This window comes from Myotis nattereri (genome assembly GCF_964212035.1).
Source record: "Myotis nattereri genome assembly, chromosome: 2".
Taxonomy (NCBI): domain Eukaryota; kingdom Metazoa; phylum Chordata; class Mammalia; order Chiroptera; family Vespertilionidae; genus Myotis; species Myotis nattereri.
In genome coordinates this window covers 205,131,666-205,650,638 of record NC_138076.1, presented here as the reverse complement: position 1 = coordinate 205,650,638, position 518,973 = coordinate 205,131,666, and the positions used below count along the sequence as shown (strand labels likewise).

At 49.7% G+C, this 518,973-nt stretch overlaps 4 protein-coding genes across 7 annotated transcripts in view; 2 read left to right on the top strand and 2 right to left on the bottom strand.

Annotated features, from left to right (window-relative positions):
- The first annotated feature begins 31,649 nt into the window (after positions 1-31,649).
- Positions 31,650-451,165, top strand: SYN3 (synapsin III). Of its 2 annotated transcripts, XM_081082855.1 has the most exons (13): positions 31,650-31,737; positions 41,590-41,689; positions 105,010-105,464; positions 126,132-126,189; positions 158,251-158,342; positions 199,381-199,537; positions 200,865-200,954; positions 398,858-398,920; positions 437,255-437,397; positions 442,216-442,290; positions 444,511-444,613; positions 449,078-449,212; positions 450,069-451,165. In XM_081082855.1, the coding sequence occupies exons 3-13, from the start codon at positions 105,154-105,156 to the stop codon at positions 450,261-450,263; spliced, it is 1,422 nt and encodes a 473-aa protein (XP_080938981.1). In that variant the 5' UTR covers positions 31,650-31,737; positions 41,590-41,689; positions 105,010-105,153; the 3' UTR covers positions 450,264-451,165. The 2 variants fall into 2 exon arrangements, with proteins under 2 accessions (XP_080938981.1, XP_080938982.1); XM_081082856.1 differs by lacking the exons at positions 31,650-31,737; positions 41,590-41,689; positions 444,511-444,613; positions 449,078-449,212; positions 450,069-451,165 and adding an exon at positions 86,786-87,006 and having other exon boundaries at positions 442,216-442,616.
- Positions 202,713-257,094, bottom strand: TIMP3 (TIMP metallopeptidase inhibitor 3). Its single transcript, XM_081082857.1, has 5 exons — positions 256,677-257,094; positions 215,475-215,557; positions 208,493-208,604; positions 207,704-207,825; positions 202,713-206,595 (listed from the first exon to the last, which is right to left on the bottom strand). The coding sequence occupies exons 1-5, from the start codon at positions 256,795-256,797 to the stop codon at positions 206,398-206,400; spliced, it is 636 nt and encodes a 211-aa protein (XP_080938983.1). The 5' UTR covers positions 256,798-257,094; the 3' UTR covers positions 202,713-206,397.
- A 12,520-nt stretch (positions 451,166-463,685) lies between the features above and the next one.
- On the bottom strand, positions 463,686-486,101 carry FBXO7 (F-box protein 7). Of its 2 annotated transcripts, none has more exons than XM_081082853.1 (9): positions 485,726-486,101; positions 481,997-482,291; positions 477,531-477,758; positions 475,524-475,665; positions 472,944-473,027; positions 468,689-468,784; positions 467,245-467,421; positions 465,316-465,353; positions 463,686-464,363 (listed from the first exon to the last, which is right to left on the bottom strand). In XM_081082853.1, the coding sequence occupies exons 1-9, from the start codon at positions 485,845-485,847 to the stop codon at positions 463,971-463,973; spliced, it is 1,575 nt and encodes a 524-aa protein (XP_080938979.1). In that variant the 5' UTR covers positions 485,848-486,101; the 3' UTR covers positions 463,686-463,970. The 2 variants fall into 2 exon arrangements, with proteins under 2 accessions (XP_080938979.1, XP_080938980.1); XM_081082854.1 differs by lacking the exon at positions 485,726-486,101 and adding an exon at positions 485,531-485,602 and having other exon boundaries at positions 481,997-482,139.
- A 23,791-nt stretch (positions 486,102-509,892) lies between these two features.
- Positions 509,893-518,973, top strand: part of BPIFC (BPI fold containing family C) — a 23,847-nt gene continuing 14,766 nt past the window's right edge. The window contains exons 1-5 of one of the 2 annotated variants that reach the window (XM_081084928.1): positions 509,893-510,441; positions 511,674-511,829; positions 511,962-512,025; positions 513,987-514,047; positions 518,269-518,360. In XM_081084928.1, coding sequence (XP_080941054.1) covers positions 511,990-512,025; positions 513,987-514,047; positions 518,269-518,360 — 189 coding nt within the window. In that variant the 5' untranslated portion in view covers positions 509,893-510,441; positions 511,674-511,829; positions 511,962-511,989. The remainder of the gene's footprint in view (positions 510,442-511,673; positions 511,830-511,961; positions 512,026-513,986; positions 514,048-518,268; positions 518,361-518,973) is intronic. The other variant, XM_081084929.1, reaches the window with a different exon arrangement.

Sequence of the window (518,973 nt, the reverse complement as noted above, 5' to 3'; positions counted from 1 at the left end):
GTGTACGCGTTTGGGTGTTTGTGTGTATCTGTGTGTATTTTGTGCATGTGTGTCTGCGTATGTGTGTCTCTATGTGTGTCTGGGTCTGTGTGTGTGTGTGTCTGTTTTGTGTGCATGTGTGTGTGTTTCTGTGTGTTTTGTGTGCATGTGTGTGCATGTGTGTGTGCGTGGCCAGTGCAAACCAGGCTCACAGAAAACCAGAGGCGTTTGACTGTGTGGGTGACCAGGAAAGTAAGGGACTGGAAGACTGATTTTCCAAGTTTATTTTTTGCCCTTTGGATGTTTCATGGATATAAATAGAAATTGAATCTGCTCCTCTATTACTTATTCTTAACGTTATTTGTCAGTGCGATTAAGTGTAAGGAATGGAAATAGGAATCAGATAAACCCTTCAGCATTTCTTAGGATAAAGATAGAATTTCTTATCACGGCTTATAGGGTGTGCAGACTCTCTCTTCCACCTCCGTTTCTAACCTCATCTCACACCACACTCTGCCCACTGCCTACCATGCCCTTGGCTTCTTCCTCCAGGTACCTGTCAGTCATTCTTCACTTCTCTTCTTTAGCATCATTCCTTCAGGAGAGTGCTCACTGGCCTCTCTGCCCAAAACACCCCTCCCTCCCCCAACGATGCTCTCATAGCACCAAGTACTTCTGCTGCGTAACTGCTGTCACAGTTGAACTTCACATCGTTTATGTAATGATTTGTTCAATGGCTACGTCCCTGATAAAGCTGTGGGCTCTGGAGGTAGGTAACAACTGAAATGGTTTTTATTCACCAGGGTAGCTCAAGATCCTAACATGGAGTAGGTCCTAAGTAGATATTTGTTAGATGAATAAATAAATGAATGAACGTGACCTCTTTCCCACACCCATCTCTGTAATAAACTGTCTTTTCAATGACCACCACCTCCTAATCTGTTGGCCTCATCATCCCCAATTGAGCAGGTCACTTCCCTCCCTGAGTCTTCCTTTCTTCATCTGTGCAATGGAAGAATTGGTTGTGATCATTGATTTCTAAAGCCTTTCCGGCTTCTGTGCTATTGTGGGCTGTTTAAAGGTTTTCTGTGTTCTACAGGGAGGTCTGTTTCTTCCTGGTGGCAAGGAGAAAGGGGGTTCTTTAAGATATGGGATGGCAGAGGGGAGAGAGGGTACTTGTAATGTTGAAGGATGATCAGAGAAGTCCTCACTGATAAGTGCAGAGACTTGAAGGAAGGAAAAGTGTGAGACATGTGGATATCTGAGAAAGAGCAGTCCAAGTAGAAAAAACAAACAAACAGCTGATGCAAAGGCTCTGAGGCAGGCTAGAGTAAGATTAGCAAGAAGGCAAGGATGGCTAGAGCATAATGGGCTGGCGAAGAATGATAAACAATGAGGACCAAGAAGTAAGACTTGAAGAGGACAAAATACATAGGGCCTGGTAGACCATTGCAGGACCCTTTTACTCGGAGTGGGATGAGAAATCTTTGGAGGGCTTTGAGCAGAGGAGTGACATGAACTTAGGGCCTAATTGGCTTCCTGAACGACAGTGAAAAGATGAGCTATTGTAAATTATGTTTCCAATGTGTAAATTCTCTGGAGTTCCATTTCATAAATTCATGTTATGCCATAAAGATTCTGTAATTACTGAAGAAAACAAATGAATACAAATGTATGCCTTAAACAAATAAGATACTCTTGGAAATCCAACTATGCATCCCCTCACTCTCTTTCCAATGGCCTCTGTGCATCTACAACATGCACCAGCTTGGAGTGAACCTAGAACTTGAATTTTGTCTCTGAAAGTTATTATCTGTGAGAAATTCCCAGAACCTGGTCTGCAAAATGAACCCGGAAAAAAATATGTTTGTTGATGCCACATTGGGGCAGTGGGAGGGTTATGTGAAAATGTACCTGCATTATCCTTAGCACAGTACTTGGTGTACCCTTGGTGCTCAGTAGGTGCTAGTTCCCATTCGTCTCCTTCCTTTTCAGACAATAATTAATATGGAAATGGGAGGCTGGGATTTGGGGCACATTGAGGTCATGATAATAACCACACATTTGGACAGAACTTATTTACATTTCCAAGCACCGTCCAGACAATTTTATGAGCTGCCAGAAGAGAGAAGACTATCCTCATTTTCTAGCTGGAAAGAATGAAGTTGGAATGGCTTGTACAGCATTAGCAGCCAAGCTGGGGGGTTGAGTTTCAGCTTCTTTTGCCCATTTCTCTCTGTGTTCTTCCCAACTACATCTCTCCAGGGTTTGGCTTCAGCTTGTTTTAACAGTAAACCAATTGCAAAGAAGGCCAGATCTGTAAATGGTTTAAGTAACAAGGGAAGGTCCCCTAGGTGCTACCCACACCAGGCCTAAGAATCTCTTCTGATGTCCTGTGTAAAAACCACATTTGAAAGATTCAAGGGGCCACCCAGATTAATTTTGCTGGAAAAATTTCAGCTGGTAAGTTCTTGGTTAGCCTTTCCCACAGTTCCCTGCTCAGCAGGTAGAAGAAGCACTTGACTTAGATCAGTAAGAAACAAGGAACTGCTTGTCTGGAAATGATGATAAAGAAAAAAGCAGGTCACGTGGACTCAGCAAGGGGTGGAGGGAGAAACCCCCACCCAACCTCCTGAACTCTGGACTTTGATAATGCAGATGTCAAATATGAGGCAAAAAAATCAACATGATCCCAGGAACCAACTCGTCAAAAAAGCAAAACAACTAAGACAGGAGAACCCTAAAAATGAAATCTGACAATGTAATTTAAAATATTCTTAGCCAGAGAGGAAAGAACGAGACACATTAAGAAGTTAATGTGGCTGCACAGGTAGGGTCTGCCTTAGGGACAGTTCTTTTGGGTGCAAGTAGCAAGTTCATTTTAAATTGACTTTAAAATAATCAAGTAAAGAGGGATGTAATAAAAGGGTCCTGGGACCAATCACAAAATCCCAGGGCAGCTCAGCCTCTTTGGTGGTTGTGAATCTCAAAACACTCAGATATACAAAAAAAAACACCACATCAACTTGTATCTGGTTTTCATCTTCCCATTTTCCCAGATTGGAGGGATATAAAAACGTGGTTCCTTGGGGGACATTCTGGCCACCTTTGTTCAAGGGGGTACCAGTCTTTGGCCAGCAGCTGGTTTCCACCCATTTGTCCTGTTGTCCCATCTGCGTTCCAGGTCTGAACGCTCTGCTCCCTTTTTGCTGCGTCAGATCTGATTCAATGGGGCCGCACACAGCACTTGACACAGCAATGGCCTGATGAAGACAGGCATCTACTTCCCTCACATAAAAAGATCCAGCCACTTGTGCATGGCGGCCAGCTAACACGTGGCATTCTTTTACGAAAGAAGAAGGAAAGAATGGAAATTGAGATGCACCAAGCAGTCTGTTGTCCCTGCCATCCTCTGGGCATGGGACTGGGATGAAGGTGGGAGCAGGTCCTTTCTCAGGGTCCAGAGGCAGCCCTCCCTCCGCGGTTCAGCCCCACACTCGGACCCTGCCGAAGGTTGTAGGAGCTGCTGTGCTCCCAGGCCATTCCAATCTCTACTCTACCTGGTCTGCTTCCTCTCAACACGCCCCTTCCACATCCTTAGAGGGCTCCTCTTCCCCATGGGACATGCTGTGCTATTCTTCCATCAGGTTAGGGCTTTGACAAAAACATTAAGACAATAAAAGTTACTTGCACTTAGTTCCTTTATGACGTGATGGTAAATGTTCTAAAGGCTTTACATATTTGATTAAATTGTCATCGTAGCCCTATGAGGTAGACAGCATTGTCCTTCCTTTACCAATGGGACAAGGGGGTCTCACAGCCAAGAAGTGACAAGACCCTCCTAAGCCAGCTGACCTGGCTTGGGAACTCTAGCTCTGACCCACAGCCCTGCATGCTCCTCTGCTCGCCTGTAAGCAGAGTTGGCTTTCTGCCCTGACTCATCGAGAGTCCAGGGGAGACCAGTGATCTGGCTGCCACCCCCAATACAAACAGCGAGGAGCAGGGAGCACAAATTGAAATTCAAAGAACTACCCTGCCGTGATCTTCTAGGCCTACAAAGCCATCAGGAGCTCATCTCCTTGGTTCACTGTCTTTGCTTCGCTCTATACATCCGTCTGTTTTCCTTTTACCAAGCCACTGAACGGTTCAATTATGCTCCATGCCACAACTCCTGAGGTTCTCATCTCTCCACTCCGGGGGCCAGCCTAGACCAACTCCCCGTCAGACTCAGCTCCAGATTGCTAGGTGAGCCCATGTCCCAGGTTCCGTCCCTTGTCCTCTCTCAGCCATGGTCAAGAAGCATGGTGACTCTGCACAAACCCTGGATCTCAGAGACCTAAGGCCATGACCATGAAAAGGATCTCCTTGCCTCTGTTTTTCAAATAAAAGCACATGTACAAAATACAGAAGATGAAAATCGTAGCCAAACAACAAAGTATTGAACCCAAAAGTATGTGGCCAGGAAGAGCCGAGGCTGGCAGAGCTGTACATAATAGAACAAATGAAGCAAAGAAAGGCACAGACTCACTTCTTTGGGCAGAAATTAGAATGTTAGCACATGAAAGAGAAAAGTTAAATGACTCAATTCCCACTTTGCTTTGCTGCCAGGGGGAACAATTCCCGACAAGAAATGGTAGAAAAGCTATCTTTAAGGGGACACTTCCGGGAAGAAAAATGAGAATGATAATAGAGCATTTGATATGCTTTAAGTGAATTTAAATGCTCAGAACCAGAATAATTACATCTCAGGGCACAGAATGTACTAATAAAACGTGTCTACGTTGACAGCATCGGCATCTCTGCTCTTTTAACAAATGACAGAGAAGGAAAGTTCGGCTGGAAGACTGCGGGAAGGTAGACATTGTTCTGTTTTACCATCAAGGTTCTGGAAATATATATTAATGAGCTTGAAATTAGAGCAAGACAAAACCTAAAGGAATTATCATTAAAAATGACATGCAAATAGTTATAACCAAAAAAGATCATTGGTAGGAGTTAGCAAAGGGTTACTTGATTAATTTATTCATTTGTCCAAACCCTTATTGAGTATGTTTTAGATGCCAGATACAGAGGTTATAAACATGTATAAGACTGAGCTTTACCATCAACCTGGTAGCATTCAGAAAAATTAACAAAAATACAGAACAAACTAGCCTCACCTTCTTTTTTGGTACCTTTGCCAGGCTGGTAGAACAGTTCCTCCTTCAAAGATCAGATACCTGGTACTTGAAGATCCTTAAGGCCAGATGTGTTCCACTAGTTGAGCTATCCCCCCATAGAAGGCTCCAACAGGGGTGAGGAAGAAGTATGTCTTTCTTCATAATGAGCTCCAAAAAGAGCACATGGGCAGCCCATACTCCAGGAAACACAATGTCCATCTAACCACCAAAGTTAGAGCAGTTGGCTCTAAAATATTCGATCTGGTAGGTGGAGTAGGGTACCCAGGGCCCAGTAGTGAACACAGTAAGCAATCAAATGGAGTCATGGGTCAGAAATCAATGATGAGCCCTGGCTGGGTGGCTCCGGAGGTTGGAGCATCGTCCCATACACCAGAAAGGTTATGGGTTTGATTCCTGGGCAGGGCACATACCTAGATTGCAGGTTTGATCTCAGTTGGGGTGCGTGTGGGAGACAATCGATTAACGTTTCTCATATCAATGTGTCTCTCTCTCTCTCTCTCTCTCTCTCTCTCTCTCTCTCTCTCTCTCTTTCTCTTTCAAATCAATGAACATATCCTTGGGTTAGGATTAATTTTTTTTAATCAATAATGAGGTTCCAATCTTGGGGAAAACAGAAATGGTAAGAATGAGGACTGATGTTAACTTAGTCAAAAGTCTGTGATCAGGGTAATTCCCTGTCCAGGGAGGGGGCTTTCTGAAGAGAGAGAAACCTGGTCAGAATTTGCACTATAGTAGTAAATTCCTCAGTATCTGCAGACCACTTCATGGGCATTTATTGCATACAAGGCATCAATTTTAGGTTATCTCTCTCCAGCTTGATAGTGAAGAGCTTAAGACATGTCCAGGTTCCACAATCAGTATATTTCCTTACTATTTATTCCTGCCAAATAGGGATATTTTAATTCATAATTGTAAGGATATCTAGACAATTCTGGATCCTCAAATAAAACATTGACTCACAAGGAATAGATTCATCACTGAAGATTGCTTTCCATATACCAGTAGACAGAAGCACTTCATATGCAAGGCGTAACTTTCAAAAAACTCTTTCCACTTGAAAGATGAATGCCCATTCATTCCTTGGTTGAATGAGTCTTTGGAAAATGTTTCTACATAGTTTGTGGTAGCCATGGGTCAAAAATCAATGATGAGCCCCAGCTGGGTGTGGTTTTTGAAACATCATCAATAATATATCATCAGTTTCTTTCTCTAACAATGACAGGATCATTAGCCACACTAGAGGCCCAGTGCATGAAATTTGTGCATGGGTAGGGTCCCTAGTGGCTGTGGCTGGGCCTTCCTTTATTCCACACTACCCCCTGGTGGTCAGCGCACGTCATAGCATGTGATCGAATTCCTGGTCAGTCAAACTCCCGAGGGGACACATTGCATATTAGGCTTTTATATATATACATACTAGAGGCCCAGTGCACACAATTCGTACACGGGGATGGGGTGGCCTCAGCCCAGCCTGCACCCTCTTCAACCAGGGACCCCTCAGGGGATGTCTGACTGCCTCTCACAATCCGGGACTGCTGGCTCCTAACTGCTCGCCTGCCTGCCTGTCTGATTGCCCTTAACCACCTCTGCCTGCCTGCCTGATCGCCTCTAACTGCTCCCCTACCAGCCTGATCTCCCCTAAGTGCTCTCCTGCTGGCGTGATTGCCTCTAACCACCTCTGCCTCCTCCCACACCCGGGACCCAGGATTCTCTCCTCCAGGCCAGCCGCAGCCACAGGTGACCGTGTGCAAGCGGCTTTGCCTGGGCCACAGCCACAGGCGTCCGGTACCATGGGGTGGGAGGGTGGCTTGTCCCTCTCCCAGGCCGCAGCCTGGCTGGTCCCCATTCCTCTCTCGCAAGTTCATTTGTGCCTGGCTGGTCCCCATTCCTCTCTCCCCAGTGTTGAGTGTCTGAGCCGTTACAGCATGATGGCGTGAGGGCATGATGACCATTTGCATATTAGCTCTTTACTGTATAGGATGATGGAAGTATGGTCTTAAGAAATTCTGAGATCTTGTCCTGAACATTAGAAATGATTGTCCTTGAGCTCTGAATGACAAATTCCATTTAATTCAAGAGGCTGACTCTAATTTTGAAATAGATCCAGCCATTCTAAGTAACTAAAGTAATCAAGTCACACAAAAAATGTTTATCCCACCTTCCAAAAATGTTTTTTTATCAACCATTCTATGTCAGTATAAAAAAATAGAGGTTTGTTGTTATTGTTGTTAATCCTCAGCTGAGGATATTTTTCCATTGATTTTTAGAGAGAGTGGAAGGGAGAAGGACAGAAAGAAACATCCATGTGAGAGAAACACATCGATTGATTGCCTCCTGCGCACACCCCAACCAGGGCCAGGGAACTTGCACACACCCCAACCAGGGCCAGGGAACTTGCACACACCCCAACCAGGGCCAGGGAACTTGCACACACCCCAACCAGGGCCAGGGAACTTGCACACACCCCAACCAGGGCCAGGGAACTTGCACACACCCCAACCAGGGCCAGGTACGTGCTCTTGACCGGGACCCTTCAGTCTGCAAGCCAATGCTCTACCCACTGAGCCAAACTGGCTAGGGCAAAAAATAGAATTTTGTATTCACTTACCACTTCTCAGCACATCACACTGAAAAGATGTACATATACTGGCTACGATCCCATCATAGTCAACATTCTAGTTTCTTTCAGCCTTTGATTGAGAGGAGGTATATTGTTGGCTACTGGTTAGTGTCTGCGAATAAAACAGTTGAGAAAGTCTGTGTGACTGTTGGCATGGGTCCCAGTGCCGTTGTACAGTCCTCCCCATGGCTCACAAATCATTTCAGTTTAAATGAAAAAAAGTCTTCTAATGGCACAAGCTTTCAATGATAAAGCCTGTTGACGCTTCTCTGTCCTACATGCATTACACACATCCAAGGAGTCAATTCACACTCTGCACAGCAGTGGTCTGCAAAATATAGGCTGGGAATTCATACCTCGTCATTTCTCTTCTTATTTTCTTTACCATGAATAGTATGTAATAGCCAAAAGCGTTATTGAATCAAGGAATTTTGCAAAATTTTCATTCACTTTTTGACTGGTTCAATGATGTGGTTCATACATATTTTGAATTACGCCTCTGGAGTTTTGGATTCTTTTCTACATTTGGTTATAAAAGTTACTTACTTCATACTAACAACAATTATTTTGTAGAAGGACTGGGGTGGGGTGTGGGGTTGGGGGTGGGGAGACTTGACTGGATTACCAAAGAGGCTTCTCACTGTTTTATGTGAAAATGGTGCATTTCTATGGCTACCTGCCAGTTTTGCAAGGATTCATAACTGACAGTTCCCTGGGCAGAAGCTAATGGATTGCAAGTTCAATAAGACACATTTTCAGATACTTACTATCTTTCACATTTTATTTTTACATCTATTTACGGTTTTCATTTTCAGCCGAAGATTTTCTCTTCACTTTATATTGTGTGGAGACCTTGCCATATTTCATATGTACCATATTATTTTTAACTTCCCCCATTTTATATTGCATGTGGCTCTGTCCACAATTTACATTTATAATATCATTAATATTTTCAGTACTTTTATGGCTCAAAGAACTACTTTGAGTCAATGGTATATATTTTTAAAGAACAGTTAGGGGCATAATATAACACAGTAGAGTAACATTGAAAAATATGAGAATTGAGTAAATGAAACCAATCACCCTAATGATGTAAAATACAGGGTATCCCCCCCAAAATGTATACACACACTTTGAATAATTATAAAGACAGTGCTTATTAAAATACATTTCATTTTCAAAATGTAATAGACTCACCTTTTAAAATGTGTGTGCATTTCCTTGGAATACCCTGTATTATATCATGGGCACATGGCAGGCTTCAAACTTTTTAAGAATGCAATGATTTTGAGAAACAATGTGATTTCTATAAAAAGCATCATTAACTTGAAACATGTGAACAAAATCTTCTCCTTGCTTTTTACCTCTGAAACTGTCAAACCAGCTGCAGACCATGGACTGGTCTGGGCAGGGCCTGTCCGCTCCGCACATGGACAGGGAGGGTGGGGGAGGAGGAAGTCGGGACATGGGATGGGAGGTGCTAGGACAGCGGCGGGTCAGCAGGTCCTCTTAAGGGTGCCCTCACAATCAGGGGCAGAAGGAAAGCCCCCAAAGGCACGACTGGGCCACCGAGTCCCCGAATCTGAGCGCAGGATTCATAACAAGCCCCACCGAGGGAGGAGAAGGGGTGGAAGAAGATTATTGAATCTTGCTTCAGGCTGTATCTTCTCAGGAGCTGGAGACAGGTGCCAACTGGCAGGGGCTCTGGTTTCCTGAACCTGGAGTTGGCAGAAGCAAAGGAAATAAACTAGGGCTGTGATCCTGTGTGCAGAATCTCAGTGTAGTCAGAAAAGGGGAGCTCAGCACATGGACTGGGCAAGAGCTGATGGGAATGACAAAGGCAGGACTCAGGTCATCCTGACAGCCTGGAATGCAGTGCCCTAATCAACTCAGTGCATTTTTGTGAGGCTGCATGAAATGTGTGCACTGTGCTCCTAAAAATCAATTGTGTTCGTGCAGGCCCAAATGGACAGAATTCTTGTAAGAATGAAGGGAGGCTCCTTGTAGGACCACAAATTCAGCGGCACCAACTCAGCATCTCCAATATTAATGACACTGTAGGCTGCATTCATCACCGTGTCCAGACATAAATATGTAATAAAGGAATGATAATAATGATGGCTTATAAAGTCACAATATGCTATTAGAAAAGATTTTCACCCTCTCGGCATTGCACTTGCATAATTGAGTCCAAATGGGGTAGTTCTTCTTGTTACTTTTTAGACGATGCTAGTACTTAAAGAATCATCACCAAGCCCTCATCTGTTTGGCTCTGTGGATAGAGCGTCGGCCTGTGGAGGGCATCGATCTAGGTACCTACCATTTGTAAATTAAGAGATTTTTAGCCAAATCTCCAAGGTCCCGGGTTCGATTCCGGTCAAGGACACTTACCTGGGTTGCAGGCTCCTCCCGGCTTGGGCCCTGGTTGGGTTGTATGCAGGAGGCAACCAATATACATCGATGGTTCTCTCTGTCTTTCCCTCTCTTTTCTACTCTCTAAAATCCAATGGAAAAATATCCTCGGGTGAGGATTAAAAAAGAGTTGTCATCAAAAAGTAGGTAAGCTCTGGGAAGCCAGCACAGAGCCGGGCACACATGAGCGGCTTCATACCACAGCAGAGTCTAAAAGAGTTGAATTCATAGGAGCAAATGGGAGCAAGAGGATAACATGTATCTGAATTATTTCATCCAATTTAATCTTCCTGTTGGCCCCAAAGGCTTGGCTCTGCATCTCCTTACCCAACTAACTGCGATATGTCCTTAAGCACTCACTTTAATGTCGCTTCTCAGGGGAGGACACCCCAGCTCTCTACCCCAGTCCCCAAACAAGGTGCGGCGATTCTGTCCTGTGCTCGTGGTTGATTCTGTAATTTCCACCTCGCGGCACTCGACTCGATTTCTCGTTAATGCGTGTTTCATTACCTTTACTCCTCACGGGAGGACAGGCTTTCTGTAGGTAGTGATTGTGTCTGTCTGGTTCAATGTCATAGCCCTAGTGTCTTAGCACTTGGTTTTAAAAAACAGAGCTTAGTAAAGGTTGGCTAGGTGAATGAATGAATAAAATGGGGTTCAGAGTATTGGAGATTTGGCTAAAAATCGCTTAATTTACAAATGGTAGGTACCTAGATCGATGCCCCCGACCCCCCAATTCATATAGTATTAAAGTTCTAACTTCCGGCACCTCAGCATGTCACTCATTAGAAATGAGGTTATTTCTAAATAGTGTAGTTAGATGAGTTAAGATGAAGCAGGACTGGACTAGGGCAGGGCCCTTGGCCATTATGACTGGTATCCTTATAAAAAGGGGAGATTTGGCCACAGAGAGATACACAGATGAACAGCCCACAGAGATGAAGGCAGAAGTGAGGGCGATGCTATCATAAGCCAAGGAAGGCCCACGCCGGCCAGCAAACCACCAGGAGCCAGGAGAGGGGGCTGGATCGGGGTCCTCCTCTCAGCCCTCAGAAACCAACCCTGCGGCCCTCGCAGACTTCCAGCCTCCAGAGCCGCGAGGCAATATATTTCGGTTGATAAGCCACGCAGTTGCAGTACTTTGTGAGAACAGCCCTCGTGAAGCAATCGGTGTCCCTGGAGCTCAGCCCTCAGCCTTGCTAATTGTTACTTTCATTGAGTGCAATCAAGGTAGTCTATACTATGGGAGGCCCTGTGGGGGGAAACGTAGACATAAGAACTGCCCTCCTTGGGGAACACATATGGAAAAAAAGAAGGGGGGGGGAGAAAAAAACTTATTTCTTTCAGTTCCCGGCAAGAGGTCTGAGATTGTATCCATGTTGACTAAAATGATATAAGATCGCTTTGAAAAGTAGAGGGCCAAAATACTCATTCAGCGAGTGCAATCTATCTACCAATAGGCTAAGGATGCGTCAGCCAGCCAGCACATTTCTGCTCCCGTTTAGGAAAAATCCACTGGGAAAGTGCATTAAGATTAGGAGATAGATCGGCGCCGGTAAATTGGATTTGGATAAGGGGTATTTTTATCAAGTGCTGGGGACAGAATGAGTCACCCGACTTCACCACGATACATAGCGGCCGTGAGGTCTTTTGTGAGTCTGTTGCCGTCCCCTAGGAATACACCAGGGACATGGGGAACGTGTCCACTCCGTCTTCGTTCTTTGTGTGTGCCGGGCACTGCGAAATGCTGGGAACTCATCCGTGAGAAGGACTGGCCTTCACGGGGTTCAGTGTGGAAAGCGGGGCCATGAGGACGTGCATGTTACTCTGAGAGCTCAGAGAAGGAACAGCTAAGCCAGCCTTGCAGAAGCGGGAGAGGTCCCGAAGCTAACGGGATGGGGAGTGTGTGTGTCTCTTGCCTCTGGGAGTATTCTGTTGTTTCTCTTTCCGCTTCTTGATGGTAACGGCTTCCTAAATTCTTTTCAGTCTTCCTTGTTTCTCAAAATATGAATCTAAAGTTTTAAATTCCCCGCAAAGGACCACATGAGCAATGTCATAAAGGCTTCTGTATGTGCCGGTTTCGTGGTTATAGAATTCTAAACATTTTCTAATTCCCATTGTCATTTCTTCATGAAATCATGACTCATAAAGATGTATTTGCAGTTACCAAGTGTGGCTTTAGCAAACCGCATTTTTGTTATTGATTCCAGACTTCATGGTACTGCAAAATATTGATTCTTTGGTATTTGCTAAGTTTCTTATGTAAGGGCTATTTTGTGGTCACTTTTTCCAATGGTTTCACATGAGCTACATAACAAGTAAGTTCTCTTTGGTGATGAATGTCTCTATTTGTCCTTTTGCACAAGTTAGCTTATTCGATTGTTTAAATGTTCTAAATCCCGAAATTGGTCTGATCAATCTATCAGTTTCTAAGAGAGATTTCTTAAAATCTTTCTCTGTGATTATGGTTCTGTCACCTTTTTCTTTGTAATTATGTCAATTTTTGCCTTATTTTGAGGTTCTTCGGTTAGCCTCTTAAAGACTCAAGATATACTTTGTACCATCTCATTTTATCCTCAGTGTCTCTAACTTCTATATCATTTTTTCTCTATCTCCTTTTGTTACATTCTGAATAACTATTCCAATTTATTCATTCTCTCTTTAGCTGAGTCTAAACTGGATTTTAACCAACTATCGAGTTTTTCATTCCAATGACTATGTTTACATTTCTTGAAGCTCTACTTGTTGGTATTTTTAAACTCAAAATAGCCTTTTATTTTTTATTCATTTTAAGTACACATAAAGCTCTTTTAGATCTATTGTGTTAGTCCAAGCTTTGAAAAGGAGGTGGATAATTTTCCTATTATCATCATAGTTCATTTGCTCATGCATTTGGTAATTTTTTCCCTAGTAAATGCCACTTCATCAGATTTATTCACATTGCCTTTTGCTTTCGGTTGGAAGGAGAATGATAATCATCATACTCAGGGTGGTTTTACATTCATTTCTACTTGAATCCTGCAATTTCAGTCATCTTAGACTAATGTTATTCTTGGATTCTCAACTTGGACTTCTCATCACAGAGGTAGTATATTTAATTCTTGCATCCATGCATGACAAAGACTTGGGATTTTTTTTTACCTGGTGGATGATTTTCTCCCCACCCCCTCTGCCTACCACTAAATTACTTGGACAGATAGCAAGCTTCCTCAGCCCTGGGGGCTGCATCTGTAACATGTTTATTTGGCAGTGAGCTTCCTGTTGGTGGAGGGATGTCTTGGATTTGTTGAGTGTTGGACGAGAAGATCACCATGGTCTCATTCTAACCATCCATGGTGATCTCTACTGTCTTATATGCATTACATTTTTTAAAGTTTGTCCACATCCACTGTCTCACTTGATAATGGGATGTCCATGACTCAGTGGTCTTTAAGCTTCAAGCCTCACATCTCAGATTCCTGGTAAATAGCTGGCGAACAGCAGCTTCCTGAGGTGCGTTCAGCAGGCACAGAGACTTGTCTGAGGGTCTCTCTTTCCAGTGCTCAGGATACACCCCAACCTCTCAGATCCATGGGTGGCTGTCACATATGCCCAGTTCCTGTGGCCTCCTTGTAGCTTTGGGATGGACAGGCTCTGGAGGCCTGTGGGTAGGAGTGGCAGCAGCATAACCAAAAACCTTGCTGATTAGTTATGGTTCCTTGATCTAGCCACAGTGGGAGCTCAGAAATGGTCAAAGCTTTAGTTCAATCTTTAACTCCTGCTGAGAAAAAATGTTTGAAATTTAGTTTCACAGAAAGAACAGTGAAACTTGCAAGTTGAGGTGTAAGCTTAACCCAGAGGAACATGTTGTTGCATTGTTCATACCCTAACACTTTCCAAAGAGGATACTGGGAGACTCACAGCAAGGAGCGCACACACACACACACACACACACACTCACAGTCATACATAGAAACAGAGAATATGAATTGCTAATGCAGGGGAAACCAAGCTGGTAACTACTGAGGCTATTCTGTTTGGGGATATGAACAGTAGTAATAGAACGTTTTTTTCTAATGATGGGCTGACACTTTTCCCCATCACTGCTCTGTTCTGCAATGTGAACTTAACACACTCTCATCCGGGGGTGGGGTTTACTTCTCCACCCATGTATTAGTTTTCTAGGGCGACTGTAACAAATTACCACAGATTGGGAGGAATAGACCAACAGAAATCTATTTCCTCACTGTTCTGAGACCAGAAATCAAGGTGTCTGCAGGGTTGGTTCCTTCTGGGGACTCTGAGGGTGGAGGTGTCCTGCCTCTCTCACCCATTCTGGTCGTAGCTGAATACAAAGGATGTGGGATGGGTCCCAGAGGGAGGACCAGAGGCAGGAGAAAACATGACACCCATAGAGATATAATACCTGCCACATACAGAGGCTCTTAGCAGAAGTAGAGTAAATGCCCAGTGGTAGCTGCTATTATTGTATTATTATCATCATCATACTATCATCACCACCACCACCATCATCACCACCACCATCACCATTGCCATCACCACCACCATCACCATCGCCATCACCATCACCATCACCACCATCACCACCATCACCACCACCTTCACCATAACTATCACTATTACCACCACCATCATCACCATCACCATTACAATCACCATCACCATCACCACCATAATCACCACCACCACCACCACCACCATCACCATCATCCTCACCACCACCATATAGGCTGCTAACAACCTGACTGAGGCAACTCCCTCTATTTGGAGGTTTACTACTCCTACCCCCTCATTATGTTCTCTCTCCCTATAGCCTCTCAGAATTCTTCCTTGCTCCTTTGTCTGCTCAGATGTCTGGACCTGCTTTAGAAAACCAGCTCCTAATCAGGTTTAGCAACCTTTGGGAAAATGAGAATGTAAAGGAGTTGTAATAACTCAGAATCCAAAGCACTCCCTCCCTTTGGAGCTCAGCAGAGGTTTTCCAGGCCTGCGAATCCCCAGCCAGGTGATGGATGGTGCATAGAAGCACCACATTGAGGCATGAGTCTGGGCTCCTGCTTCCTACTCTCGGAAAACTGGCTTCTATTTGGTGAGCTACCACTTTCTCATTTTTCTCCACCTTCTGAAGCATGCTCACCAGGTTCTAGGAGACATATGAGCCCACAAGTCAAGCACCTTGCAAAACGGCTCCCACCGTGCTCCCATTTTTCACCCGTGTTGGGGATCGGCCCCATTTATCTGAGGCTTCCACCCGGCACAGCTTTCTTCTCCCCTTGATTGCTTTGCATTTCTGTCAATTAGACTCCAGTGAGGCTGTCATCGAGGGATACACTTTATCAAAATAATCATGCCAAGCGCTGCAACGGGGGAGCCTAGTGGGAAAGCTGGAGTGTCGAGGCTTCCCGAACCCAGGAAGGAAGGCGGGCCTTATCTTCAACCCATCTTCAACCCACGCATGCCGGATTTCAGGCCCCCTGGTGGTTTGATCTGGTCATTTTTTTATTCCTCTCCTCCCTGCAGATGAGTATGACAGAGTTTATTCCTGTCCTTGGTCCCCAGATGACATCCACAAACCTGCCATTCGCGCGAAACCTCACAAGTCAGTGGGTGTGCTCCACATCGCTGCTGTTACAGCTCCTGGGACAGATGTATCTGCTGGGTGTAGAACAAGCCATCGGCCTGTGCTTTTTCTAAGTCATTACAATGCCACTGGCATTTTGACAAGCTGGCACCAACTGACAGGCTGAGCACCTGGGAGCGATCTGTTTTGCAGGCTGCAAGAAACAGCTGTATAACTCTGGTAGAAACTGGCTCGGTTGTGGTCCAATACATTTTAGGTAGAGAGGCAAACTGCTGAGTTGGAACAGGCCCTGTCTTGGGAGCAAGAGGGACCTAGGTTTGAATCCTGACCCTTTTGCTCACTGGTTTTGAGTGTTAAGTGATTTAACAGTCTCCTCATCTGTGAAATGGGGAGATACACACAATTCTTGAAGAGATAAAGTGCTATTATGAGAGACTAGAGGCCCGGTGCATGAATTTGTGCATGGGTGGGGTTCCTCAGCCTGCCCAGAGATTGGAGCTGACTAGAGCCAGCCGGCCAGGGGAGGAACCGCAGGAGGTTGGTCGGCTGCAGAAGGTTGGCTGTGGATGCTCACTGGCCACCAGGGGGCAGACCCTCAACACAGGAGCTGCCCCCTGGTGGTCAGTGCACTCCCACAGCCAACCTCCTACAGTCGGCCAACCTCCTATGGTCATCCGTAGACTGGTTGTAACGGTCGCTTAGGCTTTTATATATAGAGATAATTACTTAAGTGTCTGGCATTGGGTTGGTGCAAACATGGTTTCTGGTAATGAGGCAGTGAGGATAGCCCAGCAGCAGCATCAGTTACAGTTGTAGTGTAAGTATTAACAGTAGCATTTGTTGTCATAATAATGGTAGAGTGATGAAAGTGCTGGTTTTGAGCCAGGAGACTTGGATTGTACCAATGACAGAATTAATAGGATGAGTGGTGGGTAGAGAGTAAAGACACCTGATGTCTAGTCTCGGGAGTTCCTCAGTATTTTATGTCTCTAGAATTTAAGTTGTATAGCAGATGTTCTTTCCTTGTTCTGTGTGATTTAAATGTTAATAAAAATAATAGCAATCCATGCTAACTTACACTGAGTGTGCCCCACGTATCAGGCATGTTTCCATTTTACACATATGGCTTCATTAAATTCTCACAAGTATTCCATGAGCTATGTCTTAGTTTACTTCTATAGTTCGGCATCAAGGCACAGAGAAAAGAAATCTCTTCCCCAAGGTCACAGAGCTAGTGGTAGAATCAGAATCAGAAACCAGAAAACCTGGCTCCAAAGCTTGCATCTAAGCTCCTGTAGCCAACCGTACCGCTTTAATAAGAGTTGTTACGACCTGGAGGTCATGGTACAGGCTTGTATGATAGAGAAGATTTCTCCTTCCGTGTACAGTCTGGTGTCATAACACATCAACAATGGATTACCTCAGTAAGGATGCCCAGCCATAAGGGCATAGGCATTGCTTCTCTTTTGTCAACCAGTCAACTGATCAACAAACAGCTGATCTTTATTAAATACTAGAGGCCCAGTGCATGAAATCGTGTGTGAGTAGCTTGCCGCCGCTTGCCTATGCGCACTGCCCTGCCCACCGCCACTCACCCACGAGGCTGTTGCAGGAGGGGGAAAAGACTGAGAGGTGGTCAGTGCACTTCATGGCGACTGGACAAGTGGTCGTTCCAGTAGTTACGCTTATGGTCCCTGGCCTTGTATTATATAGGATGTAGTTATTAAAATGTGGCATATTTTCAAATGTTCATCAATAATCCAACCATTTTGAAGGGAAGGTTTGTTTGAGGAGTAGTGAAAGAGTATCTTGGAGACATTATGATAAGACATGTATGTCAAAGACCTAGAATATCAAGCTAAGTCCGAACTATGGGCAGTGAGGAGTTGGATGCCTCCTCTCTGGGGAGCCACAGCACCCTCTTCCCTCCTTCAGAGCACATTTACTTTTTATAATGATCACGAACTGAATTCAGGATCCTGTATGACCTTTGAGAACCGTGACAATGTCAACGTTCTCCTGACCCATCCCAACAACTAAGTCTGTCTTCCTTCAGGGCCTTTCAGGCCAGTTCAATCCCTTGCCCATAATATGAGCCCAGCCTGTCTCTGAGAAGGGATGTGTTCTCAGAGGTTGAAATAGATTCAGAGCCTAAAATCAGCCCAAACTTATCTGCCATGGATTTCTTCCCTTTTTCTGGAAAGAAAAAGATGCTTTTATTGTCTTTTGGGAAATTCTAGGCCCATAAATATAGGCTTATACTCTGATTTCCAGGGTCCATTCAATCTGCTGCCCCATGTGGGCGAGGCTTGGACCTAATCCTTGGACCTCGATCCAGGGCATGGTGGGCCCCAGGACCTAGGGCCATGCTTCCCGAAATGTGATATTTGCACCACAGTTAATGCATGACATGGTTTTCAGTGGGGTGAGGTTTAAACATTTAACTCTAGTACAAAGATAGTCAGATACTGTTTTTTACTTAGAATATGAAGCATCCCTTTAAACTAGGATTTTTACTCAAAACGTTTAAGGGGGGGGGGGAAAGGAGTCAATTTAAAGAAGACCAAGAGTTACAGTCCTGACAGAACATGGGTATAGAACAAGCCACAAAGGTAATATAAGAGTAAATAAATTAGGCAAATTTATTCAGGGAGGAAGCTGTACTGTGTGCCCACAGAGGGAAGTTATTCGCTTATCCATTCATTCAAGAGCTTTTTGAGCACCCACGAGGCTGTTGCAGAATGGGAGGTGATGATAAAGGATGCTGACCCAGGACTGGGTTGCATGCGCTTTTGTGAGTGGTTTGGGGGCTGGGTGATTGGCATTTAGCAATAACCAATTGCAGGGTCGGGTGGTTGGTAGTCCTGAGAAAGGTCTGGTAGCAGAGACCTACAGTTGGGAAATGTTAGAGGCTGGTCGGTGAAGAACTTGGACATCTTCAGATAGATATCACCAGTGTGGTTCCTTGAGCCCAAACTGAGTTGCAGACAGGGCAAGACCAATCCAATCAGTAGCCTTTGAGGGGCTGATTCTTACATGATGGCTGCTTCTACTGAATGAGGGAAGAGGAAGTTGGTGCGTGGGTGATCCCCTTTCCTTTAATGGTGCAGGCCACCAGCATTTACTGGCTCTGACGATAAGACAGATTGCTACTGCTCAACCCTAGGAGGCATCATTTTCCTCTTAGACATTGGCTATTTGCACCTGAATTGTGGCAATTTCCAGGCAGATGATAGCAAACTGTCTTGTTCCATCTGAATCAACACATTATGACCACTTCCCAGTAGATAGAAGTGAAGTGTCTTGGGCCAGGAGTGTCTTTGGCAAATGCCCAAGCAGATTCACAACTGGGCATCTTGTTTCTTTTCATCTGGATTTGACCTACTGTCAACATTCTTGGCCCATTTTCTGCTCATGGCTCCATCTTGCTCAATCAGCATTAATGATTTTGAGTTTTTAGGAAGTGAATAAGTAACAGTCTACATTCTCCACCTGAGAGGTTGGCCAATACGTCAGGTAGAGAGAGATGGAAGCACCATCCTTCTTATGAAGAAATTGGAGAGAAGTGGATCGGGCCTGTTGTAAAGGGGCCTTGCTAGTCAACCCTGAGTCAGGCAGGCTTCCTCGTCTGACACTTGCACAGTCCTCCCTAATGGAGGCGGGCCCTTTACAACACAGCAGAGAGGAATGCAGGCATGCAGGGAGGCAGAGGCCATTTAGAGGAGAGAGGGAAGGTATGGAAATTCTAGAAGTCATTTTGCCTCCTGTTACTCAGATGTCCCTACTCTCCCAAGTGATCTACAGATTCAAAACAATCTCTGTCAAAATTCCAATAGCATTCTCCACAGAAATAGAAAATACAATCCTAAAATGTATATGATGTCCCAAAAGACCCTGGAGAACTGAAGCAACCTTGAGAAAGAAGAACGAAGCTGGAGTCATCGCACTTCCCGATTTCAAACTATATTACAAAGCTACAGTAATCAAAACAGTATGGTTCTGAAATAAAAAACAGACATAGATCCATGGAACAGACTAAAGAACCCAGAAATAAACCCATGCACGCATATACGGTCAATTAATTTATGTGAAAAGCACCAAGAATATCTAATAGGGAAAGCATAGCCTCTTCAATAAATGGTGTTGGGGAAACTGGATATCAACATGCAAAAGACTGAACCTGGCCCCTATCTGACACCACACACAAACATCAACTCAGAACGTATTAAAGACTTGACAGTAAGACCTGAATCTGTAAAACTCCTAGAAGAAAGTATAAGGGGTAGTAAGCTCCTTGACAGTGGTCTTGGCAATGAGTTTTTTGTTTCAATACCAAAACCTAAGGCAACAAAAAGCAGAAATAAATAGGTGGGACTACAACCAACTGTTGTTGTTGTTTTATAACTATCATTTTTAAATACACAAAAGAAGCACCATTTGACTTCAAAGCTATGTCCTGAACTTCATTGGGCAGGTAGCTCCTTGCAGAATATCAAGACTGGCAGGGGAGTGCGAGTGAAGGTGTAGGAAGAGAAGGTACAGCCATTTCCCCTGGATGTTTGTAACTGACTTTGCTGAAGATGTAAACAACGTAATATGTGCAACCAGAATTGCCTATGGAAAGAGCCCTTTCGATGAATTCCTTTTTGTTCTTCCCTCTTTTTTAACAAGGGCAATGTCTTGAGGAGAAGATAAATGCACCTTAAAATTTTAATGTTTCTTGGTGGTAGGAAGATGCCCTGTACTTCCGCTTCCAGGTGTGTGTGGTGAGGAAGGTGTGGTGGGAGTGGAAGCCTGGCATCCCCGGGGAAGTCCTCCCTGACCTTCCAGGGTTTCAAGGTCCTTCCCGTGGGAGTGAGAGAGCATGGGGCAGATCAGAGCCCAGCACCCACACAAGGCTGAATCTCTGGTGGGCGAGGGCGGAGAGCAGCCAGCGTGGGCCGGTGAACAGAACAGGATCCAGCGATTGAGTCTTCGGTGGCTGCACCCTCGGCTGAGCAGCACCGGGCTCATGGATCCATGCAGGGCCTCAGCGCCCAGGGTTAGGGTTAGGGTTAGGGCACAGGCAATTTCAAACTTTCTAAGATCATTCCTCAATACAGGTTTCAGGCTCAGAAGAAAGAAAAAGCAGGGTCACTGACAATTTGCAGGGGGTCGGGGGGTAAGGCATCAGGAAGGCCCATGCTCTTACATGGGGCAGGGGGGAGGCAGGCCCCCCTTTCTTTCCCTTCCCTGTACCCAGCCTTTTGACCCGTCTCTGTATTCCCTCGGCGCTTTCTCTGTGCGGACTCTGCATTGACCTCCCCGGCCCGTTCTTTCCTTAGTCATTTTTATTTGTTCTGGTTTCTTTCTTCCTTGATTTTTCCATCTTTTAAACAACAGTTAGAACAAAACAAAAACTCCGTTGACAAAATAGCAGACAAATATCATTGTAGAACCTACCCTCTGAGCTTCTAACAACATTAGCACAATATCTCTCCCTAGAGACAGATGGTCGTTTTGAGAAAATGGCCCGAGCCGGCAGCCAATTCAGTGAATTCCACGCTGTCTGAGCCGAGTGTGACTGCACAGACCCCAAGGCGGCCTTTCTGCGTCTCCTCCCATCACCAGAGGTCAGGCGCTCTCCCCGGGGCCCAGGGCAGTGGGATCCAGGATTGAATGGGATTCGCCATCACGTGGACGATCCCCGCAGGGGCCAGCCCTTGTAGCGTGTACAGCAAACATGAAGGTTGCCGTGGGCTTTCATTAGAAAGTAAGCTCCACGTTTTTCCTCTCCTCTCGGGACTCAGGCGGTGTGAGGGGCAGGGTTCCGGGTCCTTCGTGAAAGATGTGATGGGAACAAGCCGCCCCTGGGGACCGTGGGGGAGTCTGGCCTTGACTGCTGCTCCGCGGACACACTGGGCGGTGAGCTGGGCAGGCGTGGGGCTGCGTCCCGGCAGCTGGAAAGGGAGCCTTCGGAACCAAGAGCAGCAGGGGGCCATTTCTGACGATGACGGAGCGCCTTCCTACCCGAAGGAGGAGCCCTAAAGGGTGCTGTGTGATGGGGTTTGGGGCTGCATCTATGGATTTGGGGCCCAGAAGACATGGAAGGGTGGCTTCCCTTTCCACATGGATGTCCTGTTGGCTATGGGCTCTTCTCTCTTTTTTTTAATATATTTTTTTATTGATTTCAGAGATGGAGAGGGCAAGAGTGATAGAAACATCAGTGATGAGAGAGAATCATTGATCGGCTGCCTCCTAGTCACCTCACACTGGGGATCAAGCCAGCAGCCCAGACATGTGCCCTGACCAGGAATTGAACCTGGAACCCTTCAGTCCGCAGGCTGACGCTCTATCCACTGAGCCAAACCGGCCAGGGCTGGGCTCTTCTTTAAGCTGTACCACTGCCTTCCAAATACTTAGAACAGTACGGTCCTCAGAGTGGGGACCCAAAAGCATTGCATTTTTTTTTTTAGGATCCACTCTGCGGAAAGTACTTGGAAAGCAGCAGTCCGGTTTAAAGAAGGGTTTCTCGCAGGGAGCACACAGCGGCTCCTCCTGGGGAGGTGGTTGACGATGCGGGCTTCTAGCATAGCACAGATACTGGAGATTTTCATTCTGAAACTCTGGGGGGGGGGGGGGTGTTATGTCTGCCTCTGGTACAGGTACATTGGGGGTCCTTGTAAAGGTATCTTTGCCAACCTTATGGGACAACGCTGGCTTTTAGTGATTAAAAGTGCAAGCCTAGGTCTTCTAAGCATAGGTTCCTGTCTTCCCATTATTCCCTCAAGCAAGGCGATACCCTCTACAGCAGCGGTTCTCAACCTGTGGGTCGCGACCCCTTTGGCGGTCGGACGACCCTTTCACAGGGATCGCCTAAGACCATCCTGCATATCAGATATTTACATGACGATTCATAACAGTAGCAACATTACAGTGATGAAGTAGCAACGAAAATAATTGTATGGTTGGGTCACCACATGAGGAACTGTATTTAAAGGGCCAGAAGGTTGAGAGCCACTGCTGTAGTCACCTTTCCTGGGGCTGAACGTGAGCTCCGCTCCTCCTCCGCTGTTAGAATGAGTTACAATAATGCCAGCTGCCGTATCACGTCCCACGTTCCCGTGGCTCCCTGCATGCCTTTGCCTAGAAGCAGCACCCGTCACTCCCACTGCGATTCCCGTGGTGCCACTTGGATGCCAGGGATGCTGGGAAACAGTCACAGGCTGGGTCCCTGCTTCCAAGCAACCGCTATCTCATGTGGGTGGAAACATGAAGTTGGGCAGACAGTAGCTGTCTCTGCCTCGTCGTGTCACCTTGGCCACGTTTCTTCATCTCTCTAAGCCTCCCTGTCGGCATCGATGAGATGCTGCCGATAGAACTTACCGCCTTGGGCTGGAAGGAGGATGGTGTGAGCAAATGCATGCCATTGTACACGCACCGTATGTACCGTGCGGGCTCCGGTGAGCACCCAGGACACGGACACCGGAGCCACTTTGTATTATGATCCCTGTTCCCACGGCGCCCATGGCACGTGTGGGCACGGGGTGATGCGATGGACGTGTCCTGAGTGGACAAGCTGGGGGGGACGGGGACTTGGAAGAGGGGAGAAATCTCTTGCAAACGCTGGGATCAGGGAGGACTTGACGTTGACCTGTGAACTGGGTCATGGAGGACGGACAGGATTTGCACAGGCAGCGGGCTGAGGAAGGGCTGTCTGGGGAGGAAGAATAGCCGCTGTGGAGTCACGGCCGAGAAAAAGGGCAGAGAATGGGCCTGGACGCTTCATGCCACTGGCGTGTAGGTGAGGGGCCGCGCCTTGAATTTCAGACAGATGAAGAAATGCATATCCAAGACTTAATTAAGAAGTGTTGCTTAAAGGAGGGCTGCTAGGAATGCTTTGGGTCAGGAACGTGAACCCCGCACGAGATGCACTGGGAAGAGGACCTGCAGAGGGGGCTTAGGGGGAGGCTCCCGCAATGGGCCAGGCTGGAGGCAATGAGGTCTCGGAATGCCCCCCACCCCCACCCCCCCCCCCCCGCTCCCCGCAGGTGTGGACTGAGGTTCTCCCGCACCTCTAGGAAGGCTCTGGAAGGCTCAGCTTTCTGGAGGGTGAGCCGAGGAGAGGGCGGGGCTGTGGGGAAAGCCCTGGGTGTGCAGGCAGCAGAACTGGATTTGAATCTTGGATGCACCTCATGGCAGGTGTGTGGTCATTGCAAATGTGCTGAACTCTTTGAACTACATCGTTTAATCTCTCCGATCTGAACTCCTCTACCTCATTATATGCTGTGAGGAACAAGTGAAATAACAAATGCAAATTCATTTGCAGGTAAATAATTAGAAACTAATTTAAACCTCTAACGAGATGGGATGCAGCAAAAGCAGGGCTGAGAGGAGAGTTTATCACTGTAAATGCTTGAATTTTAAAAAAAAGAATCTCAAATTTACAACCTCACTTCATACCTAGACACTAGCAAAAGAAGAACAAATCATACCGAAATCTAGCAGAAGGAAGGGAATAAAAGAGGTAAGAGGAGAGAACAATGAAATAGAAAAGCAGAAAAAAAATCGATGAAACTAAGAATTGGTCTTTTGAAAAAAGTAACAAAAATTGACGAATCCTTAGCTAGGTCCCTCACCTGGGGGGGTGTCGCGGTAACATCTGTGCTTCAGCAGGGTCATTCCGGCAGGGCGATCTGAGATGGATGCTGGATTGGAAGGGGACATTGTGGCCAGAATCGAAGGGAGCTGTCAATCATCTGAATGGGAGACGATGAGGCATGGACCAGCGTGCTGGCTGTGTGGGTGGACAGGAGCCGCTGGGTTTCAGCGACATTTCTGGGGTAACGGCACTTGACCCTGATAATGAGTGAGGTGTTGTGAGTGAGGGGAAGGGGGGGATCAAAGGTGTCTTGAAGGTTTCTAGCTCCGAGGGCTGATTCGATGAGACGTTCCCAAGCAAGAAACCTTACGTTTTCATGACGTGCAGAGTTAGCGCCCTCTCTAACGTGCGAGTGATCTCCAGCACAGCCGTTCGGCCCCAGCACACGCTGTCCCGTGGCTATCGCGTGCGGCTGAGATAATGAGGATAATGATCACTATTACATTCATGTTAGTGTCACACAAGTAGCTCTTTCCCTGGCAGTGAAATGAGTCACCCTCCTACAGTTCACTGTCACTCCCCACTCGCTTTCAGCTCTCTCCAGCCTCACAGTTGCAGTACTTCTTCCCTCTTCCCTCATGACGTTGGCTTTTCTGCCCTCGGGGCTTTTAATCTCATTTTTCAAAAGGAAATGTGCACACTTTTCATTTGCTCGCTTATTCTTTCATTCGTTCATGGACCCAGGAATATTCATTGTAAGATCCCCTGTTAGAAAAGTTCATTCTGGATACGTTTTTAAAAGGTGTAAGTGTACATATTATCAAATAGTCTGTTTTCCCCCATGAAAAAGGCAAAGCACACTGTGAGAGGAAGCACCGGGCTGTCTTATGGTAGCGAGCACAATTCTCTGTGGGTGCGGCAGTTTCATTTTTTAAATCTAAGAAAATGAGAAGGGGGTAATAAATACCGCTTGTCTAGAAATGATTATGCAGGAAAAAATAAGGTCTATGTTGCACAGCATGCATACATATCAATAAAAAATTACAAATATAGGATATTGGATCATACCAAAAAAAAAAAAAAGATCCCCTGCTAAAGCTTGGGGAAACATTGCAGGCATAAAGGATAATGAAACATGGTCTGTCACACTCCAAGACCTAGTGTCTACATGCAAGACAAATCTATAAACACTAGTGACCCAGCACATGAAGTCATGCGAGACCCAGACCCCTGGGAAATCGCGGGAGACCTGGGCTCCCAGACCCCCCACCGCAGGACCCAGAGTCAAGTCCCCACCCACCCACCCACGAGCACCTTGCCATGCACGCAGCCCCACCCACGCGCCCGCTCCTCCAAGCACATGCAGCCCCGCGCACCCCCACGCGCCTCGCTGTGCAGACAGCCTCCTGGTGACCAGTCTTTGGTCGTTACGGTGTGACAGCATCACAACCAAGGGGTTTTTATTATAGAGATTGAGACCATATTCAAGTGTTAAAGGTTAGAGGGCATGATAGGGGCAGAAAGAAACAGTCGATTCTATCGAGGAAGAGCAGGGAGTGGTGATCTGGGAGGGCTTCATGGAGAAGGTGACTCTCCAGCTGAATCTCCCAAGAGGAGTCGGCATGGGCAAGGCAGAGTGGACAGGGAACGCATTATGGAAAAGGAAACCGTGTGGACTAAGTCACAGAAACCCCAAACGCTTGAGATGCTGGGGAAACCATGAGCCGTTCCGTGTGGGTCCTACGTCGGCCTGATTTCACCACCTCAGCTCACCTTCCCAGCTTCATCTCATGCTGCTCTGTCCTCGCCATAAACAGCTTCTCCATCTGCCCAGTAAAAGCACTGGCAGCCCTGGGAGCTTTCACCACCATAGCCAGTAAGTATAGATGGTGTCGGCACCCCTGGGAACTGATTGCGCAATAGAGACATGAGGAATCGGGGATCAGTGCTCGGCGGTCCCCTTTGGAACACTAGGTGGCGCTGTCCACCCATCAAGGGGAGCGGCTCCTTTTGATGGTAGATGTTTTCAGCGGTCCTCCTCCTGGGAGACAGACACTCTAATCATCCCCCCTGGGGAACACATGGGACTGTGTGTATCCCACTCAGAATGTTAGAGAGGGGGTGGGAAAGGAGATGTGCCTGGCCTGGGACAAATACACAATCTTAGAGAGAAGAAAGAGGGAACCTCGCTCTCTTCCCCCCGGCCCCCCACAGTATATAGAGCCTGTTTTACTAAGCTCTGCTTTGCCTGCTAAATTCTCTAGCCATGACTTCACTATGTGGCCCAGGTGCGCTGTGTAACTTCCAGGTCCTCTAAGTAATTAATCTGTATTTTCCCAAGTTTCCTGGTGGTTATTGCTGCGGGGCGTTGTAAAATCCATCACAAGAACCACAAGGGCCATTCCAACCACCACATGGCTATCCACAGGCTGACGCCGGAACAACGCAGGGAGGAAGCGCCTCCTAAGCCGATAGTTTACTGCGCTCTTGCAAAGTGGCTTCAGATTCGAGAGAGTCGCTCTCTGTGTGGCTCACCTCTAGTCCTAGCGTGTAAACGTTTAAAGCCTGGATTCTCCCCCTTTGTGGTCACCACCAGATCCCAGTTTCTGTCCCTTCACCCCCATGATGCTGGGGATGCGGCTGCTCAGCCACTCAGCCCCTCAGCCACCCCATTGAAATCAGCCAGTGCCTTAAAAAGTAAAACTATATTGAATATTGATCTCACCTCCCTGCCTTTCCTTTTTTCCCCTGATCTTGACTCACTGCGTCCTCACTACCTTATCTCTCTGATGCCTTCAGGCAAATTTTATGTATCATAAACAAACAAACAAACACATATGTCATGTGTGTATCTTGGGGAAGGCCAGGTTTTTTATTCTCAGTGGATGAACTATTCTAATGATTCGAATGGCCCAGGCTTTCCAATCTCCCAGATCCACTGCTCTCAGCAGCTTTGAAACAAGTTGGTCCACCTTTCATGCTCTCATCATGGGCATTTTTAAACGTGAGAAACAATCGACAAATAACACTGTTTAAGATGTCCAATGTGTTGCTTCGATACATTTATATAGTGCGATATGGTTACCACCATAGCATTAGCAATAGGGTTACGACCGTAGCATAATTAGTTCCCATCACATCACATAACTTTATCATTTCATTTGTGGTGGGAACACTTGAGACCTCGTCTCTTAACAACGTGGAAGCGTTTAACACAGTGTGGTTGACTGTTAGCTGCAGGCCTGTGCGTCAGGTCGCCAGGCCTCACGCATCTTCTGACTGTGAGTTTGTATCCTTTGATCAGCTCCCTCCCAACTCCTCCACCCCCTGCCCAGCCCCTGGTCACCACCTGTCCACTCTCTAAGCCCAGCTGGTGAAGCTGCCACATGTCAGTGAGGTCATACAGCATGTGTCTGTCTCTGCCTGACTCATCTCACTGAGCGTAAGGCCCTCCAAGTCCATTCTTGCTGTTGCAGACGGCGGGGTTTCCTTCCTTTCATGGCTCAGGACCACTGTTGGTAGCCTTATCTCTTGCCCTCTCCCCTCGTTCTTTCTCTACAGAAGCTGCCGACTCAGCGGTAGAAACGAACCTCCTTCCTCCTTGGTTACCCGTCTCTCACGGTGGCCGGGAATGCCTCATACAGCAGATGTTCAGTGCATCCCAGCGATGAAAGGGGAGTGATAAGGACCGGAAAGATATCGGTTCAAATCCTGGCCATGCCTCTTACCAGTGGTGCGCCCTGGGTCTCCATTTTCTCGTCTATAAAGCAGAGATCATGAAATAGACCTTTCAAAATGACTGCGACGCTCTGGCGAGGATTTTAAGGAAGGCCTGCTCATCCCAGATCCCAGCAAATTCTGATCGCTCAGCGAGCCCACGGGAACGAGAAGCCTATCTGAGCGGAAGCTCACAGGATGACACAAACACTGCGGTCTTCAGCGTGACGAGTTCTAATTCCGTCTCCCAGTATCGCGCTCTGTGACTTTAAGAAATGTGTCATCATTTTCTCTCAGAAAGGGATATTCTAGTAAGTGTTCTGATTGTTCCGTTATTCTGTCAGTAACTCTTGCTAGTTGCTCGAGGGCTAGCACTCCTGAAGTGGGGTACACCCTCCTCGTTAGACCCACCCACCCTCTCCCATGTCCTCTCCGCCTCTGTGTCTGCAAGAGGAAACTGTTTTGTGTATTTTTTTGTTCATCCTCACCCGAGGATATTTTTCCATTGATTTTTTAGGGAGAGTGGAAGAGAGAGGGAAAGACAGAGAGAAACACATTGATGGGTTGCCCCTGCATGCACTTTGACCAGGGCCCTGGCCGGGGAGGAGCCTGCAACCAAGGCCCGTGCCCTTGATGGGAATTGAACCCGGGACCCGTTGGTTCACAGGCCAACGCTCTATCCACTGAGCCAAACCGGCCAGGGTGAGGAAAGTTGTTCTTTACGTTTATTTAGGGACAGGAGTGAGGTGGTGCTTTAAGAGAATTGGGTATGAAAAAGAACTGGAGATGGAATATTGGAAGATACACTTTATAATTCCAACCTTTTCTGGGTGACCTGTGCTTGAGTAAGAGCTGGCCTCCTTTCTGAAGATCGAGCAGGACGCGGTCAGAGGAGGTCATTCAGGCATCATGTCTGGTCGGTGTAACACCAGCCCTGAGCCACTAGAGATCCAGTTACGGTCTCATTGGACAAACTCTCAACTAACTCCCTGTGCTCAGGGATAGAGGGGAGTCCTTTTTCTGAACCCCAGGTGGCTCACTGGGTTCAGATCCACCTGGGGATTGGATATCAGAGAAGGCAGCCAGCCAGGAGCATTGCCGGGGGGGAGGGGAGGGGTCCACCTGGGGATTCGATATCAGAGAAGGCAGCCACCCAGGAGCATTATAGGGGGGGGCAGGGGGGGAAGGAAAGTCAAGCCTCCCTTGCGTGTTCCCTTTCTCCACATCTCACTTGCTCCTGGCACTTGTACCAGCAACTGCATGATGAGAAAAATCCATCTCCTCTCAAGCAGGACAAACCCCTCTATGGTCACTGGAGGGCGCTCAGAACCCACACACCAGGAGCTTCAGACACTTCAGAGCCCGAGAAGGAATAACACAAAGAAGGAGCAGACAGGCCTACAAACAAATAAACCAGAATGCAGAGCAAAGCCCTCCTCCCTTTGGGGAAAGAGTCAGCGACTGCTGGTTCTCGGACTCGCTGGGCCGCCGTATTTCAATGAGCATTCAGCCTTCACCCAGCAAGGACCCCTGGAGACAGAAATGACCTGTGCGTCCCTCAGTGCCAAGTGCAAAGGGAGAGCAGTGCGTGAGGGCGGGCGATACAGCCACTGTGAAACGTACATCCATTCTGGGGCTTTTACTCACACGGTGGACCTCATCCTTTCGGCAGCACGACAGGATACGTGTTGTTACAGTTATCCGTGGATGTGGAAATGGCATTGCAGAGACGGTGACTAGCTTGCCCACAGCCAGCACGGCTTGTTGGTATTGGAACAGATTTCAAACCCATGACTTTTCTGCTACGCCATCCAGCCCTTTTTTCCGGCTCTCGGCGAGTCCACAGTTAAGTAAAGAATGATTTACACACAAAAAGTAAACCAGCAATGCATGCTAAAAAAAATTTTAAATGCCATCTGTGGGAGTTTATATAAAAAAGGAGAATTTCAGGGCTAAGCCTGACCTCAGAGGCCATTCGGTCTAGAACACAGACCACTGGTCTGTCTTCCCCGCACGCTGAAAGGGGCCCCCCAGCTTCTGCACACACGCCTCCAAGGAGAAGGAGCCCCCACTTCACAAATGCATCCTCCCACTGACAGCTGCTCGTCAGAAAGATCTTCCTCGTGTGACCTCGAGTCTGCTGCCGCGACATGGCCAGCTGTGTCCTACAGCCATCTGGGTAGCCACCCGTCCAAGCCCCTTCTCCATCCTATCAAATGCACTTCCCCTATTCCCTACCCACTAAGGCCCACCCCTAGGATTTATCATCGTCAGGTGAAAAAAATCCAGTTCCCTCTCTATTACCCTATATGGTACAGGCTTCAGGTTTACCCTCAATCCTAGTTGCCTCGCTCAGGACACATTCGTAAAGGTGGGAGCCAAGAATGAGCAAATACCTGTTCATCACACATATACGCAGAACAACCCACCTATGTCCCATCGACTGTCACTCTATCTCAGACCCCCTCTATGATGAGGGGACTGTGCCCTCCTCAAAACCACTCCTCCTTCTAAAGCTATAACGACATGTGACATTTCCGGGTTGTGATTATATGCTCACATCTGCCTCTTTAACAAAACTTTGAAGGAAGGAGCTATAATCATCTTTACAGCTTCAACACGGAGTCTGGTACACCCTGGATGCTTTTTAGATGTTTCCATGCCCCTGATGGCAGAGATGTTGTTTACTTGGTTGGCTGATGAGTACTCAGCACTGACCCAGGGCCCAGCTCTAGTTCTCCAAAACGACTTACTGAATGAATGCATGCATAACCCAGCACAGTGCTCCAGGAGAAAACACTAAATCGTGCGTTATTTCACACAGTATCTGCCTGAGCATATTCTATGTGCCTGGCATTATTCTATTAAAGATGATACAAATGCAACCCAGTGTGTTGACAGTTCCAACAGTCTAAGCTTGTTTACAATAAAGATAAGACCTTCGTCTTCTTTCCAAGAGAACTGCTATTTTTAAAAATTCATTTTTATTGATTTCAGAGAGGAAAGGAGAGGGAGAGGGAGATAGAAACATCAGTGATGGGAGAGAATCATTGATCATCTGCCTCCTGCACACCCCCTGGGGAACCAACCCGCAACCCAGGCATATGCCTGACGGGGAATCAAACTGTGACCTCCTGGTTCATAGGTCGAGGCTCGATCACTGAGCCACACCGGCCGGGCCAAGAGCCTGCTATTAAGCCATGCCTCTCGCTGACCCTCACTGTAGTGATTGGAGCTCTAGAGGCAACGTTTTCGATTTCTTTTGAGCACAATTCCACTTGTTATTTCCCCCTCCGTGCCAGGCTATTGCTCGTTTTGTGAATCTTGATCCTATTATGCAATCCACGGGTTCTTCCTCTCAGCCTTGGTGCATCCTCAGATTCGATTCGCGGCCACCGGTGCTCTCGTATGGAACATTGCTAACGGCGCTGGACCGGATGAGACCGCAGCCAGAACGCCCCCGCAGAGGCTGTGTCCCCGGGCGGACGTGGATCCAGCACTCAGCCTTCCCAGGACGCAGCCCTTCGCTTACGATTCCGCACAGCAATAATGCCTCAATATTTTCTCCTCTGTTCACAGGCATATTGAGATTCCGGTCAATACCACGTGGAAACCCACCATCTAGCAAGCCTGCCAGTGACTCACTGATCAACAAACCAACACATAGGTGAGTCAGGCATGACTGGATCTCAGCAGCCCCCTCGTGCCTCTCTGTAATCACGGTTTTGTCTTCGCGTCCTGACGTACCATCTCTTTGGTGTTCTTTTCTAGAAACGCCCCCAGAATTTCCATCAAGCTCACCGACTATAGTTCATGATACCACTTACGTCCTCTATTTGCAAATAAAAACGTTTTCCTGTGTCTCCAGGAATCCAGATTCAATCCCTCCAAAATCCCCAAAGCTATTCGAACAATTTAAGGTCCCTTTGAGCCCATACATGTTAAAAGGGGCAGGGGGGTGGGGGTGGGGGGTGAAAACCTGAGAGAAACGTATGTAAATGTCTATGACCAAGGGTACGATAGTGCCATTTGTCCAGCATCCCTTAGCCTGAGGGTCTAAGCCAGACTGTGTGTTGTCCTCGTCACCAGCGCGTGACACACAGCGTCATCCCCATTTTGCAGATGAGAAATCTAAGGTTGGGGCTAGTCGCGCAGCCTCCCTAAAGCCATGCACTCACTCTGTGCCGAAGCCGGAATTCGCACCCGCTGTATTTAACCCACAGCGAAAAGGGAACATCACACAGAACCACGTGTATGTGGTGGTTTCAAAGGGCTGGAAGGACACGCGTGGAACTGTGAGCCGTGCCTCCGAAGGACGAGATTTCGGCCCAGTGATGTAGGGTGAGGAGGTGGCCCACAGCAGCGAGGAGCCTCTGCTCTGCCATGTGTGCCTAACCACAGCTGCCCGCGGAGGACTGGCTTTTCCCGGCACGTGGCGTGTGCGTCACAGCAGTGAGCTCCTGCGCTCCTCAGACAGACCTGCCTGCCCTGGGAAGCCCTTCTTTTCCCTGTGACAGCTTGCCAGGATGAGTGACACTGTCCTAGCCAAACAGCACAGGGACACGGCTCCTGCCAAGAGGTACTGTTCTGAGCCTTGACATATAGTAGCCAATTGTGTCCTCACGACCTCCGCGGGTGCTATTAATATGCCCATTTTTGGAGAAGAGGCACTGAGGCACGTGGCCATGCAATTTCCCCAAAGGCATGGAGGTAGTCGCTTGGAGAAGCAGGTTTTGGACCAGAGTAGGGCTCTGGCGCCTGAGCGCACGGTCTGGCTATTATCCTTCCTGAAGAAAAATGGAGAAAAATGAGGCTTGGGGAGGTTAAGGAGCTTCCCTGAACCCGAAAAGTCATAGAACCAGCTGTGTGACTCTGGGCAAGGCACCTCTCCTCTCTTGGCTGCGGTTTCACCAGCTGTAAAATGGGTAAAAATATATTACCTACACAAGACGTTTGGGGTGAAAATTAAATGGCATAAAGACATATACAGCCCGGCCAGGGTGGCTCAGTGGTAGAGTGTTGACCGATAAACCATGCGGTTACTGGTCAGGGCACTTGCCCAGTTGCAGGCTCCACCCCCAGGAGGGGGTTTGCAGGAGGCAGCCAGGCTCTCTCTAAAATCAATAAAAACATATTTTTAAGAAAGACATACACAGCTCTATGCCAACTTCTTGCCACAAAGTTGGTGCTCAAAATAGGCCCTTCAGGCAGTTTGGGGGATTTATAACGAGCACACATTCCTTCCGAAGCAGCAAAAACAATGGAAAGACTGCCATTTTGAGAGGGATCCGCACATGCCATTTGTCTGAGCAATGAGGCTTGAGTGTATTTCACAGAGCGAGACGCTCTCTCAGCATCTTTGCATCTGCTGGATTTTTTCTCTCCACGCGGTGTGAGCCCTTGCCCTCCTGACACAGTGATTAATGACCCTGGCAGGGAGGAGGGAAGCCGGGGGCCTTGGTCACAGGTTGTACTCTCTGGGCTTCAGATACCAAACTAAAAATAGCCCTGCTGCCAACCCGGATGGCGTCTGAGGCTTTGTTTCCCGGCCCTCCTCACGAGGGCTCCAGCCTGCCCGCCCACCTGCACCCCGGGACACATGCTCTGCCTCCTGATGCCCCGGGGAGCTCAGCACGCCGACCCAGGGGCCTCTTCAGACAACAGCTCTGCTGGCCTGTCTGCTTTCTCCCTCCCTGGGACCATCGTACCTGCCAGCCAGGATCTCATTCGTGAAAGGAGCCTTTTCTTGGCTCACTGTCCCTTCAGGCCTCCTGTTAGCAGGCTGGGTGTGAGAAAGAACAGAGTTCTGTTTCCTCTGCTGCAGCAGACTCCCCGAGCGCCTCTGTAGAGCTTCCAGAGCCACGATGCCCATCAGTAACGATGGTAACGACGGCGTCCAGCTCGCCAGTGCTCAGCAGGGGGCAACTCAGGGATGAGGATGCTAACATTACCCTCCATACGTGATAGAAAGACCACGAGGCTTAGGGAGGGTGAGCTGCCTACTGAAGCCACAGAGCAAGCAAATGGCCCAGCCGCCCACCTTTCTCTGTGCCCACCTCCAGCTCCCTAGGCGAGCCTGTCACCCCCTCAGGTAGACTGGGCACCAGCCTCCTAACAGGGCTGTCCGTCTCCAGCCTTGACCCTCTACAAGATGCTCTTTTCCCCGGCAAAGTGACGTCATAAGAACATAAAGGAATCGTGTTACTGCCTTGCTTAAAACCCTTCAGGAGCTCCCCGTTTCTCTTATGTGAATGCACTAAGTTTGAACTATCTGATCAGCCTGAGCTCTTCCTCCTTCTCAATTTACTTCCTCCTAATCCCTTCCCCATGGTCTAGGATCCAGCTCTCTTGGACTTCATGTGTCCTTAGGGCTTGCACTGTCTGTTCCCTCAGTTTGAACACATTGTTCCTTGCCTTCCACTCTCATCCGGGGGAGAGAAAAAAGGCACCGCTCTTGTTTCTCCGCCTCATACTTCCTCCCAAAGCACATGAATGCCCAGGTAAGGTAATGGGTTTGTCAGTCTTCTGTTGCATCATGTAATTCATCCCCAATCCTCATCCCTTCACGGAGGAGGACGCTGGCCTCAGCAAACCTGCTCAGAGTCAGAGTTCTAGCAAACAGCAGAGCTGGGATGCGAGCTGGTGTCTATCTGGTTCCTGACCCTGTGACCTTTCCCCTGAGCTTCATTGCCATGACCTTTTGGGAGGTTAAAAACAGCAGCAGGAGAACGAGGCTGGAGGGAGGGGCTGAAATGCATCCAGGAAATGGAAGGAAAGAAATGTCAGCCTGTGCCCTTGGGGGTGGGAAGGTCAGGAGCCAGGCTGCGGCTGGAGTGGTTTCTGCTTTTTGCATCCGGGTAATGTCCTCGTCCAGCTCTGTGCGGCTGCAGTCACAGGGGCTGTTTTATGAATGTCCTTAGCCAAGCCCAGCAAGATGATCCGCCCTTAGCAACGGAGCGGGAGCCGAGGTCGGGGATGGGAGCCAGCGGCTGGGCAGGGCACGAGCACGGGAGCGCCCAGCCTGTTTTGTCTCCCTTTCCGCAAAGTATAGTGTCAGTCGCCGGTGACTGACATGGCGCTTAACGTGTTAAACCGTTTCCAGTGGATGGCAGGTCTCTTCTCTGGCTTCCTGTAGGACCTCTCTTAGTCAAGTTCTAGCACCTCTTAGCTGGACCCATTGCCCTCAGAGGCTGTCCTGATCGGGCTGTTTCTGTTGCTGTGGCGGGGGGCGGGGGGGGGGGGGGGGGAGTCAGGGATGTTGAATAATAGCTACAACCAGCACCTAATTAATAATCAGGCCTCAAAGGGAACTATGATGAAAGGCTTGGAGCTTTGCTTTGTCTCCGGCCTGATCCAGTTTAGCATTTTTAAAATATGCCAAACGCATGTCCTGCAGCTTCGTCTTTATATAAGCCTTCTTTTTTAGCAGCGTGTTCGGTTTATCTCTGCCTCATGTGGAATTTTCCCCTTTATTGTTCCTGTTCTCTCACCAATGCAGAGTCACTGTGGAAGAACTAGACCATCAGATAAACAATGACTCAGACCACAGTGACTGCTGATCAGATCGGCCCTGACGGCAGAATGCCGAGAGCCTCCCACCAGATGCTAAACAACCTGGGTAGGAGAGCCGTGCCTGCAGCCAGGCACCATGGGAGGGCATGGATTGGGAATCACTCTGTCTGAACTTGAACTGGGAGCCCAGCTCCCTGCCTTGCTGGAGGTGCAGACATCCTTACTCAGACTGGTTGGAACAATAGGACATCCTGGCCCACCAGCTGGAAGCTTCAGGGCTGGCTTCATCCCCTGGTCTCTGCGATTCTCCTTGTCATGCCCGCCCCCTGCACCAGTGTCACGGTGAGATGGTGACAGCACCCCCAAACCTGCAGTCCACACACGGCAGTGTCAACGGACGGACGAGATGGTCTCCTGCTGAGGCTTCTTTCTGTAAGGAGGAGGACGATGTTTGCAGGAGCCACACAAAACTTGCCCTTGCACCTTTTTGATTCAAACGGATGCTCATTTCTGAGCCAAGCCCTTGGCCAGTAGAATGAGCTGCACTCATTGGCTTAGGCCCGGGTTCTCCCACTGGAGACTGGCATACGGTCTCCATGATTAGCTCAGACTAGTCCAGCCCCGCCCTGCGATGGTGTGGAGTGGACATTGGGACGTCGGCAGCAATCGCTTGGTCTTGGGCAAGTTACTCACTCTTCTGGGCACCAGAACTTTCATTTACGAAGTGAGAATAGTCCTAGACATTTTGTGTGGAGCAGCCCTGAGATAATTCATAGGAAATGACAAAACACTGTGCTTGATACTTAGTAGGAGCTCAATAAGTGAATACATGTTTGATGAAGCCATTAATTAATTGGTCAGGTTCCCAAAGGTGGCAATGACCAAGTAGAAACATGCCTTAGCCCTCTCTTGCTGGACACTTTCGGGCAGCTGAATTAAGAAAGCCCTTGAAACAGAGTGAAACGGGTCAAAATTGACCTATACTTGAGCAAGCAAACCTGGCCTGGTTGATGATGAAGACCTTGGGCTCTGTGGTTAGTCTTCCTGGGTTTGAATCCAGAATTTGCAACTTCCTGGCTGTGTGACCTTGGGAATGTGACCTTCTCTCCTCAAGCTTCAATTTCCTGCTCCGGGAAATGGGTCCATAAGAGGCAACACTCACTGAACACCACGGGTAGGATATGAATTGTTCTGAGCAACGTACAGGTAGAACTTTATTTACTCCTTTCCACCACCCCATCATCCTGGCACCTTTATTACTCCACTATGAAGATAAAAAACAAAAACCGAGGCATGGGAAGTTCAGTTACTTGCCTAAAAGTCTGTATTTAGTAAATGTCAAGCCAGGATTTTAACACAAATAGTTTAGCGTCAATGAACAGCTTCGTAATAATTAAATTCTACTGTCTCTCAGTATGTGCCTCAGAGGAGTTTTATGTTTACTAAATGATATAATGCATGTACAGTGCTCAGTAGGCTCTATAAATATTATGAAATACTAGAGGCCCGGTGCACCCTCTCCAATCCGGGACTCCTAGGGGAATGTCCAGCCTGCACCCTCTCCAATCCTGGACCCCTAGGGAGAACCCGGACATCCCTCTCACAATCCAGTATCACTGGCTCCTAACTGCTCATCTGCCTGCCTGCCTGATCACCCCTAACTGCCCCCACTGCTGGCCTGGTCACCCCCAACTGTCCTCCTGCTGGCCTGGTTGCCCCCAACTGCCCCCCTGCCAGCCTGGTCACCCCCAACTGCCCCCCCTGCCGGCTGGGTCGCCCCACACGGCCTGCTGCTCAGTCCTTTGGTCGGCCCTCACTGGCCCCCCTGCCAGCCTTATCGCCCCACACAGCCTGCTGCTCAGTTGTTTGGTCAGCCCTCACTAACACCCCTGCCTGCCTGGTCACCCCACGCAGCCTGTTCGGTTGTTTTGGTTGCAACGGTCACTTAGGCTTTTATATATATAGATTATTTGTCACATGTGGTGATGAAAGGTATTTTTACTTAAGCCCCAAACTTCCACTCTACTGTGAGGGAAATCTTTCTCTAAGTCTGATGTGCTTATGTGTCTGCTGGGTCTCCTTGTCCCCCAGAGAAAAAGTCCAGTTCCTTCCTCAATTCTCCACCCCGCCTCCCATCCCACCCTCCCCACAGTGCACAGGGACACGCCTGATCACCAGGCCTCCATGCTCTGCCCAGGGTGTTCCCTGTGGTGGGCCAACCATCACTCCTTCCTCTGTGCACCGGAACCCTGGGCAGAGCTCTCCATTAGCGCGGATTGTAATCCGCTTCAGTGTCATCTGCTCACACCCACGACACCAGGTCCCAGCCATCGTTCTTTCTCTGGTGCTTCATGCAGAGCTGGCACGGGACAGGGACTCAGCCGATGTTTGTTGAGTGAATCAGCGAACCACAGTTAGGATGAGTACCTATTGGGCACCAGCTGGGTACCAGCTACCCCCCTACGTGCTTCATGTGCTGTATGATGGCTCTGGTTACAGGTGAAAAACATGTGACTCAGACAAGCTTAAATAAAAAAGACAGAAATACATATGGGATCATATCACCCAATTAGTGTTTGCTTTATAATCACATATTGCTTTATTCAGTCTTCTGTATGTATACATTCACCTTCTGTATGTATACTATCTTTTATCTTATTTTTAACTTTATTTTTATTGTTGACACTATTACATATGTCCCCATTCCCCACCCTCTTTGCCCACCTCCACCCAGTCCCCCACCCTCCACACACGTATTTTACTTTTAAAGTTTCAAAACAAAGTTGAAGGCCAAAAAGAACTTTCATGAATGAGAAAATCATAAAATTAAATGACGCCTCATTATATTTGATGGGTTGTTGTTGTTCATCCTCACCCGAGGATATTTTTCCATTGGCTTTTAGAGAGAGTGGAAGGGAGAGGAAGAGACAGAGAGAAACATTGATGTGAGGGAGACACATCAATGGGTTGTCTCCCACACAGACCGGGGCGAGGATTGAGCCTGCAACCGTAGTACATGCCCTTGACTGGAATTGAACCTGAGACCCTTCAGTCTGCCGGCCGACATTCTATCCACTGAGTCGAACTGGCTAGGGCTCCCATGATATTTGAGAATATTAAAATATGTAATTACATTTTAATATTTTAAAAATGTGGTTTAAGATACAATGTCATAAATAAATGTTTTACAATAATTGAAAGACACGTTGGAAGGGCCGGCTGTGGAAAGTATTTGAGGTGAAGATCCTGAGAGAACTGGAATCGTAGTTCTCAGGAATTATTCAGACCCTCACTCTTGGAATTGGAAGTTTACTCAGCTGATCAACCCCATCCCTGTGCATGAATTATTTTTCTCTCAATTATGGGAAGTTTCAGAGACGATAAGCAATACTGAATTGTTCTTTCTGTCTGGAGAAATCGACATGAATATTAAAGTGTTGTATCACTGGAAGAAATCGCCGGTCATTCCTTACTGACCTCTTTCTCCATCAGACTTGTGATCGAGGGGGAGAACATCTGGTCCCAGAACTGAAGTCCCAGCGGCATCCACTTCCGCGTGCACTGTGTGGGCTATACCTCGCCCTGAGCTGCCGGCTGTGCCATCCCATCAGGGCTGAGAGGAGGAGCTTGTGCGGCTGGTCGTCTTGTTGTCCACATCTTCTGGCCCCACCCTCGTCTGCTGGGCAGTGACTTCTAGAAGGGACCCTGTCTCCTTCACATCTGTACCCCCGCCGTTTCCCGGATGCCTGGCACAGTGGAGGTGCCCAGCCCGTGGGTGACAATGGACCTAGGTTCATTTGAGCAACAGCGGGACCACGGGCCATGTCAGCATTCCTTTCTCCACATTTACTATCCAACACTGCCCAGCAGGGACCCAAGAATGAACTTGGAGACTGAGCACTTGGGGAGCACTCAGGGAAACTGAAAGGATGCCAGGGCCAGAGGGAAACTTGAACATCATCTGGGAAAGGGAGAGCCAGAGGGGTGAAGCGTGTTACCTGATCTGACACATGGGGGAAGCAGGGAAGCTGGGACGGAACCTCGGCCACCTGGCTCCCAGCCCAAGCTCCCCCTCCTTTGTCACCAGGCTCAGAGGGATGTGTGCCCCTCCTTTTACACCGGCACAGAAAGTTTCCAGGCTGGGAGCACCATGCCATCTCCAGGAAGGGAGCCCGCTGCCAACCTGTCTTCCGAGAGCTCATTTTCAGGCTTCCAGCTTTTGGCATCAACAACTCAGCTCCATGGGGGATGTTCCTTACAAGAAGCTGCCATGCAGGATTGCTCCACTCGAGCTGTGACTCACGCCTTCCTCAGCCTCCAGGTTTATTTTAGCCCCACGTTTCTGGAGGAGGAAACCAGAACATGATCAACGATCCTGTGGGAAGAGCCTGGGGCCCCCCCGGTTCTCACTGGGGGCCCAAGCAGCAGCTCACAGCTCCAGCTGCTTTAGAAAGCCACAGCCAAGGGCTGCCAACTCGCTGGGTTACGGGTGTGCCCGCTTTGAGAAAACCCGCTATCTGGAAATGAGAATTATGCAAAAGGATTGAATTCGAGGTTGATTATTGACCTAACGAAGAGTTCCCTTTGCTTTCTTCTCTGAATGCGGAATAGTAGAGCAAGCACGGCTGTAGGAGTCCCTGCTTCCACTGAGGAGCTATAAGGCCTTGGACTTGGGATCAATTTTTCTGAGATTGGGAAGCTGGGGAAGGGGGTGTGCAGGGAGGGACAAGTGGAGAACAGAGAGGGAGTTACAGGTAGGGGAAGGGGCACATGCAAATTTGGGGGGGGGGGCGAAAATGCATGGGCTGTTCCCCTTGGAAGGGGATGCAGCGCAGGAAGGGGGAGACAGGCAGGGTCCCAGCAGCCTCCTCCCTCTTCCTGTAACACTCACTCACATTCCTGCCCACACACTTTTCCTTCAACCAACCCCTCTACAGGCTTCCCCGTCCTTTCCACCTACCAGATCCTACCGTCTATCACCCACACACGCTCCACCTCTCCTGTGAGCATTTCTGAGCGCCCAGGCCACAGGTCCCCTCACCAGGCCTCTGTCAGCACTTACCGCAGAGCTTCATTCAGCCCTGAGCCTGTGCACTGTGTGACCAGTGGTATTTTTATCCAGGACAGAAACAAAATTAATCATTTATGAGTTTTCATATCTTATCTGACATCACCCAGGTATTAGCTCACAATTCTCTAGGTCAGATGTCCAGCTCCAGAGGGCATGGCTGGGAGTCTCCCTTCTCGGAGTCCTGCCAGGCTGAAATCAAGGTGGCCACAGGCTTTGTTTCTTTTTGGATGCTCTGGGGAAAGAATCTGCTTCCAAACTCATTGAAGTTGTTCAAAATCAGTTCCTTATGGTTGTAGGACTGAGGTCCCATTTCCTTGTCAAGGACTCCTCTTAGCTCCCAGAATTCTCCCACATTCCTTGCCACAGGACAACCACCCTCTCCCACTCACCCCCCAAAAGGCTCACAACATGGTTTTTGCTTCTTCACATCTCCCTCAATGACCAGCAGAAGAAACCCCTTTACTTTGGTCTGCTTTGTTTTGTTTGCTTTGCCATGTGGTTATTATTATTTTTTTCAATGATGTACATCCATATATATAAAAGCCCAGTGACTGGAACAACAGATTGACCAGAACAACCGGTGACTATGACCCACACTGTGGTGGCCAACCGGCCTATTCAGGGCTCTGATCAGCCCCCACAACTGCCTGTGGCCCCTCCCCCCAGCCAGCCCCTTCCCCAATCGGCAGCCCCCCTACCCCAATTGGGGGCAGGGCTGGCCACTAACCTCCCTCATCCTCTCCCCCATCGGGGCGGGCCGGACGGACCCCACCCATGCACGAATTCATGCACTGGGCCTCTAGTTATATACAAATAAAAACAAATGTACATTATACATTATATAAAAGGTTACAACTTGAAAATTACAAATTATGTCTATATAGGTATACCTTGTTTTATTGAGTTTTACAGATATTGCTTATTTCTTTTTTTTAGAAATTGAAGGTAAGACACTCCACCAGCAAAAAGATTACAACTCGCTAAAGACTCAGATGATGGTTAGCATTTTTCAGCAATAACGTCTTTTTTAATCAAGGTATGTGTGTGTACATTGTTTTTTAGACATATGCTATTGCACACTTAAGAGGCTACAGTATAATGCAAACATAACTTTTATATTCACTGGGAAATCAAAAATCCATGTGACTCACTATATTGTGACATGAGCTCTATTGCCGTGGTCTGGACCAGAACCTGCAGCATTTCCAAGGTATGTCACTCAATGCCTCTTTTTTAAAGAGGTTCTAGCAATTCCCATTACCAGCAATGTTTGAGAGTATGCATCTCCTGGAATCCATACTAACAGTTAAATATAAGGGTTTTAAATTTTGTTCCAGTCTGCATGGAGAAAAGTAATTGTATGGTTATTTTAATATGCATTTTCATGTTACTGTGAATTTTATCATTTTCACATGTTTCTTGGTTATTTTCACTTCTTTAAATTGCCTGTTCATATTTTTTACTCATTTCCTCTTTGGGTTACTTATCTTTTCTTATCTACTTGTTAGAGCTTAATTTTTAATTATAGATATTAATCACTGAAGTATCATTATGTAACCATTTTTTTCAACTTATCCTTGGTTTTATTGCCATAAAATTTTAATATTTAAGGCTTCAATATATCTACATATTTTTAATAACTTCTGGGTTTCCAATCTTGATGAAGATCTCCCCTGCCTTTGGTTTTACAGGCAATTTTTAGATTACACTGTAAAACAATCATTGCTGTGTGATCATTTAGAAGGTTTCTTTTAATGGTTTAGAAACAGGATCCAGTTTTATTTTCTTCCATTTGGACAATGGTAGTGTCAGCACGGTGTGGTATATTACCCGCCCTTTTTCATTTGGTGAAGCAACTTTAGTAAAACAGTAAATGATCACACATAATGGGACCTACCTCTGGAGTCTACATTTTATCCCACTAATAAGTCAGTTTATAGCTATGTCAATGTTGTACCTGTGAGCACCCCCTGCTTTTAAAGTGCTTGCTTGATTAGGTCAAGCTCCCCTTGGATGATCTCCCTTCCCCTCAATTAGCAATAATTGCGCCTCATTGGCTACGATACTGCCAGCAGGCAAAGCTGTGATCTCCCTGTCTTCAAGTCAACATGCATGTAGTATCACCTAAACCCAGGAGTACACTCCAGCATGCTCACTGTCCCTGGCATTTCGCAGGGCATGCACCTCAGGTGGTGGGCATGCTGGGCAGGGGGTGGGGGTGGGAGGTGGACATCTCAGAACTCTGCCAACCCACCTTTCAAGCTCTTTTCTATTTTTGCATTTGGGGTCAGTTTCTGAACTCTCCTTTTCAATCTGAGAAGTGGACAGGTTTCTAAGGAGAGGCATAGATTGTCATAGAAATGTGCTATCTAACATCACAAGACATCGGTTTTATTTAATAAACAAAGGACATAATACCTTATTCCCAAAGATCTATACCAATGCCAGACTTCTGCAATTCCACCCCGGAGCCTTTCTAGATCAGGGGCTGTGTCTTGATTATACTTAGGTTTCCTAGTTCCCAGCTCAGAGTGACATTTGAGAAAACATGCCTTGCAACCAAACCTATTAGACTAATAAATATAACAGTTGGCATTTATAAAACACTTCCAAAGTTTCAGACAATATTATAGGATACTAGAGGCCCGGTGCATGAAAATTCATGCACTGTAGGGGGCGGGGGGAGCATCCCTCAACCTGGCCTGCCCCCTCTCACAGTCTGGGAGCCCTCAGGGGTGGGAGGAGACCCAGCGATCAAGGGAAGGCGACGCCCCCATCACACCTCTGCTTCTGCCATTGCTGGCAGTGCAAGCCTCATCTGGCCCTGATTACCTGAGGCTCAGGCGCCCTGGGAGACTGGGCAGCTGCCATCTGAGGCTTACCTGCACCTTGGGCCAGCCCTGGGTGGCTGGGGGCCTGAGGGGACTGGGGGACTCCGGAGGCAGGTGCACGGCAAGGCTGGGCACACCTGGGGGAGGGCCCAGCCTTGCTGCATGCCTGCCACCCTGGCGGGGCTGAGGGGACTAGGTACCGCTATATTGAGACTGTGGGCGCCTCCATCTTTGAGGGTGGGGCAGTCAAATAGCATATTCCCTCCTTATTGGCTGTGGGCACCGCCATCTTAGTGATGACATGAGGATCAATTAGCATATTCCCTCTTTATTAGATAGGATTATTATTTTCCCTATTTTGATGGTAAAAACTGAGGCACAGAGAGGTTAAGTGACTTATTCAAGTTCACACCGATATTGATCCTAAAGCCAGGAATTTAACAAAGGTATTCTGAGTCTTTAGCCAATGCACTTGTCCATAGGCTGTAACCCTCTAGGAGGGGAGGATGGGGTTAATATACTCTCTGAATTCTACCTCAAAAGGAGAAATAAGACCCAGGAGAGGAAGGGGCTGCTGTAGGTGCTCCCTGGAACCATCTAGTTCCTACAGGCACTGGAGATAGTCCCTGGCTTCCAAGTCTTTGCTTCTAAAGAGTGGCTGGTGAACCAGCATCGGCACTACCAGGAGGCTTATTAGAAATGCAGAATCTTAGCCAGCACCTCCAGACCTAATGAATCAAAGTCTGTGTTTTAGAAAGGTCCCTAGGTGAGTCATATGCACATTCAAGTTCAAGTAGCATCGCTTGAGTCATGCCACCTAGGCCAGCGCAGCCCAATAAAGCTTGCTGCAGTGATGGAAAAGCCTGTATCCCACTGTCCAACACAGTAACCACCAGCCACATGTGCCTATTAAGCACATGTGCTTGGTGTGACTGAGGAATTGAATTTTCATTTTATGTCATTTTGATTAATTTAGATTCAAATAGCCACCTGTGGCTTTTGGTTGTCTTATTGGACAGCACAGATTCCAGACTTATTCATCTCCTGGGTTTGTTTCCCTATGATCTAATAACCCTTTGTAATGTCTCATTGAGTGTCTTGTCTTGAAACAGCCGCGTTAGGGAATATAGTGGTGGACTGTGTGTCTCCTCTTGGCTTGGGTCAGAGCACTAAAGGAGTTGAGGAATCATAGTACAGAGGTCTCCATAATCTGACTGATCTTGTGGCCTTCCTGGCATGCCTATGTGCTTCTGCAGCAGTCTGTGCATTTTCCTATGCTCACATGGGATCATGTTCTGGTTACTCAATTGTATTCAGTGCCAAATGCAAGCCCTCCAAAGACAACAACCAAGCCTCATTGGGCAACTTCCATTGCCCTCAACTATCAGTAATAGGAAAAGATGTTTAGTGGAAACACCCCTTACCTACCTTCCTACTTTAAATTACTACCCTCCTCCTCCACACTTTTATCCACCTTCCCTGCCTTATTTTTCTCTGTATCATTCGACACCTGTATGGGAGAGAACAAACAACCTTTTCCTCTACCTTTCTAGTTTTCTAGGAGGGCCTGCTGAGGCCTTTCAAATTAAACTGACATTAATAAGAGAAAATAAACAGATTTTATTAACATTAATGTGCAACGTACATACACACAGAAGAAACCAGTGAGAGTAACTCAAAGGGTTGGTTAGAACTTGGGCGTATATAGCATCTTTTTTTTTTAATATATTTTATTGATTTTTTACAGAGAGGAAGGGAGAGAGATAGAGTTAGAAACATCGATGAGAGAGAAACATCGATCAGCTGCCTCCTGCACATCTCCTACTGGGGATGTGCCCGCAACCCAGGTACATGCCCTTGACCGGAATCGAACCTGGGACCTTTCAGTCCGCAAGCTGACACTCTATCCACTGAGCCAAACCGGTTTTGGCCGTATATAGCATCTTAACAAAGAACAATGAATGGGTAGAGAATTGGCAAGACAAAGAGAAAAGGTTGTAGGCTGCCAAGAACAGCAAACTGTGGGAAGGTAAATATATGCTGGGAACTAGTGGAGGAGGGTTTGTCTGTGCAGGCACATCTCATTGACTTCCTACCTTCATGACCATGAGACTTCCCTGGGAGCGGCCTCATTTCTCAGAAGTTGTTGCTTTTGATCAGATAAGGGAAGACCCTGAAAGTATCTTTCTGCATCTGTTGATTCTCAATTGCCTCCAGCTCAAAAAAATCCTTGTATGCCCAAAGTAGCTTATTTTGATCCTCATTTAATTTTTATAGGAACCTGAGAGAGCAATGGTATTCTACCCATTATTTTAGATGAAGAAACTGACAGTCAGAATACATGCACCCGCCCACCTTCCTCTTCCCTTACTTGACCTAAACTCTTCATTCTTGGTCTAGCTATAGACATATCTATACTAATAAAAGGGCAATATGCTAATTAGACCAGGAGACCTTCCAGACATCCTTCCAGACAAAGCCATGGTGGTGGGGCCGAGGCAGAGGCAGTTAGGAGTGATCAGGCCGGCAGGGGGGGCAGTAGGGGGCGATCAGGCTGGTGGGGGAAGGGGGCAGTTGGGGGTGATCAGGCTGGCGGGTAGGGGCCATTGGGGGTGTTCAGGCTGGAAGGGGGGAAGTTGGGGGCCATCAGGCCAGCAGGCAGAGTGGTTAGGGATGATCAGGCAGGCAGGCAGGTGAGCACTTAGGAGCCAGCAGTCCCAGATTGTGAGAGGGATGTCCGACTGCCCATTTAGGCCTGATACACAGGGATTGGGCCTAAACCAGCAGTCAGACATCCCCTGAGAGGTCCCAAATTGAAGAGGGTGCAGGCGGGCTGAGGGACACCCCCCCATGCATGAATTTCATGCACCAGGCCACTAGTCTATATATATAAAAGCCTAAGTGACTGAACGACCAGAATGACTGCAGGAGCTGCCCCCAGTGGTCAATGCACTCCCACAGTGGGAGCACCACTCAGCTGACTAACCTGTTCCGTGGCCCAACAACCCGGTGACAGCCACTCACTCCCTTAGTAGTCCTGCAGATCCAGTCTCTGGAGAACAGGCCAGGCACTGATGGATCAGTGCCGCCTGCACAATCCTGACAGCACTGCCAGCCTCCTGGAAGTCAGCCTCAGGCACCATGGCTGCTTCTCCTCCCTAGATACTCTGTAAGGAAGAAACAATATAAATGCGGCCGCCAGGTGGCTTCCGATAACTAGTGCGAATGTCAGTGGAACAGATCCGGATGCTGGGCCAGCAAGGGCATCCTACCACCTGTCCAGAGGGCCGATCACATCCTGGCCCCGCTCCACCCCCCTTGGGACCCCACCTGTGCACAAATTCATGCACCAGGCCTCTAGTTAGAAATAATTGGGTAACAAAAGATCTCCTTGTAGGAGGAACTGGAGTTCATAATGCTAAGATCTAGAGAAAATGAGCTAATTCTCTTGGAAAGAGGTGCCCTCAGAGACTATTAAGATACAGCACTCCTTACTGACTTGTGCTTTTCTTGGGGGGGAAATCATATTAAACTTGATTATCTCTTCTGCTGCTCCCTTCCTCCGTATTAATAGTTTAATTGGCATGATAGGTGCTGGATGTGAGGCTTGGGGCTGTTTACAGCAACTGGTGAAGCACTTCACATTCTAAAGCAATTAACTGTCTGGTGGAGAGGACTCCGGAGAGCAGGAAAGTGAGAGATAGATGGGATGTCTGATCGTGCTGGTGTTCTGGAAGGAGGATCAATGAAGTAGCTTTCTGCTGGTTCCCCTCCAAACTCGCTGACCTCTCACACATATTTTTACTGTTATTTCTTTCTTTGCCGACCTCTTAAATGTGGATGCTCCTGAGTTTGATCTTTGGCCATCTTTTCCTCGAGTGCCATATTCCCTCCATGGGCATCTCACCCATCTAGTGTATTGAGAAGCAAGGTAACAAGACCCAGGGGAGGAGCATAAGGACTCAAACCACCCAGGAGTGATATTTAAACATACACTTTCTCTTTCTTTCTGTTAACTAGTATGTGGGAAATCCTGGGATTCCAGCACCATTAACCTCAGGAGGATTCCTTGGGGTTCCAGCCTTGCCCAGAGTAGAACTAGAGCCAATTAACTCCAGAAAAGGAACTGTGATTTGAACATGGCCAGTCATCCCACTGAATGAGCCCAGATACTTTCAAACGTGTGCAGATGTTCCAGTGGCTCCAAACCCAATAGGTCCAGAAGCCTTATGAGAGTCCCTTGGGGATGCCCTGGCCTTGCCCAGCCCAGGTCCTGAAACCATATCCTCTGAGTCTGAGGGGACTGATAAAATATCATGAATGAGTGATTGAATGAAAGCATGCTGCAACCATCGGAAAAATAAAAGCAAAAACAACATGCCTGGCATAAAGCCACATACAGAGGGAAGCTAAGCAAAGAGAAAGAGCAAGTCAAGCCTTGGTTACATCATTGGGACCCTTGGATCCAGCCGACATTGAAGAAAGACTCCTCTAGGGCTTTGCAGTGAGAGTGTTAATGGAATTCACAGCTCCGCCTTTGTTACTGTTTTGCTTTAAGGTAGCTTGAATTGGACTTCCCATCAGTTGCCATCAAATGAACCACAGCAAATTCTCTGTGTGTAGATGAGCTTCAGTTTGGCACTCCAGTCTTCCCTGAGCTTCAGACCAGACATTCAATGACCTACTGCTCTGGATTCTTCTCTGAAGATTCCCACAGGTCCTTTAACTGAACATGGCACCCACTGAATCTGCCATCCACTCTCTCCGGCCCTTTCCCCTCCTCTGTCTCTCACTCCCCATGACCTGCTGCTCCCTTGTGAGTCTTCAGTGTTCCAGCCCCTGCTGACCTAGTTGCCAAACCAGGAACCTTGGAGTCTCTATCCCTCTTTTTCATCTCTCTTTCCCAATGACTCATTAAGCTCCCCTCCAAAATAGCTGTAGAATTCATTGTCTCTTCTCCAATCCTACTTGTAGTTCCTTGGGCCCGTCTACTATCACCTCTTACTTGGCAATAGCTTCTTACTTGGTCTCCCATTCTGGTCTTACCTTACTAAATGTAGCCTGCAACCATTCTACTCTATAGATATAAAGTTATAGCTCTCTTTCCCCATCCTATCACTTCGGAAGACTCCCGTGTCACCCATAACTCCCAGGAAGAAACTGAATAATCTTTAGTTTCTGTCCCAAATGTACCACTTACTAGCTATGGTAGATTATAAAAATAGACAAAAATCTTTCTATCCCTATTAATTTTCCCCTTTGTAAGGTGACCTTGCAGCTCCTCCCATCAAAAGATGGAGGCAATTTCCTTATTCCTTGAATATAACCTTGACCTTGTGATTTGCATCGACCAATAAGGGAGTGGGAAATATGATGCAGGAATAGGCTGAAAACATTTGAACACTAGTATTTGCCTTGTGGCTCTTGGAAAGTCTGTGACAATTGCTATTTGAATAAGCCCAGGGTTAGTCTCCTGGAGGCATTTGGCCCAATCATCTCCACCAGCCCAGCTAACAGCCAGCACTGTTGAACCTGTGAGTGAGGCCATCATAAGGCAACTAGTCCTTAGCTGACTAGTCAGCTGACTGCCGCTGCATGAGTGAGCCCAAGCAAGAACAGCAACGATCTGCAAGTCAAATTGCCAACCTGCAGGAACAGCTAATAAATGATGGCTGTTTTAAACCACTAAGTTTTGGGATGGTTGTTATGCAGCAAAAACTAACTGATACACTACCTGTGTGACCTTGAGGAAGTCATGTCACCTCTCAAGACCTCAGATTCCTTATAAATAAAAGTGCATAGCATTTCTATCCTGGATCACAGGCCTGAGGTGAAGGCCAGTTGAAATATAATTTTAAAATCCATTTCCAAGTCAGGATCAATTTATACGCATGGCATGTATTTTGGTATATTTAATGAATGCACATATTCAGCACTGTTTCAGGCTGTCTTTGTAGACTATCTGTGTAAAGGGACCCTGGTCTTAGGTCAAGTGTTCCCAGAACCCATGGCCAGTTTTTTATTTATTCAATAATGCACACAGTCTGAAGAATTAAGACTAAGACCCATTAGCCCTAGCTGGTTTGGCTCAGTGGATAGAGCATCAGCCTGCAGACTGAAGGTTTGATTCCAGTCAAGGGCACATGCCTAGGTTACAGCTCAGTCCCCAGTGGGGGACATGTAGGAGGCAGCCAATCAATGACTCTCTCTTATCATTGATGTTTCTGTCTCTCCCTTCCTCTCTGAAATCAATGAAAATATATATATTTTTTAAAAGACTAAGACCCATTAGTAAGTGAACATGGCACTAATGATGAGGTTCAGCTCTCAGAGGTTACTGACTCCAAGGGTGTGTCTGAACTCTGGGGACTGTCAAGAGGGAACTGATGTCCAGCATGTTTCAAAGTCCCAAGGACCTTTTTGAAGGATTACCTAGAGCCACAAGAGTAAATAACAATATTCAAGTGCTTTTCAACCTATGCTTCCATCATCTTGCTACTGTCTCATGGATCCATGCAAATCACGTGGTCAAGGTTATTTTCAAGGACTAAATGAATAGTCTCCGCTTCTTCTTTTAAAAAATATATTTTATTGATTTTTTACAGAGTGGAAGGGAGAGGGATAGAGAGTTAGAAACATCGATGAGAGAGAAACATTGATCAGCTGCCTCCTGCACACCCCCTACTGGGGATGTGCCTACAACCAAAGTACATGCCCTTGACGGGAATCGAACCTGGGACCTTTCAGTCCGCAGGCCGACGCTCTATCCACTGAGCCATACCAGTTAGGGTTAGTCTCCGCTTCTTAATGGGAGGAGCTGCAAGGTCACCTTGCAGAGTGATGAGAATACGGGGATAGTAGGGATGTGTGTGGAAATACATTTTCAATACGAAGTAACTAATAAATAACTTATGTTACTTACATGTCTACCATCTCAGCAACCTTGAGAAATTGGATATCATCCCTATTTTACAAGCGAGGAAATAAAACGCAGAGCAGAACAGGGTGGGGAAGTGGGGACTTGCTTCAAAAGCCCACAGATTTATTCAGTGTCTATGCAGACAGTAACCCCCTCCTCCCAAGCTGCTGAGTGGGAGCAGGACCCAGTGATCCTAGGGCAGCCGTGGGCAAACTACGGCCCACGGGCCGGATTCGGCCCGTTTGAAATGAATAAAACTAAAAAAAAAAAGACCGTACCCTTTTATGTAATGATGTTTACTTTGAATTTATATTAGTTCACACAAACACTCCATCCATGCTTTTGTTCCAGCCCTCCGGTCCAGTTTAAGAACCCATTGTGGCCCTCGAGTCAAAAAGTTTGCCCACCCCTGTCCTAGGGCAACGGGGGTCCCAGCTGGAGGCTGGAAAGGCCCTTGAACTCACTGCCAGGAAGGCCCTGAATTAGTCATGAGCCCTCTGGCATCAGGCATACTGGTAGGTCTATTTAAAGCTAAAGATCTCTGGGTGAGCTGAGGACTGCAAAAGATCCATGACTGGGAAGCCCGGGCACTTTATGGGGAGGAAGTGGTGGCTGAGACCACATCCTATTTTTCTCTGTAACCTCAGCACCTAGCAGGGGCCCTGGCATAGTGGAGACACACAGTGCATGAGTGTGTACTGGGGTAATTTATTCTTCCTTTCACTCATCATTTACTCCTACGCCATTTAATGAGCATTTTCATGCACCCCTTATATGCCAAGCATTGACAACTCATAAACACATTAAACCTAGTGCTACAGGTTGAAGTATGTCCCCCCAAAAAGATATTTTGAAGTCCTAACTCTCCCCTCACCTGTACATGTGACCGTATTTGGAAATAGGGTCTTTGTAGATAGAATCAAGTTAAAACGAGATTATACTAAAGTAGGGTAAGCCCTAATCCAGTGACTGATGTCTTCATAAAAGAGAGGGGAGATTTGGAGACAGAGACACAAGGAAGAAGGTCATGTGACCACAGATGCAGAGGCTGGAGTGATGCACTTGCAAACCAAGGGTGACCAGCAACGACCAGAAGCTGGAAGAGGCAGGAAGGATCCTGGCCTAGAGCCTTCCGAGGGAGCATGGCCCTGCAGACACCTCGATTTCAGGCTTCTAGCCTCCAGGACTGTGAGAGAATATATTTCTGTTGTTTTAAACCACTTTGTGGTACTTTGTTATGGCAGCCCTAGAAAAGTAATATACTGACTCCTTCCATTCACGCTCTAGCGGAGGAGACAGGCTGAACAGTTTATGGTAATACAATACACGGCTTATTTATTGCAAGTGTTGTAAGAGCAGAGGGGAAGCAGTAGCGAACTAACTCTTCCTGAATCATAAATGAAGTGGAGAAGGGCGTTGCAGGCAGAGTTGACTGCACAGGCAAAGGATGGGAGCCTTGGACCTGAATGGTGTTGTTAGGGGATAGCAAATAATTTCCGAAGACCACAGCTAGGAGTGGGCTGGGTGTGAGTTTGAGACGTTCCATGATAGACTGAGTGTGAAGCATGCAGGAGGCTGATCACCAGGGGGGCCATTGAGAGTCATGTCATAATCAGATCATAGAACTGGAGTTGAGACAGGAGGCAAGGGACTGGGTAGGAGACTGCTGAGTGCAGGAGTTAAGCAAGAGATTAGGTGCCTCTGGACCAGGCTGATGGCGAGGAGGGTTCCATTTGCCCAACAGCCAGTCTTCAATCATCCAGATATGCCACAGCCTTCCCCCGACTCCCCATCTCCCACACCACAACCTTCAGGGACAGTGTCTGCCCTCATCCCTCAGATAAGCCTCAGATGATCAGCAAAAGTCACATTCATGGCAGAGCTACGTCCACTGCAGAGCTCTGAGAGAGGTAGAAATTTCTAGTTACATCTTTGTACCACATGACAAAGAAAGAGCCCAAGACTCTTGGGTGTATTTGTTACAAGGTTAGGCAAGCAGAACATAGGTAGACACTCTCTCCACTCCTCCCTAGAGCACTTGGCCATGACCTGCTAGAATGACTCCCAGAACCATCTCTACAGCCTCTGAAGGGCTGGCTGTTGGGCAGTGACACTGCTCTGTTCTCTTTATTAATTTGTTGAAGAAAGTAGAAAAAAAACAAGCCTTACAGACTCTACGTATCTCTTATCAAGGACTTAGAAGAAGAACATAAAGACTATTTCTGCCACAGACTCAGGGGGTGGATGTGTGAGATTTGGCTGTGGAGATAAAAGGCTACCAGGGATGCAAGGAGGAAAACATTGTCAAAGGCACAGAAGATGTTTTGATAATCAACTTTGAACCTCACAAGGTGCCAAGCAACCATAAATTGATCAAAGCATTAACCTCTCACCCTGGCTGATGCTGCTCAGGGGTTAGAGCATCGGCCTGTGCACCAAACGGTCTAGGGTTCGATTCAGGTCAAGGGCATGTACTTGGGTTGCAGGTGCAATTCCCGGCCCCAGTTGGGGCACGTTTGGGAGGCAACCAATAGATGTGTCTCTGTCACAACAATGTTTCTGCCTCTCCCCTACCCCGCTCCTTAAAAAAAAAATAGCACTAACCTCTTGCGACACATCCCCAAGGTTGGTGTTACCATCTTCAGTTCACAGACACAGGAACAAAGATTCCGAGGGACTAAGCCACTCTCCAGGGTCAACCAGTATTGAAGGGGCAGAGCTGGGATTGGGATCCATGCGTAGGGATTGCAAAGTCTTTCCCCTTCACCACACTCCTGCCAGGAACCTGGCCCAGGCCAAGGATGGGATGCCCTGGCCTGGTCTTCTCCAGCCAGGCACCTCTGGGCTCCCTTCTGGCCATCACATAAATGGAGGTGGAGCCGACTGGAGGAGAAAGAGCAGAAGTTGGCTATATTTGTCATATGAGAAATGATAGCAGGAACTGGAGTCTATCGGCTCGGGGAAGAGAGAACTCTGGGGATGTGGCAGCTGTCTCCAAACATTTGAAGGGCTGTCGTGAGGAAGAAAGATTAGACTTATTCTGAAAGGCCTCCCAGGGGTAGACATAAAGGGATGGATGGCAATGCAGGCGATCAGATGTCAGCTCAGTGAGAGAGGGACTCCTCTACCAGGCAGAATGGGGAAGATGGGCTGCCTCGAGGAGACAAGAACTCCCTGGCACCGGTGTGTCCAAGAGCAGCCAAGCTGACTCGATGGTGGCAGGGCTGTGGAAGGCTGATGAGCTAGAGAAGGCAATTCCCTTAAGGCAGTGGTTCTCAACCTTGGCTGCACATTAGAATCACCTGGGAATCTTTTTAAAATCCTGATTTCTGGGCCTCATCTTCTGGAACTTCTGTTTCTTTGTTACTAATGTTGTGGCCCCACCCCATAACAAAGAAACAGAATTTCCGGAGGCTGAGGCCCAGAAATCAGGATTTTAAGAAGATTCCCAGGTGATTCTAATGTGCAGCCAAGGTTGAGAACCACTGCCTTAAGGGCTCCGGTAGCTCAGAGAACCCAACTTAGTGGTCTATTATACTCTCAGAGCCCACATATGACTTGCATGCAAATAACGAGGCAATTAGCTCATCATCTTTACAATGTCCTACAGGCCTTGCATGCCCCAGCCCCACCTGTCACGCCAGTCCAGACCCTGAGTCTCCTGGCTGTGCTTTGAACAGGTGAGGCGCACGCCCAGTGTAGGACCTTCCCATGGCTGTTCCCTCTCGAAGCACACGCTTCCCTGTGGCTGTTTCCCCGGCCTCCTTCAAGTATTTGTCCAAAAGCCCTGTTCTCAACCAGCATTCTGTTTGAAGTTGTTTCCACTCCGACATCCCACACCTCCAATGCCCCTTAGTCTGCTCAATTTTTTATAACGTTCATAATTTCTGACATCCTGAATATTTTGATGATCATGTTGTTATTTATTGCCTGCCTCCCCTCACTAGGATGCGGGTACCAGGAAGGCAGAAATTGTTTTACCATTTTGTTCACAGTTGACTCCCAAGCACAGAAACAGTGTCTGCCATGAAGTAATGAATCACTAAATATTTCTGGAATGAATAAGTGAGCATCATTTTCACTCTCCTTGGGAGGAGGTTCTTCGGCAAGCCCGTGTAAGGAGGCAGAAACTAGGTAGCGTGTCAACACATCTAAATCAGCCGTGAAATGTGGTCTAAGTCAGCGCGAAGGGTTGTTTTAGCAGATACCCCATTCTGCAGAAAATGAAAGGCGTATTGTCTCCTCCAAGGGTGAGCTGGATCTTACAGACTTGTGATTTCTTAAGTTGGAACCAGGAGACTGTGTGTAGGACAGAGAGAGTAGTGAGGAAGTAGATGGAGAGAAATTATAAAAAGAAAGAAATTCCTAGATGCTCATCCACGGTGCAGGCAACATGGATGGTAACAGTCACTAACTGAGAACTTAACATGAGCCAGGCAGTCCTTTAAACACTCTGTAAGGGTTAGCTCACTCTTTAACCAACCCTAGGACCTAGCACCTGTTATTATCCCCATTTTATGGATGAGAAAAATGAGGCATGCTAGTTAGTGTGCCCAAAGTCACACAGCCACTAAGTCCTAAATCCCAAATCCTAAATCTTAAATCCTCTGGCAGCTGGGGATTCAAAGCCAGGTAGCCTGGACTCCTACGTTCCACAGCCTGAAAAAATCAACGATGAAGCACCAGTCTCTGAAGTCTGTGTGCAACGTGATTGGCTGATAGTAAGATATCTCTCTGGTGTCACCATGCCTATCCAGACCCTGCCAGGAACATGGGCTCCCCTAGCAACCGAAGGAAGCCATCCCACTCTCTCACACCGATGCTGTCTGAACGGTGTGGCACTCAGCCGGAGACAGTTCTCCTGCTGGCACAGACAAGACAACAATGCTAACATTTGGACAGTGTTTTAAAACTTGTAAATAGAAATATTTTCATTTAATCTTCACAGCACGGGAAGTATTATAAACAGTAGTCTAAAGAGGAGAAATCTAACACACACAGCTAATGAGCTATGGAGTGGAGACTCCAAAACCCTAGTCATTCGACGTCTTTCTCCACTACACAGTGCTGCCTACACTTCACATGGTTGTCAATTCCACTCCGAACTCTAGAAGCTCCACCAGTGTCTTAGAAATTGGATACTGCACCAATTGATCTTAGATTAGAGAGAGGAGTTGAGTAATGATGCAACTATGTTAAGTCTTAATTTTCAGGCCTCAAAGGGAGACTGGGGAAATCCTATATAATAAAAGGGTAATATGCAAATTGTCCCCTCGACCAGAGTTCCACCAGGGAGCGGGCTGGCCTACCAACTGCCAGGGCCCCTCCCCCTGACTGGCCCCGCCCCCAATCAGCCCCCCCACACCCTGGTCGGTGCGGGGGCCAGCTGGCTGACCTCTCTCATCCCCTCCCCCAGGCCAGTCTGGCCTGATTGTCTGGATTAGGGCAGGCAGCGGTACCCCATCCATGCACGACTTTGTGCACCAGGCCTCTAGTATATATATGAGTCTATTTATCCAAAGGATGTTTGTTGATTGTATAAAATGTGATGAGCCTGTGCTGTCCAATACAGTAACCACTGACCCCATGTGATTTTTGAGCAGTTGATACAGGACTGGTGTCACCGAGGAACCCAATTTTTAACATCATTTCATTTTTATTACTTTAAATTCACATTTTAAAATGGAAACGATGTAAAAATATGTTTCTTTTAAACACAGCTTTCCTGTTTTGGTACAAGTGCATTTCGCTTCAGCTGTTGCCTTACATGAGATAGCACTGTTGTACAGTAATGCAGCCTGCAGGTGCATGTTTCGTTTCTACTAACACGCATGAACCTATCACTGATGTAGTTGGAGTCCACAGATCGGTTCAGTTTGAATGATTGTTTCCTATTCATACAACCTTGTAATGTGTTTCTTGGGATATTTTATGCTCACAGCTCGTTACTGTGATAACTATGTCAATCTTAATAGTTCCATTGAAATACTTGCTATTATTTTCATCTTAATACAATTAAATTATTTGAACACCTACTGGCCACATGTAGTATTGCAACGTAACTCTAATAGAGTCTGTAGGTACCTGGATAAGACGACTGAGGAAGCCAAATTCCACCCACAGGGAGTCATTCCCTCCGAATGATGCTGACTTAACTAGCTCAAAAAAATGTAAAGCAAGTAGAAAGTCAGGGGAGGAAAATGCCTCTGTAGAAGAACGGGGCAGCCCCGGGAAGCAGAAGAATTAAGACTTCAGGCTCAGACTCATGTGAGTTTCAATTCCCAGCTCAGACAATTATTTGCTGCGTGAAGTAACTCACATCTCTGAGCCTCAATTTCTTCATCCTTAAAAAGGGGCAATAAAACCACAGGGTTTTTTTTTTAATTTTATTTTTTTTTATTGCTTAAAGTATTACAAAGGGTATTACATATGTGTCCATTTTTTTCCCCCCGCCCTTGACAGTCCCCTAGCCTCCCCTATCCCCCAGTGTCTTATGTCCATTGGTTATGCTTATATGCATGCATACAAGTCCTTTGGTTGATCTCTTACCCCCCTCCCTCCTGCCCCCCCAACCCTCTCCGGCCTTCCTACTGCAGTTTGACAATCTGTTTGAGGCAGCTCTGCCTCTGTATCTATTATTGTTCAAAAGTTTATAATGGTCTCTATTATCCATGAATGAGTGAGATCATGTGGTATTTTTCCTTCATTAACTGGCTTATTTCACTTAGCATAATACTCTCCAGTTTTGACATCAGAAATAATATATGTAGAATGTGTTCTACAGGAGAGAGCTAGTCTTAGATTCTACATGAGGCGAAAGAGGCAAGAACGTGGAGAGAGAGTGGCGTGCTTGTCTGTTGGCCACCACTCCTCCTCTAGGTCGGTCTGGGAGGAGCCTTCCGATCATTCCCACGCGTGTGGTTTCTCAGAGAAGGTGCTTTCTTTGCTCAGTGCAGTCGAGGCCATTTCCTGGCCTTCTGTGGTGAGTGAATAAGGAAATGCGTAGCTCGCCTGGGCTGCTGAGACCAGAGGCCTCCCTCAGGAGGTTTGCCAGGCACCAGGAAATCAATAGCCAGGGCCCAGCAGCGTCAAAGCTGATCACTGTGAAATGAACGGTCACACCTCCCTTTTAAGTCTCCATCCTCCTCTCCTTCAGAGGATGGGCTGCAGTACATTAGGTCCCTAATTAAGAAAAAGGATGCTTAACAAATGACTCATTTGAGCAGAATACGAAGCCCCGGGGGAAAGTCCTGGAGCGGGCCTCCTGGCATCCGTGCAGAGGAGAGGGCACGTTCGGACATAAAGCGGATGCTGCCTTAACCAGCAGCGGTGTGGGGATTGTATTTCACCGCTCTGTGGGGAGTCGTCAAGGCCGACCTTACAATCAGTGCGGCAGTAAAGAGATGGAAACTTGGACTCTGAGCTGCTCTACGTTTCCACTGCAGCTGGTGAAAAGGACACAGATAATGTTTCCACGGTTGAAAATATAGACCCTTCACCTAATCATAAAACCGCCCTCGGCGGGATGAAACTAGACACTACCTCTGACAACAATGGTGCTATCTCTGGAGAGAAGCCAACCTCGAGTCAAATTCTGCGTCTGTCATTGACTACCTGTTTGGCCTGCCATGTATGGCTTAGCCTCCCTGGCGCTGGTTTCATTGCTGATCAAGTGGGATTGTGAAAAATATGTGAAATAAATAATTTGTCATTCCTGGCAAAGTTTCCGGCACAGAGAAAGCATGCGAACAATGTCTGTTTCTCTTTCCCTTTGGACTGTTCGAGTGTCTTGACAGCTTTCAGAGGTTCCCAGCCTGAGGTTTGGGTGGACATGAGGGCTAGCAGCTGTAAAACTCCTTATATTACATGCAAAAAGTTGCATGAGTATCGTCTTTTCTCAAGAGCATGTGCATAGTGTCCAGCAGATTCCCAAAAGGGTTTTTAACTGCAAAACAAGGTTGAAAAACCACTCATCTATATCTTTCTTTTATGGTCTGGTCCCTGCCTCCCTCTTTACCTTCATTGTGCTCCACTGTCTTCTTCCTTCATTGCAGTTCAGCTACTCTAACCCTCTCTCTGCTCCTCACGCATCCAGGCTCATCCTGTTTCAGAGTCTTTTGCTTGTAGCTGTCTGTTAGACCTTCACATGATAAACTCAGCTCAAATGCCATTGCTTGAGGTGGCCCTTCCCTGAGTCCCGATCTAAAGAGCCTCTTTGGTCACATTCTGTCATGTGTGTAATTAGTCTGCTCAGGCTGTTGTAGAAAGCTGCGTAGACTGGGGACTAAACACTGATATTTATTTCTCACGGTTCTGGAGGTTGGGAAGTCTGAAATCAAGGTGCCAGCTGCCTCAGTTTCTGGTGCGAACCCGTGGTTTGCTGGTGGCTGCCTTCTCATGGTGGGGTAGAGTGATCTCATCCTCTCTCTTTCTCTTCTTAGAAGCCACTACTCCCATCACGAAGGCCCCACCCTCATGTTATATACTTACTTCATCTGATGCTAACTATTTCCCAAAGGCTCCATCTCCAAATACCATCATCCTGTGGGGTAGGGCTTCCACACATGAATTTTAGGGGGGCACAATCAAGGCCAGAGCAATATTACTATGTTTTAATGCCCTCGGAGCCTTTATTCTTACCTTGTTCATTGGTTCATTACCTTATTTAATTTACTCTCTAGCCAAATGGGGGGAAGAGGAATGAACCTTCCATGAGCACAGAAACTTAGTCTTATTCACTATTGATTCACAGCAGTTAGGATAATAATTGTCCTATTGTAGGTATGCCAATTACTGCAAGAATGGATGGATGGATGGATGGATGACTTCTAACTATATCCTTGCGAGGTATGAAAGAAAGCCTCCCGTTTTTTTGTTGTTGTTATTTTTGTGTGTCTGTGTGTGTGGGGGGGGGGGCAGTTTCTGATAACACACTGAAACTTGGACAGATTCAATGCCAGGAAAGGTTTATGCACAATGATTAAGAGCAGTCTCTGGAACTGACCATCTGAGTTCAAATCCCAGCTTTGCCACCTACAAGCTATGTAACGTTGGGCAACTTAACCTCTCTGCTCTTCAGTTTCCTCATCGGCAAAGTGCTGTTCACAATAGTATACTGTGGTCGCCTCAGAGCTGTCCGCCAATATGCTGTTCCCCTCCTTCAGGCACATAACAAGACATCTCTTCCGTGCCCACATGAGGTCAGGGATGGCCATGACATGTGAGCTGAGTGACTGTGTTATTTCCATGTGGAAGCCTTTATGAGTGAACATGTGATTTGTCCTTTCCTGTTCCCTGACATGAAATCTGAGACATTCCAGGTGGGAGCTTCTCTCTGAGTCTGCCTCCTGGGGTAAGACAGCGTGGGACAGAATTCCTATGGATCTACAATGAACATAGAGCATGAGTGAGAAACACACCACTGAGATTTGATAGTTATTTGTTATCACCACATAACTTAGCTTAGCCTGACTAATACATATCCCAAATCACTGAGCTCTTGGGAGAATTAAATGAGCTGATGAAAGTATCATGTGTAGAACAGTGTCTGGCACATAGCAGGTACTATGTACGTGCTTGAAATTATTATTACTCAGTTAATGTCAAAGCTAGGATTGAAGTCCAGGTTTCCTACCTATAATTATGATGTGATTTTTTAAATGCATTTTGTTATTCCAAGATCTACAAAAGAACACTTGAGAGAGGAAGAAGGGAGAGGATATGCAGAGGTCTCACCTGCACAGGTGTGCTGCCTCTAATTATAAGAAACCCAGCCCTGGGAGGGATGATGCTCCTGAAGACAGGCACCTAGCACATGAAAGGGCCGGTCACACTGGCCAATCATTTCATTGCTTAGGGAGAAGGGCTGTGGTCCATTTTCAGGGGTCTCTCCTGCTAGAAGCAAATTCCAGTAGTTAGCATAATAATTGAGAGAAGTTCATCAGAAGGCTGATGGACAGCTTCAGCAGGCCTGAAAATCTGCATATATTATTGCCTGCTGCTGCAACAGCTGAAGGCAGTTCCCCCAACCTGATAATCTTTTTATTGCTTACCAAATTTTACCTTTGAATATGTATATCTGCTTTGCTAGAGGGCAAGATGTGTGTCTAAAAAGCCCTGTGTTCGGAGATTCGGAGAATTTAGCTTAGAACTAAGCTTCCGTCTGGCTCCCCAAAATGCCTTCCAAATTTATATTTCATGTCTAGTCTCTTTATTAATTTACTCGCAGCCCTTCTCCAGGTTCCTGAATCCTTCTAGATGCTGAGAAACACCCCGGCACTCTCCATCAGCAGAGCATCCCCGCCCATCTCTTCCTCTCCTTGCTTTGGGGCCCAGAATAAAATTGTGCCTTGTAGGAAATTGCCACACAGCACTACCTGGCTGGGCTCCTCTCGGCAGAATGGACAGTTCAAGGTTTGAAAGGAACATTAAGGCCATTTCTTACCAATCTGTTTGGTAAGGAAACTGGGTTTGGAAATTGTGTTAATGCCTTTGGAAAGCTTGGAGAGGCTTGAAAGAAAATGGCAGTGCATGGTCCAGTCTAGTCTGTTTTAACTCTAATCTAACAATGAGGGATTAATAAGCAACTCTAGGTTGTGGGTAATAAGAGTGACCACTGGCTACTGTGGAGTGCTTTTTTATAAACGTGCCGGGCCCTGCTCTGAGTGGCTTGTGTATTTTAACCATTTCAATCCTCACTGCACAACCAGGGGTTACTAGTATCACCTTCCTCCTTCTACAGATGAGCAACAGAGGCACGAAGAAGCTAAGAAACTTGTCACTGGTTACCAGGTAGAGCCAGGACTCAAATTCGAACAGTCTGGCTCTAGAGTCTGTGCTTCTAATCTCTGAGCTCTACTGTCTCTCATCTATTTTACGTGTTGTATGGCTTCATACTCCCATGTCCCTGGCTGCGCTGTTTCCTCTGAATGTTTCAGACTTAGAGCTATCACACGGTGGAGTCTGCCCTGACTTCCCCTCTCATCCTCCCCTTTGAGGCACTCGCTTCCCCTTCTGTGACCCTCTCTGCTTTTATTACAACAACTGTGACACTAAGCCAGAGGACTGTAGGAGTGGTGGCTACAACTTAATAATTTTAGCACCATGGGTGTCTGGCATAGTCCCTGGCACAAGATAAAGGTGAATTCAATGTGACTGAACTGATGTATAAGGGCTTGAAAACCATGTGTACATAGAAGACAGTAGAACATAGTGACAGAGAGTATAGGCTGTAGAGTCAGACTGCCTGGCTTCAAATCCCAGCCATTAATTTCCATAATAAACAGGTAGGACCATGGGTACCTATTGTACCTCAGTTTGTTCATCTATACAATGGGGCAATAATTGTAAATACCTCAATGAGTCATTGTATGGATTAAATGTGATGACATAGCAAAGAGCATAGGCTGGGTCCTGGCACATAATAAGTACTTAATAAAGGTGGGCTCCCACTGCATGGGCATCCTGGTCCATTTCACACTGAAGATGCATTGTAGCTATGCCCATCACTGACTGATAACAAAAGAACTCATACAAACATGGGTAAGTGGTGAACAACTTGGCAGACTGGGAGATATAAACCACCTCATCTGTAAAGCTGCTGTACTCTAGTAATTCAGTCCATGCCCAACAGCAATGACCATGTGCTTAGCATTTTTTCCATTCAGATGGATGGAAGTTGAGCAGTCAAAAATGAGGGAACAAAAAAATGACCCTGAGAAAGTTGATTACACCATTACCAGTTATTTTCTGGGACCATAATAAGGTAGCTTTCATTGTTTCTTCAATAGGCCAGTCTGCTAGTGCAAATTAAGAGTAGCACATGCAATTCGGATATCTCTGAAAAGAAGCCCAGGTTTGAAAAGAAATGGAAGCAAAAACAATGGTGTTTAAGCACATCCATCCTGCTCGCACATGCACTAGAGTTTATTATGCTCCCTATACACGTAGGATACCTACTGAGAATGTTTAGTATTCGAGGTTAGAATACTGACCCAATAAACCTAAAATGGGTTATCCAAATTATTTTAGCATCTGGATTAGAGGTGCAGAAGAATAACATGGTCTAATCTCTGTGTCAATATCAACTGATTAAAATATACAGAGCATATGTTTAGCATCTATATGCTAATTGTGCTCCTGGGAAAAGAAATGGAAAAAATATCCCACCCCTCTCCATCCCCCCAAAGAAAAAAATAAAAGTGTTAGAAATCCATCTTGTTTTATGTGAGGCTGTTATGGCCCAATATTTGAAGGCAAATTTTTTAACATTAAAATTTCCTTTGAGCCACCACCTTCTCATCAATAGAAAATGCCTCTTCCATATGCAGCCTCCCCCATGAACCACCAACATTGGGAATAAAAAATACTGAGAAGCAGCAATGTGTTGTGATTAAGGCCCCGATTTTGGATCTAGATAGCCTAGGTCAGGAGTGGGCAAACTTTTTGACTCGAGGGCCACAATGGGTTCTTAAACTGGACCGAAGGGCCGGAACAAAAGCATGGATGGAGTGTTTGTGTGAACTAATATAAATTCAAAGTAAACATCATTACATAAAAGGGTACGGTCTTTTTTTTTTTTTTTAGTTTTATTCATTTCAAACGGGCCGGATCCGGCCCGCGGGCCGTAGTTTGCCCACGGCTGCTTGGTTCAAATCTTCATCCTAAAATTTCCCACAGCCCTGAGACTGTTACTTAAGCTTTCTATGAGGTTCCTCTCCTTATAATGGAAATAATAATAGTACCTAGATCATGGTATTGTTGTAAGGAATTAGTCAATTAATGTCTCATATATAATAAGCTCTCAATAAATTTTCACCATTATTATGTGTCTCAAATATATTATTCATAAATATTCTTAACAGAAGAATTGGAGGGAAGTAATCTATATATATATAAGCCTAAGCGACTGAACGACCGAATGAACGAACAACTGGTTGACAGGTTGCTATGATGCGTACTGACCACCAGGGGGCAGGCGCTCAATGCAGGAGCTATCCCCTGGTGGTCAGTGCGCTCCCACAGCCAACCTCCCATGGTCCCTCCCCCTGGTGGCTGGCCCCAGTTGGCCCCATTGGGCCTGCCGGCCAACCTCCCTCGGCCCCTACCCCTAGCCGGCCCCAATCAGCCTGATCAGGACTGGGCAAGACGCCCTGATCTGCCCCAATCACCGGCCAGGCCAAGGGACCCGACCCATGCACAAATTTGTGCACCAGGCCTCTAGTAGTAATAATAATCTACAGTACCTTCCATGTTGCAGGTTCAGTTTTGAGCATTTGGGGTATGTTAACTCTTTCGATCCTCATAATGACCATGGTGGTAGTCCTATTGAGTAGAGGTGAAGTGATTTCTCTGGGGTTACACGCTAACGGGTAGCACACTGGGATGTGAACCCTGACAGTCTGATTCCAGAGCCCTCACTCTTGAGCAATAAATCTATATTTACTTAATTTAAGCACTGAGATGGAATTTATTCACCACTCACTCAAAAAAAATTCACTCAGAATCTATGCTGGGCCAGGTAACATTCCAGCTCTCGAGATACATTACCACGAAGAGACACCCAGGGTCTTTCCCTCACAAATGCGTAATACCTTTAATAAACAGGTCTATAGGTGCATTGTTTCTTTTAAGCTTGTCCATGTTCATTTTACTCATGGGCCCATGGATAAATACTGCCTAGCGGTCTTTCTGAAGTCTAAACGTGTGGTTTTGTTTCTTTTACCTTTACCCCTGCGGCAGAAAGCGTCCACATTTGGAACCCTAATATCGTGTACAATTCAGCACCAGGGACAGCAGACAAATTCTATTGCCGCTAGGAATGGTATCTTAAGTTTCCCTTTCAGGATTCATGATGATCTGTTACTTCAGAACTCACACACACACACACACACACACACACACACACACACACACACTATTCAAAAATATCTTAGGAAGAATCCTAGAAATAACCCAATACAAGTCCCTGGCACAGAGAGGAAAATTAGCATCTACAAAGCCACACAGCTGAAGCCAAGAACTAATTAAGTTCCTAGAACGAGTCCAATTATAGTGTCAAGCAGAAGGACGTATGTACATTCCGAAATGCTGCCGTGTGTGGTGATTATTCCTTAACTAGGAATCCAGGAAGAAGCCCGCACTCTGGTTTGAGCTCCAGAGAAGTCCTTATGTAGCCCATCAGGAAGATTTATGTCCTGCTACTATTATTTACTACTTCCTATTTCTTGTCTATCTCCAAATGTACGTGAAGTCATGGGTGAACAGAAGTCTCAGGGTTTGTGAGAGCAGAAACAGCTCCAGGTTGCTACAGACCCTGCCTGAGACACAATTTCTTGACCTCCTTGAGTACATTAGAATTCTTTCCTGCCTTTCGATGCTTATTGGGTTTGACGCTGCCTAATTCTGACATCCCCAAGGAAGGTGACTCACTGGCAGGGAGCTTGTTATCGGGCTGTAAGCTCATATCTGATCGGGGTGACATCATCTTGTCTGGGAGATGCATTCCAGGTGGAGTCTCCCCAGAGCTCATGAAAGGAAAACTTTCCATTTGCCATGCTTCTCTAATCTCATTCAATTAAAGCAGCTCTGGGAGGCTGCCAGGGGAAGAAAGGGGTTCTGTGAAGCAATATAGAATTATAGATTTAATCACTACAAGGTTAGATTTATTACAATGGTGCCCGGCTCATCGAGGAAGTCCCTGTTGATATAAATGAGGGTCGCCACCAATCTTTCTCCTCCACGAGTCTTTCAACCGTTATTAAAATCCCACCACCCACCAGCTATGTAATCATGGAAACTAACCCAAGTTCTCTGAGCCTCGGTCACCTCTTCTGTATAATGAGGACTGTTTTACTTATGGCTCCTCGCTGGGGCATTGTGAAGAATAACGAAGTAATATGCCACCACATGGTGTAGAATAGCGGCAGGCAGAGGCAGAGGAAGTGGGCACAGGTGACTGACTCATCTAAGGGAGCTGAAATGCATTTCTTGAGAGAAAGAATGAAGAAAATCGCCCTAAGGATTGGCATAAGGATTTTCTTTGTCACTGCCAATGAATTATTTTCAATGATCCTTTTCTAAAAAGCCATGAGATTCGGAGTGAGAAGTGACTTCAAATTCCATCTCTATCACATATTAGTCACTATTTCTCCCTCCTTCCTGAACTTACACTTCATCAGGCTACAAAAATATAATTCCTTCACTGGAATATGTCTCTCACAATATTTTGGTAAAAAATCTAACTAGAGCCTGGCCAGTGTGGCTCAGTAGTTGAGAATTCACGCATGAACCAAGAGGCCACTGGTTCAATTCCTGGTCAGGGCACATCCCTTGCTTGCTAGCTCAATCCCCAGTAGGGGGTGTGCAGGAGGCAGCCAATTGATGTTTCTCTCTTATCAATATTTCCATCTTTCTATCCTTCTTCCTTCCTGTATCTCTAAAATCAATGAAAACACATAAAAATTATTTTAAAAGAAAAGCATCCAACTAGCTACTTGGATTAAAATGTGCAAAAGCAGTGTACACAGTGGTTAACATCCAGAATCGGGCAGTGGTTTGGGTTGAAATTTTGATTCCACCATTACAACCGAGTGACTGTGGGCAAGTTTATTAATCTCTGTGAGCCTGGATATACTCATCAGTGAAATGGGAATAATATCAATAATTATCTCATGAAGATGCTGTCATAATTAAAAATATTAATAGGTGTAAAGCCCTTAGGATGGTATCTGGCACATAATAAGGACTTGATAAGTGTCAGATATGTAGAGAACATGCCAGACCAGACATAAAGTGGTCCAGGCCCTTGGGGTAGGTACCCCCTTTCCTAACTTCCCAGACAGAATACTAAAGACAGAGGATCCTTTCACATTTGTAGATCTGCTCATTGTGAAACCATGTCTTAAGGCTGCCCTTAAGGATGATGGATCATATTGTGATTGATCGTGACCATGGGAAAATCCCATCAAAAATATTTTACTCTGCATTACAATGATGCATGAAGCAGAGGAATCCTATAGACAGGAAGGAGAAATGAAAGGGGGTCTGGTGAAGGAGCAGGAGGCTATAAAGAAGAAGAGTGGCCGAAACCGGTTTGGCTCAATGGATGGAGCGTCGGCCTACGGACTGAGGGGTCCCGGGTTCGATTCCGGTCGAGGGCATGTACCTGGGTTGCGGGCATATCCCCAGTGGGAGATGTGCGGGAGGCAGCTGGTCGATGTTTCTCTCTCATCGATGTTTCTAACTATCTCTCTCCCTTCCTCTCTGTAAAAAATCAATAAAATATATTTAAAAAAAAAAAAGAAGAAGAAGAGTGAGGCCAGGCCAGTGTGGCTAAGTGGTTGATGCTGACCTTCAAACCAGGAGGTCAAGGTTCAATCCCTGATCAGGGCACATGTTGAGGTTTGGGGGTCGATCTCTGGAAGGGGGCATGCAGGAGGCAGCCAATCAGTGATTCTCTCTCATCATTGATGTTTTGATCTCTCTCTCCCTTTCCCTTCTTCTCTGAAACCAATCTGTAATAATAAAAGCATAATATGCTAATTAGACTGGACGACTTTCTGGATGAAGCCGGGGCTGCAAGGGAAGCCTGGGTCCTGGGTGCCTGCTGGTGGCTGGAGGGAAACCCAGGTTCCAGGTGCCAGAGGGAAGCCGGTGCCAGCAGCCAGGGGAAGGAAGGCCTATTCTTGCACAAATTTCATGCATCGAGCCATATATATGTGTGTATATATATATATATATATATATATACTAGAGGCCCAGTGCACGAAATTCGTGCATGGGGGGGGTGTGTGTCCCTCAGTCCGGCCTGCACCCTCTCCAATCTGGGACCCCTTGGGGGATGTCCGACTGCTGGTTCGGGCCTAAACCGGCAGTTGGACATCCCTCTCACAATCTGGAACCACTGGCTCCTAACAGCTCACCTGCCTGCTTGCCTGATTGCCCCTAACCACTTCTGCCTGCCAGCCTGATTGCCCCCTAACTGCTCCCCTGCCAGCTTGATCGCCCCCAACTGCCCTCCCCTGCCCTCTCCTGCCAGCCCGATCGCCCCCAACTGCCCTCCCCTGCCAGCCTGATCACCCACAACAGCCCTTCCCTGCTGGGACCCGCCTCCTCCACCTCCCCTGTGTATATGGCCATCTTGTGGTGGCCATCTTGTGACAACATCACATGTGAGGGTGCGAGGACCATCTAGGCTTTTATTAATATATATATATATATATATATATATATATATATATATATATATATATCAAGAGTGAGGAAGAAGCCATGAAAGAAAGCTATGTACTGTCTCCTGACCTTTACAATTGCTAGCCTAGACCTCTGCTGATTCAGCCAGCTCACCCTCCTTTCCTGTTGACATCAGTCCAGAGCATAGAAGCACAGTATGAATCACCAGAATGAGCAGATAATGGACCTGGAAGAGCTTAAGATAAGAAGGGGAGGGAGATGACTCAGGAAGGAAGCTTCTAGTTGGGAGAGACAGGAGGTCTGAATGCCCTAATGTTGCCGTGGGAGGATTAGAAAGATACCATCACAGTGGCTGCCTACAGGACTCTGACCCATGGTCCAGGTGATGGCCCCAAATGCACATGTGGATAAGATTTGTTAGTATGCATATGTTCCCAGCCTCCATATGCTCTACCGCACACACATTAAAACAATTTTTTAAAACATGTTCAGTAATTAGTAGAGTTTCAGCCTGCTATTTGAGTTTATTAGGGTTTTATGATACAAATTCAGAAGAATGTGAAGAATGTGATTGGAGAGAGAGGCCAGGAGAGCCAAAGAAAAGGGAAGAAGAAATAAAAATAACAGCTGAAAGGGTTGGATGTTACCATCTGAAGGATTTCATGAGGGTGAGCTCAGGAGATTAAATGGGGTGAGGAGAATGGAGGGGAAGATGAACGGGGATTTTAAAAAGTTGCTCTAGGTTATATAATGGACTCCTTTTAGTGGTCTTCAAGAGATCCGGAAACAGTTTAAAATTCCTTTTGATTGCTAGATGCACTTTTCAAAATATGACTTTATTGAGAGACGGATCCAGGGTCCAGTCATGAGGGCTGTTTATGTGGCCTGAACTTGAGGACCTCGGCCCCACTCACTAAAGTCATGGACTGGGCTGCACAAACCCCTTTGTTCTACTAAAGAATTGTTGGTGAAGGCAAATGAGAAGATGTCAGCGCCACTTATTTAAACTTTGGGAACACAGTTTTGAGGGAGTAAGACACACTCTCAGTCTTTTCTTGAGCTGAAATAGGAGGCCTTCCCTCCTGTCCGTGTTTCCTGTGGGGAAGAAGCCAGGCACAAGATGACCTGTTTAAGTTGGAGGACAGTTGACAGGAGGTTCGCATCATTGGGGAAATTACCAGCTCTAACGACAGGAAATGTGTATCCCTGGAGATGGCTGCAGGAAATTGGTTTTCTCCTTTGCCCAGAAATGTCTGTGCTGAGAAGTCACAGGGGGGTGCAGCTGGAATGGGGGGCAGCCCTGGGACTTCGTGTTTGACAGCCAGGACTGGGAACAGCCTTTGCTGACATCAAGAGCCTGCAAGAATTGATGAGAAAGGACCTTGGGGCTATGGACAGTGGCCTGGGGTGGGTGACGCTGGGGAGTTAGAAGTGGGACAGTCAGAGTGGCTTAATGAGAGGATGAGATTGTGCTGGGCTGGGAAGTGTTCCACCTCCGGCTGTACATCAGCCCAGCACCTACCAGGCCAGACTCCGCATGAGTCTCCAGGAATGCGCATTCCCGTACCTCACCTGCGGAGACCCTGATTCAGGAGAGCTCAGGTGAGGCCTGGGCATGGCTTTTTCATAAGCTTCTCCATGATTTTGGTGAAGCGGATCCACAAACCAGAATGTGAAAGATACCAGTTGAGTCAATCATGACTACGCCCTCTCTGACCAGCCGGTTAAGAAAATGATTCTACTGGCCACAAACTATGGAAGAACATTTTTTAATGTGTTCATTTCCACAGTAAACTCTCTCCAGGATAAAATGAAGAAAAACCTCCCAGCCTCTCTTAAATCTTCTCCTCCCCCTCCCTCTCCTCCTTCTCTTCCTTCTCCTCCCCTTCTTTGAATTTCACATCAAACAAAATACGGAACTTGGATGTGTATCTAGCCCACATTCAAACATGATCTTCATTCCTGTGGACCCAGGAAAGCAGTGGGACAGCCATGGCCGTGCGAGAGTCCTGAGGGTTGAGGGCAGGGGGTGTAGAGAGGAGGGGAACCAGAAGCAAACATCTCCCTCAGTGTCAAGTTGACACGGTTTCCATTAGGTCTGGGCTATGCTGGACCTGCAGGGCTCCAAGCTCCTCCATTCAGGGGATCCAAGCAGGATCAGGGAAGGCAGGGTGGTGGCCCAGGGGCAGTGAGTCCAGGAACTTAAAAGCCCCAAGTGGCAGGAGTCAGGAACAGCCCGTGTAAGAGGTTTGGGCCCTGATCTCAGCTGTCCAATCAGAGAGCCATGGTCTAGGATCGGCAGCACAATGCTTTCTAAATACCTGGACATTAGAAGGCGCCAAGGAACGAGTTTAAAATACAGATGTGCAGGCCTTGCTCATTTCTGATCCTTGCCACCTTATGTCTTTATGCTAACCATCCTGTCAGTCCATAAACATGCAAAAAGCGCCCACTGTGTGCTTGCTAGTCTGCTAACTGCATGAGGACAGGGATGGCACCTGTCTAGTTCATCCTCAGTGTCTAGTACAGTGATGGCGAACTTATGACACGCATGTCAGAGGTGACATGCAAACTCATTTTTTTGGTTGATTTTTCTTTGTTAAATGGCATTTAAATATATAAAATAAATATCAAAAATATAAGTCTTTGTTTTACTATGGTTGCAAATACCAAAAAATTTCTATATGTGACACGGCACCAGAGTTAAGTTAGGGTTTTTCAAAATGCTGACACGCCGAGCTCAAAAGGTTCGCCATCACTGGCCTAGTATAATCCCCACTCATTCAAAAACAATGGAGTGAGTGCTTACTATCCGCCAGGCTGAGCTAGGCACTGGGACACAGTGATTAAGGAAGACATTTCCTACACTGAGTCCAATGGGAGAGACAGTCCAGAGGTCAATGAATCACAGCAACATGACAAGTGCTTGAACAACAGGTGCGAAATTTCTTACCTTTTGAACCCACCTCACACGGGAGCCAGGGAGATTATCCTGAAACACCAACCCAGACACTGTATCGCTGAAGGCCGTCAATAGTTCTCTTGGGGCTCCTCTTCCTGAAGTGAGGTCTGTAGCCTCCATGTGCTCAATAAATTCTTGTTGATGTGTAATAATAGCTAAAATTTGTAAAGCACTTACTAAGTGCCCAAAACTGTTCTACTCACTTTATGTATATTCCTAGAGACCCAGTGCACGGAATTCATGCATGGGTAGGGTCCCTATTGGCTGGTTCTGTTTTTTATACTCATTTTATGCCGGGGTCCAGCCCTGGCGGTCCAGGGGCTCCCAACAGTGTGGACAGAGTCAGCGAAGGATGATTTACACGGAGGCAGATTCTCCGCGGATCTTAGCTGTGCCTGGCTGAGGCCACAGAGAGAGATGCAGAGGCAAGCTGACCCTTTATTTTATAGTCAGAGGTAAACAAGGTAGTGGTTACCATAGCTACACTGTATTTGTGAGTTTCACTTGTTTTTGTTCTTGTTCTTGCTGCACTTCCCTCAGCCCATTAGCTTCCCAGATAAGATCTAGGGAGGTTATAAGGTCAAGCCTAATTACATTTAAGAGGACTATGTCCTCTAAGTTGGGACTTGTTTGTGACTTTGCCAACAGGTCAGTCCCAGGCTTAACCCTATAGCTGCTCCCCACAATTTTACAGGTGAGCAAACCAAATCCTACAACTTGTAAGTAACTTCACAATGGTCATGTAGTGAGTGCAAGACAGAGCCAAGACTTCAACCCAGGCAGCCTGGTTCCAGAAGCCAAGCTCAAGCCAATGTCCCCCGTGTTGTTAGCAAGGATGAACAACATCGGTAGAACAGTGCTCTGTGCTAAGCATAACAACACAATAAGCTGTTTCTTTCATTCTCATCCTTACCATCATTTTATTTGAGAAAAATCTCGGCACAGAAAGGTTAAGTAACCTGCCTGACATTTGCTCCCTGTCTGACTGTGGGGGCCTGTGCCTTTAACAACCATGCTATGCTGCCTCGATTCTGGAAGTGTGGTACATGATTGTTAGATAAGTGAATGGGGAATGGTGTCTACATGTTCTCTGCACCTCCCCCATCACCAAGCAGAGAGCCTGATGCATGGAGGGTGCCCCACACATGAGTTCTGCAGAAATGATGGCAATGAGGTACAAGTGATATGACATCAGCCCGGGGATCAGCTCTGACTTGTCCTCCGGGCTCTGCCTCAGAGTTGCTGTGTGACCTTGGAGGCTTCACTCCTGCCCAACCAGCCCCCCCGCCCCACCTACCCCCAATTTAACCATCCAAAAACGGGAGGTTTTTGATTCCCTGACTTCCCACCACTCTCATGCTGATTCCAGCAGCCATGGTCCTGCGTGGGCCCAGAAAGCCCTCTTTCCATCTTGGAGGCCAACTAGGTAACACTCCTCCTCTGAGTGACCTGATTGGTTTGTTCGCCTCTTGATGCAGGTGCTGTTTTGGTTGCCTGGCAACACAGTGATGGAGACTGCCAGGTCCCAGAGGAGCAGTAAGTGCGTGAGCAAATATTCATACGGGATCAGTGGCCACAGCCCGAGCAGCACATCTCCGAATTCCTAATTCCTCCTGTCCTGGATGTGCTTTTCCCATCAAGCTGATAGAGCGGACTAATGAGGGATGTTTGGAGCAGGCGGAAGAATTTCCATTCTGGTGATGGCAAAAATTCTTATGCACAGTCTCACCTGCCATAAGGAGGTGACCCTATCGTAAAAATCACAAGCATAGGCTTGTGCTTTCGTATTGCTAATAAAATATCTCCTTCTGCTCCCTTCTGTGTAAAAAAAAAACCAAACTACTGTGCCCTCTGTTCCACCTGCCTTTAAATGTACATCTCAGGTTTTGAATTACAAGACAGGTCCTATAAATCGGCCCAACTGACCCCCGTGATCACCCTACACAGCAGGCAGAACTGGACTCAGCAGATAGACACACCTTGAGAAAGGTGAAGAGCGTGCTTCTGAAATAATGTAGATTGGGATTCAATTCCTGGCTCTGCCACTTACAAAGTGTACAACTTGAGTAGGTTTTTTAGCTTCTCTGAGCCTCAGTTTTTCCATCTGTAAAATATTAATAGCTATCACAAAGAGTCATTGAAAGAAAAAAAATAACGGTGGTTAAATACTCAGCACAGAGGCTGGGGCCCATGTGCACAGTTGTTGTCATTACTATTATTATTGCTTAGGGTCACACACGCCACCGGAGGAGTAAATCAGGATTTGAATCCAAGTCTCTAGAAATGTCAAGGCACGTTTTTGCCATTACTTCATTCCCCCTTTGAAAGTAAAACATGGCCAAAACCGGTTTGGCTCAGTGGATAGAGCGTCGGCCTGCGGACTGAAGGGTCCCAGGTTCGATTCCGGTCAAGGGCATGTACCTGGGTTGCGGGCATATCCCCACTGGGGGATGTGCAGGAGGCAGCTGATCGATGTTTCTCTCTCATTGATGTTTCTAACTCTCTATCTCTCTCCCTTCCTCTCTGTAAAAAATCAATAAAATATATTAAAAAAAAAAAAAAAAAAAAAAAAAAAAAAAAAAAGAAAGTAAAACATGTAACATTTGATGATACCGATGATTTTCAAGGCAGTACTTTACACGTTTCTAAGAACTCTATATGTTCTCATATATTTCGTCCTCACCACAACCTCAGAAAGAAGGCAGTATTATCCTCATTTTGTAAATAAGGAAGCCAAAGCAAAGGCTTGCTCAAAGGCATACGACTAGCAAGTAGCAGAGCAGGATTCAAACAGTCTAACTCCATCTTCCATGTTTTTAACTGCTACAGTTTATCCTCCTCCATGCAGCCCAGGGGGAACAATCCATTTCAGACTTGCCTGGCTATTCCTCTGGCGATTGAGCTTGGCTGAAATCCTGGGGGAATACCCAGAGGCCCACCTAAGCAGAGTCCTAGTTAGTTGGGGTTTGGGGTGAGAGGAAAATGAATGGAAGATGTAGCTTCTTTGTTGTGTCTCTGTGCTGTGAGACCCGTGAAACTCAAAGTCGTTCAGGTGGAGAGTGAGGAAGATCAGAATTGGAAAGCGAGTAGCTCCTGGTGTTCCAGCCCCGTGCTGATTCAAAGCCACGGGGTTTGCCAGGCACTTTCGGATGGAAGCGTCCCAGCAGGTCTGCAAAGTTCATTGTATCACACAGCTTTGCAGGTGAAGAACCCAAAGCTGGGACCAGGGAGGAGGCTGACCCAGGGCCACACAGCCGTGGACCTGGGACTCGAACTCCAGTTCAGTGGTTCTCAGCCTTGGCTACACAATGGTGTCACCTGACAAAATATATGCCTGTGGATCCCCAGGCCTCATGCCCTGTCAACTGATACGGTCGGGGCACCCAAGTGTTGGTGCATGTTAGCCCTTAGAGGTGATTCTCTGGTGCAGCCGGGGGTGAGAACCGCGGCCTAGGTTCCCACGGGAGCTGGTCTTTCTGCCTCACTGCGGCAGCTTCCCTGTGAGCTGTGCGGGCAGATGCATGAGAACATGACTTTGAAAGTGGCTTGAACAGCTAAAACCTTCAAGCTCCCTTAACTACAAAGGAACGCCCACTGACACCTGTCTGTCCTTAAGGGGGACTCCAAGGACTCGGAAACTTCTTTCTCTGGTTGCCATGGCAATCTTGCAATGTCAGCAAAAATAATCTGCGCTACAAACAGGTAAGCACGAAACCACTCAAAATCTGGAGCTCCGAATCCATCTCCCCTCCAGACCACGCCAGGTCACCTCTGGCCTTCACTTAGGAATTCTTGAAAACAACCACAGATGTTAGCACAGTTAACCACTCCCCTCATTTCACTAGGGCTCAGAGATGAAATAAATTGCCTCCTGCCGAGGAGTAGATTACCATGGTCAGATTTTCTTTTATTCTATGCTCCACCTCTCCCTCTTCCTAAATGATTTTTTTTTTAACCCAAAGAGGACATGGAAAAAAATTGAAAAATTCTTCCACTTTTACCTTTATATTTTTTTCACTTAATTTTTTAAATATAAAAATTGCACATATGTATGGTGCACAGCATGATTATTTGATGTACTTAGAGAAACCGGAATGGACTCAGAGCCCTTTTATTCCATCTGATAACACTTAGCGTTTAGTCCCTCACAGGCATCCTTGCATTTGTACCCCCTGGATCAATCGACAGACATAGCAACTCATCTTCAGGCAGACTTCAGGCACCATGATAGGGAGAGAGGGGGAAATATGAAAAGATCTTTCCTACGACCTTAAAAATTTTGCCATTGATGGGCCACCTAATCGAATCTGCCCTTGTTGGCAAGTACGAAAACTCCTGACTTAGGATCCCAGGGCCAGGTTTGCTACCCACTAGCTGTGTTACATGACACCCAGCTGAGTGTTAAAAGCTCGCATGGCATTTGTTGTCAGACAGAACTGACAGCTGTGTGAGTTCTCACCTCAACTGCGTATTATGTAGATGAATTGTGTGAGCCTCAGTTTCATCACCTATAAAATGGGGATATCTCCTTAACAGAGTTGGAATATGGATATGTAAAGCATTTAGCACAGCGCCTGCTCCTCAAAAAGTGCTCAACGAGTCACAGCTATCATCAGCGTAACCTATAAACCATGGATACTATGGAATCTGCCTACCTCACAGGAGTGAGCTGAAATGAGGGGATTCATGGGAAAGGACTTTGCAAACGACCAAATTTACATACAAGAGGGCTTATTTCTACAGTTGTGTTGTTATTGTTAGAGCTTGCTCACTCTCTTTAGATGCGTTGTGAATAGCACACCTGGGCTCTTCTTGTCAAAAATGAATATCATTTTTATTCTGCAGCACAACTGCTGTGTGGAATTGGATTTCTTACCGAGTGGCGAGAAAGCGTGCATGCACTGTGTGTGCATCTGTATGAATGCAAATTCCTGCTCTGAATTGTTCCCAGGGAAACGGTCCTATGATGCAACATGTTCTTTCCTCCCTGGGTCCATCGAAATTATTGGTTAAAAGCAAGAGAAATAGCCTTGGCCAGTGTGGCTTTGTGGTTGAGCATCGGCCTATAAACCAGGAGTTTGAGGTTGGATTCCCAGTCAGGGCACATACCTGGGTTGTGGGCTCCATTCCCAATGGGGGGCATGCAGGAGGCAGCTAATCAATGATTCTCTCTCATTATTGATATTTCTATCTCTCTCCCTCTCCCTTCATCTCTGAAATCAAATATATATATATATATATATATATATATATATATATATATATATATTTTTTTTTTAGAGGCCCGGTGCACGAATTCATGCAACAGTGGGGGCCCTCAGCCTGGCCTGCAGGATTGGGCCAAAACTGGCTCTCTGACATTTCTCAAGGGGTCCTGGATTGCAAGAGGGCACAGGCCAGGCCGAGGGACCGCACCAGTGCATGATCAGGGATGGGGAGGGAAGTGGGAGGTTGGCCAGCCAGGGAGGGACAGTGGGAGGGCTCCAGGGTGTGTCTGGCCCATCTTGCTCAGTCCCGATTGGCTGGACCCCAGCAGCAAGCTAACCTACTGGTCAGAGCATCTAACCCCTGGTGGTCAGTGCATGTCATAGCGAGCGGTTGAGCATCCTTAGCATATTACGCTTTGGTTGGTTGAATGAACGACTGGACATTTAGGATATTAGGCTTTTATTATGTTGGAGATATATATATATATATATATATATATATATATATACACATATATATATATATATATATATATTTCTTTTTGTAAAGCAAGAGAAATAACTTGGGCTGCTAACACAAGAAGGGAATTTAGTAGAGGTAGGAGATTCACAAAATAATGGGGACAGGGATGGCATGAAGGGCTTGAGAAACTGGCAGAGACCTAGGGGGTTCTGGAGGTTGGCTCACAAGATTCATGATCAAGCAGCAACCACTGGTCCAGCCTCTTCAGCCTGCTGCTGCTGTGGCCACCCTCAGTCTGACCAACCTCATGGTCAACCTCTCTCTCTCTCCATCCTTGTCACTTTCTGGAGAGACTAAGTCCCAAGAGTGAGCATCTAATTGGCCCAACTTAGGTGACAGCCCTGCCGCCAGGACTTTGGGGACTAGGAGGTAAATTGTGGAAAGATCTGACCCTGGGAATTGCCAGGTCTCCAACAATGAAAACTCCCCCACCCATCCCCCGCCAAGAAATGTAGAGGAATACATGCAAACATCTTCCTTGGAGCCACCTTTTGTCCAGCTCTCACTTTACTGATGAAGAAGGCTGAACGGTTGTTCAGTGAGTACACGGCAGGTCTCCTGGCTCCCAACCCCACGTTCACTCCTACGCAAAACCCAGAGACTTGTAAAATCATAAGCTGCTTCTCAGCTTTAAGCAATATCTCAGGTGGGGAAAAAGGGGACTGACTCTATGGAGGGTGACGATGTGTTTTCAGGCTTATTCTCATTACATAAGCTCGGTACATAAGAATAAATAATGCTAGAATGCAGCTGACCTCCATGTACATGACAGAGAATCTCATTACTACAAACCCCTTGGTGATATATGTGGAGAACTGGCTACCATACATTGCATTTTCAATAGAAAACCATTAAGCACGCCCGCATCTAATTGCCTTTTTATTCTCATTCATAGTGCAATTAAAACGCCATCATTTGCCTGGTTTCTTATCTAAACCTCTATTTCACTCTGATGCTTTCCTTACTAGCAAGGCTTTTTGAATTGCAGACCCAGACAAGAACACCCTTCCCATTTTCCCCCAAGCAAACTCCCTGTGCGTGTTTGGAAATCAACAGTAAAACAACCCACTATTGTTATAACTCCAAATGTTAGAATTAGGAGGCATGTTGGAGGAGCTCGCTCTGGCCTCCTGTTTTTACAGGTAGGGAAACTGAGGCTTAGAAAGGCTATACTAGGCGAGTAGAGACAAATGCCCAGAAAGGCTAGGCTGTGTTTTTAAGCTGAGATTTCCTGGATCCTTTTATGTCCCACTATTGTCACCATCTGTGACTGAACAGAAACTACAAGGACTTTCTTAAAGGGACCTGAAGCACTGTCTAACCCAGAGGTGGAAAGTAACAGCCAACAGAGCCAATCCTGCCCATATATGGATTGGATTCTGCCCAACAGTCTTGACCCATACATTCTCTTTTAAAAATATTTTAAATTAATTGCCAACATTTAAAAATCTAGAGGTTTAACATATTCTGATTTTCTGGCTCTTTAATAAAAAATGAGATTCTCTGGGAACTCAGGGTCCATATTCCCATGCGGCAAAAATCAGTTGTTGCTGAGTCCATTGCCCCCTTAGGCAGGTGTGCACACCTGGGGGCTGGGGGTAAGAGCCCCACCCCGCCCTTTCTGCCACACCCTGCCAACCTCACTTGCTTCATTATTGCCTGTCCTCGAGTTTTCCATCCATGAGCTAGAGTTATTCCCTCTTAGTTACTGAACTTGGGTTCATTGCCTCTTAGTGACTGAGGTCACTTGCGGACGTCAGGCAGTAAGTGGAGATGTTGGAAGAGATCTGTCCAAGGGCTCAGCCCTTACCTCTCCTCCTTCTCCCACTACACGCTTTCTCCAGCCGGTCTGGTACAATCCCAGGTACAATCCCAGGTCAGGGCCCTCCCCAATGCGTATCCCTGGCCGCAGACTCTCCCCTGAGCTCTGTGTACCCAGCCACCCACTGTCGGAGGAGGTCATCGAGAGGGCGGGCCAGTAGTTGACCTGAGAGCTGAACTTGGGCAATTGAAAGCTCCTCCCCTCACCTTGGGGTGTAGATCGCACCCACTGTTCCCATAGATGGGCAGTTTCAAAGGCGAGACCTCCAGAGAGGAATGTGTTGAGACCATCTGGACTGAAACCATTTAACTGAGGCCTTGACATAAACTGCTAAGATTCTGGCAGGCAGGTGCGGAGGCCTCCTGCCTTCGGCTGCCCAAGACGAGCCTCATATATACTAGTAAGTTCCCTGCTTATTAAACCTGCCACCTACCAACCTGGAGTGGTATGCCTCTCCTCCATCTCTCCTTGCGCTGTGGATGGGGCTAGTTTTGACACCCCCACCCCCACCCCCAGGTTGCAAACCAACACCTAGATTGAGCAAGTTGCTTAGACTTTCAGTGTCTTCATTTCCCCATCTATAATACGGGGATAGTGAGCATATATTTTCGTCATAAGGTTGTTAGGAGAATTCTGTATAGACAAACCTACCTGTTGTAGGATGTCAAATAGGGCTCTCAAATGTCTACAATGGAATCTTTCATTTCCCTCTGCCTCCAACCTGCTCCTCTCTGGTCTTCCCCATGTTGGTCATAGCGCCATTATCCCATGGGTGGCTCAAGCTAAACACCTAGGAGTCTCTCTTCATTCATGCCCTCAATCCAATCCATCATCAAACTTTCCATGATGCTCTCAAAATCTATTTCAATTGGCCCACTTTCCCCATCCCTGTTGCCAGCACCTTGGCCTAGGTCACCGTCACCTCGGGACTTCTGGAATGGCCTCCTGCTATGGATTGAGTGATGCTTCCCCAATATGCGCATGTGTGGTGGTATTTGGAGAGCGGGCTTTTGGTGGTAATTAGGTTTAGATGAGGTCAGGAGGGTGTGGACCTTCGAAGAGGAGATATCAGGGAGCTTGCTCTCTTTCTTTCTCTGCCAGGTGAGGACACAGGGAAAGGTACTAGCAATCTGCAGGCCAGAAAGAGGCCAGAAACTGGCCATGCTGGCACCTTGATCTTACAATTGCAACCTCCAGAACTGTGAAAAAATACACAGCTATTGTTTAAGCCACCCAGTCTGTGGTATTTGTTATGGCGGCCTGAGCAGATAAGACAGACTCACACTGGTCTCCCTGCTTCCATTCTTTCTCTCCCAATCCAGTCTGCATACAACAGCCAAAGGGGTCTTTTACCACCATCCTTGACCTCTTCTAACCTTTCAGTGGCTTATTTGTGTCCTTACAACAGAACTGGAGATCCTCACGTTGGCCCACAGGGTCCTAGGAGATTTCCCTCCAGTTGCCGCTCCGGCCTAGCTCATTTCCCTTTGGTCACCACACTCATCCATCCCCTTCTCTAGTTCCAGCCTCAGGACCACCTGCATTTAATTTACTGCACCTGTCAGCCATGGGATCGCATTTATCCGACTCCTAGACCGCCCCAGTGCAAAGGGACCTTGGAGACCATCCTATTTATAGCATCCCTGGCCACCTTTCTTATTTATAATCACCCTCCCACCCCATAATGCTCCTAACAAGCTGATAATAGGCTCTTTGCGTATTTGCATATCGCCTGCCCCACCCCCACCCCATGCAAACTCCTTGAGGGCGATAGGTAGACTTTGTCTCGTTCCCTGTTGCATCCCTGGGGCTAAGTACCCAGCACACTGTCAGACATTTGCGACGGTGGCTCATAGTTTTCTCAGAGGCGCCTCCTGAGGTCCAGGGAGGCCAGGGGACTTGCTCCAAGCCGGCTTCCAAGGACACTGCGCTCTTCGCACTCCCCGGGGGGCGCCTAGACGCTCTCGGGATGGAGAATTACTCCCTCACCCGGCTGCCCGCGCCAGGGGAAACTGAGGCTAGAAGCGACTTCCCCTGCGTGGAGAGGGGAGGAGCCCGGGTGCGGAGAGGCGGGGCTATCGGGGGGCGGGGCCTGGATGCCGGGGCCAATGGGGCTACGCGGCGCGGGGGGGCCGGGCCGCCGCGGGGAGACGCTCCCGCGCCGAGGGGTGCGGAGGCTGAGCGCCGGCACCTGGAGAGGACCCGCAGGCGGGCGCGGCGGCCAGGACACCCGCGGGCTCCGCGCTCCAGGCAGCTCCCCGGGTAAGCAGAGCGCTGCAGCGAAGTAGACTTTGGAGGGTGTCCGGCAGCGGGGAGTCCCCCCACCCCCCAACCCCACCCCCCAGCCGGGACTACTGGCGGCGTCCGCGGGCGCTCCGGCTCTGAGCCCGCGGGATGCGGCCGCGCGGCTGGGCCCGGAGCGAGGCGAGAGCCGCCGCGCCACGCTTCCTCCCCGGCTGCTGCTGCCCGGCCCGGCCCTAGGATCGACGGCTCCATGTGCGGGGAATGCAGAGCCAGAGCGGCTCTGCGTAGCGGCTCCTCGCATAATCTGCACCCCGCGCCAGGGCCCGGGGAAGAGCTTGCGGGGAGTCGGGGACCGCAGCGACCGGTCCCTCTGCTCCGCGTAGGTCTTTAGAACCTTCTGGCCTGTTGCCCTGGGGTTCGGGGTCAGATTTGTCATGCTGTTTCCTGTTCCTAGTCATCCTGGGGCGCAGGAAAATCCTCTCAAAGCGCTTGCTTCCCTGCCAAGCGCCCCGCGTATTTATTCAGCATTTATTGGGCTCCTATTGTGGGCCAGACACTGTGCTAAGTAAGCCTTAGCGGCGCGAAGAAGGGCCTTGGAGGAGCTCGTGGGGCCAAGAAGGACGAGAGTAGGAGCAGGTATAAGCGCACTGGAATACAGGGAACAGAGGTGTAGAGGAGGACCGTGAGCAAGCCAGGAAGGCTTCACGGAGGAGGTGACTATTGCGTGGGCACTAGAGGAGCCGGAGGATTTTCCTGGCTGAAAGCTGTGTGTGTTGGGAGTGGATGGGATGGCAGGGAGTCCAGATAGATTTTCTTGTGCAAAGATAAAGAAAGTGGAAAGCTCAGTACCCAGATAATCCTGCGTCAGACAACCAAGTAAGATGGGGGCCTATTTGGGATAGGAAATTAGCTGTCAACACCACAGGGGGCAAAAGCATGCACAGACCTTAAAAAGTGGCCTTAGACTATGTAGAATTTTGTTCTGGAATGAGGGAGGGCAGTGGGAAAATTGTGCAGTGACCCAGTCCCTGTGGCAGTTCTGGAAAATCGATGGAGACTGAAGCAGGAGAAAGCTGGTTGGTTGCAGCTACTCTTGGGGATGTGGCTGCAAATACTCTGGCCTCTTAAGGAAGCCCCATGTGCCCAGGAGCCCCCCTCCCTGCCTTCTAGCCATGGATTCAATAGGGCGGGGAGATGGGGTCCATGTGATGCCTGCTTCTGCAGGTCATTTTCATGTTGTTTCTGGAAGCTGTGACCTCGCCTGTCATCAGGGGTGGCCCCTGGAGGAGCGTGAAGGGCACCCCTGCTTCCGTTTTCCTACCTGCTGGCCTTCCCTTCTCCCTGGCCCCTCTCCCTGTCTCACAGAGACGCAGCCTCAGCTACTAGAGGCTGTAGTAACGAGCAAGGTCTGCTGGGGAGTCAGACCAGAAAGTCGCTTTAGCTGGGTGCCGGGGGACATGATCAACCTTTCTGAACCTCACTTTTCTGATTTCAAAGGAAAGCATCATACCCACCTGCCATAGGTACAGTTCTCTGAAAAAAAAAAAAAAAAGAATAAGAGATTGAGAATCGTGTGTAGGGGATTCTTGGGGAGTGGTCTTACTCTGGGGTGGGGGAGGGGGAAGTTGATCTGTGACGGAATCCATTGACCCCTGGGGCATGGGCCAGGCCTTTGCAGCCCCACGTTGACCAGCCAGTGGGTGCAGGCTATCCCCAGAGAGGGGTGTAACCTCGGGTGCCCCTTCAGCAGGACAGTGCCTGAAGGTGGACTCAGCTGTGAGCTGTGAAACAGCATTGCCTGCAGCTGGGGGAGTAAGGAGCATGTGGTCTCAGGTGGGGCTGAGAGCTGTCCCAGGCAGGCCGTTGGAAGGATGGGCTGGAAAGTAAATGAGATAAGTGACGAAGTGCTTTGCACTGTGCCCGGTGCAGAGCAGGCATTTTTTAAAGTGTTCATTTTTCTTACCTTTTAACTTCGTGACTGCGTCTGAAAATGGATTTTGGCGTTTAGTTGACTACATCAGCTTCTGTAAAGAAAGAACCGTTAGTCATACTGGCCACTGTGACTGCTGCTGCCTGTTAGTGCTGCCTGTTATGTCTGTGCATTCTCTCCAGCGATCCAGTAATCCTCCACGTTAGGTGCTTTTATTCTCATTTTACCGGCAACCCAGTTTTCCAAAACCCCAAAGAGGAGGAGTCCTTTGGCAGTAAATCAGTATCAATAGCAACAAATACCAAAACGATATGATTTATTATGCTTCTTGAAGTGACTTCATTGGTGGATTTACTAACTCATTCATTTTTATCCGATTATCCATTGCATCCATGAGTATCCAGTGCCTCCTACATGGTGGGTGCTATCCTAGGTGCTGGAAATACTATGAGGGGAGACGGACATGAAATGCTTTGCTTCTTCAAAAGCAAACCATGAAGGATGCAACATTGCATTGCACAGCCAGGATGAGATAGAGAGTAATAGGACCTCTTCCCAGCTGAGTCCCTCTCATCCCCCAGTTTCAATCTAACCTTCTCAGAAAGGCCTTTTGGACCATCCTGTGTAAAGCAGGTCCCTCCCTTTTACTCTCCCTTTATGGCACTTGTCCATCCCTTTGTTGGTCCTCCCCACTAGTCCGAAGGCTCCAGGAGTTCAGACATTGCTTTATCCCAAGAGCCCAGCACAATGCTTAGCACAGATTTATTGAATGATTGAAATGGATGAAGGGTGAGTCTGCTTAACAGAGTGGCTGGGGAAGGTCAGTCTGAGGAGTGATATTTACAGAGATCGGAGGGACAAGATTGATGCAGCAATGCAAGACCAAGAGGCAGAGAGAACAGCTTGCCCAAGCACCACGAGGTGGAGGGCTGGAGCTCAGCGTGACTGGGGAGCAGCCTGAGAGGAGTTTGGAGAAATAGATGGGGCCTTGGAAGGCCATGCTGAGCTTGGATTTTCCTCAAACTGCAGTGGAAAATCTTTGGAGTATTTTAAGTCTAGTAATGACCTGGCGTTATAGTATTTGTTTGTTGTCTGTCGAGCTTCTGGGAGACAAGCTCCATGGAGGAGAGGTGAATGGATGAGCTGGTTTATACAGTTACCAGGCGAAGAGTGGAGTAGAGAGAAGAATGGGATCTTGTCACAGATTTGCAGTTAGGAGAGAGATGCTGGTGTCCTGGCTGCACCATAGCAGTGGTATTGGAGAAAAGTAGGATTGGAGCTATAGTTTGAATGTCAAATGTATAGGACTTGATACATTAGACTTGAGGTACAGAGTAAAGGGAAGGATCAAGGATTGTCTTTTGGTTTAACATTGGGTGGATGCCAAATGTCCATCAACAAATGAATGGATTAAACAGAATGTGGTACAAACTCACAATGGAATATTAGCCATAAAAGGAATGAGTACTGATACATGCTACATCTGAACCTCGAAAACATTCTAAATCAGTGGTTCTCAACCTGGAGGTCAAGACCCCTTTGGGGGTCGAACGACACTTTCACAGGGGTCGCCTAAGACCATCGGAAAACACATATATAATTACATATTGTTTTTGTGATTCATCACTATGCTTTAATTATGTTCAATTTGTAACAATGAAAATACATCCTGCATATCAGATATTTACATTACGATTCATAACAGTAGCAAAATTACAGTTATGAAGTAGCAAAGAAAATAATTTTATGGTTGGGGGTCACCACAACATGAAGAACTGTATTAAAGGGTCACGGCATGAGGAAGGTTGAGAACCACTGCTCTAAATGAAAGAAGCCAGTCACAAAAGGTCACATAGTGTATGATTCCCTTTATGTGAAACTAGAGGCCCAGTGCACGAAATTTGTGCACAAGTAGGGTCCCTAGGCCTGGCCAGTGATCAGGGCCAATTGGGGCCTTCTAGCTGCTGGCCGGGACCTTCCTTCATTCCGTGCCACCCCCTGGTGGTCAGCGCACATCATAGTGAGCAGTTCAACTCCCAGTTGGTCGAACTCCTGTGGGGACAGTTTGCATATTAGCCTTTTATTATATAGGACTAGAGGCCATTTAAACAGATTCGTGCACTGGTGGGGTCCCTCAGCCTGGCCTGTGCCCTTTCACAATCTGGGACCCCTTGGGGATGTCGGAGAGCCGGTTTTGGCACGATAACCCCAGGCCCAATCCAGACAGGAGGGAGCCCCATCCTGTGCATTGAGCGTCTGTCCTCTGGTGGTCAGTGACTAGTCAACCGGTCATTTGGTTGTTCGGTCGCTTAGACTTTTATATGTATATACTAGAGACCCGATGCACGAAATTTGTGCCAGGTGCTCGGTCCTCGCAGCCACGGTGGCTTGCCTTGGCCCTCACAGCCCCAGCTTCATCCAGAAGGTCGTCCAGAAGGACGTCTGGAAGGTCGTTTGGATGTCTGGTCTAATTAGCATATTACACTTTTATTATTATAGATAGAATATCTAGAATAGGTAAATCCGTAGAGACAGAAAATGGATTGGTGTTTCATGGTTTGCCATGGGCTTGGGAGAAAGGATAAATGATGCCTAACTGCTTAAAGGGTAAGTGGGTTCCCCTTACCCTTGTTGGGGTGATGAAATAGTTTAGAATCTGATAGATGTGGTGTTGCACACATTATGAATGTATTAACTTTAAAATGGTTACTTTTATGTTATATGAATGTCACCTCACTTATTTTTTTTTTTTTTAAAAAGATTGGGTGGAAGGGAGCACCAGTCAGAGTGGAGGAGACTGGGTTAGGAGCAAGTTGGAGTTATGGGAGAAAATTCAAATGCTTTCTTGGAGATGCTCAAGATCTGGACATGGAACTCGAGGTGGGCGGAGTCTGGGCTGGAGAGACAAATGCGGGAGTTGTCAGCAGTCAGAAGCCAGCCAACAAGATGCATGAGACCGAGGGAGAGAGAATGTAGAGGAGCACATTCCAGCCTGGCTCATTCTTCCATTTAAACACACGAGGAAGATGCTATGGTCCTCATTTTCAGTTGACCCCAAAATGAACTTGCCCAAGGTCAGTCATTTTTTCATATGGGGTCCCTGGCTTCCAGGCCTTTACCTTTCCCATCTCAGCATGATGCCATTTCGAACTTCAGTAAAGACCTTCCCTCCCTCCCTCCCTCCTTCCCTCCCTCCCTCCCTCCCTCCCTCCCTCCCTCCCTCCCTCCCTCCCTCCTTCCCTCCTTCCCTCCTTCCCTCCTTCCCTCCTTCCTTCCTTTCTTCCCCCTTCTTCTTCCTTCTTCCTTCCACTGTCCCCTCTCCCTTCCTCCTACCTTCCTTCCCTCCCTCCCCCCTCTCCCTCCCCACCTGCCTCCTGTAGTCCTGGTTGAGTCCTCACATGTGGCAGGCACTGTTCTGGGCAGATGCTGGTGGAGAAGGTGGAAATGGCTCTACCCTTGTGGGGTGTACCAGGTAAACAAGCAGCTGCAGCCAACAGATACAGGGACCGTCGGAGCCTGGAACAGGGGCATCGATCCTGGGTTTGGGGGTGAGTGGATGCTCCCTAGAGAAAGTGACAGCTAAGGTGAGATTTGCAGCAGAAGGATTGAGTCTGAGAAAGAGAATGATTCTCCGGAGGGTTCGTGATCCCTGACGCCCTCCTGTGGGAATTCATTCTCTTCACCCCCCAGTTCTTCACAGGTCACTGGCGTTTTACAATTCGACAGGGTCTATACTTCCTGTAACCCTGGAGGCAATAGGTAGAAAAAATGGCTGGGTTTGATTTCAAGTGGGAGCTTCGAATGGGGTAGCCAGGTAGGGTGCAGACAGCCCCGCTTCCAGAACCGTGAACAAGGGACTTATTCTCTCTGAACCTTACTTTTCATACCTGTGAAACGAAGCCAAGAACGTCTGCTGCTCAGTGTAGGAAATAAATGAGATGATACTGGAAAGTACTGGGCTGGAGGTCCTCATACATGCTCAGAAAAATATCTCTTGCCTGTTGGAGAGGAAGAGTTTCATAGACCAGTGGTCCCCCCACACTCTGCACACGAGTTAAAATACAGGTATCCTGCTCCCCCTGAAGAATCTGTGTGATCTGTATGTTTAGAAAGCACCCCCAGAGGATCCTGATAAAAGCAAGGTCCAGGAACCTTGGCTTGGAGTCCCTGCTATGGCGAATGTGAAAGGGTTAAGCACCTAGAAGCAGACTGGTGTTCTAGGAATTATGAGCCAATGACGGTGCTGGCTGATGATGTAATGTCTCTGGCTGGCACTCCATTGGTTAAGTGTATTGTTTCTCTGGCTTCAGCTGCCTGAGGAGCAGAGCTGGAGTGCACGGGTTAATAATTCTGTGGCAGCAGATAGAGCTATTTTTCCCCATTCCTCGCCTGCTAGGTGTGAGTGTATGTAACAGGGCAGCAGATTTGTTGCCTCTCTCCTTCCAGTACACAGCTGCACTTCCCTCCTCGCCTCCCCCCAAGCAGAGCACGTGTCTCCATAGTACTACGGAGGAGGACCAGGAGGAGGAGGAGGGGGTGCAGGAGGAGGATCGCTCAGGGAAGAGAGAGCCCTTACAAAGTTGGGCACTGCAGTCTCCCCTTGCCGCTGGGGACAGGCAGGGCCCAGCTGCTCTGGCCTTACAGGGGTCCTCCTGGACGAGTTGCTAATCTGTCACCTGCTTCTGAGCGCTGTTTAACCTGGCGGGACCCTCAGACCTGGAGGTGAGCTCAGGGTTTGGGAAGAGGGAGGGGGCCTGGCAGAGGGGAGCCTGGGGGCAGTTGGAAGGAAATAGCTCCAGAAGGAAGGGCAGGCGCTGGCTGTATGCCCTGGCTGCCCAGGCATGCGGTGGGAGCTTGGGCACCACGGTCTCCCTCTCTGAGTCTGTTTGCTCCCGGGCACCAGGTGAGGCTTGGGCTCGGGCTCTCGGAGCTCTGGGAGATGCCTGCTGGGAGTGTGCTGCCAGGAGCTATGAGCAGGCATGCTCTTGTCCTCTCTGTCAAATGCTCCCTGACAGGCGGGCTTTGCTGGAACAGGAGGGAGTGCCTCCCAGGCCCCTCCTTACATTGTCTGGGCTCCCCCTTCAGTGCTCCCGCGCCCGCCCGTGGTAGACTGTGGCCTGAGCTTCCTGCAGAAACACCTGAGTGGTCTCAGGGGCGTTGATCATGTCTTTGCAGGGGCCTTCCAGTCCCTAACCCTGGCATAATCCTGTGCCTTCATGAATGTGAGCACATTCCTAGTTGTCTCCCGCTGGAGCTGTTAGGGTGTGGAAGAGGAGTTCCTTTTGCATGATGGACAGCGCAGGTGTGACGGTTTGGTTGGTTGTGTTTGACGGGTGGGGGACCAATTGCTCCTGGCTGAGACTTCTCACCTCCCCCAGCGAGGATCCTGGTGCAAGCATGTCTGCCTCAGGGTGTAAACTGCAGGAGCAGCCGTGGCCGGTTTGGCTCAGTGGATAGAGCATCGGCCTGCGGACTGAAAGGTCCCACGTTCGATTCCGGTCAAGGGCATGTACCTGGGTTGTGGGCACATCCCCAGTGGGAAGTGTGCAGGAGGCGGCTGATCGATGTTTCTCCCTCATCGATGTTTCTAACTCTCTATCTCTCTCCCTTCCTCTCTGTAAAAAATCAATAAAATATATTTTAAAAACAACCCTGCAGGAGCAGAGTGGGGAGGGGCACAGGGAGCTGAGGACCTGGGGGAGGCTGCTTGCTAGCAAGAACCTCTGACCTTTATTCCACAGGTAACTCATAGACAAAGATGATGCTACTTCTCTCTTGCAGCCCTCCAAAAAACAAAGTTCTGTTTCATTGTATTTTTCAGAATTTGGTTGTAAGTGGGGAGTTTCCTCAGGGACAGGTTCTCTCTGTGTCTCCTATGACCGTTGGGGTCTGCCACCCGTGTTCTGGGTCAGGCTTTGCTGCCGAAGAGCTTGCGGGTCCTGGGGCAAGTCACCGAGCCTCTCCAAGCCTCCTTTGTCAATCACGGAGGGAGGAGGGAGTGGGACTGGCTGGCGTTTAGAGCCCCTGTAGCTCTGTCTGCCTTGTGCTTTGGGTTGCAAGAAGCCTCTGGAAATTGAGACTGTTGATTAAGTGGGTTGGGTGGGTAAAGAATGAATAAGGGGACATGCAGCATGTCCTGTGGGTGCTGGGCACTTGTACACATTTTAGTGGACTTCTCCCTCCCAGTAGCCCTGGGATTAGGTGGGATTAGCCTGATCTACAGATGTGCATAACAAGGCTGGAGGAGATTCAGTGACTTGCCCGAGATCATCACTTGGTAAATGTGGAGACTGGTATCTAAGCCGGTGCAGGAGCAGGTGCTGGGCTGGCGGTACATGGCAGGGTAACGGAAGGGCTGGAGCTGGAATCTCATCTCCCTTTGCTTCCTTTGTGCTCTTCTTTCTGCTGGAAATCACGCACTGATCGGAGGGTTGACGAGTTCAGCCAGATTCTTGTGCATTATCCAGTTTCCTGTCTGAGAGAAAAGAGGATTAGGGAACCCTGGGTCCGAAAGGGACCTTCCAGACCCCTCAGTGTATCACTGAGAAAAGGGAGGTCCCAGAAAGTTAGGGGACCTGTTCCATGTCACTCAGGGAGCTAAGGGACCACAGGGGATGGGGACCACGACTCCTGGTCATAGGTGTTTGAAGTTGTACTGTTCTTAATGAGTTTTTTTTGGAAATCTTCATCTGAGAGCTTGGAGATCATTTGATTCAGTTATTCTCACCTTCAGGCCCCTTCGAAGTGCCAAAGGATTAGAGTAAGACTCGTTGGACAGCTAGCTGCTGGACACCTGGCCTTTGGCAGGCGTCTGGGACATGACAGCGGGTGGTAAGCAAGCCGCCTCTGAGACCTGGAGTCTCCTTGAAGGGGCCTCTGATGTAACCTGTGTTTCATGAGGTTCAAGCTCCCAGGTCAGCAGTCCTTCCCAGTGGGTGGGCTGAGGCCCACCCGTTCTCCCTGCATGTGCCTGGCACCTAACTCATCCCACTGTAAGAGCACTTGCTACACGACATGTGGTCTCTGTTCTTTGTCTTCCCAACGAAGCTGCACGTTTCCAGGCCACAGCCAGCAAAACGTGGAACTTAACCCAACTGTGGAGCTGCCTCCTAGGGAGGTGGCTGTCACTGTCGTGGATGTGCAGAGATGTCCACCCAGAAAGAAAAAACATCCAGTCATCACCCAAAAGCACAGCGCAGCCCAGCCGGAGTGGGTCAGTGGTTGAGCATTGACCTGCGAACCAGGAGGTCCAGGTTTGATTCCCAGTCAGGGCATATGCCTGGTTTTGGTTTCAGGCTTGATCCCCAGTGGGGAACAGGTAGGAGGTAGCCAATCAATGATTCTCTCTCATCATTGATGTTTCTGTATCTTTCTCCTTCTCCCATCCTCTCTGAAATCAATTAAAAATATATATATTTTTAAAAAGCACAGTGCAGGTTCTCCACCTTTTTCTTGACCCCTATAATGATAAGAAAGAATCATCCCAATACCAGGCTTCAGATATTCAAATGATCGTCATAGGAAAGAGGAGCTATAATTCTTCCTCAGGGTGGGAGAGCAAAGCCAGTGGCAATGGGTAGAGTTGGAGGGGAGCAGATAGCAGGCCATTCGAGGAAGAGTGTGCAGGTGGTGGAGCTGTCTACCTTCTGTGCCCTATCATCAGACCTGCAGCACTTGGGAGCCCCTAGCATCCTGTCTAGACCTGAGATTTCTTGATTATCTGTCAAGAAGGAGTACATGCCAGGAGGCCTGGGGCCTTGCCAGGTTGTGGCTTATTCTTCCTCTAGGTTCCAAAGCTGTAGTACAATGTGAAAATCATCCATAGCCAAAAACACCTGTGAAAATAGTTTGATTGCCCCCAAATGGCATTAAACCTGATTTTTGGGTATGCCACCCTAAACGGTGATTTTTTAAAAGGGAAAGAGCAAAAGAAAGCCTTTCTGCAGTTGTCTGAGTCTTCATGCTGTTCTGTCTTTAAGGCAGCTGTCGAATGTCTAACTGGCATGGAGTGGGGGGTGGGGGATTCTCAGGTTCCTCGCTTGCTTGCAGGGTCCACCATTCTGCTTGGGTGCCTTCATCCGTGTTCACGGGGTTTTTAACGGTGATGAGAATGAAAAGACAGAGTTATGTGGGAGCCCTGAGCTCAGGAACTATTGCAGAGTGGATCCTCAGGACGTGCTTGCTGGAAAGTGGTCAGCATCCTGCTGTAGCCGACGTGTCTATGCTGGTCTTTGAAAAGTTTTAGAGAAGAGCCGGTCTCCGTGTCCAGGTTAGCATTTCCTACTTAGGTTGGTCCCTCTGGTCTCTCTCTCTGGCCAGTGCTCACCCTCGTGCCCCTGAATATTGCTGCTAAGATCCAAAGTGGAGAAGGAATGGGGTTGGAAGCTACACACACCTGAGTTTAAAAGACCGGATGCTCCTTATCGCTGTGTGACCCTGGACATGCTACGTCACCTCTCTGTGCCTGGCTTTTTCATTGATGAAAATGGGATCAGTAGAACCGACCTTGAAGCGTGGGTGGGGGCTTACATGAGGACCGTTGGAGAGTGTCTGGAACATTTAGAGCAGGTGTTCTGTACATGCTAGTGTGTTTGCTCACCTTGGGAAAGTGTTGCAGAGACGTAGAGGTAGGTCCCCTCCCCCCATTTTTTTTTTCTGTCTTTTGTCTCACCTCAAACTTCCTTGCCCAGGTTAGGGGCACTTCTCCATAGCGTCCCACTCACCCTCAGTAACCCTCCTGTGAGGGTTGCCCTTAAGAATGCATTTGCTTGCAACCCTGCCCCCTTCCCAGCTCATCCTCCTGCCAGGTACCTAGCCCAGCACCGGAAAAAGCAGCACTTAGAAGGGAGATGTGGAACTGAATCCATTTTCAAAGCACCAATAGCAAATTGAATATTCTGGCCGGGGGCTGCTCTACTCAGGGACCAAGTGGGCAGGTGATCAAAGTATGGCTCTAAGCTCAGAGCCTTGGGAATGTCATCATTGACTGCTAATCCCTGGGGTTTACTCATGAATCCATTTAACAGGTATGTATGGGAGTCCTTACCCTGTGAAAGGCCGTGTCCTGGGAGCAGGGGGTGTATCCATGAAGAGTCCCGAGAGGATCCCTGTCCTCGTGGATCTGTGTTCCAGTGGGGAAATAGAAAGTTACCATAAACCAGAGACGACGTGTGATGTCAGTTAGTCGTGAGTGTCATGAAGAAAAATGAAATAGCAAAGGCATAGGAAGATGCCTTTATAGAAAAGTCAGTTAAAAAGGTTTTTCCGAGGAGTCAATATTTCAGCAGAAGCATGAATGAAGTTTGGGAAGGGGTTTTGGAAATATCTGGGGAAAAGAATTCCAGGCAGAGGGAACAGCGAGTGAGCCTCGGGGTAGGTAAAGAGGCATAAGAAGGAGGAGTTTGAAATGTGACTAGAAAGGTTCCTGAAACCAGGTCTGGTGGAGACTCCTGGGCTGTGGGGAGAAGTTTGGGTTCTGTTCTAAGTTGGAGGTTTTGAGGAAAGAGCTTACTTGCTTCGGCTTATTCTTTTAATTGATTTGATTTTTTTAAATTGCCACAGGGTAAAATTGACTTTGTCTTGGTGTTCAGTTCTATGACTTTTAACAAATGTATAGATTCATGGGACTACCAACACCGCAATGAGGACACAGAATGGTTCCATCACCCAAAAACCTCTCTCTGTTGCCCCTTTATAGTCACAAAGCCCCCACTTCTGACATCTGACACCTCGTCACTTTCATCACTAGTGTGTTGTCTTTGTGAGAGTGCCATATCAATAGAATCATACTTTGGGAACTAGCTTCTTTCCTTAGCCCACTATCTCTCAGATTCATCCATGTTGTTGTGGGTATCAACATTCACATTTGTTGCTGGCTAGTTGGTATTCCATTCCATAGATGTACCACAGTGTGTCTATCCGTTCACCCCTTGAAGGACACTTGAGTTTCCAGCTTTTAATGATTATGAATAGAGCTGCTATAAACATTTGTGAACAGCCAGGAGTTGGATTGCTGGGACCTATGGCAAATTTACATTTAACTTTATAAGAACTGCCAAACTTAGTTCCAGTGTGGCTATATAATTTTGTGTTCCCATCAACAGTGTGTGAAAATTCCAGTTGCTCTGCTTCCTTGTCAGCACTTGGCAGTTTCAGTATTTTTTATTTTAGCCATTCAAATAGTTCAGTGGTATCTCACCATGGTTTTAAATTTCATTTTCCTGCTGGCTAACAGTGTTGAATATTTGCACAGGTATATTGTCCACCCTTATGTAATTTCTTTGGTGAAGTATCTGTCCAGGTCTCATACCCAATTTTTAAAATTGCTTTTGTGTGTGTTTTTTAAATTGTTGAGTTTTGAGTATTTTTATGTCTTCTGGGTGTCAGTGCTTTCTTGAATATGTGATTTGTAAATATGTAATTTACTTTTTTAAGGGAACATTCTGACAGCTGTGTGGGAAGGGAGCTGCAGCGGTCAGGGTGGAAGCAGAGGGATTGGTGAGTGGACTAGTGCAGGAGTCCATGGGGAGAGATGATGGCAGTTCGGACTAAGGTCATTCATGTGGAAGAGGTGAGAAGTGGTCAACATCAAATCTTTTGAGAGTAGAGCCGTCTGAGCTTGGTGATAAATGGGTGTCGAATGTGAGGGAAAAGAGGATCAAGGTTGGCAAAACTGCTAGAGGGGCTGAGAATCTATATTAATAGATGTGTAATATGCTAATTAGACCAGATGTCCTTCCGGACGGCCTTCCGGACGAATCCAGGGCTGCAAGGGAAGCCCGGGTCCTGGGTGCCAAGAGGGAAGCCGGTGCCGGCAGCCGGGGGAAGGAAGGCCTACTCTTGCACGAATTTCATGCATCGGGCCTTCAGAATAAGTATAATTTAGGCATGCTCTCTGCCCTCAAGTAGCTCACAGTGAAGTGAGAGGAATTTTACTGTAAGCAGTTCACCTGGAATATGACCAGGTATGCTTGCAGAGATCATGTGGAAAGAATTGGGGGAGCACAGTTGATGGAGAAATTATCAAGTGTAAGGTTTGCAGGGCCTGCTCTCTGGGTGGCCACTCTCACATGTTAGTGTGTATACGAATCAGCTGGCTCTTAAAAATGCGGCTGGCTCGGCTCCCATCCCCGAAGTGGGCGGTCTGTGGTTAGCGAGCACCAACATCATTCGCATTGGTGATTGGTCAGCCACGGCCTGAGAAACCCTCGCAGGAGCTGGGCAGACTTCACCGAAGAGGTGACGTGTGAGGGGTGTCGGTGTGTAGTGGGAACTCTGACTTGGAGTAACCTGGGGAAGGGCAGCCAGGCGGGGGCCCGGGCGTGTCAGGGGAGAGCGGATGGGGAGGCAGGGACGCCCTAGGAGAGCTTCCGCTTTGGTCCAGGTGAGAGGTGACGCTGGTTTGGACTCTAGTGGCGACTGTGGGGTTGGAAGAAGTAGCGGGGCTGGAGGCTGTGTTGGAGAGAAGTCGCTGCCCGAGTGGGGGAGGCTGGACAGGAGGAATGGGATTCCCCACGTTTCCGGCTTAACGCCTGAGGCGGGCGTCTGCTGAGGCGGGAGGGTGGGAAGGCGCAGTGTGGGGTGGGGGAGATGGCCGGAAATCAGGATGTGATACATTTAAGGTGCCTACGAGCTGTGCTTCGCTGCCCTCCAGGGTGAACTTGCTCAGTTCCTCATTAGGTGGCACCTGGGCACTAGAAGCGCCGCCGGGCGGGCTGCCTGCCATGGAAGCTCAGGCAGGAGGCCCGGCAATGGAGGTGATAAGATCGATGGCTGCAGTGCTCACAGCCTGGTCTCAGCAGTGGTACCTTCCCACTTCTCTCTATCTCTATCTCTATCTCTATCTCTATCTCTATCTCTATCTCTATCTCTATCTCTATCTCCCTCTATGCCTCTGTCTCTTTATCTCTCTGTCCTCTCTTAGTGTCTCTGTATCTCTCCATCTCTCTTTTTCTGTGTCTTCCTGTCTCTCTGTCTCTGTCTTTCTCTGTCTCCCTGTCCTTTTCTATACTCTGTCTCTCTGCTCTTGCCTCTGTGTGTGTCTGTTTTTCTGCCTCTTTCTCTCCCTCTGTTTAATCCCTGTCCACCTCTGTCTCTTTTTGTCTGTCTCCCAGGCCCTATCTCTCTGTGTCTTTTTTTTCTCTTTCTCTGTGTGTCTTCTCTCTCCTCTCTGTCTGTCTCTGTCTCTCTGTATTTCTGTCTCTCTCTACCCCTCTCTGTCACCTGTCAGCGCTCCACTCAGGTGTTCCAGGTGGCTGCTGTGTCCCCTCAGGTTGGCCCTTCCTTTCATCCTCAGGTACGTCCTAGGCCTGAGCGAGCCTCCCAAGGTCTCTTTTGTCTCTAGGGCGGTGGTTCTCAACCTTCTGGCCCTTTAAATACAGTTCCTCATGTTGTGACCCAACCATAAAATTATTTTCGTTGCTACTTCATAACTGTACTGTTGCTACTGTTATGGATCGTAATGTAAATATCTGATATGCAGGATGGTCTTAGGCGACGCCTGTGAAAGCGTCATTCGACTGCCAAAGGGGTCGCCACCCACAGGTTGAGAACCGCTGCTCTAGGGGGAAGGTTGCTTAATGGCTCCATGTGTTTTCTGATCCAGGAGAAAGGAACGGCCCCATCTGGCTCCCAGACCTTGGCAGTGCTGGCATCTCTCCTTGACCCCGGGTGCCCGGCTCTGTCTCCAAGTCAATAAGTCTAAAGCCAGACACGGCCCCTCCCTCAAGCCCACAGTGGCAGGTGCACAGGGCTCTGCAGGGACACAGAGCAGCTCTCTTAGTCCCAGTTGGTTGGAGAGCAGTCAGGGAAGCCTGCGGAGGAGAAGGGGGAGCTGAGTCAGAAGGAAGAACCAGCCCTGGAATGTAGGAGAGCAACGGGAAGTCGTGCCAGGCGGACAGAGCCCAGGCTCATGGAGCCCCGAGGCATCGCAGGCGATGGGCGATCTGTAGGCCCTGCCCCATGCAGACCTGGGTGTGCATCCTAGCACCGCGGAGGGGCACGCTGCCTGTGGTTAGGGCCGTGCTCGCCAGAGCCAGGTTGCCTGGGTTTGAATCGGAGCTCTGCCACTTCTCAGCAGCATGACTTGGGCCTCGGTGCCCACCTCTGTGCCCACCGGTGGAACGGCATACACATCTCATGAGGCTGGAGGGAGGATGGCATGAGTGAATATGTATCGGGTGCCTAGAGCAGTGCCTGGAGGAGCTGTGATTACTATGACAGGTCGACCCAGAGCACATTACTTATCCTCTCTGGACCTGTTTCCTCCTCTGTGAAGTGGGGGGATAGCACTTCCTGGGCAGGGTTGTTGTGACGGTTGGGGACCATCCACAGGCCGGTCTTGTGCAGCCCCTGGCTCCTCAAGTAGTTTTGGTAAATGGTAACCAACACCACCACCACCACCACCACCATCATCCTCATGGTTGTTATCATACTTCCCTGTGGGCTCTCCTGGCTTCTAGTCCTTGCTAATGTACTCCCTCCCTCCGTCCAGCAGATGCCATGGAGCATCCAGCCTGGAGACCGGAAGTGAAGGCCACACATCTGGCCACGGTGGTCCTGAGAAGACTGTCTGCCTTTCTCTGGGCAGCAGAGTGTCATGTCTGGGCTCCTGGGTGTCATGTCTGGGCTCCCCACGTGTCCCGTCCCTGTCTGTTCTGATCTGGTCCACGTCTCGGGAAAGCCACACACTGTAGTTGAAACTGGACCCAGGACCCACTAGGTTTGAGTCCCTTCTCCACCGCTGACCCTGACTTAAGGCCTTGGCAAGTCACTTTACCTGCCTGGCCTCAGCGTCCACATCTGTGAAATGAAGATGGTGTTCGTCATGGTGTGCATCTCATAAGCTTGAGAGGTGGGGAAGGCCTGCCTGTGGGGTCTAGCCCATGCACCTGTGAGATTTGAGGGTGGCCTGGCAAGGAGAGAGATGGCATGGGATTCTGGAGCCACTTAAGAGACGTGGGGGGGGGGGGCGACGACAGTGAGGGAAATGTTATCTTCAGGGTTTGAGCCTGACTGATGTGAGAATGAAGGGGTGAAGGAGGCCGAGCTGCTTACCCTCAGCAGAGGAGGGTGCTGCCCAGAGTGGCCCACATTCTACGTGATCACCAAGGTGGGCATCTCTCCAGCCCCCACTTAAAAGAAAATACCTAGGAACAGTATTGTGAAATATACTCACAAAGTCACATTTGGTTTATATTACAACTAGAGGCCCGGTGTACAAATTCGTGCATGGGTGGGGCCCCTCAGCCTGGCTGGTGATTGGGGCGATCGGGGCCAATTGGGGCTGGCCGGCCAGGAGGAGGGACCACAGGAGGTTGGCTATGGGAGCACACTGACCACCAGGGGGTAGCCCCTGCATTAAGCATCTGACCCCTGGTGGTCAGTGCACATCATAGCAACCGTTCTTTCGGTTGTTTGGTCGCTTAGGCTGTTCTATATATAGTTAAGTTAACATCACTAAAAATGACCTTTTTGTGTTCTGAAGGGCCTGTCATGGACAGCAGTCACAGAGCTCCAGGCCCGAGGTTATCAAGGGCCTCTTTTAGAGTTTCGACATGGACTTTGGTTGAAGGTCTCGATGAATCAGTTTGGCTGGTGTGATTGTCAGATAACACGTGCTGCCTGGGGAGCTCTGTGCATTCTGTTTGTAAATGGGCGATTATTCCATGGCTAACATAGTTTTAGTTGCTTTACCATTGAGGTTACGAGCTTTAATTTGACCCTGTTTGGGCATTTCTGTTTGGAAGTAGTTTGGATCGGGGAGGTGGTCTCGAATAAATGGAAGAATCCCACCTATTTCCATCTCTCGGAGACTTTCCTACAAAGTTTCCAACAAGGGGGAGGAGCTGTCGGTGCAGAGGGCTCGCTCCACCACAAATCCTCGCTCCCAAGCCCCAGTCCTTGTCTGGGGACCCACAGTGTGGCACCTGTGGGAACCAGTGTTGCCCCTCACAGAGGAGCAAGGCCTGTGTGTGCGGTGAGTGGACTTGACCTCTTCAAAGACAGCACACACTCTGGTGGAAGGCCAGCGGGTCTGTATGTGGGGATGGAGCCACTCCCTGGCCGGGCGCAAGATGGACCTTCATTCAGGAAGGTGAGCATCTCTTAGCTCAGTGATGGCAAACATATGACACACGAACTCATTTTTTTGGTTGATTTTTCTTTGTTAAATGGCATTTAAATATATAAGATAAATATCAAAAATATAAGTCTTTGTTTTACTATGGTTGGAAATATCAAAAAATTTCTATATGTGACACGGCACCAGAGTTAAGTTAGGGTTTTTCAAAATGCTGACACGCCGAGCTCAGAAGGTTCGCCATCACTGTACTTAGCTCTTCGACGTGCATGGCCCAGCCTCTGGGTTCTCGGGCGCACCCTGGGTTCCCATGCAGCCTGTGCTCATTAATATAGTGTTGAAGCCTGGCCCATGTTGTCTCTATGAATTTTTTAACTTTTTGGCTTGTGCAGAAGGGGTGTTAGCAGCTGTTAATTAGCCAAACGCTGTTTCCTAATGGGTGAGGGAAAAGAAAATCAGCACTCATTGAGCAGAGGATGGAGAGAGCGACAGTTTATGTCTTGGTGTGTTCACGTGGGGAGGAGATTCACTAGCAGATGAAATTAGATATTCCCTTTGCATGATTTCAGTTTTGGTTCAGCTGAGGCTGAGGTGTCAGGCACTGTGACAGCTGTTTTCTTGTGTGGAATCACACATTTAGTCTTCGCAAACAGAAGGTGAGAGGGCGGGTTGATTTCACTGCTGTTTTTAAACAGGTTCACACGACAAAGATTTATTGAAGCCCTACTATGTGCCAGGCACTGTTTTAAGTGCTTGGGACGCAGTGGTGAGCAAAGCCGACAAGGAACTCTGTTCTCGGAGGCTTGCATGTTATCAGAGGGAGCAGAGACTCACCGGCAGCAAAATAAATGCCAGTTATGTGGTTTCCAGGAGGCAGTGCATGCTGTGGAAAACAGAACAAGCAGACCAGAGTAGGAGAGATCCAGAGGACCAGACGGTTTAGCACAGGGTGGCCAGGGGAGGCCTCGCTGAGAAGGCGACATTGGAGCAAAGATCTGAAGGAGACGAGGGCGGGAGCCATGCGGGGTTCCACAGGAAGTGTTTCAGCCGAAGGGGCAGCCGGTGCAAAGGCAGATGATGGGCAGGTTCCACCACTGGAATTGATCTTCTTCCATTAATACTCTAAGCCAGGGGTCCTCAAACTACGGCCCGCGGGCCACATGCAAATACAAATACTGTATTTGTTCCTGTTTTGTTTTTTTACTTCAAAATAAGATATGTGCAGTGTGCATAGGAATTTGTTCATAGTTGTGTTTTTTTTAAACTATAGTCCAGCCCACCAATGGTCTGAGGGACAGTGAACTGGCCCCCTGCTTAAAAAGTTTGAGGACCCCTGCTATAAGGAATGTGCCAGATCCTGAGTATTACCTATCTCATGTACCTTTGTAGGAGATCCAGGTGTTACCCCATGAAACTCCATGCCATAGACATCTGCAGAGCACTCTGAAGATGACAAAGCAATTCCATGTGTGGCGATGGGACTGCTCTGTACCTTGGTTACACGAATGTGTTCAAATTCATAGAACTGTATACCAAAAAGGTCTCTTTTACTCCATTGGCCTAAAACTTAAGTATTTAGATAAGTCACTTCATGCACTTTATTCGGGTCTGCTCAGAGACCTGTGGAGTGGGAAGGTACAGAGATTGCCCCTATTCCCCATGCCCCCGACACATGCATAGCCTCACCGATTATCAGTACCTCCCACCAGAACGGTACATTCTTTACAATTGATGATTCTACATTAACATGTCGTAATCACCCGAAGTCCATAATTTACATTCTGGTTCACTCTTGGGGTTGTCCATTCTGTAGATCTGGACAAATGTATGATGACATGTATCTGTCATTATGGTAGCAATCCCTAACCTGTCTGGCTCCTTCCAGTGTTTTCCACACAGTAACCAGATGGACTAGATTGTCTCTCTCTTGTTTATAGTCCTCCAGTAGCTTACTTTCACACTTGGAGTGACATAAAAATTATTTTCAGCATAATTGCTTCATGATCTGGCCTGTCTTTACTTTTCTAAACATCCTATATAATGAAGAGCTAATATGCTAATTAGACCAGATGGCAGAATGACCTTATGGAACGACCAGTGGGCAGGGCCAAGCGGCTATGGGGCCGCGAGGCAGCCGGGGCTGTGAGGGCTGAGCCCCTTGCACGAATTTCATGCACCGGGCCTCTAGTTTTCTTATAAAATTCTTTTTGTTTCCTGGTTGAGGTGGCCTTCCCTTTACTCTTCAAATTGCCTAGCTCGTTCCTACCTCAGGGCCTTTGCATATGGGCTTCACTTTCCCCTTGTTCTTCAGGTGTCAGAGAGGCCTGCCCTGCCCCTCCCCATCTTAATCTCTGTGGCAGCACTCTGTGTATTTCTGACTCTTATCCTCATTCATAAATACTTGTTCACTTGTTCATTATCTGCTTTCCTTTACCAGACTGAGCTCCCCTGGGGCCTGAAGTGGGGAGGAATTACAGGAAGAGACTTTGACATTGGAGTTGTTCAAAGGATAATGAGGTGGTGCTTCTGAGGGTGGGGAATTCCCACCAGTGTAAGGTTGACCAGATTTAGAAGGGATTGTTAAATAATCTCTCAGGTCTCTCCAATATTTTTAAAAATATATTTTTATTGATTTCAGAAAGAAAGGGAGAGAGAGAGAAACATCAATGATCGGAGAATCATTGATCAACTGCCTCCTACATGCTCCACAGTGGGGATCAAGCTCACAACCCGGGCATGTGCCCTGACCAGGAATCAAACCGTAACCCCTTGGTTCAGAGGTCGATGCTCAACCACTGAGCCACACTGGCCGGGCAGGTCCCTCCAATTCTAACATTGTTGTATTTTTCTACCTAGTATTTAAAAAATGAAAGAGATTCAGTTCTACTAGTGACTCATTTGCTTCTGTGGTTCTGATTCTCTCCTAAGTGATAATTATAAACCTTGGCTAAAATGTTCGAAAGGAACTATTTGAGGTTCCTGAAGAGAAACAAAAAATAGGTAGACTACAGAGGGTATTTGACCCTTGAAAGAAGGGAACCACTAAGTGAGATCCACAGTTATGTGGCTCTTCCTGGAAAGCACTCCCAGCCCACATGGCACCGAGCAGCGCAACCACAGCAGAAAGGCGCGTTTTCATTGGTCGGACAACCCAGTGGACTGAGCACAGGCTAACAGAGAAGCTGGAAAATGAGGAAATCGGAAAAGACGCCCCAGCTCCGTGCTCCTAATAAGAGTTGCTTAAAATTCTGTTGTGGGTCAAGCCCTCTTTCAGCCCATTTCTGCTTTGCATACTTGCCCACAGTAGTTAATGATGGGGTTGCTCTCCAGTCGACTTCCTGCTTGCAGATCACCAAGGCGAAGGCGGCTTCCTGGCTCGGGAACCTGACTCACAACAACCTAATTGATATTTATAGAACATTACACCCAACAACTGCAAAGCACGCATTCTTCTCAAGTGCATATGCCTGTGGCGCATTGATCAAAATAGAGCTTATTGAGCTAACACATTAATCTCAATGAGTGTCAAAGAAGCCAAAGGGTTAAAGTCTTATAGACTATGTTCCTTGGTCACCAGTGAATCATATCAAAAGTAATAACAATGAAATGCCTGCAAGCACTGGCCTTGGAAAATTAAACACATATTTTGATAGCATATGGGTCAAGACAAAAATAATGAAGATATTAATAATTTGAATTGAACAATAATGAAAATACGTGTCAGATTTCATAGAGGAAATGCATTGCTTTCAGTGTTCATATTGGAAAAGATGAAAGGTATAAACTTAATGATCTCCATTTCCATTTCAAGCATCTAGAAAAAAGAACCAGTTAAACCCTTAAATCCAAAGTAAGGAGAAGGAAGGAAGTTATAAAGAGCAGATATAAGTAAAATAGAAAACAAGTTGGTTTTTTTAAAAGATTAATACAATTTATAAATTTGTAGCAACACAGATAACTCAGAAAGAGAGAAAAGACAAATTAGCTTTATCAGGAATATCGTGGAAAATCACAACATATTCCACAGAAAACGAAAGGATAATAAAGGAACACTATATAACTTTATGCCAATGAAATCCAGCTAAGGTGAAATGGACAAGTTGCTTGAAATCTCATATTGGCAATTGAAATAACAAGAAACAGATAATATAGATTTATGAAAGGGAATTAGTTTATTATTAAAACCTTTCCAACAAAGAAGAAAATAAGCCCTAGTCAGCTTTACTGTTGATTTCTGCCAATAATTTAAGGAAAAAAAATACCAATATGACATAAACCCTTTTAGGACAGAAAAGGCGGGAACTCTCCCCAATGTACTCTGTAAGGTCAGCGTCACCCTGATACCTGGCAAAGACTTCGCCAGAAAAGAAAATTACAGACCAATATTTCCCATAAACATGGACACAGAAATCCTTAACCAAGTGTTATCAGGTTGAATCTATACAAAGGGGGATTCACAGTGACCGAGTAGAATTTATTCCAGGACTGCAAGTTTGCTTTCACATCTGAAAATCAGCCAACGGAAGTCATCACAGTAAGCAAATAAACGATTTTTAAAAACATAATCTTCTCAATCAATTTAGAGAATGACTTGGCAAATCCAGCAGCCATTCATGGAAAAAGCTCTCACCAGCTGAGACTACCAGGGCCCTGTCTCAATCTGATAATGCGCATTTACAGAGAATGCGCAGCTGACATCCTGTTACTGTAATGTGAGATATGGAGCATGTTCCCCCGAAGTTGGAACAAGGTAAGGTCTCTGCTTTCATTTCTGTTCTGCAGGGGAGGTCCTAGCTACTGTAATAAGAAAAGTGGAAGACATAAAAGGCATTAAGATTGGAAAGGGAGAAATAAAGATGTCTCTGTGTAGATGGCGTGATTGTTTAAATCGAAAATCTTAATCTGTAAACAAGGACTAGAAGCAATAATTGAATTCATCAGGTCAATATATTGACAATAATTGGAAGATATATGCTATTAGCAAACAAATGGAAAATGAAATAGAAAATAGTTTTAAAATATCACCCCCCTCCAAAGAAATTATTAGGAGTCAACTGAGCAAAGCAGGTGCAGCACCTCTGTACTGAAAATCATAAAACATCTCTGAGGGGAAACTAAAGAAGAGTTCATAAGTAGGGACCTCTACTGCGTTCATGAAGTAGAAAATTCAGTATCCTTGAGAAGTCAGTTCTATCCAAACTGAGCTATAAATCTTATGTAATCTCAATATTTCAATAGACTTTTTCATATAAGTTGATTTTAAAATGTATTAAAAAATAGGAGCTAGGATACCCAAAGCAATCGTAGGAAAGAGAATGTAAGCAGGAGGACTCCCTGTACCTGATTTTAGGACTTTTATAAGCCACAGTAACCAGGGTGCTATAAAGGTAAACATCAGTGGAGCATAATAAAGAGCCCAGAAATAGACCCATGTATGTACAAACAGTTGGTTCCAGCAGAGCCACCAAATTCATTGGGGAAAATGCTTTCATAAATGGTGGAAAACTGGGTAAGTGACCCTTATCTCATCCCACTCAGAAATCAAGTTTGGGTGGATTACAGAAAAGCTAAAACTGTAATGCTTCTATAAGAAATATTAGGGCAATATCATCATCATCCTGGGGTTGGCAAAGATTTTAAAGAGCAGACATAGAAAGGACTAACCATAAAAACAATCTTTTTGTAAATTGGACTTTATAAGAACTTAAAATTTGCTTATCAAAATAACTGCAGAGCCCAGCCAGCACAGCTCAGTGGCTGAGCATCAACCTATAAACCAGGAATCATGGTATGATTCCTGGTCAGGGCACATGCCTGGATTGAGGGCTCAATCCCCAGTGTGGGGCGTGCAGGAGGCAGCCAATCAATGATTCTCTGTCATCATTGATGTTTTTATCTCTCTCACTCTCTCTTCCTCTCTGAAATCAAGAAATATATATTAAAAAAATTTGCAGATATTTGTAACATTTTATATATCCTATATAATAAACCCTAATATACAAATCAACTGAGTGGTGGAACGACCAGTCGCTATGACACGCATTGACCACCAGCGGGAAGACGCTCAAGGCAAGAGCTGCCCCCTGGTGGTCAGTGAGCTCCCACGGGGGGAGCACCGCTTAGTCAGAAGCCTGGCTCACAGCTGGCAAGCACTGTAGCAGTGGCAGGAGCCTCTCCTGCCTCTGTGGCAGTCCTACGAACTCCTCGGGGGATGTCTGACTGCAGGCTTAGGCCCACTCCCCAGCAGGCGGCCATCCCCTGAGGGGTCCCGGACTGCGAGAGGGTGCAGGCCGGGCTGAGGTACTCACCCTCCCCCCAGCTCACAAATGTCATGCGCTGGGCCTTTAGTGTTCTTATAAATACGTATATCTATACATATATACATATGATAGAGGGTGGTGCCCAAGCCCCCTGATCCACCCTGCTCTGTGTGTGACGGGGCGGTGCCCCAATTCCCCTATCGGCTCTACTCTGTAAGTGACAGGGGGGAGCTCCTCAACCCCCTGATTGACCCTGCTCTGTGCGTGACAGGGGGGAGCTCCCCAACCCCCTGATTGACCCTGCTCTGTGCGTGACAGGGTACGGAGCCCCAACCCCCCTGATGGGCCCTGCTCTGTGTGTGGGGGTGGTGCCGCAACCTCCCCATCGACCCTGCCTTGAGTGTGACAGGGGGCGGTGCCCCAACCCCCCAATCAGCCCTACCCTGAGCGTGACTGAGGGTGGCATCGCAACCTCCCGATCCGCCCTGCTCTGTGCATGACAGGGAGCGGCGCCCCAACTCTCCAATTGGCCCTGCTCTGAGCCCAACCAGGGGCTGCACCTAGGGATTGGGCCTGCCCTCTGCCACCCGGGAGCAGGCCTAAGCCAGCAGGTCGTTATCTCCCGAGGAGTCCCAGACTACGAGAGGGCACAGGCCGGGCTGAGGGGCCCCCCTCTCCCCCCCGAGTGCACAAATTTTTGTGCACCTGGTCTCTAGTGTGTGTGTGTGTGTGTATAATTGATTTTTTACAGAGAGGAAGGGAGAGGGATAGAGAGTTAGAAACATCGATGAGAGAGAAACATGGATCAGCTGCCTCCTGCACACTCCCTACTGGGGATGTGCCTGCAACCAAGGTACATGCCCTTAACCAGAATCGAACCTGGGACCCTTCAGTCTGCAGGCCGACACTCTATCCATTGAGCCAAACCAGTTAGTGAACTTGTATGTGGTTGTAGTCATTCTATACCTATACTCTTGTATCGTGATCTTTTTATTTCCAACGTGAATTCGTTTTGTTACCCAAAATCCTTTTTTAAGTCCCCTTTCTAATAGCCACACAAGGTTTCACCGAGTGATTGTTCTGTGCTTCCTTTACTCAGCCGTCCCGGGATTGAGCATTGAGATCCTTTCTAGGATATCGCTAATGCAAAGAATGCTGGGGGACATACATTTGTGCAGGAGGCTTTACCTGGAACTCAGATTCCTTTCTTGGGCTAGAATTCTAGAAAGTGGAAATTGTGGGTTAAAAGGGTGTGCTCTCGTTACATCTTTTCTAAAGGGTGCCCCACTGACGTTGCCCTAGCGTCAGTCAGGAAGGGGCCATGTCTGTTTGCTCCTAGGGGCGGAGGTCGTTTCCGCTCACGTGTGTGTTGGTTTATTTCCACAGGTAATCAGAGACCGCTGACGCCGGCCTGTGTGGGATTCCCTGCCCTTCTGGTCCAAGACCCCCTACTCTGTCTCCTGGCAGCCTGTGCCCCGGCCTCTTGCAGACCCACGTGCGGAAGAACCAGCCATCTCTCCATCTGCAGCCATGAACTTCCTCCGGCGACGCCTCTCCGACAGCAGCTTCGTGGCCAACCTGCCCAATGGCTACATGGCGGACCTGCACCGCCCCGACAGCTCCACCAGCTCGCCCTCGTCCCCGGCCATGGAGCGCAGGCACCACCAGCCCCTGGCGGCCTCCTTCTCCTCGCCCGGGTCCAGCCTCTTCAGCTCCTTCTCCAGTGCCATGAAGCAGACCTCGCAGGCCCCCGCGGGGCCGGTGGAGCCTCCGGCTCCCTCCACTCCGGTTGTTCAAAGGCCCAGGGTCCTGCTGGTGATCGACGATGCCCACACAGACTGGTAAGCGGAACTGCAGGCCTGCCAGCTGCAGGCGAGAGAGGAGATGAGGCTTATCTCGCTCTGGTGGGGCTCGGTGAGGCTGGGTGGTGCAGAGACCGGCTGGAGGGAGGGAGATGAGCATTTGCCCTGTGGTTACAGTGTGCCAGGCGTGAGGCACCTACAGGTCCTCAATCCTTTACCTGCAAATCCCAGAAGCTCTAGATGCTAAAACAGATGTTGTAATCCATTTAACAGCCAACCCTGAGCTGAAGGAACAGGAGACTGTAATAGTCTGTTTATACCATTCACTGTGCTTGGCCATATGCTTTGCTGCAAGCATCTCCATGTGTTTCATACGGGGTGCAGCCCAGAGCCAACTGGAAGCGTTATATATTATACACCCTCTTAGCTTTCTAAAGACAGAAAACTTTGAAGATCTGAAATAGTTGCTTCACCTCTTTCAGCCTCAGGCATCCTCCCCCCATTAAATGAGGTTTCTACGAGATTAAAGGAAACCAACACAGGCCCACAGTCCTCACTAAAACCCCAGGGACCAGAGTGGCTGGGTGTGCAGCCCAGCTCTTACATGTGCTGGTGGCCTGGCCTCTTTACGACAGAGGTGGGTAGAAGTGACACTCCTTGCAACCTCTTTTCATGGTAAGCTCTCTGGGGCAGAGACCAGACAGGTGTGCCCAAGGTCATCGCAGGGGCTGTTCCAGAGGTAGTTACTGAGCACCAGGTGAGTGCAAGACACAGCCTTCGGGGCTCAGGTGGGTGGGGAGCAGGCCCTTCTCACTGGAGCTGCAGGTGGAGACTAGGTCTCTTCTCCACATTTTGGGTAGAGACAGGCGACAAGTACTACTGGCCCAGGAAGTGAGTCCACCTGTGGAGACGTGGCAGCTCCCTGTCCAGGGCAGTTCTGACAGGCCACCTGCGGATGGCCATGGGGGCTGCAGAGAAAATTGCGTCCCTGAGTGTCCAAAGGAGGCAGTGTAGCAGGCACCCAGGAAATACGTATTGAATGAATGAATTCATGCACCCATTCACTAAGTACCCCAGACGCTCTGTCATCCTAACAGGCAGGCTGCACCCACATTCATCCCTTGAGAAGGTAGCTCAGGCCGGGAATGACTGAGTGGGAGGTGGAGTTTACAATACATATGCAGTATAGTCACCATGGAAGCACCTTGAGCAGGTTCAGTGTCGGTCTTCCCTTTCCTGCCGAGACACCACGCCATCTTAACCACAGCGGTCATGTGCGGGGCCCCGGTTCTGATCCGGTCTGTGTTGTCTTCCGTGCGGTGCTTGCCCAGGGCTCTTGTCACGAAGCCTGTGCATCTCTGCCGTGTGCTGATCTATGGAGAGCGCTGTCCTTCGGCTCTGAGCTCAGGGGACGCTTTCTGCAGAGGTGTTGTCTCCGGGTCCTCTGGCCTGCGCGGCCTGTCGGCAGTGCACCCGGTGACTGCACGCCCCCATGGTCTCTGCAGTCCTGTTTCTCTTTAACCCAGTGTTTGGCCTTGGTTTCGAGTTCTCTGCTGGGTTAGTCAGGGTTGGCCGTGATTTGGTGATGGGTAGGTACTTGAAAACCTATTTGCCAGGAAAGCCACTTCCTGTATGGAGGCTGAGCTAATAAATGGCAGCACGGTGCATGGTTAAGAACACAGCCTTCAGAGCTGGGCTCTCCAGGTTCAAATCCAGTCTCTGTGCCATTGTACCTCTATGACAGTGGTTCTCAACCTTCTGGCCCTTTAAATACAGTTCCTCATGTTGTGACCCAACCATAAAATTATTTTCGTTGCTACTTCATAACTGTAATGTTGCTACTGTTATGAATCGTCATGTAAATATCTGATATGCCGGATGGTCTTAGGCGACCCCTGTGAAAGGGTTGTTCGACCGCCAGAGGGGTCGTGACCCACAGGTTGAGAACCGCTGCTCTATGACCGTTGCAAGTTACTACACCCAAGTGGGAGTGATAATAATACCTACCTTGTAGGGTTAATAAATGTAAGTAAGATTAAAATCTGAGTTAATACAAAAGTGCTGATAGACAGTAAATGCTATTTAAGGATATATTGCCTTAGCTGGTGTGGCTCAGTGGATAGAGCGTCAGCCTGCAGACTGAGGGGTCTTGGGTTCAGTCTGGTCAAGGGCACATGCCCAGGTTGTGGGCTCCATTCCCAGTGTGGGGCATGCAGGAGGCAGCCGATCAATGTGTCTCTCTCCCACTGATATCTCTCTCTCTGTCTCTCCCCCTCCCTTCCACTCTCTCTAAAAAAAATCAATGGGAAAAAAAATAATAATAAGTCAATGGAAAAATATCCTTGGGTGAGGATTAACAAACAAAAAATAAAAACAAAACCATAGCCCTGGCTGGTTTGGCTCAGTGGATAGAACGTCAGCCTGCAGACTGGAAGGTCCCAGGTTCAATTCTGGTCAAGGGCACATGCTTGGGTTGCAGGCTAGATCCCCAATAGGGGGAGTGCAGGAGGCAGCCGATCAATGATTCTCTCTCATCATTGATGTTTCTATCTCTCTCTCCCTCTCCCTCCTTCCTCTCTGAACTCAATAAAAATGTAAACACACACACCATGAAAGTGTCCATTATTACTGCGGGCTGTTGTAACCTTCTTGCAGCTTTAACCGTGTTGACCTCTCTCCTCCCCGTGCCCACAGGCTGGGCGATATGGTGGAAGGGCACAGTGAACGAGGTTGCAATGCAGTGAATGGTCTCGGTCTTCACTCCCTGTAACCCACGGGCGTGGCCAGTGTGTGAATTTCAGGCTGCACACTGGCGGGGGACACCATTTTGTCTAAAGGAATTTCTCACGTTGCATTTCAGTCATGTTCTATGCCCGTGTTTTAATCAGGTCTGGAGAACAGCAGTCTTCTTCTTGCCTCTCGGTGGGAAGGAAAGGAGAAGTGAGGAGCTGAGGCTCATCCAGTGGCTGGAAGTTGGCCCTGCATCATTGAATGTTTGTGACAGGAACTCCCTGCCCGCGGACACAGCAGCTTCTCATTCAGAACTCCATTTGCACTCTTTGCAAACTTCCTCTCTTCATCTCAGTACATTCCCAACTTTCTCCAAACTGATGCCCGAGGCTCAGAATCCCGGTCCTTCCCTGCACGTTCCTATCCCCACTCCCAAGAGTGGCCAGCAGGTGGCGGGCCAGCCCCACTGTCCAGGGCAGCTTTGGCCCAGCCTGGGCTGCCTTCCTCAGGTCCTGCCCAGCCTCCCCTTCAGGCTCCTGAGAGGGAGAGTTGCTGAGGAGGGGAAGCCAGCTCCCACAGCCCCTTTCCTCCCCCTTTGAGATGATGATGACAGTCCACCCTCTCTGGACTGAGAGGGAGCCCACCAGGAGCAAGCTGCTCCCTTTTCTCCCTTCTCAGCCCCAGAACCCCGTCTTTCCCACCCAATCCAGGGCCTTCCTGCTGGCAGGTATCCCTGCAGGCCAGGGAGTTGCAGGAACCGCCCACTTTTCCCCCTGCAGACTCCAGCTCCCAGACTCTGTGAACCAGCCTGGGCCCCAAGGCCGCTCTGCTACCTGGCCAGTGACCTGGGGGAGGGGACTTTTCCTCTTCTGAGTAGAGGTAGAGGGTCCCCGAGCCCCCTTTGCAGGGAAGCAGGACTCCGGGCTCAGCACTTCAAGATCCCACCACTTTGGGGGACTGTCCTTGGAGGGAAGCCTGGCTAGGACCTTTGGACCAGCCCCCCACCCCACCCCACCCCCAGGCCCGGCTCAGGAGTAGGTGTGACCGAGAGTTGGTGCTGTCCTCTGGGATGAGCGAAGGTCGGTCCATCTTGAGAACCACAAGAGGAAGGAGGAATAAAGAACGTGGGTTTCAAGCTCAGTTTTCTTCAGCCCTGCTGTCTCTCTGCCTCTCTTACCCGCATGTCTCCAGCAGCTTGGCTGGCTTCCGGCCTGCAGCCTCGGCCTCAGTGTGCGCCCATGCCCCTGTGCATCCCTGTGTAACCCTTTGCGGGTGCATCATTGTCCTCAAGTTCAAATTCAAAGTCCTGGCATGTCTGCCCTCCCTCTAGTTCTGTGCCTCCACTTCCTGCCTTGCTGCGTATTCCAAAGGAACAGCAAACAACTTGTGCTTCTCAAACATGCCCCCTTTTGCCTCAGCATATTCTGTCTCCTGCTGCCTGAAATGCCCTCTCTATCTGGTTCACTTTCTTCCTTCAAAGCCTGGTCAGGTGTCACCTCTTCCGTGAAGCCTTCCCTGATGCACCCCATGCTGCCATCCGTGCTCACAGCCACCTCTCTGTATAACTTAACACATACCTCACTGTGCCATTGCTGCCCACATCACATTGTGTTATAATTGGCTGTTCGGTGACTGTCTCTTCTGCAAGAATAAGGCCAGTGTCTTATTCTCTTTTATATTCGTGGTGCTCAGCACGCAGGGAGCATCCCATTAGCAGCTGTCATCACCCCACCCCAGCCTAAGGGGTAACTTTAAATGGGCATCATGGGACCTGAGATTGGCCTGCCTTAGGACTCAGCAGTACAGTCCACACAGGCCTGGGGTTTCTGTGTTTACTCACCTGTGTATAAATAAACTCTTGGCGCTTGATGGTTCAGTGTGCTAGAGTAACTGTTAGGCAGGTATTTGAAATTGTTTTTAAAAAAGAGGCAAACTTTTTTACTGTTGCCCACAGAATGTACCAAAACTCTAGCTTTGATTTTCAAAAATCAAAACATTGATCATGACAAACAAAAAGATTGCTCATTACCAGAGCCTGGATGGGGTTGGTGAGGGGTGTTGGGGTGAGGGGGTGCATAGAAGCAGTTAGGCCTGCGCTCCCAGCCCCTCCCTCAGGCCCTCTGGAACCCTCCCCTCCTCTGCCTCACCTGTGGCCTGGTTCCTAGAATGTCTGCTATTCCATTCCAGCAATGATGTATCGTTACCGTCCCTTTTATTCTCCCCTCTCCCTATGATTTCTTTTTATTTTTTTTCTGTTTTATTGGTTGGGGAGGAAATGAAGATCTTTTTTTGTTTGTTTGTTTGAAACACCCCTAGACTACCATCCTTCCAGACTACAAACAGGCTACCCTGTCCTACTAAATCATGCTAATGATTCCCATTAAAGTGCCTTGTGCATCCCCCCCCCCCCGCCACACACACACATATACACACACACACACACAGACATACACACAACCTAGATGCTGTCTTGTACCAATCATCAGGAAATGTCTGTTGATTGAATGAGTGGTTTTGGAGGTGATGAGTTATTGGTATGAGTTCAGGGGTGACCTTGGTGGCATTCTTACACTCCCCTTTTCTCTCTCATCTTCTACTCAGTCCAAGAGAAAGTCACAGTGGGCCCGGTGAGGGTCTTTACACCACAGAAATTGGCAAGTGCTGTAAACCAGGGCTTCTGGCGCTCTCCCCAGAGAGCCGGGTGTTAAGCATTTGCCAGCACATCTCTGCTCAGCACTCCTGGGGCTGGGTGGGGAGTGCATGTTACAGGTGAGGAAGCACAGCATGGAGAGATCACACACCTGCTCAGGAACCAGAGTAGGAGGAGAGGGGCGAGTCTGGGACTTATACGGGACGGGACTAACTTCTTCTTTTTTTAAAATCTTTATTGTGGAAAGTATTATAGGTGTTCCCCTTTCCCCCCATTGACCCCGTCTAGCCTGCATCTGCTCCCTGGCCCTGCCCTTTACCACACTATTGTCTGTGTCCATGGGTTATGCATATATGCATATAAATTCTTTTTTTAAAGATGAATTGACACACTTTATTATTATTTTGTTAATATATTTTTATTTCAGAGAGGAAGAGAGAGGGAGAGAGAGATAGAAACATTAATGATAAGAGAGAATCATTGATTGGCTGCCTTCTGCACACCCCCTATTGGGGATCAAGCCTGCAACCGAGGCATGTGCCCTTGATCGGAATCGAACCTAGGACCCTTCAGCCCACACGCTCTATCCACTGAGCCAAATCGACTAGGGTAGGGATGCATATAAATTCTTTGATTAATCTCTTCCCACCCACCCACCCCCACCATCCCTCTGAGATCCCTCAGTCTGTTCCATGCTTCTCTGTCTCTGGATCTATTTTGTTCATCAGTTTATGTTCATCAGATTCCACAGATGAGTGAGATCCTGTGATACTTGTCTGTCTCTGACTGGCTTATTTCGCTCAGCGTAATCCTCTCCAGGGCCTCCTTGCTGTGGGACTAACTTCTTTAAAGGCGTTGCGGACGGCGCCACGCCCCCTGCCGACCACTGCTCGGGGCTTTGGTGTTGGGCCCGAGGTAGATGCTGAAGGTCTGGGTTGAGACGTGAGTGACCGCACAGGTGAATAAACGTGAGCTGTCTGCAGATGGGGTCGTGTCGTCACCACTGTCCTGGGACAGGCTTCTGTGCCTTTCCATGGCCAGCATCGTGCTAGGGGTCTTCATTGATTCTCCAGTCGAACCCTCCCAACAGCTTTATGCAGTACGATGACTGTTCCCATTTTATAAACAAGGAAAACAGGCTCTGAGCCCATAATCGAAACGGATGCCAGGGGCATCTGGGATCCAGCTCTGACCGTCTGGACTGCCCTGTCCTCCTGTCATTCTTCCCTCTCGCCTGAGCGCAGGCGCTGTGCTGTGCGGACAACGCCGGCCCACTGAGCCCCACACGCGTGCCCACACCCGCAGCGCCCGGCACCTGAGGTCGGCGGGAGGGGGAGGGGAATCCACCTGATAGCCTGGCGGCCAAGCACAGGAACCTGTGACCTCACCTTACAGCAAAGTGCTCACCTGGAGCCAGGCGGCCCCGCCCTGCTGGAGCCCTGGGGTGCCAGGGACAAGGGGGGTCCCTTAGCCATCCTGTAGCTCGGGTGTGGAAATTGGCACTTTGTGGAAATTGCCCTGGGACTGCTTCCTCTTTCTAAAGCACCAAGGCAGCATCGACAGGCTCTCTCTGTTCTTTCCCCGGCACTTTGGTGTTAAAGAGGAGACCTCCTAACACACGTCGGACATTTCCCCAAGAGGGTTCAAACGGGAAAGGGGATAACATGCAGGATATCGGAGCTCGCAGGTGGCAGGTGGGGGTTGAGGTCCCAGCCCTGCCCCTCACCTGCTCTGTGGCTTCGGCCAAGCCGCTTCACCTTCCTGCGCCTCAGTTTCCCCGTCTGTAAAGTGGGGATCAGAATACCACTGCCTTCGCCTTAGCACTGAGCTCACGGGGGTGCTGTGAGGCTCCGTGAGAGCACTTTGCTCCTCTCCCTCATGGGTGTTTTCAGTGTGTTCAGTGTGACGCGGTCTTGTGCCTCCGTTGTGTCACCACCGTGTCCTAGGAGCCTAGCACGGTGCCTGACACAGGGCAACATAGGATAGTGAGATGACTTGATTAATGAATGAGTGGATGCTCTTGCTAAATGCTGTTGTCCTGATGGGAGACTTCAGGATGGAGAATGCCCTGGGGAGTGGGGGGAGTCTTTCCCTGAAAACACTCAGTGCCCTAGAATTTGGGAACCTTACCCGCCGTGTCCTCCATGCTATCCCTGGGGTCCCCCTCCTTCTCATCCAGCTGATGACCCAAAGGCCCCAGCCTCCATCTCGGGGGCGTGAGGACTGCGGGGCGTCTGGGCTGCCTTGAAGCCTCGCAGTGCGTCTAACTGGCCCCCTGGTGACCAGGGCATTCCGCTCCTCACTGTGCCACCTGCGGAGGGTTTGAACTCGCAGCCAGTGTCACCAGATGTGGCGTGGGGGGTAGAGTTGCCGATTTAGCAACTAAAAATATAGAATGCCCAGTTAATACTTAGACGGTGAATTAGTATAAGTCTATCCCACACAATATTTGGTGCAGACTCGACACCATGATTTGTTTTTATCTGGCATTTAGATTACCGGCTGTCCTGTGTTTTATCTGGCCACCCTGCTTACGGGACGGGCCCAGTGAGAGCCTGGCCTTTGGGCTTCCTTGCGTTCTGGTTGGGGAGCCAAACCGGACCCCCACATGACCCCATTTTCAGAGAGCAGCTTTCCCTGCCTGCGACCAGGCCTGAGGACTGTCAGTCCCCAGCAGGGAGGGAGCAAAGCAGAGTGGCCAGTCCCGGGCAGGCCGCCTGGCTCTCCATCGTCCCTCTCGCTCCGTGACCTTGGGCACATCTGACCTCTGACCCTCACATTCCTCAGCGGTAAGGCCGGACCGTGCCACGTCTATGGTGAAGTGTTATGGAAAAGATAAGAAACGATGGCCTGGGTGGGGCTGCTCCAGGGCTTAGCCCGTCGGAACAGGCGCTGAACCGGTAACTGTTATTAACAAGTAATTGCAGTTACTAATTGCAGGTGAATGCAGCGGCGTTGGGAGCCAGGCGGAAGGAAGCCACTTGGCATGCGTCTGGGTTCAGCTGGGTGTGCTGGAGGGCCCGCTGCCAGAACCCTGGGGGAGGGGACCTGGTCTCTGAAGATGAGACGAGGAGGGTGGAGTTGGTCCCCTCCTCCCAGAGTTAGGGGGGGCTCAGAGCTGAGACACACACCTCCGTGTTGAAGGCAGTTGGCTCTAGGGAACGAAGTCCTTATGTCTCCCCCACCACTTCCCTACCTCAGACTCTCCTTGAACAAGGACAGGCCCTGCCATTTCCTGTAGGCACATGCAGGGGTGGATGGGAGAGGGAGCTAGGACAGGCCTAACGTCACCTCCCTCGCGGCTTCCTTTGCTGCCTCCCGCAGGCCAGGCAGCGCCACCTGCAGTGACACTGGACTTCTGGACTCACCCCTCCACCCTGGCACCCCTGCCCCTCCCCCTCGGAGGCCTGGCCCTGCTGCCTGGTGCCTGGGGGAGGGGAGGGCCCTGGCATTCCCCAGCAGCCTGCCCCGTCGCCTGGAGACCGGCTCCCTTTTCCCAGGCCCGGCCCCTTTTATGGGGCAGACAATGTGCGCACACAGTGAGGGCCTTGTGTGGCACCCAAGCCCCGAGCCCTTTGACTTGAGGAATTTTTCAAGGGCTGACCTCTCTCCGTGAGGTCTTTGAGCGTCCAATCCGGAGGCCTGGTGCCCCTGCTGCTTCCTACCCCAGCTCCTGGGGGAGAGCGAGGGAGCGGGGAACAGTGGAGGGCTGTCTCTCCCGCCCTGGTAGAGGCTTAGCCTCTGAAACGGTGGCTGGAAAATCTGGGGGAAATGTCTTGGGGCAGAAGAAGGGGATCTGGGGAGAGGAAATCCCGTGGCTGCTGTGTCTCCCTCATGTCCCCCTTCTCTGCTGACGCAGTGCCATCTCCACGCAGCCACTCTCCTCTCGGCCTCATTTCCTCACACGGCAGTGTCGCTGGACCAAGATCTCGGCCCCCGAAAGACTGTTTCCATCAGAATGACATTCACATTCTCAGGCGCCTTCTGTATTGGGCAGGGCTCTTTGCGAGGAAAAGAAATAGCCTTTGGCTGACTCGGGCAACATGGGGATGTATTGGAAATACGTGGGAGGCTCACAGAATCCAAAGAAACAATGAAGACCCGCGTCTCAGACAGGTCAGGACCCCGGGCTCTGCCAGGATCTAGGAGGCAGGGACGTGTGGACAGTCTCTGGAGAAGTCAGCTCTGGGTTCCTTCCGGCTGGGTGCCTCTCGGCTCAAAAAAATCAAATTCCAGGGGATGAAGAAACCTGGAGGGGTCCGCGGCGTGTCCTGAGGACAGTCGCACCAAGACTGTGCAAGGGAGGGGCATGGTCCCATCCACGCAGAGGCAGTGGAGGTGCTGTTACTAGACGTCAGAGTGGATGAGATGTCCCCCTAGAGCTACTCAATCAGAATATCTAGATTGGAGCTCAGGAAACGGTATTTTTTTTTTTTTTTAAATAACATAGAGTCAGGTTTAGAAACAGTCCAGGTAGAGGACTTGTTTCATGTGGATCCCTCTCGGTAGAACGGGACCAGTGGAGCCAGCAAAGAGGGAGATGTACTTCAGCACAATATACAGAATGGGAAAGTCAGCCAGAGCTCACATGGGCTGCCTGGTAAGGGGATGAGCTCCCCGTCACATGCAGGTGTCCAAGCACAGCTGGGCTGGCCATTTGGGAGGAATAATGCAGAAGAGGCTCAGACTATGGAAGGGTCAGCCTACACGCTCTTAAAGGATTCTTGGGCTGGAGTGTTTTTTTTTGTTGTTTTTTTTTAAATTCTTTACTAGAGGCCCAGTGCACAAAACTTTGTGCACTTGGGAGGGTCCCTCAGCCCTGCACTCTCTCGCAGTCCGGGACCCTTGGGGGATGTCCACCTGCCTGCTTAGGCCCACTCCCCAGCTTATGGCTGAGTGGCGCTCCCCCTGTGAAAGTGCACTGACCACCAGTGACTGGTTGTTCCCGGTCGTTCTGCTGTTAGGGTCAATTTGCATATTACCCTTTGTTTATATAGGATTGTTGAAGTATTACATATGTCACCCCTTTCTCCCCATTACCCCCCTCCAGCCCGCCACCCTCCACCCCTGCCCCAGGCCTTCAGCACCCTATTGTTTGTGTCCATGGGTTATGTATATATGCATACAAGGTCTTTGGTTGATCATCTCCCAGCCACCCACCCTCCCCCGCCTTCCCTCTGAGATTCCGCACTCTGCTCCATGCTCCCGTGTCTCTGGATCCACTCCGTTCGTCAGTTTATCTTGTTACTTAGATTCCACAAATGAGAGTGATCATGTGATACTTGTCTTTCCCTGAGTGACTTATTTCACTGAGCAGGACACTCTCCGGGCCTGAAGCTTTTCGTTTTGTCCTCCCTGACTCTGCCCCAGTCGCTTTCCCCGCTCTTGCCTTGATGTGTCTATGAGGAGTTCAGCAGTTTAACTTGTGAGTCTTTCCTCATCCTCCAAAACGTGGTTTTCTCACCCAGGCCCTCTGAATGGAGGAGTCCCTCAGCTGCCATGGGCTTTTTAAAAAAATATATATTTTTATTGATTTCAGAGAGGAAAGGAGAGGGGGAGAGAGATAGAAACACTAGTGATAAGGAAGAACCATAGATCAGCAGCCTCCTGTGTGCACCCTACTGGGGATCGAGTCCACAACCCAGGCATGTGCCCTGACCAGGAATTGAACCCTGACCTCCTGGCTCATAGGTCGATGCTGTCAACGCTCAACCACTGAGCCACATCAGCCAGGCGCCATGGGCTTTCTTAGTAATAATTGTGCCTGTTCCTACAGAGTTCGCCCCGCCCGGTGCCAGCCCTGCCCTGGGGGATGAAGGGCGCCTGGCAGGTGCCAGCCTCTTTACAGAACCTCTCCTCCGGGGCCTGTAGACACCTGCCTGAGACGTGCTTCCTGGGCAGGAGGGAGGCTGGCTGTGACAGCAGGAGAGGGGATGGGGCTTCGTGTCCATTTTCCTCACCTCCCACCCTGGGTTTGCAGGAAGGGCAGGGATGTGTGTTTCCTGAAGATTTTCGCTGAGCTAATTGCCATCTTCAGAAGGGAATTAGTTAAATTAGAGGTTGCCTGCGCAGCTGCTCACAGGATATCAGCCAGGCGGTGAGTGAAGGGACAGGTGGTAGGAAAAGGGATAGGCGTAGAGAAATGCTTCCCCACTGTCAGGAGACAAGAGCACCAGCTCTGTGGAAAGGGTATCTGCTGCTCTTCAGCTTCAGCTTCAGCGAGATGACAAAGAGCAGTGGGGACCGTGTGGGGCGTGAGAACCGATGGTCCCTTCAAAGGCAGCAGCTGGGGCCCGCTCAGCGATGTCTACCGTGTGAGATAAGGGCCTGATGCTGCCATGATTGGTTTCCAAAGGAAGCCAGGGATCTGGAATTTGTGTTCGTTTTTAAAACGGGAAATATATAATTTAAGCCCAATAAAACAGGACTATGGACTCCATGAGGTTTGCCAGTTGGCAACTTCTGACAAATAGGACATGAGTCAGGGCAAATAGGCAGTCTAGCTCCTCTTCTGTCTCCTGGTTAGACTGTAAGTACCAGGAGGGCAGGGAGGCTGTTTTGTTCAGTGCAATTCCTAGGGACTAGCACAGTGCTAGGCACATAGTAGACCATGGAGGGATGGATAGATGGATGGATGGGTGAGGGGATGGATGGATGAAGATAGATGGATGGATGGATGAGTGGATGGATGGATGAGTGGATGGATGGATAAATGGATGAGTGGAGGGAGGGAGGGAGGGAGGGAGGGAGGGAGAAGAAATAAGTTCGCTCAGTCTTCTTCTGTGCATTCTATATTCTCATGGTCCCCATCTTCTCATCTTCTGTATACCATCTGTATCCCTTTCCTAGAATGCTTGTGTATTAGTCACTTGCATCTGGGTATGAATTACCTTTGAGTGCATTATCTTTCCCATGGGAACTTCCCCTGGATGGGGTCTTACTAGATGTTCATTAAATGTTTGCTGAGGGAACAGCTTAGCCTTCTAAATGTTAACCCTTTTGGTGGAATGAAAGTTGTGGACTCTGAGATATCTGTGGGGATGAGGGTGACACAGTGTTGTGTCTTTGGAGAGGAGAGAGGTAGGGACTTGCAGTTGACATTCTAGCTCAGTGGTTCTCAACCTTGGCTGCACATTAGAATCATCTGGGAATCTTTTTAAAATCCTGATTTCTGGGCCTCATCCTCCAGAAATTCTGTTTCTTTGTTACTAATATTGTGGCCCCACCCCATAACAAAGAAACAGAATTTCTGGAGGATGAGGCCCAGAAATCAGGATTTTAAAAAGATTCCCAGGTGATTCTAATGTGCAGCCAAGGTTGAGAACCACTGCCCATCTCTGCAGTCACAGTGAGTGGGTGGCTGATGACTGTTTCTCCTATAGGCCTGTGCCAGGGAGCAGCCAGGGCAGGTTTCCATCACACTAGACATGAAGCAGGAGTTCCATTCAGAGCAAGAAAGATATTGCCCCTTCCTCCTCTTGGAGTGAGAAAATGACCCATCTCTTTGAAGTATCCATCTTATATAAAAACTGCTGTTTGAAATTTTAACCCTGCTGTTTTGGCTTCTGTAAACGCTTGCTTGCTTAAATAATAAGGAAAATAAGACTACTCCCATTCCAGAGAGGCCATAAACCTTCCCCAGACAAAGTTATCAGTGCTGGCACCAGGCTAGGCCTTTGGTTGAGGTCTCAAAGCCCCAGCCCATAGGGCTCTTTAAGAACTTGCAAAGGGGACCGGAAAACCCCATATTTGGGAGACAAAGGACTGAAAAAGATATAAAAAGGGACAACTTCCTCCATGTTGCTGCCCAGAATTTGAAAGAGATTTTTCTCTGGGCCCGTGCGTAATAATAATAAAGTGTAACTCCATTTCTCTAAGCGTTGCTTGGTTTTCTCCGCTCTCCTGCAACAGCTTGAACTCAGCCCTCCATGGACAGAAGGGGAAGAGATGACATGAAACACCTGCCATGTGTCAGGGAGGTCATTCATGGGGGACTTATAGCAGACGTAGTCATGCTCTTATGTGTACAAGGGAAACTGAGACTCAGGAGGGTTGACGTTTGTGTCAGGCAGGGGCTAGGAAATAAATAGAGCTGGACAGGACCTGGGTATATCTCTGAGGCTGGGGGTGCCCACCCCACTCTTTACCTAGAGAGATGAGGTCCCACCCTAGCAGCCCACAGGTGAGCAGCACACCTGCTAGCAGGTCTTCATTTAATTCTGCATCCTCATTTAATTCTCATGACAACCCTCTGGGTAGATTTTCTTATCCCCATTCTACAGATGAGGAAGGAGAGGCTTGTCCAAAATCATACAGCCAGTGCCAGAGCTGCCAACTCAAATCTAGACCTTCCGCTCCATGCCCATTGTCATTTTTCCTATACATTTAGGGACATGCCCCAGAAAAACTCATCGCCCTCCCCGGGTGCCCACAGCATCTACCCAACTCATTTCTCCTCTGTTCTCACACATACAGACACATACAGACCCTCTTGCATTCATCTTCAAGGCCCGCGGCCCTGGCAAAGAATAGTACCAAATACTGGATGGATTGATGAATGAGCTGGGCCTCAGACTGGGTTGGGATCTTTGGGTTAATGCCCTGTGTGGTTATCATCCATTTATATGTCTCTCCCTCTGGTTATGCTGTCTTCACCCTTGTTTCCTCAGAGCCTGCAGGCTCTGGCATATAGTACATGGTCAATAAAATGTAAGTGCCTTCACTGACCGACGTAATTCAGAGCTCCCCTGCTCCCCTCATGTATCCTCTGTCGCTTCGTGCATTTTATTCACAGTCCTCATCATTTCTTTTTCACCTGCTTAGTTTTATGACTTTTCTAAGAGTGTGTTAGCTCCATAAGAGCAGAAACTATATCAGCTTTTCCCTTCATGCCTAGCAGGGTGCCCAGTCCCTATGAGCCTCAGTCAATAGTGATACAATGAGGGAGCGAATAGGTGATGTGAATTGTGACCCGGCCTAGCCACAGAAATCTCCTTCCCTATTGTCAGGAGCCAGTGAGGGGTGTGGGGCCCTAGTAGGACTCGGTTTCTTACCTCCACAGATCCCTGTACAGGTGCGAGGGGCCTGTTACCCTCAGAGGGTCTCTCCCTTTCCGAACCCACTGGAGCCCCCAAACTAAAAGGAGAGGCTGCTCATCATTGGAGGCTCCTCTGACGGGAAGGGGCCAACGCGTTAGCTATTCTGGAAGTAAATAATGGTGCTAGATTTGGAGCTCCGAATTTGGACGAATCTCCATGCAACCAAACTGCCACCTGACTCTCCCTGTCCTGCTAACTGGGAAAGGCTGTGTGTGTCCACCTCAGCGGTCTCCTGCATGGTCCCTCATCCCTCATCCGTCATCCACCTCCCCCGCCTTCTGTCCTGGCCACAGATGAGCAGCTGACGTGTTGCATTAGAAACATGAAAATCTAATGGAACCGATTCCTGCCTCCCTGTCCTCCTGCCCCTCCCCCAACCGGGGCGACCAGTGGGAAGATGGCTGTGCCTGAGACAGACCGACCCTGACCCCTCCTCCCTGGGGAGGGCATTGCCCAGGCCTAGCCTCCGTGACCCTACATCCAGCCGGAGTTGTTGGGAGGGCGCTGCTTGGACACAGGTGGATCCTGTTTGTGCTAATTCTCCTCTTCCTCCCGCCCCTGCTGCAGCCTTGAAAGCCTGGGTACCCGCTCCTCATAAATCTTTCTCTCACACCACATCCCGCCTCCCCGAATCGGGGTTTCCCACCCCAGGCAGCGCCGCTTTTATAATATTCTCCTTCCTGGTGCCTCTGATGTGGCTGTAAACTAGGAGACCACCCACAGAGATGGAAGCTCCTTGGAGTCAGAGCTGCCCCCTCCTCCTCCCCAAGGCCAAGGGCTTGACTGATTGGCCGGGATGCTCAGGGAGCTCGTTATGAGAATAAACATTAGTAGGGCGTCAGGAAGAGGTCTGCGTGACGGAGACAGAGCCCTTGGCACAGTGGGGCTGTCCGTTTTACCCGAGGTCAGACAGCCGGGCAACTCCGGAGGCAGCCACCCCAGCCCCCACGGCATCTAGAATTCCAGACCATCCCTACCCTTCCCTCTGCCAGACAGAGCTGTTCAGGCAGCTCCAGCCTGAATGAGCCCCCCGGCAAGGAGGCAGCAGTCTGTGTGGCCCGTCAGGAGACAGACTTCTGACTCCCGGCCAGGCAGGGGGATGGACCGCCTGACCCTGCGCTGCAGCCTGCATCTGTCTGCCAGGCCCTGCGGTGAACATCCTGGAGACGGGCACGACAAGTGGTCCTCCCGGGAAGGTGAGGGCTTGGAAGGCCAGAGCCACCTGGGTGGTGCTGGTGTGGAACAAAGTGCTCTGGGGTCCAGGTTAGAATCAAGGCGAGGGCTGCCAGCTGCCTGCCATGGCACAATCTGACCCCACATCCTACCTAGTGGGTGTGGATTTGTAAGTGTATTACACCGGTGTGCCAGTAGATGGCAGTAACGTGTCTCCAGGACTGGATGCCCTATGGCCTATCCCTGGAAGACGTGATGCATTTACCCAGTCAGCAAACATTTGTTACACATGTGCCCTGGGCCTGGGCCCTTTGTGCCGGATGCTGAGTTCGGGGAGCGTGGAGACGCAGTTTCGGGTTTCCAGGCTCACGCAGACTAGGTGTATGGGGTCGGGACAGGCAAGCAATGGGTAGTTGCAACACAGGGAGGTCCCTACTCCAGTGGTTAAGGACAGCACACTGTGGGAGCCTACAAGGGTGACACCTAAACCAGCCTCTTTAGGGGGGTGCTTTTAGGGAAACCTTGATGGAGTGAGAACGAGGCAGCCATGCAGAGAAGGGCAGGAGGCCATCCTGAGCAGAGAGAACACACGTGCGCAGGCTCAGAGGCATAAACGCATAGGACGTGTTTAAGGAATCGCAGAAAGTCGAGTGTCCGTGCGGTGGGCGGAAAACGGAGGAGAAACGGGCCATAGGTCGGCAGGGTCCAGCTCATGAAGGACCCACAGGGTCTGGACTGAATCCCCCAAATCAAGGTCTGGATCCCCAAGATCTTTTAAAGCATAAGGGGCAATTCACTGTTGCCACTTAGAGGTTTTGTGAGACTGAGCAGGGACTTCTCCGTCTGGAACTTTTGGGGACTGCTCCCTGCCTGATACCTCTCAGGGTGACATTAGGGTCACATCGGAGGAGGGATGTGAAAGGCTTGAGGCTTTAGTTATCGATGCCACTTATCTACAATCATTATCATCATCCATCCCTTCTTGCATCGATGGGACAGATCAGAGTGAGGTGAATACTGATTCTGTCTTGTAACCTCCGTGAGGGTAAGGCTGCGTTTTGTTTATTTGTGGATCCCTGCCACATGACACCCACAGGCACAGAGTCAACACTCAGTAGTTCCCTGTTGTTGGTGTTTGTTTTTTAATATCTGTTTTTATTGATTTTTATTGATTGGGAGGGAAAGGGAGAGGGATAGAGAGATAGAAACATCAATGAGAACATCAGTCGGCTGCCTTCCCGCCCCCCAGTGGGGATCAAGCCCGCAACCTGGGCATGTGCCCTGACTGGGAATCAAACCAGTGACCTCCTGGTTCCTGGGTCTACATTCAACCGCCGAGCCACACCAGCTGGGCTCTGTTGTTTTTGTCGATTCTGTTTTGGGCCCTGGGCTGTAGACTTTGGAGCTTACTGTGTGCCAGGAGCTGTTCTAAGTGCTTTATAAGTCTTGTCTTGTTTAATCCTCACAGCAAGCCTGTGTGATAGCTACTACGAGTATCCCCATGTCCCAGAAGTGGAAGCTGGCGCACATGGGGGTTGAGGAGTAACCCACGGTCACGGAACAAGGGAATGATTGAGCTGGGATTGCCTCCAGGGGGTCCAGCCTGGAGTCCGGGACACTCTACCTTGTTATAGAAAAGACCAAGTGACTTTGTCACCACAACCTTGACTGGTAGATGGAATTACCACTTGACAAACAAGGAAACTAGGACCTAGTTGGGTTAAGTCCGTGGTGAGTGAATAGCGGAGCTGAGCTTTTGCTGAATCCCTATGATTCCAAATCCATGCCATGCTCTCTTCAGTATTGCAGTGATTGCATTCATTAATAACCACCCCCAGGTCCCGGGCTTGCCCAATACTCCTACCCAATCTAGAGGGACCCTTAATCTAAGTCCTGCCGTGGCCCTTACCTGCTATACCCCTCCTGACAGCAAAGGAGGGCCCTGCCAATTGCACCCTCAGGGCCATGCAGTCTAGAGTTTCCTACCTACAGGGACCAAGCCCAATTCCAGGGCCTGGGTAGGCCACTTCTCTGGTCCATCCTCCCAAGGCATGGCCAAGGGACAACTGTGGATGTGAGTGTGGGTGAGGGGATAAAGCTTGGCCATGTGGCCTGGGCCGCCCACAAGCCCGCACAAGCAGCCCCATTGTCGGCAGCATAGAATTCTGAGAAGTTTAAATTCTGACTCTTCCAGGAAATGATGCAGCTGTATTTGTTATGGAAGGAAGACCAGATCGACGTGCTTTGTTTAAATGTTTGCCAGCTTTAGATATCAATTTTATATACTTAATGGAGGTCTCATAGGCCTCCATTGGTTCTTTTGCCTCGGGCCCCACAAAACATCAGAGATGGGCTTATCGCAGTGCTGGAGTTTGCCGACACTGTCTTCAAGAATTCGTGATAAAATCCACAAATTAAGGGAAAAGGTTCCCTTTGCACGAGGCTGGCTTTACACACATTTTGTCTGAGACCATCCTAGGAGAAAGAAAAACAAAATGTTGCTTTCAAGTATCACTGACAGCTCCTGTCCCACTAAACTCCTGCCTCGGTGACATCAGAGCCTGAGAACATTGTAAGGAAAAGTGAGGCGAATAGCAGCGCTGTCCATTGGAGACGCAGGCCGTGTTGGAAAGCGATGAACTCCGCAGCATCGCAAAGTGTGGGTGGACTTCGGAGGCAGGCAGACTGAAGTTTGGTAAGAAGCATGATGTCTGTGTCGAAAGCATTCTTTTCCTCCGCAAATGAAAGGGTGAGAAGAATAGGTGGCAGCATTGATGTTCCAGGAGAAAGAATGGAAGAAGAAACTAAGAAGGTTCTGGAATGTAATCATTGCAAATGATTGATTGGAACTCCATCTCGTGGCCATACCTAGCTGAATGGAGCGTTGGCGTATACATTTTTTGTGTGTGCCAATCTATAAATTCTCTCACTGTGTAAAAGAAGAAAATGGGTTGGGATCGAAGAGCTGTCTCTGCCCCAGAAAAGATTTATGGAAATGCTTAACACGGTGAGAGTGCAGCAAGTGACTGAGAACTATTCCTTTCATCAACAATTAAAAAGAGCAGATGGGCCCTAGCCGGTTGGCTCAGTGGATAGAGCACCAGTCCATGGACAGAAGGGTCCCAGGTTCAATTGCAGTCAAGGACATGTACCTCGCCCTAGCTGGTTTGGCTCAGTGGATGGAGCATTAGCCTGTGGACTGAAGGGTCCCAGGTTCGATTCTGGTCAAGGGCACATGCCTGGGTTGCAGGCTCAATCCTCAGTGTGGGGCATGCAGGAGGCAGCCGATCAAAGATTCTCTCTCATCATTGATGTGTCTATCTCTCCCTCCCTCTCCCTTCCTCTTTGAAATCAATCTATCTATCTATCATCTATCTATCTATCTATCTATCTATCTATCTATCTATCTATCTATCTATCTTGGTTGCAGGCTTGATCCCTGGCCCTGGTCAGGGCATGTGAGGGAGGCAACCAGTGGATGTATCTCTCTCATATAGATGTTTTTCATTCTCTCTCCCTCTCTTCCACTCTCTCTAAAAATCAGTGGAAAAATATCCTGGGGTGAGGATTAACAACAACAACAAAAAGAGCAAATGGAAACTTTTGTTACTTTTGCTTTGTGGAAAGACATCTAAACCCAGGAACACCCCAACATTGACTGCTATTTTTCAGGGTCAAGCAAAAACATAGGTGTGGCATTAGAGGGCCAGCACTCAAGCTACGTAGGCACAGTATTTCATCCCTCTGGGTTTCGGTGTCATTGTCAATAGGAAATAATAAATCCCTACCTTGTGGTGGTGGTTGTAAGGGTTCAGTGAGAAAGACGACAGGTTACAGCCTGTCGCAGAGAAAACAAGTGTTGTTGTTTTAAATCTCTTCAATTATTTACTCATTCAAAAAATAGTAATGGAGCTCCTACTGTGTGTGAAGCCGTCTGGTAGGTGATGGGAATGGAATGGCGAATAAGGTAGCTTGTTCCTGCCGAAACCGGTTTGGCTCAGTGGATAGAGCGTCGGCCTGCGGACTGAAAGGTCCCAGGTTCGATTCCGGTCAAGGGCATGTACCTGGGTTGCGGGCACATCCCCAGTAGGAGATGTGCAGGAGGCAGCTGATCGATGTTTCTCTCTCATCGATGTTTCTGGCTCTCTATCTCTCTCCCTTCCTCTCTGTAAAAAATCAATAAAATATATTTAAAAAAAAAAAAAAAGGTAGCTTGTTCCTGACCTCGAAGAACTGCCTTATCGTGCAGAGGGGCACAGGCATTAAACACTGTTACTAATTACACTTGTATTGCATGTTATGAAAGGAAAGTAGAGGATGACAAGGAATCCATATGAGAAGAGAGGTGAAGGAGGCCAAAATTAGGGTCTTTTTAGAGAAAAGTAGGCAAGTGGGTAGATTGAGAGATAATTAGAATATAGAGTCAGTGGGGATAGGGAAAGCGAAAGAGGTAAGAATGATGTCTGTGTTTCTGCCTTGAGTAATGAGTAGATGGGATGCCGTTTACTGGTAATGGGAAGATGGAAGCAGGGGTGTGGAGGTGAATATGATGGAAGGATGGATGGATGATGGGCCTGTGGATGATGGGTGGATGGATAAATGGAGGGATGGACAAAGGAGCAGATAAGGTCCACTTCACTGGACACATGGACAGATTGAGAAATTAAGTAAATGGATAGATCAATTTAATAAGCCCTTTTTGAAATATATAGGGTATAATTCAATAAAATAATTCTGCACTATTTGTTTATGTAGGATTCTTAATAACCCTTAGAAGTATAGCATGCAGGTATTCATTTCTTCTTTTAGAGAGGGTAAACCAGAGACTCAGGAAGGCAGAACAAGAACCTGAGTCTCCAACTCTCCCATCAGTACTCTTCACTGTCTCTCGCATAATACGTATAAACACTGAGGAAATCAGAGGTCATGTCAGAACACATTGGTAGAGAATGTGCCTGGATACGCACCCCTAGGGGCAATAAGGCCTTTGGGAGAAGGGAGAAAGGGTAAAGCAGTCTGCATCCTTACTCAGAAATGCCTTCCTTTCCTTCACAGGGCCAAGTATTTCCAAGGAAAGAAGGTGAATGGAGAGATTGAGATCCGAGTGGAGCAGGTAGGTTGGAGCGGAGTCTTTATCGCTGTCACGCTGACCTTTTCTGTAGCTGGAGCCATTCCCAGGAGCAACCGTAGACCCCAATCTTATGTGGCTCTACTGAACCAAGATTACCAGAAAAATCCTGGCTTATACCTGGGAGTCTCATTAAATCCCAGAATTATTTAGTCCAGTGGTTTTCAACCTTCTTGTTTTAGCAGTCGAACCTTCCCGATTCTAAGGATATCTTAAGTAGGAGCCCATTCTACAAAATAGAGACAAGTAGAGCTTCTCTGAGAGAAATAGGCATGGGGAGCCCGAAGGCCCAACTGCTCCATCATTCCACTTCCCCACAGCCCTGCCATGGTCTCTGAAGCATGGAACTACTTGGGCTGGGAGCACGGTGGTTTTGAATCCTGGCTCCCTCATTTTCTGGGTATTGGGCACGTGACTTAATGTCTTTGTATCATTTTCTTGTGTGTGTATATATATATATTTTTGTATCATTGTTGGGATTAAATTACTTGAAGCCTCAGAGGAGATTAGAATCATGAATACTGGCTCTTAGAATTAGCAAGAATATCAACATTCAGTTCCCTCATTTCATGGGGAAAGAAACACAGACTTGCTCAAGGCTACATAGGGAGTCAGTGGCCAACTTAGGACTCGAACCTAATTGTGCTTGGCTTTAGCATGTCAGAGCATGGGCTCTGGGGCCAGATTCTAGGTTCCAATCCCAACTGTGGCCTAAGCTGTCTGCTTCTCTGTGTCTTCATGTGTACAGTTGGGTAATGATAGCATCAACATATAGGGTGGCTGTGAGGATCAAATGAGTTAGTCCATGAAAAGTACTTAGAACAGTGCCTGGCACATATCAACACTTAGTAAATGTCACCCTTTTATTATCATCAGCATCATCACCACCTTCGTCACCAAAGGCAAACAGTTAATAATATAGGAAAGGTCCCTGCTATGGGATCAACTCAGCAAAGTGCAATAAATAAAATAGAGGGGTGTGACTTTTCCAGTGCTCTGAGTTTGATGTGCTGGAGAAACTGAAAGCCTTTCTGAGCATCTAATTTGAGTTGGCTTAGTATTAAAACTCCGACAACTTGAATTTCAATTTGATCCTGTGGCTTTCAAGTCTGTCCAATGTCCACTGGTTTTCCTTCCCTGGCAAAGAGCAGGTTATTTTCGTTCACTTAACAAATATTTGTCGAACGTCTACTGTGCTACTAGCTAACGTTGGGGGGGGGGGCGAGGATATAGAAGCAGAGGTTCTGTCCCAAAAAGCTTGTGATCTAGAAAAGGAGGCAAGGTAAGTCTTCCCAGGGCCTCCACACAGGTGGAGTCCAGGAAAGAGAGGTCCAGACTTAGCACTGTAGGCAGCAGAGGCCACACGAGCCGAGGGAGCCAGGAGTGGCTTCGAGGAGAGGGTGCTATTTGCAGTGGGTCTTGAAGGATGGCTGTGCTGTCAACAAGTGGTGGCAACGTGAGGAGTGTATGAGATGGAAGCGATGTGAGCAGAGTTAAGACCAGAAGTGCAGAGTGTGCAGTGGTGGGGAATCCAGTTTGGCTGACTCCAAAACAGGACGCATGATGTTCTCCAACCCCAACCTACTCATCATCCCAAGTTTCCTCTCTCAGTGAAGAGGGCCAAGGTCTACCTTCCACCTTAGCCAGAAACCCGTGGTCTCTGCATCCCTCCCTCTCCTTCTGCCATACGCCCATGCAATGACCAGACCCTGCTGACTCTGCAGCCCCTCTTTCTCTAGTCTGTTCCCTTCTCTCCATCCCCACTGCCTAGATCAGGGGTGGGCCAACTTTTTGACTCGAGGGCCACAATGGGTTCTTACACTGGACCGGAGGGCCGGAACAAAAGCATGGATGGAGTGTTTGTGTGAACTAATATAAATTCAAAGTAAACATCATTACGTAAAAGGGTACGGTCTTTTTTTTTTTTCAGTTTTATTCATTTCAAACGGGCCGGATCCGGCCCGCGGGCCGTAGTTTGCCCACAGCTGGCCTAGATCAGTGATGGCGAACCTATGACACGTGTGTCCGAGGTGACACGCGAACTCATTTTTTTGGTTGATTTTTCTTTGTTAAATGCCATTTAAATATATAAAATAAATATCAAAAATATAAGTCTTTGTTTTACTATGGTTGCAAATATCAAAAAATTTCTGTATTTGACACGGCACCAGAGTTAAGTTAGGGTTTTTCAAAATGCTGACACGCCGAGCTCAAAAGGTTCGCCATCACTGGCCTAGACTCTTGGCTGAACCATCGTCAGCTCTCATCCAGTCTTCCTGTTCAGTGGCCTCCTAACGCCATCTTTTCACCCTCTTCCAACTGATATTTTGTACTAAAGCCAGAGGGATCTTTCTTTAAAAGCAAGTTAGATTCTTTAAAATCCCTTCCTCAAAGACTCCTCCTCTAAGCCCTCACACCCTGCTCTCCATCAGGTAACTTGGTTGTTCCCAGCATTTCCTTTCTGGCCCTGACCGGAGTGTTTAACCACCTGTGTAGATGTGGGATTCCTTGCATGAGGGTAGGGACCTTGGCTGTTGGGATCTCATTTCTCAAGTAGCACAGGGCCTGGCACATGCTGGGACGGAAGCAGATATTCGCTGGCGGAACCACGTCTAGATTCCACAGATTCCAGGCTGTCTGTTTCCAAGGGAGATAAATCACTGCTCCTTAATCTCCCTTCAAAAATCGGAGTTTTCCATCAACCATCTGTTACCTGCTCGGTTGCCAGCTTCGCTAGCCTTGTCTCATCCCATTTGTGAAAACCTCAGAGGCACGTTTTAATTTTATTCTTAGGTCAGTGCCTCTCCTGGCCCAGCTTATGGGCATGAAACCTTTGAGCAGGAACATCTGAGGGGATTGCCCTAAGAATAACTCCCCTTGGGGCTCTGGGGACACCCAGCCAGTGTAAGAGGGCGATGATCCCACTGGAAAACATTGGCTAACCCGAGTCCTCCTCCTTTCCAGCCATCCCCCTCCATGGAAGCCAGAAGGCACATTAGCCAGGAGACCAATTAGCAGGTCATTTGGACATTTTTTCCCATGGAAAACATGCTGTCCTGAACCCCATCTTAGAGTCTGAATTGTCTGTCGTTTTCCCATCTGGACCAATGGGTGGGTCCCATAAGCAACCCCCAGGAATCTCATATGCATCCGCTAGCGCTTGGGAGAAGACTTAGGATGGAAGCCACTGTTTAGTCTGAGCTGGCCTCCCCGCACTTTGGAAGTCTGTCTCCCAACTAAGGGCCAAATTAACCAGATAATTGCACCGTCTGAGTTTTGCTGGACAGAGTGAATGAGTTCGTTGTGGTTGGCCTGGAGGAAGCCTCCGCCCCTTCTCTCCACCCTTTCCCCCCCAATTCAGAAACTGCTTGTCTCAGCGCTTGCAGAGCCAGAAGTGAAGACACCCCAAGGAGGCCCGTGGGGGGAGGGGGGGCGGGAGCTGCATCGTGTTGCATTCCATTACCCAGAATGCCCTGCTGGCTCTGCAGGGCCTCACAGCAGTGTCCTAGCAGGGCCTGAGAGCTTCTGCCCAGGGCACTTGGCATGTCAAGCTCTCCTCTGTTTATATTTGAGGCAAAGGGTCTTTTTCTCCACAGGTGTACGTCACCCCTCAGTGGGACCAGTGATGAGGTTGATGAATGGATTAATATCAAGTGGATTCACAGTTCTGCGAGACCAGCAGACTAAGACTCATGAGACAGGATTTGGGCTTCATTCTTCTCTAGTAGGAAAGGCTGGAATTTCATGGTCAGCCTTCCCTCCGTGTTAGTAGAGGTACCAAAGCGTAAGGAACGACAGTGCCTTCTTCCAGCCGATGGAGAGAAAGGCAAAAGAAGAAGATTTGCTCCCAAATGCCAGTGGCTCCCCTGAGTCCTGCCCTTGTGCGATACCAGGGCTGGGATGGGGCTAAATAGACGTGTGTGGGTCCCAGGGAAGGCTGTTTGGTTGGAGTTCTGTTCATCTTTTGCCCTCAAACTACATATTTCCTCAACTTAAGTGTCTTCTGGAAGGGAAGGTGGGATTTTCTCCTGAAATTTTTTTTTTAACACTCAAGACCATCATTTTTTTTTTTTTTCCTCATACCCACTTGCCTTCCATCCACAATTCTTTCTGGGCAACCTTTCTCGGAATGGATCTTAGCCGTAGATATTGACCATAAACGCCATATGATATTTTAAGAAGTAGTTGTCAGTGAGATAGAGAGATGGAGGTTAGATGTTAATCCAGTTTGGTGGCAGGGTAGCAGGTCAAACATAACCCCCATTAGGAAATGACTACTTGAGAGAAATGTATCTAATGGCTTGTCAAAGAGCTCTGCCCTTGGCTTTGCTCTCCTCCTCCTTCTTAACAGCGACTTATCAGATTGCATTTGCCAATGACTTGGAGCTGAATGGGATTAAATCTGATACAATCAAACTGAGTGGGCATACGCTATAGGGTCCTATTCAAAAACTCAGCTGAGGAGGAGCAGGATTGGGAAGACTTCGTTTGTTAAAATCCCATGAAGAAAAGAATAGACCAAAGATTTGAGTTGAGTAAGTTCCTAATGTCTGTGGAAGGAAGTATGGGGCGGAGGTTAAGGTTGTGGCTCCAGAGTAAGATAACTAGAGATGGAATCTCAGCTCCCCCATATTTCAGCTGTGCTGACCTTCCACTTACAACATCTCTAAGCATCAAAGTGAGAGTAGTAATTTCTGCCCCTAGAGTTACTGTGTAGATTCCGTGAGTCAGTGTACATATTATGCTTAGCATAGTCCCTGGCACATATAGTAAGTGCTCAATGAGCTATGGTTATGGTTGTTAGTACCCCCAAACCTGATGCTACTTCAGGTTGCATCATCAAAGGACAGTATTTAGAATACAGGGAGGTGATGGTACACACACACACACACACACACACACACACTCTATGCTGGTCAGACTCTAGTGTCACCCACCTCAGTGTCACACTGTAAGGGGGAATCACAACCTGGAATGCCTTCTGTAGAGAGTGATTGAAGGGAGAGGACTGTCTTCTATGAGCGGAGGGGCTCAGTGTGAGGAACTGGAGATGTTGAGTCCAGAAAAAGGGAGGCCTTAATAGCACACAGTCTACTGTGTATTTGCAGATATCTACCACCTGCATGAGTGGCTGAAAACAGGAATAGCTGTCCCCTGTTGAGCACATACAAGATAAGGCTTCATACTTTCTATTGTTGGCCTGGGTGCTGGCATTGCCTCCATCCTATAGAAACACAGGCTCCGAGGGAATGTGTGATTTCCCAAGGTTGCCGACGTATGATTGGCAGAAGCCTGTTTGTAAACCCAGGCCGTCTGACTTCAGAGCCCTCCTCTGATCCGCTGTATTTTCTGGCCAGTGTTGTAGACACAAGAACAGTAACCAAACACATGGGTTCAGTCACTCTGCCCGCATAATCTTATGTCAGCCCCTTCGGGGTGGTCCTGTGACTCTCCCCACTTGGCAGGTGGAGAAACTGAGGCTCAGAAAGGTTAAACACCTGCTTGAAGTGACAGAGGAGGGCTGCTACCATTGTCCTAGCTTCAACTCCTACACAAACGCCTGCAATTGGTAGAAAGTAACTGGGACATGTAGGTTTAGGCTTTCAGCCCCATGGGGTGGGAGAGACTACAGAAGGATCCGGGCGTGGGGCTGAGTGGCACAGTCCACCCCTTTAGCTGCTCAACATTCACACACACTCTTCTTATCCAGACTCTTCTGCTTCTTGACTCTTTACTTCACATACCTGGGAGTTTATTTCGTGAGAGGGTGTGCAGAGCTGCCTCATTCTTGTTCATGATCGCCTAGGGTGCTCTCACATGGACATACCATAGGGTATGGTCCATAACTTTGTCATTACGAATAAGGCTAGATGTGTGTCATTTGGTAGTGTAGCCATAGGATTCCTTCCTAGAAATACAACAACTGGCTCCAAAAGTATTGCAGGTAGTGAGTGCCATATTGCACCTTGAGGAGTGAAGGACTTTCCCCAGGTCACATCTCTGTCCTGGGGCAGCTGCACTCTGTGACTGGCTGGCACAGGGTGTAAAGAACTCACCCCTAGCGCCCACTTTGGGACAACTCTGAAGGGCCACCCAGCTTCCGAGCTCCTTGTGGAGTTGGCCAAGGCCCCTGCTGAGACAGCTGTGAAGGTCGACTACTCCCTCTGCCCAGACCCGCTTCCTCCCCTCTCCTCAGAACACTCCCTAATGTCCATCTCAGAGTCTACCTCCCAGGGCATTTATAATTCTGATCAGTTTTGCCAAATTACCCTCATCGAGGTTGCATGGATGGTCCACAGGGGCCTTCTGGTCTAGGTCGCTAGGACGCTCCGGGCCCATGGACCTGGAGTCCATCCTGCCCAGGATGCTCCCCCGGATGCATCCCAAGTGTTGGAGCTGAACTCTGAAGTGCTCCATCATCGGGCCCTCCCCTGTGACCTCCTTATGTTTGAAACTCACCAGAGCTTGGCGCTTCTCTGCAGCCTGAGCCCCACAGAACTCTCCCCGCTCTGATCCACTAAGCCCTGTTTTGTTAACACAGTCCTGCAAGATTTATTTGTTTGGCTTGGCGTACCCTGACCTCAGGCGTTCTGTTTTGTATTATTTTTTAAAAGCATGCAGGTCTCCATGGAAGCCTCTTTCTTTTCAAATCTAAGAACCAGCTGGGGGAATTAAAAAAGCAGGTGGGCCACTAGGGTGGACTTGCCGAAACATAACTCATTAGAGGAGCAAGTGTTTCTCTCAACCATGGCATCGATGAATGCCGGTGTATCTCCATCCTGCATCTACTTTTAGGTTCAGCAGGTTAAGGAGACAATAGACAGATGGAGAAGAGCTAGTAATGGTGATGGCAGGAAACTTTCATTGAGCATGTACTGTGTGCTCGGTGCCGTGTCAAGGGGTTCCTGTGCGTTAACTCATTTAACCCACACAGCATGCCTGTTGAGGAAACTGAGGCTCAGATTGCTTAAATAAATTGCCCTGGAAGGGTCGCCCAGCTAGTAAGTGTGGGGAAGCTGGCATTTGAACCCATGTTCAGCCGATGCCATGGTCCTGGCTCCTAACTGAGTAGATCTGTCAGAGTGTCTGTTGGGTCTTGAACTTGTCTGCATCCAGCTTTGGCCTTTCCCCTCTTCCTCAGGTCCCCACTGTTCTTTCCTATCTCACCCTGCCCTTTTTTTCTTTTCTTTTTCATCCTCACCCAAGGATATGTTTCCATTGATTCTAGAAAGAGAGGAGGTGGGGGGAGAGGGGGACAGAGGGAGGAAAAGAAAGAGAGAGAGAGAGAGACATCAATGTGAGAAACATACGTTGGTTGCCTCTTGTACACACCCAAATGGGGATCGAACCTGCAATCTAGATATGTGTCCTGACCAGGAATTGAACCCACCACCTTTTGGTGCATGGGATGAGGCTCCAACCAACGGAGCCACCGGGCCAGGGCTCTCACCGGCTTTTTGGATCTCCTGGAGAAATTACAGATTCTTATGAGATGTTCTTCCAGCAAAAAGACTCCTCCTAACGGGTGCTTACTCAGCATTTGATGTTTCTGGCTTCTTGCCGCACTGTCCCCTGTTAACGATTCTGTTTCTTCTCTGTTTTTCCCCGAGGTAATGTTCCCTGTTTGTCTTTTGGTGTGACTGTGTGTCTCAAACAGAACGAATAGTAAAATAGCTCCGATTCTGGCCCCAGCCCACCTGGGTGGGAATCTGGCTTTGCCACTTCCTGAGTGATGCGACTTCCCTGTGCCTCAGTTTCCTCACATGCAAAGTTAAGATAACAACAGTAATAGTAACAGATACCTATAGAGCTGGAGATTGGAACAGAACACCCCACTTGGAGCGCTCCGAGCAGATACCAGCATATAGAAAGTGCTCAATGAGTAGTACAGCTGTTTTGACAATCGCCTTCACACTATTAAATACACATGGCCTGCTGTGGTTTCTAGGCGTCGGTCTCTGGGATTATTCAGGAATGAAAATGTTATAATCCATGTTCTGAAGAAGTTTGCTATGTAGTTGGGGGAATAAGAAATAGAAAAAAGTTCTTACTCAGCCAGAAGCACCAAATGCTGGGTGTGAGCCATTAGGAGGAGTCTTTTCCTGGAAGAACGTCTCATGAGAATTTGTAATTTCTCTTGGATCAAAAGAGCGGGGTGAGGTGAAAGGGACAGTGGGAACCCACGAAGAGGGAGAAGGCCAAGGCTGTATTTTAATGTGAATGTGTTCTACTTCCATCTGTGTCCAGCCATATTTCCCATGGACATGTGGCCCTCGCTGGCATTTGGGTCAACTTCTGACTTTTCGTTGCCAGCAGACAGCAGAGGTCCTGGTCAGGGTGCTCCGTGGTCCTGGGTGACGTGTGAGGGACGGGAGGATGTGGTGCCATCACAGGAGGGTAGAGCCTTCACAGGAGGGACATAGAGAGCCCTGCACAGGGAGTGTGGTATGTGCAGGATCCTTGGCGGGGGGGGGCTCTGGACAGGGAGGAGGCATGTGGGGACACGGGGGGGGGGGCCTCTGGACAGGGAGGAGGCGTGTGGGGGGAGACGGGGGCCTCTGGACATGGAGGTGGCGTGTGGGGACATGGGGGGCTCTGGACAGGGAGGAGGCATGTGGGGGGCATGGGGGGCTCTGGACAGGGAGGAGGCGTGTGGGGGACACCGGAGGCTCTGGACAGGGAGGAGGCGTGTGGGGGGAGACGGGGGCCTCTGGACATGGAGGTGGCGTGTGGGGACATGGGGGGCTCTGGACAGGGAGGAGGCATGTGGGGGGCATGGGGGGCTCTGGACAGGGAGGAGGCGTGTGGGGGACACCGGAGGCTCTGGACAGGGAGGAGGCGTGTGGGGGGCACGGGGGGCTCTGGACAGGGAGGAGGCATGTGGGGACATGGATCCGTGGTTGGAGGAGCCCCGCTGATTCTGAACGCAGCAGGGCTGCTTTGCCAGTTGGTGCTCCTTTGGGGCCCTTTTCCCTGTGGGCTGTCTGCCCGTTCGCACCCTAACCAGCGCTAAGGAGAAGGGAGCAGTGGGGAGGACAGCGAGTCCATCTTGCACTGCAAGTCCAGTGCCTAGTTCCTTAGCCTCCACCTACCATGTTGGGTAGCACGCACCCTTCCGCCCTGCCACCCATTGCATCTACCTCGGCCCTGCCTCTGAGCATCAGAGCCAAGAGACTCCCGTGGGAATTAATAGAAATGCTGAAGGAGAACTCCATGAGCCCATGAATGTCCTGAGGACATAACTCGTCTTAGGTCTTAGCCTGCCGCCTCCTTCCCGAAACACCCCCTGCGCCCCCGCTCTGCACCCGGCCTTGTGACGGAGCCCCCCACTCCCAGTGCTCTCCACGGGCGGGAGGACAGACATCGGTCACTGTCGCACACGGTGGGAGGCCTGTCCCAGAGCCGGGGCAGAGCACCGTGGAGCACAGGAGAGGGACTGTCCACTTTGCTTTGGACGCTCTTAGGACGCTCTTAGGACAGGCTTCACGAGCAGCCGATGCCCAGCGGGGATTTGGGGAAGAGAATGGACTGCGTCAGGCTGAGCGGGGGCAGTCGTGCACATCAGGCCTCCCAGCCAAAGAGCGCGCTTTAAACCTCAGCTTGTCACACATGGGGAAGACGGGGTGCATGAGTGCATGAGAGGGGGTGGCGGGGTCTGGTGCTGGACCTGGACCAGCAGCTAGAGACCGGTCTGCTCGGGGCGAGGGGCGCTTATGTTGCAAGGCCTGCAGCTAGAAACCGTGTCCCAGAGGCAGGGGGACATAATTATTGCACTTTTATTTTTTTTAATTGATTTCGGAGAGACAGGGAAAGAGAGAGAGAAACATTAGTGATAAGAAAGACTCGTTGATTGGCTGCCTCCTGCATGCCCCTACTGGGGATCGAGCCCCAAACCTCGGCATGTGCCCTGATGGGGAATTGAACCAGGACCTCTTGGTTCATAGATCTACACTCAACCACTGAGCCACACCAGCCGGGCTTATTGCACTTGTAAAGCCCGGAGTCCTGTGATCATGTTTCTGTTTTAAGATGTCCATGCTGACAGTGGTTTAGGAAAATGGACTGGGTGGGAATGGTGGCAGGAGACCGGAGACTGGGAACTCGGCTCTGGATTGAGGGTGAAAAGGCATCTTATGCTTGACCATCATGCGAGGGGATGCGGTTCGGGAAAAGGCCTGCGTGCCTGCACGTAAGTTCCTGCCATTCTGTCTCAGCCCTTGAACCCTCATTCTCATCCCTGTGATTCGTGTTTGGGAAGAGAAGATATGACCCGCTTTCCTTAAAATAGAGAGAATGGAGCCATACCCACGTTATGTGTAAAATCAAGCCACTGTTCACCCGGCTGCTGTGGCTCGGTGGTTGAGCGTCGACCTATGAGCCAGGAGGTCACAGTTCAGTTCCCCATCAGGGCGCATGCCCGGGTTGCAGGCTCGATCCCCAGTAGGGGGCATGCTGGAGGCAGCTGATCAATGAATCTCTCTCATCATTGACATTTCTATCTCCCTCTCCCTTCCTCTCTGACATCAATAAAAATATGTGTTTTTAAAAAGCCACTGTCAGCCACATCTGAGGCACCATCTGAGATGAGTCCTGGCCACTCGTCTGACCCACGCCTCACCCCACATTTCAGCTTCTGCCCAACCTCCCTGCTCTCCAGCCTTGACTGCTCCTGCCCTCCCCGCTCTGCCCCCTCCTGCCCTCCTCACACTGCCCCTCCGGCTTTGACCTTCAGCCTTTGCCTGGCCGTTCTTCCCCTTGGCTCCCAGCTCTCCTGCCTTCCCCACCATTTGGGGTTTGGCTCGCTCCCTGATGAAGGGAGCCCCCCAGGGTCCACCCCAGCCCTGCCAGCAAGCAGCCCTGCCCGGATGTGCTTACAGGATTTCAGCCCCTGGTTTCAATAGGAATCAAGGGTTATTAATTAACCCAGGGTGGAACCTATTAGGAAACATCCCAGAAAAAGCTGGAACGAACCAAAGGGACTTCTGAATTCACAGCGGGGAAAAATGCCTTTTAATCGACTTGGATGACTTCACCGCAAAAATCTGTCTGGCTGCTATGCTAAACTGGAAAGTAATCCATGAGGTTGTCTCAGGAATCGCCCGCCCACCCTGACCCGGGTCTCCTGGGGAGGAGCGTGGGGCCGGCGCAGAGCAGGCCCGTGCTTTGAACTGGCTTCTTTTGGGCCAGACCCAGCCTGGCTGCGTTTCCCCGGGAAAGAGAAGAGAGGCTGACATCTGAGAGCGCGCGTGTGTGTGTCCTACCGCGCCTGTCTTTACGGAGCCTTTCTATGGCACTGCTTACTTTAGAATAGAGCCCAGCCTAAGCTGAGCCCGTCCCGAACCCCTTCTCTCAGCGGGTGACATGAGAGAATTTTCGCGGATGGCGTTGTCATAGAAATGACAGCTGTGCCGCCTGTGCTCAGGGGGCGTGACAGTGAGTCTCTCCTCGCACGCTGACGCTCACCCAGTGCCAGGCACATGCTCAGCACTGCCTGTGGGTTCCTTCATTTAATCCTCATCGCCACCCTCTGAAGAGCAGGCACTGGAGGTTCCCCCCTTCTCCAGATGATGAGACTGAGGCTAAGAGAGGTTATGCGGCTGACCCGAGGCCACACCAGGGGCGTACCAGGGGCAGAGCTGTTTTACTGGTACCTGCGAAGGGAGAACCTGCGGAAATAAAATCTGGAGCCTTGGTGATTATATTCTCACGTGTCTGGGCTGGCTTTTACATTACATTTGTTCCGTGGGACTTAAGCTTGGCCAGCGAGGAGCTCGGTGAGCTAGCCCCCGCCACCTTTTCTACCTCATCCCCTCCATTGTCTGCCTTCGATTGTAATCCTAGCAAACTCTGTGGTCCCCACCTGCCCTATTGTGACTGCATTCACCCCTCCCCTCCTCCATGCCTTTACTTGTGTCAGTCTCTCGTCCTGGGACATCCTCTCTCAGATTTTGCCATACATTCTCCAAGGTTTAGCTCAGGCATCGTTTCTGCTTCCCCTGACCTCTCCTTCCCTCCAGGCAGGGCACGGTGCCTCTTACCCATGCTTGCCATTCTCACGGCTGTTTCTACCATTACGCCTACCAGTTCACCTGCCTGTCACTCCCTGTGGACTCTGGGCTCATAGGGGACAGGGACAGTGTCTTAATTCATCCTGCAAATATTGAGTGCCTACTGTATGCTAGTGCTAGGGCCATAGTGGTGATTAAAACAGATATACCTGCCCAGATAGATACAGTCCTGACTTGCTGGGGTCCAACCCCAGCAGGTCCAGGGGTTCCCAAAGGCGTAGACGGAGTCGGCGAAGAAGGAATGACACGGAGACAGCGTTCACTTGATCAGCAGCCTAGCCAGGATCTCCAGCCAAGTTCTGGTCTCCATCTCCAGAGAAGGTTCTGCTTAGGATCTCCAGCCAGGTTCTGTGTCCATGTTGTCTTGCTAGGTTCTCCAGCCAGGTTCTCCAGGTTCTCCAGCCAGGTTCTGTAGCCAAGTTCCCTCGCTAGGTTCTCCAGCCAGGTTCTGTCACCAGGTTCTAGTCAGGTTCTCTTGCCAATTTCTGTAGTCAGGTCCAGTCCAGGATCTTTTGCCATGTTCTCTCGCTAGGTTCTGTCTCTAGGTTCTGAGGCCAGTTTCTGTCCAGGATCTTTTGCCATGTTCTCTCCAGAGAAGTTCTTCTGTCTCTAGAGAACGTTTTGTGTAGGTTCTGTGCCAATTTCTGTCTCTCTCTCTCTGTCTCCTAAGTTCTGTCTGCTGTTGTCTTGTTTCAACTGTATTTATACCAGTTGATTCCAATCCTATCAATCTCTATTCCAAAGGTTAGGGCGTTTCTTATCGCCATTCCAGGGAGTAAAGATTATGTAGCTTAAGCATGATTATTCGTAGTTAAAGTGATTAATTACCCGCCTGGCACTTAGTTAAGGGATTTTATTCCCTCCCTAACTTCAGGGGGAAATCCCTACTTGGGGAAACAACCTTTCTCAGAGAGGCGACCTTGGTTAAAACACATAGTGCCAAGAAGGTGAGCAAACATATTAAGAACAGTATGCCATATATGCCAGGTCCCTTGAAACAGCAAGCATGGACCGGCTCCCGGCACTGACTGGATAGAGTTTAAGGTCTAATGGAAGAGACAAATATTAATCACACAGTCTCTCTCCCTCTCCCTCCCTCCCTCTCTCTCTCTCTCTCTCTCTCTCTCTCTCTCTCTCTCACACACACACACACACACACACACACACACACACAAACACCATAATTACAAACTGCATTAGGATCTGTGAAAGAGAGACACGGTGGTAAGTGGCATGTGGTAGGTAGGCAGCGCTGGGCACCGATTCAGGCACATAGCAGATGCTCCAAGTACCCCAATACACACTCTCCATCCGGTAAATATTTATCAAACTGACCTGGACCAGGGTAAAATAAATAAGCTGCAGGGAAACTGTGTTGGGTCTACGACAAGAACTTCTCAGGAGATGGACCCGCCTCCCTCCCAGATGCTTTTTTTATGGTAAAAAACACAGATGAAGCACCCTTCTGACACTAGCTAGGCTCCAGGTAACATTTAGTGAGCACGGCGTGCCAGCCACTGTCGAAGAGTTTACCTGTATAAATCCTCACCTCAGCCACCAAGGAACTGCTGACGCACCTGAGGCTCAGAGAGGTTAAGTGTCCTCCCCAAGGCTGCACAGCCGGCAGGTGCAGCACTGAGATGGGAATGCTCTTCACTGTTCTGTAGGACCAGGGCTCATCACGGTGCACTGCCTTGCCCAAGGTCACGCTCCTGGTTATGGTGGAGCCCACCTGCCCCTCATCCTGTCCCCTCCTTGCTAAGTCAGGCTTTGCGAGTTCTCAGAGGAAGAACTTGGCAATGGCAAGAGGGCAGCGCCAGCCAGGAGCGGAGCGGAGCCCCATTGTGGGCCATCGAGGTTCCATTTGGCGGCGGGGGGGGGGGGGGGGCGGGGGGGGAAGGTCTGAGCGCATGTTGAGGGAAGGAAAATGAACTACCGATGATCAGCTATGTGCTTGTCATCACCCTGATATTCCTCACGTGTTGCTGTAAGTACAGTGGGGCCTTGACTTAGGAGTTTAATTCGTTCCGAGACCGAGCTCGTTAACTCAAATTACTCTATCAACTCAATGCAAAAAATTGGCGGAGAGACAGCTGGTATCTCAAAAAACTCGTTAATCGGGACACTCGGAAATCAAGGCCCCACTGTAGTTCTTAAGCAACTCCTGAGGTGTTAGTATCCGGATGAGGAGGCGGAGGCCGGGAGAGCTAAAATAGGTATTTACGCAGTTAGCGACAGAATTGTGATTGGGCCTGTGTCTTCCTGGTTCCAAAGCTCATTGTTTCCCCCTCGACTCCCTTGTTGTCCAGCCAGACCCGAAAAAGCGTGTGCCTCCTCCGCCTACAGCAGAGTTTCAGATTGGTTTTCTCAGACACCGGAGGCAGCCCGCCTGGCTGTTCTGACCTCCCTTTATCTGTGCTGCTGGAACCTTCGCTCCCTGAGCAGCACCCTGGGGCTCCTGCATGAGTGATGGGTGGGTCTCAGCCTGTTGAAGATGGAACCAAACCAGATGACCTCCCACCCACCCTACCCCGGGGCCTGCATTCTGCCCAGACAGGGAGGAGACAGGCAGCCACCCTCCGCTGCCAGGGAAAGCAGGGACACCAGGGGCTGCCCCTCCCCTGGCTGGGCCAGCCAAGTGCCGGGACCCCTAGCTTCTCATTCAGCGAAAGAACCGGGATTCGATCACGTGTCTTAGTTTGCTTTCTGTCTCGCTCCGGCTCCCCTTGCTCTCCGTCCCAGGCTCCTCGATGCCTCTGGGATGAAGGCCAAGTCTTTAGGCCGCACCGAGGCCCTTCCCACCAGGCCGTGCCTGGCTTTCTCTCCACCTCTCCTTCCCTCTCCTGCTCAGGGTCTCCCGAGGGTCTTTGGAGGAGCCAACACTTAATTTAGATGCTCTCTTGTTCATCGCGGATGTCCCCTTAGGGTCTGCATCTTGGTTTCCAAAAATGTTGTTTCTGTGAATGTCTGTTCTTCCATCCATCCATGCATCCATGCATCCATGCATCCATCCATCCACCATCTGTTTATACCCTCACCCATCGCTCTCAAACCTGAGTCTCTCCCCACTTCTTTTATTTTGTGGTCTCTAATCAGTTCAGATTTAGGCTTCTTTCCCTAAACTCCCTTATGAAATTTAGTATTTCATGATAGTAATAATAGTATAATAATAATAACAATAATGACCTTAAGCACTAGCTATAACACACACACACACACACACACACACACACACGTTTGGTACTCTGCCAAGATTTTGCCTTCCCAGTGGCCATGTGAGTTATCTGTTAGTATTACAGGGGAAGGAACTAAGGTTCTGAGAGGTCTAGAAACACCACCTATAATTGGTAGAGGCAAGATTTGAACTCCTGGCTCCCGAGCCCATAGTCTGTAAAACACTGTATTTTCCTAACTCCCACTGCTGACTCACCCCCATTCCTGGGGTCCATCTCTGATGTCTCTTCTTCTGTGTGGCTTCTGGTTTTCTCTAACCCTCACCTTGGCTCCCTTTGTATACATTTGTTGGGAAATGGCTCATTCTCACTCATTTCTGTTGCTATGCTATAGTATTTCATGAGTGAGGAGGGACATTCTGGGGGGCCTCAGAAGAAAGAAGAGCTATTTGGAGACAGTTTGGTGTGATGGACAGAGCTGTGCCTTGGGTCCGAAGAGCGTGGGGTTGAATCCTGGCTCTGCCCCTTGTTACCTGTGGGGCCGTGGGCAGGTGACTCCGTGTCCCGAGCTTCAGTTCCTTTATTTGCACAAGGGAGGTAGTAACAGCACTAGCAGCACTCATTACAGTGGAAGGATTTGGTCCATTTTAGTTAAATCAGAGAGGACCCTGGATCGAGGCTGTCTCAGTTGTGAAAGGAGGAGGTGACCCATGCAGGGAGCATTCCCCACGGGCCAGCCCTCCCCCGGTCCCAGCAGACACCACTGCTGGACACAGGCCTGCCTGTCAGCCCCGCTCAGGGCCGCCGCATCGTTCTGCACACGGCGACCAGTGCTGGCAGCACGATGAGCCCCACGGGGCGGCCCCAGAGGAGCCCTCAGTTCTCGCACTTGATATGAGGCTGCTTAAAAAGGACGGTGAATTAGGGATACGGTGCCTGGATCCTGGACCGATGAGCTCATTTGGGAAATACATGATGGGAATGAGACCCACCGACAGCAGAACTCTGAGTTCTCTCTGGCCATCTCTCACCTGGAGCTGTCCGCTTGTCAGCTGTGTTCCAGTCGCACCTCTTAGAGGCCTGCTGTTACAGTGAGCATGCTTGGGAGGAGGGAAAGAGGGAGGGAGAGAAGGAGGGAGAGAGAGAGGGAGGGAGGGACATAATCTAACTCATTCCTTCTCTGTATCAATAATGTCCAGCTCTGAATGGGAGTGGTTTACCGTCTCTAGGAATTGGCTAACGCCCTGAGAGGCAGTCTCCCAGGGGCCCTCCCAATGCCAAAGCATTAGAAGTTAGAAAATGAGACATGATGATGCGTATGTCCAGCTCCCAAGCTTCGTCACACGGCTGCTCATTTATAGTCTCACAAAACAGGCCTCTTGTTTTCAACTCAGCATTATAGAAAACCCGATGTTTACACGCATTTAGACGTAAAAATGACCATTCTGTCTGATGCGTAGCTAGAATCATTTCAACCTCCAAGTGGCCAAGCCCCGCCCCCTTTGACGGCCTTGCAGAAGCGGCTCCACTGTGACCTTCAGAGGCTCCACCGTGACCTTCAGCGGGGGCTTTCCTCCTTGAGGGCTACCAGGGCGGGAGGGAGCCTCGCTGAGCAGACGAGAGCGGGGTCCCTGGTGCTTGTGTTAGCCTGTGGTCTGTTCCCTCCCAGTCGTGTGACCTTGGGAAATTATTTACTCTCATCACACCGTAGTTACCCCCAGCTGTAAAGTGGGCGTAATACTAGGGCCCTTACGGGGTTTCTGTCAGCATTAATGGAGTTAATACACGCAGTGTCCTTACAACAGTGCCTGGCACGTAGTAAGTGCCTCAAACACACACACACACACAAACTATTATAAATTGTAATTCTAGCATAAATATAACTTCTGCTATTCAGTTATAAATATGCTACACTGTAATGAACAGACTGCCCTGGAAGTGCCGATGGTATTCATCTGGCGACCACAGCGAGCCCTGTTCCGACTGGTCATGCTCTTAACAGTATCACTACTGGTGTTTCTACTTCTCCAAAGACGGCAGCCGCGGCTTCTGTTACTGTTACTCCTGCCGGGATAGCTCTTGCCCCCACCGCCCTGGGCATTGCTGCCACCAAGTGCAGACAGCGCCAGGGGTCCTTAGAGGCGAAGCAGGTGTGAAGGTGCAGAAAGGGACGTTGCTGTCACCGCGGGGCCATGTCTGGCGCGCTCATCCTTTCTCTCACATCCTTTGCACTCACTCCGCTGCACCGGTTCCGGGGAAGTTATTTATGAAGTTGCCAGACATGGGGGGGCCCTTCTCCATAAGGTTGTGCCTGTGAGTCGACATGTATGGGCTGTTTCCTCCGGGCCTGCGAGGTCAGAAGTGACCTGTCACGGCTCCTGGTGGCGCTGGGCGTGCCACTGCCACTGTGAGGCAAGAACGTCACTGGCTCAGCAGCTCCGAGGCCTGCCCGCCCCCCACCACGTGGCCAGGGAAACCAGCTCGCCTTGGGTTCTTGGCCTGGGAATGCATGCCCACAGGATGGAGTGTGGAGGGGGCTGTCCCCATTTGGGGAATAGGTGTGGGCTGGCTCTGAGCCACCTGGGTCACGCTGTCTCAGCACTCAGTGGCCCGTTGGGAAGAAAATGAGCATGTAAGAAGAGGAATGCGGCCTTTAGAAGCCCGAGTCCCTGTTGGGAGACGGGAACCAGGAAGGAGTAATGGGGAAAGTTGTCCGTGGGCTCTGCCTGCGCCCCAGCCCAGCCTTCATCTGGACATCGTTCACCGTGGGCTTTGGCACGGGGGACCAGTTCATCCCAAACGCTTGCAGCCCAAACCTACGGGGACTCGCAAATCAACCTCGGGACCAGAGAGCAGCGATGTCTCGCCCCAGAGCTCCCAGCGCCTGTTCCAAAGTAAACACACGAGCTGTGCGGGCCGGGGAGCAGGGGTCTTCTTTCGTCTTCACTTCAGAAACGCCATGTGTGCGTTATTCTAAACAGGCGCCAGCGCGAGGCCCTTCTCGCAAGATTGCAGACAGATGGGACCACGGGCTGTTCGGTAGCACTCAGGGGCGCGAGCATGGGAAGTGCTCGGCCAGCCTGTGTCTGGGCAGCGTTCCCGTGCTTCCCGGAGCACAGGTCTGGCCAGGGCTCTCATTCTCCGGGAGCACGAGTGGGCTTCCTGTGTCAGGTCTGTTCGCGGGGAAGGAAGTGTCTCCTTTCACCGCATCTGCCCGTGTTTGCATTCGCTTAGCCCTTTGGCAGTTTGGGAGAGGGGAGGATTGTGCCAGCCTCAGAGGCCCCCCACTTCTGGAGCTGGAAGCATCAGGTTAACTTCCCCATTATAAATGGGATCAGGGTCCTCCATGGCTCAGGGATCTCCACAGGCTCCTCATCCCACTCCAAGGAACAGCCAGAGCCCTTCCCACCACTCTAGGCCCTTCGTGCGTAGACTTCTCCGGCCTTCTTCCTGCCCCTGCCTTTCTTGGCTACTCGGATCCAGCCACATTGGCCTTCTCGCTGTGCCTTCAAATCAAGCGACAGAAAACAAGTGTGGGTGAGAATGTAGCAAAACTGGAACCCGTAGGCCTTGTTGGTAGGAATGTAAAATGGTGCGGCCACTGTGGAAAACTGCATGGCGGATCTTCAAAACGTGAAACAGAATTACCACGTGACCCAGAGATTCCAGTTTTGAATATACATATGCTCAAAAGAGTGGAAAGCAGGGACTCGAACAGATGTCTGTACATCTGTGTGCATAGCAGCATTACACACAGTAGCCAAAGGGTAGACATAACCCAAGTGTTCATCCACAGACAAATGGGTAAGCAAACTGTGGCATATCCAGGCAATGGAATACTATTCAGCCTTGAACAGGAGTGCAATTCCGACATAAGCTACAACGTGGATGGACCTTAAAATATTATGCTATGTGAAATAAGCCAAACATAAAAGGACAGATACTGTATGATTCTGCTTTTATGAGGTGCCTAGAGTAGTCAAATTTAGAGACAGGAAGTAGGATGGTTTTTACAGAGGCTGGGAGGTAGAAATGGGGAGTTAGTGTTTAATGGGTACAAAGTTATTTGTGTTTTTTTCCTCCCTTTTTTTAATCCTCACCCAAGGATACATCCTCATTAATTTTTTCTAGAGAGGGAAGAAGGGAGAGCAGGAGAGAAACATCGATCAGCTGCTTCCCACACATGCCCTGAATGGGAATCGAACCCACAATCTTTTGGTGTATGGGACGATGCCCTAACCTACTGAGCCAACCCGGCCAGGGCTGGGTACAAAGATTTTGTGGGAGATGATGAAATAGTTCCGGAGATGGATGGTGGTGATGGTCGCACAGCAGTGGGAATGTGCTTACTGCACTGAGTTGAACACATAAACTTGTTAAAATGGCAAATTTTACGTAGCGGGTGTTTTACCACAATGAAAACAAACTTTGTAAAACTGTAGAAAGAACATCCTGCCCAGGCTGGAACCCTCTTCCCGGAGACGTCCACATGGCTCACGCCCTGACTGGTCAGTTTCTTTGCACAAACGCCGCCTCCTCAGAGATGCTTGGCTGCCCTCTCTGCAGTGGCACCCCATGCAGGCTTCTCAGCCACACACTCTTGCTTCTGCATCAGTTTTCTTCTCAGCGTTCAGCTTCTGGGTGTTAAACCTGCTGGTCCTCCCTAAGTGTCCACAGCAGGAGCAGGTGGTAGGTCCCCATTCGGGGGGTGCAGGGCTGTCCCCCGGGTGTGCAGATTGCATCAAATGGAGGGGAGGTGGGGCACGGGGAGATAGCTGGGAGGCCGTTCTGGGAGGAGAAGGTCCACGCTGCGGGTGGCAGCGGTTTGGAAAGGGAAGGGGGATGCTTTTTTTCACCCTGACAGCCCTGAAAATGGTTTTGGACATTTTTAAATGAAAAAATAAAATAAACGTGTGTTAGGTCGGGATAGAGCACTTTAATTTCTCAGAGCTTTGATGGGTAAGATGCTCCTGTCATTGCGTTACAACATTCAATTTTCAATTTGGGCAAAATATCTGCAGAAATTAAATTATATCAGGCCCGTGTGAGCTCCCTTGGTATCTCCCCTCCCCATACCTGGCAGGGCCATGCATGTTACATCTCCTGCCTCTTCTCACCCCAAACAGCTCCCCCTCCCGGACCGACAGCCACTGTCACCTTCACCTTCAGCTGCTGAAAGGCAGACGTGGCTTCCACATCCCCGTCTCCAGGCTCCTGAACCCCCGGTCCACCTGGAGAAATGGGAGTCTTTCCCACTTGCCTGCTCCATCCTGTAAGCACAGTTTTCTGGACATTTCGCAGAATATTGGCTAAACACGCGGAGCCCAGCTCGGCACTGAGGAATAGATGTCAAGGGGGCAGTAACCATCACTGTTCTCTGTGTGGCTAAGCTGTGGTCTTCAAATCTCTGAACGTTGATTTGCCTGATCTGTGGCAGGGAGCAAAAATTGCTGCAGGGAGCAAAATTGGTTCCTAGGCCTCGCAACCTCATAAAAGCTCTGGGGGTGATGAGAGATGAGGCTGTGGTGGCCCCACCATTCTGTTCTCCTTAAAGGCTCTTCCTCCTTCCCACTCTTCTTCCTCCCTCCCTCTTCCTCCCCCCTTTTCCTCTTCCTCCCTCCTTCCCCCCCCACATGCCCCTCCCCGTCTCCTGCCCCTCCCCTTCCTCCTGTCCCTTCTCCCCTCCTCCTCAGGACATTATGAAATGCCCTCCCGCCCTTGAAGTTTCCCCTGGCTGAGGGAAAAGGGCAATGGAGGTTTTCCTTTGAGTCTCAGATGCTGTGGTTTCTTGTGGGTACAGCTGTCTTGGAAACCTGAGCAGGAGGGGGTGATCATTAGGACAAAATTAGGGCATCCCTGGGTCCTCCTGCTGCGGGCACCAGAATTGCCCCTTGACCCCTACCAAAGATACATGCGTGCTTTGGAGAACAACACTTGGCTATTAAGAGAGTCCTTAAAAATCAGCCTTTCCTGGTGATTTTTCTCAAATTTGACTCCCTGACTTCTTATATTGCCAGCCATGATGGTGGTGATGACTAATGTTCATTGCCTTCATTGATGAGGATGAAGATGATGATGGTCTTGATGAGGATGGTGGTGATGCTAGTGTCTTACCATCTCATACAGAACAAAATCCTTACCATGATCCCACCCACCATCCCCTCGTGTCTCCTTCCCCTCACCCCCTCACCAGCCCTCTTCCAGCCTCATGGCCTTGTTGCTGACTCTCGCAGTCTGTGGACCCAGCGCCTTTCATCCTTCTGCCTAGAAAGCCCTCCCCTCTAATCTGTGTGGTTTTCTCCCTCACAGGTCAAGTGCCTTCCCTGGACCCCCTCATGTGACATAACCTTCACTCTGTCCCTTCTGCATCTATTTCTCCTCTCCTGACATTGTTTACTGTTAGTGGTCCATCTCCCCCAGTAGATACAAGTTTCATGAGAACGGGGATTTTTGTCTGTTATTTTCACTGATGTGCCCTTAGGCCCTACCCTGGGCATAGTAGCTACTTAATAATCATCTGTTCAGTGAATGAGGTAATGGATGGGTTCCGAGTCACACAGACCTGAATTCATGCTCTAGCCGTCTTGCTCAGTAGCTTTGTGATCTTGGCCAAGTCATTTGCTCTCTCTGCTCCTCACTTTTGCCGTCAGCCAGTGAGGATGCTAAAACCTACCTTCACATCAGCAGGTCATTGCGCTGCTCAAATGAAATAATGTAACCGTGAGAGCTAAAATGGGTGTCACACTTACTTTCGCTTTGCCCCTCGCCAAGGGCTTTTAAATGGGTTAATTCATTTCACGCTCACAGCTGCCCTCGGAAGGCACCCTTCTGAGCCGCAGTTTACAAACGGGGATGGGACATAGGCAGGCCGCTAACTTGCCCACGTGAGTTGTCCAGCAAGTCAGGGGTAGAGCTCAGGTTCAAACTCATGTGGTCTGACTCTAAAAACCACTGTGGCCCTGGCTGGTGTGGCTCAGTTGGTTGGAGCATCGTCCAAACACCAAAAGGGCGCAGGTTCCATTCCCAGTCAGGGCACATGCCCTGTGTACCCCGTTTCAGGTTGGATCCCAGGTCAGGGTGTATGGGACCGACCGATGTTTCTTTCTCTTTCCCCCTTCCCCCCCTCCCCCCTCCTATTGCTGAAATCAATTAAAAACAAACAAAAAACAACACTGTTATTCCAAACACTTTGTAAACTGTGAATCACTGCTGTTGGTATATTTTTTGAAATAACATGGTGTTCGCCTTATTTTGGATATTCCATTACTGGAACATTTAGGAATGTAGGCTTTATGAGTTTGTTTTTCCTGTGTTTTTATATTTATTTTGACACGCTTTGATGTCTTTATCTCTCCCTGCCCTGCCTGCTACATGCATGGGTGTGCACACACTCACAACGCCCCCCTCCCCCCCCCCCCCCGACACACACAGAGGAATATTATGATTTTTGATGAACAGAAGGTGCCTTTGCCTCTGCCCATGGTCCCCTGTGCTCTGCATGGTGGGTGGGCGGTTCCTTCGGGCAGCGCACCCTGACCCAGTGGCCTGGCCTTCACTGAGATGCCAGGCGTGGCTCCTGAGTAAATCTCCTCTCCTGGAACAGGCTCCTGAGGGAGTCTGCAGACTCTCAAAGCCTCTTTTGTCTGGGAGGTGAGTCTGAACCGGTGGAAGAGACCTCCGCCCCGAGATGCCAGCCAAGGGAGTCACTGAGCCCACGGGGCCCTCGGAGCCAAAAACACAGCCTGTGCCGGGCAATCTGCAGGAAGCAGTTCTCGCTGACGGCAGGCCCGGGCCGCCTGCCAGGGCTTTGCCAGCAGCAGGGCAGTTGGAAGAGGCACAGGCTGAAGGCGGGGCAGGGGCCGTGGGCTTTGCTGACAGATTCTGCGGATGGCATGGAGAAGACATGGGAAGGCGTAAGCATGAGGGCTTCCCTGAGCTGACCCATCTCTGCGCATTGGAACACGCATCACCTCAGCTAAGCTACCTGCTGCAGTGCGAAGGGTGTCCGCCTGGGTTTGGGTCCGAACTGACGTAATTACCAGGAGGAAATTTTGGGCAAAGTCACTCTGCCTCCCTGGACCTCACCAGGACTCACCTTTGGCATCTGCACAGTAGGTGTCGCCCATTCAGTGATGTTACTGAGCACCGTGCTGTGTGCCAGGCACTGGCTGAGGTGCTGGGATAGAGCTGTGAACGGAACAGACACAACCCTTGCCCCCTGGCGCTTCATATCTAGTGAGAGATGGCCAATTAAGTATTTAATTGTGAGGGATATAAATATGTATGTCATGGGGATGAGGACTATGGGGGAAGGTTACACAAGGCAGTGGGGCATTGGGTACAGTAGGTGCTTTGCAGGGAGGCGCCTCTGGGGGCGCCATGGAGCAGAGGTCTGAGTGGCAGAGGAAGCTGGGAAGGGCTCAGAGGCTGGGGGACTGGAGGCTGGAGCTTTTCCGTGTCTCACAATGGAAAGGAGGCCAGAGGAGTCAGGATGGGGGCACACAGGGATGGTGGGAGGTGAGGTCAGGAGGTCATCAGAGTCTAAGTCACGTGGTACCTTATAGACCGTGTAGGGCTCAGGTTTTCTGTATTTAGTACTTTTTATTGTTATTACTAGAGGCCCAGCACGCAAAATCGTGCACGGTAGCCCACCATGCCTACAGCCCCGCCCACCCACCCGCCACTGCTCGGCGTTCAGCACCCCACTCATCCGCCCTCATGGTGACCGGTCGTTTGGTCGTCACAGATGTCAAGGACACAGGCTTTTTATGTATATAGATTGCTGTTGTTTATCTTTCTGTGAGATTCTGTGAAAGAACTTAATACTGAAGGAAATCACAGTCCATGCAGAATGCAGATTTTTAAAAGGAATTCATCGACGGCACCGTTTCCTTCCCAGGAGCAAACATAATCTGTTAGGGATGAGGGTGGAGTTTGATGAAAATTTGCTGGAGGACTCAGGAATGCCCTCATCCTGCCTTGACAGTCACCTACCCCCGCCCCAGGTTCCTAAGGCAGCTGAAAACACAGGAGGAACTGCAAGTGAGAATTGAAATGCCATTAAGGTTAGCTGGTCTCGGCCCACCGCCCCCCAAGCAGGGTCTCCGCTAAAGCTGCCCTGAGTCCCTCTGTTTAGGCTCCAGACCAAAGCAAGGCCACCTCGGACCCTCCTGGAGGCCAAAATCTCATTTGCGGATGTTACTTACCGAATAGGTGGCTCCTATTACTAAAGAGTCCCAAGGTACGATTGTGGAAAGAGAGAGCAGGACACCGGGGCCTTCTGAGGATCGGGGTTTAGCTGCCAACTCCCGGGAGAGGGAGTGGCAGAGACAAGGATGGATGCTGGGGTTCGCTTCTCTGAGGACCCCCAAGGCAGGAGGAAGGAAGTTGGCAGGTTGAACGCTCAGAGCAGCCGACACTCGGTGGGCGAGCAGCAGAGCGTGGGGGTCAGAATCACACGTGGTTGCCTGGCTTTTCATCCCACCCTGCCCCTGCCCACTGGTGACTGTGGCACCGACATGTCCTGACCAAGGGTTATCAGTTTCTCTGAGTAGGGCAGGGGGTCAGAAGTCGCCCTAGCATTAGAAACGGGGGCTACTACAGGCTGCCCACCTTCTAACAGCAACTCGGTATCTGTCTGTCTCCGTCTGTCTTTCTCCTCCTGCAAAATATACGGAGTGCTCGAGGCCATGGAGAGGAGCACACTCTAAAGGTTAAGGGTACAGATAGGTCTCCACTAACTGGCAGGAATGTCCAGTATCTTATCAGCCCCACTGGGATGCCAGAGCAGTCTGTCTGCCAGCATCTTGCCTTTCTCGGGAACTCTGGACAGCTTCTCTTCGTGTGGAAATCCTCCTCCAGTCAGCGTCACGGTCAAGGCCCATGTGAGCTGCCACCTCCACATTCCCGCACATTTTTGGTTTCTCCTGTGCATTCCAGTCGGTCATCCAATTTCAAGTCCCCATTGCCGTTTCTTCCTCGTTGATCTGTTGGCCTAACAGCATCCTTCAGTTTATTAGAATAATGATGACTGCAGGCACCATTTTCCGTTCTGTCATCAACATTATCATCATCATCTTCATCGCAAATGGACTAATAAGCGTGAATACCCCATGTTTTCAGTAATGTTATCTGCGTGGCATCCCATGCGTGCCAGGTGCCCGTTCCAGTGAGAATGCGGTGAAAGACACAGGGAAGTGGATGCGTTCTGTCCTGTCTCGTGTGTGTGCTATGTGCACGTGTGTGCATGTGCATTCCGGTGGAACTGGATGTGTTTAATTATAAACGTGCTTATTTCTCCTGGTCTAGGGTCTGTAGAAGAGATTTTCTTAGTGGATATGATTCCAACCCTATCGAGCACTGATAACAGGGCCTGGAATTTAGAAAATGCTGCAGAAATATTTGTGGTTAAATAGCTAATCACTTCCCTCCTCTGCAGCCTGTAGTGTTTCCGAGGGGCCTCCCAGAGAAGTCTACGCCCGAATCCCTGGCATCTGTGAACATGTGACTCAGAAGGGATTTACAGATGTGATTATGATTATGGCCAATTTTCTTTAAATTTTTCCTTATGCCCCTTCCTCCTCTTCTTCTGGGACTTCAGTTACACACATATTAGACTGTTTGATGTCCCATAGCTCACTGAGGTATGTGTTTGTGTGGTTTTTTTGTTTGTTTTGTGTGTGTGTGTTTATTTTTTTGTTTGTTTGTGTGGGGTTTTTTTTTTCTTAGTATTTTATTCCTGGGATTTATTTCCTATATTTTGTATTGTTTTCTCTTACTGTTAATTCCATACAGCGCATTTTCCATTTAAGATACTATATTTTTATCTCTAGGAGTTTTATTTTTCCATTTAAAATACTTTTCCATTTTTCTCCTCATTATGGTAATGTTTTTTTCTCCTACATTCTTGAGAATGTGGAGCATATTTATAATAGTTGTTTTAGTGAGCTTCCTAGTTTTTAACTTTCATTTTTGCTTCTCCCATGTGTCTTATTTCTGGTTCTGTTCTTATTGATTGATTTTCTTATGGGTGATCCTTTCCTGCTTCATTGCATGCCTGGTAATTTATGATTGAATACCATACATGTTACATTGTGAATTTTACATGTTAGCTGCTGGATTTTGCTGCATTCCTTTAAATCGTGCTGTACTTTGTTCTGAGATGCAGTTAAGAGTCTTGGAATAAAATCGACACCTGCAGGGAATGCTTTTAAACTTTTCTTCAGACATGTCTTCATGGAGTGACTTATCATCCCAGTGTGCCTGGGTCAAAGAGGTCCCCAGGACATGAGACTCAACTTTGGAAATGAGAGCCGAGTTCCTGAGAAGCAGGACTTTCTGATTTAACGCTAGGAAAGCTCCTAGCAAACTAGAACAAATTAAACATCCTAGATCTAGAGCGTGCTGTAGTCCAGGGCCACCTGAGTCCCACTACTACATGTTGAGGACACGACTCCCATTACCAGGTCTCGCACCGCAGCTGGGAGAGCATGAACTGTGTCCGGCCTGTGAGGAGTCCTGGAGAGTGTTGAGTCTGCTGGTTTCTGGTGGTTCCTTCCTTTCGTGCATGCTCAGATCAGCACTCAGGACTCGCAGACCTCCCTGGAGGTCCTTTTCCTGTGCATGCCCATCTCCTCCTATGTCCTGTCCTGCAAATTCTAGCCGCCTTGGCCTCCCGGACCTCCAGTCTCAGACTCCTCAGCTCAGTGAGACCATCAAGCCTGTTGGTATTCTCCCACGCTGCTCTGCTGCCTGAAAGCTGCCTCCAGGCAGTTAGCCGAGTAATCAGAGGGATCATTCCATCTGTTTCTCTTTGCAGAGATCATAATCCTGCCATGCCTGCTGTCCACTGGCTGAAAACTGTTTTTTAATATATTTTGTCTGGTTTTCTAATTAAGATGAGAGTGTAAATATAGTCCCTGTTAATTAATTGTAGCCATAAGCAGTCCTTACTCTTTATATTTTATTAGAGGCCCGGTGCACAACATTCATGCATTGGGGGGTGGGGGGTGAAGGGGGGGTCCTCAGCCCGGCCTGCGCCCTCTTGCTGTCTGGGAGCCCTCAGGAGATGTCTGAGTGATGGCTTAAGCCTGCTCCCCAGACCTAAGCCAGCAGTCGGACATCCTTAGCGCTGCCACTGTGAGCCCAGCTTCTGGCTGAATGGCACTCCCCCTGGGAGAGTGCACTGACCACCAGGGGGCAGCTCCTGTGTTGAGCATCTGCCCCCTGGTGGTCAGTGTACATCATAGTGACTGGTTGTTCTGCCGTTCAATCGATTTGCATATTAGCCTTCTATTATATAGTATACCTCAATATATAGATATTATTTAATATGTATATTATATTTGAAGGGGTTGCTCTTTTTCTGGTTATACAATTTTTTTGTACATTCAGTTTACTCTTACAAAGACAATGAAATATTTGAAAATAATATTAGCAACTGCCTTCTGTGTCTCAGCCCTGTGCTAGGTGTTTCATATCCATTATATCGAATCTTTGCAAAAAATTTTAAAGATCGATATTGCTGATATTATTGTCTTCATTTTAAAGATGTCAAACTGAGATTTAAAGCAGTGAATAAATTGCCAAAACTCAGTAGCTAATATATTGACCAGCTTACAGTTGAATGCAATCTTTCTGAATATTCCTGTATCCACACCACAGTGCTTAGAGTGTAGTATTCAAACATAAGAACACAATTAGGGCCAAAATGTTTTTAAGGTCAAAGGTTAAGTTAGGCAGAAAATTTAAGTGACTCTGTAGATAATGTTTTACAGTATAAGTGAATGGGTGGTGTTTTAATGTGTGTGTGTGTGTGTGTGTGTGTGTGAGAGAGAGAGAGAGAGAGAGAGAGAGAGAGAGAGAGAGGGAATGTGTGTGTGTGTGTGTGTGTGTGTGTGTGTGTGTGTGAGAGAGAGAGAGAGAGAGAGAGAGAGAGGGAATGTGTGTGTGTGTGTATGCATATATGTATGTGTTAGGTACAGTGAATGAAGGAGCCTTACCCAGCCACACTGACCTTCTTTGAACCCTGACACCTTTGCATATAATACTGAAATTGCATTTAATTTCCAAAATTATCGCACTTTTATTCCCCGGACTGTCATAACAAATTACTACAAACTTGGTGGCTTAAAACAACCCAAGTGCATGCTCTCATGGTTCTGGAGGCGAGAGCTCTGAAATCAAGGTGCAGCAGGCGGGCACTCCCTCTGGGGGCTCCAGTGCAGGGTCCTTCTGGCCTCTTCCAGCTGCTAGTGCCTCCTGGAGTTCCTTGGCTTGTGCCAGTGTAGCTCCAGTTTCTCCAGCTCCACATACCAAGGCCTTCTTTCCCGGGTCTCTCTCTCCCCTTCTCCTCTTTTGTGAGGACTTATCCTTAGATTCAAGGCCCACCTTCATCCAGGTTGATCTCCTCTTTTTTAAAAAAAATATATTTTTATTGATTTCAGAGAGATAGAAACATCAATGATGAGAGAGAATCATTGATCAGCTGCCTCCAGCACACACCCTACTGGGGATGGAGCCCGCAACCTGGGCATGTGCCCCAACCAGGAATTGAACTGTGATCTCCTGGCTCATGGGTCAGTGCTCAACCACTGAGTCACGCTGGCTGGGCCAGGAGGATCTCCTCTTGAGATCCTTAATTTCCTCTGCAAAGACGGTTTCCAATAAAGGTACCATTTGCAGGTAGCACTGGTTAGGGTTTGCACATATTTGCGGGGGGGGGTGTGGCATACAGTTCAACCCACGACAGACTCTAGGGGAGCTCTGAAGCGCTTCACAGTGGCTGCTCTTTAAGTTCCTCTCAGGAGGGCTCCCCTGCAGCCCAGGCATTGACCTCCTGTAAATACCCAAACTCCGTGATTGGGAAATAACTCCAGACACCCGGTCTGAGCAAGATGAATGTCTAACGTGGATGCCAAGCCTGAGGGTGTTTCCTGTCCAAGTATCTTTCTTTGCATTTGGGTCTTTGCCACCTTGAGTCAGAAAATGCTATCACCCAAGATTCTGATTCACTCCCTTCCTTCATCTGCTCGGTGCCCAGCTCTCCTATGTTGCAACTTTCTGCTAGCCTCTGCTAACCTTTTTCCCTCCAGAAACTCAAGCATCCACTGTTCTTGCTAATGCTTCTTTGTAATCTTGCCAGTGAAGTCTCTTAAACACGACGGGACTGTGTTTTTAAGGCGTTAGACTTAATAACCAGGTCGTTACCACTGTTTACTAACCTGGGCTCATTAAGAGGGCTCTGTGCTTTTCGCCTTACCGCAGCATAATGAGGGTATTAATTAGGGCAAGAGACATAGCACTCTGGGTTTGCTCTAAGGCCGTGGTTCTCAACCTTCTGGCCCTTTAAATACAGTTCCACATGTTGTGACCCAACCATAAAATTATTTTCGTTGCTACTTCATAACTGTCATGTTGCTGCTGTTATGAGTCATAATGTAAATATCTGATATGCAGGATGGCCTTAGGTGACCCCTGTGAAAGGGTCGTTCGACCGCCAAAGGGGTCGCGACCCACAGGTTGAGAACCGCTGCTCTAAGGCCATTTGGGGAGATGGCTCGGGCTTTGGTCATAATTTCTGTTAAAATGTTTCCAAGGGGATACATTTCAGTCACCAGGAAATGATATTTCCCTTCAATGTCAACTCCTTTTCTCTTTAAATGGGTTGCTTTTAGGTCTGTAAAATTCCCCACTGTAATTCACCTAATGCCTCATTGAACTCAACAGCAGAGGCTGTGGGGGGCAGCGAATGAAAGCACGGGCTGGAGCCAGACAGCCTGGGTCTACATCCTGGCTCTGCTTCTTCCTGCGTGACATTGGGCACATTAATTTCATTTCTGGCTCTTTTTTTTTTTTTTTAATCTGGGCAAGGGTGAGGATTAAATGAATGTAAAATGCTTAGGTCGGTTTCTGGCACACAGTGAGTGCCTTATACATGTGAGCAGTTATTTTTAAAAATTTATTAAATCCAAAGAACCTGCTTTTGCTATCTGCTGTGTAAAAGGCATGGTTTAGTGCTCTGGTCTTTCTAGGATGGGGTTATAGGTTGCACGCTGTCTCCCTGAGATTCGTATGTTGAAGTTCTAACCCCTCAAACCTCAAAATGTGACCTTATTTGGAGATAGGAATTTTTCAGAAGTAATCAAGTTAAAATGAGGTCATGCAGCAGGTTCCAATCCAGTGTGATGGCTGTCCATAGATAAAGGGAACTGGGATACACAGACATGTGTAGAAGGAAGACGAGGTGATGAAACATGGGAAGAAGGTGGCCATCTGCAAGCCAGGGAGAGAGGCCTGAAACAGATCCTCACAGCCCCTGGAAGGAACCATCCCTACTGACACCTTGATTTTGGACGTCTAGCCTCCAGAACTGAGAGAAGAAATTTCTGCTTTTAAGCCACCTTAAACGTAATAGTACTTTGTTATGACAACTTTAGGAAATGAATCCAGAGGGTCATGACACACATCGCTGTCTGCTAGGAGGGATGTACTATTCCATAGTGCTCCGGTTGCAGGCAACAGAAATTAACGAAATCTCGCTTAAGCAAATAATAAAACAAAGATGAACTGATAATGATACAGAGGCATCTCATAAAATCCAAGGGCAGGATTGCAGCTGGCACATAATGTCGACAGTACTCCCCATCTCACCCTGGCTGGGGGGCTCTGTTGGTTGGAGCATCATTCAGTGCATCAAAAGGTTGTGGGTTAGATTCCCTGTCAGGGTGCATACTAAGTTTCAGGTTTGATCCCCAGTCAGGGCATTAATGGGAGGTAACTGATCGATGTTCCTCTCCCTTCCCTTCCCTCACCTTCCCTCCCCTTTTCTCTCCCCCTCCACTCTGGTTTTTTGTGCTTCCTTAATCCAGATGGCAGAAAACATGGTCCCCATTTGCACTTGGGTTTGTGTATTAAAGCTACAGCCCCCTAGAAAGGAACTGCATGGATCGCTCAGCAGATTCTAATTCTAAGGGAAGGGCATCATATTCCCGGCCTGGGTCAGGCGCCAGCGCTACCAGCTGGGACCAGGGGAACAGTATTTCAGTGCGCAGACATGGTGCTCCTACTGTAACCACATGGATGGAGTGGGGAGGGACCACGACCTAAAAAGGGAACTGATGGCAGGTAACCTGAGGAGGCTCCCTTAACAGTGCTGCGTGCTCACCTAGCTGCAGTCCCCACCACAGCCTTGCAGGAAGCTGCAGAAGGCCAGGGGAGAGGTCATGCTGACAGCACTTGGCCTCGTCTGGTCCTGGAGCTAGAGTTTCTTTTTTCACCTTCAAGCAGGTAGAAATTAGTCATGGTTGAAAGCATGGGTCTTTAAAATATATATATATATTGATTTCAGAAAGGAAGGGAGAGGGAGAGGGAGATAGAAACATCAATGATGAGTGAGAATCATTGATCGGCTGCCTCTTGCACGCCCCCTACTGGGGATCGAGCCCAAAACCGGGGCATGTGTCCTTACCGGGAATGGAACCATGACCTCCTGGTTCATAGGTTGACGCTCAACTACTGAGCCACACTGGCCGAGCGAGAAAGCACGGTTCTTTGAATCAGAGATGCGTGGTTCCAATCCAACTTTGCCTTTTATTCATTATGTAACCTTGGCCATGTCCCCAAGCCTCTCGGCACCTTAGCTTCCTCATCTTTCAACAAGGGAAGTAAATAATACTGCCAACTTCCTAAGTTTCAAGTGAGCTATTAATGGGTCCGTGGCAACATATAAGTGCCCAATAAATGTTAGCCGTTCTTAGCGTTATTCACATCTGCTGAATCATTCTTTGTTTTGCTTTCTCCTTCAGGCCGAATTCTCAGAGTTGAACCTTGCTGCCTATGTTACTGGGGGCTGCATGGTGGACATGCAGGTCGTGAGAAATGGTACCAAGGTGGTGAGGTAAGGAGGACTGACACTCAAGGCCCCTTCACCTGTGGGGGATTCCTCACGGAGCCAACCCCTCCATCCAGCGGCCAGGCCTTACTTCTGAGCTGCTGTGCTTTCACATGTAGAATGTCTGCTCTCCGAGTGTCAGGTGTTGTTGCCATAGAAATGACGAGTGGCATGAACAATATGGGGCATTAACTGGGTGCCCTGGCCTGAGCCATGGGCTTGGGGAGAAAGGCTGCGTTCTATCCCTGGCTTTGTGGCTCTGTTTGGGTGTGTTTCCCCATCTCTTACCCCCTGATTCTCGGCGGCAGCATGACGATAGCAGCACTGAAGTAGGAGGCACGTCTGTGAGAGCATCCTAGTCTAAAGTGCAGCACAGATGTAACGGCTTATTTTAATGAGCTACGTCCTGCTTCCAGCAGTATGGCAGATGGCATGCCCCTCCCAGGACATCAAACCTAAAAGTGCAGGATCTGATGTTTTCCAAGAAATCTGTGTATGATGTATGCTGAGCTGGAGGGAGAGCGAGGGGATTCTTGAGAAGCCCAGAAATGTCAAGAACGTGGAAATGCACAGGAGAGAGAAATGGTTGTGCTAATAGAGTCCCATCTAGCGAAGTACCCAGAGGATGGTGCACGCTAAGTCTTGTGAGGGTTTCGATGGGGAAGAAATAGGACTCAGATTTGGGGAAGTGGAGAAAACAGGAAGAACTTGGAGGAAAAGATGGCATTTATTCTGAGCCTTGTTAGATCGTGGGATGGGGGAGTTCTATGCATTCCACGGATAGGAAACAGTCTTTGTAAATGCAGACAAGCAAAAAAAAAAAAGTGTGTCTGGGAGATTATTACAATTCAACTAATCCAGCCATCATTTCCCGAGTGCCAGCCTTGTACCAAGAAAGACATTATGTGGCTTCCTAATTCCAGTGATGGTGGACAAGGTTATTTGGACTAACTCTCCCACCGAAAACAACTTAAGAACTGGTTTTAAATAATAATAATCTTCAAAGCTTTCAAGGGGTTGGCACGACAAAGAGTTACCCAGAAGAGAATGATGTGGAAATGGAAACCCAGAGAGAGAAACGAGTACGAAAGCTACCTTTTCCCCAAGAGTCTTTCTAAGTCTGGCAAGTGTTAACGTTGGTTTTGATCACCAATCAGGGCAAGGGAGACAGAGATCAGCACCCAGGGCCACTCAAGGTGGGGAATGTGATGATAGACCGTCCCCACAGTAAGCTGAGACCCAAAGGATACACCTTCAAGGTGAATGTGAATTACAAGTCGATGAACCCTCACAAGTAATTGCAATTTGGACTGCAGTTTTATTGGTTTTCCAGGGACTCTCACGCATGGTAATCCCAGACAGGCCAGCAATAAAGGCTGTCTTGTGTAGAGCAAGGCGCTCAGCCTAGGCCTCAAATAATTATTCAATTGATTTTTTTTTGTACAATAGCTAGCACAGAGTCAAAGATAAGCAGACACAGACACCATGAATGAAAGGAAACAGAACAATAGACAATAGAAAGAAGCCCTTATAGCTCAGGGTACTGGAATTATTAAGGCACTGATTCTTAAAATTTTTAAAAATCATACATATTAAGTGGGAAAAAATCAGGTTTGAAGATATATGCAGGGAATAGGAAACTATAAAAAGTTTCTGCCCGCCCAGCATGGCTCAGTGGTTGAGGGTTGGCCTATGAACCAGGAGGTCACGGTTCGATTACAGGTCAGGACACATACCCAGGTTTCGGGCTTGATTCCCAGGAGGGGGCGTGAAGGAGACAGCCTATCAGTGGTTCTCTCTCATCATTGATGTTTCTCTCTCTCCTTTCCTTTCCCTTCCTCTCTGAAATCAATAAAAAATATATATTTTTAAAAAGAAGTGACACAACCAATTTTTTAAAAAACCAAATAGAACTTCTAGAAATGAAATGTACAATATAACCCACATCATTGGATGTGTTGTGTTTAACAGCATATTAAACACCACTGAGAAGGTGATAATACAGTGAAATGTAGAGCTAAAGAAATGACCCCAAATAAAGCACAGAGAGAAAAAAAAGATCGGAAATCTAGAAGACATGGTTTGGCCATGTGAGAGGATCTAACATTGAATCAGAGTCTCAGACAGAGGGAGAGTGGAGCAGAGGCAATATTTTACGAAACTGTGGCTCAACATCTTTCAGAAAGATTCCAAAACACCAACCACAGAAGCGCAACAGGTTTAAAGGAGAATAAATAAAAAGACTACCAAGGCACCAAGAGACAATAGTGTAAGTGCAGAAAGGTGAAGGAAAGTAAGTAGAGCCAGAGTCAAAAAGGCAGCTGCTCTGATGGGACTAACAGACTAACTCAGCTCCCAGGCGGCAGCGGGGAGAGTATCTTAAAATAATCGCCAACCTATAACCCCATCCTCAGGGACACTTCTTTTATGAATGAAGGCAAAATAAAAACATTTACAAAGGAAGACCCTCAGTTAGGGAAACTGTAAAGCAGTGGTTCTCAACCTTCTGGCCCTTTAAATACCGTTCCTCATGTTGTGACCCAACCATAAAATTATTTTCGTTGCTACTTCATAACTGTAATGTTGCTACTGTTATGAATCGTAATGTAAATATCTGATATGCAGGAGGGTCTTAGGCGACCCCTGTGAAAGGGTCGTTCGACCGCCAAAGGGGTCGCGACCCACAGGTTGAGAACCGCTGCTGTAAAGTATGAGCTTTAGGCAAAAATAAAAAAAATAATCCCAGAATAACCTAAAGCATCAAGAAGGAAGAAGAGCAAAGGAGATAAATGTTACTAAACATTGTCTTCAGAATAATGGTAATGATGTCTTAAGAAGGATTAAAATACGAGGGGTTAAAATATACACCAGTGAATTAGTAGGGACTCGGGGGGTAAATTAAGGTGTTCTGAGGCCCTTGTATTATCAGGGAGGAAAGTCAATGTGTTGATTAAAAACAAGCTTTGAAAAATCAAAGATGAACTATTAGGCACTAATTCTTAAATTTTTTCCTGCCCTAGCGGGTTTGGCTCAGTGGCTAGAGTGTCAGCATGTGGACCGAAGGGTTGCAGGTTCCATTTCGATCAAGGGCACATACCTTAGTTGCTTGGTTACCAAAATAAGATGGTAGACTTAAATCCAAATATTGGATTGATATCAGATTGATTCCTGGCTCTGGTTGGGGGGTGTGCGGGATGCAATAAATCGATGTGTCTCTCTCACATCGATGTTTCTCTTTCTGCCTCTTTTCCTCCTTTCCACTCTCTCTAAAAATCAGTGGAAAAAATATGCTCGGGTGAGGATTAACAACAACAACAAAAAAAGATGAATCGTGTAATTTCTAAAAAAAAAAAAAAAAAGAGTAGTACTTAGCCCTGGCTGGTTTTGCTCAGTCCAGTTTGCTCAGTGGTTAGAGTGTTGGCCTGTGGCACTGAAGGGTCTCGGGTTTAATTCCAGGTCAAGGGCACGTACCTCTGTTGCAGGTTCCCCAACCCCTGTAGAGGCGCGTGCAGGAGGCGACCAATTGATGTGTCTCTCTTTCTCTCTCCCCCTCCTCCCTCCCTTTTACTCTCTCTGGAAATCACTGGGGAAAATATCCTCAAGTGAGGATTAAAAATAAATGTAGGACTTAAAAAGTACAAGAGAAAAGATGTAAATAAAAAATGAAGTCAAGAGGAATGCCAGCATAGAGAAGGTGTTACAGCAAAATAAGATGGTAGACTTAAATCCAAATATTGGATTGATACCAGGTTGATATCACTGTGAATGGCTTGTGCAGCAGCACTAGTTATTAAAATATTGAACTCTTTCTATACAAGTTGACAAATAGCTTCTGCCCTGAGCCCTCACCCCACGGATGGGCATGGTCATTGGGTTGCTTTTTTGTCTCCCAGTTCACTACATTCCTGTCCCCCGGTCCATATCCTTATTCCTCCCGGGGTCAGAGGACGCCCAAAATTGTCGGGGAGACACAGGCTTGGAAGCAGTGGTGGAACCCCGAGAGCAGATGCTCCGTCCTTCTGTCCCTTCATGGCTGCAGATGCCCATGGCTGCAGATCCCCTAGAGCTGCCCTCTCATGGCCACTGGTGAGAACTGCAACCTCCACGAAGTCCCCTGTGAGTTGTTATTCTATCTCCTGTAGATCAGTAACTACATTAAATGTAAATGGGCTAAATGCTCTGGTTTACAGAGCATCTGCAGTGAGATTGCCAGAGTAGATTTTTTTTAAAATCCAATTATATTTCATTCAAGAGACTCATCCAAAACATAAGAATATAGAAATTTTGAAAGGGAAAGGATTGAAAAATAGATACACCATGTAACTAACTACTACTGGGCTAAAGAACGCTAGCCAATGTAGCTGTATTAATATCGGGGGTACAATGACTTCCAGATGAAAAGCATTGCTTGGGAAAAGAAAGAAACCCACTAGGAGAAAGGATTCATGTACCCAGAAGGGATCATTTTAAATGTACTATAAGCACCAAATTAAAATGCCACAAAACTGTACTTCAGCAGTTGGCAAAACTGTGATGAGCAATAAACAGTGCCCCGTCATGGGAGATTGTGAGAATGGCGCTACCTATGTATATTCATTCACTTCTCACAGCAGCCTCATTTTGCACATAAGAATATTTTTTAAAAAAACACAAAGAAACACAACAACCACCTAAAATGCAAAATTTCGGAATCTGTATATGTTCCTGTTTGGGATTATTTGTGCCTATGCCCTGCCCCCTCTCTGGGGAAGGATTGAACTGTCTTCTTTTGTGATGTGTAGGAACCAGAACATCCATCCCTTTAGTCCTCACACTTGCCTGCGGGTGAGAATCATGTGGGAATTGTTTAGAATCCTGATGCTCAGGCAGCATGTCAGGCCCGTTACACTGGAATCCCTGAGGGGAGGGTCTGGGCCTCGGTGGTTCCCATGGGCAGCCTGGTGGGAGACCTCGCAGAGGGCCCTCGCCTGGCCCTGCCCTGGGTGGTCAGCTGTGAGGCCAGGAGCCTGCTGGTGTGCTGCCTGAGCCAGAAACACCTCGCCAGATAGACACCTCCATGCCTCATGGCGGCCATGCCGTCTTCTAAACGGACAAAATTGTTTGCACAAATACATTTACTGCCATGTTCCGGGTGTTTCCTAATCAGCCAGCAGCCCAGCATTTAGGAAGGGCAGGCTTCGAAGACAGTTGTTATGATTGAATTGTGTCCCACTCCACCCCCACCGCCCCCAAAGTATTAAAGTCCTCACTCCTGGAACCTCAAAATGTGATCTTATGTGGAAATCGGGTTGTTGCACGTGGAATTACTTACGATGAGGTCACGATGGAGTAGAGTGGGCCCTTCATCCAGCATAACTGGTGTCCTCACAAGAAAAGGGAAGTTTGGCCAGACACAGGGGAATGACGTGTGATGGTGGAGGCAGAGATGGAAGTGCTACATCTACAAGCCAAGAGCACCAACGATGGCCATCAGCCACCGGAGGCCGGACACAGGCATGGAAGAGATTGTCCCCCAGCTCTCAGAAGAAACCAGTCCTCGCACTACCTCGATTTCACATTTCCAGCCTCTAGAACAGTGGTTCTCAACCTTCCTAATGCCGTGACCCTTTAATACAGTTCCTCATGTTGTGGTGACCCCCAGTTTCATTGTTACAAATTGAACATAATTAAAGCATAGCGATGAATCACAAAAACAATATGTAATTATATATGTGTTTTCCGATGGTCTTAGGCGACACCTGTGAAAGGGTCGTTCGACCCCCAACGGGGTCGTGACCCACAGGTTGAGAACCGCTGCTCTAGAACTTGGAGAGAATACATGTCTGATGCTTTAAGCCATCCAGGCCGGGGTCCTTGGTAATGGCAGCTCTAGAGAACAAATACAGCAGTGCTGCTCCCTGGCATGCCAGCTCCTGGAGAGCTTGTTCAAGTGCAGATTCTCAGCCCGCAGGACTTCAGGGAGGACCTGAGGCTCTGAATTTCCCACGAGCTCCCGGAGGAAGCCAGTGCTGCCGGCCCTGCAGACTCCAGTGTGAGCAGCCAGTGTGGATCAGCCACCCGCCCCCCCCCCCCCCCCCCCCCCGCGACGCACTGTGGGAGACCGACCTGGGGTAGTCAGGGCTGCGGGGCAGTGAGTGCGGGCACAGCCCAAGCCCTCGGATCAGGGCTCCCCAGGGCGGTTTAGATTTCCTCTGTCCAGGCCCAGGATGGTGCTTGCGGTCTCAGGCAGACAACTTGCTTTGGCAAGTCCCAGGTTACAGACCCGTGAGAACATGCACACCAGCCAGGTGCCCCCTGCCTGACTCACAGGGTGACCTGTAGGTGGGGAGTCGTTAGGATCTCCCTCAGGCACCCCGTGTGGGGCCAAGTCCTCTCTGTGGTCTCCCAAATAAGGGTGCTGAGCGCTGCTCTTGACGCCCAGTGTGTTCTTTCACAGAGACCTTCGGCACGCCCCAGGGTGCAGTGGGAGCGAGGCCTCCGTCCTCCAAAGTCTTGCTCACGGGGAGCACCTTCAGGGGAGGGGCCCAGGCTTCGTGGCACCCCAGACCATGCCTGGTTTTCTCCAGCATCTATTCCTTCTGTTTTGGGGAGCCTCGATGCTCCCTGGGGTGACTGACCCCTCTTTAACTAACTTGCAGTCTGTGTGGTGTCCGGAGCGGAGGGCACATGAGCAGCCCTTGGGGTCAGAAGAGCACGCTGGGCCCCGAGCCAGGCCAGGGAGGCTCCGTGGCGAGGCTGTTGCTGGAGTTTCTGGGTGAGACACGGGCATGCTGAGCTGGTGGCTGGGACTGCTGAGGGGCAGCTCTGTTTCTCTGAGAGGGGATGATCTGCTGAGGCTGAGGCTGAGGCCAAGGCAAAGGGAAACACAGCCGAGAGAGAGAAAGTCCGCAAGCACCTGATGATATATTCAGGGCCCTGGGCCCAGACTCCGCCCCGTCTTGCCCCCTCCTCCCACCACCACACATTTCTCTCCGATGAAACCAGCTGGAGTCGCACCTACAGCATTCACGAACTCTTATTTACTTATTAACAAACCCTTTATAGCATTTCCTACGTGCCAGGCGCTGTTCCAAGCACTTAACATGTATTGACTCGTTTCATCCCCTCAACAACCCTGTAAAATATGTACTGTTATAATCCACATTTTCTAGATAAGGAGGCTGAAGCGCCAGTAAGTTGGTTAAAGGAATCAAAGTCTCCAGCCAGTAGGTGGCAAAGCGAGGACTCGAGCCTCGAAGTCTGACCCGGAGCCGGTGGGTGGCACCGCTGCCCTGGACTGCCCCTGTGAGGAGGGGAGGCTGTGTCATGGTCAGAGCTGCTTAAAGAGGCAGGAATGGAAGTAGAGTTACTAGACTTAGTCCAGTAGGTTTCATCTAGACTTGAAGGGGGAAAGGGGTTGGGACTCACTTGAAGTCCTAATTGTGGAAGAACTCAGCTACCTCCAGAGTCAGGGCATGGAAGCAGACGGGCACCAACCTTCCCTGCCTTCCTGTCGCCTGCTGGGGCCTCACTGTGGCCCGTGTCAAGCCGAGAGCAGTGAGCCAGAGAGCTGGGTTGCTGCTGTCCACAGAGGCCTGCCTTCTGGGGCTCGGAGCAAGGCAGAGGGGAGTGGGTGGGGGCAGAGGGACAAAAAAGAAAATTACTCTCTTAGGAAATCATCAAAACAGACTAAGTGCCCGTTCAAGTTCAGAGTCTCAGTAGTGCTTTGTAAACGGTAAAGGATTCCATTCGAGTTGCTGAAATCGTCAGTAATTGCAGGAAATTGATAGCACCCCTTACTCTGCTTTCTGTCAAACACCCAAACTCGGGGTGGCCTGCTCGCCAGCTCGAGCTGCGAAGAGCAACCTAGACGCCCCAGGTCTCAGTCAAGTTGCAGAATTCCATTTCGGAAGCCAAGCAGGGGCCACCCCAGGGCACATGAAGATTCGTGCTTCGTGGATGGCTGTGGCCACCCTGGGCCCACGTTCAAGCCTGGCTCCACAATGGAGCGTTTAAAGAGGCAGCCATGCCCATCCAGACGGACGGGATTCGAAACACGGGACAGGGGAAACCAAGAATGAGAAACACCCAGGAGGCAGCTGTTGAGGCCCGGCATTACGCAAGCCCTGCGCTCGGTCTCCAGCCGTAGGCCACCCCACATTACAGGCGCTCGGTCAGACCACAGCGGCTGATGCCGTGCGTCCACTCATCACAAGGTCGGACCTCGAGAGGGTTGAAGAGAGGGAGCCAGGAAGCCTAAGTAACCCACGACCTCGAGGAAAGGCATCAAAGACTCAGTGCACACCCCCTCTCCCCCAGGACCACCCCAGACGTACTGTCTCCAGGGGGGATGTTTGGGACAAGATGGAAATGCTTGGGCCGGTCCCAGAGAAGAGGAGATTGTATTCAATCTTAGAGGTCTAGCCTTAGGAGAGTCCCTTAGAGTAGCGGTTCTCAACCTGTGGGTCGCGACCCCTTTGGCAGTCGAACGACCCTTTCACAGGGGTCCCCTAAGACCATCCTACATATCAGATATTTACATGACGATTCATAACAGTAGCAACATGACAGTTATGAAGTAGCAACGGAAATAATTTCATGGTTGGGTCACAACAGGAGGAACTGTATTTAAAGGGCCAGAAGGTTGAGAACCACTGCCTTAGCGTTTCCTAGGTGTTCCCATTTTGCAGATGGGAAAAGCAAGGCCTGGGTGACTGTCCAAATCCTCCTAGCTCCAGAGCTCCTGAGCTAGGAGCAGCTCTCAGGGTTTCCGATCTCTGTCCTGGGACCTCTCAAGCATCCTACCAAAGAGTGTTCTAGAATAATGTGCCTTTACTCTTTATCTCTCATGCATTGTCGCCCAGTCTTCTGAGCATCCCGAACTTGGAATTTCAAATTACAGATATTCATGCATTCAACAGATATTATGGAGCACATTCAGAGTGCCAGCCACAGTCGGGCAACTGCTACGAAGAGCATGGTTTCTGCTCTGCGTTCTTGGTCTGTGTCTGTTTGGAAAAGTGCTCCCTGTAGCTCTTCTAAATGGTTAACACCCCCACTGAGCTTTTCCTACTTTCTGTCCTTTCATTCATTAAAGATGGGCCAGAGGATACAGCCGTGGGCAACACAGACAATGGCCCTTGTGGAACTGAGATTTAAGTTGCAGAAAACGCACAGCAGACAAGAGAGCAAACATGCATTCTAATGGCAGGTCGTGAGAAATGGTCGAAGCCAAAGAGGAGATAGACGGGCTGGTATTCGAGACAGTAGGGTGAGCAGGGGAGGCCTCCCAGAGCAGAAACCTAACAAAAGTGAGCCTAGTGAGCCCTGTGAGTTTGGGGAAGTGTCTCTCTTTCTCTCTTCTTCTTCTCTTCTCTCCTCCTCCCCCTCCTCCCCCTCCTCCTCATCCTCCTCTCTCCTCCTCCTCCTCTCTCCTTCTCCTCCTCTCTCCTTCTCTCTCCTTAGAGTGGATATGCACTCAGGAGAGGGGCAGCTTTGGGGACAGAAGAGGCAGAGAAGGGCCCAGCTGGTGTGGCTCAGTAGTTGAGCATCCATGAAGCAGGAGGTCAGAGTTCGATTTGCAGTCAGGGCACATGCCTGGGTTGCAGGCTCCATCCCCAGTTGGGGGTGTGCAGGAGGTAGCCGATCAATGGTTTTCTCTCCTCATTGATGTTTCTTTCTCTCCCTCTCCCTTCCTCTCTCTGAAAATAATACTAAACATACACATATTAATTTTTCATTTTTTAAGAAGAGGCAGAGTAGCAAGGCAGAGACCTTCCTTGGCTTGGCACACTCCAGTCCATCAGGGTCCTGTTTCCACACCTGCTTCTCTGCCTCGCCCCTGCAGGTGAATTCCCCCCTCCTTTGTAGGTGGGGTGGCTTCGTGGCCCAGAGCCCACATGCGGGGCAGGGCCGACTGCCAGGGTGGGGCTGGCTCTGCCTTCAACAAGCTGTGAGGCCCTGGTCCAGTCTCTCTACCTTTCTGGCTCTCGGCTTTTCCACCTGTGAAGTGGGAACAAGGAGCCCTTACTTCCGAGGGAGATGTGTGAAGCAGGTGGAGTGAGTCTGGCGGACAGTCTTTGCACCTAGTTTTTCTTCTTCGTCACCTCCCATCAGATTTCTGATCAAATGTCACTGCTTCAGGGAGGCCTTGCCAGACCCTGCTCTCCTTGCTCTTCAGGCCCCACTGTGCATTTTTTTCTGTGAGCATTTATCACTGCCTGACATTATAAATAGATGATGTGTCATTGATCAATTGAGAGGGGGTAGATTATATAGATACATTAATATATTATTATAACAACTAGAGGCCTGATGCACAAAATTCGTGCAAGGGTAGGCCTGCCTTCCCCCGGCCGCCCGCAGGCACCCGGGCCCTGGCTTCCCTTGCATCCCCAGTCCCTCAGCCTGGCCTGCACCCTCTCGCAATCCAGGGCCCTTTGGGGGATATCAGACTGCCGGTTTCAGCCTGATCCCCTGGCCTGTGGGGATCGGGCCGAAACTGGCAGTCTGACATCCCTGGAGGGATGTGTAGTGTGTGAAGCGACAGGTGGCCTACAAGGAGCCCGAGCCCAGACTGGGCGCTGCTCCCACTCATCCTGGCCCCGCTGTGCCTGCCGCTGCCGCTCGGTAGCGCTTCCGGAAGCAGGAGAGACTCATGTCACCACAGCTACACTTGCCAGCCATGAGCCTGGCGTCTGGCACTCGTCAGTCGCTTTAGCGGTGCTCCCGCTGTGGGAGCACACTGACCACTGCCTGAAATTGTAAGTAGATGATATATCATTGATTTAGAGGGACTAGATTATGTAGATACATTATTATAATATTATTATAACAACTAGAGGCCTGACGCTCCTGTCTTGAGCGTCTTCCCCCTGGTGGTCAGTGCACGTCATAGCGACTGGTCGTTTGGTCACTTGGGCTTTTATATATACACTGAGTGGCCAGATTATTATGACCACCCCATCAGTACTTCACTGACACTTCCCAAAATACTGAATATCGAAAACTTCCTAAGCAAATACTCTCAAGGTTTTATTATTATTTGCATAACTAATTCACTTCATTGTACTGATGGGGTGGTCATAATAATCTGGCTGTACAGATGTAGACTAGATATATACATTAATATAATATGTTAAATATGATATATAAAATATAGGACACATTATACTATAGATATTCTATTATGAATTTGTTTTGTTCCCACTCTATTCCCAGCCCCTAGAACAGCATCGTTCACCTATCAGGCTCTCAGTAACTGTTCAATGAATGAAGGCATGAACCAGCCCTTAACCCATGGCTGGGTGTCCGTGTTCTCATTACTGTTTCTCATTGTGACTGATTCGGGAGGGTAATGGTTATTATTTACTTCTCATGTCTTCCATTGGACTGGGCCTTCCTTGAGGATTAGGTTAAGGGCTGTTTTTCCAAATTGTACCCTCAGTGCCTGGCACAGTGCCCACGTCTTTGCTGAAAGCAGACCCTTCAAAGAAATAAGATTCCCACAACTTTGCAAAGCAGAGTGCTCATGGCGGAGAGGCCTCCAGCGCCCGCTTGCACCCGGCGCGGACTGCTGACCAGCACACCGCCCACCGCCCACCGCCTCCTCTCCCCGGCAGGGACAATGAGTCATTGAGGGTCCCGGCACAGCAGCCTTGTGGGGGGAAGGCGTCCATCTATCTCTTCGCCCAGGACCTTTGCCCTCCCCAGTGCCGGAGAAAGCAGGATCCCGGGCCTTGCAGAGGTGGGGCGTGGGAACGGGAGAGAGCCGCCCAAGAAAGAGACAGGGAGAGTCTGTAAAGAAATGCCAGGCCCCGCTGCCCATGCGTCTCCGGCCAACAGGCCAGCGCAGACCTGCCAACTCCCCCGGGAGAGGGAGCGGCACTCTGACGAGAAAAACACTGCGGCTTCTGGTTCCCATGATCAGAGGTGGATGGAGGAGACCTGTGGGGCCACCGGGAGCTCCTGCCGCTCCTGCACACCTCCCCTGCTGTCGCCGGGCCAGCGAATGGCCCCAGCGCTGGGTCCCACATCCCGGTCCTCCCGCTCCCACCTGGGACGCGCCCCCAACCTGGCACAACCCACTGTGGGGGAAATTGCCCCGATGCCCACCGCACCGTTTGGCTTTGGCGTCATGGCCGCCTTCTCTCACTCAGAAGCAGGCACCTTTGCTAAAAGGCCAGTGGGTCCCGGGACTTCCCAGTGGCAGGTAATTCTATCCCCTTTGGAAAGAAACGAAGGTGCCCTTCTGAGAAGGGCAAGGCCTCATCCGAGGTCACACAGCTCACCAGTGGGTGCGTGGGATTCAGACTCCCATGATGTGACATCACACTACCCTTCTCCCGGTGGGCACGGCTTCATACTGGGGAAAACACCACTGGTGTCAAGAGTCCTGGGTTCGAATCTTGACGACTCACTGTGTATACGACTGCACAAGTAACCTCACCTCCTGGTTCCCAGGTTCTTCCATTGTGAAGCGAAAATAGTGGCTGCTTTGAGCACGAAAAGGGAGAAAGTCCGTGGGTGCCTGGAACACCATGGGTGCTCTCCCCCTGCCCTCTCTGCCCCTTCTTCACCCTTCCTGGTGGGAGGGGGAGAGAGGAGACCGTGCAGGGCCCGCTCCCACCCCGGCAACATGGTGGAGTGATCCCTGACAAGTTGCTAAACTGTTTTTAGCCCCTGTTTCTTCATCGAGGCAGGTCCATCTGCTTCCCGGGCTTGGTAACCCACCAGTTCAGTGGATTTCACTCCTTTTCATGAACGTGAATCATTTAGAAAACCCCTGCCCCACCTTTAAACTGTGGTTGCTTAGATCTTATTCTCATCAAGTCGGATTCCTGGGTGGGGCCTGCATGTTATGTTGTTCAGCTCTACCTGTGAGATTCCAAGACCAGGAGTCCAAGGACCCACTTTGAAAACCACTGCCCACCCCGGCCGGTGTGGCTCAGTGGTTGAGCATCAACCTATGAACTAGGAGGCCATGGTTCAATATCCAGTCAGGACACATGCTCTAGTTGCGGGTTCGAGCCCCAGTGTGGGGCGTGCAGGAGGCAGCCGATCAATGATTCTCTCTCATCATTGATGTTTCTATCTCTCTCCCCCTCTCCCAAATCAGTAAAAATATATTTAAAAAACTAAAAACCATGGCACAAGTAGCCATGACGAGGAGCCGCAGGCAGACAACCAGAACACAGGACAATATGTTATTTTAATGTGACCTTCATAGTTTTAACACAAATGTGGAAATTTTGCAGCAGGCGTAAACAGACCCATTTGAACTTGCCTCGAGGAGCGAGAGGTTTGGTGTCTGGCTCTCCCAGGGCTGACCGTGGGGCCATGGAAGGTCATTGTTTCCTTTCTGAGTCCATTTCCTCATTTGTAAATGAGGGCGGCAGTTCTACTTCCTAGGACAGTTGAATGAATCGCAGCAGGTTTTGTGCATCTTGTGCAAGTTTTGTACATAAACGTGTGCATGTCATATACTCGGTACTGTCTGACGTAATGTATGCATGTTAGGGGTCATGTGAAGATGAACAATTTTTTCTGGGACATTTCTTTATTTTAATAACAAATAATATGTGCTGCTAAACCTGTGTCCTGGCATTCGGGACTGTATCCTTTACCTTCTGTAGTGTTTATACCGATGACAGTCAAGCGTCTGAGAACAAAGTTAGGTCTTGGACAGTCAGCCCCTCACTCAGCCTCAGGGAGCGGACCATGGCTACCATCCCTGGGGTATACGGGGTCTGTCGACCCCTGAGATTTTCCTACTGATGGTGACCATGTGTGTTTCTAACCTTTTCTCTTATCGGCTTAAAAAAAAAAAAACACCTCTAGTTTGATAATACCACTCTCGCTCTCTCTGCGTCAGCCACATCAGCTTTGTCTGGGCTCTCCTGTTCTCTCCTATCACCGTCCTCACCTATTCTGTTCCATCTGCATGGACAGTTCTTTCCTCTCCGTCTCACCTGGAAAACTCCTGCTCATCCCTCAGCTCTCAGCTTAGTGTCGCGCCTTCAGAGTCACCGCTAGCACCTCCTGGAGTGATATTCACCGTGCCTGTTCTCAGCGGACTCGCCGTCGGTCTTCTTGGGGTGAAGAAGGAACCTATGTGAACAGCTGTTTCAAGCACTCACTGTGCCTCAGGCATTGTGCCGGATGCTTTACATTGAGTATTTTCTGTTTTAAAAATATATTTTTATTTATTTCAGAGAGGAGGAGAGAGGGAGAGAGAGATAGAACCATCAATGATGAGAGAGAATCTTTGATCGGCTGCCTCCTGCATGCCCCACACTGGGGATCGAGCCAACAACCCCGGGCATGTGCCCTGACTGGGAATCGAACCGGTGACCTCTTGGCTCCTGGGTTGACACTCAACTGCTGAGCCACACCTGGCTGGGCTGCACTGATTATTTTCAACTGTTGCATCCTTCCTGCGTGGTCAGTATGAGGAGCTGCATTTTGTAGGTGGAAAATTGAAGTTCAGACAAGTTCAGTATCTTCTTACCCAGCATCCCACTGCTCATGAGGGGCGGAGTTGCTGTTTGAATCCAGGTCCATCGGAATGGAAAGCCCATGTTCTGAGCACGGTGCCACGCCTGCCCCCTGCTTCTTCATGCTGGAGCCAGTGTTTGGGCCTCTGTCAGAGGCAGGGTGGGTGGCAGGGTGCTGGGCTTTCCGGGTGGGTGGGCTGGTGGCTGCCTGTTTCCAAGGGTCAAGGGTCAGGGAAGAGGTTGTTGCCATTTAATTACGTGCAGCAGCCGCTCTGCAGTGGGGCGGTTACCACATTTGTTCACCATATGATGGCTTGGCTCCCAGTCAGGTCCCCAGAGAGCCATGCAGCCGTCCTTACTACCATCCTCTGTGCTGAGGGGCCGACGCATAAAGAGAAGAAGTGATCACGTGGCTTGCATTGGCTCTGGGCTATGGAGCTTCCTGACTGTGCCACCTCCACGCTGCTCCCCTCCCGCAGCTTCCCACCGCCCCTACCCTCCCCGCTCTCGGGCATGGGGCAACCGAGACCTTTCTTTGTCTCTCCTCCAGCCCATTTCTTTCCTCTCCCTGTGCTTCTCCCCAGCAAATGCTGAGGCAAGAGAAGAGGAAGGGTCTCCGTGTGAGGTTGTGCAGCCTGTGGGTGCCTTCCAATGGGGCCAGACGCCCACTGGTCTCTGATCACCTGTGCTCTGCCCTCTGACTGATGCATGCAAAGATGTCCTGTAGGAAAAGGCTGGAGAGTGTGGCTCGGGGAAAAGACTGTTCGATAGCCCTGGACTTGGGCAACCAAACACCTCCTCCCTCCTTGGGGTCTGTATTCACCAAGATGCCGGGACTGCAGACGTCCTGGACACGTACATCACTGTAGTCATCATTAATACCATTATCTAGGCCTGAGTTCCTTAAGCAGATTATGAGGACCAAGGCCCTGACCTCTGGGTTCAAGGGCAAAGCCATTTTGACAGGGTGTTTACAACCACAGAGTGTTAAGTTGAGCAAACATGGATTCGGGCCCTCAGCCTGTCGCTTACAGCTGTGTGACCTAGGGGCACTCACTCCCCCTCTCTGAGCCTCAGTTCCCTTATCAGGAATGGCGCTTATAAAGGCTGGTTATCATTACTTATGCAAACATGATAAAAATACCAGCAGCAGTTGCTTCCTAGGTGCCTGCCATTGTTCCATGCACCTTTGTAGGGATTCATTCTTTTAATCCTCTGAACAGTTTATTTTCCAGATGAAGAATCTGAGGCACAGAGAGATGAACTAACTTGCCTAACACCACATAGCGGCTGACCTGGGAAAGCCGGGATTTGAGTCAGGGCCCTTCTCTAACTCGCACATAGAAGTCAAGTCCGGCCCCAAAGAAAGTGCTCAATGAGCAGAAGCCGGCCCTGGTCTTAGTGGCAGCTACAGCCACCAGGGTCAGAGGCTGCCAGCACGAGGGGCGATTCTATAGACCAGCGGTTCTCAACCTGTGGGTCGCGACCCCTTTGGGGGTCAAACACCCTTTCACAGGGGTCGCCTAAGACCATCGGAAAACACATATATAATTACATATTGTTTTTGTGATTAATCACTATGCTTTAATTATGTTCAATTTGTAACAATGAAAATACATCCTGCATATCAGATATTTACATTACGATTCATAACAGTAGCAACATTACAGTTATGAAGTAGCAACAAAAATAATTTTATGGTTGGGGGTCACCACAACATGAGGACCTGTATTAAAGGGTCGCGGCATTAGGAAGGTTGAGAACCACTGCTATAGCTCCTCTGCCATGTCATGTGGTTCTCAGACTCTGTTCCTCAAGGTACCCAGACTCTGTTCCTCAAGGCTTCAGACTGTTGGGGGGCTGAGTGGGCAGGACTCCAGCTCCCCCTTCTCACTCCATCACCTCCCAAGAGATCAGATGCACTTTCATCTATTTCTATATTAAAATTCCAAGCAAACATTTGTTTGGAAAAGAACTCTGCTGCCAAGAAGAGTTTAAACACGCGGCCCAGCCGAACCCACTCATTTTTAGATGCGTGTGCCACAGAGAGGGCAAATGCCTTGCTCACGGACACACAGCAAGAGCCAGAGCCAGAGCAGCGGCTTTCGGCGAGCCTCCTTCACCGTCTTGTTCTTTCCCCTCCGTGGCAACTGGAGAATGTGTTTTGCTCACATCTCCCAGCCCCTTCATCCCAGGGCACGTCCCCCCGTCTCCCCGCACACCGCCTGTGTCTGTGCCTGGCCTGGGCGCACCCTCCTGCACATGCTGACAGGTGCCCCGTCCCGGCCACCACCCTGCTCCCACTGCTGGCTCTGTCTCTCCAGGTGAAGGTCGGGCCTGAGCTCCGAGAGGAAGGAGGCTGACAGTTCCACAGTGTTCATGGGATGCATTGGAGAAATGCTAAACCAACAGTCTTTGGAAATGCAGGCCTGGGGCCAGGCACAGAGCTGGCCAGTCTCAGTGGGAGTTGGAGGGGGGTGGTTATTCTGAGGGGGAATTAGTGTCTTTTAAGCACTGGATGAAGACATTGTTTATTCATGATCCTGGGAGCACAAAGATAAAGCATGCATAATGGATTTGGGGTCTCTCAGCAGACAGCTCTGCTCCACTGTCCCCATCATCATCACAAAGACTCAGGGCCATCCACTGAGGCGGGCAGTGTTGTGTGGATTCTGCCCCTGCAGTGCACTGTGGGCACAGGTTAGGAAGCTGAGGTTCAGAGAGGTGAAGGAACTGGCTCAAGGTCACACCCGCGGAAGGGGGAGCCAGAATTTCACCAGGTTTCTCTAACTCGCAAATTCACACCCTTTAGATGATGATGAGGTTCTCAAACTGGGACCCTGACCTCTAGGGCCGAGGGTAAAGCAGTGAGGCTGGATGTTAAGGCTGTGAATTTAGATCAAGACCACTGAGATGCCCTAACTTGGGGTGGGCGGTATAGTAGGTACAAAGGTAGTTAAGACATCCTAGAAACACTCCACCTTCCAGTTAGCTATGAGGGCAGGTTACCATAGCAACAAGACCCCAAGAGTCTTGGCCTGTAAGAGGTGCAACAGAAAGGCAGGACATTGTGCTCTGGACTGGCTGGTGTGGCTTGGTTGGGCATCGTCCTTGGCACCAGGGTCTTGCCAGTTCAATTCCCAGTCAAGGGCACATGCCCAGGTTTCAGGCTCCATCCCCAGTAGGGGGTGTGCAGGAGGCAGCTGATCCACGTTGACCCATATTACCCACATCGAAGTTTCTCTCTCTTTCTCCTTCTCCCTTCCTCTCTAAACAATAAAAATAAAAAATCTATAATACTTGGGTTCACATCCTCGCTCTGCCCTTTCCTGGCCATGTTGACCTTGAACACATTCTAAAAGCTCTCTGTGCTTTTGTTTCACCATTTGTAAAATGGACATGACAAGGAGTTTCTCCTTACAGGGGAGAATAAAATAATATTTGTAAGGCACTTAAAAAATAGTGCCTGGCATGGTCTCAGCCTGCATCATTGTTGTCTACCCAGCAGGAGAGCAGTGTGTGTGAAAGAGAGATGCTAGGAATGCCTGCCCTATGGGGCCATGATGGTAAGGCTTGGATGATGTCATTCTTCTTCTAGTTCCCTCTAATCCAGTGGTTCTCAACCTTCCTCATGCCGCGACCCTTTCATACAGCTCCTCATGTTGTGGTGACCCCCAACCATAAAATTATTTTCGTTGGTACTTCATAACTGTAATTTTGCTACTGTTATGAATCGTAATGTAAATATCTGATATGCTATATGTGTTTTCCGATGGTCGCAACCCACAGGTTGAGAACCGCTGCTAATCAAATTGTATGTATGAAAAGGTGCCTCGCCGTGGTCCATAGCTCATTGGGTTGGTGTTTCTTACTTATTGCATTCACATTGTGTTTATCTTGGTGACTGAATTTCGGGGCATCTCTCCTTCCGATTTTGTGCCCAAAGTGCTCCACTCACCTCACCCTAGTCCCGGCCCGGTGAGGACGTGGAGCCATTGCTGGCATATGGTAGTGGACATTCAGTTAACGTTTGCTGACTGCTCCAAGTCCATGGGCGTGGAATCTTGCACCCAGTGGGTCTTCAATAGATGGAACCTTCTGCAGGGTTTGCATGCCGCAGGGGTTCAGAGCTCAGGTTTGGGAGTCAGACCCTCTGGGTCCATATTCAGGCCCAGCCTCTTACTGGGTGACTTTTTTAAGTCTCTTAATCTCTCTGTGCTTCAGTTCCCTTACATGTAACGTGAGGCTAATGATAGGATCTCCTTTATAAGGATGCTGTGAGGCTTTTAAAGGATTTCATCCAAGGTGCTTAAAAGAGTCTGAGACACATGATGAACACGCAATGGGTAGTATCCTCTTTATTATCTTTCTCCTGGGGTTAAGGGTCATGATGGACAAAATGGCAGAAATTAGTAGGGTGGCTCAGGCTCAGGAAGACTGGGTAGAACTCTGTCAGAGAACTGGATTTCAGTTCCTGAAGCCTTGGCCAGCGGCAGGACTATCTGAAGAGCTTGCCTGACATGCAGCATCTGTCCCCGCTTCTCAGATGTTTGGAGTCGTTATGTTTGTGGCCCAGGAATCCCGGTTTTCAACACGCCAGGTGAGTGTGCCGCAGGGGGTCCCAGGAGCACACGTGGAGAAACCCCAGATCTTGGCTTTGCAGGGAACAGTGTCTCTCTGAGGCCTGCGGCTTCCTGAGAACCAGCAGATCAGTCACTTCCTGTCTCCTTTTCTCCCTCCATTTCCCAGGAGGGGGCTCGGCTTCCAGATGGGGTCAGTTCCAGCTGCTCCCAGGCCTCCATGAACCCCACCCCCACCCCCCAGGCCTCCCATTGTGCAAACCTCTGGCCCTTGGAGACTTCCCAGCAAGTGTGCGGAGGGCTCTGCGGCTGCTGCCCGCCTGCTGCGCCCCTCAGCTGTGCCCCTCAGCTGCACGTGGGGCCTCTCTGCCAGGGGTTCCCTGCAAGCTGGGCTTTCCCTGGGAGATCTGACGCTGGATCGTTGACTGTCAATGGGCAGGACGCCCACGTCTCTTGTTCAGGGGCCGGGGAAGGGAGAGCAGCAGGAAGCTGGAACAGAGCTGTGCAGAGGCCGGGCAGCGGCAGTGGGGAGGCGGGTAGGCTCTGCAGTCACACAGCCCCCCTGCTCCTGCCACTTTTCACCTCCTGGAGCTTTGGATGAGCGACTTAGTACCCAGGAGCCTCTTGGGCCCCTTGTTTTTAAACGGGCAATCCCTGGAGAGCTGTGAGAATTACGTGAAGAATGTCTGGTGCATAGCAAGAGCTCAGGGTGTAATTGTGTCAGCAGAGAATTGGGTTGGGGTGGGTGGGGGAGATAAGCAGATCTCTGTCCTCTGCTCAGCCCTCCTCTTCCTGTCATCCGGACACTGTGCCCCACTCTCTGGGATATTTCTTGGCTTTGCACGTGTGGTTCTTGTCCTCCCAACTAGATCGCAGGCTCAGTGAAGTCACGCTCTAGAGCAGTGGTTCTCAACCTTCCTCATGCCGCGGCCCTTTCATACAGTTCCTCATGTGGTGGTGACCCCCAACCATAAAATTATTTTCATTGCTACTTCATCACTGTAATTTTGCTACTGTTATGAATCGTAATGTAAATATCTGATATGCAGGATGTATTTTCATTGTTACAAATTGAACATAATTAAAGCATAGTGATTAATCACAAAAACAATACGTAATTATATATGTGTTTTCCAATGGTCTTACGCGAGCCCTGTGAAAGGGTTGTTCGACCCCCAAAAGGGTTGTGACCCACAGGTTGGGGACCCACAGGTTGAGAACTGCTGTTCTAGAGGAATACTCTGCATGTGTTTGCCACCCACCCAAGGTTTATGGAATACCAATTTTGTGGAAAATGACTAATGATGGGAAATTCCAGTTTCTCTCTTATTTGGGGGGAAAAAATACCTTTTTTACATTCCTTTTCATTTCATGACTAAGTGAAATAACCTGGTAGTGTCTGGCCCCTCCTAGGTCCAAAATACTGCTTTTTAAAGTGAGATGATGGCAAATCATAGCTGGCAAGACACTTCAGGTTGACTGGATTTCACCCGGTGGTTTTATAGCTGAGAAAACGGAGTCTCAGAGAGGGGAAGTGGCTTGCAATTGGGGGATCTGCATCTGAACCACAAAACACAGAAAATGACATGGGTGACTGTATTCGCGGCTCTCCCAGGCATGGCACTTCACATTGTAGAGGGACAGGAGAATCGTTAATTCTTTACATACTAGGGATGCCTTTGGACATTGGGGCTTAATTTTCTCTCAGAGCTAGTTGAAAAGGGTTGGAATGGGTACCCAGAGGTGTGGCTGGCGGCTAGCCAGACACCTTACCCCATCTGAATGCCTCCCACAGTGGGTGAGAGTCACAGCCCAGGGGTTGGTGGTGTAGAAGAGACTGTCCCGTTATTGGTCCAAGTGCTTTGTAAAATCAGAAAGCCCTACAAGCAGAAGAAGTGTTGCCTGCTTGTTGGAAGGGGGCTGACAAAACTCGCAGATGTAGAGGCAAAATGCCTCTAAAACCCAAGTTCTGGTTTCACTGTGTGTATTAAGGTAGGCTGACGGTTGTGGAAAAAACAAACTCACTTATGAGTTCACTGGGAGAGAATTTTAGTTCTTTGTTACTCAGGAGTCCAGCCAGGCCCCTTCCATCTTGTGGCTCCATCATCTCTAGGTCCCCAGACTCCTGTGCAGGCTGTCTGCATCTGTTAGCTGATGAGAAAGAGAAGGGAGAAGACTGTTAAGATTTGTATGGGCCTGGAGAGCCAAACATTATCACCAGCATTTTATTCATTCCATTGGCCAGAACTCAGTCACATGTCTGCACCCAACCACAAAGGCCAGTGGGAAATGTAGTCCGGCTAGGCGCTCAGGTGGAAAAGGAAACACGTTTGGCCAACAAGTATCTAGAGTCTGCTACACTCTGAAACTTGGAACACATCTTGTCTATTACCCATCTGTTACTGCAGGAAATGAGGCCCGCTTGCATTTTAGGCCTTTTCCAAGGATTCAAAGAGAAAGTGGCTCTTGCAGTGCTCAGGGAGAGAGAGTGCAGCACATTGCTGCTGTTACTAAACTTCGCCACCTCCTGAAAGCCTGGCCCAGGGCCGCGTACATGGTAGGTGCAAAACGAACCATTGTGCAGCTGAGGGTCTTCCCACCAGCCTCCTGAAAGCATGCTTTGCCTCGGCGAGCTGGCGTTTGGTTCACACACACATCTTTTTGACAACTCACCCGTCGTCCCGATCAGTCATTGCCGATCGCCCCTGCCAGCTATGAGCTGAAACACAGAAAGGGTTTTATCTGGAGCCTGAAACATCCTGAAAGGAAGAGGCCTCCCTCCTTGGGCCCCTGGAGGGCTGCCCACCGCACCTCACATTCTTTTCAGCCTAGAGGCCGGTGGTAACCATGAGCTCACTGAGGGGCTGCCGCTGCCGGCTGTGGAGGCTGCTGCCAGCTGTGGTTTGTGGCCTGGAGACCTCGGTTCTGCGAGCCCCACTGGTGCTCAGAATGAGGAGAAAAGGCCCCACTATTGTGGGTGTTATGAATGTTTAAGACAAAGGTCACGGCTCAGATAGTAGTAATAGTAACAGCTTACACTTCTGTAGTGTTTACTATGTGCTGGGCACGTTAGCTGATATAGTCCTCAAGGTACTCTATGTGAAAGGTCTAATTATATGGCAAATTTGTAGAGCAGAAAATTGGGGCAGAAAACATTCACGGCCTCACCCCAGGTGGATCACGGGAGCATTTCTTTAGTTGGGGCGTGCGTGGACTCTGGAGTTTGCCGAAGTCCCCACCACTCCCTAATGTCTCCCAGACCTAGGGACTGAGTGTCAGTGGCCATTTCTCTGTCCTTGGATGTGTTGCTTAAGACTGCAGACACTGAATCCAGACCACTCTAGTTTCAGTCGTGGCTCTGCCACAGTTTAGCTGTGCAAACTTGGGAAAGTTATTCACGCTCTAAATCTGTAGAATGTGCCTAAAATCGTTGGCCTTTTTGCCCAGCTGGTGTGGCTCAGTGGTTGAGCATTGACCTATGAACCAGGAGGTTGCAGTTTGATTCCCAGTCAGGGCACATGCCTGGATTGCGGGCTCGATCCCCAGTGTGGGGTGTTCAGGAGGCAGCGGGTCAATAATTCTCTGTCATCATCAGTATTTCTATCTTCTTCTCCCTTCCTCTCTCTGTAACCAGTAAAAAAAATACCTTTAAAAAAATCACTCACCCTTATGCCTCCCAGGGCTGTATTTCATCCAGGCTACCAGTTTGCAGTCTCTGATTTGAGGCATAGTCACATCTCCTCTATCTGCCAACAGAAGCGAGAATGGTCCTGCAGCACAGGCTAACAGATGTGGAACTGGAGCCCATAAAGTTCCAGTAATTTTGCCAGGGCCAGTGAGGGAACCAGACCTCTGAATCTGCCCACGACATCATCATCCCTTTATCTGCATGTTTGGCAAAAGCCTCTATTCCCAGAACCCGGTGTGGTGCTTTGAAATGGACAGCTCCTCCATTTATTAGCAAGGGGCCCTTCCTCCGCCTTAATGTTCAATTCTGGAAAATGGGCTGATGAAAACTCTTTTGCACAGGTTGTTGGGATTGAACGAGAGACGGTATGCCAGGCTGCTCCCTCTGTCTCTAGGCTTTGCAGGTGTTGGCCAAGCTTCCCTGGAATACCTGTTTGCCACCTGCACACACAGAACATGTCCTCATCATGGCCAGCTTCCACCCGTCTTGCTGATTCTCTCTTAACACTCACTTGTCTTTAGAAGCCCTCACTGGCTGTGTTCTTCCTCGCCTGGGGGTTGGGGACGGGGCCACACACATCACATTGTTCTGAAATGGCCCGTGTCCTCACTTGTCCCCACACCATCCTGTACTCAGAGCTGTGTATGTCCTGCTCCAGAATTTATCTTCAGCACCAAGCCCCACGCTCATGCACAATAAGTGTGTGTTGGGGCCGCAGCCACCCTAGGAATGTGCCTCCGCTTCCTTCCCATTGGAGCAGAGCCGGGGAGCTCCCAGCTCCCTCCCCACCCTCCCGCCTAAGCTGCGCAGCCTCCCAGTTCTTGTAGGGATCTCGGGGCCCCTTCTAAGAGGTGGGCTGCACTGTGATGGGGCTCTTCTCGCTCACATGCTGGGAGGAAAGGGCCTGGCTGTCCCCTCTCTCAAGCGACATTAGCTCTAGTGGGCAGGGCTGGGCCAGCTCAGAGAATGATTGGTGGACATTGTGAGGCAGAAAGGCCGTGTGGCCCTTGGGTTCCAAAATGCAGCCTTTAGAGCCAGACTGCCTGGGTTCGAATCCTGGCAAGACCACGTCCTCAGTTTCCTCATCTGTAACATGGTCACTGACCTCAGAGGGTTGTTCTAAGGCAGTGGTTCTCAACCTTCTGGCCCTTTAAATACAGTTCCTCATGTTGTGACCCAACCATAAAATTATTTTCGTTGCTATTTCATAACTGTAATGTTGCTACTGTTATGAATCGTCATGTAAATATCTGATATGCAGGATGGTCTTAGGCGACCCCTGTGAAAGGGTTGTTCGACCGCCAAAGGGGTCGCGACCCACAGGTTGAGAACCACTGTTCTAAGGGTTAAGGAATTAGAATCTGTTAAACTCTTGGAATAGAATGTAGCGCATGGTAAGTATAATAATATTATTTGTTAGCTAAAATGCTAAACGGGCAAAGCAGGATACCTGCTGGTCCTTCCTTGGCAGGGAGCGTCAAGAAGGGTAGGGCGGTTGGGAGCTGTGCGGTCGGAAGGCTCGCGGAGGCGAAGGAATTTGACCCGGTCTGGAAGGGTGGAGAGGGTCTGTGTTCGTGGCAGGAAAGAGTCAGAGCGGACACTTCTGCAGCAGCTCCTAAAAGCCAGACACTATGTGCTTGACATGCATTTGTCCACTCAGGGCTCATGTTCCCAGTGAGGAAACCGACGTTCGGGTGGGTTAAGGACCCGGCTAGTAAGTAGCAGAATTGACATTTGAACCCAGATCTTGCTGGCTCCAGGGCGTGTTCTCCAGCCCTTATCTCTGCCAGGAATGTGGCACTTTGCTCGCGCTGGCTGCTGTGCTCAGCGTTCAAGTGCTCCTCAGGTGCTGGAAGGCCGACTCCCCTTCATCAGCGCCTGAAGCACAGGGCATCCGCCCGACTTCCAGGGCCCACGCAGGCTGGTTCGTACCAGAGCCTGCAGCCCGCATCATGCTGCATCGCTCGCGTTTTCTTCTCCACCCCTGACACCCATCCAGTCAACAGACATGTGTGAGCGCTTCCCGTGTGCTAAGTGCATCTGTCAGATGCTGTTGCCATATCAGCAAAGGAGACAGATGTGTTCCCTGCCCTCGCGTAGCTTGTCGTGCAGTGGACAGGGGGCAGATATTCATCAAGTAAATATGCCATGTTGGAATATAAGTAGAAAAGTATGAGGCGCTGAGTCTTGCCTGGAAAAGATACCCAATCAATGTCATTTCATTGTTGGGGGGTAGGGGCAGCAGCGGGAAGGGGACGGTGAACATGACTGTAGCATACACTCCCTGGTCTTTAGATCCTCAAGGGGGAAAGAGTGTCTGGACTGCAGGCTGTCAGCCAGGCATTGCTTGCATTGGGGACCTAGAAATGAAGTGAGGATTGTGTTAAGCTATTGCCCTCTCAGAGCTGACAGTCTAAGACGGAGGCTGACATGTAGTTTAAAACGGTTGTACACTTATAGAAGTCTGCACAAAAGTCAAAGCTGTCCGCAGGGCATGCATCATGTTCTGTTCACTGTAGCTCTGGGAAGAGTGCTGGCACATAGTAGGGATTTAATGTTACTGAATGAACAGTGACCATGGCATCTGCACTGGGTTTTGAAGGATGAATAGAACTTTGTCGGGAAGTCTCCTGGGACTTGGCAGGGCTCGGGTATAAGAGATTCCATCGGGACTGAGAGACGGAGGGGCGTCTGCTCTGAACAAGGACCTCGGAAGACGGCCCTGTGTGGAGTGGCCGATCCATCTCAGCCCTCGCTTGACTCCAGTCCACCCTTAAGAGCCGGTCTCTGGGTTTTGATTGGAAAGTTCCACTGGAGAAGGGGCCGGAAGGTCACACTCGGTCAGAATATTTCAGCTGCTCTTGGAGGTTGTTATATCTCACCTCCTCGCCTCCCCATAAAGGGACTAAGGCTCAAGAGGGGAATTATCTTGGTCCAGGTCTCGGGCTGTTCGCTGCCGGGGCCAGGACAGGAAGCAGGTGGTTAACTCCAGGCCTCTGTCCTTTCCATCGGAGGAGGGGTTTCTGCGCTTTTTTAATTAATTAATTCACTTTTATTTTAAGCGGCAGAACCCTATTTTCCAAATATAAGCTTATTTGGATAAACTCAGATCTTGCTGACTCCAGGGCATATCCATTTCATGGCTGAGGACACGGAAACTCAGAGAGGTCAGCTACTTGCCTGTGGTCACAGGCAGTCAGGACTGTTTCTTTTTATTTTTTTTAATCCTCACTCAAGGATATTTTTCCATTGATTTTTAGAGAGAGTGGAAGAGAGAGGGAAAGACAGAAACATCGGTGCGAGAGAAACACATCAATGGGTTGCTTCTTGCACAAGCCCGACTAGGGCCCGGGCCGGGGAGGGGACTGCAACCAAGGTACATGCCCTCGACTGGAATCGAACCTAGGACCCTTTGGTCTACAGGCCGAAGCTCTATCCACTGAGCCAAACCGTCTAAGGCACCAGCCCAGGTTTCTTGACAGCCCAACTTCCTCTCTCCCAAAGATAGACACAGAGACTTACACACACACACACACACACACACACACGGAAGCCATTGTGGTTTTTGTCAGATCAAACTGCCTGTATGATTGCTTCATTCAGTCCTGACAGTGGTACCATTTCTTCAGTCGGTGAACTTTTATTGAGCACCTACTGTGCAAGCAGATGTAGCATAGATCGATGGACAGACATCATATGAGTAATGACAAGTGTGGTGAGTGTTAACAAAGGGAGAAAGGGAAGTGGACTCCGGATGTGTTGTTATCCCCATTATAGAGATGAAGAAACTGAGGCTCAGGTCGGTGAAAGACTCGATCACAATCACAGGTCAAGTAATAGAAATAGCTGAAATTCACTGCGTACTAACTACAGGCCAGGCACGTTGCATGAACTCAAGTCCCCTCAACAGCTCTGTGATGTAAATACTGTTAGTCTCTTCATTTTCCCAAAGGAATGTGAGTCACAGGCTGAAAGTAACTTGGCTGAGGTGGAAGGGGCCGAGTCCGGGTTTGAACCCAGGCTACCAGCTCCAGAGCCTGCGTGCCTCACCCTTGGGGAGCCAGGTGTGACGGCCTCCGCTGCTGCTGTTTCTGCAGGTGGAGCAATGGGAGCTGGGTCACAGTCCCCGCCCTTCCCAGGCACTGGGAAGCCCCTCGGAGTGTCCCTGTGTCCCTGGTGAGGCACTGTCCCTAGTGAGAGCTCTGCTGTAGGGGAGCAAGGCGCCCCCTCCGGGCAGGGACAGCCCCACACCAGCGCCGTTCTCTGCTGGGCAGCCTGGCTCAGACGGACGTACCTTCCTAAGTAGGCAGCGCTCCCCAGCCAGGGCCTCCGATCTCAGCGATTAGAGGGAGCTTCATGCTGCAGGAATCTGAGACCTCAGCAGAGAGGAAAGCAAGGTCCCCAACGTCCTGCTGCCAGCACATTTTTATCTCACAGGGCAGGCGCCAGCCCAGGCTCTCACATTCCTGCAGGGCCCAGGGTGCTCAGCGGTTGGGCCGGTGGCTGGGCTGGGGCTGGGGGCAGAGCCTTCAGGACCTGCCGGCCCCTGCCCCATCTGGAGACCCATGGAGAGCCAGAGGAGCTCTCCGAGGGCCAGTGCCGCAGCCAGGCCTCCGGGGCAGGGGGTTAAACAGGGCCCTCGGGAGGGATGGGGCCTTTCCAGGGGCTGAGGTTATCGGGGGAGGGCGGGGGCGAGGGGGGGAGTGCAGGTTACTAACAGTCCCCAGAGAATCTGAGTTCTGAACTACTACCCGCTGATAGCCGCGCACAGTTAGAGAAGTTAGTGTGTTTATAGTCGCCTCACGCGAACCTCACAGTGGGTCCGTGGTCCCTCGCCTGCAGCATGGGAATCCTGCTCATCAGGTCAGGCTCGCACGAGGTCAGGCTGGGAGAGGTTTCACAGTGTCCGTTCCTCACAGAGCCGCTTGATCCAGGAAAATGCTTTAAAAACAAAAAAGCTCTGCGAAGTGTGATCTTTTGCCGTCTCGTGTTATTACAATGAATGTCAAATGCCGCGATTGTCCACAAATACCCACCTTCTTTTGTCTTTTGTCAGCCTATTATTGTGGTTCTGTTTTCCAGCGATTTATCGAAAGCTTCCTTGAAGGCAATGTCATGTTTAGCCTCTTGTCTCTTATGATAATAAGTTACTGTGTTAAGTTTACTGTAGAATGAAAGAAGTAAACTGTGAATGTATATCTTTAAGGTTTCGGTATCATATTTGTATGTGTGTGTTATATACTCTGTGTGTGTATATATATTAGTAGCCCGGTGCACAAAATTTGTGCACTCGAGGGGGGGGGGGTGTCCCTCAGTTATTAAACATTTTACGGCACAACACTGACCACATTGGTGGTGGTGGTGGTCTTGTCAGAATGTGTTATATTATGCAGATGAAAATCTATTTAAACAGATTTGATGTAGATATTTTCAAAGATGGAAGAATTGTCCCTGTCAACTATTGTAGTTGATTCATATCTTCAGTAATTGTCATCATTGCAGTTTTCAGTCCCCATATGGATTGCTGGATATAATAGGTCATGCACTGTCCCTATCCTTTGTAGCCTTTGTTACCTTAAGGACTCTAGTTTTCCATTTATATGTTTAAGTACCAACCTTACCAGCTTAAAAATGTAAGCTTTTAACACTGCTCTCTCTGTTCCGTATCCTTTCGATGAAAAGTGGAGTTGGGTTGCAGCACAGGAGAGAAAATCAGAAGGGGAATATTGAAGTAATGACTACAATAGGAGAAGAGGGAACCTGTTTCCCTGGCCACAGGCGCTGGCGCCCTGGACCACAGGGCTGGTAGCTTCTCCAGGTGTCTGCAGCCTGGGACCTCTGGCCAGTAGCTTGTCCATCTCCTGGGCTGCAGCCAGACCCAGGCGCTGGCGCCTGGACCAAAGGTGGGCGGCTTCTTCTTCTGGGGGCTTATTCTTCTGTGCTTCCAGGGAGGGTAGTCAGTTAAGTGTCATGCAAAAATAGGCATCACCATTCGCAGAAGCCGGGTGCGGGGCAGGGAAGCCGCAGCCGGCATGCTGGCAGCGGCTGCCTCCCTGACCCGCACCCGGCTTCTGTGGTCACCGATCGCAGAAGCCGGGTGTGGGGCAGGGAAGCCACGGCCAGGGCACTGGCAGAGGCTGCTTCCCTGCCTACGCACCCGGCTTCTGCGATCGCCCCCGCACTCGGCTTCTGCAGTCACCGATCACAGAAGCTGGGTGCAGGGAAGGGAAGCAGCGGCCGGGGACGATGGGGGCGGCCGCGGACGATGGGGGTGGCCGCTTCCCTGCCCCTGCATCCGGCTTCTGCAGTCTCCTTCACTGTCTGTGTCCGCTTCCCTGCTCCACCCCCCAGGCTTCTCCAATCACCCACTGGTGGCAGGGCAAAGGTGGCCTCCAGGGCCAACCTTTGCCCTGCTCCCTGGCTCTTGCCTGTGCCTGGGTTTCTGATCACTGTCTTCCATCCTTCCCCTTTCGCCTCCCATCATTGTGAGTATGCAAATTAACCACCATCTTTGTTGGTGGTTAACCACCATCTTAGTTGGCAGTTAATTTGCATATTGCCCTGATTAGCCAATGGGAAGGGTAGCGAAGTTACGGTTAATTACCATGTTTGTCTATTTTTAGATAGGATATATTTCAGAGAGGAAGGAAGAGGGAAAGAGAGAGAGAAACATCAATGATGAGAGAGAATTATTGATTGGCTACCTCTTGCATGCCCCATACTAGGATTGAGCCTGAAACCTGGGCATGTGCCCTGACCAGGAATTGAACCTTGACCTTCTGGTTCACAGGTCGACACTCAACCCCTGAGCCATGCCAGCTGAGCTGTATGTGTGTGCTTCCTGACTTCCAAGCTAGACCCCAAACTCCCCAGGGCTGACCCATGTCTAATTCTTACCTGTGATTAGCATTTATTGAGCATTTTTCTATGTGCCAGGTAGTGCTCTAAGGGTGTTACATTAAGTAATTCATTTAATCCTCCCAACAATGTTATTAAACAGCATCGTTATGATCCCTTCTTTGCAAGCAAGGAAACGGGCACACAGAGAGACTACGTCACACGTCTGCTGGCTGGTGATCTGGCCCCAGCGTCCTCACTCTGAGGCACTGACGCCGTTGCCTCCCCGGAACCCCTCCCTCAGAACCCTGCATCTAGGAGGCAGCGGACCTGCCTGTGAGTTTCATTTCAGGCCCTTCCCTTCCCCAGTTGTACTCTAGTGAGTAACTGGAGCAATGAGCCCCAGCGATGCGAGATAACTGGGCTTTCACTGCGTGTAACAGAAAACCCGCCACGTACACGGCTGGCAATAAAGACGTTTCTTTTTCTCACACAGTTAAGAGCCGGGATGCTGCTGTGTCCAGCGAGAGAATTTGCCATCCAGGATCCAGGCTCTTGTCCTTCTGTCCCCATATTCAGCATATTTGCTTTTTCTTCTCATGATCCTTCCCTCGGTGTCCGTCTTGGTCTGGGTTCCCCAGAGTCACGAAGCCAATAGGAGGAATAGAACACATGTACGTATGTATGTATGTTCTATGAGGACTTAACTCACGTGATTACGGAGCCTGACAAGTCCAAGGTCTACACATCACGCTGGAGACCCAGGAAAGCGGATGGTGTAAATCCCAGTCCGAGTTCAAGTCCGAAGGAAGGAAAACACTGACGTCCCACCTCAAAGACATTCAGGCAAAGAGAAGGATCCTTTCTCCGTCAGCCTTGTATTCTACTCCAGCCTCTGACAGATGGACGGGGTCCACTCACAGGGGGAGGGCAGTCTGCTCCACTCCGCCCCCTATTCAAATGTTAACCTCGTCCGGAAACACCCTCCCAGTCACACCCAGAGCCTCTGGCATCCCTGCCCTATCTCCTCCGTCATTTAACCTCCTGTTCTTTCTCCTCCTTACCGTCTCCAGGATAAGGATGTAGAGTATATTGCACACTTGGTGGGCCCTTTATAGAATTGTTGTATTTTGCCCTAACCGGTTTGGCTCAGTGGGTAGAGTGTCGGCCTGCGGACCGAGAGGGGACGCTGGAAAGGCCGCCTCACCTCTTCAAAGCCCTCAGGAAAGGGGCCCTTTCTCACAGCCAGAGGCTGTGACCCCAGGAGCCAGGGTAGCTCACTGAGAACTTGGGTCCAGAGGATGACGCTGAGCCTCTGATACCCTCACCCCTCTCACTGTCATCATTGCTCGGTGATGTGAGTCATGCATTTTATTGACTGTTATTTGCAGCCAAAATCATTGTGCATCCAGAAGAGAGAAGCAGAGGCTGTCAAACACCTTTTTCTTTGCACCCAGCTCCCTGGTGCCATTCTTCTAGACACGTGTAAGCACTACATTCCATACAGATGGGTGGCAGGCAGCTGGTGGTAGGTGTTGTGTGAATGTTGAGGTTAGCTTCATTCTCAGAAGCGTCTGTTGGTCGCTAAAGGTTAGACACAACCTCACTGCCCGTCCCCAGGGTGCCGGTTAGAGAAATGAGGGCAGAGCCATGCAATGAGGTACAATCCCAAACACAAGAAGCACCTCCGTTTGTGCTGACATGAAAGGCTGTCCCAGATATGCTGCCACGTAGGAAAACAAGAGTCAGAACAGCATCGAAAAGGCTTTGACGTCCATGGTCATTGAAAACGCCTGCAGTCATGGCCAGGCTTGTGGTTCAGGAAAGGATCCTGGAAGGTGGACACAAGACCCTAAACAGAGCTCCCACATGAGGGGCCCATGAGGACAGTGCGCGAAGGTGGGGCTGGAAGGAGCCAGGCTGCAGCGACATCTGCACAGCAGGGGGACCTGCAGCGCGGAACCGGCTGGTGAGGCTAACCGCTGGAGGAGGAAGCTTCAAGGTTCGGAGGGCTCCCAGCAGGCCTGCCACGGGGTCTCGTGTCCACGAATTACCGCTTTTTAAGATATCAAAGAAGGTTTTTAAAAATTGGTATGCATGGAAACTCTGACCAGCGTCCCAAATAAATGCCGCCTACCTGTCAGCGTTCGTGATCGGAATTGTCACTCTCAGGGGCTCACTGTGTGTCGGACGCTGGCCTCCCCTCTTTGTCTGGCTTGGCCTCTTCCATCCTGTAGCCACTGTGTGAGGTGCGTGTTCTTTTACCCTCCTGTTCTTCACAGATGGGGAAACTGAGGCACTGAAGTGTTTGCTGGTGTTCCAGGACCACACAGCTGCTGCATGGTAGAAGCAGGGCCTGAGCCCAACGTCCATGCCCTGAACAGCCCACTCACTGACCTCTGGGGTTACTGCAAGGATTCATAGAGCTCAGAGGCGCTTGGCCAGTGTTGGCCTCCACCCATGGTCCTCAGAGCAGTTCACGCACCAGCAGGTTAGACGTATATTGAAGCTCTTAGAAATGTTGCCCAGGTTGCCATGCTTGTGCCACTTGCTGACGTGTTTCTTGGCGTTGAGTATCGAAATCCCACCCAGCTGGGGAAAGAGTCCCTCTATGCCACCTGGACTTTGGAGAAACGTACCTAAGTATTGTGTCTATAGTCACCACCTTGCTCTTTGTCCAGCAGCCATTCAGTGGCCATCGCTATGGACGGGGCAGGGAATTGCCCTGTGATTAGTCGGTGACACATGACGGCGGTCTTGGGATGCACTGAGCCCCGACAGACCCTCCTTGGCTGTGTGCTCTGTGCATACCAAAGCCAGCTGCCCCACCTCTGCTCTGTGAGACAGAGATCACAAATGCCCCCCTTCGTTCCTCAACACCTGTCACGTCATAGATGCTCCGTCACTGTGCGTTGAATGACGAGGCCGCCCCAGGTAACCTGGTGGCAGCTGTCATTTCTGCAAAGGGCACCTAACGGGGGTTCCCAACACGACTGTCTGTTCCAGTCACCTGGAGAACTGAGAATCCCAGCCCCGGGCCAGTCACAGCAGGACATCATCGGGCGGAAAGAGAGGGAAGGTGTGGGTGTGGATAGTTTGGGGAGCTGCCCAGGGGATTCCAGTGGGCAGCTAAGCTTGAGAACCCCCACTTCGAAGCAACCCCCCGACCTGCAGGGTCCCAGTTCCAGACACGACGGGCGAGACCCACAGGGCTTCCGCGAAAGCTGCCCCTGCCTCTCCTGTTTTGATGGGCGTGAGCTGAGCGGGCTGCAGCCAAGATCCTGTCGGAGGAAGTTCCTGGGCACAGGGAAAGGTGTAGCTGGAAACACTTATGCTGGAAGCCCTGGCTGGGTGATAGTCCTAAAAATTACTGCCATATGTCTCCCGCGGGGAGGGCAGGGCCCACATGGCTCCCTTCACGCTCCACAGCCTCCCTGCCGTCAGCGGCTGCGTCCTCGCCCAGGGAGGCCCAGAGAGGCTCCGTTTAGTCTAACAATTTTATGGAGCATCTAGATTCCTCGGTAGGCCAGGCCCCGGAAATACAGAGGTAAACCCAGCAGCGCCCCTTCCCTGGCGGGGTTCACAGCCCAGAGGGAGGAAACGGGAAGTTGGCCGACATAAATCACCAGCTCTGATGCTGCGTGATGAGACCACGTGGAGCCCAGCACAGAGAGGCAGGGACCGAGCGAGGGGGCCCGTGGGGCTCCAGGGGGCTTCGCAGGGGTGGGAACAACGCCCAGGCGTTCGTCTTCTTTTGAAATATTCCTGTGTATAAAGCCTGGAATAATTGTAAACATATGTAGTTGAGCACACCAACTGAGCAAATACTAGCGTTTCCTTTTTTACTTAAGACCCTTTTTTTTAAAAAAAACACACCAATTCTGAACTATTTTAAACATTGAAGAAATACAGGGAATAATATAACAAACACCCAGGCACTCTGTCTTCTCTTTTAAAAAAACCCAAACACCTACCTGGAAATGTAATTGTCGGGATCAGTCGAGGGAAAGCTGTAAGAAGACAGAAGGGCCTCGCACACGCGATGGGCTTTGTGAGCAGTCCCTGCCGTCACCTGATTCCTTTCAGCGTTTTTATAAAGAGAACTATACTATCGTAGGTACTTTTTAAAAATATTTTTTCTATTGACTTCAGAGAGGAAGGGAGAGGGAGAGAGAGAGAGCAACATCAATGATGAGAAAGAGTCATTGATCGGCTGCCTCTTGCACACCCCCTACTGGGGACCGAGCCCACAACCCGGGCATGTGCCCTGATCAGGAATCGAACCCTGACCTCCTGGTTCATAGGTGGACACTCAAGCATTGAGCCACAGGGCTGGGCCGTAGATACTTTCAAAGGCCCCTCTACCCACCCCTCCCTGTCTGTCCGCTAAGGAGGAGTGAAAGTCGGGAGGTCAGGATGGCGACGCCACTGCAGGGACCCTCCAGGCGGTCAGAAAGGATGGAGCCCCATGGGTGGGAGGAGGCTGGAAAGGTGGTCGGGCAGGTCAGGGTCCCCACCAGGACCTCCACGCGGTCTAGGACCCCCACCTACGAGCCCATCACTCCTGCTCCTTCTGAAAACAAGCAAAAAAACAAAAGATAAAATACAGAAACCTCACACTTGCTCCTCACCTTGGACCATTCCCTGGGTTGTGGGCTGGCTTCTAGAGAAGAGGGGAGACTTGGGGGAGCGCAGGAAGAGAGCTTAGCCCCCCTGAAGTCATCAGGGCAGGAATCAAGTGACTCGGGCTGTAGCCCAGCCAGGGGGGCCCCAGTCTTGCCTCCTGAGAACCATGCCCCCTCCAGGGGGTGGTTTCCTGCTGAGCGAGCCGATGAGCGCCCCTGGCTTGTTCGGTAGTTCACCTGATGGCACATGTGTGGCCTGTCAGGCCTGGCTGTCTATGGGGAGGGCTTTGGGTCGAAATGTGCTCCCTGTCACCCCCCAGCAGCACCATCATTTTTTATCTCAAAATGGGCTTCCCCCCTCGCCCTCCCCCTGTGCTTCCCCAGCCGCGGCCCAAGGAGCAGCTGCTCTGAGCCCCATCTCTCATCGGCTGCCTTATCTCCCCGATGAATAATGTTCCCTTTCCCAAGCAGGCAGCCTGGCAGGAGGCCCGCGGCTGGAGCCGGCCGCTGACAGCCTGGAGCCCGGGCAGCTGTCGGAGCCGCACCCCACCCAGGCCTCACATGGGCGGAGGACAAACCCTCCCAGAGACATGCCACCTGAGGCCCCAGGGCCCTGGCGAGCTGCAGCTCACAAGCACAGGTCTGTCGAGCACAGGCCAGCGCCCCTGGGTGCAGTCACCCTTCTGGGTGCTGGGAACATGGCTGGGCTGGGGACCGTTGGTGGGAAATGTGACTTGTACCTAACAATACAAACCTGTATACTTGGTCGTTCTGTGATCTTGAGAGGGTGTTTAATCTCTCTAGGCCTCTATTTTCCTCATCTGTCAAATGGGCTCATTGTAGTATTGGGTAGTTCTCTGCTCAGATCCCCTTTGCCAGCCAGAGCGCCCACCCCTCCACCACTGTGATGCCACGGTTGTGGCTCTACTTCCAGCCTTCAGAGCCTAGGGCTGATGGTACCATCCTGACACACCCAGAGGCTGACTCCCTCTGCCATCTCTCCCCTCCCATTTGGGGAGTTGCTAACTGACTGATATTGGAGACCCAAAAGCCCAGCCCTCCTCCCTCAGGTGGACAACTCGGTGGGACTATTCATGCCCCAGAGGCCCCTGAGGATCAGGCCAAGACTAGACTTAGCCGTGACTGCACCCTCCTCATCCTGTCCCGCATCCCTCGTCCTCGACAGCCTCTTCTCAAGAGCACGCCTGCCTCCGTGAACCGCAGGCTGTCGGACACCTGTGTGGGGCTCTGCTTCCAGGGGGCCCCGCCCAAGTTAAACACCCACTTCACAGGGGCTTTGTGTGGGGTCGGAGGAGGTAAGGCTTGAAAGCCCCTGATAGGTGTCTGGCACTTGGCAAGGTCCCCGTCGTTTGTAATCACGATTCTCATAACCTACCGCTATGTGACAGAAAGTCACGCTTGGACAGACGTGACGGAGAGCCGGGTGTTGAGAGCCTTGGTTCCAAGTCTGGAATTGGAGGCAGTCACCCCAGGAAGGGCCCTCGGAGGTCACTTAGCCCAATATTTTTTTTTGGCCAGTGAGGAAACCGAGGCCCAGGGAGGCGAAGCCGTGCTCTCAGACCCACAGCCAGTCAGGGACAGAGCTGGAAGCCACGTCACATTTCCCCACACTCACGCGTTGCCTGGCTTCTTCAGATCCTTTTCCTGGCTCACTGATGAAGTGTTACTAACTTCAGAGGGGCCAGGACCCTGAGAAGCGAGGCCAGAGCACGCTCCACTTCCACGTGCCTCTCCTGAGCGCCTACTGTGTGCTGGGCACCAGGAAAAGGTTCTCACACGTAGTTCCCAACCCCTGGTTGTTACAGGGAATTTTGCTGTTTTCAAAGTGTGTGTGTGTGTGTGTGTGTGTGCGCGCGTGCACATGTGCTTTTGTGTGTGTGTGTATGTGTGTGCATGTGTGCAAGTGTTGGCCAACTGTATCCCAGGAAGCAGATAACACCAGGGAAAGTTTATTAGGAGTGGGCATTGAGCTCTGCCGGCGTGGCTCGGTGGTTGAGCGTCGACCTATGAGCCAGAAGGTCACAGTTCGATTCCTGGTCAGGGCACATGCCCGGGTTACAGGCTTGATCCCCAGTGTGGGGCGTGCAGGAAACAGCTGATCAATGATTCTCTCCCATCATTGATATTTCTCTCTCCCTCTCCCTTCCTCTCTGAAATCAATAAAAATGCATATTTTTTAAAAAGAGTGGGCGCTGGAAAACTGGTCAGAGCAGACAGGTGAGCAAGGGCACCCCGGGCATGCCTTGTTTCTGTATGGAACACATAGAAATATCCCTAATGTCCACAGTGCTCTCTCTGAATGGCCCTTTGCTGCACCTTTCCCAGTGTGTAGAGTCACACATGTGACACACCATGGCCTCTGGGGGCAGCCGTGAGTCCATGTGGCCGGAGGGCAGGGTGCCTCCTGGGGGTGGCCACCGTGGAGGTCTAGAAGCCGTACCAGACGCAGGACTCATGCGGAGGCATCTGGGCATCGATCTGCAAACAGTGGCGGCCTGCAGAGCCCTTTGTTCAGGAGAGTGACGGGTCTCTTTGGACAATTTGCAGAGGAGACGGCAGGGAAGCCCCTGCCCTGGGTGGAGAACACCTCGCCCAGGGCAAGTGAAGTAGGAGACGCAGCCTGTGAGCCGTCAGGAGACGTGGCGTGGGTGATGCCCACGTGAGTAAGACACACTCAGGGGTCCGAGAAAGCGCTGATGGCGGGGGGTCCGGGCACAGTGGGTCTGAGGTGAGGGGGAGATGTTTGCCTGGGTGGACGGTGCTGGGTGCTGGTGTCCATGCACACAGCTGGTCTCGCGTGGGCCTGGCCTTCCTGTACCTGACTTCTCCGTGCCTTTGTTTTTTGACAATAAGGCCATTGGTGCGCTCCTCCTCAGAGGGTCGCTGTGAGGATTAAAGAGAATAATTCACAGCCTGAGAGTGACTCCTTGGGAAGTGCTCTGTGAATGGGAGTCATTTTCACCATTGCCTGTGAGGAGGTGGGGAATCCACTGAATGGAGATGCTGCCGAAGCTGAGCGTGGAGGGGAGCCACTGGAAGGGAGGAGCCACTGGAAGGGAGGAGCCACAGGAAGGGAGGAGCCACTGGAAAGGAGGAGCCACGGGAAGGAAGGAGCCACTGGAAAGGAGCCACGGGAAGGGAGGAGCCATGGGAAGGGAGGAGCCACTGGAAAGGAGGAGCCATGGGAAGGGAGGAGCCATGGGAAGGGAGGAGCCACAGGAAGGGAGGAGCCACGGGAAGGGAGGAGCCACAGGAAGGGAGGAGCCACTGGAAAGGAGGAGCCATGGGAAGGGAGGAGCCAGCCGAAGCAGCTGGGAAACAGGGAAGAGGGCATCTTGGAGGCGGGAGGCAAGGCTGGGCGGGGAGGATGGAGGTGATGCTGCAGAGGCCACGGAGGACAGGGGAGGCACTCAGGGCCACTGTCTCCACAGGGGAATTTGCCCCCAGAGGTCTCCTGGCAGCGTGTGACATTTTTGCTGTCACCCCTGAGCAGAGGGTGCTATTGTGTCTAGTGGGTAGAGGCCAGAGATGTTCCTAAGGTCCTGCAGTGCACAGGAAACCCCAACCCCCCGCCACGCTGTCCCCCGACAACAAAGAGCTATCCAGCTCCAACACGTCGATAATGCGGAGACCGGGACCCCTTCTCCAGAGCCGCCAGGCTTCGGGGTTTGAGGTCCCCCCACCAGCAGGTGTGTGACCTTGGCAAGTTCCTTCACCGCTCTGTGCCTCCATTTCCTCATCTGGAAAATGGAGATGATACCAGCAGCTTCCGAGGATGGTTGTCAGGCTTCCCGGGGTGAAGATGCACACAGGGCCTAGAATAGAGGCTCACGGTGCGTTAGCTATTCCTTGAGGTCAGGGAGTGAGGGCACAGCAGAAGCCACCTGACCTTGGAGTTTGGCCCTGAGGGGCGGTTTCATTGGGGTAGAAAGGGGCCTGGCAGCCAGAGGCGAGGACTGTGGCGATGGGTGCATGGGAGCCGGGGCTGGCAGGGGTGGATTGCCTTGTCCAGGGTGTAGCCATGGAGGGAAGAGGAGGACTGGCTGGTTATGGCTGCCCGGCCGAGTGGAGGGGACTTGCTTCACAGATCACTTTTGGATTGACGCTAACCAGAAGTTCTGATGAATGCCCCAACCACAGTGTCACGAAAATGGAAAATTTCAAAGCGACAGAGCTCGCCTGCAGCCTCACCACCTTCGCGCGTAGCCGTTTTCCGTCTTGCCTGCCAGGACCATCGTGTTCACTGCGTGCTAGTCACACAGCGTCTCTTTCCTCTTGTTTTATGTCACATGAAATTGTCCCGGCAGCATTTTCCGTGGCGTTACAGCATTGTCACGTTGATCATTTTTTCCCCCCAAATGAAGATGACCTCATTGTTTTTTCCTGGTTGTAAAAACGTTCCGTGTTCTTTTTCTTTTTATTTTTTAAAACGCAGTCAGTGCCACAGAGCCTGCGGGAGAACGCAGTAACCTCATGTCCCACCACACCTTCAGAGCAGCCAGCTGAGCCCTTGGTGAACATCATCCTTCCAAACAAACCTGCGTGCGCTGATCAGCGCGTTGACTCGTTAACATTTTAAAGTGTAAACATGACCATCGCTTAATGTTGATTCCTTTTCCGCCTCGAAGCGAAGGTTTCCTTGTTGTGGGGGTTGGGCTGGTTGTTTGGGAAGTTGGAAGGGGCTGTGGAAGGATACACACACCAGCAAAGGAACCAGAACGTTCTGGAAGCTGCTAGAAAGAGGAAGCATTGGGGGTGGGCTGCGTCTGTGTTTCCTGAGGCTGCTGTCACGAAGTGCCCCAGGCTGGGCGGCTTACACGACAGGGATGGATTCTCGTGTAGCTCGGAGTCCGGGATCTGCGATCACATGTGGCAGGGCCGGGCTCCCTCCCAGGACCTGGGGAGGGTCCTTCCTTGCCTCCTCCCGGCTCCTCCTGGATCCAGCGATCCTTGGTGCTCCTTGGCGTGTAGACACGTCCCTCCGATCTTTACCTCCTTCGTCGCGTGCAGCCCTCCTCTTGCTCTCCGTGTCTGTGTCTGCATTTACACTTCCTGAAACTCCCAGGCATCGGGTGAGGCCCCTCCACTCCAGCATCGCCTTGTCTTCGCTTGATTAAATCTGCAGACACTATTTCCCCTAAGGTCACACGTGCAGGTAACAGGGCTGAGGACTTTGACGTGTCTTTGTGGGGGACACACTTCAACCCATAAAGTGTGGATTCACCAGGGGGACGGAGGAGTGGGGTGGAGCGGCATGGACACTGTCTCAGGAACGAAAGGGAAGCCAGAGAGCAGGATAAACAGACAGATTCTGAGACTGAGAAAGGAGGTGAGGAAGGCTACTTCCTCCCGCAACTCATGTTCCTGGATTATAAACTTTACAGAGAGGCCAGGATTCATCAGAGAGCCCAGCTGTTCATAACCCCACCAAGCCCCTTTCCCACAGTCGCCATGATGTGCGGCTGCTGGTGGGCCCCACGGGCCTCTCGACAGCATCTGGTGTCACTCGCCACCAAAAGGTTGCAGGTTCAATTCACGGGCAGGGCACATACCCAGGTTGCAGTTTCAATTCCCAGTTGGGGCGCGTGCAGGAGCCAACTGATCAATGTTTCTCACATCTCTCTCTCTCTCTCTCTCTCTCCCCCTTCCTCTCTCTCCAAAATCAATTTAAAAAAATTTTAAAAGACATACTTTTTAAATTACATTTTAGAAAGTTTATACCCTTTAACCCAGTAATCCCACTTCTTAAATCTATCTTAAGGAGATAGTTTTAAATGAAGGCAGTGATTTTTGTGCAAAGACGAACGTATGTGAAATATTGGAAATAGCCTATTTGATGAGAGTAGATGATTGGTTGATTTAATTATGATATGCTAGGGGCCCAGTGCACAAATTCGTGCACCTTGAAAGGAACTGTGGGCCATGAGGCTGCAGTCAGCACAGAGGCGGGTCTTGGCCCATCCTCCACACCCCCGCCCAGCCCCTCCGGTTGCAGCCCCCAGCCCCCTGTCTCCCAACAGCCCCACTCCTGTTGCCATGGCTCCCACACGTTGACGGCACTGGCCCTGCTCCCACCCACTGACGGTGCGAAGCGATTGGGGCCAGCACCAGCAGTGGGTGCGAGTGGGGCTGGAGCCGTAAGCAGGTGCGAGCGGTGGCTGCTGCTCCAGTTACCCCTCAGGAGCAGGGGGAGGTGAAGAAGCCCACAGGGGCAATCAGGGCCAGCAGCCGCTGCTCGCACCTGCTGATGGTACCAATTCGGGACCAGTGCCGGCCACCAGCAGTGGGTGCGAGCAGCAGCTCCAGTGCCGGCTGTGGGTGCAAGTGGGGTCGGCGCTGGCAGCGGGTGCGAGCCCGGCTGGTGTGACTCAGTGGTTGAGTGTCGAACTATGAGCTTGGAGGCCAGGGTTCAATTCCCAGTCCGGGCACATGCCTGGGTTGCAGGCCCAATCGTCAGTGTGGAGCTTGTAGGAGGCAGCCAATCAATGATTTTCCCTCATGATTGATGTTTATCTCTATCTCTATCTCTATCTCTATCTCTGAAATCAATAAAAAAAATATTTTTTTAAAAAAAGAATATTATGAAAAATAAAAAGAAAGGGAAGCAGAATGAAAGTGAAAGTTGTTTTCAGTCATTTTACGTTGTGTTTGCAGCTGACCGTCCTCATCCAAAATACCACCACCCCATCCCCATTGTGAACGGAGGGCTCCCGGGCAGTGGCCACACCGGCTCAGTGCTCTCCCAGCAGCCTGTGGCCGATGCATGGTGTTTCCTCAGTGCACAGCGCAGTAACGCTGCTGTCGGCCCCTCTCTCGCAGGTCCTTCAAGCCAGACTTCATCCTGGTCCGCCAGCACGCCTACAGCATGGCCCTGGGTGAAGACTACCGCAGCCTGGTCATCGGCCTGCAGTATGGAGGGCTGCCCGCCGTCAACTCCCTCTACTCCGTCTACAACTTCTGCAGCAAGCCCTGGGTGGTAGGTGGCGGCTAGGCTAACCCAGAGCGAGGTGGGGGTGATGGGAGGCCCTCCCAGGCCTGAAACGGGCCTGCTCCCCAACATGGAGACCTCAGAATGAAAAGGCAGCTGAATGAGCAACTTGGATCCCAGTCCCCTTCTTGTAATGACTGCCTAACAAATATCATATGACACATATTATGGTATAGTGGTGTCTTATAATGATAATAGTGGTAAGAGGCAGTACCGTCCTGTTCTGACTGATATTCTGTCATGTCACTGTTGTTAGCAGTAGGCACTGTTTATTGAGCACTGAGCAAGGACCAGAACATTGTGCTGCCTGGCATTCGGTCCATCATTATCACGTGCAGGTGGCTCAGAACAGCTGAGGAACTCACCCAGAGTCCAGGCGTGAAGCCAGAACTTGGGAGCCCTCTTTCCAACCCCCAAGACTTGATTTCCCCCACCTTTTATTCACTTGTTTCATTCACTCACTTGATGTAGTTGAGTCTCCATTTAGATGTTGCCTGTTAAGAGAGGCTTTCCCCAAAATACCACGCCTCCACTCCCCCAACTACGCCTAAATCCCTTTAATACCCTGCACATTTAATCCTTGCAATGCCCTATGAGGTTGGATGTCTCGTTTTCTCCATCCACAGACGAGGACACTGAATTTCAGATACCTGATGTGGTTTTCCCAGGTTACCCAGAACGGAAGTGCAGGAGCAGGAATTTGAACCCTGAGTCTGTGACATAAACTCCTATGCCATGTGCCTCTCTAGAAAGAAGGGCGCGGCAGGCAAGGGACATGGCGTGAATGTCAGCAGGTTTTGCTTGTGTGAGAGGCTGAGGGTATAGGACAGTGATGGCAAACCTATGACACTGACACGTTCACCTCTGACACGCGAACTCATTTTTTTGGTTGATTTTTTCTTTGTTAAATGGCATTTAAATATATAAAATAAATACCAAAAATTGTAAGTCTTTGTTTTACTATGGTTGCAAATATCAAAAAAATTTCTCTATGTGACACGGCACCAGAGTTAAGTTAGGGTTTTTCAAAATGCTGACACGCCGAGCTCAAAAGGTTCGCCATCACTGGTCTAGGAAATGTGCATTAAGTTATTGAGCTGAACTCAATGTGCCTGGCAGGAATGAAGGGGCTGATGCAGCCAGATGAACGAGATAACAGATGCCCAGCTAAGGCCTGTGACCTTTTCCCCGTAGGCAGAGAGCAGCCACTGTAGCTCAGCTCAGAGCCGTCAGACGCTCGAGCCCCGGGGTCACGGGTGGCCCTGTCATACGGGATGACAGGTGTTGACCAATGTTTTCTCCTCTTCTCCCCTAGTTTTCTCAGCTCATTAAGATCTTCCACTCCCTCGGTCCTGAGAAGTTCCCGCTGGTGGAGCAGACGTTTTTCCCCAACCATAAGCCAATGGTGAGTGTCCTGTCTACGCTGCTTATTCGCGTGATCTGGAGTGACACGTGTCTGTGTTCTCCGTCCATTTGGATGGAGGAGGTGGGCCCGGGGTGGCTCTCCCGGGAAGAACCGCAGTGTCTTACGGGACGCCCGGCTGTCCTAAGGGAAGAGTTCCCTCCGCAGGTGGGATTGAGGCCGCAGAACGCATGACCAAGGGGGGCAGAGTTCCTTGGGACTTCAGGGGTTTGGGGCACACAAGGGGACAACTTGAACGAGCATGTGGGGGCCAAAGGTTGATAATAAGGGTAAATGATGTTTCAGAGGCGGGATGTTATTTTGTTTGCACCTGCGCCGGACTTGGTTTCCACTCTATGTTAATAAAAGCGGTAATGTTTGACTGGCATGGATTGTTGAAGGGCAGTTTCCTTGTGTGTCCTCTTCACATTCCAACTTTTGAATACACTTGTGGTTGTCTCTGGGAAGTGGTTGGAGCTTAACTTGGATAGCCTGAGGGCAGAGGTCATGGTCGTTTTAAATGGGCTGGAGCGCTCTCCACCCCGTGGCTGGTGCAAGTTGGGTGGGAGAGTCCTGAGCAGCTGGAAACAGCCCGAGACATGCCTGCTTGTGCGGTTGGTCACAGGAGCCCAGGGCCGTAGCTCCACTTGCCTCAGGAAGCATGGGAGTCTTGGAGAACAGGGTAGTTAATAGGGTATCAGAGGGTACCAGCAGGGGACGGTGGCCTCTGTGGACTTCCAAGCTCAGGCTGCTGAGCGGGACAATCCCATTTGGAGACACTGTTGGGTAGGACTGCAGGCTCCAGGTGGGAGCAGTCGATGCAGCGGGTTGCCATTGATTATCTCTCACTTGCATCCAATGCCATGAGAGTCCTAGCATGCAGGATGTGCTGGTTGGAATAAGAAGGGCGTGTGGAACCCGGCATATTCCAGCAAAGCGTGACCACAGTGGGGAAATGGAGTGTTTATCGTCAAACCAGCCTGAGCATGACTCCTCGCTCTGCCTGCTGACTAGATCCTGGGGAATGAATTCATGTCTGTGAGTCTGAGTTCCCATCGCTGAAAACCACCAGTGATAGAGGAACAACCTCACTGGGTTGTTGACATTTAATGAAACCCTGTGTGTTGAGTGCTGTGTCTGGCGTACGATAGGTGTTCAAAGTTGTGTCGCTTTAAAATACAAGCAAAGCTCTACCCTGGGACATTGTCAGCAATGGGGTGACAATTGGGTGAAGGGTTTACAGCGTCCATTGGGGGTGACAGGTGGCTCTAAGCTCTGGGCAGGCTTTGCTGTCTACGATCAGGCCTCATGAGTTCCTGGCATTGAACTCATGCCACACTCAGAATTCCAGGCAGGCATTTGACATCTTTGCAGTCTTCCCCTCCCCACTTCCACGTGATTGAGATTCTGAGGAAGGAGACGGGCAGGCCAAGTCAGGGCTCCCAGCCGGTAGTGCCTGTAGCACTAGCAGGTAACCAGGTAAAGATCCCAGTTCTGTGGAATGATGGAGAACCGTGGACATAGAATCGGGGAGCAAGGGCGGGGCTGGAGGAGCAGCCAGGAGGAAATCTAAGAGGCCTCTCCTGAAATTCCCCCTGCCCGGGGAGGGACCAGGCCATGGAGGTGAGTGGAGCGAGGGGAGTGTGCAGGGACCTGGAGCCTGGGGCCAGGGCAGGCGGGACCCACCGGCTTCCAAGGCCCTCTGTGACCTGTATCCCCCCGACGGCGGCCAGGACACAAGGAGGCGAGAGACGGCAGGTGTGTGATAGAAATAAAACCACTTTACTGTTTAGAATCAAGGACGCACTATAAAAAGTGAACATTATGCAACATTACAAGACAATATACATTCACGGAATATAAAATTCATAAATAACATGGAGGAAAACTGTAAACAGTGCTACAAAATTTAGCAACAAATACATTCCTTCCAGACAGGGTTTTCTCTGGTTGGTGTCTCTCCATCACTTCTGGGCCTCAGGGCAGCAGACTGGCTGAGGGGGGGGGGGGGTCCCTGGGGGGGGGGCCCTCGCAGCCCCTCCCCTCGGAGCATGGCCCGGTCTCTAAGTTCCTCCCGCCTCCCAAGAGCCACTTGGGCGGCTGCTGAAATCTACCTCTCCTGCCCGTCCCCATTTTGTTTTGCCTCTGCCATCAGATCTTCAAAGCATTTTCCTTGTGCCAAACTATTTTAGTGATATTTTTTAACTTTGGGCAGCCGGGAGCCAAGCACTTGGGTGTCATCGTGGGGGCATCTGTATTGGCCATCGTCACACCCAGGATGACGGGCTGGGGCAGGGGAGGGTACGGTCTCCCTTGGTGTCTCTGAGACAGAGCTGCCCCTATAAATAAATCATTTATTTCTTGAATTGCTCAGGAACCAGGGTATGAAAAATGGTGTTTGTGGGCTGTAGCCTGACCGCTGGGTCTGGGGCTGGGTGAGGAGTCTCCCAGTATTTCCTGCCTTGCCACAGGGAGCATTGGACAGAGCGGCAGAGCCTGGCGGGCTTCCTGGAGAGGGAGGCAGAGAGATGGCCAGGGGACACCAAGAGGTCTTGGAATGACAGCTCTCATGGCCCGGGATTTAGGAGAAATCATGGCTTCCCAATTGGCAAAGGGACCAGGGGAGGAGAGGAATGGGAATGGCCGGCAGACTGCCTGGGGCCAGTTGATGCAGAGCAAGGACATGGAATTGCTTGCCATTTCCCCGCCTCCTGCCTCCTCCAGAGAGCACGGATGCTGACCGAGAGGGGGCCGGAGGGGCCTCAGCGCCAGCCCCTTGTAGCTTCCCCGGTTCGCCAGTCCAGCCGCCTGCGCCACAGAAGCATTTACCCTCCGTTCCACTGTAGAATTTGATTCGGGAAAATGGTGGCATCTGGGTTTCATTTCTTTTTCTCTTAAACACAATGTACACATATTACAGCCTACACATGATAAGATTTAGCAAAATAAAACGTTCACAATATGATTGAAATACAGAAGTGCCTCAGCTACATAAATGACTTTAAATTATACAGTCAGTGAACAGGTGAAATAAACAAAGCTATAGCTTCTGGAAAGCTCCACAGACTCCCTCTGGCAACATCGCTTTGCACAGGACCCTTCTTTGCCCAGGACCTGCTGTCCTCCTCACCGGGGCCTGGCACGTGGGCCTGTGGTTCTGCCCGCTTGTCTGCAGGGAAACCTCAGGTGACTCATGCCAGGCCCCACCCCACATCCTTGCCCGGTGAGTGGAGGGACCCCACCAGGGACCGAGAATGGTCAGATGCCTCGTGGAGGGGAGGCTGACATCCGACTGTGGGTAGGGGAACTTGTACAGGTTGGATTAGGGGTTCCACCTTGTAAGCCTTTGAGGCTGAAATAAAAATCTTAAAAAACATCAAGTCTGAGGCCCACCCCTTAAAAGACTGCTGACCGCAGCTCCTTCTGCTCACACTGCCCCCTGGGGATGGCAAAGCCTCTGTTTCCTGCGTGCCAAATGTCACGACCGCAAGGTGAAAGGTACAAGGCAGTGGCCTTGATCCTAAGGAAGCCAGGTGCCTGTACTGTCTCCCCCGCACCACCTCCCCACCGCCCCCCGGGGTTCCGCCAAGCACCCTGCCTGGGCATTTGCGTGTGTGCGCGAGACATCACAACGTGTTGCCTGCCGTTGTTCTCCTGTGTCAGTGGGCAGCTGTTTCCTAAAGCGGAATGAACTGAAGATACAGATACTAATAGAGGATAAATACCCATGATCTGGAAAAAGGAGAGCAGTCATGTTCCATGTCACCATCCTCCCACCCCCCATTCTGAAATATATATGATCGCCTGCTCTCCGCATCTCATCTCAGCACTAACATTTAAAATACTTTTATTTAACTGGAGAGTTTATATTATAGTTTTATTCCAAAAAAAAACACAACAAAAGAAAACCCCTACAGCTGATGACAGAATCAGGCTTCCCCAGTGACCACCCATTTAAGCCCATGCGGTGAGGCCCCCAGGAAGTGGCCTTCACCCACCCGTGAGCTGGGAAAGACAAGCCGGCCCAGGGAAGCTGGCCATCTGGCCTTGGCAGGGCACCGCAGCCTTCCCTCCCGAGCCCAGCCCCCGACCCACACTAACTCGCGTCTCCCACCGGAGCCCAGCCAGTAAGGCAGTGAAATGAAGGCCCTGAACATGAAGCGGGAGAAAAGGCCAGGGGCAGAGGTCAGGTGACCCCAGTTAGAGGAATGCTGAGGGTGTTCAGAATCTCAGACTTTAATTAAAATGAAAAAAAGAAAAGAAAAAGTCAACTTGGAATGTCATGATTTTCTTCCAACAAGCAACAACAAAATAGAAGAGATTAAACTATTGGTGTATTTAACAGCATGGAACAGAATTCTGTGTCCTGTAAAAAAAAAAAATCAGCTTATGTCCCCGTGTGGGTATATGCAAATGTGTATACAAACACAGCCTCCTCGGTGAGCTGAATGTTACCTTGGAAATAGTATTCTCTAACCAAGTCTGTGTGGCTACAGCTGTGGATAGTGTATATGGTGTGTGTATTTGTCCAATTTACATAAGGGCAAGCTCCTGGCCACGTTGACGAAAGAGTTCTCCAGGAGGGAATCTCAGGGGAGGCGGGGAAAGGAAAGACATTCGTCTTGGTTTTCACCGGAGCTTTTGTACAAGGCAGGCAAATAGCCTCCTGACCTCAGGCAGATGTTTAAGTCTTCACCGGACTAAGAAAGTTGTTATTGCAGCCTGGCTGTTTGCTCCAGACTCAGAGACATCTGGTCTACCCGAGCATCACGGGACTGGGGGGGATTGTGTGTGCTGCATTCTCTCAGACCCTCTCTCACGGTTCCTCCCTGCCCCCTGCGCCTCTTACATGAGAGACACACAGACAGACATAGTCTGGTTGGAACATGCAGTAGCATCCCTCGGTGTGTAAGATCTTCCGCATACCTGGAGTCTAGCTGGTTGCTACCCTTGACTGATCCTCAAACAGTTGGCTTTCAGCAGCGACCTTGTCTGTGTCCTTTCTGGGCTGGGATGGAGGAGAAGGGCAGAGGGAGGAGGGTCTAGGAGATGCTGGGGGGGGGGGGGAGGGAGGCGAGGAAGAAAGCAGGGTAGGCATTACAGTGCCCACGTAGGGTAGTTTTTTGATTTTTGTTTTCCTAAAAAAATATAGATTATGTTATCACGAAGAGGAGGGGTGTACATTCCTCATTCTCTCTGGCATGGCACCAAAAATTCCTGGGTGGAAACGGGGGATGTCAAAACCGAAAAGAAGGCGTGGGGTGGGGCCGGGAGGATGTTTCCGAATAAACTCCATACGACAGCACAGACTTTGCTTTAAGTGTTCGAAGTGCTAAATTTGCGAGAAAAACAGGCACTAATTTCATTGTCATCATTTGGGAAGAGTTAGTGTCCGAGGGAAGCTCAGCGGGAAGGGAGGGTGGTGAGGCGGGGCAGGGCCTGGCGCTCAGGGGTCTGTGGCATTGATGATGGTTTTGTCTGGGGGGGCCCATCCTCGGTACCAGCTGCAGGAGCCACCCTTCTGCCGGATGCAGGCGTAGTGTTTGGTCTGGTGGCCAGGGTAGCCGAAACTCGCGGCCATGTCGGTCCAGACACACTCGTTCTTGGAGCTGACAAAGCAAGGCGGGTAGTAGCAGGTCTTGATCTGCAATTAGGTAACAGCCGTCGATTAGCAGACTCTGCCATGGCGGACCCAGGCCTGATGCCGGCCCAAGGCAGGACTCCTCAGAACCTGGGACCACGGCAGGGGGACCCCAGCCACCGCGGTCCCTTGGTGAAAATTAACATACTACTGCTAACTCTTACTGAGCAACTACTGTGCGCCAGACATTCTGCTAAAGGCTGCGCTATGCTCTTCTCTTTCATTCTGACAACAGCTGTCTCTCCCTTTTACAAATATGGAAATAGAGGCTCAGAGAGGTTAAGCAACTGAATGGCGCAGCCAGGTCACACAGCCAGAAAGTGGTAGCGTTAGACATTTGAGAGAGCTTCTCTCTCTCAAGTGGTAACAAGCCAGGATGGGCGATCTCAGTTCTTGTAGGGAATTAAGGAAGCGGATTAAAGCATAAACTTTAGGAGTTCAGCTGCCCTAGGCTGGTGGTCATCAGACGTAGAGAGCTGTGTGACTTAGGGCAAGTTAGTTAGGGTCTCAGAGCCTCTAGTTCCTCATCTGTAAAATGGGGAGGATAGTAGTAAAAACTGCAGAGTTGTTTTGAGAGTCACGTGAGAGAACAGCCCAGCTCCCTCCAACAGCAGGAAGGCTGCGAGCCTTGTCCCTGTGCCCGGGTCAAGGGATTGGGCCTGGCTCAAGAGTCATGTTCTGTTGTGTGTGGCATCAGCAAGCCAGCTCTCCTCCCCTCTCCCCCAGGGTGGAGCCGCCAACGAGTCAGCTGCTCGAGTGAGCCCACTTGGCAGGACCTGCCAGTGTAAGGACCCTGTACCTGCCACCAACGTGAGCCGAGGGAGGGGCCAGGGAAGCTGAAGGGCCCTTGTGCCCCAGCAACTGCCAAGGGGGCAGCACAGATGGACGGGAGGCAGCGGATTGCAGCAAGAAGGCACTCTGCTCTCGCCTTCTCCGCTCCTCGGCCTGGGGACAGCATTCCTTCCACCCCTGCTCAGACCTGCTCCTCTGCCCCGGCCCCTGCTCACTCCCTTCCCTACACCAGGGCCCAGCACCCAGTGCAGCAGGAGCTGGTATTTCTGGAGCTGAGAGCCAGCACTCCCCACCCCCACCTGCCTGTCCCGGGGCTTACCTTGCAGTTACAACCCAGGTGATACCGATAGTTCAGCCCCTTGCGCTGGGAGATGGTGAGCTGGTCCCACCGCTCCACGAAGTTGCACAGTCCTATGTACACCTTCCCATCGAAGATCCGGCCTGGAGGAGGAGAGAGGGCAGCAGAGGCAGAGTTGTTTTGGGGGATCCCAGCAGAAGGGGAAGAAGCCACACCTCCTGAGTCCCCACGGTGGGCCAGGGACTGTGCTCAGTACCCTTCCGTCCTGAGATTGTATTATTTCATCCTCCCCTACACCTTTGGGGATGGACTGAGTCCCCGTTGTCCCGATGGGGAAAACCAACTCAGAGAGTCACTCAGACCATGGAGCTGGTTCCAGGGGCCAGCTCTTCACTTCCCACATCAGCGGCTCCGGGCTCTGATTTTGTCATTTCCTTTCTTACACTGACGGCCTAAAGGGGGTGGAGGTGAGTTTCAAAGACAGACCTCGTAGGCTGACTGTGAGGTGGAGAGGAGCGGGGACTGGCGACCCCTTTTCATTTACAGCAGCGCAGAGACACCAAAACCAGGGGATCTCCTCCACGGGGTCTGGGGTGGAGCTGAGACAAAGCCAGCCTGGGTGCAGCAGCCTCAGGGTCCCCCCACGGGCTGCGGGAGGTGCCCTCAACCCTACACGCTCCCCACAATTCACTGGGCGCAGGCAGAGGTCCTCGGGACCCTTCTGGTCAGCCACTCCTCCTCCGTCCTTCTGAAGTGAAGGACCCGGGGGCCTTGGCCAAACCCCGGCCCAGCTGCTAAGTTGGCCGTTACCTGTCAGCAGGTACTGGTACTTGTTGACCTCCAGCTTCACGCCACAGAGACTCTCGGAAGCTTCCGTGTGGATGTACTGCACGTGGGGCATCTTTGTGAAACCTCGGTACATCTGTGGGCGGGAGGAAGGTTGTGAGAGGAGGACCGGGCTCTGGAGTCCGCTGTCACATGGTCTACAGCAGCGGTTCTCAACCTGTGGGTCGCGACCCCTTTGGCAGTCAAACGACCCTTTCACAGGGGTCGCCTAACACCATCCTGCATATCAGATATTTACATTACGATTCATAACAGTAGCAACATGACAGTTATGAAGTAGCAACGAAAATCATTTTATGTTTGGGTCCCAACATGAGGAACTGTATTTAAAGGGCCAGAAGGTTGAGAGCCACTGGTCTACAGGAATCTGATTCCCCCGACTGGTCATCGCGAGGCTGGTCACCAACCCCCCCCCCCCCCCCCCCAGGTCCTTCGCTCCGGATGAAGCCACCTCGTCTCCTCCCGACTGAGCTGGCATTGGCGGCTGCCCAGAGAAGCCTTCCCATCCAGCCAGTCGCACTTCCCATTCCAACCCCCCACAAATGCCCCTCCAGGGACACCCCTTTCTAGAAATCCACAGACAGCTTTGCTGTGAAAGGGGTCTTCCTTGCCTCCCCAACCTCAGGGCCTGAGCTCCGAGAAGGCAGCCAGCCAGCATTCTCTTGACGTCTTGGTGACATGTCCCAGTGTATGGAAGCTCACATTCTCACATACATTCCCTCACTGTCTCCTCCCAGGAACCTTAGGAGGCAGGTACCCCTGTACCCATTTTACAGATGGGGGGCATGAGGGGACTCAGAGAAAGTCTGTTTGGCGAAAGTGGAACTCAAGCCCAAGGTTCCCCGCTTCTATTCCTCTGACCGTCGACTGAGAGCACTGGTTCTTTCACCCCAGATAAAGCACAAAAGCACGCACACAGCTCCTAGGTGGTTAACTAAACCCTCTATCATGGTCAAACGGCGGATATTTGGGCATTTTTGTCTACAACATAATCTAATACAGTCGTTCCCAACTGCAGGCGATGCTATCCCCAGCCCAGGAGATACCTGGCAATGTCCGGAGACATTTTTGCTTGCCGCAGCTGGGAGGTGGGGTGGAGGGGCTGCTTTTGGTGGATGGAGCCAGGGATGTTGCTAAATATCCTATGATCTACGAGACAGCTCCCCCCACCCCCAGCAAAGAGTTCTCCTGGCCCCAGATGTCAACAGTACCGAGGCTGAGAAATTCTCCTCTAATCCCAACCCACTTAAACCCATGACAGTCCTATGAGGCAGGCACTGTTAAGTCCATTTTATAGATGAGGAGCCTGAGACCCAGAGAGGTTCATGGCTTGTCTGAGGCCACATGGTTGATAGATGGCAGACGTAGGGGTCCAAGCAGGGGACTGTGCTCCAGAGTCCATCCTCTTAGCCATTATCCTATGGGCCCACCCCTGTGCGCACTCACAAGTTCATGCTCAGGGAACTGGTGCAGGGAACTGCCTGGTGACCACTGCGCCTGCTCTGTCAGTGTGCGCTCAGCCACTGGTGTGAACGTGACGGAGTCTGAATCCCCTCGGTGCCTCCAGGTCAAGCCCGCGAGGGTTACATGGGTCCGGATCTGTCACTGAACTCTGTGCCTGGGAGCTGCTGGGGGTGGGATGGGCCCCGAGGGGCTGCTCCGCCCCACGATCCCTCCAGTGCTCAGAACACACAGGCCCTGGGTGCTGGTGGTCTCCAGGCGGATGCCAAGGGTTTGCAGGAGGACAGAGCCTCTCCAGGGGCTCCTGGCATGCGCTATTCACTTACTGGTGAGAATTAATAAAAAGCCAGACCTCATCTCATTGGTGTCTCACCCTAGGGCCTCCCGTTTGGTCTGATGGGCTATTTGTTTTCTCTCCTTGTCTTCTTTTAAGTGGCGAGCAGCAGGCGGGGTAGGTGGTCACTAGGAGCTCTGCCATCAGAAGGGCTCTGTGGGAGGGACGGAGCTTGGGAGCCCTGCCTTCGGAGGGGAGCGCTCTGGCGATTGTGTGCAGCCAGCAGTGCAGATGGTTCTCATTCACCTGGCCTCCCTTCCTAATCCTCTCCTCCTGAGACAGCTGCCGGGGGAGACGCCGCCAGGCGCTGCGCGAAGTGCTATCCGCACACCGTGTTCGGTTATGCTGTGGGGAGCAGGGCCCCCCACTTCCTCAGTGCTAGGTGGCGCCTCTCCGGCTTCAGCGGGATCCGTGCTCAGGAGTGCCGCTGTGTGCCTCCACCCAGGATGGCCGTCTGTGCCCAGCGCCTTCTCGCTTTGGGGTGGAGGACCCCTGAGTGTTGGGCCAGTCTTTCAACCCAGGCCTCGCTCTAGGTCTGTCTTTTAGGCCTCGTCCATTGGAGCCTCAGTTCATTCCCTGTGGGTCTTCCCCCTTCATCTCCTCTTTGCTTTGTGGTGAGAACCGGCCCCTGCTGAGAGTCCCGTGACTTCGCTGCTCAGGAAGAGCTGGACCCGTCAAACCCAGCCTGGCTTCGCCGCTGATCTTGAATTTGCAGGAGCCTTAGGTTAACACGGCTCTCGCACCGGCGCGCAGTCAGACTATAATGTGTCCCAAGTGATCGCATCTGACAAACTCAGTGCTGCCTGGTGGGGTCCGTTCTGAAGATAACAATATGGTAAATGTATCCTAAAGGCATATTTTACTCCTTCTGTTGTCTTTTCTTTATATTAGTCCTATCTTGACCTACATATTGATCCTAAAGGGTCCTTAGATCTGCTGTCGTAGAGACCCAGAATTGGCTTGACAAATTTAGGAGGGTTACAATAGGCTTATCATGTCCTGAAGTCTGAGAATTGGAGGATCGGGACTGAAAGGATGCTAAAGGTAACCTAATCTAGCCAGTGCAGTGGAGGATTAATGGTAAACCTGGGTTTCTGGAGACAGAGTCTTGTCCCTGCCTTGTGTGAGCCACATGGACAGCGACTCAGTTTCTTCATCTGTGAAATGGGGCAGCGCACTTATTCCAGAAGATGCTGTTGAGATAAGTGACTTAGAATAGCACCCAGTGCACAACATTCAGTAGAAGTCGCTTAAAACCAGGTAAACTAAAATTCCCAAGGAGCGGGGCAAGGTTTGGTCCCCTTCCCACGTGTCTTTGCCCAACCTCCTCTCTTCGTGCCCATAGTTAGAGCTGGCGTGGAACTTCAGGTGTAAGCGAGTTGTCCCTTCTCTCCCCCAGCTTTACTGAGGCATCGTTGACAAATAGAAAGGGTGTGTATTTAAGGTGTACAATGTGCTGTGTTGATAGATGTGTACCTGGTGAAGTGATGGCCACGATCCAGCTACTTAGCACATCCATCCCCTCCTAGCGTTCCTTCTGTGTGTGAGACAGCACTGAAGTTCTGCTCTCAGCAAACTCACAGTATACAACCTGCACTGGTAGCCAGAGTTCCCATGCCGGCCTCAGCTCCCCAGCATCCTTTCATCCTGCAAAACTGAAACTTTGTACCCATTTCCCCCACCTCCCAGCCACCAGTGACCACCGTTCTACTCTCTGCCTCAGAGTTTGACTTTTTTCAATTCCACATCAGAGTGAGACCATGCAGTGTTTCTTTCTGTGTCTGTCTTATTTGACTTAGCGTGCCTTCCAGGTTCATCCTGTCGTCACAAGGGACAAGATGTCCTTTTTAAAAGCTGAATGCTATTCCATTGTGCATGGGCATGTGTGCGTGCGTGCGTGTGTGTGTGTGTGTGTGTGTGTGTGTGATTCTACAAGGCCCTGGGCTCCCACCTCGGTAGTATCTACACAAGGTTGCAAGGAGTTTGCTTCCGTTGGGGTGAAGGGACACAGTGTGAGGAGGATGTTTCGGAGTCTGAGGGCATCTATCAGTATCTCTGTGGTGCCCACGGAAGACCACTGTGCTGCACGCAAGCCCATTTACAGACCAAGCAGCCGAGTTTGTAGCTAGTGCCTGACGGGGACCAGACCCATGGCCTCCCTCTCACAGACTGCTGTCTGGCTGGGGAGGCAGAGCCTGAGAGTGGAGCCGGCCCCTGCACACGGCTAATGGGACCCAGACCACGAAGAGTCCCAGGCAGAGGGAGGAAGGGACTCTGTGTGCTGGGGAGGGGGTGTCAGAGGCTGGAGCCGGAGCTTCAAAGGCTAGACCCTGCTATTGCTCATCCCATCAGACAAACCGCCAAAGGAAGGAAGCCCCCGGGGTCCGAGCATTCCAGTCGCCCAGCGGATCTGTCTGTCTATCCTGCCAGAGTCAGGACCTGCACAGCTTCCCCATGGGATGCGCTGGGACATATTGTCCCCATGTGCTGTCCCTGCAGCTGGCCTGAGAGCATGTCTCTGCGGCACCAGCGGCAGCCCCTGGCAAAGCAGACTGCTTTCCCATGGTCCTGATAGGAGAGGCGGTCCCCATAGATTACAGCGGCCACTTCTGGAAACTTCCACCTTTGCACCGCAGCCCCGTGGCTCAGCTCCCGCTAATCTCCAAGTTTGGGTTTGCAGTGAGCTCCCTCAACATTCCAGCAGCACCCCACCCCCCAACCACCACCATGCACCGTGGGTCTCTGCACACTAGAGATGTGTCCGAGAGGCTATCCAGAGGCTCTGGAGTGAGCATATGGGAGGGGTCTGCCTGTCTTTCATCTGGGTGAGAGGGTTTTTGTTTGTGGGGGGCGAGGGGGCGGTAGAAGGGAGCGGGGAGGGGGATGGCCAGGGGGGACTTTGAGAATGAAGAGAGAGGCCCAAAGGGCGACTTGACTTCTCAGGTTCTCCAAGTTCCCGTAGGCTGCTTTAAGGGAGCCCTTGCTCCCCCAATCTCTGGGTAGATGCTAATCCGCTAGAATAAAGCGCCCAGGGACCCGTGCCAAAGCCCATGCAGGCCGGCCTCCCGGCCTCTCTCCCTTCCCTCCTACAAAGATGTTTTTGTTACACTCTTTGCAGGATGTTGCAAGTCAAGAGTTACACTGCTACGCGGCAAACGCACAAACTCCAGCGAACCTCTCAGTTCCCTGGGGGACTGGGTACACACGGGGTGGGGGGACCCCCAGAGTGGGCGGGAATGATGCACCCTGCTGCTGATCCATCTCTCTGGCAGGAGAGTTGGGGGGTCATGTAAAGAACACACAGAGTGGGAAGGAATCCTGACACCTCGGCGAGGGGACCGGAGCTGCTTTTCATTAACGCCCGCCCCTGAGTAAGTCATTTCCCTCCGGGTGCCTCAGAAGTAAAGGAGCCACGTGCTGCCCTAATGCCCAGCACCTGGTTAGGAGCCTGGGCGGAGGCTGGCGCATGGACCGCAGAGGACCAGCGTCCTGGGAGTGGGGGCGGGTGGCTCTGAAGCTGATGGGCGAGCAAATGTTATTTGGCCTCCAAACACCTCCCCCCGAGTGGCTGGTCTGACACCCCAGAGGAGAAATAGGACATCTGCCCAGAGGAAGGGCCTCTGGCCATGCGTCCGGGCCCTGAAGGAAGGAGGGGAGCCGGGCAAACCTAGGAGCCACGGCCTCCCACCCTCTCCTGGCACAGAGTCTCCCTGGGCAGGGCGGCGGCGGGGCGGGCAGGGGGTGTGCTTCCTAAGCCTCCGCCCTGTCTGACCTGCCTGGAGCTGCGCAGTGGGTCTCTGGGTTGTTGTTGCTCTGCTCGGTCCCCCCTCCGCCCTCTGTTCTCTCTCTCTGGCCGTCGGAAGACATAAGCGGGTCCCATGACCGCGCTCGGGCAGCCAAGGGCAGCTGGCCAGGCCTGGCTCTGGACATTACATAACCAGGAGGCTGTGGATGTTTCCAAATCAAAGCAGCAGGTTCTACCCCCACTTAAGAGTGAGGCCCGCAGGTCTGCCTCGGGGATGGACGGGTGCTTCCCGGGGCTGTGCACCCGCCCTCACTGCTGGGGATGCAGACGTGAGCAGGGAGTAAAGGGGCTGGCAGTTCCCGGGGACCTGAGTGCACCCATCTTGAACTTCTGATTCGTCACCCTGTGTCTCCTCTCCCCGCCGGCCTGCAGTTCCTAAACGCAGGAGCCCTGCTTTCCCAGGAGCCTCCACGGCTCCTGGCTACAGCGCTGCCCACAGGGAGGTGCTTACAGAGGTGGCTGATGGGCCAGCTGCCACATTATCCAGCTCCTGAAACAGCTCCTGTTTAGAAGGAACATGGCCAGTGTCCCAGCATCTGGAAATGCCTCAGCCATAGGGCCCTTCGGGGCACGGAGCCCACCCCGTGCTGCTAACACAGGGCAAAACCCAGGCCCAGGTGAAGGAAGGCTCCAAGATCAGCGAGCTCCTCGGGAGTGGAGCTGAGACCAGGAAGCAGATTCCCTAGACTTTGAATCTTTTCCTTCAGGCGGCTCCTTAGTGTGTGCACCGTGGGACCATGCTCGGGACAACGCTTAGCTGTATGAATAAGCCCAGCAAATGATGCTAACTAGTTGGGACGCAAGAAGACAAGGGAAACTGGGAAAATAGGTCAGAGGGTAGAGTCCCTGTCCCCCGATGAGGTTTCTGTGACCAGCACAAGCTCAGTGTAAAGCGTTGAGGAGGAAACCTCAGTTGCAACGTCAGTGGCTGCACAAGACCCGTGGGCATGGCTGAAACGCAAAGTCAGGGCTTGAAAGAGCCGTAAGACAGTCCGGCCCAACCCCCTCATTATACAGATGGGGAGACCGAGGCCCAGCCACGGCTCCCAGGGAGCTGGCCGAGGTCTCATGGTTACCAGGTAACGAGGCTGTCTGCTGTCTGGATCCAAAGCCCAGCCTCAGAGGGACCCCACCTGCTCAGGCTCTGGGATGAAGCAGCCACCGTCCCCGCCCTCCTTTCCACCCATCCCCTGCTGCTGCCTCAGCAACACCCTCTCCAGCCAGGCAGAAGGGCTGGGGCTGGGGCTCGGGCTCAGAGAACACACACCAACCCTGCCCCCACAGCCAGGCCTCTTTTGGCAGAACCGACCCAGAAAGCCCCCTGAAGCCGGGCTGCGGTCACTCACCTTCATCTGCTTGATGGTGTAGATCAGCGTGCCGTAGGGCCCCTCCTTCACCAGCTTCTTCCCCACCACTCTGGCCCGGATCACTGCAGAGAGAGGCAAGGCGAGACAGGGAGGAGGTTAGGGACGCCTGAACCACATCATGCACCACATCTCGGGTGCCCTTCCAGCCCCCAGGGGGCCGGGTATTGCTTTCTTACCGTTGAGCCAACTCGAATGGGTACCTGTGTGTATCAGAGCAAGAACTCAGATGAGGTATACTGGGTGGGGAGGGGAGGGCGGGGTCAGGAAAGGCAGTTATTACTCGGGTTAATCACTCCAACATTCACAGTCGCCGCCCAGGAAATTCTACCCCCGGAGGAGTGTCTGGACTCTGTTCCACCACAATCCGAAATCGACTTCGCATGTTAGAGCTTCGCGCCCTCCCTCCATTGCCCATCCGACATCACATGGTCTCTCCCAGAGTTACTCTCTTTCTACCAGTACCTCTTCCTGAGCCTCTTTTGGGGTTCTTCCTTTGTATGTGTAAATTCACCATGTCCTGCAGGTTTACAGGGCTGCCATGCACCCCAGACTCCCTTCCTGCCCCAGGCAGCATCTTGATGGGATCCTGGGTACCCGGCACTCAGACGGCCAAGGATGCAGTGGCCTGTCACTCATGAGGGTGTGGCGGGGGGCAGTGCTGGGGAGTGCGGGCTCAGGAGCCCACTGAGCTGGTCCCATCCCAGCTCTGCTCTGCACGGCTGTTAGGACTGTGGGCCAGTGACTTTGTTTCTGGCCTCCAGTTTCCTCCTCTAACGAAACCAGGACACCAGGGGCACCCGTCTCCTGAAGGGAAGGGACCAGGCAAGACAGTGCGTGTGAAGCGCTTGGCACCGTGTCCTGGCTGCGGTGTACGTTGCATGAATGTTACTTTCACCGTGATTATCATCATTGCCCAAAACAGAATGAATGGACTGACCACAAAAGGACTGTTTCCAGGAAAATAGCTCCCGTTTATTGCACACCTACTATGTGCAGTAGTACCTCTCACTTCTTCACTTCTCACAACCACCTGACAAGGGGGTTGTTAGCATCCACATTACATAGATGAGGAAACAGACAGAGAAGTGAAGCCACTTCCTCTTTCTGAAGGTAAAGAGGGTGTAACCCCACCCTTGTCAGGGAATGGGAATGAGGATGAAACAAAAGATCCTGTGAAATTTCTTACTATCGCATCTGGGAGAAAGAAGGTGGCGCTCAGTCAATATTGCGTGACTATGAATACGAAAATCAACAGACAGAACCAGGGTGACAGAAGGGTTGACTTTGAGATCATATAAGAAGCTGGGCTTTCTCTTTTTTACTTTTTGTGAAAAAGAAGCTAGTCTTAAGCTGGCGGGGGCGGGGCGGGGGGGCTGCCACAGGGCAGAGTCTGCATTAAGGGGGTCTACATGCTAAAACCTTGACCGGAATGGAATGGATTTTGCATGAATAGCAGCTATGCTTTGAATCACAAATTGAACACACACACACACACACACACACACACACACACACCTGGTAGCTCCATGATCCTTCCCCATTTGGGATGTCCCACCATCTTTCTCAACTCATCACCTCTAATCTCATAAAAATGTATGACGTCACCAGTTAGGAGAACAAACGTTGCCCATCCGTTCTCACGATGAACATGGGTTTCTTTATATTTACTGGGAACCAGTTCCCCCATCCCAAGTGGATTCTGTCCTGTCCCTTCCCAGATGAACTCGGATCCTACTTTCCCGGTCACACGTGAAGTCCGGACTCGGGTGAATTAACGGCCCCTCCAGCCCTGCTTGCCAGGGATGGCAGCCCACGGAGCCCATTGGCAAAGTGAGCCATTGAGCGTAGGCAGCTCGACTGGGGAGGCGGCGAGCGGCTGCTTCCAAGTCTGCTGTAGAAACGAGAGGCTGGCAGGACCCCAGGCTGGGCTCCCCCAAGATCCTGCCTGCGCCTCTGCGTCCAACTTCACAGCAGCATCCTCGGCAGGGAGCCATCCTCCCCGAGGCCGGGACGGTTTCCTCCGCACGGACTCCCACGGGCAGGTTGTAGCAGCTTAACTGCTGGAGCAGAAAGCACAGCTGCCAGCACTTTCCTATGGGCTCTTCCTGAATTCATTTGGCTCCCTCTTCTCCTGCTTCATCAACACGGAAAGAAGGTAAACCAGGGAGCGAGTCTTTGCCTGGGGGGCACATAGCAGAAGTCCTTTAAATAGCAACAGCTACTTTTCCTGGCTCTCGAATGGCTTGGCTTCATTTGGACATAGCATGTCATCAGCAGACCTGTCCCGTAAGGCTGGGTACTTCAGTTCCTTCCTTACCCCGAAATGGCCTGAGCCTGGAACCTTTTCACCGGAGACTAGCTCAGTGAAAAGAGAGTGCGTTTTGTAGTCAGGGAGCCACATCCGAGTTTGAGTTCCACCCTTAGCAGGTGGCCTCAGGCAGACCCCGAGTCCCCAGAGTTCTTTCCTCCTAAATCTGTCTGATTGTCTTGGCCCGGTGCCCCTCACGTGACTCACAAGTGATGTGCTTGTTACTAAAGGAGCAGAAAGACGGCAGAGATAGCATCGAGGAACCGGGGCCCCTGAGCTGGGTTCAAATCCCAGCACAGGCACTGTGTGACCTCAGGGAAATGGCGAACCCTTTCTGTGCCTTCATTTCCTAGCCTCTAAAATGGGAATGATGGTAGCGGTACCTCGTCAGGTTGCTGTGAGGGTTATGAGCAAGACTGAGAATATCGGTAGCCCAGCCCAAGCCCCAGGTGTCGCCTCTCCCCGTTGTTAACATTGCCGCCACTACGGTGACTCCCATCGTCACTGGTCCATCCTGGGCACCTTCGGGCTTCCAGCATGCCCTGTGAGCTGCGGCCCGGGGGTTCATCTCAGGATGTGAAGAAAGGCAAGCTCATCAGAATACTGTGGCCTTGCAAAGTGTCGGGGAGAGATTGGCGAGGGGGGAGGGGAGCATTCATGACTGATCCGAACACAAGTGCCCGGAGCACCCACTTTTCCACGGACAGCTGTTCCCTCTCATCACCGCGTGTCACCCAAGTGCAGACTGCCAGGGTCTTAGTCCAGTGTTTTCCTTACAACAGAGCTGCACTCAAGTTAAACAGCATTCTACCTCCTAAATAGGCTCGCAAAGTCCTTCCAAAGTCAAGTCTCTGGCCAACTCCAGATCCGCCTGTTTGGTCTGTGAATGTAATATGTCTTTATTTGCTTCAGTGTCTCCTCTGCAATTCAACTGTGTGCTATTTTTTGCTTTCCTTTTTGGAAACAAGCATGCTGCTCCCAAGGCATTTGCTGGCCTGGGGGCCATGATGGGCAGGAGATGTATGGGCAGGTCACGGTGCCTGGGGGCCATGATGGGCAGGAGACGTATGGGCAGGTCACGGTGCCTGGGGTTCACAGTGGGCAGGAGAGGTGTGGGCGGGTCATGGTGCTCCAACAACAGACGTTTCCAGACTGGGAGCTGGCGACACACCGGGCGTTCCCGCCACCTCGATGTGGCGGCTGGAAGCCAGCTTTATAGATTGGCGGGCTGACACCGGGGTTTTCTCTGTTCTCCCTCTTGCTGGAGAGTGGCCCACACTGTCCACCCAGTGTCCTCCGGCAGCTACGCCAACATGGGTGTGAACCGGGTTGGTATCCGGCGAACTGGGTTGGGTGCTGGGAGGGTGAAAATAAGAAATCAAAGCCTCGTTTCCTGCCTTCGCAGAGTTCAGTCCAGTGGGAAGCCCGAGTTTAAAAGCTCCTGCTAGAGGGCTGGTGGCCAAGGTGCCGAGCACTAGTCGGAGGAGGGGGTGAGGTTGCAGCCTGAACCTCAGCCTCAGAGCCTCTCATGCTCCTGGGGGGGAATCTGGGCTTTTGGGGGAATGCAGCTCAAAAGCAAACACAGTGAAGAGTTTTTTTAACTTGAAAGTGCGTGAGAAGAAACTGGCCAGGCTGTGTGTGCTTATGTAAAAAGATACTTTGTAACCCTGAAGCTAAAGCAGAGGGCACACTGTCATGTTGCTGATGGCGATTCCCTGTAGATTAGTAAGTGTGCTGATCGGAGGAAGACAGCAGGGACCTGAAAGAGGAAGGAAGGGTGCCTGCAACCCAGCTCCTCTAATGGTCACTTGTGTTTATTTCCCCGTCATCGTCCTCGCAGGGTGGCAAAGGAAGGGTCCTTTCTGAGGCCAGATGCTCATGGCAAAGATGATAAGCAGGTGACCCCTCAGCAGGGAGGCCCACAGCCCACCTGGCTCAGCCGCTGAGCAGGTCCCTGGCCCTCCGCACCCTGCGTGTCAGTCTGTCCTCCGAGGGCAGGCCGGGCTCCCCTGCTCCTCAGCTGCCCACCTGCTGGTTAGCCTCCGCTCAGTGCATTTCATCGCAGCACATCAGTAAGTCTAGAGGAGAGGGAAGGAGCTGCAGCTACCGCTTACCGAGCCCCTCTGTGCGCCAGGCAGTACGAACATGTCATCTCACTTGTCCTCATGGTAACCCTGTGAGGTTACCACATCCTCTTGACCACCCCTCCACCCTCTCCCAGTCTCTCTCTCTCTCTCTCTCTCTCTCTCTCTCTCTCTCTCTCTCTCTCTCTCTCTCTTTCTCACACACACGCACCTCCATTAGTAATGAGGATCGACAAGTAATCAGCATTAGCAATATAACAGAATATCATCTGTTTAGCACACGATGTCCCCCATCAAGGCTTCCATGGAGGAAGAAACAACTTAGAAACCACAAAAGCCGGTGCTCCTAAGGTTTCCCACTGCACTGGAGTCTGAGGTCAGACTGATGAGTTAGAGGAGACAGTGTATCTGGAAAAAGGCACTGCGTACCCCTGCAGCGAGAGCAGGTGACGTGCTGTCACGTCACTGACGGTGATCTCCTGCAGGTCCTTAACTGTGCCGATCGGAGGAAGACAGAGGGACCTGATAACTTTCCTCATCCCCTGAGGTCTTGTCTCCACCTTCCACCGCCCTTCCCAGGGTCCTTCTCATGATCTGCTGCCTCTTCGGTGACGTCTGTGCTTAAGCAAAGAGCCGTGGGAACTCAGAGGGGCCGGAGAGGCCTGCCCAGCTGGGTCCTTCAGTCGCCAGCCTGTGGCTCACCACAACCCCAGCCCCTCCACAAAGACTCAGAGCTTAAAAGATCAGTACAGGCGGCAACCAATCGATGTTACTCTGTCTAAAGCATGTCTTTGGGTGAGGATTTTAAAAAAAAAGATCAGCTCACAAAAACCCCTGGAGACGTGGCTGTGATACACTTGAGTGAACAGGCACAGAGCATGTGGGACCTGGGTGAAGGCCCTGCCCTGTTCCTGTGTGACCTTGTGCAGGTCACTTCCCATTCCAGTCCATAAGGTGGGAGTGATGTTAACCCAGCCCCAAGGGTTCCTGGTTGACCCAAGCTCCTTGCCCCGCCCCCTCCACCAATGCAGCCCTTGTCAAGGTCAGCCATGACCTTCGTGGTGCTCAGTCAGGTCAGCAGTGGGTCGGTCCCTTTATCCTCCTCTTACTCACAACCAGCCTATGGCTTTCACACCATCCGTACAATGGGCAGCTCCCACATTTCTACAGCCTCCAACCCAGAGCTCCCATGACCTTAATCCATACATCCATGAGTCTATATAGCATCTGCATTTACATTGGGAAGTTTAGCCAACTCAGCCCACCCCAACCTGAGCTCCAAGATGGCCCTCCCCCACACCTGGGCCTCCCGTCCGTCCCCTTCCCCATCTCAGGAGACGGCAGCTGCTTCACTCTAGCACCCAGCCTCCTCACCACTCCTCCATCACCCCAACACACCCCAGGGCCTTTGCCCTCGCAATCCCCCTGCAGGGACCCTCCTCCCGGAGTAGCCACACGACTTTCTCCCTCAACTGTTTCGCCCTCAACTGTTTCAAATCTCACCTGGTAAGGGGGCCTCCCCTGGTCCCCCCACGCCCCTCAGACTGGCCTTGCTGTGACAGTCCATGGCACTCACACTATCTGACATATTATCTACCCATTGTTTGTTCATTCACTGGCTCCCCCACTAGAATGGGCAGGTTCTCTGTGTTACTAACTGCTATAGCCAGGCTGGCACAGAGCAGGCCCATATTCATGTGATGAATATGAAGCTAAAAGTGCCACACACGGAGGATGATTTAAAAAAAAAAAAAAAAGATACGTAGCTCCCCTGGGTAACCTCTGGCGGATGACCAAGTCTTCCTGAGCCTTATTCAGTCAGAAGGGGTTGGTGGACCCTCGCCGGCTTGGCTCAGTGGATAAAGCATCAGCCTCCACACCAAAGGGTCCTGGGTTTGATTCTAGTTGAGGGCATGGACCTGGTCGGGGCTCGTGCAGGAGGCAGCCAATCGATGTGTTTCTCTCACATCGGCATTTCTCTCTGTCTCTCCCTTTCTCTTCCACTCTCTCTAAAAATCAGTGGAAGAAGAAGGGGTTGGTGGCAGTTCTCAGCTCCTGGGGTCAGATAAACCTCTGGTCGGCATCGTGTATTGAGCGTAGTGCTAGGCTCACAGGGAGCGGGAGCTGCATGAGCCCCGGGGAGCCAGGGAGCCAGAGTTTAGAGGGACGGGCAAGGAGACGGGGAATGGCACCCAGGATGGCAACAGGGCATCAGGAGCAATCACAGAGGCCCAGGGTGGCACAAGGAGCGGGGAGTCTGCTGGAGAGGAGGGGTGTCAGGAGCTCCCGGGAGGTGACAGCAGACCTGGAAAGAGACTCCGTTTGCTTCATCTGTATCCAGAGGAAGGAGAAGCCTGGCTCAGGCCTGGGGAAGGGGCCAGGGAAAGCAGCCGGGGGTCAGGCAGAACGGCCCGGCTCCCAGCAGAGCCAGGACAGCCGCCCGCCTCTCCGGGAAGACGGCCGGGGAAAGGTGCGGGATGTGCGGCAGGGCATCCTGGGTGAGGACAGACGGCTCCTCCGAGAAATCTCGCAAACAGGCTCTTCCTCACCCTACCCCATCCCCTGACAGCCCTTGGCTCTTGTCGGTTTCAAAGGCCCTTCTGGATGTCAGAGCCGAGGCCCCACAGTTCAGAGGCGCCCACAGTCCAGATGGGGAGGCTCCAGTTCAAAGCCTGTCCTGACGAACTCTTTCCGCTAAGTAAAAATATTAATCTTGGTTTTATTTAAGCAGGGGATTTTTGGCAAGAAACGAACCCCTGCGGCTAAAAATAAACCCAAACACACACACACACACACACACACACACACACACACACACACACTCAGAAAAATCTGGAGAGCTGCAAATCATTTCAACCCAAGTTTCCATCACAGGGAAAGCTATTAAAACCGGGAGGATATTGAAACCTCCCTCTGCACAGAGACCCTTGTTTCTTAGGGCCCGCCTTGTGTGCTGGGGTCCCCCAGGCGAGGCTGTCCTGGGGGTGCCCTGTGCCGGGCCTCCCGGCGAAGAGCCAGGAGGGGCTTGTGGGGGCTCCCTGCTCCCCTCACAGCCCGTAAGCGCTGTGGGTTTGTGCTGGAGCAGCCCGGGGGCCTGCTGACGTCTGTTGTCTATGAAATGAAGGGGCCCAGAGAGGGTAGCAGAGGGAACATGGGTCCAGAAAGGTCAAGTTGCCGGGAACGTGGAGATGATCCAGAAGGAACACAAGCACCATCAACATCTCACTCCTGCTGGCCTGTGTTAAGAGGCGACCTCGATTTCCAACTCTTAAAGGACAGAATTGAAGCGTCACCCCCACCCCCACCCCCCCCAGGCATATGCCCAGACTTGGGCTTGGTAGATTTCATTCCCAGTCAAACCACTTCTAAAGCCATCCACCCTCGACTTCTTCCTGTGGTCACGGACAACAGGGCAGGGAGATATGGGTCATTTCGCCCCAAACAGAGCAAAGTCACGGAACTGGCTGCTTCTTGGATTCAGGGCGGACTCACCTGGGAGGAGGACCATCCGAGACGGGAGATGGCGTTTCTGTGCCAGGGTTTCTCAGAGGCCAGTAAAGCAGCTGCCCCAAAGCACAGGGGGTGGGCAAGGTGATCCTCCCATAGCCCCGCTCATTCTCCCGGAACAAATGGGGCCACAGCCCCACTCCCATCCCCCCTAAGCGTCCCTGGGTTTCACGGCATCTACAGGATTATTCTGAAGAGCTCGGCAACATTTACACGGCTCTCCAAAGCTGGGGCCCCACCTCACGTCCTAGCACTCCAAAACCTCCAGCACCCCCATGGCCTCCCCCACTCCACTCCACTGACCTGTCCTGTGATGCCCCTTATCTCCGTGAGAGTGACTTGATCCCCAGGCGTCTGTCTGCCTGTAAGATCCCCGCAGCTGAAATGCCACCTCCTCCGGGAAGCCAGCCTGGCCCAGCTGCACTAGTTCCTCCTTTCTTCTGCTCAGCTTCCTCTCTCTGTGCACATATTCTACCTCAGTGATTAGTTCCTTGGCACTCACTGGCCTGAGTTGCTAGAGAAAAGGGACGGCATCTGGGATTCCAGCTCCTGGCACTGTGCCTGGAATCTGGCAGGGTTCTCAAAACGTTAGTTGAATGAATAAATGAACGAAGCTCCAGGAAGGACTTAAAGATGATGCGATAAAGGAAGACACAGATGGCTTCATGTGTAGGCTCTTAGAGTATTAGTTCCTAAGGGTCACCCAGAAAAGAAGAGGGTTCAGGTCACAGTGTGATCTGAGAAGCTGAAAGGGGACCCCCCCCCCAAATACTAAAGATTCACATCCAAAGGGAAGCGCATCACAGGGTCCTGTTACAGGAGGTCCTAGTTAACATGTCTCTGTGAAGGGGCAGCACCGAACTCTGCCCACAGGTGAGAAACCCAAGGCTCAGCATCATTACAGAGGTCAAGGTGCAACCGCCTCCCCCTCCCTCCCTTCCTCCCACCTCCCCTTCTCGGGAGAGGGAGAGGGAGAGGGAGAGGGAGATAGAAACATCAGTGATGAGAGAAGATCATTGATCAGCTGTCTCCTGCATGCCCCCTACTGGGGATCAAGCCCACAACCCAGGCATGTGCCCTTGACTGGAATTGAACCTGGGACCCTTCATTCCACAGGCCAATGCTCTATCCACTGAGCCAAACCAGCTAGGGCTGTAGGTGGGGACTTGCTCCAGCACGTGACAGTGTTATTTCTCGGGTGGCTTTCCAGTCTCCGAGGGCAGTGATGAAGATGTCACTCTGTCCCTCCCGTCAGCCTTTAGGATAGCAGGTGCCCAAAGCACTGAGAAGCTCCTAGAAGCAAGTCCAGGCTTTGCTCACCCCATTTTGCATCAGACCCCGCAACAGTCCTATTGCAGTACACATCCCATTTCTGATCTTCAGAGTGAGGTCTAACAAATCCCTGTCCTGCCCACCCCCCACCCCACCCCCCACACACACACTCAGCCTCCCTCCTCTCAAACCCCTTGACCTGTGGGAGTGGTTTTGCCTTGGGTGTTTGGCTGCCTCATCTCCAATGCATCCCAGCCCCGGGGTGCACACCGACCTCTAGAAAGTCGGGCCCCACTCAGGGTTCAGAGACTGACCTGCTTGCTCACAGCCCTGCAGGCACCCAGGTGAGGGGTGCTCAGAACACCCCCACCCCCCACCCCGAGGGCTCCAGCCCTCCCAGGGACCCATGGGAAACTTTATCCCACACACGAGGCCCCAGAATAGCTGCCTGGTCTCCAGCCTCGGCCCCTTTGAAGCGTTGCCCGGAAAAATGCCGCGCCGGCGAGCGGTTCTCAGAACTGGGAGCTTTCGGGTCAGGTCATTTTGTGAGGCCAGGGCAGCTGGCAGCATCTCAGGAGCCGTCCGCAGAGCTTTATTTTCTGCTCATTGGGATTTGTGTGCTAGGAGAGCCCAGGGGCTCAGGGCGGGTCCACGATCCCTCAGTGGCACGCAGACCTACAGATGCGTCTTTGCAGACACACAGTGGCTCTGTTCCCAGCATGCTCTGGGGTGGGCGACGGCCTCTCTCTGCCCGTCTCCGGGGTTATCCAGCACAGGTGCCAGTGCAGGTTGTTCAAAATTACCAGGGATTGGCTTCCTAATCTTGTTATTGCCCTCTTTGACCAAAGAGGGCAGTAGTTAGCATTCTTTACTTATTTATTTCTTTTAAAACAGAGGTAGGCCTCCTTAAAAGGCTCTTGGGTACCCTTTGGGTTCCTTTTAAAATAATCAAGACCTCCCCTCCTTTCCTTAACTTCTTTACCAGCCAGGGAGATTGCAGACACCAACTGGACACAACTTGGAGGGTCCCATTGAAAGCCAGGCCTTCCCTGTCCCAACTCACTCAGAACTCCCCCACCCCCCACCCCCCACCCCACCCCAACCCCCAGCTTACAGCCATGGCCCCGGGGAGGGGGCACTCAGCCAGAAGCAGGTATGAGGAAAAACAAGTCCAGATTAGAGATCTTCAGCCCCAAGACAGTTACCAGGCATAGCTAACACCGCGGGTGTGGAGGAATGACTGGAGATAAGACCCAAGTGCCTTTTAAGGAGGCCAACCTCTGTTTTAAGATAAATAAGTAAAAAAGTGCTAACTGCTGCCCTCTTTGGTCAAAGTGGGTAATGACAGGATTAGGAAGCCAGTCCTGGTCATTTTGAACAACCTGCCTGCCTGGCAGTGTGATGGGTGGGGAGTGGGGAGATGGTGTCAGCGTTAAAGAAGAAAAAGACCCCGTACCCCTTGAACACCTTCTGAATGCAGCCCTCCGTGCCTGCGCCTCTTGTTCATGCAGTAAATATTTCTTGAGTGGCTACTACGCACCAGCCTCTGTGTGGCGTGGTGGAAGGACACAGTGAACAAAAGAGACACACCTTACAACTGATCCTTAAAGCTAACTTGCGAGATGGTGGCATGACTCCCACTGGGTAGATAAGAAACTTGCCAGAGGTCACACAGCTAGGAATTGAACCCACACGTGCTCGGCAGCAAAGCCTCTTCCATCTACTACTACATCTGCAGGAATCAGCCAACAAGTCAGATGCATCCGAAATGCAGAGAACAGGAAAATCTCCAAGGCTGAATTATCAGAGGACTCACAGAAGCCACAGGCAGAACTGTGAGGAGGGGCTCATGAACTCCCCAAAGCAGAATAAGTCCAGCAATTGGCCGAAGGCCCCATGGTTTGAGGATGGGAAGCACAGGCCTCAGGAGAATGGTCCCTGGGGGCAGTGGCCAGCTTGCCCTATTGATAAGAATATGCTGTCCTTGGTTATAATGCTAATTATAATGCTGTGTGCCGTCATCTATCAAGCCCTCACTATGCACGCCCAGGACTAACTGGATTGTCCCATTGGAGCCTCCATAGGACCCTATAAAGGAGGTGAGAAACTGAGATTTCTAGAGACTTTCCAAGTGACTTCCCCCAGGTCATCTAACCAGGAGGCGGTGGGCCCAGCAAGCCCGTCCAGGCAGCCTGGGTCATACCTCCCTCCCAGAAGCACATCCTCACTGCGTGTTACAGGCCACAGACTCCAGGCTGCCTGGGACCCTCACGGCCGCTCAGTGTGACCTGCGCGGCATTTCTTCTCCCGTCCTATGCCAGGGTCCATCTGGCAAGTAGGCAGGCATCTCTGATCTCTGGCCTGGGTCAGCCTGTTCCATGTTGAGCCACTTTTTGACTGAACCAAAATTATTCTTTATCCTGCCTCCTGTGGCCTCCCCTGCGAGCTGACACCTTAGGCTTACCCAAAGCAAGACGGGTGAAGTGCATGGTCATGCCCCGACACGGTCTCCTAAATAAATATTTTCACAGACTTGGATGGCCCTCCAGCTGTGACGTAGGCCCAGGGCCCCTGGTCATCCCTGTCTCACTGTCAGCCATTAGGGCTTTCATGGTGTTGGTGGGGATTGAACGCAGATTCCCCAGGGGTTGCTGCTCAGTGGCATTCACCACTCTCCAACAAAAACCCCTACTGTCTTCAAAACAGACTCTGTCTCCCAACGCTGACATGATCTAATCCGGTGGTTCTCAACCTTCTGACCCTTTAAATACAGTTCCTCATGTTGTGACCCAACCATAAAATTATTTTCGTTGCTACTGCTTAACTGTCATGTTGCTACTGTTATGAATCGTAATGTAAATATGTGATATGCAGGATGGTCTTAGGCGACCCCTGTGAAAGGGTCGTTCGACCGCCAAAGGGGTCGAGACCCACAGGTTGAGAACCGCTGATCTAATCAATACCCACTCCACTAAATACCTGCACTTATTTGGATGTGGGAGTAAAGGAATCTGTGATGATGGGAGGGAAGTCTTATTACATCGGAAGTATGGAGCAGTTAGGCAGAAGCCAAGGCCACGAACTGGGAGCTGGATTCTCTTCCCAGTTCTTCCCTTCATTTGCTGTGTGAACCTGACATATTGCTTCTCTCTCGGAGCCCTCGTTTTTAACTGTGACAAATGAAGAAGTTGGACTGATGTGTTCTCGGGTCCCTTCCGACCTAAGGGTCTAAGGTTATTTTACCTTCACTTTATATTTCCACTTCCTGCATGTCCCCTGGGTTCTACTTCCTCTTTTTTGGTAATGGCCCCAGCAGGTCATGTCCTCCCTGTTGGTTGGGTCTAGAATCATGTCCCTAAAAAGTTGATCAAACTTGAATAAGGCATTAGGATGCTTCAGGCGCCTCCTCTGGCCTTGTCTTAAAGGTCTTTCTTGGCCTGTTATCTGTCTGGATGACTTGAAGTCACCAAGTGGGGGGACAGCAGCAAGTACAGAACTGGCTCCTAAGTCACCCACCTGGTCTATCAACTCCCCAATTTGAGTGGCTCACACCAATCTGTTTTCTTTTGAGCCACTATCTTTTTTTTTTTTTTTTTTTTTTTTGCAACAGCATCCTATTTCCTAGGCTGTTAGACCAGCAAAGAGTTTATTTCCAAAAATTTAAACAAATGTGGGATCATTTCAATGGTTAAAGCACATTATAGATGCACTGGACGTTAACGTCAGGTGGGGTGGATCCTGACATTAATGCCTGTGAAAGGCAGGGTCTTCTGCTCCCCATGTTCCCATATCTACCTACAGAAGATTCTAGGGAACGTGGAGAAGAGTGCTTCTGCTTCCGTCTCTCAGTTGTATGTAATCCGAGGCCATGGACATGCTTCCAGGACATCATCTCCAGGGGGACTATGCTCTCATGACCTCACAGGTACCAAATGGGACTATGCCACATCCTTGAAGATCAAGTTCAGGCACCCTTGCCCTGTTCATTTAACAGTAGCTAAGGCAGTGATCTATTCGGCACAGAGACTGCTCCAATTGTTCTTCAAGAACTTCAACAACCCACCTCCCCAGTTTTCACGCAAGTGGGACAGGGCACCATCCACGCCCTCCTCCCCAGATGGCTTCTTTCAAATGCTCCTTGAGCTCCCCACAGCGAAAGCTGATCTTCAAAAAAGAGGGAGCTCTTTTCTTTTCCACATAAGCTCAGGCCCCCACGTCCCCCTGAAAGGCACGCAGGGAGGTATGAAGTCCAAGCAGCCACCTCAGTCCAACCTCAGCCACGCTGCATCCCAGCCCAGGAGATTTCTAATTTTGAAACAGAAGGAATATTCAACATTTTTCACTCTGTCAATATTTTTATCTCCATCTCCCACCTCCTCCCTCCTGCCCCCAGGCCTCTAGTTGGGGAAGGAAAACAAAATGGTTGTTGTTTTTCAAGGCTAAACAAAAACAAAAGCGGGTCTCCGCGGAGGCCAGCAGATCGTGATGTTCTTGGCGGATTTGCTACGCGCCAGCAAAGGCCGTCAGCAAGATCTACAGGAAACACCTTGCAAAATCCATGGGGAGAAGCAGTGAAAGGCGGACACGCTCCGGGTCCACGTGACTGGCCCTGAGGCCGGGGCACAGGAAATGGCTGCGGGATTCACAGCTCCCTGGTGTTTCCCACCGGGAATTCCTTTAACTTGCCTATCTGTTCCCAGCTGGCCCTGCATGATCTGTGCCCAGGGGACCCAATAAGTAAGGTCAAAGGCAGAAAAGTCAAAGACCCTTCCCAGGGGTTTAGCAACACCACGTTTTCTGTGTAAGAGGGACGCACCATGAAGTGGTCAAGAATTGTGGGAACTTGGGCCCCAAAGAACCTGGAGTTGAATCCCAGCTGCAAGTCCTACAAGCTGTAGGCTCTGGGGCACATCACGTAACCCCTCTTATCTTGGAAAGTGGAGACGTGGCCATCCGTGCGCCGCAGGTAATTGTGAGAATGAAGTGAGATGCTGAATGTAAGAAGTAGCGGTGATGACATGAGGATGATTTCACAAAAGGCCCCTTTTCCCAAGGTGGCAAAGAGGCTGGGGGGCAGCAGGAGAAGGAACAGAGAGGGAGACAGAAAGGAAAGTGCGGAGTCCTCGCGGGGGCCCACATGGAGCACTGCAAGCTCACAGCCCGGCTGCCAGCCTTCCCTGTGAAGCGTCGGCTGCCCCACTTCCTCTGGCCCAGGCCATTGCGCTTTCAGGTCAGGTTGGAGCGAGGGACGTTGACTGGTCTCAGTCCAAGTGGAGTGGACCCAGGGCAGAGCAGGGACAGGGGGAGGAAGCCCCACAGGCCCTTCGAATGCATCACCAAGCCCTTCGGGATCACATCTGGTCCCTTTCTGCCCAGGGTCGGGGGAGAGTGGCTCCATCATGTGTGGGTGAGCCCCCAACCCGTCCTCGCAGAGAGGCCGTGGGTATGGGAAGCCAGCGCCGATGTGCACAGCGAGGCAGCGAGCCATGGCGTTGGCAGGCCTGCCGGGCCAGGGTCAGCGGCCAGAGCCCGGCTTTGTTCAGGCCGGAGGAGGGAACAGCCAGAAGCCAGCATTCTGTGGGGAAGCTGTGGTAGAGGGAAGGCCAGATGCAGGCCAATTAGGGACTGATGGAAACCAGGGCCATTTTTCACAAAAAATTGGAGACCGGTGCCCTGCTATGGTGGGGAGGCTGGCTAGATGGAGCATCCAGCACCACCCATCTCCGGGCCAAGCAGCAGGCCCCCACATGGGTGTGAATGAAACGCTGAGGGCGCCCTCCCCCCACCTCCCAGCCTCTGCACTAAGGAAGTGCCAGTTGGGAGCCAGGTGGGCCGAGGGCACATGTTTCCTGCCCCATCCGCCGCTTGGTAATAATCACAGGTATTCTTTCAGCACCAGCAGGGACAGGGAGCTGGGTGATTCTGTGAAGCCCAGGTGTGATCAAGGAAGGAAGGTTCAGATCAAAGCGGGCACCCGCTTTAATGCTCAGCTCACTCATGCCTCCCTCCCTGGCGTGGGACTGGAGTCAGCAACGAGGGGAGGGCGGGGTGCCGAGGGGGGGCGGGGGGGGCGGCTGCTGAGAAGTGCCCAGCTGACCTAGCAGTTCCTTTTACCCTGCCCCCCTTCTTCAGCGGTGCCACACTCTGGCGGGCAGAAACGGTGCCAGTTTCGGCAGGTCCCTTGTGCCAAGTGCAAGCTGGTGGTCCCTAAGGCATCTCTGGGGCAATGGGGCGGCAAGGACCGATTGATTGGTCACAGGATTCTTGTTTTTGTCCTCCCTTCCCCATCGCAGGGACCCCTAATAAGATAGGAAGGGTGTGCCGAAACCGGTTTGGCTCAGTGGATAGAGCATCGGCCTGTGGACTGAAAGGTCCCAGGTTCGATTCCGGTCAAGGGCATATACCTGGCTTGCAGGCACATCCCCAGTAGGAGATGTGCAGGAGGCAACTGATCGATGTTTCTCTCTCATCGATGTTTCTAGCTCTCTATCTCTTTCCGTTCCTCCCTATAAAAAAAAAAATCAATAAAATATATATTAAAAAAAAAAAAGATAGGAAGGGTGTGGATTTCTTTCTGTGGCCAATGGACTCTTCAGCCCCAGACTCCCCTCTGCCGGCCTCGGCACTGAATGTGGGAAGGCTCAGTCCGGAGCGCTGAGGAGCCAGACACATGGGAGTAATGCGTGCGGGGAGTGAGTGAGGGACCCGTCTCCCAGGGGCTCGGCTGAGCCGGGAAACCTCAGCTCCAGCCACCGGGACCACTACCTCTCGGGCAGCCTTGGGCAAGTCACCTCCCATCTTGGGACTCTTTCCCCAACTGGGAAGTCAAGGGATTGAATAAAGGCCCCGAAAGTCTCCGAGGCCCTAGGGCCCATCCCGATGGGGAGGAAAACTTCTTTAAACGCCGGTCCTTCCTCCCGGTGCGCACCACCCTGCAAGCGGCTGTGTCGGTGACCTGCTTCCGAGGCTTCTCTAGCATGACAGCCGGCAGGTGGCAGAACCTCCCGGGGCTCCTGTCTCCCAGAGGCCTGCTGCCTCACATCAGCATAAAAGAATGTGGTCCCCAGGGGCCCTGTGAGAACTTCCTTTCCTGAGCTGCACCCACTCCAGGCTGCAGCACAGGAGCTGGTCCGGCATCGCCGCTCTCGCGCTGGGTGACCTGGGACTGGATTCGCCGCCTGTTTGCGCCCCCACTTCCTCATCTAGCAAAAGGCGTCCGTTCATGAATTAACAAATGGTAGAGTTTCAGGTATGTTCTAAGCGACGAACAAGACCAATGAGGTTTCTACCCTCTTGGTGCTAAGTAGTGATGGAGGAGACAGACAGAACAATATACAGATACCCAGTGATGTCAGGGGATAGAGAACTGGGAGAAGAGGCGGGGGAGGGGGAGGACTTTAAGATAGGTAAGGAAGGGAAGGTGACGTTGCAGTTGAAACCTTCATGATGAAAAGGAGCATGTGTTCCAGCCAATGGCAAGCTGGGGGCAATGTGTTCCAGCCAATGGCAAGCTGGGGGCAATGTGTTCCAGCCAATGGTAACCTGGGGGCAGTGTGTTCCAGCCAGTGGCTAGCTGGGGGCAATGTGTTCCAGCCAATGGTAACCTGGGGGCAGTGTGTTCCAGCCAATGGCAAGCTGGGGGCAATGTGTTCCAGCCAATGGCAAGCTGGGGGCAATGTGTTCCAGCCAATGGTAACCTGGGGGCAGTGTGTTCCAGCCAATGGCAAGCTGGGGGCAATGTGTTCCAGCCAATGGCAAGCTGGGGGCAATGTGTTCCAGCCAATGGTAACCTGGGGGCAGTGTGTTCCAGCCAATGGCTAGCTGGGGGCAATGTGTTCCAGCCAATGGTAACCTGGGGGCAGTGTGTTCCAGCCAATGGCAACCTGGGGGCAGTGTGTTCCAGCCAATGGCAAACTGGGGGCAGTGTGTTCCAGCCAATGGCAAACTGGGGGCAGTGTGTTCCAGCCAATGGTAACCTGGGGGCAGTGTGTTCCAGCCAATGGCAACCTGGGGGCGGTGTGTTCCAGCCAATGGCAACCTGGGGGCAGTGTGTTCCAGCCAGTTGCAACCTGGGAGCACTGTGTTCCAGCCAATGGCAACCTGGGGGTGGTGTGTTCTAGCCAGTGGCAACCTGGGGGTGGTGTGTTCCAGGGTGAGGTTGACAGCAGGTTCAAAGGCTGTGAGGGGGGACAGACTTGGAGCCCTGAGCATTCGAGGAAGAGCTGGAATCCCCATGTGGCCCCAGCGAGGCAAAGCCAGGTCCCACAGAGCCTTCTAGAATCCGTTAAGGCAGTGGTTCTCAACCTTCCTAATGCCGCGACCCTTTAATACAGTTCCTCATGTTGTGGTGACCCCCAGTTTCATTGTTACAAATTGAACATAATTAAAGCATAGTGATGAATCACAAAAACAATATGTAATTATATATGTGTTTTCTGATGGTCTTAGGCGACCCCTGTGAAAGGGTCGTTCGACCCCCAAAGGGGTCGCGACCCACAGGTTGAGAACCGCTGTGTTAAGGCATTGGGAGGCCACCGGAAGGCTTTGAGCAGGACACTGCCGAGATCGGAACGGCATTTTAAAGAGGTCACTCTGGCTGCTTTTGGGGGAATGGGTGGGAGAGGGGGCCTGAGTGAAAGCAAAGGAATTAATAACAGCCACAACCACACCCTTTCCCTGCCCACCTCCCGGGTCCCTGTGACGTTCCCAGAAGATTCATGCTGACACCTAGAAACGTCCAGAGGCACCGGAGGAGGCATGGGTCCCCACAGGTTTTAAAACCGTTTTTACAAGGAGGAGCTTGCAAGTCTGGCACCAGCTCTTTGGAACCGGGTCCCGCGTGCATTTCAAGGAAACGAGGCTGGGCGGCAGGTTGAGCCCTGCCTGAGCCATGCAGCTGTCCAGGCCCAGATGAGTTCACCGCTTAAACCAGGAGCTCCGCTCCCAGCCATGCCTGGCTCTGCTTCTGCGGCTGGTGCCGGACGGCGGTAAGCTGACACCCAGCAGTGCGGGCAAGCTGACACCCCGTGCAGATTCGCTCTCTGGATTCCTGGCCCAAGCGCATCTTTCCTGGCCTCACTCTCAGGACTGGGAAGAAAGGAGCAGGGGGGCTGGAGGTCTGTGCACTGGGGGAGTTTGTACTTCAGAGTGACCTCTCGCAAGGGTCACGATCGCTAAGCCTCAGGGTCCGAGAGAACGCGCCCCAGTGCTCAGAGCAGCAGAGCTCAGAAGCATTGTGGGTTGGCAGCAATGGCACCTGGGGGCTGTCGTGGGGACCCGTCGGGGAGCAGACGTGAGGAGGCCTGGCTGAGCACCTGCCTTCATTCACTCACTCACTCATGGACCCTTCAGGGTGACAAGCTTTGGGCTGAACAGTGGACACACCCTGGTGCTTAGTAAATATTTGGGGAATCTGAAAATGCACCATAAATTACATCCCGACTAAAATGTAAGTGTATTTTAAATGCCGGGAAGTTCACGGAAGAGAATGATTAGCTGGGTGGCATGTACCCATGCACCGATATCAAAATCCGTGGATGCTCAGCTCCCTTGTATAAAATGGCATAGCATTTGCACGTAACCTACAGACATCCTCTCATACCCTTTAAATCATCCCTAGATTATTTATCATACCTGCTGCAATAGAATCGCTAAATAGCTGTTTATGCTGTATCGTTTAGCGACTAAGGACAAGAAAAAAGTCTGTCCATGTTCCATACAGACACAGCCATCAACAGGCCTAACGACAGAGTGCAAGTTGGCAAAATCGTAACTTCTTTTTTCTGAGTATTCTTGAGATTGGTTGAATCTGGGGCTTTCTCCATGCCTTTTATTTTCTTGTGTTATTTCTTTTTAACACAAATATTTGCTTAAGGAAAGTTGGGAGGAAAAAGGTAAACAAACCATATAGTAAATCCCTAAGCCCGCATTACAACTATTCTTCATAGTCGTAGGTTACCGTCAAGACCTTTCCCATGCTCACGGGAGCCTGTGGGTGAGTTCTGCCCCCAAATAGAATCAGATAGGACATACTTGTTGGTGACCTTGGGTTTTTTTTTATCCTAACATGTCAGTTTATATAGCTCTGCCTCGTCCCTTTGAATGGCTGTATTGTTTTCAATTGCATAAATATACAGCAACTTGTCAGACATTTTTATAAACATCTCTGCGATAAACATCCTTGTGCGTTCGTGTTTGTGTGTACATACACATATACTTATATAAATGTTTATATACATGTGTGTATACACACACATATACACACATCTTTGCAGACTTACCTGATTGTTTCCTCTGGATCTAGAATTGATCGCTTTTGAAACCTGTCATTTTAGTATCAATGGAATCCCATTCAGCAGACCCTCCCCGCTCATGAGCCAGCTACTCCGCAGACACGGAGGTCTTGCCCTGAGCGTAGCTGAGGAAGCATGAGGCAGGGTTTCCCAGGTCCTCCAATCACTCCTCCTTCCCCCATCCTCCACTCTCAGCCCGTTCCTACCCACCAGGCCAGCTGGTGATCAGCCTGAAAGGAATCCTATTTGCCCCAGTCCTGCCCCTTCTCTGCCTCAGACCTGTCCTGCTATTTCAGAGTTTTTACAAGGTCTGAATAAAATCCCAGACAGGCAGGGCCGAGAGGAGCCCGATCTCTTATGTCATAAAGTCTCGGCCGTTTCCCCGGACAAGGTCCATCCTGCCTCTGCCTGCCCCTTTCTGCTTACAAGAGCCCTCCGCTGGCGGTGGGCAGTGTCAGTGCGCAAAGCCCTTGGCTGGCGGAGCAGGGAGCATCCTTTGGTCCAAGAGTGAGTGCAAACTGCCTTCCCCTCTCTGCTTAGTATCAGAGGTATTTGCCTCAAACACTGGTCCTGAAGCAAAAGAACGACATCGAAAGGAGAGAAAACAGACCTGAGTCATGTTGATGAAGCCAGCCATCAAAATAACCCACTCAGCTAACAAAAGTACTTCCTCCTCTATGTATTCAGGAAACCTGCACCGTACACACATGCCACTAACAGCCGGAACTCAGTGGTTCTGCCTGGCATACGCTTATGTATATGTTACTATAAATACACACACACACACACACACACACACTCTTGTAAAACATCTGGCTGTGTCTCCCACCCCTGATTCCTGAGTGAGCTGCAGCCAGGGATCTGCTGTCTCAGGTGGTGCCAGTCCCTGTATGACTATGGGGTTCAAAGATACAGTGCGTGGTTTTCTTACCTTGTGCCCTCCTCCCCCCAACAAAGCACCCCAACTGCTCAGGCCCCGATGCTGAGGGAGGCCCGCTCCGATGAAGGAAGGGAGAGATGGCACTGCCTGTACTCAGAGGCACTCGGACTCTCTGACTTTCTAACTGCGACTCTTTGCCTTTCTATGCGCTGACTCCCTAAGACGCCCCTCCGTTACTTTCACACCCACAGGTGTCAAAGGTCTCCCCTCACAGTGACCGTGTGGCAAGCCATGGGTTGTAGGGACACCCCGTTTTCTGGGCGAGGAGATGGGGCTCTGATTTAGAGCGGCTTGCCTAAGACAGCATGCATGGCTGAGGGTTCTGCTGTGACTGCAACCAGGTCTTTTCACCCCAAGTGCAGGGGTCCCCCCGTTCCTCCCGTCCCCAGTTCCCAGCCCGAGTTTCTCTTGGCAAAGCTTCTGCTTCCCTCCAGTTGCTGTCCCAATGGAGTTCATTCCCCCAGGCCCAGACCGCTCCCCTCCAAGTCTGGGCAGCTCCGTGCCAACCCACAGCACCCTGGCTATTTCTGCCTGGGACCAGGAGGGCCTGCTGCATCCGGGGTTCTCCGAGCTGACGCCATTTGGCAGCCCCCCAGGTGCAAAGCTGGCTTTTCTGTTTAGAAGAGAAGCAGAGAAAGCCCACCCCACCCATCGCCCCCAACGGGAACACCCCGCCTGCACCCTGGGGGCAAGTCCCAGCAGGTTTCAGTCCCTCGGGAGCAGGGCGCATGGGCCAAGGGGCTGTGGAAGGCTTTGCACACCAACACTGCCCAGGAATGGGCAGACCCCACTGCCTTTCCGCCACCTGTGCTCTGACCCCAAATCCAGGGGAGCTGCCGCGTCCTCCCTTTCCCACCATTGTTTTTATATCTGATTATAAAATAATGTGTTACCAATGTGAACTTTCATTTTCCAAAAAATACTGGTTAAAATGAAAATCGCCCTAATCCCACACATCAGACATAACGAGTGCTGATATTTTGGTGTATAGACATTCAGACTTTCCTCTGAGCATCTGTATATATATTCTTATCCTTTTTTAACGAACGGGCTTCTGTTACTCCAAAGTACACCATGGGGAAGACTCCCTCCATCATCCGACAGAGACTGCCTCGGGCTATTACATGGCTACCCCGTGGCTACTGTAAATACACCCTCATTTAAGCAATCTATTCAGGGCAGACATTCGATCGACCCCTATGGGGTGCAGCTGTGGACCCCACTGCTTGTTTCTTTGGACCACATTTCCGGAGATGAGATCGCTGGTTCAAGTGTATGCCCAGGTTTGAGGCTTAGATTCTTGGGGCCAGACTGTCCCCCAGAGAGGCCACGCCAATTGCTTTGCCCAGCAGCAGCCTTTGAAGGTGACAGACCAACGCTGAGAGGATGGGAATGCAGGGGTCATGATGCCCTGCCCCAGCCCAGGTGCACGGCCTAGTCCCGAGGCATCGGCTCCCAGCACAAACCAGTGGCTGGCGGGTGGGGAACGAGCAGGTGGGAGGGGCTCGGGCTTCTCTCAGAAATCCGAAGCAGGCAGCGTGAGCGGGTGAACACAGGGTGACAAGAGGGGCTACATGAGGAGTGACAGATGAATGCCCAGCCCAGGATCGCAACCACTGGAGCTGCCTCTCCCGCTCCCCAACCTGCCCTGGGCCCAGGGAAAGGCCTCGCCTCTCTGGGCCTCTTGTTTTTCCATCTGTTCGGACAGTCTTCCCTCTTTGATCTCAGAATCAGCCTTCAGACCGGAGGAGACAGATCTCCCCCATCCTCCTCCCATCCGCCTTTCTTTGGTCTCCCCATTGTATCCGTTTTTATAAACTCCGCCTTCACGAAGAGCCACCCTTTTCACTGGCCCAGCTTCGTGATGAGCAGGAGAGAGAGAGGGGGTCTCATTGGAAAGTAAAGGGCATGCTTTTCATATTCAGCTTCAGTTCAGCGTCAGCTGAGAGCCCCTGGGATTGCCTACGTATCTCGCCCACCTTCGCATCAGCCCTGCATGATAAACCGGGTCTTTCCCATTTGCTGTGGGGGAAACAGTATTTTAGTGAAACGTACCCTGTGAGTAAAGAAAGAGCTGGTGTTCAACCTCAGGCCTCTGTGAGGCTCATCTCCGTGTCTCTAACAGCCTCCACTGTCTCGCCAGCCTCTCCCGTGAGAGGATTGCTCGTGCTCAGAAATACAACCACCTCCAGCGCAGGGCTGGGAGGTGGAAAAGCATGAAGTCACCCGATTTCTCGGCTCCGTCATGCTTGGCCCAGGCACCTTGAAGCCAATTAACATGTTTCTCCCTAACTTTTATTATCTATAAAAGCAGCAGCGAGGGCATTAATTAGCAGTGTCTGGCGAGACCTTCTTGGCCTCTGTATCATTCATACAGTGTTGCCCGTCCAACAAGTAAGCAGTGAGTTTCCTCTCCCCCTTCCAAGAGACAACATGTATAGACTTGGATTACAACTAGGTGTGAGCGACTTCTGCCATCCTCTAACCCAGAACACATCCCAAACCCCAATTCCTCCCCCCCCCACCCTATCCCCCACCACCCCCCGGCAGCCCCAGGTGCTTGCTGGCGCCTGGAGGGAACCAGATCCTGGGGCTGCTAAAACTCGAATTCTCTGGGGCGTGTGCCCGTCCCTCCCCAGGCATGTTGCAGAATCAAGATGTTCCCATGAAACGTAAGGAGAAAGGTTAGGGCAGGCTGACTCGAAAGACTGCCCCTCATCCTAAGAGTCCATGGGATTTTGAAAAATTTGCCAACAAGCTGGGTGCCCATTGTCCCCAATTCCAGGCCTTGTCCCTTGGCTCAGCTTTCCTAGGTGCCCACGTGGTGGCAGGGGCTTCAGTAGAATGAGTGGACAGGCAGAGCAGGGACACACACACACACACACACACACACACACACACACAGTGGAGGAAGGAGGGAATACTGGGGAATGACCTATGGTCATGCCCAAAGGGAATGACAGTGGCCTTGGGCACAGAGCCAACCTTGGAGAGGGCCTAACCAGGCAAGAGCCCTGACTCGCTGCCCTTGCTGAGCCAGGAGCAACACCTACACTGCACCTCTGTGGGAATCAGGAAAAGGCACCCCCGCTCTAGGTGTCGGCAGCCTGCACCACACGCCACACCGAAAAATACCCCCAAACGCCCAGGGCACTCGGGCTCCCGGAAAGACAGCAAGCTGATGTGTTTCTGAGGAAGCCAGGAGGTGGGATGGGTACCACAGGAAACCATCCTGGGTGCACGACCTTCCCATGGGCTGCAGGAAGTGCGGCACCGGCTGCTCCAGAATCCCCTAGTTTTGTTTTCTGAACCTTTGAAAACAAAAGATGTGGTGGGAAAGGGGGCCCGTGAATGTGCTTCCTGCAGTAGTCCCAGCTGGAATGTGGAGAATGGAGAGTAGACCCATGGCCTTGAGGGTCAGGCCATGGCCGGAGCACCTCACACAGTAGATGCTCAGGAAACCTTGCTCCAGGGAATGGATGTGTCCTAGCGAATGTATTCATGGGAACTTCACTGAGTCATGGAAAGCACCTACCCAGCTGGGAGGGAGACATCCAGGTGGTGACAGGCCCGTGCCTAATGGTCTCGATGAACGACATGGCTAGCGGGTGGGGGAGAAGGTAGAAATGGAGACGTAGCCTTCCTGTGTTCGGCTTTTCCCCTGGGACCAGGCCCTGCCCCCTGCGTATCCTGAGATGCCTTCTCTAAGCCTCTCCGGCCCTGTGACCCGGGGAGCACAGCCGGCCAATAGGCAGCTCCCCGCAGGCAGAGCCCAGCACCGGCCCGGCCCACCGGAGGCCAAGCCTCCAGGAGCCAACACAGATGACTTGTCCACTGCCTCACTCCCTAGTGGAGAAAACAAGCAAACAAAATTCCCTTGAGCAACCTGAAACCCTGTGACCCAGGGCAAGCGGTAGGATCTAGCTCCACCTTCTCCTTCCACAGTTCCTCGGCTCACCTACCCTCAGGCCCCTAGCAGCCTTCGGTTATTTATAACCGTGTCAGAGGAGAAGGCAGGAAGTAGGAAATCGTGAAGGAGGGGGCATAGGGGAGTGGCAGGGGCCAAGTGACCCATGGGCTAGGAATCTGCCTGCCTAGCCCGTGGTGGCCTCAGAGCCCCATGACAGGGAGTTCTTCCCCAGCCTCCGGCCCTCCGGCCTCCCAGCCCTACCTGCTGCTCTCTCCCCGCCATGTCCCCTTCTCAGGGCCGGGTGCAAGCAGTGTTACTCTGAGCCTTTTCCTCAGCCTGCCCATAGCCGCACGGCTCTCACTGGAGTTAAGGTGCAGGAGCGGGGGCCAGGCAGCAGGCCCAGCCTTTCCCCTCCTCCAGCACCGCCCTCACCCCCTCCTCTCTCTTTCTCTCTCTCATTTCAATGCTCTGAAAGCCAGTCACAGTGTCCGTGCTGAGGACAGGGCTTCTCATGAACAACATTAGCATCAAGGGCCCTCAGAGAGGAGGTGACTCCCCGAAAATCACAGATAAAGGAGCCGGGGGCCCTCCGCCTTGGGGGCCTTGACCCTTTTTCTACACCCCACGCTGCACCCCAGGGCCCTGGCTAGCCAGGGCTCTTCTGGGACAAATGTGAGCGTACCGCGAGCACCGTGCAGGCTGTAAGGGTCCGTCCTTGCTTTGCCCAGAGCCCTGCACTAGCAGATGGAATCCCCGTGGCCACCTCGGCATCTTGTGTGGACTGAGGCCCGATACCCAGGCAATTCGTTCACCAGAACATTCCGAGCAACCGCGGAGTGCCAAGCAGCGCCGCTGACTTTCAGACAGTGTGGCACTGGGAGGTCCTTCCTTTTGGTTTTGTTTGTGTTAACACACCATCACCAGCTCAGCGGTTCCTAGACACGTTCGAGTGGGGTGCGTGGGCAGATGATGACAGATGGCCTTCGGGAGGCCTCTGAACCACTAGGAATCTGTATGTGGAGCTTAAATCCGATTCTCAAAGCCTCCAGTTCATAAGATGATCCAGGTGCCCATCTAGGAGACGTCTAGGTCAGAGGGGAGAGCTCGGGCTGCGCACCTGGGCCCAGAGGCGGGGACACACAGGCATGTCCCCTCTGCGGCTCATTCCCTGCTCTCCAGTTGCCTTCACACCAGCCCCACGTCCCCTCCGTCAAGCCCCTCACGGTATCAGGATACTAGGATTTAAATCTGATCTGTGTCCAGAACTGAGTCACGTGAGATTATCATACAAGTCGTGAGCATAGGATGGATCCTTGAATCTGGCCGACGCCTGGCCTTGTAGGTCCCTCTTCCCTCGCCCCCCTCTCTTCCTGCCCCTGTATGGCGCCCACTCACACGGATGCAGCTGTTTCTGTTTGGCAGCCCCAGGCGAGCCCTATGCCATGCAGAGGGCGCTCCCTCCTTCCTCCTTCCCTCCTCAGCGGGCACAGGGCAGGCAAGTGGGCAAAATCCTCACCCGGGCAGCATCTCGCCAGTGGGTGTACAGGTGCTTCTTGGGGAAAATTGGTTTCTTGATCAGCTGTGTTTCGGAAGCAGGAGAGCTAAGCAGGGTGCCATGCAGCAGGGCCTCTGGGAGCCTGGACTATGCTCACGGTCATTGCGTAACTCCGAGAGGGGAGACAGTAAACAGCCTTCCTACAGGTATTGGCTGAAAAGCATTTCTTAGGACTGGTGTTCGGAGGACCACACCCTGAGAGACACGGCTCCAGGCTTCCCCATCGTGTACAAGGTCATGTTCCCTGTCCCCATCCTCACAGCTCACCTGATGAATTACAGGAGTGGATGATGCTGAATTTCTGCCAGGAAGGCAGCCCTCCTTTGGAGCCAGGCAGTGAGGTGTGGCCTTCAGTGAGGGACCCGGGGGGCTCGTAGTGGAAGATGGAGCAAGGTCTGGTGGCAAATTTGGAGGTTCCCAACTTAGGGCTCTGAGGGATTGGAGTCTGCAAAGTGCTTAGGGAACACGCAGTGTGGTAATTGCACAAAAGGAAGTCATTTCCATCTTTCTAGGTGGTAGGTTAGCAAGCAAAACAAACCACAAATAAGAGGGGAACAAACTGAGTGTTTCTTTCCCTGGCATTAGAGCTGCCTGCTGTTCTCCTGGCCAGAAATCACGACATGGACTTCAAGACAGCAAAAGTGGAGATGTAAAGGCAACAGGGGGCTTCGTCCTGCAGGAATATGCCAATAACCTCCGTCTGAAGTTCCGGGTTTTTTGCACAGAGCACGGTCTCACTGGCTGAGGGTTCCCCAATGACCTGCTTTCAGTATGTGTCTATTCCTGTAATTCACCCGCATTTATTGAGCACCTACTACGCGGGAGGGCCTGTGGTCAGGAATACCCATTAATTTCCAGGCAGCAAGGCTATTCTTAGTTTTCTGGTGTCTATTTAAAGAGTGTTAATCCTCTCAGCCTCCCCCTGCCCCCGTTCCCCTGCAATTAGACACATACCAAGTTCCAACCTGGGATAGTGATCTCGCCCCACTGGGAAGGCAGAACGGACAAGTGTTCTTCTCACCCTCCTCCTCCATGGGGCCAGGAATGTGGCCCTCATGGGCTCGGGCGGCCAGGGAATCAGCCAAGCCACAGGACATGTGCCTGCTTTGCCTGGGCATGTGCTGGAGTCCAGAGCCTGTCTGCTCCGGTCCTTCCTGGCAGCACAGTGAGGCAGAAAGTGCTGAGGAAAAGGAGGGCAGAGGGGTGGGGGCGGGTGGTGACAGAATACTGTGGACCAGAGGGCTGCTGCGCCGCTGCTGGGGTGGTGACTGTGGGCATAATTTGTGATTAAGAGCTCAGAATCTGGAGTCAAAATCCGCGCTCCACCACGTACTAGCTACATTCCAGGCAAATCCCTTAGCCTCTCTCAGCCTCAGATTTCCCATCTGTAAAATGGGATGATGGTGATAATAATTCCTAATGTGAAGGCTTCCTCATTAATAGAATAATATATGCATGTAAGGTTCTTGGAACAGCTGTCAGTTAACATTAGCTGCTTTAATATTTCATTCCTCTAAGCCCAAGTTTCCTCACCTGCAAAAGAGAAATAAGACCACCCTCTCCTGGGGTGCTTATGAGAGTTTAAGGAGCCAATGCATGAAAAGGTCTTGTAATATAAAAATGTTACATATTATAAATGTTGCTTCACTGGTTTTATTCTAGTTCCAGCTCAATTTCTTAGGCCAGTCTACTCCCCCTCTCTCGACCTCAGTTTCCCCTTTTGTCAAGTGAGACTGGAGTGAGGTGGCCTCTGCGGTGTCACCGGACATGGTTCCCTGAAAGTTACGTACAGCAAAACGAAGTCGGTAGCCTTAGAGCCTTGATTGGCTCCAAGACACCTCCCTTTCCCCACATCTCTGCAGAGCTCATAGGGGTACTAGGAGAAAGTAACGTGATGCCTCGAATTTGCAAATATTACCTTGACCTACACTGTCCTGTCAGTATGGTGGCCGTTCCCCACAGGTGGCTAGTGAGCAATTGAAATGTGACTGGTCCAAACTGTGAGTACAGAATACATATTAAATTTCAAACACGTAAAAGGCTTTTAAGCCCCACTAAATAATTGTATTAGTTGGCTATGTGTGGAAATGATAATATTCTTTGACATTATCAGATTAATTTTAGCTATTTTTCTCTCTTTTCCTGTGGCTGTGAGAAAACTTAACAATTACATACATGGCCTTCATTTGCATCTTAGGATGTCATTTCCCTGGGACCGTGTGGTCTAGCCCAGTGGTCGGCAAACTCATTAGTCAACAGAGCCAAATATCAACAGGACGACGATTAAAATTTCTTTTGAGAGCCAAATTTTTTAAACTTAAACTATATAGGTAGGTACACTGTTATTAACTCAATTAGGGTACTCCTAAGGCTTAGGAAGAGCCACACTCAAGGGGCCAAAGAGCCGCATGTGGCTCGCGAGCCGCAGTTTGCCGACCACGGGTCTAGCCTAAACCTTTCTTTCTGCCTCCCTGCTGTTGAGTCACCTGGTAAGACACTCTTCTCCGAGGGCTACAGAAGGAATCTGAGCTATTTAGGGTTGACTTTTTTAAGCAGAATAAAACACAGATGTGCACTGTCCAGGTGGGGCGTTCAATTTTACGAGCCCCGGGAAGCTCCTCTGGCTGCAAGGAGCCCGGAATAAATCAAAGCCGTGGGGCTGACAGAGCTGTCTGTGAGGTTCGCACGTGGCCGGCACCTGGGGGTCACATCTGCACCCCCTCCCCAAGCCGCGCTGTCTTCTCTGTGAGGAAAGGGTGGGCAATGGCTTTGGTGTTATTTTCCAAGAGAGTCGCCGCTGTTTCCCACACTGTCTGAGCAGCTTCAAAGAGCTTTTCTCATTGGGTTGGTCAGTGCCCAACATGTTGACATTGATTTCTTCTCTCTCTCTCTCTCTCTCTCTCTCTCTCTCTCTCACACACACACACACACACACACACACACACACACAGCTTCCACTGCCTGGAAGGCTCCCTTCCTCAAATGCCCTCATTCCTTCAGGATACGTTTACTGCATCACTATTTCCCATCAGGCAGTGAGCTGGTGAACAAGACCGGACTCCAGCTCCCTCACCCTCTGGGGAGACACCAAGTAATGACACTATGACGGCTGACATTTATCAGGTCCTTACTATACGCCAGGCAAGGGGCCAAGCCACCGCTCCATGACCTTGGTGAGTCCCCCCGCAGCCCTAAGCGCACCATCCTGGCACGCTCCATTTCACAGTAGGAGAGATGAGGCTGGGAAGGACCGACACGCCTACGGCCATACCCCTGGCGGCTAATGAAACCAGCTTTGAACTGGGCCATCCTACGCTCTTCCCCACCCCAGACTCTGTGGACAGAGGATAGGGCATGTTATTTTGCCCAAAAAAGCGGTTGGTCTTATTCACTCAGAGATCCTACAACCCAAAGGAAATTCAAGAGATCATCTGGACTCAAGGTCACAAAACTGGGGGCCCACAGGGCTGAATACGGCCCAGAGATACATTTTTGTTTGGCCCACATACATGTGTGCGTGTTTCTTCTTAATTGCACTAACATCTAAAGAGCATATTTCACATTAAAAATTTGGATGTCTGGCTTATTCTAAGAGGCTGGAAATCTGATAATACGGGACTCACATTCTGATAGGCTGGAGCTGGACACCAGGGGTCCACTTCAGGGGGGCCATGAACTCTTCAGTTCGCCGCAGTCACCACCACTCTCTATGGCTGCCCCCATTCCAAAGCCAAAAGTGAGCTGCTGTTTATCGTCACATTTTCCCGCTGTTTTACTGTTTGTCTAATCATAAAGAAAAATCTTAAGTGCCCATATGCCCCTTCAAAGTGGGAACACAAGAGACTAGGGAACAACATATATTTTCTGGTAGAAGTGAGTAATATTTCAGTGTTTCATATGCAGACATAAGCTAGAAATCCAAATGCTTAATGTGAAATCTGATTTTTAAATGTTGACACAATTAAACACACACACACACACACACACGCATGTGTATGGGCTAAACAAAACATATCCCTGGGCCAGTACTGGGGGCAGCCCCTCTGTAGGCATTTGGGTTTGAGATCTGACCTAGATCAGAGGTGAGGACACCCCGGCCAAGAGAAAATCAATCAAAGAAGTAACTGGAACGACCCCTGCCTTCCTCAGGAGCAGCCTTTTCCCACTGCTCCCATCTGCTCAGAAACCCACCCTGAGAGTAACAGGGGTGTGGGTTCTTTCACATCCGTCTGTCCTTCCGGTGAACATGTGTATCAGGAAGACACGGGCTCCCTGGGGGCCTCTGTCCTGTTGTTGGGAAGGGGAGAGGATTATGATTGCTCAAAAGGGGGTGTGCCTAGCCTGGCTCTTCCAAACCCCTCCTCATTCATGTGAACAAGGTCTTAGTCCCAGGTGTTCATCCGAGCCAGACTTTCATGAGGGAAGTCTTCTTGGCTACAGATGTCCGAGCCAAGCAGTTAGCCAGATTTCCCGGAGCAAGGGGCTGCTCGGAGCAGGAAGGCCTGGTTTTGATGATCGCTGAGTCTTAATCCCACCTCCTGTCTCTCCGCTTTAGTAGATGTGTATGGGTATCAAAAGAATTTGTACCAAGACCCCCAGCGACCGATAGTAGACCCTGAAGTGACCTTGGCGTTTAATTGTAGCCATCCGCCCGGTCCGCCAGGTCCATCGGGGGGCTGCTTGCTTGGAAAAAAATCGGCTCTGCTGCAACAGGAAGTTTGGTGGTCAAATACGTCATCCGATAAAGTCTGTCTGCTCACTAGCAGTTCTGTTCAGCCGAAGCCCTCTCCGCTTCCACAACCGCAGAGATCCTGGCTCTTATCTCAAGAGGCCGTATTTCTACAGACGTTACCTCCTAAAAGGTGCTGTGGAGGGAGTTAGGTGCTCAATCACTCAGCTAGAGAGACCGACCCCTCCCAGAGGCACACAGAGTCAGAAACACCTGATTCCTAGTAGGCCTTCAGGAAAATATCGATTACTATAAACATATGTGAAGAAATGTGTATGTGCCACAGAGATCCAATCCTGCTATTTTACAGATAAGAGACTCGGGTCCAGGGAAGTGGGCATCACCAAGGTGATTCCTGGGATCGGTGGTGACCTAGAACTAAGACCCAGGTGTCCTGACTCCAGGCCTGTCCACGGCACATCCCCAAACCCTGGGGTCAACGAGGGTAGGTGGGGGCCGGGAACGTGGTCCGGCATCCAAGTTCAGTAGCACCGATCCATCTCCCAGGCCCTTCCATTGGCTCCTCTGGCACCTGCTACCTGAGCCTCTCAAGGGCAGGGGTGCTGGAGCAAGTCTAAGGAGGGAAGGGGCACCTGACCCTTGAAAAGAGTGGGGAAGCGTGGGTTCCAGTCCCAGCTCTGGGTATCAGCTGTGTGCCAGGCCCCTGAACCACACCAGCTCTCAAAATCACATCTGTTTCATGGGAACAGTGACCTCCACCATCCCGCGTTCCTCCTCGGAATGTTGTGGCCATCAAATAAGGTCAAGGGAACTTCAGACTCTAAAATGCGGAGAGTCATGAAAAGATAGAGCAGGAACCTTGTTGTTTGTTTCTCTGCCCTGTGGGAGGCAGTCTGACAGAAGCATTCAAGTTGGGGCGGGACATCAAACCACCATGGAGTTTTGAGACTCAGTTCCCTGCGACCCTGAAACATGTCACATCATCCCTTGGGCCACATTTTTCTCACTGAAAATAAAGCGAGAATCCCTGCTCTGCCGTGTCATATAACGACACCACTAAAAGCCAGCATTTATTGAGCTTTTAGTAGGTGGCCGATTCTGTGCTAAACATTGTCAACGAATTGTTTCACTTAATCACCAACCCAACGTGTCACATACTATTCCCCCATTTTGCAGATGAGGAAACTGAGGCTAGAGAACCTGCCCAAGCTTGTGAGCAGCACAGTTCACAAGAGCTACCACAGTTCCAAATCTCAGGCCGTGAGTCCATTCAGGAGCATAAAGACTAGGTCCAAAGGAGAACCCTCCCAGCTCCCGAGCTGCCAGCACTTGAGCCAAACAGCAGTAATCCCTCAAGGGACAAAGCCACGTCTTCATGACCCGAGTTGCAAGGTTCACCTTCCTCATGCCCTAATCTGGGGGGGTTGCAGGCGCCCTGAGATTTCTGAATGAAACAGTCCTTCTCTGCAGGCAACTGGGCTGATGCCTGGCGACCTCATTCCAAGGGGAGCAGAGATATGTGGAGGAGGAGGGGGTAGTTGCCATGCAATATTGAAGGTCTCTAGTTCCGGGATGGCTCTGGTCTGCTCAGGATCTCCCCCCGCCCCCCCCACCCCGTCCTCCTCCCCCTGCTCCCGCCGCCCTGTCTTCCGAGAGCTCTGTTTTTCCACCAGCTGAACTTTACCTTGGGCTTTCTGAGGCCAAACCTTATGGCTTTCCTTCCCCTTTCCACCCCCACAGAAAGCCAGGTGGCCGCAGGCCTGAGAAAACCTCAACTGTCCCTACTCTCTGTGCCCAGAATGCCACTGTTATGCGATAAGGTTTACAGGGACATAAATCAGAACTGGGTGTTGGGTAGCATGGACTGTCCCTTTGGTGGCAGCCAAACCACCCCAGCCTGGCAGGTGGCTTATGCATGGATCAGGAAGGGTTCAACAGGGCTCCTCCCCTCCTCCAGACACTCATGTTTTAGCAACTACAGGCGGGATAGACACTCGTGGCCTCCTGTCAAACACTGTTCAGTGAGTCCCTTTAGCTAGAATCAATACTCTTCTGCTCCAGCCTGCAGAGATTAATTCAGGAAAATATATACCTGAACCCATGTCACTGCTTCTGAAAAGGTAGGCAACTCAACCAGGACACATCGGTGACCTACTACCTCAGCTGACCCCATTCTCAGCACTGTGGGTCCATACGAAAATGGCAAGGGTGATAAATGGACTTGCCCACGGGAGGAGAGATGGTAAACTGATGTGACTGACACTAAGGAACCAATCTCAGAGGGGAGAAGAATAGTGATCTAGCCCAGCTGGTGTGGCTCAGTGGTTGAGCATCAACCTATGAACCAGGAGACCATGGTTCGATCCCCATCCAGGGCATAAGCCTGGGTTGCAGGCTCGATCCCCACTGTGGGTAGGAGGCAGCCGATCAGTGATACTCTCTCATCATTGATGTTTCTATCTCTTTCTCCCTCTCCCTTCTCTGAAATCAATAAAATATGTGTGTGTGTGTGTGTGTGTGTATTTTAAATAAAGAACAGTGATCTACTAAGGGGTCCACGAGCTATTTTCAGCATTTCAGTAAGCCAACCAAACCGTACACCGCGATCATCCATAACCCATGAGAATGCTTCTCAGGTGAAGCGAACACCAACCTTCTTGGCTTTGGGTTGCAACTAATTGGTGTATTCGCTGATTAAGTCAGAATAATATTAGACTGGCTGGCGTGGCAGTGATGGATATAGGGTAGCAGTTTTATTTTTAATGGAAAAGTAATCAACTCTCAACACATGGAGTTGTGGTGGATAATGTTTCCAAACATGGAATTCATTGAAGGAAAATGAATAAAAATAGCCCCTGGTGTTGGAAAGGCTGGGAACCGCTGACTCAGTGGAAAGAGCACTGGGTTAAGAATTAGAAAGAGGGTCAGGCTGGCTTTTGTTAGGACCACAGGGTCAAAAAATTGGTTTTGTTAGGACCTTCCTGTCATATAAAATTGGTGGCAGCGGGAGAGGCAGCGGCTGGAGAGGCTGGTTATAAGAGAAAATCAAAGAGAAGCATACGGAGGGGAACCCCAACATGGGGAGTCAAAAGACCAATGTGGGGGGAAGTTACAAAAAGGAATGCATCTTCCCAGGTCCAAAGAATACTAGCTCTGGGTCTGTGCTTGAGACCGCTTCAGAATGCAAGTTTTGGAGACTGACTAGCAGGTGTAGGTTCTGGCTCCTCTGCTTCGTAGTGATGTGATCTTGGACTAGCACGTTCACCCCTCTAGCCATGGGGTAATTCAGTTGCTGACGTGGTATGCAAGTGAGGAGTTTGGTACAGTGCCTGGTGCATAGTAAGTGCACCTTAATGCAAGGTGGCTATTGTTGTTGGGGATGCTCTGCTGGACGGTATTTAAAAATCACGTGTGTTTTTTCCCCTCTGGGAGGGTGGTGGAGCACTATGTCCAGAAGATGGGGTTGGACTTACCAAATAACGCCCACAGCATAGAGGCGCCTCCCTCTCAGAGGGGTGAGATGCATCCCATTGGGTGGTGCCCAGCCCCTAGGCTTCGCCCGGCCAAACATGACCCACTGTGGGAATTTCCCACGCAGCTTTGGAGAATTGGGTTTTTGCTAAAGATGGTGTTTTTACACGTTTCCAATGCGGGCAAGGTGATGCCGGGAGGAGGCGGGGAAATGGGAGCAAGCGAGACCTGGAGAATGAGACCTTAGTAAGGGGTGCTTGAAACCAAGGGGGTGGCAGGGCCAAGACCCAGAGAGAGAATCTGAACACAGGAGCTTCGAGGGCCAGTGAGGAGGAGGATGGAGAGGTGGGCAAGCACCAGCCTGGCCCCGAAGAGTCTTTTTATGACACCTGGGGGGTTTTAATCAGGACACTGCAAGTCGATCTCAAGCCAGCCTTCCAGCTGCCATAGTGACTGCGTCATTCTTGGCCGAGACCCACCTGCCTCCCTCTCTTGGTCCATCTCCGCAGCCATCACACCAAGCAGCATCCCAAATGCAATGGCGAGAGGAGTGGGGAGAGAGGGAGGTGTCCCTTTGCTCCATCATGAACCTGGCCAGAGCCAGTGACCTAGGGGGCACCTTTGAGGTAGCAAATAAACACTGTGTAGGAGTCTTCAGAATACAGCACGTGAGCTTGAACCTGGGTTCCTATGAAACCCCAAAGTCCAACATCTTGATGTAATGAAAGGCCCGGGGCTTGTCATGAAAGCAAAAGAATAAGACCATCTTCCACTGAATTACCCCAATGGCAACAAGGTGCTGTGGCTGTCCTGGCACCTGAGCCCTTCCCTTAAAAATGCTTCGTCAACTTGGTCTAAGAGTCCCTAATTTTGCTTACTCGCAAAGGGATGAAGGGATAAACAAACAAACAAAAAAAGAACAAAATCCTAGAACAGGAGTGGGCAACCTTTTTGTGAGTGCGTGCCAAAACCAGCAAAATCTCTGACTCAAAATTCTTCTGCGTGCCAACCCTAATTTTTTGAGAACATGTTATGCCAACTTGATATCTCTTAAGGTGTACGTCTGTGAAGAACCTTGAAGAAATAATAAAATTCATTCAAGTGACAAAATAGTATATGATGATGAAAAATACATTTATTTTTTAATGTATGCATGTTATGTAAAATTATTTATTTATCTAAGATGCACCTACACTGAATTTATCTGAAAAATGAAGAAGTCGATATTAGGAAAAAAAATGGAAGATTATAAGAGAGGGTTTCGCACTGGCATGCCATGTTTGGCACGCATGCCAGGGGTTGCCCACCCCTGTCCTAGACGGTCAAAAAAAACTTTCTCATTTGAAAGAAGCATGAAAGTATGACTTTCTGTTACTGGCTGTAACAGTTCCTCCATCCCTTCGTATGGCCATCCAAACAGAACTGGGGGTTTTATTTTAGCTCACATTTCATATGACTTTATATTCATTTCAGATGTATAGGAGAATGGTTGGATAATCCTATACTTTACAAAGTGATCCCTCCAGGATTTTCAGTGCCCACCTGGCACCATCCATAATTACTACATTATTGACTGCATTCCCTATGCTGTACTTGACATCCCAGTGACGATTTTATAACTACCCACTTATACTTTCCAATCCCTTCACCTTTTTTGCCTAGTCCCCCAACAATATTTTATGCTGAATAATATTCCATCTCTTGGCTATTGTAAACAACACAGCAATGAACACAGGTGGTGCATACATTCTTTCCAATTAGTGTTTTGGGTTTCTTTGGATAAATTCCCAGAAGTGGAATCACTGGGTCATAAGGCAGTTCCGTTTTTAATTCTTTGAGGACCATCGGTCCTATTTTCCACACGAAAAGAACTACGTTAACACAGCCACTCTGGAGGGCAAGCCTGTGGGAACTACTAAAATGTAAAAGGCATGTACCTTGTGTCCAATAATTCCAGTTGTATATTTGCCATGGAAATATATTTGTTCCCGTGAGCAAGAGGATTGTGTAGTGACTGTTGCAGCGGTCTTTGTAAGCATGAAAAGCTGTTAGAAACCTAGATATCTACCAATAGGTGAATGGCTCAATCAATCTATACCTATACCTATAGGGATATTATATTATTATAGTAATATAATAGCATATGGCAAAATATAGCATAATATTACATCATATAATATAATGTAGTATATAGCAGAGTAGGTGATTATATTTTTTTAATCAGGTTGCAGGGGGTTAAATATGGGCTGTGCTATCACCTTGAACAAATTACCTAGGTAATTTTTCTATGCCTCAGTTTCCTCATCTGTAAAATGGAGGTAACAGCTCACCTGCCTCACAGGACTCTTGAGAGAATTCAATGAGTTGATGCATGCTAATTATTTAGAGTGGTGCCTAGCGCAGAGTAATTGCTGCATAATCTGTTTGTAAAAAGTATAACCCCATGGAACATTATATCTAAAAAGAACAAAGTAGGTCCATATGTGTTAACTGAGACCAGTCTCTAATACACATTGTCCAATGGAAAAAAAAGCAGATGCTAAACATTGTTCTACTATTCATGTTTCTAAGGGGAAAAGCCACTCTAAGTTTTCTATCTGTACCTATGTATGTAAATGCACAGGGAAGAAAGGGTCTGGAGAAGGAGCTAGAATTAGAGGAAGTTATCAAAAAGGACTTTACCTTTAGCTGATTTTAGATAGATAAACAAAGATATACATACGTATATGCATATACATACATATATACATATACACATGGGTATAGAATATATTCACAAAATACTTGTAACTTTAAAATGTGGGTAAAAATTAACGGACCGAGGTGGTACAAACCATTATTCCCCTTTTATAAAGGAGGAAACCGGAGTTAAAAGACATCCAGTAGCCTGCCTGGGCGCACACAGCCAGCACGCCCTGGAGGATCTCCCGGGCTCTGCCCGCCCCCTGGCCTCTCCACCACCCCACACTGCCTCCCCAGGCCACCCAGGAGCCGCCTGTGACAAAGGCTAGAAGAAGGGGCCTCCTTGTCCGTCCTGGCTGCAATGGGGAACCTGTCGGAATGTGCTGTTCAGCAGTGGGGCCCATGGGTTCCTGCTGCTCCTGCAAAACAAACAAAGGCCGCCACCCAGGCCACCTCTGCGCCTCTGTTCCAGCCTTATCTCTCCAGGGACTGTGAAAGGGACACCAGGGAGGGCGGGGCTTCTCCAGCCAGCCGGGACCCAGTCTCCTGACTCTCTGGTTTCCCACCCACCCCTCTGGCCATCTGCACCGACTGGAGGAGGCGTCCTGGGCGCCCCAGCTCGCCCCACTGGAAGGAAAGGGTACTGCAGCCTGAGATTCTTGTAGTAGCTCTACTTCCCCCTGCGCCTCAGGGAGCTGGTCTTTTTTAATTTACTTTGACTTGGTGATTTTGAGGGTCTATTCCAGTTCTGACAGCCAAAGGACATCAGAAATGTTTCTTTTTCTCTGTTTCAACCTCAAATAATAATGATAGGTTCTCCCTCCCGTAAGATGATGGGTAATGAAAATTCTCTGGCCATTTGGTTATCTTCCTATTTTTTAAAACTTCTCTAGTCAACAAGTAAAGCACTCTCGTTCACCGTCCATCCCATCTTGGCCCTAGGAGGGGTGGTCTGACTCAGAATGTCAAGGGTAAGTGAAAGTTACCGAGACGTTACTGAAGACTAGCATAGTGAACAATGCATTTAGCCTTCATGGGCAACAGTGAGCTGCAGTGTTGATGAGCCAGGTGACCTTGAGCAAGCGCAACCCCTCTCAGCCTCCATGCTTCCATCTGATTCAGTGGACAGAACGCCCACCCTTCAGCCTGCTATGAGGTGCGTGTGCCCAGCAGGAATCGGAGAGCAGCTCTCCTCTTTCCAAGGGTTCAAGATGCCGGGCAGCCTGGGTCCCCTCCCCAAGTGGCTGCTGGCTCATTTCTGAAGTTTGATCCCTTTTTTTTTTTTTCAAGTCCCAAAGCCCAGTGTGGAGCGTCATTGTGTGGGATCCTGAGAGAGAACGGATCCGGCTTCTTTGAAAATGGCTTCTTTGCTAAAACCACAACCTCAGATCTGATACAGAAAGAATCTGCTGGCACTGGTCCCTGTCAGAACAATTCTGTGATATCCGGGGACCATCCTCCAGGCCTGGCAGGGCCCCCAAGCTGAGCCTTCCTCTCCGATTCCCAATAGGCTCAGGGGGCAGGCCCCCAACACTCCATCTCACAGCCCCTTTCCTCTATGCGGAGGGAGGGGGAGCGGAGAAAAGGGCTCGGAGCTGTGAAGCAAAATCCTCTCTCTGCTGCTCCCCCGCCCGGAACACACACCCCTACACACACACACACACACACACACACACACACACACGTGCAGGCAGGCACACGCACTGCCCACCCCTTCCTGCGCTGGGCAGAGCTGCTGGAGCAGGATCCACCCGGCCAAGGCTGCCTTCCTCCTTCCCAGCCCCCTCCCTTCCCTCCTCAGAGTCAAGGTTTTGTGAGGAGTTTCAAGGGCATGACTGGTGGGGAGGGGACCACAGACATGGCTGCTGCCAAGTCCTTTCTTCCCACCACAGAGTGTTGTATAAGCCAGCGTGTAGTTTACTCTGCTCCTAAACACTTCACTGGGGTGCAGGGCCTGGAGTTGCCATAGAAACACCTTTGAACTCTTCCTCACCCAGAAGACTGTGCCAGTCCCCAGGGCTTTCGGGGAGCAAGGCCAAAAGAGGCACCTGTGGATGCGGAGAAAGGAGGGGGAAGGCCATGGTGGTGGAGGTGGAGGGGTTCCTTAGAGAGGGTGGAGCCTGGCAGGCCATGCCCTTCACCCAGCAACAGGGCACCTGGCCACAAAGAGGAAAAACGCCAGGAAGGTTCTGGAAGAGGAAGCTGGTGGGCTGGCTTGAACCTCTTTAATGAGTTACAGCATTGATCGGTGGGTCCATAGGGGTCAAGGGGAGTGGGGTGCTGCTATGTATTTCCTTCTGGGAGAGAACAGTCTTCAGCCCAGATTGGAAACTAGGGAGGCTGTGACTAGGAAAACGGGGAGCCCCCTCCTGGCCGCCAGCGCTGCAAGGCAGCGGAGGTCAGCGAGCGGCCCACATCCACACCTCCCATTTTTAAAAGCATTATCTCATCGCTGCCACCAGTGCAGTGCACCAAACCCAGGCAGCACAGCTCTGGACCGGGGCCAGCGTAGCCGAAGATTTTTTTTTTTTATTGTTTCTTTTTTAGTTTTGCTACCACAGTGTTCTGGTCTTTGGGTACTTCCTGGGAACTTAGCTTTTCTCTGGAGCTTATTGCGGGGCGAGGGAGTATTTCTTGGGTAAATCCAGAGAAATCACAAGAAACTTTCAGCATGAGCCCAGACCCACGGCAGGAAACCTCAGCGGTGGACAGCGAGGCAGTGCCCCCACTTGGAAGCGGGGTTCCCTTGCTCCCTGGTCAGCTTGCAAGGTGGAAACCCAACAGCCCAGGGCAGGAGCAGGGAGGTGGCATAAGGTTCCCCTCTCCCCAGACACCTTAAAGTCCAAGGGCACACACCAGAGCCACTGTCAAGCGCAACGCCCTGACGCCACCTGTCAGAGGCCAGACCCCAGTGTGCACTCCTAGGAGCAAGACCAGAAACCAGCAGCTGCAGCTCCCAACCCCTCTCAGGTAGGAATGTACCTACAGCGGGGGAGGAGACAGGCAAGGTGGAATTTGGGTGGGGTCAGTCCCAGGAGAAGGGAGGAAACCTCCCAGGCCTCAGGCAGCTCAGCAGAACCCTTCCAGGCACATCCACAAACTCAGGGCCAGCCCGGTCCCCCTGGAGAGGGGAGGGTGTGCCGCTTGGGCCCAGGATCCTCTCACAAGCATGACCCCAAGCTACACCGACTATTCCCCCCCCACCCCCCACCCACCGACCTGGTCCCCATAGCCACCTCCCTGATTCCCCTAGACGGGGCCAGGCCCACCAGCAGCGCCCCTCCCAACCTCAGCTGCCTCCCCTGCCCGGCTCCTGCCTCCTCCCCCGCCTCCCCTACAGCACACTTGTGGAGGCCCTCACCCAGGACCCAGTGGAAAATTTCCTTCCCCTTTATGACTGTACTTAAAACACACATACTCCATTCTTCACCTCTGAATCCACTCAGCCGAGCGGCTAGACTGTCCCACCCCAGCCCGGCCGGCATGTACACACACACACACACACACACACACACTCACACGCACAGCAGGGGCCGCTGGACATGCTTTATGAGCTAGAAAGGAGAGGAGAGATGTTTTCCAGCTGCTCCTCCACCTCGCACCATCCAAGCCCGTGTCCTGCACGCTCCCAGGCCAGCTCTCCCAGGACCCTCCCTGCTACATCGTACCGAGTGGTTCTAATCCAGACACAAGCCCAGCCTGGAATCGGCACCTTGTTGTGTGTGACCTGTGGCATCTTCGTTCTTTCGGTGACAAGTCTATTTTCCACTGCTCCTTCTCCCCCTCCCCGCACACATTCAAGGGGGGGCGGGGGGGACCAGCCTCCCTGTGACTTCTCACAGCTCGGTGATAAGTGATCCCTCACACACGCCGCCTCCCGCTGGCCATCAACACTCTCCAGGACAGCTCCTGGGGGAGGGCCAGCCCCTCCGCTTTCTTCTCATTTTCCCCACCAGTCCACCCACCCCGCCGCGGGCAGTCCAAGGAGCTCCATTAGCACTTGCGGAGAGACTCAAGGTCGGTGTGGGTCTCATTGAAAAGCATGAGCTTCTTAGGAGGCGCAGGAGGGGATGCCAACTCAGAAACTTCAAGCTTCTCCTGCCACTTTCTGTGCACATGGCTGGCAACTTTTTTTTCCCTTTTAATTACTCAACATCCCAGCAGTTTATTTGGCATCCCAAGTTTTAGGATCCCTTTCCCCTGACCCTAGCCCTTCCTCCCGCCATGGTGCAAAGGAAGTTTTACCAGATGTCAAAAGGACCGATAGGGACCTCAGCTCCTAAAAGGAGACCGAAGGCTGCAAAGGGTTCATTCAGCCACTGTGGGGTTTCTCTGCGCGGCTTCTCCCCGCCGGCTCTGTCAGCGCCCTCGCCCCAAGCCCGGGCAGGGAAAGGAGAGAGGAGTTCCCCATGCATCCCCGGCTGGGCTGCAGCGCACGGGGAGCTCCCGCGGGGACACGGGCGAGCTTACCTATGTCAGAGTTGCAGAAGGCTTCCTGGGGGTGGGTGGGCGAGCATGTGCACGCCTCGGCGCCCCAGTACCCCAGGCTCCAGGTGCCCAGGAGCACGACGAGCCCGAGCCAGGGAGTCATCGCTGCTGCAGGGGCCACTGCTCGCCTCTCCAAAGTTGCCGTGCGCGCCGGCGGCGGGGCTGCTGCAGCCGGAGCTGGTGCACCCACCGGACGGGGCAACTTGGACCTCGGCGCGTTGCCCTCCGAGTGGCCAAAGGGGACCGATCGGGTGCGGTGAGGCGGCCTCGGCGCTGGCGCACGACTCTGCGGGCCGGCGGTGGCTCCGGGTCGAGGAGCGGGAGCTGGAGCAGGAGCTGGAGCAGCAGGAGGAGAAGTCGTCCGAGAGCCCGCTCGCTGCCTGCTCTGCGCCGCGGCTCCGCGGCCGAGTAATATAGCGCGGGTACCCCCGGCGCCCCCTCTCGGGTCCCGCCCCTCCGACCAATCGCGGAGCCGCATTACCTCATCGGCCCTCCGAAAAGGGGGTGGGGCCGAGGGCGCGGGGCGACGGGGCGGGGCCTCCCCCGGCCGGTTCAGATCCTTATAGGGAATAATGCGGCTTTGGGCTCCGGAGTGGAGGGACTGGGACGGCCTCAGACCCGCACTGGCGGGGTAGCCTCGGGAGCAGCGCCCGCGTGCCCCCTCCCGCCCGCCCGCACCTCTGCCACATGCCCGCACGCCCTCCGGGCGCCTCCCGACTCAACCAGAGTCAGCTGCTGCTCACCCCAGCACCCACCCTCCGCGGGTCAGGGCGGCCCTGGCCCTGGAGACCTTGCCCGCACCTGAATGAAAGGCTAAGAAAAAAATACTACCTTCCCACCTTCTCTGGAAAAAGCAGAGTCAGAGGGGAAAGCCAGACAGGTGACCTACCCTCTCCAGCCCCCACCCCGCCCCGGGCTTTGCTGCCTTTTGGAGCTGGCTATAATAGCGGGTCGGTCCCCGCTCACCCGGAGTACATTGCGAAGTCATTCAGCAAACACTGTGCTGGATGTTGGGTTCAGCAAAACGAAGTTCTTGCCCCCTTGGAACTTGCAGGGAACATGCCAGGAGATCCATGAATACACACACGCCTAGGGTGATCGTCTGTGGGGACAGTGCTGTGAAGGCAGCACAACAGAGTAGCATTGGGCTAGAAATGGCTGCAGAGGGCGCTGCTTTCTGTGGGGTAGGAAGTCTCTGGGGAGGGGACACCCCAGCTGAGATGTGAACACAAGAGGGCTCATCCCTGTGAGCATCTGGGAGGAGGGAACCGCAGTCAGGGAGAACAGCAAGGGCAGAGGCCCCCAGAAAGGGCAGGAGGAGACGATCGCCCCACCTAGGGCAGACAGGTCTCCACGCTTTAGCAAAGAATTGGGTGGGAGGGTGTGAACTGATCCCAAACTGGGGTGAAACCAGGTCCTGGAGGACTATCCGGGATCCTAGGCTGCGAACCGTAATGGATAATTGCTAGCGACCAATTATTATGATGGAACATCTCGATGCTGACGTGTATTTTCCATACCTCACCTCATCCTACCTCACAGTCCTGGGGAGGGAAGCACACGTTTGAATGACACTTTCCTGATGAGGAGACTGGCACCGAAAGGTGACACGACTTGGCAACCAGCCAGGCACTGCTGGCATCCACCTTGGCAGAGAGGTTTCTTGCACCCGGGGCAGCCCTCAGTTCTAACTGTGCCCGTGCTCTTCTGCAGCTGGAACCTGCTGTCTTTTCGCTCCTGGGTCTCTCTCCCTTTCTCTACCCGCTCATTCCGTTTAGAACGAGACTCAAATGTCTTGGCTATGGAAATAACGAAAAGTTTAGAACAAAACAAGAACTGAAAATGCTGCTCAGAAATGCAACTCTTTCCCAGAAACGCCCCCATTTACCCTTCAGAGAAGTGATGGGGGGGATGCAGGACATTTCACTGGAAATGGTATTTCCACGAACATTTTTAAAATGCCTTTGTATCCCTTAAATTCTTAGCTATAAGGAAAGGCATCTAGTTTTCGCATTTTCCTGTCGTAGCCCCCTCCCGACGTTCAAGACCCTTCCCACCTCAACTCTAGAGCCTGGTCCACCCCCGTCTCTCCCTCTCTCGTTGTCAGCTCCAGCACTTTGCTCACTATTTCATGGGATCCGGTTGTATTATTTCCCCCGCCACTCCAGCAACACTGTGAAGCCTGAGATATTTGGCCACACTGCTTTTTAGCCCTCAGAGCACAGAGCAGGGTCCCAGGAGCCTTGGGTGTGGGTGTGGCCAGCGGCGCATTGCGTCTGGAGGTTGAGTGAGGGCATGGCTGGTGGGATTTGAGTGGCACTGATTCCTGCGCCGTGCCAGTCATGTGGAAGGTCTTAGAAGCCTTTCCAGACCAAATCCACGGTGGATAAGCATCTCATGTGATAAGATGCTTCTCTTTTTTCTTTCCACGTTAACGGTTTTGTCCTAAATGCCAGTGTTTTCTCCAAGGGGAGCCTTGCCTAGAACCGGCGTGTGAGGCAGATAACTTTTGCTGAACTTTGAGCAGCAGGCTCCTCGTTGAAAGCATCGGAGGCATTCGGCCATGGGGTCCTCAAACCACGGCCCGCGGGCCACATGCAAATACAAATATTGTATTTGTTCCCGTTTTGTTTTTTTACTTCAAAATAAGATATGTGCAGTGTGCATAGGAATTTGTTCATAGTTTTTTTTTAAACTATAGTCCGGCCCTCCAACGGTCTGAGGGACAGTGAACTGGCCCCGTTTAAAAAGTTTGAGGACCCCTGGGCCATGCAGCTCCTTCATTTTGGAAGCGCAGGAGTGACCTGATGTTTCCAGCAGAACGGTAATGAAATGGTGGTTTGGGCTAGTTCCTCTCGCTCCCTATCCTAAACTAGTCCACACAGTGTCTTTGGAGTTCATCTTCCCTTTCAGTTGGGAAGTTCTCCCTAATGTCTAACCTGAGGGGACTCCCCTCTGCCTACCTGCCCGTGTAAGGTCGGCTCAGGCCTCATCTTAAGGAAAAAGAGCAAACTCCATGGATCTTTGTGTGGGGGAGCCCTTCTGCCAGGCAGCCCCTCCCGCAAGCAGACCTCACAGGCAGCCAGCCAGCCAGCCAGCCAGAGGTCCCAGTGCACAGGGACCTAATATGCAAGCATCGCTTCTCCAGGTCCACTTGCTAAGGTAGATGGATGCCCCTGGGTTCACGGGAAGGGCGAAGACACTGGCGCTCCCACTTGTTCTTGACAGCTAAGAACAATGATAAATGGATAAACCTTGGGAGAACTGAAGAAGTCTCCAAATGTATCTGGCTGACCTGGTATTTCCCTTCCTGGAACTTTTCTGGGAAAGGTGATCCCATGACCACCCACCCCCTTCCTATCAAGTTACAGAACACTGGAATCTCTGGGAACGTGATTTTCAGAGGTCCCAGCCTCTTCTTATCTGTGGGAAAAATACGGTCCAGACAGGTGAAGGAATTTCCGCAGTGCCTCAGGACAGGGTGGCAGCTGCCCACACATGGCCCGAGGGATGCACCTTGGCCATGGAAACCCAACCACTCCCCAGCCTGGACCTGCCTTTCAGATCTGCCTTTCAGATCTGCAGATGAGTTCCTCCCAGAGTGTTTGTACAGTGGCCGATGTGAAGAATTTCCCCTACCCCGACTGACCAAATAGTTGTCTGTGATGATAATCCTCACCTCTGCCCCGCGGGGCCCGGTGAACTCAGAGCGAACACGGCCCTGTACTCCTCAGCCCTTTATCTCGTGCGTGTCGTGTTTTTCCTTTCCAAATAATTATCTAACGCCTTTGAAAACATTCCAAACATATCCCTGCAAAGAGACACGTAAAAAACCTTTCTAGGGGGATGAAAGGTGCTTGTATTAAAAAAAAAAAATGAAAGGTCTGAGATCTGTTCCAAAGTTGGTGCAGAAGAGCTGTGTGTGTGTGGACAAGGCACCTCACCTCTCCAGGCCTCAATTTCCGTTTTATTGGATGGAAGATGTAACTCGGTGGTCTCCAAGCCCCCCACCGCACTCCCTGGCTCCAAAGGACTAAGATTGCATGGGAAATTCTCAAGGACAAGGTGAGAGTTACTGAAGGGCAGACAGATGGTGCCACTTGAACAGGTGTGAGGCGAATCGAACGTGCCCATGACTGAAGCACAGCTGTCAATCACTCAACAGCGACTGAGTTCTTCCTCTGATCTCTCCTCTGAGGCCGAGACGGGAAACAGAGATTGTGGTGCGAAGGCATCAGGGAGACCGGGGTCTTGTTCCTGAGAGAGCCCCTTGTCATGACCTGTTATTCTGTCTGCCTGCCTCTTGGCTCACAAGCACTCAGAGATGAGAAAGTACGTCTTTTATTGTCCCCATACGGTCTTTCCAACAATGATTGAACTCCTATACTGTGTTCAGATCACAGCTTCAATGTCACCACCTCCAGGAAGCCTTTCTTGATTTTCCTCCCCCGTCTTCATCGACTCCCTCCTGCTTCCGTTCCTGGACTGTAAACCCTTTGAGGACAGGAATCGAGTGTTGGTAACAAGGGCAGTAAGAACTGGTTGAGTGAGTGGAGTGGATGGGCCCCACCAGCCCCTTCCCAGTATTCAGGTGGGCGGGTGGAGCACACGGACCTATCCCTCTGGCCAGTGCTAGGGGGCGCTGTAAGCCAGAGAACACCCGGTCTCCCGGCCTGCAGTCCCAGCCAGTCTCGCTGAAAGGCAGCAGGAGCGGCACAGTTCCACCCTAGCCAGCGGGCGCGGGTGCCTTTGAGTGAGTGGGTGAAGCGAGCCCCTCCCGTCTGCCATGGCCACAAAGCTCTCAGTCAGCATCCCGTCTGAGTATGCAGCTGCCCGGCTTCTCCACCCTCGAGCTGGCCTCACGTCAACTCGAGGGGGAGACGTGCCCTTGGGAAGAGAGAAGGCATGAATCATGGGGCTGGGGGGATCCGGGCTCTGGGAACCCAGCAGCGGATGCCATGGTCGGTCCACTCCTCCTGAAGGAAGCCCAGAGAGGGCGCTGACAGGACATGGGTTGTTCCGGCTGCCTCATAGGGGAACCCCCCTTTCCTCCCTGCTTTTCCCTCCCCAGACCCTCGCCACAATGCCTTCCCCCAAGCCCAGGTCCATCTGAAAGTCATTACATTCAAACTCGGCTTTCCCAAGCCACAGACAGCCCGGTCCACCCGTCGCCCTGGCCCTGGCCCTGGCCGGACCCGCACTGGGGAATTAGGAACCTGGGACGGTAGGTGCGTCAGGTTCTTTCTGCGTCTGGCACCAGCAGGGAGTAAACACCTTCCCTTGCTTCCATCTGGAACCAATTTCGTGGCGGTAAAATGGCCTCTTGCCTAGCTCTGCCCCCGCCCCGCCCGGGAGTGAAGACCCCTCAGTAAGAGAGTCTCTGGGTGCTTCTCCTGAGCCGTGGCATTTCCACGTTTCTTTCCACCCGGCTACTCCCAGGGACGTGAAGCCAGAAGGCACATGTGCCCTGCACAGGCACCCTGTGCCCCTGCTTTCTGGGGTGGTGGGTGGGAAACTGTTCATAGTCCGTCTCTTGATTTTTTAAAATCTTTCCATGCCCGTGTGCTCAGTCGATCATTTCTGCGAAGACGAGTAGGAAGTGGAGGGAGAACGTCTGCTCGGGCCTGTCCTAATGTCTTCCGTATGCCCGCGGAGCCCGCATGTTTTTCCTCTGCGGTCTCCGTCAAGGTTGAACGCCGTTCCGTACGGTGGACGCACATGAGTGAGGGTGTCTGGGCCGGGTGCCCCTGTGGCTCGGGAGGGAATGGGATGGAGGGCTGGGCAGCCGCCCGTCAGATGGGGCTGGAGGGCCTGTTCCTGCCAAGGCATCTGAACGCTTTTCCGTGGAACCTGCTGGCACCGGAACGGACTTGTCCTGGATTGCAGGGAGCATTGGACACCGCCGATCACTTCCTTCCTTGAACCTGGCAGCTCAGACCACCCGCTCTGGGGTTTCGCCTTCTCCCTCTCCAACTGTACCTTCTCGGTCTCCTGGCAGAGTCTTCGGGCTCTTGCTGTCCCTAAAATGTAGGTGTTTCCCAATTTTCTGTCCTTGGCTTCCTTCCCTTCCCTCTAGCCTCCACCCTCTCCCCCGGTTCTACCCACCACCGTGCCACGTGCGCTGGAACGGGCACTGCACACAGCAGTATTCACTGAGCTCCAGTCTCTCTCCAGCTTCCCCCTGGACAATTACACCTGGAGGTCCCATGGCTGCCTCCGCCTCCAAAGGCTCCAAAACTCATCGTCTCTCCCCTGCAGCGTTCCCTATCGCCACCAATGCCGCTTCAGTCACCAGGTCCCCTCCATTCTCAAGCCACACATCCAACCATCCCCTTCTCTCCATTCCCAACGTGTCTGGCTTGGATCAGGCCCCCACAGATTCTTTCCTGACCATTTCAATCGTCGCATAATTGGTCACCCTGCCCAGAGTCTTTCTCTGTCAGCTTCAATTTGCACTGCTGCTCCTGAAAAGTGTTTCAAATATAAATCTGAAACCACGCTGTCCTTCACTCCCAGTGATTCATTTGCTCTCCACGGCTTGCTGAACCAAGTCTCACACCAAAGAAAGGCGTGCAAGGCGCTCTGTGATCTGGCCGTTCCCGGGGGCTCCCCAGGGGGGCGGGGGGGGGTATCAGGTAGGATCCAGTGTGATGGCTGCCCCTGAAGTTATGCCACAGCAGGGCTGGCCTGCTTACCTCTGCAAACCTGTGCCCTAATTCCCACCTCCCGGCCCTTTCTGTTCCAGCCTCCGGTTTCCTGTCTGGGGCTTTGTTCACCCGCACTCTTTTCCTGGAATCCACTCGCTTACAAGATATTCCCCACCCCCTCCATGTCATCCGTCAGGATTCTTTTTATCTTTCAGGATTCAGTTAGTCATTTCTCATCCCTGTGACACTCAGTGGCCTTGGGAGGATAAGCTGGGGAAGACTTCTAAGACCAGGAAGGGGAACTCACATTCCTTGAGCACCAGCTCCGTACATGTCACGTTCAGTACAGCACTTCCTCCAATGCTCACAACCCGAAGTAATAGATATTATCTAATGCCCATTTTACAGTCCAGAAAACTGCGGCAAAAACATGAACTGGAAAAGATATACGCGTCCCTGTGTTCAATAGCCGAGATATTGACAATAGCCAAGATATGGAAGTAGCCTGAGTGTCCATCCATGGATGAATGAAAGGAATTGTGGTACATATATACACAATGAAATATTATTCAGCCATAAAAAGAATGACATTTTGCCATTTTCAAGAACCTGGATGGACATCAAGGGTGTTTACCCTAAGTGAAGTAAGGGAGACGGAGAAAGACAAATACCATATGTTCTTACTTACATGTGGAAGCTTTTAAAAAAATAAAATAAAAACAAGCTCATAGATGCAGAGAACAGCTTAGTGGGAGGGATGAAGGATGTCAAAAGCGAGAGAGAGAGAGAGAGAGAGAGAGAGAGAGAGAGAGAGAGAGAGAGAGAGAGAGAATGAATAAAACTGAGGCTCAAAGAAGTTAAATTTCACGTCCAGTTGCTTATAAGCGAGGAAATGGCAGAGTTGTGATTCAGATTCCAGCTCTCTTACTGGTGTCCGCAAACTCACTCTGCCCGTAGGTTCTGTGGCGCGTTAGAAGTGCTGGTGACTTCCTCCTAGTCTTTTGGGGTCCCACTGAGTGCGGGGGGCTCTTGGCCATTGTGTGACACTGCCAAGCAGAGGGACACACGGGGAGCTTTGTCGGCGGCAGGTGGGCCGCACCTCCTGCTCTGGGCCTGGTTCGCAGTGGAGAAAGGCAGGGGAGCCGACATGGCAGGCCGGTCTGGAGGTGTGGGCGCGCCCTTCCTCCTGGGCATTTGGATGGATGCCACGGGAAAATTGCATTTGTATGACACAGAAAGGGCCCAGAAACCCGAGGCAAGCCGATAGAATACTGATCAGTACATTTTAACAGCTATTGAATATGGCTTCATTTCCTCCTGAAATGTCAGACTCGAGACGGAGGCGATATACATACCGGATTTTTGTCATAGCTCTGCCACACACAATAGCTGGGCGACCTTGAGTAAATCAATGAACCCCCTTTCTTCAAATGTAAAACCGGGGCGTGGATTTTATAATTTTTAAAAGCTTCCCAATGGAATATTCCGGAAGGCAGACTGACAAGGAGATTAGGGACCAAGGCCTGTGATGTCAATAAATCTGGGTTTTGATCCTTTTTTACTGCGACCTTGACCGAGTGTCTTAATGGCTGGTTTGGCTCGGTGGATAGAATGTTGCCCTGTGGACTGAGGGGTCCCAGGTTCAATTCTGGTCAAGGACATGTACCTTGGTTGCAGGCTTGGTCCTTGGTACCGGTTGGGGCATGTGCAGGAGGCAACCAATCAATGTGCCTCTCTCACGTCTGTTTCTCTCGCTGTGTCTCTCCTCTGCTTTTCCACTCTCTCTCTAAAAATCAATGGAGAAATATACTCGGGTGAGAATTCACAAAAAAATAAAAAACACACACACAAATATATATATATATATATATATATATATATATATATATATATATATATATATATAAATACAATGGTAAGATGGAGAAGAGATTCCGACCTTATAGGATCTCCGTGAGGATCAAACAAGGGATGGTGAATAAGGCACTTGGCATAGCGCCTGGCACAGAGGACATTCTCCCTGAGAACCTACAGGTACCAGGGTGTGGCCCTACGGGTAGAGAGATGGATGAGACCAGTTTCTCTCCTTGAGCAGCAGATGATCTGTGTTCATTTAAGAGAAGCATATCCCCTTGGACCATGTAAGTGATCATCAGAGAAGGGAGGGTGGGAAATAAATAAGAACTTGATGGAAATAGCTAATTATTACTGGTGCCTACTGGTGCTGGGCATTCTTCTGAGTGGTCTGCCTATCTTAATGGAGACTAATCCTTATAGCAAAGCTGTTAGGTAGGTAGGATTGTCCCACCATTCCTTTACTCTTCAGATATGGAAACAAGGGTAAAGAGAGATTATGTGACTTGCTCAAGAGTGCGTGGCCAGGAGGCTGCAGTGCTGGGACTTGAAACCAGAGCCCGCTGGCTCAAGCACCCAGGCTCTTCACCACCTGCTAGCCTGCCTCTTCGTGGCCAGCTATTGTATCTCTGTGATGGAAATATTTCATAATGCTGTGCTACTGCACATGCTGCCCAAATCTGCATTCAGTGGCATCACATTGGAACTTTGAATTGGCCATGATCAGGGTATTTACACTACAGCCATTGGCAGATGCTATCAATCAGGACTTTTTGTCCTGGAGAGCTAGTTACATATTTACCAGTCGCCGTTTCCTAGCTACGTGATCATGGATGAGTGACCTTTCTGGATCTCAGTTTTCTCATCTGTAAAATGGGAGCAGCATTAGTGCCAACTTCACAGAGTTGTGAGAAATAAACATGATGATGCATGGAAAGGATTTAGCAGAAAGCCTGGCATAGAGTCCGCCATCAACGAATGGCCACTGTCAATGTCATTATTAGGCACCTTCTCCAAGTGGCTTTTTCTTCCATCCAAGTGGGTGCCACCCCTCAGATACCTCTACCCCGATATTCAGCACACTGTGCTGGGATTGTCAGTCTCCATCTCATCTCCCCTCTAGAAAGTGCGCTAATTGACAAAGTCTAATTGAGTTTTCTCTTCTGAGCACTTAGCACAATGCCTGATACACACAGTAGATCCTCAAAACACTGTTAGATGCTCGGCTGGCATGGCTCCGTGGTTGAGCGTTGATCTATGAATAAGGGGTCACGGTTCAATTCCCAGTCAGGGCAATTGCCCTAGGTTGTGGGCTCAATCCCAGTGTGGGGCATGCAGGAGGCAACCAATCAATGATTCTCTCTCATCATTGATACCTCTCTATTTATCTATCTATCTCTCTTCTCCTTCCTGCCCTCTCTCCCTTCCTCTCTGAAATCAATAAAAGTATATATGTATTTTAAAAACTGTTCGATTAGATTAGACTGTTAGTAAAGAAAGAGTTCAGAAGCTACCGAAAAACCAGAATTCGCAAACTGGAAGCTCCTCTAATCACGTTACAAACTTTTAAGGCATCCTTCCCACATCTAAGCATTACCGGAACACTGAGCTTGGGGTTCGTGCCTTGGGGGGACCTTATAGTGAGGCCACTTTGGAATTTCAGGGACTAAAATCCCCCCGACTGGTGCCCAGACAGCCCCCCCGCGCGCTGAGCTGTTTATAACGACATCCTCAGTGTGTACAACGTGGAGCCCGGTGCTGATCCCAGCATGTCAAGCAGGAAGAGGACCGGTAATTTCCAACCCGCCCCAAGGGAGTTGGCACTGCCTCTGCCTCAAGTATTTAGAGAAAAAAGCTCTTGCTGTCATATCAACAGACTCCAAGAGGGGTTGCGTGTACCTGGCCCACAAGCCCGTGTTTGGAGGCTGATGTTAGAGAAAAAGGAGGGAGAGGCTGAAGGCATGTTGAAAAATCATTTTTTTGTCTCTTGTTCCTTTGTATGAGCTGGTTGCTGGCGTATGCAACGCCCAGTAATTAAAATGGCTGGAATGCTTTGCATTTTTACAGTAACGTGAAGGCAGCTAGGAGGCCCTGAGCTGGGGTTAGCTGGAGAGGGGCCCAGGGATCCTACCCCGACTGACCCTTGGCCTGGCCAATGTAGCTGGCATCTGCCTTGGGGTGCAGGTTGGAGGGTGGTGGGGCACAGGGAGGAAGTCAAAGGTATCACTCCCCCCCCCCACCGGCCCCCATCAGGTGCATCCAGGTGCACGCCTCCCGAGGAAGCGAGGTCTGGGCCACCCACCGGCTGGAAGTCTGTAATGATTAGTGGAGATGCTTAGGAATGATAAACAATGAGAAAGCTATCTTTCATCAAATACCTACCCTGTGCCAGGCCCTGCACTAATGATGTTACATATATTCTCTGATTTCAAGAAGGGGGAAAATCAGATTGTATCACCCGCCTGCTCAAAACTCTCTGTGGATTCCTAGTGCATTTAAAGTACTCGAACCAGTAACTCCTCGCTGCCTCACCTTCGGCGCCCAGCGTGACGTAGCCCCCGCTGCCACTGCCCTTATGCCCTTCACTCTCCCTGGAACTCACCATGTTCCCACCAGGCTGCCTCCTCTTCATTCTTTCACCAGGTCACGCCCCACCCCTGCTCCAGGGTCACCGCGCCTCCTCCCTCAGCCGTTCCCCAGGTCCTGCCATGGCCAATCCCTTCTCATTACTCAGAGTCCCACTCAGATGTCACCTTCTCAGAGACCCCTGCTCTAGCCAAAGTAGCACAACCATCGCTGGTCACTCATGCTCCCATCAGCCCCTTTTCAGGTGGTTTGTTTGTGTTTTTTTTTCCCAGCACTTAGCACTATCTGAAAAAAAATCTCATTTGCTTGTTTATCTTGTATTCATTCGTTGTCTTTTCCAACTCGAATGGGAGCTCCTTGAGGTCAGGGCCCTCGTCCATCTTATAGCTGTTGTGTTCTCAGTGCCTAGATCAGTGATTCAGACACTTGCCAAGATCATGAATCTTCACAACAACCCAACAATCTGGATCATTGGCATCATCTTCCAGGTGAGAAAACTGCAGCCGGGGAGCTTAACTCACCTGCCCAAGCCCGTCCCATGAGCAGGAGGTCACCGAGGTCAGTCTGCCCCCAAGGCCCGTGTTTTGGAACGGGTATTCATACACACCCTCTTCCCTGAGCTGGCCATCTGCTTGGGACAGCGAAAGCGCACACTAAGTCACTAGGAGTCTGTTTGGCTGGAAGGCCGGACTGTTTCTCCTAGAAAATAGTGGGGAGATGGTATGTGTTTCAGGGGAAGGAACCAGAACACCAGGCTCGCTGCAAGCCCTTTGGTGGTACCAAGAAATAAGACTGTGAGCACCTGGTGGGAACCAGGACACTGGTATCTGGTCCAAGGTCAGCCACCTGTGTGAACCTGGATGCGTTAATCACCTCTCGGGGTTGCTGTTCCTGTTGTTCTAATGTACAGAGGTTGTCTGCTTCCACTCCCCCGGGGGACAGCTGCATGGCAGTGTCCCTTTCCTGTCCTGAGATGGAGCGGCTGGTATGTTGCATGGATCCCTAGAGTGGAAACCACATGGGGGGGGGAGGGAGGCATGGAGGGGAGCGGTGAAGAATAATGTTCTCCTTGGCCATGCTTGTGCCTGCCTGTGGGTAACTTCAGAAATAAACAGCTGAAGCCCTATCCAGTTTGGCTCAGTGGATAGAGCCTGAGGACTGAAGGGTCCCGGGTTCGATTCTGATCAAGGACACGTACCTTGGTTGCAGGCTCCATCCCCAGCCCTGGTCGGGGGCACTTGCGAGAGGCAACCAATCGATGTGTCTCTCTACATCCATGTTTCTCTCTCTGTCTCTCTCCATCCCTGCTAGTCTCTAGAAAAATCAATGAAAAATGTCCTGGGGGGAGGATTAACAAAAAAGAAGGAAAGAAGTATTTGGATTTAAAATAGAGCTTTCAAAGCACTCAGAATGCTGGAGGGTGGGCAGACGTGGGTAAGTGAGGACCGTGACCACTGAATAAATTTTTTCTAACCCCACCCCTGTCAGTGTCCACGTGTCCCTCCCTGATAAACCTGGCTGCTCAGCCTGGCCTCCTGGCCCAAGTCGGCCCCGACCACAATCTCTCTCCAGGCTTCATCCTAGCCAAGCAGCACGTGTCCTTCCTCATCAGGACATGACTATATCTGCTTCCCACCATCAGCTTTCTCAAACCTGTCTTATTTAGATGTCATTCCAACCTATACAAGAGTTGGAAGAATAGTTCACAGAATTACCAGATACCTTTCACCCAAGTCCCTCAAATATTACCACATTTCTTTTATCTTCCTCCTTCACTTCCTCCCTCCCTCTTGTTTAAGAATACGCCGCAGACACGGTGCTTCTGTAGCCCTAAATATTTCAGTGTGTATTTCCTAGTCACAAGGCCACCAGCGGCTCTTGCAGTTCAGCCCTTGGGGTTGGTATTCAAACCCACCTCCATGTCCCACGAACTGTGGGCTTTTATGCAGAATATCCCAGCCTCCTCATCTATGAATCAAGGACACCAGGAGGCCTGCCTCGCAAGGCTGATGTGAGAATTAAGTGAGAAACCCCATGTGGAGAGCTTGCTGTCTGCTTGGGACCTCGAAAGTGCACAGTACATCATTAGAAGTCTGTTTGGCTGGAAGGCTGGACTGTTTCTCCTTGGAAGTGATTTGAATTCCTTGGATTTCTTTTTCTCCTTCTTCTCACCAGAAAGAAGATGGGTTCTGTCTTTTGTTCACCTTATTTATTGAGCACCTGCATCGGGTCTGACCCTGTTCTGGGTGCTGAGACACGGCCGATGCAGCCTCTGCCCTCCCATCTGCCTAGGGGAGACAGACAGTATGCATAGAGCAAGGACAGGAGCCTGCCTTGGCCTTGGCTTGCGGGAAGCAGAAAGGAGAGGCTTGCTCAGCCTCACCATGAGAGGGAGCTCTTTGTTCCGGCTCCCTCAGCCGTGCCTGGCTTTTCTGCCCTGGCTCTCCAGGTGCAGGATGGAGCAGTATTTGCCCAGCCTGTTTCCTCATTGGCACTGAGGCTTAAAGGAGTTGATATAGATGACGTCACAGTTGTAACCTTCCAGGCACGTTCAGCTGGTAATTATATTTTTCCTATTAACGCACTTCCTGGGAAGTCAGTAAGTCTTGGGTGGGGAGGGAGGGGAACGGGACATGGCCTGAGAGTCACAGAGACCTGCGTTTATTCCCTGCCCTGCCACTAGCCAGCCATGTGTCCTTGGGGAGGGCATTACTCTTGTCTGCACCAGGATTTGCTCTCCTGTGAAATGGGAATAATAATGCCCGCTTCAGAGAGTCGCAGTGAGGATTATATGAGAGGATCTGGCTCATGGAAGAGACTTAATGAGGAGTTACTGGTAATTCCGTGTCTCACGTTCACAGCTCTCCCCCATTGTCATTCTCTCAGGGCAGCCTTCTCTGACCCCAACCAGATCAGGAAGCCAGCACCGTGTATTAGTTCTTTGTGGCACACATCGCATTTTGCATTTGTTTGGATGATTATTTGATTAGCATCAGCCTCCCTAGCTAGCCTTATGGAGGTGGGTTCTGTGTCTGTCTTGGGCCATCAGTGTAACCCCAGTGCCTCACACAGGCCTGACACGTAATAGGTGCTCAACAAATATTTGTGGAGTAAACTAATGAAGAAAAGAGTGGTACCTTCCCCACCCACCCACCCCCCTCCCAGTACACTGGTGTATTCCGTTTACTTGGAAGGGAGTGTTACAAATACGTTTTTATTCTTGTTAGTGAAAGCCTGGAATTTAACTTCTCTTCAAGAAATAGGTAGAGCAGTCCTGCTGGCGTAGCTCAGTGGTTGAGCGTCGACCTGTGAACCAGGAGGTCACGGTTCGGTTCCTGGTCAGGGCACATGTCCGGTTAGCAGGCTCTATCCCCGGCAGGGGGTGTTCAGGAGGCAACTGATCAATGATTCTCTCTCATCATTGATGTTTCTATCTCCCTTCTTCTCTGAAATCAATAAAAATACATTGATTTTTTTTTAAGCTTAAAAAAAGGAAAAGAAATAGGGCACATTCAAGATTCTCTTTAAAATAGTGCCATCGGCTTCTGTGTGCTTTTCACGTGCTTTCCTGGGTGGGGCTACAGTTCAATGCAAATCCTGGGGACGGTGCTCCACTCAGCATAAGCCCAGGGGGAGGTCTCCTGGGCGGGGTCCTGACGTGGGGCCTTGATGGAAGCAGCCGCTGGAGAAGGTGGTCCCAGGTCCCAGGTCCCCTTTGCTGCTGGTCTAGAACATTGGAAATGAGAAAGGCCTTGTCTCTCCCTCAGATGGCGTGAGCGTTGAAAGGTTGATGCTTCGGAGATCCGGTGGGGGAAAGCGCAGTTATCTGTTTCTGGCCATAAAACTTCCTGCCCTGAGATGCTGCCTGTCAATCACCCTCCCTAATACATCATGAGCAGCCAGGACCTGTTGGGGAAGAGCGTTTTCCTCCTAGTGTGGCCGCCTGCAGACCTCCATTCTAGCACATTCCATCCCCCCCCCCCTTTGCAATAATTCAGTGTTTCCCACAGGTGGCGTCCCCATGAACTTTTTACCCAATAGTTAACCGCTCCATGCAATATCCTATCTAATAAAAGAGAAGAAGGGTAATTAACCGTACCTCCGCTACGCTTCCCATTGGCTAATCAGGGCGATATGCAAATTAACTGCCAACAAAGATGGCGGTTAATTTGCATACATAGGCGCCAAAGGAAGGAGCGAAGCCGGCTGGCCCCGGGCAGGAGCAGCGAGCGAAGGCCGGCGTGGCGAGCGAAGAGCAAAGAGGGGGACCTGCTGGCCCGTGCACGCAGGGCCGGGGGCTTAGCTAAGGCTTAGCGCATACTCCCTGGTAGCCCCACAGCAGGGCATCCTGGCATCCTCCTGACAGGAGGGCGGCCGGGAGAGCCGAGTGGGGCAGGGGCTGCAGGGAGCCATGGAGGGGCAGGGTGGCTGGAGCCAAGTTCCCAGGGGTCTGAGGAGAGTGCTTGACAAGAGCCTGGACTGCAAAGAAGGAAGAGGAAGGGGCCACGGGGAGGTCTTCCAATCCCCTTGCACGGACACCCTACCCCAGCCCCGGCACCCCCGCGGGGACAGGGAGGCTGACCAGATAAGGAGAAGACCCAGCCTTGGGGGTAGCTTCAGCCCATATCTCCGACTCCCAATCTCTTCCCCTGCCACCCCCGCCAGGGGCACCCACAACAATAGCACGCCTGCGACAACCCGTCAGGGCCCCGAGGCACCCAAGGCCCATGGCCTGCCGCTGCTGGGTCCCCTCCACTGGGGCCAGGCACACCTCTCCTCCCTACAACTCCAGACCCGGGTGGAGGCAGGCCTAAGCAGCCCCTCAGGGTCAGACTCATCCCCCTCAACACCCCCTCCCCAACAGCAGTGGCGCCGTCTCCGCAGCAGAAGTGCATTGAACCTTGCCAGGGGTGCGGCTAAACCCGCCCTCCTAGCCCGCCTGGCCCCACCCTGGCCCGGCCCCTGCCCTGCTCCAGGAGATTGGAGCCCTGCCCTGAGCACATACAGCTGCGAAAAGGCCATGTACAATTTATAGAATGGTGTCAAGTGGGGAGGTTTGACAGTTACTCCCCTTTCAGCCTTGCCACCCCCCAGCACCCCCCTAGCACTCCCCCCTCCCCCTAGCCAGCGCCTCCAGGGAAGACCACTGCTACAGGGCTGCTGGCCAGAGCCCGCCCCTCTGAGGCCTGTGGAACTGTCTGCAAAGCTTCCATAGCTACAGTCCCAGGAAACAATCATGCCCTCCTCCCCTAATCAGCACCTGCTACCTGTGAGGGTACCCGTGGGCTTAAAAATAACAATCCCTTTCCGTTTAGACATCACTTACTTGATGAAACATTTCTAGGTTTATTAGCTCAGAACCTCCTTGTGACAACCCAGTGAGGTAGGCGGAGAAGAGATTACAATTCCCATGGTATATGCGTATGCAGAAATGAAGCTCAGAGAGGAAAAGCATCAAGCACAGTGGTTCCCAAGGTGCAGCACACGCCCCGGGCGGGGGAGGGGGGGGGAGGGGGGTAATTTGACTTTAAGTGGGGACAATTCCAGAATGAGTTGACAGTGAATTTTTTGCATTGCTTATGGTTTGAAGGGGCCTCATCTACAGCATATCCTATATAATGAAAGGCTAATATGTAAATGACTGAATGGTGGAATGACCGGTCACTATGCTGTGCGCTGACCACCAGGGGGCAGACACTCAACGCAGGAGCTGCCCTCTGCTGGTCAGTGTGCTCCCACAGGGGGAGAGCCGCTCAGCCAGAAGCCAGGCACACAGCTGGTGAGCACAGCAGCAGTGGTGGGAACCTCTCCCGCCTCTGTGGCAATGCTAAGGATGTCCGACTGACGGCTTAGGCCCACTAAGCCGTCAGTTGGACATCCCTCCAGGGCAACCAGACTGTGAGAGGGCACAGGCCACACTGAGGGACCCCCCCACACACACCCCAGTGCACGAATTTCGTGCACTGGGCCTCTAGTATAGTATACAAAAAAAATCTTCATTAACAAACGAAATCCATAAATTTGTGGGCACTCTTGGTTAGGATGAACCCAAAGCTGGCATTTTAAGTAATAAAAAAAAAAGAGTCAATTCGAAGAAAATAATAATTGTGTGTGTGTGTGTGTGTGTGTGTGTGTGTGTATATATATATATATATATATATATATATATATATATATATATATGCCTAAGCGACTGTTATGACCAAACGACCAGAATAACTGGAATGACAGGTTGACCAGTCACTATGATGCACACTGACCACCAGGGGGAAGACTCTCAATGCAGGACCTGCCCCTTGGAGGTCAGTGCACTCCCAGAGCCAACCTCCCATGGCCCCTCCCCTGGCCAGCTGGCCAACCTCCTGGGGCCCCTCCACTGGCTGGCTAGCCCCCCAATAGGCCTCAATCGCTGGCCAGGCCGATTGACCTCACCCGTGCATGAATTCGTGCACAGGGCCCCTAGTAAAATAATAATAGTAAATTGTTACAAGAAAATACCCCAAGTCATGCATGTGAAAAGCTAATGGGCTAATGAGTTTTGGAAATGCAGCAATTACTTATTTCTGGTCTCTTTCCCGATTAATCTCCGAGTTCTTTTGGGATAAAGACTGTCTCTTCATCTTTACCCTCCAGGCACTAGCACAGTACCTGACCACAGGAGCTCAGTAAACTCACTGGATGTGGGGTGCACGGATGGAGAGAGGGTGGCTGCCTGAACGTGGGACCTGGCACCTTGGGCTCTGGCAGGTTCCCCGAGGCGGGCCTCCCTGATGCCCGGGAGCCACAGTGCCCCCGGGAGGGCTCTCTTCCTCCGCTGGCATCTGTGTGGGAACCACTGAGAAAGGAGGGCCGGTGGGTGCTCTCGGCCATGAGGTGAGAGCTAACGTGCCCGGATGCCAGCTTCCCCTTCTTGGGACCCCCACCCCCACGAGACAATATCCAGCTGCCTGGAATGAAGGGGTTGCTGAGACCCCCGAAATCCATAGCACGACACAAAGGACACTGGGCAGAACACCTTCGCAGTGTGGCCTGGGGTAGGTCACTGACTATCTCCCAGCCTGTCTCCTCCTCTGTGGAATGAAGGAGCTATTACAGCGAAAGAAACTCTCTGATTCTGGGAGGGGTTGGTTCTGGATTTGGGGAAGGCAGAAGCAGGGAGGTGCTGACAGGCTGGTGCACAGCCGGATTCCGGTGCTGATGTCCAATGGTCATCTGTAGGGTCAGCATCGTGAGTGGCTCTGGGTGGTGGCAGCTGTGAGGTCATTCATGGGCACTCCCAGGCTTGGGAACTTTCCTGTGTGTGCCTGGGAGGCAAGGGGTGGCTTCAGCTACTGGCGCCCACCTCGCTCTGAGCGAAGGTCATGCAGCCTTGCCTCGCCCAGCCAGGCCAGCAGTCTTGCTTCCATTTTTAATTCTTTTGCCTCCCCTGGGACCACATTTTACAGTTTCCTGAATGCTTTCCATGCCCTCTGTCCCATCCGATCCCCTGGGGCCCTAGAAGAGGCCATTCGGCAGTGCAGAGGAAGGGTGTGAACCAAATATTCAAGGCCGTGTGGCTCAGTAGGAAGAATACCTGCTGTGGGACAGAGGGTGTCCTCCAGGTGGCCCTGCGGATCGCACTGGGAGCCAGACCCCTGCTTTCAAAGCTCCACCAGGTGCCATCTGGGCAACGGAGAAAGCGGGCCCCTTCTCTGGGCTCTAGTTCTCTCCTTTGTAAACTGGGACGAGAACAGTGCCTGGCCCACAGGGCTGCTGTGAACACTGAATGCACACTCTCTGGCACATGTTAATGATCATATTTCATTGCCTTGGAGGATATTTTGAGGATTTGCTGAGGTGGCATGGACGCTCATGTCCCATGGCAGAGCAAACGATTACAAACTGTGTAGCTTAACACAACAGAAATTTATTCTCTCCCTTTTCAGAGGCCAGAAATCCTAAATCAGAAATTCAGGTGTGGGCAGGGCTGTGCTCCCTCGGGAGGTTCATCCAGTTTCTGGTGGATGCCGGCAGTCCTTGGCTTCTGGCCGCATCTCTCTGACCTCTGCTTGCACCTTCACACGGCCTGCTGTGTGTGTGTGTGTGTGTGTGTGTGTGTGTGTGTGCAACCTGCCTCTGCCTTCCTCTCACCAGGATACACATGATGACGTTGTAGGCCCTCATCTCAAAATCCTCAATTTTATCACACCTATAAGCGTCTTCTTTACCAATAAGATAACATTGACTGTGTGCAGGGGTCAGGAGGTGGATATTTGAGGCGGGGAGACCATTGTTCAGCCTATCACATGACCCTTTTATAAAAGACACAGTTTGCTGGCCCTGTTCTAGAAGGAGAGGGGAGCCACTCCCACGCTCTGCATCTGCCTTCTGGAGGCCCTGGGCTCACTCTGCATCTGCGGCTGGCCCACACCAGGGTTCTCCATTCTGTCAAACACTTCCCAGGACTGCCTGTGTCTTCCTCACCCCTGCCCCATTTCTCCCTGCAGAGAAATAAAGGGTGTCCCAAAATTCACGCAAGATTTGAATTTTGCGTGAACATTAACAACAACAACAAAAAAAATAAAAGCCTAATTTTACTTGGTTTATTGAATCAAATTCTAATATCTGTTCCCCTTTGATTTCAGTCCCTTCAATTTGATAAGCATTACCAAGTACCAATGATGGCCCAGGAGCAGGGACAATGAAGACCAATGAAGACCACGGCTTTGTGTATGTGCCAGCAAAGCCGTGGAGGCCATTTACCCGATGTGCTATTCCATACATAACCCTGTACTGTATACTTTAGGAATCAATACAAAATTCATAATTTTTAATTATAAACCTGTGTTTTCTATCAAAATTACTTCTTGCGTGAATTTTGGGACACCCTATACAATAACACCAATATCTGCAACACATTTTGTCCCGCTCTTATCTCCCACTTGACCCGGGGGAGACAGAGAGAATGAGCACAGTTGTTAGCAGGCAAGTACTGTTTTTGCAGAGCAGGGCCTTTCTTCACCTTATTTCTCAGGCCTGATGGCTTTTCCAGACGTCCGAGGAGGATGCTGCCCTGTCCTCTCTGGGCTGAGACACTATCCAGACATCCTATTGAGCCACATACCAACAGCCAGCCTCCCAGAGGGGCAGCGCTCTGCCTCCCAAGCCTCACACAGACTGGCCCCAGCAACGGCTCGCTAAGAAATGCATTCTCCCTCCCCTTCCCAAGTGCCATCGTGGAAACCAGGTGGTGCTAGGTTTCTAGGTGTCCTCATTGGCTGGTAAAAGTAGCACCAGTGCGGTGATAAATGCACCTTTGCGGTGGGCGTGGGTAAATCCCACACCAGCGCCCAGGTGACCTGCTCCAAGTAGAATGCATGCTTGAAAACAGACGAAGGGCATTGTTCATCTTTTGGTGGAGCTGCTGAGACGGCCAGTCAGGCACACTGAGCGTGGGCATCGCGGTTATGTGGTCCTCCCTGCAAGCCAGGCAGGCCAAGGCTACTCTCCATTTCAAAGAAAGCAAACGGAGGCTCCGAGAGACCAGGCAACTGGCCTAACATCAGACAGGTAGCAGGTGGCAGCCTGGGTCCTGGAGCCCATTCCCCACCTGGTGTCCTTCCCACCAGCCTGGGCGAGGCCTCACATCACGTATCACCGCGGCCGTGGTGTGGAGGGTGCCGAGCGCCTGGCCGGGAGTTAGGAGCCTTTGTTGGTGTCTGTTCTGTAACCAGATATGCGAGTGAACTTCTTCTCTCAGGTCCTTGATGTTTAGGATTTTAACATCTGTGTGGCAAATAGCTTCGGGGGAATAGGCTGGTTACATAGAACAGCCACACTAGCAAAGCCCACTTACTTGTACACTCGCTGCGTGGCAGGCACGGTTCAATGTGCTTTACGTGGATTCAGAATGTCGCCCTCTCGGCAACCTCAGGAGGGCTCTTATTATGGCCACTTTACAAGGAGAAAGCTGAGACACAAAACCGGTAAGAGCCTTGATTCAGGCCACACACCTGTTGGTTGGAGAATAGGGTGAGGGACGATCTCTCAGACCAGGCAGACAGGTGGACCAAGGCAGAAGAGAGAGCCATGTGGAAGCCTAGAAGAGTTTTCAGACCAGGGGGACATCCACTGGAAAGGCCCTGAGACAGGGGTGTCCTTGGTGTTGAAGGAGCAGCAAGTGAGTGAGCGGAAGGAGGAAGCGGGAGGGGCAGGAGGTGAGGCTAGAGATGGGGTGGGGTGGAGAGGGGAGGTCATGTAGGACCTTGTAGCTCAAGGTACGGAATTTGGCTTTTGTTCAGAGCTGGGAAAAGAGACTGGTGAGGGGCAAAGGACACAGACAAAGGGCAGACGGAGGCGATTGCAGGCAGAAGTGACGGGCCAGAGGGTAGCGATCAACGTGGTAAAATGTGGTCAATTCTGGTTCTATTTTGAAGGTGTGGCTGACAGAATTTGCCAAGGGATTGGATGTGAGGTGTGAGAAAATGAGCAGAGTTAAGGGTGGCACCAAGGCTTCGGAGCCCATCAAATCGAAGGAGTTGCCGTTTCTGAGGTGGGGAATGTAGGATTGGTTGCGGGGAGAGGTGAAGAAAAAAGTTTGCTGTGGACACCCAATGCTCTATCAGAATTGCACGCATAAAGCATTAATTTTAGTACCAGAGGCCTGGTGCACGACATTCGTGCACTGGTGGTGGGGGGCAGGGGTGTGGAGGGGGTTGTCCCTCAGCCTGGCCTGCACCCTCTCACAGTCTGGGACCCCTCAGGGGATGTCCTACTGCCGGCTTAGGCCCGCTCCCCCTAAGCCAGCAGTCGGACACCCCCCAAGGAGTCCTTAGCGCTGCAGCGGAGGCGGGAGAGGTTCCCGTCACCACTGCTGTACTCACTAGCTTTGAGCCCGGCTTCTGGCTGAGCAGCGCTCCCCCTATGGGAGCACACTGACCACCAGGGGGCAGCTCCTGCATTGAGCTTCTGCTCCCTGGTGGTCAGTGCACGTCATAGCGACTGGTCATCCATCGTTCGGTCGATTTGCATATTAGCCTTTTATTACATAGGATATGTGCATTTAATGCTGGAGTCTAGAATTGGAGCCCCGTCGGCACACCGTTTATCTGGGATCTGTCTGTTAATGCCCGTTGCTGCGTAGCCAGCACAGAGCCCTGAGGGCAGGACACAGGACTGAGCGTCTGGAGGCCTAGACTGGGCACCAGGGAAAAGCATCAGACACGTGGCTCTTGGTGACGCCATGGAGGCAGGGATGGGCACCCAGGACAGAATCGGGTGGCCTTAGAGACAGCATTGTGTGATAATGGGGTCGACTGCGCTGGGCCTGGAGCTACAGAGCTACAGAGACTCAAAGCTCAGTTCTCACTCTCTGTGGGGCCTCGGGAGAATGATTCCACTTCCCTGAGCCACAGCTTCCTCACCTGGAAAAGAGGACGGTGATGCAGCCCTCCCAGGGCCTTTGTGAATATCACACCCAGTCCCCAGGTTGTCTGGATCCCCCACCCCCCACCCCCCCGTGCCAGGCATTGCCCCGGGTCTGGGGATTCCTTGGTGGAGAACACATTCCAGGCTTCTTCCTCCTGGAGCTTCTGGTGGCAGAACAAGCAGCAGGCACAGAGCCTGGGGCAGGAAAGCACCTGTCACATCCTTCCGCTCTCTCCCTCCCCAGAGTGGCTTTCACAGTGGCAACCCCCCCCCCCCCCCCCGGCCCGGCCAAGGCCCAGCCTTCTCCCGTGGGTGCAAAGCTGCATGGCCATGAGTACCTTCCCCAGTCTCCTTACCACAAAGGTGCAACCTCCTGCGATTTCCAGCAAAACTCCCTGAAAAACAAGCTCTGCCACAGGGAGGAGGAACTGGGGGAGGGAGCCTCGCGCTCAGAGCCCCTGGGTTTTAGGACCCGATTCTCAGGCCCGGCTGGCGTGGGGTGGCTCCCCGTGGGCCCTCTCTCGGCTTTGGCCCCTGGCCCTCCTTCCCAGGGCCCTGAGCTCAGGGTCGCACACTCAGTCGTGTGTGATCTTTTTTAAACACCCCATGTTAGTGTCTGCAAAGGGGTGCACCGCGCCAGGCCCCCCTCCCCTCTTCCCTTCCTGAAGCCTCTCCGCGCTGCTCCTCTCAGCAGCCTGTGCTCGCCCCCACCCCACTCCATGTGTCCTGCCCCCCAGAGGCCTGCCTGCCTGTGTGCAACCTCCCTGCCATGTGACCCTCCTCCGCTGTCCCCTCCTGCCTGGGTAGGCCTGTCATTTTCTCATTACCGTCCCTTCCCCGGACCCAAGCTGGTCTTCGGCTTTCCTGTTTCCAATTAAACCTCCTCCCATCAGGAATCCTAGGCCACTTGGCTCCGTGGTCACCAGGGAGGAACAAGACAGCCCGGCCGGGAGGGGGTTTCCCACTGGCCAGCCTGGCGGACTTGGCCAGAGTGGTTCTGGGGGTGCTAACCGCCGTGGAGACCCCGGGGCAGATGGAGTGGGCGGGCCCAGTGTGTGGCGGGTGCACTTTCCCTCCTTGTCCCGTGATTTCTTTTCACAGCTGCGGCTCCTTGGAGCCCTTGCATTCCAGTTCCCAGAGCTAATTTTAGGCTCCGGGGACCGGCTTGTTCTATGTGACCCTGGCCCCCGCCTTTCCCTTCACTTGGCGGATTCGGGATTCATTCCCGGCCTCTGGCTCACACCGCCCATGCTCGCTCACTCACTCCCGTCTCAAATCCGTGAAGGGGGATTGTCATCTAGGTCCCCCCACCCCCATCGGCTCCAAGACCCTCAGGAAGCCGGAAACTGAACCGAGGGGGCTGGGGTGGGGATCCTTGAAGGACCGAAGGAGGTGGGGTGAGGAGTGACTTCCTGCCTCCGAATAAGGAGAGGATGCTCGTCGCCCCAGTCATGAGTGCACAACCTCCTCAGAGCCTTTAGCCAAAGAGCCTGCGTGCATAACCCATGGACACAGACCACAGCGTGGTGATGGGCAGACGGAAGGGGGCAGGGGCTGGGGGGAGGTGGGCAAAGGGGGAAAATGGGGACATCTGTGATAGTGTCCACAAGAAAAACAAAGGATGGAGGAGGACAGAGGAGCGGGAGTGAGAAAGAGGACACATAGACAGACAGACACCTGCCGGTCTTCCCGTCCCAGCATCAACGCAGCACAGACCTGGGCCCCGGCACTGCTGAGTTCAGACTCCCTGGGTTCTCTGGTCACAGGGTAGACATTTCACTGTGTTTTAAAGTGGAAGAGGCAGATGTCATCTTCTCCTGGCCTCCGATTTCACAGTTGGGGGTGAGAGGTGACGAAGGCCCAGAAACCACACATGACTTCCCCAAGGTCAGGTCCGAGCTGAGTGCAAGGTGATGTGAAGCCAGAGCCGGGGCCCAGACCAGAACCTGGGCCTCCTGCCACTGAGCTCAGGGTTCCTCGGGCACCAAGCTGCCGCCCCCGCCGCCATGGTCCTGGTGTCTTTCTTGTTTGAGAGCAGGTCTCCTTTCCTCTGTCACCTTCAGCACCGGGGGTGCCACCCTCCCTCCCAGCCTTGCTTTCTCAGCCCAGCCTCTACCTGCCTCCTTACAGAGGGGGACGCGGAAGCTCAGAGGGGAGGGGTGTCCGCAGGGAAACGAGTGGGCCACCTGCCGTGGGCCCCACTCTGGGTGGCGTGGGCTCTTACAGAGAAAGGGGGCAATGCCAGGTGTGTGTGCTTGATCCCGGGCTCTGCCAGTTCATCAGGAAAGCTGGTGAGGAAGTGGGTCCTCTACACCAAAGTGAAGGCATCCATCACCCAAAACGCTGCCTGGCCCCCAGCCGCGAGGTCACCTCTCAAATCCTTCTCTACTATTTACACTTGCTTTTTCCATGCCCTGCTCTGTGTGTTGTTCCCATTGAATCAAAGGAACCATCTGGAATCTGTGAGACGGGGAGGCCAAGCTAAGACCTCATCCCAGCCCTCGCTTGTGGAAGATGTTGGAGCCTGCTGGGAGTCCTCACTCCCGGGAGTCCTCGCCCTGGGAGTCCTCCCTCCATCACCTCAGAAGCCCCCAAGGATTTCCAGGTCCCCCTCAGCCCCACCCCCACCCTGACCATCTCCCACTGCAGTTATTTTAAGGAAAGTTCCACCGGCAAAAACCTCACAGGAACACTGACGTTTGAGGGTTTGGCTCTCCCTGGCTGCCTTTGGAGCCCGGTTTTGAGGTTGCTTCACTGAATCACCCCACAAAAAGTAAATAAATAAGTGGAGGAAGGAAATCTGTTCAAAAGCAAGCCAATGGCCTCCCCCAAACAAAGCAGCTATCATCACCCAAGGCATCTCCCTCCTCACAGGCACCCCCACCCGAGAAGAACCCACCCGGCCCCTCCACACGGTGCTCGAAACTGGGGTGCCAACCCTCAAGGACAAGCTGGCTGTGTCCCAGGGCCTCCGACGGCCAGACCTGGTCCCTTTCCTGGGGAAGGAGAAGAACCAGGAGCCACCGGCCCCTGGGGCCTGGCATCCTGGGAATGTGATGGGCTTCCTTCCGCCACCCTTTACCTCTCCCTCCTGTCCCTTTACTTCCCGGGCCTCTCCCTCCATAAAAATCAAAGGATACAGTGCGCTTGATATTCAGCCAGTCCAATGCCCTCATCTTGCCCTCATGGAGTCCAAGGCTGGGGGAGCAGCAGTGACTGAGCCTGGGTCCCAGGGCACCGGGAGCCCGAAGCTGGAGGAGCAGCAGTGACTGACCCTGGGTCCTGGGGCATAGGGAGTCCGAAGCTGGAGGAGCAGCAGTGACTGACCCTGGGTCCCGGGCACAGGGAGTCCAAGGCCAGGGGAGCAGCAGTGACTGACCCTGGGTCCCGGGCACAGGGAATCCAAGGCCAGGGGAGCAGCAGTGACTGACCCTGGGTCCCGGGCACAGGGAATCCAAGGCCGGGGGAGCAGCAGTGACTGAGCCAGGGTCCCGGACACAGGGAATCCAAGGCCGGGGGAGCAGCAGTGACTGAGCCAGGGTCCCGGGGCACAGGGAGTCCGAGGCTGGGGGAGCAGCAGTGACTGACCCTGGGTCCCGGGCACAGGGAATCCAAGGCCAGGGGAGCAGCAGTGACTGAGCCTGGGTCCCGGACACAGGGAGTCCGAGGCCGGGGGAGCAGCAGTGGCTGAGCCTGGGTCCCGGGCACAGGGAGTCCGAGGCCGGGGGAGCAGCAGTGACTGAGCCTGGCTCCCAGGGCACCTTGGTGCAGAGTCCAGGCTGGAAGGGAAGATGGAGAGTCAGGAGCCCAGCTCCAGAGCTGGCAGCAGTGGCCTCCTCTGGGTCGGAGGACCGGCTGGGACTTCCTGCACAGCAGCTCCCTGCTAGGGGAGGTGGGGGGTGGGAAGGGCAGGGAAGTGCGACATTGAGACAAGCCTTCCAGGAGACCCTGCAGCCTCCGACAGTTTTGAAGTCTCCTGGTCCATCTGTAGGCAGAGTCTTCTTAGAGCCTCTCATGGAGCCTATCTTCTGTCCGCTCACAATTCTCCCGTCACCTCTATCCCAGGCCACTCCAGGCTCCCTGGCACCCCAGGCCTCCCAGCATCTCCCCATCTCCTCTCCCCTCCTTAACCTGCCCCCATGAACTATGCTGAGGGGCAAAGGAAACATCTGCCAAGTCCCAGAGCCGGGTGTTGGGGCCTGGCTGGGGTGGACATGCCAAGGGCTGTCTTGCGTGAGCCTGTCGGTCTCCTTCACCGCCCCCCCCACCCCCCCGCCCCACGCTGTGGCAGCAGGAGGCCAGCTCTGGGAGGCACTGCCCCACGCTCACCCTGAGTCCCTGCGCCAGTATCTCGCCATCTGTGAATTTGTTTCCTTTCCTCGTGTGTGGGACACTGCTCCCACCTCATCCCGGGTGAGGAGCAGGGCTCATGGCTCATGGCCCAGCTCAGAGAGCAGTGAAGGTCCTGGCAGCTCAGCATGTTCTCTTCTCTCCTTCACCGGCATGGCAGGTCATGGCCACAGGACAGGGGGGCAAGGAGGCGGGGGGAGGGGGGGCGGGAGGGCCAGGCGGGTGTCTCCTGGAATGCTCAGAGTCCCCTAAAGGGGGGCCACCCTCAGGGATGTGGTGGGCGTGCCCAATGCAGGCCGGTGTGGGCGGGAGCCTCACTCCTCACCACCAGCTCTGTCTAGACGAGCGCCTCACCATTGCTGAATCTCAAGGTTGGAAGGCGCCACCTTCCCAGAAGGTCAAGTCGTCTAGTCAGAGGCTGCTCTGGACGCGCTCCTGTCGGCTGGCTTTCCCAGGCCCAGGTGTCTTCCCGGCCACCTCCTAGCTGGACCATGATGTCCATCCTCAGCTCATCACCCTGGAGTCCCTTCTGTGGTCCCAGGTTTTCTCACACTTGGTCTCAGCCAGTCCTCTCGGAGCCCCGTAGTCTGACCATCATTTCACCGTGAGGGCATTGAGGGTCCTGAAGGGTAAATAATTCCCCTGAGGCCACACAGCTACTCATTTCATTTCCCACGTATTTGCTGAGCACCCGGGATGTGCCAGGCAGGCCCGGAAACGCAGCGGTAAGCAAAGGGACTGGACTCGCAGCTGAGGCCGGCGCTCTTTCCGCCTCTTGCGGCTGCCTCTTCTGTCCAGACGCCACAGCTACACGCGGGCTTGGCTAGCTTGGAAAGAGTTTAAGAGACTGGGATATGAACGTCGAGTAAAGGTTAAGAACATGGCGGCGGTTCTCTACAGGGCAGTGCCATTTTCTGGGCACCGTCTGGGAACATGGGCAGACTTTGGATGTCATCACAAGCAGTGGGCACTATGGCACTTCCTGGGTGGGAACAGGGATATGCATGGGACAGCCCTGCACAGCCGGGAGCTATCCCGTACCCCCCAGCACCCCTGACATCCCGCCATACACCAGAGAGCTGCAAACCCATTGCTAAGTATCTGAACCTAGGACCTACCTCCACACTAAATTCAAACAGGGAGCATTGGAACTGGGAGCTGTGTAATATACACCCTCTCCCCGCCCACCCACCCCCCACCCCCCCCGCAAAATGCAACTACCTGTAACTTCAGGGAAGATGCCACTTTTGTTGTTTGAACCTTACCAGGTGTTATTTAAAAAAAAAAAAAATCATGTCACCCATGGCAACCCCACTCCTGAGTCATCCCGCACGCACATGGAGCTGAGCTGTGAAATTCATGGTGATTCAGGGCATACAGACAGCATCAGACTATTTCATAGTCTTCCGGGGTAGTTACAACTGGAAACATCTCATTTTATTTTATTTTTTATTATTAACTGTTTCTCTTTGATTCCTCCTTTCTGTTACACTTAATTTTTAAAACATGTTTGTACAGGTTAACTTGGAATTTCATTTCCACGTGGTACACGGAGCATTACAGGGTACTTGTTATAGAGATGGGCAGTGAAGGCCTGCCGCTTGGCTCAGTGGTTGGAACCAGGAGGTGCAGGTTCGATTCCCGGTCAGGGCACAAGGCTGGGTTGTGGTTCGATCCCCAGTCAGGGGCATGCAGGAGGCAGCCGATTAATGATTCTCTTATTATTGATGTTTCTCTCTCTCTCTCTCCCTCTCCCTTCCTCTCTTTCTAAAATTATTTTTTTTTAATTTTTTTAAAGAAAGGGGCACTAGGTGTGAGAAGAGGGGGTGGGACCCATTGGTGAAGGGTCGCCAGCAGCGGCGGGCAATGAGCCCTTCCTGCCACTCACTGAGGACAGGAGCGGAAGCTGTGCTTACGGGCCTTGGCACAGACCTGGGGCATGACTTCTGGCTGAGAACCCTGTTGTTTGAGGAGATAACTGAATGGGAAGACCACTGACGCTGGTGTGAAGAGCTGTGAATTTGAACCTGGGTTCGCCCACTTCCGGATGCTGGAACCAGGGGGAACCTCCCGGGCCTTTGAGCTTTAGGGAAAGGGAGCACCTGGGACCAGACGGGGTGACCTCGGGGTGTCACGTTCGATGGCTCTAGGTCAGACTTCAGGCACAGGCTCTTGAGATTCCTGTGCTTCTGGAACAGCCCGTGTGGTGGGGCTGGAGGTGCTGAGCACATTCATCCGGTTTGAATCTGGGTATGCCACCTGGTACTGGTCATTTTATCTCTCTGAGCCCTAGTTTTAGCCTCAGCAAAGTGAGAATGAGGACAGTCCTACCTGTGGGGTGATGTCGCATGTGCGGTTTAACAAGGTAGATCTCCGTAAATAATAGATGTCAGCTCCCTTCCTCCAGCCTCCCCCGCCGTCCCCAGCTCCGCAGCCCCGTTCCCAGCCTCTGTGCCCCTCTCCTGCTTTCCATGTCAGAGCCGGACTCCGGAGGGAGGAAGCGGGGTCGAGCTGAGTCCCAGCCTTGTCCTCACACAGAGAAGAGGTTAGAAGTCCCCCTACGCTGGGGAGTTTCCACCGCCCTCTCTGGCCAGCTGTGGGGTCCGTGGGGAGATCAGTGACTGAGGCAGGAAGAATTCCTGGAGTCCTCTCTGGCTCTGGCCCAAGGCCCTACCCACTGGGGAATGCAGGGGCTGGTGGTTTCTCAGCCTGGAGACTGTGCTGGGCTCAGCCCACGGCCAACGGAGACTCCCCTTGCCTTCAGCATGGGCCGAAGGTGCGAAGCATCCAGGTGTCAGCTGTGTGGCGCGTCCCGAGAATGTCTGAACTCCCTGGGGTTTGTAGTGCAGATCTGAGCGAGGGGGCAGGGAGCCAGCTGGGGGCGTGTGTTTGCCTTGTTCAGCCTGAATCGTCACATGGGAGAGGAGAGGTCTGCACCAGCACAGGAGGGCCCGGTGGGCTTTGGGGAAGTCTGCTAGCCCGAGACTAGAGAGTGATCCCGTGGAGGGAAGGGGGAACGCGGACACCTGCAGAGGGGCAGCCTCTCCCAGGGCACCCCTGGCAGCAAGGCCTTTAGAATCCGGGCCCCCTCATCCAAGCCAGCTCTGAAAGCCTGTGTCCCCCAACTGCAGCCGCTCAGGCCAGCTCTCCCAGACGCCGTTCTATTTCCACAGGCACCAAATGTGCTTCCAGGGGGTGGCCTGCCAGCCATGCCCCAGGAGGCAGCTTAGGACGAGGGGAAGGTTGACAGGCTCTGACCCTGTGTCACAGTGGACATGGGTGACTCGGACTTGAGGAGACACACTCCTGCCCACAGTGGAGACCAGCCATCCAGGAAGGGCATGAGCAAGTCCTCCATGACCGTGAACCCGAGGCATCTGCAGGTGGCGGGCGGTGGGGGCACCTCTCCTAGCCCAGGGAGCACAGGCTTCCCAGGGAGCTCAGTCCTGCAAAAAAAAAAAAAACACAGGGGATCAGCTGGTTGGAGAAGAGGTGAGGAGGGCATTGCAGGCTGGGGGGGGGGGGGGGGCTGCCTAGAAGGGCAGACCACCCCCATGGTCTGGCGGCTCCACGTGGTTGTAGGAAGGTGTAGGGATGAGAAGAACTGGTTTGGAGTCGGACACACCAGTGTTCAAATCACTGCTCTGCCACCGACAGCCCTGCACCCTCTCGGGGCCTCCGTTTCCCATCTGTAAAGTGGACCATGCCTCCCTGGAAGGTGAGCTCCGCGAGGGCTGGTTGCCTGCTGGGGATGGGCCGGGCTGTGGCGAGCAAGGACTCAGTTTGCATCTCCCTCGTACCTGTTCGCTTTGTGCGGCCCCAGCTCTCCAACTGGGGCCACTGTACCCTCCCCTGGCCAGGCCCCGGGGAGAATCACAGGAGCCAGTGACCGGGGCAGGCCCAGGACGGGTCAGTCTAGAGAGAAGGCCAGCAACGTGCCTCTCCACTGACAGGGCCTCATGAGCTCATCTCCACGCCCCGGAGGCTGCTCCCTGCGGGATTCCAGCTTTGCTGCAGAGGAGATCTGAGCAGGAGGGTGGGCGATGGAGAGCTCAGACTGGAGAATCTGAGTTCTCGGGTTCAAATCTAGGCTCCTCGCTGCCTGTCTAACCTTGAGTGGGCTCCTCATTCTTCGAGTCTCACTTTACTCATCTGTAAAATGGGGTGAATAATAGAACCTGCCTCATAGGGTCACAGGTCAAATGAAAGGAGACAATGTTGATAGCGTGTTTGGAACTAAGTACTTTAGCGGTGTTCAATCCGTTGTAATAATGTGTTACTACCCAGGGGCTGAGAAAGGCTGAGCAGTTCGTTAAGCCACCAATGACTGGAAAATAACCCAGGCCTCATGGACACTGCCTCCCACCGTTTTCTTAGTCTTGGAAGAAGAACGCTGGACTTGGGGCCCAAAGATCCAACATCAGTCTGGCTGTGTGGCCCCCAAATCAAAACTGATAGTAGGCACTTCCTCAGAACTGTTGTGAAAAGAGGACATCGCTTCACCTCTCAGTCTTGTCCTATTCGTCTGGGAGAAAAAAAAAAAGTGGTGGTGGTGGAGCCTGCTCTACTTAGCCCCTAAGATTCCCATGAGGCTTGAACACAATAGTGGATGTGGAATACCACGTAAAGCATAAAATGCTAGAGAAATGCTAGCTATTGTGTTAAGATGGTTTCCCGTTTTGTCCCCACCCGACCCAGGCGCTCCCAGCCAGCAAGCCTCCCTCCCGCCCTTTTGGCTCTCGGCAGCCCTGGAATCTCAGTTGGCTTCCAGAAAGGATTTGGAGCACAAATTGCCCAAAGGTTGCTTCCAAAGCCTCCGACAGCTAAGCATGGCCCTAGCCCTTCCTCCTGAAAACGTCTGGCCCGATGGGAAAGAATGTGGGCCGGCAGTTCAGTCCCATGTGAGTTTATAAGCATCCGTTGCGTCTCTGCTCCGTGCTGGGCTCTGGGCGCCGAGGATGCGGGGATGAGCAAGATGGTCTCTCCCCTCGGGAGCTCAGAGTCTAGTGGAGGCACAGTCACATCACAGACAAGGACGATGCAGTATCATTGGGCAGGGTAGCACTGCCTGGGGAGAAGGCACTGCACATGGCCTGGGAAAATCAGAGAAGGCTCCCCGGAGGAGGGGACATCTGCAAGGAACTGACCCTTAACCAGTCATGTCCAATATGGAAGCCTTCACCACACTAGAACCTCCTCTTGCCGGTGGTCATAGATGTGTGAACACACCAAGCTAGGAGGCTTTAAATTATTATTTCATTCAGCTAAATGCTGATGTGACTTTCTCAGGTCGCCCGGCTAGGTGTGCTGGAAACAGCAGGCAGCTGTTATGTGAAGATCAGTGTTTCTTCTTGGGCATCCATTTCTTTGTTGTTATTGTTAATCCTCACCCGAGGATATTCTTTCCATTGATTTTTAGAGAGAGTAGAAGGGAGGGGGGAGACAGAGAGAAACAATGATGTGAGAGAGACGCGTCGATTGGTTGTCTCCTGTATGCGCCTCAACTGGGGACGGGGATTGAGCCGGCAACCGAGGTACATGCCCTGGACCGGAATTGAACCCGGGACCCTTCAGTCCGCAGGTCGACACTCTAACCTCTGAGCCAAACAGGGTAGGGTATGGGCATCCATTTCCAATCAGACCAACTCCCTGGAAAAGGAAACCAGTTGGTTTTAAAAAAATAAGTCCAGAGCGGAACTTAGAGCTCCCTTTTCTTCTGCCCCTCAGGCTATCACGGGGAACTTTATTCTTGCTCAACACTTTGTAGCTTCCGGGCTGTCCCCTCCCTCTCCGTCCTCCCAGCAGCCTGTGAAGTCACTGTCATTTAACATACTTTACAGGAAAAAAGCAAGGGCACCTGGACAACATCTTTACGGTGTGACTGTGAAACCAGGAAGGTGGTTTCAGAAGTTAGGAAGCCCTGAGTCACCGTCACCACTTGACGGTGAAAAGTTGAAAGTTGAAAGTTCATGTTTTAATTACAGGTGTGTGTATAGCTTCCCTTGCCCTCTCCTCTTTTCTCATCTTTATATATAAAAGCCTGAGTGACCGGCTGACTGGCCAGTGGCTATGATGCACATTCACCATCAGGCTGTAGACACTCAATGCAGGAGCAGAAACCACAGGCTTGGAAACAGGGAACAGACTGATGAATCTCAGAGGGAAGAGGGAAGGGGGGAGGGCAGGAAGAGATTAACCAAAGATCTTATATGCATACCAGAGGCCTGGTGCACGGATTCGTACACCGGTGGGGTCCCTCGGCCTGGCCTGTGGGGATCGGGCTGAAACCAGCTCTCCGACATCCCCTGAGGGGTCCTGGATTGTGAGAGGGCGCAAGCCAGGCTGAGGGACACCCACAGGTGCACAAATCTGTGCACCAGGCCTCTAGTTCTTATAAAATCGCTTTCTAAGAAGCGGGGATTACCGGCTGACACATGGCTGGGGTGTGGCCTCTGGACTGGTTCTATCCTTTTGTGTTTTGGTCCTGCCTCAGTTCTTCTCTTCCTTCTCTTCATAGATTGTGTCTCACTCTCGCTCTTTCAATCTCTCTCTCTCTCTCTCTCTCTCTCTCTCTCTCTCTCCCCCTCTCATACTTCCTGTCTGCCTCTCTGTCTGTCTCCACCATCCTTTCTGTCTCCCCCTCCCTATTCTCTCCTTCATCCCTTTTCTCTCCCTTTCCCTCTATCTGTCTTTCTCCGCCGTGTGTGTGTGTGTGTGTGTGTGTGTGTGTGTGTGTGTGTCTGTCTCTGTCTGTCCTCTCTGCAGTCTGTCCCTTCCCTTCTAGGAGGCCATGCAGGTGCTGGGAGGCACCACATAGCTTTGCTCTGACTAGCCCAGGGTGGTGAGTGGCTGCCCCTTGCAGACCTCTCTAAGTTCCCAGCGTCCAGTTCCCAGCCAGTGGGATGGGCGAGCCTCTGGGCTGTCTGACCAAGCCCTTGCCCAAGGCTGCACATTCCCTTGGCGAGGAAGAAAAGAGGAGCTACAGAGAAGACACAGACAGGAGGCATGAGTCAGCGACAGCCCCCTCCCAACTCCTCGGCACCTGAACATCTGGTTGAGGAAGGGTGGAGTCCGCCCTCCAGATGTGGGGACGGAGGCTGGGGCGGTGTGCAGGAGAGGTGGCGGTGACCTCACAGCCGGCCTCAGCAGGGGGAGCGGAGGGCGTGGAGGGGGAAACAGGAGTCAGTACTGTGCAAAGCAGAGGCCACGCCCTCTGTCTGTCTGGAGGGGCCTCCGAGTGTAGAGGGAGACAACGAGAAGCCCATCATTGCTGGGTTCCCGTCCTGGCTCCTCCCGGTTGTAGAACATGCCTCCGGACACTGGTGTCTTTCCCTGGACCTCGGTCCCTTAAGGGGTAGATGGGGACTATAATAGTCACTGTTTTAAAGTGCCAGGCAGGACCCTAGCCAGTTTGGCTCAGTGGATAGAGCGTCGGCCCGTGGATTGAAGGGTCCCGGGTTATACTGCAGTCAAGGACGCATACCTCGGTTGCAGGCTTGATCCCCAGCCCTAGTTAGGACCCATGCAGGAGGCAACCCATCGATGTGTCTCTCTCACATCCATGTTTCTCTCTCTGTGTCTCCCCCCCTTCCCTCCCACTCTCTCTAAAAATCATTGGAAAAATATCCTCGGGTGAGAATTAACAGAAATAAATAGATAGATGATAGATAAACAAACAAATACATAAGAAGTTAAGTGCCTAGCAGGAAGCTTGGCAGCGCACGTTGGTTCCTCCCTCCACCTTGCAGAGTCTTCCTGGACTCTCCCTCTCGCTCCTCCCTCCTGGCTGTCTCCCCACATGGCCAGAGCCACACCTGGTGGTCACTGCTGGTGCCATTGTTGTTGTTTGTCTCAGACCGTGTTCTGCGACATCTTGTCTCCTCACTGTCACGGCGAGCATGGGTGTGTCATGCTCACCACAGAGACTGGGGGGAAGCGTGGACCTGGGGGTCAGCTCGACCCAGGCTGGGCTTTGATCTTCTCTACTTACTAGCTGTGTGCCTGGGCAATGACAGCCTATAAAACGGAGGTGATGAGGCAGGATTGGACCCTGGAGGTCAAACAGGGTGAAGCGCTTAGCGCAGTAGGTGCACAGGGAGTCTCCATGGCCCCGGGCGCTGACGTAGCTGCTGTCACATGGTATGTCGCTCCCTTGGTCCCCAGTGCAGTGCTGGGATAATGTGCGCCACTCAGTAATGGGGGGGGGGGGGGGAGTGGCTAGAATGGGCCTGCTGGTGCAGAGCGGGCCTTTCCACTGGGACTTTCTATTACAGTTCAGTGTGGACAGGGGCCACGGGGGTGCCCAGGCTCTCATACTCGGAATTTCAGGAAGCTTCTGGGTCTGCCACCATTTCCACATTCCGAGGGGAGAGATGAGACCCCCAAAGAGGCAAAGAGGTTTGCTTAAACCTTTAATAAACACCTTCATCCAGTTGTTTGTTTTCTGTTAAAATGAAGAGGGGGTAGTGTCTCACCCCAAATTGGTCCCTACCTCCCGAGAGCAGGTGGTGATGTACAAGCCTCGCTCTGGCAGGAGGTGTGCACAGAGGAGGGGGTGCGAGCAAGGCGTGGCCTGGGAGGCATGAAGTGTGTCCCCTGGTTCGTGTCCCTTCCCCAGGCCAGCTCAGTGCATCCTGGTCTCTCTGAGAAGTTCACACAAATGGAGCTGCTCGGAGTCAGGATTCGAACCCAGGTCTGTCCTGGTTGTCCATCACCTGCCGCCTCCGGGTGCCACCCAGTAGAAAGGGGACCCTAAAGAGGGGGCTTGGGCCCCAGGAAGACCAGCTCACTTCCTCCCCTGGTGCCTCCGGTGGCCGGTCTCCAGGAAGGAAGGACCAGAGGGTGGGGATGGGAGAGGTTGGCCGCCCAGGTGACCTGCAAGCCCCTCTGTGCTAACTGAGGGCGAGCTGAAGATTTGTCACCTGAGCCCCAGGGGCACAGACAGCCTGTGTCTGCCCCAGTGGGAAGGTGGTTTATCTCTGCGTTTCTCATTTTTTAAACATGTAACCACTTTGGTGAAATTCATGGAGTTCATGAGACGCACATCTTCCAGAGCACGTGGGCCCAGCCAGTCACAGGAGCCGGCGCAGCCGCAGCTCTCTCCTAGTCCTTCTCCTCCCTGGCGGTCCCTCTCCCTCCTCTGCTCCAGTCTTGCTCCCCCTGTGCTTAGAATGGGGTCGGTTACTAGTGGGCTTGTGGCACCAGCATGGCCCGGGGTTGTCGGTGGAGATCAGCCAACAATTATTTCCTAATTTTCCGGCTGGCGAGACTCTCATATTCAGAATCGGAGCTGGAATGTTAAGCTTTAGGCCACTGTGACTTCTTACACAGGCCCACCCCTCCTCCTGCCCTTAGGAATCCATTCGTAACTTCCTATATTTCTGGAATCAAACCTTTACACTCATACAGGGGCTTACGGAAATGGCTGGCATTAAAAAATGCTGATGATCTCCTATTGACCCACTGATGGGTAATTGTAGGGCTCTTTGATGAATCCACTGGATCTGATTGATTTGTAATTGTTCATTGTCATTGAATAGACAATTGGCTGTGTTACTTTGGGTAAGTTACTTCGTGTCTCTGCTTCCTCCTCAGTAAATGGAGTTATCATACTTCACAGGGTCCTTGCAAGGATTCAATGAGCTGATGCTGATAAAATGCTTAGACCGGGCCCAGGGTCCTGTTAGCTGTTCTGTTGTGGGCGTTGCTGTCAGTGCCGGGGGTAGGTGGAATCCTGAGGGCGCCGTGCGCACTGTGGGAGAGCTGGTAGTGAGTAAACCACTCACTCATTCTGCAGATGAGAAACCAGCCCCAGGCGGGGAAATGGGCTTTGCACTCAGGCAGCGCTACATTCAGATGCCCGCGCACCGCTTCCTCCCTGGGTAGCCGAGGGTGAATTGCTTTTCTTCTCTGAGCCTCCGTTTCCTCCTATAACGTGATACAGACGGTGTCTCTGCTTGGCCCACAGTAGGCATCCAAACAGCAGTTTCCGTGGCGACAGTTACCATCTTGTCATCCTTCCTGGCCGTTCTCCCCTGGCCTCAGCCGCTGAGCTAGCAAGTATCGAACGAAGTTTAGATGTGAGCCAGGTTCTCTACCCTTCTGTTCTCTGCCTTTCTGAAAGTTTCTGGAAGACCCTACGAGAGCCATTCTGGGCTGGGTAACCAAGTGCCTGGTGCTTTAACTTCCTGTCTGATAAAATGGAAAGTTTTAAACAAGAAAGGCTTGAAAAACAAAATTTCACACTTGCTTTATTTTCGTAATGGGGGGGGGGGCGGTTTGGAACCCTTTGATTTGGGACCCTTGCTATGATCTGGTCAATCGCAGAACTTGGGGAGGATGTGCCTTGCAGAGACCTGTGAGGAATCTCCCCATAAAGTGAAAACTGCCCCCTGCTGACTTATCGCTGGCAAATAAAACACTAACGCCGAGAGTTCTGCTTAAGAACTTGTTAAAGCCTGTCCCACGAGGGCAGGGCACACATGAGTGTGGTATAATGGTTAGGAACTGGGCTCTAGAGTCCCAGGCCTCAGGTTTGAATCCCAGTGCTGCCGTTTCCAGCAAGTTGCATAACCTTTCCGTGCCTCAGTTTCCTCATCTGTGAAATGGGGTTGGAGGTAGAACTTGCTTTGGGCGTCTTTTAAGGAACACAAGACGTGATAATCCTCTCCCCTAACAAAGTTCAGGACTAATTAAGGAATAAGGAAAAAAGAACGAGCAGGTGGGCACGAAAATATCGCCTTCACTACCTGGGAAAGGCTCAGTGGGGCGGTTTGGCTTGAACCTGCATGGAAGCGGGCTCCTCACTGAACCCAGGGTTAGACCCACTTGCCTTCAAGGTCACAGGCTGCCCTGGACCAGGGTCAGCCTCCCACACCGTGCGGTCACCCCGTCCGTCTCCAGCCTCACCTCGCCTCGCTTCCAGACAGTTTCTAAGCATGCCAGGCCCTCTGACAAAATGCCTTATCTGGTGAGTTCTGGAGTCCTGTCTTCCCTTCTCTGGCTGACAAACTTCTGCTCACACATTGCCTCCTCCAGAGCCCAACCCTACCTGTGGGTGTAAACTTAAACTGGGGCCCTGGATGTCACCCTTACTTCCTGGGGGCAACGGGGAGCCAGCAGGGAATAAACTGATGAAACCTGTTGCTTAGGAAGAACTTTCTTCCTACCCAGAATCCTGCCGTGAGCACTTGGTTCTGGCGTTCTGCATTACCAGCGGGGAGGGGGCAGGGGGGCAGGCGTGTCCATTTTTCTTTCCCGCCGCAGCCCTGTGTTTCTTGCTCCTTGGTATAGTAAGTGTGGATTCCGCTTGGTGACAGTAGTGCCCACACTTATGGGAGCAGCATTTCCCAGGCTTGTGCCACGATGGTATTATCTCTGGTCATGCAGTTGCTTGGTCCAGAGAATTCTGCCTCCCAAGGAAGGTCTTTCCCTCATGAACAAACAGGTCATGAACAAACAGAGACCACATAGCTCTTAAGTCTGTAGGTAAGCTAGGAAGGTAAGAAAAAATCCAAGGAACTGACAGATGTCGAGTGCTTAGCACACAGTACCTGGCACAGAGTAAGCATGAAATAAGTGGTAGCGGTTGTGGTTAGTCTGGCTGTATTAGTCAGGGTGATTAATATGCAGTTGCTACAACAGGCAAACCCTTAAAATCTCAGTGGCTTACCACAATGAAGGCTAATTTCTTGCTCATGTGGGCCAGGCAGTCCTCCCCTATTCGGAAACGACAACATCTGGAACACGTAGCCCCTTGGGTCACCACCACAGGAAGGGAAAAAGATGAAGGAGATGCATCAGCTCTGAGCTGCCTCTGCCTGGAAGTGACACCACAGCCCCTTTGCTCGTACTCCATTGGCCACAACTGGTTCAGGGGCCCAAGCCTGGCTTCGGGGGGGATGGGAAATGTAGGGGACCACTGGGGCATTTGGTAAGAACAGATGAGCTCCCTCACCTCATTCCAAAAAGGATTTGGGACCATGTTTAGACAAGATTCACAAGAATGGCTTAGAGACATTACTTAGCCCCATTCATCCCTCGTTTTCTCTTTGGCAAAACAGGGTTTGGGTAATGAATGTGACAGTACATAGGACCTGGCTGACCCATTATGACTGTTCTAGAAAAATATTAGTTGAGTATGGAGCTCTGATAAAATTGGCTCTTTGGGTCTATAACATCCTTGAGCATGTTGAATTGACACAAAAATCTGGAGCTGGATTTTTGGACCCGTTGCTTTACTGTCAGAGAGCCATGTCTGCTCACTTACCGGTGTGTCTAGGGCCTAGCACATTGCCTGGCCTTGAACTGGTACTCAGTATGTGCTTGGTGAATAAACAATGGAGTAGCATTTGAGTTTGGCTTTGAAGGATACACAGGCTTCAAGCAAGTAAGGGAGGGGCCAGCAGAGTCTCTAAGCCACCTCTCAAGGCTTCATGATATGTTGGGCATCTGGGCCCTTGGGTTCTCTAAATATTAAATACTAGAGGCCTGGTGCATGAAAATTCATGCACTGGAGGGTGGGTGTCCCTCAGCACAGCCTGCCCCCTCTCACAGTCTGGGAGCCCTCAGGGGTGGGAGATGACCCGGCGATCAAGGGAAGGCAACACCCCCATCACACCTCTGCTGCTGCCACTGCCGGCATTGCAAGCTTCAGCCGGCCCTGGTTACCTGAGCCTTGGGCAGCCCTGGGCAGCTGAGCAGCTGACATCTGAGGCTCGCCTGTGCCTCGGGCCAGCCCTGGGTGGCTAGGGGGCTGAGAGGACTGGGGGACTCGAGGCAGGTGCACGGAGCAGCCGGGCCCACCTGGGGTCAGGCCCAGCCTTGCCACATGCCTGCCGCCCTGGTGGGGCTGAGGGGACTGGGCACCGCTATCTTTAAGGGTGTGGCAGTCAATTAGCATATTCCCTCCTTATTGGCTGTGGGCACCACCATCTTCGATGGTATGATGGTCAGTTAGCATATTTCCTCTTTATTAGCTAGGATTTCCCCTCTGGCATGGAGAGTAATGCTGACCAAATTGCTTCCATCCCTGCCTCTGTTTCTCCATCAATAAAATGGGAGACAAAAGAGCACGATTCTTCAAGATATAGATACTGGAGTGCTTAGTTCAAATATTGGTTCTAACTTTTACACACTGTGTGGTTGGGGATCATTACAGTCTCTCCCATCCCTGAAAAGGGCATATTAATAGCACCTACCTTGTAAGATTGTTGTGGGGACTCGGGGGCAAAAAAATATGTAAACCATTAGCCCTGTTTGACTAACATGAATCCAATAATGTTGGATAATGTTATGAAAATGAGGGGGGCGGGTATTCTATGCTATGAATACTATTCAGCAACAAAAGAGAATGAACTATTGATACAAGCAACAATCTAGATAAAGCTCAACATTCGTATACTGGGCAGCGAAGCCACATGCCAGTATATACTACACCATTCTATTTCTATGAAACTCGGGAAAAGGGAAAACGAATATGTCATGGCAGAGAGCAGCTGCGTGCTGCCTGGGGTCTGGAGTACAGGGCACTGTGATGATTGGTTCCTTTCATGTGTTCCCTGGTTGATCTCCTACGACGGGAGTTGGAACTCATCTAGTCCAACCCTGTCAAGGTTCAGTAACTTGTCCCGGGCACATCTCTCTCAGTAAGGAGAGCACCCTCCCCAATGCTGGGGGCACGTCCAGGCCATTGTGAGCCTGGATAGCACAAACAGGTGGAGGGGAGGCAAATGTCCGCTTTACTTGAGCCGGGACATCCGTCGGCTCCTGCCCTTGACCATGAGCGCTCCTGATACTCGGACTTTCGCACTCAGATCGGACTATGCCATCTGCTCCCCCTGGTCCTCATGCCTCAGACTCAGGCAAAATTACACCACCGGTTCCTGGGTCTCCTGCTGGCGGGTGAAAGAGCGTGCGCATTCTTGCTTCCATCATTGCACGAGCCAATTCCTATAATAAATCTCTTACATCTCTCTCTCTATATATATATCCTACTGCTTCTGTTTCTCCAGAGAACCCTGACTATGCCGGGGCTCACTGTAGAGGGGCGCAATGGAATTTGGGGGTGGGGTGATGGAAGTGTTCCATATCTTGATTATGACGATGGCACAGGGGTGTATCCACTTGTTGACACTCATGGACCTCAACACTTAACATTAATGCTTTGATATCATGCAAACTATATGTCAGTAAATTTGAAAATTAACAAAAATGAGAGCTTTGTATTAGATCAATTAGAACTTCAGTTGTAGGAGAGCCTGCCAGGTATGGCCCCTGCTCTGCCCACCACATAGGGCTCGCTGGCCAGGAGCACTTCTTCTCCAGTCCTCGGTCCCTCCGGGCCTCAGCCCCATCTGTGCACACGCTGATCTAGCCCTCTGCCCTCGGGCCTGCCAACTGCAGTGCCGGGCTTTGTCAAGAAACCAAGCTCATGATGCACGCTGGGCCCAAGACATGAGTGGGCGCCTCTGATATTAGCTCATAATGGGATGAAAATGTCAGCAGCACCCCCGCTGGGCTGGGGGATCCGGTGACCCCTCTGGTTGCTGGGGTCTGCTGACCATGATTCACGAGCCGGCGTAGGAGGCAGCAGGGGAGTCAGCTGATGGTGACGCTTCAGGGTCTGGCCTTTTGTTCTGATCCTGAGCAACTACGTCAGGAATAAGACAGACCCCACCCCTTTTAGGTTATGGGAACTCCCAAAGCCACGAAATTCCAGGGCTAGATAAGGAGGGAGGGTGGTCCAGCCTGCACTAGGTGACTTGCACAAGGTGTTTCCTTCCACATGGTGGCTTGGCACTGCCAGCAGTCGTGAGAGTAAAAACAACTGCCATTCATTGAGAATTTGCTGTATGTGCCAGGCACTTCCTAAGGACTTTACATTCACTACCTTGATTAGGAAATTAGGGCGTAGAGAGGGTGGGTAACTTGTCCAAGGTCTCCCAGCGAGAAGCAGCAGAGCTGGGACTTGAACCCGGTTCGTCTGATTCCAGAACCTGCAGAGAGCAGATGCCTCGCATCTTTCCCTCAGCACACACAAAGCAGCGACCAGAAACAGGGGTCTCCGTGTTCACTGTGCTGCATGGACCCACACAACAGAGGCAGCAGCGGGAGTGTGGCCTTCCCCACTTCTCCTCCCAAATCTTACACAGGTCACCTGGGCAGAGAAACCCACACCTCCCTGGAGCCCACGCTCCAAAGAAGTCTCAGCATGCAGGTTCAGCCTTTCCTGGTGTTTCTTCCAGAACACACAGGTAGGCACATTAGAGTGGATGGATGCCGAGGACCATACTGACCCTGAAAGGTAACATAGGGTTGGGGGGAGTCACAGACCATGGGGCGGGGGACCGTGCAGGGGGTGTTAGGTAGGACTCTTGGATAGCAGGCAGCAGAAACCAATGTGAGTAAGCTTGCTTTGCTCAATGGGGACTGCGCTTAAGACATTGGGAACATCTCATGGAATCCAATAGCAACAACACGTCTGGGAATGACCGGGAGACAGGAACACTGTCAAGACATCCCCTTCGTGTCTGGCCTGCACCCTGCTCTGTGCTTCAGCTTCATCCTCCTTCCTTAAAGCGGGGGGTTCCTCTGCTTGTCAGAGCCACGCACAGGAAGCCTGGCTGCCCTGACAAGGCCAGCCTCACAGAGTAATTGTGTGTCTGTCAGTCTCTTTCTCTTTCCTTCCACCAACTCCACGTACCCAGGGTAGGAACTTGGTTGAGCTGGGGTCAGGTGCCCACCCCTGGTCACGTGTGTGAAGGCCAGGACAGCGGGGGATGTGTTGTATAAAACAGCAGCTGCCCAACCTCTTTTCACTGGAGATAAAGGTGGGCAGTGAAGATGGTGGGGTGGGGAAGCTGTTGGCCCACGGGCTAAGAGCACTCCCCAAGATATATCCTACATCCATACGTCCACGCCATACCTACCACTCACTGGCCTGCCAAATCTCAGGGATTTGTCAGATCGCTCCTGTGTGCAAAGACGCCTCTGAGCTGTTGACACTCAGACAGCAGACCGGTCCCAGGCCTGTGAAGGCAACAGATTTGGCCATTCTCTCTCTACACCCACAGACGTGGCAGTAAATGTTCTAGACAGTCTTCATTTATTTCTGGACCTTTCCTCACTCAGATCACGTCTCCTCTAGAGTCTTGGCTCTGGGCTCAGCTCAGTCCTGGCTGCTGGCCCTTTAGACTAATTGTCAATTCTTGATTTCCACCCTATAAATCTCTCTTCCCTCAACCAGACTCTGAGTAAGCGTCACCCTGCGATCCTATACTGTCCCTCCATGTCTAGCGTGTCCTCAGAAAAGCCGTTGCCCAACTGCCTCAAAACAGCCTCCAGCTTCTGGTGGCCAGCAGCCTGGGTAGGCCAGTCTGAGATGCCATGCTGAGAACTTCAAGAACATCACATGGACCTTGGCCATTTGTACTTGGCCAACCGTCTGGGCTTTGATTCAGCATTCTGTGAGTTTTGGATCCTACACTGAGCACTGTGCCAGGTGCCAGGATGCGGAGGTGAGGAACAGAAGGCTGTGGCCTTCAGGGAGACCACAGATCTGGCAAAGGTGGCGCTCCAGCAGGCGCTGGCCACGTTGAACACGGGGTAGCAACCAAGAGCCAGACACATGAAACCGCTCTCCTGGGCCCCGACAGCCAAAAGAGAAATGACAAGCGCCCAGCATGTCAGAGATAAATCTGACCCTGGCACAGTAAGCAGGAAGATAAGAAGCCTTTGTGAGTCCCTCCTCCATGGGTACAATGAGGTATTCATAGTGCCCCCCTCGGGACTTGGGAAGCAGTTTAGGCCCAAGAAAGGTCTGTTCGTCATCATAATTGTGTAATATGGCTGCCCTCTTTCCGCCCCACCCTGGCCAGGCAAGATAAAGTTCTGTTGATGCTTTAGCTGCTGTGGCCACCGTAAATCAAACTTCCTTCAGTAGCCTTTGATTTCACCTTCTTAGTAGTTGGAAATCTAAGGGACGTCTTCCCATCGATCCCACCTCCTGTCTCCTGCTGCATGTGAAGGGATCAACAGTTCACTTGGTGAGATGGGGCAGAGCCTGTGGAGAGGCACTGCGGTGTGAGGAGCAGGCACAGCCTCTATGGTCAACCGCCCAGAGTTCAAATCACTTGCCCTCTGTGAAAGCAGGAGCTGTTTTTGTTAGCGTTTCTGAACCTCAGGTTTTTGTCCAATGTGTTAAATATGATTTATGGAAACACCTTCATAGAGTTGAAGCTAGGATTAAATGAAACCGTATATGTAAAGCCTCCAGCACTTTGCCTGCCACCTAATAAATGCTCAATAAAGGTGGCTCCCCTTTGTGGGACCTAAGCAAATGGGATGAAGTGAATGGATCTGGTCCGCACCTTCGAGAAACTTGTGGTCTTCATCATAAAGAAGGTGGTTCTTTACCACAGAGGCGGGCGATCAGACCCACCTGTATGAAACAGCCCATCGGTAAATCAGGCCATGAGGTCTACCCCTCTGGGATGTGTAGAGACTGTTCATCCCACGCCACTGACAAGAGGTGGCACGCAGAGATTGAGTGCCTCGTCCACAGCCACAGAGCTGGGAAGTGGGATTGCTGGGATTTGAACCTGCCCTTCTGGCTCCAGAGCCCATGCTCTTGCCACTTCCCTCTGTTGCCTACACCACATTGTGGGCTGGGTGAGCGTGAGAAGTCACCAGGAAGCGGAAGGGAGCGGGAAGAGGGTCGGATTTGGAGTCAGGCAGCTGGAGTCAGACTCCGCTATGGTGGTGACTGTGGGAATATCACTCCACTTCCTCATCTGCAAAGTGGCACCAGAACTCTCCATTTGAGAGTTCCCATATGGTTCTACCAGTGGTTGCAGGGAGCCTGCAATGTGCCGGGAACGGTCCTACATGCTGGGGGGTGAAGCCTCAAGCAAGAGGCATGAGCTGGTCACCGAGTAGGTCCCTGCCTTACTGTCTAATCTATACTAATAAAAGGGTAATATGCTAATTAAATTGGACATCTTCCAGACATCCTTCCGGATGTCCTTCTGGACAAAGCCACAGTGGCGGGGGCCAAGACAGAGGTGGTTAGTGGCAACCAGGCCGGCAGGGGAGAGCAGTTAGGAGTGACCAGGCAGACAGGCAGGTGAGCGGTTAGGAGCCAGTGGTCCCGGATTGCAAGAGGGATGTCCGACTGCCGGTTTAGGCCCAATCCCGCAGTCAGACATCCCCCGAGGGGTTCCAGATTGGAGAGGGTGCAGGCTGGGCTGAGGAACCCCAACCACCCCCGCCCAGTGCATGAATTTCGTGTACCAGGCCTCTAGTAAGGAAATAAGATCATGTACTTGAAAGTACTTTCCAAACAGAGGTTTGTCATTAGTGTTAAGCAAGTGAAAGTGATTGCATCTCCACAAGGAATTAATAAAAACAAAACAACAACAATAGTAAGAACAGTAACAGCTAACGTGTATTAAGCATTACCTCTGTGCCAGGCATTGTGTTAAGCCATTTGGTTGGATTTTCTCAGTAATCCCCTCAAAACATTGCATACGGGCATTGTAATTAATTCCCACTTTCCACATGAGGAAACTGAGGTCCGGAGAGGTTATTAAGTAATAGCCAGTTGAACGATGGAGTTGGTTTTCAAACTTAGGCCGTCTGCCTTCAGAACCTCTCGTCCTAAATATCACACCATATAACTTCCACTGCATCTTACCACTGCCTCTGGTTACTTATGTCTTAGTTATATATTTAGAAACATCTGGGAGTCTTGTTCGGGGCTTTATCATTAAGCGTGGGGAATTCAGCCCATAAACCTCCATCATCTCGTCAAGCCTGGTCTCGATCCAGCACCTACTTTAGACTTAAAGACTCTCGGCTATAGGGTGGGGGGCCGGGCAGCACGGCCTTCACTGGTGAGGCCCCTTCCTTAGCGGTTACCTCACCGCTGGCCTTGACATCATTGCTGGCCAAGCCAAGAGCCGGAGTTGTGCACAGAATCTGAAAGCCTGACCATAGGCCTTTATGCAGCTGTATCTTTCTGAGAACTTCCTGGGCATTACTCACTTGTCCTCTATCAACTGCCCCAGAAACGGTGGCTGGCAGCCTCGCCCCAGATTTATAGATTGCGGAGCTGGAGACTCCAAAAAGAGGAAGTGACCTTTCCTTGGTCACCCAGGACAGTTGGGTGCAGAGATATCTCCAACTCCCAGCTTGCTTGAAAACTAATCTCAAAATGTCATCGGGAGCATTAAGGCCCAGAGGTCAGACCGTCTGTGTTCCTGACTCTTAATGCGAGACCCACCCCTTGCCTGCCACTCCATCCATTCTCTCACTTAACAGGTTTTGATTAATCACCTACCATGTGCCTCAGGAGGCACTAGGGATAGCAAGGTGGATGAGGCAGGTGTGGTCCCTGCCATGATGGAGTTCACAAGCCAGCAGGGAAGACAGCTGGTCTGCAAATAATTTCAATTGTGATGAGTAGGATGAAGAGACAAGCACAGGAGGCTCTGGGACCCTGGATCAGGTGACGTACCTTGTCCAGGAGATCAAAACAGTCTGTTCTGGAAAGTGACATTCATGGTGACACACAGGATTAGGGGGAGTCTTTCAGGTGAAGGGGAGGGAGGGATGCTCTAGGCAGAGGTATAGCATGTGCAACCAGAGAGGGGCGCCTTCAAGAAGCAAACACTGAAACAAGACAAGGAGGGCTTTCATAAATTCATCCGCTTAAGATAATACCCACTTATTACATCAGCTTCTGTGTGTCAGGAGGCACCCAAACTGGATGTATCAGCAATCCCCAGCAAATATACCACTCAGGAGTGGGTACACGTTAACCCAACTCACAATATCCTATATAATAAAAGGTTAATATGCACATTAACTGAACAGCAAACGACCAGTCATTATGACACGCACTGACCACCAGGGGGCAGATGTTCAATGCAGGAGCTGCCCCCTTGTGGTCAGTGAGCTCCCACAGGGGCAGCACCACTCAGCCAGAAGCCCTGAGCTGGACTCACAGTGGCCAGCCCAGCAGCGGTAGCAGGAGCCTCTCCCACACCTCTGCCTCTGTGGCAGCACTAAGAATGTTCAACTGACGGGAGCGGGCCTAAGCCGTCAGTTGGACATCCCCTGAGGGCTTCTGGACTGTGAGAGGGTGCAGGCCAGGCTGAGGGACGGGGACACACACACACACACACACACACACACACACACTGCACAAATTTTGTGCACCGGGCCTCTAGTTATTGTATAAAAGTGAAGTGAGAACACAGTCAGCACTTAGACCAGAACACTCTTAAAGACATTGTCATTTCATCTTCTCCCATCAAAATATGTAGGAAATCGAACTGAGATCCGCATGCCAAACTTTTCATTCACATTGAGAGTCTCAGCTGAAATGAGAAATCCTGTAATCAGCATGTCTACCCTATTGTCTCTCTGAAAGCAGAAACAGGTGGAAGGCCATAGCACGGTCAGGTGGCTGTTTAGCAAGTGCCTCAGAAGGGTCAGAGTGAAGGGGCAAAGCGAATGCTTGACAGGACCAAACTGAGACCTCCTGACGCAGCCGGCCCGCAGCAGGGGCGGGCCCGCGGGATGGGAAGTATCCAAAGTTTCCCCTTAGTAAGTGTTGTGATGACTATGCTTTTCTTAGACAGTGTCACTGTTTAAAGGCAGTGGGCTAGGTAACTTCCAGATCTCCACTGGTGCTCATGTGCTGTGATTCCAAGGGCAAATATGACTTATCCTGGGGTGTAGCCTGCAGCCTGAGCACACTGCCCTCCTGAACAGTGGAAACCTTTACCATCTCATCAACATCATCATCAGTAGGGAAGCTATGGGAAGCACTCACTCTGTGGACCGCTTCCCACGTTTAGGTTAGGCTATTAAGCAATACTGATATCCCATTAAATCCTCACCGTGACTCTGTTGGATAGTTTTTCTCATTGTCATTTTGCACATGAAAAAAAAGAGAAGAAATTGAGGCTCAAAGGTAGCATCACTTGCTCAAGGTCATTCACCAATCGAGTGGAAGAGAAGGGAGTCCAATTACATTCAACACACAGCCCCTCCGCAGCACAGAAAGGATGGGTCATGCTTTGCATGTCCACTGAGCAAGTGCATGCTATAAATCCAGCCTCTCTCCCACTCAAGAAAGTAGATTGGATTGCCAGCCAGTGAGAATGATGTCATTACAGGGATAACCTTGAGGCCACTTTAATTTATTGAAAGAGGAAGTGTTTGTGCAAACATCAGTCCTCTTAGTAATGGGATAACGGCAGGCTTGCTAGTTTCCAAGCACAAATCCCCATTCGTGTCATCCACACTTACTTTGGAGGGTCCCCTGAAGGTGCCTCCCACCTGCCCATAAAACTTCCTATCAGTTTAATCACACGTGGGTATCAGTCACCTCTTTCTCTCTCACTGTCTTTTTCTTCCTCTTGTTTATGTCTGTCACCTTCATGGCTGCTGGAGTCACCTCCCCACTGAATCGATGCCATGCTTTGGTACCCCGAAACCATTCATTCATTCATTCATTCTTCATTCATGCACTCACCTGATATTATTGGTGGTCTACTTTGTACCAGGCACTGTTCTCAGCCCTGGGGAAAGGTGGATAAAACTGACAGGTCCCTGGTTTTGCATAGCGGATGTTCTAGTTGGGGGTGTGGAGAATAGACAGTTGACAGTGGGTAGCTGAATAAATAAACAAGAACATTTCAGATAGAGATAAGAAGTATGACGAAAATAAAGAAGAGTGCCTGGGTGGAGGAGCACTGGACAGGATGGTACATCAGACCTTGTGATCTCCCCCTACATGTCCTCGATACAACTTTGAGGTCACTGGCACTTGCCATGGTTAGTCCCCAGGCAGGTAGGGCAAGAGCCAGGGGATAAATGCTCCCACTTCCCTTCTGTTGGTGGGACAGTGCTGAGGCATGTTCGACATGATGCCCAGAGGTCCCCAGCAGGATTGGGCAGTTTCCCACAGGTGTAACCAACTCAGTAACACACCCTGTTAGCATGCCCATCTCCCTTACCCTTTCCTGCTTCTAGCGCTTATGCATGTTGAGGTCACCTCGCAAAGAAGCCACCTGCACCAAGTCCCCATTGATGTCTGGGTGGAGGAAATTGAAACAGAGCTGTAACCTCAAGGATGGCTTGATGAGAAAGTGATGTTGGAGCGCTGACCCACATTATTGGAGGCAGCCAAGATGCAAAGGTCTACAGGGGAGGGTTTTCCAGGGAAAGGGAAGAACAGGAGCCCAAGCACCAGGACAGAGAGAACTGGCAGGAGATGATGATAAGGAGCTTGGGTTTCATTCCAAGTTTAATGCAAGCATCGGAGGATCTTAAGCAGGGGAGGGACCTCATCTGATGTACATTCTTAGAAGATTCCTCCAGGTGCTTTGTTGGGAAGAGGTTGGGTGATGGTAAGAGTGGAAGACAGGGCCTTTTAAGAGGCTAGTTCTGGTGTGACCCAAGTCTCAAGTTGCCCTTAATAGTTCCACTGGGTTTTGCCTCTACTGCCCCCTCTCCTTTGAGGATGTAAACCAGACAGAGACCTGACAAGCTCAGACACCATTCTGTGCCTTTCCATCTTCTGTTTCCCTAAATACGTCCTCTCCCAGCTCCACCTTATAAATCATAAGCTCCCAGAAATGAAAATGCAGACTGATGCAGGTGTATATGGCGGGGGAAGGAACTGTGAGCTGTATCGTCAACAGCCGAACCAGAATGTTCCATTGTACTGTTAACCCAGCTGTCACCTAGCTTCCTCCAAGTCCTGTGCCACACACACACTCTACTATCACGGCTGCCCATACATGGCCATGTGACAGCAAATGCCACATCTCCTTTGGCTGCTGTAACAAATTACCACAAACTTAATGGCTTAAACCAACCCAAGTTTATTGCCTTAAAGTCATGGAGGTCAGAAGTCTGCAGTGGGCCCACAGGGCTGGTTCCTTCTGAAGGCTTCAGGAGAGAATCCTTTCCCATCATTTCCAGCTTCCAGAGGCCACCGGCATTCCTTGGCTCATGGCCCCTTCATCGAGTCTTTCCAACCTCTACTGTTATCACATCTTTTCTCCGACTCTGACTCTCCTGCCTCCCTCTTCTGAGGACCCTTCTGATGACATTGGGCCCACCCAGATAGTCCAGGATCACCTCCCATCTCAAGAGCTTTAACTCACACCTGTAAAATCCATTTTGGCACATGAGAACAAATTCACAGGTTCTGGGGATGAGGAAGTGGACATCTTTGGTGGAAGCCATTGCTCTGTCTACCACACTAAGTGAGTTTTTGCATGTAGAGATGAGAATCTAAATTTTGTGCCAAGTCTCATAAGAAATAATAAGATTCTGATTTATGGCCTCAGCTGACATCCCAGCCCCCTAGCCAGACAGTGGAGGTGGCAGGTAACAGACTGGAGATGGCTCTGTGCAATGTGTCTCCACTCCCTCGAAGCCAAGGCATGTTCTCCTGGCATCATCCTCAAAAAAAGCAAAACACCTGATGCAGCTGAAGGAAACCCCTGGACCTGGGTTCCAATCTCTACACCTAATAGAGGTGTCACCCATGTGTGACCTGCCCGCTCCTCTCAGTACCTACCTGCTCACTGGGGTCAGGCCCTTCACCCGAGGCAGGGCATCCTCGCTTCCTGCTGTCATGGCATTTTGAGCAATATGTCAAAACTCACTGTTCTGTCTCCCCCCTGGAGCCCTTTGGGGGCAAAGTGACTGGAACTTACTGGACATTTCATACATTAAAAAATAAAAATTGTATTGAGTTTTCACTCTTTGTCAGGAACCATTTCAAGAGTTTTACATGGATTATCACATTGAATCCTTCCAGCAACCCTATTAGGTAGGTAGTCTTAGTATCCCCCATTATTATGGAGGCACAGAGACGGTAAGTAACTTGCCTAAGGTCACCCAGCAAGGAAAAGGCAGAGCCTAGGTTGAACCCTGGTCTTGTGACCCAGTGTTTTGCTCTGAACAATTACTCTATTCTGGGAGGGGTGCATGGACCCTAGTGAGCAAAGGGGTATGGTTAAAGATGCTGGGGTCCAACCCCAGCAGGTCCAGGGGTCCCCAAAGGTGTGGACGGAGTCGGCGAAGAAGGAATGACACGGAGTCAGCGTTCAGTTGATCATCATAGCCGGGTTCTCTTGTCAGGGTCTCCAGCCAGGTTCTGTAGCCAGGTTCTGTAGCCGGGTTCTGTCCAGGTTCTCCAGCCAGGTTCAGTCACCAGGTTCTAGTCAGGTTCTCTTGCCAATTTCTGTAGTCAGGTTCAGTCCAGGATCTTTTGCCATGTTCTCTCACTAGGTTCTGTCTCTAGGTTCTGAGGCCAGTTTCTGTCCAGGATCTTTTGCCATGTTCTCTCCAGCGAAGTTCTTCTGTCTCTAGAGAACGTTCTGTGTAGGTTCTGTGCCTAGGTTCTGTGTTCTCTCTGTCTCTTGCTGTCTTGTTACAACTGTATTTATACCAGTTGATTCAATCCTATCAATCTCTATTACAAAGGTTAGGGCGTTTCTTATCTCCATTCCAGGGAGTAAAGATTATGTAGCTTAAGCATGATTGTTCATAGTTAAAGTGATTAATTACCCACCTGGCACTTAGTTAAGAGGTTTTATTCCCTCCCTAACTTCAGGGGAAAATCCCTACCTGGGGAAACAACCTTTCTCAGAGACCTTGGTTAAAACACATAGTGCCAAGAAGGTGAGCAAACATATTAAGAACAGTATGCCATATATGCCAGGTCCCTTGAAACAGCAAGGATGGACCGGCTCCCGGCATAAAGAGCATTGGATTTGGGTGCTAGGGTTTCCCCCTGCTTCGCCATTCCTGGCTGGGTGGCTTAGGAGAGTTGCTTCCCCTCTCTGAGCCTCCATTTCAACTGACACAACATGAGGGGCTTGCGCAAAAAAAAAAAAAAGCAGATTTGCTCTGACACTAGCCTTCTGTGTTTCTAATTCCGGTCACCTGTCTGACCACCTCACCTTGCTTTGACTGGAAAATATCACTCCCAGGAGATGTGACATTCGCTGTCACGTGGCCACCTCCAGTCGGCAGCAGCAGGGCCCGGCTCCCGTGGCCCTTTCACGTGGCAGGGCCAGCAGCTCCCCTCCCTGGGGCCTCCGCCACGGACGCAAGCAGCCGCGGGCAGCCGCAAGCATGTGCTATTTCTGTGGTTTTTCCTTAGAACAGTTTCCTATTTCAACCTGCCAGTTCCTAAAAGCACTCGGTGGAGGTTTTGCCGAATGACTCCACTCTATTTTCATAAAGGGGTGGAGGGGCTCCTCCTGGGAGCCAAGCCCGGAGCAGGAATTCCACATGAGTTAAGGGCATATAGCGCTTGGAAGTCTGTCTCCAGGAGAAAAAATAGTCTGCGGGGTGGTGCCTTTCAGAGACCTGGAAGTCTTGTTAGGGGAAGTCCCCTAGCGGCCTGACTCATGGGCCCAGCCTGCTAGGGAGGCCGCCTCCCTCCCTTCTCTGGGCCTCAGTTTCCCCAGCTGTTCCAGGCGGGTGGGGTCCTCCCTCTGGGTTGCAGGCACTCCCAGGTCTCGGGGTTAGGCTGCTCCTGTGCACAGGCGGTCCCTGACTCAGGGTGGTTTGATTTTTGACTTTTCGACGTGGTGGTGGTGCAAAAGCGACACCCATAATAAATTCGATGAGATGTTCAACCCTTTATTACAAAATCGGCTTTGTTTTAGATGGTTCTGCCCAGTGATCGGCGAATGTAAGTGTCCCGAGAGGTGGGAGGTAGGCTGTGATGTTCGGAAGGCTTGCGTATTAAACGCATTTTCAATGTATGCTGTTTTCCACTTGTAGTAGGTTGATCAGGAAATAAGTCGAGGAGCATCTGTGTGAAGGCAATTTCCTTCTGTGCTGTTCTAAGCACTGTATGAATATCGATTCTCTTAATACTCATAGTAGCCCCTGCAGCGGGTCCTCCACTGTCCCCATTTCAGGGGTGGGAAACAGAAGTGAGGTTGACTCACTTGCCCATGGTCACGTTACTGGCAAGTGAATTTGGGACTTGAACCCTGGCAGTTTGGCCTCAGAGCCCACCCTCCTAGCTTTCTCAAAATAAGACCTTTCTGAGGGCAGACAGCTTCCTATGAGCAGAGTGTAGTCAAATTGGCCTCAGAGGGCCCAGGTGTGAGTCCTGGACCATCCTCTGGACTACCGTGGAGGTTTCGCAGAATTCCTTGGATCCTCAATTTTCTCTTCTATAAAATGGGGCTATTGGACCCTGGCTGCTAGTCCTCCAGAGACTGTGGAGTATTTGAGGTGATGGTTATTCATGGAAACACTCAGGAGCAAGATACTTAATCTCCTAACAGAGGCTGTTGTTGTTGTTGTTGTTGTTATTATTATTATTATTATTATTATTATTATTATTATTATTTCCACATAAGTCTGATCTCCACATCCTCTATCCACCCCCCACCTCCATCCCTACCATCATCTAGGTCTGCTTCTACTAGGGAGGGACTCCTGGAGGAAGGCCCAGCTGCAATCCTGACAGCTCCAAAGTCCCCTCCCTGGCCTGGAGGTGGGAGGGGCAATACCTTCTAACAGGCTCTTGTCAGAGTGGACAGCGCGTGAGGACAGGTGCCTCCCCCACCACTGTGTGGCTATACAGGCGTCTATGTATGGACACCTGTATGGCCAGCCTCGGTCACTCACTGAAGACTTCTATCCATCTGCCTTCTTGGCACCGCCTGAGTACCCAGTGTCCAGTTTCATCCTCCCAAACAGAACCCTTCAAACCTGCTCCCCCCAGTCTTCCCCATCTCAGTGCGGGCCAGGACCATCTACTGAGGTTACTCAGGCAAAAACTTTCCATCCCTCTTTCTCCTTCACAGCCCACACCTAATCCATGAGCAAACTATGTCAACTCCTTGTCTCTGTCCCCCAAATGCTTCCTCATTCTACCCTCGCTGTCTACCTGGCTACCACCACCATGGGCCGGGTGAGAGACGGAGGGAGCCCCCATCATCTTGTACTTCTACTTCTACCCCCAGTAGCCTCCAACCAGCCTCCCCATGTGCACCCTGCCCCATGCTTCCCTTAAGTCACAGCCAGAGGGATCCTTCCGAATACACAGAGTCCTTCGTGTCAGCCCCTGCTTCGAACCCCCGTGGCTTCCTACTGGACAGAGATTAAACTCCTTACATGATTTCTAGGCCCTTTGGGAAGTACTTAACCATCTGCCCTCATCCTGTCCCACTCTCCCTCTTCTTGCTTATTTGCTCCTGCCACGCTGGCCTTCTTTCTGTTTCTAAACAAGCCATGCTCGATCCCACCTCAGGACCTTTGCACCATTGGTCCCCCTGCCTGGAATGCTCTGCGCTCACATGTTCCTGAGACTGGCCCTTTAAACTCAAATGCAACCTTCTCAGAGAGACTTCCCCAACCATCTCATTTAAACGTGGTCCTTGTTCCCCAAGCACTCCGCTCAGAGACATACCTCTGTTGGTTTCTTTAGAGCATTTACCATCATCTGACACTATCATGTTTCTGTACTTGTTCACTCATTTGCCCTCTGCCCCCATCACTGTAATGATCATGAAGGCTAAGACAGGTTCACAGCTGTATCCACAGGCAACCTCCAGTGGGACTGGGCGTGGGGATCTGGCAGGTGAAAGTGCTTGATAAATGTTTGTCAAGTGAATCTATGAATGTGCCGTGTGACCTGGAACAAGTTAACTCTTTGGGCTTCAGTTTCCCCATCAGTGAACCGAAGAGGAGGTAGAAAGGTTATATCCAGGGACTCTCTTGGTTCTGACTCTGCACTCAAGTTCCCATTGGGAGGGAGGGAGGCAAAGAGGGATGGATGGATGGATGGATGGATGGATGCTGGATGGATGCTGGATGGACCAATAAGATGAATGACTTCTGGAGGTTTTACTGAAGTCACTCAGTACAAAGGAGGTCTCATGAAGAAGATGGTGACAGGGAAAAAGGGTAGACAATCCCAGTGGGAGTTTGCCTCTCCTACCCCAATAGAGAGAGAGAGGCATGATCCCCCCCTTCCTCTCCTGCTCACCCAACACCACCTTCCCTCATGGCTGCACCAGGGATAGGCAGCAGCAGCCGCCTGGAGATAAAAGGAACTGAAGGAATGTGCTGGCAAGGCCTTGTCCCTGTCCTCTCAGGGGTGCAAATGGCTTTCCTGCTCCCACAGGTTCAAAGAGCACTTCATTTCACAGCAAAAGTACATCTAATGAGAAACAGATTCTCTGGCTTTGGCCTCAGCTCTGAGAGCCCAGGAGGCGAAGGAAGGCCCCCAAGAAGCTGGATGTGGACGTCTGCACTGTGGGGCCTTTGCCTTCCCCTCCCGCTGGAGCCACAGGGCTGTCTCAGCAGCAGAGGAAAGGGGGTGTTGAGAGGTGGGGGTGGGAGCAAAAATCAGAGTCCACGTAAGTGGTTGAAAGGGGCCGGGGAGAGGAGGGCTTCTGAGCCATGGGCCTTCCAGTTATGCAGAGTTCTTTTCTTTCTAGGCCTGGGAGCCAAGCTGGGCAACACCTAAAAATAAAAATAATAGCTTCCTTGTTCTGAAGGCGACCGAGGTGCCAGGTGTGGGATGGCACGGCGGGAAGGCCAGTGGCTTTGAGGCCATAAGACCTGGTTTAAGGACTGTAGGTCCCAGTCTTCTCGGCTTCCAAGTGAACACACTGGTAGTGATCACTGAGAACCCGGGCGTTGTCCATCTTGTAGTGACAAAAACACTAGGTTGGTTATGAGGGAAATTGAGGGGTTCCTTTCCCCACTGAGTGCTGGGGCTGCAGTCCTTACGATATCCCGAGGAAATGAATTTTCTGAAGCTCACACGGAAAGTGAGTGATTTTCATTCACGTGGAATTGCATCTCTGTGTCTTGAAAGGCCCATTCCAGTCATAGAGGAAGTGTAGCTGGGGTTTCAGTAGAGCTAAAAGCAAGCCCGTGTCCAGAGTTTCCGTTCCATATGGCAACCAGTCCAGTTCAACGTCAGGCTAGTTGCAGTCCATTCGTCCCTGTGCATGGGGTCCACGTGGCCGTGGACCATGTGGGCAAATGTAGGGGAGCCAAGATAGTGTCCCCTGCAACAAGAGTCCCAAGAGAGCCAAGAACAAAAGAGGAACCAAGAGCAACCAAGAGAGTGAACTCTTTTGTTTTTTTGTGCCCTTGCAGTGGCCACGCCCATTCTGGCCAATGACCTGTTCCCAGGTGTGATTGACAGGCAAGTACATTCCCTAGTCCCGTGGTCGGCAAACTGTGGTTCGAGAGCCACATGCGGTTCTTTGGCCCCTTGAGTGTGGCTCTTCCTAAGCCTTAGGAGTACCCTAATTAAGTTAATAACAGTGTACCTACCTATATAGTTTAAGTTTAAAAAATTTGGCTCTCAAAAGAAATTTCAATTGTTATACTGTTGATATTTGGCTCTGTTGAGTTTGCCGACCACTGCCCTAGTCCCCCCAACTTTATTGGGCATGTGTCCCCCCCATCTAGTTCCTTCCCCCAGGGATTTGTGGGGAATAGACCTGTGGCTCCCTGGAGAATGTAAAGCTTTAGCTTCCTGGTGAAGCTGCCCAAATGACATGCCTATAATATTTGAACTTCCCTTTTGCTCCTTTACTGTTATTAATAACTAGTTTAATTGCAATTGTATCAGGTTGAGGCCCAGAAGACCTGGATTCTTCTAGGTATGTAGCCTTGGGCAAGGCAGGCTGGGTCAGTGAGCTTTGAATAATAATATAGACTTAAGTTCAAATCCTACTTCTTCTTCTCACTTTGTGGAGATGCTTGGGAGAGTCTCTTAACAGCTCTGAGCCTCTGGTTCCTAATCTGTAACCAGCACCAATCATATCCACCTCATGGGCATGGGACAAGGTTTAATGAGAAGAGACACAAACTACAAGCATTTAGTAGATGCTTGAGGAAAAGGATGAAGGTGATCCACCCAAAGGCCTTAGAAGGATCAGGAAAATCTGTTACCAAACTAGAATGCTATCTGCTGGTCACCATTTTACTGGGATTGGTGTATTCAAGATTCCTAAGATATTCATCTGTAGGGTCCTAAAATAATTTGGTTCTTACATTATTCATTGTAATTAACATCACCTATGTACCAGGCATTATGTTAGGAGCTAAGATTAAAAAGATGAATAACATGTGCTTGCCTTTTGTGAAGTCCTATTCTAGAAGATGTAGACATACTAAGTCATTTTAATGCATGGTCCTAAGAACTGTTTTGGAAGAATTTTCCCTTTAAAGAGGAGATGAGGGAAGAACATGGAGAAGCTTGGAGAAGGCTTCACAGAGAAGGTAACATCTGAGCTTGTCCTTGAAAGATATGGATGATTTCACCAGACAGAAACGTAGGTAAAGGTTCCCTGGAGATAAGAGCAGACATAGAAGCAAAAATATGCACGTGTTTGGGAACACAGAGTTTATTTCTATGTAGGTGAAAAACACATTCATTACAATGGTATCATCCCTCTCACCCCCGAGGAAAAAAAAGAACCTCTTGGCATTCTTACAAAGGAGAAATGGATAAAGGTCTCTATCTTCTTGTAGCTGCTTCATGCTGTCAGAGGGGCATAGTTCTGCCTATCCCAAGGTTCAGAGGTTCTCCTTGTCTTGCAGAGGAAAGAGAAGCAGAAGGGAAGGGGCGTCTTTATGTAGGGAAGAGGGATTCTGCAAAGTTCAGGTCAGTCTGGTGTCCCTGGTAGGTGACATAGGCGATGTCCAGGAGGATGACGCATTGGACAAGTTGACATTCTTGTTGTAGTCTAGAAATGACACACTTGACAAGAAGGTTAAAAGGCACAATTCAAAAATGAGGAGACGTATAACAACTAAAGATCTAGTGAGAGGTAAAAACCCCTGTCATAAAGGAAAGGATGAACTTACCGTGTCCTGAGTTAGGTCGGAGGAGTGGCTTTCCTGGAGGCAGATGAGTCACACCTGTCTGCAGACCTTTTGTCCTGCATACTTAACCCAAATTAAGCTAAAGGAAATATTTTAAAATTTCCCCATGAGAAACTGTGGGCCTTTCCTGTGTGAACTGTTTGGGCAGAAAAGGGAAAGCAGTTTCAGCACAGCTGTTAGGTGACCCATACTTCATTGACTCAATCCTAAGTCCAAACCATTGAGTCTCATAGTTCAGGAGATGGTGAAGCAGATTGTTTCTAAAGGGAGGCCTATATTGTGTGATAAGCAATCGGGTAAACAAGTACACAGGCATACATTCTATGAAAATAGAAGAGGGCAAAACAAAAGGGTTAATGCACATAGCAAATCAGAAAGCAGATGAGAAGACTTCTGCTGGGATAAAATCACAGTGACAATCTGATAGACTGCAGTAGAGCATCTTTGGTGATGTTATTAGGTGTTGAGGCATACACAGACACAGCCTTAAAAATAAAACTTTGAAGGCAGTTAACTGCACTGGAGTTCAATATCCACAATTGCACATGGTGATTTTTACTGAAACATGATTTTTCTCCCTAAGATTACCCTCATTTTCAGAGACTATATTAAGTCCAGTTTTAGTTTGGCCTGGTTATTTGCATAAATACAACAAGGGTAGCAATTGACAAAATTAATCACACAGGCTCTTTCAAACATGCTTTGCTGGAATTTTCACAAGGGATCTTTAGATGGAGCTTTAGTGAGCAGTCAGCCCCTCCAGGCTGAGAAGACAAGCCACAGTTGCCATCAGGCTTTCCCTGGAATATCTGTAGGTTTGGGTCAAGTCCACAAGTCCTTGAGGTCCCCAAAAGTGTCTTGAGGTTTCTTTCTTGTCATCTTTCAGGAACGCTAGCATTGTTCCTTACTTGGAAAAACTGCCATAAGCCATGTGACTAAGTGAGGTCTTCGCCATTTCTGCAAGTGACTTTTGATTGGCTTTGATGAGCTTTTTGAGTCAATCTCAGTTCCTTAAGGCTTTCTGGTGACATCCAGAACCCAGGCGTGTCTCCCTTAGATGTGCCATTCCAGTCAAAGTCTTGGTTAATAAGGCCACATACTAGTCTTATTGGATTTGTGCAAAGAAATGTATTACCATAATTCACTTATTAAGAATTGCCAGATTCTAGAGGGATAAGGTAAGGAGAAAAAGCTAAAAGTAAGTAATTAGCATTCCCTAGATTGACAAACACACTCTGTAACCTTTAGAAATATAGCCTTCTTTACTGGCAAACACATTAACACTTTAAGATAGTGGTCGCCAACCTTTCAGACCTCACGGACCACCAGTGGTCCACGGACCACCAGTTGGCGATCGCTGCTTAAGAGACATACTTCCATGAAGGCAGGTATACAGCAAAACTTACTGATTTAGCAACTCCTCAGTGAACTGAATTAAACTGACTGGCTTAGATAGCTTAGGCTTAGATAAGATCTATTTCTCAGAATTTGCACTCGAACAGATGGCTCAGATAAGAGTCCTTGGAGCCTGGCCTGCGTGGCTCAGTGATTGAGCATTGACCTATGACCCAGGGGATCACAGTTCAATTCCCGGTCAGGGCACATGCCCAGGTTGCAGGCTCAATACCCAGTGTGGGGCATGCAGGAGGCAGCCGATCAAGGATTCTCTCTCATCGTTTCTATCTCCCTCTCCCTTCCTCTCTGAAATCAATAAAATTATATATATATATACACACACACACACACATACACACATACATATACATTTTTTAAAGAGTCCTTGGAGACCAGGGATTAGCATTTCAGAGATAGACACTCCCTTTTTTGACAAACCCAGAATAAAATGTCTTGACAGAGTAGGCTCTTTGGAGAAATGGAAATTGCATTATTACTTATGTTGAGAGAAGAACCTAAAAAAAACAACCTTTCATCCCCTTTTATTCTCTTAAAAGGAGGAGGTCCAATAGCTGAGGGAGGCATGGGCGCCATCTATGCTCCATAGCTGCCTGTCATAGACCAGAATCTAAGGGGTATATGCCACCTTAGCCACCAGGGCATCCCACAGCTGTCCAACCTAAGCCACTGGGGAATTGACATTCACCCACAGTCCAGAGTCACTTCCTACGACTGAGATAGAGACCCTTCCTAAAATGGTTGTCCAGGTGTGGGACCTTTAATTCCACACAGAAGATTCTGAAGGCCTTGGACCTTAATGGAGGTCTTCATCCCTGTGTCCGTCTCAGGTAGAAAAAGTCTGGCCCTTTTAACTTACCTCTAATAATTAAACTAGCACCCTGTTGCTGCCTCTTATATTTTTTACTAGAGGCCCAGTGCATGAAATTCATATACTCGGGGGGGGGGGGCGCGTCCCTCAGCCCAGCCTGCGCCCTCTCGCAGTCCGGGGATCCTTGGGGGATGTCTGGGACCCCACACTCCTTACCGCCCGCCTGCTCGCTGCTCCTTACCACTTGGCTTGCTGCTCCTTAGCACTGCCACGGAGGCAGGACAGGCTCCTGCCACCACCACTGCACTCGCCAGCCATGAGCCCGGCTTCTGGCTGAGTGGTGCTCCTCCTGTGGGAGCGCATTGACCACCAGAGGGCAGCTCCTGCGTTGAACGTCTGCCCCCTGGTGGTCAGTGCGCATCATAGCAAAGAGTCATTCTGCCATTGGGTCAATTTGCATATTAGGCTTTTATTATATAGGATAGCCTTGGTCTCTTAAGAAGCTTGGCGGTATGAGACCACTTCTCAAGGAATGAACATTCCCTGTTAATCTGGCTGGATAGCATTTAATATCTGGGCTTTGGGTTCAAATTCTGTTTCTAGTCAATTTCGGAGATTAGGTAACAAAGACCTTTCATTCTTCTGCGCACATGTACATCTGAGGCTTTTTCCTATTAGCTATACCTGTGGAAGAAGCCTGGACAACAAGTAGCAGCATTTTGCATGAATTAAAACATAGCAGTGTGTTTGCAAAAGAAACATGGTATTAGTAACAAGCATTAGGCTAAAAAGATCTGTGGTAGTTCAGTCCCCTTGTCGTTTACAATGTCTGCCCCAAGCGAGATGGCTGCAGAATTCTCTGGCACAGCAACCTTGTGGTTCCAGCCCAGAGCCATGAGCAGGGAGAGTGGGGGTGGGGCCCTGCAGCAGCTTTCTCTGTGCCCAGGCTTTCTGTGCTGCCCCCCACTTCCCCAGCACATAACCACGGGGTCTCAGGGGCACTTTGATGGGGAACTCACAGGGGGCAGAGGCCAGGAGGCAGAACTCTGTGCCCCAGGCCGCAGCCTCAGCCGGCGTCCACCCCTGTACTCCTCTCCTCCCAGCACGGTACACCCACAAAATTCCTGCCTGCCATGACCAGTGCACTGTTACACCAAAGACAGAGGGGAGACGGGAGGTGGAGGAAGGCTAAAGTCTTGGGGTGCCCTTGGTTTGGGGCTACACTGGGCTGTGGGCCACCCCTGAAGTCCCCAGCTAGGGGTGCCGGCCCCAGGGTAAATTCAAAGGCAGCAGTGAGTGCATGGGCTCCTCAGTTTCGCTTTGTCACCTTCTGCATATCGCCCTGGGGTGTCCCCAAGCTGCAGTCTGAGCCGCATGGGGTGGGACCAGAGAGGAGACAAAGGACAAACCAAACCACAGAATGCAGGCAAAACGCAGAGAGGTGGGGAGAGGCAGGTTTTGTAACAGGGAAGGAGAATTTGGGCTCTAGGCACAAAATCCGGAGAAACATCTGGTCTGTGTACTTCCTCAGCATTTCTGGAGCCTGAGGCAGCTTCTGTGCTGGGAACAGGGTGTCCACTTCTTATGGATCTGTGTACCAAGTGGCAGAAGCGATGTAGGGCAGAGACAGGGGAGCAAAAATATCCAGACAAGTACCAATACAGGAGACAGTGTGAGCAATGAATTCTAAAACTCCCAGGCTAGGGAGAGGGGTTTCCCCCAGCTGTCTTCCACGCTTTAATCCTTGTGTGGGGTCCCGTCTGGTTTGCTGTTCTGTTATTGGGGAAATGAGGTGTCCCTTTCCCCACTGAGTGCTGGGGCTGCGGTCCTTACTATCTTGAGAAAAAGAATTTTCTGAGACTCACACAAGAAAGGGAGTGATTTTCATTCCCGTGGAATTGCATCTCTGTGTCTTTAAAGGCCCATTCCCACCATGGAAGGAGTGTAGCTGGAGTTTCAGTAGAGCTAAAAGCAAAGCCAACGTCCAGAGTTTTCTGTGCCATGCTGCAGCCGGATCCAGTTCAGCATCAGGTTAGTTGCAGTCTGTTAGTCCCTTGAGCATGGGATCCACATGGCCGTGGACCATGTGGGCGAATGTGGGGGAGCCAAGATAGTGCACCCCCTGCAACAAGAGTCCCAAGGCAACCAAGAGCACAAAAGAAACTAAGAGAGCAAATTCCTTTGTTAGGGGATTACATAGCCCACATTTTGTGCCCTTGCACTGGCCACGCCCATTCTAGCCCATGACCTGTTCCCAGGTGTGATTGACAGTCAAGTACCTTCCCTAGTCCCCCCTACTTGACTGGGCATACATCCATCTCCCCACATCCAGTCCCATCCCCCAGGGATCTGTGCGGAATAGACCTGTGGCTCCTGAGGAGTGTAAAGCTTTAGCTTCCTGGTGAAGCTGCCCAAATGACATGCCTATAATATTTAAACTTCCCTTTAGCTCTTTCCTGTTATTAATAACTAGTTTAGTTACAACTGTGTCAGGTTGACCTGGATTCTTCTAAGTATGTGGCCTTGGGCAAGGCAGGCTGGGTCAGTGAGCTTTGGATAACAATATAGACTCAAGTTCAAATCCTACTTCTTCTTCTCACTTTGTGGAGATGCTTGGGAGAGTCTCGTAACAGCTCTGAGCCTCTGGTTCCTCATCTGTAACCAGCACCAATCATATCAAACCCATGGGCATGGGACAAGGTTTAATGAGAAGAGACACAAACTACAAGCACTTAGTAGATGCTTGAGGAAAAGGATGAAGCTGGTTCTTCACAAAGGCCTTAGAAGGAACAGGGAAATCTGTGACCAAACCAGAAGACAACCCAGGGAGGACCCGGGTGAAATAATGTCATAAAGGTAACAACAGGAGCGTGATAGCAACGCCCCATGCTCTGTGTTAGGATCTTTGTCTTCTCACAAAAAGCACATCAGGCAGCTACTACTATTTTCCGTAAGTAGCCAGAGCCAGGTCTTGAACAGAGAAGGCTGGACTCCGGAAGATGTGTCTTTAAAGCCTTCACCCCTCTCCTCTGGGGGCCTGCCTGCCTCGAGCCCAGTCTGTGCTCAGTCTTCAGTGGAATCCTATGCCCTGGCTGGATGGATAGCTGGTCCCATCTGCCCTCCTTGCTGTCCATGGTGTTAGAAGGAGTATTTCCCTCATTCAAGAACATTTCTTGAACACCTACCATCTGCTGGTCATTTGAGATAACAATAGTGAACAGAACAGAAAAAGAAAACTCTCTGTCCTTATGGAGCCAATATTCTGGGGACCGGGGGAGGGAGAATGAACAAATGAACAAGTAAAAATATTAAACATCAAGTCACGGTTTTACTGGGATAGATTTATTCAAGATTAGTAAGGTACTCATCTGTAGGGTCCTAAAATAATTTGGTTCTTGCATTATTTGTTATAATTAACACCACCTATGAACCAGGCTAATATTATGCTAGGAAATGAGATCTTTTAAAAAAAGATGAATAACAGCCCTAGCCGGTTTGGCTCAGTGGATACAGTGTCAGCCTGCGGACTGAAGGGTCCCAGGTTCGATTTTGGTCAAGGGCACATGCCCGGTTGCAGGCTCAATCCCCAGTGGATGCTCGATCCCCAGCAGTGCAGGAGGCAGCCGATCAATGATTCTCTCTCATCATTGATGTTTCTCTCTCCCTCTCTCTTCCACTCTGAAATCAATAAAAATATTTTTTAAAAAGATGAGTAACACCTGTGCTTTGGCTTTTGTGAAATCCTAGTCTAGAAGGAAAAGTAGACATACTGATCATTGTAATGCATGTTAAAGACTGTTTCTGAAAGAATTTTCCCCTCAAAGAGGAAATGAGGGAAGAACATGGAGAAGCCTGGAGAAGGCTTTTCAGAAACGGTAACATTTGAGCTTGTCCTTAAAAGATAAGGATGATTTCACCAGACAGAAATGTAGGGAAAGGTTCCTTGGAGATAGAGCAGACATAGAAGCAAAAATATGCGTGTGTTTGGGAACACAGAGTGTTTGTTTCTATGTAGGTGAAACACAGGATGAATGTAGGAAAGAAGTGAGACTAGGAAGTATTCTAGGAATCCTGGATGACATCAGGTAAGTAAGGAAGAGTCATAGGAGATCTCTGAGTAAGAGCATGATACAATCACACATGTATTTTATTCACCTAGCTTCCTCTTTACTAATCCTTTCTTCAGCTGTGTCTAAACCGATGTTAAACCTATTCTTTGGGTACTTAAATGTTATTTCACATTTCATTTCTCATATTTCCAGTTTGTTTTTGTCAATTTCATTTCTCTGTAGAAATTCTTGATCTTTTCTTCTATTTTCTTGAATATATGAATTATTTTCCAGTGTGTGAGTGATGACACCAACCTATGGATCACTTGTGTATCTATTTATATAGTCTGCCTTTTCTTTGCGTTTTCAGTCCTTGGTCTTGTCTCTTAGTATGCTTGGCTGGCTATCCATCAGTGACCACTTCTTGCTCAAAGAAATAGCCTAGAGCAGCAGTTCTCAACCTGTGGGTCGTGACCCCTTTGGGGGTCAAATGACCCTTTCACAGGGGTCGCCTAAGACCATCGGAAAACACATATATAATTACATATTGTTTTGTGATTAATCACTATGCTTTAATTATGTTCAATTTGCAACAATGAAAATGGGGGTCACCACAACATGAGGAACTGTATTAAAGGGTCGCGGCACTAGGAAGGTTGAGAACCACTGGCCTAGAGTCTTTTCCTTGGCAGAGCACTGAAGGCAGGGTGGACATGGTGGACACCACGATTGACTTATGTAGTGGGGAATTTCTGATGGAGAGGGCAGGATAGCAGGGAGGTTTCAGACAGGAGATGTGGAAGCAGGGGGGTGACAAGAGTGCAGACTCTCGAGCCTGCACACCCGCCATTGTGATTGCCTCCTAGCCAGACAGGGAGCAGTGCAGTACTCCTCACTTCCCACTCCACCCTGCCCTAGCTGGGAGCTCCATCCTGGCTGTGTAAGCTAACCTATGAGTCTAATTCTGCGAAGGCCAAGAAAACAGCACACGCTAGTCATCTCAGGTCTCTGGGCTTGGAGGGATTGGGTCTGAAATAGCCACAGAGAGCCTCATTATTAGATGTTTTGAACTTACAAAGACACACACATTTCCATGCAAGGCTGACAATGAGGCCACCAAAGGGGCAAGGCCATACAGGCCTCCACACAGCCGCTGAGACCAAGGATTCAATTTCAGGTCAGATCCCCTGTGGAAGTTGTTTGACAGGCCTTGTCACACAGCTTCCAAAAAAACCATCTCCACAGCCAAGAATCCTTCACTTCTGTCCCCGCTCTCCATCTTGACTGTTCTTGCGCACTGGAGGCGGCTCAGAGGTGGCTGTGTTCAAGTGCAGGGTGAGCCATCTCTGCCAAGAAGTTGTCTTTCCAATTGCTTCCTTGGCCCCAGACCTTCACTTGCCCAAGTCTGACACTCCCCTTAACCCCTCATCACCACCCTCAGAACAAAGAGCCACCTCAGAGGCCGTGACTGCCAGACCTGGTCCCACTCCATCCCAACATGTTTAGCGGACGGCTCTCAGGGAGGCTCTAGTCTCATGCAGAGCCGTCACTGCCCGGGGTGGTCTGGCTGCCCCCAGAGCTCCTCAGCTAGGGGCCTGGTCATCTGATCTGGGAGGGATGGATGATGTCAAGTACTGGTCTCCCAAAGGCTCAGGGGTTCCAGCCCTCAAGTGCCTAGGGGCCTCAAGGGGCCTCACAGCGGGTCTTTCCTCTTGTTGGGTCTGAAATGAGTCCAACCTTGATTGTGAAGTAGGCAGAAGGTCTTGCATCATGGGGGTTGCAAGGGGGTTGGACCTGGCTGATTTCACTGCAGGCTCTGCTGCTTCTGGATCTGTGACCTTGGCAAATGACTTATCTGCATTGACTCCTTCATCTCTTCCTTCACTGTGTAAAGAGGAGATGGTTACCTCCCTCATAACGTTAGATCTGTATAAATGAGTTGATGCATGTAAGTTTCTTAGAACAGTGCCTGGGACCTAAGGAGTGGGCCATAAGTAACAGTACGAGAGTGAATGGGGAATTAGTGATTAATGAGTAAGTAGAGAGCTTCAGTTTGGGGAGATAAAGAAAACTCTGAAAATAAATGCTGACGATGCTTGCACAACAATGTGAATGTGTTTAATGCCACTGAACTGTACACCTAAAATGGTTAAAATGGTAAAATTGATGTATATACACCCTGGCTGGTTTGGCTCAGTGGATAGAGAGCATCAGCCTGCGACTGAAGGGTCCCAGGTTCAATTCCAGTCAAGGGCACATGCCCGGGTTGCTGGCTTGATCCCCAGTAAGGGGACAGCCAATCAATGATTCTTTCTCATCACTTTCCCTTCCTCTCTGAAATTAATAAAAATATATTTTTAAAAATTTATGTATATACATGTCACTACAATTTTTTAAAGTAACAATGTTTAATCTTGAGCATGTAACTTTCCAGTGTACCATTGAAGATGATTTAAGTGCAGAAATTATCTGTGACTGAACAAGTTAATTTGATGTGCAGAATTATTGAACATAAGTCAAGTAACAGTTGGAGGTGGTCTATTGCAGTGGCTGGCTTTGATTTTAAAGTAGCTCATTCATTCATTCATTCATTCACCCATTGGATAAATATTTACCAAGCTTCTGGTATGGGTTTAGTGGGTACTGTGATAGACCAAAAACAAAGGAAAAAGATCATCTCTCTACTCATGGAGCTTAAAATGCATGGGACAGGGGGCAAGGGAAAGTCATGATACAAAAGCAAATGAACCAGTGAGTGAGGACATAAAGTAGTGGACACATGTTCTGAAGGAGGTGAGCAGATGGAAGTCATGGAGGCCAAGTCCAGGGGAGGACGCTTTGCTCTGAGGGTCACAAGCAGCTCCTCCAGGCTGCAGATAAAACAAGGGAAGGACATTCTGGGCAGATGGAACAGTATATGCAAAGGCCAAGAGGCAGGACAGACCTTGACTCAAAGAAGACCAGCGGGACTAAACAGAGGGAGAAAGGAACAAAGGGAAGGAGATGGCATTGGAAAGATCAGCAGAGGTCAACCCCTGCAGGCCTGGTTGTTCCAAGTGCAGTGGGGAGCCCTGGAAGGTTTGAAGCTGACAAATCACATCAGATGTCCTGGGAAGTACATCTGGACCCCAAATCACATGGTCTTGTAAGCTAGGGAACTCATCAGTTATCCCGCTCAGGCTGAACATTATAAGGGAGCCAGCCCACCTTTGCTGCAGGGAATTTTCTTTCCTTCTTTCATTAATTAGCTCAGTCAGGTAGTGCCTGCTCACCTGCAAGGCATTGTCTTAGACACAGGAACGCAGAGAGTCAATCATACTAGACAAATCCCACGAGCTTATGGCTAGTAGGGGAGATATAATAAAGGTTAATGATATACTATGAAACTGAAGTTCCGTGTGGAATAATCAAATAGTAATGTTACGGAGGGTGCAGGGGGAGGTAGGGAGGAGGAAGCCACATCAAATGAGACAGTCAGGGTGGGCTTCTTGGAAGAGCTGATCTATGAATAGAAGCAGGAATGGGAAGAAGCCTCTGGTATGGAATAACTAAAGATGCTCTGGGCAGAGGCAGCCATGATTGGAGGGTCAGCATGAAGTCCTTCCTGCTCAGCCACAGAGATGCATTTAATCTGGGCGAGGTCGTCAGACTGGGGTTACAAAGCCTGGGCAGGAGCCCAGAGGACCACGGTTGGTTGCCAAGCCCAAGTCAGGGCTGGAAAGAGGAAGCAGTTTGCCAAGCTGAAGACCAGGCATTGAACCCCCCACCCAAGGATCCTCTACTTCCCTCTTCACCTGCTCCTGGCCCACACACTGAACCCTGGAAGCATGCATGGCCAAGATGTTCAAAAGTTGGTCTTATTCAATATATGCACATTTTAACAAAATTAGATGAGGAGTCCATTTTGGCTAATCAGGTTGGTTGGCAAAGATGGAAATGATGGGTGATGATACCCAGGAGTGCTGAACAGGCGTCGGCTTACAGGGAACTGAGATTCCTTCAAGCGACAGTGAGTTAACGAGAGGGAGAGGGCATGAGCCATTCTGAGGACAGTTGCCCAGGAACCAGAGAAGGAGAACAAGAAAGCCCTTGGGAAGGTCGAGTATGTTGGAGAATCTTGCTTCTCCATCAACACAACACCATTACTCTGCTCCTCTCTCTGCCTCTTACAACCAGTGCTCTTCCTTAATCCCAGCTTTCTCTCCCACATTACTTGGCTGGTGCTTGGCTAACTGAACCCTTTGGTCCACTCTAAATTCTTCCCTGGTTCCCAAAGCAAATCCCCAAAGAAGAAACCTTTTTGGCTCAGATCATCTCTTCATGCCAGGTGACCAGCCGTCCTTCGCCCAGGTGTTTATTCCTGGTCCAGTTAGCTGTAGCCAAACCCTCCAGTGGGGGCTGTCATAAAAACCCAGGCTGACAGCTCTCAGGGGTCGTGGTGACTTCGGGGGGCCTACTTACTCACCCCCATCTTCCCGGGACTTTCCAGGTTTTAAAACTAAAAGCCTCACGTCCCATGACCCTCCTCAGTTCTGGACAAGCTGGGACAGTTAGTCACTCTTCGGTCATGACTGGGATGGTTCCCTGTGGACTTTTGGAAGGACAGATATAGTGACAAACATATCCGGCATTTCAGTGGTAGCCAGCAGATGGGGAAATCAGCATTTCTATCCAGAGGGTGGGAGTGAAAATTGTTATGACCTTTTGGGGGAAAATCTGGCAATATGTATGAGAAGTAAAAAAATATGTATATTCTTTGACTTAGAAACACTCTGATAACGTATCAAAAAAATCAGCTCAGGCCTGACCAGCAAAGCTCAGTGGTTGAGCATCGGCCTATGCACCAGGCAGTCATGGTTTGATACCCGGTCAGGGCACATGCCTGAGTTGTGGGCTTGATCCCCAGTGGGGAGCTTGCAGAAGGCAACCAGTCAATGATTCTCTCTCATCATTGATGTTTTTCTCTCTCTCACCCTCTCCCTTCCTCTCTGAAATCAATAAGAAACATATTTTTAAATTTTTTGAAAATCAGATCAGGGTACAAATATTCATGTGCAAAGCTATTGATTGGAGTATTATTTGTATAAGTAAAATAATAGAAGTAACCTAACTACCAATAGAGAATGAAAGGAACCAGATATAGCCAATGAATACTTTGCAACCATTAAAAATAATGATGTGGTTTTCTAAATATTAATATGGAACTTTTCCATGAAATATTCTTTTATAAAGGAGATGATTAAATATTTATTATTACATAAATAATCACATTTATGTAAAAAGGAGGGAAAGTGCAGTGAAAAATACTTGTGGAAATCTCCCAGTGGTGAGATTACAAATGATATTCAACTTGAAACTGTCTTAATTTTCTGAATGTTTTGCAATGAGTAATTATTATTTCCATATTTGGGTTTTTTTGCCATTTTTCAAAGACATAACAAATCCTGGTCCAACAAACCCAATGAAATAGGGTTTTTATTCAGAAAGAGTTTTTATTTTCCAATTTTGTTCTGACCCATTAATTTTAGAGCACATAGAGGTTTGATTCAGGTTTCAACTGGCCCACTTGGGTTTGGTTTTGTTGAAAAACAAAAACAACGTTGATTGCATCTGAACTGCATTTATAGAAAATTAATATCGGGGTTTGGTTTAGAATTCATCCCATTGAGCGGTTGGTTCTATTCTTGGCTCATGGTTTGAGGCAGTTCAAGTTGTTCCTCGGAATTCCCATAATAACCCTCAATAATTGGAAAGAAGACAGAGAGGTTTGGGGCCTGAACTGTGTATGAAATTGCTGTCTCTCCGCCTGGAAGGGCCTGCAAGAGGCCATTTCCCCAGAGCCCAGCACGAAGCCACAGCTGGGATGTTTCCAGAAGGCCGTGGGCCCTGACCGCAGTGTGGTTGCAGCGCGCTGCCCTGGGCCTGGCCCCACGCGGCTCCTAACCTCTGCTGCTCCCACAGGACAGGAGCTGGGGGCTTCCGTCTTCTATGCTGAGCCTCCCCAGGGTCACCCACAGAAATTCCTGCATTGTGAGGGGGTAGTTCAGCCAAAGCCATCCAGGCCAGGAAATGGCTTAGTAGAGGATGGCATGAGCTTCTCACCAACAAAACATGCATCTTGCTCTTTTTTAACGTTTTTTAAAATATGTTTTTTAAATTGGCCCTGCTGGTGTGGCTCAGTGGTTGGTGCGGCCCCGTTGGTGTGGCTCAACCTGTGAACAGGGAGGTCACAGTTTCATTCCCCTTCAGGGCACAAGCCCAGGTTGCAGGCTCAATCCCCAGTGGGGAGTGTGCAGGAGGCAGCCAATCAATGATTCTCTCTCATCATTGATGTTTCTATCTCTCTCTCCCTCCCTCTCCTTCCTCTCTGAAATCAATAAAAATATTACATATATATATGTATATATATATATATTTTTTAAATTGATGAGAGAGAGAGAGAGAAAGGGAAAGGGAGAAGGGGGAGAGAGAGAAAACATTGATCAGCTGCCTCCTCCATGCCCCACTCTGGGGATGGAGCCTGCCACCTGGAACCAAAGCAGTAACCGCTTGGCAGGTAGGATGACTTCGCCAACTGAGCCACACTGGCCGGGCTTTTGAGAGTTTTTAAAGGGGTGCTCTCTGGCTGCATGGAGGACTCTTAGAAGGAGGCATAAAGGTGCAGAGAGGGAGGCTGGCATGAGGCAGGTCAGCTCCTGCCCCAGATAAGCTGCCTCTCAGCCACCAGGCTGGGTCCCAAGGGGCCTGGTAGGACCCTGCTCCTCGATGCTTTGCGAGGGACCATCCGAGCCTCAGCCAGGATGGCTTGCAGCTGCGTTCCCTGGAACCACCTGGTGGGGGACTTGAGGAAGGGTCTTCCACGCCCCTCATTTTCCCATTTAGTTAACAAGCAGAGAGAAGCACATCTCCTCCAGGCTGGCCTGAACATTCAATGAAGTAATCTTTCTGAAATTGCCTACGATGCAGCCTGCCTCCAGTGTGTCCCAGGGCAATGGCAGTGGCCCTCCTGGGATGCAGCGCAAAGGGGCTGCCTAGCCCGTAGATCATTTAAAAACCATCATAACGCTGACTAAAAGCCAGCCGGCTTGTCATGACCCCACACATCCACATTTTCAACAACGTCAGGGATAAATACGCTTCATTTATCATCCACGTTGACCACGCCAACCGCCCTCGGCCTAGGCCCACCATGCTCGCCATAGATGGCACCCGAGTAAAAGACGGTCACTGCTGTGTTAGCAGATGTTGCACACGATCGTGTACAACTGGCTCGCATTCATAGATGGTGAGAACGCATTTCTCAGGTGTGACTGTTACTGTGCTGTCTGGATGGGGAGCCCCAAGCAGATCATCCGCGGCTCTAAACTGCAGTTCTCAGCCGTGTTGCAGAGCACGGCCTATTGCAGGATGTCTCACGGCCACATCCCCTCCTAGTTCTCACAGTGGCCGGGGGAGGTGGGTGTGGTCGTGCCCATTTGGCACATGTGGAGACCAGGCTGGAGACACTGCCTCCAAGCCCCGTCCACCCGCCTCCCAGCCCTCTGTGGGGCCCAGGACTTATCAGGAGGGAGAGGACAGACCTGGCCGTCAGCACTGGAGCTAATGCAGGGAGCGGAGATGGGAAAATGCTCCTGTTTCATAGAGGGACCACCCCCCCCCCTTGTTGTCTCGTGTGGGCCTCATAGAAGCCTCAGGAGGCGGGTACTGTCATCCCCAGTTCACAGGAAAGGACATCATCTCCGGGAGAGAGTTTACTCACCTGGAGGTAACTAAAGTAAGGCGAGTAAGAGGCAGAGCCGAAAAGTGAACCCTGGTCAATTCAAGGCTAACACCAGCCTTCCTGTTATCACAGCAGCCTGAGCAAAGGGAAGGCTTAACCGCACGGTGGATGGGAAGAGGGTGAAGTTTCTGAGCTTCTGAACAGGGGCGATTTGGGAAAAGGAATGCTGTGTCCCACGCTTCTCATAATCACTAGTGGTTCCTAGCTGAGGTCTGGGGGTGAAAGATGACTCAGGCTTTGTCCGTATGGCCTGGGTTTTTCCTGACTTACACCAGCATGCGTCCCTGAGCCATGCGTGGCAAGTGCCCACGGCTCCTGGGTAGGTGAGGAAACATGTCCACATCTGCTCACGGATGCTAAGCTTGCATCATTAGAGAGAGCCTCAGACTGGGAATATTCATTCATTCATTCATTCATTCATTCATCAGTACTCATCATGGGTTTTTATCAGTTTATTATTATTGCTATCATTATTATTATTATTATTGAAATACTATATGCTCATGTTAAAATTTCAAAAAAATGAATTGAGGAAAACAAAAGTCACAGAAGATTATCTTAAAGGGAGAGTCAGCATTCATATATGGGTGGGATGAGCTAGGAGGCAGCAGAAGAGAGATGGTCTCTTGGAGAAGTGAGGCAGAGTGGTCAGGAGAAGTGTCCAGCCCTCCAGGTAATGACAGGGGCCAGGGGAGAGGGTGAAGCGCCAAAAAGGTGGAGTGAGTGATTTGGGAGCACAGAGGAGAAGAAGGAACAGGCCTGGGACAGGCTGCAGGGCTCTCTCCCGGTGAAGGGGCCAAAGCAACCAGGGGGAGGGGGGCGAGGGGGTGCGCAGATGAGAATGATTGGTCAGAGACCAAAGAGAGCCTCAGCTGCAAAGGGCTATAGGTCAATGCAATGACCATCAATTTGCTGCAGATTAATTCCTTCTCAGTCTCCCTCCTCAGATCCTCCATCTGGCCCTCAGTTGCCCCCCTTTCTTCCCCTCCATCTCTCTTTCTTCCTCTCTTTAACATTTCTTTCCACGCGAATCTGCTGGTAATGAGTTATCTCAGCTTTTGTTGATGTGTAGAAGTCTTCATTTTGCCTTAAATTTTTAAAGATATTTCTGTTTGGTACAGAGTCCTAATTTGACCATTTTCTATTTCAGCCCTTTAAATACATTGTTCCATTCTCTCCAGGCCTACATGGTTTTTGTCAAGAAGTCTGCTGTCATTCTGTTCTTTGCCACCCTGTATTGAAGTATCTTTTTTCCTCTGGCTGCTTTTACAATGTCCTCTTCTTTCACTGGTTTTCTACAATTTGATTATAAGTTCCTCAGTATGGTTTTCTTTATGTCTTTTCTATTTGAGATTTATTGAGCTTCTTGGATTTAAAATTTCCATCAAATCTGGAAAAATGTGTATACTACTTTAAAAACTTTTTGTACTCATTTCTTTTTCTGGGACTCTAATTGCACATATGTTAGACTCCATGATATTGTCCATGGCCCACTGAGAATCTTTGTTTCCATTTTCTTTCTTGATTATATTGGTTAGATTCTATTGCTACATCTTCAATTTCACTAATCGTTTCTTCTGCAGTTCTACTCTGCTGTTAATCCCATTTAATGCTTTTAGTTCATTTTAGATATTGTATTTTTCATATCTGTAAGTTTCATGTTTATCCTTTTTATGTCTTCCATTTATTCATCATATTCTTGTTTTTCTTTATATGCTTGGATATATAGAATAGCCTTTTCATAGTCCATGTCTATTAATTTAACCATTTCTATGATTTCCACATCTAATTTAGCTTGGTTATAGGGCATACTTTCCTATTTCTTGCATATCTGGTAAATTTTTATTGGCTGCCAGATATTGTGAATATTATGTTGCTGGGTGCTGGATTTTGTTGTATTTCAAGAGCATTGGATTTTTGTACTGGTGAGCAGTTAAGTAACTTGAGTCAGTTTTATCTTTTAGAGAGTTTCTTTTAAGCTTTTCTATGACATATCCAGCTCAGCCTTTATTTGGAGAATTAATTTACCTTCATTACTAAGGTAATGAGGACTATTCATTGTCTCTGAACTACCAGGTTTCTCTGCTCTCACTGTTGGAAAAACAAATTATTCCCATCCTTCTGTGAGCTCTAAGACTTGTTTGCCTACTACTTTCCAGTGTTTTCCCCGATGTCTCGGAGTTTCCTCTTATGTGTACTTAGATCAGTATTTAGTCAAAGACTCAGAGGGCCCCCCTGAAGATCTGGGGATATTCTCTCTCTCTCTCTCTGCAGTTCCTGCCTCTTCAGTGTTCTGCCCACAAATCCTAGCTATCTCAGCATCATCTAACTTCACTCTCTGTCTCCTTAACTCAGTGAGAAGGTCAGATTCTGTTTTAGTTCCCCTCCCTGTGCTGGAGCCTGGAAACTAGCTCCAAGTGGGAAGCTGGGGCATTCACAGGGCTAGCCTTGTTTGCTTCTTTTCTCTCAGGGCCCACAGTTCTGTGCTACCTGTTGTCAGATGTCTGAAAAACATTGTTTTCTATGCTTTGCCCAGTTTTCTATTTGTTTGTGGTGCTACAGCAAATCCCATAACAGTAAATCATCCATGGGTGGAATCCAAAGTCTCCATTGAGACTTTTTAAGCAGAAGAGTGACCGAATCAAATGTATATTTGAAAAAAATTAGCCTTATTACTCTGTGGAGAATGGATTGGAAGCATTAGTGAATTCTAGATGGCAATTCTGAGTCTGGTGAAGCAAGAAATTATGTTGAATTATATTCAGGGAAGTAGCAGTTAAGATGGGACACATTGAGGCATATCTTAAATGATTTTTAATTTATAGGACTCTGTGATTGATTGATTATGAGGGGTTGATGAGGGAGAAGTAGTTATCAAGGATGACTCTCATTTCTGGAATGAGCAACTGAGTAAATTATAATGTTATTTACTCTACCAGAACAGTGGAAATTTGGGGTGAAAGACCATGAATTCTGTTTGTAGAAGTTATGTTGCCTGTGGGACATCCAAGCAGTGGTGTTGTGTTGAATTCTGGTCTGGAGTCCAAAAGAGAGGTCTAGGCTGCAATTGCTTCATATTATGTAGTATTTAAAGCTACAGGGGGTTGGGGCATGTGCAGGAGGCAACCAATCAGTGTGTTTCTCTCACATAGATATTTCTCTCTGTCTTTCCCTCTCTCTTCCACTCTCTCTAAAAATCAATGGATATTTTTATCCTTGGGTGAGGAAGGAAGGAAGGAAGGAAGGAAGGAAGGAAGGAAGGAAGGAAGGAAGGAAAGGCTACAGGGGATGGATGAGGTATTTTTCACTCACTGCCTGCAAGCATTAGTCATATAAGTGTTTTAAATAATCCTCTTAAATGGTGATGTTTTGGGGAACAGGTTTAGTCTGTTTTCCTCTTTGTATCCCCCAAAGTGCTTGGCATATTGGTTGCACATGGCAGGTGTTTAGTGAGTGTGTTTGGACAGTGATTGTTGAGGACTCCTTCTTTCATGCTTCTGAGCTTACCATTGCCTTCTAAAAAGTTGCCTGGAGTTTCATTGCTCCAATTTGTTTTTCTAGTTGCAGGCAGGCTTTTCAAATTAGCATGTTAGTCATCAGCAGAGGTCACGACTCTCTCGTTCACAATAGGGCTTGTGTCATGCACTCTTGGGTCTCATGTCCCATCATGGAGCTGGAGCTGGGACCAGCTATGCAGGAGGCCACATCCCTTCCAGGGTAGCCACTGACCAAGGCTTGGGCTACTTGGGGTAAATCTCTAAGATCCCCAGGGACATTTATGGCTTCAGATTTTACACATTCCGCATAAGCCTAAGATTCTCATAGTCTCCACCTCTATGAGCAATCCCTGAGTTAACCCTGAAAGTTGCCCAAAAGAAAGATGAGCCAAACCTGTCTTAAAAGCTGAAGCACTTGAAAGCCTGACAATTCAGAAGCCTTGTATAAAATTTCAGACAGAAAATTTCAATTGTTAGAAAAAGTTTTATTCTGGGGATCAGAGAACCTGAGTTCTAGGCATGAGATTTATTGTACAACGTTGAGAACGTTAACTTACCATCTCTGGTTCCAGTTTCTCCATCTGAAATTAAGAAGATTGGACTAGGTGACCTCTAGGTGCCCTCGTATTTCTGACATTCAGAAGAATCCTATCTGCTGGGTTGTATGAGTCATGGCCCTGCCTTGAGGTGCTTACAATCTTAGAATGGAATTGATGGATGGATTGTCCCTCTGATATTCCACTAAGATATCCAATTTCCTGCAAACGTGCTTATATAGAAATCTGGAGAGGCCCTGTTGATGAAAAACAAAATCCCACCTTGGGCTTCACCACTGAAACAGATCTTAGAATCTTAGAACTTAATCCTGAAATGAATTTTATATATAGTTTTAGTCGTTCCTCATCTTTTGAAGATGAAGTAATAGGGTCCCCAAAGGGGATGTGACATGTCTAAGGTCTCACAGTGAGTCCATGCTTGAACCTAACCCATTTTCACACACATATACACACACAGCACCCTTAGTCCCACAAAGCTGTTTCTCCACCACCGCCTCCCTTTTGGCACTACCTCTCGTCTCTGCAAGTTCTGCTGTCTGCAGTAGAACATTCCTGTGCAGAGGGGATTAAAAGAGTTGGAGTGGGATACTAAATCTCCCTGCCCATTGGCAATAGCCTGTCTCCTGAGCTGAGCCCAGCAGGCCTTAGCTCAGGGGAAGCCAGCAGCCCATGGGCATCCCTGGGTTGTCAGAACCAACTTCAGTCCACATGCGAGGGGCTGTCCACACACTGCTCTCTGTCAGGTAAAGCTCCCAAAACAAGTGCTCTGTGGTGGGGATACTGCTGAGTTTGGGAGTTGTCCTGGAGCCTTTCTAGGCCAACTCTGTCAAGCTCTGTGCCCTGCCAAGCTCAGTAGAGCCATTGGAGACCCCGGGCCAACCTTGGTGGGAAGCCAGGCCAAGTTTCAGAGTGTCCAGTGCCAAGGTTCAATGTCTGGTTCAACAGAAAAAGTAAGAGATCCATATGCTTATCTCTAGTTGACCTCTTATTGGCTTTCAGACCTTGGATCTAGATGACCTGTTGGGGTCTCATGCCCTTGTTTGGGTAAAGCAGAGACAATGTCACCTTGCCATCTTAGAACACATTATCTAATTTCTCCCATCTTTTGTCACTGAGTACTTGGAGAAGTCTAATGTCCCCTATCTTTCTCACCTACAGAGAGAATAAATAATATTTACTCTTTACAGTTAGCTCTCAGTTACCCAGGAAATGGTGGTATTAATGATATGTATGCTCTAAAATTCCTCTAATAACAATTATTTCCAAAGCCCTTTACTAACTGGTTAAACTGATCCAGGAGCTTGGCTAGGTACTAAGGAGAAATAATAATGCATCATCATTTCCCTCAAGAGGCTTTCTAATGAGATGAAGGAAAACAAACCAGGATTATTATTATGTATAAACCACTGACTTCGAAGGAGCGTCGGTCCCACAAACAGAAGGACTTTGCCAAGTACTTGAGTCTGAAATAGCTGGGACAAGGTGGAATTGTTCTACGGAAGAAGGAGTGAGAGGTTTTAGGGAGGAGATGAATGGCTAGGGAACAGAGTAGATGTAAGCTGGCAGGATAATGTCCTGTGTTAAGTATGAGGAAAGGAGAAACCCTAGTTCGCATCTCAGCCAAAGAAACAAAGGAGAGAAGTCATATTAAATGGAAATTCATGAAATTATGTGAAGTCAAGCTCCCTGCAGACTTTCCCTTGGAGTCTTCAGTAAAATCTACCATGGGAGCTTTTTCTGATGAATGTGGAGACGTGCAGAGTCCTATGTACTGGAGAGCTTGAGGCCAAAACAGGGTATATCAGTTATCTGTTGCCATGATAACAGTGTGTAACAAACAACTCCCAGACCTCAAGATGCAGTAGTAATTGTTTATTGCTTATGAACCTGGGGTCAGCTAGGGTTGGCCAAGAGGTTCTTCTGATCGTAACTGGTCTTACATGTCTGTGGCCAGCTAGGTATGGGCTGATTAAGGATAGCCTTGACCCTGCTTCACCTGTCTCTCTTGCCCCAGGAGGCTAGTTCGGGCATGGTCTCATGTCAATGACAGAATTACAAGAGCTCAATCAGAAGTGTGCCAGTGCTTGTTCAGAAGGTCTCTGTTTGCTTCAAGCCCCTTAACATCCCATCGGCCAGAGTAAGTCAGATGACTGAACTCAGAATCGAGACATGGAAAACGTACTTTGTTAATGAACAGTGACTGCCAGTGTTCCAGGTGGTGGCTGTTTCATCAGCCTGGGGATTACTTAGAGCAGCGTCCTCACCTGACCCTCGGTGGACATGTGTCACGAGCAAGAAATAAGCCTTTGTTTTAAGATATGAGATTTTGTGGTTTCGTTACCACAGTAAACCTAGCGAACCTAGCCTGTTATTACTGCTATAACCATTTTATATTGATTGCTTATAATGTGCCAGGGACTATGTTAAGAACTTTATGTACCTCTGAAGTTTATTCATTCAACAAATACTGAATGTCTCTTTCATGTCTAAGGTTGAACTCAGTTCATCCTCAGTTCAACCCAGCAAGATAGATATGATCATCTCAGTGTTATAGACTAAGAAACGAGCCCAAATTGCTTAAATAATTAGTCCACGGTCATACAACCAGTAAATGGCAGAGGAGGATCCCAATGATCAAGCTCTTTGCTACTCTATTCTACTTATTTTTCTACTGATACCCCTTCCTGAGGACTGTCCACTTTAGAAAAGTAACTTGCCATTGGATTTGAATATAGTGGGTCATTTAAGGCATGAAAAGAGTCTTTTCCTTGGTCAGGCTCCCTCCCTGATGCATATTTGATCCACACCCTAGTCCCACGTAACATCCATGACTTTTAACACCAGCTGGAGTGGTAGCGCACCTGGCATCCTCACCAGTGAGTTATATTTCCCCAGACAGAGAGAAATTTTCTTTCCCCAGTGTCGGTCTGACAGCCAAGCTGCAAGGAGACGCATTGTTAAATGTTGGCTTGCCAGCAAGAAGCCTGCTGAGCCATGGGCCAGGCTCTAACCAGATCTCATCCAGGGAGGGTTGAATCAATGCAGGAAGACAGGAGACACACGCCTTGAACCAAACCATGATGGGAAGGGGAACTGGAAAAGAGAGAATGGAGCAGCCTCTGACCTTTCTCCTAAAGAGGGGAAAGAAACGGGATCGAAAGATTAAGTGGAGAATGGGAAGGCGGGAGAACACTTTTTATCTGCTCAGGGTAAGAATTCATTCTTTCACCCAAGAAGGATTTATTGAGCATCTACTCTGTGTCAGCCATCATGCTGGGTTCAAGGAAATACCAAACAGTAAAATCATGGCCCCATTTAGAAGAGATCACAGGCTGGGAGGGGAGACGGTCTTGTAAACAAGTTAAAAGGATGTTTATTGACCTTCCTTCTCCAAAGCCCCCTGAAAACAACACAAAGAATGAAAATAGTAAAGAAAATTCCATCCTCAATAAAACTAGGACATTTTTATAGCGCTGAAATGATCAACTGTTTACCGGAATCCAGTCTTGTCTTTCCATAGCATTAGAGAGGAGCAGGGAGGGAATCGCTACCCAGACAGGGGCCACATTTCCCAGCCTCCTCGTTTTATTTCGTTGAGTCATGTGACTAGTTCTTGTAGTTGGAGTGTGAACAGAAGTGATCTGTGTCACTCCTGGGCCAACATGGTTAAGAGATGGGTATACCTTCTATCCTCCCTCTCGCTGGGTATGGAAGCTTCCAAGGCCCCACAAAATAGAAGGAGCCCAGACCCCTGAATCACCATGTGGCAGGCTGTCCATTAACCAGGGACATCGGCATTGGACTCTCATGCAAATGAGAAATTAACTTCTATCACACTGCACCAATGACAATTGGGGGTAGGGTTGTTTGTTCCAGAAGCTAATGTTACTCTGGCTAAAACCCACATCTGCCACGTGCAATGAAGCTTGGACTTCACCAAAAAAAGACAGGAGGGATCATGTAGGTTGTCAGATTTTCTTGAAAGTAAGAAAGAAGATCCCTAAAGGCCGAATGAATGATAATTTGCTGGAATGCAAAGGAGCAGAGGTGTGGGTGGGCCATGGAAGAGTGAGGTTCCCTGTAGCAATTCAGTTTCACAAGGTGGGAGGGCAAAGGACAGAGGGCTGAAGGTGGCACCATGTAAGTAGCTAGAATTACTTTTTCAACCCTGACTCCCTTTACTTAAACGCCACAGAGGTGAGTAAAGGAGAGAGGAAAGCAACTATCAGCCTTGCAGCTAATCGCCAGGATGATGCAGAAACCTTAAATGACCAATCAGAGGACCCATCAGCTGTGGGTCTTCCTTGTGACCCATAGTAACCTCATCCCTGAGGTGGGGCTGGTTCTTGGAAGCCCAGGGTAGATGCACCCCCAGGACAAAGCATATTTGGTGACACATTCTGAGAGGAGAAACTCAAGAGGAATTTATTGACAGCCCCAGCTCACTTCCCCTCCTACCCCATTATATTCCTGAGAACATAAGAGAGCAGAGTAAAACATTTCCAAAGTAACATTACACATAAGCAGAGAGAATCCAACGTGGGGTGAGAAATTTGGAAATAATAATAAAACTCTTACAGAGGGAATACATTAGCATCAGCAGATGCAGAATTAATATATTCCATTGAGAACAGAGCCAGTAATATAGAGAGTAGGGATAAGAAATGAAAGAGATGGGGGGCGGGGGGGGGGGAGACAACAAGCTAAAATAGAAGACAGTACTTAATGAAAGACAAAGGATATGCGTACTGGGCATTCCTGAAGAAAAGAACAAAACAGTAGGCACAAAACTCTGCAAAGATATTATAGAAGAAAACTTTTTCTGAACTAAAGAAACTTCTGAATCTAAAGAATAAACGAACAGCCTTAGTGTACATAGAACTTTAATGGAGAACATTCTGAGAGTAAAGTCAGGAATTATTTTCTAAAGGAAAAATCAGGTTGGCCTGCGACTTTATCCTTTATTACCAAAATGCACAACAGCAGTGGGTACAAAATTTCGAAGGTAATAAGTGTGTTCTCGAATTTCATGGCCAGCTGCATGTCTTTCATGCGTAAAAGTAGCTGAAAGACAGTCACCAACATACAGACTCACACAGCACTGATTAGTTCAGGGGGTGGGAGAGTAGGAAAATGTCTTGATAAGGAAATCTAGTCCCCCGAGAGATATATTGAAATTACCAAATTAGGAATGGAGAAGCCATGAAATGCATGAGTTGGTGGTGAACATTATATTCATTTAAATATAGAACTAAGGCTAAACAGCTGTGGGGATTATGGTTACGGAACAGAATGTAAATGTCTCAAACCACAGCAGAATAAGCATAAGTAGCTCAGCAGACAACAATGGCAGAGGAAGAGATGTAAGGAGACATAGTCCTGCCCCAGTGTCTACATCTTCATGGTGGAGAGCTTGTGCATTGAATAGGAAATTAAAGTGATACGTCAAGAGAGAGATGTTTAAGTGTGCAGTTTAAAGTTACGAGGGTGACCACTTCGAGGACCGGAAACAGACAGTGAACCTTCCAAACCATTAGAAGAAGAGAGTTGGGGGGAAAGAAACCGCATAAATAAAATGAGAGAAAGAGAGAGAGAGAAGAAGGAGGGGGAGGGGGGAGGAGGAGGAGGAGAGGAAGGAAGGAAGGAAGGAAGGAAGGAAGGAAGGAAGGAAGGAAGGAAGGAAGGAAGGAGAAAGGAAAGAAAGAGGAAGGAACCATACCGCATTAAGTCTAAAACAAAGTAAACCTTTTATTTTTAAAAAATAAGGTGGCGGATTTTAGGCTGAGACATTGATAGAGCCTTAATGTAAACAGAACATGCCATTCTAAAAAGATAAAGACGTCCTAAAAGGGAAAAGTGCAAGCCGAAAAACAACAACTCGATGTGACCCATTTTGCATCACAGAACTATACATAACCATGTCCTCCTATGTGCTTACGTCTACACAGACCTTTCTGGAAGCCTTCCCAAGAAATTGCTAATCGTGATTAGCTTTGGGAGATAGTGCTGGAAAAAATGGAAGGGTAGAGAGGTTTACATGCTTCACTTTATACAAAGAACGTGTGTTACTCCTGTACTTTAAAATGTAACTTCAATAGCAAGTAAGCGTAGTGCAATATGAAAATTGCCACAGTGGCAGCACATACAAAGGGCCGTGGGGGGTGACAGGAGGGAGTAGGTAATTGTGCCTGAGTGAGTGGGAAAAGACTTTAGAAAGTAGATGGCATGTGAGCTGAGCCTTGAAGAATGACTGTTGTTTTTTGAGATACCCATCACAGGGACAGGCAGAGGCACCAGAAGCAGAGAAGCGCACGTAGTTCTCACAAAAGATGAATATTTTCAGGGTGCGCACTGGAGGCGTGGGTGCGCTTCTCTCTGGGCCATAATGCGTGCTAATTGCAGAAGCCTGGAAAGAATGCAAAAGAAAGAGGAAGGCGCTTCTGGGGTGACACAGAGGTGCCATGCCCTGGGCTCCAGCAGGAGGAGGGAGGCAGAGGAGGATGCAGTCCTTGCTGCACATTTGCGCAGTTCCAGAGGTTTCCCCACCCTCGGGCCGCCCCGCCCCACCGACCACAGGAGCAGCAGCTCCTGAATAGCACGACCTACCAGGCTGTGTGTTTGATCAAGACTCTCTCTAGGTTGCCTGTCTGCGTTGTTCTTCTCTCTCTCTGCAGACCAGCTTTGATTTTATTTTTTGGCTTTTCTGTGCCAATGGCAAAAACGGGCCCCTTCAGCTTGTTAACGTAAAAAACCATTGAAACCTGTAAAGAATTTTTGTGAGTTTATTTGAGCCAAACTGTCGACATATGCCGGGAAGCAGAACCTCAAGGAACTGAGATAATGCTCCGGAAAATGGCGGGTTACATTTGTATTTATACATTTGCAATCAAAGGAGGGACGTAGGTGGGTTACATGAAACTCATTGGTGACAGATTAAGGAGGAGGGATAAAGCAAAGCAGGGAAACCCCTGGGATTGGATAAAAAGTAAAATGATGGACACACACTTAGGTGGGTGCAGGATCAATTAACATGATGATGAAGGAATTTGTGGTATCTGTCCTGGCGCCCAGCACATGTGGTTGTGCCCCAGGGGCTCCAGAAAAAGGGAAGTTACAAGTTACCCAGACATTTAAAGGGTATGTTATCATAGATGCAAAAAGACAGATAGGCTCAGTTAAGGTAAAGGTTGGCCTTGTCAGTGAAGATACCGGCCTAGGACGTAACTGCCCACCATCACTGCTTTTAGTTAAAGTTTAATTTCAGACCATCCTTTGTGGTTACTTTAGGTCTCTGAGTTTGCAAGACCACCATGCAGGCCTCCCCTGAGCTTGTCAAGTCAGCATGTGGCCCCTCTCGTCCACAAGCTCTAGAGTAACATCACGTCTCTCATGATGCCCTGTGAAGTGGGAGTCATGTTCCTACTCTACCTGGGAGCAACTACCTGAGACTCAGAGCAGTTCATTCACCCATCCTGTCCCTGGTCACCCAGCTATTCAGTGGCCGAGCTGGGATTCAAACCAGGTCAGTCTGGCTCTAATGCCCAGAGGCCATTCACTGCCTACGCCCAACAAGAAGCCTTCCCCATTCCCTGGACTGGACTTTTCAGCTGCCAATCTTAGCAGAGACCCTCCCTTCCCTAACCTATCTCTATGACCTGCTGCCACCACCACCACCACCCCAGCCCTACCAAATACTAGAAGAAGAAAGTACATTTTTTAAAAAAAAAATGAGTGCCTATTATTTGCTGGGTGTTTCCACCACTAACCCTAGAGGAGATATCAGCATTCCCATTTCACAGTTGAGGACATCGAGGCATGGGGGATTAAGCACTTGCCCAGGGCCACAGTTCTAACATAAGGAAGAGTAAGGATTCAAAGCTGGCTTTGCTCACTCCTGGGCCGCTGTCTGAGGCTGCCCCCCAGGAGACACCTGCCCAGGTGACCGAGCACAGCCTCCGGGCAGTCACAGGACCAGGAACACAGCATGACTCTTCCCTGCAGAGAGCAAATTGGGAAAGGAGGCGGGCAGACAGCCCCCGGAGGGAGTTTGGCAGGAGTGAGCGCAGTGTGGGACGTGGAGTGGATCGGAGTGCTGCCTGAGGCCAGGTGTAAAGGTATTTGCAAACATGGGTAGAGTCTTGGAGATAACATATGGCTGCCTCCAAGCCTTGTGATGTAGGAGTTGTTTTCCAAATTCCTATCAGAAATCTCATCATTCAGAGGGACTGAAAGCAGGTCATTACCCCCAAGCCCCAGACAGTGAGGGTCAAGAGTTTTCAGGCCACCAGAACTAGCAAAGGGGAAACGTTTCTCTCTCCCTGGACACTCAGCAAGTAGCATTCCCCTAGGCAAGGGGAATTTGTCCTGAAAAAATACCCACATGCCAATTCTGAAGCAAGAAGCCGCAAAGTCAGCTGCCCATCCAGCCGTCAAGCCGGGCAGGCCAGGCACCAGGCGAGGGACGGACGGATGGGGGTTGTATGTTCTCAGGTGCCACAGTGACCCTCAGTTTCCTCATCTGTGCAATGGCCAGCATGGAAGCGCTGTTTCTGGCTCCATTGGGCATTCTGATCGATAGAGGTGTATGAAGATCGGCAAGCATTTACCCAGCATCGGGCAGTATGCCTCGACTGGGAGCTACAGTGTGCACGCTGACAGTCACTGGGGTGTGAAGAATTGGACACGATGCCACAGTCTTGATCCCGGGGGCGCCCTGAAGTCTCACAGAGGTGGCAGACAGAAAACAAACTAATGTGGTTATTACTGAACTATGATTGTGCTCAGTGCTGGGAAGGTGAATCACAGGATGACCAGGCCCCGGGGAAGGAGTCCTCAAAGAGGTAACATTTGAGCTGAGATGAAAAGAGTAAAAATCACAATAGCTAATATTTACATGGCACTTAGGGTGGGCCGGCACTGTTCTGAGATGGCTGGGTTCAGAAGATTCGTTGGGGTTAACACTAAGAAGACACGGAGAGAGAAGGTCAGAGAAGTGGGATGGTGTGGACCACATCCTTTGGAGGGGAGGATAGTGGCAGGTTAGAGGAATTGAGGGGGAGGAGAGAGATAAAAGATGGGTCACCGAGGGAGGTGGGGTCATGCCGGGTCTTATAAATTTTGGAAGCCAGGAAAGGCTTTGAGCAGAGGAGTGCAGGGATCTGAGAGCAGTTAGGATGCTGTTGCAGTGGGCCTGGGAGAGATCCAGGGAGGCTTCTGTAGGCGCAATGGAAAGGGGAGGGGGAGCAGGATGGATGCAAGACAGATTTAGGAGGTCGGCTTCCTGGGTCTCCATGCCTGATCAGTGCCCAGGGTAAGGCCCAGCTGGCAGGGTGCTGGTGCCAGCTCCCTGAGATGGCAGAGCTTGGATGGTGGGGAGAATCCCAGTGCATTAAAGACGTGATAAAAGCAGTTCGAGTTGGGAATCAGCAGCCCTGGCTCCAGTGCTGGCTGTGCTGGTATTTAGTGTGTGACCCTGGCTCAGTCATCTTACAGCAGCGAGATCAAAGGTAACCCTTGGGCTAGATTACCCGCCATGGTCCTTCCAGCTCTACAGTCTCGTGGTTTGGAGCAGGCAATTCAGATGGGTACCTTAGGGGCTGTATTCAGGCCACGCGGAGTTTAATCATTGGTGCATTCCCATCACAATGAAGATCTCTGGCTTGTCTTGAAAGAAAAAAATCCGCACCACCAGGTCTGTCAGATCCCCACGTGGTGAGTCAGCCGGAGTTCAGTAGCCACTGCCACTTCAGAGAGCACAGGCCCTGCTTCTCACCCCCATTCCAAGCCCCCCAATTCCCTCCCACTCATGCTGCCCTGCCTGGCCTTGTGCCTGGGACCACCCTTTTTCTAGGTGGTAGCTAAGGGTAGAGGGTAGCTCAGATCCTCAGCTATTTCTCAAACTTATTCAACCAGTAATTATTCGCTGAATGATTCCCTTATTAAAAAGGAAATAATTTTTTAAAACGGGGAAAAAATGAAACTAAAAAATAAAAACCTCTCTATGATTCCAAGAGAAAATCATTGTTCAATTTGGGTCTACTTCCTGCTAGGCTTGTTTTATGAAATTGGAGTTATCGTATCTATAACATTTACTTATGAAGCTTTGTTCACTAATATCACAAGGGATCATTCTCCCATATTACTAAAGATTCTTAGAAACAAGATGTTTAGTATATAATGTGCTGGATGATTTAGGTCATTATTCCACAGTCATTTCTTATATTTGTAGATGCATCGCCACTATGATTATTTCTTACAACTTCATAGAAGTGGGATGGGGCAGGGTCAAGGGAAAGAGTGTATTTTTTAAGGCCTTTCAAACGTATCGTCAAATCACCCTTCGGAAAATGTGTGCCTGTTTTCATCATTCATCATCCATCCCATCTTGCCAATACTGGATGTTAGCACTTTAGAAAACCTCCCTAAAGAAGCTTTCTGAGTAGAAAATGGGGGCTCTGGAGGCGACTGCTGTCAGTCACTGCAGACCCGGCCTTGTTTGATAGAACACTTGAGCCCTGTGGTTGCAGATTTCTTCTGCAAAGGACCAGATAGTAAACAGATGCCCCGGGTTTAGTGTTAGGTTTCTGCTTGCAGGGCCATAAAGTCTCTGTCGAAACCTCTGGACTTTATTGTTGTCGTGAGAAAGCAGCTGTTGGCAATATGTAAGCAAGGGTGTTGGCCGCGTTCCAACGAAACCGTATTTACAGAAACAGCCTGCAGCTCAGAGAAACCAGGTAACTTGTTCCCAGTCGCACAGCCAATAATTGGGAAAGCTGGGGATTGGAACCCAGAGTCCGGCTCCTAATGTAAAGCTCTCTCTACTGCATGATGAACCCTTTTTCACAAAGGTGTAGCGATGTGAGTTAAATAAATACCAATAACTGAAAAAAATTTGCCCAGGGCATTTTGCCAAATGCAGAGTCTGCCCAAGGACTCCGAGTTTGAGGAAAGGATTACAATTCAGTGCCTTCAAGTAAACAAAAGTGCTTAGGAAAGTGCCTTGTGCCGCAAAGAGTTAGTCTTAGTGGTGATATTTGAGGTTGCTCTTTCTGAAAAGACCTTGGTGGTGGTGGAAGACAGTTGAATTCATGAACTACACCCATCATTCAGTGAGGGCTCACTAACCAAAGAGCCCGAGGGTTCCCTCTGTGCCTGTCGCGGTATCTTTCCTTGCTCATGTGCTTCTAACCGTGAGGGAAACGTGGAAAGAATTATTATGGGTTGAATTGTTGTTTCCCCAAAAAGACGTGGTGAAGTCCTAATCCCCAGCACCTCAGCATGTGACCTTATTTGGAAATGGGGTCATTGCCAATGTAATTAATTAAGATGAGGTCATACAGGAGTAGGGTGGGCCCCTCATCCAAATGACTATGTCATCGTAAGAAGAGGGCCACGTGAAAACAGAGGCAGGGAGAATGTCATGTGATGATGAAGGCAGAGGTCGGAGTGATGCGGCTGAAAGCTAAGGGACACCCAAGATTGCTGCCAAACCCCCCAAAGCTGTGAGAGGCAAGGAGGAATCCCCTGTAGGTCTTAAAGGAGATGTGACCCCGACGATACTTAGATTCCAGAATTCTAGCCTCCAGAACTGTGAGACAATGCATTTCTGCTTCTTTAAGCCACCCAATCTGTTGCAGCAGCACTAGAAAACCAAGGGGGACTTCCTAGGCAGAAGAAGTGGTATAAGTGAGGGTGCCCAGATAAAAAGTGTGGCCACAGGAGCCTTGAGAGGAGGGGCTTCCAAGGAGGCGGGGCTGGTTGGCCTGCTCACCTGCCCCAGGAATTCAGAAGGTAGAAGGCAATAAAGATGGAGAACAGATGAATGGATCACATCTACTGCACCACCCTCACCCCCATGGAGGCACAGCAGGACCACAGTACTGATGGGCCATCAAGTACTGCACTGGCCCCACTGAGACAGTTACCTCTTCATCACCACTTGCTATGAGTCACCATTCAGGGATTTTATTGGCTCAGTTTCTTGCTCTCCTGCAACTCCCCTCACCCGTGCTTGTCTGCGCTTGTATGGTTGACTGTCTTTGGAGGAAAGACCCTAATATAGACATTTTCAAGGGCTTGCTTGGTTCCACCAGGAAGAATGCCAACAGCTGCCTGGCTTCAGGTGCCCAGTGCAAGTGTCTGTTCTTAACAGAGCATTTAACACCCCCATCGAGGCACCTCTGGAGGGCATAGTTACTAAATGATAACACGAGGGGACCACAAGGGAGACCACCTACGCATCACCAGGAGGTTTCTTTATATGCCTCCAGAAGGCATGTGCCCACCTGCAGCCCAGGCGTCTACTGTGTTGGAGAAATGGCTCCATCCAGAACAAGCCCTGAATGATCAGAAGGTGTGAAATAAAAACCCTCACTTGTTTCTACTCAAAGCCTTGTTCACATTCAAGAGTGTCAAACAACTTAACTCCAGTCTAAGTGTTGGGGCTTATAAGGATCAAACATGATCTAAAGAGATAATGAATGTGGAAGCTTGGCACCCTCTAGGTGCTCAGAATGGATACTTCCCTTTTACCTGTCTTCCAGAGCCTTCTGCCCTAGAGGGGAATGAGTCACCCATACCTCCTGCCAGGCTGGTCTCCCTGCTTCCTCCCTTGCCCATTACCCATAGCCAATTTATTCTCAACACAGCAGCCAGGGGCTTCTTTCAACATATAAATCAGTGTGTGTCACTTTCTGTTCAGGGTCCTCCAGAGGTCCCCCATCTCACTCGTGACAAAAGCCAAAGTCCTATAAGGCTCTATACCTGAGTTTCTCACTTTCAATGCTACTTAGAGCTGGATAATTCTGTTGGTGGGGTGCGGGGAAAGGTGGGGAAGGTGTGGGCTGTACTATGCACTGCAGCATCTTTGATCTTTATTCATTAGATGCCAGTAGCATCCCCATACAAAGTTGTAACAACCAAAAATGTCTCCAGACATTGCCAGGGGTAAAAATCAGCCCTGGCTGATAACCACTGCCCTATACCATCCCAACCCTACCTCATCTCCTATACCAGTGATGGCGAACCTATGACACGCGTGTCAGAGGTGACACGCGAACTCTTTTTTTTGGTTGATTTTTCTTTGTTAAATGGCATTTAAATATATAAAATAAATACCAAAAAGTATAAATCTTTGTTTTACTATGGTTGCAAAGATCAAAAAATTTCTATATGTGACACGGCACCAGAGTTAAGTTAGGGTTTTTCAAAATGCTGACACGCCGAGCTCAAAAGGTTCGCCATCACTGTCCTATACCCTCTCCTCCCTCATCCCACCAAGCGACATTCGCCTTATTGCCGTTCCTTGAACCTCCCAGGAGGGTTTGCACCGCACAGCCCTTGCACAGGCTGGCTATCAGCTTGGGTGCTCTTTTCCCAGACTCTCTCTGACTAACTCTCTTACCTCTTTGAAGTCTTTGCTTAAACATCACTCACTGTCTCAGTGTGGCTCCTTGACAACTGTATTCAAAGTGCATGTATTACCCCCATGCCCTCAGGACTTTTTACCCCCCTCACTCTCCTATTTTTTTCCATACTCCTTATTACTTTCTATAATACATTACAGCTTTTTTCTTCTGTTTGCCATTTTGGTGAACCTTCCTCTGCTAGACTATAGACTCCATGAAGGCAGGGGCTTCCATTGGCTGCATCCACTAATGTCTCCTGAGCGGTAAGAACAGTCCCTGGCCCGTAGGAGGTGTTTGATAAAGAGTTGTTGAATAAACTGACGTGCCATGGAGAATGGTAGATGGAGTCAGCTGTTGTGACAGCCCAATGCAATGAAGGAAGCACAGTCTCTCCAGTCAGGTAGAGCTGGATTCCAGTCTTGCCCTGGTCACACACTAACTGGGTAACCAGGTAGTGGTTGAACACCTTGTCTCTCCAAGTCTTGTTTTCTCAGATGGTACATAGGATACTATGGCTGTCCGTGATTGTTGGCAAGATTAGAGGGTGTGTAGGTGAGAGCGTTTAGGACAAAGCCAGGCGTTTAGTAAGTGCTCATCATTGCTAAGAGCATTATAACAAAGGTGGTAAGTGAAACATGGGAAGGATTACATTGTGCCGAGCCCTACGGGATGAGTAGAATTTTATCTGAGAAGATGTGTGGAGAAGAGGAGGAAGCACATTTTACTGAGCTTTACAATTTTCTTCTGGAAATAGAAGGAATTACTTTGCCCAGCTTACATTTCTGGAACTGGCATATTTGATATTAGTGCTACCTAAAAATATGAAAGAAACCTCAAGAGAGAGAAAAATGAATTTGGCAAACCTATGATTCTTGGCTTTAGATGTTGATTTTTAGCTACGCCATGAGCATAAGAAAGAGTATAAAGAAAAGAGGTGGACTTATAGCTTGGCCATTGAAATTTACAACTCTGCACAAATAGGAAAATCTGAATCCGAAAGGAGGAAACACATCTGGCAAGTGGAGAAAAGAGGATTGCCTTCTGGAACAGGGATTCAACCTAGACCCAAGGAGGCTTTGTTGGACCAACCAGGTAAACCAGTTGGCCAGTCTGTGCAAGCAATGCTGAGAGCTTCTAGCTAGGTTTCTTCCCCTTCAACAAGGTATATAAAATAGAAGGACACACTAAGTTAGGTGCTAGCGCAGGTGGTGGGGGACACAGAGAAAAGCAGAGCCTCTGTCCTCAAGCAGTTTCCTATCTGGTGGGGCAAACGAATAAGGAAACAATAAACTACTATCACTTAGAATTAAACAGTTAAAGAATTCACTCAGAAGCAGCCCAGGCTGGTTTGGCTCAGTGGATAGAGCATCGCCCTACGAACTGAAAGGTCCCAGGTTTGATTCCAGTCAAGGGCACATGCCCGGGTTGTGGGCTTGATCCCCAGTGGGGGACTTGCAGGAGGCAGCTAATCCATGATTCTCTCTCATCATGGATGTTTCTATCTCTCTCTCCCTCTTCCTTCCTCTCTGAAATCAATAAAAATATTTTTTATAAAGAAAGCCAAATATTAACTTAAAAAAAAAAAAAGAATTCACTCAGAGGCAAAGTGCTGTGGGAGTGTAACTGAATGGGGTGTGGACCTGGAGCGGGTCTGCGTTAGGCCAGCCAGTAGTGTATGGATTCTTGACTTCACACAGGAAAGATTTCACAGAACGAGTCCAGGTAATTTTGAGAGTATGTTTATTAAAGCTGGAGACAGTGAAACAAAGGAAGGGCTTAAGGTAGAAGAAGCAACAGGAGAGAGCCTAGGTGGGGCTACTTTGGCCCTCTAGAAACATTATAGGAAAGAAGTGAGCTGAGACAGGGCTTCTGTTAACTCACTGGAAAGTCAGAGAAAAGGGGGCCTTGGACACAGGTTCAGGGGTAAGCCTGGGATGAGCGGCCACTGCCCACTGTGCCCTTTGTTGCAAGTCTTGTAGGGACCCTTAGAGTTTTAGAGAAAGAGAGCAAAGAGACAAGGTGCAGGCGTGCTCTAGTGATAGCGAGTTGTGGGTCCTTTGTCTTGAAGCTTTTTATCTTTCTTTGTCCAGCGGGAATCCTAGGGGAGATCTCAGGGGAGGGTCTTAACAGAATATTCATTAGCTTTTTAGTTGTATTCTTCAATATGTTGATTCATGAAAATGTGCTTATATTGGGGTCAGGCTTATTTTCTGATTAGTTTTTTTTATATATATATTTTTATTGATTTCAGAGAGGAAGGGAAAGAGAGATAGAAACATCAATGATGAGAGAGAACCATTGATCGGCTGCTTCCTGTATGCCTCACACTAGGGATCAAGCTCGCAGCCCAGGCATGTGCCCTGACCGGGAATCGAACTGTGACCTCCTGGTTCACAGGTCAACTTTCAATCACTGAGCCAGGTAGGCAGGGCTGTTTTTAAAGAATGTCTTTGAAGAGGAATTGTCCCCAGAAGGTCTGGAATGTGTAAACGATTTGCTCCTAAATGTCCTTGGTTAGGGAAGATAAGACATTGTGACTCGTTAGCTGGCTGTAAATTGCTCAAATAGTTTGGCCTTGTTTAATTATTTTGTTCAGTTTCCTTTATTCTACTTGTTTTATTTTTAAAGAACACCATATGAATTTCCTTGGCTTCTTACTGTCCTGCCTCAGGAGCAGAGGGAAAGGAGTGGATAGTTCTGCCATAAAGAATTAAAGACGATGCACAGAGAAGGCTGCATTTGAACTGGGGCCACAGAAAGGCAGGGAAATCATCTGAGTATTTGTCTAGGATGAGAGATCTAACTGAGGAACCACTGGGAGCTGTGGTTTAGATGTAAGTAATCCTAACACCACCCTGAGGAAAGAAGGACCCTTTAGACATAGGGATTGAGAATCATGTGTTCATTCATTCAATTGCAGAATATTTACTGAGCCCCTATTATGTATACGCATTGAGTTGCTGAGGATAAAGTGATACATAAGACAGGCCAGGCCCCTGCCTTCATGGAGCTTATATTCTGGTGCCTGAGACAGAAAAGAAAACTGGAAACAAATAAATGAGATCATTTCGGAGAGCAGTAAGCACTGAGAAAACTACTCTGAAGGTTTAGTCACCCTCCCAAGTTCACTAAGTAAGTGGCACATTCCATCTCGGTAGGACATGGTAAGGGGTGGGGCAAGAGGCTTGGAGCATTCAGAAATTTTCTTCCTCTTGGCAATGGAGGAATAAAGAAGAAACACTCTTTGTCCCTCCTCCTGAAAGACTAGATGGGATCCCCTAAGGTGGTAGAGAGCGCTCAGAATGCCATCTAGTGTAGGCAGCATTCAGATTTCAGATAAAGAAAGAGAAGTCAGCCATGAGGACCAAGGAGGACAGGCCTGTGAGGGAGAAGAGAAGCCAGGACAGCGTCCAGTTGTACAAGTGCAGAGGGGAGAGTGTTTGTGCGGGAGGGCGTGGTGACGTAAGCAAGAGCCGTGAAGCAGAGCGGTGGACACAGAGCTGTGGGAGCTCGCTGTTTTGCCTGGGCTCATTGTTAGAGGACCTTGCCTGGATGTGACCAGGGTGTCATGTGGAATCCGACACCCCATATTTTTAGGGAGTTGGGAATAAATAGGAAAGGTCTAGAGAGGGGAAGGGACTCTGAGAACCCCCAGTGAGTCTGTGCTTGACTGGACTGGGCCACAGATGTCTGGGCTTCCCTGACATTTCTCCTACCTCACCACCTCTGTCTTCCATTCTAGAGCCACTTTCAGTTCGGAGCCCCTCTGTGTGACTGTGACCACTGCAACCCCAAATCCCTGCTGAAACCCAGCCTCACGTCTCCCCAGCTCAGGCCAGTGCCAGAAAATGGGTATCCAATTGCCAAACCAAACCCTCACTCTAGCCGCACAAGCGTTTCAGCCCCTGGCAGCTCCTGCTTCCCTCAGGGGGGCTCCACTTCACTGAGACACTCCAGCAGAATCGGGATCTTAGTGGTTCCCCAAACGGTATCCACATCACCTTGACTCTGACCATGCTGCACCTTCTACAGGGCATGCCCTTTTCTGCACTCACATCACTGTGTACAGGTGTGTGTGTGCGTGCAAAGCAAAGCACCTCAGCAACTTGCCCTCCACTCAGCAGGTCTTTTGTCGCTTTGATGTGACTCGAATCCATTCCTTTTCATGGTTTCAAAATATTCCTTGGTGTGATTGGACCACTGTTTATTCCGCCATCCTCCTACCAAAGAGGCCCCACATCTTCGATGAACCACGGTGCGGTAAGCATCCTAGACCTTACGTTTTACATTCCAGTGCATTTGGGAGTCTCTTCTTCCTCAGGCATACTCCCACTCACTGTTCAAAATCAGCTCAAATCTCTGCTTCTGAAAAATGCATCCCTGATTACCCAGAAAGAGCACATCTCTCCCTCCTTTGTCCCCTAGTCCTTGCATCTCTGCTGTGGCATTTTCAGGGGGGTGTTGAAAGGCCTCATAAAAGCTCCTTGAGGGCTGGGACTGTGCTTTCGCCTCTGAATCCCCTGAGTGGAGCACAGTGCCTGCCACAAGGTGTGTGTCCAGTGAATACTTGTTGAATTAAATCTGCAAAGAATTTGGGCTTTTGAAACCAGACTGGCTGGAGTTCAAATTGTCATGGTTCTGTCATTTACCAGCTGGGTCCCTTAGCTTCGTGTTCTCATCTGTGTAAAGGGGGAGAATGATCCCCGACTGTGTATAGTCATTGGCAGGATGAAATGAGATCACGCAGCATGCGGCCTGGCACGTGCTGAAGAATGAACGCTATTGTGAGTGGTGTGTGCACAGGGCCCTTTCCATACACCTCCAGGCTTCACAGGTAGGGAAAGCTGGCATTTCCCTGACAAATGCCCAGATAAATCTTGCAGGTGCCAAGCTGTCTGGGAGCGGTCGCCTTTACCCAGCTCACTCTGAATTCTGGAGCCCTTCCCAGGGGCAGATGGCTGCCTTCCATTCCCATGACACACTTGATGGACAAGCATTGTGCACATCACCTGAAACTTCTCTCCAGGCCAACACATGGTGCTATGATGGTGGAAGGCTTCATGAGGGGTGATCAGTATTGCTTTGGAGAAGGACGCAATGGGGTGGGGGGCAGTGGTTGAGGAGGGGTTCTCAAGGGAGAAATTGGGCTGGTATCAGGTATGGATCCCGGTGAGGCATTTTCTTTTTCTTTCCCTTTTCTCTCCACCATCCCTTCCTCAGAGTCAATCCTGTGAGCTTGAGAGTGTCCTGGACCACTGGACAGGGACTGAGCACACAGTGGCATTTGGATTAGAGCTAAAGAGTGTCTTGGGGGCACATATTTCCTCCTGCTGGACACTCCACCCATGGTCCTGGTGGGACAGCAATATCAGGACACCTGAGCCATGACTCAGCTTCTGGCCACTCATGGGGCTCCCGGGATAGAGGTGACAATCTGGCCTCCTCACTTGGCCCCTGTCTGTGATCTCGCCTCCCCCCTCACCACCAGTTCCGGGAGGCTTTCATGGAGTCTGTCAGCGTTCACTCAGCTCAGCCAACACTTAGCTTAAGACTCATAAATGTGGCACCTTCGATCTCGGGCTCCATGGTAACCTCCTTCCTCACAGCAGTGACTCACCTCTGCACAGGGAACCTGGGGCACCAGAGAAGAAACTCGGTGCTGGGGCCAGGGTGGGGTGCAGAGTTGCACAAAGAACACCGTTCATAACACCTCCAGTGTCAGCCCAGCACCCAGACACCAGCCATCCTCCCAGCTGTCCAGCCAGAGTCACCCCCCCCTCAGCTTCCAGACTGAGGCTGCTGACAACACCACAGTGGCCACCCCGTGACCCCTGCAGGGCCCACGGCAGGACCTGCCCCCTCTGCACCACCACCACCACCACCCATTCCCCAGTGGGACACTCAGAGTCCAGCATGCTTTTGGAAAAGGTGGTTCTGTTAGGTGAGGTTTCTCGATGGCGTTTTGTCAGGAATGGAAACTCTGTGCAAAGGCCTGGGATTAGATGACACATAAACTAGACGAGCAGACGCTCTCTCCTCTGAGCGCCCCGGCGGTCAGGGCCAGAGCGCTGTTCCCCAGCCCATTTGGACTCGGACAAGCCCTGAGGTCTCCTGGGACATCACAGGGTTTCCTCTCTGCCCATAGTCTCCATTTCAAACGTATTTGATGTCTGGTCTGAGATGATGGGAGCGTGGAACAGGGAGAAATAGCCTTAGAGTCAGAGACACCTGCGTTCATGGAAGGACCTGTTCCGCGGGGTCACTGTGACAACTATGTGCAGTAATGGATGTACTGCGCCTATGAGTTTGGTTCCTGATGCCTTTAAGGTCTTAGTCAAAACTAGATAGTGATGCTGATGATGACAATGAAACAGTTGTTATTGTTATTGTGTGTGTTTACTTACTATCTAGGATGTGCACTTTGTATATTCACATATGCATAAAATGTCAGCAGCCTTCTTCTCCCATCCTGGCTCTTCCCACCGTCGCAGTCACCCTGGGCTGGAAGGGACTTTTATGGCACGGCCATGACGTCTCGGAGGAGCCCGTTCATCCTGTTCCACTAATGGGAGGACAAATCTCCTGACCCTGTATCTGCAGCCTCCGTCATTTTTTTTCATTCTACAAATTTTTTTGTTTGAGTCTCTTGTGTGCCAGGCATCATTCTAGAAACTGGGGTACAAGAGGGAGCAACACGCAGTCTCTACACTCACAGCACGAACACTCTGGTTGGGGAGACAGACGATAAATACCCAAACTATATGCCAGTCTTTCTCGGGGCCACTCTCCTTATTGGAACATCCCACCCCTGTCCCTTCCCCACCCTGACCCCAACCCCAACCCCATTCCTCAGGGACAGGTGGACTACAGAATCGGATTCATCAGAGCTGTAAGGTTACAGCTCACGGCTTGGAAATCTCAATCCCTACTAAATCAGAAGCCTGACGTCTCCTTGGACTCCCCTCTGTCCACCCATTACCCCCACATCCAGCCTCCCCTCATCCAGTGGCCTTCCAGCCTTTCATCTCATCCCCGTCAAGTTCAGCATCCTCCGAGTAGCTACAGCAAGCCTTCCAGAGCTCTCATCCCATCCTGCCGCTCTTTAGCTCGGTCCTCCCTTTGCTCCCAGGAGAAAGTCCAAACTCCAAGGCATCATCCCTGTGACCAGGCCCAGGCTCACTTCTCTGGTGTCATCTCGTCTCTTCTCCTGCGACATCTACTTACATGTGGGAACTCCTCAGCCATGCTGAACTCCTGGAACCCACCATCTTCCTCTCTCCCCTAAGCCTTTGCATCTGCAGTTCCTTCTGTATAGGACACCCCCACCCCCTTTTCACCTGACTAATCTCAACTCGTTCTTGAAGTCTCAACTTAAACATTACTTGGTCCAGGCAGCCGCCCTGGTTCCCCAAGTCCTGGGGTGGACCCCCTGCCAGGAGTGCCATAGCACCCTCACTCCGTCATGGTGCCATTTCCTATTTGCCTGTTGGCTCATCCGCCTTCCCTACCAGGCAGAGAGCTCCTTGAGGTCAGGGGACATCCCTTGTGTATTGTGCCTGGAACACGGAAGACAGACTCGGCCATTTCATCCACGTGCAATGGCAAAAAAAGCGCCAGTGCTTTGCGTCAAGGCTCACAGTGGGGAGGGTCTTGTTTGGCCAGGATGGACGGGTAACCCTCCACTCCTATTCTTGGATCCTTTTCAGGACCTGGCTCCTCCCTCTCCTATTCCGACACAGCATCCTATGTATAGTGACATCCCCTCTTCACTCTCCCCCATCAGCTATCCATTGAGCAGCCCCCTTTCCAAAGCATGAACCCCCCCTTTGCCAAAGAACACCCCACCCACCCTCAAGCCTATTCTACTTCCCTGGGGGAGGAAGAAAGGTTTTTTGTTTTGTTTGTTTCTATATCACCCAGAGGAGAACCCCATTAGGCTCTCCATAGATACCCATTTACCACCACCTCCCCCACACAACACACACAATTACACACCATCTGGGGCCCGCGAAAGGGGATGAGGCCCCAACTCAGTCAAGTACAAGCCCTGATAAAATAGCAGATACTTTTCTCTGCCCACATCAGTGTCCATGGCCAATCCACCTCTGGCCTGATGGGAGGGGATTCTCTCCACAAAGCTCTCTTCCTCTGGCCACTTCCGTATTATATAGAATTCCCAGGGAGGGGCCTACATCTGGCTGCTCGACCCAGGCCAAAGGGTTCCCCAGGCCCCACCCAGTTTCTCAATGTGGGAACAACCCAGCTGGCCGCCTCCCCGGCTCACAGGCCACAGAGAGAAAGAAAGGGCTGTTGAGAGTGGCTTCAGTTCCCACGCAGGAAGGTGCCAGCTCAAGACAGCGTGGCTTTGTGCTTGGGAGAATCTGTCTTCTCACCAGACAGAGGAGACTCGCGTCCTGTGGAGGGATCAGGGGGAACAGCAAAGGATGCCCGACTGTCCCTGCCACCTGCCCTTGAGAGAAGACTCCCACCCAGAACTTAACCCTGAGAAGAGCCTGGGAGTCATAGCCTTGGCTTGTGGCAGCCATATATACAGCTACAGATTAGGTTTGTATCCCTGGAAGAAGGGAAGAATGAATATTAGAAAGGAGTGGGCCTGCCATTGTTATTACCGTTCTTACTTTTAACCGTTCTGCCATCATTCTAGTGAGTACTCTCGCTGTTGCAGGAGGACAGAGTGGCTCCCCTCACAGCTCCTTCTTCTTCCCCTGCTGCCTTCTTGGTGCAACCCTCGTGTTTATGACTCCACACTGGAGGTTTGCAAGCCGGGGAGAGTAGAATGAACCTCACTTGGAGGTTGGGGCCAAATGGATCTGTTAGAGAATTCTGGAACTGACCCCATGGCTCAGTTTGTCTCTTCCCCAAAGAGTTTTGGCCCTAACTGAAGCCAGCCTGCTGGCTCACAAGGGATGACAAGCTGATCATGTGCATGACTGAGTTCCTGTTCATAGTTCTCCCTCTCCCATTTTATTAGAGAAATATCTTCTGACAGGGCCTTCAAACAGGCAGGTCTGATGTCTTCATCATTCATTTATTTATTAGACACATAGTGTGGGAGGCAGGATGGTTGTTAAAAGGACTAACCCTAGAGTCCAAGAACCTCATTTCAAATCCCAAATCTACAAGCCTGGGGAAATGACTTAATCTGTCTATGACTCAGTTTCCTTATCTGTAACATATAGATTTACACACCTGCCTTTATAATTTTTGAGAGAGTATACCAAGTAATCCAGATTGGGTATATAATAGTAAGAGCTCAAAAAATGCCAACTATTTGTATTAAGTGCCTGGTATGTTCCAGGACTAAGAGTGTGGGAAATACAAGGGTGAGTCCTCACAATGATGTGGTTCCTAGAAACACGGGGCGCCACGAGCTTGGCCCCTGTGGATCCTGGGGGGTGCCCCACAGCAGCGTCTGAACGCCGAGGCCTTGCCTGGAGCAGGCAGCACGATCCTGGGAGCAGAGGGACAGTGTGAAGCCCCGAACCATGCTTCCTCTGCCCTGCCCTGCCCTGCCCCATTCCCTCACAGGCTGATCTGAAGGGTTTTTGTGTTTTGTGTTGTGTTTGGGTGTTCCTGATTCCATGCTGTCATTCCCTTCACATCAGTTCTGCAGGGACTTGCTACTTCCTGGAAAGTACTAGCAGCTTCCAATAGGCACAAAACATGGAAGGAAGGAAGGAAGGAAGGGAGGGAGGGAGGGAGGGAGGGAGGGAGGGAGGGAGGGAGGGAGGGAGGAAGGAGAAAGGGGAGGGGAGGGGAGAGAAGAGGAGAGGGAGGAGAGGGAGGAGAGGAGATGAGAGGAGAGGGAGGAGAGGGAGGAGAGGAGAGGAGAGGAGAGGAGAGGAGAGGAGAGGAGAGGAGAGGGAGGAGAGGGAGGAGAGGAGAGGAGAGAGGAGAGGAGAGGAGAGGAGAGGAGAGGAGAGGAGAGGAGAGGGAGGAGAGGGAGGAGAGGAGAGGGAGGAGAGGAGAGGAGAGGAGAGGAGAGGAGAGGAGAGGAGAGGAGAGGAGAGGAGAGGAGAGGAGAGGGAGGAGAGGAGAGGAGAGGAGAGGAGAGGAGAGGAGAGGAGAGGAGAGGGAGGAGAGGGAGGAGAGGAGAGGAGAGGAGAGGAGAGGAGAGGAGAGGGAGGAGAGGAGAGGAGAGGGAGGAGAGGAGAGGGAGGAATTGTGTGTTATGGGATTTAGTTCTAAAGAATGAGACTAAGACAAAAAGATGCATATGGTGAAAACTACCCTGGAAAACCCCTGATATCACTTATAAAAGGTGCTCTTTCTGGGGAAGGGTACAAATAGGACAAAGGTTCTAAGGCAAGAGAGTCCTGGGGAGCTAGAGGACTAGAAGGGAAGCCATGCGGCTGGAACAGAGTGAGCGAGCAAAGGGGACAGGTGAAAGCTGAGGACCAAGAGGCCCCAGGACTGGATGCTACAGGCTCTGCAGTCATTGAAGGTTTGGGCTGCTTTTCAGAGTCAGATGAGAAACCACTGGGAGGTTTTGAGCAGAGGGATGACATAGTCTGACATGTGGTTTAAGATCATTCTGGCTCAAGGAGAGATGAGAGCCAAAATGGGGAGACCAGTTCACGATTGCGGGAATAATCCAGGTGAGTGGTGCCATTAACTTGGACCAAGACTAGGCAGGGACAATGGTGGGGAAGGGTTGGGTTCTGGGTATATTTAGAAGGCAGAGCCTTTAGGATTTGCCCTTGGATTGAATGTAAAGAGTGAAAGATGAGGAGGAGCCAGGACAACTCTAAGTTTTTTACCTGAGCAACTAGAGGGATCAAGCCACCATTAATTCAGCAGGGAGCAGTTGAGGGTTGGGGGTTATTCAAGGGCTCAGATTTGGATATTAAATGTGTGGTTCCTATTAGGTATCAGAGTGCAGATGTCGGGCAGTCAGTCGGATATGGTAGAAGGAATTCAGAGAGAGGTCGGGCTAGAAATATAGCTGAGTCATCAGCATGTCGGTGGTGTTGAGTCATTAGACTAGATGTGATCGCTGGAGGAATGAGCATGGACAAAGAGAAGTGGTTGGAGAACTTACCCCTGGGACACCTCAGTATTTCAAAGTCAGGAAGGTGGGCAGGCACCTGCTGTGGAGACTGAACACGGGCAGCCAAGAGAGCCAAGTGTCGGAAGGAAGAGCGAGTGATTAAATACTGCTGCGAAGTCCAGAAAGATGAGGACTAAAACACTGACCATTTGACTTTCCCCTGGACACGGTTTATTACTCTTAACCGACTACTGGTCAAGCCTCTCTGGCCTTGGGTGAAAACCATAGCACTTTGCATGTCATTCCCCTTGTACTTATTGGATGGCAAGACTTGCAAAGGAGGATCTTATTTCCAAGTTTAAAGGTGGGATTTTTGACAGAAAAAAAAGAGCACATATTATGTGTGGGTCACTAGACTAAGAAGGAATGGGGTCAGGCAACCTGAGCTCCAGTGCTGGCTCCTCTGCTGTGTCCTGAGTGACCTTGAGACCACCCCTCTAGGTCTTAGCTTCTTCACATGCAGTTGGTGGGCAGTGTAAGCAAGAGAGGCTTGGCCGAGGGACCACTGAGATGCTTTTCACATCCACTCCTCGAGTTTAAAATTCAAACACATTTTTCTCTCTCAGTCATGTCCAGCTACGTAATTTACAGGATCCCTTATTCAAAATGTGCTGTTTACAGATACTACATTTTCAAGCTTTTTCCTTTCTTCCAAGGTCCCTCTCACCATTTGTCACCGTGTGTTGTATTTTCTGTTTAATGTCAGTCTTAGTACGAAAAGTAAATAAGTAGAAGGTATAATTGTTGGAATGAATTGTGCCATTTACTTTCATAGTGTGCAATGCCAACTTTAAATGCAAGTGTGAAGGCATTTAGCTCACATGCAGAGTCAAAAAATTACACAATTCGCGTTTCATAGCTCAGGCACCACAGGAGTGGAAATGCAGAGCAAGACTAACTCAGCTGTCGTGTTTCATTCCTTGACATGCGTGCTTTCCACCAACGTTCTCCACTTTCTACTTAGGACTTGCCCATGGATTTGGATGTGGGTGTGAAGATGAGTTTGACTCACTGATGAGTCAGAAGACTGGAACAAGGAACTACAAATTGCCTTATCTTTCCCTTTCCTTTCTGTGTCATCACTTTCAGCAGAAGTTGTTAGCTAATAAGAAAGGCTAGTAAGAAAGTTTTCATGGTTGTTTGGTTTTCTTAGAACACCATTGCCTTCTTTCTGCATTTGAAGCAGGTTCTGGTTCGAACAGAAAGCATGGCCTCTCAGGGCTGCCAGTGCCCCCTGCTGACTCAACCGCAGATATAACACACTTACCTTGTACTCCCTGTGAGTCTTACTGAACTCCCACGTGGCACCGCTGCGCTGGGGTCTGCTCTTGTAGGGCATCAAGGAAGCCATGTGATAATGGGATGGCGAGGAACAGTGGTGGGCATGCAAATTGCATGTAGCTCCTTTGCGCATGTATGTGCCCCATTTCCCAGCAGTCGTCACTTACAAAACACAAGTTCAAGGGTGAAGTTATTAAGAATTTCAAGATGGCAACAGGCAGAGAATAAAACCAAGCATGGAGCCCTTCTGAGTGTGGGACCATGTACAAATGCCCTGGTCACATGCCTAGAAAGGCGACCCTACCATTGTCTCCCTCTGTAGATACCATCATGGCACTGGTCATGCTGCCTCATGAAGCTAGGATTTCCTTTGTATGTCTTCCCCATTAGACTGTGAGGCATCTTGCTCAGTACCAGTGTAGGATACAAAATAGGTTCTCCTTAAATGTTTGTGGAATGAATATCACTACAATGGGCTAATACCTAGCCTATGGCCATGGGTGGATTTTTTTTCATGACAGTTCCCATCATCTTTCATGTTATTCATCCATTCAGTATCTTCAGTGTGCCTCCAAGAAGGATACAGTCTGGAGGGAAGTAGGCATTGAAACAGAAAATTCATTCATCCATTCATGTAAGCCAGTACCCAGCACAGTGCTAGTACATAGGAGATGACCCATGAATATTTGTTTTGGATAAAACACAATAAAGTCTAATGGAGAAGACAGATAATTTGGCATTGAAAATGGAGTACAGTGCGTTGTATTATAGAAACTCATTGAAGTCGCTAGGGAGGACAACAAAGAAAGGACAGCTAGCCTCAGAGGATGTGTCTCTTAGCAGTGGTTCTCAACCTTCCCAATGCCGCGACCCTTTAATACAGTTCCTCATGTTGTGACCCAACCATAAAATTATTTTCGTTGCTGCTTCATAACTGTAATGTTGCTACTGTTATGAATCGTAATGTAAATATCTGATATGCAGGATGTATTTTCATTGTTCGCGACCCACGGGTTGAGAACCGCTGCCTTAGAGGCTCATGTGCCCTGAAAAGAAAGGCCTTCCAAGCAGAGCAGGCAGCACAAAGAAGGGTATGGAGATAGCAAGCATGTGGCTGCCGGGCACTTGTATGTAGTCGGAGCAGAGTGTGATGGGAGAAACAGTGAGAGATGAGGCTGGAGAGATAGGTAGTTAGGACTCAGTGTAATAAATGCGATGGCCAGAGTACAGAATGCTCTATGAGAACAAAAGAAGGAGCTTCTTACTTCTTATAAGGGCAGTGACCGTTGGGCTCAGTCTAAAGGAGGAGTAGGAGTTTGTCTCAGAGAAGGGTATGAAGAACATCCTACACCAGGACAATGGCCTAGAGCTATGAAAGGGCCTGTTGTCTTGAAGAAATGCTAAGAATTCAGTGTGGCTCAAGTGGGGAAGGTGCTGAGATGCATAATAAAAATAATAGCTGAACACTTATTGAGCATTTCCTGTGCGCCGGGCATTGTGCGAATGCTGTTGTATTAACTCATTTCCTCTTAATGACGGTCTGATGAAGTGGGTATTTTTATTATCCCCGTTTTACATATGAGGAAATTGGAAGTTTAAGTAACTTGGCCAAGGCCCCATCACTAGTTAAGTGGTGTATCTGGGAGTCAAGCCCAGCTCTGTGAGATTCCAAAGTACACACTTTGAAACACTATACTGGTCCCATCATTGCTTGGCAATAAAATCGTCCAAGATCTGTGGAGAAAAATGGTGAGTTCAGTTTGGAACATCAAAGGAGCTGAGAAGGCAGCTGTAGAGACATATCTGTAGCTCAGAAAAGATTGGGCTTAGATAAGATCTGGGAGTTGTCAGCTGATTGGTAGCTGCTGGAGCCATGAACTTGGGTAGGAGTGAGAAGGGAAGAGGGCCTAGGACAGAGCTCTGTGGAACTCACACATTTGAGAATGTGGTTGGGGGAGAGCAAAGGATTCTGAAAAGGAGAAGCTGGAGAGGCAGGAAGGGAAGGCAGAGGGGTGCTTCCCAGAAGCCAGTGGGCACCCGTGTCACACAGCACAGAGCAGCCAATCAGACGAGGCCTGCATTAAGGTCTGTAGATTTTGCAAATGATTTCTCGTGACCTTGTGCAGACCGGCTTCCCAAGACCGGTAGATAAGGAGAAAGGGGTAATGCAGGGGTCCTCAGACTACGGCCCGCGGGCCACATGCAAATACAAATATTGTATTTGTTCCCGTTTTGTTATTTTTACTTCAAAATAAGATATGTGCAGTGTGCATAGGAATTTGTTCATAGTTTTTTTTTTTTAAACTATAGTCCGGCCCTCCAACGGTCTGAGGGACAGTGAACTGGCCCCCTGTTTAAAATGTTTGAGGACCCCTGGGGTAATGGATAGATTTATAACAGAACTTAGTAGACTTCTCATTTTTCACTATTCGTGAAAAAAAAAATCATCCTTTATCAAACTACATGTCCTGATTTGGGGTACAGGAAAATGCAGTGATTGCACCAAGACTCAAGCTGTAACTCCACTGTGGGATATTTGCAAACCACTCATTTCCCTTCTTGAGCCTCAGTTTCCTCATCTGTCAATGAAGATATTGGAAGAGACATACTCTAAGTTTTCTCCCAGATCCACAGTTCTGTGGTCCGCCATTCCAGATGTTCTTCGGGGGTGTTGGTGTTGCCGGGGAAGGTGGCTGGGACTTGGGTGCAGTGAAGGAGAGAGCCTGCTTTAACCACCGCCGTTCCTGTTCCCCCTCTGTCTTGGGTCTTGTTTTCTCCCCAGTCCTCAAGGCGGCAGCTGGAGCCAGTGATGAGAAACACATGTTTCCAGGCAGCCCTGGTGTTGCGCAATGCCGCCAAGGAGAGGGCAAAAAAGAAAGAAAGAAAAAAGAGAAAGGAAGGAAAGAAAAGGGCTTTGGTATTCTCAGCCTCCACAGACAATTCCCCCATTGATGTGCTGTGAGTCACGGTGGGCCGCCAGGCCATGGCGGTTTCTGAATCACTTCCTCCAAGAGAGGCTCTCCACTTGTTCCCCGGGCTGCAACGCCAAGAGGTTGGGCCCTTGGTGAGCCTCTGACGGCTCTCCTCTCTGCCAGGGTCCAGCAGCGGAGGTGGAGGCGCCAGGTGGCAGGGCGGAGGGACCTGCATGGGAGGTGGCAGAGAAGCAGGTTGAACCTGCTTGTTCCAGCTGGCAGACCCCTTTCCAACGCTAAAACCCATGCCTCCCTCCCTGGTTAGAGAGGGAAGGGAAGCAAAAACCCAGATCAAAGGCTTTTCTCCAATGGGCACCAGTTTTTGCCAGATCCGGATTTTCCACCTTTCCTACCTTAATTCTCTGGTTGATGTGGACATGGCTGGCATCTTTGGGGCAGTGGTAGGGGTCAAGTCGGTGTTGGTCATTCCTGCAGTGACTCCCAAGAGGGTGTCTTGGGCTGCAGCTCTCGGTCTCCCATCTTGCAATTTCCATCTTTGAACACGAGGATATCAATGGCCCAAAACCCCTCACCCGGGTGGTGGCATGGGAGTGGGAGTCTTGCTTAGCATAAGCTTCATTCAATTGACAGAGAGCCTCAGTCCTCACCTTGGGCCAAATTCTGTGGTGGCACCTGGGATTCAATGAGGGAATGAACGTGGTCCCAGCTACAGACAAATCAGTGATGCAAACTCAATGTGGCAAGTGTTCTAGGGGCGGGGTCCAGCGAAAATCATCCCACACAGCCTTGGAGACAGGGGACTTCAGGGAAGGCACCCAGAAAGGTTTGTGGGATTCTCCTCTGTCCACCGACCACGCCCAGCACTGAACATGCCATGAGACCGACTCTCAGCCCTTAGAGATGAAGTGGTCTCTCCCCTCCAGGCCAACAGAGGGCACTGTTTCCCAATGGCCCCAGCTTTGGGAAATATGCTAAAATGCCACCACCTTGTGGGCATGCTGAACCATGTCCGGTTCACCACTCTACTGCTCCTGGGGCACTTCTCAGAGATGGGTTGACCTGGAAGCAGTGCCCAGTGGATCAGGCATGGCTACTTACCTGATTGTAGTTACAGGTGAAAGGTGAAAAGTTAAAGGAGGACCTTTTATGAAGTCCCCCTGTCCACCTGCAGCTGGCTGAAGCCTTCCCTGAAGGAGGTGGGTTGGAATAAAAAGCTTCATTATGGCAGGCACTACATCTCAGTCTTTTCTGTCTCCCATAGCCTCTACCAGCCAGTCAGGAAGGGAATAGGTGCTCTGCACATGGGTGTTCATGCGATTATTAGTGTAAAAAGTCAGCCAGAACCTTAGCAAGGCTCTCTCTGTCTGTCTCTCACCACTGTGTCCCTAGCATAGTGCCTGGCCCTACAAATTATATGTTGAACTAAGAAATGAAATAAGACACTTGCAAGTAAAGTGCTAGAAGCAGCAAGTATTTCTTGCTAGAAGAGGATATATATTGTCTTTATGGTCTAGTACCGTGGTCGGCAAACCGTGGCTCACGAGCCACATGCGGCTCTTTGGCCCCTTCAGTGTGGCTCTTCCACAAAATACCACGTGCAGGCGTGCATGTACAGTGCAATTGAAACTTCGTGGCCCATGTGCAGAAGTCGGTATTTTGTGGAAGAGCCACACTGAAGGGGCCAAAGAGCCGCATGTGGCTCGCGAGCCGCGGTTTGCCGAGCCACAGTTTGCCGACCACTGGTCTAGTAGAACCTCCCTTTCCTTAGGTGCATCCCAGAACGGTACAGCGACTTGCCCCAGGTCACACCGCTAGTCTCAGAGCTGGGACCAGTGATATGTCACTGACAAGCCACTGTGGCTGCCTGGCAGGGTCAGCCGTGTTCATATGAGGAACAAAGCAAGGCAGCATGTGTGTCTAGAGCAGGCGCTTGTTGAGAGCTGTACCTGCTAGAGGAGTTTTCGGCTGAAGTGCCTTCTCAAGGACTCGACACTGGCCTGTGCTCCTCGGGAAATCAGGAACCCTGGGCAGTGTGTGGAATGGGTAGCAGTCCAAGGGACAGGAAAGAGCTGAAATGCAGCCACTGGACAGACACAAAGGGATGCAAAAGGTGCCACAGTCATGTCACAGGGCCACAGGGAGCTCTCGTCTCTGAGCAGGAGTCCATATATGTCAGTGATAGTTGTTACTGTTGCTTCCTCACGCTCCCATCCCTTTACACCTGCTATTCCCTGCACCTGAGTCTTTCCCTTCTCAGATGGACAATTGCTCCGTTTTTAAATCCAGCTCAGTGTCCCCTTTGGAGCTGCAGAGGAAGTGTCTTGTATCCTCATCTTTGTACATAACCCCATGCCATGCTCATCAGAAGTCCCACGGACCCCCCCCCCCCAAACCTCGTGCTCATCACATGGGAGTTATGAATGGCATCTCTCCATCATGATGCCTATGGGTCAGATGAGCAGATTCATAGTCCTGTAGGCTGTGCACATTACGAAGCCCTTGGCAAGCATGAGAGATGTGTGTGCTTGTCATTATGGGAGGATGTCGGTTTCTGACCTGCCAGGGCATGGCCAGCCTGTCCCTTGCTGCACCGTGTGACCCGAGGCCCAGCCTCCTGCAGGAGCCCCCTCCCTGTCATACAGTAGGCCAGCTCTGCAGCCCTGCTCACCCACCTTGGCTCCCAGGTGCTTCGGCCTGCTCCTTGCCCACCTGCTGGGAGCCAGGGCAGTCAGCCATGTGCTGGTTGTAAGCACAGGCGCCCAAGTTGCACTGCCAGCCCACCCAGAGAGCCCCTACCCAGGGAGCCCCCACCGCTCCTCACCCACTGCCTGCCTCTGCTTGCTCCTGGGATCTGAGGGCCTCCCTGACTGCTGTCCTCTACCCCCAGGCTCTCCTCCTGCCCAGCTTGGACTGTGTTTACCACAAAAATGGAAAGGTCCCCTCCTGGCTGCCACCCATTCTTGTTCCTCCCTCCTCCTCTGCAGCTTGCTTTAATGTCCTTGAATCCCTCTCGAGCCCTTTAACAAGCCTTTCTTCATACCCTTATCAAGCACTGTCTGAAGTACTTGCTCTCTGCGAGGCCTTGTGGGAAATCCAGCAATCTATTCATTGTGAGCACTCATTGTGTCCTACCAGCACCCTTGGTTAGTCTGCCGTCCTGTACATTGCAAGTGTTGCTTCCTCATGCTTTCATCCCTTTGCACATGCTGTTCCCTAGGCACCTAGAACTCCCCTTCCTACCTTCTCCCTGACAACAGCTCATGCTTCAAGGTCCAGCTCAATGTCCCCTTTGTTGCCTGTTATAAAAGCCCCTGCAAGGAAAGTTCATTATGCCCTCGTCTTCGTACACATTCTCCTCTCCAGTGCCCACCTTAGCCTGGCAAAGGCGAGGGGCTACATTCTGAGGAGACCCACTGGGCCGTGTTGCTTGGGTTCACAGCAGACTATCAGTGGCTCTAACATTTAGTGATGAACTTAAGAACTAGATGCCATAAGAGGGAGTTATCAGAAACTGCCCCCAACATAGTGCCTACCTTTACTGCATCTGCAGCTTAATCTTTATTTGATGTCACGATTAGTCTCCTGTCTAACGTTATGTCTCGGCTAACACTCTAGTGCGTGGTATTTTCTAATACCCATCGCTTGTGTTCTGGTTGCGTGTACTTGGCCAGTTTGACGCTGAGACCCTGAGGAAAGCATAGCGGAGTCTTCGGGAGGAGCTAAGTCTTGTAACCCGTCCTGCATCCTCTCGCACATCTGTGCTTGCCTCCACTCGCCCACGAGTATTTATTGTGCACCTGTTACAGCCATTATGTATCGGGATGACAGGCTTGTATTTCCACTCAGATGTGCAAAGGAAATGTCAGTTCCTTATTTTCTAGAATTTCATTAAGCATCCTCGCCGCACAGATGGTGGAGAAACTTACACTTGTCCGTTCATGAGATCTCGGCCTCCAGTGGTTTACGTCTCCTTCCAGTCCAGGGACTGAGTCTATCCAGGTGTAACTCCCCAGAGAGCTGGGGAGGTGCTCCCTTGGAGATGACTTGGTCGTGTAGATAAATGCCTGGTCTTTCCAATGTCCACCCTCCCTCCTTCTCCTGCCCAAGATGGCATCTGGGTATATAGATGCCACCTATGTCTTTGGAGCATTGAAGGTGGCAAGGGAGAGTGGATGGAGGGCTCCTGACTTCACAGTGTCCTTGGCTGGTCCCCATGGGGGGGATGTGGGTCTGAACTTGGCCGTGTCTGCCTGGCACGTGTTGAGCCTTGCTCAGCCTGATCCTGTCCTGGGCATCTGTCCTCTGAGCACAGGCAAGGCCCCCGAAACGTGGCCTGCTGCCCTCTCTGACCAAGCCTCACTAGGCTCTCACTGGTGCTGCCTACTCCCCTGAGATCTGCCTGGGCTCTTACCTGGGCGAGACTGGTGTCCAGCCTGGGCAGCCTGAATATGAGAGGCTCCTGGCTGAAGGGTCACTTGGCCCCGGTGGCAGCAACCTCCCTCGGCAAGAGCCCCCCTCGTCCCCCCAAGTCTCCACTAACTTCTAAATCCCCCTTAAGTACAGATGGAAGCCCTGGTTCCTTCCCATGGCACAGGAGAATGGAGGGTGCTCAGAGGGCACACTCAGGCTCTCCCTGGTCTGGACTGACACAGAGCATGGGGAGGGCCCCTGCGAGGGGTCTCCTCCCAGAAACTCAAACAAAAATGGGGCAGAAGCCCCCTGCCCACCCCCATGTTCCTCACTAGCTTTCTCAACAGGGCCCCTGAGCTGGCACTCAGCTCACAGGTGATGTCACCGGCTTCTCACCTCCCTCTGCTTTTCTTCCTCTCTGTCTCCCTCCCACCATCCCCCCAGGTGGAGACTAGGGCCAACTCTAGTCTTCATTCTTTCTGACATGGACTTTCCTACACCCTGGACTTCCTCCCTAGGCATTCGGCCTCCTGGTTCAGCCCAAAAAGTGGAAGAGTTTTCCACTCTCTCCCTTAACAGACGCCGTACATCCACTCCCCATATGTCAGTGGTCCTCCTTACAGACTCAAAAATTCCTTCTGTCAATATTAAAAGTTGAATATCTATCCCTTGTAACTCCCACATGCTTGCTTTTGACTCTGGACTAAGGAAGTCTCAGTTTGCTCATCTGTAAAATGGGGAGCTAACAGAAGCCACTTCGTAGGCTGCTGAGAAGACTGAATGGCGCGATGTAGATCCAGTGGTTGGCCCGGGATGAGTGCTGGGGAAATGTGAGCCGCTGTCACACTCCCCATCCTGGAGGAAATGCACATGAGAGGACAGTTCAGATTATTGTTCCCAAAAATATGATCCTGGTTTCAGCCGTTAACATGTACCAAGCACCTACCATGATTGAGCACCTATTGAGTGCTTAACAGACAAAAGCTAGTCTGGACAGAGGGCGGGTGGAGGATAGGAAAGAGACAATAGGAGCTGGCAGGTCCAGGCCTCTCCTGGCTGACTTTCTGGTTGCTGTGATCAGTCTTCTCCTTCAGGCATGAGCCTAGCAGGAGACACCCTGGGCACCAGAGTCCCCAGTGCGGGTCCCAGGACTTGGCATTAAAGCCAGGACTGAAAGGTCTTCTGCACCTGGTCCAGGTAGGCAGTCTCTGAAAGAAGTGACCATCAAGGCCAGGTGCGGAAGGTTCCGTGTCACTAGGTCACCGAACATACCTACCTCTTACATTCTGTGGGCCAGAGACCACGGGGTGGGAAAGGAAACGGAGGGAGAAGGAAGCCTTCTGTTGAGCAAGCATTCTAACCTCAGTCACCCATAAGCACAGATTCTATTCCCAGATTTCAAATTCGAGGCTCAGAGATGTTGAGCTGTTCTCTCAGGGTCACAAAGCTAGTACGTAGCAGAGCCAGAACGTGCATCCCTTCATTCCCTCAACACATTGTCTTCTCCAAAGCACGTCCCCCTCCCAACCTCCGGCCTCTCACTCCTGTGTGTCCTGGTGTCTCTGGATGGGAAGCTGTCTGCCAAGTGTGAGCAAAATGATGGTCTCCTATTGGAAGCGCCTGCAGAGATGCAGGACCAGCCTGGTCCCTGCGGAGCCCCTGCCAGTGACACCAACTCTGGATTGAATTGGATAGAGGCTCACAATGTTTTTTTTCTTAACTTGTTCTCTTACCTTTCTTTTCCTATTGATCAGAGAGAGAGAGAGAGAGAGAGAGAGAGAGAGAGAGAGAGAGAGAGAAATACAGAGGAGAGAGAGAGAAAAAAAAAACAGTGATATGAGAAACATTGATCATTGGCCTCCTGTACTCGCCCCAACCAGGGATCAAACCCACAACCTGGTAAACCCACAACCTGGTAAACCCAAACCTGGGTATGTGCCTTGACCTGGAACCAAACCTGCACCTTCTGGTGGACAGGATGACACTCCAACCAGCTGAGCCACACTGGCCAGGAGTTACCATTTTTTTTTTTTTTACATGAAAAGGAGGAGGGGGTGTATCCGGCTGGGAAAACACAGTGGTGGAGGCAACTTGATAACCGATGGTTTTGAGTGCTTCCGCCTGAAGGAAGCCAACAGCTGCGGCATATTGGTTACATGGAAATCATTAAGTCATTCTGGGAAGGAATGACAAATGTGTGTGCCTGTGTGTATATGGCAGACATGTGTTTACTACAGAGCGAGGCACCCGCAGAGGGAATTGCCTCAATATTGCCTCCAGGCCAAAAGAAGGAAAGCAAACCCCAGTAAAGCTCTATTGCAGGAGACGGTTCTGAAAATCTAATTCTCGGTTAGTGTGGAGGTTGAACTTAAAACTCCGAGGGAGGGATTGTCTATTCTTTGACCTCTAACCTGACCAGAGGACTCCCTTTAGCAACAGGTAGCACCTTAGGGTGGAACCAGCCTGGACAGGGCATCCGGAGCCCTGGGGACTGGTCTCGCCTCCTTCAGCAACGAGAGTATGACCCTGGGGAAGTTTCTCTTCTCTTCTGGGCCTTCGTTTCTCCATGTAAAACGAGGGGGGCTGACAAGGTGGTCTCTGGTGTCACTTCCTGCTCACATCCCATCAATGCCTTATAAAATTTTACAGCATAAATTCTGTGGGCCTGAGCTTCGGCTCCTAGAACAGCAAGCCCCACCTGTTCCCCAGCCCCACCCAAAAAGTGTTTCCTTTGGTAAAACCTGATTTTTCTATAAATCTCATTTGCCTTGTTGCAGGTGATCATTTGCATCCACAGTTAGGTTTTGCCCCCAAACTAACTCCCCAGGATGTAAGACAAAGCAAAGCAATTCGTTGTTTCCCGCAGAGGTGCTCACATCCCAGACTCGGGTACGCGGAAGGGCTGAGGCAGCGATGGCGAACCTTTTGAGCTCAGCGTGTCAGCATTTTGAAAAACCCTAACTTAACTCTGGTGCCGTGTCACATATAGAAATTTTTTGATATTTGCAACCATAGTAAAACAAAGACTTCTATTTTTGATATTTCTTTTATATATTTAAATGCCATTTAACAGAAAAATCAACCCAAAAAATGAGTTGGCGTGTCACCTCTGACACACGTGTCATAGGTTCGCCATCACTGAGCTGAGGCAGGTCATGGTTTGCGGGACAAGGCACCGGCGTCCCCAGGGTTGGCCTCTGAAGGAGCAACAGCGGGGACCTGAGACGCCTGAACCCACTGACGGTGTGCCAGGGCCGAGGGGGGTCTGGTCGCGCAATCTGTGCTGCGTGAGTGTGTTGCCTGGAGACGGGAGCACGGGGCAGCAGCCAGTTGTTGGTCAGACCCAGTGTGATCCTCTTGATGTCCCTGACAATAGAGACAATCTTTGCCTCTGTCTTAAAGTGGCAGAGCCTGGTCTGCAGCCAGTTCTCTCACATCGCGGTCAGCACGCTCTTAACCACACACTGATGCAGTCTCTCAGCCTCGGCGCCAGCAGTAGTTCAGACCAGAGAACTCTTAGCTTTGGGGGTGTTACGGACTGAATGGTGGGTCTCCCCAAATGCCTTATGTTGAAGCCCTAACATCCAACATGATGTTCTTGGGAAGTGGGGGCTTTGGGAGGCCACTGGGTTTAGATTAGGATTAGTGGCCTTGTAAGAAGAGAAAGAGAGATAGGCTTTTCCTCTCTCTCTCCGCACTCACACATCTACGACGCCACAGGAGCACACAGAGAGAAGGTATGTACACCGAGGAAGAAGGCCTTCCTGCGAACCGAATCTGACTGAGTTTTGTTTGGGGCCCACCAGACTCCAGAACTGTGAGAAATAAATGTCTGTTGCTTCCGCCACTCAGTCTAGGTCAGCGGTTCTCAACCTGTGGGTCGCAACCCCTTTGGCGGTCGAATGACCCTTTCATAAGGCTCGCCTAAGACCATCCTGCATAGCAGATATTTACATTACAATTCATAACAGTAGCAACATTACAGTTATGAAGTAGCAACGAAAATAATGTTATGGTTGGGTCACAACATGAGGAACTGTATTTAAAGGGCCAGAAGGTTGAGAACCACTGGTCTAAATGCTTTGTTCTGGCAAATGACCAAGTCAGGGGGACTGTTCTGTGCATTGTAGGAGTAAAAGCATCCCTGGTCTCAACCCCCAAGGTACCAGTAGCCATCTCCCCAGGTGTGACAAATACCTGTCTGGACACTGCCCAGTGTCCACCGAAGGGGAAAGTCCTCCCCAGGTAAGGACCACTGCTCGGATGTCAGCCCAAGGTCGAAGGAGAGGGCGGCACCCAGAGAACACTGTGCTCACAGTCCAGTGTAAGGAGTGAGCCAGGAGGCGGAGGTGGGTGTGGGTCCGCAGCAGTCAAGGCAGCATGGAGCAGGAAAGGAACATGGGAAGCAGATGCTAAAAAACGGAGATGTCCACAGCACCTTCTTGTGATGAGATATGAAGAATGGCTGAGATGGCATACATCTGAGCAGGCACCGGTGATCTGGAGTTCACAGCCTTTCCACTCATTCACTCGAGGGCGCATGTGCCGAAGGCCCACTGAGTGCCAAGCGCGGAGCTGGCCCTGGGAGCCAGGATGAATGAGCAGCACAAGCCCGCCTTCCAGGAGTGGGTGTTCTAGGGAGAGGACAGGAATGTTCATGCCGTTGGTGATAACAGCCGTACCCAGATGTCAGCTGAAGACTTCCCGACCCCTCGGGATTCAAGGAAAATTCCTTGGCCTTCCTCAGAATTTCTGCTCATCTGTGGTGCCCTCATCATCTCCAGAACCTGCAGCCTTTGGGGTACTAGAGTCCCCGTGGCCATTGTCCCCCAACACAGCCACACTAGCATCAAGTCCAGCTGCTTCTTAACTCAAGATAGAACAGCCCGGCCAGTGTGGCTCAGTGGTTGAGCATTGACCTATGAACCAGAGGGTCAGGGCACATGCCTGGGGTGCAGACTCGATCCCCCGTAGGGGGCATGCAGGAGGTAGCCGATCAATGATTCTCTCCCTCTCCCTTCTTCTCTGAAATCAAATTTTTTTGAAAAAGATACAGAGAACAGACTGATGGTTGCCAGAGGGGAGGAGATTGGGGGGCTGGGTGAAAAAGGTGAAGGGATTGGAAAGTACAAATTGGTAGTTACAGAATAGTCACGGGGGTGTAAAGTGCAGCCTAGGGAATGGAGTCAATAATATTGTAATAACTACGTACGGTGCCAGCTGGGCACTGGAAATAACAGGGGAAACACTTTGTCAAGTATATGATTATCGAACCACTACACTGTTCGCCTGAAACTAATACAAAATAATATTGAATGTCAACTGTAATTGGAAAAAAATAAAAATAAATGTCTTAAAGAATATGACCATTCCCTGAAGCCCAAATGCACAATTGCTACAAATTTAATAAATATTTTGAGATTGGACATAAATTCAAAGAAAATAAAAAAAGCTCGGCTGCTTCTCCTGCTCCCACCACAGACAGCAGTCCCCCCCACCCTGGGCGGTGTGCTCAGTGGACTTGCCCACCTCCTCCGTCACCTCCCGCCTCCACTCCTCGAACCCCCTCCCTGTTCTCCAATCTGATCTCATCTTCCCACGCAGGGCAGTGCCTGCCACCAGGAGGCCGAGGCTCCCGCCAACCCAGGCCCTGAGGAGGCTCACCTTCTATCCCAACCACTTTCCAAAGTATTTCCCCCACAGAAACCTCCCTCCCTAAGGAGCACTCTGGAAACGGTTGTCATAATGAAATAAAATCAGTGTAGCAATATGTGGTAATAAACACTCCGCATAGTGATTCAGACAAGAGTCTCTGGAGTTGGAATCCCAGCTCTGCCTCGTAACAGCTGTGTGGGCCTGGGCCCTTCCCTTCCCTACTCTGTGCCCTTCATTCCCTCTTTCATTTGTGAAATGGGGGCAATAGGATCATCGTCCACACTGGGTTGTGAGGAAGGAGAGGGAAACTCAAGGTGGAAAGTGTTTAGAACAGTGTCTGGCCCGTAGTAGGTGTTGGCTGCTGTGATCCCTGAGGGATGGAGGGCTTTGGGATGGAGTCTGAGACAGTCACAGGGCAGGGGAAGGGGGAGAATTCCAAAGGATGAGGAAGAGTTTGCCCCCAGGAACATCCGATGCCCTGAATTGTGTGAAATCAGGCCCTGCTAAGTCGTGCGTCCCTTCTCAGCCTCGTTCACTTCCCTCTTGGCTTTCCCATCCATGTCCCATTCCCACGGGGCTCAGTGAGACACTTGGGAAAATATTTTCCAAAATAAATTTCAAGTCATTATCTGACCCAAACCACCCGGTTCTGCAGCCCAGCCCTGTCTACTAATGTTACCGCCCTGTCCCTATTTAGACTGGGGTTTTCGCACTGACCGCCCTGCACCAGGGCTTCCCTGTCCTGCCACCTCCTGCCTGAGTCATCCCGTGACCTCACAAGCCTAGATGGATGGCGTTGGCCAGAGCAGGCTCAGGGATGACTACAGATGGGACCAGCCTCAAGTCCAGCTGTGAAACCAGGCACACCGTGTTCCACCTCCCACCACCCCGTTCTTCCATGATGTCATGGGAATCAGACAGAACAGCACTGCCTCCACACTCTGCTCATTCTTTCTGTTTGACTGGGGACCAAGGGCTTTCTTGAAGCCTCAGTTCCCTCGTTAGTAAAAGGGGGTGTTTGACAATCCAAGTAAACAGCCTCAGTGAGAGTGCCTGTGTCGAATGCAGTAGGGTCGTCAACATTTATTGCCACAATTATGGTGTGTAACAAATCACCCCAAAACTCAGTGGCTTAAAATAACCATTAGCTCAGCCGGTGTGGCTCAGTGGTTAAGCGGCGATCTATGAACCAGGAGGCCTTGGTTCGATACCCAGCCAGGGCATAAGCCCAGGTTGTGGGCTCGATCCCCACTGTGGGTAGGAGGCAGCCAATTAGTGATTCTCTCTCATCGTTGATGTTCCTATCTCTCTCTCCCTCTCCCTTCTTCTCTGAAATCAATAAAAATATATTTTAAAAAAAATAACCATTAATCTTGCTGGGAATCGGCTGGGCCTACCTGGGCTTGGCTCCACGTAAATAGACCAGCAAGCCCTCGGGGCATGTTCTCAGCATGGCAAGTACAGGACAAGAGGGCCACATCCAAGAGCATGAACACATTTTAAGCCACTGTCTGTACCATGTCCGCTAGCATCTTACTGGCCAAAGCAAGTCACATGACCTAAGTCCAGAATTTAAGGACAGGAGAAGTATGCTCATCCTCTAGTAAAAAAACTACAAAGTCACCTGGCATAAGATCCTGATACAGAGAGGGGTGAAGAATCGGGAATAATGCCATCTGCTACAATAAGTGGTCCCACGGTATGTCCCCTAATTTCCAGCTCTCCTCCCCATCCAGGGTCCTCTTGGCTTCACATCCTAGTCATTGAAACTCCCTGTCAGGAGAGAATGGAACACTCATGCTCATGTATAAATGGCCCGGAACTGCTGGATAGCACCTCAGCATTTGATCCAGATGTTGGGATGTGTTGACACACCCCAAGCTCAGACTCTCCTTAATGGGATCTGGAGGCTCAGAAATTACTTGAGAATGGAATAACCCTCTCACCATGTGCTTCGGTCAACTTGATGCCATATCCAAGCATCCCCCAGAATCAGAGCAGGGGCCACCAGGAACTCCAGCCCAGCCTCGTATGCCTGCAGCCTTAGAGGAAGAGACCACCAACTGACCTTCTTGGAGGTCCTTCAGTCCCTCCCCTGCGGACCCCCTTGGATTTAGTCTTTGGCTTGAGGAGGGGCGTTTTTGATGGCGTCTTCCAAGGGCAATGGCCAGTTTTCTCGTGACGTAGAGAATAAGTGGGAGAGAGAAAACCTAAACAGGCAAAACAAGTGGCCAGCCCAAGCCTCTGACAGTTGCAGGGATATGCAGACCAGGTCTGATTCAAGGCCAAGGTCCCCAGCCATGCAAGGTGGGGGCCTCAGGGGAGTTGGCCCTTGTCTTCCATCCTGATGACTTCTTACTGTCTGACACCAAGTGCTCTGCCTGAAATGTCCACCCTTAGCACGCCTCCTAAGAAATGGAGCCACGAAGGGAGAGGCCCCATTCTCCCCACCATCTCTTTGCTTCTCAGACTCTGCTCACAAAGGCAGCCCTGCCCTCAGACCTGAGCAAGCCACATGCAGAGTTTCAAGGGCACGGGGAGACCTTCTCAAGGTCTTTCTGCTTCTGTGACGCTGCATTTGCAACCCTCCTGGAGCACCTCTGATAAGACATTCTGCTCTGTCTTTATTCATCTACTTTCCCAGGAAGATCTAGTGCGGAGAAGTGCTCAAGAAATGTTTAAAACTCAGACGTCAGTCTTCATTAAAACTGCCAACACCAAGCAAGCATGTGTGTAGGCATCTCAGTCCACCGCCGTCCCAGGAGGACTCAGATACAAGAAACAGAACTGGATATTTTGTAGGGTTCAACTGATTTTCTGTTTCAAGCACCAGTGTGGGCAAAACCCAGCCAAGTTGGGGTTCCCTCCCCCTTCTCCTAAGGCTGTGCCAAAGTTTGGGGGCTTCCGTTAGTCCCAAGGTGTCGGAAGGGAACAGTCACTGTCAATGGCAGCATCCACCTGGCATCCACTGAGATGTCCATGGCCCTGCGGTCCCCAGTTAACAGTCCACACAGGTTGAATTCAATTCATTCCATCCCTGGGGTCCCTTTCAGTTTACCCGCTGGGTCTGGGTCCCTCCTGGTTGCCCAGGACTCTCTCTCTGCTGTTCTCAGACCTCATTAGGGCAGAAAGCCCTGTTGGCGGCTCCATCTACCCAGACGGTTCATCAGCCATTTCCTCCCTGGATCCTGGCCGCCTCCCCAGCGATAGAGTTCTGCCAGGAAACAGTGTACAAGTCCACTCTGCACCTCAGGGTCCCCAACCTCCTTGGGGTTTGCCACCCACCCCTGGCCTCATGCTCCAGAATCAGGGTTCAGTTCCCCATCTCTCTTTCCCCAGAAAACATCCACTGCTAAGGTTTTCCCTCCTCATCTCCCCTCTCCCCGGAAGTCCTTACCTCATCTCAGAGGTGAGCCCTTGCTCTCAATCACCCTATTCCTCCCGGACCTGTTGGCCTGCCAGGCCCAGAGTCTTTGATTTTCTTAAGGACTCGGCTTTTAAAGCTCAGAAGCCAGGAGGTGTTTCCTCTTCTCTTCTCTTTGCTCTCTCCGGCCACCTCCCTGTCCTGAGGCAGCAGCAACCCCAGAACAGTCCAGGGGCTCCCGTGAAGGAGAGCCTCAACAGAGAGGGGGCAAACCAGGTTGAAAAAAATGACCAGTTGAAATTGTCAGCAACCTCACCCAGCCTCACACAACTGAAAGCCCAGGTTAGTTTTAGAGCAAACAGAGCAGCCAAGTTCAAGGTATAAGGAGGTACTTCCCTGCCTCTCCTGGGCCCTTAGCACTCCCTTCACTGTTCTTCAGTTTTAGGAAGGATGCTGGGCCCCTGGGACTTCCCTTCGTAGTTTTGTAAGAAAATTATCTGAAGGAAAGAATGTCACTGTCAAAACACCTGTCTCCACGCCCCCATCCGTCCCCCACCCTCACCCTCAACCCTCAGAGACCTGCCCCGAGCTGATCAACCTCTCACCATCTCGGCCACTGGCCACCTGGCCACCTCACTCCAGGACATCTGAAGTGACTCTCAGGATTGGAGCCGGGGTTGGGGATGATGGAGACTTGGGGTACAGAGGCTCAGTAGCTGCAGACACCAGACCCAGCTTCTCCCCGATTTCTGGGAACAGCCAAAAAAAGAGGAGAAAGTCCTCAAGGCTTTGACATTGGGAGGCCCAGGCGGCCTCCCCAGTCCTGGGGGGAGGGAGGGCCAGAGGTGGGAGAGGCCGCTGAGCTATTCCAAAGGCGATTTCTTCACTTCCTGGCAGCTCCAGGCCCAGCGTGTTTGTTTAGGAGGGAAAGGAATGTCACTGATTGCCCAGGCGGTGGCGGTGAGGGGAAAACAAAAATAATCTGCCCAGCGGTTCCTGCTTCCTGTGCATGTGTCCGTGAGCGTGAGGTGCCTCTGCAGGCCCGGCGAGCCCCCTGCTAGTTTCAGCTGCAAAGGACTCATGTGGGAGCCATTGATGGAGCCAGAGTCTGCTGAGGAGGCACCCCCAGGCCCCGACGCTCCCCTGACAGGACAGCTGCCACCTGGAACCCAGGAGGAGACCTTTATTCTCAGTTATAGCTTCTGGGACTGGTGGCAGGCCTTCCTCCTCCTCCTCCTCCCCCTCTTCCTTCTCCTCCTCCTCCTTCTCCTCCTCCTCCTCCCCCCTCCTCCTCTTCTTCCTCCTACTCTTACTCCTCTTCCTCTTACTCCTCTTCCCCTCTTCTTCCTCCTCCCTGTCTTCCTGCTCCTCCCTCTCTTCTTTCTCCTCTTCTTTCTCTTCCTCCTCTTCCTCCTCCTTTTTAGGGTTGAATAATATTCCTTTGTGTGAATATGCCACATTTTGTTTATGCGTGCGTCAGTTCATGGGCATTAAGCTATTTGCACCTTTTGGCTAATATGAATAATGCTGCTATAAATACTCAAGGACAACTTTTGGTATGGTCATATGTTTTCATTGCTTTTGGGCAGGTAACAAGGGGAGGAATGGCTGGGTTCAGGGCACCTGTGTAATATGCAATTCCTGGGCCTACAGACCCTCTAAATCAGACTCTCTAGGAGGGGGTCCAGAATACACACCCCTTAGCCTGCTCCAAGGCACCCGGAACTACACCAGTGTCAGAACCTCTGGTCTGCAGCAAGCCCCTCTCCTGAGACAGAGAGCCAGCAGGAGGCCAGCCCTGCCTGACTGTCTGTAATTTAATTACCACTTATTGACATTTGTGCAGAACTTATTTAGGCTGTTCTCAGATCGGGTGATGCCATGGAGCCACGTTCAATCCTTGCAGCAGTCAGGCCGGCAAGATCACCCCACATTGCTGCCAGTAGACAGGGAGGTGGGCCCACACCCAGGTGCACCCAGCTATGAGCTGCAGGACACACCAGGGCCTCTTGGTGTGAAGCCCAATGCTCATCCATAGCACATCTTCTGACTCTGTTCTCTAAATCAAAGCTGAATCCATGGGCTCAGACAAGTAGAAGTGTATTTGTGGAGCCTGTGAGGGGCTGGGGGCTGGAGCCCTCCCCCACCCCAACACTGGCCCTGAGGCCCCCTAGTGGAACCCCTATTGCTTTACATGATGTCCAATCAATTCATCCTGGCCAACAGCCCTATGGGGCAAAGTACTATTATTTCTCCCGTTTGACAGATGAGAAGACTGAGATACAAAGTGGAAGTAATTTGCCTAAAATCTTGCACCTCTATGGGAATGAGCTAGGATAGAACTTGACGGTTTCACAGCCAACGCCCTTGACCACTGTATACCAACTGTCAAGTGCTGGCCAAATGACAGGCTTTGTGTGACTCTCCATGATGGGAGTGCCGAAGACATCATGGCAGTCCCTGGGTGTTGCAAACCCTGTGTGCATTACCTAAACGAAAAATGAGATTAGGAAAACACCATGAAGCAGGGATTGCCCAGGCTCTGGGGTTCATTTCTCTACCCGTCGTAGAGTCAACCCCTGAGCCAAGCTGAGAAATATGTAGGAAGGAGAAGGTTAAGGAGGTTGTTTGCCCTCTAGCTGTTGAATGCCTAGCAGCAGACTTCTGCCCCAGCCGGGACCTTCCTGCCCAAACCCCGAGCACAGGGCTTACAGATTCACAGCCATGAGCTCTCAGAGCAGGAAGGAACTTCAGAGATCATCTGGCCATCCCAATAGTTCCCAGATTTAAAAGACAATAACCCAGGGCCCCAAAGGGCGGGTGTCTTGCTCAAGATCACACTGTTAATGCCAGTTCCCACGAATTTAGAACTTACCAAAACTGCACACTCACAAACAGTCTCATTATGGAAGAGACCCAGAGGCCCTGAAAGAGGGCGTCATTGGCCCGAGGTCATACAGTTACAAAATGTCAGATCTGGGGTTCCAAATGCCAGGCCAGTGCCCCACTCCAGGCCAGTGCCCGCCTCCGCCGGGCGCACGGACCAGCGGGAGCAGAGCCCCCTACTCAAGCTGTCGGTTGCCTTCTCCACTATCGGAGAGATAAACCACCCTCTCCTCCTGCCACGTCCCAGCAATCAGCGCTGGAGCAGCCAGGGCGCCGCCGTGTGCCTGGCGATATGGGAGCAGCACGCTCACCCACATATGCCAACACCCCTGCGTTATGCAACCAAGCCGCTGGTCCAAGAGTTGCTGTAACACCTTTATCTGCCCGGGGCAGACCCCATCTGCCAATACGCAGCGTCTCTCTGGCGCCGGGGGGAACCAACAGGAGCGGTCACCGAGCTCCTGGCCCTTCGCTATCTGACTTGTTTTTGTAGGAAGTCAACATAAGAGCCAAAAGCAAATTCCTCACCCCATAGACTGTTCATTTCCTGCCTTTGGTGACATTAAAAGGGCTCTGGCTTGGGCAAAACAGGCTTTGGAGTGGAGATGCTGGAGCCCGACTCGCCCTGGTTCACATCCTCCATCACCACTGCGGCTGGATGGCCTTGGGCAAGTTGGTTGTTCCTTCTGGGCCCCCGTGTCTTCATCTATAAAACGGAAATCTTCGCAGTGCCCACCTCCTCGCCTGGGTGGGAAGATCAAATGAGATCATGAATATAAAGCCCTTGAATGCCTGGCACATAGGAGTTGTTTCATAAGAAGTATAATTGGCCCTAACGGGTTTGGCTCAGTGGATAGAGCGTCGGCCTGTGGACTGAAGGGTCCCAGGTTGGATTCCGGTCAAGGGCATGTGCCTTGGTTGCGGGCACATCCCCAGTAGGGGGTGTGCAGGAGGCAGCTGATCGATGTTTCTCTCTCATCGATGTTTCTAGCTCTCTGTCCCTCTCCCTTCCTCTCTGTAAAAAATCAATAAAATATATTTTTACAAAAAAAGAAGTATAATTGCCTGGCCGGTGTGGCTCAGTGGGTGAGTGTCAACCCACGAATCAAGAGGTCACAGTTCAATTCCCCGTCAGGGCACATGCCTGGGCTGCGGGCTCGATCCCCAGTGGGGGGCGTGCAGGAGGCAGCCGGTCGATGATTCTCTCTCATCATTGATGTTTCTCTCTCTCCCTCTCTCTGAAAAACATAAACACATGATTTTTTAAAAAGGAGCATAATGACTACTGAGCTCTCAGGAAAGCTGCAGCACCCCTACGACTGCCCATCCCTGGAAGCCAGGGTCCCCTGCTCTCAGGATCTGTGAGTTATTTAACTTCGGGTGGATGTTGATTCTCTTCTCCTTGCCCCTGAAGGAACTTCAGTGTCCATCCGTAAGCCTTAGGCAGAGCAGGGCAGAAGGTGTGCTCAGCTGGCCTAAGGGCCCAAAGAGCTGAGGATTTCAAAATAGGTGCAAAAAATGACACGTCAAACAGCATCTGCTCTTTGAAGGCATCTTAAAACGTCCCTCCAGCGTGGGTTGGCATTAGGGCTGGCATTAGGCTTGCTGTTGAATTCAGGGTCAAGTTTGGCGTCGCAAAGCTCAGCAGTGGGTATGTTAGGCTGGAGTTTTGGGTGAAACACACCTGTGTCTGACTTCCCACGCAGAGGTAGGGGGCACACCTGCAGCCCCAGCAGGCGCCAGGACCAAGGGGTCTGATCTTCATCCCAGCAGTGAAATCCCAGTGACGGGTTTTAAGCAAGAAAGGGTGTCCTGAGAGGGAATGTTCTGTTGGAAATGTCTTGACTCAGAGGTGGTCACGCAGCTGTATGCTTGTGTAAATGGTATGTCACTGTACTCTTCAGACATGTATCTTTTACTGTATGTAAACTATACGTCCACTTATTTAAAAAGATAAGCATGCCAAGCTCATAAGAGGCAAAGCCAAGACTCAAATCCACGAAGGGCCAGGACTCAGGTGGGGTTAGGGTTGGGTTAGGGTTAGGGTTAGGATTAGGGTTAGGGTTAGGGTTGGAGTTAGGTTAGGATCAGGGTCAGGGTTAGGGTTAGGGTTGGGTTAGGGTTAGGGTCAAGATCAGGGTCAGGGTTAGGGTTAGGGTTAGGGTTAGGGTTAGGTCAGGGTCAGGGTCAGGTTAGGGTTAGGGTTGGGGTTAGGATTAGAGTTAGGTTAGGGTCAGGGTCAGGGTCAAAGTCAGGGTCAGGGTCAGGGTTAGGGTTAGGGTTAGGGTTAGGGTTGGGTCAGGGTTAGGGTTAGGGTTAGGGTTGGGTTAGGGTTAGGGTTAGGTTAGGGTCAGGGTCATGGTTACAGTGGGACAAGTGAGTCAGGCCCATGCAAGTGCAGGGTCATATCCTGCCTTTATGTAAAATGTCAGTATTTTGTTCATCATAGATTTATGTACATGTATGTGATTTTTATGTTTAAAAATATTGCACTGCCATATTCATTTGAAATACTGAGTTTGAGGCACCCCCTTAATGTTTGTGACTAAGGCCAGGGCCTCACCCTCCTTGCCCTCATCCCAGCCCCAGTACCCAGGCCCCTCTGCAGACATGTGCCCTTAGCCACCCCACTGGGGACTCCCCACCCTGGTCCAGGCTCCATCGAGATTTAGTTGGAGGAGCTTTGAAGGAGAACATGCTCAGAGATACTCACACTCGGGACCTGGACAAGGATGATTGCAACAGACTCCCAGGGTGGGCTCTGGCAAAAGAGAAAGAAAAACATTTAGAAAGTGTCCGAATAAGCCTGCAGATGACAGGAGAGATAGTGAGAGAAGGCGGAGCTGTTTGGGGCCTGGTCACCAGGGGGAGGTCGGCTTCTCACAGAAGAAATGAGCCAACTCCCTCGGCCACATCCCGGTCTTGTGCTGCTGCCTGAGCCTCACCCAGGAGGCCCTGCCTTTCCAGCCTCTTTCATAGTTAAGCTCAGAATTACCAACCGCTCAACACAAACACTTTCAGGACGGTGTTTGTATATATCGTAAGGGGGTGGCAAAAGGTTCTTTGCATGACGTAGAGCTGTGGGGTGTGCAAAGGCCTGTACAGATGTCGCCCAGATGTCAGCTGGGCTCTCTCGTCGCCTCTCTGAGACCTAGAGGTCACTTTCCTGGACCTCTGTCTGTTCACAGCTCTCCTGGGCCTCGCCTCAGGGGGAAAGGAGCCTCTTCCTCCAGGAAAAGGCCCCCACTTTTCCGTTTCCATCAGGAAAGTTGGACACACCCCAAAGGAAGCACTCCCAGTAACAGCACCGGTTCCAGGAGAGCTCGGCCCCTCCCAGCCGGGAGCTGAGATTGGGCGGCTTTTCATCTTCCTTCCTCGTTCTGTGGCTGGAGGGATTGTGCAGACCCCGCCGCACCCCACATCTTCTCTGCCAGCCTCTCAATCCAGCCCCTTTTGGGAACGTACAGAACTCCGGGGGAGCCCCACAGGCCTCCTCGGGCACGCCCTGCCTCTCTCCCCGCATCGCTCCTTAATTGTAAAGAGTTTATTGTGTGAGAGAGAAATTCAAACTTATCAATTAAACGAGGGCACTGCATGGGTGTGCACATGTGGGACATTCTAGAAGCACAAACACTAAAAGGAAAAAGGAAAAAGGACTTGTTGCCCTCAGCATCCTGGAGCCTTGGAGACATCGTCTTGCCTGCTCTCTGGCTCCAGGGGGTTGAGGGCCAAGGCAGGTGGGCAGCAGCTGAGGTGTGTGCAGCGATGAGAGCTATGGGTCCCCGTGAAAGACCACAGGCTCCCCAGGGCCAGCTGGCTCCCTGGTGCCTTGTAAAAATACTCTGTGTTTGTGCAGGTGGAGCCGAGGGTGAGGAGCAGCAATGAGGGCATGCGTGTGTGTGTGTGTGTGTGTTCAGTCTGTGAGTCTTTCTATGAGAATGCCTATCCCAGAGCTCCCCAGCATGTCTGTGTGTGTGTCCATGAATCTGAATATCTGGTGTGTGTCTCTGTACTCAGGAATCTCCTCGTTTCTAAAATATGTGTTTCATGTGCTGTCTGCATGTGTGGATGCCCCACTGTTAGGTATGGGTGGTGTCTATGTGGACATAATCTCAGCTTCTGGGTGTGTCTATGCTTCTGTGTGCTTGAGAAAGGTATAAGTACAGGGTGTGAGTGTGTGTGGATGTGTGAGTGTGCATGTGTGTGGATGTGTGGGTGTGCACGTGTGGATGCATGGGTGTTCATGGGTGTGGATATGTGGCTGTGCACATGTAGATGTGTGGGTGTACATGTGTGTGGATGTGTGGGTATACCTGTGTGTGGATGTGTGGCTGTGCACATGTGGATGTGTGGGTGTGCATGTATGGGTGTGCACATGTGGATGCATGTGTGTGCACATGTGGGTGTGTGGGTGTGCACGTGTGGATGTGTGGCTGTGCACATGTGGATGTGTGAGTGTGCACGTGTGTGGATGTGTGGGTGTGCATGTATGGGTGTGCATGTGTGGATGCGTGGGTGTGCACGTGTGGATGTGTGGGTGAACATGTGTGTGGATGTGTGGATGTACACATGTGGGCAGGGACAGGGGTGCATTAGACCTTCCAGAAGCCACAGCCAATGCACACACTGTCTTTGCAAAGCAAGTCATCTGTTTTCCTGGTTTTGTTTTTCTCCTCCCCGTGGGCTCCGGACCCTCCTTGAAAACAAAGGGAACTTAAAAACGCAGCCCTTCCTGTGTTCCCAACGCTCGGAGAGCTGCGGCGAGTGTGACCGTGCCAGCTCCGATGCCCAGCCCTGCCGCAGCCGCAGGAAGCCACCAGCCCGCGGTTACCACCGCCCATGCCCCTAGCACGGCTGGGCGGAGGACGGGCAGGAAGGGGGAGCCGCGCAGCTCACTGCACCCAACTCCTGAGCCAGCGTCGCCCCTACTTTGGAACTGAGAGCCCCCGCTGGGGACATAAGTGCATCGTGTAGGGCTCCCTTCAAAGAGCAGGGGCCCCTGGCAGTGGTAGGAGGGGAGGATGCCGCCTTCCCCTGGAATGCATCATCAGCCGAGCAGGCATGCGGGGCCTTGCCTTCCATCTTACCAAGTTTGCCAAGTTAGTTCTAGGGAGGGACTGGCGTTGTCATCACCTCAGCACACCTTTCCTGGATGCCTGCTACGTGTCAGACACCGAGGAAGATCCAAGGGCTCAGCTTGGCCCCCGGGATGCATGTCCCCCAGCGGCCACCCTGGCCCAGTGTCCTGTGGGGCAACAGAGGGTTTGGGCTGGATACCTGCACCGCCTCTTCCAGATGGGAAACCCGACTTCTCAGAACAGCTGCTGCTTCCTCCATGTCCTCTACTTCCCCCTTCGTCCCATGATGGGAGCATGCCCAGTGTCCCCTCCCCTCCTACCTCTGGACACAGGCCTTCCCTGAAACACCTGCTGTTCCTGGTGCTCCTCACCCTTGTCTGCACTTGGAAGAGGTTCTCAGCCTTCAGCTAATCCCAGCCCCCACCTCGGCAATCACAGCCCCCCTCCCAGGCATGGGTCCACCATCTTTCCCACCTTTGCTCTCACCTCACTCCCCTCCCCCTGCCACCCGTCCTGCCTCTGCGCACTGGCCACACTCGGCTGCATATGCACCCTCTGCTCACACCCTCCACCCCGCCCGGCCTCTCCTCCCGCCATTCCCTCTGTCTGCCTAGTACCCTCTTTCCTCCCTTCACCAATTCCCAGCCCTGCGATCCTGGTCATCTTTACAGGCTCATCTCAAGCACTTCCTCCTTCACCCTCCTTTCCTGATCCTCCACCCTTTCCCAGCACACGGGATCTGTCTTTCGAAACCTTTCATGCAAAGCAGCGTATCTGGCCTTTACAGTGTCATCACTGTCTGTCTGTTCCGCACAACATGACTAAGATCCTTCAAACTAAAAGTCAGGAAGTGTGTCTTCCCGGTGCTTGGACCCCCGTGCTGTGTCGGTCACAGGTGGTCAGCAATGTCCGCACAGGCAGTGGTCTGCAGCACCCAGGGGTGGCATGTTGGGAGCTGGGGAGCCTGGCACTGCTGGGGAAGGAGGTGGGCAGGGGACGGAAGGAACCTCAGGATGGCCAGCCACAGCTGCCCCTGAACGTGGGGACAGAGATCATGGATGCTGAAGTGGTCTGTTGATTCCACCCAGAGCACAGCTTTCCCAGGAAACCAAAAGCAAGGCAGTGCCATGGAGCAAGACTCGAAGCACGGAGGGCAAATCCAGCAAATGACCAAAGCCAGCCAGGGAGATGGGGTGGGTGGCAAATAGGAATCCATGCCCCATCTGAAAGGAGCTGGCCCACCCGACCGGGAGCTCAGCTGGTTGGAGCATCATTCTGTGCACCAAAAATTGTGGGGTCCTGATCAGGTCAGGGCACATACCTAGCTTGCAGGTTCAGTCCCTGGCTGGGGCACGTATAGAAGAATAGAAGACAACCTATCTCTCTCTCTCTCTCTCTCTCTCTCTCTCTCTCTCTCTCTCTCTCCCCTCCCCCCCCCCTTCCTCTCTCTCTGAAATCAATGAACATAACCTCGGATGAGGATTAAAAATAATAATAATAAAAGGAGCCAGCTCTGCCTGCAGAAACACACAGGTAGCCAGAGCCCCAATAATTACTCAAGAAAAGCCCAGTATCCAAGTGTTTATATAAAATCTCCCACTTCATTATTGTTGGCAACTTATTCCATTTTTTAAAAAGTCACAGACTCTGAGCAGGCCGATGACATGGAACTGCAGGCCACATTCGGCCCGCAGGCTGCCGAGCGGAAACCTCCGCGTAGGAACACGCCAGGTTCCTCTGTCACGCGATGCGACCAACTCCCTGCTGGGGCTGAAGCAGAAGTCCACTCACACCAGAGAACAGGGTGGGTGTTCCGCTAAACTGGCCATGGGTGCAAAGGGAGCCCATGGGAGAATGTCTGGAATGTCTTCCTGGTCTTTGAAGCCAGGGCCTTGGCTCCCCTTGGGTATCATGGCGGCGATACCACCTCCTCTCCCCTGGCATCCGCCAGGCACTGGCCCCTCGAGCGCTCAGGCTGGCCACCCTGGCCCAGACTTCCCATTGCGTGGCACTGACTTGCTTTTTGTTCTTGGGAAAGCTGTGCTCTAGCTGGAAGAAAGAGATCGCGTCCACATCATGACCTTGCACCCCAAAGTCAGGCCCCCGTGGGGACGGGAGAGATTTCCTTGAGCATCGCGGCCTAAAGGCAGTCAGAGGGCTCGCATGGTCACTCGCTGGCTGGAACAAATGACTCCCCTTTTGTGAGCTGCCAGGTCTCCTCAGTACAGAGAGTGGCTGGACTGGAACACCCCCAGGTGCCTTCCCGCCTGCGGCAGAGGAGATGTTGACCCTGGGTCCTACAGGCAGGGCCCAGGCCCAGGAGCCTAAGAGGCAGGCCTGGCCCTCCCTCACCTGGCAGTGCCTTCCTGCGGGTGCCACGCCACACCGAGACCAGCCAAAGCGTTCCCATCCCTTTGTGAGGAGGAGGAGCCACACTTTCTCTGTGGCATCACACAGGCGTTGACCATCGGAGGGCTGCCGGACACTCCCCAGAGGGGCTGGAGGGCAGGAATGGTGGGCCCAGGGGAGATGGCAGGGCAGGTGGGGTGGTAGGAAGGTACCCCAGCAAATGGTATCCAATGGGAATGCAAGCATGTCAATATTTTAACAACAGGCCTGGCTGGTGTGGCTCAGTGGTTGAGCATCAACCCATGAACCAAGAGGTCGCTGGTTCAGTTCCTGGTCAGGGCACATGCCCAGATTGCAGGCTTGATCCCCAGTAGGGGGCATGCAGGAGGCAGCCGATCGATGATGTTTCTCTCTCATCCATGTTTCTATCCCTCTATCCCTCTCCCTTCCTCTTTCTCTAAAGAAAATCTATAAAAACATATTTTAAAAAAATATTTTAACAAGTGGCATGGCCAGGCAGGTGCATAGTTACTGAATATCAGCTCAGCCCCCCATCGGAATGCTGCCTCCATGTGTACAGCAGGGCAGACCCAGACGCTGGCAACAGATTGGAAAGTGACCCCCGCCCCCAGCCTCTGGAGACCCCCCTCCCTCACAAGCTTGCTTCATTCCAGGACCCCACCCCGGACCTCCCTGGGCATTGGCAAAGAGCAGGCACGGTGCCAAATCCTGACTTCATGCTGACCATCCGCTCCCCAAGCCAGGGAAGGAGCAATGATGTCATTGTCCCTGTGTTTCAGAAAAGCAATCATCAGACTCGGAAGAGATCAACTTTCAAGGCAGAAGGCCAAACACTTTGTCTTGGCAAAGGCCTCGGAGGATTGCCTCATAGAAGGAAGGGCCGCGTGCTCACGAGCATCATTTGTTACGAGCAGGGACTCCGCAGTGTCCTTGGGTTGGAAAACCTCAGGGCCCTGTGAGATGGAGGGTGTTGTATCTGACACCAGTGAGCGTTACTGTCATCTCCTCCCATCTGAACCCGCTCTTGGGGAAGGAGAGGGCACCCTAAAGCTCAAGGGGGAGACTTTTACCAACAGAGTGCGGACACCCCACCCTGGACCCGCGTTCCCTCTTATTATTATAGAGGCGTCCCCAGTTTTCTCAATTTGAGTGAGCTCCACAAAGGCAGAAACCTTGTTCATTGCTGTACCCTGGCCTGTGGTATGGAGGTGAGAACTCCATACATATGGGCTGAATGAGTGGCAAGGAGGAAAAAGCAATGAATTGGGATGTAGCACTCCTGGCTTCCAGGGGTCCAGGGGCACATCCAGGTATGCCAGCTGGGCCTAGGTGGGCATGCTGGGGGCTGCCATTGGTTGGTGCAGATCTGTGCTGTATGATCAAAAGGATCTACCCTTTGACAGGTCCCTGGAAGTGCTGGAGGGCAGGAATTGTGGGGAGTGGGTCCAGGGGAGATGTCAGGGCAGGTGGGATGGCAAGAAGGCACCCGGCAAATGGTTATCAACCTTTGACTACCTGCCTTCTCCATGGCTTACAATCTTGCCTTCACACTTCTGCTAGCGCCTCTAAGCTTCATCAGGACAGCTATCTGGTCAACCTTTTGTGGTTACGCCCTGTTGAAAAGGCCCCACTTTGAGGAAATATGTTCAGGAAGAGCAAGTTCCTCCCACCTCCACCTCCCTCACGCACACACACGTGCTCCTAAGCAATGCTTCTGGGGGCTCTAATCTGAAGTTGGTCACCGGGGTGACCTTGATCATGAGACTTTCCTCTCTGGGCCTCCGTTTCCCCTTCTACAAAAATACAAGATCCATTACAAGTGTCCACGGTTCTTAACTTTCAGGTGGGGGGCATCTCAGCCCCCTCTTAGAAACAAAAGAAAGTCGCGCAACCTCTCCCCTCGCTTGTGCGAAGGGACGTTTTTGCATGCGGGCTCTGGAGGTCCGCAGCCCCCTTGCACCCGGGCCAGAGCCTTTGTGATCTGTGAGTCCCTCTGGAATGTTAACCGAAGTGTGACTGAGAAAACACATTCCGGCTGCCCTCTGAGGCCACCCAGGGGCCTCTCTCGGCTGCCCCTCAGGAATGAAGGCGCCTGGGCTTCACCCATGGCCCCAAATCCAGCCCCTCGTGTCCTCAAGATCCAGGGCTCGTGGAAATGAGGCGGGAAGCTAAAGGAAGTCCAGGCAGCTCCGCCTAAAAGGCGTTTCCTCTTCTCGGCTGCTTCTTCCAATCTGGCCTTTCTAGAGCTGGACAAAGGTGGGGAGGGGGTGGGGATAATGCTACGAGTTTTTTTGTTTGTTTTTTTATTGAGGCCCAAAGAAGGACGCAGAGATGGGCCATGAACTGGAGAGGTGAGGCTCGGGCACATGGCAGGGGCGCTGGTGGGTGTGGGTGGGGCCTCTGTGCATTCTCCAGGGCAAATCGGACTTTTCCAGCCGCGGGTTTTCGAAAGCTATTTATGAAGCTGAACTAATCCAGCCCAGCTGTGCAACGATAAGTAAACAGGGCGTTTTGTGGAAATTCGGAGCCCCCCTCCCTCCTCCCCCCCCCCCCCCCCCCCCCGCCTGTGCTTACTCCATCCTTTCTGTCCAGGAGAGAATGAGATGCCAAGGGCGAGCAGGCACAACTGAATCTGAGTCCAGGACTCGTACCTACCGGTCACCACTCTCAACCCTGGCAAGTCTCCCCTGGGCATCAGGATGGGCACACAGAACTGAGTCAGGATGCCTTCTCCTCTACTTCTTAGCTGGGTGAACTTGGGGGTGCTTCTTAGTCTCTCTGAGCTTCCATTTTCCCATCTGTAAAATGGCCATAATGATATCTAACTTGTAGAGTTACTGGGCAGGATACACCAGGACATACAAGGGCAAGTGCAGCCGGCAGTGCTCAGCATGGAGCTGGTCCCCAGTGGGTGCTGTGTGTCCCTCCTGGCCACCCCCACTGCTCCTCTGACCTTCTCTCTGGAGTAGGGAGGAACATGTGTGGAGACCTGGAGTGAGTTAGGAAAGGGACTGTTCCCTTCCAGCTGAAAAGCAGCCACCTCAGGAGCAGGCTCAGCAAGTGAAGACGGGCTGGACCATGTCCCCTTTATGCCCTCCCAGCCAGGTGCCCTGTGCAGACACTACCACACAGCCATGTGGGAACCGCAGCCACAAAACCCAGGCTGCCCTGCTGGCCCTCGGGCTGCAATTTCTTTTTCAGTTAGAGCTCATCTTTTAGCAAAGCCATTGATCCCCTTTTAAACATGCCTAACAGGGGTTAAACCTGGAGAAAGTCTTTTTCACTCTAGTGTGAATGAGTTTCCGGTTCATTCCTGCCCTAAGAAAGAGGCAGAAGTGCTGTCTTCGGCAGCACATATACTAAAATTGGAACGATACGGAGAAGATTAGCATCGCCCCTGCGCAAGGATGACACGCATTTAATTCGTGAAGCGGTCCATGAAAAAGAGAATTAAGCAAACGACGAAGGTAGCAAGGTAGCGAGGACCCAGCCTTGCCTGGCTCTCCGGCCGGTGCTGCTACCCTGCCTCAGCATCACCCACCCTCAAGCGTGGGTGTCGCAGCAAAGCCACTCCCCTGCCACTCCCATGCTGTGCCCAGGGCACTAGGCTCAGAACCCCGACATCACTTCTGCTGTGGTGTCCTGGCCAGCACCTCACCAGGCCATCTCAGGTTCAAGGTGGCAACACAGACTCCACCTCTTGTTGGAAGGACCTGGAAAAGACATGGATGCAGGGAGGCCATTCACTGGGGCCATCAATGCAGTCGGTCAGCATGAGTTGGAGCACAAACCAAATGTGAGATTCAAGGGTGGGGGACGTGACCCAGTATTTTCAGAGGGGGCTGCCCTGGAACCTCCAGGATGCTAGTCACCCTCACTTCCACATCCCCTAGCACAGCTCGGCCCAGGGACCCTCCCCGAACACCTGCCCATTGATACCTGACCAATGCGGAACCTGAGGCTTTGGAACATGGGGGGAGCTCCCATGGACATTTTGGGGTCAAAGGCTGGTATTGATCAAGCAGGCCTTGAACATTACAGGGCTTCGGGTCTAGAAGCCATTTAAGCGAATGCCTTTCGTGGTACAAAAGAATCAACTAAAGCCAAGAGGCCAAGCGACGTAGCCAAGATCATGTGGGTAAGGAGACCCATGTTCCCCAAACTTGAACCTGCCAGCGAATCCCCTGAGCATCTGCAGAGCCCGAGCAGGGGGCCTGGCGTGGGGCCTGAGATTTAGCATCTCTAACAGGAGCCCAGGCGCTGTGGATGCCGCTGGTCACGGATTCTGGAGAGAGGGCGTCGGTGGAGAGGAGGTGGTCGGTAGACACCTGCATTTAAGACCCTCTGTTCTCCGCACCCTGCACTTAGACGCCTGAGTAAACTGATGTTCAGAAGGAGGCTTTGGCATTGGACCGACTCCCTGAGGTTTTACGGCGTTCCCACTGTCCTCATGGTGCTGGGCCAGGGGTCTCTACGTCCCAAGGGCTGAGACGGTCCGGTCTGGTTAGTGACTTAGGAGCTTGGCAGCCTCTGTCGCTCTATTATGGGGCCTCTGAACATTCCGTCCAGCGGCCCCTTGGCACGCCACACGCTTTTCAAATGAAAGAGGAAAAAAGCGAACGTTGCCCGTGCTCATTTGCCTAATTCAAAAGCATCGAGAGGCTTTTTTTAGAAGGGAAAACACAGCAGGCATCTGAAATGGAGGGAGCCCCTCACCAGGGAGCCAAGAGCGAAATGGAGACGGGCGTTTCGAGGGCTGACATGTTAATGGACAAACCATGCGCCCGGTTTGTTTGTCCCCATCTCCTCTCCGCAGAGAAACCGCGGCCGTTTTGGAAGCTCTGTGCGGAGAGGAAATTGTTCTCTACTCCCCTCAGGCAGTGGGAGTGGTGTCCTGTGATTTCACATCAGCTCAGTCCAACCCACGGGCACTGATTGAGGGGCTGCTGTGCATTGTGTGTCATTCTGGGTGAATTGGGCACGGGGGGGTGCTTCTTAATCTCTCTGAGCCTCAGTTTCTCCATCTGCAGAATGGCCACAATGACACCTAACTTGCAGGGTGCTTGGGTGGGATAAGCGAGGAACTGAAAATGGAAGCGCAGCAGGCCCCGCTCAACGCGGAGCTGGTCCCCAGTCGATGCTGTGTGCCCCGCTTGGTGTAGTGACCAGAGACGGCCCTGTGCTTTACATTCATCCATTCACTCAACAGGGGACCCTTGCCAGGCACCGTGCCAGCTCTGGGGCCAAGAAGGGAGGTAGGTAGGCATGGTCTGGCTACACCCAGCCATCAGAGAGACCCCCAGTAAGTAATTCTCATTATGTTGCAGTAAGTCGTACCTTTCTGCGATAAGTCACCACGACAGAGTGCGGTGCTGGGAAGACAGAGATAAAAGAGGTCTTGCTCAGACCCATCCTTCCTTTCTACCTGGGGCCGCTGTCTCAGCCTGGGTCCTCCTGGGGGCACAGCCTCGGGACAGTGTCGAAGAGAAACAGCTGGTCTCTGCGGGCCTTGGGCTAGGCCCTCCCCTGACCCCAGCACCCCCCCACACACACATACACACACCAGCTAGAAGCGTTCTTTCCCAAATGTGGATCTAGTGGTGTTATGCTCCTACTAAAACTTCTGCACTGGGCTCCCCATCATTAGTGGGGTTCATTCCAAACCTCTCAGAATAGTTTACGAGACGTTTTACAATTTGGCTCCCGTCTACTTTCTTGGCCCCATAATTCCCTCTTTCTCCATCATTCATCCTTCTCTCTCCATGAGGGACATCCTGGGGCTCCCCAGAACCCCTCAGAGTAAGGGGGAGCTCTCTAAAAAAAACTGGTTGATTATGGAAATGTCCAAACATACGCAAAAGTGGAGGGAGTAAAATGATGACCCTTAATATACCCATCACCAATCTTGTCACCTCTGAAAACCCACCCCACACTGGATTACTTCAGAGCAAATCCAGGACAGTATGTCCTTTCATCTGAAAATACTTCGGTATGTATTCATGAAAGATGAGGACAGCCCAGTTTTTGAGGCTCCAGATTTGTTTTTGAAAGTTCCAAAACAAGTTAACCAATTTTGTGGTCTAGTTTGAATTTGTGCATTGAACAAAACAGTGTTTTCAACACACACACACACACACACACACACACACACACACACTACAATGATTGTGTGGTGAGAGTATGAAAGAATCCAAATTGAGGTCCTTGTTGAATGTGAAACCCTGGCCAGTCTCGCTCGCCCAAGATCGCCCACCCCACCCCCACCTCCCATCCTTCTACCCTTGTGCTTGGCCCTGATGGTTCCTGAGTCCTCCAGGAACTTTCACACCTTTGTGCCTTTTCCCCTGGTGGATACTTCTGCCTGGATCACTCTTCCCTCTACTTGGCAAACTCCAACTCGACCGTCAAAACCCAATGCAAATGTCCTCTTCTCCATGACACCTTTTCCAACCACCTTCCTCCCCCACAGATGGCCACTCATCTTCTTTGCTTCTGCAGCGTCTTCTTCATCCTTCTCTTGAATGTTTACACTGTTGAGTTAAAGTCATTTGTTTGTACATCTGCTGCCCCCGACAGCCTGTTGCTCCTTGAGGGTAGGACCTGGGTCCTCTCCGTGTGCCCCCGGGCTGGTGTGAAAGGCAGTCTGGTCCTAAAGCATGAACTCTGGCCTCTGCCAACCTGGGCAAGATACTTAATTCCGTCCTGTTTTTCTCACTGGTGAATGAGGGCTCCTGCTAGGACAGTGATTCTCAACCTTCTGGCCCTTTAAACACAGTTCCTCATGTTGTGACCCAACCATAAAATTATTTTCGTTGCTACTTCATCACTGTCATGTTGCTACTGTTATGAATCGTCATGTAAATATCTGATATGCAGGATGGCCTTAGGCGACCCCTGTGAAAGGGTCATTCGACCGCCAAAGGGGTCGCGACCCACAGGTTGAGAACCACTAGCGCTGTCACAGGGCTTTCGAGAGGATGAAATGAGATGCGTCTGTTCAGCTGCTGTGGGCCGCCACCTGCAGACACTGAATAATCGCTGGCCTCTGTCATCCGTGGCCGGCATGGCTCCTTCATTAAAGGAGCCCCTACATCCAGGGGCATGTCTGGTCCTTTGACACTAGGCCCCAGTGTCTGCTGGGGTCTTGGTAGTTTTCCCGTGTGAGAGAAGGTGGAAATCTCCCTGCTGGTCCTGAGCCTCAGACCCTGCAGTGGAGGCTTCGGACCAGCTCCTGCAGGGCCGCCCAGGCTCCTGCTCACCCCTCACCATGACACTGGGGACATGAAGGTCATTTCCAGGAGGACGGGGCAATGGTTTTGTAAGGGAAAGTGGAGACGAGAGGAAATTTTCTCTCTCTCTGCTCATGGGTGCCCACTACCATGTTTATTGGTGCTTTTGGCTCCTAAACATTCTTATCAGCCCTTTGCGTTATCAACTTGTGAGAATATGCCAGAAGCAGAGATCTTCCTTGCTCCCATCAGGGACTAAGGGTCTGGCTCAGGGCCCCGCTGGTAAGGGCTGAAAGCAGTGGGGAATGAGGCCGGCAAGGTTTGACACACAGAACGCAAGCACCTGCGAGCTGGTGTTGGTTTGCCAGGACAAGCCCTCCTCCCTCCCGAGGATTATGGTCACGGGATGCCCCGCTGGACGCCGTCAGTACTTCTGACCCCTGGCATTGCCAAAGCCTTATCCTTCTTCACTCAAAGTTGCTAAGACATTCATTTGCCTTTGTAGTTTGCAATCACTGGAAATACATATTCAGGGCCGTTCCAAAATGTATTTAAAAGTCAGGCATGCCCTCGCTGGTTTGGTTCAGTGGATAGAGCATCGGCTTATGGACTGAAGGGTCCCAGGTTCGATTCTGGCCAAGGGCACATGCCCGGTTTGCGGGCTCAGTCCCCAGTGGTGGGGGTGTGGGAGGCAGCCAATCATTAATTCTCTCTCATTGTTGTTGTTTCAATCTCTCTCTCACCCTCTCCTTTTCTCTCTGAAATCAATAAAAATATATTTTAATAAATAAATAAATAATAAAATAAAAGTCACCGTTCCATACGAGGGAACGGTACTGGGCAATATAAAGGAATGAAGTACAGATACATCCACAACATGGATGAACCTTGAGGACACATGCCAAGTGAAAGAACCAACCATGACATGTCACATGTTGTATGATTTTATTTACATGAACTTTCCAGCACAGGCAAATCTATAGAGACAGATAGGAGACCACTGGCTGCCAGGGACTGGAGGGATGAATGGGGAATGACTGGCAATAGGTATGTGGTGATGAAAAGGTTCTGAAATGAGATCATAGTGGTAATGGTTGCGCAACTCTGGGAATATACTACAAACACTGAATCGTACACTATACAGAGGGTGAGTTTTTGGGTATGTGAATTGTGTCTCAATAAAGTTGCTGGTTATGCAAAATTTACAAGATAAAAATCAGGTAGAGTTTCAGCATAGTTAAGAAAGATCAGATCAATCCGTTGTATCCATTTAATGATAAATGTTTAAATAATTTCAAAGCAGTTTTGACAATGCATGGTACAAAATGGGAAGCTTTAAAAGACAAAACAGTGTCCAGAAAGGTATCAGGTGGTAATTTGGCTTTTTGGGGAATAATTTTACATGAATATTAGTTCAAATCACCCCAGAGAATTTCTGGCTGGATCCACATTCAGAGCATATGTTTGACTTACAAGCTTCATGATAACCTCATTTGTTGGTGGGCCTATTCCCATTTACAGGTAAAGCAACGGAGACCCCGAAAGGTTAGGACACATGCCCGAGAGCACCTGAATTCCTCTGGCTTCAAGGCCTCCATTCCCTCTCCCTCCTCATTCCAGGGCATTCCACAAATGGAGTTTCTCTGAACCAGAGGAAACAGCTCCCTTTGCTTAGAGCCCCAATGAAGCAGTATCGTTTCTATGCAACGCCAACAAGAGTAACTTTAACCAAATTTTTCCATTCACTTTAACCTTAGGAGATTACATGTGTGAATATAAATTAAAGCAAAAAAAAAAAGTGGTACTGAAGTATTGCTATTGTTATTTAGCTATTTTCACTAAGAAGAGGAACATACGTTCCCATAATGGGATCGTCTGACTTGTATAGGGGACTTCTTCACCATCTAGAAATGGAGCGGGGACAAGAGTAGGAATGGAAGAACCTTGCCATGGAGACCTGGTTCTTACAACCATGGGATTCAGGATGGGCTTCAGCACTTTGAGTCATTCAGACCCCCCACCCCCGGTGGCACTGTGTCGCTGAGGATGTGAGAGGCACCCAGGAGGGTCCCGGGGGAGACGGACTGGCCTCCTGAACCCATCTGTGCCATAAACATCACACGGGCGAGAACAAGAAAAGCATATTTGCAGACAAATATTGCCGTGCTATCGGTTTATTTTTGACCATTCCGTTTCTCAGGGAAACAGGAAATGTAAGAGAAAAGGATGTTTGTATTTCAGTAGGGCAGGTTTAGTTGGATTTTTCTAAATATGCTGCCAGTATTTTTCCAAGAAACACTAAACGTAGGAGGTGATACAGAGGGTTCAGAGGTGGGATTCGAAGGGCAGAGCGCGTTACACTGGGCTGAACCCACAGACCTCAGCTATGTCCTGGGTCCCCCTGGGTCCCAGAGCTGGGTGCACGCAGACCCACGAATGCAGAAGGCAGGTAGGATCTCTGTCTTGGGCACCTGGGTGCGTGATGGGACCATTGACTGATGTCAGGATGTAAGAGGAGGAAAAGGCAGTTTCGATGGGAGTTCATGCGATCACTCGGAAATGTTGAGTTGGAGGTGCCTGCAGGACCACCTGGAGGCCAAGTTCAGAGGGGGGGTCTGTCATCCAGGAGAGGCCTGAGGGTTCATGATGGACAAGGGTCACAGACCCACAGCCTCCACAGTCTTGTGAGGAGGTCAGACATTTGTCCAGCAATCGCACAAATAAGTTTAAAAACGCCAGACGCGCTAAGAAGGAGAAAGAGGTGAGCGGGCATGACCTACGCAGGCAGGGAGGTGAGAGCCAGCTCCCTGGGGAAGTGACATTGGAGCTGCAACCTGAAGCAAGGATAGGAGGAGCAGGGGCAGCATTCCAGGTGATGGGAACAGCTCGTCCAAAGGCCCTGTGGCCAGCAGGAGCCAGGCTAATGTCAGGGTCAGAGAGAAAGCTGGTAAGGCGGGTGGGGACCACAGGTAAGATGGGGCTGGGGAAGTAGGCAGGGGCCAGATCCCACAGAGCCCTGTAGCCTGTGGTGAGGAACTGTGTCTCGACATTGTTTTCTCTTTATGGTACATGCTTCAGGCACCTAGGTGGCATTTTGTAGGTTTGTCATAACATTAATGGATCGGAAAGGGTTGCCAGAGGTTGTCTTGTCTCTCCTCCTCCCTCAGACAGGAGCGCCGTTATGTGCAATCCTTAAATTCCAAGGAGATGGTCAGATGCTGCATACCAAGGTTAAGGCTTATCAAGCAGCTGTCAGGATGCTTCTGTCCTCCCTTTTGAATGAATCTTCTCTAAATGCCTATCACAAAGCCCGTCTCCAGGCTGCCCCATTTCTGTCAAAGGGGTCATCACTCTTCCTGCTCACGACCTGAGCATCAGGCTTCCTTCCCCTCATCCCTCCCCTGCCCACGTCCAAGGAGTAGCTGAGTCTTCTCCGTCGGCCTTTGACGTCCCCCTGCCCACACTGGTTCCCAAGTCCCTGAGATCATAGATGTGAGGGCGTGGGAACCGGTATGGATTGCCATGCTGCTGTGTGCCGGGCCTTGGACATCCTCTCACTCCACTGGCCATGACCAGTTAGTAACCGACATCTGGGTTTCGAGTAGTAAGTACCTCCTTTAAAGACCAGTGGCCAGGGCGGAACTCTCTAGGGACAGAGCATCTCCACTGAGACCTCATTATGAGAAGGGACTCGCCTAGAAGAGTGTCAGGAAGAGCCTTTCAGAGAAAGGCAGCAGCATGTGCAAAGGCCCTGTGGCAGGGGGGAGTGTGGCCCATGCAGTAAAGAACTGAAAGGCCCGGGGGTTGGAGCATAGCTGGTAGGCAGAGGTTGGGATGGGGAGGGGAGAAACACCTGATGAAACGGAGAGGTCGGCGAGAGCTAGATTAGGCAGAGCCTCCGGGCATGGCACAGAGGTCCAGCTCCTCCTTGATATCTTCCCAGACTTCTTCGGTCCTCGATTTGCTCTTCCAGGCCTTGCCTTCTCTATCACTGAGCCGGGATTTAAATCTCCAGAATGTCACGAATGTAGAGGGAATTGCCTCCTTCATTGGAAAGTGGCCCTGACCCCTCAGGTCCCAGCTCCCCCATCCCCGGGCGTGAAGACGAGGTTGACACAGTGCTGATCTGGGCTCGCTTTGTTCTGCCTCCAACCCCCCAGGAGAACGCCCAGCCTGGGCACTGGGCCACCCCCGCTGATTTTGATTTCTTGGGAGAGATGAATAGGGCCCTTATCTGGGTGGGGATCTCTGGTTTCAAAAATTGATCTGCCCCTTCTCACCGGATGTGAGGCCGCTCATGCCACTGGGCAGTGCTGAACTCTGGGGCCCCCGGGGCATGTGAGCAGGGACAGGGAGCCTGTGAGAAGCTGGTGCAGGGCTCGCCATCCCCAGGGAAACTAATAAAGCTATTGTTGGGAAGGGAAGAGAGAAAATAGCCGACAAGATGTTTTTTGTTCTCTGTGACCTTGCCTGTGTTCGGGAAGGGGCTGGCATGTTGCAAATGGGAATGGCCTTTGAAACCTATTTGAACAGCTTGGGAAGGGAGAGGGTTGGGCAGTGGAGACAAGACCTGGGTGGCAGGGAGAAGCCCCGCCATTCTCTGTCTGACCTTGGATAAATGACCTGCTTCTGATGTCTCCTCTATCACATGGCGAAAGGGAAGAATGCTGACAGACAGGGGTGGGCAAAAGTAGGTTTACAGTTGTGAATACAGAAAACACGGAGTTTGTTCTCGTATTAGTATTTATTAATTATTATATTATTTTCCATACAAACACCTGTAGACCTACTTTTGCCCACTCCGGGTACATAAAGTGCCCGGTACTGTTCCTGGCTCTGACGAGACACTCAGTAAATGTAGCTGCTATTAGCCTGGGTGTTGCTATGGTGAGTGGACTCACCCAGAGTTCAACACCATGGCGCCCACTTTCATCTCTTGGACTCTAACAAATGACTTTAGAAACCTATCCGGATGTCTCCAAATTCTGCTGAGTCTCCCCCTGCAGGGCTCTTGGCCTGGCCTCTGAGAATTAAGACATTCGTTTATAAGGACATGTGAACCGATGTTTTGTGGTCATTCTTGAGTGGCAGAGAGGGAACTACACAAATGTCCATTAACAGGAAAATGGCTGAAGAATTGCAGCACGTGGAATAGTGTGAAGCTATTGAAACTATTGGGTTAGGAGTGTAGCTACGGATGTAGGACAGGGGCTGTGCATGGTGTGGTAGTGAGTGAAAAGAGCCATTTGTGAGAACATAAGTGTCAGCTTCAACCATGTATGTGTGTACATGTTTGCAGAGGTTGAACGTGAGTGATAGGCAGGAATACACACCACACACACCTGGCAGGTGAGATCAGTCAGCCGGGCTGGGGAGTGGGGGAGAGAGGTTGGGGGGGAAGGCCGGGGGGCGGGTTGGAGATGGTGGCAAAAATAGGGAAAAGCTTAATGCGTAATGTTAAATGAGGAGACAGGTGCAAAATTCTATCTCTAATATTATTGCAGAGTATCCCATTTTGTAATTAGACCTATAAACGAGGATTCTGAAGTCGTGTGGACCAATACATTGATTTGATTAGGTAATGAGGTTGTGAACAATCCCCTTCCTGAATTTCTATGGTCATTTGAAAACTGTTATTTCCATTTTAAAACGTTTCACTGTCCCTGCCCCAGTCCAGGCCCAAGCAGTGGCACTTCCTGTCAGTTTTAATCAAGTCCACGTCGGTGCCTGGCCTTCGGTCTCTCCTGATACAGTTCATCCTGCAGCTGGCAGGTCGCTTTCCTGTCCCCAGACTGAGCGACGTCCCCAAGGTCCATCCAAGCCACGTGTACCCCTCCCTTCAGCTTTGATGACCCCCAATAATCTGGCCTCAAATTGCCTCTTCCTTCTCCCCGACACCCAGATTCCGTGTCAGGGGCCTTTCCTGGGCCGGCAGTGTTCTGGAAGCTGGGGATGCAACAGGGGACCAGCAAGGCCGGTTGGAGATCACACCGGGCCCTCGCTCAGCACTGTGCCCTGCACGCACGGTGTGACCAATAAATGCATGTGCCCCTGGTAGCCGTGGTCCCATGGCCTTGAAACCTCACAGGGTGGCCTGGAGAGGGCTTGGGAGAAGGAATGAGAATGTCCAGATATTTGAAGGCTGTTGGGGAAATAACCTAAGGCAGAACTGTAACAGGAATAACGGAGCTGCCATTCATTGGGTACTTACAACATAAGTGCTTCCCATGCTGTAACTCACTTAATTCTCACAGCAACCCTGTGGGATGGGTACTCATCACCCCCATTTCATAGACAAGGAAACTGAGGCACAGATCCATGTAGCAGCTGGTCAGAGGTCACACAAGCCAGGATGTGAAACTGGTCAGTTTGCTTCCCTCTGCCATCTCTCCGATTGGTGGATGCCCCGGGCAGACAGGTTTTAAGGGCGGGAGCTTCCTTTGGAAGCCAGAAGTGTCGGCATTTGAGCCTAGGCAGGATGACCACCTGTCCAGGCATCCTATTGGGGATTCCTGGGGGTGTCAGGTGACTGAGCGTTTCTGCAGCACAGGCCGCGCCCAGAGCCTTGGTGGAGGTGCTCTGAGATGCTAATGAGTGATTTCCTCTTGTCTCTTCCAGCTCACAGCCCCTCACTTCCCCGTGGTGGTCAAGCTGGGACATGCCCACGCCGGAATGGGAAAGGTATGAGAAGCAGCTCTCACACTCATGTTCATGCTCATACAGACACCACAGACACCCTGTTCCCCTCTCTGTCCATCCCCCACCACCCTCAAAGTGCACTCCCCCCTCCTGCCCAGCCCCCTTCCTCTGAGCTCCCCGACCTGGGAACCTCTCTCCAGCTCTGTCTAGACTCGCAGAAACCACGCTGGAACTGCTAGCTAGTTGTCTCCTATGATTGTGGCTTCAGGGTAATGAATGTAAAGCATCTTGTAAATGGTGATTCTTTTGTACCTGTCATCATCTCTGCCATGGCTGGCTGTAAGCTCGTGGCTTTGTCACTGCAAGGCTAACATCTAGAAAGTGGCTAATACATCGGGCTCCGTCCCTGGAGCTAGTCAGATTCTGTGAAAGTAGATGATATATTTTACACCATCGCAGCTGACATAATTGGTCTGATCCTTTTTGTTGCAAATATAGAAACAGAATTTGAGGAGAGGTAATTCACTGGTCCAAGCCATCGGGAAGTCTAGGATAGTTCTTGATAGATTAGGACAGCACTGGATTCAGGAACTCCAATGATACTGACAGAACTCAGTCTCCTCTATCTCTGGACTCTGCTCATCTCTACTTGGTGTGTTCTTCAGCCAGTCGGCATGGCTATGGGTGGCCCACCTGGTCCCTAAGCATCTCTATGTCGATCTCATGGAGGGGCATTGATCGGCCTTGCTTGGGTTCCTGTGCCCACCCTGAATAAGTGGATATGGAGATGTATTCAGCCCCACTCAAGCCAGACTGATCAGGGTCTCCACAGGAAATGAGGGGGTGGGAGTGTGGGGAAGTGGTGGGGAGTGGCTACCATGGGCCGCCTCTCAAACTTCTGGCACCAGTAGAACCACGTGAGAACATGTAGGTCTCAGCCCCTGCCATCCCTGTTGGAGGGACCTGAGCCCAAGCACCAGGTCCAGTGCAGGGGTCCTGGGTCAAGGTCAGCAGGAGCCAGTAGCAACCTTGCTCTGAGAAGGCCCACCCAGCCGCAAATAATCCGGCACCTTACACCTTTGTTCTTCCCCGCCCTGTGTTCCTTCTGCATCATCGCTTCCCACCTAAACTCCATCCCCTTCAGGCAGCAAAGACAGAGCCCAGCAGGTCAGGCCACGACCCCAGCTCTGATGTCCTGAACTTGAGCCAGTTCCCATCTAACTTCCCTTGCCTCCTCATCTGTGGAATTGCCGGGAGCCGGTCCATGCTTGCTGTTTCAAGGGACCTGGCATATATGGCATACCGTTCTTAATATGTTTGCTCACCTTCTTGGCACTATGTGTTTTAACCAAGGTCTCTGAGAAAGGTTGTTTCCCCAGGTAGGGATTTTCCCCTGAAGTTAGGGAGGGAATAAAACCTCTTAACTAAGTGCCAGGCGGGTAATTAATCACTTTAACTATGAACAATCATGCTTAAGCTACATAATCTTTACTCCCTGGAATGGAGATAAGAAACGCCCTAACCTTTGTAATAGAGATTGATAGGATTGAATCAACTGGTATAAATACAGATGTAACAAGACAGCAAGAGACAGAGAGAGAGACAGAACCTAGGCACAGAACCTACACAGAATGTTCTCTAGAGACAGAAGAACTTCGTGGAGAGAACATGGCAAAAGATCCTGGACAGAAACTGGCCTCAGAACCTAGAGACAGAACCTAGCAAGAGAACATGGCAAAAGATCCTGGACTGAACCTGACTACAGAAATTGGCAAGAGAACCTGACTAGAACCTGGTGACTGAACCTGGCTGGAGAACCTGGACAGAACCTGGCTGGAGAACCTAGCGAGGGAACATGGCTACAGAACCTGGCTGGAGAACCTGGAGAACCTAGCAAGAGAACATGGACACAGAACCTGGCTGGAGATCCTAACCAGAACTTTGCCGAAGATCCAGACCAGAACTTGGCTGAAGATCCTGGCTAAAGATCCTGGCTAGGCTGCTGATCAACTGAACGCTGTCTCCGTGTCATTCCTTCTTCGCCGACTCCGTCTACACCTTTGGGAAACCCTGGACCCTCTGGGGTTGGACCCCGGCATGGAATGATGACCATTCCAATAATCATCTTTTAACTGACTCTCCCTCCATGCTACCTCTCCCTAGAAAGTACACACCGTGCGGGCGGGGCTCTGCCTGTTCACCCCACCTCTGTGTCCTGTAAGGGCCCCTGGTGCACAGTGGCCCCTCTGGTTGTTGGTGGACTGGATGGATGAGTGGACCCGTTTTGATGCATCCCTGTGTCTGTTCCCACGACCTCTCCTCCCAACCCGGCAATTCTGCTGAGGCTGCCCTCCCCCTGGTCCTCAATAACCTAACCCAACGGGAATTTTTTCTGAATCGAGCTCTCTGTGTCATTTAAATCTGCCGCCTCCCTTCTGTCCTGCAGCCCTTCCTCCAGGGAACTCCCGGCTCTCCTCTTCTCTCCCTGACCACGGCTTCTGTGTCCTCCAAGGACCTTTCTTCCTGCTCCATTCCTCGCCGTTTATTCCATCACCAGGCACTGTCTGAGCGCTCATCTACTCTTTCACCCTCAGCGGCATCTACACGCCAACAGCCAGCCCCCAATCACACTTCCTATCCAGAGCACCAGACTCATATCCAGCTCCCCCCTCAGCATCTCCATCATGTCTCCCATGAAAACCTCAGACTCTATACCAGTAGTTGGCAAACTGCGGCTTGCGAGCCACATGCGGCTCTTTGGCCCCTTGAGTGTGGCCACGAAGTTTTAATCGCACTGTACGTGTGCACCCGCACATGGCATTTTGTGGAAGAGCCACACTCAAGGGGCCGCAGTTTGCCGACCACTGCCCTAGACATTGCAGACCATGCCCGTGATCTTCTCAGACACCCTGCTCCCCCTTCTTGTCTCCCTCCTCCTCCCGTGAGCGTATCTAGAGCAGAAATCGCCAGTCCTCCTGTTGTCCCTGGGAGTAATCACCTCTCCTCCTCCGTGTTCAAATGGTCATCAAGTCCTTACTTGCCCGTTATTAATGTCTCTCCAGCTTGTCCTGTTCTTTCCACCCGTTGCCACCATGTTGGACAATTCTTGTAACACTAGAGGCCCAGCGCGCACAAAATCGTGCATGAGTAGCTTGCTTCCACCTGCTTCAGCTGGCCACCCCGCCCATCGCCACTCATAGCTCATACCCTGGCCTCCACCACTTGTAGCTCGCACCCCGCCCCGCCTGCTGCAAGAGCCACTGCTTACGGGTCGGGGGAGGGACCAAGAGGTGCTCCATGTACCTCCTGGTGACAGTCGTTTGGTCGTTCCAGCGTTACGGCGTTACAGCCACTGGCCTTTTATAATATAGATTAGAGGGTTCCCAAGAATTAAATTCTGTTCCTAAAGCTTAAAATCATCCCAGACAGGAAATAAAAGGAAGAAAATACTTAAAGAGGCTGACCCAGTGCTGGGGGGCGGAGGGGGTGCCTCTGAGAAACTCAGGCCCAAAAGGGACTCGTAAAACATGGAAAGGAGGACATGTCTCCAAGGACGGAAAATATCACCAACCAGAATGACCTGAGGTTTAAGGAACGCTGAGGCGAGGGCTTCCTCCTGCTGTTCGGGATGAGAAAACTGTCAGAAACGCTCTGGACGCGCCGACCGAGCAGATGATGTCATACTCGTGGCCACGAGAGAGAAAAACAAAATTGCTACCTTCCATGGTACTCCCAGCTCCTCTCAAGAAGGGAGATTGCCTGGACACCAGCAGAGCACGTTCTTAGGAGAAACTGGCAGAAGCTGAGCATGAATTCAGTGTTGCTGGAGCCCACCTAGAGCCCTGTGCATGCGATCACTGAGCCATCCGTCACATTTCTCCTCTGTTCCTATGTGTTGATTGGGGCCTGCTCTGTGCCAAGAATCGGAGGATGAATAGGACCCGGACTCTGCTCTTACTGAATTGGGGCGACAGTCACATAAAGAATTAAGTGTAATGTGTGTTGGAGGTCTGGGAGAAGGCTGCGAGGGCCGTATGGGGATTGACGGAAGAAGATTTTAATGTAGCTTGAAGGAAGGAGCTTAATTCGCCCTAGGGGGTAGAGGGATGGAAAAAACTTCTACCTCAGGGGAAATGTGGGTGGTTTGTGTGCCTGGAAATGTAAGGGATTCCAATAAAGAAGAACGACTTGAAGAAAAGAGGTGGATGAATACCCTCTTGTATTAAAACAAGCACAATAGGTGTCAGAAGGCACAGAAATCAAACACTGTGCAGTTGGGGGAGCACTTAGGTAGGAGGTAATCGTGGGGAACTCCAGGAGGTGATTGTGGAGAACACCAGGAGTTCTTCAGAAATAAGTCCAACTAGACCAATGGTTCATCTGAGCAGAGGATGGTTCTGCCCCCCACCCCCACCCCCCGGCGACATTTGGACATGTCTATACAATTTGGGTTGTCACAGCGAGGAGTGGGAGAGGTTCTACTGGCATCTGGCATCTATCAGGTGGAGGCCAAGGATGCTGCTGAACATCCTCCAATGCCTGAGACATCCCCCCTCCCCCCCACAAAAAAAAAAAAACCAGAAAATTATACAACCCAAAATGTCAGCAGTGTCAAGGCTGAGAAACCCTGGACAAGACTAATTCCATTTCCTTTTTTCTTTGTTGAAAGTTTTACCAGACTGTAAACCAGAGGAGGCAGTCATTATTATAGAGTTCAACATGCTTCAAAGTCTGTCCCAAAGAATTATAATTATAGGTTTGAAGAACTCTGTGTTCAAATAAATCTTATTGCAGAACTTCTCAGAGTCATGAATTTTGTTTATATACATTTTAGGGATGAAAGAACATGGAAACGTGAGCAGAATTTCCCAGACTTACCTGACCTCAGAAACCTTTGACCATTTCTTTATCGAGATACTTGTCCTTTTATTAATTTGTAAAAACTCTTTGCATATTAAACACATTCATCCTTGGTCATAGTTTGCAACTATTTTTCTCCATTTGAGAGTTATATTTTCATTTTGTTACTCAGTTTTTAACCTTTAAAAAATGTAATCTAGTTACATGCTTCCGTCTTGGGGAGGCCTTATGTTATAGTTGCAAAGGGCATTGACTTGAGTCTAGGTTACTCCGCCTGCTAGTTGTGACACCTTAGGGAAATTGCTTAGCCTCCCCACCTTAGTTCCTTCTTATGTAAAGTGAAGATAATCGTATCAAGCTCATAAGCTTGTGATGAATATCAAGCTCAGTGCCTGGAACCCAGTGGGCTCTTGATAAATATTAACTGCCATTATTATTAAGAATGTTCAGACCTTCTCTGGGGCCCAAAACCCAACTGAAGTCCATCAGGGAGGTATGACTAAGCAACATTATCTGTCGGAGACTATTTCATTTGGCTACCACTTCAGTGTGAGTCAGATGAGTAAGGAATGGCCGAAACCTCTACTCCATAAGTACCCAATAAATAGATGAACATGGGCTCAATCTCATGACTCATTAGGGAAATGCAAATTAAAACCCCCAATAAGATGCTACTATACAACCACCAGAATCAGTACAGTTAGAAAGGATAATAATATTAAGTGTTGGCAATGACATGGAGCAGTTAGAACACATTCGCACACCTAGTGAAAGTGTGAACTGTACACCTGCTTTGGAATACAGCTTGATATTATCCACAAGCTGAAGTCACACAGAAGCTCCTTCAGGTATGCCCAGCCTAGATGCCTGCATGTGTACACCAGTGGTTACGGCAGCTTGTTCACAGCTGCCAAAACCCAGACATAGTCTGTGTGCATTAATAATAGAATAGGTGCATCAATTACATTATATTCAGACACATGGAAAATGCCCCACCATGAAGATGAATGAACCACAACTATAGTTATAGGGAAATTAAACTCTAGTGTTAAAGTGGGATACATACTTGGTTAATAAAACTTTTTAAAAGCAAGAACATTGTTACCATGAAAGTGTAGACATTATCTCCATGGGAGAGGGAAGGGTGCTCATCTGGCTGAGGCAGAGGAGGGCGGTGGTCCAGCTCTTGACTTGGGTGTTATGTGGATGTTTGCTTTGTGATAGCTCATTGAACTGTTGCTTCTGTACTGTGCAGTGCTTAGTATATGTTATATTTTTAAGTAAAATACGATTTTTAAGAATGTCACCCACTCTTGGGGTATATTCATGGAAATTTGAGATCCAGGACATGCTCTGATCAGTCAATGGTCAGAAGACTATGGGTTCTGGGCTGTGCTAGGTGTTTGAGAGCCATTGATTAATGAGCAAGTTCAGGGAAATTTGAACTGAGCAGAAGGGAAGAAGCATCTGGCCTGGAAGGGCTAGAGACAGTGTGGCCAGCATCTGCAGAAACACGGAGGATTGTCGTGGAGAGATAGGTTGGACTGATTCTATGTAGCATCCAGCCAGCAAAGCAGAGAGCAAAGTCAGGGTGAATGGAATGTCAGTTGTGTTAAAGGAGCAACTTCCTAGCAATCAGAGGTGAGCGTTAATGGAATGGACGGCCTTTTAGGTAGGAAGTTCTCATCAATGCAGAGTTTAGCAAAGATGAAAACTTACGGAGAATTTCAAGAGAGTGTAAGCATCGTGTGAGATTCTCAGCCTGAGATGTTTGAACCCCCTGATACTGAGACAAACCTGTGTATGTGTGGTGTGAACCTTTTTGGGGGGGAAAGAGGGTTCATAACCTTTTTCAGCTTTTCACAGGGGCCTGTGACCCTCTCAAAGGTTAGACATCATGGAGATGATTCCTGCATTATCTTAAAGAATCCACTGTTTCAATCAATACTACAAGCAGTCCATTGAAATGAATGGCATAAGATCATGTTACCATCAAAGGATCAGAAACTAAGTTCAAGGCCAACTTTCAGCAGAGTGTGGGGGTCAAGTCTGGAGACTCTACAGTCAGGTTTTTTGGTTTAAAAGTGGGTTTACCTTTTGCTGGTTGTGTGTCCTGAGGCAAATTGCTTCATCTCTCTGTGCCTCAATTTCCTCCTCTCTAATTTGGAGACAAGAATCTCCCAAAGTTTAGGGAGGTGCCTGGTAAATGCTCAGTGAATGGGCATTTAAAATTCCGCTACAGGAATAAATATTCTGATTGCTTGACTGCTTATCTCAGCAGTGCCCGCAGGAGGGAGGGTAATAACAAACTGACCGCCCCCTGGGGGCCCCCTTATCCTTATTTCAGACTTTCAGGGTTTGAGCCCAGCATCTCACCTGGAAGATAAAAACCTAAGGCCCAGAGAGAAGGGTCTTACCCAAGGCCACACAGTAGGGAAGTGTCTCCAAAAACAATACAGGAAGGGAAAGACCTTTGAGATTATTTGGCCCAATAATAATAATAATAATAAGCACAATAATAATAAAACCTAGTGCTCTCTAGAATTTACTCAATGCAGGCATTGTCCTAAGTGCTTTATATATATCCAGTCATTGGGTGCAATCCTCATAACCACCCCATGAGAAAGATACTATTGGAATCCCCATTTTACAGATGAGGAAACTGAGGCATGGGGAGTAAGTGGCAGAGTTGGGGTACAGGCAGTCTGGCTCCAGCACCAGAGCTGAGAGAGGTGAAAGGCATATTCATGATCACAGCTTAATAAGCCCCCACCCAGGTAGCCTAACACTTTCCCTGCATGCACGGGGTTTGCTGTCCTTCTCAAAGGAGTCTGGAGTGGTGACTGACGGGATTGAGTCGCCCCTGCAGACAGCCTGTCTCTTCTGGGAGGTTGAGGTGGCAGCTCCTACACACGATGTTCCCACCAGCCCGAGCGTCTCCCACACCCCTGCTTGGCCGGGGCCGCTGCTGTCATCAGCTCCGAGTGGCCGGCTGACTCACTCGGGAGCTTTCCTGGCACGGCCGCATTTTCTGTGGGAGTGGGCGGCCCAATGACATGGTAATGGAGAGGGAGGGCTGGAAAATGAGCCAGCGGAGGAATGGAGCCCTGGGGAGCGGTTAAGAAAGCACAGCGTCCCCAGCATCGGGGAGACCGCCAGAGGGGAGAGCCACTCAGTCTGCCGCTCAGCCAAGGAGGCTCGGGTGGGCAACGTGCTCCAGAGAGGGTCGGGGTCAGGGTCCTGCCAAACGGAAGGAGGAGAGCGAGGGGCCACGCCCACGCCCCTGACTCCCTCTCATCTCCCACCTCCCTTAGATCACCACTGTCCTCACTGTCCCTTTGCTTCTCTTGAGCCAAACGGGCCCTCCAGAGGGGACCTGTCAGTCCTTGGCGCCTTCATGAAAGTGTTAAGCCCTGTGTCCCTTCTCGGGGATTCCAGCACAGGGATTCCGTATGTACAAACTCACCTCCTCGCTCAGAGGTCTGTGTCTCCCTCAAACCGGTTCTCATAGCTCTTCGCGGTCACTCATGACTGTTACAGCAGCAAAGCATCTGAGCCGCCTAATACCTCGTTCCTGGGCGCCGACAGGGGGGCCTGTGCCGCCTTCTGGTTCCCGCCCGCCCGTGAGCAAGGGTCCTCCTCTCAATCTGCTAGGGCCACACTTGCACATTCTGGTGCTTTCTTGTTGGTGGTTTCATCGTGTAAAGTGCCCCCCCCCTCCCCCATTCGTGTTCCCACGGGCAAGGAGGCTGTGATGGGCCTGATGGCGGAAACGTATGTTAGATAAGCTTCGCTCAGGCATGAGTTCCAGCGCCTTTGGCTATGAGTTCAATGTTAACGAATCAACAATATATATTAAACTGTTTCCAAACAGAAATAGTATATATGGAATATAGTCTTCAAACAGAAACACAAACTAAGGAAATGTACTGACCGGTTGGTGAAAATGTTGTGACCAGAGGCTTAAAGGAACCTAACCCTGTCTTTCCCTTAAGAGCAATGGTTCAGTGTTCATTAATTCAGTGTTTGCTGAATCAGCTGTGTGAGTGTGTGTGTGTGTGTGTGTGTGTGTGTGTGTGTGTGCTGTGTGCTGTTTGTAGTGTTGACATAAGAAACACCCAAACCTGTAGAGAATTTTTCTTAAATCTTTATTGTTGAGAGTATTTTGAGCCAGACTGGTGCCAAGTTCAGGAAGCAAGATCTCAAATACTTTGGGGAATGACAGTTTGCATTGTCTCTTATCCATGTGGAGTTCAGGAGGGAAAGTAAGGAAGATCACAGGAAGATGGGAGAAAGTGAGGCGGGGATCAGACTCCTCCTTGGAGGGATCTGAAGGAGAATTACTTCTGGGATTTCTCAGGTGCACTAACCTAGATACACTAGGGGTGGGCAACCTCTGGCCCACGTGCCAAACATGGAATGCCAGTAACTTTTGCTGGCACATGAAACCCTCTCTTATAATCTTCCATTTACAGTTTTTTTCTTAATATCGACTTTTTTATTTTGCAGATAAATTCAGTGTAGGTGCATCTTAGATAAATAAATAGTTTTACATAACAAGTTATCTTAAAGACCATAGACATGGATTGACGAGAGAGGGGAAGAGCAATTTCTATGCCTCTGCCTTAACTCTCCCTGCCTTCCTAGATCTGGCCGGTGTTTTGGTTTCATCCACATACGCTTGTGAATCTTTGTTCTCAGTGATGAATTTTGTTAAGTCTCATAATAGGAGTAGCCTGATGGATGAAAGTAGTAGCTCTTGCAAGGTCACGAAATACAAACCTGATGTAAAATCTCTGTCATCAGTGATGCAGCAGCAAAAGTCCCACTGATAATAGCAAACGGAGTCATAAACTTTTCTATCGGACTATCAGTGTACATATATACATTAAAAAATAAATGTATTTTTCATCATCATATACTGTGTTTTTGCCGCTCAAATGAATTTTACTATTTCTTCAAGGTTCTTCACATACATACACCTTAAGAGTTATCAAGTAGGCGTAACATGTTCTCAAAAAATTAGGGTTGGCACGCAAAAGAATTTTGAGTCAGAGATTTTGCTGGTTTTGGCACGCACTCACAAAAAGGTTGCCCACCCCTGCACTAGAACACTAGGCGGGGCTTGGTTAAACACTTTACGAGGTTATAGGCCTAGGGCATGACTGTCCACCTGCCCTGCCCAGTTAGGAATTAGTGACCAGATCACCCTGTGAGGTTACTTCTGGTCACTGTACTTGTGCACACCCCCTTTTTCGTCCCCAGTATCTGTGTGTGTGTGTATGTGCATCACATACATTCTGTGGAGAATCCTAAAGATCTTCCTTTGATGACAAAACACCATGGATGTGAGCACAGACAGAAGCAAACTGAAACAGCCATTGTTTGACTCTGGTTTGCCTGTGTTTGTCATGTTGAAGGCAGATCACCTGGACGGGTAACTCATTTCTCTTACAAGGGTTTAAGGCTAAGATCTCTTAGTTTAAGGCTGATTACTAGTGGTACTTCCTCTGCCAGTTCCCACATCCTTGTGCCAACCTTGGTTCACTGGCAAGAGCGTTGGTCTGGGTTCAGACACCTGGGCCCTCCTGCCAGCCCCAGGCTCCATGGGGCCAGTGATATCGACCTGGGCAAGTCATTTAATCATGAGTGCAGTGGGTCAAGTGTATCAAATATGCATGCTTCTCCTCACCCGGTGACTAGGAGCAGCTAGTGAGTAAGCATGCCTTAACAAGGATGAAGTTCCATGCGAATGTGAGATGGGTGGGTAAGTGGAGAGGACAAGCTTTGGGCTTGGGCCTCCCTGGGTTCTGATCCAGACTCTCCCGTTTGTCAGCGCCATGACCTTGAGCAAATTCCTTGACTTCTCCAGGATAATGCAATTCAGATGAGGCGGGATGGACAAAGGAATAGAGTGAAGGCCTGGCTGGTTTGGCTCAGTGGATAGAGCGTTGGCCTTCGGACGGAAGGGTCCCAGGTTTGATTCTGGCCGGTCACGGGCAGGTACCTCAGTTGCAGGCTCACTCCCCCATCCCGGTTGGGGCACACGTGGGAGGCAATCAGTCAACGTGTCTCTCTCATATTGGTGTTTCTCTGTGTGTGTGTTTCATCCCCTCCCTTCCACTCCCTCTAAAAAAATACTGGGGGGGGGGGGGGGCGGAAATATCCTCGGGTGAGGATTAACAAAAAAGCAAAAAAAATACAATGAACTATCACTGCAAATCCACTAGAATGTTGTCAGTCATTAAGATTTCAACACCAGTTGTTGGTGGGGCTGTGGAGCAACAGGAATAGCGGGAGGGCCTTAACGAGTCCTGAGTACCCCTGCACCAGGATGCATACCCTCCACACCTCTAACCCTCCGAGGGTTATTTTGCCCAAGGTCACAGGTAAGTGGTGGAAAGGGGACTCAAACCGAGATCCGCAGGTCCTTTGGCCCTTCTCTTCCTGCTGCCTGGGACCTCTGAGAATGCCCTGGTGGAATCATTGCTTCCCGTTCTAAGACAACCAGCCAACTGAATGGAGGGTTGATATCTAAAGAATTTTGCAGGGCTCCACCCAAGAAACTTGTCAGTACCTTGGAGGCCAGCCTGACCTTTGCATATGAAGGGCTCTTGTTTGGTGAACTGGCCACACCCCAGGCCCGAAGCCAAGATGAAGAGCATTCATGCCAGCGAATGAGAGGACGAGAAAGAGTAGCACCCCGCACTGTGTTCAAAGGCAGTGTGCAGCCCCGCCTCCTAAGATGCATGTTGTCAAGGAGGACAGACTCCACCTGGCAGACTCCCCTGGAAGGAATACACTACCTGCTCTGTGAACACGGACCCCACAGCACCCACAGGAAAACAGGATGTTGTGAACCTGCAAACATGGAGGAGCAGCACCATTTCCTTCTTCTCTTCTCCGTTTTCCTGGCTGACCCACCCCTGCATTGTATGCAACAGGGGCCGGAGAAGCCATCCCTCAGGAGCCCCTCAGAAGGAGGAGAGGGTGCGCATCGCCTGTGGGGTGGGCAGCACTCCCTGCAGTTCCCAGCTTGACTACCAGCTCCTCCTCCCCCTGCATGAGACCCTCATGTGCCATTTACAAACTATACCCACATGGGAAGCCCGGCCAGGCCCCAGCAGTCCTGAGAGGCGGGTATTGGTAAAATGATACCCATTTAACAGAGGAGATAAGCAGAGACCAAGGAGATGAATGATTTGCACAACATCACACAATGGCGTCTGTACAGCCTGCACGCTCTTTCCACTGGTCCTGGCGCCCCAGCCAGAGGAGGGCAGCCTGCAGGAAGTCCCGCCGGCTTGTTCGGAGCAGCCTGCATGTCCACAGAGGCCTTTCTTGGCCTGAGTGTGCAGGCGCAGCCGTTCTTGCTACCGGCCAGCCAGAGAAGCGGCGTCCTGAGACAGGCAGAGGCCACCTGCTTCCTGCAGGGAGAGCAGCCACGTCTCTGGCTTCTTGGAAACAGCTCCGCGTGGGCGCAGCTGGCATCGCTGCTGACAGGTGGCAGAGGCGGGGTGTCTGTGGGGGGAAGCCAGAGACGCAGTGGGCTTATTACATTTTGGCGGGCGTGTGCGTGCATGCGTGCATGTTTACGTGTGTGTACATGTGCATGTGATTCGGGATAGGCTGCGCAGAGGGCTTAAACACAATTGTCAGCAGCCTCTTCTAAGCCTCCATCCAGGCAAACGAGGCACCATTGGTAGACCTGTCTCTTGCGCGACTCCTGGCCTCCAGGCCAAGAAGCCTGCACACCTGCACCCAGTCCTCCAACGGGGAGGAGGGAAGACGCCAGGGAGAGTGTGGTGGACAGTGAGCGCGCTTCAGGCTTTTTCGCGTCAGGACACTGACTCCTAAGATGGTTGTATTTAGAGGATTCAGTGGGGTGAACGGAGGAGGCTGCACACAGCTGAAGAGCAGGGCTTGGGGGCTCGCAGGCTCCCTGAGGGGTGAGGGAACAGCCGCAAGGGCGCCTGGGAGACTCTGGGTGACGGACCAGGTGATGTAGCTCCTGACTGTCAGGGCCTGAGCTCCGTGTGCTGCTCATGCTGGCTGGGGTCAGCACGCTCTCTATACAGTCAGATGGTAACTCTTCTAGGCTTTCAGGCTGTGTCGTCTCTGTTGTCACCATTCGACTCTCCATCGCAGTGTGAAAGCAGCCCTGGAGGGCACGTGAATAAATGAGGCAGCTTTATTTATGGACACTGAAATCTAAACTACATATTATGTTCACATGTCGTGGAATAGCATCCTTTTGATATTTTTTCCCAACCATTTCACCGTGATTCTTACCTCATGGGCCGCACAAAAACCATCATGCACCCACAGGTCGAAGTTTGCAGACCCGTTCTGCGTCCTCTTATCGTCTGCACCCGCCCTGCTGGATTGTAAGCTCGCTGGGTGCACGAGCTGCACCCACGGATGCCACCGCCCCTCCGGGTGGAGGCCAGAGGTCGGCACCCTGCACTGCACGAGGCGAGGCGCCAGCGCCTGGGCAGCCGAAGTGTTGCTTTCAGAGCTGACACTTGCCAGGAGCCGCCCTTCCCTTCCATTCAGTCTCACGGTCACACTGCAACTCCACAAACACGTGGGCAAAAGACTCAGCAACCCGGGCGGGCGCTCGCTCACCACTGCAGGTGATTTATTAAAGGGAAGAGCAAAGGAAAGGAACCAGCAGCTGATAAGCGGGATAATCAGGCCGTTCCCTAAACAGTGCACCAGCCCCTCCGGGGTTCCTGTCACTCCCACCACTTCCTGTCCTGGCAGCCAGGCGAGGACATCCTCTGAGCTCTGAGGCTCCGCATTCGGAAGGACTGGAGGAGGGGCCACGGCTATTGAGAACTCCAGGCCAGGGCTCTTGTGTTCACTCAACAAACATGGATGGATTTGGTGCCCAGCTGTTCTGAGTTAGGGACTCAGTAACTGTTGATGGAATATTTTGGCAAATACTTATGAGCATTGGTTCTGTGCAAGGTGGGGGCTAGACCCTGGATGGAGGACTCTTGGTTAAGATCCCAAGATGAAAAAGGCATGGCTCCCGACTGCAGAGAACTTACACGCTGAAGACCCAGGCTCATGCCAGACTGCAGTCCACAGCAGGGCTTGGCAAGCTAACCCCCAAGGCCCAATCCAGCCCCCGGCCTGGTTTCATTAATAAAGTTTTATTGTAACACAGCCCTTCCCAATGAAAGGTCAGAGTTGAATCGTCATTATGGCTTTCAAAGCCTAAAATATTTACCATTGTACACGCAACGCTTTCCAAGCATTTGTATAGCAAACCACAATAAGTAATACATTTTGACTGTCACCTGATTCCCAGACTGTAGGTAGGTAGGTAGATAAATTGAAAGAACACTTGTCCTTCCTATGTGCCAGGTGCTTAGATATAATCTGCTGCATTCTATTCCATTTTTTAAATGTTGGCTCTGACCCATTAAATTGATTTGATGACTCATTTCAATCCCGCAGTTTGAAAAATACTGGTTCACCGGAAAGCGAAGCATGTCCATTCACTCATTTGTTCAAGAAGTGCTTACTGAGCGCGTTCTACACGCCAGGCCCTGTGCTAACACGGGAGCTATAACACTGAACACCGAAGTCTCTGTCCTCAGGGGGCTTGCTTCCTATGGGGGAGGCGGACGATAAAAGCTGTGATATGTCAGGTGATGAGAAGACCAAAGAAGCAGGGTGAGAGGGACAGAACGGGACAGGGGTGTGACCAGGGAAGCCTTTCTGTGAGGTGACATGCGAAGGAAGGAGAGGGCGCGCCATGCGGACAGAGGAGGAAGAGCATGGCAGCAGAGGGGACAGCACGCACAAAGGCCCTGGGGCAGGAGCCACCTCTGTGCAGTCCAGGAGCAGGCAGATGGCCAGAGGGGCTGGGGTGAGTGCTTTTGATGAAGAGTGGTGGGAAGTAAGGCTGGGGGGAGGGGAGGGGGGAGGTGGTAGAAGAAGATCATGTAGACAACTGACTTCAATCAAAGCAGCAGGAGGTAAACTCAACAGAAAGATAAGAGCTGAGAAGGGAGTCCAGGTACAACTGAGCCATGATGGAGGGGAAATCATTGATTGACTCATTTGTAAAAACAAAAACCAGTTAAACCTCATTTCTCGAGCGTCTTCCATCTCAAACAATTCAGTTCTCAACCAAGTTGTTCACAGAAAAACATGTCTTGGTTGAGAACCAAAACTTAAGTTTGCGGCCTGACAACCCTTTCATGCTGATACCTCAGCATAACATAAAGCTTCTTGCAGGCAACGAGCAAAGTTGGAGAGAATGCTTTTGTTGCTGGCAAAATCGATGATTAGCACAATGTTAAAACATAAAGAGGCCAGCGAGAGTGCTAATGTTGAAGGGAGTGAAAGTGCTCACAAAACAGCAATCATGGGCAATTGCATAGGTAGGAAAACTGTTGTGTCTCGGATAAAGGAAACGCAGTTAGCCTGTGATAGCATTTCAGTGGTAGCATTTCGGAGGCAGTGATATATAAAAAATTCCTTTAAGGCTAGTAGGGGATGGTTCGATAAATTTAAGAAGTGTTTATAAATTAAACCGTATATTAGACATGTACTGTATATAAGAAAGGTTGAAATGGAATCATTTGGGGGTCTGGAATGGATTAATTCACTTTACATTCTTTCTAGTGGGAAAAAATGATTCCGTTTTCGAACAAATCGCTTCTCGAACAGCCTTCTGGAACGAATTCAGTTTGAGAAACGAGGTTATACTGTACTGAGTGTGTGTAGTCAATGTGCTGAGGCCACAAACACGCCTGGGCTTCCCTTCTGGGGCAGAGCCCAGGCCCCGGCATTTCTGTGGCCCCAGGTAAGGCTGAGGGAGAGCCAGCGTTTCGAGGCTCTGGGCTGGAGTGAGAACTGGAAGAATAAGGGAGATGGGAAAGGTCAAGGCCAGACCGTAGATGCATTTTAACTGCACTCCAGAATTTGGACTTTGTCTTCTAGATAAGAGAGAGGGAGTCTGGAGTCCCCGGGACCCATGAGGAAGGAACTGTAGTTGTTCAGGGAAGAAATAAGGGCTTGAACCCAGGCAAGAGCCGAGACAGTGAGGAGTGAGATAAGGATGCAGTCAAGATATAAGAAAAGCAGAATTGAAGGAACATGGAGACTGACTGGGTGTCGGGCAGAAGGAAATTGAGGGTCTGATGATGCCACCCACTGAAATGTGGAATCAAGACGGATAGGCTTGAGGGGAAGGTCATTGCGGTTTTGAACATTTTGAGTGTGAGGTTCCCGTGGAAAACAACAGCAACCGCCCGCCGTTTATTGAGCACTTACTGAGTGCCAGGCCGTGTGCTCCTTTTTTGTTTTAATATATTTTTATTGATGTCAGAGAGGAAGGGAGAGGAAGAGAGAGATAGAAACATCAATGATGGGTGAGAATCATTGATTGACTGCCTCCTACACCCCTCTACTGGGGATCGAGCCCAGCATGTGCCCTGACCGGGAATCAAAACGTGACCTCCTGGCCCTGGCCGGTTTGGCTCAGTGGATAGAGCGTCGGCCTGTGGACTGAAGGGTCCCGGGTTCGATTCTGGTCAAGGGCATGAGCCTTGGTTGCTGGCACATCCCCAGTGGGGAGTGTGCAGGAGGCAGCTGATCGATGTTTCTCTCTCATCTATGTTTCTGACTCTCTACCTCTCTTCCTTCCTCTCTGTAAAAGATCAATAAAATATATATTAAAAACAAAAATAAAAACGTGACCTCCTGGTTTACAGGTTGACCCTCACCACTGAGCCACAGTAGCCAAGCCGTGCTCTGAGTTTGATGTGTGCTGCTGTCTTATTTAATTGGCACAACAGCTATGTGCGGTAGGTTATCTGCTTATCCCCATTTTGCAGAAGGAAAAACCAAGGCCCCGAGAAGCCCAGAGAGTGGGCAGGGTGGCAATGTCTGTTATCGTGTGCCCTGTGGCACTTCGCCCAGAGCCGGGCAATGGTGAGCGCTCAGAAAATGGCAGTGTTATTCATACGGTTATCTTCTCGCCACTGTGGGAAGGAAACGCAGGACAGGCCTGCAGAGAGCAGAGCCAGGCCTATTTCGGAGCCCTGTGTATATACAGATGTGTATATAAATGCCTCCGTGTGTGTATACACACATATCACTAGACCCGGCCCCGGTCTGTTGCTGCTTTTTATTTTTGGCTCTGCAATTAGGCTTCTCAAGTGCCTTTTGATCTTACCCCATTCTCCAGCCCTATCCCACGCCCACCCCATAATTACTTTATAAATAAAGTTCTTCTCCAAAAGTCCATCTCGGCCTCCTTGCCTTTGTTCTGCTCTGGGAAGTAAATTGTGCTGCTGGCCCTGCAGCCGGAGGAGGTTTATTCTTGCGGAGAGAAGGGGAACTTTTATTTATTTATTTTTTTGCTATAGCTCCTCTGGCCTGTTCCTGCCCCAAATAAACAAAGCTGCTATTCATTTTGGCATCTCCCCGCCCCCCCACTCTGTCGTGCCCGGAGCCATTTTATCAGCACAGCCCCCCTGGGCTGTCCCTCTGAGAGGCCGGAACAGCACATGAGCAAGTTCTGAAAGTGAGTGCTGGGAACACAGCACCCCCCTGGAAGAGGCCCCAGGGGGGGGACTGTGGCTCTCTCGGTGAGTGTAGGAGCAAACGCTGTGTTTCAGGTCGTGGTCGGAAAGGGCTGGCGGCTCCCATGTGGGCTCGGCAGAAAGCGCCCGCCAGCCCATGCGTAGTCTGTGGCTCAGGGGCAGGGAGCAGAGGCAGCTGGAAAGAAAACTTAGTGGCCCTGCTCTTCTTGCTGCCCCCCCTCACTAGCAACGCTGCCTCCGCCTGCGCCCCATGCACCGGCTCCCACGCATCCGGCTGAAGGTCTGGAGCCCCGCCTTCCACCCGATGCTGCCTCAGCAACGACCAGGCTTTGCTCTGTGGCCGCCTCTGAGCCCTCTGCCCAGTGAACTAAACGCTCAGGGTATACACCATGTGCACTGTATACACCAGGTCCGTCGGCAGCAGCTGCAGATGAAGGCAGAACCAGAGTCCCACCCAGCTGGTCTCTCGCGCGAGCCCACCCCCCAAAGAAGGTGCCCCCGAGGTGTCTCCCAGGGCTCTCAGGACCCCAGGGAGTCCAATTTGAAAACCACTTTCTTGTGTCAAAAGAAACCATGGTTGGCATCCACATGTTCGTTTCTTCATTCAGAAAATCGTTCTCAAAACACCTACTGTGTGCAAAGAGCAAGAAGTACAGTCGTGATTCCAACAGCCAAGCCCCTGCCCTCAAGAGCTCACATTGTGGGGAGTATTGACAACTACAGGGTCATCTGAGACCGTGAGCAGGAGGCAGGGCAGGCGGCAGGGTGAAGTCGCAGAGCGTGAGGAGGGCGTGGAAGCTTGGGACGGGGTGGTCGGGAGAGGCCACGAGCAGGATCCGGCTCCGTGAGGATCTGCAGAAGGTGTGCGGGCAGAGAGAATAACAAACAGCTGCAGAGGCCCCGAGGCGGCCTTGAGCTTGGCGAGTTCTAGGAACTGGAAGAGAAGCCGAGGGGTTGGTGGCCGGGGATGAGGCCGAGAGATAGCAGGGGCCCAGGCTTGCTGGCCCTCACAGGGGCACCGATAGGAGACTGCAGGGGCATGGGAGTGGTTCAGAGGCTGTCGGCACCCACCCACGATGGTGGTTTTGTTCCCTGCACACAGTTCTCCCTCATACAGCAAAGGCACTCCGAGGAGGAGCCGCAAGTCCTCACTTCTGAACGGTCCCTCCTCTCCAATGAAATTGGAAATTATAGGCAAAAAAAGTACTGCTTGACCGATGTGGCTCCGTAGTTGAGTGTCGACCCAGGAACCAGGAGGTCACCTGCCCAGGTTGCAGGCTCGATCCCCAGTGGGAGGGGTGTGCAGGAGGCAGCCGATCGATGATTCTCTCTCACCATTGATGTCTCTATCTCTATCCCTCCCTCTCCCTAAAATCAGTGAAAACACATTGCAGGGGGGAGGTGGGGGGAGTACTATTATGTTAGCTGTAACTTTATTCCATAACTAATGACAACACTTACCACACGTCCACCAGGCGAGCACAGAGGGTCTGTGATGAACGTGGTCTGTGTCAGCCTCAGCACCCAGCTCTCCGTTCCAGTGAGTGTCCCTGCCCAGCCCGGTCGTGGGAAACCAGGTTGCACTGCACCTTCGGGTGACCCCCAGAGAATCCACGTGGAAGGGGAAGCCTTCCTCCGAGGGCTTCACAGAAAACTGCCCAGCAGCCCAAGTAAATGTCCATCAAACATTTGAGTGTGGGGTTTTTTAGGCGGGGAGGGTTGGATGCTTTAAAATCAAGCTTTTAAGTCTTGTATTTTAACAAAACAGTAATCAAACATGTGTTGCAACACTTCAGTTCCTCCCATGGAACATTGAAAAACAGGCAGCATGTGCTGTCTTCCAGCCAGTGGTGTGCTGGCCGACTGGCTCGCTGGGCCGGGGAACAGCCCTAATTCATAGTGGTTGCCAATTTCTGGGGTGTAAATACTTCTACTGTGGACACCTTCATGCTGACAATGCTTTAATAACCGGCTCTCGACATTCCCAAATATTTAACCATTGCCTCTCCTGAGCCGTGGGGGCCGCTCCCAGACACCTGTTTCCAGCCCTCGGACGTAGTTGGTGTTTCAGGTGGAGCCCCCTTGAATGCCATCACCCAAACCCAGCACCACCGTGGCGCCTGAGTCCCTGGGACCATTGCCTGGAGCCAAGGAGGAGCAGTTAGAATGGGGTGGGGGCAGGGAGCAGAGGCACTGGAGCTGCCTCCTTTCCCCCAGTTCTGTTCTCAGAAATGGCCAGAGGGTGACCCCTCCTTAAGCCAGGTCCTCCCGAGCCCACCTGTGCTTTACAGGACTCAGATCCTACCTTGGGAGGTCATCCTTCTAAACCAGTTGAAGTATCTTCATCTTTAAAACCTTCCTCGTCTTGCCCAAGCATCCTGCCCCCTGCCCCCTGCCCTCCTGCCCTCCTGCCCTCTTGCCCTCCTGCTCCCTGCCCTCTTGCCTTCTGCCCTCTGCTCTCCTGCCTTCCTGCCCCCAGCCCTCTTGCCCTCCTGCCCTCCTGCCCTCCTGCCCTCTGCCTTCCTGCCCTCCTGCCCTCTGCCTTCCTGCCCCCTGCCCTCCTGCCCCCTACCCCCTGCCCTCCTGCCCCTGCTCCCTGCCTTCCTTTGTTCCAGCTCTGAACCTAGCACAACTCTCTCTCTGCACTATCTGACTGACTGTCAGTGTTCGTGTTCTGGGCTGGACCCTGAGAGAAGAAAGCATGGTTGGAGCCCCAGGACCCAGCATAGGGCCTGATAATTTGTTAATTTACTAAACAATGTTAATGAGCCCCTCCCATGTGCCGGGCAGTGTTCTGGCCACTGAGATTACAGTGGAGAACAAAACCAAGGCCCTGTCTTCATAGGGTTGTTGATTCTAGAAGACAGTCAGTACATATGAAAGTATTGTCTCTCCCAGCCAGTGTGGCTCAGTGGTTAAGTGTCAGCCTATGAACCAGGAGGTCACAGTTCGATTCCTGGTCAGGGCACATGCGAGGTTGCAGGCTTGATCCCCAGTAGGGGGCGCGCAGGAGGCAGCCAATCAATGATTCTCATCATTAATGTTTCTATCTCTCTCTCCCTCTCTCTTCCTCTCTGAAATCAATTTAAAAAGATATTTTTTTAAAAGAAGAAGAAAGTATTGTCTCAGAGTCCCTGTGAACACTGCTCTTAGGAAGGCCAGGAGAGGAGAGCTAACTCTAGTATAGAATCTGAACATAAATAGGACCACCTTCATAGTCTGTTACTTATTTATTTACTAGAGGCCCGATGCACAAAATTCATACAAGAGTAGGCCTTCCTTCCCCTGGCACCAGCTTCCTTCTGGCACCCGGGACCCGGGCTTCCCTCACAGCCCAGCTATGTCCGGAAGGATGTCCGGTCTAATTAGCATATTATGCTTTTATTATTATAGATTTATTTATTTACTTTTATGGATTTCCGAGAGGAAGGGAGAGGGAGAGAGAGATAGAAACATCAATGATGACAGAGAATCATTGATTGGCTGCCTCCTACAGGGGATTGAGCCTGAAACCCAGACATGTGCCCCTGCTCTCCACCCACCCCTGTTACACCCACCCCACCCCCTGTATGATTCCAACTCTAGGACAGTCTGGAAAAGGCAGAACTACAGAGACAGTAAAAGGATCAGTGGTTGCCTGGGGTTTGAGGGGAGGAGGAATGAACAGGCAGAGCACGGAGGGTTTTTAGGGCAGTGAAAGTATTCAGAATGATACTATGATGGTGGACACATGTCATTATACATTTTTCAAAATCCATAGCTTTATAGTCTTTTGACTTTATTTTTTAAGTATGACTTTGGGATGTTTGAAGGCCTACTAATGTACTGTTGTCATAGACCAGGGGTTGTAGGAAGAGGCTGCTGGCTACATATTCATCCACTGTAACCCATTCATCTCTTAGGTGAGGTGTATCACAGGGTAGGCGGCTCTGGGAGGAAGGAAAATACGTGGTGGTAAGCTTAAGATTTCCTGGAAGACGGGGCCTACGGCTCTGCCCCCCAGCAGGCAGGGCCCTGTGCGAATCTAGCTCCTGGGAGGGGAGAGCTCACAGATTAGTCCAGGGCCAGCCACCCCACTGCCCTCTGGGCATTCTGGGCATTGAGCATCAGAAGGAAAAAGAAGATGGTAAGGGGCGGGGGCATAGAGCACCTAAGCTCTAAGGATGGAGTGGACCGTAGTCATGATTTATAACAACCCTACAGGTCACCTGTTCTGTTATTGATCCAACACTTTTAATACAACTCACATACATACACACTCTTCCTCTCCCTCTCCCTCTCCCTCTCCCTCTCTCTCTGCTTAAATAAATGTGTTTTGGAATGACATTTTGTAGCACTAACATAAATTATGAGTTTTATGGGCCAGATCATTTTCCCTAGTACACATTGAAATAAGTATCTGTTAACATGTGAATGTTCCCTGTGAACCCCCTAAGTCATCCAGAGGGCTCCTCGTGTCACGCCCCGTGGCTCGCTGGGAGAGAGAAGCCGGCACCCCTGGTGCTGAAAGACTTGGAGCCAGTCTTGGTCCTTGATTTATGAGGAGCCCCGGGCAGGTCGCCTGCCCCTCCCCGTGTGTCACTTGCCTCATCTGCAAAATGAGAGGGTTGACCAGATGCCCCCTCAAGTACTTTCACACTCTGAGGTTCTGATTGTTTGTTCTGTAAATGTAGTCATTACAGGCGGCACACACATAGCAGACTTCTTGACCCCTGCCCTCTCCCCTCCCTCCTAAGCTTCCACCCACCCCCTGTTACACCCATCCCCCCCAGCCCCCACCCCCACAAGGCAGAGCCACCTGGGAGAGAAGCCTGCACAACCCCAATGCTAAACAAAAATTTTTTTTATTAGAAGACAAACACCCCAATGTTTTCCAACCTCGGCACGGTGCTCTCACTCCTTTAACTTGGTGAAGTAAGCAGTTTCCTTTGCCAGGGAGTCCCATCCCAACACACACACACACACACACACACACACACACACACACACACAAAATTGCTTTCTTGTTTTTGAAAAATGTTTACAATGACCTTTACGATCTCCATGTTTCACTAGCGAGCCAGAGAGACAAGGAGTCTGTCTAGCATTCCCTGGCAGGGCCCGGCAGCCGCCTCCTCACTGTCTGGCTGCAGACACACTCCGCCCTGGTCTGTAGGAGCGTCAGCAGGTTCCAGCCGCCCCTCAAGGGCCATGTGTGGCGGGCGGGGGGTTAAATGCCACGTTTGATCGCCCGCAGAACCTGCACATGGGCACAATCAGGTACCACATGGCCGTACCAGTTACCCTCCGCACGGCCCCCATTAAGACCACTACGGACAACAATGGCTAGAGAGGCCCTCGTGCCCAGGAAATAGAAGCCAGCAGCGCCAGAGAGTAAAGGAAATAGCTCGAATTCTATTAGTGTGTGTCAGACTTACGAGATCTCTACATACCTTCTCCATACAGGTGCTTCTAAGCAGCAACAAGCCGCTAACATTGGCTGCTTTGGGCCAGGCACTGTTCAATGCTTACCTGGTTTGTCTCACTGGATCTTCGTAGTAACTGTGGGAAATGTGCTATCGTAAAGCTCATTGTACCGATGAGAAGTTACGAAGTTTCCCAAGGTCACAGAGTGGAGGGAGGAAGAGTTTGGTAGAGCCCAGATCCTTGTCCATGGATTTCCACAAACTCGGCCTGATCAGCTTCAGGAGGCCCCTAAAAATTCAATCAAGACAGTAATACATTCTCTGTATTCTACATGACACTCTCCCGCTTGCCTTTCAAAGCGCCTGCGAACTAGCTGTTTCCTCCCCAAGTATTACCTCTCTGTCTACCCGTCTGTCTGACCACCTTCTTATCCAGCTGCTTATCTATTCTCCACCTCCCCCAACTCCAAAATTCCCTTGTCCCTGTCTTGTTTATTACCATATCCTCAGTGCCTAGCACAGCGCACCCTAAATAATTAGAGACAATATGAATGATCAGATGCCTGGAATTAAATAAATAGCAAACATCCCAAGTGGTACAGAGGCCTGTGGGAGTTCAGAGGAGGAGGGAGACACTCCTAGGGGCTGGCGGGAACCAGAAAGGCGGCCTGGAGGAGGCGGCTGGTTTTAGGGCTTTCGTGGGTGAGTCCCTATCAGGTAGAGGAGCAAGGAGAGCTTTCCGGGGAGGAAGGAGACCGGAGCACAGGCTCGGAGGGCATAGGCGGGCAGTGCCCAGGGCCTGCAGCCAGGCTGCCTCGGAGCAGCTGGAAGCAAAGTCTGTGCTTCTAGCCCCAGGCCCCAGGAAGTCCCGACAGCTGCCCTCTGTCCTCTAGAGGAGCCTGAATCCCCCAGAGGACTTCACTTACCTGTGACTGTCTACAGGGGGTGGGCAAACTTTTTGACTCGAGGGCCACAATGGGTTCTTAAACTGGACCGGAGGGCCAGAACAAAAGCATGGATGGAGTGTTTGTGTGAACTAATATAAATTCAAAGTAAGCATCATTACATAAAAGGGTACGGTCTTTTTTTTTTTTTTTTTTAGTTTTATTCATTTCAAACGGGCCGCATCCGGCCCACGGGCCGTAGTTTGCCCACAGCTGGCTCTAGCCCCTCTGCAACGGGGGATCGTCCTCAGTAGCAGCTTCCTCCCACCCCACCTCCCCTGTGTGCAAAATGTCCACGGCTCTAGCCCAAGCTAGAGCTGACCAGTGAGGAGGGAGCGAGACAGGGAACCCGCGTCCCCAGGGGACTCCACAAACGCGTTCTCACTGGGGCTTCGTGGACTTGGGAATTTGGAGAAGTAGCAGCAGCAGGCTCTGGGCCCAGACAGTCTTCTCACTGCCTGAGGCTGTGTGACCTCGGGTTGGTCACCTGCCCTCTCTGAGCCTCATCATCCCATCCAGGGATGTGGAGATGCTGTTCCCCACCTCCACGATTTCAGTGCGTCCTGAGACACTGGAGAAGACTCCCACCACGGAGCCGACGCTGTGGCTATGAATGTACTACCTCCAGCCCCAGCGGGGCTTCTTGGCAAAGCTCTTAGAACCACCTAACCTGCTGCCTTTCCCATCCCCACTGTGGTGTTTCTACAGCTTCCCTGCTCTCGTCAAGCCCCGCGTCATGGGCTCATTGACGCTGGCAGACACCCTCTCACCGCCTTCTGCGCTCACTCCCTCCCGCCCTCTTCCCTGCCTCAGTGGCGTCTTTTCTCCTATTCACAGTTCATTTGACCTCTGAGCTCTGGCTCTCATTTTCGCCATATCCTCTGGGGCTCGCTACCTGTCCGTTCCTCTCAGCTCAGTTCTCAGTGCTGCTTCCCAACTGGCATCTCCTCAACATGATAAGTCACACTCGGATTTTAAAAGAATACGTATGTCTTCTCCGAGCCTGTATGCCATCCTAGTTTTTCAGCCAAGTTTCTTCAAGAAGAGCGTGTAGCTGCTGTCTCCACGCACGCACCAGCTCCCTACATCAGCCCCACCACCCCCGGAACCTTATCTGGCAAAGATCATCCATCCAGAAGGGCAAACCTAATAAAGTCTTCGGCCCCTGGGTTTGCTCCTTGGTCACTGGTGGCTGTTGCCCTGTCCCCTGCAGGCTCTGGGACACCTGCCTTCCCTGCGTTCTCTCCAACCAGACTTTCTGTGCCTCCTTTGCAGCCCCTGGTCCATGTGCCCAGGGGCTCCATCCTTGCCGGTCTCCTCCTCACTGTGGGCCGATTCCTCAAGCCTGTGCTGTCCAATGTGGCGGCCACTGGCCATGAGTGCCTGCTGAGCACCTGGCACGTGGCTCAGTTGAGATGAGCTGTGAGTGTGAAATGTCCATCCAAGGGCAAAGGCTTGGAGTTCAAAAAAAGAGCACCTGCCATATTTCATTCATAAGTTTTATGAAGATGAGACATGGAAATGATTTTTTACATGTATGTATCGGGTTAAGTAAAACAGGTTCTTAAAGGTGTTAACGTAAAAACATTCAACCCTGTAAAGAATTTTGGTGAGTTTATTTGAACCAAACTGTTGACAATCGCCAGGAAGCAGAATCTCAATGTATTGGGATAATGCTCCAGAGAACGGCAGTTTTTCACCTTGTTTTATATGTTACTAGAGGCCCGGTGCATGACATTTGTGCACTGGGGGTTGTCCCTCAGCCCGGCCTGCGCCCTCTCGCAGTCCAGGACCCCTCGGGCGATGTCTGCCTGCTGGCCCGGAGCAGGCCTAAGCCAGCAGTCGGACATTCCCCGAGGGGTCCTTAGTGCTGCCGAGGAGGCAGGAGAGGCTCCCGCCACCACTGCTGCACTCACCAGCCGTGAGCCCGGCTTCTGGCTGAGTGGCGCTCCCCCTGTGGAAGCACACTGACCACCACGGGCAGATCTGCATTGAGCGTCTGCCCCCTGGTGGTCAGTGCACATCATTGCGACTGGTCGTTCCACTGTCCAGTCAATTTGCATATTAACCTTTTATTTTACATTATAATCAAAAGAGGAGACATAAGTGGGTTACATGAAATCCATTGGTGGTAGATTAAAAAGGCAGGAGAAAGCAAAGCGGGGAAACCTCTGGATTGAAAAAAAAGTAAAATGATGGGCACATACTTCTTTTACTGAGGTGAGCACAGGATAGTTAACAGTCAACAGTTAACACAATAACAATGAGGGGACTTGTGGTCTCTGCAGAACGGTGCCTGTGCTTCGAGGGGTCCAGAAAAAGGAGAATTACTCTGATGTGCCAACGATATGTTATCGTAGATGCAGACTCAATGTAGGTAAAGATTGACCTTTGTTAGGAAAGATCCTAGCCTGGGACATGACTAACCACCATAAACTGCTCTTAAAGTTTTCATGTCAGACCATCCTTGTGGTTACTTTAGGTCTTTGAGTTTGCAAGACTGCCATGCAGCCCTTCCCTGAGCTTGTCATGTGGTCCCTTTTTCATCATTTCCCCTGTTCCTGTTTTCCTTTCTCATGTGGCTGCAAGTAAATGCATAATTACCCAGGCGGCTCTAGGGGCAGCAGTGCCTGGGACAAGCACACCCACCTGAATCAGTGGCGGCCCAGGCCACCCAGCCCTGTGCCGAGGAGCGCAGTCCAGGAGCCCACTGTGGGTCTGAAGCACAGCTCTGCCACTTACTCTCTCAGTGCCCTTGGGCGCGTTACGTAGAACAGGGCCTGGTGTATGGAAGGCACGCATGAAAGCCGGCCATTCTTACAGAGACGGCCTCTGCGTGTTTGTTTGTTGATCCTCACCTGAGGACATTGCTTTTTAGAGAGAGTAGAGGAGGAGAGACAGAGAGAGAGAAAGTTCGATGTGAGAGAAACTCGATTCCCTCATGGGAATCAAGCCTGCAATTGAGGTGTGTGCCCTAGATGGGAATCGAACCCAGGACCCTTCAGTCTGCAGGCCAATGCTCTATCCACTGTGCCAAACTAGCTAGGGCTCAAGGGTGCAATTCTGTAACACATCATCTGTATATTGTACTGTGTGTTCACCACCCCAAGTCAAGTTTCCTTCCATCACCATGTATCCCCCATTTTACCCTTTTCTACCTCCCCGCTCCTCCCCCCACCCCCCCCCCACCCCCGCCTTTGCCTTTGGTAATCACTCTTCTGTTGTCTGGGTCTAGAGCAGGGGTGGGCAAACTTTTTGACTCGAGGGCCACAATGGGTTCTTAAACTGGACCGGAGGGCCGGAACAAAAGCATGGATGGAGTGTTTGTGTGAACTAATATAAATTCAAAGTAAGCATCATTACATAAAAGGGTACGGTCTTTTTTTTTTTAGTTTTATTCATTTCAAACGGGCTGGATCCGGCCCGCAGGCTGTAGTTTGCCCACGGCTGTCTAGAGTTTGCATTTTCCTGCCTTTCTCCTCGCACTGCCTCAGGTCAGCTCTGCATCACTTCTGGTCTGAGCTGCAGCCATCACAGCCCCCTGGACACATGGCTGCTGAAGTGTGAGTCCCAAATCCCAGAACTGGCTGCATCACTCCTCTGCCTAAAACCCGCCCGAGCTCCGTGGGGTGCACGGGAAACGTCTGCAAGACCCACCAGGATCCACCACACCCTCCGGTCCCCTCTCAGCACAGGCCCCCTCGCACCCAGGGCTCCGGCCACACCACAGCCCTGTGTAATCCCAAACATGCCAGGCTGTGCCTTGCCTCCCTGTCGTTCCCGCCCTCTGTTATCTTCCATGAACGCCCACAGCCATGTCAGACTCGGCAGCACCAGGCTCGGCTCAAGTTCAAGAGTTTCCTGAACTTCTCCCGACCCCTTGGCCCCACCCCTCTGCCCCCGCCACTTGGCGCCCACACTGTGCCCGTGCAGAATTCTGCCGCCCCACCTGCGCTCACGCCTCTCGGTTGACAGGCCTGCTTCTCTCACAGACCATGCGCATCTCAGGGATAATGATGTGATGATGAATTTATGGAGAGCATGCTCGGTGCCAGCTCTGCCCGAGGCCTGGGCACGGGCTCACATACTCCTCTTATCTCCCTCAATCCTGAGTTGTACTCATAGCCACCTTATAGTTGAGGAGGCTCCAAGATATACCCTCCACCTCCCTACCCTGCCCCCCTCCCAGAGTTCAAAGCCACATGGTCTTCCTTCAGAGACCACATTGTTAACCTTGAGCTACTTCTTTTCTACTTGAGATATACTAGTGATTGACAGGTAACACTGTGCATGTTGGACGGCCGTGCATGTGGATTTGATACACTTGGGCATTGCAATGTGATAACCATCGGAGCGTAGCCAAGACCTCCATCACCTCACAGCATCGCCATTTCTTTTCTGTGGTGAGAACGTTCAAGGTCCACCCTCGGCAGCTTTGGAGAATATGATGCAGTGCTGTTGAGTGTAGTCAGTCACTAGACTGTGCATGGATTGGAACCCCAGGACTTAGTCAACCTCTGGTTATACCTTTGTACCTTCAACAACGCCTCCCAAATCCCCCACTCCCACACCCTGGGAACCACCACTCTACTCTCGGCTTCTATGAGTTTGGCTTTTTTAGATTCCACGTATGTGAGGCCACACAGTATTAGCCACTTTCTGTCTGGCTTATTTCACGTAACATACCGTCCTAAAGGAGCATCCATGTTGTGTCCTTCTTTCTTGCTGCAAATCACATCTTGTTTATTCGTTCATCCACTGACGGACACTTAGGTTGTTTCCCGTCTCAGCTAATGTGGTCAGTGCTGCCCTCGGTTTACTTTGATAACCTAAGCCAACATGGTTAGCGTTTTCTTTTTCCTTCGCCACTTATCCCCTCTGTGCTTAGCAGGGTTAGTTTTTGAAGCTAAGAGCTCAGAGAAGGACCTTGCCCTGCCCAGGGTCACCCCGGAGGTCCCTCCCCAGCCGGAAGGGGAGCCTGGGCCTCCTGGCTCTCTGTCTTTTTCTCATGTTGGGTTGTTTGTGTGTCCTTGCCGTGAAAGCCCAAGGCTGATGCCCTCCCGTCTCCCCCAGAACAATGGGAAGGAGGGACTCTGGGCAGCTTGCCTGCAGACATGTCCCGAAGCAACGAAATGTCCAGGCGGAGGTTGAAATAATAAACAAGGCTGAGGGAGCATCTGCTTTGTTTGCTTGGCTGAGTGTGTTTTTATTCTGAATGATCTGGAATTCAATCCTGCCTGGGAGGCACCAAGCCTTGCTTTAGTCCCACAGTTGTTAGAGCGTCGGGTGGAGCCGCTGAGCTGAGCTGTGCTGACAGGGAGGCAGAGCCAGTCAAGTCCAAGGCCGGGACACTCCGCGTGGGAGTCCAGACAGACGGGGTGCTGGGCAGAGACCTGGGAGAGCCGGGCTCTTTGTCAGAGCCTGTCACTGGGCGGGAGAGGGGGTCATTTCATGGTGAATAAATTATACCCCTCCAAGTCAACCGAGGTGACCCCAAAGGGGAGACTCATGGAGGGTTGCTCTGGACGACAACAAAGCAACCCTTAATGAGCTCTGCAAGGAGCCTGCGGCCCTCCCCTCAGCCCACGAAGCTGGCGGGTCCCGGGAGGAAGGAGGGAAAGGGCAGGAGGGCCCAGGAAAGTTTCAACAACTTTTATAAAACCGCTACCAAGGGTGCTCTTCGCAATGCATTGTGCAAGGCCCTTCCGGATGAAGTGTAAGGGGACAAGAACGTTGTTTCTTCGGCAGAACTGGGGCACTTCCCTCTGGCAGATAAGAGAAGCACTGGGCCTCAGGTGGAAGAAGCATCCAAGGTCATTTCCCGGCCTCGTGCTTGACTTTGCTCCTACAATCGGCTTTTCCCACCAGCCGGCCAGCTGCAGGCTTTTGTCTGATAAGAGTAAGGAAAAAGCAAACGTATCACCTTCCCACAAATAAAGACACGAAAGAATGTGGCTCAGATGGGCAGTTAAGTGGGCTTCCCAGCCCTGCCCCCCGAAGGAGACAGACTTACCCACATGACACAGGCAGTGCTGGTGGCCTCGGGGGCATCCCCACGTGATTGAAAACTTAGCATCTGGGAAGCAGAACAGATTACAGGCTGTTGGTGGGAATGATGGCTCCCAACGAGAAAGGAGAGGAGAATGGGCTGGGTGCTGGGCTTGCCCCATTTCTCCTCCAAACCTCCCACCCCCCACCCCCCATCCAAATACATCAATCCCCCCACCCCCACTCCCGGGAGGTGTGAATGACAATGGGCAGACTGGCCAGAGCGTTGCTCCCTCCACAGGAAGAAAACTGCTGGAGTTTGGAAATAAGAAATCTCCCCTAATAGCGTTCTCCCAGCCTAAAGGTATTCGCTGCTGAAGGAAGGGCCTTCAGAGTGGAAAATCTGGCCTCAGATGAGGGAGCCTGGGCAAGAGTGTCTTCCTGCAGGCACACCCAGGGCAGCAAGGCGCGTCTGGGCAGCCAGGAGCCAGTAAATGCACTCACCTGTATCAGGATTGTTTTGACTGCAAGTGATGGAAAATTCCACCCCAGATTGGCTTAACCAGGAAGCCTTGTGGACTAGCTCAGAGAAGTCCCCAAGGTCCTCGGCCACTGGCCTCAGGCTCAGCTCCATTCCTGGTGGTTTCCTCCGTCCCAGGCTGCTGCTGGTGGCATTCTGGGTAGTAGTCTTCGTTCTCAACATTCACATCCGTGGTGAAGTCGGATGCTCTTGTCCATCTGGCTGGCCCGTTTGTCCATGCGTCCATCCTGGGCCATTGGGAGAGGAATGCTGTGTTCTAATTGGCTTAGGCTCATCAGGACCCACCTCCCCCGTGCTGGCTCTGGCTCTGCTCTGCCCCAGGCAGGCCTGTGACTTGCTCCCCCACCTGCTGCAGGTGTCTGCTCAATGCCGACTTATCAGGGAGGCCTCCAACCAACCCCCTATGAAATGGCATCCCCACCCTGACCTCCAGTTTCCCCCATCCCCTTTGCCTAATGTGTGTTCCCCATAACACTCACCTCCACCTACTATGTCATAGCTGTACTTGTTCACAAGCTTCTCACCCAGTTCTAGCCTTGCGTCCCTGGTCCCTGCCACGGTGCCTGGCTTATCGTAGGGCCTCAGTAAATATTTATCGAATGAATGACTGGGCTTCAGAGTGATAAAGCCCTTGGTTACCATCTCAGCTCTTCCATAGCCAGCTGAGGCCTGCAACAATTCTATAACCTGGCTGGGCCACAGTTTGTTCATGTGTGAAGTGGGGAAAGACTAGTACTTACTACCTAAGGTTGTTAGGAAGACTAAGTCAATTCATATGTAGCTGTTAGGCCCGGCAAGTGTGGTTTAGTGGTTTAGTGTCGGCCTATGAACCAGAAAGTCACGGTTCGATTCCCAGCCAGGGCACACGCCCTGGTTGTGGGCTCCATCCCCAGTGAGGGGCATGCAGGAGGCAACTGATCAATGATTCTCTCTCATCATTGATGTTTCTATCTCCCTCTCCCTTCCTCTCTGATACACAGACACACACACATACACACACACACACCCTAGAGACTCAGTGCATGAAATTCATGCACTTGGTGAGGGGGGAGTTCTCTCAGCCTGGCCTGCACCCTCTCACAGTCCAGGAGCCCTCGGAGGATGTCCAACTGCTGGCTTAGGCCCGCTCCCCGCGGTGCCACAGAGGCGGGAGAAGCTCCTGCCACCGCCACTGCACTCGCCAGCCGTAAGCCCAGCTTCTGGCTGAGCAGTGCTCCCCTGTGAGAGCGCACTGACCACTAGGGGGCAGCTCCTAAGTTGAGCAGTGCCCCCCTGGTGGTCAGTGCATGTCATAGCGGCCAGTCGTTCCCCTGTTGGACCAAAACCAGCTCTCCGACATCCCCCGAAGGGTCTCGGATTGCGAAAGGGTGCAGGCCAGGCCAAGGGATCCCACTAGTGCACAATCGGGGCTGGGGAGGGACACGGGGGGGTTGGCCAGCCGGGGAGAGACCATGGGAGGGCTCCAGGGAGTGTCCAGCCCATCTTACTAAGTCCCGATCAGCCGGACCCCAGCAGCAAGCTAACCTACCAGTCGGAGCGTCTGGTGGTCAGTGCACATCATAGTGAGCAGTTGAGCGGCCTTAGCATATCATTAGCATACTAGAGGCCCAGTGCACAAAATTTGTGCACTCGGGGAAGAGGGGCCTCCCTCAGCCCGGCTCAGGATGTCTGACTGACTGCTTAGACCCGCTCCCTGCTTCTGGCTGAGCAACACTCCCCTGTGGGAGCACACTGACCACCAGGGTGCAGCTCCTGCATTGAGTATCTGCCCCCTGGTGGTCAGTGCACATCATAGCCACCAGTCGTTCCACCGTTTGATTGATTTGCATATTAGCCTTTTATTATATAGGATTACACTTTGATTGGTTGAACGGCTGACCAGACACTTAGCATATTAGGCTTTTATTATATAGGATGTCAGCACCTGGCACATAAAAGGCTCTCATTAAAAGTGCTGTTATTATCCATCATTGTTATTACAATCATCATTATTATTGATTCATGGGATGAGTCACACGGTCCCCACCCAGTGCCCCATCCCAGCCCCCAGCCCCCAGCCTCCTCTCCAGCCAGGGGCGGGGAGGGTGATTCAGGTGGTGGCAGCCTGCCCTGTGAGTCAGCCCTGGGCCTCGGCCATACAGGGTCCCCTGGCACAGGCTGCCTTGGCCAAGGGGCCCTCGCGTGAGTCATTGGGGCCACAGCTCCAGCTGGGGGATACCTTGGCCGTGGAGTTTGGCGGCCGAGTGTGCACCCCCCTCCACCCCCAGGTCCTTCCAGGAAGAGGCTGGGCACCTGCCCCGTTGTGTCTCAGCAGCCGCACTTGCCAGCGAAGTCCATCTGTTGGTAGAGCTTACAAATGCACCAGAGGAGGGTGAGAGGGGAAAGGAAAAGGATGAGAGAGGAGAACTATGAGGAGAGAGATGCCTCCATGCTTTGCTTTCAAAGCAGGACAGTGTCTTGAACAGGCCTGGAGTTCAGAACTCACTGGGCCTGGATTTGGGTCCCCATTCCTCCCTGACGAGCTGGGCGGCCTTGGACAAGTCCTTCACTCCTCTGAGTCTGCACTGTGAAGTGGGAGGACAGCATCTCCCGCTCAGGGCTCCTGGGAGGACTTACTGAGGGGACCCATGCTGTCTTCAAGTCCCAAACCCTTCATGGAGCTTTCTCAGATCTGCCTGGTAAGGTCTCTGCATTTCGGCCACTTTCATAAAAGGAGAGGGGGCATCCCTTCCCTCCCTGTGTTCCTCCTAACTGCCCCTCCCCTCTCCTGCCCCAGAAAGGGAAAGGGCCAATCTAATTCAGCCTCTCATTGCAGCGCTTTACTGAGCACCTGCTGCATGCTGGGTACTGAGCACTGGGTACAGACATCGTGGGTGAGGCCGACAGTGTACAGATGAGCAAATAGATACAGAACTATAATGTGACTCAGTACTAAGCAGAAGACAGAAAAGCATGAGGGAGCTTTTGGAGGAAACCTCAAAGGTGGTGACATTTCAGTAAAGACGTGAAGATTAAGAATGCACTGCCATGCAAGGGCAGGCGGGAAGAACCTTCCAGAGAGAGAGAACAGCATAAGCAAAAGCCCAGAGGCAGGAAAGAGTGGGGCTCAGGAGGCACTGGGAGCCCAGGATGCTGAGTGTCCCAGGCCAGGGCCGAGTGGCGTGAGAAAAGGGGCCAGGCCGTTTCGGGGGTCACCTCCCAAACTTCCCGCCCCTCGAGGATCACAGCCTGTACTGTCTACTCCCACAGCCTCCCAGAAATCGTCCCCTCGTAAATCTGTTCCCGTTTTATAGTTGTTTACAGAGGCAGGGCTTGTGGGGGTACACTGTGGCCGGAAGCCCTGCGGACTGTTTGTGAAGATGAAATGAGATCAGACAGTAAACCGTGTATTTGCTTGGTATTTTCATCTGTCCATTCCATTCCACTTCCTGGCACATAGTTGGTGCTCATTAAAAAAATAGGTAAGACTTCGAGAAGGAAGGAGTGAGAAAGTACTGAGACACGTGAGGCCCCATTTCAGTTCTTCCTCCTCCCCATAAATGGTCACCAAAAATGTTGGAGTGGAGTCCATCACCTCAACTGTGAAACCTTCCCTACTCCCTTTCCCCCCCACCCCCATGTAGATCAGGGTCCCTCTCCACACCCACGGCCGCTGTGCTGGCCTCTGTGGTGGCATTGTCACCCTTTACTGCATTGTCTGTCTGTCTGTCTGTCTGTCTCTCTCCCATGGAGCTCCTCAGTGACAGGGACTGTACCTTAATTTTGTGTTTAGTACAACACTTTAGCACTTTACTTCATTGCAAACATGCTTAAGGACTACCCTAAATGGTGAGCTTACTCTCACCAACATGCTTTGCACTGAGAGCCTGGTGAACCAATCTCCAATAGAATTTGTACCATCTTAACAAGTGTACTAGCCTTTGTTGTTGTTTTATTTTATACTAGAGGCCAGGTGCACAAATTCATGCACTGGTGGGGTCTGGCTGGCCTGCCCCAATGGGGCCCATAGGACCAGGCCAGCGGGGGGAGGGGCTGCGGGCAATTGGCTGGCTGGCCCTGCCCCAGTTAGGGTGTTGGGGGCCGATCAGGGGTGGGGCTGGCCAGGGGGAAGGGCTGTGGGCAGTTGTCCAGCCGGCCCTGCCCCCAATCGGGGTGTTGGGGGCCGATTGGGGGCCAGATCAGGATGGTTGGCTGCTGCAGCGCGTGTCATAGCTACCAGTTGCTCTGGTCATTCTGCCGGTCCAGGTGCTGGGCTTTTATATATATAGATTTTTTCCATCACCATTTATCCCCTCTATGTCCTTTCCCTCTGCATTCACCCTTCTCCACCCCCTCTGTGTCCATGAGTTCTTTTTTTTCTATTTTGCTCAATCCCTACACACACACACACACACACACACACACACACACACCCTAACACCTCCAGAGCTGTCTGCCTGCTCTCTATCTAGGAGTCTGACTGTTTTGCTTGGTATTTCAGTTTGTTCATTACATTCCACATATGAGTGAAATCAAATTTTCCTTAAGTATGGGCTGGTTGCACCTATAGACGGGTTTATTAGATACGCTGCCCCGGGGAGTTCTCAGACCCATGGTTGCCATGAGAACCAGGTAGGCTTTTTCTCCCAGGGATACTGCCCAGAGACTCCTGTTCTTAACTGCTAGGGGAGGGTGTTGGGAGTCAAAACATTAGGTCCCTGGTTCCCAAACCCTGCACCGCAGTATATTTTAAATTTTCAAGAGAAAAAACAGCTCTCGACACCTGTGAGACATGCAGATCACTGGCCGAGGTAGCTCCCTGTGTCAGCCTTGGATCACAACCTGCTCCTTTCAATGGCGCTGCATCTTGGCAAAGCTGGGATTTGGGTGCTGGCTGTGCAGAAAAGCAAGAACCATGTGCCAATCAGCAGGCACTAGGAAATGCGGGCGATGGGGTCCGGCTAAGTCTGTGGTTTGAGAACTTGTGCTGTGCCCACCAAGCACACACATTCCATTAGTAAGTAATTCTCGTTATTTAAAATGAAATAAAAACATTATGTGTATTTTTTTAAATAATTACCAAGTTGTCCTGAAATAAATATTTATCCAGCAATTTAGCTCTAACTACTTAGTAGATGGAAGTGCTTGGTATTTCTCTTGGCCTAGGAATGCCATGAGATAATTCTTGAGATGGGAACCGTGAACCCAGAAAGTCTGGGAACGTCTACATTATTAGGTTATTAGCAACTTCCATTTACTTCTTCTCAATATATATATATAATTGATTTCAGAGAGGAAGGGAGAGAGATAGAAACATCAATGATGAGAGAGATCAGCTGCCTCCTGCATATCCCACGCTGGGGATCACGCCTGCAAACCCGGGCATGTGCCCTGACTGGGAATCGAACCGTGACCTCCTGGTTCATAGGTCGACGCTCAACCACCGAGCCACACAGGCCCGGCTCTTCTCAGCTCTCAATGCTGAGCTCGGGAATTGATTCTGAACTAAACAGCCCGAGAGTCTGGGAGCTGCAAGGCTGGTAAGCACCTATGGGGATAGAACATACGTAGCGTGTCCCTCTCCGCCCCATCTAACCAGGTTTTCATGAACAGATACCACTTCGGAATGCGCTGGATGCACATCTTCCTGTTATAAAAACAGAAAAACAAGCATCCATTTGTGTGCCAAGGTCATGGCTTTATCATCCCGAACTACGAGTGGCCTGAGTGTCCAGCTGGCCCTGCCGGCTCGTTCTTGCCAGAAAGAGAGACCACAGAGCAAGTGTTCTAAGCTATGGTTATTATTGTTGGTCCATAGCCACCCAGCTATTAGCTTATTCGTAAATAACCTGGTTGAGTAAATTGCCTCATGCACTTATCTTTGTGGGGGAAAAACAACTTTGTCTGGGCCGTCCCGCTGGGAAGAAGCACGCTCCGAACTTGGCCTTCTGTGGGAACCTGACGTAGACGGATCTGGACGGGGGGAGATGCTGGCCACACTTGCCCGGAATGTTTTCCAGGCTATTAAGATAGGGCTGTGGACTCCACTCCGTGGCTCATGTGTTTCTGTGTTGAGATTAATTTCAAACCGTTACCTGGGAAGGATCTTGGCCCCATTTCCTGTGTTCCCATCTGAGGGGAGATTGGATGGAAAAGCATGAATCCCCACTAACCTTTAGCTTCCATACGGTGTTAAGGCTCCGTTTTCTGTTAATGTTTGGGAGTCTGTTTTCAACAGGCAGCATCACCCCCAGGGCCATGGCCCCTCCTTTCCCTCTGCCTAGACCAGTGGTTCTCAACCTTCCTAATGCCTCGACCCTTTAATACAGTTTCTCATGTTGTGGTGACCCCCAACCATAAAATTATTTTCATTGCTACTGCATAACTGTAATGTTGCTACTGTTATGAATCGTAATGTAAATATCTGATATGCAGGATGTATTTTCATTGTTACAAGTTGAACATAATTAAAGCATAGTGATTAATCACAAATACAATATGTAATTCTATATGTGTTTTCTGATGGTCTTAGGCGACCCCTGTGAAAGGGTCATTTGACCCCCCAAAGGGGTCACGACCCACAGGTTGAGAACCGCTGGCCTAGACTCTGGTCACTCAGCTATTCCCGTGACTGGCCCCGGTATGCATTCTTTCAGCAAATATTTATTGAGTACCTACTGTGTGCTAAGCACTATGCTGGGTGTTCAGGTTATGAGAGGAAATGGTAACAATTAATAATAGTTATCACTTATCAAGTGCTTGTGATGAGCCAAGTGTTCTGATAAACCATTTATATATAGTATCTCATTTAATACTCAACAGCAATCCAATGTTCAACACTAACCCAGCAAGTTATCCACATTTGATATGGAGTAGCTACTTTGCATCAACAAGTTATCCACATTTTGCTGATAAAGAAAGTGAGAAGCCCAGCCAGTATGGCTCAGTGGTTCAGCATCGACCTATGAACCAGGAGATCACAGTTTGATTCCTGGTCAGGGCACATGCCTGCCTGGGTTTCGGGCTCAATCCCCCGTGTGGTGTGTGCAGGAGGCAGCCGATCAATGATTCTCTCTCATCATTGATGTTTCTCTCTCTTTTCCTCTCTGAAATCAATAAAAATATTTTTTTTAAAAAAAGGAAAGTGAGACACAGAGAGGCTAAGTAACTTCCCCAAGGTCACACAGCCTGGAGATCCCAAAGGCTGAGATGCTTGGCTGCCCGTGGCCTGAGAGGGGTTCCTGGCCTCAGGGCACAGTATGAGTGTCTCCATCAGGCCTTTGGCCTTACAGAGCTGGCCTTGTCCAGTGCGTGGGTACTCACACACACACACACACACACACACACACACGCACGCACTGCCTGCATACACAAGCATCACATACGACACACCACACATATAATACATAACACACATTGCATATACACACCACAAACTACACACACAGGTCCTCACACACAGAATCCACATGTGCACACCCTCGCACACACATACACACCCCCTGCTTTCTAACTGCTCTCTCTCTCTATCCCCTATCACACCCCTCCATTCAACCCTCTATACAACTGTTTGATGATTTTTCTAAAACAAAAATTAGGCTACTTTTTAGCTTAAACTTCTCCCAGGGCCTTTCCAGAGCCTTTGGGCTGAAAATTCTAGCCCCTTACTAAGCTGTTCAGACCATCTATAGTCTGTTCTCTGAGGACCCCCTTCAGCTGTCCCCCACCTTCCTGCCCCATCGGCCAGTCTGATCCCATTGCCCACCCCTCCCACCCTCCCCATGGGGCTCCTTCTGCCTCCAATTTGCCCTTCCTCAGGCCTCTCAGAGCATCCCTGCTGGGTAGTCCATCTGAAGTCACATTCATCCTTCCCAGCCCTGCCCGGCTCACCTCTTCTGTGAAGTCCCCTTGACTCCCCAGGGAGTTCCCTCCCTCTTCTGCAGGCGCAGGGGGACGACTGGTTCCCGTGTCTGTATCCCCTGCCAGGCAGGTGACCTCAAGGTCACTCTGTATGGAGCACTGGTCCTGGAGTCGGGTAGGTGCTCATGAACGCGGGTGGGTGGCACTCACCTTCTCGCCCTCCCACACAGATCAAAGTGGAAAACCAGCATGACTACCAGGACATCACCAGCATGGTGGCGATGGCCAGAACCTACGCCACCACCGAGGCCTTCATCGACTCCAAGTACGACATTCGCATCCAGAAAATCGGATCCAACTACAAGGCTTACATGTGAGTCCCTGGCGGGGGTGGGCGGGGCGGGGGGGGGGGTGTCTGGGAGGAGCGGGGGAAGAGAGTGGGGGGAAACAGATTAGTGATGCATGTCCAACCCTGTCTCCCCCGCCCCAGGAGAAGGCCCCATCTGCCCATCACTTTCCCCCTTTCCACCTCCTTTATGACCTTCTCTGGTCTGTAAACTGAGGGCTGACGGTCCACCCGGCTTATCCCAGGGTGGAAGTCTGTCTGCCCAAACGAGGGCTGTCCCCCCCGAGGAAGGAAGACACGGGCATGTTTGGGGAACTTCGGGTACATTCAGGTTGTGTGTCGTAGGAAATGAGATGGAGAGAAACTTGAGGACAGATCAAGCAGGGCCTCGAACGCTTCGCTGAGGTTGTGGATTTTCCTGTTCTCTGCCGATCAGAGACGTGGCGTGGTCTGACCTGAATTAATAAAAAGGTGGCTCTGGGCCCTCGGGCTGCAAAGGGGATTCCCTGGAGCCACTAAGGCCAGTTAGGAGACCACGTCAGGATTCTCTGGCTGCGAGCAACAGAAACCACACTTGACTAATTTGATGGAGCTTTTTAAAGGGGATTTATGAGAAAAACATGGATGTTCAGAAACTTAAAACAAATTAACAAAGTCACTCAGTTATCAGTTTCAGAAATATGAGGGTCCAGGGCAGCCCAGGGATCTGGGTAGCCAGAAGCAATAGACAATCTCCATGGCACCCCGACTGGGAAGTGAATGTCCCCTAATCACCTCAGGACTTGAGTTGAGATTGTGGTTCCACGGAAACAGCGCTGATTGGTCCAACTTCGGCCACAGGCTTGTGGTTAGAGAAAGTCAGAAAAGCAGCATGGAGAGTCCAGCAAGACGGCATGCGACAGGCGCAGGGGCATCCCCCAATGAAAACAGGGAAAAAGAGGGGGCAAGCGACAGGAAATCCAGCACATTCCCCCAGGGGAGGCACCGGCAGAGGGTGACTCACTGGGAGCCGAGGTGGGAGGCCCATCTTCAGAGCATCTCTTCTGCTCCGAGGCTGTCTGTCTCTCACTTTGGAATGTTGTTGTTGGTTCCACCTGAAATGATGAGACCCCAGAGAGCCACCCAGTGCCCGCGTGCCAAGCCTTTCGGAGCCCCGGCTGTGTGAATGGCGCCATGCGGAGGGCTGCAGGGGCCGGCGAGGGCAGCTGGAAGTCTCTATGTGCTTCTGCGCGGTGCAGTTTGTGCTCTAGGTCAGGGTCAGCAGACCACAGCGCACAGGCCAAATCCAGCTGCCACTTGTTTCTGTAAATAAACTTTTACCCATCATGCCCGGCCAGCATGGCTCCGTGGTTGAGTGTTGACCTATGAACCAGCAGGTCACACTTTGTTTCCCGGTCAGGGCACATGCCGGGGTTGCAGGCTTGATCCCCAGTGTGGGGCATGCAGGAGGCAGCCGGTCTATGATTCTCTCTCATCATTGATGTTTCTCTCTCTCTCCCTCTCCCTTCCTCTCTGAAATCAATGAAAGTATTTTTTTTTTAAATAAAGTTTTACCCATCACAGCGATGCACTCCCATCGATGCATGGTCTAGGGCTGCTTTGTACCACCTGGATTGCCTGCACCGAGGGTCAGCACATTGTTCTGCAAAGGCCCGGATGGTAACTGCGGGCCTTGCGGGCCGTGCAGTCTCTGCCGTTGCCTGGGAGGCTGGAGAAGGTGCAGGTAGTTGACCTATTTCCTCCAAAGAGATGGAGCCAGTTCCCAAGGAACACCTCGGCCCTGTCCCGCCAATCAGGCTCTTGCACCCAGGAGCCAGGCCAGACCTGTGGCCGCTCTCTGATGCCCTCGGGGTGATGATGTCCCCTCCTCCCTGCGCCCGCTGAGGGAGGGAGCATGCTGGTGCCGCAGCCCAGTGCATTCCTGAGGCCTCCGCCGCCCGTCATGGTATCACTTCCCTCCTCTCCTCGCTGTTCGAGTTTCCACTTGACATTGACTGCACCTTGTCCCAGTTCCTCTCCTTGAGGATTACCTCACTGCCGCATTCTTTATGCCCGGCCTTTCTTCCCTGACAGCCCCAATTTGTCATTCGTTACGGCGTTTCCTGGACCCTGAGCTGGCCCACATCCCAGGGAGGGGGTTCGTGGCAGACCTCAGGGGAGGACATCCTCTCCGCCCTTGCCCGCTCAGCCTCCTCCCTGGCCCACCTGCCGCCCTGCTCTCAGGCCTTTGCTCCTGGAGTGTCATTTTTCCAGGCCTCTCCGCAGAGCTAGGAAAGATACGTTTGTACCTTAACCCATTCCTCACACACCGGCGATCATTTCTATAACATTATCCGTCTGTGTCTAAAGCTAAGTGGAGTTCACATTGGTGCCTCCGGCTTCCATCTAGTCCCACAGGGTTCATTTGGCCTTCCCAGATTGCTTATCTAAACGTCCCACTCCAGCAGGGAGTCCTGGCTCCCACCATCCGCCATCTCTGCCCTTACGTGCAAATCCCACTCTACATGCACTTTGCAGAACCAGTGCCCCACAGCCCTATAAGAAACACGTTACCAATTGTGATATAGGGCTTCGTACAGTCCCTTTCGTACTGACTCGCCATCTCCACTCATTGCCAAGGTGACTTAGGTCGTCTCCTCCATCCCCGGCCCCACCTTCCTCCATGAGGGGGTCAGCGTCATACATTTGCAACCTGGACAGACAGACCCTTTTGTCACAGTCTAGGCTCCATCGTGCATGCCAGTAGCTGGATCACATTAGGGCCAACTGACTCTTTCCCCCAAGCCAGCCATGGGCTCTGCCGTGGCGAATCGTAGTTCAGAGCATGGAATTTCTCAGATATGGTTTGGTGGCTCTGCCACTAAGTGGGAATGATGATAAAATAATATCCGTCTTGTTAGGTTCCGTGAGGCTGAAAGAAGCCAGTGCTTATAAAGCCCTTAGACCCGTGTCTCGCACATAGAAAGCACTCATTAAATATCAACTCTCACCATCATTATCTTCTTGGAAGGAGAGCGGTCTGGCTCTGTTCCTGCTGCCTCTGGCATTTGAATGCCTTCTCTCATTTCCACTCACTGAGAAATCATAGTAGCGCCCATTGTACTAAAAGATTTGGGGGGCAGATTTCCTTTAATCCACACAGTACCCTGGAAGGATGGTACTTTAATGATTCCCATTTTACAATGAGATAATAAAGACGCAGGGATGCTGACCATAGTTATACAGCTACAGAATGCAGGGACCAAGGTTCAAACTCACATCCGTCTGACCCGAGTCAGTTCTGCCTCCTCTTACCCCAGGATAGATCCCACGATAGCAATCCCTACTCATCCTCCAGACACATCCCACTGGCTACCTTCTGCGGTCGCAGTAAGGACTCTGGTTTGGTCGTGGCTTCCCCAGAGCGCGTCTCTCCTTGTGTAGATCGATAGCCCCACCAAGCCTAGCCTCTGGTTTTAGACTAGTTCCCCCTCTAGGTAGTGAGAAGCCTGAGGAGGGGTCACCTCTGTACACCCAGACCACTTCCCAGGAAACAGGATGGCCCAGTGAGTCTTTGACAAATTGAATGGAGTTCAGTTGAGCTGAACTGAATGAAACTGAACTGATGTGAACCTTATCGATGTCTCTGTTTATCGATGCCCCTTGGTCATTATGACTCCCATTGGCCGCCATCTAGTCTTTTCTGTACTCTTTTCTCATTTAGGACATATTTTGTAGCAATTCCACCACCACCACCACCCCCCACCATCATCCTTTAGTCCCCACCACCTGCCTGCCCTTGGCCATAAAACAAATAGCTTTACCTCTGCCACTTTGTTTATAGCCATTTCATCTTTGCTGAGTACACATGAACCACTGGACAAGGTTTGTCTGCATTCTGCACACACAGTCCCTTCCTCACCGGCTCCATGCCAGGTCCCACTGGACATTAGGGGACGAGTTAACATGTCCCCTGTAAAGCAGTCATTACAGGTGAGAGAGCATTACTAAACACTGGTACAGGTGTAGTGCAGGAGGGTCTACTCTTGTTGGGGAAGGTGGGCTGCCAGGAAGTCACATTTCAGGCGAAACTTGAAGGATGAGTAGGACTTAGGGCGGCAAGGATGGAGACAAAGACTGGACCAGGCAAAGGAAAGGAGATGTGTGGAGGCCTGGACGTAGGAAAGAGCCATGGGCATGGGAGCACCCAAAGGGAGGTCAGGTGTTGCCGGGCAGAAAAGACAAGGGAACTGAGAGGGTGATGAGGCCAGAAGGCCCTCCTGGTCTTCACGATGGAAAAGTAATCACTCCTCTCCATGGGTCGTTTTCCCTACATTTGGGAGCTGTGAGAAAATCCCAGAATCCCCAGGGGTTATGCTGGCCTAGTTCTCAAAAAAAGAGGCCAAAGTTTGGGGGATTTCATTAGATTGTGTAGACATTTTTTAAATTTAATTATTAAACTTCAAAGGTAGCTTTGGAAAAGATACTAAGATCCAAGAAATACCCAAAATGCCAAGGTTGTGAGTTTGATCCCCTATCAGGGCACATACAAGAATCAACCAGTGAATGTACAAATAAGTAGAATAACAAATCTATGTCTCTCTTGCGCGTTCTTTCTCTCTCTCTCTCTCTCTTTCTCTCTCTCTCTCTCTCGTCCTTTCTCTCTCTAAAAAAGAATCAGTTAAAATTGTTCTTTAAAAGATCCAAGAAATAAGGCAATCCACATAAAAGATAAAGCTGAGGACAGCATGTGTCCCTAAGAATACATCTCATAATGAGAGCCTCCTGACAGCCAAAGCAAAGAAGGAAAGCAGATCAGGGGGACATGTCCCTAACGCCCTCACTGTGTTATTTGTTCTGCTACAGGAGAACCTCCATCTCTGGCAACTGGAAGGCCAACACAGGCTCTGCCATGCTGGAGCAGGTGGCCATGACAGAGAGGTGAGAAACGAAGAAGGTGCTTAGGGGGAAGCTGCAGCCGTGGCGGGAGATGGGTGAGGAGTACAACAGGAAGCTGAGGCTGCAAGGGGGAAAGGCTCACCCAAAATTACAGAGGGAACTGACAGCAAGAATTCAGGTAACTCACCTGGCTGGTGTGGCTCAGTGGTTGAACGTCAACCCATGAACCAGAAGGTCACGGTTCAATTCCTGGTCAGGTCACTTGCCTGGGTTACTGGCTCTATCCCCGGTGCGGGGCGTGCAGGAGGCAATGGATCGATGATTCTCTCTCATTGATGTTCCTAACCGCTTCTCCCTTCCTCTCTCTGAAATAAATAAAATTAAAAATTAAAAAGAAGCGTCCAGATCACTGGTCTCCCACGCTGAGGGAGAGGAGGTCCCAACATTCTGACTGAGAGGCAGGGTGTCTCTGTGTCCTGTGGAATCAAACAGGATCTGGGTTTGGAAGCCAGCACATACTTATTACCCTCTCTGACCCTCAGTCTCCTCATCGGTAAAATGGGTTAAACCTTCCTGATAGAGTCGTTGTGGGGGTTAGAAAGAATGAGGAGTCAACCCCCCACAGAATGCCTGGCACATAGTAGGAGCTTAGTAGACATAGTTTTCATCCTTCCTTTTACTTCTATGATCTCACATGCTACAGTTTACGGAAAGAATTGAACTAGGAGCCAGGAGATCTGGCCAATCTGGGCTCTAACACCATCTTACTGTGTGACCTGGCCATGCCGCTCTCCCTCTCTGGGCCTCAGTGGACATTAGCAGATACGATGAGAGAGTTGTGCTAAGAGCACTTGAGCCATGATCTCTCCTCATTCCAGGCCTATGGCTCAGAGACACAAATAGATCTTGGAGTAGGCGTGCCCCGTGTGACCCTGGAGAGTGGGGTGAGAAGCAAGAACATTGACACAAAGTCCCCTGTGACTCCCAAATCCAGCCACCACAGGGGAAGCCAAGTGCAAGCCGGGGAAAATGTCTCAGATACAACCATCCCCTTGTTGCAGGGGCAGAGTCCAGCAGGAACTCTTTCCCCTGCAAAGCAAACTGGCCTCTCAGCCATCAAGTGGCTGGAAAGGGAACAAAAGCAGCAGGTCCAGAGGGCCAGGCCCCTGGCCCGGAGCAGCCTGCTGGGCTCCCTCACATGCCCGCCCCAGGCTCAGGGCAGAATATGCTCTTTGTCCCCCTGCAGGCTCTTGTCTAGCCTGGTCCCTGGAGCTGGGAGGGCAGCCTGGGAGGGATTCTGAAGCCCTCCAAGCAGCTTTCCCAAGGGAAAAGGGCTGCTGGGGTGGCTGGGTGTCCAGAATGGATCTGGGTGGGGGTAGGGAAAGCTCTCCATTACTGTGGAGCCAGCAAAGTTCCAGGTGGGACTGGGGGGATTTCTCCCAACTCTTATTGTTGCTTCCCCAACCCCCCTCATCATTCCTCTCTCCTGCCTGCCTGGCTCTCTCTCTCTCTCTCTCTCTCTCTCTCTCTCTCTCTCTCTCTCTCTCACTGTCCATCTATTTCTCCGCCTTTAAAAATTTTTTTACCACTCTGTCTCTCCCACTGCCTTTCTCTGTGTCTCTCTTCTGTCTCTCTTGCCATATGTCTGTTGTTTTTCTTTCTTTTTTTAAATATATTTTATTGATTTTTTATAGAGAGGAAGGGAGAGGGATAGAGAGTTAGAAACATCGATGAGAGAGAAACATTGATCAGCTGCCTCCTGCACACCTCCTACTGGGGATGTGCCCGCAACCAAGGTACATGCCCTTGACCGGAATCGAACCTGGGACCCTTCAGTCTGCAGGCCGATGCTCTATCCACTGAGCCAAACCGGTTAGGGCTGTTTTTCTTAATATATACTTTTTATTAACCTCAGAGAGAGAGAGAGAGAGGGAGAGAGAGAGAGAGAGAGAGATACATCAACAATGAGAATCATTGATTGGCTGCCTCCTGCATGCCCCACACTGCAACCCAGGCATGTGCCTTGACCTGGAATTGAGTGCATAGGTCATAGGTCGACGCTCAACCACTGAGCCACACTAGCCAGGCTGTCTGTTATTTCTTACCATATCCCTCCATCTCTGAATGGGCCTGTGCCACTGTCTCTCTCCCTGTCTGTTTATCTGTGTGTCTCACTATCGCTTTGTCTTCATCTCCCTCCCTCTGCTTCCCTTCCCAGCCCTCTGCCCCCCACGCTCGCTCACTGTCTATCCATCCCTGCAGGTACAGGCTGTGGGTGGATAGCTGCTCAGAAATGTTTGGCGGCCTGGACATCTGCGCGGTCAAGGCCGTCCACAGCAAGGACGGCAGAGATTACATCATCGAGGTGAGGGCGGCAGCAGAGGTGCTCCTGGCCTGACCCGGCCCCGGGCAGGCTGCGGAGCGGAGGGCTCCAGGTGTGGTCCCGGCATGGCCAGCCGCCCGACTCACGGCCTGGGCACCTGCAGCCTCACACACCCCCACCCCCACCCCCACCCCCAGCTGCATCTCAAGCCTGTGCCCGGGGCCTCTGGGCTGGGCCCCCACAGCCCCCGGCATGCGGTCTGCCGGCACCGCTGGCCCCTGGGCCCACGGGAGGCGAGAACATCAGCCTACGGGGGCAGGTTCTCTCCCATCGGGCCGCTGACATGTTCTCGGTGTCCAGCTGTGTAGTCGCCATGCAGCGTTCCCATCGCCTGTTCACTCGGTAAACATATACTCGGGGGTCAGCGCCAGGCACGGCGGCTCTGGGGACACAGACAGACACCGGGTGTGCGGCTGGCAGGGAAGGGGGATGATAAACAAGCGGCGGGGCGCTGACGGGTAGGAAAGGGGACACCGCTGTGCAAGCATCTGAACGGAGGGAAAGCTGTTGGGTCATTAATTGTAAGACAGAAGCCCGAGAGGGGCCGTGGGTCCTAGAATCCCTCCCACAAACCCCTGCGGTCCTCCAAGACCATCACCACATGCCTTCCCCCAGGTTCCCCTCCGTGCTTCTCCCATCCCACAATCCCCTTTACCACCCACAATCCCACAATCCTCCTCTCTCCTGACTCCTCCCACGTCTCTCGTGCTCCCACAATCCCCCTCTACCATCCACAATCCCACAATGCCCCTCTCCTCCGACTCCTCTCATGTCCCTCCTGTTCCCACAATCCTCCACTAACCCCGGTACCCCTTCATGTTTCTCCCAATCCCACAATCCCCCTCTCCTCTGACTCCTCCCCTGCTCTCGTGCTCCCACAATCCTCCTCTACCATCCACAATCCCACAATCCTCCTCTACCACCCACAATCCCTCAATCCTTGTCTCTCCTGACTCCTCCCATGTCTCTCGTGCTCCCACAATCCCCCTCGCCTCCGACTCCTCCCCTGGCTCTCCTGCTCCCACAGTGTTTCTCTGCCCCCCACTCCCCTGCCCGGCCCCCTCCCCACCAGAGGTCATGCGTCCACTGCTTTCCCCTGAGAATGCCCTTTGGCCTCAGCTCTCCCTTCTCTCCCACTTCGTGCCGCGCTCGCCCCTCCTTCGAAAGCACCTTCGCAGACGCCCACTCCTGGGGCTGCTCACAGGGCAGCAGGGAGGCCGAGCTGACCCCAGGCCAGGACAGGAGAGGGAGCCCCGCCCCGCCCGCCCCGCCCAACCGGGGGCTGCGGCTGCTGATGGGAAGCACGTGGCCTGCGGGACCAGCTGCTCGTGGCCAGGAGACCGCGGGAGCGGCTGGTCCTCCAGGCCCGGTGTCCGCCACTCCCTGGGCCCACAGCGAGCAGGACTAGGTCGGTGCCGTGATGGGGGGGAGCCCTGCTGCTCTCCCCCAGCTGTGCCGGGATGTCGCAGCCCTGCCCGGGGAGTGGCTGCCCTCGGAGGGGAGGGGAGGAAGCGCCCACGAGGAGCTGCGTGTGTAAGTGCAGGCCTCCCCTGGGAAACAGCTCCCCTCGGGTCCAGGAACGGCTTCCCTCTGGCTGCCTCCACACCTGACAGCCCCCCCCCCCCAGTGGCGCCTCTCGGGGGGACATTGAAGGTGCAGAAGTACCGGCCTGCACACTGGCTCCCAGGCCAGAGCCACGCGGCTCCAGGGGCAGCGGGTCCCCTGCCTGCTGAGGTGCCCGGCAGCTTCAGACCCAGGTTGGCCCCCGGGCCCTCCTGCATCTCTTGAGACCCCCTCCTGGCCCTGCAGCCTCTGCATCTCCTCCCGGGACCACCAGACATGAACTCAGGTTTGGCGCACACACACTGTTCATGCCTTCACCACCGAACCCCGATCCTGGGTGCCAGCCCTGAGCCAGGTGGTGGGGACACGGCGGGGAGCGCTGCCCCCTGAGCTCCCATCCAGACAGGGGTGAGGACTCCTGGCCTGCGCTCCCCTCCACCCCGTGAGTTAGTCCCTTCGCTGCCTTAGCATTCTCTCTGCCCTAAAGCGCCTGCCTCTCTGTTTCCTCAACTTCCACCCTTAGGGGGAAAACCTGCTCTCCGGGCCCAGGCTCCCAGCCTCCGGGCATTCAGGCTGGTCAGAGATGAAGACCTTTCCCATTTACCCAAGAAATCACAATAGTGAGTTTGGACTTTAAAAAAAAACAACAAGAAAACAACTTTTCAAAAAATGTTCCAAAAGGGAAAAAAGATGGCTTTTCAGATTGTTGTTTTTTTTCTCTGAGAAACATTGCAGGGTTGTTTCCCTTACTCTGAGTTTAGGGTGGGGTCAAGGGAGATGGGGAGTCTGCTACCAGGAAGATAAAAGGTGTTTCTCCCCAGATCCAAAAATACGGTTCCCTTCAGCCACCTCTGTGGTGAGAACATAAGATCTGGGTGGTGCGTTTTGTGAAGATCCTCACAGTGAAATACTCGAGGGAAAGACCCTTGAACTTGTCCCCCGTGACCTGTCCAGGGAAGGACATTGCTCACTGGGAAAACGTTTCCCCGGGGAGACCAGTGTCCACTTCCTTTGGCTGTGTCCATCCTGGGGATTCCAGAATGTTCTGATCCCAGGTTCCTGTGGGGGCTGTTTTCCACTACAGGGAATGTAGGAAACAGAAACAGGTGGGCAGGGGCAGGGGGAGAAGGGACAGGCCTGTGCCCATCTAGACAGACTTCACAGTTAAAACTCAGCTCAACCCACGCCGACCGAGACACGGTCCACGTGCCAGGCATTGAATCTGGGGTACCAAGGACCCACGCCCAGACCGGGAGGAGCTCACTCACAACCAGGTTAGAATCAGCACGCACAGCTGTGAGCTTCCCAGCTTTCCACTGCAGTGGGTGCTTTAGACGCACAGACCTCGACAGGCCTCAGCTGCAGGGGTCTTCACAGCTGCCCAGGCCCCGCAGTTTACAGGTGATTAGATCAGTGGGCCACAGCCAGTCCCGAGCGGGACCTAAGCCTGGAACTCAGGTTTCCTGTTCCCAGTTTTTACCACCGAGAGCTGTTCCAGTGCTTAGGGAGAGAGAAAAGGACCTCGGTTTGCTGGCCATGTGTCCTTGGACTTGCCACCTCTTTGACCCTCAGTTTCCTCATGCTTAAGCTGAGGATAATAATAATAATAGTGCCTCACAGAGCTATTCTGAGGTTTGTGTGAGATCCTCCACACCCAGTGCTGAGTACAGTGCCTGGCACATAGTAAGGGCTCCATAAATTATAGCACTTATTCGTGTCCTTATCATTATGAGCTGGACTTTTCCTGCCTCCATCAACAGGTAAGTAGTGAGGGTGTACCTGTGTAGCAGGACACAGGGCCCAACCCTGACGTTACTGGGGAGACACCAGTAGACAGGACATGACATGCTGTGGGGTAAGCTCTCCAGTGGGATGACGGAAGCGAGGATAGCAGGAGGACATGGGCTAGGGGGCTTCTTGGAGCTCGCGCACCCAGAGAGGGCTTCCCAGAGGAAGGCTGGGCAGGTGTTTCCTGAAGGTGAGAACCAGGGGAAGAGTGAGCTGAGGGAATGACGGGCACAAGGACTCGGGTAGGAGAGAGAACCTGGTGAGTCCAGAGCTTGGGAAAAGGGGAAACCAGACAGTGATTTTGATGGAGGTTCGGTGGGTGAAGAGGGCTGGACAGGAGTGGAGGAGTAGAGAGAGGACCTACCAAGGCCTCACTCCCCTTCCAGACCTACAGCTGCTCATGCCTGGGGAGCCACCTGGATGTTGGGCCTGCTGGTATGTGACTTTGGGCAAGTCCCTGTGCACGTCCAGGCCTTGGTTTCACAGCTTCAAAAATAGCAGGATGGGTAAATCTGATCTCGCAGGCCCCTCCAAAAATACGTGCTTTGTCTCCTTTGAGAAACAGCCCGCTCCCTGCGGGATGAGTTTCACTCCAGGCTTCTGTTCCTCCAGAGCCCAGAGAAAAGGCCTTTCCTCTTCCCTCTTCTTCCTGAACCCGGGGTCAGCTCAACCCGTGTCACTTTTTTTATTTTTTGGTCATAATCGAACCCGCACTTCACTGCTTCTGGCTTTGTGGAAAGCCTTGACCTTGGGCCAAAGTTCAGGAAGCCAGCCCTGACCTTGGGAAAAGAGGGGGTGGAGACCAGTTCCCCAAAGAAAAGAGCAGAAAAGGTCAGCGAAGGCTCCGGGCCCTCAGTCACGTTTCTGTAGTCCAGCGAATGTAGGCCGAACTGAACTGAATGCAGGGAGTGGGTTTACCGAACATGTTTAGGCAACTACATGTCTCCAGGGGGTGGTTCCCAGCTGGAGGCGCTGGGCTGGGTGTTTGCATGGAGAACATCGCCATCTAGTGGTCAATTCTGTTTTGCGCGCTGAGCCCGCCCTCCTTCCTGCTACTCTGGCATGGGTGTCCCTCAGGTGTCATTTCTCCTGCAGGTGATGGACAGCTCAATGCCTCTGATTGGAGAGCATGTGGAAGAGGACAAGCAGCTGATGGCCGACCTTGTTGTCTCCAAAATGAGCCAATTCCTGATGCCAGGGGCCACAGTGCCCTCACCCCTGAGGCCTTGGGTGAGGTCCGCAGAAACAAAGGAGACTGTGTTGCCATCAGAAATGCCAGTCTGTCTGAGAATGGGAGGCCTCTGGATCCAAAGGCGATACCCCCAGGAAGGAACCAGCATAGGGAGAAAGGAATGGGTTGTGGACGGAGGCTGGACATGGGGCACAGCTTCTACACCCTGCTCCTGACAGGGGGGGTTGGGGAGCTCCAAGGGGCCCTTCGTCCCTCCATCCTGGGGAGAAAAACCTCGCCTCAAATGGGCTTGGGGGTCTGTGGGCAGAGATTATTGTGAGAAGTCAGTTGCCCCTTCTGTGCCCTCCATCCTGGACCTGAGCAAGGGGCAGGGTGTGTGTGTGTGTGTGTGCATGTGGGTGTACACATATGCCCTTTGTGTGATCTCAGCACACTCAATAGAGACTATTGTGTCTTCCGTTTCCCCATCCCCCAACCTGACAAGCTCCCACAGAGCTCCCCTCCACAGTCCTCACCATGGATTACCAGGTCATTCTCCAAAGAATTTGCTAGTTTCCCAGCTTTCTGGAAAAACAAGTGTCGAAACCAGCTCCCCCCTTTGCCCACAAAATCTTGAATCTGTGTTAACAGGCATGGGAATCATGGTTATCCTTGAAGGGGTTGCTGGCTGGGAGGGGCTCAGAGCAGCCTTCTCCACAAACGTTCTGTCCTGACCTGGGTGGTGGTCACGTGGGTGTCGACACATGTAAAAGTTCACTGTGCTGCACACTTGAAAATTGCACACTTTATGTAAGTTTGACCTCAGTGATGAAAAGATCTTTGTAAACTCTGTCCTCCCACCCAGGAAGTAAATGGCTATGGTGATCACAACAGGCTTCTCTTCTCCTGCTCTAGGCTCCACAGACTAAACCAGCAAAATCCCCTGGGACAGCCCAGCTGGGACCTCCACTGGGACAGCCCCAGCCACGCCCACCCACGCAAGGTAGGACCACTGACAAGCCACCCAGAGAAAGCGTCCAGCAAGGGTGTGGAAAGGCACTGAGGGGTCTGTGCATGATGGCCAGGAGACAGGCTGGAAAAACCATCTAATCCTCCAGCCCAGACTCTGTGGCCTTACTCTGTACGTGGAATGAATGAGACTGTGAGGTTTGCCACCCCAGAGTCAGGAGAGAAGGATGGAAAGACAAGGTAAGTTTATTAAGTGCCTAGTATGTGCCAGGCACTGTGCTAGGGACTCCCCCATCTATTTTCTCATTGTTGGCCTCCCAGTCACTCCAAGGGGAAAACATCAGTGTTTTCTATTTGCAGAGGTAGATGTTGAGGCCTTGTCCAAGGACAGATCTCAAGAAAGTGGCAGGTTGACAAGTCTGCGGTTTCAGATCTTCTAGAAAGTGTCTTGTTTCCCAGCCACCAGTGGTGCCTGACCATAGATACATGAGCCAACCAGCCAGCGTGAGAAAGAAAGAAAAAGGGAACATTATATATAACCTTGTCGGTTGAAATTGTTCTCAGAAAATAGTGCAGCGTTACTGTTTAAATGACACCATGTATTAAGGAATGGAAAAACTACTGATGGCACGATGAAAAGAAATCATAGCAGTAACTTCCCTCCAGGATGCCAGCTGCTGGGTGTCCTCACCCACAGGCCTGGGAGGAAGTCTGCCCCAGGCCCCTCTTGGCACACTTGCTGCACTGGTGCCGGCTTGGGGCTCCAGAGCAGTGTTGCATCAAGAAGCCAGGTCAGGCAGTTTTACAACCATCTTTGAAGGCCCTGCTGTAAAACCTATTGGAAAGAAAGCATTACCTCCCTGGCCAGGGTCCCAGTTGATTGGAGCATCGGCCCCCACACCAAAAGGTTGTGGGTTTGATTCTCAGTCAGGACACATACCTAGGTTTCAGGTTCAATCCCTGGTCAGGGCACATAGGAGAGGCCACCAGTCGATGTGTCTCTCTCACATCAGTGTTTCTCTTTCTCTCTCTCTCTTTCCCTGAAAAAAAATAAAATAAATAAATAAATAAATAAAAACATATCCTTGGGTGAGGATAAAAAAAAAAAAAAAGAATCCTTCTTTAGGCAAGTTACATCCCCCCTCTGAGGCTCAGGTTCCCCAATGCTAAAGGAGGATATTACAGCTGCCCCGTTTAGCGATGGGGAGTTGTCCATGAGATGATGCAGGTGAAGCAGTTAGCAAGGCCTCCGGGTTCGGCACAGAGGTGGTGCTTGGTAGGTGTTAGCACCTAATAGCTGACTGCTAATAACAACTTATATAACTTTTACTTCTAAAAACTTACTATTAATAACTTGTATCTTACAAACAATTGTAATATACATGTTGTTCTTAAAGATTATCATTAACAATCCTTATAATTAAAGCAGCCCAGCCTGGCGATAGGTTCTAAGTTATAAATGTTCAGAAACGTCATCTTCGTCACCCTGCCAGGCTCCTGGCTGTGCCTGCCCTACCCTCTCCGTTTCCCACCCGGCCTTGGGGCTGACGTTTTACAACACATTTGAACAGAGCACTTTTAAAACAGTGAGCCACTGTTCTCTGGTTTCCTCCTGGGCCCAGAGTAGAGACATGCTCAATAAAGAGAGATTATTTTAAGGGACATGAGGCTAAACACACTTTTAGTGAATTGAAAAACTGTCCATTTAAAACCAATTAAGATAATTAAAGAAAATGCTCATTGAATTAGCATTCAGATTAAAAATAACAAGGCTAATTTAAAAACAGTGCTTTCTTTGAGTTCCCGAAATAACAAGATCACATTATTAACTTGTTTTTGAACTCACCATGTGTTTTCAACGCGGTAAAAGTGAAGTTTTCTTCTAATAAGCCTTATCATTTTTCAGCACCAATCCTGTGCTTAGGCAAATATTTTATATATGTAAGATAATATTTTTTGTGTGGGTGCAAATAAAAATAGTGAATTGTTTGCTTTGCCAAGAAGCTGAAAGAAATAACTATAGTGTCTCTTGATGTGTCCCAGGAGCATAATAGAGACTCAACAAATACTTAATAAATGAATCAGCAAGCATCCAGATTTCCCAAGATATTATCAGCGGGGGTGGAGGGCAGGAGACTGAAGATAAAAGTAGAAAACAGATGTTTTCTTTGAGCTGCAATAGGTCTAACACAAAAAACAGCATTTTACAATCAGGAGCTTTTACATCAACGTGTAGATTTGCAGCTTCTCTTGATTGCAGGAGCCCTAGGAACAATGGGGCTGGATTCCTCAGAGCAGCCGCCCTGACCGTTAGTCACAGCTACTCCCTGGGCAGGGCAGGGGCTCACCATGAGCCTCAAGTCCTCCTTCTCCCTGTTGTCACTGCACCTCTTTAGAGAACTGGGTCTCTGGACGATATTTCTACCTAAAGTGGAAAAAAATTTAAAGCCACATGATTTTTCTGAGGCTCGCCAGCTTTATGTACCTGCCCGGCCCTGAAGGTGTTAGTTTTGAGATCAATGGGTCTTCCAATCTGCTGGGACATAGAGTGGTGAAAGAGGTCAAGACTGAATCAAAGCCACGTGGACCCGTTGCTAGATTGTTGCTGCCATTCCATTCAACTTAGAACGTGTTGTGCAGACTCACAGAAGAGTTCCAGTTGGGAGGGATGTTTGGTGGCCAGTCCAATGACCTCATTTTATAAAGGAGGCTCTGACGCCCAGAGAGATGTGACTGACACAGTTACACAGCAAATTAATGGCAAGGCTTGACTCAGGACCTGGGGCCCCTGAGGCCAGTATGATGTCAGGGCCACCAGACATGCAGGCCTTGCCCTCTGCAAAGGTGACCAGCTGAGATGACATCTGAGGGGGAGCTCGGCTGAAATCTAGTCCTTGCTCCCCATGAACCTGGCTCAGAGCTGCCTCCACTGGAGGAAGCCACCTTTTCTCAATTTGTACAAAGATATGAGGACTCAAGGCAGCCTGTGTGGTATAAGTAAAAATAACAATAAAAAAAAGAAAGGAAGGGAGGGAAGGAGGATGCAAAACAGGACTTTTGAGTCAAAAAGACTCAAAAGTTTGAATCTTGGCTCTTTCCTTGACTCTGATACCTTGAGCAAGTCAGAGTATATCTGGGACTCAGTTTCTTTGTAAAAACGGGGGTGTTAATAATATCTAACATGCCCTGACTGCTGTGGCTGAGTGGGTTGAGCGTCGTCCCATGCACTGAAAGGTCCCCAGGTCGATTCCCAGTCAGGGCACCAGAATTTGCAGTGTGTAGCAACAAAAAATAATAATGCCTACTCCTCAGAGCTGTTGTGAGGATGCCCACGGCCAGAGACACAATTGGTGGTCAGTAGAGTAGAAGCCATGTTTTGAAAGGGCCACAGAGATGGGCTGCAGGCCCTTTTAACTCTCCGTCTCCTGCCCTCACAAAGCGTGGTGAGCATCACAAGGGGCAGCCCCTCTCCCAGAGCAGGTGGAGCCAGGGAGAGGAGCAGCAGGCGGCCAGCACACACAGTGGTCCTGACGCCCCGGGCTGGAGGTGAGGAGAGTGCACCTGGCGTGGGGTCTCCAAATGCCAAAGTCACCTCTGGGTGCCTGAGACGTCCCCCAGCTTGTAGGTGACTATATGCTCTGTACGGTAACAGGGAGAAGTCAGGATTCCCTGTGAGCTCTGTGGCTACTCCTCCTAGTTATGACACCTAATGAGCCTCGGTTTCCACCTGGATGGGGTGAAAAGAATGGTCCCTTTCCCGCTCCCGGGATGGTATCTACAGGCATTCACAGTGGTCCAGTGTCTACATCAGGGGTCCTCAAACTTTTTAAACAGAGGGCCAGTTCACTGTCCCTCAGACCGTTGGAGGGCCAGACTATAGTTTAAAAAAAAAACTATGAACAAATTCCTATGCACACTGCACATATCTTATTTTGAAGTAAAAAAACAAAACGGGAACAAATACAGTATTTGTATTTGCATGTGGCCCGCGGGCCGTAGTTTGAGGACCCATGGTCTACATACTGTTGGAGGCTGTGCTGCAATACAGCCTTTGACAAAATTAGGCGCCCATGCCCCTGGTACCAGTAACAGAATTATTCACCTTCGTACCAAAAAGGTTGGGAAATACCGGAGTCTGCATGTGGCCTGTACCCAGACAACTCCGGGAAGTCGTGCTGTAGGATGTAACGTTGTAGTGAATTTGTCTAACACGAAAAACATGTCAGTTGGGCCTACTGTGGACCCAGGTGCTAAATGTGTCCCCAACAGGGGACAGGGGCAGGTGTGCTTTCTTAGGAGCAGAAAATCATCAAAGTGTTAAAGGCACAAGCACAGACTCAACTAAATCTTAACAATGAAACTCTTTTTGAGTAATAAAAAGAATGAAAAGGCTTGTTCTGTTAAAAATAATAAAATAATCATCATCATCATCATAATAATAATAATGGCATCTTCCCTACCAGCCTCCCTAAAGCAAACGCTACATTGCTTTTGAAAGTCCTTGGAAAAGTGGAGAGAGCTGTTCAAAAGAAAGGGATCATTATTTCATTTCCAAAGTGACCTACCTTCAGTGTGGAAAATATCAGTGAGCAAAGGAAGAGAATTAAACTCCTTTACAACCCCAGCACTTTTGTAATCACAGGCCCTGCCTGTTCAATCGGCTCGGCTGCCATAACAGAATACCCGAGACTGAGTGGCTTCAACAGCAGACGCGTATTTTCTCAGGCTGAAGTCCAAGGCCAAGGTGCCCACCGGGTTGAAACTTCTCTCCATGGCTTGCAGACAGCTGCCTCTCACTGTCTTTACATGGCCTTTCCTGTATGTGTCTGCCCCTGTGTCTCTTCTTAAAAGGACGCCGGTCCTGTTGGGTTAGGGCCCCACCCTTATGGCCTCATTTAACAATAATGACTTCCTTTGACGTCCCTATCTCCAAAAACAGTCACATTGAGTATAGGACTTCAAAATATGAGTTTGGAGGGGACACAGTTCAGTCTGACCTACTGTATCAGAATCTTCATTTTGACAGGATCCCTCCAGGAATTCATGTACACATTAAGGCTTGAGACGCCCTAGTTTTAGTGTTTAACCTTCCCATCTTTCTTTTTTACATAGCTTTACATATACACCAAAATGCAATAAATCTGTATGTACTGTTTCATCAACTGCTTGTTCAGCTTAGCAGTATTTATTTGCATGTATCAACAGTATCCCATTTAATGTCATATTATTATGTAACATCATACATTATGACCAGAGAATATTCCATTATATGGATGTATCTTAATGTTCCTAATCAATTAGGCATTTATGTTGTTTTCCACTTTTTACTGTTATTTTTTAAAAAAACTGTAATGACCATCCTTGAAACAGCATTTGTGCACAGCCATGTTATCCTAAGAAAAATTTGAATTAATAACTTTTGTACCCTGTAGGGGGCCCTCGCCAAGCCCAGTCTCCTCAGCCCTCGAGATCTGGAAGCCCCTCCCAGCAGAGGCTCTCCCCACAAGGCCAGCAGCCCCTGAGCCCCCAGGCGGGATCCCCACAGCAGCAGAGGTCACCAGGTTCTCCACAGCTGCCCCGGGCATCCAGCGGCGGCTCTCCAAACCAGGCCTCCAAGCCAGGTGCCACCCTCCCCTCACAGCCCCGGCCCCCTGTGCAAGGGCGCAGCACCTCCCAACAGGGCGAAGAGTCCAAGAAGCCAGCACCACCCCACCCCCATCTCAAGTAAGTACCTCCGGATCTGATCGGGAAGGGTATAGGGTGGGGATGGGTGTGGGAGCACTCAGACAAAGGAAGACCCGCTGAGGCCTCACCCAGACTTGAAATGGGAATGAGGAGGCCTAAAGGATGGAACATGGAGGGCAGGTAGGGCCTTGCAAGGTGAGAGTATAGATTAGGCCCTACCATGACCCTTCAGATATATACATGTATCCGTTAGCTCATGCTGCATAACAAGCCACCCCAAAACTTAGAGGCTTAAGGTAAAACCATTTTCTTAGTTCAAAATTCCTCAGTTCAGCAGTTTGTTCGGAGTTTGGCTCAGCTGGGAGGTTCTTCTGCAGGTGCCTCCTGGAGAGTTGCCAGATAAAATACAGGATGCCCAGTTAGATTTGAATTTCAGATAAACCACGAGTAATCTTGAGTATAAGTATGCCCTCACATATTGCATGGGATGTAGCTATACTAAAAAAGTATTTGTTTCTCATCAGAAATTCAGATTTAAGCCTGTATTTTTGCCTACTAAATCTAGTAACCCTACCCCTGGGATCACTCATAATGCTGTAGGCATCTGACAGCGTCGCTGGGGCTGGACAGTCACCAGGGCCTCATGCACACATCTGGCACCTGCTGGTTGGCGCTGGCTACCAGCTGGGCCTCACTTTCCCCACCGGCCGCCTCCAGCGGTCAGGCCGAGCTTCCTCACATGGTAGAATTACATTCCAAAAGGGCGCAAGCAGCTCAAGGCCTCTTGAGGAGCAGTCTTAGAAGCTTCACAGTGTCATTTCATTCCATCCCATGCTGTTGGTCAAGGCCAGTCGCATGGCCACGCCCAGACTCAAGAAGCAGCAAAACAGGCTCTTGATGGGAGGGCCTGCAAGTCATAGGGCAGAAGGATGGGTCGCAGGGACGGAGGAATCTGTGCCGTTGTTTCTCGGTCACAGTACACTGTACATTCCCTCTCCTCTCAAGCCCATCTCTTGGCTTGAGGTCAGAAAGAGGGACTCCAAATGTGGGGGTCTTTTGCAAAGTGGCTCCCTTCAACTCCAAACACTAACATTGATTATCATAGTTTTACACTAGTATCTACTACCTCCTTAGTATGTGCCAAGCACTTTAGCTGGTTGGGTTTTTTAATTCTCACAAGTTCCAACAGGAAGCACCAGGAGCATTCCAAAGGGGGCTGGAATCAGCAGGAAGGGCTTCAGGGATGAGATGGGAATGGAATCCCAGACACAGGCCTCCCAATTCTCAAAGCGCTGGTTAGTATAGGGGAGCAACCACAGCCTGGAGTGGCGACAGCACTTTAGTTTGCCAGATGGGTTTGCACACACGGGTGGAGAGCAGTGACTGTCTGGTGACGCCTGCTGTCTGAGCAGCCTGGGCTGGTGGACAGACTGTGAGCCTCGGGTGCTCCCGTCACTGGCTGTGAGCCCCAACTTCTATACCTGAAGACGGGCTACCACTAACCACCTTGCAGGCTAAGTCATGTGGGTGTCATATCCAGGATCACACAAGCCTTGGAATGACTCGTGACAATGGGGCTCACCCACCTGGCTTCCAGGCAAGCCCCCCCCCCCCCCGCCAACAACACATTTCCTCAGGAGCCCAGGCCTGGTCATCCCCAAACTCCCTGCCTTTGTTTCAGCAAATCCCAGTCCCTGACTAACAGCCTCAGCACATCGGACACTTCCCAGCGTGGAACCCCAAGCGAAGACGAGGCCAAGGCCGAAACCATCCGCAACCTGAGGAAGTCTTTCGCCAGCCTGTTCTCTGACTAACGGGGTCCAGCCTGGGAGAGGGTGCGGTTACACTCTCCCCTCTCCCCACTCATCTTCCTTCTCAGCCTTGATTTCTGATGGGAACAGAATGGAGGGCCTGAGACTATACTTTCTAATGCCTCTGACCCAGGAACTGAGTATCTATACGTGTCCCCTCCCCTTCTCCACGACATTCAAGCTTTGTCCGGCTGAGACTGGGCCTTTGAGAGCCTCCAGGTTCCTCAAAACGGGCCTCAATGGTGGACATCCATCACCCCCCCCTCCCCCACAGATGCTTGCTTCCTGGCCACAGATAACCCCGTGAGGTTTCTGTGTGTGGCTAGTTTTCATATCTGTTAGTGTTTTGCTTGCCTTTGGGCAAAGGCCCCCCTAGGCCTGCCCACCTCCATCAAATGCAAACACTGTAGTCGGACCTCAGCAGTATCGGAGGCAATAATCTACTGACAGTGTTTTGCAAACAAAAGGAGAAAAGCCGGGCCAGGGGAGCCTCTCATCCCTCTTCCATGCTAGTTTCATCGGAGACCTCACCTGACTTGCAGGCAAGGGCCCATCACAACTGGCCACCGGTGGGATCTTGATGACGAGGGAAATCCACGTCCTGTGAGACACATGGGGCCATGGGGCCTTTCAAGTCACAGCAGAGACCCGAGGGGAGACGGTGGGGATGCTGCTCCCACTAGAATAGACAGCCAAGAGCAGAGCACAGGTTCTTTCAGGAATGGTTTCTAGTTCCCAGATGAGGACGATGCCCTCACTTCCCGAAGAAGGAGTTAGGTTAGGGCTTCTCCACCCACTATTACTAGCATACCACCAGGAATTCTCTGTGAATTCCCACCAGGAATGTTGTTTACTCCTCAAGGATTTATGAGGAACCAGAGAGAATCAGATTAATCTCACAGGCTCAGAAAGTTGGGAGGAGGATAACCTCCAGTTGGCATTTCACAAACTGCACAGCAAGATGCTGGCAGGTTTCTCCACTACAAAAGGGTCCCATGGCCAACCATGTTGGGGAAACACTGTCTATATTTCTTTTTGAGGTTGGTCATACACATTATACATCAACGACTTTTGAAATTCCTATGTAAAGACATTAGACTTCGCTGTTTAACCCAAACCTATTTGAACAAGTTGACTGCAGAGCTGGAGAACACAGCCCTCATGCCCTTCCCAGGCTCCTTCCCGTACAGCACACGACTTCCTGTGATCATGGGTCAGGGCTGTCCCACATCACCAAGCACCTGGTGCTAGAAACACTCCTGGTCCAGAACAGAGCCATGTGATCCCTTTGCAGTCCCCTTTGTGACTTGAAACATGCCTTCCCCTCACTATTCACAGGGAAGGGACAGAGGAGGTAAAAATGAAAGTGTCCGTGGCCTAGGCCTGCATTCTGAATGAAAGATAGAAAACTTGAGGGCAGGTGTAACACCGCAAAGCCCACCCCCACCATTTTAGGAGCTTAAGAACACAGAAAATACCTGAGGCAATCATCATGCTTATACAGACAAACATTGAAAGAAGTCAATCAATCTCACCCACTTCTCAGTAATAACATACAGCTTGAAACACACAGCAAAGGGACACTAGGCTAGTTTCTCAAAGTGTGGGCCGTGGCTGTGCACAGCTAGCTTCATCTCAGATCAACAGAGTCAGAATTTCTGGTCGAGACCCAAACCTCTCTTTGTCATCTCCCTGCATGCATGTGGGAGTTAGACTGGCACCCTGAGCTGAGATGTCTGGGAAAGCTGCTATTGAAGCAGGATTGTGTGGATTCATAACAGACCCAGGTCCCACTCTCGGTGAGCAAAATTAGTGGCTCCATAAACAATGACTGTGGCTTAATTTTCCCATTTTCCTTTATTCTGTCCCTTGTCCATAAAAACATCTCAACATTCAAACTATATCTCCCAGATAGTCCAAGTAGAGTAGCACAAACTCCTTTGTATAGCCATGAACAGATGCTCCATGACACAGCACTAGTTTATAACCAACACCTAAGGTTCCTGCTGGCCTGTGTATGAAAGTTGAGACCAACAATGGTCTTGTGGAGACCAGAGACTCCCCCAAATGGACTGTTTTCTCACTTTTAACTTTAATAACTGACTTTTTTTTTAAATGGGAAAGGACAAAAAGCAGGGGTGAAGGTAGTCACTGTGGCAATTCTAAAAAGTTGTTGGTTGGTTGGTTGGTTGGTTGGTTGGCTTTGTTTCACCGTTGTGATCCAAAGAAAGGCTTGCATTCCCCCTCCAAGCTGACTTGGTGAGGCTGAAACATGCCAGATGCATGTGTATTGTGGTGAAGTGCAGCACAAGGAGCAGGGATTTAAACAGCCTCAACAGACCGCTCCACCAGCCAGACAAAATACCTTCTCCCAGATTGTCCTCGCAGTGTGTGAAAACAGTCCTGTTTGATTAAATGTCAAGTCAGCCTTTCAGGGACATAGACTATACATCGTTTCTCCTCCATTAATTCCCTGTGTTCTCTGTCATACGACATTTGCTGCCAACCTCCAGTTCCTGCTCAGGGGCACTTAGTTCTACCTCTCCAACATTTCAGGGGTGACGAGCCTTCACACACGGTAACAAATACAATAGCAAACCCCAAGAGCCCGAACATCAACCACCTGCTGGCAGTTCTCACTTGAATTTGCTATGAAAGGTTTACAAGGGGAAAGCAAGTTAGTGTAGGTACCTCATCGTGAACGACTAGGTGAATAAAACACAGAGCACTGCTTGATACACAGTAGGTGGTCAGGACATGTTCAGGTTGGAATTAATAAAATGTAAACATATGTTAAGACTGAAGAAAAAGTCTGTTTTATTTTTAAGTGTATCAACGTGAGGAAGTCATTTGCCCAGGAACAGAATCAAACCAGCAGAGAGATTAGTAAACTGAGATAAGCTAGAGAAAATCTATAGCAGTTTTTTACCCTCAGGAAGAGGTTGCAGACTCTAAACTGAGTCTGAAAAGGAATGGGAGCAAGCAGGCTCAGGGGCCACAAGACCACCCCCTGGTGAGCACAGCCCAAAGAGGTGAGTTCCTGGGGGTGGAGGTGGGGGAGATGAGGTGCCATTGTCAGCATCAGTCAGAAGAGGCTGGGGCGAGCAGACCAGGACACCACCAGAGTTTGCACAGAGAAGACCCAGGACCTGGACTCCCATCCTGACCACACCCTGCACAGAGGCCCACAGCAGGGCAGAGCTTTCCATAGCAGAGCCCACTGTAGCCCTGCCCCTCCCTGCACTGGAGCAGCGGAGCTCCCAAAGCAGGTGGTAGCTCGTTCTGTTTTAGAGCGAGCTCAGCATTACAGATAACGCCAGGATTTCTATTGGAGGAATAGGCCATGGCCTAGGAGCACTTCCACATGTTCCAAATGTTTTCTCCTGGAGTGCAGGCTGGCTGGTTACTAACCTAGCAAGTGTCAAAGCTATCTTTGACTCCTAAGCAGCCACTGATTAAATTCAGGGTTTCACCAATATTTAGGTTCTCAGAGAAGGCGGCACTTGTGGGTTTGGTCAGTGACAAAATGGAAGGTTAGACAGAAAGCAATCAAATCAGTTCATTAATCCAACACAACGCACACAGGGCACAGAAGCTCCGTTTCCAGGCAAACACGCAAACTGATGACATCTCGACACTAGTCCTGTGCCCAGGGCTCTCAAGCAGCAGGCCAAGAAAGGGACATGGCTAGAAACAGTGAGGCATTCCTTAAGGGAAAACCAATCTACAACTAACACCACTCCTACAATGTTTTCCTTTAAAATTTTAAATACCCTTCAATTTTATTCTGATCGGTCCTCCCATTTTTAATTTCAATTTCCAAACTCTCATATTTTATGTATCTACTCTTCATGGTCTTTCACTGAGTCTAGAGAAGAAAGTTAACATTGTCTTGCCTCTCAATATTTCGCTATGGAATAGCAGAAATTTAAGTGCCAGGACCTATTGGGGGATCCCAGGAGACACTGAGATTAAATCTTTATTTCAGGTGACTTACCTAGTACTTCCCAATAATCGTATCCACTCCACATCTAGTCAGCTGGAGACTGTGAAGGAGCATGAACCATGCTTACGGCCCAGCAGAGAAGTGGGACCTGCCGGTGCCTCCTCAAGGAGCTACTGCCCTGGGCAGGAGGAAGGCAAACCTTGACACTGGGCCCTGTGTATAGAGAGCAAAGGGAAGTGTCCAGCTCCATCAGAATAAGAATTAGAGATAGATATTAGACTAAGCAGTGATCTCAGGAATTAGAGGCAAGAGTAAGAGGGCAGAACTCAACTGTCTTCCTTAAGGAATTATAAAATCTTAAGCTGGAAAAAGAGGATACATTCCATGATTGATTTCCAGTCATGCCAAACCTTATCTTTCATCTGGAACAAAGAAGGGGGTGGGAGGGGAGCAAGCTCCTGTTAAAAATAACTAAAGGGGAGTCACAGAAAGTCGTTCAGACTACAAGCCAATGATATAGAACAGCATCGTACTAAAATGTGTAACCGCAGTGCTCTCAACTGTCTTGTTTCCATTACAATATATCAAAGTGATGTCAGAAAATCAGGGACTGGGCTACCGCCAAACCATGATTTCCTTCTCATTACACACCAGCAATATATAAAGCTCAACAGCCCAGGCTAATGAAAAGAACATAGATTTTACAAGCTTCTAACTATAAATTTAGCTATTCAAGAGGAAAAGCTTTGGGAGTTGTTTTAAGAATAAACTATTGTGAGAGGACTGCAAATTTAGGCCTATGGCACACTGCCCATGCCTAAACTGAGAGAGGCTGTAACTCGGGCCAGTGAGGCCGAGCTGAGGCTGGAAAGCAGCGCCATCTCTCTGCGACATCAGCACCGGCACAGACCTCTCAAGGAACATTCAAAACTCTGGATTTGAAAAACTCATTGTTTTATAGCATCTGGTGCTTCACTGTGTCCTCCCACGCCAGCTACACACATACACACCACGTGCAACCTAACATCACAAGGGCAGAGAGGAGAACTAGGGTATATTTGGACCCATCAACGCTTCAAGGTGACTCTTTCAGCCCAGATCCAATTAAAGCCATACGGCGTCCAGTGGACACTTATTTTTAAAAAGCTGTCCTAGAGCTACCATTGCCCAGTACCATGGAAATGTCAACAGCCCCAATCCTTTGCCTACACATTAAGCTATTAACGGTGACATGGCTCTGGATAATTGCATTAGTGACTGAATTTTCTTCACTGTGATGAAAAAACAACACTACTATGTTTAGCAAAACATAAAAATAAAAATATTTTCACATGTATGTAGAACTCAAAATATTCTTGCAGCACATAACATTTCAAACCATTTCCTTATATGCAAAACAGATTTTTAAAATCAGGAAGACAGTGGCAATATTCCAATATACTTTCTGCAGATACTAATAATGTTTAGTTCCTGTGTTGTGATTCAGATTTTGTCACTATAGCATGTTTCACAGTTGTTTGTATGATAAAACATTTCTGTTTGACCTTTTTCTTGTAGGAAAAATAAACCTTGAATTTTGTGTATTTTAACTCTTAAAAAAAAATAAATGTTCTTCAAATAAGAGTCTATCTTTGAAAAACAAGTACCTGACCAGCATTCAAAGCAGTAACACTTTGTTGTTAAAAGAGGTCATCTAGTTAGATTACAAATTAGGCACCAAGTGTCAAAACACAAGGGAAAAAAATCGTAATTCCACTCCAGAAGCCCCAAACAAAACAAGAGTCCCTATAACCCAATGGCCGCCAGCGTGCTGCTGCAGGGCCCAGAAGTTCACCCCACACTCTGAGGAAGAGCTGCAGGGCCAGGGAGGAGGTGGACTGAGCTGGTGGGTGTCCAAAGTTCAGTTCAACCAAACTAGCTCTGCTTTTGTCATTTTATAAATCAGCTTCTGCAAATGATTTCACTTGAAAAAAGGGGCCATTAAAATGTTTAAAATCCCCTGCAACAATTTGATGACACTGAATAGGTTCTCTGATCATTTTTAAATGTCCAAGTAATGTTGTAAAGCTGTTCTGAATATTTATTACATATCTTTCTGTAATAAAAGTCGAGACTGCCATGTAATTTATACTTAATTTTTAAAAATCTGGTACAGAACATTATCGGTGAACAACATTCATTCTAGAGGGAAGTCAGCAGCCAACTATTCCCAAGGCCAACCTTGTCATGAAGTAACCTTTGGGCCTCACCACCCCTGGAGCTTTAAATACATCTACTGAAAGGCTTGTGTGAGTACATTCCTCGCCACCACAATCGGAAAACACTAGAGGTCAACAACCCGACAAGATGACAGCTGTAGTTTTAAGAAACAAAACCAAACAAGCTCCAGAGTGGGTTGCGAGTCAATCACATGAATGGTAGCCGGCTATCAGTTGGCCGACCCCTGTTGGGTCTGAAGGGAAATCTGTCATTGGGGCCACCGCGCCCTGGCAGGATGGGGTTAGGTCCTGGAAGTGGGCCAATTGGATCAAAACGTGGTCTGAGTGGAGGGAACTGGCCGGGTGCCGCCCCCGGCCCAGGGATGAGTGAATTGATTGGGTTCCCAACATAGGGAAGTGTTAGTCTTTCATCAAATTCACCACCAATAATTCCTGGAGGAAGGAGCGAGCTGGGAGGGAAAGGCCTGGGGTGGAAGGGATTGGGGTAGAATGGGTTGGGGTGGGGTGACGACGGCGGCAGGAACATCATATGCCGAATTCTCTGAGCTTCTTTTCTTTGTTTGTGCTTCTTCTTGTACAACTGAAGAAAAACAAGAACAGGATCTGGTAAGTGGTTGGGATGTCTCCCCAAAGTTCCAACCTGCTTTCACTGTACAGATCTGTCCTTTCCTTTTCCCACACTATCAAGCAGACCAAAAACCAGTGCACAGAAACAACTTTCACCATTTCTTTGTAAGCGAATAAGGTAGTGGCTCTGAATACAATACCGATGAGCTCTAGTCTTTACACTGCAACCGAGCAATTGTGCCAACCTGGAGCAACAATACAGCCAAAGGAGGGATAACTGAGTGGCATGTACTTTCAAGACTGCAACCCAGAGTGCCCAAGCTAACATGCAATCTTAAGTCAGCCTTTTTTAAAAGTAGCAAAGTTAAATATTTGTTGAAAATATCATGCCATAAAATATAAAGGTGTTGGGGGTGAGGTTATTATTTTTCACTTAAATTGTGTCCCTAATAGATCTCAATTTAAACAAGAAGAAACAGATGCCCATTTTAGAGGATAGAACATATTTTGTACATATTTGAATACTTTCATTGAATTTTATTCTTCTCTAGTCCTTCCTCCCAAGTTTTTCTCAGTCATATCAACTTCTTTTATAGTAGGCATCAGCAAATAAAATAACATCACTTTTTCTTTTCTTAATGTACTATTCTAACTAGCAGAACAGCTAAACACTACTCCAGCACAAAGCAACTCACTTTAAAAAAATCTTCTTTGAAACAGAAGAAGGGAGAATGTTTTATTAAGGTGAAAAATAATCATTGTGTTAAAACTTACTTCCTGTGTAATTACAAGAAAACGGACTGAGTTTAAAGTAAAAGTTGAAAACATTTCCATTTACTGAAAATGAGCAATAAATTTAATGAAAACAGATTACATCATAAAAAAGTGAAAACTGCCCATAATGTACTAATCCACTAGTTATTTCTGTGTTGTGAACATTAGCCTTGATATTTGCAAACACTTACTTCTTTCCAATCTGTGTCTCGAACTCTAACAGTACCATCTACAAAGGAAAAACAAAAAATAAGGTTTAAAATGCTTCATTCATCCAGCATGAAACAGCAAGTTTGCTTCTGTCCTAAGGAAACGAAAGCATCCTCATTAAGCAGAAACAGGAATCCATCCTTGGTTTAACACACACTACCATTTATACTTTCTTGAACCTAACTCAGATCCTCTCTGGACGGCTGAGGGCAGCCGGCACTGCTCTGTACTACGTGGCTCAATGCAGTGGCTCCCTCAGGGATGCAGAGGGCTGCACGCTGTTCTCTCCTGTGCTGACCCACACTACACCGTCTCCCACTAACTCCATCTAGTGTGTCAGCTGCTTCTGACCCCAAGTCTCATGTCACACTAACCTAGGTGACAACCTCTGAGTGTCTGTATTACAGCTCATGGTCATTACTGGAGGTCAAGCTGGTAAGGTTTTCTTCCATAATTGGGTTAGATTTTCTCCCAAACATGTTCTGAATGATTCGACTCTCAGAAATTTGATCATAACTAAGTAATTTTCAATGTACTTACTTAAAATCTGTGAAATGAGGAAAAGAACTCCTTTTAGTGACGAGTTTGGATAAAAGATAGTGATGTCTTCTCTAGATGTTATTATATTGGCATGGAAGAAAAAGTTATAAAAGCTCCAGCCCCATAACATTGTATATACAGGGAAATTCAAGAAAAAAATATGAACACTCAGCTTACAAATGAGCTTGTGGACCACAATCTGGAAATGAGGTAGAGACTGATTGTATTTTAAACCTGAATTCAAATATACAAGTAAAAAGTATTTGTTCCTTTCATGGGTATTTTTATAATAGCCTGCTTTTTTTTGGTTGGATCTTCCATATATGTTGGTCATTTTGTCTTTTAATTTTGACTATAATTTTTTAAATTTCTGAGATGACATTTCCTGCCTCCAGGGACAAAATAACATTTTAAACTTTGGATTCAGGAGCAGAAACAAAGAATGAGGACCTCAGGAATCAAGAAGGAAGACAAGGAAAAACCAGGTCATTTGCACTTTCTACATTTTGAAGCTTTAAAAGAAAAAAATTCTGACAATCCAAATGACTCTACATGTACTTTTAATTTAAAAAAAAAAAAAGAGGAAGGGAACCTACCCATACGTGTTTACTAGAGTGGTACATTATCATATATAGCACCATCATTCAAACTTTTTTATTTTACACTATAACATGTAAGATTTTTTTACATTTATGTATCTAACTAAAATATAAGTTTACTCCTATTTTATAAAGTGCTGCTGACTTTCCTTTTTTTTGTAAAATGACCCCTTAAATTGATTTTGTGACCCACCCAGAGTCAAACCACAGTTTAACACTAATAGGTAGTAAAATGGTGGTGACCGAAAAGAAGTTCCACACTCAGGCTTCCAGCCTTGTATCTGGAAACCCTGTGACATTTTGGAGAATTCTCCCCAGCCCCAAGTTCCACTGTCATCACTGCTGCAATGATGACCAGGTCACCTTAAATGTGACAATGCAGAAATACAGCTTCCCCAGCAACACGCCTGCCACAGCAGAGCAAGACTCTGTCCACTAGTACTCTGGTCACAACCTGGAAGTAGTTAGAAATGCAGTGGATTTCTAAGTCAGACACTGAGGATGGCCGATAGAGAATAAACCTATCTCACGTCCATTTTTCTATCCTGATGGTCTACTTAGTCTAAGTGGCTATTTGAGGAGAGTTTTCAGGACATAGGCAAAGGTTTATGAAGCTTAGAATCTCTTTACTATAGGCTGTATGTTATGATTATTTGCTACCCTAAAAAAGAAAACCTGTAACTAAAAACTTCTGGCAAGCTGAATCAGTAAGAACTAAGACCTCAGTAAGAAAGAGCCCCTTTCTTGTTAACATGTCATCATGGAAATCACCTCGAAAGTCCCGCAGATATAAACACCTCCACAGAAGTTGGTCATTTGACGCGATTAAGAGGTCACGACAAACTGCAGACAAAGACAGGACAGAACGAACGTCCAGAAGTCGGAAGATCCGTAGTTTCAGCTCCAATGGAAGGACTACCAACCCAAATACATCTGGGAGGTTCAGTGCTAAAAGGAGAAAAAGAACAAGTGTCTCTGAGTAAAGAACATCCAGCTTTCCCCACACATTCAACAAAAGCAGGCAACTCGTTCCTGTATAGAGAGGTAACAAACTGGGTGGCGGTCTCAATTATCCAAGCACACACATCTACAACAAATGTTTAACCCCAGGTTCACTAGATTACTACTACTAAGCCCCTTCCTTGTTCCCCTGTTTTAGTGGAAAGACAAATACTGTTTAATACAGATAGAAAAAATAATTCTGACAATTTGTAGATACTAGTCAATGGCTTCTTTTAATTCTCTTCTCAACTACAGAAAATGGATAATTCACTGGCTTTTATAACTGGCTCCCAATGCTGCCACTTATTAGCTGTGTGCTTTTGGACAAGTTACTTAAACTCTGCCTAACTCAATTTCCTCATCTGTAAAATGGGTTAATAACATTATCTACCTCACTAAGTTGGGAATTAAATTTATTAATACATATAGTGCTTAGAACAATGTTTGGGACACAATAAGCACTCAGGTGTTAGCAATTACTATTAGGCAGGCTTAAAAAAAGGAGGTAGAGCCCTGATAGTATGGTTCAGTGGTTGAGCGTCAACCTATGAACCTTTTGGTGTACAGAACAATGCTCCAACCAACTGAGCCACACTGGCCAGGGCAAGTCACTGAGATTTTTAAATATTTTTTACTACAACACAAATAAGAGAAAGCTGACTATACAAGAATCTTGAGTGAATATAAACCTCACTGAATTATTCAGTTTCACCATCTATAAAATGAGAATAAAAGCTACTTCAAAGTTGTTAGCATTAAGTAAGAACACATGTGAAATACCCAAAGTACCTAGCATAGAGCCCCAATAAATATTATTTAAAAAAAAAAAAAACCTTAGATGCAATTTACAGGCTATACATTATTTATTTATGTGTTATTGAACTTATTATGGGCCAGACCCTGTGCTAGGCCATGAGAATACAAAAGTGAGTAAGACATATTCCCTGCTTTCAAGTATTCACAACCTTAGGTGGAAAGAAATAATATCAACAATTATTATACACTGAATAAAGAGCTACAATAAAGATATGTACACAATGCTATGGAACTACAAAGAGGGAGTGAATAACATTTAAGGAATTAACATTTAAGCTTAGTCTTAAAATCAGAGCAGAATTTCACTAGGAGGAGAAAAGAGGGGAGAGTCATGAGCACAGTACTTAATTACTATTCTTTCTAGCCATTTGACCTGGGATCATTTATCATCTCTCACCTTGTCGGGTAAAAGCCAGAAGAGGATACACCAGCTGGTCTTTGAAGAGGCGAGAGAGTTTCTGAAGATCTTTGTAGATGTTGGCTACATTTTCCCCTAGAATATTTAAAATAAACAATCAAATAGAAAATCAAGTGGAAAAACTTGAAATGGTATCCTCTACTTCAGCCAAACCAATCAAAGAGGTAAATAAATTTTCACAAATAATTCCAACACAGATATAAATCAAAATCTCCAATAGACTAGGGAGTATATAGCATGAGACTCTGAAAGCTAAAATCCCATATCAAATGAAGTGAGCTGTACCAATCTATACAGCTCATAGGCTATCATTTGGCAGGGAACACTAGATATATGGAACTAGAGGCCCATGCACGAAATTCGTGCCAAGAGTAGGCCTTCCTTCCCCCGCTGCCGGCACTAGCTTCCCTCTGGCACCCAGGACCCAGGCTTCCCTCACGGCCCCAGCTTTTGTCCGGAAGGATGTCCTGAAGAATGTCTGGTCTAATTAGCATATTATGCTTTTATTATTATAGACTAGAGGCCTGATGCATGAAAATTCATGCAAGAGTAGACGTTCCTTCCCCCGGCTGCCAACACCGGCTTCCCTCTGGCACCTGGGACCCGCCGGGCTTCCCTCTTCTGGCTGCCAGTAGGCACCTGGGACCCGGGCTGGCTTCCTTCAGGCCACCTGCAGGCACCTAGGACCGGGACAGCTTCCCTCCACCCCGGCTTCATCAGGAAGGATGTCTGGAATGGCTTCCGATCTAATTAGCATATTACCCTTTTATTATTATAGATATCTACCAATCTGCTCTGAGCACTGGGAATGCAGTGGGCACTGCTCTTGTGGAGCTTAGATTTAGTAACAAACAGTGTTTATAACATGACAACTGTGTCGAGCAGTTTTCAAGCCTTCTTTAGAATCAGCAATTCTCCCTCAGAGATAAATACTATTATTCCCACTTTAAAGACAGGACAAGATATAGAGCCCATCCAAGGTCTTAGAGTAAGTGGCAGAGCAGGGTATAAGGCTAAGTAGGGCTCCAAAGCACTCACATTAGCCACTAAACTGCTACCAAAGTGTGGTCCATGGATCACCTGTATTGACATCACCTGGGAAATGTTTCTACATATTGAATCTCAGGACCCACCATAGACCTACTTAATCAGAACCTGCATTTTAATAAAATCCCCAGGTGATTTTCATGCACATTACAGCATGTACACTGTCAAATTGTGCCTAGAGTTCCCACTTCAGTTTTGCTATAAATTTACCAAGTGTATAACTTTGAACCTTCTGATCTGTACCTGTTTGCTCACCTGTTTAAAGAAGACATCACCACTGCACCAGATAAGTGTAGTTAAAATTTAAAGCTACATACACAGTGCCTAGTATTTATCAGTAGATAATCAATTTATGCTTGCTCCCTCCCCAGCCCATATGTATGCAACTCACTATTCTATATAATAAAAGCGTAGTATGCAAATTGTCCCCTCAACCGGGAGTTCCTCCAGGAGTTCACCAGGGAACTAGGGGGCAGGACCAGCTGGGGGGAGGGAGGGAGGCCCTGGCCGGCAGCCGCTAAGGACCCTACCAGTGCACAAATTTCATGCACTGGGCCTCTAGTCTATAATAAAACATGCATAACTTGATAATGTATTAAAAAAATATGCAGCTAAACTCTACATCTTTATTGCATGAATTACAACCTTGAGTTTAAATCAAATTTCAAGATTTTTTAAAATATATTTTATTGATTTTTTACAGAGAGGAAGAGAGAGAGTTAGAAACACCGATCAGCTGCCTCCTGCACACCTCCTATGGTGATGTGCCCACAACCAAGGTACATGCCCTTGATCGGAATCGAACCTGATACCTTTCAGTCCACAGGCCAATGCTCTATCCACTGAGTAAAACTGGTTAGGGCGAATTTCAAGATATTTAAAAAATAAATTTGGTTTAATGTGAAAACTGATTTTCTATAAAAAGAAAATTTCCTTCAGTGATCTATAATAAATATAATTAGGGACTTAGAACAAAAGGATAAATAACAGTACCTAGTATATACGGATACTATAAGCCACAGTAAACATTTATTTAAATGACTTGTCAAATGAACAGCATAGTCCTAACATAAAAAGTGCTACATTAAAAATATTCGATTTAATATAGTCCATAAACTTGTAATAAAACTGTATTAACTTTTTCCCTCCCTTTCATTTCCTTTTTTCCTTTCATTTCCTTTTTAACAGAAAGCAAATAAAGAAAATGAACTGAGCTACATTTCTATAAAAGTTGTTTTTAAAAAAAGGCATAGGAGTCAAATCTATTCCGATCCTAAATTCCACCATTTATTAGCTCTGTGACCTTGAAGTAATTTAACCTCCTCTAGACCTATTTCCTGATCTATAAAATGGGCATAATAACCTCTACTGCTATAAAGTGTAGAGTATTTCTACTCTCCATAGCATAGAAGTGAATATACAGTGTTGTAGCCAAGGAATTTCTGGCCCTAATGGTAAGATCATCTTTAAAGATTTTTTTTTAAATATATTTTATTGATTTTTCACAGAGAAGAAGAGAGAGGGATAGAGAGTTAGAAACATCGATGAGAGAGAAACATTGATCAGCTGCCTCCCGCACATCTCCCACTGGGGATGTGCCCGCAACCAAGGTACATGCCCTTGGCCGGAATCGAACCTGGGACCTTTCAGTCCGCAGGCCGACGCTCTATCCACTGAGCCAAACCGGTCAGGGCGATCTTTAAAGATTTAATGAGTCAGTTCATGCATTCGCAACAGCAGCAACATTGCCCCCAACAGGGCAAAAATTGGTTCTTGGGAGGGCAAAAAATTAAATCCTAGTTATGACATTGGTTTTGCCCCTCGCAAGGGTCACAGTATACTAATACAGATATCTATGGTATTAAATTTTCATGGGGGAGAATGACTAGGGGGAAAAATGTGTAAATGGCTCTTTCGGGGATTGATAAGGGAAAAAAGGTTAGGAAACACTGGTCTACTATGACATTATATGTTCAGAGACCATTATAAATATGTACAGTTGACCCTTGGGCAACACAGGTTTTAACTGCACGGGTCCACTGATATACAGATTTTTTTTAATAAACCACAATCAGCCCTCCATATCCCTGGTTTTGCATCCTCAGATTCAACCAACAGCAGATAGAAAATAGTGTTTTCCATCCGCAGTTGGGAATCTGGATGCAGAGGGCCAATTGTATGCATTGGTCTATATCATTTTATAGAAGGGACTTGAGCATCCGTGGGATTTTTGGTATCTGCAGGGAATGTTGGAACCAATCCCCCTTGGATACCAAAGGTCAACTGTAGTTAAGTTTCAGGGGAGTCAAAAGTTATATGTGTATTTTTGACTACATGGGGGATCAGCACCCTAACTCCAGTTTTCCAATGGTCAACTGTATTCTGTTGTCTGCTTTCTCTATCAGTTTCAGTTCATATACCTCAGTCTCTCAAGGCTTGATCTCCCCTGGGAACTAACAAGACTAAGTTAGGCCTTCACAGCAAAGATCTAGATCTACATGGTCTTCCCTTAAAAGACACTGCTTTAAATGTCATCTCCCCCTATACCACACCACTCTCCATCTGGATTTTAAACCCTCAAGTTTACTATGAGGATGAAATGGAATAACATCTGTAAAGGCACAAAACAGTACTTAAATATGATACTTCCCTCTCTACCCCATCTCTTCTCCTTCAACCACCTACCCACATCTCATCCTTTGACTTAAGTTAAAAAAATAAAAACTTAATTTCTTTGCGTCTACTAAAAATTTTATAGAACATAAATGAAACCATGCATAGAATGCAAACTTCTGGTAAAGGTCCAATCTACATCAAATTTATATAGGTTTAAGCAAATATCTTCAATAATGAGGTTCCATTATACTAGTATGGTTCCCACAAAATATAGCTCCTCTCCATACTGGCTAACCACAATGCCAGAAAAATCCACAAAGATTAATTCAGAAATTATGAAGCATCAATAATGTGCAAAAAATTACATACTAGTGTCATTACATAATGGCAATGTAAACATAATCCAGCATTCCAAGATCCTAAGAATAACAGGAAACAGAAACTCTGCATCATGGTCTTGAATTTGCTTTAATCTCATTCAGAAACTCAGTCTTTTGAACATTACCTTTCAGGTTTTTAAAAGTGAAGCTCTCAAAATGTCATCCCAAAAGTTAAATCACGGTTACATTACCTAGTTCCTCTTTGCAAATAAAAGATTCTGGCAGCAGCTGCAATCTTTTCACACTTCTAATCTCACTGTTGATTTTTAGTGTAGCTGTAAATAAGCAAAAGAAAGATGAAAATTCGTCACTTCATCAATTGCCTTCATTTTCCAGTATGGGACTGTATTTCCTTGCCCCCATATACAAAGGACACATTATACAAAACAAACTGCTCTATGCTTACATCCTTCCCTCACAGCGAAGTCCAAAGTATAAACATGCCATCGCATGAATTAAAAATCACTCTAAAACACCCCTTAAAAACTACAGTAAGCACCTTTATATAATACCTATATAAAAAGTATTACCAATAGCAGCTCATTAGTAACTGGAAGATATGCAACAAGGTTAATAGAAGACAGTTAAACACAATAAAATCATTATTTCTACCAGTATCACCAAAACTCCATTTATTTTTTATTTAACCCTTGGCAATGAGTCTTCCCTTGTTTGTTAAATGAATCCTCTCTCTAGACCCAAAAGACCAATATTCTTGACATCACCAGAGAGTTCAATTTCATTCACATACACAAAGGCATACTTCATCTCATTCTATGAAAGAGCCAGTGATGTGCTTATGCACATGTGCACCGAACAGGATGTCTTTGGTAAAGGAGAGATTTAAGGACACACTACTCCTTTCAAAGAATCAAGCCTGGAATGGCTGTCTGCCATGCAAGTCTGCAAGCAGGTGACTTGCCAAGAATGGTAAATAAACGAAGTATCGGAAATCATTAGACATTTAACAGCTATTCTCTTTTAAGTATCTTGAAACTCTAGTAAATAGAGGTTATTATACAGATGTTGTTAAAGAGTTTTAGTAAGAAACCGAGACAAAAATTACAACCTCACATTTACCATTTGGTAACTTCCACCTTGCAACTTATGCTTAAATGGAGGCAGCAACTGCTGATCTGGGTGGAACACCCAACTAAAAGTTACATTTGTAATTGTCATGAATTGCTGAAAAGGCATTACTAGGTCCTCGTGCAGTCAGATAGTCGCGTCCAGACAAATGTGGAATACCACCAAAACTATTAAAGCTGAAATTTTGAGACTTTTAAGTAACATGTCAAAGAATCGAGTCATTAAAAGGAAATAGCAGAAATTACACAAAAGGGCACCTAGAACTGTCTTTCAGCAAAAAAAAAAAAAAAAAAAAAACATTTTAAAATCTTGTAGGGACCCCAATAAGTGAAATAGACAAACATGTTGCTGCTCAAGATTTAAGTGGAGATAGTTCTACTAAGCCTCCTCCTTGCTTCGTCTCAGCAGAAACTAGGAGCTGCAGAACGTGTTGAAAACCACTGAGCTAAGACACATCAAAGCACCTGCTGCCTTTGTTATACAAAGATGAGCTGTGCTGAAAAAGGAAAAATGCAGTCATTCCAATGTCATCCTTAAGAGGATAAACCTCAAAAATCAAAATGCAGCCCTAACCGGTTTGGCTCAGTGGATAGAGTGTCGACCTGCGGACTCAAGGGTCCCAGGTTCAATTCCAGTCAAGGGCATGTATCTTGGTTGCAGGCACATCCCCAGTAGGGGGTGTGCAGGAGGCAGCTAATCGATGTTTTTCTCTCATCAATGTTTCTAACTCTCTATCCCTCTCCCTTCCTGTCTGCAAAATATCAATAAAATATATTTTTAATTTTAAAAAATCAAAATGCAACAAAAATGCAAGATTCTAGTCACTCAAATGGATCTTCAGAATGTTATGAAACTGTTCCAAACACCACTGATAGTTGGTATGGACATGCAGGTGGCATCTGAGCTAAAATTAAATTGGGATGTATTGCTATCCCAGTGAAATTTTCTTAATACTGAAGACAACTAGGAAAGAAACCATTAAGAGCGACTTTCTCAGAGTGCGGGAGAAAACACACACAGATTAAAGCCTCAGAACCCTTAGTGTTTGTGGGCATTTATATATTGTTCAGTGGTGCTAAACTGAATACAAAGGGACCCAGCTCAATCTCACCTCTTACCATCTCTCAGTTCGAGACCTTGATTTAAAAAAAAAACAAAGCCATTTATAGTCACAAAGAAACGTATATTCTTCAAAGAGTTCATCTCACTCCTATTATAACAACTCCCACGGGAGCAAAAAATAAATTATAAGGTTAAAACAGCAAAAGAGTAGAGCTGCTCAAAGAATGAAGGCTGCTAGCCTAAAACATCAACCCGTAATTCTCTTTTTTCATATAAATATATTCTTATTGATTTCAGAGAGGAATGGAGAGGGAGAGATAGAAATATCAATAATGAGAGAATCATTGATTGGCTGTCTCCTACACGCCCCACACTGGAGACTAAACCCTGACCTCCTCATTCATAGGTTGATGCTCAACCACAGAGCCACACTGGTAGGGCCAACCCATAATTCTATAACCTTTCAGACTCATGTTATCAGCGGTACAGGGATTAAACAAAGTTGAAAAAAGACTCATAACTATATCTTAATGGGCAATTAATGAACTGGCTATAAAACATTTGGAGAGAAAGATGTCAGTATTCGTAAACTAATGACTGCAACTATTCCATCCAATTACCATTTATGACGACTAGGTTTCCCAAAGGCACACAGGTGAGAGCAGCAAAGCCACCCTCACAGAGAGGATGTGTGTACTGCAGCTTATACACTCCTCCTGATTTCCAGTTCTCTGGCATGGAAATAGCTTTGGTTTCAGTCCCCTGGGGAAGGAAATTAAAGGGAAACAAATATAGAAATATATTACTCTCAAAAAGATTAACCATCCAGGAAGTCCCTAACTTGTCTAGAAATAAGCATTCCTTACAATCCCCTTAATAAAATTTGTCAAATCATTAACATTGCTATGAATAAAATTTTGATAGAAAAAAAAGTTTCCATGTATTATCCTCCATCAAAATTTTTGTTCAAATAGATAAAATAATATCAGAGATGGAGTTAATTTCTCTCTTCAAAGACTCACTTCTCTGGTTACCAAGGTCATTATTCAAGAACCCAACTTAAATATCACTTTATTTGGAAATCCCTTTTAAAAGAAAATATATATAAATACATGCTAAGCGAAGTCAGTCAGAAAAAGCTAAGAGTTACATGATTTCACTCATATGTGGGATATAAAACTGAAACTCAGAGACACAGACAGATAACAGTATGGTGTCTACCAGACGGAAGGAGGTGGAGGAGTGGTAGAGCGTAAAGGAGGCCAAATATATGGTGATGGAAGATGACTGACTTTGGGTGGTGGGCACACAATGCAATATACAGTAAGGTACACTTGAAACCTATAAACCAATGTCACACCAATAAATTTTTTTTTTTAAATCCTGCCCTGGCCATGGCTCACTTGGTGGGAGCTTCATCCCAAACACCAAAAGGTTGTGAGTCTGATTCCCAGTCGCAGCACATAACTAGGATGCTGGTCGGGGCAAATACGGGAGGCAACCAATTGATAGTTCTCTTTCACATCAATGTTTTTTTTTTCTCTCTCTCTCTCTCTCTCTCCCTTTCTCTCTAAAATCAATAAAAACATATCCTTGGGTGAGGATAACAAGAAAAAAATCATGTTTGTCATCCTCTTTCTTTTATCCACTAACGTTCAGTTCATATTTCCATTGTTATGTACTTCTCTAATGTTATTTATCATAATATATTATAATTTTCATTTATCTCCCATACTTGTGGACTCCTGAAAAGGACTGTCTTTATATCTTGATTCCTGGCTCAGTGCATGGCATGGTGCAGGTGTTCAGTGATCACTGAATTACTGTTACTCATAATACCACCAGTTGTGGCATCGCTATTGTGTGAGACTATGCAGAATCTCAGGCTCCACCTTAGACTTATTAGAATCTGCATTTTAATAAGATCCTCAGGTATTCTATGCACATTAAAGTTTAAGAAACTCTCCCACCACCCCACCTCACCAAAAAAAAAAAGTTTAAGAAACTCTACTCTAAATGTTCTCTGTGAATCTCTGGCATCCTATCTATGGCTAAGTCTCTCCTAGAATTTAACCAATACAGTACAATGCTTTGTATACTTGTCTCTCTCACTCTTGGACTATAAGCAACCTGGGAGCAGAGACAAAGCACTGCACCTGACAATGGAGAATGAATGAATGAATGCAAGCAACTACAGCATAAGAACAATGTCCTCTTCCTAACCGAATCTTATTAAATTATTGGCAATTCATAGAGCCATTAATATAAAAAACCTAGTGTGTCATCATCTGTCTAGTCACACCCAATCCACACTCACTGAACACATTTTACCTACATATTATCCTACATACTGTAATCTTGTGGTTCTTTTAACCCAAGTTGCCATCACTTTTATAATATTAATAAAAACCTGATAAAACGAAAAAAAGAAAAGGAAGAGAATACTTACTGCTTGCCTACTGTATGCCTATCACTGTGTTCAGCATATTACATTTAATATCCAACCACATTTAATAAAGAAATCTAGAATACACAACACAAAAATCTAGGGATATTTACTGATATACCTCCTTTCCTAATAGAAACGTAAACCCTAACAAGATGCTTGTCTTCTCTTGTCATCTTACCTGAGGTATGTAACCCGACTCCAACATGAGAAGATGAATGCATACTATCAAGGCATCACTGGGACTAGAACAGTCAGCTGACTGATACAGGGTCTCTAATGAATGGGGCACTTGCCCTTCCTCTGATTCACTGCAGAGCATTGGTTCTGAGGGGTAGAAACCTGTGTCTTCATCCATATCCACAATATCTTCAATTGACTCAGCTTCAACATTTTGACTAGGCCCTGGCTGAAAAGGATAACAAACAATGAATTCATTAAATAGACTTTTATACATGACATTTTGTATCCTAAAGTGAACTGAGATTAGTGTTCAAAGTCAAAGCACATTATTGGGTTCAGAAATGGGACACATTAAAGCAAGCCCTCCTACATAAATGAGCCTGCAATCTACTCCTCCATTCCAAATTCCTTATCTCCACTAACCTGGAAATCTTCCTAGATTTCTCAGTCTGCGTTACTAAACCCCACCCTAATCTGATCATACTTCAAAGTTCCACTGAACCTATCTCCTAAGTATCTCTAAAATCTGCCCCTTCCTACTCCAACAGTACTTCACACTCATTTATCTCCTGACTTCCAGCAACAGCCTCCCCAATACACCTGACTCCACTTTTTTATCTTCCATACATTCCACCCACTGCTGCCAGTTTTCTGACAATTAAGACTCCAATTATGTCCTATGTCCCAACTTAAACCCTGTCAGTATTTCCCCAATGTAGACAGCAGCATTTCCCTAAATTGTGCCTTGAAATGTGACCCTAGATGTTCTTAGGAAAGAAAGAGGTTGACAATAAATTAAGTTGGAAAATGCTACATGCTATTGCTACCTAACCTTCCCTCCATATTCACCAAGTATGCTGTGGCATTACAAAGCTCTGAGAAGTCCAATAATAATGAGCGCATAACCAAGAAAGGCTATCCTCCTTCCTCACTTACTTATAATCTCATGAAACAAGTCTTTCATAGAGGACATGCTGAGAAATGCAGGCCTACAAATAAAGTCCAAACTCCTAAACTCCTCAGCATACAAGGCCTTTCGTCACCTGATCCCTGACTCTGTATCAAGTTCACTTTCTGCCAGTCCCTTCCTCCCCACTCTAGCAGTCTCCACCTCTTCAACAGAAGTGACACCGACTACCCTCTGCTTTGCAAAGGCTGTATTACTCCACTTCATTACACAGTATTGAAATTTTCTAATTACTCATCTACATCCTACCATGACCACAAACTTAGAAATGAACAAACTACATGTCACCTATTTGTATAACCCCAGTACAGTACCTAACACATAGTAGACACTCAGTAAATGATGAAGGATATCTTACAATTCATAATGTTTTGTTTTCAGTGTTTTCTCATTTGCAACATGCAAAAATGCTGTAAAATAGGCATGACAAATGATGTCACCTTTTTATACATGCTGTAATTGTGACTCATATTAAATAACAATCGAGGTTACCAACTAATAAAACTTTGAAGTGAACAAGCTCACCAGATTCCCAGTTCACGGCTTTTAAACATAATATGCTGCTTCAATAAGACTACGTTACTATGTTAACTTTGCTCACAAGTTGGTTTTCTAGGCTTGTGCTCAACTCCTAATGCAAAGCACATGTTTCTTCTTTTTCAGTTCATGTTTCCATTAAAGAAGGGGCAGAGGAAATTAAAATTACATACTATGAGTCCAAGGGTGGAAGAATGTCAAGGAGCATGAGGCTATTCTAAAATCCCTGGTGGCTTATGAAAAACATCCAAATTCACTTGTTAAAACCTAGAGGGCAATGACAACTCACACTACCTAAAAAAGGAGGTTCCAATGGACACAGACACTGGGGCAGTGGGGGCTTGCCCAGAGTGGGAATGGCTGGATGTAGGGGGGCGGGGGGAGGCAGTCAAATGGGGAAAAAGGAGACATGTAAAATTTTAGACAATAAAAAAAGGAGGCTCTATCATATTTTGAACAAACAGAAATTACTTATTAAAACCACTTAACACCTAACTAAATTATAAAGTGTACAGGTTCTTTTCTTCTTATCTACTAGAGGCCTGATGCACAGAATTCGTGCAAGGGGCTTGGCCCTCGCAGCCCCTAGCAGCCTCAGCTGGCCCTCACAGCCCCAACTTTGTCCGGAAGGTCATTTGGAAGGCCGTCTGGACGGTCATTCTGCTATTCAGTCTAATTAGCATATTAGCTCTTTATTATATAGGATTATGCCTAACTTTGGGCCATTAACTACTTACTGACAGTTGCATGGGAGCATATATGTGAAAAAAATTTTGAAAAGGTTGCCCTAAACTGATAATGACATAAGAGGAGGATATCAGAATCCCCTGGTGAACTTATCAAACCTTACTGCCACTCAATGAGAACCACTGGCATTCACTGAGCCATTCTGATATGATGAGAATATTTATCTTACTCTTCACGCATGGGGAAGTAAAAAAAAATGTTCAGCACCACCTCTCTGAACAGATCATTTACTAGTATCATATGTCATTTACAAATGACTGGAACAAGTGACTAAAATGCAGCTTATAGCTAACATTAGGGTCTGATACCCAGTTATGTGTTTCCCATTAAAGAATCAACAGATACTAGATGAGTTCCCAAATATAACAGCATCTAAGAAAATTAATTTATACTTAACTGCAAGAGTAAAATTTTCCTATTTTCATTTTCTAATGCTCCATCCTACATTTAATTAGCAGACCCTACTGTTTCAAGCACTTAATGCATTATTTATGAGATTTCAAGCTGTTTCCACACAAAGGTTTTACAGTCGTCCTATACAAGTCTTAGAGCACAAAACAGCTTGCTTTTGGAACTTCAATTACTAACTTGAGGTAATATTAATTTCTCAAAAGTTTCCAAAAGAAAACTAGTAAAGTAACTATTACATATACTATGAAAAGTTCCATTTTACTGGACAATTTTAATAGTACACAGAAGTAAAGGGAATGGGCCCTTCCACCAGAATCTCTGAAGGGGTCTATCAGCAAAAATGATTCAGAAATGTAATTTAAATATGTGACTGAATATTCTTACTCATTCCCTAGATTACCTCTATGAAACAAAAACACAAAATTACATAATAATTTCTAAAAAAAAAAAAAATACACATAAAAGTAGGTACATTAAGCTTTATAAAAGCCTTTTTTAACTTGCTTAATCTCTCTGGATACTATTACTAAAAATCTGAACATAAATGCTTTTCGTAATTTACAAACCTGTTAAAACGTATTTTTTAGTATATGTATATACTGAAAGACACGCTAGGCACAATGAATAATTATAAATGTTTAAGGCTCACGAAAAAAAAAAATTAAGTTGAAGAGATAAGTACATAGACAAAACCATTAACAAGCTGACATATATATTATTAATAAATTAAGTAATAAAAATGATCACTTGAGACTTACAAGAAATCAAAAGGCAGGATAAAAAATGAGGTGTTTCCAAAGCAACAGAGATAATAAAGATAAATTAAAGTATTATGTTTGGCAGGGCCTTAGGACGGGTAGAGATACAGACAAGAGGGAGAGGAGAGGGAGTGAATTACAGGCTGGGTGAGCAGCAAGAGCAAAGGTGCGAAGCAGTCCTTAGGTAGTGTGTACGTGTGCACATGTGGAGTGTGTTGGCTGGTACAGGGGGAGAGACGTTCTCCTCCTCTGCACCGTGACAGGGTTGAACTAGAGATATGTGGTCTTTTTCAATTCAAAAGTGTGAGCACGGGTATATCTGTGACACAGAGTAGTTAAGAGCAAGAGAACAACATAACCAAAAAGCTGTAGAAAGAAAATGAACCTAGAAAGTGCACTGAAGAACAGACACTGAAAGCCTGAAATGGAAAGGAAACACTGACAGGGCTTGTTAAGGGATTGGGTATGAGGAGTCAAAAATCACTCCAAAGTTTTAAGCTCAGGAAAACAGTAGTACCACTGACAAACAAAAGAATATCAGTGCACATATTTTCAAATTTATGTTGGCATAGAGAATATTAAGTAACAATATTTTTTGAGGTGACAATTTTTAACACCCAGGTATAAATGTCCAGCAAATCATTTGGAAATAACTGGACTATGTATAGCCTTAATAAGTGGAGCAGACCAGAGAAGCAAAGCTGGGAACATGAGCTTAACCGGTTAACTGACACGATATCTTGAATTAAAAAAGGTCCGCCACTTGCATCTATAGACGCTTATGGCATTCAAATAGTTAAAGGCAGCGATAGAAGCCAAGGGGTAATTTATCTGAAGGGGTAAATGAATACCTGAACAAAATAAATAGGTAAAAACTGGGTTCTTCAGAATGCCCAATATTAATCCAGGCATTTAGCAGTTTCAAAAATGTTTCTATAAGAATATAATCTGCAATCTACTGATGATAATGATCCTGACTGGCTCAGAATTCAATCAAGTATGATTTATCAACTACCCATTTTCTGTCTGAATAGTAATACCCACCATACTGCCATCATTCCAGACATCGGATTGGGCTGCCTCTCCTTGGAATGAATCAGTCCGCCGTTCATCCTGTATGCTGGACTGACTGGAGGGGGTGGCCAAAGAAGGTTGGTCATTATTCTGGAGTGAGGAATGCTCTGAATCTGTGGATGAAGGTAAGTTAGGTGCTGGAATGGCATCTTCAAGAATCAAACATATCAAGTCCCCAGAAACAATCCCATATGAAGTCAAGGTCTCTTCATCTCCAGTGAGGGCATCCTTGTTGTTCAATGTAATTGCAAACCGGGTATCAGAACTGCCAAGAAAGATGGATAAGGATGGTAAGAGCTACCTACCTATTACCATTATCCTCAACAATAATATATTTGGAATATATATAAGGTACATGGTCTGACCCTAGACCAGCCGTGGGCACACTACAGCCCGCGGGCCGGATCCGGCCCGTTTGAAATGAATAAAACTAAAAAATAAAAAAGACCGTACCCTTTTATGTAATGATGTTTACTTTGAATTTATATTAGTTCACACAAACACTCCATCCATGCTTTTGTTCCGGCCCTCCGGTCCAGTTTAAGAACCCATTGTGGCCCTCGAGTCAAAAAGTTTGCCCACCCCTGCCCTAGACAAACTAAATAATGAAAACGAAACAAAAATAAGAAGGAAGCCAAAGTTTGGAAAAACAACCAAATTATTTGTTCTTATCACCAAATGCCTAGGTTACAGATTTCTAATGGCAACAATTCTAGCCTGTGGGATAGGATACAGTAATTATCTATCATTAATCCATGTTTTCATCAGTTCTAAGACACATACTTTTTTGTATTTTGATCTTTGAAATAAGGATGCTTCTTAAAATCTATGACATATCACAGCTTAACAGACAGCATTTTTTCCTTTAGTGTTACATAAAACAATCTCTTAAGAGTGACAGCAACTGAGATTCAATAAAATACAGTCTTTTCAAAATGTAAATTATAGCATTCCTCTGCTGAAAATCCTCCAATGGTTTCTATTGAACTTGGAACAGAGTCCTTAACATGGCCTCCAAGCCCAGGAGTTGACCCCAACCTGCTTCTCTACCTCACCCACCTTGCGCCATCCTTCCTCTCACGGACTGTTCTCTATTCACAGGAGCTTTCTATCTGTCCTCAAAACAAATCTACTTCATTGCAGACTTTGGGCCTCTGCATTTGCTCTTCCAGCTCAACTGACTCCCATCATTCAGGTCTCAACTCAGAAGTCACCTCTTCGGAGATGCCTTCCACCAATCTCCATCACTTGATTTCATTCTCATGTTTATTTTTATTGTAACTCCGTTATTTGAAAATATACTTATTTATATGTTGTCTCTCTTTCCAAACCCCCACATTAGAAGTTAAGTTTCATAAGATCAGGTATCTTGTCTGTCTAGTTCAAAACTGTATCTGCAGCACGTGGCAAATAAAAATATTTGTGGAATCAATGCAACCAACATTGGATGAGACTGAAATCAGGCTACCCATTCAATGCCCTTACAGGACAGTTAGCTTATGTTGGTTCCAAAATACTAGACCCATGTCCTAAATGAATATTCGTAATCACAAAAAGCTGGACGAGTATATGTAGATGACTGAATACAAACTCATTCCTCCTGCTGGTAAGTGTAAGTTCTCTTCTTTCTGATGACCAGCTATGATGTCTTTTACAGGGAAGACAGCACAAATCCACAAAACCACTGGTAAATAAGCTCAGAGCTCAAATTATCCTAAAGCAATGAACCCCGCCCCCATTTCTGTATCACAGAGTATCTGACCTGAAAGAATAGCCATCATTTCACCACGTGGTGGAAAGCAATAATTAACAATTGTAGAACATTTTATAAGACATCTACACACAGCAATACTGACTTCATTAACTTCTTGAAGTCAAAGGATGAAGTCCTTTGAAAAATCATGCTGTTTATTCTTTCTCACAATGCTGCATTTTCAAAAGTGCTTGAAATAATTCATTGTTTTTCCTTTCACGTTTCTTCTTACCAATTAGAGTGTCTTTGGTTGAGAAATTACTGAAGTTTTAGAAACGACTCCTGATGACCTTTTAAGCTCATCAGGAAATTCCCTCCTAGAAACTTCAGGCCTTTGAAAAAATGTTTTACGGCAACTCCAGATCCACTTACTCAGCAAAGACATTTTAAAAAATAATAATGTCATATGGACACATTTTAAAACTGCCTATTATAAAATGAACATATATCCAGAAGCTACAGTCCTTCCAGTTAACCAGCCTCTACTATGAAAACAAACTTGAAAGAGAAACTAACTTGGGCTCTTGGGTAAACAAGGAGTCACACTGTGTTGCACATCCGTTTAAGACCGCCCCTCCTAATTAAAATAATAATAATAATAATAATAATAATAATAATACACACATGAAAATACCTTAAAAAGAGAGGTTAATTTTGAAAATTTGTGGTGGGGTAATGAAGTCAGCATGCAAAACTCTAAGGTTTAACACCAAGAAATTACAATAGGCATGTCACTTAGTATGTTTAAAGGGGGTTATGTCAATACCTCATTTTCTATTTTTGTCTTAATTTGGAAAAAAATCAGGCCTACTTTTAACCTGAAAAATGGAAGGGTGAGTAGTTCATAACATGGTCTCATTTTTCTGAATTCCCCACAAATAAAATGGAAGTTTGCAAAAGGAGCCACGTAATTAACAGAAAGGTTTTCTTTTTAAAGAATTCCTCTAAAAAGCCCCAGCGAACATTTTTTTTTTCTTATCACAAAATTCCAAATTTGAAGAGGATCACCCTTATGTCCCTCTATTCCCAGATTATTGTCCCCAAGAGAGACCCTCCGTGGAAACAAAGCTGCCTCATCTGCAGCCCCATAAACAACAGACTTTGATCCTTTCCTTCTCAACGTCACTGCCTCCAGAGTCATCATAAGGCCCACGTGTACCTTCGTTTTAGCAAAAAAAGCAACAGCTCGCCCAGGAAAACAGGATGATCTGAAACACCCGGACACGCTGCATGCACTTCGCAAAACTTTGCAGCGGGCCCTGGCCGGGTAGCTCCGTTGGTTGGCGAGTCCTCCCCAAAGGCCAAGGTTGCAGGTTCAATCCCCGGTCAGGACACATACAAGAATCAACCCATGAACGCACACATACGTGAAACAACAAATCGATGTCTTTGACCCTAAAATCATTTTTTTTTAAAAATAAAAACTTTGCAGGGCGCTCACTGCGGCGCCCGCACGTAGTTAACACCCAGTGAAGCCTTCCGATTAGTGCAGCCTCAGCGCGGCTCAACAAGGTGCAGGTGGCCTCGGAGGCGGGGCCGACTGCTAACTCCTTCTAGTACTTTCCAAACTTTCTCACTGAAATACCCCGGCAGCTGGAGAGGGTGAAGTTACATCCCTGGGGGGCCTGATACGTTTTAACCCAAACCAAACCCGTAATTTCCAACTTGGCGTCTCCAAGGGCGGGGGAACTCTGGGCGCCGCCGGCCTATCCCCCGGTTCGTTCACTGGAAAGACGGAAGCGACAGCTCACCCTGGAAGGGGACGGAGCCCCCCGGACGCCGGGCCATGTCCTCCGAGCCCGGACCCAACGCCCGCCCGCTCCCGTCCCGGCGACGCCCGCTCCCCGCCCGCCTCACGTGACGGCGGGGCCCGCGCCGCCCGCCACGCCTCCCGCAGCCCCGGGCCGGCCCAGCGCCTCCCCGCCCGCGCCCGCCGGGCCGCCTACCTGTACCCCCAGGTGGGCAGCAGGTCCTGGCTCAGGTGCGCACGCAGCTGCCCCAGCGTCGGCTCCTCTATCGGCATCTCCAGGGGCCAGGTCCGCTTCTGAAGCCGCACCCGCAGCTTCATGGCGGCGGCAGGGCCCGGGGACCTGGACCCAGAGGCGGAGACGGTGACGACGGCGCGGCCTGACGGCTTCTGCCCCCAGCGGCGGCGGCCCCGGAGCGGCGACTACCGGAGCTGGGGGGAGGGGTGCTGAGGGGTCACGAGGAGACACCGCGCAGCTTGCCGGACTCTGCCACGGGACGCTCGGCCCCTCTCTGGAGGGCGCCCCCTGCAGCCCACCCCGCGAGCGGCCGCTGACGGCTGCGCGAGACGGGCGCGCGGGGACTAGCGATCGATGACTCGGCGCTCAACGGCGCCACCTGGGGGCGCGAGGAGCCCACGGCGCAGGCGCCGGGACTGCGGCCGGGCGCAGCTGCCTTGGCTCTGCCCCCGCCGTGGCTGTGCAGACTCGCTCCACGTGGTCCTGGGGAATGTTCACCCTGAAGCGGGGACTGCAGACGACGCCCCTGCCGCGCCGCAAGGCCCAGGTGTGCCTGGTTCTTTCCCCGGGCCCTTCGTGGCGCCCAGCGCCTGCGTCATCTGCGCGGAGAAGCCTCAGTGGTTCTCAACCTTCCTCATGCCGCGACCCTTTAATGCATACAGTTCCTCATGTTGTGGTGACCCCCAACCATAAAATTATTTCGTTGCTACTTCATAACTGTAATGTTGCTACTGTTATGAATCGTAATGTAAATATCTGTATGCAGGATGTATTTTCATTGTTGGGGACCCACAGGTTGAGAACCGCTGCAGGTGGAACCCAGGCTCAGGTAGTTTCCTCCTATTCCAGCCAAATGTAAAAAACAGCTTGTAGTCAGTGATCTGTGTCGGAGAGTGTGTTAGTATTCTTTTGCTGCATAACAGTCACGCCAAAGCTTAACACCTTAAAACGACAAACGTATTGCCCCATAGGTTCTGCAGGTCGGGAACTGGAGCCTGGTTCCGTCTTGGCTTCTCAGGCGATTACAGTCAGGATGGAGGCCAAGGCTGCAGTTATCTGAAGTCTTTTTTTAAAATATGTGTTTTATTTGTTGATTGATTTTTATTCATTTCAGAGGGAGGAAGGGAAAGGGAGAGATAAACATTGATCGACTGCCTCCTGCATGCCCCCTTGGGGTGGGGGTGGAGGGGGGGGTGCCAAGCCCACAACCCAGGCATGAGCCCTGACCGGAACCGTGACCTCCTGGTTCATAAGTTGACTCTCAACCACTGAGCCACACCAACGGGGCCATTTATCTGAAGTCTTGACCTTGGGCTGGAGATCTGCTTCCAGCGTGGCTTGCTCACATGACTGTTGGCAGGAGGTCAGTTTTACGCTGCATGGACCTCCACATGAGGCCACTTGAGTGCCCCCATGGCCTGGCATCTGGCTTCCGTCAGTGCCAGTGATCCCAGGGAGGCCAAAGCAGGAGCCACGGTGTCTTCTTGTGATCTAGCCTTAAAAGTCAGGCACCAACACTTTTGTCATGTTCTGTGGCTCCCAAACCAGCCCTTCAGCATGGGAAGATCAACGCAAAGGCATGAATACAATCAGTAGTCAGGGCTCCTTGGGAGCCATGCGGAGGGTCTGACAATAATGAAGATAACCTAGAGGAGGGGGAGAGTATCCCAGTTTCATCCTTGTCTGGCAGCCACTGTCCAAATCATCAAACTTGAGTAAAGTTTCTCCCCCTAGGTGGCAGTACTTGTCCACATCCTGGCCTTCACTAAGGAAGCCTGTATAGATCACCTTTGTGGCAGACATTGTGCTAGGTGCTCAGGTTGAAAAGACGCAGTTTACAGTAGAGTGAATTGACTCTTGTAGTAAAGCATAAAAATTGTTGTTTTTATGAAAGAGATGAGAGAAAGTCCTGGGGATTAGGGCACTTAGAGGAGGGTTGCTGTGACAGTAGGGTTCTTTAGTAGCAAGCAATATGGGATTGAGGCAAGGGTGGCAGGACCAGGGTAAAGGTCAGTGGGTACCGCCCTGGATCAAAATTAGCCTTGGGCTAAGGAAAGGATTTGGGGCACATTCTAGAATGTATGGGAAGCCATTGGAGAGTTTTAAGCAGGGGTGTCTTTAGCTACCAGGGATCTTAGTTCTGAGCTATAGAAGCTGACGCTGGGTGACTAAGGGGAAAAGAGCATGTTAAAATGATACTGGAGAGCTCAGGGAATTCTGGGAAGGATTGGAGAAGTGGCTCCAGGCTAAGCTTCCAGGAATGAAGCTCAGAACCATGCTGAAGAACTGGCCTGATGAGAAAACCACCATGACCGGGATTGCTGCTGCCACCCACCCCACCCGGGAGGAAACTGCATCACCGCTGGGGAATGGCTGCCACCTTCAAATGCCACACACTTTCGCGGCCTCCTGCACCAACAAAGTGCCAAGCTCCCAAAAGAGCCTGTTTCCTCACCTTGCTCACCTCTAAATCAAAGGTTCCTAGGGATATATCTGACTGAGAGAGCGACCAGGTCCCATGCCTGAGTCCTGGCTGCAAAAGAGACTGGAATTTGGGGTCCAAACTCCTTTCCTGGAGAGGCAGGACTTAAAAATATATATTGGAATTTCCCCAAATATAGGAAGGCTGTTTAAACAATGATAGGAAGCCAGGAGTCTGACAGGTGTACACAATAAGGGGCATGGGTCAGATACGAAATGTGAACCTGTCGCAGCAGATATAATAGACGTATTAGTGGGGGATACCTTAGATCAAGGTTTCTCAACCTCGGCGCTACTGGCATTTGAAGCCTCCTACGTCTTTGTTGTGGAGGACAAGCCCATACATTGTAGGATGTTAGCAGCATCCCTAGTCTCTATTCACAAAGGGCCCGTAGAACGACCCTCCTGCAGTTGTGAGAACAAAAGACATCTCCAAACTTTGCCAAATATCCCCTAGGAAGCAAAATTGCCTGGCGAACCATTGGAGTAGAGACTGGCTCACTTCGTAGGCTCTTTTGGTAACTAAGAGAGGAAAGAAACGAGTGGAATGCCAGTGGGAATGGAGATAGTGGGATAGACAGGAGTAATGTTACAGAGGTAGAAGTCAGAGAACTTGGAAGATGACTGTATTTGGAGGCTATATTAGGATATAGCTTCAGCGGCTCTAGCAGAGATCTGAAATAATAGTGGCAAATGTAAGTGTATTTCTCTTTGAAATAACATTCTTGGAGAAAGCAGTGCAAGGCTAATATGGTGGCTTTGGAGACCATCCACCACATAACCAGCTCTTAATACAATGTAAACCTCAATAAATTACTATCTGTAAAAATGAAAAAGTAACAAAGATATATCAGACAGCCTAGCCCAGTGATGGCGAACCTTTTGAGCTTGGCGTAAAACCCTAACTTAACTCTGGTGCCGTGTGACATTTAGAAATTTTTTGATATTTGCAACCATAGTAAAACAAAGATTTATATTTTTGATATTTATGTTATATATTTAAATGCCATTTAACAAAGAAAAATCAACCAAAAAAATGAGTTCGCGTGTCACCTCTGACATGTGTATCATAAGTTCGCCATCACTGGCCTAGCCAGTGTTACTCAGTGGTTGAATGTCGACCTATGAACCAGGAGGTCACAGTTCCATTCCTGGTCAGGGCACATGCCCGGGGCTCGATTCCCAGTGTGGGGCATGCAGGATGCGACCCATCAGTGATTCTCTTCGTTGGTGTTTCTATCTCTCTCCCTTCCTCTCTGAAGTCAATAAAGACCCAGTGCACAGGTAGGGTCCCTGCCTGCCAGGGCCACCCTTCCCCAGCTGCTGGCCAGGGCCTTCCTTCACTCCTCACAACCCCTGGTGGTCAGCACACGTCATAGCAAGTGATCGAACTCCTGGTCGGTCGAACTCCCAAGGGGGCACTTTGCATATTAGGCTTTTATATATAGAGAGAGATAGATATAGATATAGATATAGATATAGATATAGATATATAGATATCAGGCAGGTGTGTTATAAAGATTCGGCAAAATAACAACTTTTGTATTAAAACACTAAGGTTATTTTGACAATAACAGAAAACTAATGCACCAGGGATTCTTATCACAATCCTTTGCCCAGCAGAGTGTTACCACCAGATGGCCGAAGTGATCCAACCAGGGAAGTACATGAGGGTCCTGAAAGAGAACCAGAGCATTCCCAAGGCACGGCCAGGAATTAAGGTACCCTAGAGGACTACACCCCAACACGTTAGAGGTCCGTAAGAATATTATATACCCCTCTCTTAACCATCTCCCTCGAGATTTTTTTTTTTCTTTTTTGCAGGATGTCACCTTAATGTCTGCAAGCAATGGGCACTACAACTTTCAAAGAGTTCAGAAATTTAAATTTATTTTTTGTAGTATTTCATACAATACTACATGATGTCACTCTTCTGTGGGACTCCATTCATTGGCTCCCTGTAGGCTTTTTTAAGTAAACATTTTATTTTAGAACAGTTTTAGATATACAGAATTATTATGAAGACCTACATACCACATAGCCAATTTTTCCTTACTAACATCTTATATCAGGGTGGCACATTTGTCACAATGAATGAGCCAGTATGGATCCATTTTTATTAACTAAAGTTCACTTCATTCAGACTTCCTTAGTTTTCACTGGATGTCCTTTTCCTGGTCCAGGATCCCATCCAGGACACCGCGTAACATTGGTTGTCGTGGCTTCTTAAGCTCCTCTTGTTTGGGACAGTTTCTGAGACTTCCATTGTATTTTAAGACCTCGACAGTTTTGAGGATCACTGGTCAGGTATTTTGTAGACTGTCCCTCAATTGGGACTTGTCTGATATTTTCTCATGGTTTGACTGAGCTGACGTGCTCCTGGGAAGATGACCCTTTATGCTAGAGTGTCATTCTCCTCACATCGCATCAACAGTACATATTTTCAATATGACTTCTCACTGTTGGTGTTAACCCTGATCTCTTGGCTGCTCCACTGTAAATTCACTCCTTTTTTTCTCCTTTTCATACTGTAGCCATGGACAGCCCACATTTAAAGAGAGGGAGTTATGCTCTACTTCCTCAGAGGTGAAGCGTTTACATAAATTATTTTTAATTTCTTCTGCACAAGATGTTTGCCTATTCTCTACTTATTCAATCATTTGTTTATATCGATTTGGACTTATTTATTTTATACTTTGGCTTATAATCCAACACTACTTTATCTTGTTGCTCAAATTGTTCCAACTTTGACCATTGGGAGATCTTTCCGTCGGCTACTATGTCCATTGACATCATTGCTGGTTTTTGTGCATTTGATTTGTTCTGTTTCCAAGCACTTTCTGGCACTATAAGATGCTACATTTTGTATACATCTTGCCCCAACCCTAGGATCAGTCATTTTTCCAAAGAGTCCTAGTTCCTTTCATTGGAAAAGGGTATTAGAAACCAAGATCTGGGTGCTAGGTGTGCTCATTGCTATTGGGGTGTTGTTGCTTCCAGGCCTTCTCAGCTGACAGAGCAAGGAGATACATGTGTGTATGTATGCATACACATACACAGTCAATTTGCATGCCTTTGCACATGCCAGTCCTTCTATCTGGAGTATCTTTCCTTCCCTTCTTCCAAGCAGAATGTGCTTCTCTTTCTTTTTGCTCCAGGAGCACTGGGAACACACTTCTCGGTGTTACCCATCACATCACAGTGCAATTACTAGTACACCAGGCTTTCTCTCATCCTAGAGTATGAGTTTCTCAATGGGAAAGGGCAGGTCTTCTCTATCTTCAACAACCCTCAACCTCCATGTCTAGTGTAAGGATGGTGAACCAAGATTTAAAATGAAGTATTCAGCCCTAACCGGTTCAGCTCAGTGGATAGAGCATTGGACTGCAGACTGAAGGGTCCCAGGTTCGATTCCGGTCAAGGGCATGTACCTTGGTTGCAGGCACATCCCCAGTAGGAGGTGTGCAGGAGGCAGCTGATCAATGTTTCTCTCTCATCGATGTTTCTAACTCTCTATCCCTCTCCCTTCCTCTCTGTAAAACATCAATAAAATATATTTTAAAAAAATAAAATGAAGTATTCATGCTTGTCTCTGAGTTCTTACTATCTCTATTTGGGAAAGTAAGATCCTCACTCTGTCTCTACCAGGGCAGGGCAGGTTGGCCTTAGTTCGGGTGTTTTCTTACAGATTCGGTTTACTTACCTGAATCTTGAGCTTTTATCTACGTACCAACAGTTCTCACATGTTAGTCTCAGAATCACCCAGAGAGCTTTTTTGAAGCTCAGATTGTGGAGTCCCAGCCCCAGAGTCTCTCACTGAAGAGAGTCTCTCCTTGAACAGGTCTGGAGAGGGGCTTCAGAATTTGCATTTCTAATGATTGTCAGGCGAGGCTACTGTGGAAGCACACGCTGGGAACCATTGGGCTATACCGTGTGTTCTTACTGAGGTTGTTGGGGATTTTTTTTTTTAATTTATGAAAAGTCTTTGAGGTTTTAGATTTATAGAACTATTATAAAGACTTTGATTATAAGCCAAAGTATAAAATAAATATCTGTAAGTCCAAACTGATTTAAACAAGTGATTGAATAGAGAATAGGCAAATCTCCTTTGTAGAAGAAATTTTAAAAGTTTGTAGATATTGTGCTTGGTGAGAATTTGAAATGGGCCTTTAAAAAATGTTGTGGGTTGAAATTAGAACCATGCAAGTTAAAAAAAAATCTCCTTATTTGTTGAAATGGTTAAAATCCTCCCATGGACCAAATGAAGATGTTTGGAACCTGTTGGAAGGAAGAAATAAAAATATTATTGGAAAGCAAGTTAGAAAGAGGCAGACAGGAGACAAGGGTGAAGTCAGAGGGAGCGTTCAGACTTTCACAGTTTGATCTGTAACTCGGTACTGTTTGCATCTTTTACCAAGAGAATGTATTCATATATTTATTGGGTAATTAAGAAAAATATTTTTTAAATGTTAGAAGAATGTCATTTTCTACTGCAAAGTCTAGATAGAATACTTTCATATACATTCTGCTGGCGTGGCTCAGTGGTTGAGAGTCGACCTATGAACCAGGAGCTTACAGTTCGATTCCCAGCCAGGGCACACATGCCCAGATTGCAGGCCCGAGCCCCATTGTGGGGTGTGAAGGAGGCATCCATCCGATCAATGATTCTCTCTCATCATTGATGTTTCTCTCTCTCTCTTCCCCTCCCTTCCTCTCTGAAATCAATAAAAATATATTATAAAATACACACACACACACACATATTAGTTTCCTTGGTTCTCAGCTGAGGCCTGTCAAGGGACCTTTTCCATAGTCACAACTCAGGTAGGAGAGAATGGTGCTGCTTAGCATCAGCATAGAGACCAGGGATGCTGCTAAACATCCTACGAAGCACAGGACAGCCCCCTACAGCAAAGTATTATGTGGTTCAATATTGAATGTCAACTTCAATTGGAAAAAAAAGTGTTTCATAGAAAAAGTATTCTTAAAAAACAGAAAAAATAATTCTGTGGCCCAAAGTGTCATTAATGCCAAGGTAGACAAATTCTTACTTGTTTGAGTTGGGCTCACATCAGTGGTTCTCAGACATGTCAGAGTTGTATCACACTATCTTATTTGCTTGATTTCACAATACCCTCCACTTCTCACAAAAGTCATGTGTGCCCTGACTGGTGGTTTGGCTCAATTGGAGTGTCTCCATGCACCAAAAGGTCACCAATTCGATTCCCAGTTAGGGCACATACGTAGGTTGTGGGTTTGATCCCTGGTCAGAGCATGTATGGAAGGCAGCGGATCAATGTGTCTCTCTCAAGTTGATATCTCTCTCTCTCTCTCTCCTCTCTCTCTCTCTCTCTCTCTCTCTCTCTCTCTCTCTCTCTCTCCCTCTCCCCCCCCCACTACCTTCCCCCTTTCTCCCTCTCTAAAATCAATAAAATTAAATAAAAATTAAAAGTCATATGTATATGCATTTAAAATTTAGCATGAATTTAAGTTCACTTTGAACTGCAAATAATAAAATGTAACTCCCTTTTAGATAACTGATAATAAGTGGAGGTAAGCAGGCAAGTGGGTGTGTTTATTTTTCAAAACCAGTAGGGAGTCACTGCTGTAAATCATTCCAGAGTGAGACTGGTGGGTGGGAGAAGCCACGTTCCGAGTCAGTCATCGGTGTCCACCCAGAAACATCATCACACAGACTTCAAGGGAGTGTGGCCTGGCACAGAACTGGGAAGAGACGGGGAGATGCTGCCAGGTGGTAGGGTGATTCTGCCAGATGTCTCCCCGGCCCTTCTGGATGAACTGCAGAGTCACTTGTCTCTTTCAAGAGGCACATAAACTCCAGGCAGCTTCCTCTAGTCAGGAATAAACCAGCAATTTCAAGCTAGCAATTACACTGATTCGATTAGCAGCTTGAAAAACCAGATGTGTTGCCTGGCAACAGCATCCTTCTCTCTCCTCACCTTCCACATCCCTGGGACTTTGGACTGCACTTTAGTGACCTTCCTAAAAAGGCTGCCTGGCATGGTAGTTAGGAGCGACTTCCAGAAGCAGCACACCTACCCACCTGGGCCCTGAACCCTGGCTCTGTAGCTTACTGTCTGAGATGCCTAAGCTTAGGCAAAACTACCTAACCTCTTGGTTTCCTCATCTGTAAAATGGAGATAATATTAGTACTTTACACAGTCTTGGTGGAAATTTAAAGAGTGCATATATAGACAGTGCCCAGAACATAACAAAAAATGTTACCTCTTATTTTCCTCTACACCTTCTCTCCCTCTTCAAGGGTTCCATTAACCAGATTTTGCCAACAAAAAATGTTGGGGGCAGGGCGTGGTGGGCAGTGAGGGGTCAGAGCTCAACGTGTCTTTTGTACTAAAATTGCCCTCTCTGGTTCATTCCCCATATACACCCAACCCCTGTCCCCTCCTACTTTTGTCTGCCATGAAGAATGACATAGTTGTCTTCCAAGTTAAAAAAGAGCCTGATATTCAGATAGGCTTTTTTCTACATGGGAACAGCCCAGACATTCTGGAAACCAGGAGCTAGGATGCTCACTCGGTTCCTTAACACTGTATCTTGGCATCTTTCTTTAATGAACAGTTATTCTACCAAGTTTATGAAGATTTTTCTTTTTGGAGTTTTAATTAAAGGTGCCCCTTAATCTGCAGAGGCTAATGCACTGTCAGCCATCAGTAAGTGAAATAATTCAGTTTGCATTCTGGATAAGCAGGCATTCCCAGCAAATCTCCAGTTAAACCTGAAAACCTAAAATAAATAATGAAACTGGATATAGTGCTGCTGGCTTTTGTTGTTGTTTTTAATGATGAGTTTGGCAAATTTGCCCTAAAATGATTCCTTGAATAAAAAGGAAAGCTAATGAGCTGATTTCTATAGCCCCTTTCTTTATTTTATTTTATGTATTGGGGTGACACTGGTGAATGATATATAGACCCTTTCAAATGAAATGAAACAAACTAGCTACACTCTCTTCTTCAGTCTTAGTTTCCTACACTCTATTTATTTCAGCCCTTTTCCCAAAATTATTCCATGTCCCTCATGAGCTGTATTGTTATTTACTTTTCCCCCCTATAAATCAGCCCACTTCTTAAACCGTATATAAATTTATTTAAAGGGGGAAGCTATATAAAGGGAATACTTCTGTTAATTTCCAAATAGAGGGTAAATATAAAAAAATAAATACCATGAAAAATTGAACACATTTCTTAAAAATAAAAATTGTTTAGAAGATCTAAAATTACTAGTGTAAAAATAGAAATAGAGGAAATGCAAGTAATAATGTATCTAATTTACTGACACCATATAAAAAATTTAATATGTGCCAGCTCTTTTAGTTTAATTCTCATCATGACTCTTCAAAGTAAATGTGATCTCCGCTTTTACAGATGATGGCTCTGCGCCCCAGAGGAGTGAGTAAATTGCCCAAGGCCCCAGAGCCGGGGAGGGTAGAGCAGGTCCAGGTGAGGCGAGAGCCCTCGAGGACTGCAGGGCAAAGCCCTCTCCCCGCCCCCGCCCCCCCCCCCCCCCCCCGCATTCACCTTCTCTCTCCTCATTCATCCAGGCCACCCTTCCTGAGAACTCCTCCCAAATCCTGTGTGGAAAGTCCCAGGATACACAACAGTGACTCAGGTTTTCACCAAGATATGGTTAGACTTTCAGGTTTTTTGTGACAAAAAGAAAAATTAATATTTGCATCAGAAAATATTTGCAACTGTCATTTTACAGTTTAAAGTCTAGCAGAATCCATGCAGCTGGTTAATGGACATGAGATGCAAATAGGAGGCTGAACATCTAAATCTTTCTGCCAGAGAAAAGGAATAGGGATAGAAAAGGGGAGCAGGGAAGGGAGAGCGAAGAAGCTGCTTGGGGTGAGGTGAGATAAGAGTAAACCTAGGACGGCGGGGGAGGGGGGGCCAGGGACTGGTGCCATCCAGGGGAGATGCTGAGGAAAGAACAGAATGGGAGGCATTTTATAAAAATGTTTCCCACGTGATGTATGATGTCATTCATCTTCTTCCATGTCTGGTATTTCTTTTCTAATACACTAAAGATAATCACAATACAGTTTCAGGTGTTCATCTGTGTAACATCTGAAATGATTCCCCATCCCTCCAGGCTAGCACCTGCACCATGGAAGCTGCCTCAGATGGCACTTCTGTGGCTTTCATTCCACCTCAAGGAGGATGACTTAGGAACTCGTAGTTCCCTCCAACCTCTTCCCAGAACAACCTAGAGCGCCATTTGAATGTCTAACACCATTATTTCTGCTCCTGCTACCTTCCAGATGCGCTGGCCCCCATTTGCTGTTCCCTCCGCCTTTCCTTTCAGAATTTTGCCTGTCCTGTTTCTAATGCTCAAATGTTACCTCCTCAGAGAAGCCTTCCTGGACCAGCCTAGCGAAGTAAGCACATCTCCCCCAGTTACATCGCCCTACCAATTGTAAGACCACCCCACAAACTACATCCCCTTATTCCCTTCATAGACGCCATAATCTGCACCTTTTGTGGATTTTGTTGTTTGCTTATTTTATCTCTCCATCTGCTAGAACATAAACTCCATATGGACAGGGATTCTGTCTTTTTTTTTAAGGGGACCTTACATATGGTAGGTGCCCAATAAATATTTGTTGATTTAATGAGTGGATTAATCTGTGATGACTGCTAATAAATGATTCTATGAGGAGAAAGTCTACAGTGTCTCATGTCACCATTGATAATGGCCACATACTAATGAATAAGATTTTACTGCACTTTATAGTTTTGTTTTATTTTTTTTTCAAATCCTCACCCAATGATATGTTTTTATTGATTTGAGAGAGAGAGGAAGGGAAAAGGGGAGAGAGAGAGAGAAACATTGATGTGAGAGAGAAACACCAATTGGCTGCTCCCTGAACTCACCCCAACCAGGAATCAAATCTGCAGCCTAGATATGTGCCCTGACCAGGAATCGAATCCAAAACCCATTGGTGCCTGGGACAATACTCCAACCAACTGAGCCACCAGCCAAGGCAGCACTTTCTCATAGGTTATTACTATGGTCTGAATGTTTGTATCCCAAAAAAATTTATATGTTGAAATCCAGATCCCCAAAGGTGACATTAGTTGGTGGGCCCTATGTCATAATGGGATTAGAGCCTTATAAAAGAGGGTGCAGGGAGCTCCCAACTCTGTCCACCACGTGAGGACATAGCCAGCCTGGAAGAGAGTCCTATCCAAAACATGACCATGCTGGCACCTTGACCTTGGACTTCCCAGCCTCCAAAACTCTGAGGAACAAATGTCTGTTGCTTATAAAATGATGCGATCTTAGCATAAAGCTTACCTCAGTTTAGCTTAGACTGTTCTATAGTATTTTGTTATAGCAGTTCAAACAAGCTAAAATAGTTACTAACATTTTTTTTTCACCAGAACCTAACTAAGGTAGATACTATTTTTATCTTCATTTTGCCCCTAAGGAAACTCGGCTAAGTAGGTAAATGTAACTGGAGATACACTAGATGAGAAAACTGATAAGCTGTCAGAAGTGCAGACAATGCCAAGTGAACATGCCTGCTTTTCTTGCTAAGGTGACCCATCCTCCTAGTTCTCCTAGGACTGTCCTGGTTTTAGTACTGAAAATCCTGCATCCTGGGAAAACCAGGACAAACTGTCACCCTGTCCTACCCAGAAAACTGTAAATAAGACATTAGACACTTCATGCAATCAGATCCCTGGCCATCGAAAATGCAATGACCAAAACCTGGGGGATGGGGTTTAGAATCTAAAGCCATCAAGTTACATAAGACCTGCTTGATGCACCCACCCAGCTTCCTTCAAAGGAATGCTGAAACAGGAAGTCATTAATAAGCTGGAAAGGAGCCGGCGCCCAGAGATGCGGTCCCCAGAGATGCGGTCCCCAGAGATGCGGTCCGTGGTCTGACCCTGGGAGATAAAGATGGTAAGTAGGTCAGCCTGGCTATCGAGCTCATGCTTTCAGACTGAATCTGATCCACTAAGAGCCCAGAAGGTATGCTGGGCAGTAGTGGAGCCAAGCCCTGCAGGCACCCTGACCAGGAGAAACCAGCTTAGTATTCCAGAGAGGAAAATTCCTCCTCTCCCAATTCAACGTTTTTTCTCAATATCATTGGAAGTCTTAACTTCATTATTCTGGTAAAGTAGCCATCACTATTTCACATGTGTGCGTGTGTGTGCGTGCGTGTGTGTGTGTGTGTGTGTGTGTATACGCCTGCGTGTTGTGGGGAGGTAATTACTGCATAGGTGGCATTGTCTGCTCATCTAGGTAGAAACTGTAGTGTTCATTCATGCCATTGGGTAATTGAAGTGAAGCAATTACGTATCATATTTTGAAAGAGGCATTAAAAAAATCCACCACTAGGTGATTCAGACTTAATTATCTTGTCTTTGCGGCAGCTGGGTTCAAAGCTCAAGTGGAGAACACATCGACTTCAAAGGCAGAGGGAATCGACGGTGCTCCCCAGCTTTGGGCTCTTCCTCTGCTGAAGGTAAGAATCATGAACAAGCTTCAGGTCTCTGCCAGTGCAGGATCTCCAGACGGGGATTACCCTCCCACTGGGAGAGGCCCCAGATCTGGTCGGACACCCTGAGGGGGCAGCTGTCACGTATTCTAAGTTATTGTCTGCCTCAGTTTTTATGTTTTATTTGCTTTTTATGTCACTGACACTCACCCAGAAGACTGTGAACAGCTCTAAGAAAGAAAAGAGAATTGGCTGGGACTACCTGTTCAGTTTTGTATCGTTCAGCAGTGTTAAGGTTGCTCAAGAGTCTGGACTTCTTTTTGCTTCCATTTCAATGGGGAACCCAGCACAGTGGCAGAAAAGTCTAACTGGTGTCTCAACCGGTGTGGTTGGGATTAAGGAGCTGCCTTGACCTCTCTATTTGGGGGCCAGGTCTTCATCAGTAACCTAGACCCTGCCCTGCCAGAGCAAACGACCCTCCCACTTGCCTGAAAGTTTTAACGTGTCTGTGTTGTGTATGGAGTTTGGGGAAGAAAGACTTGGTGTAAAATTTCAAGGCCCTTGTCATTAGAGATCTTGATATAAAGTCAGATGTGTGGGCTGAATCCCTTGAAATATTCTCCAGTTCTTCCCCTATCCCATACCTGTTGATTTCTTACATACATTTTGTCTTCACCATTAGGTTGGAATAGTATTATACTCTAGGCTTCTTTAAACCAATTGAACTTAATTTTTCCACCTTTGCCTCTGTGTTGAAAGCTACATTTCATTCACTCATCACTTCTTTAATCAATTATTCAAGTCTGTCAGAGTTCGCCCCCATGGCAAATTGATCTGTCTCGGGAATTTTCTCAGTTTTACCAGTTTTCTTATTTCTAGTTGTCGGGATGGCTCAGGCAAGGGCCATCTAATTTAGGAGTGTTATTCCGCCCATATGTTGGCATGGAAATGTCATGGGTTCTGAGGCTTTGAATCTTAGAAAGAAGCAAACCTCAGAAGCAACAAGATAGATTACTTGGCTGGCAGGGTGTTAAAATCATCTTGGATCCCTTCTTTTAACAGGCTACTCACCTTGCCCTTACTTGTCAGCCAAATGACTTAACCTTTTAGGAGTCATCTCCTTGCTTGACAAGGTTCCTTTCCTCCCCGGCCCATAAATTATCCTCCTAGCCAAACAATTCAACTGAAAATTACATACAATTCATCCCTTTATAGCCCAGTAATTTCATTCACTCATAAAAAATTTTAGAGGAAAAATATGTTTTTCTATATGCAGTGTTGAGGTCCTGGATCTCCATCAATGTGGACCGCTTCAGAAACTTTCTTTAACTAAGAAGGGAAACAGATTTTTGCTGTTGGAAGGGAATTAAAAACTTCACTTGTGCCCAAGGAAAGACAAAGGGACTTGCACTTGATGCTTAAAAATTTCCCGACACTTAATATATTTTTTTCCACATAGAAGATGGCATCAAGAAACTCCTATTTAAAATTCCCAAGTGAAAATTAAAATTCTAGCATTTATCAAGTCATTAAATGAAAAAAAATTACAAATAGTAAAAGGAGGAGCCAGAAGAACAAGGTTTGATTCCCAGATACTTGACTTACTGTGTGGCCTCAGACAGATCATCCAGATTCCCTAAGCCCCTGCCCACATGTCCAAAACAGAGGTCGGATAACATCCACCTCAAAGCATTGTTCTGAGCTTCTTAGCAAGTAGTATCTCTGCTTTGGTTTATCGTGCTTTTTTGCTATAGAAATGGAGAGCTATTTATATGATGGTTTGGTTTTCTCATTTTTTCACCCTGTTCTAGAACCTTTCTTAGTTAACCAGGATCTTGTAAGTCAGTCAGTTGGTCAGTTAGTAAATATTTACTACATTCCTACTATGTGCTAGGCAGATACATCATTTCTACTTTAATTTGCACACAATTAATGGGTATAGTTTTTTTGGTCTAACATTTTTTCCCATTGCTTTCGACTGCTATGAAAAATGTTTTCCTCTTTTGAAAAATTTGTCTTATGCCTGCCTTGGTATGACACATCCATTTATAGTTCTTTGCCTACAGATATTAGCATGACTACACGTTCATATGACCTCATCTTTTGTTAAAATGTAGAAACACTTCTGTACCAGTTGATGAATAGCCACAGACCTGAGCCCCAGGAGTGTTTTGCTTCCTCCCATAGTCCCATTCATCTCTGCTATCCCCCAGGTCAACTGAAGGATTAAGGAAGGCCTGGCACAGATGGCAACTGGACCTAGCTCCTGAGTCCATCCTGAGTGTAAGATGTGCCTCCCAGAACGTGGAAGAGCTCACACTTGCTTACCCACTCCTCGCATTTCTTCCAGCCCTCAGATCACTCATTTCTTGGCCAGAGACCCTCCTTTCCTACCCAAGTCCCTTCTCCTTAGCTCTCAGTCTCTTTCCTCTGTGCTTCCCTTAGTGTGTTCTGCACCCCGATTGTCCTCCAGCCACCCCTCCTTAGCCCTGCCCCCGGCATTGCTGCCCAGGTTCTTTCTGTAGATTGTCCTCTATAACCCAAACCAACTCCGTAGGGCTGAAACATCACACTGAGTGCATACGGCCATAGCAGTGTTAAAATATTGAAATAACTGAGTAATAATTGTAAATAGTCACTACGCTGAGTCCCCATGCCCAGTACCCCAACCACACTGACCACTCCTCCTCCCCATGATCCAGTGCCTGGCCTCCCTGACTGTGCTCCAGGACTATGGCCAACACCTGCTCTCATGGGTACCTGTGCTCTGCTAGTGTATAGGTGCTTTTTCAATCACCTCTGCAAAGAACTATAATGTAGAGTGAGGTAAGGGTTGCTCCTTCATTTATGATTCACTGATTCATTATACCAATACTTATCCATCACTCCTATGTCCAAGACACCAAGCCAAGCTCTAGGACCTCCAAACCAGATCAGGTCTGTGCCCTTCTAGTACTTCCATTCTGGTAGGAGAGACAGTAATAAGCAAGAAGATAAACATATACCCATGTTTCAATATATGTTTTGACAGAGGGTTCCAAAGGAAGTGAGATTAGCTTTGGGAATTCAGAAGTGGTTTCAGAAAGAAGGCTGTGTTTAAAATGGACCTTACCCTAGCTGATTTGACTCAGTGGATAGAGCATTGGCCTGTGGACTGAAGGGTCCCAGGTTCGATTCCGGTCGAGGGCACATGCTCGGGTTGTGGGCTCGATCCCGGTAGGGGGCGTGCAGGAGGCAGCCAATTGATGATTCTCATCATTGATGTTTCTATCTCTTCCTCTCCCTTTCTCTCTGAAATCAATAAAAATATATTTTAAAAATATAAAAATAAAATGGACCTTTGGATGCACAGGGTTTCTGCAGGCCTACGTCAGGGGAGCAGCATAAGCACAGGCATTGGGCAGGAAGCATGGCCTGTGTTTACAAACCAGGAGTCCAGCTTGTCTGGCCAGTGGGGTACACAGAGAGGGCTCCTGGGAGATGAGGTTAATTGAGCCAGCCTTTCCTGACACCTGAAGGTGGACTTATGCTGTACAGAACAGACACATAGTAGATACACCCTTTTCAACCTCACAGCCGTCCGTCAAAATACCTGCCTGAGCATTCACTAATCTGAGCGTAGGTCCACTGTATGAGTTGGGCAGCTTGTGCACTGGACAAATGCCAGCCCAAGGGTGAGTAGGGCAGCCCTTTCTCAGGCACCGAACTGGATACACTGGTGTGGGGTTTTCCTAAAACAGTTTTCACCAGCTCCACATTGTGCCAGAGGCCACCTTTACCCATTTCACACAAAAGCCAAGATAGGCTAGCAACAGCCCTCCCCAGATACTCCCTTCCCTGGTCAAACTGCTCTATTCCTTTCAAATAAATCCTTTTGTCTGTGCCACCCCGATTCCCACTTCTATGGCCTTACCCATAAGCCCACACAAGCCCCTTTATCAAAGCTCTCACTTGTCTTGGCCATGCACCACACACACACACACACTCAAACACACCTCTTACAGTAACCCCTTTTCCTTCATCCAGATTGCTTCTGAACCCCTTTTGAATCCTGTCCTGCCCTACCCCTCCCTCTGTCTAAATGACTCCCACAACTTCCTATTCTTTGATTATCCCCACAAATGTTTCTCTGATCTGTTTCATATTTGTGTGTTAACTCGGTGGGCCTCTGTCACCTGTGGGTCTTTGGCATGTGTGAGAATGTGCCCAAAACCCATTGGGCACAGTGAAGAATATGTGGTCTCTTTCCTTAAAGAAGATGTTTATTAAGACTTTTTGATGTATCTACCATGTGCCAGGCATCGTACCAGACTTTGGAGATATAAAAGTAAGACAGTGCCAATGATGAAGGGACAAAGACAATCAGAATACAGGATGGTGCATATCAAGATCAGGGACTGCTCCAAGTGCTGTGGGAACTCAGAAGGTTAATCTGGCCCACTTCACAGTCTCCGGGAAGAAACATTCATTCATTCAACCAATCAATCGTTCAGTATTTACCCATTGCCTACTGTGTGCCAGTTGCTGTTCAAGGTGCTTAAGTGATGCAATTCTTCCCCCATGAAACCTAAAAATTCCAGCAGGAGAGACAGGCAATGAACAAATGAGTTACTATAGACTATGCTAGATGATGATATGTGCCTAGAGAAAAATAAAGCAAGGAAGGGCATAGTGAATATCAGGGTCTTGGGGGTGAGGTGGGTTAACGATCCTTGTTTTGTATAGAGTGGTTGGGAAAGGCTTCAGTGAGATAACACCTGAGATACCTGAAGAAAGTGAAAGACACCCATGTGGTTATCTGTGAGGTGACTCTACCAGGCAGAAGGAACAACAAGTGCAAAGACCTGAGGATTCAGGTCCCAGAGCGTGTTCAAGAAAGATAAAGTCAGCCAGTGAGGCTGGGGACAGGTGAGCCAGACAACAGTGTTAAGGAAGGAGGTCAATGAGAAGGTAGAGGTGTGGAGTAGGGCATGGCCTTGCAGCTGGTGGAAGGGCTCTGGCTTTTATGCTGAATAAGATGGGGAACCACTCAAAGACTTGATGGGGTGGAGGTGACAAGATCTGACTTCATTTTAGGAGGCCTACTCGGCTGTGGTGTGGAACAGAGCCAGAAGAGGACAAGGGAGGCAGAGAGACCAGTAAGGAGCTGATTGTGAACATTCATGAAGTGATACTGGCTTGGTGTAATGGTTGGAGGTATAGCAGTGGAAATAGTGAGCCTGCCTGGAAGCTCATGATGTTTCAATGCATGCATGCATATGTATTGTACAAAGTGCAGCGGAAGCACAGGGGAGATGGTGGTGAACCCAGTGCAAAATGACATGGCGAGGGAAGCTGTCACAGAGCGGACATTGGAGCTGGCCCTAGAAGATCCTAAAACTATCCTCACCCCCACCCCAGTACCTTCCCCAAGGCATATCCCAATCAGTACATGTACTGTAAGGCTCTTGTATTATATTGCATGGCATCATCCTGTATTGTGTTATAATCATCTGTGTGTGTGTGTGTGTGTGTGTGTGTGTGTGTGTGTGTGACTCACCACTAGTCTATGGGAAGCAGAGGTCAGGGGCCACGCACATGGATCATCTGTACATCCTCAGCATCTAGAACATGTTCTGGTATGTTTAACAAATGATTACTGGATGGATAGATGTACGGTAGTCCTGGAAGTGAACAATGAAAATGAGAAAGCCTAGAAATTCTGGGTGGAATTGACCAATGAGAAAGTCAAGAATAATAAAGGAGCCATAAATGTCGGTTAATTGCAGATGTGTACAAAGATGGTCCAAGTCCTTTGGGGATGTTTCCTCCTGTGGAATGTCTACATCTCATCTGCGTGGACCACACACCCTGGAATCAAGGCAAGGGCTACTCAGCGGGCTCTGGACTATGGTGAGTTGGATGCTTTCAGAAGCCAGGCTGCAGCCCCCCTAGTGTTGCAGAAAAAATAATCACCTTAACAGTTGGCATATCCAAACACTGCCACAGATTCATATTCTCTCTCTCTCTCTCTCTCTCTCTCTCTCTCTCTCTCTCTCTCTCACACACACACACACACACACACACACACACACACTGAACATCTCAGAGAATTCATTATAGGATAGAGGGAAGAATATTTGTAGTAAAAGTAATAACTTACAGTTTCAGAAAGGGTTTGATTCCGAAAGAAACAGAGTTTTCTAAAATTGTGTGTGTAAAATTTAATGGGAATGATGATGATCATGCATTTTTCTTGAGGGAGGCTCTGTACCCATATTAGAGGCACAAAGGCGTCTGCAAAACTAAGAACAGGCAGAGGAAAGTGTTGGGCTGAGATTTTCTTCGAGCTAAATTGGGATAAGGACAGATTATGTAGAAGAAAGGAACTGTGAAATCAAAGTCTATGGGCCTATTCTCACCTGTGAATGTTGGCCTAAGATTAGCTAAATGAAGGATGATATTCACTAAGGTCCCATGTTACAGATGAAGAAAGTTCGGGATAAAGAGATTTTATAACTTGCAGGGTCACACAGGCTAGTAAGTGGCAGTGTTGGGGTTCCGCCAAAGCTCTCTGATAGTGCCTTCGGTTCCATCTTTCCATCCTTACATTCGATCTTTACATCCTGTATTGCAATATTATTCACGGTATTATAGAGGACAAACTCTTTCCTACTTCCTGCCCAACAAGGATAGAGTAAGTAGAAATGAGCTAAAGCTGCAAAGTAAGGAATAAAGGCACAGCCTCCTCCTTGACAAGGTGAAGATGAAAAGATCACTCTTCATTGCTGTGTAAGTTACTTTTCTCAAGCTCTTTAACGGGAAGCGGCCTCTTTTTCTCCCTGAACTCAGAGGAATGTGTTTTGTGGTGCTACCATATTAAGACAGGTCTATTCCCAAATAAAAAGCAGTGGTTTTCAACCTTTCTGGAGTCCTGGGATTCTTTGAGAATTTGATGAAAATGTGGACCCTCTCCCCTGAAAAATGAGATACATATAGGGTGGGGCAAAAGTAGGTTTATAGTTGTGAGTATGTGACACACAGTTTATTATTTTTTAAATATATTTTTATTGATTTCAGAGAGGAAGGGAGAGGGAGGGAGAAAGATAGAAACATCAATGATGACAGAGCATCATCAATCAGCTGCCTCCTACACGCCCCCTACTAGGGATCAAGCCCACAACCCAGGCATGTGCCCTGACCAGAATCAAACTGTGACCTCCTGGTTCATGAGCCACACCAGCTGGGCCAGTTTATTCTTATATTATTATTTATTAATTATTTTCCATATGAACCACTGTAAACCTACCTTTGCCCACCCCTTTAGGCACATGCACAACCAATCACAGTCTTTTATTAGAATTTCAAGAGGTCCAAAAGTTCCCAAAGGCCCATGGACTTCAGGCCAGAAATTCCTGAGCTTGAAGAATCTAGGGCTGGGGGGAATGACTTTCTGGAACTGGCTATAATAAGGCATAGATTCTGGAGCCAAATTGCCCAGATTTGACTATTGGGTCCCCCAGTTCTTTGCTGGGTGACCTAGGGAAGGATTAACCTATTTGAAGTTCAGTTTCATCATCGGTAAAATGAGGATAATTATAATATTTTATACTTTTTCTATCATACTGTCCTGTGGTAACATTCTTTGGCCCTGGCCAAATAATGAAAATCTCTCATGCTGTTAGCTCTGGGATTTTGAGCAATTTTATTAGCCTCTCTGAGAACCAATGTTTTCATATGTAAAGCAGGGACAATAATACCCACCTTGTAAGATTGCAGTTTTCTAAGCATCTAGGAGAATGCCTTATTCAACAAACTTCACTTTGAGAGAGCGCCGAATCCTAACCACTAGACCACCAGGCAACCTAACGTCACTTTGTTTGGTTCTTTCACAGGTGTTCAAGCTGGGATGGAGATGATTGAGCAAATGGCCAAAGAAAGAAGCATTCCAGATTTAAAAGGTTCTGAATCTCTTGAGTTTCTGAAGGTTGATTATGTGAACTACAATTTCTCAAAGTAAGTAAAAGAGCAGAGCAATGTCAGCAGTGAAATTCATCTTTAAACTCTCAGGGTTGTGGACATGCCACCACCTGTTCTGCTGTAACATCAGGCCCTGCAGAGTGGAAGGTAACCAACCTTTGGCGAGAGGCTTATCAGAAAATAACCAAAGGAAAAAGGGTCATGAAGTTGACAAAAAGTGTGACATTTGGGTCCGAACACCTGGGTCCAGGTCATGGCTCGGCTGCATACTAGTTGTGTGCACCTGGTGAATCTGCTCAGTGTCTGAGTATCCTTATGTCCTTGTCTCTCTCCTAAAATGAGAATCCTAATTCAATACAGTTGTCAGCTGTAGCCACCTTATCCCTCGAATTCTAAAGGAAATTCCTGATCATTCCATTGCTACCCTCACCCCCATAAACCTAGAAGCAGAATTCAGCCACAGTCCCAAGAATAACTACTCCATCAAATGTTCTCTAATTTTCGTAAAGGTTAGTCACGATTTCAGAGGTCCCAGGGCACATGGCCTTCTGCCCTCTTGCTCTCTTGGCCTTTCCTCCTCTGGAGCAACACCAGTTTCTTCCACTGGCCTCATGCAAAGCAGTCCCACCCACAATGCTTTGTCAATCCAGTGATAATTCCCTGCTACCCTAGCCCTTTAGAGTAGTAATTTCCCTGCTATGAAGGATGACATTCTATAAAACCAAGAGTATTTTGTGAAAGAAGAGGGGTGGTGTTCTAGGGAAAGTTCCTTTATCACAGTTGTTCTATTCTGTGATAAAGCCAGCCATTCAACAAGTGTTTATTGAGCATCTACTATGTACTAAGGCTTTATTCTAGGCATAGGAGATACTGTAGTAAATGACACAGATAAATCCTCTGCCCTTGATGTCCAGTGAGAGAGATGGACAATAAATATATATTTATAAGATTAATTATTGCCCTAACCGGTTTGGCTCTTTGGATAGAATATCAGCCTGTGGACTGAAGGGTCATGGGTTCAATTCTAGTCAAGGGCACATGCCCAGGTTGCGGGCTCAATCCCCAGAAAGGGGAGTGCAGGAGGGAGCTGATCAATGATTCTCTCTGATCATTGATGTTTCTGATTCTCTCTCCCTCTCCCTTCCTCTCTGAAATCAATAAAAATATATATTTAAAAAAATGTTAAGATTAATTATTTAAGTAATTTGGGGGGAATTCCGTATTTTTTCAGCTTTATTGAAATGTAATTGAAAAAATTGTAAGGTATTTTTTAAAATACTAATTATTTACGTATAATGACGGGAATGCCACAGCAGAAAAATCCAGGGTGAATCATATAACATCAAGGGTACATGAAAATGAGGAGAAACAAGAATTCTCGTGAACTACTGGTGGGAGTAGATAAGCTGGTACAAGAATTTTAGACCCATGCTGTCCAAACAAGTAGCCACTAGCCACATGTGCTGTTGAGCAATTGAAATATGACTTAATTCCAAATTTATTTAATTTTAATTTAAAAACCGATACTCGATTCAGTTATTGGAAAACTTTTAAGTATGCTTGGGACAAGTTGTAAGTTTACTTTTTCAATTGAAAATTTACCCGCATCTAAATACGGGTCAGTATTTCTGATGAAAATTCAGTGTTTAAATTGAGATGTATCATGAGTATAAAATATGTACTATATTTTGAAGACTTATTTTGGAAAAAGGAAAATTTATCGCATTAATAATTTTTATATTGGTTACACATTGAAATGATATTTTAGATGTGTTGGGTGAAGTTAAAAATGATAAAATTACTCTCGTTTCTTTCCCCTTTTTTTAATGTGGTTACTGGAATATTTTAAATTACATATGTGGCTTGCATCAAATCTTTATTGGACAGATTTACCAGGGCCTTTTTGTTGTTGTTGTTAATCCTCACCCAAGGATATTTTTCCATTGATTTTTAGAGAGAGTGGAGAAAAGAGGGAAAGAGAGAGAATCGTCGGTGTGAGAGAAACATATTGATTGGTTGCCTCCTGCATGAGCCCTGATCAAGGCCCAGGCTGGGGAGGAGCCTGCAACTGAGGGATGTGCCCTTGACCAGAATCGAACCCAGGACCCTTTGGTCTGCAGGCCAACGCTCTATCCACCGAGCTAAACTGGCTAGGGCCAGCGGCCTTTTTTTAGGCATACCCTTCTCGGCAGCCTCCATAGAGAAACATGTGCATAAACTGCATGTGTGAGGATTTTCAGGGTGGTTTAGTTTACAACACAGAAACACTGGACACCCTTGCTGGTGGACACCAACAAAGAAATTACTGTTGTTTTAATGACACCGACAAAGGAATTATTGTTGTTTTAACAATACATCCACAGTTTGGGATACTCTGCAGTAGTTACAAAGAACGGGTAAGACCCATAGTATCGAAAGGAAAACATTTCCAAGATTTCCTCTTCCCACAGTGGGTCTCAGGCTGTGTCACGGATAATAAGTAGGAAAGGATGCAAAGTAGATGAGATAGCAAAATAACCATTTCTTATCAGCTATCACACTCATGTCTTGCAATCTTCCTGATCTTAGCTCACAACAATGCCTTCCTGCTAAGCAACAATGATGCACAGGTGGCCTCATTTTGTCTCCGTCACCTGCCTGTAGCACTTCCTCTGAGTGATTAACTGAAAACGGTGACGTGTCTTAGCCAAGGTTGCACCGCCAGCACAAAACTGGTCTCCAAGTCGAGTGCCCTTTGCACAATAATGAAGTGGCATCGCCTCGTGGATAAGAACACGGTCTGAAGGCAGACTGAGGGGTTTCCAGATTTGGTTCTACCACTTATACATGACTTCAGCCAAGTTTCTTGTCTTCTCATCTCTGAATTGCAGTTTGCAAAAACAGCAACAGCCTCATAGGATTATCGTGAGGGTTAAAATGAGCGAATACACGTGAAGTGCTCAGCACAGTGCCTGGCAATGAGTACTCACATGTTCATAACAATAACCTACCATAATGCATGTGGCCATCTACCTATGTAGATTACATGCAACCCACTGCCTCCTAGGTGCCTGTTTGACAGATCAGAGAATCTTAGGGGGAAGTTAACTCTATAAAATAAGTTTCTCAACTAGGGAAGACAGTGTCACATAGAGGGCATTTGGGAAGAGGAGGAGACACCCTTTAGATTCTCCCAATGATTCGGGGGGAGGAACACTACTGGCATTTAGCTGGTTGGCACATGTGCCAAATATCCTGCAATGTGTATAACAGTTCTCTACCAAAAATTAGTTGTCCTAACCAAAATACTAATGACCCCTATTTAGAACCACTGGAATAGCTGAAGGAAAAGGTATGATGGCAAGTGTACCTCTTTTTGTCTTTAAAGAAGTTAAAAAAAGTAGATTGATTATTTGCAAATTTTCTTTCAAACTTGCTCGTTTCCCCCCTCAATGTGGCACAGGAGCTGCCTGCCCAGAGTTTGAGGGGAATTAGAAGGCAGTGCCTAGAGGCACCACTGCAGACCCGGGGTTCCTTGCTCCGTGGGAGTTCACAGTCACAATTTCTACAACTGAATTTCCCATTTTCCCTTACTTAGCGATGTGTCACACTAACTCCTCTGTTTCTTGTTTTACAGCATAAAAATCAATGCCTTTTCATTTCCCAACACGTCATTAGCCTTTGTGCCGGGGGTGGGAATCAAGGCCCTGACCAACCACGGCACGGCCAACATCAGCACAAACTGGGAAGTCAAGTCGCCACTTTTGTGAGTATCCCCTAAAAAGCCTGCTGCCCTTGTGGGGGGAAATGGAGCAGAAATCCAAAGTGAGGAAATTTGCTAATGTTTTTGATGTTGGGCTTCTTTCCTCAACCATTAACACTCTTTTTCAAGAGCATTTTTCCAGGAGAGAATTAAATCAGAATATCTCTGCTGGGTGTCAGAGGGGAAGGGCTGAAAGTCATCTTTACCAGCAAGACAGAGTAACTGGTCGAAAGGTCCTTTACGATTTCCTAAGAGCTAAAAGACGGTTGGAGAAACGGACATGCGCTCTACACTTGAGATGCCTCATGGGTCACTGTATGATCTTAGCCAGTCATTGAATACTCTTTGCCATCTGTGGGGCCTTCCTACCTCACAGGGAGGTTGGAGCCTTCCTGTCACAAGGAGGTTGGAAGAGGATAGTCAGCTTGCGCCCAGTTCTCCCCTAACAAAAGGCCTTTGCACCCTCCTTAGAAAGAAGGGATCAAATCAAGGTATGTTTACAGACCACCCACTAGTACAAGTTGCTATCCTAGGTATAATGTTTAGGTCTGCCTTGGTTGGTGCCCCAGAATAACACATTCATTCACCTACTTGGTCATTTAACAAACATTTATTGAGTGCCTACTGTTTACCATTTATTCCCATCTCAAGAACTCCAAGCACTCTTGTGGACTGGGGAGAAATGACATATCCTCCTATAAGTAGCATGGATTCATGTATTTATTCTTGTTATTCTTGTCTTTGCTGAGTCATCAGCTTTACATTGCATGCTTATTTTGCATCAGGCCACCAGCTAAGTCCTGGGGACATGGACATGAGTAACACATACTCCACTCCTTCAAGGAGTTCACAGACTAAGTGTCCCTTTCCCATCCATGCCCCTCCTACATAACGTGTGGCCAACCCCTCCCCCGCCCCCAACCATATTCTCTCTCTAAACAAGCATTGTATACGAATGGTGCTCAGTATGTGCTCAACCACTGGGGCGGGGGCAGGGCACTGAGGATGAAATAACTGAAAGGTCCCTAAAGCTGTCACCATTCCCATAATTCATTACTTCATTTGTTCAGCAAATATTCATTCAGCACCTGCTCTGATCCTACCTGTTGTAGGTGCCAGGAATCCAGAGGTGACAAGGGTCCTGCCCTCCAGGAGCTCAGAGTCCATGGATAGAGAACTGAGCCATCTCCTCCCCTGCCGAGGCCTGGTTAACCTTGCACTTTTTCTCTCAACAGCCAAGACTCAGGAGGAGCTGATCTGTTTCTCTCTGGGGTCTACTTCGCGGGTATCCTTACCCTGACCCGAAATGACTTGGGTCAGCCAAACCTGGAGCTCCAAGACTGCCACGCCCAAGTGAGCCACGCCCACGTCTCGTTTTCTGGAGAACTCAGGTGAGGGAGAGTGCCCTGGTGGACGGTGGCTAGTTGGGGGTGGTCTGGATTCTCGGGCAGCATGTAGGAGAGGTTAATACCAACAGGTACAGTCCCTCAGTAAGCCCTTTCTTATTTCCTTTTTTTCTCCAGTGTCCTGTATAACTCCTTTGCTGAGCCCATGGAGAAACCCATTTTAAAGAACTTAAATGAAATGGTAAGTCTTTAGAGGTTACACAACCATGGTCAAATGCCATCAGCCGCAGGTCTGCCATGCTTGAATTAATTCTTGGTCAATAAACCTTTATTGAGCACCTATTGTGTGCTAGGCACCATCCAAGGCTCTTTCACACACATCATTCTATAGAATTCCCTTCCTCAAGTTCATGCCAAACAATCAACAAGAATTTATTTATTGTGTACCCACTGCATGCCCAGCAGTAGGCTAGCATCTGTTGGGATATGAAAAAGAAGTAAACTTACCATCTTTTTAGGAAAACCAAAGTCAGGCTTGTGAAGCAATAACTGGATGAGGACTTGAATTTAGGGCATACTTATATGATCATTAGATTGAACTGAAGAGGTTCAGAGAAATGGGAAAATTAAATAAATAGATCCTGGAAGTATCCTGGGAGACATTTTTAGAGGATGCAGGACTTGAACTGGGCCTTGAAATATAGGTAGGATCTGGATAGGTAAGGAATTGGAAAGAAGATAGGCTATTTCCAGCCAATAGAAACAATGTGAGTTAAGATGGCTTCCAAAGCTACAAGTAGCTAGATTCCAGAAGTCCGAGTTTGAGGAAGGGGAAAGACGGGATTGGCTGTGTGCCCTCTTTCCAATCCTGACCAGACCTTCCCTGAACCCATGACCCATATTTGTGGGAGACAGAGAGAGGGATGAGGAAGAGTGGGAACGAAGGGAGACTTCTTTCTGGAAAAGGGGTAAGGACAGTATCTGGCTATCTCCTCTCCCTCGTGCTCAGCTCAGTGCTTAATGAATACCGGCGAGGAAATCAACAGGTAGAAATAGTAAGCAGCCTGTCCAGTGAGGTTGCCGGCTCATCAAGGGACTGAGGCTTCTCGGTCTTTCTCCACCTTACCTGACAGGGGCTGGGGGCCAGTGGATGTGCACATTAAAGAGCGACTGGGAAATAGTGCTGCCACCTTCAAGGACCTCATAGTTGATCATTCCTTTGTTCAGAACGAGGCATGGTTCTTCGCCAACAGTTAAGTTTGCCTGGAGTTTACATACAACTTAGGAATCATAGCTGCTTTGCCTCTAGTATTCCCTCTGAGCCCCTGGAAAATGAAGAGAATACTGAGACCACAGCTGTCGAGCTGTGATGTGACACCTGGTGACTCTGCCAGCCTCCCTTCTTCAGTTTTCCCATTTGTAAATAGGGGACAGTAGGGCTTACCTCCCAGAGCTATAGCGAGGATGAAATGGGGTTAAAACAACAGCTAACATATACTGAATGCTTACTCTTAGTAACCTGATGAGGTAGGTGCAATTGTCACTCCCATTTTGCAGATGAGGAAACTGAGGACAGAGAGTACAGGTAACTTGCCAAGGGATTCAACCCAGGCAGCCCACCTCCCGAGCCTTTGCTAGTAACCACCACCCTGAGTGCATAGCACACGCCTGGCACACAGCAGGTCCATCGATGTCTTTCCTTCTTCCTCCAGATGTGCTTGAGTCTGATTCAAGGTTTATTTTCTAATTCCAAGCGGGGTTCAATTGAAATAGATGCCTGATCTAATGGATCTCGTCGAACCAGCCCAGCGGGGAAGTAGAGGCCCCAGCTGTGTCCACGCCCGGCAGCATGGGGATGACAGAGCAGGGGAAAGGCATAGCAGGTTCCTCAGGTGGGACACCTCCAGCATGGACTGGGGCACATGTCCTGTCATGCACAGGAAGAAAAGGCAGTGGCTCATTCTTTTATGGGCCTCCCTGGGTGGAGTCCCAGTGGCTGTGAAGTTTAGTCAGCATTCAATGACTTGCCGCCCATACATACGTAACTTGAGGCCCATAGACATCAACTAATTTAAAAGAAAGTCTTGATGGCCGAATGGAGACTGTCTCCTAGCTGTTTGCTGGCAGGGTCTACGCCCATAAATAGAGGTTTCCAGTATCATATGATAACCTGCATTTTTTAAAAATTCCTTTTATGGCCAGCTCTGTCCCATTATCACGGGAGAGGTGGAAGCACTGAATGCCAACCTCAGCATGCTGGAGGGTGAGTCTCTGAACCGTCTCTTCTGGATGGTTCTTTCCCCACCTTCCCACTCTGGTGCTCTCCAGGTTTGCTTCTCCACACAGTACAGCTCCGCCTCTTCAGTCTGCTTTCCACTCTGCAAACTAGAGCCTCGGGAAGGTGGGGGACCAGAGGGGCACAGCCTGTGTATGGGGCCTGCTCTTTGCTTCTGCAACCAACTTCTCTGCAGGCGGGGGTGGCTTCAGGAGACCAGATGCCGTTCAGAGAATTAAACTCTCACGAGCTTTAATCCCAGCTCTGGCACTAAATGCATCCTCTTCAGAATGGTTAATGCTAATCTGGGCCAGGTTATCCCCTTCATTGGCTCCTCGCTGACTTCGGGATCAAGTCCAAACGTTTTAACGTGGACTGCAAGACCCACCCGCCACGCTCTGGCTCCTACTTCTCTCTGCTTCATCTTGCACCTTTCTCTGCTCCAGCAATCAAACTGCCTTTCCTGACCTCACACCCCTTACCTTTGCTCATGCTGTCCTCTCTGCCTAGAAAAGCTTCCCCTCCCTTCACCCATTCATTCATTTAGTTGACATTATCAGTGCCTATTTCATTGCCAACACTGTGCTAAGCGGTGAGGGATGCAGTCCCTTCCACTCGCTACCCCTCGGCCATCCCTTGTCTGCTTCACTTCTCTTTATCTTTTCAGGCTCAGCTCAGGCATAGTCTCTTCCAAGAAACCTTACCCGATGTCCACACCCTAAAATTCCGCCTCCTCTATACTCACATGATACTTTGAAAGTGTCTCTCTCTTTCCAGTCCACCCATTCATTCACCAATGGTACAAGCCAGGTGCTGCTCTTGGTGCTGGAATGCAGCAGTCAGGCTCGGAAACAGAAATCCCTGCCCTCATGGGACTAGTGGGAGGAGACAGACAGCAAGCAAGATAATAAGTAAAATCTATGGCATCCTAGTGATGAGTGATAAGAACAAAACTAAAGCAGGGAAGGAGCTGGGGAGTGGTTTTCATTTTAGATAGTGTGGCCGGGAGTTGCCATTTTAGATACTGAGAAAGTAACATAGAGTACGAATCTGTATGAAGTAGAGAGTGAGCCACTCCTAGATCTGGGCAAAGAACATTTCAAGTAGAAGAAACCACAAGCTCACAGGTCCTGAAGCGGGAACATGCCAGGTGTGCTAGAGGAACTGTGAGGAGGCCATATGGGGAGCAGGGGGAGTTGGGGGTTGAGGGAGGAGAGCAGGAGATGAGGTCAGGGAGGAGAAAGCAGATGGGTAGACGTCCAGGACTCTGTAGGTCATTGGGAAGCCTTTGGAGAGTTCTGAGCAATGCTTGCATGATCTCATCTATATTTTAAGAATATCACTTTGACTTCTGTCCATTAATAATAGACAGGAGGGAGGGGCAAAGGTGGAAGCAGGGAGACCACTTAAGAGGCTACTGACTCCCATGAGCCTAGATGAAGAAGGCGAGGCACATTCAGGTCCTGGATGTAGCTTGCAGGTAGAGACAGTGGTATTCGCTGACACGCCGAATGTAGGTCATGAGGGGAGTCAAGGATGACCCCAAGTTTTTACCCTGAGCAACCAGAACCTTGGAAGAATGGAATTACCATTTACCTAAATGGGGAAGACTGTGAGAATAGGTTTGTAGTAGGACCATCAAGAGCTCAGTTTTAGATCTGCTCTTACTACCCTGTCTTCTGATTCCCCGTTTATATGTCTGTCTCCTCCACCAGACTATGAGTTCCACGAGGGCAGGGACTGTGACTCATCTCTGTGTTCCCAGCACCAGGCACAGTGCCTAAGCCTCACTAAGTTAATAAATATTGGATTGATGAGGGGATGACAGGAGATGGGCGGCTGGGCAAATGGATTGATGAATGGATCCAGGTGGATGAAAGAAAATGAATGGGTTGGGGAGGCAGGGAAAGAGAAAGAAGGAGTGAAGAAAGAACTGGTGGAGGAGTCTCATGTCCTAGCTTGCCTTGGGCAAGTTTCTGTACCTCTGGGAGCTGCACTCCCCTCACCTGTAAAGTGATCACGGCCCTGCTTCCCTCACAGGCTGATGGTGGATCCATGGAGATTGTGAATTTGAAAACAGATTTAAAACTATGGTGTCATAGGATAGTATTGCTCCCTCACCTTGGCAAATCGCTTCATCTCTTCTTCCTTCGCATCTCCTTCTATGGAATAAACCAAGCATGAGGTGCAGGAAGGGAAGCTGTGGTGCTCAGGGCCTGCCTCTAGGGAGGAAGCCTTCCTCTCACAGAGCACGTGGAGGTGGTCGGGAAAGCAGCTCCCAGGCCAGGGCGGGAACTGAGCACCGCACCACCGCACCACCGCACACACAACCCGTCCCAGACACTGACGTCCATGCTTCCTGAAAGCCATGCCCACGGGCCCCTGGCCCCGGGCCCCCTGCCCGGCCTTCTGCTTGGCTCTGAAAACGATAGTACAAAAAGGATGTGAATCAGTAGCACTGTGCCTGAGAATGTCCTTGGCCTCTCCAACCTAGTGGATTTGACTCCCGTCTGTCTGTCTCTCTTGATATTTCTTTTTAAAAATTATTTCTAATTACAACAGTGATGCCTGCTTATTGTGAGAAAATTAAGTTCTAACTACATAGGAGGCTTTAACATAGAACTTGAAAGTCTCTCATTATACCAGCCTGATACGTATGGCTTAATGTTGACAAGTGACTTGTTCATCTAATTCCTTCTTTAAAAAGAATGCCCTAACTGGTTTGGCTCAGTGGATAGAGGGTCGGCCTGTGGACTGAAAGGTCCCAGGTTCAGTTCAGGTGAAGGGCATGTACCTTGTTTGCAGGCACATCCCCAATATGGGGTGTGCAGGAGGCGACTGATCGATGTTTCTCTCTCATCGATGTTTCTAACTCTCGCCCTTCCTCTCTGTAAAAAATCAGTAAAATATATATTTTAAAAAAGAATTTATGTACATTGAGAAAGAGAGAGAGAGACAGAGAGAAATAAAAAGGGTATATACCGAAATTTTAAGTTTCTCTCAGGGTAATGTGATTTAAAAGGGTTTTTACTTTCTTCTTTTGACTTACCTACTTTTCCTGGATCTTATAAAGTGAGCATGACCTGAAACTAATATAATATTGAATGTCAGCTATTACATAAATACATAAATAAATGAATAAATAAATAATCAGAAAAATGTGAACGTGTATTACTTATGAAACAGGGTAATTATTCTTTTAAACAATATAATTTTAAATTCTTAAATTTTTAAAAATTTGTTCTAGATATACATTAATCATATATTATGCTTTTAATTGCTGGGGTCCAACCCCAGCAGGTCCAGGGGTCCCCAAAGGTGAGGACGGAGTCAGCGAAGACTATCCACCCTCTTCCTACGGTGGAGTCCTATCCATCCTGAGAATGGGGCTTACCTAGGGGTCCCTGTTCGGGCGCCAGATGCTGGGGTCCAACCCCAGCAGGTCCAGGGGTCCCCAAAGGTGTGGACGGAGTCGGCGAAGAAGGAAGGACACGGAGACAGCGTTCAGTTGATCAGCAGCCTAGCCAGGATCTCTAGCCAGGATCTCCAGCCAAGTTCTGGTCTGGATCTCCAGCGAAGTTCTGGCTAGGATCTCCAGCCAAGTTCTGTGTCCAGGTTCTCTTGCTAGGTTCTCCAGCCAGGTTCTCCAGGTTCTCCAGCTTCTCCAGCCAGGTTCAGTCACCAGGTTCTAGTCAGGTTCTCTTGCCATGTTCTATCCAGATTCTGTAGCCAGGTTCTGTCTCTAGGATCTTCATCTAAGTTCTGTCTCTCGGTTCTGTCTTCTAAGTTCTGTGTTCTAAGTTCTGTGTTCTAAGTTCTGTGTTCTAAGTTCTGTCTTCTTACATCTGTATTTATACCAGTTGATTCCAATCCTATCAATCTCTATTACAAAGGTTAGGGCGTTTCTTATCTCCATTCCAGGGAGTAAAGATTATGTAGCTTAAGCATGATTGTTCGTAGTTAAAGTGATTAATTACCCACCTGGCACTTAGTTAAGAGGTTTTATTCCCTCCCTAACTTCAGGGGAAAATCCCTACCTGGGGAAACAACCTTTCTCAGAGACCTTGGTTAAAACACATAGTGCCAAGAAGGTGAGCAAACATATTAAGAACAGTATGCCATATATGCCAGGTCCCTTGAAACAGCAAGGATGGACCGGCTCCCGGCATTTAATGAATGTAAATTTGCTTTTTGCTTTCTCTGTTTTAGTTTTAACCAAGATTGACAACTATACCCTGCTGGATTATTCGCTAATGAGTTCCCCAGAAATTACTGAGAACTACATTGACCTGAATTTGAAGGTAACTTTTATCATCATCATCAGAGTTCTCATCCTGGCTACCAACAGCCAGTACAAGTGCCCCTCTGTGTCCTCCAAAGATTGGTTACAGGACACCTCCCTAGACCAAAATCTTCCATTCTCAAGTCCCTTACATAAATGGCAAGGTGTTTGCAATTAACCCAGGCACAGCCTCCTGTATACTTTAAATCATTGCTAGATTACTTACATAACCTAATACAACATAAATGCTAGGTAGATGGTTGTTAAAAGAAAATGTACATGCTCCGTGCGACACAACCATCAGAGGCCTAACTCCGTAGTGCCCCTCAGCAACAATGTAACTTTGTTTTCAAGTATTTTTGTCTGCGGTTGGTTGAAGTAGAACCTAAAGATACAGAGGGCCGACTGTATGCAGGGAACAAATGTGTGCAGAGGAAATATACCTACATGCTCTTCAAATAATTTTCTTTGAAACAATCCCTGATGGGTATGCTCTTTCGAAAGACTCTTGAACATTTCCTTGATCGGTCAACAATGGTTTGGATTGCACAAGACATGTCTGTCTTCTTCAAGAAGAGTCTCATGATGCCTTTGCCTCTGGGAGTGGGGTGAGGCTAAGAGGCAAGTAGAGT

Bases quoted from the DNA above. Each gene is read 5' to 3' on its own strand.
- SYN3 (XM_081082855.1), top strand. From the start codon at position 105,154: ATGAACTTCCTCCGGCGACGCCTCTCCGACAGCAGCTTCGTGGCCAAC. The intron at 437,398-442,215 runs GTGAGTCCCTGG...GTTCTGCTACAG, and splicing joins TCCAACTACAAGGCTTACAT to GAGAACCTCCATCTCTGGCA. The intron at 449,213-450,068 runs GTGAGGTCCGCA...CTCCTGCTCTAG, and splicing joins CCTCACCCCTGAGGCCTTGG to GCTCCACAGACTAAACCAGC.
- TIMP3 (XM_081082857.1), bottom strand. From the start codon at position 256,797: ATGACTCCCTGGCTCGGGCTCGTCGTGCTCCTGGGCACCTGGAGCCTG. The intron at 207,826-208,492 runs GTAACGGCCAAC...CTCCTCCTCCAG, and splicing joins GTACCAGTACCTGCTGACAG to GCCGGATCTTCGATGGGAAG. The intron at 206,596-207,703 runs GTAAGCCCCGGG...ACCTAATTGCAG, and splicing joins ACCTGGGTTGTAACTGCAAG to ATCAAGACCTGCTACTACCC.
- FBXO7 (XM_081082853.1), bottom strand. From the start codon at position 485,847: ATGAAGCTGCGGGTGCGGCTTCAGAAGCGGACCTGGCCCCTGGAGATG. The intron at 475,666-477,530 runs GTAAGATGACAA...TTCCTTCCCCAG, and splicing joins AGTCGGGTTACATACCTCAG to GGGACTGAAACCAAAGCTAT. The intron at 465,354-467,244 runs GTGATTTCCATG...TTTCCTTTGTAG, and splicing joins ATATCTGCGGGACTTTCGAG to ATGGTACTGTTAGAGTTCGA.